Source organism: Procambarus clarkii, chromosome 3 (genome assembly GCF_040958095.1).
Source record: "Procambarus clarkii isolate CNS0578487 chromosome 3, FALCON_Pclarkii_2.0, whole genome shotgun sequence".
NCBI lineage: Eukaryota > Metazoa > Arthropoda > Malacostraca > Decapoda > Cambaridae > Procambarus > Procambarus clarkii.
Genome location: NC_091152.1, coordinates 8,046,623 through 8,623,338, shown reverse-complemented (window position 1 = coordinate 8,623,338; position 576,716 = coordinate 8,046,623). Strand labels below are relative to the sequence as shown.

Sequence of the window (576,716 nt, the reverse complement as noted above, 5' to 3'; positions counted from 1 at the left end):
GTTTTACTTGCATTACCGAGCTCACTCCTTGAAAGCCACTATTAACTTGGGGCCGGATACCAGAACTTTAGTTCCACCAGCAAAGAACCCGGTTGCGACCCATTGTGGCCGTAAAAAACCTACTCTCAATATTGGCAGAGCACTACATATCACCCTTTCTCATTCCTAATCATGTCAGGCGCTACTTTAAAGGTGTTCAACAACTACTCACTCCCTCCTCATTTTTTTTCTATCGAATGAGAGGGAGAAAATGGAATTCAATCAATTGACTAACATTAAATTGCACATTTTATCACTTTACCACCCACCTCTCACCGGGAATACATTTCCTAATTATATATCCTAAATCCCTAGAGAAGAAAGATACTATCCATGTAACATACTTGTAAATCCCTAACAAGTAAAATTCTCCAGCTTACTTTGTCATAACGTTCCGCATTCCTACCTTATGCGTCCTGATAAAAATTTACCTCCGTCTGCTCTTGAGCTCACGCAGAAGAGAGAACCGGTTGGATGGTAAGTCTGCAGGATTTCCAGCTGTTCTGTTTTGGTTCCGATGTAGCATTGTTTAACTGCTCCTCCTTCTGGTATCCACTACACTCTTCACGACGATGTATATCATCCCTAAATTTGTCGATCACGGCAGTAATTGACTGGCAGGGCTCGAACAGAACCTAGGGAGAAGTCGTGGAGTTGGCCATCAGTACGTCCGTTAATCCTTGCGAGAAATAGGAACACAAAAAATATGAGAGGGATGGAGATGCAGTAGGATTATGATGTAGTATACAAGGTTTAGTCCCAGTCCATGGTGTTCTACAGCAACATCAGGGAGATAATGACTATGAACGACCCAGTGATCAGAGTCAATACAAGGTGAGAGGAGGTGGCATTGAGAATGGCATGAAAGTATGCGAAGAACTAATGAAAGCCTTCAAGATGTCTTCAATATGTTGACTGATATGCTATTATACCGGAGAGCCTAACCAGAATGGAAGAGGGAAGTAACTACAAAGATAGGTGTTTTCAAAAGCGGTAGAACTAGACAAGAAATCACCTTGGATACTAAAGAAGGCAGCAGAAGCCTTATGCACTCTCCCTATAACAATAAGTAATTCCTATCTGGAAACGATAGAAATCATCCTGACTGCTAGATAACGGCCAATGTGGAAGTAATGAAGCAGCTACAGGACTTAGATGTGACAAAAACTGTAGAACAAGAACAAACATCGCCTTGAATAAAAACAATACATCGCCTTGAATAAAGACAAAATATCGCCAGGAAACTGCATAGTATTTTTACAAATATATCAGTATTTTACGATTTTTCCTATTTTTTTCGTCGTTAGGCCCCCTTGAGAAACTGTGTTAACGAGGCTTTACGGGCTCTACATACAGGAAAGGCGCAACCCACTTGTGTATATACATGCCCAGTATGGAACCCTCGCCTGTTAAAAAACAAGGTAAAACTAGATAAAGCCCGAACAGACACAACGAAACTCGTTTCTTGGCGGAAGGGTTTGCTATATGGATAAAGATGAGATAACTGTATTAACCACACTGGAGAAAAGGAGAGAGATAGGGGGGAGATTATAGTAACATAAGATTTTACCACTTGACCATCTTTTACCACTTGACCATCACGACCGGACACAGTCCGGTCGTGATGGTCAAGTGGATTAAGGCGTCTTGTACATACCAGTTGCGTTGCTTCTGGGAGTATGGGTTCGAGTCACTTCTGGGGTGTGAGTTTTCAGATTATATATATATATATATATATATATATATATATATATATATATATATATATATTTATATATATATATATATTTATATATTTATTTTGTTGTACCTAGTAGCCAGAACGTCGTACTCGGCCTGCTATGCAAGGCCCGATTTGCGTAATAAGCCAAGTTTTCCTGAATTAATATATTTTCTCTATTTTTTTTCTTATGAAATGATAAAGCTACCCATTTCTTTATGTATGAGGTCAATTTTTTTTTATTAGAGTTAAAATTAACGTAGATATATGACCGAACCTAACCAACCCTACCTAACCTAACCTTTCGTTATAGGTTAGGTTAGGTAGCTGAAAATGTTAGGTTAGGTTAGGTAGTCGAAAAACAATTAATTCATGAAAACTTGGCTTATTAGGTAAATCGGGCCTTGCATAATAGGCTGAGAAGTGCGTTCTGGCTACTAGGCACGACATTATTTATATATATATATATATATATATATATATAATATAATATATAATATAATATAATATAATATAATATAATATAATATAATATAATATAATATAATATAATATAATATAATATATAATATAATGTGTATATATAATTTTAATTTCCAGGAAGAATTTGTGTATATATTTTGTTAGGTTCGAACCCAATATAGTCCAGCTCTCCTGCTGTAGTGCTCCCTAATTGGTATGTACTTCTGAAAGCGACCTAGCGCCATTACTAGCTCCTGCATGTAGAGAAGAATTTTTTACTTTTTTTTTTTACTTTTAAGATATTAAATTTTGTACAACATTCTTTCAGTAATTCATCACCCACGCATTATTGTAAATCAATTCTTTTATATTAACTTTCTTGGGGTTGAGAAAATAGTTAAAGTTAGTTAGTCAAGGTCTCTTCATTCTTTAGTTCCTAAACTGAAGGACACTTATTTTATCCTTTCTTAATATTATATAATTATCACTTTAAGGGGACCGCGTCGTACATATCCGGCGGGTTTTCTTAGGCGGGTTCTGCCCCCGCGTCGTAAATAGCCAGGCGATCTTAAAAAAAAACATAAAATTCAATTCTTATTCGATCGACTTGGGGTTTGTATGAAAATGTTTGCCATTAAAGTTCCGTTTTTTTTAATAGGCACATGGCCTATTTGAGAAAACGGCATTGTATTGTAACCTAGAGGAGAGACTATTGAGTTGGTGACTCAACGTGGGTAATCGCCCACTTCACACACTCTTGTGTGGGCCGCGATCATGATTCTACATTTATATTCATATGTCTGTGTAGAGAATTTTTGTTGCGAGTTCAGTGATATAAAATTTAACGCTGTAGGACTAATGTGGAGCTGACAACAAACAAAAGAGTATGAACATTTTGTTGCTGTTTGGGCGTACGGCGAGTGATCTACGTTTTTATTAATTTCGTGGTGGAATAGCTAATTCTTTGGTTACATTTTATACAAATGATCTTGTAGAGAATTTTATTACCAACACATTGATAACAAAATTAAATACGTAGCTCAAGAATTGATGTCAGGAGAGTGAAAAGATAACACACTGTTTGGTGTTTACGCTCAAGAGCCCAAAACGCCGCGCGCACAATGCGCAGTGTTTTTTTCACGGGGACCGCGCGCATTAAAGTGTTTAATATTACATTTTTCAAAGTAGATTAAAATGCCTACAGGGATGAGACAATATGTGAAGGAGGAGCGAGTGTTGACGGCAAAGACATTTGCAGGAGTAGCACAGGACGACCCAGCTCTGGTGAACTACATCCGTCACAACCTCCTCCAGCCGCCCTCACAACTACCCTATAACCTCGCCAACCCAGAGCGCCAGCATTTCTCTGAATATGATCAGTCCAGCTACGCCGATAGTGAGATATTACATGGCATGGTGAGTATCATATCTAATGAAATAAGCTTTGTGTTAATGATGTGAGAAAAGTTGTCAGACTCTATGAGACACTGAGTCATGTTTATCTATCTCATTTTGTCTTTTCATCCATTCTTGTTTGTTGGGCCTCATTCAAGCTTATAAAGCAACATGCATTTATATACTCTTAATATACAAAATGTACTGAAAACAGGCTAAAAAAAATTGCTCATATGGATACAAGGTAAAGTTTTCACTACATTATATATCTGTGGTGAGTAGTGAGTACACAATGCTTTAGCACTATTACTTATAATTGCATAAAGATGATCCTCATTTATTTTATCTATTGAGTGAGTGATGAGTAACTGTTGTTGAGATATTATCTTTAGGATGAATGTTGAGAATATGTTGATATTATTCAACAATATTGGCGAGGAGATGATATTTCTGCATTACATCACTGATGGGTGTTATAAGTTAACTTTATACATACACTATAATTCAGAAATTAGTCGCAGGTATTTTTCCAAAATCATGAACGCAGATCATGGCGACAAAATGTTCATATTTTAGACATATATTTAGAAAATATACATAATAGAAGTAACAGCAATATTTGAAGAAACAATTACAAGAGTGAGGTGTAAGTGAGTCCCAGGTGCATAGAGCGTCACTCGCCAACCTGTCACCTTAACAAACATCGCAATATGACATGTACTCTACCTAAGACCAAAAATCGTTGTACTAGTAAATGATAGCGGCTCATGAAACTAACGGAACATACTGTCCAATTTTCTGTTTTGGGTCCTCTGGTAGGTGAGGATACGGGCACTTTAGTACGATAGTTCCATGACGTTGGGAAATCTTAGGGGGACGAGCAGCACTGTGGGGAGGATAGACCAGCTGCGCAAGTCAGAGCGTGTGCAGGCCAAAGAAAGAAGGTGAGTGAAAAATTTTTTTAAGGTAAAAAGGTGTGGTACACATATAACAAGAAATGGAGGCAAACAGATGAATTAAGTTCTATAGATATTATTACTCAAACAATATCATAAATGAATTAGGAAAAAAATTATAAGCCTAATATTTTATTAGGCTTATAATTACCAACCGAGTGTCCCTTGCCGGCACATGGTTAGTAATCTTGGGGATGGAAATAGCCTCGGCTACCAACCTCTTTTGTCCGGTCGTGTTGGTCGAGCGGTTAAGGGATCCTGTACGCCAGCAGAGTGCTCCTGGCAGTATGGGTTCGAGTCACTTCTGGGGTGTGCGTTTTCAGTTGCATATAGCCCTGAGGCCCTTTCAGGCTTGTTCGCATATATATATATATATATATATATATATATATATATATATATATATATATATATATATATATATATATTAGTATATATATATATATATTAGTATATATATTAGTATATTTTGGTAGCAGTCTTTCCTGTAGACATATATTATTAAATATGACCGAAAAAGTAAGATTAATAATTCTAACACGAATTTTCTCAATCTTTCGTACATTTCTTTTCACTGTTGGAGGTAAATCAAAAATCAATTCTCCAAAATTCATTTTTATTTCTAGTCTGACGCGACACGAGCGCGTTTCGTAAAACTTATTACATTTTCAAAGACTTTAGTTTACAAATACACAACTGAATAGAACTTACGCATCTCCGATTTTATAACTACATTTGAGTGAGGTGGATGGGGTGAGGTGGCATTAATAGGGTATTAATTTCATCAACACAAGACAGAACAAGAGGTGGCATTAATAGGGTATTAATTTCATCAACACAAGACAGAACAAGAGGTGGCATTAATAGGGTATTAATTTCATCAACACAAGACAGAACACGAAAAAATGGGTATTGAATAGAAGTGTTTGTAGAAAGCCTATTGGTCCATATTTCTTGATGCTTCTATATTGGAGCGGAGTCTTGAGGTGGGTAGAATATAGTTGTGCATTAATTGGCTGTTGATTGCTGGTGTTGACTTCTTGATGTGTAGTGCCTCGCAAACGTCAAGCCGCCTGCTATCGCTGTATCTATCGATGATTTCTGTGTTGTTTACTAGGATTTCTCTGGCGATGGTTTGGTTGTGGGAAGAGATTATATGTTCCTTAATGGAGCCCTGTTGCTTATGCATCATTAAACGCCTAGAAAGAGATGTTGTTGTCTTGCCTATATACTGGTTTTTTTTGGAGCTTACAGTCCCCAAGAGAGCATTTGAAGGCATAGACGACGTTAGTCTCTTTTAAAGCGTTCTGTTTTGTGTCTGGAGAGTTTCTCATGAGTAGGCTGGCCGTTTTTCTGGTTTTATAGTAAATCGTCAGTTGTATCCTCTGATTTTTGTCTGTAGGGATAACGTTTCTATTAACAATATCTTTCAGGACCCTTTCCTCCGTTTTATGAACTGTGGAAAAGAAGTTCCTGTAAAACAGTCTAATAGGGGGTATAGGTATTGTGTTAGTTGTCTCTTCAGAGGTTGCATGGCGTTTCACTTTCCTTATGATGTCTTCGACGAAACCATTGGAGAAGCCGTTGTTGACTAGGACCTGCCTTACCCTGCAGAGTTCTTCGTCGACTTGCTTCTATTCTGAGGTGTGGCTGAGAGCACGGTCGACATATGCGTTAACAACACTCCTCTTGTACCTGTCTGGGCAGTCGCTGTTGGCATTTAGGCACATTCCTATGTTCGTTTCCTTAGTGTAGACTGCAGTGTGGAAACCTCCGCTCTTTTCTATGACTGTTACATCTAGAAAGGGCAGCTTCCCATCCTTTTCCATCTCGTAAGTGAAACGCAGCACGGAACTTTGCTCAAATGCCTCCTTCAGCTCCTGCAGATGTCTGACATCAGGTACCTGTGTAAAAATGTCAACATGCCTGCAGTATATGGCCGGTTTCAAGTTCATGTCGACTAGGACTTTTTGCTCGATGGTACCCATGTAGAAGTTTGCAAACAGGACACCTAGGGGAGAACCCATGGCGACCCCATCTACTTGCTTATACATGTGCCCATCCGGGCTCAAGAAGGGTGCCTCTTTAGTACAAGCTTGGAGTAGTTTCCTCAGAATATTTTCTGGTATGTCAAGAGGAGTACAGGCTGGATCACGATACACTCTGTCGGCTATCATCCCGATTGTCTCGTCCACAGGTACGTTGGTAAACAGCGATTCTACGTCCAACGAGGCTCTTATCCCTGTGGCCCGTGTGCCCCGCAGTAAGTCAACAAATTCCTTTGGAGACTTCAGGCTGAAGGCGCAGGGAACATAAGGAGTCAGCAGGCCGTTGAGTCGCTTCGCCAGTCTGTACGTGGGTGTGGGTATCTGGCTAATGATTGGCCGAAGTGGGTTTCCAGGCTTGTGTGTCTTGACATTTCCATACGCATATCCAGGTTTATATTCCCCAATGATCTTTGGCAGGTGGAGTCCGGATTTCTTGGCGTTCACAGTTTCGATCAGTTTGTTGACGTTTGCTTTTAATTCGGCTGTAGTGTCCTTCGTTACCCTTTGGAACTTAGTTTGGTCAGAGAGTATGATGTTCATTTTCGCCAGATATTCGTCTTTTTTAAGAATGACATATATTGGCGACTTGTCACCTCTCCTGACAACTATCTCCTTGTTCTCACGAAGGCTTTTAGCTGCCGCTTTGAGCTCGGGGGACAGTATGGTGCTTCTGTAATTGCCTCGATTCTTTCCTCCTTCTGCAATAAGTTCTGCTTGTAAGGTATCTTTGGTAGTGACCTTCTTTTGTGTCTCGAGGTCGAATATGTCGTCCAACAGAATTTCCAACTCTACTTTCCGGGCCATCTCACTCGGTCTGGACATAACATGACAGTTTATGCCCAGATTTAGGAGAGTGACTTGGTCCTCAGTGAGGTTAATTCCTGCAAGGTTCAGGAAGCCATCTCTTGGTCGTGGAATTGCCATAGGTCCTCCATATAATGTTGTTAGTTTCTTGATAATCCTTGTTTCAGTGCTGAGGTGATGTTGGTCTGTGAGGATGTCGAGGTGTTGTTCAATGCGGGTACGGATACTTTCGTCGAATACGGATACTTTCTTTCCATTGTTTCGTGTTCTGTCTTGTGTTGATGAACCCCCTCCCCGCTCAGCTCGTTGTCGCCGTGTGGGGGCTTAGTGGGCGGCTGCCGGAGTGTGATGCTCCTTGGGACAGTCCTCTGTCCTTTTCTAGCCTTGTGCTCCTGCTGCCGTCCTCTCCAATTCTGCTGGGCATCTTTTCCTTTTCCTTCTGTTTCGTTTTTCTCCCCCCTCTCCTCCTATCTGCTTGCCGTTTCCTGCCGACCTTTTGCTCGTTCTGGTTCTTCCCTTGGACTTCTTCTATTTTGACGCCCGGGTGCTTGAGGAGGCATACTCCTGCACCCGTAGAACTGCAGTACCCGACGTCGAGAGCGAGGGGAACCTTTTATTGTCAATCCCCACTTCGTCACTGAACCCGATCTCGACGGACTGTCGGTTTCTTAAGGTGGCGTTTGTGGGGCGTATACTCGCGACGCACCCCTAGGAGGCCCCGACAAGATCGGCGATAGCTTCTTGTTGGGTGTCCTGCCTCTAATTGTGGCTCCATGGTGGGTGTGGGGGCACATTCGTGAGTGAATTCTTCTTTCGTCAAGATGATTACCCCTGCTTCGGCTTCTTCTGGTTTACCTTCTCAGGCTCGTGGGGTGGGCGACCAAGCCCCCGAGTCGGTCCGTATTGGAAGACCGGGCTCTGTAGCCTCCGCTGCATTGGGCCCCGACCTTGCTCCTCCTTTGGCCTCTCTGACTCCTTCCTCTGGCTCCCCTCCCTCCTCTGTGGTTGGGTCGAGCCCCAAGCCCCCAGTGGTGACTACCTCGTCCCCTGGCGCGGCTCCTTCTCTAGTTGTAACTACTGCGCCTTTTAACCCCTCTCTCTCTGGGGGTTCTCACCGCCGTCCTCGTCACGGCCGCCCTCGCTCGGTTCCTTCCAGTTCTGCTACCTATCAAGCCTTGTTTGGTCCCGCTTCATGGGCCAAATATTTTGATCTCCTCCCTCTTGATTCTGCGCCTCCTGACGATTTCTCCCTCCATCGACATCTCATTGATTCCGTGGATGCCTCCATTACTTTCAACCCCACTCGTCTCGGTACACGTGTCGTTGCTGCTCCTTCTCAGGATGCTGCTTCCCGCTTGGCTGCCTTATCCTGCCTTGGCGAGACCCCCGTTAGGGTCTCGAAGAACGCTCAGTTGAATGCCAGTGTTGGCACTATTTTGCTCCCGCCCCATGTTGCGACCGGTGTTCGGGACCTGCGCGACTGCCACGACGATATTCGACATATCCTCGCTGCCCAGGGCCATTCTATTCTCCAGGTGGACACGTTTACTCGTCCCCCTCGTGGTAGTCGCCGTCAACCCCTCCGGGTTGTGAAGATTACCTTTGATGGTAGGACCCTTCCACCCTCTGTCATTCTTGCTGGTGCCAGGTGCTCTGTCCAGGAGTACATTCCTTCTCCTCGGCTCTGCAACAAGTGCTGGAGGTTTGGGCATGGTGCCCTCCGCTGCTCCGGGACTGTCTCTCTCTGTCCTTTGTGTGGTGGCGAAGGTCACTCTAAGTCGGAGTGCGCTTCTCCCCAGGCTCGTTGCCTCAACTGCGGTGAGGCCCATCCTACCTTCTCCCGTGCGTGTGTCCATTACAAGCTTGAGGCAGCCGTCCTCAACTTGAAGCACCGGGAGCGTTTATCTTTTCCTGAGGCGAGGCACCAGGTTCGCCGGCTCCCGCCTTATGCTAATATCTCTTATGCTCGCGTGTTGCGCTCTTCCTCTCCTCGTCCTTCCCGCCTTCCTCAGACTCACAACCGTTTCCGGGCCTTGGACCCTGATGCGCCCACTGCCCCCTCCTCTGTCCCTTTGGGTTCTCTCCCGAAGGATCCTCCTCCTGGTCCTCTGTCTGGGGTTCCCCTTCCTTCTACCCGGTCTGTCGTGTCTTCTGTGTCTTCTTCCTCGTCCCCCTCCGATCCTCCTTCCCATCCTCTTCCTCCATCTATCGGCTCTCCCCACCGCCTGTCGGTGCGGGCGGATGTCCATCGCTCTCCTAACGGCCGTCGTGTGTGCTCTCGTTCGGCTTCTCCTGTTGAGACACTGGAATCCGTTGCCCGGTACGTGGTTGCTGGGACACCGGTCTCTTTAAGTCAGAAGCGTAAGCCTGGCTCCTCTCCTTCCTCTTCCCCGGCGGGTAAGAAGGCTTCGCTTTCTTCCTCAGCTCCTCCTTCTGGCTCTGTTGCTCCTTCCCCTCCCGTTTCAGTGCTTGCACCCCCTGTTCCTGCTATGGAGGTTTCTTTGGCCCCTGCTTCCCTTTCGGTTGCTGCTCTTGCTGGGGTGCGCTCCGCTCTTTCTACTCCCCCTCTTCCTGCTGCTGTCCTTGACTGCTCCTCTCCGTTGTCTCCTCCTCCTCCTCCTCCTCCGGACCCTGCCCGCCCACCTCTGATCTATTCTCCCGTTTCCTTCCCTCCGTCTTTGCTCAGTTTACCCATGCCCCATAACCCTGACTTTGCTGACCCTGATCCCGACCCTGATATTCTTTAACGTGCTCTGTTGGTCTTTCGCCTTTGTTTCTTCCTTGTTCTCTGTTTTTGTCCTTTCTCTTCTCGTCGTTGTCCATTCTTCAATGGAACGTTCGAGGTTATTACGCCAATTTCCTCGAACTCCAACTTCTGGTTTCGCGGTTTTCGCCCCTTTGTGTCTGTCTCCAGGAGCCAATGCTTGGTGCTCGTCCTGGTCGTTTTCGTGGCTATTCCTTTCTCTTCCCCCCCCCCCCCCCCAGCCATTGCTGGGGCTTCTAATTCTTCTGCTCTCTTGATTCGGGCTGATGTTCCCTTTGTTCCTTTACTTTTTCCTTCGCCTCTCCATTGTTCTGCTGCTCGTATCTTTGTGGGGAAATGGTACACAGTTTGTTCCATTTATCTCCCCCCGAGTGTCCCGCTCTCTCTTCCTGATTTGAAACGCCTCCTAGACTCCTTGCCGGAGCCTGTGCTCCTGCTGGGTGACTTTAATTGTCGTCATTCTCTTTGGGGTGACGTTCTGACGAATACCCGGGGTCGCCTCCTTGAGCCGTTTCTCCTCTCTTCTTCCCTGTCTCTTCTGAATTCTGGTGAGCCCACTCATTTGGACTCTCGAACTCGCACCCTTTCTTGTCTTGATCTTTCTCTCTGCTCTTCTTCTCTTTACTTAGATTTCACGTGGCAGGTTCTTGATGACCTCCATGGAAGTGATCATTTCCCCATCCTTGTTTCCTTTTTCTCTTTTCGCCCTTCCCTCTCTTTCCCTAGGTGGCAGTTTGCTAAGGCGGACTGGACCCTATTTTCCCTCAGTGCTACTCTCTCTGACCTCTCCCTTCTGCCCCTCTCTCGCGCTCTCCTCCTTTTTCATGACACTGTCTTCGACGCTGCCCTCCGCTCTATCCCTCGCTCTTCCTCTCGGAGTCCACGGAAGTGCGTTCCCTGGTGGAATGCGGACTGTGCTCGGGCTGTCCGCTGTAAGCGTGCAGCCTGGAAGAAGCACCGCCATAGGCAGACGACCGATTCTTTTCTTTTCTTTCGGAAAGCGAGTGCGGTGGCCCGTAGGGCCATCCGTACAGCTAAACGTGAATGTTGGGCATCTTACGTCTCAACAATTACGTCCGAAACCCCTCTGGCCCAGATCTGGAAGCGTATCCGCAAGATAGCGGGTAAGTTCGTTCCCGATGTTTCACCGGTCCTTCACCTCCATGATACTCTTGTGGCGGACCCGTTGCAGGTCGCTTCCGAACTGGGTTCCCACTTTTCTTCTGTTAGCTCTGGTCTTCATCTTCCCCAATCTTTCCTTCTTCGTAAACCTGTCCTTGAGTCTCGTCCTTTAGATTTCTGCACTCATCTTCAGCTTCCCTATAATGATCCCTTCTCTCTCTCTGAACTTCGTTCTGCCCTGGCCCTCTGCGGTTCTACGGCGGCGGGCTCCGATGGTATTCATTATGAGATGCTTCGCCATCTCCCTCCGAGCACGTCTCAGTATTTACTGAACCTGTATAATCGGATCTGGGAGTCGTCGTCAGTCCCTGAGGACTGGCTCGATGCCGTTGTCCTCCCTGTTCGCAAACCGGGGTCTCTGGGTACTTCCCCTAAGGACTTTCGCCCTATTGCTCTCACAAGTTGTGTCTGCAAACTCTTTGAACGTATGGTTAACGTTCGTCTGATGTGGTTCCTGGAACACCATCACCTCCTCTCCCCTTCTCAATTTGGTTTCCGCAAGTGCCGCAGCACGACAGATGTCCTGGTGAACTTGGAGGTCTATATTCGTACTGCTTTTGCTGCGAAGACCTCCGTTGTTGCCGTCCTTTTTGACCTAGAAAAGGCTTACGACACCACTTGGCGTTATCATATCCTATCTCAACTTCATTCTTTTGGCCTTCGTGGTCATCTCCCTCTCTTTCTCCGCAGCTTCCTCTCTCGTCGTTCCTTTCGGGTGCTCCTTGGTACCGCTCTCTCTCCCTCTTTTCAGCAATACGAAGGTGTGCCCCAGGGTAGTGTTCTGAGCACTACTCTTTTTCTGGTTGCCCTCAATGGTCTTCTTTCCTCTCTTCCTTCTGGTGTATTCTCCGCTCTCTATGTCGATGATCTTACCCTTTGTTGTCAGGGTGATGATTCGCCTTTCCTTCAACGCCGGCTTCAACTTGCCATTGATGCCGTGTCGTCTTGGGCCACAGGTCATGGCTTCAAGTTCTCTACTTCTAAGACTTGTGCCATGACTTTTACGCGGAAACGGGTTGTTCTTCGTCCCTCTTTGTCACTTTATGGTCATCCCCTTGAATACAAAGTTTCCGCGAAGCTTTTGGGGTTATTTCTTGACACTCGTTTGTCTTGGTCTCCCCATATCTCTTAACTCCGTGTTGAGTGCTCTAAGGCCCTTACCCTCCTTCGGGTCTTGTCCCATACTTCTTGGGGGGCAGATAGGCGCACTCTCCTTGCTTTACATTCCTCTCTCGTCCTGTCTAAGCTCGATTATGGTTGCCCTGCTTACTCGTCTGCTTCTCCTTCTACTCTTCGCCGTCTTGATGCTTTGCACCATACTGGGTTGCGTCTCAGTTCTGGTGCCTTTCGTTCGACTCCCATCCTTAGCTTGTATGTGGACACTGGCTTCCTGTCTCTCCAGGACCGCCGTGATCGCTACTGTCTTCGCTATCTTGCGCGGTCCTTGCAACATCCTTCCTCTCGCCTCTGTCGTGCTTTAACTTTTACCCCTCCTGCGGTTCCTGTTCCTCTTCACCACCCTCTTTCTGTCCGGTTATCTCGCCTACAGGATTCTCTTTCCGTTCGTATTTCTGATGTTTCTCCTCGTGTTGTTCCTTCTTTGCCCCCGTGGAGGGTCCCTCTTCCGCGGTTTTGTACATCCTTGACCCGTATCACTAAAGCTTTTACCCCTCCTACGGTTCTAAAACGCCTTTTCCTCGAGCACTTTTCTTCTCACTCCCGCTCCGTTTCTGTCTTCACCGATGGGTCTAAGTCAGCGGACGGTGTTGGCTACTCTGTTGTTTTTCCTGATCGCACTTATATGTGTCGCTTGCCTCCGGAGACTAGCATCTTTACAGCGGAACTTTATGCTATTCTCTATGCTCTTCGTCTCCTGCTTTCTCGTTGTCAGTCTTCCTTTGTGGTTGTTGTTGACTCTCGTAGTGCCCTCATGGCTCTCGGGTCCTTTAATCCGGTTAATCCAGTAGTTGTCGAGATCCAGCATTGGCTGTTTCTCGTTCACAGTAAATTTAAGTCGGTTGAGTTTTGTTGGGTTCCCAGCCATATTGGTGTGTCTTTAAATGAGCGTGCGGATGCTGCTGCCAAGGAAGCTGTCCGCTCTTGTCCCATCTCTCGCAAGGGCATTCCGTATTCCAACTTTTATCCGGTTATCCATTCCTCAGTCCTTTCCCGTTGGCAGGCTTCTTGGTTGTCTGTTACTGGTAACAAGCTCCGTACTCTTAAATGTTGTGTTTCCTCGTGGCCGTCGTCCTTCCACCGTAACCGGCGGTGGGAAACGGCTCTGGCGAGGTTGCGTATTGGCCATACTCGCTTAACCCATGGTCACTTGATGGAGCGCCGCCCTGCTCCTTATTGTCCTAGTTGCATTGTCCCTCTTACGGTCGTGCATGTCCTTCTTGAATGTCCTGACTTCCAGGACGAGCGTGTGTCTTGCTTTCCGACCGCCCCTCGCGGTCACCTGTCCCTCGATAGAATTCTTGGTGACTCGGATACTTTTGATATCGTTCGCCTTATGCGTTTTTGTTCTCGTATTGGCATCCTTGGTGATATTTAGCGCCCTCTGATTATTTTGCGTACTTGATGGTGCTACATAGCCTTCCCGGTTTGGTGCCTTCTTTTGATAATTACTTACTTACTTGTGTTGATGAAATTAATACCCTATTAATGCCACCTCACCCCATCCACCTCACTCAAATGTAGATATAAAATCGGAGATGCGTAAGTTCTATTCAGTTGTGTATTTGTAAACTAAAGTCTTTGAAAATGTAATAAGTTTTACGAAACGCGCTCGTGTCGCGTCAGACTAGAAATAAAAATGAATTTTGGAGAATTGATTTTTGATTTACCTCTAACAGTGAAAAGAAATGTACGAAAGATTGAGAAAATTCGTGTTAGAATTATTAATCTTACTTTTTCGGTCATATGTAATAATATATATATATATATATATATATATATAATATAATGCACAACTTGCCTAAACACGCAAGAGAGATTATACAACCTTAGAACACTTTCCCACCAGGAGATTCGAACCCTAGCCAGCACAGAAGCCTTACAGCATCTCTCATAACAAAGATTAATCAAGTGTAATTGGCCTGTTATGCTGAACAGTGTCTTCTGTGTTGGCATCGTTATGTTCTGGTCTTGTCCTTACTCTCATGGTTGGTAGAGTAAATAGTTCCGTAATTTGGGTGTTCATGGTAGGTTGTTCTATTCTTATGTGAATTGCTTCAAGAATTTGAAGCAATTCTTCTTGAATCTTGGGTTTTGTAAAAACCAAAGATTTTTTACAAAACCCAAGATGCAAGAAGTTTAGAAATTCTTGAAGCAATTCACATAAGAATAGAACAACCTACCATGAACACCCAAATCACAGAACTATTTACTCTACCCACCATGAGAGTAAGGACAATACCAGAACATAACGATGCCAACACAGACACTGTTCAACATAATAGGCCAATTACACTTGATTAATCTTTGTATGTAGATAGGAGCTGCCTCGTATGGGCCAATACGCCTTCCTCAGTTACCTCTATTCTTATGTTCCTATATTTCACCCCCATTTATCCCTTATGTATCCCCCCATGTTTTCACCTTTATTGTCTTATCACCTGACCCAGTGCAGGTATAAAATCAACAAGTCCGGAAAAATCTTTTCACTTGAGAATGAACCATGGAGGTTCGAAACGTTGTGCAAATTGTATAAATACATGTAATACATTCTATAGTAATTCACTTCTTTTCTTCACCTGGAAATTACGAAAATGAGTTTTGGAGAACTCCTATTTCTGCTAAGCCCTGATGCTAAGAAAATAGAGGGATAGAAGCCCTAAATCAGAAAATAGTTAATACAGAATGTGCGGTCATATTCAATGATACATGTTTCAAAAAAACCTGCTGCCAGTATACACCAAAAAAAAAAAAAAAATATATATATATATATATATATATATATATATATATATATATATGTGTGTGTGTGTTGTACCTAGTAGTCAGAATGCATTTCTCGGCCTACTATGCAAGGTCCGATTTGCCAAATAGGCCGAGTGATTTTCTTTATTATTAATAAATTGTTTCCAATTAGTTTATTGGAATTTTTATTATTATATTATATTAGAAACATAAATTATTGACGTAGTTGTATTAGTTTAGGTTAGGTATAGATGGGTTAGGTGGGTTGGTTAGGTTCGGTCATATATCTATGTTAGTTTTAACTCTAATTTAAAAAAAAATAACTAATACATAATGAAATAGGCAGATTTATCATTTCATAAGAATTTTTTTTTAAATATATAAATTCAGGAAAACTTGGACTATTAGGCAAATCAGGTCTTCCATATGTCGGGGTACGCGAGGTAAGTAACAGTATACAAGATATCCTAAGTACTTTATCCTGGCGAGGTCGCCAATGTCGGGGTACATCCTGTAAGCGAGTAACGGTGTACACTAGATCTTTATCCTGGACACCTGGCAAGATCGCCAATGTCGGGGTTTACCTTAGTTGTAAGTATAAGTAATCGTTCTTGATATCCGATCAACGGTCGCCAACGTCGGGGTGTCTCTCTCTCTACATAGACACCACCCAGTAGTATTAGCGACAACTGTTACTCACCGTAGCCCTGCGGGTCTTCACTCTATCCTCGCGGCGCCACTGTTCGCCAGGAGAGTATCCCAGTCGATCCCCAGCCAGCCTTATAGCCAAGATGAGTGGGAACGCAGTTTGCTCTCTCCGAACTGTGTGCCAGCCCCGACAAGGGCTCTACTACTAACTGCAAGGTCGCCAACTGGTGTTTCCCGTGTCCAGTAACACGTCAGTGGTATTGTGGTACTAATGGCAGAGAGCTCACTCATTAAATCTGGTCTCAGGCAAGTATATGTCTCTAATACTCTCACTCTTTGGAACTGTACTATAGCAACAAGATATATGGAGGGATAATACAAACGCAAAGGTATTTTGTATTTTACTTAAAAACTTCAAGGTATTATATCCGTATCAACAACAAAACATGAAGTACAATGCAGAAAGTCACTCTCTCTTCATAAAACTGGGGCTCGTCTAGAGGGCAACACTCCACCTCTCCTGTCAATGTCAGCTGGGCGACCCCCTTCCCCGTGCGAATGCTTAGTACTTGTTTCTTTGGCGTGAAGCGCCTGATTCTTTAAATGTTCAGGGATCACTATGTTTGTAATCAACACAATATTTCTATAATAGCAATAGAACGCAATGAATCACCACACTGATCTCAAGTTCAATAACTCATTTCTACAGCAGTTAACATAATATTTCACTATAATGGCATTACACTGTACTTAATGATAATAAATGCAATCAGTTACGGTACTGACCTTAGATTCAGTAATTCCTCTCGAAGGCGATAACACAATTAATCACTGCACACATGGAAATGTTATTCATCACACCAACATATAGATATATATATAGAGAAAAATTCATCAATATCAATAATAATAATAAGATAAATACTGGGCACACAGCTTAACACCAATAACTGGTACACTTATATATATATTCTCTGGCATAAGTTATCATATTAATGTCATATGAAAGAAATCATCAACGACACAGTAAACTCTTCAATGATAACAGGTGCATCCACACACCGCAAATATATATACCGTGAGAACTTTCTACAGCCTCACTTCTCACAACTGTGTCCTACCGTGATATTGACATTAGTGAGCCTTCCTCACGACATGAAAGATACTCTGCCTAATATCTCTGATAACAGTATCAATATCTTGATACTGTTATTTTTCAAGATAATCAATATTGGGTGAGACTCACGTGGAAATTGAATCACCTGCAATTTTCAGTAAATTATTTCGTTGCCTCAACCCAATTAAATTCACAATCATCTAGGCTACGGAAGCAACCAGATAAATTACAACTGTATCATGACTTGATACAGCAGCAACTTACTAAAGGTTTATAGAAGTTATTGATCAAGACAACCATAAATCAGGCCATTACTTGCCACATCATGCTGTCATGAAAGATTCAGTTAAGACACCAATTAGGATTGTTTTCAACTGCAGTGCCAAATTAAAGGCAGACAGAGTGTCATTAAATGATGTCTACAAACTGGCCCTAGTCTAACTCAAAGAATACAAGATGTCTTATTAGTATTTCGTTCTGGCATTTTAGCCTTTACGCCTGATATCAGTAAAGCCTTTTTAAGAGTAGGCTTGCAAGAGATGGATCGTGACTTTACTAAATTTTTTCTTGGTGAAAGATACACAGGATCCTAATAACGACGTCATCACTTATAGGTTTGCATCAGTACTGTTCAGAGCAATGTCTTCACTATTCTTACTCCAGGCTACTCTGGATACACATCTTAAGAAGTCTAAAAGCTCTTACAAGGCTGAGATTGGCAATTATTTGTACGTCGACAATTTTCAAGGAACCACTAATGATGAAAATAAACTAGTGGAAATTTACCATGAGGCTAACCGTGAACTATTAGGAACCAATATGCCCTTACAGTCGTGGGCCTCAAATAACAAGCTACTGAATCAGATAATCGAGGAAGAATTCCCTTATTATAAAGTACCTCACAAATTGAAAGTCTTAGGCATGGAGTGCAATACTTCCACGGACAAATTAAATATCAAGTCAGTGGAAATCAACAATTCACCCCTAACTATGAGAACTACTTACCCATGTCAGCAAGCCATTTGATCCTTTAGGCCTACTCAGTCCTATTCTAATTAACGGCAATCTCCTCATGCAGGAGTACTGGCAAAATATTTTGGGGTGGAATGAACCGTTGCCAGAGGATCTCCAAGAATAATGGCAACAGTTAATTCCAGATTACAGTAAACTTAGTATTTTACAGTTTTCTTGCAATGCCTTAGGACTGAATTTACCCACAAATTTACATGTGTTTTGCGATGCTTCAGGCAAAGTGTATGGCTCAGTTGCCTATCTAGTTAACTCTCAACAATCATTTTTGCTTACATATAAGGCAAGGGTAGCCTCGATTAAAAAGAGGTCATTACCCCAAATGGAATTAACTGCCTTATTGGGAGGTGTAAGACTGGCTCACTGCCTGATCAAAACACTCAGTAATATTCACTTTGGTGAAATAGTAGTGTGGTCAGACAATGAAGCAGCATTACAGTGGGTAAAAAACGAAAAAAAAAAAACTCCCTACATCAGCAAACGAGTAAGGGAAGTTCGAGAACTGTCTGCTGGTTACAAATTGAGACATGTCCCCACCAAGGACAATCCAGCTGACTATTTGTCTAGAGGTTTAACTTTAAAACAATTAGTTAAAACCGAGATGTGGTTTACTGGACCCCAATTGCTAGTTAGTTGTCAGTAGCCCCAACAAAAGTCACAAGTCATTGTGACTAATATCACTACTCCTGTTGTAGATCCAGAACCCCCTCGAACTTTTGCTATCAATCCTCATCATTACTCCAATTTAGGTAAACTGTTAAGAGTTACTGAAATGGTATTTGACTTCCCCAACAAGATTGGGATCAAATATCGATTTCCTAGTCCAATCAAATATTGGGTCAAACAAGCTCAACAAGAGACTTATGGGAAAGATTATGAATACCTTCCAGAAAAATTAAGTAAGTCTCTGGGCATTTGGTTTGATTCAGATAATTATAACATTTTGAGATGCGGAGGACATCTGCTTCATGCAGAAATAAGTTTAGATACAAAGAATCCTATATTTCTACCAAATCATCACTAAACTCATAGTTATACATTACCATGAACATGGTACATGGCATGGTGGAGTATTAGATACTTTCACTGATCTTAAACAGAAATTCTGGCTTCCCCAAGGTCACGAAAGTACAAATCCTTAATGAAATCTTGTGTAGTTTGCAGGAGGTATGATGCTCGAGTGTGTCCTTATCCAGGACATCCACCCCTACCTAAGGAGCGAGTTGTCCACCTTCGTCTTTTTGAGACCACAGGTGCTGACTACACGGGAGCTTTAATTTTGACAGGCACTCCAGATAAAATTCCGGTGAAAGCCTATATTTTCCTCTTCGCGTGTGCTACCACACGAGGCATATACTTGGAAGTAACTTCTGGCATGAGCGCAGAAGTTTTTTCCAAGCCTTTCGCAGATTTGCTGTACGCAGATATTGCCCAAAATTAATGATTTCAGACAATGGATCTAACTTCGTGGCAGGAGAAGCCTGCTTATGAGAAATATGGAACCATCCAGAAGTACACTCTGTGCTCAAACAGAGACAGTGCCACTGTAAAATCATTCCTAAAAAAGCCCCATGGCAAGGCGGTTTTTATGGACGAATGGTGGGAACTGTCAAGAAATGCCCCAGAAAGGCCTTACACAGGCAGAAAATTAATCTCACTGAACTGTAAACCCTTGCCGCAGAAATTGAGGCGCGAGTCAATAACAGACCATTAACCTATCTATCAGACGATTTCTCCCAAATAGAGCCTTTGAGTCCCTCTCATTTGATTCATGGTGGTCTTCTGAACCCCTCTAATATCTCTCGGAGACGAGGATCCAGCTGACCCTTCATGCGTCAGTGCAAGTGACTTGGTGGAGAGTTATAAACATCTTTCAAGAGTGATAGAGAAATGGAATGAGGTCTGGACACGTGAATATCTCATTGCTCTAAGAGAGCAATGCACTATGGAGCTGCAAGCCCATACAACAATCTTCAACTCAAACCAGGTGATCTTGTCCTAGTAGACAGTGAAGGACCCAGATCAGATTGACCTATACACAAAATTGTTGATGTCCATCCTTACTGCCATGGTATTTTACGGATTGTTAATGTTCAGTGTCGAGGCACTGCTACCTTAACGCTAGAGAAATTAGTACCTTTAGAGTTAGCAGAACATGAATGTTCTACAGAGGTACCTATAACCCAAGTTTCAGAGGGCAGAGATTCTGCCCAACACTAGACCATCTAGAGTCGCTGCTCAGAACTGTAAAGTGAAACTTAAACAATATTTCGATCCTGCTTAAGTGTAGATAACTCATCATTTAAACTTAAGGTAACCATGCTGATGCAGTGATGAGTTAATGTCCAGTAACCCGACAGTTACGAGTCATAGTGACCCTGTACAGTGACATTGTATTGTCGAAGTCTCCTTGTTCTTAAATAATCTAATTATGCACATTTCATTTTGATATTATCATTCTGTTTCTTACAGATAATTACTCAATATTTTCAATGTTTACTTACGTTCCCATGATGACTTAGTCATATCTGCTACAGATTCGGGACATTCGTTAGGTGCATACTAACCTGCTAACCCATGAATATAACTTCAGGATAGAGAGAGAGGTGTACGTTAGTACTAAGACCTGAACTACGGCCCGAGTTCTCCTCCCCCCCCCAGAGTTATGTTGGAAATAACCAACGGTTTTCATACATCCTTTGTATTTTTATACAATTTTTTTGTATTAACTATCTGTTGAAGTGCTCCAGGATGAATTTTGGTGGATCTGAACTACATTTTTACATATGGTAGTACAAATTAGGATGTTGAGTAAGTACTTTACCTTGATGTGCTGGTGTGTTGTAACTTGTTTCTTATTAATAAACTGTGCATTGTGGTGTTAATGGATTACTACCAGGTTAAGGATGAAACCAGTTAAGTGGAAAATTTCTACATTAGATTTTGTTGTCCAGACTGTCATTTATTTGGATGTATGTATTGTACTTAAGTCATGTGTGAATCTGGCTACATGTGGTGAGTATAGTAGGAGTAAATGTTATGATGAGCAGAGAGTGAGAGTATACCTCAGGTATTTGGGTGTATGAAATAAGATAGTGCCCTGGAGAGATTAAGGTGTTGAGAATCCAAGGTGTACAGTTATAGATACACTAAAGTGGGGAGACAGTGTTTCAAAATGTAAAGAAGAAAATGTATACTGTATAGTTGCTACAGTGAATTGTTCTAACATAGAGTGTAATGTCAACTATTGAACTTTGGATTATTTCCATAATTAGTTATTTCATTTCATTGGAGTTAATGAACTCATTACAGAAGTTAAGATTCAAATTGTTCTTTTCTTGCAAGGAGATGTACCTTGTTAAATATTATATTAGTGATTTTTTTACAGATTGGGCATGAATTTTGCTTATATATGTCTGATCGTATTTCAATTGTCATATACCTTCTATATATTGGTTCAGAGTGTAATGTTGTTCTTAGGAAGTTCAGAGTCAATAATTATGATTTGATTATGAGTGCTCAGTATTGTACTCACCTGCAGTCAACCGAACCGAACCAAATAATACAGAAGAAGATGCCCATGGGGCGAACCTTGAAGGGGGAACAGCTGAAGAAAAGTCGGTGAGAGGAAACGCTGAAGTTGAAGAGAAAAGTACCAGGGCTAGACCCAGCTGCGTGTCAATATGTAGATGCTGCAAATAACCCCACATCTGGCTAGGCTGGGAGACGGGTCAGAAGGCGGAAGTGGCAGTGCTTCTTCGTTCTGGTAGAGACAATCTGTCTTCAGGTGGTGTCTTCATTTTTCTTTCTTCTTTCTTCTTTCTTCTTCTTCTTCTTCTTCTTCTTCTTCTTCTTGCTTCTGCTTTCTTCTTTCTTCTATTTCTTCAAGCTTCGTGTAATCATTTGATGTTTGTACTCAGCGTAGTCACTTTGAATGAGTTCGGGCATCAGTGTAGATTCATCGCATTCCTCGAAGATTATGTCGTTAGCGAGACTGCATGCATGTCCTGGATATTCCAGCTTTAAGAATTCTTCCCTTTTGTTATATATCAGACTGGAGATCCGTCTGAATTCAGAAGATCCAACTGTAGTTTTGTCACGCTACTGGAACATTGGATTAGCATCACATTCCACTTCCTGGTCCGAGGGTGGTGGTGAGTGTGTTTCAACGTCAACACAGGCAGTAGAGTCGTCATCAGAAGACAGGTGGAAGTCTGCAGAAGCATCAGGTGAAGGTTCCGGTGAAGCTGGTGTAGTCTCAGGTGCAGCTGGTGTAGTCTCTGTTGAAGATGGTGTAGTCACAGGTACAACTGGAGTAGTAAATGGTTCATCTGGAGTAGCAGTGTGCAAGGATATTGCAGAATCTGTAGCAGGAGCTGTTGCAGGTGGCAGAGGGTGGGCTTCAGCAGACAGGATATTTGCCAATGCAGTTGAAGAGATGGTGATATCAGGGGCAGAAATGATATTTGTTGCTGAAGTCGTAGCACTGGTGTTGGCTGAGGCTGTAGTTGTGAAGAGTTCTTCAGGAACGGTAAATGTTCGTAGACCATTGTCAGCGTATATGATGTTTAGAATTCGTACAAATTCCTTGGTGTTTGTGCCTGCAATTCATTTAGCAGTGCAGATGAGTCCTATTATGACACTGATTCCTGTTGGGGAGCAGCATCTGGTGTGGTGAGGGCTGGCTTGTTGATTGAGCAGAGTGAGGGTGTGGCTGTCGCAACTGCGTCGATGATTGGTTGGCGGACTGGGAGCCAGGGCCCCAATGGGATGCAGTCTGTGCAGAAGCTCCGCCCCCTCCTGGAAGCAGAGGAAAGTTGGCGGCATGCACGTTGAATGTTGAAGGTTCTCGTCGAGTGGTGTTGGCTTGCCTGGCGTCGGTCATCTTCTGTATTTCTTCACGCCTTCGTGGACACTCAGCAGAGACGGTAGTATGGTGACCTTGGTAGAGAAGGCATTGGAGGAAGTCGCTGCTGCATTGTTTGAAGCGGTGATTCTCAGCGCACTTGCTGCACCGTTGGTCCTGAGATGGGCATTGTTTTGTAAAGTGCTCATAACTATAGCACTTAAAGCATTGTCGTAGCTGGTAGTAATGTTCTTTGCTGGTTGTCGGGGTGTGCAAGCGAGGCCGAAGCACCGGAAGCCATTGGTGGTAGCAGAGGTAGCTTCCTCAGGCGAGGTGAAGGTTACCTTCATAGTGGAGAGGTTGCTGTCCTGCATAGGGATGAATTTTATAGTGACTGCAATCAAGGAAGGGTTATCTTCGGTTATACTGGTGGCGACGTCGGTGGCAGCTTTTTCGGAGATGAGGGAGCTCACTCTCCTTACAACAACAGTCCTGGCTGCGAGGTAGCGTCGTAGTGGGGTGAGGAACATGTGTGCCTCCTCGAGATCAGTAAGGTTGATAGGGTCAAATAGACGTTGTACGGCCTCGGCACTGCTGAACAGCAGTTGAGCGGGTCCTTCATCATCGACGACGACGTCCAGTGGTGCAACGTTGATTGTTGTTCTGAAGAAATCTGAGATTTATGACCGGGTAAGGGTCCGGTCCCCTCTAAATCGTACCTTGATTCGGTAGATCATGGTGGCTCTTGTCATTGCTGCTCAATGTTTACCCACCTTACAGTGCTAGGTGCAAGAGAGCCTGATCTAGAGGGTTGCACTTTCCTTAAGAGGTCTCCCGTCTCTTACCGGTATAATGCACCGGATCAGGGTGGGGGGTCTGACCTCCTAAAGCAAAGTACTCTGATGCCTGCAGTTAAAAAATAAAATCAACCTTTATTGGAAATAACCAACAGTTTTCAACATCATTTGTATTTTCATACAACATTTTTTGTATTAACCACAAGTAGTTACTGAAAATTACTAACTTGTAAAATTAACCATAATCATGATTTTATAATGTGCAATATTCTGCCAAATCCTTCCTACTGCGTGTTTCGACAGGCAGCCTCAGAAATATTTCCACATATTGTCGGATTTAAACAGAGTCCAGTTTATTACTCCCTTTACAAAGGATAATTGCTTACTAACAAGTTTAATTACGTAGCACATTACTGCTTACTGGAACTCCCTTATCTAGTTAAAATTAACCACTCAGTGGAAATTATTAAAAGGTAAAATAATTCCACCTTATATTTTTCTCATTTATTTACGCATCTCTAGTAAACCAATTTACGTTGCGAGAGGTTATATTAAAATAAACAAAAATAAAATAAAATAAAATGTTTGTTTAGGTAAGGTACATACATACAATAAATTTTACAAAGATTAGTTGACTTATAGGTAGAGCTAGTATATACAATGCCTAAAGCCACTATGACGCAAAGCGTTTCGGGCATGATAAACTTAAATGACAAGCTTAATACTAATTGAGCATAATGAGTAGAATGAAAACAAGAAATGAAAACATAGATGAAAAAGCAGCACAAATACAATTAAGTCGACAAACAGCGCACTTTAAAGAAAAACAGACATTGGTTGCCAATAGAAGGGTAAGGTAGGTTACAGGGAATTTATTAGGTATAGCTTCGTTTTTAACTTAAACTGGTTGAGAGAGGTAGTCTTTAACATGGTTGGGAAGGTCATTCCACATTCTGGGCCCCTTGATTTGTAGAGCATTTCTAGTTTGATTAAGTCGTACTCTAGGAATATCAAAACTATTTATTTCTGGTGTGGTGCTCATGGGTTCTGTTACAACCTTCTATGAAGCTTTTGAGATCAGGATTGGCATTATAGTTTAGCGTTTTATATATGTATAATACACATGAGAGAATGTGCAGTGACTTAATGTCTAACATATTCAGAGATTTGAGTAGGGGTACCGAGTGATGTCTGGGGCCAGAGTTGGATATTGTCCTAATAGCAGCTTTGTGTTGAGTAATTAGAGGACGTAAGTGATTTTGGGTAGTAGAGCCCCCAAGCACAAATACCATAGTTGAGATATGGATAGATAAGGGAGTAATAGAGAGTCACCAGGGCAGGGCGTGGTACATAATATCTGATCTTAGAAAGAATGTCCACAGTTTTTGAAACTTTTTTTGATATATTTAGAATGTGTCCCTGGAAATTCAGCTTGTGGTCAATGAGAATGCCAAGGAATTTGCCATCTAATTTGTTACAAATTTGGGTATTGTTTATTTTGAGATTTATTGCACTAGAGGATTTATTGCCAAACAGAATATAGAAAGTTTTGTCAATGCTAAGGGTGAGTTTGTTGGCAGTTAGCCAAAGATGGACTTTATTTAGCTCAGTATTTACTGTGGCATTTAGAGCAAGGGGGTCAGGACTGGAGTAAATGAAGGTTGTGTCGTCAGCAAATAGAATTGGTTTGAGGTGTTGGGAGGCATTTGGAAGGTCATTAATGTAGATGAGAAAGAGGAGAGGGCCAAGTATGCTGCCCTGAGGAACACCAATGTTGATGGGTAGGGTGGGAGAAATTGTATTATTCACAGAAACATATTGGAGCCTGTCAGTAAGGTAGGATTTGAGGTATTGTAGGGAGTGTCCTCTGACTCCATAATGATGTAATTTAAGAAGGTTTTGGTGGTTGACAGTATCAAAAGCTTTACGCAGGTCCACAACTAACCCAACAGGGAACTCCTTTTTATCAAGAGCTGTATGAATCGAGTTAAGCATACTAATAAGTGCATCGTTAGTGCTTTTTTTGGGTCTGAAGCCATATTGGCAAGGGCTAAGTATATTGAGTTTGGCTAGATATGAGTAAACCTGCTTATAGATTAGTTTTTCAAAAATTTTGGACAAGTTTGGAAGGATTGATATAGGTCTGTAGTTGTTAACATCTGTGAGATCACCACATTTGTGGACAGGCGTTACTCTCGCTTTTTTTAGAATATCTGGAAAGGTTTGGAGTTCAAGTGACTTGTTGAAGAGCAAAGCAATAGCAGGGGCTAAAGATCTGGAGGCTTTTTTGTAAATTAAAGTTGGTATCTCCTCAAGGGCACCAAACTTGGTTTTAAGGGAAAGGATTATCTCATTGACGTCAGTGGAGTTAATAGGCTTTAGGTACAGAGACTGTGGTTAGTTACCTGTAAGATAGTCCTTAATGTCAGTACTGGAAGATGGAATATCATTTGCAAGGGATGAACCAATGGAAGAGAAGAACCTATTGAACTCAATAGCAGAATCAGAGGCTGAAAGCTGACCATCGTTATTAGACAGGAGAGTCGGTTTGAAATTTAAAGATTTCTTTGATCCCAATATTTGTGAAATTGTGCTCCAAGTTTGTTTAATGTTGCTCTTTATTTGGGTAAATTTATCTTCGTAGTATTTAGTTTTGGCTCGTCTAATTATCTTAGATAGCAATAATGTGTACTTCTTTGAGAATTCTTTGGAGACAATTCCTAACCTATACTTCTTCTCAAGGTCATGTTTTTTATTAATAGATTTAAGTATTCCCTTTGTAAGCCAGGGATTGTTGAGCCTTTTGGTTGTGACTTGTTTTGTAAGCATAGGACAGTGGGTATTATAAAGGCTAAGAGTTTTTTGAAGAAAAGATTGCACTGCTAGGTTGATGTCCTCTATGTTACCTAACTCGGACTCCCAGTTGACATTAATCAGCAGCAGTTATAAAATTGTCTATAGCAGTTTCATTGTGCAGTCTAAAACGTATCTCTCTTGACTCAAGAGGTGGTTTGCTAATGTTAGTTAATAGAAATGTGGGGTAATGGTCTGTAGTGCTATCGGTGATTATACCTGAAGTAAGCGGAGAGGTTATGTTTGTCCAGATGTGATCTAGAGTCGTGGCAGTGCTATCAGTGATTGTAGTAGGTCTAGTGATTAGGGGTATGAGGAAGCAGGAATTCATACAGTTGAGGAAGCTAACAGCAGTAGGGTGTTCTGGCTCGCAGAGGTCAATATTAAAGTCCCCTGCGATAATTAGGTGTTTTTTGTTCAGTCTGTTATCAAGTATTAGATTTCTAAGGTTTGAGTTGAATTCGGACACATCAGTGTTAGGAATTCTATAAACTGCACCCACAGACAGGACAGACTCGGCACCCTTGACTCTGAAGCTGGCGAAGATATACTCCCCATAGCAGTCTCTAGTTCTAATTTCTTTTAAGCATGTTAGTTCTTGGTGGTAGTAAAGAGCAGTGCCACCACCTCTCTGAAGTTGACGACAGTTGTGAATTGCTGAGTAGTTAGGCATGTTAAAGAGTTGAGTAGTATCCTCTTTCAACCATGTTTCAGTAAGTATAATACAAGAGAATTTGTTGTCAATAGTTTCAATCAAGGCACTAACATCATCGAAGTGTTTACCTAGGGATCTAACGTTCAAATTGATTACAGAGATATTGTGATTATGAGTTAATACATTGTTTACATCATGTGCTGCAAAATATCTGCAATTTAGATCATTAAAGTGATTATTGTCATAGATAGTGGATAAGAGGTTAAGTTCTGGGTCTATACTTGTCTGCATAAAAAAAGCTGATTGCAGGAAAAACAAGGAAAGAAAGGCAAATTACAAGGTAGAAATAAGCTATAAAATAGGGAAAAATATATACACAAAACTGGACAAAACAAACACAAAATGAATAAAAACAAAAAAAGTTAGCTTACAAGGGGCTTACAGGGGTACAATGGAGTAAGGGAGTATGGCTAGGCTAGGCAACCTAGGTAATAAATGAGATTAAAGAAAAAACATATAAACATGGACTATACAAAACACAAGATATAGAAATACAAAACAAAAATATAAACAAGACTAAGCAATACAAAAAACAAATTGAGCAAAAATGAAAAAAATGAGGTAGATTGCTTACAAGTACTCTCAGGTACACTGTAAGTAACAATTTGCAATATGAGATGCAGGCAAAGCCAGGGGTACAATGGAGTAAGGGAGCATGGTGAGGCTAGGCAACCTAGGTAATAAATGAAATCAAAGAAAAGTTGAATAATAAACATAGGCAAATTTAAGCTAATGATTATTAACTATAAATAGTTCAGTTATGACTGTATAATTAATAAGACCTGAAGAACTACTTAATGCACTCAATTAAATAATTTCAGTAAATGACTAGTTAAGAGTTAGTTAAAAATTAAGTCAGAAAATGAAACAAGGAGACTTAGGATACCTAGCCCCACTAGTTGACAGGGGGTTAATTAAGTTAATTCACTGGGAGTGATAAGGTGAGACAAACCACATTGGGAGAGGAAAGTGTTGAGGATTTCTTCTTTAGTAATTGTAAACATTTTGCCCTCTGCGGTTTTTCTCACCTTTATCAGTCCATCTTTAACGAAGCACTGATGAATCGCATCTGGGTTTTGTTGACGGATTTGACGCAGGCGGTAGAGGAGTTGCTGTCTGTTCCTAGTCAAGCACTCGTTGATGTATAATCCCTTCCGTTGGGATGCAGCTGTCCGGACTAGATGGGATTTCGTGAACTGGGAAGACAGCTTCAGGCGAATTTTCCGTTGGTTTTGACCTGATGGATTCTTTTTGCCTACTCTGTAGGCAGCAATAACGTCAGTTTTGTTTAGACTGAGCTGCAATTTGTTTTTTAAGAGATCCTGAGCTATTTCGACACAATTTTCACCTTCATGTTCCACAGGTATATCTTGGGACGACACAATAACAGAGTCTAGCAGCTTTTGCTGGTCTTGTTCATCCTGGGAGACGGAACGTTGGGCTAAAAATGTACTGATACATGCAGTCATTTTGCTGAGAGCTTCCTCCTGTTTTTTATGGCTTCATCAGTTTTCAGAAGGTTGTTTTCCTCACGGAGATCATTCAAATCACGCTGTAGTTGGTCTTGGCTAGCCTTGCAGTTTCTAATATCCTCGCGGAGGAGGGTTATTTCTTGTTGTTGTTGTTGGAGATTAGCGCGGTTCGCTAGATTCTCATTTAGAAGACTCAAGATGATAGTATTTTGTGACTCGAGGACTAGGCACAACTTTTTGAACCACTGATTCTCGGTCCAGTTAGTGAATTCCGGTGAGGGACCGGAAGCTCGCTTGAGTTGCTTATACTGGGATGCTAGCATGTTCATAGGAGAGGGTTGAGAGGACTCTGCTCCCTTGCTCAATGGGGTGGAGGGGAGGGCAGCACCGCCGCCCCGGACCCCAGAGCTTCCAGACGGAGAAACACGAATATTGTTAGAGTTGGCCGGGATGGATGCCTTGTTAAGGGGTTTGTTGCCTTTATTTCCCTGCACAGTCACATTTTTAGGAGACATGATTGGTTAGAATGGACTGGGGGGTATATATTGTGAAGAAACTTGCGTCAGGCAGCGCGGTGGCGGCAGCATGCACTGGTACTCACAACCGTAGAGGATTGTTTTGAAACTTATTTGAGAAGGAATGAGTTGATTTTGGTCGGTTACTTTGGTTTTGCTATAACATGCTTGGACTCCATGTACTTAGCTGCCTGTGGGTGGCGGTCTACATCATCTGGCGATAGTTTAAGGGCTGATATACAGCTTAGAGTGAGGAGCGTAGCGTGCACTCAATATTGTAACATGAAATATTTAAACGTGACATAAATACTCTTCACAATCTCTTCCTTCCCTAATTAACTCCGAAATATATAAATTCATTTATGCTCGAGGTACCTACTGAGAGCCGTGCATGCGCAAAAGGTGGAAGGAGAAGGCAGGAGAGGACGCCATTAACATCGTGCAAGGATAGAGAAGCGTGCTTGCTCCTGCACGAGACTTGGACGCTGCTACTGGACGCCATTAGCAGCGCTAAGAGAAGAAGCGAGAGAGACGCCATATTGTCTAGATAGAGAAATGCAGTGCCGTAGGAGCTCGTCTAATTTCAGCTTGTAATTTACGTCCTTCAAGCAGCAGCGAAGGCAGAGGACTGGGACAGCTTCCTTAACCAACGGATACTCGGCTCGGCAACCATAAGTTCCTTTCATTTCTGATTTAGTCATGTGATGACATTTTTAAACAGATAAGAAGGTTGTCCTTATGCCATAGGAAAAGAAACCCAAACTAGTACGTTTCTCATTTTACCGTTCCCTCATTTTTATTTGGGAAATAATGTCAGTAATTCTTAGGTAGACAAATATTACAATGTAATTGCCTTTCAGCTCCCGAGTCCACGTCGAGCAAGAAGATAGGCTACACCACGATCACGTGGAACGGTTTACCTGATGCAACAAGTTATCAGAAACGCTTGACTACAGATGTTAACGTTTCATACTGTTTACAGCTGTTACATTTATCACGGTAAAATCTCTAGGAAGGGATTCGGCCTACTCCATAATCGCCTATTCTACTCATTAACGTCTATGTAATCAAGAACTGCAGCCAAGAATAACAACAACAACTACTTCCAGACGACTAGACAGTCTACCAATCCCCCTCCTGTACCATGGCCCGTCACCCCACCTCGCACCTGGGTCGCTGGGAGGCCACACCCTCATTAAAAAGCAGTTAAAGGAGCCGGTTCATAGTTTAAAGAAGACATCAGCGCCCTCTGCTCGGCTGATATTCTGTATAAATAGGGCTACCAAGCTCCCCAAGATTCAGATTACTCCTATGTGCTCAACTGAGTAGACCTGTTGACACATCTCGGTGTGGTTACAGGTTTAGTCAGACTAGCTCATGGTATTCTGCACCATATATTATTTTGCACCTTAACGTAACATAAATTCGATTGTTCATCTTGTTTGTTTTGCACATTTTGTATTAAAGCCAAGCCTGGATATTATTTTATGTTTTGTAATTTGTTTAACTTCAGCTTTTGTTTTAAAGTAAAGTATTTTTAAATGTTTTTTCCCCCCTCTGCTATATCCTACAGTTTATCACACTGTGAAGACACCTTTTGCAGTTTAACTTATTTTCTTTTTTTTTTTAAATATTTTGTGACCGGAATTACAGACTGCACGACCACCACCATTTACCGTCACACATTTCATAGTACTTAAGTAGTTATTAACAATCCTTAGTTGATTAGTGATCTTTTACTTAAGATCACCTCATGTGCTAACCCTTAATTAATCTAGATATCAAATTTATGATTATTTTATACGACATTTAATTTTATTGATGTTTCTTACATTTATATTTTTTCTAACGGAAGAACCAGCATTGGATTATTGGTGCTTGGACATATTCGTATCTTAGCGCTCGTACCCCTCAGTTTGTGAGAGAATTTGACTCCTATTTTCATGATAAATTACTGTCCCATTAAGATCCATAGGACACTAGTTCTTGGTATCAATATTAATCCACTTGCTCACTTTTGTTTTCCACTTTTTTCAAAAAGTGGTTGTCCTTCGTAGCTATTGAAATTCATTCCTTTTAATTAATTCAAACATTGAAGTCAGATTTTCCCACAACCTTCAGTTAATTTCATTTTTCTTTAAGGACGGGGGAGAGATGTTATGAATCCATATATTTGATTCTAACATTTATCATGATAAACATGTATGTCCATTATTTCTTTCCTGTCATAAAACTAAACATTATATTCATGTGTTTTCTAATAGATATGTTTGAGTTAAATGTAGCATGCTAAAGTGTGCCAGTATGTAATATTTTGCTAATGCAATTGCATGTTCATTCCTGTGGGGGGGGGGGGGGAAACCGTGGCGTCTCATTACCATATTTGGGAGGTTCCAGTAATGCGTGCAGTGTATCAACTGCACGCATTATTGCACTCTGTATAAAGAAGCCGGAGATGAACTATATCAAATCTACAACGACGGGTCATCTAATCCGGTCAATGGAAGGGCTGGTGCAGCATACACGTTAATGAAGGATAATACTTTCCAACGCAGAAATGAAGAAAAAGCACATATTGAGAACAATGCCTCTTCAACGCAAGCAGAGCTAACTGCCATTATTATGGCGTTAAGGTTTCTTGAACGGAACACTAATGGTGCAGTGATTTGCACCGATTCAAAAGCAGCACTGCAAAGCCTAAGTAAAAATCGGGCAGAAAATCTTGCAATAGTCGCTGAAATTAAGAGAGCTGTGAGAGTACTTACCAATCAGGGAAGAGTCATCAAGTTTCTGTGGATCCCCTCCCATGTTGGAATATGTGGGAATGAACGAGCAGATGTGCTGGCTGCTGAAGGCGCTGAAGGAGACCATATTGAATATTTCTGTAACGTACGATTATGTTACGTTGTTGGGTTGATTAGATACACAGTGTTTAGTGAGTTTCATATTTATTTAGTAGTCCTGGATACAGCAGTGTCGTAGACGTTGAGACGAAGCCTGGAGCAGAGCAGAGAGCTGAGTGAGGCCGGAGTCGTGGAGCTCTATGTGGGAAAGCGTGGCGGCTCGATTGAGAATTGTGAGTGTCTGAACTCGGGGAGCGAGAGCGTGGCGGCTCGATGCGGTCGTAGTCTGCTGTCTGCTCTGTGTCGAAGCTGTAGCGTCTTGGGTCGATTAGGACCGTACTCGCCGAGTGCTACATTGTTGACTGTGGAAATTGAACTCTTTTCTATTCATCAAATCGTTGCTTATATGGTGATTACACCTCAGCTTCCTCCAACAAGGTGAGAAGAGTATTACCTGTAATTGGGGAAAGGATTGTAGCTTCTGTAATTAGTTATGCTATTAAGATAATGAGATAATGGAGCGAGTATAAGATTAACTCGCTACACTTCATACCCAAGACTCTACTACAAATTAGAGGTATTGTCAGGCAACATCACCGTGACAAGGTAACTGAGGAATGGAGGATAGAAGCACAAACAAGTGAATCTGTACGATGGTACAACATGGTTGCATCTGGCAATCCCAATCATTATGGCCGAAGAGGAAGGAGGCGGACGAGGGAGAGAATCGGTAATAGCGAGAATCCGTCTTGGATACAAATATCCATGGAGATATGGAATGGAAACAACAGTTGATCAGCGAAGTTGCAGAATCTGTGGTGAGAGTTGTGGGATATCTGGGGCTTGACTCATATATTCAATTATTTACTTATTTGATTTAATAAATCGAAGGACCACCCACTTTTGAGAAAAGAGGGAAAACTAATAAAAGTGATCATTAGAATAACACTAGAGAACCAGTGTCTATGGATAATTATTAAAAGGATAATCACTTGAAATAATGAATGGATTGTATTATTAATTAATTAAAGTCAGAGCCTCAGAGACCTACATTGGGGGGATTATTTCTAGAAATTCATATACATCTAGGAACCAGTGTGGTTCGCCACCAGTTCATTGTTGAGTAAATGATATAATAAATCTAAACTACTATAGATTCAAATATGAGAACTCAAATTGTGAATATTAATCATGAATTACTGAGCAACAGTCAGAGCAAACACATTATTTACTAATCATCATTTCTGGTAACAATCTATTCAATGCAAAGATTCTACAGGAATTATATAAGAATCAAAATCATATTAAATAAATTTGTACGAAAAATGTCTTAGCTTTAAGACGATTTCTGTAACATCATTTCGTCATTCGTCCTCGTGTTCACAGGAACTCCACAAAGAAAGAACTTGAGGTGAATATCACGAATGATGAGAAATAACTTGATGACTCCTCGCATACACGCTGAAATCAGAGAAATTTAAGTAGCATTTGAATAGGCTACGTTTTATTTTCAATATTCATGAAAACGGAGGAAATTGTCGAACTTTTACTAACGTTGTATATTGGGTATCCTCGCTATATGACGACAAACTACTCACAAATATATAATCTAGGATGATGCATCAAACGAGAAACATATACTTATCGTGAGCGCATTGAATACTGAGGTCTGCCGGAACCGCGTCAGCCAGTCCCTGACGTCCACTGCTGTGTACGTGTAATTACGGGTCTTGGCTTCAATTGTTGACGCGTTATTAACTGGCTGGGCACTATAGAACACGTGGATAAGTAATTATTAACTGTTGACCGAGTATCAGCGTAATTCTTGCCAATAAATTCCACAGTCACTACCACGTGTCTCGCCACTCTTCACGCCAGGGATGCCTTCTCTCGCATAATGGCGTCGCCGCCTCCCTCAACCCGTCTCTCGCATTCACCACAGAAATTATTAATCACGAATAATTCTATTCCTCGCAATTATGGATGTAATACGTTAATGAGAACTGGGTTGCAATTATAGGGATTTAAATATTATCATATTCTCGTTTTATGGTGTTAAACGAGAAATGGAGAAGAATTTATTTTCTCCATGGCATTCGTATGTAACAGAAAGAACTACTACTACATAACAATTTTAGTTAATAACTCTCGGTTTGAGATTATTGGGAGTTATATTATCCGTAAGTAATTATTACATGGAATACTGATAATTTTAGAGAACCCCATTCAATTCTCTAACCCACTGGTAATAAATGTGTCTAACTGGACATTATCTGACGCAATGTTGCTACTCGATTTCATGAGAATTCTAGCACTAATATGCAGATGAAATGGTTAATTTATGTTGACACTACTGTTAGTAACAACTGTAGTTAGTATATAATAATGATGTATTATAATACAATAGTAGTTTATTAGTGTTGGAAATTTCCAACAAGAGTGATGGACACCGCCTTGACCACAATCTACGTGAATGTGAAAACCTGAGAGACATCAGAAGTATGTGTAGAATAATAAACCCCACATTGTTTGAGTTAGGTTAGTTTTTAGTTAGTTTAGTTCATTTATTATGCACCCCATACCCATCTTGTGGGCGGTAGTGGAAAGGGTTACAGAGGCACATAATGGGCTCAGGGACTGAACCCCACAATTCATTTAGCTAAGGAAAACACTATTTGTCAAATATTGATACTGTTATAAATAATAAATAAATAAATAAATGTTTATTTAGGTAAGGTACATACATACAAGAGATTTTACAAAGTTTGTTGGAATAATAGATAGAGCTAGTACATACAATGCCTAAAGCCACTATTATGCAAAGCGTTTCGGGCAGGAAAAACATTAATGACTAAAGCTTAATACTAATGGGTATAAAGAATAAAATGTGATGAGAACAAATAAAAATAGAGGTAAAAGAGGGGGAACATGGCTGAAAAAGCAGCACAAATACAATTACAAATTATTACAGAAAATTACATTCAAACAGCGTTGTTTTGAAAAAAAAAAGACATGGGTTGACAACAGAGGGGTAAGGTAGGTTACAGAGATTTTATTAGGTAGTGCTTCGTTTTTACCTTAAACTGGTTGAGAGAGGTAGTCTTTAACATGGTTGGGAAGGTCATTCCACATTCTGGGTTCCTTGATTTGAAGAGCATTTCTAGTTTGATTAAGTCGTACTCTAGGAATATCAAAACTGTATTTATTTCTGGTATGGTGCTCATGGGTTCTGTTACAACCTTCAATGAATCTTTTGAGGTCAGGATTGGCATCAATCAGTTCAATCATCTGATTGATAATTGAACTGATTGAACAATCAGCTGAACCAATCATCATTGGTTAAGCGTTTTATAAATGTATAATACACATGAGAGAATGTGCAGTGACTTAATATCTAACATATTCAGAGATTTGAGTAGGGGTACCGAGTGATGTCTGGGGCTAGAGTTGGATATTGTCCTAATAGCAGCTTTGTGTTGAGTAATTAGAGGACGTATATGATTTTGGGTAGTAGAACCCCAAGCACAAATACCATAGTTGAGATATGGATAGATGAGGGAGTAATAGAGAGTCACCAGGGCAGGGCGGGGTACATAATATCTGATCTTAGAAAGAATGCCAACAGTTTTTGAAACTTTTTTTGATATATTTAGAATGTGTCCCTGGAAATTCAGCTTGTGGTCGATGAGAACGCCAAGGAATTTGCCATCTAATTTGTTACAAATTTGGGTATTGTTTATTTTGAGATTTATTTGATTAGAGGATTTATTGACAAACAGAATATAGAACGTTTTGTCAATGTTAAGGGTGAGTTTGTTGGCAGTTAGCCAAAGATGGACTTTCTTTAGCTCAGCATTTACTGTGGCATTTAGAGCAAGGGGGTCAGGACAGGAGTAAATGAAGGTTGTGTCGTCAACAAATAGAATTGGTTTGAGGTGTTGGGAGGCATTTGGAAGGTCATTAATGTAGATGAGAAAGAGGAGAGGGCCAAGTATGCTGCCCTGAGGAACACCAATGTTGATGGGTAGGGTGGGAGAAATTGTATTATTCACAGAAACATACTGGAGCCTGTCTGTAAGGTAAGATTTGAGGTATTGCAGAGAGTGTCCTCTGACTCCATAATGATGTAATTTAAGAAGAAGGTTTTGGTGGTTGACAGTGTCAAAAGCCTTACGCAGGTCCACAAATAACCCAACAGGGAACTCCTTTTTATCAAGAGCTGCGTGAATCAAGTTAATCATACTAATAAGTGCATCGTTAGTGCTTTTTTTGGGTCTGAAGCCATATTGACAAGAGCTAAGTATATTCTGTTTGGCTAGAAAAGAGTAAAGCTGCTTGTAGATTAGTTTTTCAAATATTTCTGACAAGTTAGGCAGGATTGATATAGGTCTGAAGTTGTTAACATCTGTGAGATCACCACATTTGTGGACAGGGGTTACTCTTGCTTTTTTTAGAATGTCTGGAAAGGTTTGGAGTTCAAGAGACTTGTTGAAGAGCAATGCAATAGCAGGGGCTAAAGATCTGGAGGCTTTTTTGTAAATTAGAGTTGGTATCTCCTCGAGGGCACTAGACTTGGTTTTAAGGGAAAGGATTATCTCATTGACATCAGTGGAATTAGTAGGCTTTAGGTACAGAGACTGTGGATAGTTACCTGTAAGATAGTCCTTAACATCAGTACTGGAAGATGGAATATCATTTGCAAGGGATGACCCAATGGAACAGAAGAACCTTTTGAACTCAATAGCAGAATCAGAGGCTGAAAGCTGACCAACGTTATTGGACAGGAGTGTTGGTTTGTTATTTAAAATCTTCTTTGATCCCAATATTTGTGAAATTGTGCTCCAAGTTTTTTTAATGTTGCTCTTTATTTGGGTAAATTTATCTTCATAGTATTTGGTTTTGGATCGTCTAATTATTTTAGATAGCAATAACGAGTAATTCTTTGAGAATTCTTTGGAGACGGTTCCTAATCTATACTTCTTCTCAAGGTCATGTTTTTTGTTAATGGATTTAAGTATTCCCTTTGTAAGCCAAGGATTGTTAAGCCTTTTGTTTGTGACTTGTTTTGTAAGCATAGGACAGTGGGTGTTCTTAAAAGAATTCCCCATTTTGCACCCGCAAGATAACGTAAGCTTTTAAGGGTTGATAGATGTTAATCTTCTTGTTTGAGGAGCTGTTCACTTGAGACAGTTAAGCAAGTCCCAGCTGTGTCTGGGTACAAGTGACAGGATGAACAACCCAGCGAGTTTTCTTCCTATTTGGGATTGTTGCACATGTTGCTATGGCGGTATGTCCACTCACAAGATGAGTGGCGCTGCCCAATAAACTCGCCCCTCAGGGCAAAATTTAAAAAAAAAAACAATTAAATGATGAGATAATGGAGCGAGTATAAGTTTACTTGCTACATAACGATTCGACGAAGCTGGTTTTCTCTTGGTTAAGCCCGTATGTACTGTTATGCTAGGCTGTATTGGGCTCGTTGGGGCTGGTTAGGTTAGTTTGGGTTAGGTTTGGTTTGGTAGAACTTGGTTTGGTTAGATAGTTTGGATACAAGACACTCCGTACATTGACAACATCGCACACTAATATTTTTACCACTTCGGACACCAGCTTTCGACGTTTCGCATATGTGTACGTGTTCCATATTAAAACGACAATATAATGCTATTAACAATCAAAATCTTCTATTTAACAGGCATATAGTTATTAAATGAAGTTTAGTGATGTAATAGACATAATCCGGAGTTGGTAAGGACGCCGCCCGCCAGCGTAAACACAACACACCCGAATGCCCACAAACACGATACAACGCACAAAACACAACACTTCTGTCAGTTATTGGATAAACTCCTTTTATATTTATTATGTGAGAGTTATACCTGTATAAAATGATAACTATTATAGGTAAGCGCCAAATATTTAATATTAATCAATAAAAAAGAAGTCAGAAGCCACACGCCTCACTGTACATGTCTTTTGTGTAAAAGTATTTTGGGCGCTCATGTACTTGTGCGCTAGCTGGCGTTCACAACTGTTCTCGCCTACAAGCATTAGAATTAAACAAACGAATTTATTTTTTCATTTATATACAAGAAGAGAAGGCTACCCTTCAGTCTGTAATATTCGTCTGATCACTGGTCTCCCATTTGGTCCTCATTGCTTTATCATACTATTATTGAATGTCAATAACCGTATTATGAAATTTCAATTTCTTCTATTTCTTTCTTTATTATGCACCCCATACCCATCCCGTGGGCGATGGTGTAAAGGATTACAGAGGCACATTATCGGTTCAGGAAGTGAACCCTCTAGTTCGTTTAGCTAAGCAAATAACAATGTTTGACGCTAGTTACAAAATTATTAATGTTGTATACACATGTACACACACTCATACATATATGTACATATATATATATATATATATATATATATATATATATATATATATATATATATATATATATATATATATATATATATATATATATATATATATATATATATTAATTACATTAATATATATATATATATATATATATATATATATATATATATATATATATATATATATATATATATATATATATATAATATAAATATATTAATGTTGTATACACATGTACACACACTCATACATATATGTACATATATATATATATATATATATATATATATATATATATATATATATATATATATATATATATATATATATATATATATATTGTCGGGGTTCACTGTAAGATGGGCGAGTAACAGTATACCCAAAGGTAACTCACCGTAGCCCTGTGGGTTTTCACTCTATCCTCACGGCGCCACTGTACGCCAGGAGAGTATCCCAGTCAATCCCAACCGGCCTCTGATCGAGAAGGAGTGAGAACACAGCTTGTTCTCTTTCCAGCATGTGTGCCCGCCCCGACACTGGGCTCTACTTCTAACCACAAGGTCACCAACTGGTGTTTCCCGTGTCCAGTAACACGTCAGTGGTTTTGTTGAATTGTGGTAGCAGTGGCAAGAACTCACTCAATAGATCTGATATCAGGCAGGTATTTATTTCTATCACTCTATTTCCTTTCATGTATTATATAGCCACAAGAAATATGGAGGGGATGATATAAACACCAAGGTATTTTGTATTTTACTTAAAACTCAAGACATCACAAGATTATATCAATAAGCAAACAGCTATTTCATGCGGAAGTCACTCGTTCTCACAAATAATCACGAACTCGCCAAGCCGGCAATGCTCCCCTTCATGTCAATGTCAAAATCAGCTTGGCGACTCCCGCCGCGCGAATGTTCGTTTATTTGTTTGCCTGGAGTGAGGCGCCTGTTTCTTTAAATTCTCAAGGATCAGTAAATGTTCAAACACACAATATCAATAGCAATAGAACGTAAATACTTCGCTGCACTGATCTTGAGCTCAATCAAACATTTCTATATTAATGGACACAATAATTCACTATCATGGTATAACACACTGCCCCTCATTCAATGATAACGAATGCAAGTATATATCACTGGAGTTCTCAGTAATTCCTTTCGTAGGTGAATATTCAATTGATTACTGCACACATGAATGGTTATTCAATACACAAGCATCGACATATATATATATATATATATATATATATATATATATATATATATATATATATATATATATATATATATATATATATATATATAGAGAGAGAGAGAGAGAGAGAGAGAGAGAGAGAGAGAGAGAGAGAGAGAGAGAGAGAGAGAGAGAGAGATAAATCATAGATATCAATAATGGTAATAATGTGGTTACTGGGCACATAGCCTAACACCAAATACTGGTACATTTATATATATATATATATATATATATATATATATATATATATATATATATATATATATATATATATATATATATATATATATATATTCTCTCACTAAATGATCATGTAGCCCCACTGCACACTTGTGCCTTACTGTGACATAGGTGAGCCTTGCTCACGACATACAAAATACTCCGGCTAAATAATATAGCTGACTAAAGGGGATTTGGGAGGGAAACTAGAATCACCTACTTCCACCTATCCTCCGGTGAGAGTTGAGTTGTAGCTCCTGGTCCAGGCTCCTGCCTCGTGTAGGGAACGCCCCCACACACACCCTGTCATGTCCTGCAGGAACTCAATCAACGTCCCAAAATAAACGAGTCGTCTCTGTGTGCTGTCCTCTGCGGGTCCCTGCTCCTCCTCCACATCTTGTAGGGTTGGAGTCGGTCTCCCGGCCGTCAACTTCTCCTCCCGATTACGGCTGCCTGCCTACGTCTCGGCTGCAGTCGTAAAGATTCCTGATTAGTGTCTTCTTTCACTGCTTCCCAGTGGATTGGCCCAGCCGCTACGTCGTCACTGTGAAGCTATCAGACGTCCCAGACGATACTGCCTAGACTTCACCTGCACAGCACCCGACCCTGGAGCACTTGATGCTCAATATTCCGTCAATTCCCTCTTTGGTCCACACATGGAATGAAGTAAGACCTTCCGGCGTACTGGCAGACTACGGGTGACGCGTAAGATCCACGGGAGTGGCGTATTTCTGTCAGATTGACAGGATCAACCTTCACACATCCGTCCACCTTGACGTGTCATGTCAGACTGATGGCGCAGCCGTGGCGCTCTGACCGGACCCCCCTTCCTTCGTGACGTCATATTCGCCATGGGAGGTTTTCATTGGCTCCCTGTGCCACATTGCTGTCGGCGACCAATCTGGTGTCACTGACGTCACACAGTTTTGGCGGCAAAACAGAGGAGCCAGCGCCATATTGGCTTCCTAAAGGGCCTATACCACAGCCCAAAATACTCTTCTTTTACAAATTTCTCGGCAAGGCGAGAACACTACACTCTCCCACATATATCAAACTGATGCCTGCGACGTAGAGAACGCTCGGGTAAAGTGGACATGACTCTTACAGCAGGCGTGGGAGAAATATAAGAGGGGGGAACACTGTCACATACCCCTCCCCTTAAAATAAGAGTCATGTCTAATTAGTGTATACGGGACAAGGCATCGGCAACCACGTTGTCCTTCCCCTTGATGTGCTTGATGTCCAGCCGGTACTCCTGCAGTAGTAACGCCCACCTCGTCAAACGTTGGTTGGAGTTCCTCATTTTGTACAAAAAGGTTAGAGGGTTGTGATCTGTGAACACCAGAACAGGTCTCGCCCCTCCTCCCACGTACACATCGAAGTGCTTCAGGGCCAGAACTAGCGCCAATGCCTCTTTTTCAACGGTACTATAGGCCCGCTAATATTTCACAAACTTCTTAGAGTAGAAAGCTACCGGCCTATGTATCTCACTTCTCTCTTGAGCCAACATGGCCCCTATTCCAACGTCGCTGGCGTCCACGTACAGGATGAATCTGGCTGAGAAATCTGGGGATATTAATACCGGGGCCTCCGTCAACAATTTCTTGGTCTTCTCAAAAGACTCTTGGCAGGCCTCTCTCCATCTCCATCGCACATTCTTGGAGTGTAGCTCGGTCAGGGGATGCGCTACCGTGGAAAAATTCCTGCAGAACCCACGATAGCATCCTATCATCCCGAGATACCTTAACAAGTCTTTACGTGTTCTAGGCACGGGGTATTCCTTAATGGCTGACACTTTGTGATCTACAGGGGTTACTTCTCCTTGGCCGATGACGAAGCCTAGGTACTCCAAGTGGGCCTTCCCAAACTCGCTCTTGGCTAAATTTACAGTCAAGTTAGCCTCCTCTAGCCTTCTAAACAATTCCTTGAGTCTCTCCAAATGCGTCTTCCAATCGTCGGCGTACACGACGATGTCATCGATGTATACTGTGCAGCATTCGGCCCCCCTTAGCAACTCATTCATCATGCGCTGGAAACAGCTACCGCTGTTTTTCATTCCAAAGGGTAACACCTTGTATTGGTACAGCCTGTCCGGTGTTGCGAAAGCTGATATTTTCCTGGCCTCAGGAGTCAAAGAGATCTGGTAGTACCCCTTGAGCAGATCGACCTTGGAAACGTACCTTGCACTGCCCACCTGGTCGATGCAATCGCTCACTCTTGGCATGGGGTGAGAATCTGCCACAGTGATGGAGTTCACCTTTCGGTAGTCTGTACAAAAACGGAATGTACCATCGCTTTTCTTCACTAACAAGCATGGGGAACTCCACTCACTTTTGCTAGGCTCTGCAAGGTCATTCTCAAGGAGATACTCCACCTCCGTCCTCATCAGCTCTCGCTTCTCCGGGCTTACCCTATACGCGCTCTGCTTGACGGGCCTGGCGTCCCTCACCTCCACCTCGTGCGTTACACTCTTGTGTCGTCGGGGCACGTCGGTAAAGAGAGAGGCATTCTCCCTTAGTAGGTTCGTCAGGTCCGTGCTCTGTTGCCCTTCCAGGTGTTGTAGCTTGTCCTCGATCTTCGCCAAACTCTCCGTATTGGTGAGACGGTTGCCGTCCGCCCTGGACCACTTTCCTTCCTCCTCTGGAAGTTCCTGGTCCACCTGCATGCACAAAATCGACTTCTGCTGGGGGTCTCGGGTCACCGTCCCGTCCTGCACGGCGGCTCCTCCTTCCTCAGGGAAGAAAGGCTTCAAGCAGTCTACATGACACACCTGTTTCTTGCGGGGTCTATCCGGCTTCCCGATTTCATACGATACAGGACCCAACCGCCGTAGCACCTGGTGTGGTCCCTCGAACCGCGACTTGGTCACTCTACTCTTACCCGGCAGCAATACCATCACCTGGGACCCAACCTGGAACTCCCTCGGCGTAGCTCTCTTGTCGTACCATTCCGACATCTTACGCTGCGCCTCCTTCAGATGTTTCCCAGCTAGTTCCTTTGCTAAAATGAGCCGCTCCTTGAACTTTTGAACGTATTCATTGACCGTTCCCACGGTCACTCCCGGTGTCCATTGTTCCTTCAGCATGGACAGAGGACTTCGCACCTCGTGTCCATACACCAGCTGGAAAGGTGAGAAACCTAACGATTCTACCACCGCGTTACGTATGGCAAACAACGCGGGGTATACTGCCTCATCCCACTCAGCCCCCTGTTCTGCGCAGAACACTCTTAGAACGGTCTTCAAGGTGGAGTGAAACCTTTCGATCGCCCCTTGCGACTGCGGTCGGTAGGGCGACGACCGAATCTGAGTCACTCCCCAACTTGTCACTGTCTGTTTGAACCACTTAGACTGGAATATACTTCCACAGTCTGTCTGAATTTCTCTGGGCATCCCCACCCAAGAGAAAAATCGCTGTAGCTGCCCGGCTACTCCCCTCGACGTCAAACGTCGCATCGGGATGGCTTCTGGAAATCTGATGGATGCACACATGATCGTCATCAGGTAGGTATTCCCTCATTTCGTCCGTGGCAACGGTCCCACCCTGTCGACCAACAGACGCTCGAATGCAGGCCCATACGCAGGAACAGGGATCAACGGGGCCTTCGGTATTGCAGGTTGGCTCTTCCCTGCCCTCTGGCAAGGTAAGCATGTCTTACAATAACGCCTCACATCGGCGTCCATACCTGGCCAGTAGAAATGAACCCTGATCTTTCGCAGCGTCTTGGTCACCCCCAGGTGACCTGCAGAGTCCACAGAGTGCGACATATCCAACACTGCCGCTCTGCACTGGGCCGGCAACACTACCTGGTGCCTCGTACCTAGAGACTCTTCTCCGGCCTCCATCCTCACAGGCCTCCACTGTCTCATCAGCATGCCGTCCTGTATGTAAAATTGAGTGGCCCTCTCATGACCAACACGTCCTCCTTTGGCCTCACGAATTAATTCGGGGAACTCTATCTGCTGCAACTCTCCAAGACGAGTGCGGTCCACCCCTAGAGAACTGGTGAGGGTCACCTGTAACTCACCATCCGGGCTGCCTTCGCCCTCCACTCGTTCTCCGGGTTCCCTGAAGAGGTGATCGATTTCCAGACTGTCGGACGTCTCCTCGTCAGCCCTATCAGATCCACACCCTCCGTGTCCTTCGCACTGCCTCGGCATCACAGCACAAACCGGGAACGCCACCGTGGCGATTCCTTTCTCGCTCCCACAGGCGTCTAACATTCCGCCCGTTTCCTTATAGTGCTCTAAGTACTCCTCGCCCTTCACGAGATTCGGGAGGACATATCCTCCACATGCGTCATTTCCCAAGATGACTTGTGCCTCCATCTTGGGCATTGATGCACAGACCCCCACCACTAGGGTCTGGCAGCCATAATCAGAATTCAGAGTCACCTGGTGTAGGGGCATCCGCACTGGGCCTCCCACAGTGGTCACACTTGCCATCCCCACACTGGTACTCTCGTAACCCTCGGGGAACATGGTTTCGCTCACCAGGGTAAAATCTGCCCCAGTGTCTCTTAATATCTTCACCGGGATGGGGTCTGCGTCCCCCATCCTTACGGTTCCCTCACACACGAATGGGTGAACTCTTTTCTCCCCACTCAGTACGGGTTCATCCCGCACCCTCTCGGCCATCTGGTCCTCTACCCTCACGAAAGCCACGTTCCCCCGCTGCTTAGGGCGACTGCAGTCCCGCGAGAAGTGTCCGAATCCCCCACAATTGAAGCAGCGAAGCTTCCCCGCCGGAGACCATCCACCACCGCTCGCCCTGGCACTGCCTCTAGAGGCCGTCGCTCCATGTGTCTTCTTCGTACCATCCGTCGACTCCTTCGTCGCAGCAACAGCTCCTGAGCTCTCAGCTTGGGACTTCTTTACCGGCTCCACAGCACTCTTCGACCCTCTGTTGTCCCCACTCGAGAGGTGGGACTTGGGAGAACTCGCTCCTGTCCTCCATCCGTCCGTCCTTCTATAATTTCTACCATTTCCGGAGTATACGGGCGGTCGGTGCTGTCCCTCTCTGTGTGGGCGTAAGGCTTCTTCCAGCATGTCAGCTCTGTCGGCTGCGGCCCTCAGGTCCTTTATGTCCGCCTCCTTTACTCTCACCCTGATCTCAGGAGAGAGCACGGACATAAACTTCTCCATGACCATAAGCCTATTAATTTTAACTACAATAAAACAAAATTGACCTCATACATAATGAAATGGGTAGCTTTATCTTTTCATAAGAAAAAAATTTGAGAAAATATATTAATTCAGGAAAACTTGGCTTATTAGGCAAATTTGGCCTTGCATAGTAGGCTGACAAGTGCGTTCTGGCTACTAGGTACGACATATATATATATATATATATATATATATATATATATATATATATATATATATATATATATATATATATATATATATATATATGTCGTACCTAGTAGCCAGAACGCACTTCTCGGCCTACTATGCAAGGCCCGATTTGCCTAATAAGCCAAGTTTTCCTGAATTAATATATTTTCATTAATTTTTTTCTTATGAAATGATAAAGCTACCCATTTCATTATGTATGAGGTCAAATTTTTTTTATGGGAGTTAAAATTAACGTAGATATATGACCGAACCTAACCAACCCTACCTAACCTAACCTAACCTATCTCTATAGGTTAGGTTGGGGTAGGTAGCCGAAAAAGTTAGGTTAGGTTAGGTTAGGTAGGTTAGGTAGTAGAAAAACAAATTAATTCATGAAAACTTGGCTTATTAGGCAAATCGGGCCTTGCATAGTAGGCTGAGAAGTGCGTTCTGGCTACTAGGTACGACATATATATACATATATATATACATATATATATATATATATATATATGTCGTACCTAGTAGCCAGAACACACTTATCAGCCTACTATGCAAGGCCCGATTTGCCTAATAAGCCAAGTTTTCATGAATTAATATATTTTCTCTATTTTTTTTCTTATGAAATGATAAAGCTACCCATTTCATTATGTATGAGGTAAATTTTTTTTTATTGGAGTTAAAATTAACGTAGATATATGACCGAACCTAACCAACCCTACCTAACCTAACCTAACGTATCTTTATAGGTTAGGTTCGGTTAGGTAGCAGAAAAAGTTAGGTTAGGTTAGGTTAGGTAGGTTAGGTAGTCGAAAAAACATTAATTCATGAAAACTTGGCTTATTAGGCAAATCGGGCCTTGCATAGTAGGCTGATAAGTGTGTTCTGGCTACTAGGTACGACATATATATATATATATATATATATATATATATATATATATATATATATATATATATATATATATACATTTATATATATCGTACCTAGTAGCCAGAACGCACTTCTCAGCCTACTATGCAAAGCCCTATTTGCCTAATAAGCCAAGTTTTCATGAATTAATGTTTTTTCGACTACCTAACCTACCTAACCTAACCAAACCTAACTTTTTCGGCTACCTAGCCTAACCTATAAAGATAGGTTAGGTTAGGTTAGGTAGGGTTGGTTAGGTTCGGTCATATATCTACGTTAATTTTAAGTCCAATAAAAAAATTGACCTCATACATAATGAAATGGGTAGCTTTATCATTTCATGAGAAAAAAAATAGAGAAAATATATTAATTCAGGAGAGCTTGGCTTATTAGGCAAATCGGGCCTTGCATAGTAGGCTGAGAAGTGCGTTCTGGGTACTAGCTAATATATATATATATATATATATATATATATATATATATATATATATATATATATATATATATATAATATGGCACAACTCTCCTAAACACGAGAGTGAAGTATACAACTTTAGAACACTTTCCCAACAGGAGACTCGAACCCTAGCCAGCACAGAAGCCTTCCAGCAACTGGCATAACAGGTACGCCTTAACCTGCTCCTCCACCTGCTCAGACCCTTAAAGAGATGGTAATTTCGGAGTATTTATATATCCCAAAGATCACCACCTCCCAAGAGCACTAGAGCAAGTGAGGGGTCATTTATACGTTTATTTCATCAAGTCCCTGTTAATATGGGAGAACACTGTGTCTATGCTTAAGGCACAACTCTCCTAAACACGAGAGTGAAGTATACAACTTTAGAACACTTTCCCACCAGGAGACTCGAACCCTAGCCAGCACAGAAGCCTTCCAGCAACTGGCATAACAGGTACGCCTTAACCCGCTCCACCACCTGCTCAGACCCTTAAAGAGATGGTAATTTCGGAGTATTTATATACCCCAAAGATCACCACCTCCCAAGAGCACTAGAGCAAGTGAGGGGTCATTTATACGTTTATTTCATCAAGTCCCTGTTAATATGGGAGAACACTGTGTCTATGCTTAAGGCACAACTCTCCTAAACACGAGAGTGAAGTATACAACTTTAGAACACTTTCCCACCAGGAGACTCGAACCCTAGCCAGCACAGAAGCCTTCCAGCAACTGGCATAACAGGTACGCCTTAATCCGCTCCACCACCTGCTCAGACCCTTAAAGAGATGGCAATTTCGGAGTATTTATATACCCCAAAGATCACCACCTCCCAAGAGCACTAGAGCAAGTGAGGGGTCATTTATACGTTTATTTCATCAAGTCCCTGTTAATATGGAAGAACACTGTGTCTATGCTTAAGGCACAACTCTCCTAAACACGAGAGTGAAGTATACAACTTTAGAACACTTTCCCACCAGGAGACTCGAACCCTAGCCAGCACAGATGCCTTCCAGCAACTGGCATAACAGGTACGCCTTAACCCGCTCCACCACCTGCTCAGACCCTTAAAGAGATGGTAATTTCGGAGTATTTATATACCCCAAAGATCACCACCTCCCAAGAGCACTAGAGTAAGTGAGGGGTCATTTATACGTTTATTTCATCAAGTCCCTGTTAATATGGGAGAACACTGTGTCTATGCTTAAGGCACAACTCTCCTAAACACGAGAGTGAAGTATACAACTTTAGAACACTTTCCCACCAGGAGACTCGAACCCTAGCCAGCACAGAAGCCTTCCAGCAACTGGCATAACAGGTACGCCTTAACCCGCTCCACCACCTGCTCAGACCCTTAAAGAGATGGTAATTTCGGAGTATTTATATACCCCAAAGATCACCACCTCCCAAGAGCACTAGAGCAAGTGAGGGGTCATTTATACGTTTATTTCATCAAGTCCCTGTTAATATGGGAGAACACTGTGTCTATGCTTAAGGCACAACTCTCCTAAACACGAGAGTGAAGTATACAACTTTAGAACACTTTCCCACCAGGAGACTCGAACCCTAGCCAGCACAGAAGCCTTCCAGCAACTGGCATAACAGGTAAGCCTTAACCCGCTCCACCACCTGCTCAGACCCTTAAAGAGATGGTAATTTCGGAGTATTTATATACCCCAAAGTTCACCACCTCCCAAGAGCACTAGAGGAAGTGAGGGGTCATTTATACGTTTATTTCATCAAGTCCCTGTTAATATGGGAGAACACTGTGTCTATGCTTAAGGCACAACTCTCCTAAACACGAGAGTGAAGTATACAACTTTAGAACACTTTCCCACCAGGAGACTCGAACCCTAGCCAGCACAGAAGCCTTCCAGCAACTGGCATAACAGGTACGCCTTAACCCGCTCCACCACCTGCTCAGACCCTTAAAGAGATGGTAATTTCGGAGTATTTATATACCCCAAAGATCACCACCTCCCAAGAGCACTAGAGCAAGTGAGGGGTCATTTATACGTTTATTTCATCAAGTCCCTGTTAATATGGGAGAACACTGTGTCTATGCTTAAGGCACAACTCTCCTAAACACGAGAGTGAAGTATACAACTTTAGAACACTTTCCCACCAGGAGACTCGAACCCTAGCCAGCACAGATGCCTTCCAGCAACTGGCATAACAGGTACGCCTTAACCCGCTGCACCACCTGCTCAGACCCTTAAAGAGATGGTAATTTCGGAGTATTTATATACCCCAAAGATCACCACCTCCCAAGAGCACTAGAGTAAGTGAGGGGTCATTTATACGTTTATTTCATCAAGTCCCTGGTAATATGGGAGAACACTGTGTCTATGCTTAAGGCACAACTCTCCTAAACACGAGAGTGAAGTATACAACTTTAGAACACTTTCCCACCAGGAGACTCGAACCCTAGCCAGCACAGAAGCCTTCCAGCAACTGGCATCACAGGTACGCCTTAACCCGCTCCACCACCTGCTCAGACATTTAAAGAGATGGTAATTTCGGAGTATTTATATACCCCAAAGATCACCACCTCCCAAGAGCACTAGAGCAAGTGAGGGGTCATTTATACGTTTATTTCATCAAGTCCCTGTAAATATGGGAGAACACTGTGTCTATGCTTAAGGCACAACTCTCCTAAACACGAGAGTGAAGTATACAACTTTAGAACACTTTCCCACCAGGAGACTCGAACCCTAGCCAGCACAGAAGCCTTCCAGCAACTGGCATAACAGGTACGCCTTAACCTGCTCCACCACCTGCTCAGACCCTTAAAGAGATGGTAATTTCGGAGTATTTATATACCCCAAAGATCACCACCTCCCAAGAGCACTAGAGCAAGTGAGGGGTCATTTATACGTTTATTTCATCAAGTCCCTGTTAATATGGGAGAACACTGTGTCTATGCTTAAGGCACAACTCTCCTAAACACGAGAGTGAAGTATACAACTTTAGAACACTTTCCCACCAGGAGACTCGAACCCTAGCCAGCACAGAAGCCTTCCAGCAACTGGCATAACAGGTACGCCTTAATCCGCTCCACCACCTGCTCAGACCCTTAAAGAGATGGCAATTTCGGAGTATTTATATACCCCAAAGATCACCACCTCCCAAGAGCACTAGAGCAAGTGAGGGGTCATTTATACGTTTATTTCATCAAGTCCCTGTTAATATGGGAGAACACTGTGTCTATGCTTAAGGCACAACTCTCCTAAACACGAGAGTGAAGTATACAACTTTAGAACACTTTCCCACCAGGAGACTCGAACCCTAGCCAGCACAGAAGCCTTCCAGCAACTGGCATAACAGGTACGCCTTAACCCGCTCCACCACCTGCTCAGACCCTTAAAGAGATGGTAATTTCGGAGTATTTATATACCCCAAAGATCACCACCTCCCAAGAGCACTAGAGCAAGTGAGGGGTCATTTATACGTTTATTTCATCAAGTCCCTGTTAATATGGGAGAACACTGTGTCTATGCTTAAGGCACAACTCTCCTAAACACGAGAGTGAAGTATACAACTTTAGAACACTTTCCCACCAGGAGACTCGAACCCTAGCCAGCACAGAAGCCTTCCAGCAACTGGCATAACAGGTAAGCCTTAACCCGCTCCACCACCTGCTCAGACCCTTAAAGAGATGGTAATTTCGGAGTATTTATATACCCCAAAGTTCACCACCTCCCAAGAGCACTAGAGGAAGTGAGGGGTCATTTATACGTTTATTTCATCAAGTCCCTGTTAATATGGGAGAACACTGTGTCTATGCTTAAGGCACAACTCTCCTAAACACGAGAGTGAAGTACACAACTTTAGAACACTTTCCCACCAGGAGACTCGAACCCTAGCCAGCACAGAAGCCTTCCAGCAACTGGCATAACAGGTACGCCTTAACCCGCTCCACCACCTGCTCAGACCCTTAAAGAGATGGTAATTTCGGAGTATTTATATACCCCAAAGATCACCACCTCCCAAGAGCACTAGAGCAAGTGAGGGGTCATTTATACGTTTATTTCATCAAGTCCCTGTTAATATGGGAGAACACTGTGTCTATGCTTAAGGCACAACTCTCCTAAACACGAGAGTGAAGTATACAACTTTAGAACACTTTCCCACCAGGAGACTCGAACCCTAGCCAGCACAGATGCCTTCCAGCAACTGGCATAACAGGTACGCCTTAACCCGCTGCACCACCTGCTCAGACCCTTAAAGAGATGGTAATTTCGGAGTATTTATATACCCCAAAGATCACCACCTCCCAAGAGCACTAGAGTAAGTGAGGGGTCATTTATACGTTTATTTCATCAAGTCCCTGGTAATATGGGAGAACACTGTGTCTATGCTTAAGGCACAACTCTCCTAAACACGAGAGTGAAGTATACAACTTTAGAACACTTTCCCACCAGGAGACTCGAACCCTAGCCAGCACAGAAGCCTTCCAGCAACTGGCATAACAGGTACGCCTTAACCTGCTCCACCACCTGCTCAGACATTTAAAGAGATGGTAATTTCGGAGTATTTATATACCCCAAAGATCACCACCTCCCAAGAGCACTAGAGCAAGTGAGGGGTCATTTATACGTTTATTTCATCAAGTCCCTGTAAATATGGGAGAACACTGTGTCTATGCTTAAGGCACAACTCTCCTAAACACGAGAGTGAAGTATACAACTTTAGAACACTTTCCCACCAGGAGACTCGAACCCTAGCCAGCACAGAAGCCTTCCAGCAACTGGCATAACAGGTACGCCTTAACCTGCTCCACCACCTGCTCAGACCCTTAAAGAGATGGTAATTTCGGAGTATTTATATACCCCAAAGATCACCACCTCCCAAGAGCACTAGAGCAAGTGAGGGGTCATTTATACGTATATTTCATCAAGTCCCTGTTAATATGGGAGAACACTGTGTCTATGCTTAAGGCACAACTCTCCTAAACACGAGAGTGAAGTATACAACTTTAGAACACTTTCCCACCAGGAGACTCGAACCCTAGCCAGCCCAGAAGCCTTCCAGCAACTGGCATAACAGGTACGCCTTAACCCGCTCCACCACCTGCTCAGACCCTTAAAGAGATGGTAATTTCGGAGTATTTATATACCCCAAAGATCACCACCTCCCAAGAGCACTAGAGCAAGTGAGGGGTCATTTATACGTTTATTTCATCAAGTCCCTGTTAATATGGGAGAACACTGTGTCTATGCTTAAGGCACAACTCTCCTAAACACGAGAGTGAAGTATACAACTTTAGAACACTTTCCCACCAGGAGACTCGAACCCTAGCCAGCACAGAAGCCTTCCAGCAACTGGCATAACAGGTACGCCTTAATCCGCTCCACCACCTGCTCAGACCCTTAAAGAGATGGCAATTTCGGAGTATTTATATACCCCAAAGATCACCACCTCCCAAGAGCACTAGAGCAAGTGAGGGGTCATTTATACGTTTATTTCATCAAGTCCCTGTTAATATGGGAGAACACTGTGTCTATGCTTAAGGCACAACTCTCCTAAACACGAGAGTGAAGTATACAACTTTAGAACACTTTCCCACCAGGAGACTCGAACCCTAGCCAGCACAGATGCCTTCCAGCAACTGGCATAACAGGTACGCCTTAACCCGCTCCACCACCTGCTCAGACCCTTAAAGAGATGGTAATTTCGGAGTATTTATATACCCCAAAGATCACCACCTCCCAAGAGCACTAGAGTAAGTGAGGGGTCATTTATACGTTTATTTCATCAAGTCCCTGTTAATATGGGAGAACACTGTGTCTATGCTTAAGGCACAACTCTCCTAAACACGAGAGTGAAGTATACAACTTTAGAACACTTTCCCACCAGGAGACTCGAACCCTAGCCAGCACAGAAGCCTTCCAGCAACTGGCATAACAGGTACGCCTTAACCCGCTCCACCACCTGCTCAGACATTTAAAGAGATGGTAATTTCGGAGTATTTATATACCCCAAAGATCACCACCTCCCAAGAGCACTAGAGCCAGTGAGGGGTCATTTATACGTTTATTTCATCAAGTCCCTGTAAATATGGGAGAACACTGTGTCTATGCTTAAGGCACAACTCTCCTAAACACGAGAGTGAAGTACACAACTTTAGAACACTTTCCCACCAGGAGACTCGAACCCTAGCCAGCACAGAAGCCTTCCAGCAACTGGCATAACAGGTACGCCTTAACCCGCTCCACCACCTGCTCAGACCCTTAAAGAGATGGTAATTTCGGAGTATTTATATACCCCAAAGATCACCACCTCCCAAGAGCACTAGAGCAAGTGAGGGGTCATTTATACGTTTATTTCATCAAGTCCCTGTTAATATGGGAGAACACTGTGTCTATGCTTAAGGCACAACTCTCCTAAACACGAGAGTGAAGTATACAACTTTAGAACACTTTCCCACCAGGAGACTCGAACCCTAGCCAGCACAGAAGCCTTCCAGCAACTGGCATAACAGGTACGCCTTAACCCGCTCCACCACCTGCTCAGACCCTTAAAGAGATGGTAATTTCGGAGTATTTATATACCCCAAAGATCACCACCTCCCAAGAGCACTAGAGCAAGTGAGGGGTCATTTATACGTTTATTTCATCAAGTCCCTGTTAATATGGGAGAACACTGTGTCTATGCTTAAGGCACAACTCTCCTAAACACGAGAGTGAAGTATACAACTTTAGAACACTTTCCCACCAGGAGACTCGAACCCTAGCCAGCACAGAAGCCTTCCAGCAACTGGCATAACAGGTAAGCCTTAACCCGCTCCACCACCTGCTCAGACCCTTAAAGAGATGGTAATTTCGGAGTATTTATATACCCCAAAGTTCACCACCTCCCAAGAGCACTAGAGGAAGTGAGGGGTCATTTATACGTTTATTTCATCAAGTCCCTGTTAATATGGGAGAACACTGTGTCTATGCTTAAGGCACAACTCTCCTAAACACGAGAGTGAAGTACACAACTTTAGAACACTTTCCCACCAGGAGACTCGAACCCTAGCCAGCACAGAAGCCTTCCAGCAACTGGCATAACAGGTACGCCTTAACCCGCTCCACCACCTGCTCAGACCCTTAAAGAGATGGTAATTTCGGAGTATTTATATACCCCAAAGATCACCACCTCCCAAGAGCACTAGAGCAAGTGAGGGGTCATTTATACGTTTATTTCATCAAGTCCCTGTTAATATGGGAGAACACTGTGTCTATGCTTAAGGCACAACTCTCCTAAACACGAGAGTGAAGTATACAACTTTAGAACACTTTCCCACCAGGAGACTCGAACCCTAGCCAGCACAGATGCCTTCCAGCAACTGGCATAACAGGTACGCCTTAACCCGCTGCACCACCTGCTCAGACCCTTAAAGAGATGGTAATTTCGGAGTATTTATATACCCCAAAGATCACCACCTCCCAAGAGCACTAGAGTAAGTGAGGGGTCATTTATACGTTTATTTCATCAAGTCCCTGGTAATATGGGAGAACACTGTGTCTATGCTTAAGGCACAACTCTCCTAAACACGAGAGTGAAGTATACAACTTTAGAACACTTTCCCACCAGGAGACTCGAACCCTAGCCAGCACAGAAGCCTTCCAGCAACTGGCATAACAGGTACGCCTTAACCCGCTCCACCACCTGCTCAGACATTTAAAGAGATGGTAATTTCGGAGTATTTATATACCCCAAAGATCACCACCTCCCAAGAGCACTAGAGCAAGTGAGGGGTCATTTATACGTTTATTTCATCAAGTCCCTGTAAATATGGGAGAACACTGTGTCTATGCTTAAGGCACAACTCTCCTAAACACGAGAGTGAAGTATACAACTTTAGAACACTTTCCCACCAGGAGTCTCGAACCCTAGCCAGCACAGAAGCCTTCCAGCAACTGGCATAACAGGTACGCCTTAACCCGCTCCACCACCTGCTCAGACCCTTAAAGAGATGGTAATTTCGGAGTATTTATATACCCCAAAGATCACCACCTCCCAAGAGCACTAGAGCAAGTGAGGGGTCATTTATACATTTATTTCATCAAGTCCCTGTTAATATGGGAGAACACTGTGTCTATGCTTAAGGCACAACTTTCCTAAACATGAGAGTGAAGTACACAACTTTAGAACACTTTCCCACCAGGAGACTCGAACCCTAGCCAGCACAGAAGCCTTCCAGCAACTGGCATAACAGGTACGCCTTAACCCGCTCCACCACCTGCTCAGACCCTTAAAGAGATGGTAATTTCGGAGTATTTATATACCCCAAAGATCACCACCTCCCAAGAGCACTAGAGCAAGTGAGGGGTCATTTATACGTTTATTTCATCAAGTCCCTGTTAATATGGGAGAACACTGTGTCTATGCTTAAGGCACAACTCTCCTAAACACGAGAGTGAAGTATACAACTTTAGAACACTTTCCCACCAGGAGTCTCGAACCCTAGCCAGCACAGAAGCCTTCCAGCAACTGGCATAACAGGTACGCCTTAACCCGCTCCACCACCTGCTCAGACCCTTAAAGAGATGGTAATTTCGGAGTATTTATATACCCCAAAGATCACCACCTCCCAAGAGCACTAGAGCAAGTGAGGGGTCATTTATACGTTTATTTCATCAAGTCCCTATTAATATGGGAGAACACTGTGTCTATGCTTAAGGCACAACTCTCCTAAACACGAGAGTGAAGTATACAACTTTAGAACACTTTCCCACCAGGAGACTCGAACCCTAGCCAGCACAGAAGCCTTCCAGCAACTGGCATAACAGGTACGCCTTAACCCGCTCCACCACCTGCTCAGACATTTAAAGAGATGGTAATTTCGGAGTATTTATATACCCCAAAGATCACCACCTCCCAAGAGCACTAGAGCAAGTGAGGGGTCATTTATACGTTTATTTCATCAAGTCCCTGTAAATATGGGAGAACACTGTGTCTATGCTTAAGGCACAACTCTCCTAAACACGAGAGTGAAGTACACAACTTTAGAACACTTTCCCACCAGGAGACTCGAACCCTAGCCAGCACAGAAGCCTTCCAGCAACTGGCATAACAGGTACGCCTTAACCCGCTCCACCACCTGCTCAGACCCTTAAAGAGATGGTAATTTCGGAGTATTTATATACCCCAAAGATCACCACCTCCCAAGAGCACTAGAGCAAGTGAGGGGTCATTTATACGTTTATTTCATCAAGTCCCTGTTAATATGGGAGAACACTGTGTCTATGCTTAAGGCACAACTCTCCTAAACACGAGAGTGAAGTATACAACTTTAGAACACTTTCCCACCAGGAGACTCGAACCCTAGCCAGCACAGAAGCCTTCCAGCAACTGGCATAACAGGTACGCCTTAACCCGCTCCACCACCTGCTCAGACCCTTAAAGAGATGGTAATTTCGGAGTATTTATATACCCCAAAGATCACCACCTCCCAAGAGCACTAGAGCAAGTGAGGGGTCATTTATACGTTTATTTCATCAAGTCCCTGTTAATATGGGAGAACACTGTGTCTATGCTTAAGGCACAACTCTCCTAAACACGAGAGTGAAGTATACAACTTTAGAACACTTTCCCACCAGGAGACTCGAACCCTAGCCAGCACAGAAGCCTTCCAGCAACTGGCATAACAGGTAAGCCTTAACCCGCTCCACCACCTGCTCAGACCCTTAAAGAGATGGTAATTTCGGAGTATTTATATACCCCAAAGTTCACCACCTCCCAAGAGCACTAGAGGAAGTGAGGGGTCATTTATACGTTTATTTCATCAAGTCCCTGTTAATATGGGAGAACACTGTGTCTATGCTTAAGGCACAACTCTCCTAAACACGAGAGTGAAGTACACAACTTTAGAACACTTTCCCACCAGGAGACTCGAACCCTAGCCAGCACAGAAGCCTTCCAGCAACTGGCATAACAGGTACGCCTTAACCCGCTCCACTACCTGCTCAGACCCTTAAAGAGATGGTAATTTCGGAGTATTTATATACCCCAAAGTTCACCACCTCCCAAGAGCACTAGAGCAAGTGAGGGGTCATTTATACGTTTATTTCATCAAGTCCCTGTTAATATGGGAGAACACTGTGTCTATGCTTAAGGCACAACTCTCCTAAACACGAGAGTGAAGTATACAACTTTAGAACACTTTCCCACCAGGAGACTCGAACCCTAGCCAGCACAGAAGCCTTCCAGCAACTGGCATAACAGGTACGCCTTAATCCGCTCCACCACCTGCTCAGACCCTTAAAGAGATGGCAATTTCGGAGTATTTATATACCCCAAAGATCACCACCTCCCAAGAGCACTAGAGCAAGTGAGGGGTCATTTATACGTTTATTTCATCAAGTCCCTGTTAATATGGGAGAACACTGTGTCTATGCTTAAGGCACAACTCTCCTAAACACGAGAGTGAAGTATACAACTTTAGAACACTTTCCCACCAGGAGACTCGAACCCTAGCCAGCACAGATGCCTTCCAGCAACTGGCATAACAGGTACGCCTTAACCCGCTCCACCACCTGCTCAGACCCTTAAAGAGATGGTAATTTCGGAGTATTTATATACCCCAAAGATCACCACCTCCCAAGAGCACTAGAGTAAGTGAGGGGTCATTTATACGTTTATTTCATCAAGCCCCTGTTAATATGGGAGAACACTGTGTCTATGCTTAAGGCACAACTCTCCTAAACACGAGAGTGAAGTATACAACTTTAGAACACTTTCCCACCAGGAGACTCGAACCCTAGCCAGCACAGAAGCCTTCCAGCAACTGGCATAACAGGTACGCCTTAACCCGCTCTACCACCTGCTCAGACATTTAAAGAGATGGTAATTTCGGAGTATTTATATACCCCAAAGATCACCACCTCCCAAGACACTAGAGCAAGTGAGGGGTCATTTATACGTTTATTTCATCAAGTCCCTGTTAATATGGGAGAACACTGTGTCTATGCTTAAGGCACAACTCTCCTAAACACGAGAGTGAAGTATACAACTTTAGAACACTTTCCCACCAGGAGACTCGAACCCTAGCCAGCACAGAAGCCTTCCAGCAACTGGCATAACAGGTACGCCTTAACCCGCTCCACCACCTGCTCAGACATTTAAAGAGATGGTAATTTCGGAGTATTTATATACCCCAAAGATCACCACCTCCCAAGAGCACTAGAGCAAGTGAGGGGTCATTTATACGTTTATTTCATCAAGTCCCTGTTAATATGGGAGAACACTGTGTCTATGCTTAAGGCACAACTCTCCTAAACACGAGAGTGAAGTATACAACTTTAGAACACTTTCCCACCAGGAGACTCGAACCCTAGCCAGCACAGAAGCCTTCCAGCAACTGGCATAACAGGTACGCGTTAACCCGCTCCATCACCTGCTCAGACCCTTAAAGAGATGGTAATTTCGGAGTATTTATATACCCCAAAGATCACCACCTCCCAAGAGCACTAGAGCATGTGAGGGGTCATTTATACGTTTATTTCATCAAGTCCCTGTTAATATGGGAGAACACTGTGTCTATGCTTAAGGCACAACTCTCCTAAACACGAGAGTGAAGTATACAACTTTAGAACACTTTCCCACCAGGAGACTCGAACCCTAGCCAGCACAGAAGCCTTCCAGCAACTGGCATAACAGGTACGCCTTAACCCGCTCCACCACCTGCTCAGACATTTAAAGAGATGGTAATTTCGGAGTATTTATATACCCCAAAGATCACCACCTCCCAAGAGCACTAGAGCAAGTGAGGGGTCATTTATACGTTTATTTCATCAAGTCCCTGTTAATATGGGAGAACACTGTGTCTATGCTTAAGGCACAACTCTCCTAAACACGAGAGTGAAGTATACAACTTTAGAACACTTTCCCACCAGGAGACTCGAACCCTAGCCAGCACAGAAGCCTTCCAGCAACTGGCATAACAGGTAAGCCTTAACCTGCTCCACCACCTGCTCAGACCCTTAAAGAGATGGTAATTTCGGAGTATTTATATACCCCAAAGTTCACCACCTCCCAAGAGCACTAGAGGAAGTGAGGGGTCATTTATACGTTTATTTCATCAAGTCCCTGTTAATATGGGAGAACACTGTGTCTATGCTTAAGGCACAACTCTCCTAAACACGAGAGTGAAGTACACAACTTTAGAACACTTTCCCACCAGGAGACTCGAACCCTAGCCAGCACAGAAGCCTTCCAGCAACTGGCATAACAGGTACGCCTTAACCCGCTCCACCACCTGCTCAGACCCTTAAAGAGATGGTAATTTCGGAGTATTTATATACCCCAAAGATCACCACCTCCCAAGAGCACTAGAGCAAGTGAGGGGTCATTTATACGTTTATTTCATCAAGTCCCTGTTAATATGGGAGAACACTGTGTCTATGCTTAAGGCACAACTCTCCTAAACACGAGAGTGAAGTATACAACTTTAGAACACTTTCCCACCAGGAGACTCGAACCCTAGCCAGCACAGAAGCCTTCCAGCAACTGGCATAACAGGTACGCCTTAACCCGCTCCACCACCTGCTCAGACCCTTAAAGAGATGGTAATTTCGGAGTATTTATATACCCCAAAGATCACCACCTCCCAAGAGCACTAGAGCAAGTGAGGGGTCATTTATACGTTTATTTCATCAAGTCCCTGTTAATATGGGAGAACACTGTGTCTATGCTTAAGGCACAACTCTCCTAAACACGAGAGTGAAGTATACAACTTTAGAACACTTTCCCACCAGGAGACTCGAACCCTAGCCAGCACAGAAGCCTTCCAGCAACTGGCATAACAGGTACGCCTTAACCCGCTCCACCACCTGCTCAGACCCTTAAAGAGATGGTAATTTCGGAGTATTTATATACCCCAAAGATCACCACCTCCCAAGAGCACTAGAGCAAGTGAGGGGTCATTTATACGTTTATTTCATCAAGTCCCTGTTAATATGGGAGAACACTGTGTCTATGCTTAAGGCACATTTCTCCTAAACACGAGAGTGAAGTATACAACTTTAGAACACTTTCCCACCAGGAGACTCGAACCCTAGCCAGCACAGAAGCCTTCCAGCAACTGGCATAACAGGTACGCCTTAACCCGCTCCACCACCTGCTGAGACCCTTAAAGAGATGGTAATTTCGGAGTATTTATATACCCCAAAGTTCACCACCTCCCAAGAGCACTAGAGGAAGTGAAGGGTCATTTATACGTTTATTTCATCAAGTCCCTGTTAATATGGGAGAACACTGTGTCTATGCTTAAGGCACAACTCTACTAAACACGAGAGTGAAGTATACAACTTTAGAAAACTTTCCCACCAGGAGACTCGAACCCTAGCCAGCACAGAAGCCTTCCAGCAACTGGCATAACAGGTACGCCTTAACCCGCTTCACCACCTGCTCAGACCCTTAAAGAGATGGTAATTTCGGAGTATTTATATACCCCAAAGATCACCTCCCAAGAGCACTAGAGCAAGTGAGGGGGTCATTTATACGTTTATTTCATCAAGTCCCTGTTAATATGGGAGAACACTGTGTCTATGCTTAAGGCAAAACTCTCCTAAACACGAGAGTGAAGTATACAACTTTAGAACACTTTCCCACCAGGAGACTCGAACCCTAGCCAGCAAAGAAGCCTTCCAGCAACTGGCATAACAGGTACGCCTTAACCCGCTCCACCACCTGCTCAGACCCTTAAAGAGATGGTAATTTTGGAGTATTTATATACCCCAAAGATCACCACCTCCCAAGAGCACTAGAGCAAGTGAGGGGTCATTTATACGTTTATTTCATCAAGTCCCTGTTAATATGGGAGAACACTGTGTCTATGCTTAAGGCACAACTCTCCTAAACACGAGAGTGAAGTATACAACTTTAGAACACTTTCCCACCAGGAGACTCGAACCCTAGCCAGCACAGAAGCCTTCCAGCAACTGGCATAACAGGTACGCCTTAACCCGCTCCACCACCTGCTCAGACCCTTAAAGAGATGGTAATTTCGGAGTATTTATATACCCCAAAGATCACCACCTCCCAAGAGCACTAGAGCAAGTGAGGGGTCATTTATACGTTTATTTCATCAAGTCCCTGTTAATATGGGAGAACACTGTGTCTATGCTTAAGGCACAACTCTCCTAAACGCGAGAGTGAAGTATACAACTTTAGAACACTTTCCCACCAGGAGACTCGAACCCTAGCCAGCACAGAAGCCTTCCAGCAACTGGCATAACAGGTATGCCTTAACCCGCTCCACCACCTGCTCAGACATATAAAGAGATGGTAATTTCGGAGTATTTATATACCCCAAAGATCACCACCTCCCAAGAGCACTAGAGCAAGTGAGGGGTCATTTATACGTTTATTTCATCAAGTCCCTGTTAATATGGGAGAACACTGTGTCTATGCTTAAGGCACAACTCTCCTAAACACGAGAGTGAAGTATACAACTTTAGAACACTTTCCCACCAGGTGACTCGAACCCTAGCCAGCACAGAAGCCTTCCAGCAACTGGCATAACAGGTACGCGTTAACCCGCTCCATCACCTGCTCAGACCCTTAAAGAGATGGTAATTTCGGAGTATTTATATACCCCAAAGATCACCACCTCCCAAGAGCACTAGAGCAAGTGAGGGGTCATTTATACGTTTATTTCATCAAGTTCCCTGTTAATATGGGAGAACACTGTGTCTATGCTTAAGGCACAACTCTCCTAAACACGAGAGTGAAGTATACAACTTTAGAACACTTTCCCACCAGGAGACTCGAACCCTAGCCAGCACAGAAGCCTTCCAGCAACTGGCATAACAGGTACGCCTTAACCCGCTCCACCACCTGCTCAGACATTTAAAGAGATGGTAATTTCGGAGTATTTATATACCCCAAAGATCACCACCTCCCAAGACACTAGAGCAAGTGAGGGGTCATTTATACGTTTATTTCATCAAGTCCCTGTTAATATGGGAGAACACTGTGTCTATGCTTAAGGCACAACTCTCCTAAACACGAGAGTGAAGTATACAACTTTAGAACACTTTCCCACCAGGAGACTCGAACCCTAGCCAGCACAGAAGCCTTCCAGCAACTGGCATAACAGGTAAGCCTTAACCCGCTCCACCACCTGCTCAGACCCTTAAAGAGATGGTAATTTCGGAGTATTTATATACCCCAAAGTTCACCACCTCCCAAGAGCACTAGAGGAAGTGAGGGGTCATTTATACGTTTATTTCATCAAGTCCCTGTTAATATGGGAGAACACTGTGTCTATGCTTAAGGCACAACTCTCCTAAACACGAGAGTGAAGTACACAACTTTAGAACACTTTCCCACCAGGAGACTCGAACCCTAGCCAGCACAGAAGCCTTCCAGCAACTGGCATAACAGGTACGCCTTAACCCGCTCCACCACCTGCTCAGACCCTTAAAGAGATGGTAATTTCGGAGTATTTATATACCCCAAAGATCACCACCTCCCAAGAGCACTAGAGCAAGTGAGGGGGTCATTTATACGTTTATTTCATCAAGTCCCTGTTAATATGGGAGAACACTGTGTCTATGCTTAAGGCACATATCTCCTAAACACGAGAGTGAAGTATACAACTTTAGAACACTTTCCCACCAGGAGACTCGAACCCTAGCCAGCACAGAAGCCTTCCAGCAACTGGCATAACAGGTACGCCTTAACCCGCTCCACCACCTGCTGAGACCCTTAAAGAGATGGTAATTTCAGAGTATTTATATACCCCAAAGTTCACCACCTCCCAAGAGCACTAGAGGAAGTGAGGGGTCATTTATACGTTTATTTCATCAAGTCCCTGTTAATATGGAAGAACACTGTGTCTATGCTTAAGGCACAACTCTCCTAAACACGAGAGTGAAGTATACAACTTTAGAAAACTTTCCCACCAGGAGACTCGAACCCTAGCCAGCACAGAAGCCTTCCAGCAACTGGCATAACAGGTACGCCTTAACCCGCTCCACCACCTGCTCAGACCCTTAAAGAGATGGTAATTTCGGAGTATTTATATACCCGAAAGATCACCACCTCCCAAGAGCACTAGAGCAAGTGAGGGGGTCATTTATACGTTTATTTCATCAAGTCCCTGTTAATATGGGAGAACACTGTGTCTATGCTTAAGGCAAAACACTCCTAAACACGAGAGTGAAGTATACAACTTTAGAACACTTTCCCACCAGGAGACTCGAACCCTAGCCAGCAAAGAAGCCTTCCAGCAACTGGCATAACAGGTACGCCTTAACCCGCTCCACCACCTGCTCAGACCCTTAAAGAGATGGTAATTTTGGAGTATTTATATACCCCAAAGATCACCACCTCCCAAGAGCACTAGAGCAAGTGAGGGGTCATTTATACGTTTATTTCATCAAGTCCCTGTTAATATGGGAGAACACTGTGTCTATGCTTAAGGCACAACTCTCCTAAACACGAGAGTGAAGTATACAACTTTAGAACACTTTCCCACCAGGAGACTCGAACCCTAGCCAGCACAGAAGCCTTCCAGCAACTGGCAAAACAGGTACGCCTTAACCCGCTCCACCACCTGCTCAGACCTTTAAAGAGATGGTAATTTCGGAGTATTTATATACCCCAAAGATCACCACCTCCCAAGAGCACTAGAGCAAGTGAGGGGTCATTTATACGTTTATTTCATCAAGTCCCTGTTAATATGGGAGAACACTGTGTCTATGCTTAAGGCACAACTCTCCTAAACACGAGAGTGAAGTATACAACTTTAGAACACTTTCCCACCAGGAGACTCGAACCCTAGCCAGCACAGAAGCCTTCCAGCAACTGGCATAACAGGTACGCCTTAACCCGCTCCACCACCTGCTCAGACATTTAAAGAGATGGTAATTTCGGAGTATTTATATACCCCAAAGATCACCACCTCCCAAGACACTAGAGCAAGTGAGGGGTCATTTATACGTTTATTTCATCAAGTCCCTGTTAATATGGGAGAACACTGTGTCTATGCTTAAGGCACAACTCTCCTAAACACGAGAGTGAAGTATACAACTTTAGAACACTTTCCCACCAGGAGACTCGAACCCTAGCCAGCACAGAAGCCTTCCAGCAACTGGCATAACAGGTAAGCCTTAACCCGCTCCACCACCTGCTCAGACCCTTAAAGAGATGGTAATTTCGGAGTATTTATATACCCCAAAGTTCACCACCTCCCAAGAGCACTAGAGGAAGTGAGGGGTCATTTATACGTTTATTTCATCAAGTCCCTGTTAATATGGGAGAACACTGTGTCTATGCTTAAGGCACAACTCTCCTAAACACGAGAGTGAAGTACACAACTTTAGAACACTTTCCCACCAGGAGACTCGAACCCTAGCCAGCACAGAAGCCTTCCAGCAACTGGCATAACAGGTACGCCTTAACCCGCTCCACCACCTGCTCAGACCCTTAAAGAGATGGTAATTTCTGAGTATTTATATACCCCAAAGATCACCACCTCCCAAGAGCACTAGAGCAAGTGAGGGGGTCATTTATACGTTTATTTCATCAAGTCCCTGTTAATATGGGAGAACACTGTGTCTATGCTTAAGGCACATTTCTCCTAAACACGAGAGTGAAGTATACAACTTTAGAACACTTTCCCACCAAGAGACTCGAACCCTAGCCAGCACAGAAGCCTTCCAGCAACTGGCATAACAGGTATGCCTTAACCCGCTCCACCACCTGCTGAGACCCTTAAAGAGATGGTAATTTCGGAGTATTTATATACCCCAAAGTTCACCACCTCCCAAGAGCACTAGAGGAAGTGAGGGGTCATTTATACGTTTATTTCGTCAAGTCCCTGTTAATATGGGAGAACACTGTGTCTATGCTTAAGGCACAACTCTCCTAAACACGAGAGTGAAGTACACAACTTTAGAACACTTTCCCACCAGGAGACTCGAACCCTAGCCAGCACAGAAGCCTTCCAGCAACTGGCATAACAGGTACGCCTTAACCCGCTCCACCACCTGCTCAGACCCTTAAAGAGATGGTAATTTCTGAGTATTTATATACCCCAAAGATCACCACCTCCCAAGAGCACTAGAGCAAGTGAGGGGGTCATTTATACGTTTATTTCATCAAGTCCCTGTTAATATGGGAGAACACTGTGTCTATGCTTAAGGCACATTTCTCCTAAACACGAGAGTGAAGTATACAACTTTAGAACACTTTCCCACCAGGAGACTCGAACCCTAGCCAGCACAGAAGCCTTCCAGCAACTGGCATAACAGGTACGCCTTAACCCGCTCCACCACCTGCTGAGACCCTTAAAGAGATGGTAATTTCGGAGTATTTATATACCCCAAAGTTCACCACCTCCCAAGAGCACTAGAGGAAGTGAGGGGTCATTTATACGTTTATTTCATCAAGTCCCTGTTAATATGGAAGAACACTGTGTCTATGCTTAAGGCACAACTCTCCTAAACACGAGAGTGAAGTATACAACTTTAGAAAACTTTCCCACCAGGAGACTCGAACCCTAGCCAGCACAGAAGCCTTCCAGCAACTGGCATAACAGGTACGCCTTAACCCGCTCCACCACCTGCTCAGACCCTTAAAGAGATGGTAATTTCGGAGTATTTATATACCCGAAAGATCACCACCTCCCAAGAGCACTAGAGCAAGTGAGGGGGTCATTTATACGTTTATTTCATCAAGTCCCTGTTAATATGGGAGAACACTGTGTCTATGCTTAAGGCAAAACACTCCTAAACACGAGAGTGAAGTATACAACTTTAGAACACTTTCCCACCAGGAGACTCGAACCCTAGCCAGCAAAGAAGCCTTCCAGCAACTGGCATAACAGGTACGCCTTAACCCGCTCCACCACCTGCTCAGACCCTTAAAGAGATGGTAATTTTGGAGTATTTATATACCCCAAAGATCACCACCTCCCAAGAGCACTAGAGCAAGTGAGGGGTCATTTATACGTTTATTTCATCAAGTCCCTGTTAATATGGGAGAACACTGTGTCTATGCTTAAGGCACAACTCTCCTAAACACGAGAGTGAAGTATACAACTTTAGAACACTTTCCCACCAGGAGACTCGAACCCTAGCCAGCACAGAAGCCTTCCAGCAACTGGCAAAACAGGTACGCCTTAACCCGCTCCACCACCTGCTCAGACCTTTAAAGAGATGGTAATTTCGGAGTATTTATATATCCCAAAGATCACCACCTCCCAAGAGCACTAGAGCAAGTGAGGGGTCATTTATACGTTTATTTCATCAAGTCCCTGTTAATATGGGAGAACACTGTGTCTATGCTTAAGGCACAACTCTCCTAAACACGAGAGTGAAGTATACAACTTTAGAACACTTTCCCACCAGGAGACTCGAACCCTAGCCAGCACAGAAGCCTTCCAGCAACTGGCATAACAGGTACGCCTTAACCCGCTCCACCACCTGCTCAGACCCTTAAAGAGATGGTAATTTCGGAGTATTTATATACCCCAAAGATCACCACCTCCCAAGAGCACTAGAGCAAGTGAGGGGTCATTTATACATTTATTTCATCAAGTCCCTGTTAATATGGGAGAACACTGTGTCTATGCTTAAGGCACAACTCTCCTAAACACGAGAGTGAAGTATACAACTTTAGAACACTTTCCCACCAGGAGACTCGAACCCTAGCCAGCACAGAAGCCTTCCAGCAACTGGCATAACAGGTACGCCTTAACCCGCTCCACCACCTGCTCAGACATTTAAAGAGATGGTAATTTCGGAGTATTTATATACCCCAAAGATCACCACCTCCCAAGAGCACTAGAGCAAGTGAGGGGTCATTTATACGTTTATTTCATCAAGTGCCTGTTAATATGGGAGAACACTGTGTCTATGCTTAAGGCACAACTCTCCTAAACACGAGAGTGAAGTATACAACTTTAGAACACTTTCCCACCAGGAGACTCGAACCCTAGCCAGCACAGAAGCCTTCCAGCAACTGGCATAACAGGTACGCCTTAACCCGCTCCACCACCTGCTCAGACATTTAAAGAGATGGTAATTTCGGAGTATTTATATACCCCAAAGATCACCACCTCCCAAGACACTAGAGCAAGTGAGGGGTCATTTATACGTTTATTTCATCAAGTCCCTGTTAATATGGGAGAACACTGTGTCTATGCTTAAGGCACAACTCTCCTAAACACGAGAGTGAAGTATACAACTTTAGAACACTTTCCCACCAGGAGACTCGAACCCTAGCCAGCACAGAAGCCTTCCAGCAACTGGCATAACAGGTAAGCCTTAACCCGCTCCACCACCTGCTCAGACCCTTAAAGAGATGGTAATTTCGGAGTATTTATATACCCCAAAGTTCACCACCTCCCAAGAGCACTAGAGGAAGTGAGGGGTCATTTATACGTTTATTTCATCAAGTCCCTGTTAATATGGGAGAACACTGTGTCTATGCTTAAGGCACAACTCTCCTAAACACGAGAGTGAAGTACACAACTTTAGAACACTTTCCCACCAGGAGACTCGAACCCTAGCCAGCACAGAAGCCTTCCAGCAACTGGCATAACAGGTACGCCTTAACCCGCTCCACCACCTGCTCAGACCCTTAAAGAGATGGTAATTTCTGAGTATTTATATACCCCAAAGATCACCACCTCCCAAGAGCACTAGAGCAAGTGAGGGGGTCATTTATACGTTTATTTCATCAAGTCCCTGTTAATATGGGAGAACACTGTGTCTATGCTTAAGGCACATTTCTCCTAAACACGAGAGTGAAGTATACAACTTTAGAACACTTTCCCACCAAGAGACTCGAACCCTAGCCAGCACAGAAGCCTTCCAGCAACTGGCATAACAGGTATGCCTTAACCCGCTCCACCACCTGCTGAGACCCTTAAAGAGATGGTAATTTCGGAGTATTTATATACCCCAAAGTTCACCACCTCCCAAGAGCACTAGAGGAAGTGAGGGGTCATTTATACGTTTATTTCGTCAAGTCCCTGTTAATATGGGAGAACACTGTGTCTATGCTTAAGGCACAACTCTCCTAAACACGAGAGTGAAGTACACAACTTTAGAACACTTTCCCACCAGGAGACTCGAACCCTAGCCAGCACAGAAGCCTTCCAGCAACTGGCATAACAGGTACGCCTTAACCCGCTCCACCACCTGCTCAGACCCTTAAAGAGATGGTAATTTCTGAGTATTTATATACCCCAAAGATCACCACCTCCCAAGAGCACTAGAGCAAGTGAGGGGGTCATTTATACGTTTATTTCATCAAGTCCCTGTTAATATGGGAGAACACTGTGTCTATGCTTAAGGCACATTTCTCCTAAACACGAGAGTGAAGTATACAACTTTAGAACACTTTCCCACCAGGAGACTCGAACCCTAGCCAGCACAGAAGCCTTCCAGCAACTGGCATAACAGGTACGCCTTAACCCGCTCCACCACCTGCTGAGACCCTTAAAGAGATGGTAATTTCGGAGTATTTATATACCCCAAAGTTCACCACCTCCCAAGAGCACTAGAGGAAGTGAGGGGTCATTTATACGTTTATTTCATCAAGTCCCTGTTAATATGGGAGAACACTGTGTCTATGCTTAAGGCACAACTCTCCTAAACACGAGAGTGAAGTATACAACTTTAGAACACTTTCCCACCAGGAGACTCGAACCCTAGCCAGCACAGAAGCCTTCCAGCAACTGGCATAACAGGTACGCCTTAACCCGCTCCACCACCTGCTCAGACCCTTAAAGAGATGGTAATTTCGGAGTATTTATATACCCCAAAGATCACCACCTCCCAAGAGCACTAGAGCAAGTAAGAGGGTCATTTATACGTTTATTTCATCAAGTCCCTGTTAATATGGGAGAACACTGTGTCTATTGTTATGATCTCAGCCTGCAGGAGAAACGAGTCTCCCTTCTTGAGAGTTATTCAGCAAGCCTGACCTAACTAGAAGGTCTAGCAAGTATTGAGGTGATAACGCATATGTAAAATAGTTGGTTGGATATGTGTAACAGTTTGAGATTATGGGCAATGCAGAAGAAAATAGATAAAGGACGGGCTAGGAGATGTGGACATTTTGCTGGAGGCGTGAGGCTCGCTTCTGGAGGACCTTGACCTCACTTGAGTGCCAGACATCGCAGGGGGAAGCCGCGCTCCGTTGAGCTCCCGTCAGAAGAGAACCCCTAGTGATATATCTCTAAGAGAAGAGAAGTGTGCAGACGTGCCAGCTGTGGAATCGAGCTGGGGACGTGTGGTCTCAAGTCGTGGACGATAATTAGTGAATATTAAGCCGCCCGGAGGCATTATTGTGGGCCGTGGGAGCGCCCTGACCAGACGCCGTCAGAGGGAAAGCGCCCTCGACCAATTAATCTGTGGTAAGCACGATATACGCCAGTTCATAGTGATCACTTGTAGTTGGTCGTGTGCCCAGCGACAGTAGCAATGTTTATTTATAAGTTAGACATGTTTTAATAAGGCAGAGAGCCTGAAATAGGAGAGTGAAGAGGGAGGAGCACGGAGCGACGTCCATCCCCTCTGAGCTCTGACGGACGACTGAGGGAGCCTGGCTCCGGATGGAGGAAGACCCTCCCAGCCAGTGAGGACCGCCGCCAGGCGAGGTGGAGTATGGACCCGCCCAAAACGGGGGAGTCCACTCTCACTGTATGTAGAGGACAGATAGAGGTTTGAGGCAAGCATATTGTGTGGTTATTTTTGTTTATGTGTTAAAGGGGAACATTTTATTGGAACGTCGATGGGTTGCAGGTTTGTCTTTGGGGAAGAAGTTGCTGAGAACTTCGAAGCCAGCAGATGATGTAGCTGATGAGACTCCAAGGTAGTGGAGCAGAGGACCTCGAGCTGTGAGGAGAAGCAGCAGTGAAGAGGAGTGTCACGTGCTTCTGTAGAGGTGGTGTAGCAGCCAAGAGAGCTGTGGAAGAACCTAACAGAAGGGTGAAGCACCGTAGTTGCTCAAGGAAACTTCTTGATAGCAGCCTGGAGGAGCTGCAGAGGATCCTGGTAGTGAAGCCCGGAAGAACCTAAGGATATTAGGGTAGTGAACTTCCAGAGGTGGAAGGGGAAGTTCTGGTGGATTACTTATAGGGAGTTGATAGTGTTTGGTTGTCATTAGCGTGCAAGACGCAGTGAGAGGTGAGTGACTGTTGGCATTCTTATGTCAAGGAGTTTTTTTATACTGAAGTATCAATGAACATTTATACTGGTATATGTTATTGCATTCAAATGCTGATTTTCTATATATATATGTTATCTTGCTGATGGTGCAACAGTGTACGTAGGCTTGGTCAATTTGAGGAGGTTGATAGTATCAGGTGGTGAACCAGGAGATAGGATACCACTGGATAAGCTGATAATAGAGTTCTGATGGTGTTGGAGTGCAACCTGATTGTGATATTATAGAGTATAGGATTCATTATTATTATATGTGTGTATGTATCGTGTATGTGCTTTGTTCAGTAAATGTGTCACAATTTGCTGGTGTTTGCCCTTGTCCTAGTGAGGCTTCCCAGGAGGTAGTAAAGAAGGAGAGAGAGAGAGAGAAAGAACCAAGAACCACTGCTGTGGACAGGGCAGTAAAAGGTAATACTAGTAAGTCAAAAAGGGGATTGAGGAGATCATATCACCTAAGGAGAGAGTGGGGAGTCACAGCGGCTCGAGTGGGTGTGTGCACGTGACAACGAGGCTAAGTGTTGGAGCTACATCCCCTAAACGTGTGACGTTGAGCCCCTCTCCAAGAGCCAGAAGCGCCAAGGGTGATCTCCTAGTATAAGCACTCTACCGAGTTGTGGGTTGGGTTGTCCGTAGAGAAGGATCAACGACGACAATACCAACCAACCCACGAGTCTATAAGAAATTGGGGGCCTGTCCGGGAGAGTGAACTGACACACCCACACCCTGTCCAAGAGTGGATTTGTACACCCTTGCTGAAATAAACTGTGTGACCGCAGGTGTATACTCTCTCTTGGGAAGACTCACAGGACAAGATGGATAAGGTGCAAGCGTTTGTGGAGTCAGGCAAGCCTGAGGACTTAGAAGGTTGCACGAGGGATCAATTGAAACAAATAGCAGAAAAATGTGGCATCAGGTTGAAAGCATCTAAAGTAGCTGGGATGAAGGATGAGATCCTGAGGCAGTTGAGAGCCAGAAGTGAAGCGGCAGAACAAGGAGCCCAGGAAGGAGCTGAAAGTAGAAAGGAGGATGATGGGCAGGATGACGTGAGATCCCAGGGATCGAGTAGGAGCAGCAAGAGTAGCCGCAGTAGCAGGAGTAGCCGAAATAGGAGCTTGGAGAGATTCCAGTTAGAGCTCCAGATGCAGCGTGAGGAGAGACAGTTCCAGCTGGAAAAGATGAAACTAGAACTCCAGATGAAAAATGAAGCTGAGAAGGAAAAAGAAAAAACCAGAGTGGAAGTAGAAAAAGAGAAAACCAGAGTAAGAGAACTGGAGTTGGAACAAGAGAAAGAAAAAGAGAAAGCAAGACTAGAGGTCGAAAAAGAAAAAGCCCAGGTCGAAAAAGAAAAAGAGAGAACAAAACAAATGCAGATAGAAGCGAATAGAACCTTGGCTGAACAAAGGATTGAACATGGGTTGCCAGAGAGCACCACCCAGGTATCACACCCACCAGAGGTTAGGGTTAGGGAGAAGGACATTCCCTTGTTTGTTCCCGAAGAGGCAGAGAGCTTCTTCGAGCATTTTGAGAAAGTAGCCAGCATCAAAGAGTGGCCACAAGAGGAATGGGCCCAGCTGGTCCAGTTAAGATTGACCGGTGCAGCCAGGGAGGCATACACCCAATTGTCACTGGAAGAGTGCCAGGATTATGCCACAGTAAAGAGCAGCATATTGCGCTCGTTTCAGTTAACCCCAGAAGCTTATAGAAAGCGTTTCAGAGAGATGATGAAGGTTGGAGCATGTACGTTTGCTGAGACAGCAAGAGATCTGGAAAGACGATTCCAGAAGTGGATTGAGGCTGCTGGAGTTGGATCTTATGCTGACCTGAAGCAACTGATGGTTATGGAGAGGTTCTTGGAGATGATGCATCCCGAAACAAAGTTCAAGATCCAAGAAGCAGGGATAAAGGAGGTGAAAGATGCCGCAGATAGGGCGGATATGATTACTGAAGCGTACAAGAGCTTAAGGGAGAACAGAGTGAGAAGCGAGGCGAGACGCAGCAATAGCAGACCCAGTGGAGTCTGGGGAGGAAGAAGTTTTGGGGGGCAGACAAGCAGACCAGCTAGTTTTAAGCCCCAGGAAGGAAAGTTGCCGAGTCCGCCTGCTGGAGGTAAGCAGGAAAATAAAAGTGTGCAGAGGAAACAAGAGTCCAATGAAGCTCCACAGAGTATGAGTAGTACATCTGGCCCGAGGAACTCCAATACGAGTGGGCAGAGTCAGAGCTACTCGGGGGCGTATAGGAGAGATTTCTCCCAAATGAGATGCTACAAGTGCAACAGATCAGGTCACATGATGCGAGATTGTCGGCAGGGCAAGAGAGTCGTGACCCTGACGACATGTGATCCCCGGAAGAAGTACATTGATGTACAACAAGACAAACCACAGAAGGTAGATTTGATGAACGAGCGGTATAGGCCGTTCATTAGTAAAGGTTGGGTCGGCATAGAAGGTCAACCCGAGGTGGAGGTTAGTATCCTCAGGGATACTGGAGCCAATCAGAGCTTGATTCTGAGAGGCCTAATAAGAAATGATCGACTGTTAGCTGGCAGTAGGAGGATAAAGGTTCATGGGTTGTTGTCTAAGAGTGACATGCCCGTATGTGCTGTCCAGTTGAAGTCAGATTATTTGTCGGCGGAGGTGATGTTGGGAGTGTGCCCCAACATACCTGTTCCAGGAGTCCAAGTGATCCTGGGGAACGACTTGTGTGGGTCCAAGGTGCTGCCAGAGCTGATAGTAAAAGCTGTGCCGGAGGTGAACCAGAAGGACCGCGGTACAAGTGGAACGCCGGACAAGACAGATCTAGCCAGCATCCTTGAAGATGAGGCAGAGGACAGTCAAGTCATCGTATACCCGGCCTGTGTAGTGACAGAGTCGGACGTAGCCGCCGAGGAAGACATTGGAGATGATATGGCAGTGTCGACTCCACCAAGGGAGGAGGTCAACATGGACATGTCTGGGCTGTTCGACGAAGATCGAGCTCAGAAGAATGAGGATTCGAGGAGACAGGAAGTGAAAATGACCCTACCTGAAAAGTTCAGCGTGAACCGAGCGGACCTGATTAGGGCTCAGAAAGAGGAGTTTATAGATCTAATCAGGGAGGCAAAAGGGGGAAATTCATGTCCGGAGTCCCCCGTGTATTACTACTTGGACGATGATGTACTAATGAGGAAATGGCGACCGGACAAAGCCGGCGCAGATAAGGTATGGTTGGAGAAGCACCAAGTGTTAGTGCCGAAGGAGTTTAGGGCGGCTGTGTTAGAACTAGCCCACTCCGTAGATATGGCAGGGCACTTGGGGGTGAAGAAGACCTTAAATAAGGTGCAGGAGCACTTCTACTGGCCGAACGTATGGAAGGAGGTAAAGAAATATTGTAGGACATGTTTGGCGTGCCAACGTGCAGGTAAGCCGGCTCCGGCTATACCAAAGGCACCCTTAAAGCCCATACCGGCATTTGGCGAGCCTTTTCAGAGAGTCTTGATAGACTGTGTAGGTCCGTTGCCGAGGACCAGAAAAGGCCACGAGTACTTACTGACCATAATGTGCACGGCCACCCGTTTCCCTGAAGCAATCCCCCTGAGAAGAGTGACGTCGAGAGCCGTTCTGGATAGACTACAGAACTACATTGCGTGGGTAGGAATGCCCAAGGTTATCCAGACGGACCAGGGGAGTGTCTTCCAGTCGAAGTTGTTTAGGGAAACTGTGAAAGGATGGAGAGTAGAGCAAGTGCGCTCGTCACCGTATCACCCTCAGTCGCAGGGAGCATTGGAGCGTTTCCATGGAACGCTAAAGAGCTTGTTGAGGATATACTGCGCTGAGGAAGGGAGTAGTTGGGACGAGGCATTACCATCCGTGTTGTTCGCCATCAGGGATGCGGTAGTAGAATCACTCGGATTCACCCCATTTCAACTGGTGTACGGACACTCCGTGAGGAGCCCAGTGGGCGCGCTGAAGGAGCAGCTCACCGTGGATAGGCCTAAGGTGGATGTGGGAAAATATGTGAAGACTTTTAGAGAGCGACTCTCTAGGGCCAGAGATTTGGCCAAGGAAAATTTGAGGACATCCCAGGCGGAGATGGTAAGGTACCACGACAGGAAGACGAAGGGCAGGAAATTTCAAGAAGGAGATCAGGTGTTAGTCTTGCTACCGGTAAAAGGAAGTATATACGAGTCGAGATTTTGTGGACCATATACCATCCAGAAGGCATTAGGGGATGTGAATTATGTAATCCACATGCCAGATCGTCCGAGGAAGTCACAGGTTTGCCACGTGAACATGATAAAGAGGTACTATGACAGAGATAAGCCTCTAGGCGATGAAGAACCGATGGAAACCCCATTGCAGGCGACGGTGCTGTGTGGAGGAGACGGCAAAGGAATAGAAGAGGAGAACTGTAAGTTAGAGAGGGCCGATGGCGCGAAGATATCAAATACAGAAAGCCTGGCCAAGATAGGTGAGCGTCTGGGTCATTTGGAGGATGACCAACGCCAGGAGCTAGTGGAGATCCTACGGAGGAATAAGTCGTTATTCACGGACGTGCCTAGAAGACACCGCGGAACGGTGCACGAAGTGAATGTGGGGAGTGCTGAGCCCATCAAGCAGCACCCTTACAGAGTTAACCCGGAGAAAGCAGCGGCAATGAGAGCAGAAGTAAAGTATCTGCTAGATAACGACTTGGCAGAGGTTAGCGACAGTGACTGGAGTTCGCCGTGTCTCCTCGTGAAAAAGAGTGACGGCACGTACCGGTTCTGTACCGATTATAGGAAAGTGAATGCACTCACGGTCGCTGACTCGTTTCCGATACCGCGCATTGACGATTGCATAGATCGGATTGGGAGTGCACGGTATGTCTCGAAGATAGACCTGTTGAAGGGATACTACCAGATTCCCCTGTCTGAGGAGGCCAAGAGGATCTCAGCGTTCGTGACTCCCGACGGCTTGTACCAATATAAAGTGGTGCCGTTCGGAATGAAGAATAGTGGTAGTTGTTTTCAACGAGTAATGAATCAGGTATTACAAGGCGCGACCGGATGTGCAGTGTACATCGATGATATTGTGGTGTTCGCTGATTCCTGGAAGAATCACGTGGATCGACTTTTAGATTTGTTTGATCGTTTGGAGAAGGCCAACATGACGATCAACTTGGCAAAAAGCGAGTTCGGGAGAGCCCGCCTGGAGTACCTTGGATATATAGTAGGGCAAGGCGAGGATGCTCCGGTAAGAACAAAGGTGGAGGCCATTGACAACTTCCCGGTGCCCAGGAGTAAGAAAGAATTGTTGAGATACCTCGGTATGATTGGATATTACCGGAAGTTCTGTGAAAATTTCTCCACCATAGCCGCTCCTATGACGAGTTTGCTATCAAAGAGCAAGAAGTGGGAGTGGAATGGAACAGCACAAGAAGCGTTTGAGAAGACCAAAAGACTGTTGACTGGGGCACCTGTACTAGTGTCGCCAGATTTTGAAGCGCCATTTACGTTATTTGTAGATGCCAGTGATATAGGGGCCGGAGCTGTACTGACGCAGCAGAATGATGGAATTTACCGCCCCGTGTCCTTCTTCTCGAAGAAGTTCGTTAAGCACCAGAGGTCGTACAGTACAGTCGAGAAAGAGACTTTGGCCCTGGTGATGGCATTGAAACATTTTGAAGTGTATGTGAGTGGGGGAGGACACCCAGTAACGGTGTATACAGACCATAATCCCCTAGTTTTCCTGAAGAAAATGAAGCATGCAAACCAGAGATTAACCAGATGGTTTTTATCGCTCCAAGAGTATGACCTGGTGATAACGCACATAAGAGGGCGAGACAATGTAGTGGCTGATGCGTTATCTCGAGCCTAGCCACTAGAATAACTCTCAAAAATAAGGGGAGGGGAGTGTTATGATCTCAGCCTGCAGGAGAAACGAGTCTCCCTTCTTGAGAGTTATTCAGCAAGCCTGACCTAACTAGAAGGTCTAGCAAGTATTGAGGTGATAACGCATATGTAAAATAGTTGGTTGGATATGTGTAACAGTTTGAGATTATGGGCAATGCAGAAGAAAATAGATAAAGGACGGGCTAGGAGATGTGGACATTTTGCTGGAGGCGTGAGGCTCGCTTCTGGAGGACCTTGACCTCACTTGAGTGCCAGACATCGCAGGGGAAGCCGCGCTCCGTTGAGCTCCCGTCAGAAGAGAACCCCTAGTGATATATCTCTAAGAGAAGAGAAGTGTGCAGACGTGCCAGCTGTGGAATCGAGCTGGGGACGTGTGGTCTCAAGTCGTGGACGATAATTAGTGAATATTAAGCCGCCCGGAGGCATTATTGTGGGCCGTGGGAGCGCCCTGACCAGACGCCGTCAGAGGGAAAGCGCCCTCGACCAATTAATCTGTGGTAAGCACGATATACGCCAGTTCATAGTGATCACTTGTAGTTGGTCGTGTGCCCAGCGACAGTAGCAATGTTTATTTATAAGTTAGACATGTTTTAATAAGGCAGAAAGCCTGAAATAGGAGAGTGAAGAGGGAGGAGCACGGAGCGACGTCCATCCCCTCTGAGCTCTGACGGACGACTGAGGGAGCCTGGCTCCGGATGGAGGAAGACCCTCCCAGCCAGTGAGGACCGCCGCCAGGCGAGGTGGAGTATGGACCCGCCCAAAACGGGGGAGTCCACTCTCACTGTATGTAGAGGACAGATAGAGGTTTGAGGCAAGCATATTGTGTGGTTATTTTTGTTTATGTGTTAAAGGGGAACATTTTATTGGAACGTCGATGGGTTGCAGGTTTGTCTTTGGGGAAGAAGTTGCTGAGAACTTCGAAGCCAGCAGATGATGTAGCTGATGAGACTCCAAGGTAGTGGAGCAGAGGACCTCGAGCTGTGAGGAGAAGCAGCAGTGAAGAGGAGTGTCACGTGCTTCTGTAGAGGTGGTGTAGCAGCCAAGAGAGCTGTGGAAGAACCTAACAGAAGGGTGAAGCACCGTAGTTGCTCAAGGAAACTTCTTGATAGCAGCCTGGAGGAGCTGCAGAGGATCCTGGTAGTGAAGCCCGGAAGAACCTAAGGATATTAGGGTAGTGAACTTCCAGAGGTGGAAGGGGAAGTTCTGGTGGATTACTTATAGGGAGTTGATAGTGTTTGGTTGTCATTAGCGTGCAAGACGCAGTGAGAGGTGAGTGACTGTTGGCATTCTTATGTCAAGGAGTTTTTTTATACTGAAGTATCAATGAACATTTATACTGGTATATGTTATTGCATTCAAATGCTGATTTTCTATATATATATGTTATCTTGCTGATGGTGCAACAGTGTACGTAGGCTTGGTCAATTTGAGGAGGTTGATAGTATCAGGTGGTGAACCAGGAGATAGGATACCACTGGATAAGCTGATAATAGAGTTCTGATGGTGTTGGAGTGCAACCTGATTGTGATATTATAGAGTATAGGATTCATTATTATTATATGTGTGTATGTATCGTGTATGTGCTTTGTTCAGTAAATGTGTCACAATTTGCTGGTGTTTGCCCTTGTCCTAGTGAGGCTTCCCAGGAGGTAGTAAAGAAGGAGAGAGAGAGAGAGAAAGAACCAAGAACCACTGCTGTGGACAGGGCAGTAAAAGGTAATACTAGTAAGTCAAAAAGGGGATTGAGGAGATCATATCACCTAAGGAGAGAGTGGGGAGTCACAGCGGCTCGAGTGGGTGTGTGCACGTGACAACGAGGCTAAGTGTTGGAGCCGCATCCCCTAAACGTGTGACGTTGAGCCCCTCTCCAAGAGCCAGAAGCGCCAAGGGTGATCTCCTAGTATAAGCACTCTACCGAGTTGTGGGTTGGGTTGTCCGTAGAGAAGGATCAACGACGACAATACCAACCAACCCACAGTCTATAATACTATGCTTAAGGCACAACTCTCCTAAACACGAGAGTGAAGTATACAACTTTAGAACACTTTCCCACCAGGAGACTCGAACCCTAGCCAGCACAGAAGCCTTCCAGCAACTGGCATAACAGGTACGCCTTAACCCGCTCCACCACCTGCTCAGACATTTAAAGAGATGGTAATTTCGGAGTATTTATATACCCCAAAGATCACCACCTCCCAGGAGCACTAGAGCAAGTGAGGGGTCATTTATACGTTTATTTCATCAAGTCCCTGTTAATATGGGAGAACACTGTGTCTATGCTTAAGGCAAAACTCTCCTAAACACGAGAGTGAAGTATACAACTTTAGAACACTTTCCCACCAGGAGACTCGAACCCTAGCCAGCAAAGAAGCCTTCCAGCAACTGGCATAACAGGTACGCCTTAACCTGCTCCACCACCTGCTCAGACCCTTAAAGAGATGGTAATTTCGGAGTATTTATATACCCCAAAGATCACAACCTCCCAAGAGCACTAGAGCAAGTGAGGGGTCATTTGTACGTTTATTTCATCAAGTCCCTGTTAATATGGGAGAACACTGTGTCTATGCTTAAGGCACAACTCTCCTAAACACGAGAGTGAAGTATACAACTTTAGAACACTTTCCCACCAGGAGACTCGAACCCTAGCCAGCACAGAAGCCTTCCAGCAACTGGCATAACAGGTACGCCTTAACCCGCTCCACCACCTGCTCAGACCTTTAAAGAGATGGTAATTTCGGAGTATTTATATACCCCAAAGATCACCACCTCCCAAGAGCACTAGAGCAAGTGAGGGGTCATTTATACGTTTATTTCATCAAGTCCCTGTTAATATGGGAGAACACTGTGTCTATGCTTAAGGCACAACTCTCCTAAGCACGAGAGTGAAGTATACAACTTTAGAACACTTTCCCACCAGGAGACTCGAACCCTAGCCAGCACAGAAGCCTTCCAGCAACTGGCATAACAGGTACGCCTTAACCCGCTCCACCACCTGCTCAGACATTTAAAGAGGTGGTAATTTCGGAGTATTTATATACCCCAAAGATCACCACCTCCCAAGAGCACTAGAGCAAGTGAGGGGTCATTTATACGTTTATTTCATCAAGTCCCTGTTAATATGGGAGAACACTGTGTCTATGCTTAAGGCACAACTCTCCTAAACACGAGAGTGAAGTATACAACTTTAGAACACTTTCCCACCAGGAGACTCGAACCCTAGCCAGCACAGAAGCCTTCCAGCAACTGGCATAACAGGTACGCGTTAACCCGCTCCACCACCTACTCAGACCCTTAAAGAGATGGTAATTTCGGAGTATTTATATACCCCAAAGATCACCACCTCCCAAGAGCACTAGAGCAAGTGAGGGGTCATTTATACGTTTATTTCATCAAGTCCCTGTTAATATGGGAGAACACTGTGTCTATGCTTAAGGCACAACTCTCCTAAACACGAGAGTGAAGTATACAACTTTAGAACACTTTCCCACCAGGAGACTCGAACCCTAGCCCGCACAGAAGCCTTCCAGCAACTGGCATAACAGGTACGCCTTAACCCGCTCCACCACCTGCTCAGACCCTTAAAGAGATGGTAATTTCGGAGTATTTATATACCCCAAAGATCACCACCTCCCAAGAGCACTAGAGCATTGAGGGGTCATTTATACGTTTATTTCATCAATTCCCTGTTAATATGGGAGAACACTGTGTCTATGCTTAAGGCACAACTCTCCTAAACACGAGAGTGAAGTATACCACTTTAGAACACTTTCCCACCAGGAGACTCGAACCCTAGCCAGCACAGAAGCCTTCCAGCAACTGGCATAACAGGTACGCCTTAACCCGCTCCACCACCTGCTCAGACCCTTAAAGAGATGGTAATTTCGGAGTATTTATATACCCCAAAGATCACCACCTCCCAAGAGCACTGGAGCAAGTGAGGGGTCATTTATACGTTTATTTCATCAAGTCCCTGTTAATATGGGAGAACACTGTGTCTATGCTTAAGGCACATTTCTCCTAAACACGAGAGTGAAGTATACAACTTTAGAACACTTTCCCACCAGGAGACTCGAACCCTAGCCAGCACAGAAGCCTTCCAGCAACTGGCATAACAGGTACGCCTTAACCCGCTCCACCACCTGCTCAGACATTTAAAGAGATGGTAATTTCGGAGTATTTATATACCCCAAAGATCACCACCTCCCAAGAGCACTAGAGCAAGTGAGGGGTCATTTATACGTTTATTTCATCAAGTCCCTGTTAATATGGGAGAACACTGTGTCTATGCTTAAGGCACAACTCTCCTAAACACGAGAGTGAAGTATACAGCTTTAGAACACTTTCCCACCAGGAGACTCGAACCCTAGCCAGCACAGAAGCCTTCCAGCAACTGGCATAACAGGTACGCGTTAACCCGCTCCACCACCTGCTCAGACCCTTAAAGAGATGGTAATTTCGGAGTATTTATATACCCCAAAGATCACCACCTCCCAAGAGCAATAGAGCAAGTGAGGGGTCATTTATACGTTTATTTCATCAAGTCCCTGTTAATATGGGAGAACACTGTGTCTATGCTTAAGGCACAACTCTCCTAAACACGAGAGTGAAGTATACAACTTTAGAACACTTTCCCACCAGGAGACTCGAACCCTAGCCCGCACAGAAGCCTTCCAGCAACTGGCATAACAGGTACGCCTTAACCCGCTCCACCACCTGCTCAGACCCTTAAAGAGATGGTAATTTCGGAGTATTTATATACCCCAAAGATCACCACCTCCCAAGAGCACTAGAGCAAGTGAGGGGTCATTTATACGTTTATTTCATCAAGTCCCTGTTAATATGGGAGAACACTGTGTCTATGCTTAAGGCACAACTCTCCTAAACACGAGAGTTAAGTATACAACTTTAGAACACTTTCCCACCAGGAGACTCGAACCCTAGCCAGCACAGAAGCCTTCCAGCAACTGGCATAACAGGTACGCCTTATCCCGCTCCACCACCTGCTCAGACCCTTAAAGAGATGGTAATTTCGGAGTATTTATATACCCCAAAGATCACCACCTCCCAAGAGCACTAGAGCAAGTGAGGAGTCATTTATACGTTTATTTCATCAAGTCCCTGTTAATATGGGAGAACACTGTGTCTATGCTTAAGGCACAACTCTCCTAAACACGAGAGTGAAGTATACAACTTTAGAACACTTTCCCACCAGGAGACTCGAACCCTAGCCAGCACAGAAGCCTTCCAGCAACTGGCATAACAGGTAAGCCTTAACCCGCTCCACCACCTGCTCAGACCCTTAAAGAGATGGTAATTTCGGAGTATTTATATACCCCAAAGATCACCACCTCCCAAGAGCACTAGAGGAAGTGAGGGGTCATTTATACGTTTATTTCATCAAGTCCCTGTTAATATGGGAGAACACTGTGTCTATGCTTAAGGCACAACTCTCCTAGACACGAGAGTGAAGTATACAACTTTAGAACACTTTCCCACCAGGAGACTCGAACCCTAGCCAGCACAGAAGCCTTCCAGCAACTGGCATAACAGGTACGCCTTAACCCGCTCCACCACCTGCTCAGACATTTAAAGAGATGGTAATTTCGGAGTATTTATATACCCCAAAGATCACCACCTCCCAAGAGCACTAGAGCAAGTGAGTGGTCATTTATACGTTTATTTCATCAAGTCCCTGTTAATATGGGAGAACACTGTGTCTATGCTTAAGGCACAACTCTCCTAAACACGAGAGTGAAGTATACAACTTTAGAACACTTTCCCACCAGGAGACTCGAACCCTAGCCAGCACAGAAGCCTTCCAGCAACTGGCATAACAGGTACGCGTTAACCCGCTCCACCACCTGCTCAGACCCTTAAAGAGATGGTAATTTCGGAGTATTTATATACCCCAAAGATCACCACCTCCCAAGAGCAATAGAGCAAGTGAGGGGTCATTTATACGTTTATTTCATCAAGTCCCTGTTAATATGGGAGAACACTGTGTCTATGCTTAAGGCACAACTCTCCTAAACACGAAAGTGAAGTATACAACTTTAGAACACTTTCCCACCAGGAGACTCGAACCCTAGCCCGCACAGAAGCCTTCCAGCAACTGGCATAACAGGTACGCCTTAACCCGCTCCACCACCTGCTCAGACCCTTAAAGAGATGGTAATTTCGGAGTATTTATATACCCCAAAGATCACCACCTCCCAAGAGCACTAGAGCAAGTGAGGGGTCATTTATACGTTTATTTCATCAAGTCCCTGTTAATATGGGAGAACACTGTGTCTATGCTTAAGGCACAACTCTCCTAAACACGAGAGTGAAGTATACAACTTTAGAACACTTTCCCACCAGGAGACTCGAACCCTAGCCAGCACAGAAGCCTTCCAGCAACTGGCATAACAGGTACGCCTTATCCCGCTCCACCACCTGCTCAGACCCTTAAAGAGATGGTAATTTCGGAGTATTTATATACCCCAAAGATCACCACCTCCCAAGAGCACTAGAGCAAGTGAGGAGTCATTTATACGTTTATTTCATCAAGTCCCTGTTAATATGGGAGAACACTGTGTCTATGCTTAAGGCACAACTCTCCTAAACACGAGAGTGAAGTATACAACTTTAGAACACTTTCCCACCAGGAGACTCGAACCCTAGCCAGCACAGAAGCCTTCCAGCAACTGGCATAACAGGTAAGCCTTAACCCGCTCCACCACCTGCTCAGACCCTTAAAGAGATGGTAATTTCGGAGTATTTATATACCCCAAAGATCACCACCTCCCAAGAGCACTAGAGCAAGTGAGGGGTCATTTATACGTTTATTTCATCAAGTCCCTGTTAATATGGGAGAACACTGTGTCTATGCTTAAGGCACAACTCTCCTAGACACGAGAGTGAAGTATACAACTTTAGAACACTTTCCCACCAGGAGACTCGAACCCTAGCCAGCACAGAAGCCTTCCAGCAACTGGCATAACAGGTACGCCTTAACCCGCTCCACCACCTGCTCAGACCCTTAATGAGATGGTAATTTCGGAGTATTTGTATACCCCAAAGATCACCACCTCCCAAGAGCACTAGAGCAAGTGAGGGGTCATTTATACGTTTATTTCATCAAGTCCCTGTTAATATGGGAGAACACTGTGTCTATGCTTAAGGCACAACTCTCTTAAACACGAGAGTGAAGTGTACAACTTTAGAACACTTTCCCACCAGGAGACTCGAACCCTAGCCAGCACAGAAGCATTCCAGCAACTGGCATAACAGGTACACCTTAACCCGCTCCACCACCTGCTCAGACCCTTAAAGAGATGGTAATTTCGGAGTATTTATATACCCCAAAGATCACCACCTCCCAAGAGCACTAGAGCAAGTGAGGGGTCATTTATACGTTTATTTCATCAAGTCCCTGTTAATATGGGAGAACACTGTGTCTATGCTTAAGGCACAACTCTCCTAAACATGAGAGTGAAGTATACAACTTTAGAACACTTTCCCACCAGGAGACTCGAACCCTAGCCAGCACAGAAGCCTTCCAGCAACTGGCATAACAGGTACGTCTTAACCCGCTCCACCACCTGCTCAGACCCTTAAAGAGATGGTAATTTCGGAGTATTTATATACCCCAAAGATCACCACCTCCCAAGAGCACTAGAGCAAGTGAGGGGTCATTTATACGTTTATTTCATCAAGTCCCTGTTAATATGTGAGAACACTGTGTCTATGCTTAAGGCACAACTCTCCTAAACACGAGAGTGAAGTATACAACTTTAGAACACTTTCCCACCAGGAGACTCGAACCCTAGCCAGCACAGAAGCCTTCCAGCAACTGGCATAACAGGTACGCCTTAACCCGCTCCACCACCTGCTCAGACCCTTAAAGAGATGGTAATTTCGGAGTATTTATATACCCCAAAGATCACCAACTCCCAAGAGCACTAGAGCAAGTGAGGGGTCATTTATACGTTTATTTCATCAAGTCCCTGTTAATATGGGAGAACACTGTGTCTATGCTTTAGGCACAACTCTCCTAAACACGAGAGTGAAGTATACAACTTTAGAACACTTTCCCACCAGGAGACTCGAACCCTAGCCAGCACAGAAGCCTTCCAGCAACTGGCATAACAGGTACGCCTTAACCCGCTCCACCACCTGCTCAGACCCTTAAAGAGATGGTAATTTCGGAGTATTTATATACCCCAAAGATCACCACCTCCCAAGAGCACTAGAGCATTGAGGGGTCATTTATACGTTTATTTCATCAATTCCCTGTTAATATGGGAGAACACTGTGTCTATGCTTAAGGCACAACTCTCCTAAACACGAGAGTGAAGTATACCACTTTAGAACACTTTCCCACCAGGAGACTCGAACCCTAGCCAGCACAGAAGCCTTCCAGCAACTGGCATAACAGGTACGCCTTAACCCGCTCCACCACCTGCTCAGACCCTTAAAGAGATGGTAATTTCGGAGTATTTATATACCCCAAAGATCACCACCTCCCAAGAGCACTAGAGCAAGTGAGGGGTCATTTATACGTTTATTTCATCAAGTCCCTGTTAATATGGGAGAACACTGTGTCTATGCTTAAGGCACAACTCTCCTAAACACGAGAGTGAAGTATACAACTTTAGAACACTTTCCCACCAGGAGACTCGAACCCTAGCCAGCACAGAAGCCTTCCAGCAACTGGCATAACAGGTACGCCTTAACCCGCTCCACCACCTGCTCAGACCCTTAAAGAGATGGTAATTTCGGAGTATTTATATACCCCAAAGATCACCACCTCCCAAGAGCACTAGAGCAAGTGAGGGGTCATTTATACGTTTATTTCATCAAGTCCCTGTTAATATGGGAGAACACTGTGTCTATGCTTAAGGCACAACTCTCCTAAACACGAGAGTGAAGTATACAACTTTAGAACACTTTCCCACCAGGAGACTCGAACCCTAGCCAGCACTGAAGCCTTCCAGCAACTGGCATAACAGGTACGCGTTAACCCGCTCCACCACCTGCTCAGACCCTTAAAGAGATGGTAATTTCGGAGTATTTATATACCCCAAAGATCACCACCTCCCAAGAGCACTAGAGCAAGTGAGGGGTCATTTATACGTTTATTTCATCAAGTCCCTGTTAATATGGGAGAACACTGTGTCTATACTTAAGGCACAACTCTCCTAAACACGAGAGTGAAGTATACAACTTTAGAACACTTTCCCACCAGGAGACTCGAACCCTAGCCCGCACAGAAGCCTTCCAGCAACTGGCATAACAGGTACGCCTTAACCCGCTCCACCACCTGCTCAGACCCTTAAAGAGATGGTAATTTCGGAGTATTTATATACCCCAAAGATCACCACCTCCCAAGAGCACTAGAGCATTGAGGGGTCATTTATACGTTTATTTCATCAATTCCCTGTTAATATGGGAGAACACTGTGTCTATGCTTAAGGCACAACTCTCCTAAACACGAGAGTGAAGTATACCACTTTAGAACACTTTCCCACCAGGAGACTCGAACCCTAGCCAGCACAGAAGCCTTCCAGCAACTGGCATAACAGGTACGCCTTAACCCGCTCCACCACCGGCTCAGACCCTTAAAGAGATGGTAATTTCGGAGTATTTATATACCCCAAAGATCACCACCTCCCAAGAGCACTGGAGCAAGTGAGGGGTCATTTATACGTTTATTTCATCAAGTCCCTGTTAATATGGGAGAACACTGTGTCTATGCTTAAGGCACAACTCTCCTAAACACGAGAGTGAAGTATACAACTTTAGAACACTTTCCCACCAGGAGACTCGATCCCTAGCCAGCACAGAAGCCTTCCAGCAACTGGCATAACAGGTACGCCTTAACCCACTCCACCACCTGCTCAGACCCTTAAAGAGATGGTAATTTCGGAGTATTTATTTACCCCAAAGATCACCACCTCCCAAGAGCACTAGAGCAAGTGAGGGGTCATTTATACGTTTATTTCATCAAGTCCCTGTTAATATGGGAGAACACTGTGTCTATGCTTAAGGCACAACTCTCCTAAACACGAGAGTGAAGTATACAACTTTAGAACACTTTCCCACCAGGAGACTCGAACCCTAGCCAGCACAGAAGCCTTCCAGCAACTGGCATAACAGGTACGCCTTAACCCGCTCCACCACCTGCTCAGACCCTTAAAGAGATGGTAATTTCGGAGTATTTATATACCCCAAAGATCACCACCTCCCAAGAGCACTAGAGCAAGTGAGGGGTCATTTATACGTTTATTTCATCAAGTCCCTGTTAATATGGGAGAACACTGTGTCTATGCGTAAGGCACAACTCTCCTAAACACGAGAGTGAAGTATACAACTTTAGAACACTTTCCCACCAGGAGACTCGAACCCTAGCCAGCACAGAAGCCTTCCAGCAACTGGCATAACAGGTACGCCTTAACCCGCTCCACCACCTGCTCAGACCCTTAAAGAGATGGTAATTTCGGAGTATTTATATACCCCAAAGATCACCACCTCCCAAGAGCACTAGAGCAAGTGAGGGGTCATTTATACGTTTATTTCATCAAGTCCCTGTTAATATGGGAGAACACTGTGTCTATGCTTAAGGCACAACTCTCCTAAACACGAGAGTGAAGTATACAACTTTAGAACACTTTCCCACCAGGAGACTCGAACCCTAGCCAGCACAGAAGCCTTCCAGCAACTGGCATAACAGGTACGCGTTAACCCGCTCCACCACCTGCTCAGACCCTTAAAGAGATGGTAATTTCGGAGTATTTATATACCCCAAAGATCACCACCTCCCAAGAGCACTAGAGCAAGTGAGGGGTCATTTATACGTTTATTTCATCAAGTCCCTGTTAATATGGGAGAACACTGTGTCTATACTTAAGGCACAACTCTCCTAAACACGAGAGTGAAGTATACAACTTTAGAACACTTTCCCACCAGGAGACTCGAACCCTAGCCCGCACAGAAGCCTTCCAGCAACTGGCATAACAGGTACGCCTTAACCCGCTCCACCACCTGCTCAGACCCTTAAAGAGATGGTAATTTCGGAGTATTTATTTACCCCAAAGATCACCACCTCCCAAGAGCACTAGAGCAAGTGAGGGGTCATTTATACGTTTATTTCATCAAGTCCCTGTTAATATGGGAGAACACTGTGTCTATGCTTAAGGCACAACTCTCATAAACACGAGAGTGAAGTATACAACTTTAGAACACTTTCCCACCAGGAGACTCGAACCCTAGCCAGCACAGAAGCCTTCCATCAACTGGCATAACAGGTACGCCTTAACCCGCTCCACCACCTGCTCAGACCCTTAAAGAGATGGTAATTTCGGAGTATTTATATACCCCAAAGATCACCACCTCCCAAGAGCACTAGAGCAAGTGAGGGGTCATTTATACGTTTATTTCATCAAGTCCCTGTTAATATGGGAGAACACTGTGTCTATGCTTAAGGCACAACTCTCCTAAACACGAGAGTGAAGTATACAACTTTAGAACACTTTCCCACCAGGAGACTCGAACCCTAGCCAGCACAGAAGCCTTCCAGCAACTGGCATAACAGGTACGCGTTAACCCGCTCCACCACCTGCTCAGACCCTTAAAGAGATGGTAATTTCGGAGTATTTATATACCCCAAAGATCACCACCTCCCAAGAGCACTAGAGCAAGTGAGGGGTCATTTATACGTTTATTTCATCAAGTCCCTGTTAATATGGGAGAACACTGTGTCTATACTTAAGGCACAACTCTCCTAAACACGAGAGTGAAGTATACAACTTTAGAACACTTTCCCACCAGGAGACTCGAACCCTAGCCCGCACAGAAGCCTTCCAGCAACTGGCATAACAGGTACGCCTTAACCCGCTCCACCACCTGCTCAGACCCTTAAAGAGATGGTAATTTCGGAGTATTTATATACCCCAAAGATCACCACCTCCCAAGAGCACTAGAGCATTGAGGGGTCATTTATACGTTTATTTCATCAATTCCCTGTTAATATGGGAGAACACTGTGTCTATGCTTAAGGCACAACTCTCCTAAACACGAGAGTGAAGTATACCACTTTAGAACACTTTCCCACCAGGAGACTCGAACCCTAGCCAGCACAGAAGCCTTCCAGCAACTGGCATAACAGGTACGCCTTAACCCGCTCCACCACCGGCTCAGACCCTTAAAGAGATTTTAATTTTGGAGTATTTATATACCCCAAAGATCACCACCTCCCAAGAGCACTGGAGCAAGTGAGGGGTCATTTATACGTTTATTTCATCAAGTCCCTGTTAATATGGGAGAACACTGTGTCTATGCTTAAGGCACAACTCTCCTAAACACGAGAGTGAAGTATACAACTTTAGAACACTTTCCCACCAGGAGACTCGATCCCTAGCCAGCACAGAAGCCTTCCAGCAACTGGCATAACAGGTACGCCTTAACCCACTCCACCACCTGCTCAGACCCTTAAAGAGATGGTAATTTCGGAGTATTTATTTACCCCAAAGATCACCACCTCCCAAGAGCACTAGAGCAAGTGTGGGGTCATTTATACGTTTATTTCATCAAGTCCCTGTTAATATGGGAAAACACTGTGTCTATGCTTAAGGCACAACTCTCCTAAACACGAGAGTGAAGTATACAACTTTAGAACACTTTCCCACCAGGAGACTCGAACCCTAGCCAGCACAGAAGCCTTCCAGCAACTGGCATAACAGGTACGCCTTAACCCGCTCCACCACCTGCTCAGACCCCTAAAGAGATGGTAATTTCGGAGTATTTATATACCCCAAAGATCACCACCTCCCAAGAGCACTAGAGCAAGTGAGGGGTCATTTATACGTTTATTTCATCAAGTCCCTGTTAATATGGGAGAACACTGTGTCTATGCTTAAGGCACAACTCTCCTAAACACGAGAGTGAAGTATACAACTTTAGAACACTTTCCCACCAGGAGACTCGAACCCTAGCCAGCACAGAAGCCTTCCAGCAACTGGCATAACAGGTACGCCTTAACCCGCTCCACCACCTGCTCAGACCCTTAAAGAGATGGTAATTTCGGAGTATTTATATACTCCAAAGATCACCACCTCCCAAGAGCACTAGAGCAAGTGAGGGGTCATTTATACGTTTATTTCATCAAGTCCCTGTTAATATGGGAGAACACTGTGTCTATGCTTAAGGCACAACTCTCCTAAACACGAGAGTGAAGTATACAACTTTAGAACACTTTCCCACCAGGAGACTCGAACCCTAGCCAGCACAGAAGCCTTCCAGCAACTGGCATAACAGGTACGCGTTAACCCGCTCCACCACCTGCTCAGACCCTTAAAGAGATGGTAATTTCGGAGTATTTATATACCCCAAAGATCACCACCTCCCAAGAGCACTAGAGCAAGTGAGGGGTCATTTATACGTTTATTTCATCAAGTCCCTGTTAATATGGGAGAACACTGTGTCTATACTTAAGGCACAACTCTCCTAAACACGAGAGTGAAGTATACAACTTTAGAACACTTTCCCACCAGGAGACTCGAACCCTAGCCCGCACAGAAGCCTTCCAGCAACTGGCATAACAGGTACGCCTTAACCCGCTCCACCACCTGCTCAGACCCTTAAAGAGATGGTAATTTCGGAGTATTTATATACCCCAAAGATCACCACCTCCCAAGAGCACTAGAGCAAGTGAGGGGTCATTTATACGTTTATTTCATCAAGTCCCTGTTAATATGGGAGAACACTGTGTCTATGCTTAAGGCACAACTCTCCTAAACACGAGAGTGAAGTATACAACTTTAGAACACTTTCCCACCAGGAGACTCGAACCCTAGCCAGCACAGAAGCCTTCCAGCAACTGGCATAACAGGTACGTCTTAACCCGCTCCACCACCTGCTCAGACCCTTAAAGAGATGGTAATTTCGGAGTATTTATATACCCCAAAGATCACCACCTCTCAAGGGCACTAGAGCAAGTGAGGGGTCATTTATACGTTTATTTCATCAAGTCCCTGTTAATATGGGAGAACACTGTGTCTATGCTTAAGGCACAACTCTCCTAAACACGAGAGTGAAGTATACAACTTTAGAACACTTTCCCACCAGGAGACTCGAACCCTAGCCAGCACAGAAGACTTCCAGCAACTGGCATAACAGGTACGCCTTAACCCGCTCCACCACCTGCTCAGACCCTTAAAGAGATGGTAATTTCAGAGTATTTATATACCCCAAAGATCACCACCTCCCAAGAGCACTAGAGCAAGTGAGGGGTCATTTATACGTTTATTTCATCAAGTCCCTGTTAATATGTGAGAACACTGTGTCTATGCTTAAGGCACAACTCTCCTAAACACGAGAGTGAAGTATACAACTTTAGAACACTTTCACACCAGGAGACTCGAACCCTAGCCAGCACAGAAGCCTTCCAGCAACTGGCATAACAGGTACGCCTTAACCCGCTCCACCACCTGCTCAGACCTTTAAATAGATGGTAATTTTGGAGTATTTATATACCCCAAAGATCACCACCTCCCAAGAGCACTAGAGCAAGTGAGGGGTCATTTATACGTTTATTTCATCAAGTCCCTGTTAATATGGGAGAACACTGTGTCTATGCTTTAGGCACAACTCTCATAAACACGAGAGTGAAGTATACAACTTTAGAACACTTTCCCACCAGGAGACTCGAACCCTAGCCAGCACAGAAGCCTTCCAGCAACTGGCATAACAGGTACGCCTTAACCCGCTCCACCACCTTCTCAGACCCTTAAAGAGATGGTAATTTCGGAGTATTTATATACCCCAAAGATCACCACCTCCCAAGAGCACTAGAGCAAGTGAGGGGTCATTTATACGTTTATTTCATCAAGTCCCTGTTAATATGGGAGAACACTGTGTCTATACTTAAGGCACAACTCTCCTAAACACGAGAGTGAAGTATACCACTTTAGAACACTTTCCCACCAGGAGACTCGAACCCTAGCCAGCACAGAAGCCTTCCAGCAACTGGCATAACAGGTACGCCTTAACCCGCTCCACCACCTGCTCAGACCCATAAAGAGATGGTAATTTCGGAGTATTTATATACCCCAAAGATCACCACCTTCCAAGAGCACTAGAGCAAGTGAGGGGTCATTTATACGTTTATTTCATCAAGTCCCTGTTAATATGGGAGAACACTGTGTCTATGCTTAAGGCACAACTCTCCTAAACACGAGAGTGAAGTATACAACTTTAGAACACTTTCCCACCAGGAGACTCGAACCCTAGCCAGCACAGAAGCCTTCCAGCAACTGGCATAACAGGTACGCCTTAACCCGCTCCACCACCTGCTCAGACCCTTAAAGAGATGGTAATTTCGGAGTATTTATATACCCCAAAGATCACCACCTCCCAAGAGCACTAGAGCAAGTGAGGGGTCATTTATACGTTTATTTCATCAAGTCCCTGTTAATATGGGAGAACACTGTGTCTATGCTTAAGGCACAACTCTCCTAAACACGAGAGTGAAGTATACAACTTTAGAACACTTTCCCACCAGGAGACTCGAACCCTAGCCAGCACAGAAGCCTTCCAGCAACTGGCATAACAGGTACGCCTTAACCCGCTCCACCACCTGCTCAGACCCTTAAAGAGATGGTAATTTCGGAGTATTTATATACCCCAAAGATCACCACCTCCCAAGAGCACTAGAGCAAGTGAGGGGTCATTTATACGTTTATTTCATCAAGTCCCTGTTAATATGGGAGAACACTGTGTCTATGCTTAAGGCACAACTCTCCTAAACACGAGAGTGAAGTATACAACTTTAGAACATTTCCCACCAGGAGACTCGAACCCTAGCCAGCACAGAAGCCTTCCAGCAACTGGCATAACAGGTACGCCTTACAGGGACTTGATGAAATAAACGTATAAATGACCCCTCACTTGCTCTAGTGCTCTTGGGAGGTGGTGATCTTTGGGGTATATGAATACTCCGAAATTACCATCTCTTTAAGGGTCTGAGCAGGTGGTGGAGCGGGTTAAGGCGTACCTGTTATGCCAGTTGCTGGAAGGCTTCTGTGCTGGCTAGGGTTCGAGTCTCCTGGTGGGAAAGTGTTCTAAAGTTGTATACTTCACTCTCGTGTTTAGGAGAGTTGTGCCTTAAGCATAGACACAGTGTTCTTCCATATTAACAAGGACTTGATGAAATAAACGTATAAATGACCCCTCACTTGCTCTAGTGCTCTTGGGAGGTGGTGATCTTTGGGGTATATAAATACTCCGAAATTACCATCTCTTTAAGGGTCTGAGCAGGTGGTGGAGCGGGTTAAGGCGTACCTGTTATGCCAGTTGCTGGAAGGCTTCTGTGCTGGCTAGGGTTCGAGTCTCCTGGTGGGAAAGTGTTCTAAAGTTGTATACTTCACTCTCGTGTTTAGGAGAGTTGTGCCTTAAGCATAGACATAGTGTTCTTCCATATTAACAGGGACTTGATGAAATAAACGTATAAATGACCCCTCACTTGCTCTAGTGCTCTTGGGAGGTGGTGATCTTTGGGGTATATAAATACTCCGAAATTACCATCTCTTTAAGGGTCTGAGCAGGTGGTGGAGCGGGTTAAGGCGTACCTGTTATGCCAGTTGCTGGAAGGCTTCTGTGCTGGCTAGGGTTCGAGTCTCCTGGTGGGAAAGTGTTCTAAAGTTGTATACCTCACTCTCGTGTTTAGGAGAGTTGTGCCTGAAGCATAGACACAGTGTTCTCCCATATTAACAGGGACTTGATGAAATAAACGTATAAATGACCCCTCACTTGCTCTAGTGCTCTTGGGAGGTGGTGATCTTTGGGGTATATAAATACTCCGAAATTACCATCTCTTTAAGGGTCTGAGCAGGTGGTGGAGCGGGTTAAGGCGTACCTGTTATGCCAGTTGCTGGAAGGCTTCTGTGCTGGCTAGGGTTCGAGTCTCCTGGTGGGAAAGTGTTCTAAAGTTGTATACTTCACTCTCGTGTTTAGGAGAGTTGTGCCTTAAGCATAGACATAGTGTTCTTCCATATTAACAGGGACTTGATGAAATAAACGTATAAATGACCCCTCACTTGCTCTAGTGCTCTTGGGAGGTGGTGATCTTTGGGGTATATAAATACTCCGAAATTACCATCTCTTTAAGGGTCTGAGCAGGTGGTGGAGCGGGTTAAGGCGTACCTGTTATGCCAGTTGATGGAAGGCTTCTGTGCTGGCTAGGGTTCGAGTCTCCTGGTGGGAAAGTGTTCTAAAGTTGTATACTTCACTCTCGTGTTTAGGAGAGTTGTGCCTGAAGCATAGACACAGTGTTCTCCCATATTAACAGGGACTTGATGAAATAAACGTATAAATGACCCCTCACTTGCTCTAGTGCTCTTGGGAGGTGGTGATCTTTGGGGTATATAAATACTCTGAAATTTCCATCTCTTTAAGGGTCTGAGCAGGTGGTGGAGCGGATTAAGGCGTACCTGTTATGCCAGTTGCTGGAAGGCTTCTGTGCTGGCTAGGGTTCGAGTCTCCTGGTGGGAAAGTGTTCTAAAGTTGTATACTTCACTCTCGTGTTTAGGAGAGTTGTGCCTTAAGCATAGACACAGTGTTCTCCCATATTAACAGGGACTTGATGAAATAAACGTATAAATGACCCCTCACTTGCTCTAGTGCTCTTGGGAGGTGGTGATCTTTGGGGTATATAAATACTCCGAAATTACCATCTCTTTAAGGGTCTGAGCAGGTGGTGGAGCGGGTTAAGGCGTACCTGTTATGCCAGTTGCTGAAAGGCTTCTGTGCTGGCTAGGGTTCGAGTCTCCTGGTGGGAAAGTGTTCTAAAGTTGTATATATATATATATATATATATATATATATATATATATATATATATATATATATATATATATATATATATATATATATATATATATATATATATATATTAAGGATATTCCTGTTTCATTTTTTCCTCCGTGGTCTGACATTGTCATATATATATATATATATATATATATATATATATATATATATATATATATATATATATATATATATATATATATATATATAATTATACCAGTATAATCTAATAATATATACTGGTCTAATAAAATAATTAGACCAGTTAATACTCTCACTCGTTCTGTTAGGATATGTTAGCTTGATAAAACTGACTGTTCATTGTTGAGAAATGTGTTAACAAACAATATATCTGACTTTATCAAGACTGTAGCTTGCTTAGCAAAAGGAACTTATTTTAAATTTGGTTTCAGTTTAACTACCGCTCAATGGATGAGTAATTGGGGCATAATAAAGGAACTAAGCTGATAAAATGAAAGATGGGAAAACAACATTAGAGAGATAAACTCGAGAGACGTTTTCATGTTAACCCGAAAATTATTTGAGGAGCAAGACGGACTGCGGGTCAGGCAATTGGTCTTCATGCTATCATGATGGGGGATCAGCCATTACACGTGTTAATGACTCTTGTATAGTTGTGTAGTTAAGGACAACAGGGTAAAAGGGTAATGGGCATTGTGGTTGATTGTTCTACTTGGGAATCCTCCACTGTTTTATATCATATGTATGTATGTATGTATGTATGTATGTATGTATGTATGTATGTATGTATGTATGTATGTATGTATGTATGTATGTATGTACTAACCTAGTTGTGGTTGCGGGGATTGAACTTTGGCTCTTTGGTCCCGCCTCTCAACCGTCAATCAACTGATGTACAGATTCCTGAGCCTACTGGGCTCTGTCATATCTACATTTGAAACTGTGCATGGAGTCAGCCTCCACCACATTACTGCCTAATGCATTCCATTTATTAACTACTCTGACACTGAAAAGTTCTTTCTATAATCTCTCTGTGGCTCATTTGGGTACTCTACTTCCACCTATGTCCCCTTGTGCGTGTACCACATGTGTTAAATAAATGTATGTATGTATGTATGTATGTATGTATGTATGTATGTATGTATGTATGTATGTATGTATGTATGTATGTATGTATGTATGTAAGGAGAGAGAGAGAGAGAGAGAGAGAGAGAGAGAGAGAGAGAGAGAGAGAGAGAGAGAGAGAGAGAGAGAGAGAGAGAGAGAGAGAGAGAGAAAGAGATGAAGACCGAGACAGAGAAATAGATATAGACAGAGTCAGGGAGAGAATGTTAGACACAGAGACGGATAGATAAGGATATGCAAAGTCAGTGAGATAATGACAGAGATAGAGCGAGGAAAGAGACAGAGAGAATGGCAGAAACGAGGAGAGGCAGAGACAGAGGGACAGGGACAGGAGCAAAGGGACAGCGACAGACGGACAGGGCCAGAGGAGGGTCGGGGGAACAGAGGGGGGGGCAGTGAGACAGGGACAGAGAGGGGGACAGGGACAGAGACAGAGGGACAGGGGTCAGAGAGGGGGACCGGGGGACAGAGGGAGGAGAGGGGGGCAGGAGACCAAGAGAGAGGGGACAGAGGAGAGACAGGGGATAGAAAGAGTGGGCAGGGGGACAGAGGGAGGGACAGGGACAGACAGAGGACAGGGACAGAGGGACAGGAACAGGGGGACAGAAAGGGCGGACAGGGGGACAGAGAGAGAGGGACAGGGGAACAGAGACAGGGACAAGGGGACAGAGATGGATAGGGGGACTGGAGGAAAGGGTGGGGGGCAGATGAAGGACAGCGGACAGAAAGAGTGGGCAGGGGGACAGAGAGAAGGACAGGGGGACAGAGATGGACAAGGGGACATAGAGGAACAGGGGGACAGAAGGAAAGGGGGGAGATGTATGAGGGGGGAATGTTTGCGAGAGATGGAGAAGGGGTATTTAGAACGGTAAGTTAGAGAGGGAACAACTAAGGCGCATCACTGAAAAGCAAATGAGCATCATTGCAATAACAGGAGCCACGCACATCTTCAGCCTGCGTTGTTGAGATATTGTCAATTAAGCGGTGTCCAATAACAGTATCTTCGGTATTTAAGCGATACCTTAAAAAATACTGGAAATATTGAAAGATATTAATCCAGATATTAATCCCCTTGTGCAACGCACACAAGAGGCAACAGCTTCTAGCTCTACAAGCGGCAATATAAAATAGAGAATAGGCGATTGTTTTCACTCATAGTGTAATAAACCCACGGACCCACCCACCCGCTGAAGCCGTAAATGCCAAGACATTACTTCCGTTTAAAATTAAGCCGGAATAATCCTCAGGTATGTGGAGGATGTGGGAGGCCTTTGATCAACCGCCGACTTCCTGCCCCGTCGACGGGGCCATCAGCCCTCAGTGTGCCCTCAGCCAAATTCATGTGAAACATGTATGTGTGTGTATTATATATTTTAATTTATTATTTCCAAGATTTAGCTGTTAGCTCTTGGACCCCGCCTTTCTAAGCGTCGGTTGTCTAATGTACCGACTCTCGGCCTCTTTTCCTCCATCATATCTAAACAACATATATTTTTATCTAACACACACACACACACATCCGCAAGATGGAGCCTTTAGCAGCTTCCTGACTTTCAGGTTCTTATTTACTGCAAGGTGAATAGAGGCATTAGTGTGTGTATCTTTCTGTCTGTGTACTCACCTAGTTGTGCTTGCGGGGGTTGAGCTCTGGCTCTTTGGTCCCGCCTCTCAACCGTTAATCAAACAGGTGTACAGGTTCCTGAGCCTATTGGGCTCTATCATATCTACACTTGAAACTGTGTAAGGAGTCAGCCTCCACCACATTACTTCCTAATGCATTCCATTTCTCAACCACTCTGACACTAAAAAAGTTATTTCTAATATTTCTGTGGCTCATTTGGGCACTCAGTTTCCACCTGTGTTCCCTAGTGCGAGTGCCCCTTGTGTTAAATAGCCTGTCTTTATCAACTCTGTCGATTCCCTTGAGAATCTTAAATGTGGTGATCATGTCCCCCCTAACTCTTCTGTCTTCCAACGAAGTGAGGTTCAATTCCCGTAGTCTCTCCTCGTAGCTCATACCTCTCAGCTCGGGTACTAGTCTGGTGGCAAACCTTTGAACCTTTTCCAGTTTAGTCTTATGCTTGACTAGATATGGACTCCATGTTGGAGCCGCATACTCCAGGATTGGTCTGACATATGTGGTATATAATGTTCTGAAAGATTCCTTACACAAGTTTCTAAAGGCCGTTCTTATGTTAGCCAACCTGGCATATGCTGCTGATGTTATCCTCTTGATATGAGCTTCAGGGGACAGGTCTGGCGTGATATCAACCCCCAGGTCTTTCTCTCTCTCTGACTCTTGAAGTATTTCATCTCCCAAGTGATACCTTGTATCTGGTCTCCTGCTTCCTACCCCTATCTTCATTACATTACATTTGCTTGGGGTTAAACTCTAACAGCCATTTATTCGACCATTCCTGCAGCTTGTCCAGGTCTTCTTGAAGCCTCAAGCTGTCCTCCTCTGTCTTAATCCTTCTCATAATTTTGGCGTCGTCAGCAAACATTGAGAGGAATGAGTCTATACCCTCTGGGAGATCATTTACGTATATCAGAAACAGGATAGGTCCAAGTACAGAGCCCTGTGGGACTCCACTGGTGACTTCACGCCAGTCTGAGGTCTCACCCCTCACTATAACTCTCTGCTTCCTATTGCTTAGGTACTCCCTTATCCACTGGAGTGCCCTACCAGTTACTCCAGCCTGTTTCTCCAGCTTATGCATCAACCTTTTAATGGGGTAGTGTGTGTGTGTGTGTGTACGTGTGTACATGTGTGTGTGTGTTTGTGTGTATACTCACCTAGTTGTGGTTGCGGGGGGTTGAGCTCTGGCTCTTTGGTCCCACCTCTCAACTGGCAATCAACTGATGTACAGATTCCTGAGCCTACTGTGCTCTATCATATCTGCATTTGAAGCTGTGGCCACCACCAGTGGCCAGTCAGCCACCACCACATCACTGCCTAATGCATTCCATTTATTAACTACTCTGACACTGAAAAAATTCTTTCTAACATCCCAGTGGCTCATTTGGGTATTAAGTTTCCACCTGTGTCCCCTTGTTCGCCTACCACCTGTGTTAAACAGTTTATCTTTATGTACCCTATCAATTGCTCTGAGAATTTTGTAGGTAGTGATCATGTCTCCTCTTACTCTTCTGTTTTCCAGTGTCATGAGGTGCATTTCTCGCAGCCTGTCCTCGTAACTCATGCCTCTTAGTCCTGGGACTAGCCTATTGGCATACCACTAAACTTTTTCAAGCTTCATCTTGTGCTTGACAAGGTGTGTGTGTGTGTGTACGTGTGTTACACACACGTACTTATGTGGTACGTGTGTACTACATAATTGTAAGGCGTTTGCTGAATTAGAAAAGTCGGCTAGCAGTTCACCCTTAACGACACAATTAAATCATTACATAAAAAGTACGTGGCTGTGCAACAGTGTGTGGGAATTGGGGAACTGGTGATCATTCAGACGACTGGTGAGGACCAACAATGACATAGAAGAATGGTAACAGCATCTGAATCAAAGGGCAGTGACGGACAACTTGGCTTTATATATTTTAATCCCCTTACTGTACCGTGAGGCGTCCCTGGTAACCTTGCAATACCAACTGGTTTCTGATCAAAAGCTTAAGTCCAGTCGCCGCAAGGGCAATAAAGAGAAACAGGAACATTTGTGGAAGCTTTGGGACCGTTACGAGGAAAAACAGATAAGCACCTCACAGTTCCTCAAGGAATGTTCGCGTTTTATCCCAGGAAGTTCCTGAACTAGAATTAGAAAACAGCAGGCTGTTTACTGGTTGTTATTAACTTAAGTTAGTTGTAAATGATAATGTAAAAATAGCCACTGAGAACTGATGAGCTGGCCAAGACTTAGTTGGCCAACTTAGTTGGCTTAGTTGGACTTAGTTGACTTAGTTGGCCAATTGTCTTGGCCAACTGATGAGTTGGCCAAGACAATTCCCTCGTAAAGAGGGAATTGATTACAAACTTGGACTGCCTTTGAGCAGCCTGAGGGCAGCAATATCCCAGGAACATCACCTAAATTTCGGAGACTTGAGGCAAAGTGAAATTCACACCAGTTACTCCATCTATCATCATTCTATTATGCAGGAAGAACCGCACGTCTATGGGTCATCCAATAATGTTAGCAGACTTCTAGATGTTACCACTGCTAGGCTTAGGCTCGGCTACAAGTACCTCTGGGAGTTTGTAACACCTGCTGATGTAGATTTGACTAAATGTAAACTCTGTCAGCAGAACTATTCGCATACTTTGCGTCATTATTTTTTGAGATATATACAAGAGTTGTTACATTCTTGTACAGCCACTAGTACGCGTAGCGTTTCGGGCAAGTCCTTAATCCTATGGTCCCTGGAATACGATCCCCTGCCGCGAAGAATCGTTTTTTCATCCAAGTACACATTTTACTGTTGCGTTAAACAGAGGCTACAGTTAAGGAATTGCGCCCAGTAAATCCTCCCTGGCCAGGATACGAACCCATGACATAGCGCTCGCGGAACGCCAGGCGAGTGTCTTACCACTACACCACGGAGACTGCCTACCTGCCTACACCATTATATAATGGAATGTGAAAAAATCGCGGAATTAAGAGATAACACCATCAATAGTGTCCAAGAAATGTGTAAGTACTTCATTCATAATGATGTGCTGCTCGAAATCTTAGCGAAATATCCAAAATTTGCTTACTGTAGGTAATGCATGCACATGACTATAAAGCTGCCGCCCAGTTGGGTGGGTGTGTAGCGAGTAGATTATCCCAATAATATACTCGCTCCAAATGCATTGTTAATATTCCTGTCAACCTTTGGAGATGAATGAGGTGAGGCGTTGCCCGGGCAACACGGTGAGGTGTTGCCCGAGCCTATAAGCAGCGGAGTAGCGAACATTGACTAGTCTACTTTCAAGTGTGGTCTAGAGCAGACACTTGCGAGATACTGTACCGAAGCTCAGTGCGCTCAACTCACACCAAAGTATCACCTGTGTACTTCTGTACATTCGACCAAATATATATATAGTAACTTAGTGTCTGTGTTTATTTGTCACCATACTTTACGTAACAATAGAACCGTTACATTGGTGACCCAGTGAGTGAAAAAGAACACCTAGTCACAAACTAGATCTTCGCCATGGATTTATCTACCAGGTTTCCAGCATACAACGCAGATGAGCCAGAATTTTGGTTCATGCAGATGGAGGCTATTTTCGACCTTCACGAAATTTCGACTGAGAAAGCCCGATATGCCTGTACCCTGCCAACACTTCCCTCGGAGGCTATGCACACTGCCTCCGCTGTCATCACCGCGCCATCACCGGACACCAGGACGTACACTGCATTGAAGGCCGCTCTTCTACAGGCAGCAATGAAACGCCGCATTCAACAAAGGGACCAACTCCTCACTGACAAAAGATTAGCAGACAAAACACCAGCTCAGCTTCTGCGGCATATTCAGTATGTGATGCATACTGCAACTGGCCCAGCCCCCATCGAGATTGTGAGATCACTGTGGATACAACTCTGTCCAAAACACATTCAACCGGCCCTATTCAGTATGGCTGACGACACCCCATTAGCCCAGCTGGCTACACTGGCAGACCGGCTTCATACGGCGTCTGATAACGCTACGCTGTCCCACCTCAGTAATACACAGCAGACTACAGACACCCAACAACTCGACGTCCTCCAGAACCGGCGTTTCTTCCACCCAGGGAAAACGTACCATGCGAATCCAGTATCAGTCTCTAGGCGACAGCGAGAACATCGTGGAAAGCTTTGTTCTTACCACCAGAAGTTCGGACACCAAGCCCGCAACTGTAGGGCTCCTTGTTCCTGGTCGGGAAACTACTTCGGCGGGGACTGTTAACGGCCAGTGACCCCGCCATTTCAAACACTACACTGCTCTACATATCTGACGTCATAACCAAACGCCGTTTCCTCGTTGACACAGGTGCAGCAGCTAGTGTGTTGCCTTCCCCACTGGTCAAACCAACCCGTACTCCTGGTTTGGACTTACGAGCCGCCAATGGTACGTCCGTCCGTACATATGGGACCCGCGCCCTAGTTCTCGAGTTCGCCTCTCTGGGTCGCTTTACGTGGACTTTCCTCATAGCGGATGTGGAACAACCCATTCTTGGATGGGATTTCCTGCAACACCATCGTCTTATTGTGGATCCCGCAGGTGCAGTACTTCGAGCCTCTTCTAGTACCTCTACACAAGTTAACATCGTCACCCCAGTCGCATCTACGGAACTTCAAGCACTCCTGAATGAATTCAAAGATGTGACCCAACCCGCCAGCCCTCGACCAGAGGTACAACATACAGGGCTCTCAACGTTCGTACTCTGCCGGATCGCTACCCAATACCACACATCCAGGATTTCTCACAGGGATTGAGCAACGCAACCGTTTTTTCGAAAATTGACCTTGTGCGGGCATTTCACCAGATCCCTGTGGAACCGGCAGACATTCCGAAAACAGCGATCACAACACCTTTTGGACTGTATGAATTCGTCCGGATGCCTTTTGGTCTACGGAATGCAGCCCAGACATTCCAACGCTTCATCGACCAAGTAGTTAAGGACCTTCCTTTTTGCTACGCCTACATTGACGATCTGCTGGTGGCCAGTACATCACCAACAGAACATCTGCTACACCTCCGACTCCTTTTCACCCGTCTGCGCAACTTCAGCTTGCAGCTCAACTCCGAGAAGTGTATTTTCCATGTTCCAGAGCTGGATTTCTTGGGACACCGTGTGTCAGCAGCAGGGGTCCAACCACTAGAGAAGAAAATCGAGGCAATCAAGGAATTCCCGCGCCCATCTACTCCAAAGAAGTTGCAAGAATTTCTTGGTGTAGTGAATTTTTATCATCGATTCATCCCACATTGTTCGGACATCTTGCGACACTTATACGACCTCTTACGTGGTCGGAAACTCACGTCCCGTCTTCCGTTGGAGTGGACTCCCCAGGCAGAGACAGCATTCGCCGACATAAAACACAAGCTGGCGGAATTCACCTTGCTCGCACACCCAGTGTCTGACGCTCCCACCAATCTATCTACCGACGCTTCAAACACAGCAATTGGTGCTGTACTACAACAGCTCGTTGAAGGAGAATGGCGCCCAATTGCATTCTTTTCAGCGCGCCTGTCACCCACTGAAGAGAAGTACAGCACTTTTGATAGGGAACTGCTCGCCATCTACTCAGCCATACAACATTTCCGGCACTTTCTCGAGGGGCGGAACTTCCACATCCTCACAGACCACAAACCTCTCACTTATGCGCTGGCGGCCAAGGGTGATGCTCACTCTCCTCGAGTAGCCAACCACCTGGGATTTATTTCCCAATTTACCTCGGATATCCGTCATGTCAAAGGAACTAATAATGTCATAGCCAATGCACTGTCTCGACCCACCATAAACCACGTCGTGACAAACCCAGCTCAGGTGGACTATTGTGTAATCAGTAAGGCCCAACGGGAAGACCCTGATCTGCAGCGATTACGAACATCTGACACAGCTCTCCGGTTCATCGAGATTCCCATGGAAGGTGGCGGAAGGATAATCTGTGACACCTCACGGACGGGAGCACTTAGGCCCTACATTCCTGCCCAGTTTCGCTGGAAAACGTTCTCAGTATTTCACTCCCTAGCACACCCAGGAGTACGTGCTTCCCAGAAACTACTAACGGAGCGTGTTGTATGACCAGGAATCAATGCCGATGTTCGACGATGGACTCGCTCATATCTCCAGTGCCAGCGAGCGAAAACACATCGTCACACAAAGAGCCCTCTTCAACAGTTTCCGTTACCTTCTGACCGTTTCGAGGTGGTGCATGTAGACATCGTTGGACCATTACCGTCGGCAAGAGGATATTCTTATCTACTCACCTGCATCGATCGATTCTCCAGATGGCCGGAAGCAATCCCATTAATCAACATCTCAGCTGAGTCAGTGGTCCAGGCTTTCCTCTCTGGATGGGTCGCCCGTTTTGGCAGCCCCTCTGTCATCATCACAGACCAAGGACGACAGTTCGAATCATATCTATGGAAGGAACTTATGGAATTCCTCGGCACCACACATAACCGAACCACAGCATACCACCCTGAGTCGAACGGAATGGTAGAACGCTTTCATAGACAACTAAAAGCTGCCCTAAGAGCTCAAGCACGCCCTGATGATTGGATCGACAACCTTCCATTAGTCTTGCTTGGCATCCGTTCGGCCACGAAGGAGGGCAGTGGATTCTCGGCAGCAGACTTAGTATACGGATCTAGCCTGTGGCTTCCGGGCGAATTCTTAACCCCAACGCCACTTATCACACCCCCAGACCCCACTTTTGTCCAGAAATTACGGGCGGCCATGACAAACATTCGGCCTACACCACCACGCCAACCGACAACTCGTGCTACATATGTGCCTCATGAGCTCCACACAACTGAACACGTGTTTGTAAGAGTCGACGCTGTTCGACGCCCTCTACAGTCACCTTACGAAGGACCATTTAAAGTGGTTTCTCGAACACCGAAGTTCTTCACCATTGAACGCCGAGGACAGCGGGTAAACATCTCCATCGATCGCCTTAAACCAGCACACTGTGACGCTGCCCCAGACATCCCTCCAGAGACACATCCGCCGACTACGCAGTTCACTTTTCGACCACAGTTACCAGCAGCACCGCCACCTACGACAACGGACGATCCTGTACGACCTCCCACCCTACAACCCCAGTTACCAGCCGCACCACAACCTGATCCTACGACGACGGACGATCCTGTGCGACCTCCCACCCTACGACCCCAGTTAGATGACATCAGCGAAGAGGAGGAAGTTAACTTTGATGGTTATGCAACGCGAGCAGGTCGTACAATTCACCGACCAGCTAAGTTCCTTGATCAAGTATTTTTCCTTTCATCCCCTGGGAGGGGGAGTTCTGTAGCGAGTAGATTATCCCAATAATATACTCGCTCCAAATGCATTGTTAATATTCCTGTCAACCTTTGGAGATGAATGAGGTGAGGCGTTGCCCGGGCAACACGGTGAGGTATTGCCCGAGCATATAAGCAGCGGCGTAGCAAACATTGACTAGTCTACTTTCAAGTGTGGTCTAGAGCAGACACTTGCGAGATACTGTACCGACGCTCAGTGCGCTCAACTCACACCAAAGTATCACCTGTGTACTTCTGTATATTCGACCAAATATATATATAGTAACTTAGTGTCTGTGTTTATTTGTCACCATACTTTACGTAACAATAGAACCGTTACAGGTGTGCAGCAAGACTAGTAACTGTGTGACTCACCATAGATGTAAAGTGCCTTGTATAGTGACTGTTGTGAGCCTTTTGTTGATCACTTGTGACACAAAGATTATTGATGTGTGTATTTGTGTAGGTGATTAGATATGTATGTGTATGTATATATGTATACGTATATATATATGTATACGTATATATATATATATGTACAAGTATGTATGAGAGTGTGTACATGTATATAAAATATTAATAATTTTGTAACTAGCGTCACAAATTGTTATTTGCTTTGTGGGAACCGACCTGTGAGATTTATATTTATTTAATTTATATGAATTTATATAGAATTTATATTTACGTTAATTCGTATACTTCGATAGCAATTTGTATGATGTTAAGTGGACTGTATTTCTGCAATAATCTCACAAATCGATCCTCTACACATTAGGGGGGGTTTATATTAAATTTATATATATGCAGCCAATGAAACTACAGTATTAACTACACATTAGTGTACATTGAAGAGGTTCCTTATCTTATTGTACAGCAGGCCTTAGTCCACCAGGTATAACCAGGATGTAGACACCAAATTATCCTCATACAGCTCTTGATAAAAATGAGTTCCCTGTTGGGTTATTTGTGGACCTGCGTAAAGCTTTCGATACTGTCAACCACCAAAACCTTCTTCTTAAATTACATCATTATGGTGTCAGAGGACACTCCCTACAATACCTCAAATCCTACCTTACTGACAGGCTCCAATGTGTTTCTGTGAATAATACAATTTCTCCCACCCTACCCATCAACATTGGTGTTCCCCAGGGCAGCATACTTGGCCCTCTCCTCTTTCTCATCTACATTAATGACCTTCCAAATGCCTCCCAACACCTCAAACCAATCCTATTTGCTGACGACACAACCTTCATTTACTCCAGTCCTGATCCCCTTGCTCTAAATGCCACAGTAAATACTGAGCTAAATAAAGTCCATCTGTGGCTAACTGCCAACAAACTCACCCTTAACATTGACAAAACTTTCTATATTCTGTTTGGCAATAAATCCTCTAATCAAATAAATCTCAAAATAAACAATACCCAAATTTGTAACAAATTAGATGGCAAATTCCTTGGCATTCTCATTGACCACAAGCTGAATTTCCAGGGACACATTCTAAACATATCAAAAAAAGTTTCAAAAACGGTGGGCATTCTTTCTAAGATCAGATATTATGTACCACGCCCTGCCCTGGTGACTCTCTATTACTCCCTTATCTATCCATATCTCAACTATGGTATTTGTGCTTGGGGCTCTACAACCCAAAATCACTTACGTCCTCTAATTACTCAACACAAAGCTGCTATTAGGACAATATCCAATTCTGGCCCCAGACATCACTCGGTACCCCTACTCAAATCCCTGAATATGTTAGACATTAAGTCACTGCACATTCTCTCATGTGTATTATACATATATAAAACGCTAAACTGTAATGCCAATCCTGATCTCAAAAGCTTCATAGAAGGTTGTAACAGAACCCATGAGCACCACACCAGAAATAAATACAGTTTTGATATTCCTAGAGTACGACTTAATCAAACCAGAAATGCTCTACAAATCAAGGGGCCCAGAATGTGGAATGACCTTCCCAACCATGTTAAAGACAGTACCTCTCTCAACCAGTTTAAGTTAAAAACGAAGCTATACCTAATAAAGTCCCTTTAACCTACCTTACCCCTCTATTGTCAACCCATGTATGTTTTTTGTTTTGTTTTTTTTGTTTTTCAAATCAACGCTGTTTTAATGTAATTTTCTGTAATAATTTGTAATTGTATTTGTGCTGTTTTTTCAACAATGTTCCCCCCTCTTTTACCTCTATTTTTATTTGTATTCAACGCATTTTTTTCTTTTTACCCATTAGTTTTAAGCTTTAGTCAGTAGTGTTTTTTTTCCTGCCCGAAACGCTTTGCGTAATAGTGGCTTTAGGCATTGTATGTACTAGCTCTATCTATAAAGCCAACAAACTTTGTAAAATCTCTTTATGTATGTACCTTTGCCTAAATAAAAATTATTATTATTATAAAAATTATTATTATTATTATCTTTGAGGTAGCTTCCATCACCCAGTAACTGGTACACAAAGCATGCTTCCTCGTCTTGACCTGTCAAAAGGGCGCTAGCTAAGAGGCCAGAATCCTAATATATGACAGCTATATCAGAGAAAACACTGTACATGGAACCATAAAGACCTAGGCTTAATTACCTTGTTTGAGTCGATCATTCGTGTTCTAACCGGTACGCCCTATCTACTGACATTAATGGCCAAAAATGATTAGATAAACGGGTTTCGGAAAGACACTTCCCTTGAGATTGATGACAGCGTGTTGATTATGGCAGATCACTACTCTGATCTTCCATAACACTTCGTCCAAGAGAATTTATAGGAACCATAATTCGCTCCACGACTCTGTGGTTTTAAACAATAACAATGGCTGACCACTCCCTCACAACTGACGCTATTGGCCTACATTGTCCAGATGACAGTAAGTGATAGAAGGGTCACATTTACTCTATTTTAATTCTGATAATTAAATTAATTTATATAAGATGTTTTTATGATGGAAAAGTCCAAAGACTAATGTATTTAAGAATAATTCCCACCATAATAGGTGGTGAATTTATAATAGTATGTGGTAATGATATCCCGTTTTCTATAGACGGAAATTCCACTACAAGTTACATTTTCTATGGGTTAACTTGTTTATACAACACAGCAATATTATCTGCCTGTATGATATTATTAAATGGTGTCGGATTTTCCGACATGCTTAGCTAAACGAACTAGAGGGTTCAGTTCCTGAACCGATTATGTGCCTCTGTAATCCTTTACACCACCGCCCACGGGATGGGTATGGGGTGCATAATAAAGAAAGAAATTGAATTGAATTGGTCTGATTAAGACTTTATGACCATGTAATCTATGTTTTGCTCCATTACTTACTGGTTGAGTATGGGGTGCATAACAAATAACAGCCTCCTTCGGGGGTGCATTGTTTCTAAACGTGTTAGTCTTAAATCCTTTAATCTCAAATCTTGCTACAATGTACCTCTTAATATATGTTATGTACTCTCTCAACCCAATGTACCTTCTTGTATATAAATACAATACAATACAATACAATACAATTTTATTTAGGTAAGGTACATACATACAATAAATATTTACAAGGATTGTTTAACTTATAGGTATAGCTAGTACATACAATGCCTAAAGCCACTATTATGCAAAGCGTTTCGGGCATATAAATAAATAGATTTCAACTGTAAGGGGGTATGGCTTGCACCTTGTTATTCTAATAATGGATCAATAATTCTAATAATGGAAGCGCTAATTATATGAACAAGTGCCATGTATTTATTCAGACGAGAACAACAGCGAACACAAACCAGTGCATTTACGAACGGAATGGTTTGTATGTACAAACTTCTCAGTGAACGAAGTTGTTTCTAGCCCTGTATCCGAAATTGCAGTATACGACTTGACCAGTCCCGGATAGTTTCAACCATCCGCGGGCGAATCGACTAATGTACGATATTACTTGTATCCCATCCACCCGGAGAGAACTGATTCCTTCAAAAAGTCTATAATCGTATCGTATTATCTAACAAAAATAATTTCAAGTATATTCTTTAACTGGAAAAAAATATAGAAGATAAATGAATAAACCTCGTTATACGCAAAAAAAAGTACGAAAACAAAATGGAATTAGAAAAAACATTGGAACGCTAATATGCGTCTCGTGCTCCATTTTGTCAGTAGTATCTTGTGTGTCCAAATAAGAGAATAAAACCTTGACACAAATTGTACCTATCATAAAGAAGAAGCCCTACCATTGACCGCCAAGTGCTTACATCAAGTCAAACTCTAAGAAACAACACTCAAGCCATGCCCAACCGTCAACATTGAGCTAGGACCCAGACGCGTCTTCCGTCATCACGAATCGTGCAGTCATCCACTGAGAAAACCTTCACACAAATTGTACCTATCATAAAGAAGATGAAGACTCACCAGTGTCCACAGTGTGTGAAGGTATTCAGTCAGCTTGGAAGTATGAGGAGGCATTTGTTAGTGCATTCAGGTCACAAACCTCATGAGTGTCCAGAGTGTGGTAAAAAATTCAGTCAGCTTGGCCATGCGAATATTCACATGTTAGTGCATTCAGGTGATAAACCTCATGAATGTCCAGAGTGTCGGAAGAGATTCAGTTGTCTTGGAGATATGAGAAAGCACATGTTAGTGCATTCAGGTTATAAACCTCATGAATGTCCAGAATGTGGGAAGAGATTCAGTCAGCTTGGAAGTATAAAGACACACAGGATGGTGCATACGGATGAAAGACCTTTTGAATGTGCCGAATGTGGCAAAAAATTTAGAGAACGTGGAAAAATAATACGTCACATGTTAGTGCATTCAGGTCACAAACCTCATGAGTGTCCAGAGTGTGGGAGGAGATTCAGTCGGCTTGGAAGTATGAAGACACACAGGATGGTGCATTCATGTCAGAAACTTCATGAGTGTCCAGAGTGTGGGAGGAGATTCAGTCAGCGTGGCCATGTGAAGACTCACATGTTAGTACATTCAGGTGAGAAACCTCATGAGTGCCCAGAGTGTCGGAGGAGATTCAGTCGTCTTGGAGATATGAGAAAGCACATACTAGTACATTCAGGTTATAAACCTCATGAATGTCCAGAATGTGGGAAGAGATTCAGTCAGCTTGGAGGTATGAAGACACACAGGATGGTGCATTTAGGTCAGAAACCTCATGAGTGTCCAGAATGTGGGAAGAGATTCGGTCAGCTGGGAAGTATGAAAACACACAGGATGGTGCATACGGATGAAAGACCTTTTGAATGTGCCGAGTGTGGCAAAAAATTTAAAGAACGTAGAAATATAAAACGTCACATGTTAGTGCATTCAGGTAACAAACCTCATTAATGTCCAGAGTGTGGAAAGAAATTTAATGATCTTGGAAATATGAAGACACACAGGATGATACATTCAGGTGATGAGCTAAACACTTTGAGTGGGTTAGATGATTGGGAGAATGTTGAAGTATAATGTGACACATGTTAGTACATTAACTTATATATAATGTAATATACAGTTTGGAAATTTAGCTTCATCATGAAAATATTGTGTTATCACACAGTCAGTTGGATGTCCTGCAGAGGTATTTATGCATATTTTGTTTGAGAAATAAACTTCATCATGACAGATGAAGAATTTAAAGGTGTGAACAAATCCACAAGGGCCGTGACGAGGATTTGAACCTACGTCCGAGAGCATCCCAGATGCTGCTTTAATTGACTGAGCTACGACATGGTATGACATACCATGTTGTAGCTCAGTCAATTAAAGCAGCGTCTGGGATGCTCTCGGACGTAGGTTCGAATCCTCGTCACAGCCCTTGTAGATTTATTCATTTGATGCATCATGCTATTGTGATTTCAGTGTGTAATTTAAAGGTGTTTTATTATTTTGTTCCTTAATGAAAACTAGAAGCTCCTCATAGACCAAGCAAAAACAAGGGGTCTCAGTATAGAAGTTAGGTGCTTCTCATAGAGCATGCAAAAACTTAAGATGATGTCAATGTAGAAGTTAGATGCACCTCATAGATCAAACAAGAGCTAGATAAGCCATCACTGTAAACAAACTCAAAATTGCTCATCAGAAAATTAATATTTGTTTCTTTTTGCAAAGATAAAACTAAATTTTAAATGTTTTTTGTTTATATTTATTTAAATAATGTGCTTTTTATTTTTGTTCTTTTAGAAATTTATTTAAAATGTAATATATATTTTATTTATTTATATACAAGTACATTGTGACTTGTGAGCCTCTTGTTGAATCATTTGTGATACAAAAGATTATTGATGTGTGTATTTGTGTAGATGATTGAATATGTATGTGTATTTATATATGTATATATATATATGTATATATATATATATGTACATGTATGTATATGTGTACATGTATATATAACATTAATAATTGTGTAACTAGTGTCAAAGATTATTTGCTAAGCTAAACGAACTAAAGGATTCAGTTCCTGAACCGATTAAGTGCCTCTGTAGCCCTTTACACCACCGCCCACGGGATGGGTATGGGGTGCATAATAAAGAAAAGTTGATAATTGGGTTTATGAGAGTACATAGCACTGATGCTTTTACATTCTTGTAAAGCTACTAACATGCATAGCATTTTGGACAATTATGATTTATATAATCTTTGTACTTATGTTTGGACATTTTTGTTGCAATACTATTTAGAATTGGAGCTGATGAAGAACGTGGTCTAAGATGTGCTGCAGATGAGGACCTTTTATTGGTAGGAGAAATGTATCAGGGAATTACCTCATCACATTCCTATGTAAACAGATTAATTTTTTATTTTTTGGTTAAGCATATTTATGAGTTTTACTTCTCTTGATTACAAATGAATGTGTCTTAAGAGTTTATAGTAGACAGACTGGCATTAATAACCAAGTCAAAAACTTACATTTCTCTTGCCTAACTTTATGAGTTATGCTGTAATTGCCTGCCAATTACATTAGCCTGATTGACTGTCAATTATATTAACCAGACTGGCAGTTATATTAGCCAGTATTGTGAATTATACTGTTTTAGCCTTACCGGCAATTGTATTAGCCTTATTTGCAATCACATTAATATTTTATGTCGGTTATATCAAAGATATATATATTTCTGGTTTGGTGGTCATGTTTTTTTTTTTACATCTATCAAGGAAGAGTTTGAGATCAGTATTAGTATCAGTATTTAGAACATAACAATATTAGCATTTAGGAATCAGGTATTGAACATTTAAATAGCACAAGAGAATATGTGTGGAATGAGTAATATTTAGCATGTTTAGGGATTTAAACAGAGGGTCTGTCTGTTTTCTAAAGACAGAGTTTGTTATAGTCCTGATAGAAGATTTTGGCTGGGTGATAATGGCTCTGAAGTACAGTGGGCCCTCTGTTTTTTAATATAATCCGTTAAGGATTAAGTACTACAGAGGTTAGGTGCAGCATGTTTTGAGCAAATGCTCTTTTGTTTATAAGCATTGTAAATACAGTAGTAAGTTATGTAACATAAACCTGTGACATCATTGTTTGCTGGTGTTGCAATAAAGTATAAAGAAAGCATGTTTGTTTCTCTTCTCGCCTAAACATAACAGTGGCGACAAGGATTATTAACAGCTTAGGCAGTGAGCCCAGGTACAAGACAAGGTGTGAGGATCAGGAGAGAGCAAAGTACGTCGCGTGGACGGGTGGGAGGGATCTGTCTAAATCAAGTTCAAGAATGTTTATTGAGACAAGAAAGAAATACATCTCAAAGGGATATAGTAGCTTGGGCTTTTCTACCCCCCCATCCGGTCCGTAGAATTACCCAAATGTACCCAAATCATCCTAGCATTACGTAAGTAATTTATTTTTATTTATTTACTTACAAGAAGGTACATTGGGTTTGAGAGAATACATAGTATAGTATTTACAATCTTGTAAAGCCACTAGTACGTGCAGCTTTTCGGGCAGGTCCTTAATCTAACAGATAATTTTAAGTAGGTAAATTCCAGCAGAATTAATAAAATGATAACAGATACATTGCAAGAAAAAAATGAGATGAGAGAGATTAGTAAGTATATTAAAGCACATTGGTACATTAAAGCTCTGATTGATTACATTGACAACTTGATTGGTAATTTAAACAAGATTAATAGACACCATACAGCAGATTGTTGATAGCACATATAAGAAGACAGCAATGATCACAATGGTAAAGATGTTCGGATTGGGTACATAAAGATTGGGAGATTGGGTAGCAATAGATACAGTACAATTTTAAAGCAAAAGGTAAAAAACTATGAAGATGAAATTAGGTACTTTTTAGTTTGGTTTTTGAATGACGCAAAAGTTGGAAAGCTTTTCAATTTAATATGGAGCGAGTTCCATAGACTGGGTCCCTTTATTTATATAGTGTGTTTACACAGATTAAGTTTGACTCTGGGGATATCAAAGAGAGATTTATTTCTGGTGTGGTGATAATGGGACCTATTACATCTGTCCAGTGAGAGTTTCAGAGCACGTTTTCCATTGAAGAACAAGGCTTTGTAAATGTAATTAACACAAGAGAATTTGTGGAGTGAGATTATGTTTAGCATGTTTAGGGAGTTAAACAAGGGGGCTGAGTGTTGTCTGGAAGCAGAATTTTGTATTATTCTGATAGCAGATTTTTGCTGGGTGATGATGGATTTGAGGTGGTTTGCAGTGGTTGAACCCCATGCACAGATACCATAATTGCACAGATACCATCAAACCACCTCTTGAGTCAAGGGAGTTAAGCTTTAGGCTGCACAATGAAACTGCCATAAACAATTTTATAACTGCTGCTGATAATGTCAACTGGGAGTCCGAGTTAGGTAACATAGGGGACATCAACCTAGCAGTGCAATCTTTTCTTCAAACAACTCTTAGCCTTTATAACACCCACTGTCCTATGCTTACAAAACAAGTCACAAACAAAAGGCTTAACAATCCTTGGCTTACAAAGGGAATACTTAAATCCATTAACAAAAAACACGACTTTGAGAAGAAGTATAGGTTAGGAACCGTCTCCAAAGAATTCTAAAAGAATTACTCGTTATTGCTATCTAAAATAATTAGACGATCCAAAACTAAATACTATGAAGATAAATTTACCCAAATAAAGAAAAACATTAAAAAAAACTTGGAGCACAATTTCACAAATATTGGGATCAAAGAAGATTTTAAATAACAAACCAACACTCCTGTCCAATAACGTTGGTCAGCTTTCAGTCTCTGATTCTGCTATTGAGTTCAATAGGTTCTTCTCTTCCATTGGGTCATTCCTTGCAAATGATATTCCATCTTCCAGTACTGATGTTAAGGACTATCTTACAGGTAACTATCCAGTCTCTGTACCTAAAGCCTACTAATTCCACTGATGTCAATGAGATAATCCTTTCCCTTAAAACCAAGTCTAGTACCCTCGAGGAGATACCAACTTAAATTTACAAAAAAGTCTCCAGATCTTTAGCCCCTGCTATTACATTGCTCTTCAACAAGTCACTTGAACTCCAAACCTTTCCAGACATTCTAAAAAAAAGCAAGAGTAACCCCTGTCCACAAATGTGGTGATCTCACAGATGTTAACAACTACAGACCTATATCAATCCTGCCTAACTTGTCAAAAATATTTGAAAAACTAATCTACAAACAGCTTTACTCTTTTCTAGCCAAACACAATATACTTAGCTCTTGTCAATATGGCTTCAGACCCAAAAAAAGCACTAATGATGCACTTATTAGTATGATTAACTTGATTCACGCGGCTCTTGGTAAAAAGGAATTCCCTGTTGGGTTATTTGTGGACCTGCGTAAGGCTTTTGACACTGTCAACCACCAAAATGTAACAAGAATGTAACAACTCTTGTATATATCTCAAAAAAAAACTTCTTCTTAAATTACATCATTATGGAGTCAGAGGACACTCCCTGCAATACCTCAAATCTTATCTTACTGACAGGCTCCAGTATGTTTCTGTGAATAATACAATTTCTCCCACCCTACCCATCAACATTGGTGTTCCTCAGGGCAGCATACTTGGCCCTCTCCTCTTTCTCATCTACATTAATGACCTTCCAAATGCCTCCAAACACCTCAAACCAATTCTATTTGCAGACGACACAATCTTCATTTACTCCAGTCCTGACCCCCTTGCTCTAAATGCCACAGTAAATACTGAGCTAAAGAAAGTCCATCTTTGGCTAACTGCCAACAAACTCACCCTTAACATTGACAAAACGTTCTATATTCTGTTTGGCAATAAATCCTCTAATCAAATAAATCTCAAAATAAACAATACCCAAATTTGTAACAAATTAGATGGCAAATTCCTTGGCGTTCTCATTGACCACAAGCTGAATTTCCAGGGACACATTCTAAATATATCAAAAAAGTTTCAAAAACTGTTGGCATTCTTTCTAAGATCAGATATTATGTACCCCGCCCTGCCCTGGTCGGTCCGTCTAATTACCACAAGCTACACAAGCTTCAGAAAGCTTCCTGGCAATACGTTAGTAATGAATAAATATGATATATTTACTCATTATAATGTTGGTGCTGAATGTACAACACGAAAAAACATAATTTTAATCTGAAAAAGTATCTTTTTATAAAGAAATTAGTCGAAAATAAAAAGCTGGTGACGCCAAATCAAGTCGACGATCCAAGCGTCAGTTGGGTTAGGTTAGGTTTGGTTTAGTTAAGTTAGGTTAGGTTAGGTTAGGTCAGCCTAACTTAACATATAATATTTATTCATTACTAACGTATTGCCAGGAAGCTTTCTGAAGCTTGTGTAGCTTGTGGTAGCTTGTGGTAATTAGACGGACCCGCCCTGGTGACTCTCTATATTACTCCCTCATCTATCCATATCTCAACTATGGTATTAGTGCTTGGGGTTCTACTACCCAAAATCATTTATGTCCTCTAATTACTCAACACAAAGCTGCTATTAGGACAATATCCAACTCTAGCCCCAGACATCACTCGGTACCCCTACTCAAATCTCTGAATATGTTAGACATTAAGTCACTGCACGTTCTCTCATGTGTATTATACATATATAAAACGCTGAACTGTAATGCCAATCCTGACCTCAAAAGATTCATTGAAGGTTGTAACGGAACCCATGAGCACCACACCAGAAATAAATACAGTTTTGATATTCCTAGATTACGACTTAATCAAACTAGAAATGCTCTTCAAATCAAGGGACCCAGAATGTGGAATGACCTTCCCAACCATGTTAAAGACTGTACCTCTCTCAACCAGTTTAAGATAAAAACGAAGCACTACCTAATAAATTCCCTGTAATCTACCTTACCCCTCTGTTGTCAACCCATGTCTGTTTTTTTTTTCAAAACAACGCTGTTTGAATGTAATTGTCTGTAATAATTTGTAATTGTATTTGTGCTGCTTTTTCAGCCATGTTCCCCCCTCTTTTATCTCTATTTTTATTTGTTCTCAACACATTTTATTCTTTATACCCATTAGTATTAAGCTTTAGTCATTAATGTTTTTCCTGCCCGAAACGCTTTGCGTAATAGTGGCTTTAGGCATTGGGGTTCATAGAATTACCCAAATCGACCCAAATCGGCCCAAAACTACCCAAATCTTCCTAGCATTACGTAAGTAATGAAGAAATATGGTATATTTACTTACTATAATGTCGGTGCTACACGTAGAACATGATCAAACCTATTTTTACTCTGAAATAATCTAATTTCATAACGAAATGAGACGTAAATATGCGAGAGGTGACGCCATAGGAAGTCGGCGGTCCAAGCGACAATTGTGTGGAGCGACTTATCCAAGATATATGGTCGCCTGGAGAGTGTTTGTTGCCATATCAGCCTCCTGTACACAGTGATCCAGTCGTCGTATTTCATGGCTCAAATTGTCGCAAATTTAATTGGTAATATTAACAAGTAGAATGTGTATTTATAATAATATTTTTCATAAACAGCCACAAAATATTTAATATTTATTAAAAAAAAGTGTCTGGAAGTTAAATCAATTCCACATGACAATAAATTTGTTATATAGATACTAGCGTTATTCGTTGGTATGCGTTCCCTATTTAAACTACTCCAGTCCTTTTCGTTCATAGAACACCGAACCCTACACGCTCTCTGATATATTGCTTAATTAACAAATATTCACAAATAAAGATTATATTTATATATGTTATCAGAAAGGCAGATATAAAATAGTTTGTGTTAATGCATCACAGAGATTATACCTTATTAGAGAGGAAAAATATTCATATTTTAAACAAGGCTTCTTGGCCGACGCTCTCCCTTTCAATGGGAACTATGACCTTTTGAAAATCAATGTTAATTGAATCTATATATTGTAAAAAACGAAGTTTTTTATGTCATCAGAAAGACATATAAGCTGCATGTTAATACTTTGGTATAAATATAACTGAAGTGAAAGTGAAGATATATGCCTTTTTATAGTTACTTGATGGCTCGCTCAGGGAGTGTGAAGGCCTGCACACAAGCCAATCAATTTTATAATTAATGTACATATATGCAAAGTAACGTCAAAGGTTTTTATTTCAGAATAAAGACAGATGTAGACGATAATGTAAATACATTTCAAGGAAAACATATCTTAAATGAAAGCAAAGATATGGTCAAATAAATAGGCAATACCACACCATCGCCAGTGTCCGGACACATGAATATTCGCATTAGGTAGGTGAAAGGAAATGTACCCAACCATTTCCATTTACGCGACCAGTTTCCGTTCTTATGTTCTTACATTTATTGAAATTTATCATCATCATCATTTACAGAAATAAATTAACATAAAAATGTAGTAATTTTAATACACAAAACAGAAGTAGATATGTATGTAAATTATGACGCAGGATAGGATCACTATTGCAGAACTATTCGCATACTTTGCGTCATTATATACAGTACTGGAATTTTAAAAAAATCTCGGAATTCAGAGATAACACCATCATTGGTGTCCAAGAAAAGTGTAAGTACTTCATTTATAATGATGTGCTGCCCGAAATCTTAGTGAAGTATCTGAAATTTGCTTACTGTAAGTAATTCATGCAAATGATTGTAAGGCCGTCGCCCAGTTGGGTTGGTGTGGAGCACATGACTGTTAAGCTGCCGCCCAGTTGGTTGGGTGTGGAGCACATGACTGTAAAGCTGCCGCCCAGTTGGGTGGGTGTGGAGCACATGACTTAAGCTGCCGCCCAGTTGGGTGGGTGTGGAGCACATGACTGTAAAGCTGCCGCCCATTTGGGTGGGTGTGGAGCACATGACTGTTAAGCTGCCGCCCAGTTGGGTGGGTGTGGAGCACATGACTGTTAAGCTGCCGCCCAGTTGGGTGGGTGTGGAGCACATGACTATAAAGCTGCCGCCCAGTTGGGTGGGTGTGGAGCACATGACTGTTAAGCTGCCGCCCAGTTGGGTGGGTGTGGAGCACATGACTGTTAAGCTACCGCCCAGTTGGGTGGGTGTGGAGCACATGACTGTTAAGCTGCCGCCCAGTTGGGTGGGTGTGGAGCACATGACTGTAAAGCTGCCGCCCAGTTGGGTGGGTGTGGAACACATGACTGTTAAGCTGCCGCCCAGTTGGGTGGGTTTGGAGCACATGACTGTTAAGCTGCCCCCCAGTTGGGTGGGTGTGGACCACATGACTGTAAAGCTGCCGCCCAGTTGGGTGGGTGTAGAGCAAGACTAGTAATTGGACGACTCACCATAGATGTAAAGTGCCTAGTATAGTGACTTGTGAGCCTCTTGTTGAATCACTTGTGATACAAAGATTATTGATGTGTGTATTTGTGTGGGTGATTGAATATGTATGTGAATGTATATGTATGTATATGTATATATGCAATTGACGATCACGAAACAATAATCATTTGTATGCGGAAAATTCCATATTTCATTTCTCTGGATTTACCGCATATGTATATATATGTACATGTATGTATGATTATGTGTACATGTATATATAACATTAATAAGAGGAAATGAAGATGAAGAAATGATAAAAAGAATGACAATAGTGGATAGTAGTAACACACTTAAGAATTATTCAGTAATAAATACAAACTCGTCCTTCACCTATGATAAAGGAAAGTCAACTTGGAAGGATTCAATTTACATGAGATTAAGATTAGGATACAAATATATCTGGCAATACGGAGTTGATGTCAGTGAAAAAGATAAGGAGTGTAAATTATGTAGTATGCCGCACGCCCACACCTTAGAACATTATGTATTAGAGTGTCAACTTATTGATAATTATAGAAATAAGGAAATAAGTAATGTACCACATCAAATTGTTTGTATGTGTGATAATGGTATGATAGACAGTATACTTAGGAGCTACAAAAATTTTGCCCCAAGAGTGTAACAATTGTATGCTGTACTTACTATATTAACCTGCAATGTTAAATGGGATTCTTGTAATGTTAATTGTCTATTTGTACTTACTGAATTTGTGCGCCCCTTGAGGGACTTGAAGTAGAGGGGGTAGAAATAGCCTAAGTTACTCTATCCCTTTGAGATGTATTTTTTTCTTGTCTCAATAAACATACTTGAACTTGAACTGTAAATATTTGTGGCTTCCTGACCATAAAGTTACCGCCGCAGATGGTAAGAGACCGGATGTACCCCATATACAAGCCGCACTAGCTATTAGTTCATAAAAGCTGACAAATTACCCAGATAAACATTACTTCCTAATTATATATATATATGCAAATAATACAATTAAAATGTTTAAAACGTGATTATATATATGTATCATGTGGACAGTTTTTAATGTAATTTTTTCTCCTGATATTCGGGTTCTTTATTATGCTTCATCTTGAGGCAAAGCCCAATACCTTACGCCATATTGATGCTCTGCCCACAGATCATTCTCTCTCTCTCTCTCAAATCATATACATTGATGGTTTCCTACACCGCCACACGGGTGCAGCTGCAAGTGCAGTTGCCTCTACCCATCAAACAGAACTATTTGCCTTGCTTGTTACACTAAAATGTGTACAAGTGTGTGTGTCTATGTATGTATTAACAAGATGTACTGAACGGGGTGAGAATAGCTTGAGCTACCTCATCCATTTGTGTGTATTTTACCTCAATAAACTTATTTCAATTTCAATTTCAATTCAAGTCTCCAAACTTGATGCATTAATTGTAAGTGATTTTCTACCATCCTGCATTAATTGTAAGTGATTTCTATCATGCTTAATTGCGCGCAACTCTCTAAGACACAATTGTAACATGACCGTGTCTGAAGCTAGACAGAAAACACAACATTATTAGTGATGGTAACATAAGCCATTTCATGTGAATTCCATCTTCGTTGACCTCCGAAACTTGAGGAATGGTCCAGAAAATAGCTACTAAAGTTTAAGTCAAGTGTGAAGATACTTTAGTTGATACTTAGATACTTCCAATAAGTGTAAACATAAGTGCTGACGATGCTACCTTCCTCTATTCAGACCCCAACCCAAACGCACTATATAATAATGAAAATAATAGATTTAAAAAGTCCACTCATGGATGTAAACTAACAAACTCACATCAAACATAAAAAAGACCGACTACTATTTTTGTTCGAAAGTAAATCCTGAAACCAAATTCAACTTCAGATACACAATGTTAACATTAGCAATAATGATTATGGAAAGTTCCTTGACCTATACATAGACAAGAGACTGAACTTCAGCATCCACATACAACACATATGTGAGTGGTGAGAGAGAGAGAAAAAGAGAGAGAGAGAGAGAGAGAGAGAGAGACAGACAGAGAGAGAGAGACAGACAGAGAGAGAGAGTGAGAGAGTATTCACCTAGTTGTGCAGGCGCGGGTTGAGCTCTGCTCATTCGGCCCGCCTCTCAACTGTCAATCAACTATTACTGACTAACTTATTTTTTTTCTCTCGCACACACACACACACACACACACACACACACACACACACACACACACACACACACACACACACAAACAATCGACCGGGTAAACAAGGATAAACTATTCAACACTGGTGGGACGCGAACAAGGGGACACAGGTGGAAACTGAGTACCCACATGAGCCACAGAGACGTTAAAATGAACTTTTTCAGTGTCAGAGTAGTTAACGGATGGAATGCATTAGGCAGTGATGTGGTGGAGGCTAACTCCATACACAGTTTTAAATGTAGATGTGATAGAGCCCAGTAGGCTCAGGAATCTGTACACCAGTTGATTGACAGTTGAGAGGCGGGACCAAAGAGCCAAAGCTCAACCCCCGCAAGCACAAATAGGTGAGTACAAATAGGTGAGTACACACACACCAGGAAGCAACCCGTAGCAACTGTCTAATTTCCAGGTACCTATTTACTGCTCGGTGACATCACATTAACATTTACAGAGAGTAGGGAATTAATTAGGTATCTGGGAGCTGGTTAACTGTTGTGGGATGTATATCTTGAGGTACTGTATACAATGTTCACAACAGAGCAATGTATAATCATTTCATTGTATACAACACATTGAGAAAGAATGAAGGTTAGATCCGAAAATTATTGTGTGGCTCTCTCATGACTTGTTTCCGGCGCGAAGAGTTGTGAATTTACATGAAAATGTACCAACAAAATCTTGTTACATAGCAGTAGGAGTAACATTTACTCCCTAGGTCCACGAGTCTAGAGCGCTGTCCACTCGGCCACCACCTCCCTTATGAGAGGGAGAGAGTGAGTGTGTGTGTGTGTACTCACCTAATTGTGCTTGGGGGGTTGAACTCTGGCTCTTTGGTCCCGCCTCTCAACTGTCAATCAACTGATGTACAGATTCCTGAGCCTACTGGACTCTATCATATCTACATTTGAAACTGTGTATGGAGTCAGCCTCCACCACATTACTGCCTAATGCATTACATCTGTTAACTATTTTGACACTGAAAAAGTTCTTTCTAACGTCCCTCTGGCTCATTTGGGTACTCAGTTTCCACCTGTGTCCCATTGTTTGCGTACCACCCGTGTTAAACAGTTTATCTTTATCTACCTTGTCAATTCCTCTGAGAATTTTGTAGGTAGTGATCATGTCTCCCATACTCTTCTGCCTTCTAGTGTCGTGAGGTGCTTTTCTCCCAGCCTTTCTCCGTAGCTCATGCCTCTTAGTTCTGGGACTAGCCTAGTGCCATATCTCTGAACTTTTTCAAGCTTCGCCTTGTGCTTGACAAGGTACGGACTCCATGCTGGGGCCACATACTCCAGGATTGGTCTTACATATGTGGTATAGAAGGTTCTGAATGATTCCTTACACAGGTTCCTGAAGGCTGTTCTGATGTTAGCCAGTCTCGCATAATCACACACTCACGTGTGTGTGTGTGTGTGTGTGTAATTACCTAAGTGTAATTACCTAAGTGTAGTTACAGGATGAGAGCTACGCTCGTGGTGTCCCGTCTTCCCAGCACTCAAAAACATTTTGCCCATTTGTCTCTGCCTCCACCGAGGATCGAACCTGGAACCTCAGGACTACGAGTCCGAAGCCCTGTCCACCCAACTGTCACTGAACGTGGCTGAACTGTGTGTGTGTGTGTGTGTGTGTGTGTGTGTGTGTGTGTGTGTGTGTGTGTGTGTGTGTGTGTGTGTGTGTGTGTGTAAAATATACACTGAGGACAGGCAGCTTGTGCATGTCTATTCGTTAGGTGTATATCGAGGTCCACCTCCAAGGTCGAACTACTGACCTCCACATTCACCCTGGGCACAAGTAGTCTCGAACCACTAACCCCAGGAGCAGGAGACAGTAGTTCTATTAACTACTTTACCTACAGCATAAAGAAGAATTCCAGAAACAAGAAATGGCAGTTGTTAACTGCTTCTGGAATCCTTCCTCGAATGTAGATGTTGCAAGGTTCTTTGATTATGTAAGTTAACAATAAAGAACTAGATACAAATTAAATGTGTGCTATAAAATATGTGTATGTGACATATATTCATATAAGCACAGACGTTGCGGTATTCAGAGTAAGGACAGTTTTTCTTCAGACCCATGCTCACAGTTCCTAGAAACCAGGACAATTTATTAATCATGCGAAACTGCGGCATCTCTTACCGAGTCCATTTTGAACAAAAGGTAGTGAACAAAAATATCGAGTACATACAAGCAAAATATATATTCAGGCATTAAGTGTGCAACTTCATCATAGTGAATAATAATAATGGTTCTGTCAACTATGGGTTTCACAATAAACTAAAGGTAACAGGATGAGCATGGGTTGCACAAACTATTGGTAACAGGATGGGTATGGGTTGCACAATAAATTACTGCGCTAGGATGAGTGTGTGTGTGTATATTATAAATATATGTGTGTATATATATATATATATATATATATATATATATATATATATATATATATATATATATATATATATATATATATATATATATATATATATATATATATATATATATATATATATATATAATGAAGGTGAAAACATGGGGGGATACATAAGGGATAAACATAGGGGCTGCAGAAGGCTTATTGGCCCATACGAGGCATCTCCTATCTAAACACAAAGATTAATCCAGTGTAATTGGCCTGTTATGTTGGACATTGTCTTCTGTGTTGGCATCGATATGTTCTTGTCTTGTCCTTACTCTCATGGTGGGTAGAGTAAATAGTTCCGTGATTTGGGTGTTCATGGTAGGTCGCTCTATTCTTATGTGAATTGCCTCAAGAATTTGTAATCTTCTTGAATCTTGGGTTTTGTCTATTATGCAAGTATTCTTGTTCAACATTTCTCTTGTTAGAGTAATGTCATGGGCTTGTCTCATGTGATTCCTAGGGGCACCAGATTGAAGATGGCATGTCAAACGCCTCGTCAGGTTGGTCGACGTCATACCTATGTACTTACATTGAAGGTTACATCCTTCGTGGGGGCAAGTGTACATGTATACAACGCTTGACTGCTGTAGAGGGTTCTCCGTCGGCTTCGGGCTGTTTTTGATAAGGAGTTCGGAAGTCTTCTTGGTTTTGTAGAATATTATCAGGTTTATGTTTTGGTTAGGAGTAGTGCTTTTTACTCCTTTACGGATTATTTCTTTCATTATTCTTTCCTCTTTTATATGTTCACTGTGCATGGTTGATTTGTAATATAATTTTATTGGGGGTGTTGTGGTTTCTGTTCTAGGTTCTGAATTATACCAACGGTCCAAGTGTCTTCTTATAGCAGCGTTTATTTCCGCTTATTTATTTTTTATTGCCCCCAAAGATACAAAGCCAGTGTTCTCAATGCTTATATTCGTCGAGCGCTTACCCACTGCTCTGAATGGAGCAGCGTGAGTAGAGAGTTTGAAAGAGTTACTCAGGTATTGGTGAACAACGGATATAGCAACGCGGAAATAAACGCTGCTATAAGAACACACTTGGACCGTTGGTATAATTCAGAACCTAGAACAGAAACCACAACACCCCCAATAAAATTATATTACAAATCAACCATGCACAGTGAACATATAAAAGAGGAAAGAATAATGAAAGAAATAATCCGTAAAGGAGTAAAAAGCACTACTCCTAACCAAAACATAAACCTGATAATATTCTACAAAACCAAGAAGACTTCCGAACTCCTTATCAAAAACAGCCCGAAGCCGACGGAGAACCCTCTACAGCAGTCAAGCGTTGTATACATGTACACTTGCCCCCACGAAGGATGTAACCTTCAATGTAAGTACATAGGTATGACGTCGACCAAGCTGACGAGGCGTTTGACATGCCATCTTCAATCTGGTGCCCCTAGGAATCACATGAGACAAGCCCATGACATTACTCTAACAAGAGAAATGTTGAACAAGAATACTTGCATAATAGACAAAACCCAAGATTCAAGAAGATTACAAATTCTTGAGGCAATTCACATAAGAATAGAGCGACCTACCATGAACACCCAAATCACGGAACTATTTACTCTACCCACCATGAGAGTAAGGACAAGACAAGAACATATCGATGCCAACACAGAAGACAATGTCCAACATAACAGGCCAATTACACTGGATTAATCTTTGTGTTTAGATAGGAGATGCCTCGTATGGGCCAATAAGCCTTCTGCAGCCCCTATGTTTATCCCTTATGTATCCCCCCATGTTTTCACCTTCATTGTATTATCACCTGACCTAATGCGGGTATAAAATCAACTAATATATATATATATATATATATAACTGAAAACTATATATATATATATATATATATATATATATATATATATATATATATATATATATATATATATATATATATATATATATATATATATATATATATATGTCGTACCTAGTAGCCAGAACGCACTTCTTGGCCTACTATGCAAGGTCCGATTTGCCTAATAAGCCAAGTTTTCATGAATTAATTTTTTTTTTACTACCTAACCTAACCTAACTTTTTTGGGTACCTAACCTAACATAACCTATAAAGACAGGTTAGGTTAGGTTAGGTAGGGTTGGATAGGTTCAGTCATATATCTTCGTTAATTGTAACTTCAATAAAAAAAAATTGACCTCATACATAATGGAATGGGTATCTTTATCATTTCATAAGAACAAAATTTGAGCAAATATATTAATTCAGGAAAACTTGGCTTATTAGGCAAATCGGGCCTTGCATAGTAGGCTGAGAAGTGCGTTCTGGCTACTAGGAACGACATATATATATATATATATATATAATGTTGTACCTAGTAGCCAGAACGCCGTACTCGGCCTACTATGTAAGGCCTGATTTGCCTAATAAGCCAAGTTTTCCTGAATTAATATATTTTCTCAATTTTTTTTCTTATGAAATGATAAAGCTACCCATTTCATTATGTATGAGGTCAATTTTATTTTATTGGAGTTAAAATTAACGTAGATATATACCGAACCTAACCAACCCTACCTAACCTATCTTTATAGGTTAGGTTAGGTAGCCGAAAAAGTTAGGTTAGGTTAGGTAGTAGAAAAACAATTAATTCATGAAAACTTGGCTTATTAGGCAAATCAAGTTTTTGGAAAGAAAAATATGATGCAACATTTTTGGTTCATAAAAAAAAAATGAAATTTTGCCTTAGAGGATAATTTACGGCAGACAGATAGAATGAAAACTAACTACGGTACAGTACAACAAAACACGCATTTTAATTAGGCGGCAAAAGACACATCTTAGAGCCAAATTTAACTTTCAATGGCACATCATCGTTCTTTTGAAGTATTGTTACATTGCTATAACATTTTTTTTAGGACGAAGCACAAACTGTGTGTTCCAGTCTTCCACATAAACTTATCTCTTCCCTCTCGCTTTCCTCAGTGAAATCAAATTCGTTCCCTCATGGGTTCCCCTATTATGAGTCGTGAACGAAGCCACCTGTACAACACGTAATCACTTGTTGATCGTATTATATATTTTGACAACTTGCACAATATAGGTGAATAATTCAGCAATGAGAAATGGTTTGTGAACAGCCACCTACAGGAGCAGCTCGAGCTTCAACGTCCACAATGTTACATGACTCTATTTTGACTCAGATGGAATATCATCTGCAACACAAGCTAGACAGAAAACCTAAAACTATTCAAAAATAAAAATATGTCTGTTCATCAGCATGGCTCAGAATATGGTCAGGAAACCTTTACCAGAGACAAGAGAACGGCGTCCGCCATGCATGACGGCTGAGCCTCTGTTGAATCACTTGTGTTCTAAAATTATTATTGATATATATTTATATGTATTTGTGTGCCAATAAGATCCCCAGACTTATAGACGTAACAACTGCTCAGCTTAGCCTCGGTTATAAGAATCTCTGGGGATTCTCATTATCTGCTGTTGTAGAATTGACCAAATGTAAACTGTCTCAAAAAAATAATTCGCACACTCTCCGTCACTATGTGATGGAGTGCGAAAAGATGCATGAATTCAGAGACAATTCTATAACAAATGCTCAAAAGATGTGTAAATAATTCATTTAAAATATTCTGCTGCCAGACGTCTTGGCCAAGTATCCCCAGTTTTCTAACTGTACGTAGTAACTGAGTGATTGTAACCTATCCACAGCTGCACACTGGATGGGGGACAGTATGCAGGATAAACATATCAATTGTGACAGCACACTAGCTCTCCACATGTCAGTTGCTTAACTCAGAAACTGTACTTGTAGTCGGCCCCGAGACCATTTTTGAATTGACGATGTGCATTGAATTTTCTAACAAACTCATCAAGATTGTAACTTGCTTTGCTAAATGAATTGTGGAGTTCAGTCTCTCAACCCATCATATACCTCTGTAACCCTTTCTGTTACCGCCCAAAGGATGGGTATGGGGTGCATGATAAAGAACTAAACTGTGTAAATGATTGTATAAATTATTACATGTGTATGTAACATTCAAAAGATTGTCACTTACTTAGCAAATGAACCATGGGATTCAGTTCCTGAACCGATTATGTGCCACCGTAACCCCTTTCTACCACCGCCCACGGGCTGAGTATGGGATGCATAATAAACAAAGAAATTGAATTGATATAGAGAAAGATTTCTGGAAAGGCTAGAAAGCACGAGTATGAGGAGTTATGACATGTTTAGAAACGAAAATTATATGTTGGGAAGCAAAAAACACCCACCAGACAGTGTGACAGTGTAATTTACAGAATTAGGCTGGGATATCGATATTTATGACAGGTGGCTGCAGGAAATTAACCACCCTATGGTGAACATTCAAATTAAAAGCTATGTTTTTAATGAACAAGGACATGTTCTCCGACGCTATATATGTGATTCCCCTTCAGTCAATGGTTTCAGAACGAATGGTATGAGGTACTTTGATCTTTGTAATCCCTTCATACACTCACGAATATTAGAAAATTTCAGCTCCTCATCCTTTTTCCTCCCCAGGAAGGAAAAGTGATCTTTTTCCGGCTCTTTGGACATACAATTTGAGTTCGATTAGAAGATATTCTTGTCCTCCTCCCAGATTTTGCAAGTGGAGGCAAATAGGCCATCCTCGCATTTTATATGCTCTCATGATTCCCTGTGTGACTAACTATCCTGTGAGATGGGGGATATTAGATGAACTTATAGCTAGTTTTTTATCTACATTTTGCAATCCTTCATATAGAATACGGTAGCAGCACAATGTTGTCTAAACACCTAAGGTTTTTTTATTGTGTTAATAAAACAAATTATTTAACTTTTCGCAACATAATTATGTTTACGAGGAACCATCAACTGTGGGTTTATATATTTGATTTAATTATTATGCACCCCATACCCATCACCTGGGCAGTTGAGGAAAGGGTCACAGAGACAAATAATGGATGCCCCTGATCTCTTTAATAAGATAACTTAGTACAGATTGTTTGTCTTCCCTGGCAGATAACCAAGTTATCTGCCATGAAAGACAAACTGCCAAGTATCTGCCAAGATATTTATTCAGAATTTGTTACCGTATTCATAATGTTTAATTAAAAATAAACATTATTAATTATTATTATTTGTTTATTTATTTTATTTATTTATTTATATACAAGAAGGTGTATTTGGTTGATGAGAGTACAGACCATTGAAGTTTTAGATTCTTGTGAAGTCACTAGCACACATAACGTTTTAGGCAGGTCCTTAATCTAACATATAATTTGAAGATGGTGATTTCTAGCAAAATTAAACAAAAGTTTTACAGGTACATTGTAAGAAAGTATAAAAATACATTGTAAGAAAGTAAAAAAATACATTGTATAAGAAATTTAACAGAATTAGTAGGTCTATTAAAGTAAATTTAATGGTTATCCACAGGTACATTAGAGCATAATTTGAGGATTATTGCAAGGTAAAATGCAGTAAACTATGTGCTCAGTAAACTTGATATAAGAAGACAGCAATGATTATAATGGTAAAGTTGTATAGCTTAGGTACATATATTGGGGGATTAGGTAGCACTAGATACAGTGTGAGTTTCAAGCACTAGGTAGGAAATTATGAAGATGAAACTAGGTACTTTTTGGTTTTATTTTTGAATAAGGCAAACGTTTGACAGCTTTTCAATTCGTTAGGGAGTAAGTTCCATAGACCAGGTTCTCTTTATTTTCATAGAGTGTTTACATAGATTAAGTTTGACTCTGGGGATATCAAAGAGGTATTTATTTCTAGTGTGGTGATTATGTGTTCTGTTACATCTGTCCGGGAAGAGTTTCAGAACTATGTATTGTAAATGTAATTGCCATAAGAGAATGTATTTATTGAGTTTATGTTTAGCATGCTTAGGGATTTAAACAGGGTGGGCTGAGTGTTATCTGAAAGCAGAGTTTGTTATTGTTCTGATAGCAGATTTTTACAGGGGTGATGATGGGCTTGAGATAGTTTGCACAGGTTGAACCACATGCACATGTTTAGGGTTTTAAACAGGGTGGGGTCAGTGTTGTCTGAAAGCAGAGTTTGTTATTGTTCTGATAGCAGATTTTTGCTGGGGTGATGATGGGCTTGAGATAGTTTGCACAGGTTGAACCCCATGCACAGATACCATAAGTTAGATAGGGATAGATTAGTGCATAATATAATGAGAGGAGAGCAGAGTTAGGTATAAAATATCTGATTTCAAAGAGTATACCAACTGTTTTAGAGACTTAGTCATTTGTTGTATGTGGGTGCTAAAGTTGAGTCTCTTGTCTTAAGTATAGGCCAAGGAATTTTCCATTATTTTTATTGCTGATGTTACGGTAAAATGGGAGAGGTTATGTTATTGATGGCTACATTTTGGTGTCTGCCACTAAGATAGAATCCGATATAGTTCAGGGCAAGGCCTCGGATTCCATAGTAGTGGAGTTATAATAATAATAATAATAATAATAATAATAATAATAATAATAATAATAATAATAATAATAATTATTATTATTATTATTATTATTATTATTATTATTATTATTATTATTATTATTATTATTATTATTATTATTATTATTATTATTATTATTATTATTATTATTATTATTATGTTATATTCGTAGTAAAATAGTATTCGTAGTGATTCCTAAATTCCCTAAACTGTCCAAAATTCCAAAACATGCAAACTGACCAATTTTCTGATGTCTCAACCTTGTACACAGAAAAAATACGTGGCAGGCAATATAATCACAGCATACAGGTTTGGTCGACTGCGGTTACTGCTGGGTGCCCCTGGGCAGCCAGCAGTAACCGCAGACCTGGATGTGTAAAGATTAGCAGATTGTGCTCTGCGAAAGAAAATCGAGACACAGGAGTGAGAGTGATTTGTCTGCATCACTTTCAAAAACTTTCTCCCCAATACCCTGTAAGACTAATGCGTAAAAAAGAGAGAGAGAGAGAGATATTCCTGTTGAAAAATTTAAATCCAATGCCCTGTAACGAGAGCAAATACATACAGCAGATGGAGGTTGAGACTAAATTAAGAAGCTTTGAAAACGTCAGTATCACACATCATAAATACTCATCCACTGCCTAAGAAGAAAAGATCACATACTTTTTATATCTGAGAATTTTATATTTAAATTTTATATATATTTTATGAAAAGATCGATCACAATCAGTCATTTGCTCCTCTACCAAACGGTTGAAAGCCACCCAGGTCTGCCTGTTCATAACCAACTCATCAGGTCAGGTCTATCACTACTCTACAGCACAGGAGCTGCATGAGCTCGTCCGCCCCGAATGACGACCTCCAGCCAACTGAGCAGGTAAATGAATGCCAGCCACCCACACTGTGACGTCATCAGTAGTACGTCGATCAATAACTCGCTCAACAGCACTGCTACGATGGTAGCCAATGATGGAGAGCTTAAGTGATCTTTAATCAATGAAGCAACATTTTGATAGCTTTGTGAGGTCAGATAAACCTTTGTTGATGGTTTAATTTTCACCTATTTTATATTGATTCAATGTAACAATATTATGTTATATTAATGGGCTCAAAATTCTCTTGAATATAAACATCACCTAATCTTTCCAAGTTAATGTTTTGTTATAAATGTCAATATAAGCAACGCAGGTACCAATGCTGGGGCCGCTCATGTTGACTTCCAGTCTCCAACACTTTCCTCTAAACAACAAATGTTATCACAGTTTGTGTGGCAAAGTTTAACGATCTAAGATAATTATTCGGTATTGTGTAATAGTTCGAGGGAAGCCACCAGAAGAAAGGCTCAGATTATGGCCATGACACTGCAGCTGGAGACAGGAGCGTCGGCCACACACGGCGGCTGGACCCGGACTGAGCTGATTACTGACTCCCAGCCACCCACCCTATGACGTCATCTCCCCTGCACTAACACCAGCCTCGCTGATGTACAGAAAGATTTTTGTTTTATTCTTGTCAATATTATTATATTCACGGGGAACCATCAACAGAGGGTTCCTGCCTATGGTTGTGCAGGTAACTAAAGATGACGTTCTAGTATTTGGATTGTAAACTTAACACTCAACGTAATTGATCGCGATATTTCGACGTAGAAGATAAATTTAACTAGTAACTTGTAATATTCTAGCCTCTTTGAGCTCTACAACCTACAGGAGTACCTCCTTGCCTGGTGAGGAAAGTCACAGCTTGATGTGTGGGCACCAGGAGAATGTTGCACCCAGAAACTGTCACATACTCTATTTTGCGTATAGCACAATAATGTCTTCCAGTATTCGCAGGTGTATGAAATAATACCAGAGCTCAAACTATTTAGTCTGAAGTCATTGATAACAGGCATTCATAGATATGATGTTGGAGAGTGTGCACTGAAGTGGGTTTTAACATGTTTACTGTGTAAGTTACTTTTAGCAACTGTAAAGATACCGACGTGATATGAACCAACATTTGGAAATTGTAAAAAACCAGAGAGTTTTATTCATGCTTTCTGTTTATTGTACATGGTTCCTGCAGGCACGGGACATCAATGTCATTAGCATGGCAATGCAACATTAGATAAAATTATATTTTATACTGAAGAACCCAGCTGATAAGTCACCACTCTCACCACCTTATAAACCCGGATATCATAATTTATATAAATAAAAATGGAAATGTTCGTTTGTGCATAACCGATAATCTCCGAAAGTTCTTCACCGATTGCATTGAAATTTTCACACAACGTTCCATTCGCATCCGAGCAGGTTTTTATACACATTCTATATAGATGTCACGTCTGTGACGGTAAAAAAACAATGTTTTTTTTAGAAAAACTGTGTTTTTCAAGTATTCACCTAGTTGTGCTTGCCCGGGATGAGCTTTGCTCTTTCGCCCCGCCTCTCAACTGTCAATCAACTATTTCTACTACTACTTTTTTTCCCACACCCAACACACTCCAGGAAGCAGCCCGTGACAGCTGACTAACTCCCGGGTACCTATTTACTGCTAGGTAAGAGGGGCAGAGGTGAAAGAAACTCTGCCCATCATTTCTCGTAGGCGCCCAGGATCGAACCCGGGACCACAGGAACACGTGTCATCTTGCTGTCAGCTCGGCTGGCCGGCTCCCAATGTGTTTTCAGGTGAGGGAAATCTTCGAAACCTCTTTACCGATTGATTTGAAATGCTGACACAACGTTGCATTCGGATAGGCGCGTCTTTTTATATATTTACTATATACATGCCACCCCTATGCAAGGAAAAAACATTTTTTTTTTAACAGCGCCATCTGTTGGACGTCAGAGCAAAACACGCTGTAATCTCCGAAAGTTCTTCACCGATTGCTTTGAAATTTTGACACAACGTTTCATTCAAATAAGCGTGTCTTTTGATATACCTACTATATAAATGCCATTCCCCCCCCCCCCCCTGTGACAGGTAAAATCATGCGTTTTTGAAAAACAGCGCCATCTGTTGCACATAATAGGAACATGCACTCTTTACTAAATATATCACGAATTCCATTTCAATGTTTCCGATTGCATTGATTTTTTTTTTAAGATTTCAATTTATTTAATTTTTTATTGAATTATTTTGTGTGACATTGTGTTGGAATTGAGCTGTGTTGTTTACCATACTGTTCATTTCGTAAGTATAAGTATAGATGCCACACCTGTGACAGGTAAAACTATGCTTTTCTTGAAAAACAGCGCCATTTGTTGCATGTAGGAGCAACACACATGCTTTCCTAAATATATTACAAATCCATTTCAATGTTTCTGATTGCATTGATAAATTGAATTTTCATAGATTTGATTTATTTTCATTTTGATTTAATTATTTTGTGTGTATATCATTGGAATTGAGCTGCGTTGTTTACCATACCGTTCATATCGTGAATATAGTTTATTTTTTTACTTTTTTTATATTTTCATTTCATTTTTTAACTGTTTTTCTTAAATTTCAGTGATGGGAACATCAGATAACTTGATGCTCCCAATTTCGGGATGGGAACATTAGACTATTTGGGAAGGCATCGGACGAGGGAGTTGGGAATGGTGGGGATAACGAGGGGACGGAAGTAAGAGATTGTGGGGAGGACGAGGGGACAAGGGAGGGGGGTAATGGTGGGGAAGTACGAGGGGACAAGGGAGTTTGGGATGGTGGGAACGAGGGGATGGGGGAATGGAGAATGGTGGGGAGGACAAGGGGACAAGGGAGTTGGGGATGGTGGGTAGGACAAGGGAATGGGGAGGTGGATATGGTAGGGAGGACGAGGGGATGAAGGAGTGGGGGATGATGGGGAGGATGAGGGGACAGTGGAGTGGGGAATGGTTAGGAGGACGAAGAGACGTTGGAATGGGGGATGGTGGGGAGGACGAAGAGACGGTGGAGGAGGGAATGGGTGGGTGGACGAGGGGACGGGAGAGTGGGGAAGGGATGGGAGGATTAGGGGGATGGGGGAGTGAGGAATAGTTGGGAGGACGAAGGGGGCGGGGAATGGTGGGGGAGCACTGGGAAACAGGGGGAAGGTTGCTGTAGCTCAACAACGCACGTGCGTTGTTGAGCCACAGCAACACGTGGCCGGGTACGGCCAGTAATAATAATAATAACAATTGTTATCTAATAAACAAAGATACAATATAAAAATGCTACACAGTTTGTGTATAACACAATTGTCGTACTTTGTAGAACAATGTGAGTATAATTTACTCAACTTATTTGTGGTTAAATAAACCAATAAAAGGCAATCCAATTAAATCTACCATTTATTGGTAGATTTTATTCTGTATAAATAATGAAATATGTAAAACTGGTCAAGATAAATGTAACCATTTATAAAAAGATATCATAGACTGGCTTGCTTTCGTAGCTGTAACTCCAACCTGATGACTTGTGGTTATAGTTCTCGCATTCTTCCTCAGGATTTATTAGTCATATTTCTAATTGTAGCTCTGTATTGATATTTACGGCTTAAGTTGGTAGCGTAAAGTATTTAATTAGTCTATTACCCCCTGTGATTTGAAAATCATCTATGTATATCAGTATTTGACTTATTGCTTTGGCTCGAGGATTGGTTGCAATATTTAGGCTGTTGATGGTTACTGAGACAAATATAATTCTCAAAATTTTATTTGCGATAACACATTGCAGATCCTATACAACTTTATTAGAATATAATGTGACTTGTCTTAACTGTTGTCTGCATATAAATCCTTCAACTATATGATGCCCTCGACATGGCTCACCTTCGCTGTGTCCCAGGGCAGCAGCCTCAGTTGCTGCTGTGATGCACTCGACAGATCTCCAACCCGTTCTCGCACTTTCTTACAGTCAATATTGACTTATTAAATAAGTGCATATGTGGCATACTATTTTTTGTGAATATTTTAGTTTACCGTGAAAAGCTTTATAGAAAACACTGACCTTACCTAACCTTCTTAGTATGATAAGATAAGCATCTTATTGCTTTGTAATTACAATTATTACTTAACCTATACCTATAATAGGTTAAGTAATAATTGTAATTAAGAAGCAATAAGATGTTGTTTATCTTAACATACTAAGAAGGTTAGGTAAGGTCGGTGTTTTCTATGAAGCTTTTCAAGGTAAACTAAAATATTCACAATAAATTAGTATGTCACATATGCACGTATTTAATAAGTCAATATTGACTATATGAAAGTGCGAGAACGGGTTGCAGCTCATCTGCGCCGTCTTCCAGGGCAGTAGCTTCAGGAGATGGTGTGATGCACTCGACACAGCTCACCTTTGACGTCTTCCAGGGCAGCAGCTTCAGGCGGTGGTGTAATGCACTCGACACAGCTCTTCTTTGCAGCTTCCACCAGACGCTTCACACTCTCGCCAGTGTTCGTCTCCTCCTCAACAATGCTCTTGAACGTTGCATACTTTGTCGACGAGTCCAAATATTGTGCAATTTCCTTTGCATGGTCAAGAAGTTTTTTGTAATCGCTTTTAGCTTCATCAAAAAAGCCTTTCGTTATGATCTTAGCATAACCCATATCAATTATGTGTATTATAAAATTACTTGAAGTTTCCTCTACAATTATGTTTTCAGTGTGTAGATCTTGGTGAACATAACCTTTCTTGTGGATCTCTTCAACAGCAGCACACAGTTTGATGAATGCTTGAAGGCAGTCGTGTGGAGTATTATTGTTTAAGTAACTCTGAAGCGTGTCTCCAGGGCAATTAGACATCACCAGGCGGAATGTTTTTTCCTGGGTATTTCCAAATAACAGAGGGGCGCCCCCAGCCCCTTTAATATCAAGCAGAACTTTGGCTTCATTTAAAATGTTACCATTGTTTGGAAAATGCAATTGTTTAATAACTACTGGAGTACATGTGCTCCCTTGGGTGAGAGTGCCAGTGTAAGTTAAGCCTTGGGCACCGTTCCCCAGCACATTCCCCTGGGTTAGGTCGTTTTTCTTCACTCGAGGAATGGTGTTAAGTTCCATTAACTGGGACGATTTGGATGACAAGATAGCTGAGCGCTTCTTCAGTTCCAAAGATTTACAGAGATTAGTTCCTTGTTCTCTTGAGGTACATTTCCGTTTTGAAACGTCAGATTTATGGGAAGAAAATTGAGAGAGCTTTCTTTTCATTACACCTTGCTGTTGTGCAGTATTTTGAGGGTAAAGGAGGTTGTCAACTATCTTCCCTTGAAGTGCATTTGACATGGATATCGTGAATGGCTGCTAAAGGGAATAAGGTAGACTGGGCACTGAATCAAGACGTCCTTCGTTTTTCTCTGTCATCTTGTAAATGACTCGCAGCAATAGCAACACCTTATATATCCCCTCTCTCCATTCATGTATGACCACTGAGGGAATAAGGTTTCCAGTGTATAAAAGAAACAAAACAATACATTTCAAATATCTAGATGAATAAGAAAGGCCGGCCTTAGGAACTGTAGTCATCATTTTTAGTGTTTTGTTGATTCTCCTGAACTTAAGATAATTTCAAATTGTGTATGAGTTGTATGTGATATTACGCTGTATGAAAAATATACCAAAATCTATGTCTTGTATTTGGACGTAAACTATATTAAAGCAAAGTTGAACATATTATTATGTCTCTTCTACATTTAGTACTCTAAGTTTAAGTTTTTTACTGCACCACATTCCATTGATAATATTGGAAGGCTTTTTTAGTCCTTCTAGGATCATATTTGATCTCAAGTAAGATGATCAATTTTCATTAATATAAGTCACCAAACCCTGACGCCACTATGACTGAAATTGTAAAAAAATGTGCATGGAGCAATAATAATAATAATAATAATAATAATAATAATAATAATAATAATAATAATAATTCACAAAGGCGTGATGTTTCAATGAAAATCGTTTTAAGGCAATTGAGGGACTTGAACCTGCATCATGGTGATTCCCAGACACCTGCCTTAACCTACTCGGCCACGATGGGCTAAAAAGTCAATAATTATTATAAGACACTTATAATAATAATAATAATAATAATAATAATAATAATAATAATAATAATAATAATAATAATATTTAATATTATTATTATTATTATTACATTATTAATACTAATAATAATAATAAGAATAAGAATAACAATAATTATAATACTAATAATAATAATAATAATAATAATAATAATAATAATAAAATAATAAAAAGGCATTTCATTATCTTATTCAGAGCAACAAATTTTTGGAACTCCTAAGTATGATGATATAACAATTTCCTTTGGGGCTTCTATTTCCTTAATCAGTATATAATCGTCTACATCTGTTAAGTATACATACAACAAGTTTGCTTTCTTGAATAAACTACGTTATCTGTTAAAACAATTTGCAAATCTACATGTTGAATGATTCCTCCTCTGGAATCTGTTGAAATTTACTCAGAATCAAATAAATCATGAGTGTTCAGTTATAACATAGGGTCGAGTATAACATTCGTAGCACATAATAGTTAAAATCTCTCTTTATATCTATCTGATTCTCTCTCTCTCTCTCTTTCTCTCTCTCTCTCTCTCTCTCTCTCTCTCTCTCTCTCTCTCTCTCTCTCTCTCTCTCTCTCTCTCTCTCTCTCTCTCTCTCTCTCTCTCTCTCTCTTTCTCTCTCTCTCTCTCTCTCTCTCTCTCTCTCTCTCTCTCTCTCTCTCTCTCTCTCTCTCTCTCTCTCTCTCTCTCTCTCTCTCTCTCTCTCTCTCTCTCTCTCTCTCTCTCTCGATCACGGGATTAATTAAACCAAGAGTAGGTGAAGACTGTAGAGGAATTATGAAATATTCTTAAATATTGTCTCAGTAAATGATCTTGAAGAGGATTTTCCAATCTCTTTTGTTGGGCGTCCCCACATATTTCAAAGCAAGAGAGGGTAACCCTTATGGTCGGGTCGAGCTTTGGTTCAACCAGTTTCAATAGACCAAAGGCCCTTTCTGTGGGTATTACAACACCTACATTTACCCTGACTTCCCACTGTGGGGCTACGAACCTGTCTAACACACAAATGAACATTCTAAAATCGAGAGGTCAACAGTACGCAGAGGCGAGAGAGTGCAGTTATCCAACGAATCAGTATTAATTTATTTCACTCGTTTGCACTTCCATCTACCAAACCATCAAAGAAAGGAGAAAAGACCAAACAGCGAAACAGAGTTTTATTACTTACATTAAATAAGATTTGACAACCACCAAAATTGTACAAAGAACATTGGAAGTTAGGAAAATATTATAAAGGGGGAATATTCTTAAAGAACATTATGCGTCGATGGTTCCTGTCCAAGCACAAAGAAGGATTTAAGGAATATAACCTTGGTGGGAATTAATGTAAGATCAATGAACAAATTGAAGCAATATGAGAAAACTTTGAAGCTTTAAATAAATGATGAAGTGATCAAATAAGGAAATTTAGAGATCATCCTATATTTAAGAGGCATGAAAATCCAATTATGTGTAACTAGCTCACCACAAATGAAAATTGTTTAACTTAAAAAATAATTGTTGTTGTCCAGTTCTTGGGCCCATTATGTCACTATGAAACATTTCTCCACTCACCTACAAGATGGGAATGGGGATCTATAATATATATAATTAATTAACTAACACCTTCATTTACTGTCTTAGAGCCACGTAGGAAAACATTTTTGTTAGTTTGATGAAATCTGTGTAAGACTATATAACTAGTTCACCAAGGTTGCTACTTAGCTGGCTAACCGAACATTCAGAATCAATCCCTGAGCCCATTATGTGCTTTAAAAGACTGTCGACATATGTGTTAACCTATGTAACTAGGCAATCAAGACATATGCGTAACTTACTAGAAAAGATTTAGGGGCCTATTTTTGCTCGTTTATAAGAGGCGGAATCCCCGCAAGCTTCGGAGTAGACCGACGTAGAAGGCAGAAGACAGAAGACTGAAGACTCCAGCCTCACAGAAGAAAGAAGACTTCAGCTTCTTAGAAGAAAGAAAATTTCACAACTCAAGAGGAAATCAGTCCTCGCTTCGCCGTCCCTAACTTGGGACCCCTGCTTCCTAGCCTAAGCCTGCCTGGTGCTTGGAAAGCCTCACTTACGCCGTGCAGCTGGGTTTAGCCTTTCTTTCCTTCTTTATTATGCACCCCATACCCATCCCGTGGGCGGTAGTGTAAAGGGTTACAGAGGCACGTAACCGGCGTCTAGTTCGTTTAGCTTAGCAAATAACAATCTTTTGACGCAAGTTACATAATTAACGTTGACCAGACATTAAACACTAGAAAGTGAAGGGACGACGACGTTTCGGTCCGTCCTGGACCATTCTCAAGTCCGTTCTCAACCGGGTTCAGAATGGTTCAGGACGGACCGCAATGTCGTCGTCCCTTCACTTTCTAGTGTGTGGTCTGGTCAACATACTTCAGCCACGTTATTGTGACTCATCGCCTGCACAATTATTAATGTTATATATAAATGTATACATACTCATACATACATGTACATATACATACATACAAATATATACACATACACATCCATATTCAATCACCTACGCAAATACACACATCAATAATCTTTTGTATCACAAGTGATTCAACAAAAGACTCACAACAGTCAATAGACATGGCACTTTACATCTATGGTGAGTCACACAGTTACTAGTTTTGCTGCACACCCACCCAACTGGGCCGTACCTTTACAGTCATGTGCATGCATTACCTACAGTAAGCAAATTTTGGATACTTCGCTAAGATTTCGGGCAGCACATCATTATGAATGAAGTACTTACACATTTCAAGGACACCATTGATGGTGTTATCTCTGAGTTCCGCGATTTTTTCACATTCCAGTATATAATGACGCAAAGTATGCAAATAGTTCCGCTGACAGAGTTTATATTTAGTAAGATCTACATCAGCAGATGTTACAAACTCCCAGAGGTATTTGTAGCCGAGCCTAAGCCTAGCAGTGGTAACATCTAGAAGTCTGCTAACCTTATTGGATGACCTATAGACGTGCGGCACTTCCTGCATAACGGAATGATGATAGATGGAGGAACTGGTGTGAATTTTACTTTGCCTCAAGTCTCCGAAATTTAATTGTTGTTCCCGGAATATTACTACCCACATGCTGCTCATAGGCAGTCCAAGTTGGTAATCAATTCCCTCTTTACGAGCAAAAGTCTTGGCCAACTCATCAGTTCTATCATGCATTCGGAGACCAATATGGGAAGGAATCCACAGGAGACAAACTCTGACTCCATCATTGATTATTTCATTATATCTATGTCTAGCTTAGAGATAAGCACGTCACAGTTATGTCTTGGTCAGTCATGGATGACAAGGAGTCACTTACAATTAGCGTGTCAACTTTGGAATCATATACGCGCTCGAATGCAAGGATTATGGCAACCAATTCTGTTTGGAGAGTGGACGCCCAATTACTTAGACGCGCTCCACACTCATGGGAAAAGGAACCATCTCTCTCTGTCACAACAACTGCACTTCCAGCTGCACCATACGACTGATGTAAGGATCCACCAGTGTAAAAAATCTGAGAATGGGTTTGACTAAAGAAATAAAATGGGTTGACTAAAAAAAATGGGTTTGAATGCGTCTCTGACTAAAGTATCAATTTGGCTTAAGGCATTGTACTTAGCTTCTTGTCGAAGCAAGGCTTGTTCTTTAATCAGCTTCTTGGGTGGGAAAGGAGGGACAATAATTTGGAAAGGAATGATCTCCCATAGGGGTTTAGCCCTGGCTCTGTCTCAGCAACTTCGACGTTTCCTCTCACTAGGCTTCTCTTTAACTATACCAACTTCAAAGCTCACCCAACAGGTATCTTGTTATATATTTAATTCATTTATTTTCTAAAATTATATAATTCAGTTTTTGAGTTTTTTTTTGTGCCTTTGTAACCTATTCCGCTCACAGGATGGGTATTGAAGTCAATAAAGTAATTAAATTAAATACATATAAAGTTCAATTGATGCCGGAGCGGAAACTGAGTTTGGGAATAAAACCCACGAATGATAGTTATTAATTACTTTCGACAGTTTGATGAACTGTGAACCAGAGCGAAATTGGAGATAGTTTACTTGTTAGACATAAGGACTAACGACCGCGAGATGCATTATAAGGTCAAAATTTGTTTACTTACCAACGAGCTAAAACATCAAGTCCTGAATAAACTACATTTAAAAACTTAATTTCAGAGTTATCCAGTGTGATATGGGTAAAACTCTTTATGTTCATATCACTGGCAGTATGCAAACCTCTCTCTGATCTTTAAGAAATATAGATTAAGAAATTCCAATTTTTTCCAATTTTTGATTAAGAAAACTATACAAACATGTCAGTCTCACATATCGTAGTTACCTGAATTTACCTAAGGGTAAATATCTCGCTTCTGGCCTCGATGGCAACAGTTGAGCCCGGGTTGAACCATCTTTGATTTACATGGGTGTCCCTTCAGTTTACGTAAAGCTACGAGTGGTCGAACCCACACTTAGATCCCGGAATAAACTTACGAAGGTTTTTCGACTTAGTGTAGCTACCTGAATACGGACGTAGCCGCCATGAAGGCGCTAAGAAGGAAAACATTCGTAGCTAAGAAGAAAAACCTTCGTGAATCTGGACCTAGATTCAGGAAGCTCTGTGTATTTCTTCGTAAGTGGGTTTGCTACGAAGGTTCCTAAGTGCGCCCTAAGAAGATGCTTAGGTGCGATTCAATAAGGTATACTTAGGAAGAAAATTGTTGGTTCACCTGCGTGCCGATAGAGGTCACTACTGTGTTTCGTTTGGCCAATCATAGAGCAGCAACATTCTTCATATTGAAGATTTAGCGCTGGCTTATAGGAGCTCTACTGCCTCCTATTTACGTCGAATTTTCTTATAAAATTAGTATATTTCGAAGTAAAACAATGTTTTTTCAACTTCTACAGCCAGCACCGACATTGTAGTAAACAAATATGTTACATTAGTTGTTTACCTACGTAATTCTAAGAGATACTGTGTAGCTGTCCTTGTTGCTCGGAAGATGCGCTGACAATTATTGTATATATTTACTGAATTTACCCAATGGCCACTAACTATCTAGTGACCTCGAAGAGGACAGAAAGCCGGCGGCTTGTTAACGGGCCCGCCAATTGAATTAATGTTATTTTTTAGCTGGAATTTGGCATTTACGGCTTCAGCGGGTAGGCGGTTCCATGGGTTTATAGCCCTCTTGGTGGAAAAAAAACATCTGTTTTCAGTCCTACTTGAGAGAACATACTCTCCAACACTATATCTGTGATTGTCCTGTTATCAGTGACTTCATACCAAATGGTATGAGGTACTTTGAGCTCTGTAATTACTTCATACACTCAGGAATATTGGAAGATATTCTTGTGCTGCACCCAGATTTTGCCAGTGGAGGCTAATAGATCAGCATTAAGTATTTTGTTCTCTCCTAATTCCATGTATGACTGGCCATCCTGTGAGGTGAGGATGTTGGGTGAGCTTGTAGCTGGTTTTTTATCTACACTGTGTGGTCCTTTATACAGAATAGGGAAGCAGCACATTGCTGTGTATACCTAAACATGTTTAAAAATACATTGTTTGAGAGGAGTTTTGTAGAAACTGGTAAGAGTAATTATAATATAATGTTTCCATGATTCAGTGCTTACCTCTTGTGAAAATTGCTTAGAGTTGTTTAGTCAGAGTTGTTTTGTTTTTTGTATTGAGGCTGGTATTTTCTAAATTGATTCCATGTACAGTATGTCTAACCATCCCGTGAGATGGGAGTATTAGATAAACTTATAGCTAGTTTTTTATCTACACTGTGTAATATTCCATATAGAATAGGGTAGCAGCACATTGCTGTGTATACCTAATCTTCTTAATAAAAAAAATCAGTAATAAAGATTTTAAATTATAGTTTGTATTATTACAAATACAGTACTGTATTATCCTTATTAAATCATGTTGACCATGGATCATTAAGATCTCATGTTGATATGTAATACAAGTCATATTTCTTTTGAACTGCTAATCCATCCTAATCATTCATTAAATTGTGCATTATGTCTTAATTTTTCACTTCCTTGGATATACTGTACAGTACAAAAAGATAGGATAAAAATAAACCAGTAATATTTCTTTCATTATATTTTTCATTTAAATAACTGCATCAATATTTTTACAGCTGACAGGATTTGTTTTCCCATACAGGTGCATTATTTGTTAAAAAAAATTTGGTTTATTGTTACACACAATGGTGCTACATAGCCTTCCCAGCTTGGTGCCTTCTTTTAATACTTACTGATTAAAAAAATAAATAATAAATACATTTTATTCAGGAAAAGTACATACAGTTGATTTACAAACATAATGTTGGATTTATAGGCAGAGCTAGTACATACAATACCTAAAGCTACTAATACTCATAGCATTTCGGGCAAGGTGTGGGGGGAAAAAACACAGACTAAAACTTAATATCAATCGAGATTAGGTATAAATTGTGTTGAAAGAAGGAATAAAAAATACAAAAAGGGGGTTAACATAGCATAAATCAGCAATTGCACATGTTGGTGAACAGCGTTGTTTAAAAAATAGCAAGACATGGGTTGACATTTAGGAGGTAAGTTAGGTTACATGGAGTTAATTAGGCAGTACTTGGTTTAACTCTTAAACTGGTTGAGAGAGGTACAGCCTTTGACATGATTCGGGAGGTCATTCCACATTCTGGGTCCCTTGATTTGTAGAGCACTTCTAGTTTGGTTACACACAGCCAAATTGAGTAACAGGAAGAGGTCTTGGACACAAATTTGTTCCATGCTAAATGTAGATGAATCAGCTGAGTATTCCTCAAATAAAATAAGTTGCCTCAGCTTATAAGGTAAATAAAATAAGCATTTCTCAAATAAGTAGCTGCCTCACCTCACTGCCTTACTGCTACATAGCCTTCCCGGCATGGTGCCTTCTTTTGATAATTACTTGTTCCACACCCAAATTGTATAACAGGAAGAGGTCTTGGACCCCTACTTCCCTCTCTCTTTTTTAATAATCTATATAGTCATAATTATAGCTTTAAGTATTCAATGAATAAAGTTTTTGACATTTTTACCCTTTTCCTTACCTAACATCATTTGTGCAGCATATTTTTATTTTATGTCTCACCCAGATTTAATTTCAAAATAAAACCAAACTAAATAAATTAGAAATGGGTATGTATAGCTAAGGTACACCCTTACTACTAGGTGAACAGGGGCATTTGGTGATAGTAAATGATCCCATCAGGCAGGGCTCATCACCTTCTCTCATATTTCATGTTCACCAGTGTTTATTTACTTAATAACTACTGGTATAATATCTTGCTATTATAAAACTAATTCTACTATCATCAAACACATATTTACTTCAAGTTTCAAGCAGAGAATGCATATATAACTAACACGAAGGATTACTCTTCACTAGATTCACCAGCTATAATATTTTGGTCATGTTCCAATATCATAAATTTATCCCAGTGTTATGTAGTAGAGAAAAAATGACTTATATCCAGTTTACGTAAAGCTACGAGTGGTCGAAACCACACTTAAATCCCGGAATGAACTTACGAAGATTTTTCCACTTAGGGTAGTTAATTGAATACGGACGTAGCCGCCACGAAGGCGCTAAGACGGAAAACGCTCTTAGCTAAGAGGAAAAACCTTCGTAAGTACCTTCCTGAATCCGGCCCCTGGCCCCTGGCCTTAGTTTAGTTCATTTATTATGCACCCCATACCCATCTTGTGGGTGGTAGTGGAAAGGGTTATGGAGACACATAATGGGCTCAGGGACTGAACCCCACTATTCATTTAGCTAAGCAAGTTACAATGTTGATGAGCTAGTTACAAAATTCAGTATATGTCGTCACATCATCAATGGGTTCGAGATTGACCGTACGGCCCGCAGTTCTCTCTCATAAATAAGAGAGAGAACTCTTAAACCTCCGCATTTATATTTAAGTGTGTCCAGGATTATTCCTAGATACTGATAAGTGTTCACCCATTCAATTGGTTGACCCTGTACTGTGAGTTGGATGTTGAGCTTCACTATTTTTATGGGCATAGCTTTTGTCTTAGAGGGGTGGAGTTTGATACCAATCTGCTTTGTCTCTTCACTGATGCCTAAGCATTTGCATGCAATGCCCGCCGCATCCCTTCCTTTTATGATGAGGTCTTGTCCACATACCTTATTCCGAATAATTCCACATTGCAAAAAGTTCTTCACTAATCCTGTATGGACTAATTACAATTAATATTTCTTCCAAGGGGTACAGGATTACGCCAAAATTGTAACCTGTAAAGACGTTGGTCGATTTGTCAAGTGAGGAGATGTGTGTAATACTAAAAGAAAAGAACTTCAAGGAGAGGTTAAAGGCATTAAATAGGCCAAAACTAGAATACAGAAGAAAAAGAGGCGATATGATCACTGCGTACAAAATAGTAACGGGAATCAACAAAATTTATAAGGAAGAATTTCTGTGACCTATAGCTTCAAGAACAAAAGATCATAGATTTAAGCTAACTAAACAAAGCTGCCGATGAAATATGAGAAAATTCACATTCGCAAAACGAGTGGTAGACTTTTGGAACAAGTTAAATGAGAAAATGGTGGAGGCCAAAACCGTCAGTAGTTTCAAACCATTTTATGACAAAAAGTGCTGGGGAAGACGGACACCACGAGCGTAGCGCACATCTGGTAAAAACACTTTGATAAGTAAACATAGGTAATCACTAGATTTGGTTTAGAAAAGTAATTTAATGAACAAACACAACGAGAACACTAATGATATGTGGAATATTTTAACAATATTACAAATAAAAAGATATGACCAATGTAATATTAAGCAAATATTTAGTGTTGAGAGAATAAAGTTGTATCTATAAATAGAATATATGTGAATATTCAGAGCTTTATGAGGCAAAACATTCAAGTAGATTTCTTAATATTTTATTGTTCAGTATTAGACTTAAATGAATGGAAATTAAGAATTCAAAAAATTTAATAGATTCTCACTACATATTTTGTAACAGGATAGGAAGAAGAGATATTCAATTGAAGAAATATTACAGATTTGGACAGGAAGAATGCGATATATCATTTGTCAGTTGCTATTACACAATGTTTCACAAAAATGGTATTTACTATAACAATGTAATGTTGCCATTGTAAATATAGTGTAAACAAATTAAAATTTTCAGTAAATAATAATATTAATAATATATTTTTGTATTGCTATATATTTTTGTCAGACCTTATGGTTTTGATCATGGCTATAGAGACTGTTACCAACTAAACACAATATACACAAAATTTATTAATTATCGTAACTCCAACATTGTTCAGCATCATAAACCATTAGGTGTTCAGTATCATAATTTCTACATTTTATTGTATCGTGAATTCTATATTGAGTTATGAAATCCTTGTTTTGGTAAATATAGTTGTTGTTAGAATAGATTACCTCTTTTTGTAACTAATGTCTCTTCATCTGCTCACCAAGCATTTAGGTACTCAGAAGTTAGTCAACTGTTAACATGTTTTGCATCTTGTGCAATAAAACTTTTAGAACCGGCTGGTCAGGTATTTTGAAAATATTAATATAAATTAAATTCATATTTTAGTCTTTGTCGACACATGGTTCTAGTATTCTAGTATCAACAGCGACTGTGATTGTATGACTAATGAAATTATCACTAAGGTAGGCTCAGTATTCCTCCTTTCCTTTACAGTATGGTACGTGCAATACTTTTTATATGTTCCTTATGGAAGAATAAGCCGTAGAGACGATTTTCTTACTCTTATGATCTCTTTAATCAGGAGATAACTTAGTACAGATGATTTGTCTTCCTGAGAAGATAACCAAGTTATGGAACAGTACACCTTCTGCCGCCTTTCCCACGAACTGCATGCTAGGTTAGAGGGAGCCGGTCGGCCGAGCGGACAGCACGCTGGACTTGTGATCCTGTGGTCCCGGGTTCGATCCCGGGCACCGGCGTGAAATAATGGGCAGAGTTTCTTTCACCCTATGACCCTGTTACCTAGCAGTAAAATAGGTACCTGGGGTGTGAGTCAGCTGCCACGGGCTGCTTCCTGGAGGTGGAGGCCTGGTCGAGGACCGGGCCGCGGGGACACTAAAGCCCCGAAATCATCTCAAGTCAACCTCAAGATAGGTGCGCAGGAGTTAGTGGAGTGAAAGAACGGTTTCTAAATGACCCATCCTAGCCCCATGAGTCGAACCAGTTCTTTTCCCACACAATATGTAGAATTTGCTAATTTTTTTAGAATAAAACGAGAGTAAATGAAAGTGTGTTGAAAATATATATCAGAATCGAAGGGTTTTACACTCAAGGTGTGACACCCTTCGACTACGACATCCTGTTTTAAGAAATCAATAAATGATTTTTTGCGGAGCAAGTACGATCCTACATGATTATGTTTTCGAAAGATAAAAAACTGACGTAACGTATAAAACCATATGTAGATTGTAGAATGTTCTAGATGGTTCTTACTTAATTGCAGATCCTGGTGTAAACAAATTTTTGTATTTATTTATTTGTTTATTTATGTATTTATTTATTTGTTTATTTATGTATTTATTTATTTATTTATATATACAAGAGTTCGTACATTCTTGTACAGCCACTAGTACACGTAGTGTTTAGGGCAAGTCCTTAATCCTATGATCCCTATAATAAGACCCCACGAAAAATCGTTTAACTCCAAATGAGTGATTTTGAAAAGAAACAAAAACAAAAAAAAAGGATGCACTAACGTTAACCATCGTGGTAGTGCCACTTCCATTTCTTTCTCAGATTCGAGATGTTGTTTCTAATTTCTCATACATTGTCCTTCAGGTGTCCTCACACCTGTCCCCAATGTCATTACATTCCATTTGTTTCATCTTAAATTAAGTAACCACTTGTTTACACCAGGATCTCCAATAAAGCGAGATCCACCTAGACCACTCTACAATCTACCTTTGATTTAATACGTTTCGTCAGTTTTCTACGTTTCGGTAACTTAACTATGTAGGATCACACTTGCTTAGTAAAAATCATTTATTGATTTCATGATACAGTAAGTCGTAGTCAAAGGGTGTCACTCTCTGAGTGTGACACCCTTCCATTCTAATATATCTTTTTCAGCACACTTTCATTTACTCTCATTTCATTCTAAAAGAAAAATAATAACAAATTCTAGATATTGTGCTGTATATTGTGGAAAAAGAACTGGGTCCGACTCCTGGGGCTGGGCGGGGTCATTTATAAACCGTTTCTTCACTCCACTAACTCCTGCGTACCTAGCAAGCAGTTCATGGGAAAGACAGCAGAAGGCCTAATGACCCACAACTTGGTTATCTGCCAGGGAAGACGAACCATCTGTACTAAGTTATCTTAAAGAGATCAGGGGCACCCATTATTTGCCTCTGTGACCCTTTCCTCAACTGTCCAGGGGATGGTATGGGGTGCATAATAATTAAATGAAATATATAAACCCACAGTTGATGGTTCCTCGTAAACATAATTATAGTGCGAAGAGTAAAACAATTTTTCCTTAGGTGTATATGCAATATTGTGCTGCTACCCTATTCTATATGAAGGATTGCAAAATGTAGATCAAAAACTAGCTATAACTTCATCTAATATTCCCATCTCACAGGATGGTTAGTCACACAGGGAATCATGAGAGAATATAAAATGCGAGGATGACCTAATCGCCTCCACTTGCAAAATCTGGGAGGAGGACAAGAATGTCTTCTAATCGAACTCGAATTGTATGTCCAAAGACCTGGGAAAGGATCACTTTTCCTTCCTGGGGAGGAAAGAGGATGAGGAGCTGAAATCTTCTAATATTCTTGAGTGTATGAAGCAGTTACAAAGATCAAAGTACCTCATACCATTCTTTCTGAAACCATTGACTGAAGGGCAATCACATATAAAGCGTCGGAGAACATGTTCTTGTTCATTTAAAACATAGTTTTTAATTTGAATGTTCACCATAGGGAGGTTAATTTCCTGCAGCCACATGTCATAAATATCGATATCCCAGCCTAATTCTGTAAATTACACTGTCTGGTGTTTTTTTTTTTTTTTGCTTCCCAACATATAATTTTCGGTTCTAAACATATAACTCTTCATTCTCGTGCTTTCTGACCTTTCCAGAAATCTTTCTCTATATCAATTCAATTTCTTTGTTTATTATGCATCCCATACTCAACCCGTGGGCGGTGGTAGAAAGGGTTACAGAGGCACATAATCGGTTCAGGAACTGAATCCCATGGTTCATTTGCTAAGTAAGTGAAAATCTTTTGAAATTAGTTACACAATTGTTAATGTTACATACACATGTACTTATTTATTCATCAGTTAGTTTAGTTCATTTATCATGCTGTTTCGAATCTTACTAGGATTCTAACATTACTCCTGATGCTTATATACTTTATTGTCTTGTTCTATAATTAGTATAGTATCCAGTTGGATGATATTAGATTATTGTATGTTATATAATGTAGCATGCTGTAGTGTGCCTGAGTTGCATTATATTGTATGAGGCTTTTGTGCAAGTATTTTCATGTTGGTTTCTCTGTTTAGGGGGTTGACCATATTTGGATGTGGCCAGTGTGGGAACTTGTTGTCAAGCGTGTGGTTGTAGTTCAACCTTGATTAATTCTTATTATTGTTTGCCAGTAAATTATATTGAACAATGTAACAGTATTTAATACTCTTAAAATTAATAATGATTTGAATATTAGTACTACATTTTGTTAGTAGAATCTCCACAATAGTTTATGTGGATGTTTTGTTGATATTGTGGTAGGATGCCTGGCCTGGGAACCGACGCTTGGGCAAAGGCGTGGCAGTTTTGGTCGAGAGGAGACATGTTTTAAGTTAAGTCAGAGGTTACTGTTATTTTAGCTAAATACTCGGTTAATTCTCTATATAGATGATTGTGTATTATTCCTTTTAGTAATTCATGTGCTAGTGATACTGTTCATTGCTCAATAAGGATTTTTATTTATATTATTGCATGCTAAAGAATATTTCTGGCTATTATATTTACCATTTAATTGTTATGTTTGTCACCCTTAGCGTAGATACATTGTTTTCTCAATTTATGCAGTGTTGATTCTCTACTCCTAGACACATGTTGGCAAAGCTGATATAATATATATTGATTACTTCGAGAAAAGAACCGTACTAAGTCTCAAGGGTTGTAACACATTCACCCCATACCCATCTTTTGGGCGGTAACAGAAAGGGTTACAGAGGCATATGATGGGTTGAGAGACTGAACTCCCCAATTCATTTAGCTAAACAAGTTACAATCTTGATGAGTTTGTTACAAAATTCAATGCACATCGTCAATTCAACAATGGGCTCGGGACCGACTTCAAGTAGAGTTTCTGAGTTAAGCAACTGACATGTGGAGAGCAAGTGTGCTGTCACAATTGATATGTTTATCCTGCATACTGCCTCCCATCCAGTGGGCAGCGGTGGACAGGTTACAATCAATCAGTTACTACGTACAGTTAGAAAACTGGGGATACTTGGCCAAGACGTCTGGCAGCAGATTATTTTAAATGAAATATTTACACATCTTTTCAGCATTTTTATAGAATTATCTCTTTATTCATGCATCTTTTCACACTCCATCACACAGTGACGGAGGGTGTGCGAATTATTTTGTTGAAACAGTTTACATTTGGTCAATTCTATATCAGTAAATAATGAGAATTCCCAGATATACTTGTAACCGAGGCTAAGCTGAGCAGTAGTAACGTCTATAAGTCTGGTGATCATATTGGCACACACAAATACATATAAATATATAGCAATTATAATTTTAGAACACAAGTGATTCAACTGAGGCTCGGGTTAGTTTGAGCGAGATGACGTCATCGGGTGGGTGGCTGGGAGCCAGTAATCAGCTCAGTCTAGGTCCAGCAGTCATGTATAGCGGACGCCGTTCTCTTGTCACTGGCAAAGGTTTCCTGGCCATATTCTGAGCCTTGCTGATGAACAGACATATTTCAAAAACTCTTTTTGAATAGTTTTAGGTTTTCTATCTAGCTTGTGTTGCAGATGATATTCCATCTGAGTCAACGTAGAGTCATGTAACATTGTGGACGTTGAAGCACGAGCTGCTCCTGTATGTGGCAGTTCACAACCCATTTGTCATTGCTGAATTATTCACTTATATTGTGCAAGTTGTCAAAATATAATACGATCAACAAGTGATTAGGTGTTGTACAGGTGGCTTCGTTCTCGACTCAAAATAGTGGGAACCCATGCGCGAACGAAATTTATATCACTGAGGAGAGCGAGAGGGAAGAGATAAGTTTATATGGAAGACTGGAACACACAGTCTTGAGCTGGATCCTAGAAATAAATGTTTCAGCAATGTAACAATACTTCAAAAGAAGGATGATGTGCCATTGAAAGTTGAATTTGGCTCTATGATGTGTTTTTTGCGCCTAATTAAAATGCGTGTTTTGATGTACTGTTCTGTAGTTTGTTTCCATTCTATCTGTCTGCCGTAAATTATCCTCTAAGGCAAAATTTCAAATTTTTATTATGAACCCAAAATGTTTCATCATATTTTTCTTTCCAAAAACTGTAATGCTGCTATGAGTGAATATACCTATCTTATTAATAATATACAAAATTTGTACCCAGAAACAAACATAATTAATATATTTGTTTTTCGTGTATTTCATTTCAGCAAATTGAATGAAAAACTGAAAATCCACTTCAATATCTCTACAACAAAAGTCTTTAATAGTCTGCAATCCAATTTACATATACAAGTTTATTCTCTATAAACTAAAATATATCCATAGTTTAAATTTATCACTATTGCGGCCTGGTATTGATAAAATATTTTAACTGCGTTGGAAACCTTGGCGACGCTCCGAGTGGGTGTTCATGTGTGTGTTTACTGCAGGCTACTACCAGGTGTTTTCTCTTAACTAACTTCGGCCAACATTATTTTACCCCTCTCCAGTTTATCTCATTCTTGGGCTTGGTATTTACAAGTTAACGTGTTTTTAAGTTAATGTCTTCAGTCATTCTCACAGTGAAATATATCGACACATTCTTGATGCAGGAAATGTGGCAACTACGGCCGCCACTTGTGTACATGACACTGCAGCACACGTAGACACTCGCTACACTTCTCGTATTAGTTTTTTAATCCACAATGGATGGTACAGGTGCATGAATCTAACTTTAAAGCTGTCTTTGTTGGGTTTGATGATTCTTACAATAACACACATACATAAAAATAGGTTAATATCAATGAGTACAGATCTAATAACAGATTGTTGGAGTAAAGTTGGGAATGTCCTCATAAATTACAAAAAATAGAGCCGAATTCAATACTTTTTAACTCTCATGAAATATGGGCAAACGTTCATCTAAAGCTTAATGACCAAACACAAAAAGAACACCAATGATAGGTTGAATATCTTAACAATATTACGAATATAAAGGTATGGCCAATGTAATACTGTATTATATACATGATTCATCAATAAATCAATAAATCAATAAACGATTTTTACTGAGCAAGTACGATCCAAAATTATTATGTTTTCAAAAGGGAGAAAACTGACGTAACATATTAAATCAATGTTAGATTGCAGAATGTTCTAGGTGGATCTTGCTTAATTCGATATCCTGGTGTAAACAAATGGTTGCTTAATATAAGATGAAACAAATGGAAAGTAATGAGATTGGAGACAGGTGTGAGGACACCTGAAGGACAATGCATGAGAAAGTAAAAACATCTCGAGTCTGAGAAAGAAAGGGAAGTGGCACCACCAAGATGGTTAACATTCGAGCATTCTTTATAACCTGTGGGCCTAGAAGCCTTTAAAATGTAATACTCTTCCTTGGCCAATACGCTCCACCTTATTAGACAAATTAAATATTTATTCAGAATTTGTTATCGTATTCATAATGTTTAATTAAAAATAAACATTATTAATTATTATTATTTATTTATTTATATACAAGAAGGTGTATTTGGTTGATGAGAGTACAGAACATTGAAGTTTTAGATTCTTGTGAAGCCACTAGCACGCATAGCATTTCAGGCAGGTCCTTAATCTCACATATAATTTTAAGATGGTGATTTTTAGCAAAATTAAAAAAAAAGTTTTACAAGTACACTGTAAGAAAGGTAAAAACATGCGTTTTTGAAAAACAGAGCCATCTGTTGCACATAATAGCAACATTCACACTATACTAAATATGTTACGAATTCCGTTTCATTGTTTCCGATTGCATTCATAAATTTTGTTTTCATAGATTTCGATTTATTTTATTTTTTATTTAATTATTTTGTGTGACATTGTGTTGGAATTGAGCTGTGTTGTTTACCATACCGTTCATTTCGTAAGTATACGTATCGATGCCACACCTGTGACTGGTAAAACTATGCTTTTCTTGACAAACAGCACCATCTGTTGCATGTAAGAGCAACACACACATGCTATACCAAATATGTTACATTTCCATTTCAATGTTTCTGATTGCATTGATAAATTGAATTTTCCTAGATTTTGGTTTATTTTCATTTTGATTTAATTATTTTGTGTGAATTGCATTGGAATTCAGCTGTGTTGTTTACCATACTGTTCATATCATGAATACAGTTATTTTTTTTTAATTTTTCATATTTTCATTTCATTTTTTAACTGTTTTTCTTATACTTCAGTGATGGGATCATCAGGTCACTTGATGTTTCCAATTTTCTGATGGGAACATCAGACCATTTGGGAAGGTATCGGACTAGGGAGTGGGGAATAGTGGGGATGACGAGGGGACGGAAGTGAGAGATGGTGGGGAGGACGAGGGGACAAGGGAGGGGGGTAATGGTGGGGAAGAACGAGGGGACGGGGGAGTTTGGGATGGTGGGGACGAGAGGATGGGGGGAATGGAGAATAGTAGGGGAGGACAAGGGACAGGTGAGTGGGGCATGGTGGGAAGGAAGAGGGGATGGTGGAGTATGGAATGGTTGGGACGCCGAGGAGACAGGTGAGGAGGCCTAGGAGACGGGTGAGGGAGGGAATAGTATATGCGTTGCTGAGCCACAGCAACGCGTGGGCGGGTACTGCTAGTATTAAATAATAATGTACCAGTACTGTCTAATACAGTACTAGTTGGAAGTCAATCCTACCTAAAAAAGTAGCTAAATAGTTTAGGTTAGATTTGTACATACCTTAGTACAATTCCAGTCTAAAATCCTACCCCTTTGGGTTGGCATAAATGCAAAAATGTGCAGAACAAAATGTTTTACTATATTAGTTCTGTATTTTTGCGACTTTTTTGTAGTTTGACAATTATATAAATATAATATACACTTAGAAAAAATACATATAAATAAATTTAAATATGTACAGTTAACGTTTGGCTTGCTAGCCACAACCTCCTCTGGTGGTTGATAGTGTTAATTGTACTCCGTCTGGATTTTATTTTTATTAATACATTAGGTACAACTGCATTTGTGCAGCTACCTAGACTATATGAAGGGGGAGTACAGTGTCAAAAAGCTAGCTACATGATGCTAAAAAATCCCCATTACACAGGATGGTTAGTCATAGAGAGGCATATGATAAGTGGTCTGCACTCATAGACTCTGGGGTTCTTTATGAGGATATCATGAACACAAGAGTGAATACGGTAGCAGTGATACTAAAAGTCCCTATCTCACATAATCGTTAGTCATACAGGGCCATATGTTCAGTAGCCTGCACTGACAAATTTTAGGTGAACTATGAGGATATCTTCAAGAACACGAGAGTGAATAAAGTGATTGCAAAGCTCCGGGGTGAGTGGGTGAGGTGTGGAGCATGTACACTGACCTGCTCCAGAGAGTGAGTGTGGTGTGGAGCATGTAAACTGAACTGCTCCAGAGAGTTAGTGAGGTTTGGAGCATGAACACTGACCTGCTACAGAGAGTGGGTGAGGTGAGGAGCATGTACACTGACCTGCTCCAGAGAGTGGGTGAGGTGTGGAGCATGTACACTGACCTGCTCCAGAGAGTTAGTGAGGTTTGGAGCATGAACACTGACCTGCTACAGAGAGTGGGTGAGGTGAGGAGCATGTACACTGACCTGCTCCAGAGAGTGGGTGAGGTGTGGAGCATGTACACTGACCTGCTCCAGAGAGTTAGTGAGGTGTGGAGCATGTACACTGACCTGCTCCAGAGAGTTAGTGAGGTGTGGAGCATGTACACTGACCTGCTCCAGAGAGTGAGTGAGGTGTGGAGCATGTACACTGACCTGCTCCAGAGAGTGGGTGAGGTGTGGAGCATGTACACTGACCTGCTCCAGAGAGTGGGTGAGGTGAGGAGCATGAACACTGACCTGCTCCAGAGAGTGGGTGAGGTGAGGAGCATGTACACTGACCTGCTCCAGAGAGTGGGTGAGGTGAGGAGCATGTACACTGACCTGCTCCAGAGAGTGGGTGAGGTGTGGAGCATGTACACTGACCTGCTCCAGAGAGTGAGTGAGGTGTGGAGCATGTACACTGACCTGCTCCAGAGTGTGGGTGTGGTGTGGAGCATGTACACTGACCTGCTCCAGAGAGTGGGTGAGGTGAAGAGCATGTACACTGACCTGCTCCAGAGAGTTGGTGAGGTGTGGAGCATGTACACTGACCTGCTCCAGAGAGTGGGTGAGGTGTGGAGCATGTACACTGACCTGCTCCAGAGAGTGAGGGAGGTTAGGAGCATGTACACTGACCTGCTCCAGAGAGTGAGTGAGGTGTGGAGCATGTACACTGACCTGCTCCAGAGAGTAAGTAAGGTGAGGAGCATGTACACTGACCTGCTCCAGAGAGTGGGTGAGGTGTGGAGCATGTACACTGACCTGCTCCAGAGAGTGGGCGAGGTGTGGAGCATGTACACTGACCTGCTCCAGTGAGTGAGTGAGGTGTGGAGCATGTACACTGACCTGCTCCAGAGAGTGAGGGAGGTTTGGAGCATGTACACTGACCTGCTCCAGAGAGTGAGTGAGGTGTGGAGCATGTACACTGACTTGCTCCAGTGAGTGAGTGAGGTGTGGAGCATGTACACTGACCTGCTCCAGAGAGTGAGGGAGGTTTGGAGCATGTACACTGACCTGCTCCAGAGTGGGTGAGGTGTGGAGCATGTACACTGACCTGCTCCAGAGAGTGGGTGAGGTGTGGAGCGTGTACACTGACTTGCTCCAGTGAGTGAGTGAGGTGAGGAGCATGTACACTGACCTGCTACAGAGAGTGAGTGAGGTGTGGAGCATATACACTGACATGCTCCAGAGAGTGGGTGAGGTGTGGAGCTTGGACACTGACCTGCTCCAGAGAGTGAGTGAGGTGTGGAGCATGTACACTGACCTGCTCCAGAGAGTGGGCGAGGTGTGGAGCATGTACACTGACCTGCTACAGAGAGTGGGTGAGGTGTGGAGCACGTACACTGACCTGCTCCAGAGAGTGGGTGAGGTGTGGAGCATGTACACTGACCTGCTCCAGAGAGTGGGTGAGGTGTGGAGCATGTACACTGACCTGCTCCAGAGAGTGGGTGAGGTGTGGAGCATGTACACTGAACTGCTCCAGAGAGTGAGTGAGGTGTGGAGCATGTACACTGAACTGCTAAAGAGAGTGGGTGAGGTGTGGAGCATGTACACTGACCTGCTCCAGAGAGTGGGTGAGATGTGGAGCATGTACACTGACCTGCTACAGAGAGTGGGTGAGGTGTGGAGCACGTACACTGACCTGCTCCAGAGAGTGGGTGAGATGTGGAGCATGTACACTGACCTGCTCCAGAGAGTGAGGTGTGGAGCATGTACACTGAACTTCTAAAGAGAGTGGGTGAGGTGTGGAGCATGTACACTGACTTGCTCCAGAGAGTGAGTGAGATGTGGAGCATGTACACTGACCTGCTCCAGAGAGTGAGGTGTGGAGCATGTACACTGAACTTCTAAAGAGAGTGGGTGAGGTGTGGAGCATGTACACTGACTTGCTCCAGAGAGTGAGTGAGGTGTGGAGCATGTACACTGACCTGCTCCAGAGAGTGAGTGAGGTGTGGAGCATGTACACCGACCTGCTCCAGAGAGTGAGTGAGGTGTGGAGCATGTACACTGAACTGCTAAAGAGAGTGGGTGAGGTGTGGAGCATGTACACTGACCTGCTCCAGAGAGTGGGTGAGATGTGGAGCATGTACACTGACCTGCTACAGAGAGTGGGTGAGGTGTGGAGCACGTACACTGACCTGCTCCAGAGAGTGGGTGAGGTGTGAAGCATGTACACTGAACTGCTCCAGAGAGTGAGTGAGATGTGGAGCATGTACACTGACCTGCTCCAGAGAGTGAGGTGTGGAGCATGTACACTGAACTTCTAAAGAGAGTGGGTGAGGTGTGGAGCATGTACACTGACTTGCTCCAGAGAGTGAGTGAGGTGTGGAGCATGTACACTGACCTGCTCCAGAGAGTGAGTGAGGTGTGGAGCATGTACACTGACCTGCTCCAGAGAGTGAGTGAGGTGTGGAGCATGTACACTGAACTGCTCCAGAGAGTGAGTGAGATGTGGAGCATGTACACTGACCTGCTCCAGAGAGTGAGTGAGGTGTGGAGCATGTACACTGACCTGCTCCAGAGAGTGGGTGAGGTGTGGAGCATGTACACTGAACTGCTACAGAGAGTGAGTGAGATGTGGAGCATGTACACTGACCTGCTCCAGAGAGTGAGTGAGGTGTGGAGCATGTACACTGAACTGCTAAAGAGAGTGGGTGAGGTGTGGAGCGTGTACACTGACTTGCTCCAGTGAGTGAGTGAGGTGTGGAGCATGTACACTGACCAGCTACAGAGAGTGGGTGAGGTATGGAGCATGTACACTGACCAGCTACAGAGAGTGGGTGAGGTGTGGAGCATGTACACTGACCTGCTCCAGCGATAGTGTGAGGTGTGGACTGTGTACACTGACTTGCTCCAGAGAGTGAGTGAGGTGTGGAGCATGTACACTGATTTGCTCCAGAGAGTGAGTGAGGTGTGTAGCGTGTATACTGACTTGCTCCAGTGAGTGAGGTGTGGAGCATGTACACTGACCTGCTACAGAGAGTGGGTGAGGTGTGGAGCATGTACACTGACCTGCTACAGAGAGTGGGTGAGGTGTGGAGCTTGGACACTGACCTGCTCCAGAGAGTGAGTGAGGTGTGGAGCATGTACACTGACCACCTCCAGAGAGTGGGCGAGGTGTAGATCAAGTACACTGACCTGCTACAGAGAGTGGGTGAGGTGTGGAGCACGTACACTGACCTGCTCCAGAGAGTGGGCGAGGTGTGGAGGCAGGATGACTGTGGGCTGGCGACCTGCGGATTCAGGAACATACAGAGAGCCGTCCATGTCCTTCACCATTCGCTCCGCCAGTTCCCAGCGTCCAGCGTCCAGGGCAGCGTGCAGAGGACTCGCGCCAGACTTGCTACATAAGGAGGACTGAGCACCAGCCCGGTGGAGGAAGCTGCAGGTCAAGGTGCACTTGGCACGAGCCGCCTGAACCATGAGCTTAGTCAGGCTCATCACTGACCTGCCTCGGGGCCAGCGTGCTTGCCATGGGGCCCTTGTCTCTTATGGTGGATATTAGTTCATCAACACGCAGATCACCCGTGTTGGTGGATATTAGTTCATCAACACGCGGGTGTGATCCCGCGCGCGTGTGATCCTGCGTAACTTATTAATTAAACATGTAAAAACTAATATTTGTATATAGGGAAGAAAATAGTTTCAGAAAAAAACATATATTATATAAATTATATATATAAATATTTTAACCACTTTTGATTAAACGTTGCTAAAAGTCCCTTTTTCCACACTTGATAATCCCACAACACTGGAAACGTTGATAACAGTTTCAACAATATTTTGTGTATGATGGGCTGGTATCTTATTTACCGGATCTTCCAACACATTGTTGGAAGAATAATATTAATTGATTAATATTTAGTTAATCCTTGCCACATTCTGGTCAGTCTCGCCTCATGTAACTGGATTAGTGAGATTCCGAACTTTCTTAATGATACTTCTCATAAGTTTCGAGTCTTTCCTGTTTTTAACTGGGAGTTTGTCTTAAGGGAACAGGAACAGGAACAGGAACTTCTTTTCCACAGCTCATAACACGGAGGAAAGGGTCTTGAAAGATGTTGTTAATAGAGACGTTATCTTTACAGACAAAAATCAGGAGATACAATTGACGATCTACTATAAAACCATGAAAACGGCCAACCTACTCATGAGAACACTCTCCAGACACAAAGCAAAACGCTTTAAAAGAGACCAATGTCGTCTATGCCTTCAAATGCCCACTTGGGGATTGTAAGCCTCAAAGAATTCAGTATATAGGCAAGACAACAACATCTCTTTCCAGGCGATTAACGATGCATAAGCAACAGGGCTCCATTAAGGAACATATAATCTCTTCCCACAACCAGACCATCACCAGAGAAGTCTTAACAAAAAAGACGGAAATCATCGATAGATACAGCGATAGCAGGTGGCTAGATATCTGCAAGGCACTTCACATTAAGAAGTCGACACCAGCAATTAACAGCCAATTAATGCACAACTATATTCTACCCACTTCAAGACTCCGCTCCAATATAGAAGCATCAAGAAATATGGGCCAATAGGCTCATTGCAGTTACTTCCATTCTTCCCTTTAACTTACAAAATATTATACCCCTTGTTTCGTGTTCTGTCTTGTGTTGAAAGTTTGTTTTCACCTTATCCAAAACTGTTGTAACATATCACCTCACCCAAATGCAGGTATAAAATCGATGCTGTTTAAGCTCTGTTCAGTTATAGTTGTGTGTGTGTAAACTAAATTCATTAAAAATGTAATAAGTTTTACGAAACGCGTTAAAGTGTCGCGTCAGACTAGAAATAAAAATGAATTTTGGAGAATTGATTTTTCAGTTACCATCAACAATGAAAAGATATATAAGAAACATTGAAAAAATTCGTGTTAGAATTAATAATCTTACTTTTTCGGTCATATTTAATAATATATATATATATATATATATATATATATATATATATATATATATATATATATATATATATATATATATTTATATATAAATATATATATATATATATATATATATATATATATATATATATATATATATATATATATATATATATATATATATATATATATATATATTGTGACAATAATCTCCTTCAAGAGATTGAGCCTGCTCTTCCCTCCACAATTACGTCGTTACCTCTATATAAAACTACTAAGGAAGAAATGTCCAACAACGACAACAACACCAGCAAGGTTTGCCAGAGCGCAAAACGTATGCAGCCAAGAACACCTGCTCAGACTCAAACCGCCAAACTACCTGTCTTACTGCCGGCTCCTCGCTGATTGGTCGCCGGTCTGGCTGCAACTGCACTCGCCCACCATACTACTTGATGTCTGGGGCCGCCACGACCTCAGTCCTCAGAATATTCAGTGCTTTCTCACAGTTAACACTTCTCCCTGCTAGACGTAAGCTTTGGCGTACGTGTACTAAGAGAGGTGATAGCTTAAAGCCAATATTCTGCACCTTTCATTTACTTGTCTATTGCACTTCTTGTTATTTTGTCTTAACGTAACTTTTCATTGTGTCATTTAATTATTCTTATTATTTTGATTGATTGATTTTATTATACGAATTTGTTTGTCCATTTTATTCATGTTTTGTTTATTTAACGTAATTAAAATTTCATTGTTAAAATTTACTTGTGTTTTGTGTGTCTTCTCCTTACCTTACCACAGACGAAGTTCCAGTTTTTCTATTTTTTTTATAACTATGTGACGAGGCCATACCCCTAGCCTTAAACAGCCGAACACCAACGCGTTACCGTCACAAGTTATATGGGGGCCTGTCCTAGGAGCTTCACTCAGGTACTGGTGCCAAGTGGTAATTTATGGTAAGCGTATTTAACTTTGTTAACGTAGCTTTACTATTTTTCATTCAATTTCATTTTTTATAAGGTGCGGTGTATTGTGCATTACGAGAGTAACATATGGTGAAGGTGAGACAACTTTGGATTACGTGGTGACTGTAGGCCGCAGTCATACTCTTAATTGGTCATCTCTCCCTCCGTGTTATTACTCGTGTTTACCATCTTTGTCCCTTGAATATTTCTCATTTCTGACAGATCATCATATTGGTACCCTGGTACTGTGGTCTGCCCCGGGTCAAGAGTACCCAATCTTCTGCAATCTGACTGTAGGAGGACAAAGAGGGCCATAGTTCCTCTAGCTCGAACTTTAGTTGCTGAATTGGGACCTCAGCAGCAGTTCTCGTCACCAGTTGACACCTCGCACCCCTACACGTCAGTCAGAGATGATGATACATACAACGGTAGGGAATTAGCTTACTTTTCAGAGCACAAAAGTTCGCTAATTCTGTAAGTATCATATTAAATTCAGTAGGAAAAACTTGCTTTATGTCCTATAGAGACTTGGCAAGGTATGCCTACATCCTTGGACTACCAATTTTACTTTTGAGGCATTTAATTGTTTCATTTGTTTTCGAAACTCTGTTTCATTTGTTAGTAGGATTTTCTTGCCCTTATCCTCTTACATGAGTACCGGGTACAAGATTTCCTGCGCCCTTGATTTAATTTAATCATTTAACATCTTTTACTTAACTTTAATTGTTAAAGATCACACAGGATAGGTACCAGTTGCCACGTTGTCCTGTTTCTGACATTCACTATTGAATATTCGTGTACCTTTATTTGCTAATTTCACCATGTTTCGTCTCCAAGCTTTCCGTGCAAATCCAGCAGGTGAAATAGGGACTTTAAGTCGTGCCAAGAGGACTGAATTACAAACTCTTGCACATGAGTATCAACTAGAAGTTCCCTACCAAGCCAACAAAAATGACCTATACAACCTGTTGCTGGATTACTATTTAGAGCAAGGTAAGATCGACTCTGAAACTCATGAAACTTACTATATTGCAGATAAATCTGACTTGGCAACGCTGAAACTCAAACTAGAGCTGGCCAAGATTGAACGCGAACAGCAAAGGGAAACCCTCGAACAACAAGAACGAGCTGCTGCCATACGAAGGAAAGAACAAGAACGTGAGATTGCCTTACTCCAGGAGCGGGAACGCATACGGCTTGAAACCAAACAACGCGAGTTGGAGATGCAACGCGAACATGACAAGCAACAAGCGACTCTGGCTCTAGAGTGTCGTCAACGAGAATACACGTTGGAAACTTCACACCTCGCTCAACGCCAGCAAGCTACTGCCAATCTTCCCGTCAGTTTTAATATATCACATGCAAGTAAGTTAATGCCATCCTTTGTAGAAGCAGAAGTTGATGTGTTTTTCACCACCTTTGAAACCCTTGCTAATCAACTCAGTTGGCCTGTCGGCCACACTTCTCAGAGTCCATCTTACAGGTAGAGCTGCAGTCACACTCAGTACTTTGGCGTCTGAGAATGACTACCACACTCTGAAACAAGCAGTGTTGGACGCCTACCTCCTCTCTACTGAAAGTTATAGAAGGAAATTCCGTGACCACCTGAAGGCAAGTACCACTACCTTCCTTGAGTTTGCTAACACGAAACGGAGGTATTTCATGAAATGGCTGGAAGCAGCACATGTCTCTACTTTTACAGAACTCGTCAACCTGATGCTTGTTGAAGAATTCTTGAGGCGTGTGCCGCTTCCTGTCCGCCTCTACTTAGCAGATAAAGAAGAAACCGACTACCTGAAGTGTGCTAAGTCGGCTGACACTTACAGCCTCATCCACCGGCTGACACCCGAACCATCCTCCAGTAAGAAGTTGTGGTACAGTTACGAGAAGGTGAGCCCCGATCAAGCTGGTTCACAACTGTACTGCAAGTATTGTAGACTCTATGGACATACCATAGACAAGTGTGGTAAGTCTCAATACAAGGGAATCACTGACCAACAAAAACCCAAACCAACTCCTCCTAAGTCCGGTAAGCCTGTGATGAATGTTGGTGTTGATGTTAATGATCTTTCTCTTTTCAGTAACCACCTGTATACTGGAACTGTCTCTGCCAACGGTTCAAATCCGGAGGGACGTTTCAAATTGAAGATCTTGAGGGACACAGCGGCTCTACAATCGATCATCTTGAAGTCGGCTGTGCCCAACATCACCTACACCGGAGAAACTGTCTTCATCACTGACCTCACTGCTACCACTCCATACCCTCTCGCCAGAGTCCACCTGGATTGTCCCTACGTGAACGGGGAAGTCCAAGTCGCCGTCAGGGAAAAGCCTTTTCCCATGCCTGGAGTGCAACTTCTCCTAGGCAACGACTTGGCAGAAGACCTGCAACCGACCAACCTGATCGTCATGGACAAACCCCAGGTGTGTAACTCTGTGCCAAGTAACCCTATTCTAGAGTATGTTCCAGCAGAGGTTCAAGAGAGTGATGATGTTTCTCCTCCGGTTCTCGTGACCACCCGTGCACAAGCCGCACGTCCACAGCCAGCTGACTCTACTGCTACCGCTGTCCCTCAAGACCCTCAGAAACTCCCCCCGCATCTGACCAAGCTGGAGTTCCGTAAGTTGCAGAGGGAAGATCTTACTTTAACACCATTGTTTTTCCAGGCTGAGACTCAACCCGACAGTATTCCTGGGTTCTTCCTAGAGAACGACTTACTCTACCGCAGATATAGACCCAGTAAACTGAAGGAGGAGGACGATTGGGCCAACATCGAACAACTTGTGATTCCTACCAGCCTGCGGCCCACTATTCTACACCTGGCCCACGGAGCACTCTCCCACTACGGCTTCAACAAGACTTACCATGGGATTCGTCAAGACTACTACTGGCCAGGTATGGTAAATAACGTCAAACAGTACGTAAAACAGTGTCATACATGTCAGATGGCAGGCAAACCGAACATCTCCATTCCCAGAGCGCCACTGATTCCCATACAGGTGCCTGCGGAACCTTTCCACAGACTCATAATAGACTGTGTTGGTCCTTTACCTCGGACCAGTTCAGGTAACGCCTACATCCTAACCATCCTGTGTCCTACCACCAGATTTCCCATAGCAGTTCCAGTGAAGAACATCACGGCTGCTACGGTTATCAAACATCTATTGAAGATCTTCACTCAATACGGATTTCCCAGGGAGATTCAAAGCGACTGTGGTACCAACTTCACCAGTGATCTCTTCAAAAGGACACTGGAGGAGTTCAACATCAAACAGGTATTGTCCAGCCCCTATCATCCTGCTTCACAGGGTTCTCTTGAACGTAGTCATCAGACCATCAAAGCACTCTTGAAAAAGTTTTGTAGTGAAACCTCGAAGGATTGGGATAAGCAGATTGACCTTATAATGTGTATTTTCAGAAGTCTCCCCAATGAGTCCCTAGGAGTATCTCCTTATGAGATGCTCTACGGCCGTAAGTGCCGTACTCCCCTTAAGGCTTTCAAAGACTCTCTCCGAGATGCCACCTTCAGTGAGCATCAGAATGTGCTCCAGTTTCTTCAAAACCTTCAACACATTCTCGAGAGAGTCCACCGTTTTGCCCATGATAATCTATTGAAAGCCCAGGAGAAGATGAAGACTCATTACGACCAGACCAGCAAAGTAAGAAAATTCAAGCCGGGAGACTTCATCCTTGCATATTTCCCTATCCCAGGTTCACCTTTACAAAACAGGTTTTCAGGACCCTACCGCGTCAAAGAGTGCAGGAATAATAACAACTACGTAATAGAGACTCCAGATAGGCGGCGGAAGACCCAGCTGTGCCACGTCAACCTCCTGAAGCAATATAATGGTACTCCTCCCACTGTCCTGACTAATTGTTCTACCTTCACAGAACCCTACATCCACAGTGAGACCATCCCAGCTTCTCCTCCCGAAACCACTGACAAGGAGTCAGCGCTTTCTAATTCCAAAATCCTTAATGATCTTCCCAAATGCTTTCAGGATAATAATCGTGCTCCTTTGACCTCTTCTAATTCCACTCTCACCTCGTCAGATAAGCCCTTCATCCTCCATGTCGACGCCAATGGTACCGACGTTGGTGGTGTCGTGATGCAGCAACGAGGCGAGAAGAATCCACCTGTCAGCGACTACTGCTACAAGGAACTACGGAACAATTGGCAAGGAGCTACTCTTCCTCATCCTGAAGCTTCAGCACTTCACTCCACACCTGAAAAGTGCTCGGTCCACCATCAACACGGACCACACCACCCTACATCTCCTGCAGCACGCCCACTTCTCATCTCAACGTCTTCTACTATGGGCTTGCTACCTGCAGAAATTCAACCTGGAGACACGCTATACCAAGAGTCTGACAACATCTTAGCCCATGATCTCTCCAGAGTTTATGAAGTAGAAGCAACTCCACCCATTACTCCACCACATAACGACGTACTTCTTCCAGAACCGCAGGCTTCGGGGGAGAGTTGTGACGATAATCTCCTTCAAGAGATTGAGCCTGCTCTTCCCTCCACAATTACGTCGTTGAAATTATATATAACTACTATGGAAGAAAAGTCCAACAACGACAACAACACCAGCAAGGTTTTCCAGAGCGCAAAACGTATGCAGCCAGGGACACCTGTTCAGACTCAAACCGCCAAACTACCTGTTGATCGCTGCTGGCTCCTCGCTGATTGGTCGCCGGTCTGGCTGCAACTGCACTCGCCCCCCCCATACTACTTGATGTCTGGGGTCGCCACGACCTCAGACCTCAGAATATTCAGTGCTTCCACAGTTACCACTCCTCCCAGCTAGACGTTAGCGTATACTGAGAGAGGTGGTAGCTTAAAGCCAATATTCCAGCACCTTACCTTTATTTTTGTATTGCACTTCTTGTTATTTTGTCTTAACGTAACTTTTCATTGTGTCATTTAATTATTCTTATTATTTTGATTGATTGATTTTATTATACGAATTTGTTTGTCCATTTTTTTTATGTTTTGATTTATTTAACGTAATTAAAATTTCATTGTTAAATGAAAATATATATATATATATATATATGTATATATATGTATATATATATATGTATATATATATATATATATATATATATATATATATATATATATATATATATATATATATATATTTATATATATATATATGTATGTATATATGTATGTATATATATATATTTATATATATGTATATATGTATATATATATATATATATAAATGTCGTACCTAATAGCCAGAACGCACTTCTCAGCCTACTATTCAAGGCCCGATTTGCCTAATAAGCCAAGTTTTCATGAATTAATGTTTTTTCGTCTACCTAACCTACCTAACCTAACGTAACCTAGCTTTTTTTGGCTACCTAACCTAACCTTACCAATAAATATAGGTTAGGTTAGGTTAGGTAGGGTTGGTTAGGTTCGGTCATATATCTACGTTAATTTTAACTCGAATAAAAAAAATTGACCTCATACATAGAGAAAAGGGTTGCTTTATCATTTCATAAGAAAAAAACTATAGTAAATATATTAATTCAGGAAAACTTGGCTTATTAGGCAAATCGGGCCTTGAATAGTAGGCTGAGAAGAGAGTTCTGGCTACTAGGTACGACATAAATATATATATATAAATATATATATATATATATATATATATATATATATATATGTCGTACCTAATAGCCAGAACGCACTTCTATGCCTACTATTCAAGGCCCGATTTGCCTAATAAGCCAAGTTTTCATGAATTAATATATTTTCTCTAATTTTTTTCTTATGAAATGATAAAGCTACCCATTTCATTATGTATGAGGTCAATTTTTTTTTATTGGAGTTAAAAATAACGTAGATATATGACCAAACCTAACCAACCCTACCTAACCTAACCTAACCTATCTTTATAGGTAAGGTTAGGTTAGGTAGCCGAAAAAGGTAGGTTAGGTTAGGTTAGGTAGGTTAGGTAGTCGAAAAACAATTAATTCATGAAAACTTGGCTTATTAGGCAAATCGGGCCTTGAATAGTAGGCATAGAAGTGCGTTCTGGCTATTAGGTACGACATATATATATATACATATATATATATATGTCGTACCTAATAGCCAGAACGCACTTCTCAGCCTACTATGCAAGGCCCGATTTGCCTAAAAAGCCAAGTTTTCCTGAATTAATATATTTTCTCTAATTTTTTTCTTATGAAATGATAAAGCTACCCATTTCATTACGTATGAGGTAAAAAAAAAGTTATTGGAGTTAAAATTAACGTAGATATATGACCGAACCTAACCAACCCTACCTAACCTAACCTAACCTATCTTTAAAGGTTAGGTTCTGTTAGGTAGCCGAAAAAGTTAGGTTAGGTTAGGTTAGGTAGGTTAGGTGGTCGAAAAATCATTAATTCGTGAAAACTTGGCTTATTAGGCAAATCGGGCCATGCATAGTAGGCTGAGAAGTGCGTTCTGGCTATTAGGTACGACATATATACATATATATACATATATATATATATATATATACATATATATATATATATATATATATATATATATATTCATATATATATATATATATGTCGTACCTAGTAGCCAGAACGCACTTCTCAGCCTACTATACATGGCCCGAATTGCCTAATAAGCCAAGTTTTCCTGAATTATTATATTTTCTCTAATTTTTTTCTTATGAAATGATAAAGCTACCCATTTCATTATATATGAGGTCAATTTTTTTTATTGGAGTTAAAATTAACGTAGATATATGACCGAACCTAACCAACCCTACCTAACCTAACCTAATCAATCTTTATAGGTTAGGTTCGGTTAGGTAGCCGAAAAAGTTGGGTAAGGTTAGGTTAGGTAGGTTAGGTAGTCGAAAAAACATTAATTCATGAAAACTTGGCTTATTAAGCAAATCGGGCCTTGCATAGTAGGCAGAGAAGTGCGTTCTGGCTACTAGGTACGACATATATATATATATATATATATATTCATATATATATATGTATGTATATGTCGTACCTAGTAGCCAGAACTCACTTCTCAGCCTACTATTCAAGGCCCGATTTGCCTAATAAGCCAAGTTTTCCTGAATTAATATATTTACTATAATTTTTTTCTTATGAAATGATAAAGCAACCCTTTTCTCTATGTATGAGGTCAATTTTTTTTTATTGGAGTTAAAATTAACGTAGATATATGACCGAACCTAACCAACCCTACCTAACCTAACCTAACCTATATTTATAGGTAAGGTTAGGTTAGGTAGCCAAAAAAAGCTAGGTTAGGTTAGGTTAGGTAGGTTAGGTAGACGAAAAAACATTAATTCATGAAAACTTGGCTTATTAGGCAAATCGGGCCTTGAATAGTAGGCTGAGAAGTGCGTTCTGGCTATTAGGTACGACATATATATATATATATATATATATATATATATATATATATATATATATATATATATATATATATATATATATATATGTCGTACCTAGTAGCCAGAACGCACTTCTCAGCCTACTATGCAAGGCCCGATTTGCCTAATAAGCCAAGTTTTCATGAATTAATTGTTTTTCGACTACCTAACCTACCTAAGCTAACCTAACCTAACTTTTTCGGCTACCTAACCTAACCTAACCTATAAAGATAGGTTAGGTTAGGTTAGGTAGGGTTGGTTAGGTTCGGTCCAATATCTACGTTAATTTTAACTCCAATAAAAAAAAATGACCTCATACATAGTGAAATGGGTAGCTTTATCATTTCAAGAGAAAAAAAATAGAGAAAATATATTAATTCAGGAAAACTTGGCTTATTAGGCAAATCGGGCCTTGCATAATAGGCTGAGAAGTGCGTTCTGGCTACTAGGTACGACATATATATATATATATATATATATATATATATATATATATATATATATATATATATGTCGTACCTAGTAGCCAGAACTCACTTCTCAGCCTACTATGCAAGGCCCGATTTGCCTAATAAGCTAAGTTTTCATGAATTAATTGTTTTTCGACTATCTAACCTACCTAACCTAACCTAACCTAACTTTTTCGGCTACCTAACCCAACCTAACCTATAAAGATTGGTTAGGTTAGGTTAGGTAGGGTTGGTTAGGTTCGGTCATATATCTACGTTAATTTTATCTCCAATAAAAACAAATTGACCTCATACATAATGAAATGGGTAGCTTTATCATTTCATAAGAAAAAAATTAGAGAAAATATATTAATTCAGGAAAACTTGGCTTATTAGGCAAATCGGGCCTTGAATAGTAGGCTGAGAAGTGCGTTCTGGCTACTAGGTACGACATATATATATATATATATATATATATATATATATATATATATATATATATATATATGTCGTACCTAATAGCCAGAACGCACTTCTCAGCCTACTATTCAAGGCCCGATTTGCCTAATAAGCCAAGTTTTACTGAATTAATGTTTTTTCGTCTACCTAACCTACCTAACCTAACCTAACCTAGCTTTTTTTGGCTACCTAACCTAATCTTACCTATAAATATAGGTTAGGTTAGGTTAGGTAGGGTTGGTTAGGTTTGGTCATATATCTACGTTAATTTTAACTCCAATAAAAAAAAATTGACCTCATACATAGAGAAAAGGGTTGCTTTATCATTTCACAAGAAAAAAATTATAGTAAATATATTAATTCAGGAAAACTTGGCTTATTAGGCAAATCGGGCCTTGAATAGTAGGCTGAGAAGTGAGTTCTGGCTACTAGGTACGACATATATATATATATATATGTTGTACCTAGTAGCCAGAACTCACTTCTCAGCCTACTATGCGAGGCCCGATTTGCCTAATAAGCCAAGTTTTACTGAATTAATATATTTTCTCTAATTTTTTTCTTATGAAATGATAAAGCTACCCATTTCATTATGTATGAGGTCAATTTTTTTTTATTGGAGTTAAAATTAACGTAGATATATGACCGAACCTAACCAACCCTACCTAACCTAACCTAACCTATCTTTATAGGTTAGGTTAGGTTAGGTAGCCGAAAACTTTAGGTTAGGTTAGGTAGGTTAGGTTGTCGAAAAAACATTAATTCATGAAAACTAGGCTTATTAGGCAAATCGGGCTATGCATAGTAGGCTGAGAAGTGAGTTCTGGCTACTAGGTACGACATATATATATATATATGCGGAAAATCCACAGAGAAATATGAAATGAGGTGAACGTTTGGTTAACGTTCACCTCATTTCATATTTCTCTGGATTTTCCGCATAAAATGATCAGTGTTTTGTGATCGTCAATTGCATATATATATATATATATATATATATATATATATATATATGTCGTACCTAATAGCCAGAACGCACTTCTCAGCCTACTATTCAAGGCCCGATTTGCCTAATAAGCCAAGTTTTCATGAATTAATGTTTTTTCGTCTACCTAACCTACCTAACCTAACCTAACCTAGCTTTTTTTGGCTACCTAACCTAACCTTACCTATAAATATAGGTTAGGTTAGGTTAGGTAGGGTTGGTTAGGTTCGGTCATATATCTACGTTAATTTTAACTCCAATAAAAAAAAATTGACCTCATACATAGAGAAAAGGGTTGCTTTATCATTTCATAAGAAAAAAATTATAGTAAATATATTAATTCAGGAAAACTTGGCTTATTAGGCAAATCGGGCCTTGAATAGTAGGCTGAGAAGTGAGTTCTGGCTACTAGGTACGACATATATATATATATATATATATATATATATATATATATATATATATATATATATATATATATATATATATATATATATATATATATATGTCGTACCTAATAGCCAGAACGCACTTCTCAGCCTACTATTCAAGGCCCGATTTGCCTAATAAGCCAAGTTTTCATGAATTAATGTTTTTTCGTCTACCTAACCTACCTAACCTAACCTAACCTAGCTTTTTTTGGCTACCTAACCTAACCTTACCTATAAATATAGGTTAGGTTAGGTTAGGTAGGGTTGGTTAGGTTCGGTCATATATCTACGTTAATTTTAACTCCAATAAAAAAAAATTGACCTCATACGTAGAGAAAAGGGTTGCTTTATCATTTCATAAGAAAAAAATTATAGTAAATATATTAATTCAGGAAAACTTGGCTTATTAGGCAAATCGGGCCTTGAATAGTAGGCTGAGAAGTGAGTTCTGGCTACTAGGTACGACATATATATATATATATATATATATATATATATATATATATATATATATATATATATATATATATATATATATATTATATATATATATATATATATATATATATATATATATATATATATATATATATATATATATATATATATGTCGTACCTAGTAGCCAGAACTCACTTCTCAGCCTACTATTCAAGGCCCGATTTGCCTAATAAGTCAAGTTTTCCTGAATTAATATATTTACTATAATTTTTTTCTTATGACATGATAAAGCAACCCTTTTCTCTATGTATGAGGTCAATTTTTTTTTATTGGAGTTAAAAGTAACGTAGATATATGACCGAACCTAACCAACCCTACCTAACCTAACCTAACCTATATTTATAGGTAAGGTTAGGTTAGGTAGCCAAAAAAAGCTAGGTTAGGTTAGGTTAGGTTGGTTAGGTAGACGAAAAAACATTAATTCATGAAAACTTGGCTTATTAGGCAAATCGGGCCTTGAATAGTAGGCTGAGAAGTGCGTTCTGGCTATTAGGTACGACATATATATATATATTATATATATATATATATATATATATATATATATATATATATATATATATATATATATATATATATATATATATGTCTTTCCTGTAGACATATATTATTAAATATGACCGAAAAATAAGATTAATAATTCTAACACAAGTTTTCTCAATCTTTCATACATTTCTTTTCACTGTTGGCGGTAATTCAAAAATCAATTCTCCAAAATTCATTTTTATTTCTAGTGTGACACGACACTTGAGCGCGTTTCGTAAAACTTATTACATTTTCAAAGACTTTAGTTTACACATACACAACTGAATAGAACTTACACATCTCCGATTTGTTTATATCTACATTTGAGTGAGGTGGATGGGGTGAGGTGGTATTTAATAGGTTATTAAATTCATTAACACAAGACAGAACACGAAACAATGGGTATTGAATAGAAGTGATTGTAGAAAGCTTATTGGTCCATATTTCTTGATGCTTCTATATTGGAGCGGAGTCTTGAGGTGGGTAGAATATAGTTGTGCATTAATTGGCTGTTGATTGCTGGTGTTGACTTTTTAATGTGTAGTGCCTCGCAAACGTCAAGTCGCCTGCTATCGATGATTTCTGTGTTGTTTACTAGGATTTCTCTGGCGATGGTTTGGTTGTGGGAAGAGATTATATGTTCCTTAATGGAGCCCTGTTGCTTATGCATTGTTAAACGCCTAGAAAGAGATGTTGTTGTCTTGCCTATATACTGGGTTTTTTGGAGCTTACAGTCCCCAAGAGGGTATTTGAAGGCATAGAAGACGTTGGTCTCTTTTAAAGCGTTCTGCTTTGTGTCTGGAGAGTGTTCTCATGAGTAGGCTGGCCGTTTTTCTGGTTTTATAGTAAATCGTCAGTTGTAACCTCTGATTTTTGTCTGTAGGGATAACGTTTCTATTAACAATATCTTTCAGGACCCTTTCCTTCGTTTTATGAGCTGTGGAAAAGAAGTTCCTGTAAAATAGTCTAATAGGGGGTATAGGTGTTGTGTTAGTTGTCTCTTCAGAGGTTGCTTGGCGTTTCACTTTCCTTCTTATTATGTCTTCGACGAAACCATTGGAGAAGCCGTTGTTGACTAGGACCTGCCTTACCCTACAGAGTTCTTCGTCGACTTGCTTCCATTCTGAGCTGTGGCTGAGAGCACGGTCGACATATGCGTTAACAACACTCCTCTTCTACCTGTCTGGGCAGTCGCTGTTGGCATTTAGGCACATTCCTATGTTCGTGTACTTAGTGTAGGAATCTACGTTATTTAATAATTAATCTACGTTAATTTTAACTCCAATAAAAAAAAATTGACCTCATACATAATGAAACGGGTAGCTCTATTATTTCATAAGTAAAAAAATAGAGAAAATATATTAATTCAGAAAAACTTGGCTTATTAGGCAAATCGGGCCTTGCATAGTAGGCTGAGAAGTGCGTTCTGGCTACTAGGTACGACATATATATATATATATATATATATATATATATATGTCGTATATATATATATATATATATATATATGTCGTACCTAGTAGCCAGAACGCACTTCTCAGCCTACTATGCAAGGCCCGATTTGCCTAATAAGCCAAGTTTTCCTGAATTAATTGTTTTTCGACAGCCTAACCTACCTAACCTAACCTAACCCAACTTTTTCTGCTACCTAACCTAACCTAACCTATAAAGATAGGTTCGGTTAGGTTAGGTAGGGTTGGTTAGGTTCGGTTATATATCTACGTTAATTTTAACTCCAATAAAAAGAATTGACCTCATACATAATGAAATGGGTAGCTTTATCATTTCATAAGAAAAAAATTAGAGAAAATATAATAATTCATGAAAACTTGGCTTATTAGGCAAATCGGGCCTTGCATAATAGGCTGAGAAGTGTGTTCTGGCTACTAGGTACGACATATATATATATATATATATATATATATATATATATATATATATATATATATATATGTCGTACCTAATAGCCAGAACGCACTTCTCGGCCTACTGTCCAAGTCCCGATTTGCCTAATAAGCCAAGTTTTCCTGAATTAATATATTTTCTCTAACTTTTTTCTTATGAAATGATAAAGCTACCCATTACATTACGAATGAGGTCAATTTTTTTTTATTGGAGTTAAAATTAACGTAGATATATGACCGAACCTAACCAACCCTACCTAACCTAACCTAACCTATCTTTATAGGTTAGGTTAGGTTAGGTAGCCGAAAATGTTAGGTTAGGTTAGGTTAGGTAGGTTAGGTAGACGAAAAACAATTAATTCATGAAAACTTGGCTTATTAGGCAAATCGGGCCTTGAATAGTAGGCATAGAAGTGAGTTCTGGCTACTAGGTACGACATATATATATATGTCGTACCTAGTAGCCAGAACTCACTTCTCAGCCTACTATTCAAGGCCCGATTTGCCTAATAAGCCAAGTTTTCCTGAATTAATATATTTACTATAATTTTTTTCTTATGAAATGATAAAGCAACCCTTTTCTCTATGTATGAGGTCAATTTTTTTTTATTGGAGTTAAAATTAACGTAGATATATGACCGAACCTAACCAACCCTACCTAACCTAACCTAACCTATATTTATAGGTAAGGTTAGGTTACGTAGCCAAAAAAAGCTAGGTTAGGTTAGGTTAGGTAGGTTAGGTAGACGAAAAAACATTAATTCATGAAAACTTGGCTTATTAGGCAAATCGGGCCTTGAATAGTAGGCTGAGAAGTGCGTTCTGGCTATTAGGTACGACATATATATATATATATATATATATATATATATATTTATATATGTCGTACCTAGTAGCCAGAACGCACTTCTCACCCTACTATGCAAGGCCCAATTTGCCTAATAAGCCAAGTTTTCATGAATTAACTGTTTTTCGACTACCTAACCTAACCTAACCTAACTTTTTTGGCTACCTAACCTAACCTAACCTATAAAGATAGGTTAGGTTAGGTTAGGTAGGGTTGGTTAGGTTCGGTCATATATCTACGTTAATTTTAACTCCAATAAAAAAAATTGACCTCATACATAATGAAATGGGTAGCTTTATCATTTCATAAGAAAAAAATTAGAGAAAATATATTAATTCAGGAAAACTTGGCTTATTAGGCAAATCGGGCCTTGCATAGTAGGCTGAGAAGTGCGTTCTGGCTACTAGGTACGACATATATATATATATATATATATATATATATATATATATGTCGTACCTAGTAGCCAGAACTCACTTCTCAGCCTACTATTCAAGGCCCGATTTGCCTAATAAGCCAAGTTTTCCTGAATTAATATATTTACTATAATTTTTTTCTTATGAAATGATAAAGCAACCCTTTTCTCTATGTATGAGGTCAATTTTTTTTATTGGAGTTAAAATTAACGTAGATATATGACCGAACCTAACCAACCCTACCTAACCTAACCTAACCTATATTTATAGGTAAGGTTAGGTTAGGTAGCCAAAAAAAGCTAGGTTAGGTTAGGTTAGGTAGGTTAGGTAGACGAAAAAACAATAATTCATGAAAACTTGGCTTATTAGGCAAATCGGGCCTTGAATAGTAGGCTGAGAAGTGCGTTCTGGCTATTAGGTACGACATATATATATATATATATATATATATATATATATATATATATATATATATATATATATATATATATATATATATATGTCGTACCTAGTAGCCAGAACGCACTTTTCAGCCTACTATGCAAGGCCCGATTTGCCTAATAAGCCAAGTTTTCATGAATTAATGTTTTTTCGTCTGCCTAACCTACCTAACCTAACCTAACCTAGCTTTTTTTGGCTACCTAACCTAACCTTACCTATATATATAGGTTAGGTTAGGTTAGGTAGGGTTGGTTAGGTTCGGTCATATATCTACGTTAATTTTAACTCCAATAAAAAAAATTGACCTCATACATAGTGAAAAGGGTAGCTTTATCATTTCATAAGAAAAAAATTATAGTAAATATATTATTTCAGGAAAACTTGGCTTATTAGGCAAATCGGGCCTTGCATAGTAGGCTGAGAAGTGAGTTCTGGCTACTAGGTACGACATATATATATATATATATATATATATATATATATATATATATATATATATATATATGTCGTACCTAATAGCCAGAACGCACTTCTCAGCCTACTTTTCAAGGCCCGATTTGCCTAATAAGCCAAGTTTTCATGAATTAATGTTTTTTCGTCTACCTAACCTACCTAACCTAACCTAACCTAGCTTTTTTTGGCTACCTAACCTAACCTTACCTATAAATATAGGTTAGGTTAGGTTAGGTAGGGTTGGTTAGGTTCGGTCATATATCTACGTTAATTTTAACTCCAATAAAAAAAAATTGACCTCATACATAGAGAAAAGGGTTGCTTTATCATTTCATAAGAAAAAAATTATAGTAAATATATTAATTCAGGAAAACTTGGCTTATTAGGCAAATCGGGCCTTGAATAGTAGGCTGAGAAGTGAGTTCTGGCTACTAGGTACGACATATATATATATATATATATTTATATTGATATATATATATATATATATATATATATATATATATATATATATATATATGTCGTACCTAGTAGCCAGAACTCACTTCTCAGCCTACTATTCAAGGCCCGATTTGCCTAATAAGCCAAGTTTTCCTGAATTAATATATTTACTATAATTTTTTTCTTATGAAATGATAAAGCTACCCTTTTCACTATGTATGAGGTCAATTTTTTTTTATTGGAGTTAAAATTAACGTAGATATATGACCGAACCTAACCAACCCTACCTAACCTAACCTAACCTATATATATAGGTAAGGTTAGGTTAGGTAGCCAAAAAAAGCTAGGTTAGGTTAGGTTAGGTAGGTTAGGTAGACGAAAAAACATTAATTCATGAAAACTTGGCTTATTAGGCAAATCGGGCCTTGCATAGTAGGCTGAGAAGTGAGTTCTGGCTACTAGGTACGACATATATATATATATATATATACATATATATATTTATATATATATATATATATATATATATATATATATATATATATATATATATATATATTATTAAATATGACCGAAAAAGTAAGATTAATAATTCTAACACGAATTTTCTCAATCTTTCCTACATTACGCTTCACTGTTGGAGGTAAATCAAAAATCACTTCTCCAAAATTCATTTTTATTTCTAGTCTGACGCGACACGGGCGCGTTTCGTAAAACTTATTACATTTTCAAAGACTTCACAAATACACAACTGATTAGAACTTACGTATCTCTGCTATTATATCTACATTTGAGTGAGGTGGGAGGGATGATGTGGCATATAGTGATGTGGCATTAACACAAGACAGAACATGAGGGGATATTAATAGGGTATTAAAAGTATCAACACAAGACAGAACAGAAACAATGGGTATTGAATAGAAGTGTTTGTAGAAAGCCTATTGGTCCATATTTCTTGATGCTTCTATATTGGAGCGGAGTCTTGAGGTGGGTAGAATATAGTTGTGCAATAATTGGCTGTTGATTGCTGGTGTTGACTTCTTGATGTGTAGTGCCTCGCAAACGTCAAGCCGCCTGCTATCGCTGTATCTATCGATGATTTCTGTGTTGTTTACTAGGATTTCTCTGGCGATGGTTTGGTTATGGGAAGAGATTATATGTTCCTTAATGGAGCCCTGTTGTTTATGCATCGTTAAACGCCTAGAAAGAGATGTTGTTGTCTTGCCTATATACTGGGTTTTTTGGAGCTTACAGTCCCCAAGTGGGCATTTGAAGGCATAGACGACGTTAGTCTCTTTTAAAGCGTTCTGTTTTGTGTCTGGAGAGTTTCTCATGAGTAGGCTGGCCGTTTTTCTGGTTTTATAGTAAATCGTGACGATTTATCTTATATCTTATATCTATGTAAATGAATATGGAAATGTTCGTTTGTTCAAAATTGGTAATCTCCGAAAGCTCTTCACCGATTGCTTTGAAATTTTTACACAACGTTCCATTCGCATCCGAGCATGTTTTTATATACATACTATATAGATGTCACGTCGGTGACGTGAAAAAAAAACATGTTATTTTTAAACTGTGTTTTTTCATTTGAGGGAAATCTTCGAAACCTCTTTACCGATTGCTTTGAAATTTTCACACAACGTTGCATTCGAATAGGCGAGTTTTTTTATATACCTACTCTATACATGCCTCACCTGTGACAGGAAGAAATATGCTTTTTTTGAAAAACAGTGCCATCTGTAGGACGTAGGAGCAACACACACTATAATTTCAAAAAGTTCTTCACCAATTGCTTTGAAATTTCGACACAATGTTCCACTTGAATTCGTGCATGTTTTTATATACGAACTATTTAGATGCCACACCTGTGACAGGTAAAAATATTGTTTTCTTTTAATAAACAGCGCCATCTGTTGCACGTGAGAGCAACACACGCAATTCAAAATATGTTACAATACCATTTCAGTGTTTTGGATTGCATTTATAAATTGAATTTTCATGAATTTTATTTTATTTTCATTTTGATTTAAATGTTTTGTGTGACATTGCGTTGTAATTGATCTTTGTTGTTTACCATACCGTTCATTTATGGGTATAGTTTATTTGTTTATTTTTTTTATTTTTTTTTTAACTGTTCCTATTTTTCAGTGCAATTGGTGTTGAAATTGAACTGTGTCGATTGATCTGCGATTGAATTTAAATATTTCGTTAATATTTTTTGTTTTTATTTTGAGAACCAAAAAATGGACAACACGTTTATTTCACAGATGCAAATATGCTACAAACAGCTATGAATCCACCGGCTACAATGTTAACTGCTTTCTTCATGTTAAGTCAAAATGACGCGTTTACGAGAACACTACTGTATTCGCAGGTGGCTATGTATTACACATGGAATGGGAGCAGAAAATCATTTGAACGACGCAAACGAGGAGAGCGAGTCGACGCATAACCTGACGTATTCAAAGAAACTACAATAGGCAGACTGTACACCGTGCATCCGAATCAAAATGAATGCTTCTTTCTTCGTATCCTGTTGGTAAATGTGCCCGGTCCAACGACTTTCCAGCAATTGAGATTTGTCAATGGCGTAACACATGCCACTTCCCGTATTGCATGTCAAGCTCTGAATTTATTGGCGAACGACCGACACTTTGATATATGCATTAATATGCGTCCAACACATCATATCCAAATCAAATTTTTGCATTATTTGCAATTATATTAACAACCTGCTCTGCTTCTGGGGTGTGAGTTTTCAGTTGCATATTGTCCTGGGGACCATTCAGGCTTGTTCGCATTTGTGTTCCTCACGTGTGCCCCAAAGAATGAGGTGATTTGGTAAAATGCTATGCCCAAGATTACTATCCGAGTGCCGGCGGTGGGGTGGTTCAAATAGCCTCGGCTATCACCTCATTATGTCCGGTCGTGATGGTCAAGTGGATTAAGGCGTCTTGTACATACCAGTAGTGTTGCTCCTGGAGTATGGGTTCGAGTCACTTCTGGGGTGTGAGTTTTCAGTTGCATATTGTCCTGGGGACCATTCAGGCTTGTTCGCATTTGTGTTCCTCACGTGTGCCCCAAAGAATGAGGTGATTTGGTAAAATGCTATGCCCAAGATTACTATCCGAGTGCCGGCGGTGGGGTGGTTCAAATAGCCTCGGCTATCACCTCATTATGTCCGGTCGTGATGGTCAAGTGGATTAAGGCGTCTTGTACATACCAGTAGTGTTGCTCCTGGGAGTATGGGTTCGAGTCACTTCTGGGGTGTGAGTTTTCAGTTGCATATTGTCCTGGGGACCATTCAGGCTTGTTCGCATTTGTGTTCCTCACGTGTGCCCCAAAGAATGAGGTGATTTGGTAAAATGCTATGCCCAAGATTACTATCCGAGTGCCGGCGGTGGGGTGGTTCAAATAGCCTCGGCTATCACCTCATTATGTCCGGTCGTGATGGTCAAGTGGATTAAGGCGTCTTGTACATACCAGTAGTGTTGCTCCTGGGAGTATGGGTTCGAGTCACTTCTGGGGTGTGAGTTTTCAGTTGCATATTGTCCTGGGGACCATTCAGGCTTGTTCGCATTTGTGTTCCTCACGTGTGCCCCAAAGAATGAGGTGATTTGGTAAAATGCTATGCCCAAGATTACTATCCGAGTGCTGGCGGTGGGGTGGTTCAAATAGCCTCGGCTATCACCTCATTATGTCCGGTCGTGATGGTCAAGTGGATTAAGGCGTATTGTACATACCAGTAGTGTTGCTCCTGGGAGTATGGGTTCGAGTCACTTCTGGGGTGTGAGTTTTCAGTTGCATATTGTCCTGGGGACCATTCAGGCTTGTTCGCATTTGTGTTCCTCACGTGTGCCCCAAAGAATGAGGTGATTTGGTAAAATGCTATGCCCATGATTACTATCCGAGTGCCGGCGGTGGGGTGGTTCAAATAGCCTCGGCTATCACCTCATTATGTCCGGTCGTGATGGTCAAGTGGATTAAGGCGTCTTGTACATACCAGTAGTGTTGCTCCTGGGAGTATGGGTTCGAGTCACTTCTGGGGTGTGAGTTTTCAGTTGCATATTGTCCTGGGGACCATTCAGGCTTGTTCGCATTTGTGTTCCTCACGTGTGCCCCAAAGAATGAGGTGATTTGGTAAAATGCTATGCCCAAGATTACTATCCGAGTGCCGGCGGTGGGGTGGTTCAAATAGCCTCGGCTATCACCTCATTATGTCCGGTCGTGATGGTCAAGTGGATTAAGGCGTCTTGTACATACCAGTAGTGTTGCTCCTGGGAGTATGGGTTCGAGTCACTTCTGGGGTGTGAGTTTTCAGTTGCATATTGTCCTGGGGACCATTCAGGCTTGTTCGCATTTGTGTTCCTCACGTGTGCCCCAAAGAATGAGGTGATTTGGTAAAATGCTATGCCCAAGATTACTATCCGAGTGCCGGCGGTGGGGTGGTTCAAATAGCCTCGGCTATCACCTCATTATGTCCGGTCGTGATGGTCAAGTGGATTAAGGCGTCTTGTACATACCAGTAGTGTTGCTCCTTGGAGTATGGGTTCGAGTCACTTCTGGGGTGTGAGTTTTCAGTTGCATATTGTCCTGGGGACCATTCAGGCTTGTTCGCATTTGTGTTCCTCACGTGTGCCCCAAAGAATGAGGTGATTTGGTAAAATGCTATGCCCAAGATTACTATCCGAGTGCTGGCGGTGGGGTGGTTCAAATAGCCTCGGCTATCACCTCATTATGTCCGGTCGTGATGGTCAAGTGGATTAAGGCGTCTTGTACATACCAGTAGTGTTGCTCCTGGGAGTATGGGTTCGAGTCACTTCTGGGGTGTGAGTTTTCAGTTGCATATTGTCCTGGGGACCATTCAGGCTTGTTCGCATTTGTGTTCCTCACGTGTGCCCCAAAGAATGAGGTGATTTGGTAAAATGCTATGCCCAAGATTACTATCCGAGTGCCGGCGGTGGGGTGGTTCAAATAGCCTCGGCTATCACCTCATTATGTCCGGTCGTGATGGTCAAGTGGATTAAGGCGTCTTGTACATACCAGTAGTGTTGCTCCTGGGAGTATGGGTTCGAGTCACTTCTGGGGTGTGAGTTTTCAGATGTATATATATATATATATGTATATATATATATACATATGTTTATATGACAGTGTCAGACCACGAGGGAAGATTTGAAACAAATTTCCTTAAGTACTTTCGTATATAATAATACATCTTCAGAAGGGTGAGTTACATGTACATTGATTTGGACATATAGAGACAGGAGAGAGGTGAAGTGAAGTGAGGTACAATGATAAATGTATGACTGGGAATGGGTAGATATAAATAGGGGCTGCATCCTATGGTGCAATAGGCCCATATATTGATATTAATGAGATAGTGGATATTTACACGGTATTAGTGAAACCAAATGATCCTATTCAAATTGCCCTTTAACTGATCATTCAAAAATTGATTTAAATTTTACAAACTACTGCTAATGTCCAAATTACATAATTTTGTAATCTGTATTAGAGCAGATTCAATTATGATCGAATTGAAAGTACTTTTACAATTCGTTATTGAAGAAGCCATCTCCCAATCAATTTGGTGAGAGTTTTCTTGACAAATGAACAAACAAAGTATTAGACAATTGGCCATGTCTTACAGAGTATTTATATCACGATATTCTACATTTCAAATCTTTAGATGTTTGCTCAACATTGAACCTATTACAATCTTTACAAGGTATTTTATAAATGACACAATTATCACTACGAGGACTGTGTCTAACTAAAGGTTTTCTAACAGTATTTTCGTAATTAAACTATACATGTATATCAAAAAGTTTCAAGGCCTTGACAATATTTTCAAACCCAGAAAAATATGGTAAATATTACACATTCTCTGGGCGAATTTTCTCACTGCATATATTATTATAATATATACGACGTGCTTTGCTATGCAAATTTCCAAAAAACTTAATGGAAAACAAAGCTTGAGACCAATAGAATCAATATTCCTAAACTCTTCATCTACGAGTTCTGGACTAACAACCCGAAGAGCTCTTAGATACATAGAGGAAAAAATAGAATTGTTCACATTGTATCTATGCCCTGAGAAATAATGAACATAAGATGTTCGTAGGTCTTGGCCTTCATAAGATGTTCATTATTTCTCAGGGCATAGATACAATGGGGAAAATATTTTTTTTTCCCCTATGTATCTAAGAGCTCTTCAGGTTGTTAGTCCAGAACTCTTAGATGAAGATTTTACAATTACTATTAATACATGTACCAGAATTACATATAAATTTATTATTTAAACTTAAATAAAAATTTTATTATATTGTAAGGGAGCAATTTGTGTTACATATGCCAATATTAGCGAATTCACAGAACTAAATAATTTTCCTACAGGCTCGCCATAGCCCGTGCTACTTGGGAATATTTTGTTCCAGGTAACAAATCTTAAAAACAACAACAACTAAAATATAATTTGATCCTGGAGTAACACAATTTTAAACAAATGCTTCACCAGCAGATAAATTACATTAAGAATATACATAATGTATTTTAGAGAATAATAAATGAATTAAGTATTTAAATTTGAAATTATTATTTGTTGAATTTGTAAGGAGACAAATAATGTTATAAAAGTGAATCTTAGCAAATTAATAACAAAATATTTATCTGATCTTTGAATATCTAAACGTCTTAAGAATGTTTCAAACAACCATAAAATAACACATACAATTTATTAAAGAATTTCACTTTAAGCACATAAATTTATTAATTAAACATGTAAAAACTAATATTTATATATAGGGAAGAAAATAGTTTCAGAAAAAAAACATATATTATATAAATTATATATATAAATATTTTAACCACTTTTGATTAAACGTTGCTAAAAGTCCCTTTTTCCACACTTGACATGCCCACAACACTCTGGAAACGTTGATAATAGTTTCAACAATCTTTTGTGTATGATGGGCTGGTATCTTATTTACCGGATCTCCCAACACATTGATGGAAGAATAATATTAATTGATTAATATTTAGTTAATCCTTGCCACATTCTGGTCAGTCTCGCCTCATGTAACTGGATTAATGAGATTCCGGACTTTCTTAATGATGCTTCTCATAAGTTTCGAGTCTTTCCTGTTTTTAACTGGGAGTTTGTCTTAAGGGAGTGAATGGAGCCATCATAGAAATGGTTCCTTCACAGGTTGGTCAAACATGACTGTGTTACTGCTCATTTTAGGCAAGACTGGTCGCTTGGAACAGTCACGGTGCCAATCACTGACTCTTTCAACTAATCTGAAACACTCTGATAGAAGGAGCAGCTAACTATCCGTTCCCAAGGAATAGAAGAGTTCATGTGAGGGTATTGACTTGTGTCGCGGTGTCCAGCACAACACTCACACAGTCATGATGACAACAGTCTCCATAACAACAGTCACCATGGCAACAGTCACCATGACAACAGTCACCATGACAACAGTCACCAGGACAACAGTCACCATAACAACAGTCCCCATAACAACAGTCACCATGACAACAGTCACCATGACAACAGTCACCATAACAACAGTCACCATGACAACAGTCACCATGACAACAGTCACCATGACAACAGTCACTATAACAACAGTCACTATCACAACAGTCACCATCACAACAGTCACCATGACAACACTCAACATGACAACAGTCACCATGACAACAGTCACCATGACAACAGTCCCCATGACAACACTCAACATGACAACAGTCACCATGACAACAGTCACTATGACAGCAGTCACCATGACAACAGTCACTATGACAGCAGTTACAATGACAACAGTCATCATGACAACAGTCACCATGACAACAGTCACCATGACAACAGTCACCATGACAACACTCATCATGACAACACTCATCATGACAACAGTCACCATGTCAACAGTCACCAGGACAACAATTAAACACAATATTTCTCCCCTGACAATAACAGATAGCAGGAGAGGACTACAAGGGCCTAACAGAACCAGGTTGGATAAAACGTTAAATGAAATAATGTTGTTGAGGCGGAAGACCATTATTTTTCATGACAATAATGATCCCATTGAGAGGTTCACCTTCCTTGTATATCCTTCTTGTCCTGTAAACACATACAAGACTACACTTAGTCTTGTATGTGTTTACAGAACAAGAAGGATATACAAGGAAGGTGAACCTCTCAATGGGATCATTATTGTCATGAAAAATAATGGTCTTCCGCCTCAACAACATTATTTCATTTAACGTTTTATCCAACCTGGATCTGTTAGCAGAAGATTCCCTGAGAAGTCTGTCAGCAGAAGATTCCCTGAGAAAACTACAGTTCTACAGCTTAAGTTAGTGACTCAGTTGTTAAGGAAGCCCCATGTGAGTCCTAAGCAGCCTGTCTTAGGTTTTCCAGCTATCTCAGACAGAGTGTCAAGATAGCCAACAATATCGGGAGCTCCTTCGCCCATCTTGGGCTTTTCACAATCTCCACCGAAGTAGGCATTAACTTTGGCTGGCACGAGAGACTCGACACCAGTTGATGGATCAACCATCTCATGGCACATGTCTCTGAAGACAGACCTCACTATGGTCAATATATCTTTCTCCTGCCACTCCATTCCTGTCTCCCGCTTCCTATGCAGCAACCCCAGGAAGGAATTTTTGAGGCAGAATCCTGCAGGAGTCGGAACTTTCCAATAGCGAGAGTCCCACCAGGAAAACTGGTTCTTGACGTGTCTGGGCATCCAAGGCTCAGCCTTCATGCGGGAGAGAAGAGTCTTGCAGGTGAGAAACACCCGACGCTCCTGAGGCTCCAGCTGCTGCAGCACCTCCACCTCTGTCGCAGCCAGGCTACACCTCCACGACCCATCTTCTTTGTTGCTGAGCTGGATTATTTGTGAGGTTTCGGGTGTGAGGGGAGGTCTGCTGATCTCCTCAGGCCAAGGCGCCACCACCACTGGCACTAAGTCAACACTGACCAACAACAGCGGATACTCACTTCCCTGCCAGGCCAGTGACAGTGCCACACCCACCTGCGTCCTGGTCAGACCAGGTGGCACTAAACTAAGACGCTCATCACCAATGGTGTGGCTCTTCAGGCACTCTCTCACTCTATCATAAAACTTTATTACTAAGTTATTCCCATGGAGACTAGAATTTTTCGTCTTTATTTTGACTTTTAAGTTGTGACCGCTGGCTAAGACTTCTTTCTCTGTTTGTTGTATAATTTTAACTTTGACTCCAGGAAGCTCCTGGAGAACAAAATTAACGTCGAACTCATCCGGACAATAGAGCCTTGTACCATCTGCAGCGCTCCCAGACAGTCTCAGTTTCCCTCTGAAAGTTTCATCTGAAACATTTTCTGTAATTTGTTGAAGTTCTTTCATTACTTCATCCTTGACCTCTTGTGCTTCACACATGGTGAAGTCAACCGTTGTCTTCTCTAAGTCTCTCACCAAGCTCCCCAAGTCAATACGGCGGAGAAGGTTCATTGCAGCTTCTGTTGGGTCATTATTTATGTGTACAGTATTAGATGATGATTCAGATTCACGTATATTGTACTTCAGGAGATATTGAGAGAAATGTCTACGGACTTCTTGTGGGGTAGTTCCCGCCCTGCAGGTAGGTTCAGGCTCTATAATAAATTCTGCTAAAAGTTCATAAACGTCTTCATGACCGAACATTGCAGCGAGGTGGGAAGGCGTGTGGCCGTATCTGTCAGGCCGGAGCGGCTGGGCACCGAGGCTCAGAAGGAGGAGGACGCAGCCAGACTTGCCATGAGCGGCCGTCTGGTGGAGGGCAGTGGTGGCAGCGGTGGGATCCACTAGTGTGTCTACAGCCAGGCCTCCCACGTTCACCAGGAGGTATATCAGCTGCTGCAGCCCACTTCGTGAGGCCACCAGGAGGGCCTTGGGTCCTGTGGACCACACTCGGGATCCTCTAGCTCCTGCTGTCTTCTTGGCCCTAGCTCCTGCTGTCTCCTTGGCCAGAGTAGTCTTCTTCAAGTAGGTAGTGAACAAAATCTTCTGAACGTCCAGAATCTCCTGCACAAGATGCTTGTCAATGGGGTGTTTTATCTTCTCCCATAGGTCCTGCAGCTTGTTCCTTTCCTTGTTATAAATACTCTGTAAAATATGTTGGGTTATAATTACTCGTAATTATTATCACACGCTTTTAATACCAACGGGTTCTGATATATATATATATATATATATATATATATATATATATATATATATATATATATATATATATATATATATATATATATATATATATATATGTCGTACCTAGTAGCCAGAACGCACTTCTCAGCCTACAATTCAGGGCCCGATTTGCCTAATAAGCCAAGTTTTCCTGAATTAATATATTTTCTCAAATTTTTTTCTTATGAAATGATAAAGCTACCCATTTCATTATGTATGAGGTCAATTTTTTTTTATTGGAGTTAAAATTAACGTAGAAATATGACCGAACCTAACCAACCCTGCCTAACCTAACCTAACCTATCTTTATGGGTTAGGTTAGGTTAGGTAGCCGAAAAAGCTAGGTTAGGCTAGGTAGGTTAGGTAGTCGAAAAAACAATTAATTCATGAAAACTTGGCTTATTAGGCAAATCGGGCCTTGCATAGTAGGCTGAGAAGTGCGTTCTGGCTACTAGGTACGACATATATATATATATATATATATATATATATATATATATATATATATATATATATATATATATATATATATATATATATATGTCGTACCTAATAGCCAGAACGCACTTCTCAGCCTACTATTCAAGGCCCGATTTGCCTAATAAGCCAAGTTTTCATGAATTAATGTTTTTTCGTCTACCTAACCTACCTAACCTAATCTAACCTAGCTTTTTTTGGCTACCTAACCTAACCTAACCTATAAATATAGGTTAGGTTAGGTTAGGTAGGGTTGGTTAGGTTCGGTCATATATCTACGTTAATTTTAACTCCAATAAAAAAAAATTGACCTCATACATAGAGAAAAGGGTTGCTTTATCATTTCATAAGAAAAAAATTATAGTAAATATATTAATTCAGGAAAACTTGGCTTATTAGGCAAATCAGGCCTTGAATAGTAGGCTGAGAAGTGAGTTCTGGCAACTAGGTACGACATATATATATATATATATATATATATATATATATATATATATATATATATGTCGTACCTAGTAGCCAGAACTCACTTCTCAGCCTACTATTCAAGGCCCGATTTGCCTAATAAGCCAAGTTTTCCTGAATTAATATATTTACTATAATTTTTTTCTTATGAAATGATAAAGCAACCCTTTTCTCTATGTATGAGGTCAATTTTTTTTTATTGGAGTTAAAATTAACGTAGATATATGACCGAACCTAACCAACCCTACCTAACCTAACCTAACCTATATTTATAGGTAAGGTTAGGTTAGGTAGCCAAAAAAAGCTAGGTTAGGTTAGGTTAGGTAGACGAAAAAACATTAATTCATGAAAACTTGGCTTATTAGGCAAATCGGGCCTTGAATAGTAGGCTGAGAAGTGCGTTCTGGCTATTAGGTACGACATATATATATATATATATATATATATATATATATATATATATATATATATATATATATAAAACAACAGGTTTTGAAAGAAATATATGTAAAATTAAATGAAAAATATCATTATAATAATGGCTCTTGCACAGTTTTAAAAACTATTGCTGTAAGGAAGTTGTTGAAGAAGTCGAAATGCCTCACAAAGAATTGTTAATGTTATTTTTATCTTATACACTGATACATACATGAATTATAACATATATGATATGCAATTTGTATACTTTAGACCAAAATAATTTTGTAGTCTCATTTTACCAAAATATACCAATTATTTGTCAATACTGCCAAAATATATTATTTAAATAGATTACAAAATATTGTTGATGTTGTAACATAACGGAAAATGGAGAAAAATTAAAAGAAAAAACGCATAGAGTGAGGGCGAGTGAGGTGGAGGGGAGGAGTGGGGAAAGAGTGGTCAGGTGAAATTGAAAGTTTAGAATGAGGTAAAATGCGTTAGAATACTTTAATTAGATAAAAGGTAGATAGGAAGAGTAGAAAGTAGTAGAAGTGCTAGACAGAAGAGTGGAAAATGAAGGAAAGAGTAAGAAGAAAGGGAAGAAGAAATAAAAGTCAAGGAAGAAGAAAGAGGAAGGGCTGCCACTATCCATTCAAGAGTTATTTATAAGACAAAGAATGGAACTTGTCAGCCCTATAATATTAACTGACGTTATCACGTATCAACTGTAAGCATTTATATCATATCATCAAGAATTATTAGGACATAATCTTTAGCAAGTAAACTTCAGAATGCTCTCTACTCTAACTTTCACTCTATCATAGGCATAAATTCAAACTCTAGGAATCAGAATTAAAGACTATTTAAAAGTAAGTTAATCAATTAACTTAATCAATTAACTTTGTATGTATGTATTCAGGAAAGTTCACAATCATATGGATATCATAACTCAACCTTGATGCTGATTTGTCAACATTAATTCAGAATTTGAGCCACCACACAATAATTTGAGATCAACTACGGCTGACTGCCCCTGAAAATTCCACAACATATAAATTGGAAAGCACAAAATACGTCAACCTTAAAATTTCACTCACCAAAGTCCCTGAGTATAAGATGGTCAGTAAGGAGGGGGTGATACGGCTGACAGCTAGGGTTCCCACCGGCCTGGTACAGGTCGATGGGACAGGTAACATGAGAGACAGACCTAGTCAAGGCTACTGGAACGTCTCTCTCTGTATTTCTCAAATGTTCAATTTCTTGTGTATTTAAGGGGAAAACCAGGAGCTAAACTCCTCCTACCAGCAGATAGCCTCTGACTATCTTCCTACCACACCTACACAGCAGATTGTTTGATGGAAAGAAAACAGCCAACGTCTGCAGTTACCTGTTTAACTGAGAGCGAGGTCACCTGATACCTCCTGACCTCTATGTAACCTGTGACAATTAACACTCAAAAGGTGTGACTTTTGAAATACTGAGGGCCGACAGCCTGGCGCCGCCACTATCCTGTGTACTGGCTCTCGTTATCATGTGAACTCTCGTTACACGTGAAATATTAAATAAACCCATTTATGGTGTTCCATTATAATATTAACAAAATTTACTTTAAATGTAATCAAAAGAAGAAAAATGTATTTATTCTGCAGAACATGTTGAGCCTCGCTTACTAGACTAAGTGGAACAGTTCTATCTGTTAGGCACAATATGTGTGCTTGTGTAGGAGAGAGATCGTAGTAACATAGTGCACTAGTCAATATAATATCCCTGAATATATATAACTGCATAATGATAAATTTCCTTAACTAGATGTTAGTTTAGTCATGCCTAGGTAAGTATGAATGTAGTGAGTTGCACGACTGAATTGTGGAGGTGGAGCACCTCACCCACATACTGAGTGAGGTGTGGAGCATGTACACTTCCCATCTCCTGTGAGAGGATGAGGTGTGGAGCATGTACACTGACCTGCAGTAAGTGGGTGAGGTGTGGAGCCTGTACACTTACCTTCTCCAGAGAGAAGGGTGAGGTGTGGAGCCAGTACACTTACCTTCTCCAGAGAGAGAGTGTGAGGTGTGGAACCAGTACACTTACCTTTTCCAGAGAGGAAGGAGAGGTGTGGAGCATGTACACTGACCTGCTCCAGAGAGTGGGTGAGGTGTGGAGCATGTACACTGACCTGCTCCAGAGGGTAGGTGAGGTGTGGAGCATGTTCACTGACCTGCTCCAGAGAGTGGGTGAGGTGTGGAGCATGTACACTGACCTGCTCCAGAGAGTGGGTGAGGTGTGGAGCATGTACACTGACCTGCTCTAGAGAGTTGGTGGGGTGTGGAGCATGTACACTGACCTGCTCCAGAGAGTGGGTGAGGTGTTGAGCATTTACACTGAACTGCTCCAGAGAGTGAGTGAGGTGTGGAGCATGTACACTGACCTGCTCTAGAGAGTTGGTGGGGTGTGGAGCATGTACACTGACCTGCTCCAGAGAGTGGGTGAGGTGTGGAGGATGTACACTGACCTGTTCCAGAGAGTGGGTGAGGTGTGGAGCATGTACACTAACCTGCTCTAGAGTAGGTGAGGTGTGGAGCATGTACACTAACCTGCTCTAGAGTAGGTGAGGTGTGGAACATGTACACTGACCTGCTCCAGAGAGTGGGTGAGGTGTGGAGCATGTACATTGACCTGCTCCAGAGAGTGGGTGAGGTGTGGAGCAAGTACACTGACCTGCTCTAGAGTAGGTGAGGTGTGGAACATGTTCACTGACCTGCTCCAGAGAGTGGGTGAGGTGTGGAGCATGTACACTGACCTGCTCTAGAGTAGGTGAGGTGTGGAACATGTACACTGACCTGCTCCAGAGAGTGGGTGAGGTGTGGAGCATGTACACTGACCTGCTCCAGAGAGTGGGTGAGGTGTGGAGGATGTACACTGACCTGCTCCAGAGAGTGGGTGAGGTGTGGAGCATGTACATTGACCTGCTCCAGAGAGTGGGTGAGGTGTGGAGCAAGTACACTGACCTGCTCTAGAGTAGGTGAGGTGTGGAACATGTTCACTGACCTGCTCCAGAGAGTGGGTGAGGTGTGGAGCATGTACACTGACCTGCTCCAGAGAGTGGGTGAGGTGTGGAGGATGTACACTGACCTGCTCCAGAGAGTGGGTGAGGTGTGGAGCATTTACACTGACTTGCTCCAGAGAGTGAGTGAGGTGTGGAGCGTGTACACTGACCTGCTAAAGAGAGTAGGTGAGGTGTGGAGCATGTACACTGACCTGCTCTAGAGTAGGTGAGGTGTGGAGCATGTACACTACCCTGCTCCAGAGAGTGAGTGAGGTATGGAGCAAGTACACTGACCTGCTCCAGAGAGTGAGTGAGGTGTGGAGCATGTACACTGACCTGCTAAAGAGAGCGGGTGAGGTGTGGAGCATGTACACTGACCTGCTCCAGAGAGTGGGTGAGGTGTGGAGCATGTACATTGACCTGCTCCAGAGAGTGAGTGAGGTGTGGAGCATGTACACTGACCTGCTAAAGAGAGTGGGTGAGGTGTGGAGCATGTACACTGACCTGCTCCAGAGAGTGAGCGAGGTGTGGAACATGTACACTGACCTGCTCCAGAGAGTGGGTGAGGTGAGGAGCATGTACACTGACCTCATCCAGACAGCAAGTGAGGTGTGGAGTATGTACACTAACCTGCTCCAGAGAGCAAGTGAGGTGTGGAGCATGTACACTGACCTGCTCCAGAGAGTGAGTGAGGTGTGGAGCATGTACACTGACCTGCTCCAGACAGCAAGTGAGGTGTGGAGTATGTACACTAAAATGCTCCAGAGAGCAAGTGAGGTGTGGAGCATGTACACTGACCTGCTCCAGAGAGTGGGTGAGGTGTGTAGTATGTACACTGACCTGCTCCAGAGAGTGAGTGAGGTGTGGAGCATGTACACTAACCTGCTAAAGAGAGTGGGTGAGGTGTGAAGCATGTACACTGACCTGTTCCAGAGAGTTGGTGAGGTGTGGATCATGTACACTGACCTGCTCCAGAGAGTGAGTGAGGTATGGAGCATGTACACTGACCTGCTCCAGTGAGTGAGTGAGTTGTGGAGCGTGTACACTGACCTGCTAAAGAGAGTAAGTGAGGTGTGGAGCATGTACACTGACCTGCTCCAGAGAGTGAGTGAGGTGTGGAGCATGTACTCTAACCTGCTCCAGAGAGTGAGTGAGGTGTGGAGCATGTACACTGACCGGCTCCAGAGAATGAGTGAGGTGAGGAGCATGTACACTGACCTGCTCCAGAGAGTGGGTGAGGTGTGGAACATGTATATTGACCTGCTCCAGAGAGTGGGTGAGGTATGGAGCATGTACACTGACCTGCTCCAGAGAGTGGGCGAGGTGTGGACCATGTACACTGACCAGTTCCAGGAAGTGAGTAAGGTGTGGAGCATGTATACTGACCTGCTCCAGAGGGTAGGTGAGGTGTGGAGCATGTAAACTGACCTGTTCCAGAGAGTGAGTGAGGTGTGGAGCATGAACACTGACTTGCTCGAGAGAGTGAGTGAGGTGTGGAGCATGTACACTGACCTGCTCCAGAGAGTGAGTGAGGTGTGGAGCGTGTACACTGACCTGCTAAAGAGAGTGGGTGAGGTGTGGAGCATGTACACTGACCTGCTAAAGAAAGTGGGTTAGGTGAGGAGCATGTACACTAACCTGCTCGAGAGAGTGAGTGAGGTGTGGAGCATGTACACTAACCTGCTCGAGAGAGTGAGTGAGGTGTGGAGCATGTACACTGACCTGCTCGAGAGAGTGAGTGAGGTGTGGAGCATGTACACTGACCTGCTCCAGAGAGTGAGTGAGGTGTGGAGCATGTACACTGACCTGCTCCAGAGAGTGAGTGAGGTGTGGAGCATGTACACTGACCTGCTCCAGAGAGTGAGTGAGGTGTGGAGCATGTACACTGACCTGCTAAAGAGAGTGAGTGAGGTGTTGAGCTTGTACACTGACCTGTTCCAGAGAGTTGGTGAGGTGTGGACCATGTACACTGACCTGTTCCAAAGGGTAGGTGAGGTGTGGAGCATGTACACTGACCTGCTCCAGTAAGTGAGTGAGTTGTGGAGCGTGTACACTGACTTGCTACAGTGTGAGTGAGGTGTTGAGCGTGTACACTAACCTCCTCCAGTGAGTGAGTGAGGTGTGGAGCATGTACACTGACCTGCTCCAGAGAGTGGGTGAGGTGTGGAGCATGTACATTGACCTGCTCCAGAGAGTGAGTGAGGTGTGGAGCATGTACACTGACCTGCTAAAGAGAGTGGGTGAGGTGTGGAGCATGTACACTGACCTGCTCCAGAGAGTGAGTAAGTTGTGGAGCATGTACACTGACCTGCTCCAGAGTGGGTGAGGTGTGGAGCATTTACACTGACTTCCTCCAGAGAGTGAGTGAGGTGTGGAGCGTGTACACTGACCTGCTAAAGAGAGTGGGTGAGGTGTGGAGCATGTACACTGACCTGCTAAAGAAAGTGGGTGAGGTGAGGAGCATGTACACTGACCTGCTCCAGAGAGTGAGTCAGGTGTGGAGCATGTACACTGACCTGCTCCAGACAGCAAGTGAGGTGTGGAGTATGTACACTAACCTGCTCCAGAGAGCAAGTGAGGTGTGGAGCATGTACACTAACCTGCTAAAGAGAGTGGGTGAGGTGTGGAGCATGTACACTAACCTGCTAAAGAGAGTGGGTGAGGTGTGGAGCATGTACACTGACCTGTTCCAGAGAGTTGGTGAGGTGTGGAGCATGTACACTAACCTGCTCCAGAGAGTGAGCGAGGTATGGAGCATGTACACTGACCTGCTCCAGTGAGTGAGTGAGTTGTGGAGCGTGTACACTGACCTGCTAAAGAGAGTAAGTGAGGTGTGGAGCATGTACACTGACCTGCTCCAGAGAGTGAGTGAGGTGTGGAGCATGTACTCTAACCTGCTCCAGAGAGTGAGTGAGGTGTGGAGCATGTACACTGACCGGCTCCAGAGAGTGAGTGAGGTGAGGAGCATGTACACTGACCTGCTCCAGAGAGTGGGTGAGGTGTGGACCATGTACACTGACCAGTTCCAGGAAGTGAATAAGGTGTGGAGCATGTACACTGACCTGCTCCAGAGGGTAGGTGAGGTGTGGAGCATGTAAACTGACCTGTTCCAGAGAGTGAGTGAGGTGTGGAGCATGTACACTGACTTGCTCGAGAGAGTGAGTGAGGTGTGGAGCATGTACACTGACCTGCTCCAGAGAGTGAGTGAGGTGTGGAGCGTGTACACTGACCTGCTAAAGAGAGTGGGTGAGGTGTGGAGCATGTACACTGACCTGCTAAAGAAAGTGGGTTAGGTGAGGAGCATGTACACTAACCTGCTCGAGAGAGTGAGTGAGGTGTGGAGCATGTACACTAACCTGCTCGAGAGAGTGAGTGAGGTGTGGAGCATGTACACTGACCTGCTCGAGAGAGTGAGTGAGGTGTGGAGCATGTACACTGACCTGCTCCAGAGAGTGAGTGAGGTGTGGAGCATGTACACTGACCTGCTCCAGAGAGTGAGTGAGGTGTGGATCATGTACACTGACCTGCTCCAGAGAGTGAGTGAGGTGTGGAGCATGTACACTGACCTGCTAAAGAGAGTGAGTGAGGTGTTGGGCTTGTACACTGACCTGTTCCAGAGAGTTGGTGAGGTGTGGACCATGTACACTGACCTGTTCCAAAGGGTAGGTGAGGTGTGGAGCATGTACACTGACCTGCTCCAGTAAGTGAGTGAGTTGTGGAGCGTGTACACTGACTTGCTACAGTGTGAGTGAGGTGTTGAGCGTGTACACTAACCTCCTCCAGTGAGTGAGTGAGGTGTGGAGCATGTACACTGACCTGCTCCAGAGAGTGGGTGAGGTGTGGAGCATGTACATTGACCTGCTCCAGAGAGTGAGTGAGGTGTGGAGCATGTACACTGACCTGCTAAAGAGAGTGTGTGAGGTGTGGAGCATGTACACTGACCTGCTCCAGAGAGTGAGTAAGTTGTGGAGCATGTACACTGACCTGCTCCAGAGTGGGTGAGGTGAGGAGCATGTACACTGACCTCATCCAGACAGCAAGTGAGGTGTGGAGTATGTACACTAACCTGCTCCAGAGAGCAAGTGAGGTGTGGAGCATGTACACTGACCTGCTCCAGAGAGTGAGTGAGGTGTGGAGCATGTACACTGACCTGCTCCAGACAGCAAGTGAGGTGTGGAGTATGTACACTAAAATGCTCCAGAGAGCAAGTGAGGTGTGGAGCATGTACACTGACCTGCTCCAGAGAGTGGGTGAGGTGTGTAGTATGTACACTGACCTGCTCCAGAGAGTGAGTGAGGTGTGGAGCATGTACACTAACCTGCTAAAGAGAGTGGGTGAGGTGTGGAGCATGTACACTGACCTGTTCCAGAGAGTTGGTGAGGTGTGGAGCATGTACACTGACCTGCTCCAGAGAGTGAGTGAGGTATGGAGCATGTACACTGACCTGCTCCAGTGAGTGAGTGAGTTGTGGAGCGTGTACACTGACCTGCTAAAGAGAGTAAGTGAGGTGTGGAGCATGTACACTGACCTGCTCCAGAGAGTGAGTGAGGTGTGGAGCATGTACTCTAACCTGCTCCAGAGAGTGAGTGAGGTGTGGAGCATGTACACTGACCGGCTCCAGAGAGTGAGTGAGGTGAGGAGCATGTACACTGACCTGCTCCAGAGAGTGGGTGAGGTGTGGAACATGTATATTGACCTGCTCCAGAGAGTGGGTGAGGTATGGAGCATGTACACTGACCTGCTCCAGAGAGTGGGCGAGGTGTGGACCATGTACACTGACCAGTTCCAGGAAGTGAGTAAGGTGTGGAGCATGTACACTGACCTGCTCCAGAGGGTAGGTGAGGTGTGGAGCATGTAAACTGACCTGTTCCAGAGAGTGAGTGAGGTGTGGAGCATGTACACTGACTTGCTCGAGAGAGTGAGTGAGGTGTAGAGCATGTACACTGACCTGCTCCAGAGAGTGAGTGAGGTGTGGAGCGTGTACACTGACCTGCTAAAGAGAGTGGGTGAGGTGTGGAGCATGTACACTGACCTGCTATTGAAAGTGGGTTAGGTGAGGAGCATGTACACTAACCTGCTCGAGAGAGTGAGTGAGGTGTGGAGCATGTACACTAACCTGCTCGAGAGAGTGAGTGAGGTGTGGAGCATGTACACTGACCTGCTCGAGAGAGTGAGTGAGGTGTGGAGCATGTACACTGACCTGCTCCAGAGAGTGAGTGAGGTGTGGAGCATGTACACTGACCTGCTCCAGAGAGTGAGTGAGGTGTGGAGCATGCACACTGACCTGCTCCAGAGAGTGAGTGAGGTGTGGAGCATGTACACTGACCTGCTAAAGAGAGTGAGTGAGGTGTTGAGCTTGTACACTGACCTGTTCCAGAGAGTTGGTGAGGTGTGGACCATGTACACTGACCTGTTCCAAAGGGTAGGTGAGGTGTGGAGCATGTACACTGACCTGCTCCAGTAAGTGAGTGAGTTGTGGAGCGTGTACACTGACTTGCTACAGTGTGAGTGAGGTGTTGAGCGTGTACACTAACCTCCTCCAGTGAGTGAGTGAGGTGTGGAGCATGTACACTGACCTGCTCCAGAGAGTGGGTGAGGTGTGGAGCATGTACATTGACCTGCTCCAGAGAGTGAGTGAGGTGTGGAGCATGTACACTGACCTGCTAAAGAGAGTGGGTGAGGTGTGGAGCATGTACACTGACCTGCTCCAGAGAGTGAGTAAGTTGTGGAGCATGTACACTGACCTGCTCCAGAGTGGGTGAGGTGTGGAGCATTTACACTGACTTGCTCCAGAGAGTGAGTGAGGTGTGGAGCGTGTACACTGACCTGCTAAAGAAAGTGGGTGAGGTGAGGAGCATGTACACTGACCTGCTCCAGAGAGTGAGTGAGGTGTGGAGCATGTACACTGACCTGCTCCAGACAGCAAGTGAGGTGTGGAGTATGTACACTAACCTGCTCCAGAGAGCAAGTGAGGTGTGGAGCATGTACACTGACCTGCTCCAGAGAGTGAGTGAGGTGTGGAGCATGTACACTAACCTGCTAAAGAGAGTGGGTGAGGTGTGGAGCATGTACACTGACCTGTTCCAGAGAGTTGGTGAGGTGTGGAGCATGTACACTAACCTGCTCCAGAGAGTGAGTGAGGTATGGAGCATGTACACTGACCTGCTCCAGTGAGTGAGTGAGTTGTGGAGCGTGTACACTGACCTGCTAAAGAGAGTAAGTGAGGTGTGGAGCATGTACACTGACCTGCTCCAGAGAGTGAGTGAGGTGTGGAGCATGTACTCTAACCTGCTCCAGAGAGTGAGTGAGGTGTGGAGCATGTACACTGACCGGCTCCAGAGAGTGAGTGAGGTGAGGAGCATGTACACTGACCTGCTCCAGAGAGTGGGTGAGGTGTGGAACATGTATATTGACCTGCTCCAGAGAGTGGGTGAGGTATGGAGCATGTACACTGACCTGCTCCAGAGAGTGGGCGAGGTGTGGACCATGTACACTGACCAGTTCCAGGAAGTGAGTAAGGTGTGGAGCATGTACACTGACCTGCTCCAGAGGCTAGGTGAGGTGTGGAGCATGTAAACTGACCTGTTCCAGAGAGTGAGTGAGGTGTGGAACATGTACACTGACTTGCTCGAGAGAGTGAGTGAGGTGTGGAGCATGTACACTGACCTGCTCCAGAGAGTGAGTGAGGTGTGGAGCGTGTACACTGACCTGCTAAAGAAAGTGGGTGAGTTGTGGAGCGTGTACACTGACTTGCTACAGTGTGAGTGAGGTGTTGAGCGTGTACACTAACCTCCTCCAGTGAGTGAGTGAGGTGTGGAGCATGTACACTGACCTGCTCCAGAGAGTGGGTGAGGTGTGGAGTATGTACACTAACCTGCTCCAGAGAGCAAGTGAGGTGTGGAGCATGTACACTGACCGGCTCCAGAGAGTGAGTGAGGTGAGGAGCATGTACACTGACCTGCTCCAGAGAGTGGGTGAGGTGTGGAACATGTATATTGACCTGCTCCAGAGAGTGGGTAAGGTATGGAGCATGTACACTGACCTGCTCCAGAGAGTGGGCGAGGTGTGGACCATGTACACTGACCAGTTCCAGGAAGTGAGTAAGGTGTGGAGCATGTACACTGACCTGCTCCAGAGGGTAGGTGAGGTGTGGAGCATGTAAACTGACCTGTTCCAGAGAGTGAGTGAGGTGTGGAACATGTACACTGACTTGCTCGAGAGAGTGAGTGAGGTGTGGAGCATGTACACTGACCTGCTCCAGAGAGTGAGTGAGGTGTGGAGCGTGTACACTGACCTGCTAAAAAAAGTGGGTGAGTTGTGGAGCGTGTACACTGACTTGCTACAGTGTGAGTGAGGTGTTGAGCGTGTACACTAACCTCCTCCAGTGAGTGAGTGAGGTGTGGAGCATGTACACTGACCTGCTCCAGACAGCAAGTGAGGTGTGGAGTATGTACACTAACCTGCTCCAGAGAGCAAGTGAGGTGTGGAGCATGTACACTGACCTGCTCCAGAGAGTGAGTGAGGTGTGGAGCATGTACACTAACCTGCTAAAGAGAGTGGGTGAGGTGTGGAGCATGTACACTGACCTGTTCCAGAGAGTTGGTGAGGTGTGGAGCATGTACACTAACCTGCTCCAGAGAGTGAGTGAGGTATGGAGCATGTACACTGACCTGCTCCAGTGAGTGAGTGAGTTGTGGAGCGTGTACACTGACCTGCTAAAGAGAGTAAGTGAGGTGTGGAGCATGTACACTGACCTGCTCCAGAGAGTGAGTGAGGTGTGGAGCATGTACACTGACCTGCTAAAGAGAGTGAGTGAGGTGTTGAGCTTGTACACTGACCTGTTCCAGAGAGTTGGTGAGGTGTGGACCATGTACACTGACCTGTTCCAAAGGGTAGGTGAGGTGTGGAGCATGTACACTGACCTGCTCCAGTAAGTGAGTGAGTTGTGGAGCGTGTACACTGACTTGCTACAGTGTGAGTGAGGTGTTGAGCGTGTACACTAACCTCCTCCAGTGAGTGAGTGAGGTGTGGAGCATGTACACTGACCTGCTCCAGAGAGTGGGTGAGGTGTGGAGCATGTACATTGACCTGCTCCAGAGAGTGAGTGAGGTGTGGAGCATGTACACTGACCTGCTAAAGAGAGTGGGTGAGGTGTGGAGCATGTACACTGACCTGCTCCAGAGTGGGTGAGGTGTGGAGCATTTACACTGACTTGCTCCAGAGAGTGAGTGAGGTGTGGAGCGTGTACACTGACCTGCTAAAGAAAGTGGGTGAGGTGAGGAGCATGTACACTGACCTGCTCCAGAGAGTGAGTGAGGTGTGGAGCATGTACACTGACCTGCTCCAGACAGCAAGTGAGGTGTGGAGTATGTACACTAACCTGCTCCAGAGAGCAAGTGAGGTGTGGAGCATGTACACTGACCTGCTCCAGAGAGTGAGTGAGGTATGGAGCATGTACACTGACCTGCTCCAGTGAGTGAGTGAGTTGTGGAGCGTGTACACTGACCTGCTAAAGAGAGTAAGTGAGGTGTGGAGCATGTACACTGACCTGCTCCAGAGAGTGAGTGAGGTGTGGAGCATGTACTCTAACCTGCTCCAGAGAGTGAGTGAGGTGTGGAGCATGTACACTGACCGGCTCCAGAGAGTGAGTGAGGTGAGGAGCATGTACACTGACCTGCTCCAGAGAGTGGGTGAGGTGTGGAACATGTATATTGACCTGCTCCAGAGAGTGGGTGAGGTATGGAGCATGTACACTGACCTGCTCCAGAGAGTGGGCGAGGTGTGGACCATGTACACTGACCAGTTCCAGGAAGTGAGTAAGGTGTGGAGCATGTACACTGACCTGCTCCAGAGGGTAGGTGAGGTGTGGAGCATGTAAACTGACCTGTTCCAGAGAGTGAGTGAGGTGTGGAACATGTACACTGACTTGCTCGAGAGAGTGAGTGAGGTGTGGAGCATGTACACTGACCTGCTCCAGAGAGTGAGTGAGGTGTGGAGCGTGTACACTGACCTGCTAAAGAAAGTGGGTGAGTTGTGGAGCGTGTACACTGACTTGCTACAGTGTGAGTGAGGTGTTGAGCGTGTACACTAACCTCCTCCAGTGAGTGAGTGAGGTGTGGAGCATGTACACTGACCTGCTCCAGAGAGTGGGTGAGGTGTGGAGTATGTACACTAACCTGCTCCAGAGAGCAAGTGAGGTGTGGAGCATGTACACTGACCGGCTCCAGAGAGTGAGTGAGGTGAGGAGCATGTACACTGACCTGCTCCAGAGAGTGGGTGAGGTGTGGAACATGTATATTGACCTGCTCCAGAGAGTGGGTGAGGTATGGAGCATGTACACTGACCTGCTCCAGAGAGTGGGCGAGGTGTGGACCATGTACACTGACCAGTTCCAGGAAGTGAGTAAGGTGTGGAGCATGTACACTGACCTGCTCCAGAGGGTAGGTGAGGTGTGGAGCATGTAAACTGACCTGTTCCAGAGAGTGAGTGAGGTGTGGAACATGTACACTGACTTGCTCGAGAGAGTGAGTGAGGTGTGGAGCATGTACACTGACCTGCTCCAGAGAGTGAGTGAGGTGTGGAGCGTGTACACTGACCTGCTAAAGAAAGTGGGTGAGTTGTGGAGCGTGTACACTGACTTGCTACAGTGTGAGTGAGGTGTTGAGCGTGTACACTAACCTCCTCCAGTGAGTGAGTGAGGTGTGGAGCATGTACACTGACCTGCTCCAGACAGCAAGTGAGGTGTGGAGTATGTACACTAACCTGCTCCAGAGAGCAAGTGAGGTGTGGAGCATGTACACTGACCTGCTCCAGAGAGTGAGTGAGGTGTGGAGCATGTACACTAACCTGCTAAAGAGAGTGGGTGAGGTGTGGAGCATGTACACTGACCTGTTCCAGAGAGTTGGTGAGGTGTGGAGCATGTACACTAACCTGCTCCAGAGAGTGAGTGAGGTATGGAGCATGTACACTGACCTGCTCCAGTGAGTGAGTGAGTTGTGGAGCGTGTACACTGACCTGCTAAAGAGAGTAAGTGAGGTGTGGAGCATGTACACTGACCTGCTCCAGAGAGTGAGTGAGGTGTGGAGCATGTACTCTAACCTGCTCCAGAGAGTGAGTGAGGTGTGGAGCATGTACACTGACCGGCTCCAGAGAGTGAGTGAGGTGAGGAGCATGTACACTGACCTGCTCCAGAGAGTGGGTGAGGTGTGGAACATGTATATTGACCTGCTCCAGAGAGTGGGTGAGGTATGGAGCATGTACACTGACCTGCTCCAGAGAGTGGGCGAGGTGTGGACCATGTACACTGACCAGTTCCAGGAAGTGAGTAAGGTGTGGAGCATGTACACTGACCTGCTCCAGAGGGTAGGTGAGGTGTGGAGCATGTAAACTGACCTGTTCCAGAGAGTGAGTGAGGTGTGGAACATGTACACTGACTTGCTCGAGAGAGTGAGTGAGGTGTGGAGCATGTACACTGACCTGCTCCAGAGAGTGAGTGAGGTGTGGAGCGTGTACACTGACCTGCTAAAGAGAGTGGGTGAGGTGTGGAGCATGTACACTGACCTGCTAAAGAAAGTGGGTTAGGTGAGGAGCATGTACACTAACCTGCTCGAGAGAGTGAGTGAGGTGTGGAGCATGTACACTAACCTGCTCGAGAGAGTGAGTGAGGTGTGGAGCATGTACACTGACCTGCTCGAGAGAGTGAGTGAGGTGTGGAGCATGTACACTGACCTGCTCGAGAGAGTGAGTGAGGTGTGGAGCATGTACACTGACCTGCTCCAGAGAGTGAGTGAGGTGTGGAGCATGTACACTGACCTGCTCCAGAGAGTGAGTGAGGTGTGGAGCATGTACACTGACCTGCTAAAGAGAGTGAGTGAGGTGTTGAGCTTGTACACTGACCTGTTCCAGAGAGTTGGTGAGGTGTGGACCATGTACACTGACCTGTTCCAAAGGGTAGGTGAGGTGTGGAGCATGTACACTGACCTGCTCCAGTAAGTGAGTGAGTTGTGGAGCGTGTACACTGACTTGCTACAGTGTGAGTGAGGTGTTGAGCGTGTACACTAACCTCCTCCAGTGAGTGAGTGAGGTGTGGAGCATGTACACTGACCTGCTCTAGAGAGTGGGTGAGGTGTGGAGCATGTACATTGACCTGCTCCAGAGAGTGAGTGAGGTGTGGAGCATGTACACTGACCTGCTAAAGAGAGTGGGTGAGGTGTGGAGCATGTACACTGACCTGCTCCAGAGAGTGAGTAAGTTGTGGAGCATGTACACTGACCTGCTCCAGAGGGGGTGAGGTGTGGAGCATTTACACTGACTTGCTCCAGAGAGTGAGTGAGGTGTGGAGCATGTACACTGACCTGCTAAAGAGAGTGGGTGAGGTGTGGAGCATGTACACTGACCTGCTAAAGAAAGTGGGTGAGGTGAGGAGCATGTACACTGACCTGCTCCAGAGAGTGAGTAAGTTGTGGAGCATGTACACTGACCTGCTCCAGAGTGGGTGAGGTGAGGAGCATGTACACTGACCTCATCCAGACAGCAAGTAAGGTGTGGAGTATGTACACTAACCTGCTCCAGAGAGCAAGTGAGGTGTGGAGCATGTACACTGACCTGCTCCAGAGAGTGAGTGAGGTGTGGAGCATGTACACTGACCTGCTCCAGACAGCAAGTGTGGTGTGGAGTATGTACACTAAAATGCTCCAGAGAGCAAGTGAGGTGTGGAGCATGTACACTGACCTGCTCCAGAGAGTGGGTGAGGTGTGTAGAAATGTACACTGACCTGCTCCAGAGAGTGAGTGAGGTGTGGAGCATGTACACTAACCTGCTAAAGAGAGTGGGTGAGGTGTGGAGCATGTACACTGACCTGTTCCAGAGAGTTGGTGAGGTGTGGAGCATGTACACTGACATGCTCCAGAGAGTGAGTGAGGTATGGAGCATGTACACTGACCTGCTCCAGTGAGTGAGTGAGTTGTGGAGCGTGTACACTGACCTGCTAAAGAGAGTAAGTGAGGTGTGGAGCATGTACACTGACCTGCTCCAGAGAGTGAGTGAGGTGTGGAGCATGTACTCTAACCTGCTCCAGAGAGTGAGTGAGGTGTGGAGCATGTACACTGACCGGCTCCAGAGAGTGAGTGAGGTGAGGAGCATGTATACTGACCGGCTCCAGAGAGTGGGTGAGGTGTGGAACATGTATATTGACCTGCTCCAGAGAGTGGGTGAGGTATGGAGCATGTACACTGACCTGCTCCAGAGAGTGGGCGAGGTGTGGACCATGTACACTGACCAGTTCCAGGAAGTGAGTAAGGTGTGGAGCATGTACACTGACCTGCTCCAGAGGGTAGGTGAGGTGTGGAGCATGTAAACTGACCTGTTCCAGAGAGTGAGTGAGGTGTGGAGCATGTACACTGACTTGCTCGAGAGAGTGAGTGAGGTGTAGAGCATGTACACTGACCTGCTCCAGAGAGTGAGTGAGGTGTGGAGCGTGTACACTGACCTGCTAAAGAGAGTGGGTGAGGTGTGGAGCATGTACACTGACCTGCTAAAGAAAGTGGGTTAAGTGAGGAGCATGTACACTAACCTGCTCGAGAGAGTGAGTGAGGTGTGGAGCATGTACACTAACCTGCTCGAGAGAGTGAGTGAGGTGTGGAGCATGTACACTGACCTGCTCGAGAGAGTGAGTGAGGTGTGGAGCATGTACACTGACCTGCTCCAGAGAGTGAGTGAGGTGTGGAGCATGTACACTGACCTGCTCCAGAGAGTGAGTGAGGTGTGGAGCATGTACACTGACCTGCTCCAGAGAGTGAGTGAGGTGTGGAGCATGTACACTGACCTGCTAAAGAGAGTGAGTGAGGTGTTGAGCTTGTACACTGACCTGTTCCAGAGAGTTGGTGAGGTGTGGACCATGTACACTGACCTGTTCCAAAGGGTAGGTGAGGTGTGGAGCATGTACACTGACCTGCTCCAGTAAGTGAGTGAGTTGTGGAGCGTGTACACTGACTTGCTACAGTGTGAGTGAGGTGTTGAGCGTGTACACTAACCTCCTCCAGTGAGTGAGTGAGGTGTGGAGCATGTACACTGACCTGCTCCAGAGAGTGGGTGAGGTGTGGAGCATGTACATTGACCTGCTCCAGAGAGTGAGTGAGGTGTGGAGCATGTACACTGACCTGCTAAAGAGAGTGGGTGAGGTGTGGAGCATGTACACTGACCTGCTCCAGAGAGTGAGTAAGTTGTGGAGCATGTACACTGACCTGCTCCAGAGTGGGTGAGGTGTGGAGCATTTACACTGACTTGCTCCAGAGAGTGAGTGAGGTGTGGAGCGTGTACACTGACCTGCTAAAGAGAGTGGGTGAGGTGTGGAGCATGTACACTGACCTGCTAAAGAAAGTGGGTTAGGTGAGGAGCATGTACACTAACCTGCTCGAGAGAGTGAGTGAGGTGTGGAGCATGTACACTAACCTGCTCGAGAGAGTGAGTGAGGTGTGGAGCATGTACACTGACCTGCTCGAGAGAGTGAGTGAGGTGTGGAGCATGTACACTGACCTGCTCCAGAGAGTGAGTGAGGTGTGGAGCATGTACACTGACCTGCTCCAGAGAGTGAGTGAGGTGTGGATCATGTACACTGACCTGCTCCAGAGAGTGAGTGAGGTGTGGAGCATGTACACTGACCTGCTAAAGAGAGTGAGTGAGGTGTTGGGCTTGTACACTGACCTGTTCCAGAGAGTTGGTGAGGTGTGGACCATGTACACTGACCTGTTCCAAAGGGTAGGTGAGGTGTGGAGCATGTACACTGACCTGCTCCAGTAAGTGAGTGAGTTGTGGAGCGTGTACACTGACTTGCTACAGTGTGAGTGAGGTGTTGAGCGTGTACACTAACCTCCTCCAGTGAGTGAGTGAGGTGTGGAGCATGTACACTGACCTGCTCCAGAGAGTGGGTGAGGTGTGGAGCATGTACATTGACCTGCTCCAGAGAGTGAGTGAGGTGTGGAGCATGTACACTGACCTGCTAAAGAGAGTGTGTGAGGTGTGGAGCATGTACACTGACCTGCTCCAGAGAGTGAGTAAGTTGTGGAGCATGTACACTGACCTTATCCAGAGTGGGTGAGGTGTGGAGCATTTACACTGACTTGCTCCAGAGAGTGAGTGAGGTGTGGAGCGTGTACACTGACCTGCTAAAGAAAGTGGGTGAGGTGAGGAGCATGTACACTGACCTGCTCCAGAGAGTGAGTGAGGTGTGGAGCATGTACACTGACCTGCTCCAGACAGCAAGTGAGGTGTGGAGTATGTACACTAACCTGCTCCAGAGAGCAAGTGAGGTGTGGAGCATGTACACTGACCTGCTCCAGAGAGTGAGTGAGGTGTGGAGCATGTACACTAACCTGCTAAAGAGAGTGGGTGAGGTGTGGAGCATGTACACTGACCTGTTCCAGAGAGTTGGTGAGGTGTGGAGCATGTACACTAACCTGCTCCAGAGAGTGAGTGAGGTATGGAGCATGTACACTGACCTGCTCCAGTGAGTGAGTGAGTTGTGGAGCGTGTACACTGACCTGCTAAAGAGAGTAAGTGAGGTGTGGAGCATGTACACTGACCTGCTCCAGAGAGTGAGTGAGGTGTGGAGCATGTACTCTAACCTGCTCCAGAGAGTGAGTGAGGTGTGGAGCATGTACACTGACCGGCTCCAGAGAGTGAGTGAGGTGAGGAGCATGTACACTGACCTGCTCCAGAGAGTGGGTGAGGTGTGGAACATGTATATTGACCTGCTCCAGAGAGTGGGTGAGGTATGGAGCATGTACACTGACCTGCTCCAGAGAGTGGGCGAGGTGTGGACCATGTACACTGACCAGTTCGAGGAAGTGAGTAAGGTGTGGAGCATGTACACTGACCTGCTCCAGAGGGTAGGTGAGGTGTGGAGCATGTAAACTGACCTGTTCCAGAGAGTGAGTGAGGTGTGGAACATGTACACTGACTTGCTCGAGAGAGTGAGTGAGGTGTGGAGCATGTACACTGACCTGCTCCAGAGAGTGAGTGAGGTGTGGAGCGTGTACACTGACCTGCTAAAGAAAGTGGGTGAGTTGTGGAGCGTGTACACTGACTTGCTACAGTGTGAGTGAGGTGTTGAGCGTGTACACTAACCTCCTCCAGTGAGTGAGTGAGGTGTGGAGCATGTACACTGACCTGCTCCAGAGAGTGGGTGAGGTGTAGAGTATGTACACTAACCTGCTCCAGAGAGCAAGTGAGGTGTGGAGCATGTACACTGACCGGCTCCAGAGAGTGAGTGAGGTGAGGAGCATGTACACTGACCTGCTCCAGAGAGTGGGTGAGGTGTGGAACATGTATATTGACCTGCTCCAGAGAGTGGGTGAGGTATGGAGCATGTACACTGACCTGCTCCAGAGAGTGGGCGAGGTGTGGACCATGTACACTGACCAGTTCCAGGAAGTGAGTAAGGTGTGGAGCATGTACACTGACCTGCTCCAGAGGGTAGGTGAGGTGTGGAGCATGTAAACTGACCTGTTCCAGAGAGTGAGTGAGGTGTGGAACATGTACACTGACTTGCTCGAGAGAGTGAGTGAGGTGTGGAGCATGTACACTGACCTGCTCCAGAGAGTGAGTGAGGTGTGGAGCGTGTACACTGACCTGCTAAAGAAAGTGGGTGAGTTGTGGAGCGTGTACACTGACTTGCTACAGTGTGAGTGAGGTGTTGAGCGTGTACACTAACCTCCTCCAGTGAGTGAGTGAGGTGTGGAGCATGTACACTGACCTGCTCCAGACAGCAAGTGAGGTGTGGAGTATGTACACTAACCTGCTCCAGAGAGCAAGTGAGGTGTGGAGCATGTACACTGACCTGCTCCAGAGAGTGAGTGAGGTGTGGAGCATGTACACTAACCTGCTAAAGAGAGTGGGTGAGGTGTGGAGCATGTACACTGACCTGTTCCAGAGAGTTGGTGAGGTGTGGAGCATGTACACTAACCTGCTCCAGAGAGTGAGTGAGGTATGGAGCATGTACACTGACCTGCTCCAGTGAGTGAGTGAGTTGTGGAGCGTGTACACTGACCTGCTAAAGAGAGTAAGTGAGGTGTGGAGCATGTACACTGACCTGCTCCAGAGAGTGAGTGAGGTGTGGAGCATGTACACTGACCTGCTAAAGAGAGTGAGTGAGGTGTTGAGCTTGTACACTGACCTGTTCCAGAGAGTTGGTGAGGTGTGGACCATGTACACTGACCTGTTCCAAAGGGTAGGTGAGGTGTGGAGCATGTACACTGACCTGCTCCAGTAAGTGAGTGAGTTGTGGAGCGTGTACACTGACTTGCTACAGTGTGAGTGAGGTGTTGAGCGTGTACACTAACCTCCTCCAGTGAGTGAGTGAGGTGTGGAGCATGTACACTGACCTGCTCCAGAGAGTGGGTGAGGTGTGGAGCATGTACATTGACATGCTCCAGAGAGTGAGTGAGGTGTGGAGCATGTACACTGACCTGCTAAAGAGAGTGGGTGAGGTGTGGAGCATGTACACTGACCTGCTCCAGAGTGGGTGAGGTGTGGAGCATTTACACTGACTTGCTCCAGAGAGTGAGTGAGGTGTGGAGCGTGTACACTGACCTGCTAAAGAAAGTGGGTGAGGTGAGGAGCATGTACACTGACCTGCTCCAGAGAGTGAGTGAGGTGTGGAGCATGTACACTGACCTGCTCCAGACAGCAAGTGAGGTGTGGAGTATGTACACTAACCTGCTCCAGAGAGCAAGTGAGGTGTGGAGCATGTACACTGACCTGCTCCAGAGAGTGAGTGAGGTGTGGAGCATGTACACTAACCTGCTAAAGAGAGTGGGTGAGGTGTGGAGCATGTACACTGACCTGTTCCAGAGAGTTGGTGAGGTGTGGAGCATGTACACTAACCTGCTCCAGAGAGTGAGTGAGGTATGGAGCATGTACACTGACCTGCTCCAGTGAGTGAGTGAGTTGTGGAGCGTGTACACTGACCTGCTAAAGAGAGTAAGTGAGGTGTGGAGCATGTACACTGACCTGCTCCAGAGAGTGAGTGAGGTGTGGAGCATGTACTCTAACCTGCTCCAGAGAGTGAGTGAGGTGTGGAGCATGTACACTGACCGGCTCCAGAGAGTGAGTGAGGTGAGGAGCATGTACACTGACCTGCTCCAGAGAGTGGGTGAGGTGTGGAACATGTATATTGACCTGCTCCAGAGAGTGGGTGAGGTATGGAGCATGTACACTGACCTGCTCCAGAGAGTGGGCGAGGTGTGGACCATGTACACTGACCAGTTCCAGGAAGTGAGTAAGGTGTGGAGCATGTACACTGACCTGCTCCAGAGGGTAGGTGAGGTGTGGAGCATGTAAACTGACCTGTTCCAGAGAGTGAGTGAGGTGTGGAACATGTACACTGACTTGCTCGAGAGAGTGAGTGAGGTGTGGAGCATGTACACTGACCTGCTCCAGAGAGTGAGTGAGGTGTGGAGCGTGTACACTGACCTGCTAAAGAAAGTGGGTGAGTTGTGGAGCGTGTACACTGACTTGCTACAGTGTGAGTGAGGTGTTGAGCGTGTACACTAACCTCCTCCAGTGAGTGAGTGAGGTGTGGAGCATGTACACTGACCTGCTCCAGAGAGTGGGTGAGGTGTGGAGTATGTACACTAACCTGCTCCAGAGAGCAAGTGAGGTGTGGAGCATGTACACTGACCGGCTCCAGAGAGTGAGTGAGGTGAGGAGCATGTACACTGACCTGCTCCAGAGAGTGGGTGAGGTGTGGAACATGTATATTGACCTGCTCCAGAGAGTGGGTGAGGTATGGAGCATGTACACTGACCTGCTCCAGAGAGTGGGCGAGGTGTGGACCATGTACACTGACCAGTTCCAGGAAGTGAGTAAGGTGTGGAGCATGTACACTGACCTGCTCCAGAGGGTAGGTGAGGTGTGGAGCATGTAAACTGACCTGTTCCAGAGAGTGAGTGAGGTGTGGAACATGTACACTGACTTGCTCGAGAGAGTGAGTGAGGTGTGGAGCATGTACACTGACCTGCTCCAGAGAGTGAGTGAGGTGTGGAGCGTGTACACTGACCTGCTAAAGAAAGTGGGTGAGTTGTGGAGCGTGTACACTGACTTGCTACAGTGTGAGTGAGGTGTTGAGCGTGTACACTAACCTCCTCCAGTGAGTGAGTGAGGTGTGGAGCATGTACACTGACCTGCTCCAGACAGCAAGTGAGGTGTGGAGTATGTACACTAACCTGCTCCAGAGAGCAAGTGAGGTGTGGAGCATGTACACTGACCTGCTCCAGAGAGTGAGTGAGGTGTGGAGCATGTACACTAACCTGCTAAAGAGAGTGGGTGAGGTGTGGAGCATGTACACTGACCTGTTCCAGAGAGTTGGTGAGGTGTGGAGCATGTACACTAACCTGCTCCAGAGAGTGAGTGAGGTATGGAGCATGTACACTGACCTGCTCCAGTGAGTGAGTGAGTTGTGGAGCGTGTACACTGACCTGCTAAAGAGAGTAAGTGAGGTGTGGAGCATGTACACTGACCTGCTCCAGAGAGTGAGTGAGGTGTGGAGCATGTACTCTAACCTGCTCCAGAGAGTGAGTGAGGTGTGGAGCATGTACACTGACCGGCTCCAGAGAGTGAGTGAGGTGAGGAGCATGTACACTGACCTGCTCCAGAGAGTGGGTGAGGTGTGGAACATGTATATTGACCTGCTCCAGAGAGTGGGTGAGGTATGGAGCATGTACACTGACCTGCTCCAGAGAGTGGGCGAGGTGTGGACCATGTACACTGACCAGTTCCAGGAAGTGAGTAAGGTGTGGAGCATGTACACTGACCTGCTCCAGAGGGTAGGTGAGGTGTGGAGCATGTAAACTGACCTGTTCCAGAGAGTGAGTGAGGTGTGGAACATGTACACTGACTTGCTCGAGAGAGTGAGTGAGGTGTGGAGCATGTACACTGACCTGCTCCAGAGAGTGAGTGAGGTGTGGAGCGTGTACACTGACCTGCTAAAGAGAGTGGGTGAGGTGTGGAGCATGTACACTGACCTGCTAAAGAAAGTGGGTTAGGTGAGGAGCATGTACACTAACCTGCTCGAGAGAGTGAGTGAGGTGTGGAGCATGTACACTAACCTGCTCGAGAGAGTGAGTGAGGTGTGGAGCATGTACACTGACCTGCTCGAGAGAGTGAGTGAGGTGTGGAGCATGTACACTGACCTGCTCGAGAGAGTGAGTGAGGTGTGGAGCATGTACACTGACCTGCTCCAGAGAGTGAGTGAGGTGTGGAGCATGTACACTGACCTGCTCCAGAGAGTGAGTGAGGTGTGGAGCATGTACACTGACCTGCTAAAGAGAGTGAGTGAGGTGTTGAGCTTGTACACTGACCTGTTCCAGAGAGTTGGTGAGGTGTGGACCATGTACACTGACCTGTTCCAAAGGGTAGGTGAGGTGTGGAGCATGTACACTGACCTGCTCCAGTAAGTGAGTGAGTTGTGGAGCGTGTACACTGACTTGCTACAGTGTGAGTGAGGTGTTGAGCGTGTACACTAACCTCCTCCAGTGAGTGAGTGAGGTGTGGAGCATGTACACTGACCTGCTCTAGAGAGTGGGTGAGGTGTGGAGCATGTACATTGACCTGCTCCAGAGAGTGAGTGAGGTGTGGAGCATGTACACTGACCTGCTAAAGAGAGTGGGTGAGGTGTGGAGCATGTACACTGACCTGCTCCAGAGAGTGAGTAAGTTGTGGAGCATGTACACTGACCTGCTCCAGAGGGGGTGAGGTGTGGAGCATTTACACTGACTTGCTCCAGAGAGTGAGTGAGGTGTGGAGCATGTACACTGACCTGCTAAAGAGAGTGGGTGAGGTGTGGAGCATGTACACTGACCTGCTAAAGAAAGTGGGTGAGGTGAGGAACATGTACACTGACCTGCTCCAGAGAGTGAGTAAGTTGTGGAGCATGTACACTGACCTGCTCCAGAGTGGGTGAGGTGAGGAGCATGTACACTGACCTCATCCAGACAGCAAGTGAGGTGTGGAGTATGTACACTAACCTGCTCCAGAGAGCAAGTGAGGTGTGGAGCATGTACACTGACCTGCTCCAGAGAGTGAGTGAGGTGTGGAGCATGTACACTGACCTGCTCCAGACAGCAAGTGAGGTGTGGAGTATGTACACTAAAATGCTCCAGAGAGCAAGTGAGGTGTGGAGCATGTACACTGACCTGCTCCAGAGAGTGGGTGAGGTGTGTAGAAATGTACACTGACCTGCTCCAGAGAGTGAGTGAGGTGTGGAGCATGTACACTAACCTGCTAAAGAGAGTGGGTGAGGTGTGGAGCATGTACACTGACCTGTTCCAGAGAGTTGGTGAGGTGTGGAGCATGTACACTGACATGCTCCAGAGAGTGAGTGAGGTATGGAGCATGTACACTGACCTGCTCCAGTGAGTGAGTGAGTTGTGGAGCGTGTACACTGACCTGCTAAAGAGAGTAAGTGAGGTGTGGAGCATGTACACTGACCTGCTCCAGAGAGTGAGTGAGGTGTGGAGCATGTACTCTAACCTGCTCCAGAGAGTGAGTGAGGTGTGGAGCATGTACACTGACCGGCTCCAGAGAGTGAGTGAGGTGAGGAGCATGTATACTGACCGGCTCCAGAGAGTGGGTGAGGTGTGGAACATGTATATTGACCTGCTCCAGAGAGTGGGTGAGGTATGGAGCATGTACACTGACCTGCTCCAGAGAGTGGGCGAGGTGTGGACCATGTACACTGACCAGTTCCAGGAAGTGAGTAAGGTGTGGAGCATGTACACTGACCTGCTCCAGAGGGTAGGTGAGGTGTGGAGCATGTAAACTGACCTGTTCCAGAGAGTGAGTGAGGTGTGGAGCATGTACACTGACTTGCTCGAGAGAGTGAGTGAGGTGTAGAGCATGTACACTGACCTGCTCCAGAGAGTGAGTGAGGTGTGGAGCGTGTACACTGACCTGCTAAAGAGAGTGGGTGAGGTGTGGAGCATGTACACTGACCTGCTAAAGAAAGTGGGTTAAGTGAGGAGCATGTACACTAACCTGCTCGAGAGAGTGAGTGAGGTGTGGAGCATGTACACTAACCTGCTCGAGAGAGTGAGTGAGGTGTGGAGCATGTACACTGACCTGCTCGAGAGAGTGAGTGAGGTGTGGAGCATGTACACTGACCTGCTCCAGAGAGTGAGTGAGGTGTGGAGCATGTACACTGACCTGCTCCAGAGAGTGAGTGAGGTGTGGAGCATGTACACTGACCTGCTCCAGAGAGTGAGTGAGGTGTGGAGCATGTACATTGACCTGCTAAAGAGAGTGAGTGAGGTGTTGAGCTTGTACACTGACCTGTTCCAGAGAGTTGGTGAGGTGTGGACCATGTACACTGACCTGTTCCAAAGGGTAGGTGAGGTGTGGAGCATGTACACTGACCTGCTCCAGTAAGTGAGTGAGTTGTGGAGCGTGTACACTGACTTGCTACAGTGTGAGTGAGGTGTTGAGCGTGTACACTAACCTCCTCCAGTGAGTGAGTGAGGTGTGGAGCATGTACACTGACCTGCTCCAGAGAGTGGGTGAGGTGTGGAGCATGTACATTGACCTGCTCCAGAGAGTGAGTGAGGTGTGGAGCATGTACACTGACCTGCTAAAGAGAGTGGGTGAGGTGTGGAGCATGTACACTGACCTGCTCCAGAGAGTGAGTAAGTTGTGGAGCATGTACACTGACCTGCTCCAGAGTGGGTGAGGTGTGGAGCATTTACACTGACTTGCTCCAGAGAGTGAGTGAGGTGTGGAGCGTGTACACTGACCTGCTAAAGAGAGTGGGTGAGGTGTGGAGCATGTACACTGACCTGCTAAAGAAAGTGGGTGAGGTGAGGAGCATGTACACTGACCTGCTCCAGAGAGTGAGTGAGGTATGGAGCATGTACACTGACCTGCTCCAGACAGCAAGTGAGGTGTGGAGTATGTACACTAACCTGCTCCAGAGAGCAAGTGAGGTGTGGAGCATGTACACTGACCTGCTCCAGAGAGTGAGTAAGTTGTGGAGCATGTACACTGACCTGCTCCAGAGTGGGTGAGGTGTGGAGCATTTACACTGACTTGCTCCAGAGAGTGAGTGAGGTGTGGAGCGTGTACACTGACCTGCTAAAGAAAGTGGGTGAGGTGAGGAGCATGTACACTGACCTGCTCCAGAGAGTGAGTGAGGTGTGGAGCATGTACACTGACCTGCTCCAGACAGCAAGTGAGGTGTGGAGTATGTACACTTACCTGCTCCAGAGAGCAAGTGAGGTGTGGAGCATGTACACTGACCTGCTCCAGAGAGTGAGTGAGGTGTGGAGCATGTACACTAACCTGCTAAAGAGAGTGGGTGAGGTGTGGAGCATGTACACTGACCTGTTCCAGAGAGTTGGTGAGGTGTGGAGCATGTACACTAACCTGCTCCAGAGAGTGAGTGAGGTATGGAGCATGTACACTGACCTGCTCCAGTGAGTGAGTGAGTTGTGGAGCGTGTACACTGACCTGCTAAAGAGAGTAAGTGAGGTGTGGAGCATGTACACTGACCTGCTCCAGAGAGTGAGTGAGGTGTGGAGCATGTACTCTAACCTGCTCCAGAGAGTGAGTGAGGTGTGGAGCATGTACACTGACCGGCTCCAGAGAGTGAGTGAGGTGAGGAGCATGTACACTGACCTGCTCCAGAGAGTGGGTGAGGTGTGGAACATGTATATTGACCTGCTCCAGAGAGTGGGTGAGGTATGGAGCATGTACACTGACCTGCTCCAGAGAGTGGGCGAGGTGTGGACCATGTACACTGACCAGTTCCAGGAAGTGAGTAAGGTGTGGAGCATGTACACTGACCTGCTCCAGAGGGTAGGTGAGGTGTGGAGCATGTAAACTGACCTGTTCCAGAGAGTGAGTGAGGTGTGGAACATGTACACTGACTTGCTCGAGAGAGTGAGTGAGGTGTGGAGCATGTACACTGACCTGCTCCAGAGAGTGAGTGAGGTGTGGAGCGTGTACACTGACCTGCTAAAGAGAGTGGGTGAGGTGTGGAGCATGTACACTGACCTGCTAAAGAAAGTGGGTTAGGTGAGGAGCATGTACACTAACCTGCTCGAGAGAGTGAGTGAGGTGTGGAGCATGTACACTAACCTGCTCGAGAGAGTGAGTGAGGTGTGGAGCATGTACACTGACCTGCTCGAGAGAGTGAGTGAGGTGTGGAGCATGTACACTGACCTGCTCCAGAGAGTGAGTGAGGTGTGGAGCATGTACACTGACCTGCTCCAGAGAGTAAGTGAGGTGTGGAGCATGTACACTGACCTGCTCCAGAGAGTGAGTGAGGTGTGGAGCATGTACACTGACCTGCTAAAGAGAGTGAGTGAGGTGTTGAGCTTGTACACTGACCTGTTCCAGAGAGTTGGTGAGGTGTGGACCATGTACACTGACCTGTTCCAAAGGGTAGGTGAGGTGTGGAGCATGTACACTGACCTGCTCCAGTAAGTGAGTGAGTTGTGGAGCGTGTACACTGACTTGCTACAGTGTGAGTGAGGTGTTGAGCGTGTACACTAACCTCCTCCAGTGAGTGAGTGAGGTGTGGAGCATGTACACTGACCTGCTCCAGAGAGTGGGTGAGGTGTGGAGCATGTACATTGACCTGCTCCAGAGAGTGAGTGAGGTGTGGAGCATGTACACTGACCTGCTAAAGAGAGTGGGTGAGGTGTGGAGCATGTACACTGACCTGCTCCAGAGAGTGAGTAAGTTGTGGAGCATGTACACTGACCTGCTCCAGAGTGGGTGAGGTGTGGAGCATTTACACTGACTTGCTCCAGAGAGTGAGTGAGGTGTGGAGCGTGTACACTGACCTGCTAAAGAGAGTGGGTGAGGTGTGGAGCATGTACACTGACCTGCTAAAGAAAGTGGGTGAGGTGAGGAGCATGTACACTGACCTGCTCCAGAGTGGGTGAGGTGTGGAGCATTTACACTGACTTGCTCCAGAGAGTGAGTGAGGTGTGGAGCGTGTACACTGACCTGCTAAAGAGAGTGGGTGAGGTGTGGAGCATGTACACTGACCTGTTCCAGAGAGTTGGTGAGGTGTGGAGCATGTACACTAACCTGCTCCAGAGAGTGAGTGAGGTATGGAGCATGTACACTGACCTGCTCCAGTGAGTGAGTGAGTTGTGGAGCGTGTACACTGACCTGCTAAAGAGAGTTGGTGAGGTGTGGAGCATGTACACTGACTTGCTCCAGAGAGTGAGTGAGGTGTGGAGAGTGTACACTGACCTGCTAAAGAGAGTGGGTGAGGTGTGGAGCATGTACACTGACCTGCTAAAGAAAGTGGGTGAGGTGAGGAGCATGTACACTGACCTGCTCCAGAGAGTGAGTGAGGTGTGGAGCATGTACAATGACCTGCTCGAGAGAGTGAGTGAGGTGTGGAGCATGAGGTGTTAGGGGCCTCGTAGCCTGGTGGATAGCGCGCAGGACTCGTAATTCTGTGGCGCGGGTTCGATTCCCGCACGAGGCAGAAACAAATGGGCAAAGTTTCTTTCATCCTGAATGCCCCTGTTACCTAGCAGTAAATAGGTACCTGGGAGTTAGTCAGCTGTCACGGGCTGCTTCCTGGGGGTGGAGGCCTGGTCGAGGACCGGGCCGTGGGGACAGTAATGCCCCGAAATCATCTCAAGATAACCTCAAGTTAATCTCAAGATGTACACTGACCTGCTCGAGAGAGTGAGTGAGGTGTGGAGCATGTACACTGACCTGCTCCAGAGAGTGAGTGAGGTGTGGAGCATGTACACTGACCTGCTCCAGAGAGTGAGTGAGGTGTGGAGCATGTACACTGACCTGCTCCAGAGAGTGAGTGAGGTGTGGAGCATGTACACTGACCTGCTCCAGAGAGTGGGCGAGGTGTGGAGCATGTATACTAACCTGCTAAAGAGAGTGGGTGAGGTGTTGAGCTTGTACACTGACCTGTTCCAGAGAGTTAGTGAGGTGTGGAGCATGTACACTGACCTGTTCCAGAGGATAGGTGAGGTGTGGAGCATGTACACTGACCTGTTCCAGAGGATAGGTGAGGTGTGGAGCATGTACACTGACCTGCTCCAGTAAGTGAGTGAGTTGTGGAGCGTGTACACTGACTTGCTACAGTGTGAGTGAGGTGTTGAGCGTGTACACTAACCTCCTCCAGTGAGTGAGTGAGGTGTGGAGCATGTACACTGACCTGCTCCAGAGAGTGAGTGAGGTGTGGAGCATGTACACTGACCTGCTACAGAGAGAGTGGGCGAGGTGTGGAGCATGTACACTGACCTGCTCCAGAGAGTGAGTGAGGTGTGGAGCATGTACTCTAACCTGCTCCAGAGAGTGAGTGAGGTGTGGAGCATGTACACTGACCTGCTCCAGAGAGTTAGTGAGGTGTGGAGCATGTACACTGACCTGCTCCAGAGAGTGGGTGAGGTGAGGAGCATGTACACTGACCACCTGCTGAGAGTGGGTGAGGTGTGGAGCATGTGTATTGACCTGTTCCAGAGAGTGGGTGCATGAGGTGTGGAGCATGTACACTGACCACCTCGAGAGAGTGGATGAGGTGTGCAGCATGTACACTGACCTGCTCCAGAGAGTGGGTGAGATGTGGAGCATGTATACTGACCTACTCCAGAGAGTGGGTGAGGTGTGGAGCATGTACACTGACCTGCTCCAGAGAGTGGGTGAGGGTTGGAGCATGTACACTGACCTGCTCCAGAGGGTAGGAGAGTGTGGAGCATGAACACTGACCTGCTCCAGAGAGGGGGTGAGGTGTGGAGGATGTACACTGACCTGCTCCAGAGAGTGAGTGAGGTATGGAGCAAGTACACTGACCTGCTAAAGAGAGCGGGTGAGGTGTGGAGCATGTACACTGACCTGCTCCAGAGAGTGGGTGAGGTGTGGAGCTTTTACATTGACCTGCTCCAGAGAGTGAGTGAGGTGTGGAGCACGTACACTGACCTGCTAAAGAGAGTGGGTGAGGTGTGGAGCATGTACACTGACCTGCTCCAGAGAGTGAGCGAGGTGTGGAACATGTACACTGACCTGCTCCAGAGTGGGTGAGGTGTGGAGCATTTACACTGAACTGCTCCAGAAAGTGAGTAAGTTGTGGAGCATGTACACTGACCTGCTCCAGAGTGGGTGAGGTGTGGAGCATTTACACTGACTTGCTCCAGAGAGTGTGTGAGGTGTGGTGCGTGTACACTGACATGCTAAAGAGAGTGGGTGAGGTGTGGAGCATGTACACTGACCTGCTAAAGAAAGTGGGTGAGGTGAGGAGCATGTACACTGACCTGCTCCAGAGAGTGAGTGAGGTGTGGAGCATGTACACTGACCTGCTCCAGACAGCAAGTGAGGTGTGGATTATGTACACTAACCTGCTCCAGAGAGCAAGTGAGGTGTGGAGCATGTACACTGACCTGCTCCAGAGAGTGAGTGAGGTGTGGAGCATGTACACTGACCTGTTCCAGAGAGTTGGTGAGGTGTGGAGCATGTACACTGAACGGCTCCAGAGAGTGAGTGAGGTGAGGAGCATGTACACTGACCTGTTCCAGAGAGTGGGTGAGGTGTGGAGCATGTGCATAGACCTGCTCCAGAGAGTGGGTGAGGTGTGGAGCATGTACACTGACCTGCTCCAGAGAGTGGGCGAGGTGTGGACCATGTACACTGACCAGTTCCAGGAAGTGAGTAAGGTGTGGAGCATGTACACTGACTTGCTCCAGAGAGTGAGTGAGGTGTGGAGCGTGTACACTGACCTGCTAAAGAGAGTGGGTGAGGTGTGGAGCATGTAAACTGACCTGTTCCAGAGAGTGAGTGAGGTGTGGAGCATGTACACTGACTTGCTCCAGAGAGTGAGTGAGGTGTGGAGCATGTACACTAACCTGCTAAAGAGAGTGGGTGAGGTGTGGAGCATGTACACTGACCTGCTAAAGAAAGTGGGTGAGGTGAGGAGCATGTACACTGACCTTCTCCAGAGAGTGAGTGAGGTGTGGAGCATGTACACTGACCTGCTCGAGAGAGTGAGTGAGGTGTGGAGCATGTACACTGACCTGCTCTAGAGAGTGAGTGAGGTGTAGAGCATGTACACTAACCTGCTAAAGAGAGTAGGTGAGGTGTGGAGCATGTACACTGACCTGCTCCAGAGAGTTAGTGAGGTGTGGAGCATGTACACTAACCTGCTAAAGAGAGTGGGTGAGGTGTGGAGCATGTACACTGACCTGCTAAAGAAAGTGGGTGAGGTGAGGAGCATGTACACTGACCTTCTCCAGAGAGTGAGTGACGTGTGGAGCATGTACACTGACCTGCTCTAGAGAGTGAGTGAGGTGTGGAGCATGTACACTGACCTGCTCTAGAGAGTGAGTGAGGTGTGGAGCATGTACACTAACCTGCTAAAGAGAGTGGGTGAGGTGTGGAGCATGTACACTGACCTGCTCCAGAGAGTTAGTGAGGTGTGGAGCATGTACACTAACCTGCTAAAGAGAGTGGGTGAGGTGTGGAGCATGTACACTGACCTGCTCCAGTAAGTGAGTGAGTTGTGGAGCGTGTACACTGACTTGCTACAGAGAGAGTGGGCGAGGTGTGGAGCATGTACACTGACCTGCTCCAGAGAGGGTGAGTGAGGTGTGGAGCATGTACACTGACCTGCTACAGAGAGTGGGCGAGGTGTGGAGCATGTACTCTAACCTGCTCCAGAGAGTGAGTGAGGTGTGGAGCATGTACACTGACCTGCTCCAGAGAGTTAGTGAGGTGTGGAGCATGTACACTGACCTGCTCCAGAGAGTGGGTGAGGTGAGGAGCATGTACACTGACCACCTGCAGAGAGTGGGTGAGGTGTGTAGCATGTGTATTGACCTGTTCCAGAGAGTGGGTGCATGAGGTGTGGAGCATGTACACTGACCACCTCGAGAGAGTGGGTGAGGTGTGGAGCATGTACACTGACCTGCTAAAGAAAGTGGGTGAGGTGAGGAGCATGTACACTGACCTTCTCCAGAGAGTGAGTGACGTGTGGAGCATGTACACTGACCTGCTCTAGAGAGTGAGTGAGGTGTGGAGCATGTACACTGACCTGCTCTAGAGAGTGAGTGAGGTGTGGAGCATGTACACTAACCTGCTAAAGAGAGTGGGTGAGGTGTGGAGCATGTACACTGGCCTGCTCCAGAGAGTTAGTGAGGTGTGGAGCATGTACACTAACCTGCTAAAGAGAGTGGGTGAGGTGTGGAGCATGTACACTGACCTGCTCCAGTAAGTGAGTGAGTTGTGGAGCGTGTACACTGACTTGCTACAGAGAGAGTGGGCGAGGTGTGGAGCATGTACACTGACCTGCTCCAGAGAGTGAGTGAGGTGTGGAGCATGTACACTGACCTGCTACAGAGAGTGGGCGAGGTGTGGAGCATGTACTCTAACCTGCTCCAGAGAGTGAGTGAGGTGTGGAGCATGTACACTGACCTGCTCCAGAGAGTTAGTGAGGTGTGGAGCATGTACACTGACCTGCTCCAGAGAGTGGGTGAGGTGAGGAGCATGTACACTGACCACCTGCAGAGAGTGGGTGAGGTGTGTAGCATGTGTATTAACCTGTTCCAGAGAGTGGGTGCATGAGGTGTGGAGCATGTACACTGACCACCTCGAGAGAGTGGGTGAGGTGTGGAGCATGTACACTGACCTGCTACAGAGAGTGGGTGAGATGTGGAGCATGTACACTGACCTGCTCCAGAGAGTGGGCGAGGTGTGGAGCATGTACACTGACCTGCTCCAGAGAGTGGGCGAGGTGTGGATCATGTACACTGACCTACTACAGAGAGTGGGCGACGTGTGGAGCATGTACACTGACCTGCTCCAGAGAGTGGGCGAGGTGTGGAGCATGTACACTGACCTGCTCCAGAGAGTGGGTGAGGTGTGGAGCATGTACACTGACCTGCTCCAGAGAGTGGGTGAGGTGTGGAGCATGTACACTGACCAGCTACAGAGAGTGAGGTGTGGAGTATATACACTGACCTGCTCCAGAGAGTGGGCGAGGTGTGGAGGCAGGATGACTGTGGGCTGGCGACCTGCGGAGTCAGGAACATACAGAGACCCGTCCATATCCTTCACCATTCGCTCCGCTAGTTCCCAGTGTCCAGCGTCCAGGGCAGCGTGCAGAGGACTCGCGCCGGACTTGCTACGTAAGGAGGACTGAGCACCAGCCCGGTGGAGGAAGCTGCAGGTCAAGGTGCACTTGGCACGAGCCGCCTGAACCATGAGCTTAGTCAGGCTCATCACTGACCTGCCTCGGGGCCAGCGGGCTTGCCATGGGGCCTTGCCTCCTATGGTGGATATTAGTTCATCAACACCTGCACCAAGCTCTCTTACTTCATCAACACCTGCACCAAGCTCTCTTACTTCATCAACACCTGCACCAAGCTCTCTTACTTCATCAACACCTGCACCAAGCTCTCTTACTTCATCAACACCTGCACCAAGCTCTCTTACTTCATCAACAACTGCACCAAGCTCTGCCAGCTCTTTGATCTTAGCACGTTCTTGCTCCAGTATATGAAGGAACACCTGTAAGCACATTGTATTGTTGTAACACATACACCAACACCTGTAAACACATTGTATTGTTGTAACACATGCACCAACACCTGTATACACGTTACGACGTAGACCGTGTGCACCATCTGCCAGCTGGTGCAACAGGTGCAGCCCGTGCGGGCTACGTCGTAAGGGCTACAGTGTGTGTGGCCTAAGTTATGGTGGCGACGTGGGCCATGTGCGTAACCACAAACTCCACCGCTATGAACGTGTACTAAGTGCACCAGCTGTGGCAGGTGGTTCACCTAGTCTTCATGTAAAGGGGGAGGAGAAGTGTGTCGTATAAAGGGTTAAATTATGTATTGAATGTTGTAGATAGGTAATACTAAGTATATATACATTTACATATATACACGCTACACACACACACACATACACACGCTACATATATATATATATATATATATATATATATATATATATATATATATATATATATATATATATATATATATATATATATATATATATATATATATATATATATATATATGTCGTACCTAGTAGCCAGAACGTACTTCTCACCCTACTATGCAAGGCCCGATTTGCCTAATAAGCCAAGTTTTCATGAATTAATTGTTTTTCGACTACCTAACCTAACCTAACCTAACTTTTTCGGCTACCTAACCTAACCTAACCTAACTTTTTTGGCTACCTAACCTAACCTAACCTATAAAGATAGGTTAGGTTAGGTAGGGTTGGTTAGGTTTGGTCATATATCTACGTTAATTATAACTCCAATAAAAAAAAATTGAACTCATACATAATGAAATGGGTAGCTTTATCATTTCATAAGAAAAAAAATAGAGAAAATATATTAATTCAGGAAAACTTGGCTTATTAGGCAAATCGGGCCTTGCATAGTAGGGTGAAAAGTGCGTTCTGGCTACTAGGTACGACATATATATATATATATATATATATATATATATATATATATATATGTCGTACCTAATAGCCAGAACTCACTTTTTGGCCTACTATGCATGGCCCGATTTGCCTAATAAGCCAAGTTTTCCTGAATTAATATATTTTTTCTAATTTTTTTCTTATGAAATGATAAAGCTACCCATTTCATTATGTATGAGGTCAATTTTTTTTTATTGGAGTTAAAATTAACGTAGATATATGACCGAACCTAACCAACCCTACCTAACCTAACCTAACCTATCTTTATAGGTTAGGTTTGGTTAGGTAGCCGAAAAAGTTAGGTTAGGTTAGGTTAGGTAGGTTAGGTAGTCGAAAAACAATTAATTCATGAAAACTTGGCTTATTAGGCAAATCGGGCCTTGCATAGTAGGCTGAGAAGTGCGTTCTGGCTACTAGGTACGACATATATATATATATATATATATATATATATATATATATATATATATATATATATATATATATGTCGTACCTAATAGCCAGAACGCACTTCTCAGCCTACTATTCAAGGCCCGATTTGCCTAATAAGCCAAGTTTTCATGAATTAATGTTTTTTCGTCTACCTAACCTACCTAACCTAACCTAACCTAGCTTTTTTTGGCTACCTAACCTAACCTTACCTATAAATATAGGTTAGGTTAGGTTAGGTAGGGTTGGTTAGGTTCGGTCATATATCTACGTTAATTTTAACTCCAATAAAAAAAAATTGACCTCATACATAGAGAAAAAGGTTGCTTTATCATTTCATAAGAAAAAAAATTATAGTAAATATATTAATTCAGGAAAACTTGGCTTATTAGGCAAATCGGGCCTTGAATAGTAGGCTGAGAAGTGAGTTCTGGCTACTAGGTACGACATATATATATATATATATGTCGTACCTAATAGCCAGAACGCACTTCTCAGCCTACTATTCAAGGCCCGATTTGCCTAATAAGCCAAGTTTTCATGAATTAATGTTTTTTCGTCTACCTAACCTACCTAACCTAACCTAACCTAGCTTTTTTTGGCTACCTAACCTAACCTTACCTATAAATATAGGTTAGGTTAGGTTAGGTAGGGTTGGTTAGGTTCGGTCATATATCTACGTTAATTTTAACTCTAATAAAAAAAAATTGGCCTCATACATAGAGAAAAGGGTTGCTTTATCATTTCATAAGAAAAAAATTATAGTAAATATATTAATTCAGGAAAACTTGGCTTATTAGGCAAATCGGGCCTTGAATAGTAGGCTGAGAAGTGAGTTCTGGCTACTAGGTACGACATATATATATATATATATATATATATATATATATATATATATATATATATATATATATATATATATATATATATATATATGTTTCATTGAATATGACCGCATATTCTGTATTTATTATTTTCTGGTTTAGGGCTTCTATCCCTCTAACTATTTTCTTAGCATCAGGGCTTAATTGAAAATAGTATTAATTATTTTCTTAATTTGCTAAGAAAATAGTTAGAGGGATAGAAGCCCTAAACCAGAAAATAATAAATACAGAATATGCGGTCATATTCAATGAAACATGTTTGAAAGAAAACCTGCTGCCAGTATACACCAATATATATATATATATATATATATATATATATATATATATATATATATATATATATATATATATATATATATATATATATATATATATATATTTATGATCGATGTTCCCTTCGGGAATCTTAATTTTAAGATGAATAGGAAAACCAGGGGTATACTGAACATCTTGTTTCAGATTCTTTACTTTAAAATGCATAACGTTTCGAATACTTCTCGTATTCATCATCAGATCTAAAAGAAAAAACAGAAATCACAATCAAATAACTGGTAAACAAAGAACTCATACTGAATATAATTGCCTATCAAAGAAAGGAAAATGCTTAAAAAACAGAACACTTAAGCGCACTTAACGTGATCAATACAAATAAAACTTATTAACTGTCACATATATTAAAGCTAATTTAAAAATCCATTAAACTACAAGATGAAATTTATAACTACTAAAACAAACCATTCTATTAAACTTACGTGAAGTGATCAGAAGTGAAACTTGATACCTAACACATAGATACTAAACACTATAACAAATATTTATATAATGACTACAAATCTACAATATATGTATGTAAAATACAAATAGAATAAAAGACAATTATAAAGTACTAACCAAAATCTTATAAAAAACTCAAATATTAAATAATAGGTGTTACCTATACAACTGTGTTACAACTAACACAACACCTATACCCCCTATTAGACTATTTTACAGGAACTTCTTTTCCACAGCTCATAAAACGGAGGAAAGGGTCCTGAAAGATATTGTTAATAGAAACGTTATCCCTTCAGACAAAAATCAGAGGATACAACTGACGATTTACTATAAAACCAGAAAAACGGCCAGCCTACTCATGAGAAACTCTCCAGACACAAAACAGAACGCTTTAAAAGAGACTAACGTCGTCTATGCCTTCAAATGCCCTCTTGGGGACTGTAAGCTCCAAAAAAAACAGTATATAGGCAAGACAACAACATCTCTTTCTAGGCGTTTAACGATGCATAAGCAACAGGGCTCCATTAAGGAACATATAATCTCTTCCCACAACCAAACCATCGCCAGAGAAATCCTAGTAAACAACACAGAAATCATCGATAGATACAGCGATAGCAGGCGGCTTGACGTTTGCGAGGCACTACACATCAAGAAGTCAACACCAGCAATCAACAGCCAATTATTGCACAACTATATTCTACCCACCTCAAGACTCCGCTCCAATATAGAAGCATCAAGAAATATGGACCAATAGGCTTTCTACAAACACTTCTATTCAATATCCATTGTTTCGTGTTCTGTCTTGTGTTGATGAAATTAATACCCTATTAATACTCTTGTTCTGTCTTGTGTTGATGAAATAAATACCCTATTAATACCACATCTTGTTCTGTCTTGTGTTAATGCCACATCACCCCTTCCACCTCACTCAAATGTAGATATAAAATCTGAGATGCGTAAGTTCTATTCAGTTGTGTATTTGTGAACTAAAGTCTTTGAAAATGTAATAAGTTTTACGAAACGCGCTCGTGTCGCGTCAGACTAGAAATAAAAATGAATTTTGGAGAATTGATTTTTGATTTACCTCCAACAGTGAAACGAAATGTACGAAAGATTGAGAAAATTCGTGTTAGAATTATTAATCTTTCTTTTTCGGTCATATTTAATAATATATATATATATATATATATATATATATATATATATATATATATATATATATATATATATATATATATATATATATATATATATATATATATATACCTATACATATATATATATATATATATATATATATATATATATATATATATATATATATATATATATATATATATATATATATTATTAAATATGACCGAAAAAGTAAGATTAATAATTCTAACACGAATTTTCTCAATCTTTCGTACATTTCTTTTCACTGTTGGAGGTAAATCAAAAATCAATTCTCCAAAATTCATTTTTATTTCTAGTCTGACGCGACACGAGTGCGTTTCGTAAAACTTATTACATTTTCAAAGACTTTAGTTTACAAATACACAACTGAATAGAACTTACGCATCTCCGATTTTATATCTACATTTGAGTGAGGTGGAAGGGGTGATGTGGCATTAATCAACAAAAGACAGAACAAGAGGTGGCATTAATAGGTTATTAATTTCATCAACACAAGACAGAACAAGGGGTGGCATTAATAGGGTATTAATTTCATCAACACAAGACAGAACACGAAACAATGGGTATTGAATAGAAGTGTTTGTAGAAAGCCTATTGGTCCATATTTCTTGATGCTTCTATATTGGAGCGGAGTCTTGAGGTGGGTAGAATATAGTTGTGCAATAATTGGCTGTTGATTGCTGGTGTTGACTTCTTGATGTGTAGTGCCTCGCAAACATGTGTAGTGTTAGAATTGTTAATCTTACTTTTTCGGTCATATTTAATAATATATGTCTACAGGAAAGACTGCTACCAAAATATACTAATATATATATATATATATATATATATATATATATATATATATATATATATATATATATATATATATATATATATATATATATATATATATATATATATATATATATATATATATATACATATGTCGTACCTAGTAGCCAGAACTCACTTTTTGGCCTACTATTCAAGGCCTGATTTGCCTAATAAGCCAAGTTTTCCTGAATTAATATATTTTTTCGAATTTTTTTCTTATGAAATGATAAAGCTACCCATTTCATTATGTATGAGGTCAATTTTTTTTTATTGGAGTTAAAATTAACGTAGATATATGACCGAACCTAACCAACCCTACCTAACCTAACCTAACCTATCTTTATAGGTTAGGTTTGGTTAGGTAGCCGAAAAAGTTAGGTTAGGTTAGGTTAGGTAGGTTAGGTAGTCGAAAAACAATTAATTCATGAAAACTTGGCTTATTAGGCAAATCGGGCCTTGCATAGTAGGCTGAGAAGTGCGTTCTGGCTACTAGGTACGACATATATATATATATATATATATATATATATATATATATATATATATATATATATATGTCGTACCTAGTAGCCAGAACTCACTTCTCAGCCTACTATACAAGGCCCGATTTGCCTAATAAGCCAAGTTTTCCTGAATTAATATATTTACTATAATTTTTTTCTTATGAAATGATAAAGCAACCCTTTTCTCTATGTATGTGGTCAATTTTTTTTTATTGGAGTTAAAATTAACGTAGATATATGACCGAACCTAACCAACCCTACCTAACCTAACCTAACCTATATTTATGGGTAAGGCTAGGTTAGGTAGCCAAAAAAAGCTAGGTTAGGTTAGGTTAGGTAGGTTAGGTAGACGAAAAAACATTAATTCATGAAAACTTGGCTTATTAGGCAAATCGGGCCTTGAATAGTAGGCTGAGAAGTGCGTTCTGGCTATTAGGTACGACATATATATATATATATATATATATATATATATATATATATATATATATATATATATATATATATATATATATATATATATATATATATATATGCCGTACCTAGTAGCCAGAACTCACTTCTCAGCCTACTATGCAATGCCCGATTTGCCTAATAAGCCAAGTTTTCATGAATTAATGTTTTTTCGTCTACCTAACCTACCTAACCTAACCTAACCTAGCTTTTTTTGGCTACCTAACCTAACCTTACCTATATATATAGGTTAGGTTAGGTTAGGTAGGGTTGGTTAGGTTCGGTCATATATCTACGTTAATTTTAACTCCAATAAAAAAAAATTGACCTCATACATAGTGAAAAGGGTAGCTTTATCATTTCATAAGAAAAAAATTATAGTAAATAAATTAATTCAGGAAAACTTGGCTTATTAGGCAAATTGAACCATGCATAGTTGGCTGAGAAGTGCGTTCTGGCTATTAGGTACGACATATATATATATATATATATATATATATATATATATATATATATATATATATATATATTTATATATATATATATATATATATATATATATATATATATATATATATATATATATATATATATATATATATATATATATTATATATGTGTGTAGTTACGCACACGGCCCACGTCGCCACCATCACTTAGGCCACACACACTTTAGCCCTTACGACGTAGCCCGCGCGTGCCATCTGCCACCTGGTACACCTGTTGCACCAGCTGGCAGATGGTGCACACGGTCTATGTCGTAAATTTCACTACTACTACTGGTGGACACAATACCAATTTGTGTATTTTGGTCACTATACCAACTGTTGTATGGTGGTCACTATACCAACTGGTGTATGTTGGTCACTATACCAACTGGTGTATGGTGGTCACTATACCAACTTGTGTATGTTGGTATAGTGTCCACCACACTATACCAACTGGTGTTGGTATACACTATACCAACTGGTGTATGGTGGTCACTATACCAATTGGTGTATGGTGGACACTATACCAACTGGTGTTGGTATATAGTGTGTTGGTATATACTATACTAACTGGTGTATGGTGGTCACTATACCAATTGGTGTATGGTGGACACTATACCACCTGGTGTATGGTGGTCACTATACCAACAGGTATATGGTGGAGACTCACCCGCGTGATGGTGACCTGAAGACGGAGAGTGACGTCAGGGGAGCACCAGGCTAGTGTCAGCAGGTTGAGGCCGTGGGAGGTGGTGGTGAGCGGTGCTCCAGCTGCCAGCAGGAGGCTGGTGATCCTGCACCGGTTACTGGTGACGGCCAGACAGAGCGGGGAGACGCTCCAGCATCCCTGGGGCTCCAGGGACGCTCCTGACCACAACAGCTGACCCGCCTGCTGGGTGTCGTCACACAGGCTGATCACACCCAGCAGCTGCTCGTAGTACACCTCTCCTGATCCACCCTCTACCTGCACAATGTCACAGTCTTAGACAAATGTCGCTCTTCTTCTTGTTCATGGTGAATCATCACAAGTTTGTAGGTGAGTAAACCTTTAATGTGTCGCTTATGTACTGGACCAGTGAGAACTTGCAGATGTTGAAAGCCGTCCTTTAATAGTTACTTTCTCGAAAAAAGTTGTTGAACATTGAAAGCGGGATTTAACTCTACACTAATGTTGTGTATTTCGTATACTTTGAACCAGAACTAAGTTAACAACCTTTCGTGACGTATGCATGCTGCTTATTCCTCGGTTCTGTTTAACGGATATTGTATTGTAGGGGGACGGGCTCTTATGTCGTGTGGACACGAGCTTGTTCCTACTTGTATCAGAGTACGAGTACTGACAGCCGTCCTTACTAAAGAGCAAGGTAAATATAGAGTCTGCCCTTCAGTAGTTCTTATAGTCATTGTTTAACCAGACTCACCTGGATAGGACCATTCGCTCATCTCCCTGCCCGGGGCCAGTCAGTGTTTAGACACATAGATGAAGGAGACATGTTAATGTCTAACTGTACAGTGGGTCTATAAGCATAGCCTTAAAGTTAGACGCACACAAAAATAAATATATATTGAACATGGCTCTGATAGTATCAACCGAGAACTTTACCAAGGATTACTAGACCCACTAAATTTGGACTTATTTAACACACATGTATACTCTAATATTCACAATATTAACACTGAAATTTAATATACATGAGGAGTATTCTTAACTGGATATTAGTTCACTGTTATATCTGTTACACTTGCAATTACCAATTGTGGATGAAGCAATATTCTCAGGTCACGTGATCCAGAATGATACTCACACAAGTTTACACCATATACACAAAAGATGGAGAAGTACTAACAATTGCCAGTCGGCACTGGAACATAAAGATATATGGGAAATTCATGCATCATTCATAAATTTTAATAAATGTTGGTTTGTATCAGTTTAAGTATGAATAAATTGTTTTAGTTAGTCATGAAGGAGATGACGAAAATGACAACTTTGTTCCAGAAAACTGGATTAATATTCCTGAGTCGTCTACATCTCGATCTCTAAACGTTTCTAGCTAATTTAATATAAAAATCACCAGTCTCAGGACTGGGAATAGTATGAAACTAGTCTTTTAAATAAATTACACGTATATTGTAATTCGTGTAATGTATGTAATGTATGTAATGACATAATGTATGTAATGTATTGTAATTAAATTGCTTTATAAAATTAAACAAAACCCTCCTCCCAGTTCTCGATATAGAGCACACCATGAGGTGACGCGCGCGGAGGAAGAGACGCCATTCGTGCACTTACACAGGAGAGTGAATCAACATAATGTGATATTGGTGTCGACAAACCGAGCCTCCCACATCAGTCACTAACTTTACCCACAAGTCCTAGACCGCAGCGTGACCAACAAGCAGTCACTATTTGTTGCAATGACTTGACAAAATTGAGGAAAGTGCAAAATTAGTTTTTTTCTATTAGCATAGATTTATCAACCAATTATTTCAGTGTCTAGGATTAATCGTTACGATGCCAGATAAAACCATCCGCAAAGGTAAGAATCTATTATTATTATACTTTATACTCATGTATTACAATTGTATTATATCGGTTGTTTGTAAATGTTAGGATGTAACACTTCCACAGGTAAATTGTGATCACATGAAGATGCTACACCATAGTGGGATTACGAGGCCGCTATTATTACTGGTATAGTACGGACTGTACACGTGGCTGACGGGTATGGTACAGACTGTACATGTGGCTGACGGGTATGTTACAGACTGTACATGTGCCTGACGGGTATGGTACAGACTGTACACGTGGCTGACGGGTATGGTACGGACTGTACACGTGGCTGACGGGTATGGTACAGACTGTACATGTGGCTGACGGGTATAGTACGGACTGTACACGTGGCTGACGGGTATGGTGCAGACTGTACATGTGGCTGACGGGTATGTTACAGACTGTACATGTGCCTGACGGGTATGGTACAGACTGTACACGTGGCTGACGGGTATGGTACGGACTGTACACGTGGCTGACGGGTATGGTACAGACTGTACATGTGGCTGACGGGTATAGTACGGACTGTACACGTGGCTGACGGGTATGGTACACACTATACTTGTGGCTGACGGGTATGGTACAGACTGTACAGGTAGCTGACGGGTATGGTACGGACTGTACACGTGGCTGACGGGTCTGGTACACACTATACTTGTGGCTGACGGGTATGGTACAGACTGTACAGGTAGCTGACGGGTATGGTACGGACTGTACACGTGGCTGACGGGTCTGGTACACACTATACTTGTGGCTGACGGGTATGGTACAGACTGTACATGTGGCTGACGGGTATGTTACAGACTGTACATGTGCCTGACGGGTATTGTACAGACTGTACACGTAGCTGACGGATATGGTACGTACTGTACACGTGGCTGACGGGTATGGTACAGACTGTGCACGTGACTGACGGGTCTGGTACAGACTGAACACGTGGCTGACGGAGTGTGATGTTGGATGATCAACTTACACACTGCATAAATAGCTCAGACTGTTTCAATTTTTACTAATACTTAGTAACTTAGATTTACCAATTAGAACTGAGATCTGCCATTTAATTACAATGAGATTAATATGATTATTAATATTTATTAGAGGACAGCTCCTCTGAAGTCAGCCACTGGAAAGATCATTAAAGACCGTGATCAACGTATGAATCGCTGGGTGGAACATTACTCCGAACTCCAGTGAGAACTTAGTCAGCATAGAGGCTTGGGATGCAATCGAGTGCCTGCCCACCATGGAAGAACTTGATCTTGAACCGACTGTGGAAGAAGTTGAGAAAGCAGTGGATTCACTCTCCTCAGGGAAGGCCCCAGAAGATGACGGGATTCCACCTGAAGTTCTCAAGTGCGCTCGTGGAACACTTGAACTGAGCTTCATGAACTTCTGTGCCAGTGCTGGAGGGAGGGCTCGGTGCCACAAGACAGGAGAGATGCAAACATCATCACTCTCTACAAAAATAAAGGTGACAGAAGCGCTGTCAACAACTATCGCGGCATCTCCCTCCTCAGCGTCGTCGACAAACTCTTCGCCAGGGTCGTCTTGGTCAGGCTTCAGATTCATGCTGAAAGAGTGTATACCATGAGTCACAGTGTGGTTTCCGAGCAGAGAGGTCGACCACTGACATGGTGTTCTCCCTGAGACAGCTTCAAGAAGAGTGCAGGGAGCAGAGAAAAGCGTTGTACATCACCTTCATTGACCTTACAAAGGCCTTCGACCTCGTGAGCAGGGACAGACTCTTTAAGATCTTGGCCAAAATTGGCTGCCCACCCACCCTACTCAGCATGATACAATTGTTCCACAAGAATATGAAGAGAACAGTCGTGTTCGACTATTCAATATCTGAACCATTCAACATAAACAGTGGCGTTAAACAGAAGTGCGTTCTTGCTCCAACCCTGTTCGGCATCTTCTTCGCGATCCTCGTCAAGCATGCCTTTGGAACAACCACAGAGGGCATCTATCGCCGTACAAGATCTAATGGAAAGCTCTATAATCTATCCAGACTCCGAGCAAAGACAAAAGTACAAATGCGAATCCTCAGGGCGTTCCTCTTCGCCGACGACGCAGCGATCACCACACACACAGTAGAATGCCTGCAGCAGCTACTCAAACGCTTTGCCACAGCCTGTTCCGCATTCGGCCTGACAATCAGCCTGAAGAAGACACAGGTGATGGGACAAGACGTCAATGAGCTTCTCTGTATAAACATAGCAGACTATGTGCTGAAGGCAGTTCACGAGTTTGTGTACCTGGGCTACACAATCTCAGACACCCTTTCCCTGGACACTGAACTTAACAGGCGTATCGGGAAGGCCGCAACAACACTGGCCAGGCTCACAAAGCGCGCTTGAGAAAAAGCCAAACTGACAGTGCACACCAAGGCACAAGTCTACATGGCAAGTGCGGTGAGTACACTTCTCTACGGCTCGGAATCCTGCACCCTGCGCTCTCGCCAGGAGAGACGGCTCAATACCTTTCACATGCGGAACCTGAGACGCATCCTTGACATCATGTGGAAAGACCACGTCACCAACAACACAGTACTCGAGGGAACGGGAGTCCCTTCAATGTTCACTCTCCTGAAACAGAGACACGTGCGATGGCTGGGATATGTCACAAGCATGGAAGATGGCCGCATACCGAAGGACCTCTTGTATGGAGAACTGGCATTAGGAAGGAGACTCACAGGGAGACCTGAGCTGCGTTTCAAAGATGCCTGCAAACGCGACCTCAAGCAGATGAATATCGACATCAACACTTGTGATCTGTCCGCAGCAGCTGCGGACAGATCTGCCTGAAGAAGCAAAGTGCAGAAGAGACTCCAGCAATTCGAGGATGACCTGAAGAGGCAGACAGAGGGTAATAGACTTCAGAGGAGGTCTCGACCCTTGTTAGACGCACCCGCTTCAGCGTTTATCTGCGCTCGCTGCAGTCGAGACTGTCATTCTCGGGTTGGCCTTCACAGCCACAGCAGGCGCTGCTTCCAACTAGACACCCAGGGCACAACTCCATAACCCCACGGGATTGAAGGATGCCTACTATACTATTATGATTAAAATGGCTGCCGCCCTCCCCCCTCATTTATATGAAGTGTAGGTTTATTAGTGAAAATAAGCCATAAAATATACAGTACGCTTAGAAATAACAATTAAATAACAATTAAAATAAATACCTCCAAATAAAAATAAATTATTCACTGGTAGATATCCCCACAAGATAAAATAATTAAGCTTACATGTAACAAGCACATACAATACTGCCACAAATACAACGAACATCGTCACTGCACTGGTTACCACGAGGAGAGATTATGGATACGTCGCGAGACATCTAGGAGATGTCCTCTCTGCTACGAGCCCGCCACCACAGGGAAAGAGAGCTCAGCCAGCGTGTTTTGCCATCCAACATGTGTTCCAATGTTTACCTGTTTTCAAATTTTATTCCTTCATTTTATTTTTCACCGAGTTCAAAACTGGTTTTCTACAGCCCTAAAGATCTCAGTATATAGGCAAGCCAACAACGTCTCTCTCTCTCTCTAGGCAATTATTAATGCACAAACAACAGGGCTCCATCAAGGAACATAAAATGGAACAAACATCACACAACCAGACCATCACCAGAGAAATATTAACAAGCAACACAAAAATAATCGACAGGTAAAATGACCACGTAAAATTCTACGTCCAACGAGGCTCTAATCCCTGTGGCCCGTGTTCCCTGCAGTAAGTCAACAAATTCCTTTGGGGACTTCAGGCTGAAGGCGCAAGGGACAAAAGGAGTCAGCAAGCCGTTGAGTCGCTTCGCCAGTCTGTACGTGGGTGTGGGTGTCTGGCTGATGATGGCCGAAGTGGGTTTCCAGGCTTGTGTATCTTGACATTTCCATATGCATATCCAGGTTTGTATTCCCCAATGATCTTTGGCAGGTGGAGTCCAGATTTCTTGGTGTTCACAGTTCCGATCAATTTGTTGACCTTTGCTTTCAATTCGGCTGTAGTGTCATTCGTTACCCTTTCGAATTTAGTTTGGTCAGAGTTTAGTTTTTGGTCGAGACACAAAAAAGGTCACCACCAAAGACACCTTACAAACAGAACTTATTGCAGAAGGAGGAAAGAATCGAGACAACTACAGAAGCACCATACTGTCCCCCGAGCTCAAAGCGGCAGCTAAGAGCCTTCGAGAGAACAAGGAGAGGTGTCAAGTAGTCGTCAGGAGAGGTGACAAGTCGCCAATATATGTCATTCTTAAAAAAGACGAATATCTTGCAAAAATGAACCTCATACTCTCTGACTTAACTAAATCCCAGAGGGTAACGAAGGACACTACAGCTGAATTGAAAGCAAAGGTCAACAAATTGATCGAAACTGTGAACGTCAAGAAATCCGAACTCCACCTGCCAAAGATCATTGGGGAATATAAACCTGGATACGCATATGGAAATGTCATGACACACAAGCCTGGAAACCAACTTCGGCCAATAATCAGCCAGATACCCACACCCACGTACAGACTGGCGAAGCGACTCAACGGCTTGCTGATTCCTTATGTTCCTAGCGCCTTCAGCCTGAAGTCCCCAAAGGAATTTGTTGACTTACTGCGGGGAACACGGGCCACAGGGCTAAAAGCCTCGTTGGACGTAGAATCACTGTTTACCAACGTACCTGTGGATGAAACAATCGGGATGATAGTGGACAGAGTGTATCGTGATCCGGCCTGTACTGCTCTTGACACACCAGAAAACATTCTAAGGAAACTACTCCAAGCTTGTACTAAAGAGGCACCCTTCTTGAGCCCGGATGGGCACATGTATAAGCAAGTAGATGGGGTCGCCATGGGTTCTCCCCTAGGTGTCCTGTTTGCGAACTTCTACATGGATACCATCGAACAAAAGGTCTTAGTCGACATGAACTTGAAACCGGCCATATACTGCAGGTATGTTGACGACATTTTTACACAGGTACCTGATGTCAGACATATGCAGGAGCTGAAGGAGGCATTTGAGCGGAATTCAGTGTTGCGTTTCACATACGAGATGGAGAAGGATGGGAAGCTGCCCTTTCTAGATGTAACAGTCATGGAAAGGAGCGGAGGTTTCCACACTGCAGTCTACACTAAGGAAACAAACATAGGAATGTGCCTCAATGCCAATAGTGACTGCCCAGACAGGTACAAGTGGAGTGTCGTTAATGCTTATGTCGACCGTGCTCTCAGCCACAGCTCAGGATGGAAGCAAGTTGATGAAGAACTCTGTAGGGTAAGGCAGGTTCTAGTCAACAACGGCTTCTCCACTGGTTTTGTTGAAGACATCATAAGAAGGAAGGTGAAACGCCATGCAACCTCTGAAGAGACAACTAACACAACAGTACCCCCTATTAGACTATTTTACAGGAACTTCTTTTCCACAGCTCATAAAACGGAGGAAAGGGTCCTGAAAGATATTGTTAATAGAAACGTTATCCCTACAGACTAAAATCAGAAGATACAATTGACGATCTACTATAAAACCAAGAAAATGGCCAATCTACTCCTGAGAAACTCTCCAGACACAAAGCAAAACGCTTTAAAAGAGACCAATGTCGTCAATGCCTTCAAATGCCCACTTGGGGACTGTAAGCCTCAAAGAATTCAGTATATAGGCAAGACAACAACATCTCTTTCCAGGCGATTAATGATGAATAACCAACAGGGTTCCATTAAGGAACATATAATCTCTTCCCACAACCAGACCATCACCAGAGAAGTCTTAACAAAAAACACGGAAATCATCGATAGATACAGCGATAGCAGGCGGCTAGATATCTGCGAGGCACTACACAATAAGAAGTCGACACCAGCAATCAACAGCCAATTAATGCACAACTATATTCTACCCTCTTCAAGACTCCACACCGATATAGAAGTATCAAGAAATATGGACCAATAGGCCCTTTGCAGTTACTTCCATTCTTCCCTTTAACTTACAAAATATTATACCCATTGTTTCGTGTTTTGTCTTGTGTTGAAAGTTTGTTTTCACCTCATCCAAAACTGTTGTAGCATATCACCTCACCCAAATGCAGGTATAAAATCGAAGATGTTTAAGCTCTGTTCAGTTATAGTTGTGTGTGTGTAAACTAAAATCTTTGAAAATGTAATAAGTTTTACGAAACGTGCTCAAGTGTCGCGTCAGACTAGAAATAAAAATGAATTTTGGAGAATTGATTTTTCAGTTACCATCAACAGTGAAGAAAAATATAAGAAACATTGAGAAAATTCGTGTTAGAATTATTAATCTTACTTTTTCGGTCATATTTAATAATATATATATATATATATATATATATATATATATATATATATATATATATATATATATATATATATATATATATATATATATATATATATATATATATATATATATATATATATATATATATATATTATTAAATATGACCGAAAAAGTAAGATTAATAATTCTATCACGAATTTTCTCAATCTTTCGTACATTGCGCTTCACTGTTGGAGGTAAATCAAAAATCACTTCTCCAAAATTCATTTTTATTTCTAGTCTGATGCGACACGGGCGCGTTTCGTAAAACTTATTACATTTTCAAAGACTTCACAAATACACAACTGATTAGAACTTACGTCTCTCTGATATTATATCTACATTTGAGTGAGGTGGGAAGGGTGATGTGGCATTAACACAAGACAGAACAGGAGGGGATATTAATAGGGTATTAAAAGTATCAACACAAGACAGAACAGAAACAATGGGTATTGAATAGAAGTGTTTGTAGAAAGCCTATTGGTCTATATTTCTTGATGCTTCTATATTGGAGCGGAGTCTTGAGGTGGGTAGAATATAGTTGTGCAATAATTGGCTGTTGATTGCTGGTGTTGACTTCTTGATGTGTAGTGCCTCGCAAACGTCAAGCCGCCTGCTATCGCTGTATCTATCGATGATTTCTGTGTTGTTTACTAGGATTTCTCTGGCGATGGTTTGGTTATGGGAAGAGATTATATGTTCCTTAATGGAGCCCTGTTGCTTATGCATCGTTAAACGCCTAGAAAGAGATGTTGTTGTCTTGCCTATTTACTGGGTTTTTTGGAGCTTACAATCCCCAAGTGGGCATTTGAAGGCATAGACGACGTTAGTCTCTTTTAAAGCGTTCTGTTTTGTGTCTGGAGAGTTTCTCATGAGTAGGCTGGCCGTTTTTCTGGTTTTATAGTAAATCGTCAGTTGTATCCTCTGATTTTTGTCTGTAGGGATAACGTTTCTATTAACAATATCTTTCAGGACCCTTTCCTCCGTTTTATGAGCTGTGGAAAAGAAGTTCCTGTAAAATAGTCTAATAGGGGGTATAGGTGTTGTGTTAGTTGTCTCTTCAGAGGTTGCATGGCTTTTCACTTTCCTTCTTATGATGTCTTCGATGAAACCATTGGAGAAACCGTTATTGACTAGGACCTGCCTTACCCTACAGAGTTCTTCGTCGACTTGCTTCCATTCTGAGCTGTGGCTGAGAGCACAGTCGACGTATGCGTTAACAACACTCCTCTTGTCCCTGTCGGGGCAGTCGCTGTTGGCATTTAGGCATATTCCTATGTTTGTTTCCTTAGTGTAGACTGCAGTGTGGAAACCTCCGCCCTTTTCCATGACTGTTACATCTAGAAAAGGCAGCTTCCCATCCTTTTCCGTCTCGTAAGTGAAACGCAGCACGGAACTCTGCTCAAATGCCTCCTTCAGCTCCTGCAGATGTCTGACATCAGGTACCTGTGTAAAAATGTCGTCAACATACCTGCAGTATATGGCCGGTTTCAAGTTCATGTCGACTAAGACTTTTTGCTCGATGGTACCCATGTAGAAGTTTGCAAACAGGACACCTAGGGGAGAACCCATGGCGACCCCATCTACTTGCTTATACATGTGCCCATCCGGGCTCAAGAAGGGTGCCTCTTTAGTACAAGCTTGGAGTAGTTTCCTCAGAATACTTTCTGGCATGTCAAGAGGAGTACAGGCTGGATCACGATACACTCTGTCGGCTATCATTCCGATTGTCTCGTCCACAGGTACGTTGGTAAACAGCGATTCTACGTCCAACGAGGCTCTTATCCCTGTGGCCCGTGTGCCCCGCAGTAAGTCCACAAATTCCTTTGGAGACTTCAGGCTGAAGGCGCAAGGAACATAAGGAGTCAGCAGGCCGTTGAGTCGCTTCGCCAGTCTGTACGTGGGTGTGGGTATCTGGCTAATGATTGGCCGAAGTGGGTTTCCAGGCTTGTGCGTCTTGACATTTCCATACGCATATCCAGGTTTATATTCCCCAATGATCTTTGGCAGGTGGAGTCCGGATTTCTTGGCGTTCACAGTTTCGATCAGTTTGTTGACCTTTGCTTTTAATTCGGCTGTAGTGTCCTTCGTTACCCTTTGGAACTTAGTTTGGTCAGAGAGTATGATGTTCATTTTCGCCAGATATTCGTCTTTTTTAAGAATGACATATATTGGCGACTTGTCACCTCTCCTGACAACTATCTCCTTGTTCTCACGAAGGCTTTTAGCTGCCGCTTTAAGCTCGGGGGACAGTATGGTGCTTCTGTAGTTGCCTCGATTCTTTCCTCCTTCTGCAATAAGTTCTGCTTGTAAGGTATCTTTGGTAGTGACCTTCTTTTGTGTCTCGAGGTCGAATATGTCGTCCAACAGAATTTCCAACTCTACTTTCCGGGCCATTTCACTCGGTCTGGACATAACATGACAGTTTATGCCCAGATTTAGGAGAGTGACTTGGTCCTCAGTGAGGTTAATTCCTGCAAGGTTCAGGAAGCCATCTCTTGGTCGTGGAATTGCCATAGGTCCTCCATATAATGTTGTTAGTTTCTTGATAATCCTTGTTTCAGTGCTGAGGTGATGTTGGTCTGTGAGGATGTCGAGGTGTTGTTCAATGCGGGTACGGATACTATGGTCGATGTTGCTATTTCTCCACTCGTTTGTAGCATGAAGTAGTTGCGTTTTGTTGTCTTTGATTTCATTCTCTGCCTTGTATATCTGATCACGAATCAGATCCTGGCGATATTTTATCGTGAAGGCTTGATTCCTTGCTGCTGGGTCGTGCACTTTAATATTAGTATATTTTGGTAGCAGTCTTTCCTGTAGACATATATTATTAAATATGACCGAAAAAGTAAGATTAATAATTCTAACACGAATTTTCTCAATCTTTCGTACATTGCGCTTCACTGTTGGAGGTAAATCAAAAATCACTTCTCCAAAATTCATTTTTATTTCTAGTCTGACGCGACACGGGCGCGTTTCGTAAAACTTATTACATTTTCAAAGACTTCACAAATACACAACTGATTAGAACTTACGTCTCTCTGATATTATATCTACATTTGAGTGAGGTGGGAAGGGTGATGTGGCATTAACACAAGACAGAACAGGAGGGGATATTAATAGGGTATTAAAAGTATCAACACAAGACAGAACAGAAACAATGGGTATTGAATAGAAGTGTTTGTAGAAAGCCTATTGGTCCATATTTCTTGATGCTTCTATATTGGAGCGGAGTCTTGAGGTGGGTAGAATATAGTTGTGCAATAATTGGCTGTTGATTGCTGGTGTTGACTTCTTGATGTGTAGTGCCTCGCAAACGTCAAGCCGCCTGCTATCGCTGTATCTATCGATGATTTCTGTGTTGTTTACTAGGATTTCTCTGGCGATGGTTTGGTTATGGGAAGAGATTATATGTTCCTTAATGGAGCCCTGTTGCTTATGCATCGTTAAACGCCTAGAAAGAGGTGTTGTTGTCTTGCCTATATACTGGGTTTTTTGGAGCTTACAATCCCCAAGTGGGCATTTGAAGGCATAGACGACGTTAGTTTACCTCCAACAGTGAAGCGCAATGTACGAAAGATTGAGAAAATTCGTGTTAGAATTATTAATCTTACTTTTTCGGTCATATTTAATAATATATGTCTACAGGAAAGACTGCTACCAAAATATACTAATATTAAAGTGCACGACCCAGCAGCAAGGAATCAAGCCTTCACGATAAAATATCGCCAGGATCTGATTCGTGATCAGATATACAAGGCAGAGAATGAAATCAAAGACAACAAAACGCAACTACTTCATGCTACAAACGAGTGGAGAAATAGCAACATCGACCATAGTATCCGTACCCGCATTGAACAACACCTCGACATCCTCACAGACCAACATCACCTCAGCACTGAAACAAGGATTATCAAGAAACTAACAACATTATATGGAGGACCTATGGCAATTCCACGACCAAGAGATGGCTTCCTGAACCTTGCAGGAATTAACCTCACTGAGGACCAAGTCACTCTCCTAAATCTGGGCATAAACTGTCATGTTATGTCCAGACCGAGTGAAATGGCCCGGAAAGTAGAGTTGGAAATTCTGTTGGACGACATATTCGACCTCGAGACACAAAAGAAGGTCACTACCAAAGATACCTTACAAGCAGAACTTATTGCAGAAGGAGGAAAGAATCGAGACAACTACAGAAGCACCATACTGTCTCCCGAGCTTAATGCGGCAGCTAAAAGCCTTCGTGAGAACAAGGAGATAGTTGTCAGGAGAGGTGACAAGTCGCCAATATATGTCATTCTTAAAAAAGACGAATATCTGGCGAAAATGAACATCATACTCTCTGACCAAACTAAGTTCCAAAGGGTAACGAAGGACACTACAGCCGAATTAAAAGCAAAGGTCAACAAACTGATCGAAACTGTGAACGCCAAGAAATCCGGACTCCACCTGCCAAAGATCATTGGGGAATATAAACCTGGATATGCGTATGGAAATGTCAAGACGCACAAGCCTGGAAACCCACTTCGGCCAATCATTAGCCAGATACCCACACCCACGTACAGACTGGCGAAGCGACTCAACGGCCTGCTGACTCCTTATGTTCCTTGCGCCTTCAGCCTGAAGTCTCCAAAGGAATTTGTGGACTTACTGCGGGGCACACGGGCCACAGGGATAAGAGCCTCGTTGGACGTAGAATCGCTTTTTACCAACGTACCTGTGGACGAGACAATCGGAATGATAGCCGACAGAGTGTATCGTGATCCAGCCTGTACTCCTCTTGACATGCCAGAAAGTATTCTGAGGAAACTACTCCAAGCTTGTACTAAAGAGGCACCCTTCTTGAGCCCGGATGGGCACATGTATAAGCAAGTAGATGGGGTCGCCATGGGTTCTCCCCTAGGTGTCCTGTTTGCAAACTTCTACATGGGTACCATCGAGCAAAAAGTCTTAGTCGACATGAACTTGAAACCGGCCATATACTGCAGGTATGTTGACGACATTTTTACACAGGTACCTGATGTCAGACATCTGCAGGAGCTGGAGGAGGCATTTGAGCAGAGTTCCGTGCTGCGTTTCACTTACGAGACGGAAAAGGATGGGAAGCTGCCTTTTCTAGATGTAACAGTCATGGAAAAGGGCGGAGGTTTCCACACTGCAGTCTACACTAAGGAAACAAACATAGGAATGTGCCTAAATGCCAACAACGACTGCCCTGTCAGGTACAAGAGGAGTGTTGTTAATGCATACGTCGACCGTGCTCTCAGCCACAGCTCAGAATGGAAGCAAGTCGACGAAGAACTCTGTAGGGTAAGGCAGGTCCTAGTCAATAACGGCTTCTCCAATGGTTTCATCGAAGACATCATAAGAAGGAAAGTGAAAAGCCATGCAACCTCTGAAGAGACAACTAACACAACACCTATACCCCCTATTAGACTATTTTACAGGAACTTCTTTTCCACAGCTCATAAAACGGAGGAAAGGGTCCTGAAAGATATTGTTAATAGAAACGTTATCCCTACAGACAAAAATCAGAGGATACAACTGACGATTTACTATAAAACCAGAAAAACGGCCAGCCTACTCATGAGAAACTCTCCAGACACAAAACAGAACGCTTTAAAAGAGACTAACGTCGTCTATGCCTTCAAATGCCCACTTGGGGATTGTAAGCTCCAAAAAACCCAGTATATAGGCAAGACAACAACATCTCTTTCTAGGCGTTTAACGATGCATAAGCAACAGGGCTCCATTAAGGAACATATAATCTCTTCCCATAACCAAACCATCGCCAGAGAAATCCTAGTAAACAACACAGAAATCATCGATAGATACAGCGATAGCAGGCGGCTTGACGTTTGCGAGGCACTACACATCAAGAAGTCAACACCAGCAATCAACAGCCAATTATTGCACAACTATATTCTACCCACCTCAAGACTCCGCTCCAATATAGAAGCATCAAGAAATATGGACCAATAGGCTTTCTACAAACACTTCTATTCAATACCCATTGTTTCTGTTCTGTCTTGTGTTGATACTTTTAATACCCTATTAATATCCCCTCTTGTTCTGTCTTGTGTTAATGCCACATCACCCCTCCCACCTCACTCAAATGTAGATATAAAATCAGAGATACGTAAGTTCTAATCAGTTGTGTATTTGTGAAGTCTTTGAAAATGTAATAAGTTTTACGAAACGCGCCCGTGTCGCGTCAGACTAGAAATAAAAATGAATTTTGGAGAAGTGATTTTTGATTTACCTCCAACAGTGAAGCGTAATGTACGAAAGATTGAGAAAATTCGTGTTAGAATTATTAATCTTACTTTTTCGGTCATATTTATTTATATATGTATGTATATATATATATATATATATATATATATATATATATATATATATATATATATATATATATATATATAGATATATATAGATATATATATATATATATATATATATATATATATATATATATATATATATATATATATATATTCCGCATATATATTTATCTAACTTTATTTGAAAATGTCATTACACAAAAAAAGTTACAATATTGATTACATGCAGGGTACAAGGCTGCTTGTCACAAGTTGAACAGCTCCTCCAGCTCCTCAGATGGTGGGCAGGAACCATGAATGCAGTGAGCATTTCCTCTCTGGATTGCCACACTAAGGCGCTGAAAATGAAAACTGGCAGCTCTAGGGTCTCTAGTTTCGATTTGCTTAGACCCCAACTTCTTCAAAAAGCTGGCAGCACTTTTACCCCAGGCACCAAGTGTCTCTGAGGCAATGGGGACAAAATTGTAGTGGTGCTCAAGGTCTCTGTATTTACGTGACTTGGCCGCTTTCCGGTGGTTGGCAGCTCCTCCTGCTTGTGTAGCACTGAAGTCAACATTGGTATTGGCTAAAGTTGAAACGCAAGTTTAGTCCCACACCAACTGTCTACCATTATTTTATATATATATATATATATATATATATATATATATATATATATATATATATATATATATATATATATATATATATATATATATATATATATATGTATATGTATATGTATATGTATATAAAAACACGTTCCGTTGCGAATGGAATGTTGTGTGAAAATTTCAAAGCAATCGGTGAAGAACTTTCAGAGGTTAGCGATTATGAACAAACATTTACATGTTCATAGATTTATATAGATACTAGCTGTACCTTGTCATGCGTTACTGTGACTCTGCAAAGCACATACGTTGCTGAGCCATAGCAACCTTCCCCTGTCTCCCAGTCCTTCCCACCGTCCCCTCGTCCTCCCGACCATTCCTCCTCGTCCCTTTGTCCTCCCACCATCCTCCATTTCTCCTTCCCCTCGTCGTCCTAATCATTCCCCACTTTACCGTCCCCTCGTCCTCCCCACCATCCCCCACTCCCCTATCCCTACTATTTCCCTCTCGCTCATCCCCTCGTCCTCCTCTCCATTCCCCACTACCCTGCCCCCTTGTCCTCCCAAACATTCTCCATTCCCCTGACCACTTGTCCCCTCCATCGCCAACTCCCCTATCCCCTCGTCCTTCCCACTATAAACCCCTCTCCTGTTCCCTTGTCCTCCCCACCATCCCCAACGCCCATCCCCTCATCCACCCTACCATTCCCCACTCCCTCGTCCGATGCATTCCCAAATGATCTGATGTTCCCATCAGAAAATTGGGAACATCAAATGATCTGATGTTCCCTTCACTGAAATATAAGAAAAACAGTTGAAAAACGAAATGAAAAACAATGAAAAAATACAAAAAATAAACTATACTCACGAAATTAATGATATGGTAAACAACATAACTCAATTTCAATGTAATGTCATACAAAATAATTAAATCAAAATGAAAATAAATTGAAATTTATGAAGATTCAATTTATCAATGAAATCGGAAACATTGAAATGGAATCGTAACATATTTAGTACAGCATGTTGCTCTTAAGTGCAACAGATGGTGCTGTTTTCAATTAAGGCATGTTTTTATCTGTCACATGTGTGGCATCTATACTTATACTCACGCAATGAACGATATGGTAAACAACACAGCTCAAATCCAATGCAATGTCAAACCAAATAATTAAATCAAAATGAAAATATGTCGAAATCTCTGACACTACAATTTGTCAATGCAATCGGAAACACTGAAATGAAATCGTAACATATTTAGTACAGTGATTGTTGCTATTACCTGCAACAGACAGCGCGTTTTTCAAAAAAGCTAATTTTTACCTGTCACAGGAGTGGCATCTATATAGTAGGCAAGTAAGAAAAAGCTCGGGTTCAACTGGAACGTTGTGTCAAAATTTCAAAGCAATCGGTGAAGAACTCTCGGAGATTAGCGATTTTGAACAAACGAGCATTTACCTTTTTATTTATATAGATAATGACCTTGAGACAGTACCTAGCAGAGATGACCTTGAGACAGTACCTAGCAGAGATGACCTTGAGACAGTACCTAGCAGAGATGACCTTGAGACAGTACCTAGCAGAGATGACCTTGAGACAGTACCAAGCAGAGATGACCTTGAGACAGTACCTAGCAGAGATGACCTTTAGACAGTACTTAGAAGAGGTGACCTTGAAACAGTACCCAGCAGAGGTGACCTTAAGACAGTACCTAGCAGAGGTGACTTTGAAACAGTACCCAGCAGAGGTGACCTTGAGACAGTACCAAGCAGAGGTGACCTTGAGACACTACTTAGCAGAGGTGACCTTGAGACAGTACTTAGCAGAGGTGACCTTGAGACACTACTTAACAGAGGTGACCTTGAGACAGTACCTAGCACAGGTGACCTTAAGACAGTACCCAGCAGAGGTGACATTGAGACAGTACTTAGCAGAGATCACCTTGAGACAGTACCAAGCAGAGGTGACCTTGAGACAGTACTTAGCAGAGATCACCTTGAGACAGTACCTAGCAGAGGTGACCTTGAGACAGTACTTAGCAGAGGTGACCTTAAGACAGTACCAAGCAGAGCTGACCTTGAGACAGTAACTAGCAGAGGTGACCTTGAGACAGTACTTAGCAGAGGTGACCTTGAGAGAGTACCAAGCAGAGGTGACCTTGAGACACTACTTAGCAGAGGTGACCTTGAGACAGTACCTAGCAGAGGTGACCTTGAGACAGTACTTAGCAGAGGTGACCTTGAGACAGTACTTAGCAGAGGTGACCTTGAAACAGTACCCAGACTGAGAGTCATAACCTCGTAATATGAAGGTCATGACCTCGTAGACTGAGAGTCATGACCTCGTAGACTGAGGGTCATGACCTCGTAATATGAAGGTCATGACCTCGTAGACTGAGGGTCATGACCTCGTAATGTGAAGGTCATGACCTCGTAGACTGAGGGTCATGACCTCGTAGACTGTGTGTCATGACCTCGTAATCTGAAGGTCATGACCTCGTAGACTGAGGGTCATGACCTCGTAGACTGAGGGTCATGACCTCGTAGACTGAGGGTCCTGACCTCGTAGACTGAGGGTCCTGACCTCGTAGACTGTGTGTGTCATGACCTCGTAGACTGAGGGTCATGCCCTCGTAGACTGTGTGTGTCATGACCTCGAAGACTGTGTCATGACCTCGTAATTTGAAGGTCATGACCTCGTAGACTGAGAGTCCTGATCTCGTAGACTGAGAGTCCTGACCTCGTAGACTGAGGGACCGGACCTCGTAGACTGAGGGTCCTGACCTCATAGACTGAGAGTCCTGACCTCATAGACTGAGAGTCCTGACCTCGTAGACTGAGAGTCCTGACCTCGTAGACTGAGAGTCCTGACTTCGTAGACTGAGAGTCCTGTCCTCGTAGACTGAGAGTCCTGATCTCAAAGACTGAGGGTCCTGACCCCGTAGACTGAGAGTCCTGACCTCATAGACTGAGAGTCCGGACCTCATTGACTGAGAGTACTGACCTCATTGACTGAGAGTACTGACCTCATTGACTGAGAGTTCTGACCTCGTAGACTGAGGGTCCTGACCTCATAGACTGAGGGTCCTGATCTCATAGACTGAGGGTCATGACCTCGTAGACTGAGGGTCCTGATCTCGTAGACTGAGGCTCACTGTGACTATATATATACCTGATGTATATTGTCACTTGTGTGTAGAGTACCTGACGACGATTTTAATTTACATGTTTAACGACAGCCCCGCTCCTGTGCCAGGAAAGTCCACTACGGGCTCACCATAGCCCGTGCTACTTGGAACGTTTAGTTCCCAGTAGCTGAATTTTAAACAACAAACAACAACATGATTAACATTATGGAAACTTTTGTCAAGTTGTCTTCTCTGTCTTAATCATATTGTGTGTAATATTGATTTAACATTGTTAAAAATGCTTAACAGCATTAATCATCTTGTGTTTATCATGTCTTATCATTAGTCGTATTGAGTTTAATATTAGTGTAATATTTATCAAAATGCTTAACAGCATTAATCATCTTGTGTTTATCATTGATGCAACATTGGTGAAAATATTTTACATCATTAATCCTTTTGTATTTAGCACTGATATAACATTCAGCAAAAGCTCAAAAACAATAATCACATTGTGTTTATACAAAGACATTACATCGAGAAAACTACGCATCAATAACTATGTTTAACAAACTCAAAACACAAGACAAAATATTCAGATAATTAGTCACGGGAAATTTGTCTCAAGAACAGTTCCATAATTCTTGTTTATATCTGAATGTTACAATTTGTAGTCCATAATTGTTCTTTACGTTGTTACTGAGTGAACAGCGGGTAGTTATGTTGTTAAGTGGAGAATACTATTGAGCTGATGTATGCACACAGATGTATACCTCACTTGTTTGTTTATATACACCCAGATGTTTACCCCACTTCTTGGTATGTATCTTGAGGTTATCTCGGGGCTTAGCATCCCCGCGGCCCAGTCCTCGACCAGGCCTCCTTTTTGTTACACACCTCCAGGAAGCAGCCCGTAGCAGCTGTCTTAACTCCCAGGTACCTATTTACTGCTAGGTGAACAGCTGCATCAGGATGAAAGAAACTATGCCCATTTGTTTCCGCCTTCAACGGGGATCGAACTTGGAACCTCAGAACGACGAATCCCGAGCGCTGTCCATTCAGCTGTCAGGCCCACTATTCACCACTATATACCACCATATACACCGAGATGTATACCCAACTTCCTGGTGCATATACACCGTGATGCATACCCAACTTCCCGGTGTATATGCACCGAGATGTATACCCAACTTCCCGGTGTATATACACCGAGATGTATACTCATCTTCTCGGTGTATATGCACCGAGATGTATACCCATCTTCCCGGTGTATATGCACCGAGATGTATACCCAACTTCCCGGTGTATATACACCGAGATGTATACCCATCTTCCCGGTGTATATGCACCGAGATGAATACCCCAACTTAATGGTGTATATACACCGAGATGTATACCCAACTTCCTGGTGTATATACACCGAGATGTATATCCATCTTCCGGGTGTATATACACCGAGATGTATACCCATATTCCGGGTGTATATACACCGAGGTGTATACCCATCTTCCAGTTGTATATACACCGAGATGTATACCCATCTTCCGGGTGTATATACACCGAGATGTATACCCAACTTCCTGGTGTATATATACCGAGATGAATACCCCAACTTCCTGGAGCATATACACTGAGATGTATACCCAACTTCCCGGTGTATATACACTGAGATGTTGTTACGGACCCGAGCCCAGCGTTCGAGCATGGAGCAGTGACGACCGCGCCATCTGTGGGTCAGCTCCCGAAACTCCCTCCAAATGGACGACGCCATCTAGTGAGGACGAGAGATACCGGCCACTGGGGCTGGTTACCCGTCCTAATCAGCTAGTGACGTAGCCGCTGCTGACCTCTGGTGAGGTGACGCTTAGACAGCAACGCCATCTATGGCGTGGATAGGTGGGCGTTTGTGTCTAAGCGTGTGTTCTGATGACGTGTCTGATTACAGAGTCGACCTGGGACTGCTGAATCAGACGGTGGAGCAGTCTACCCAAGGCAGCCGTAGAACCTGCACGCATTTGCTGCTGAAGCTCTGAGTCACCCCCCCCCCCCCCGGATGAACACTGTTGTGTTAGCCTGCCTGTGAGGTGGAAGAACCAGGGATTGTCGTACCCGGGGCTGACTGGTGGAGAAGACTAGCCACTGGGGTGTTGTGGTGAGGAGAGTGATCTGTGAAATCACACGAGGCTCCTGCCTAGGGCTCGCAACCCTAGTATCGGTCGTGGAGTGGCCTAACCAGCGGAACTGATTGGAACCTGCCAGCTACAGGCTGGATTTGTGGTTGAAGGCCTCCACGACGGTGCCCCCAGTGGAACTGTGATTTGGCTGGCCTGTGGCCAGGGTAGACTCGAGAGAATCGAAGGATTCAACGTGAGGCCACAAGAAGAGGACCAGGGCTACTCCTCTCGAGCACCGTGGAACATTCCTGCGTCTTCAGAGGAAGATCATTCTGTATATTAGTGTTTATACCCCCCGTGTGACTGTTTATATATTTATTTATGGTGGTGGTGTAATTATATATTTGAGTTTAGTGCCTTTGTCTCCCTTCCCCTTTAATTTACTTGCGTTACGGAACGCACCCCTTGAAAGCCACTACTAGCTTGGGGCCGGATACCCAAACTCTACTAACATCAGAGAAAGAACCCAGTTGCGACCCAATAGGGCCGTAACAGATGTATACCCAACTTCCTTGTGTATATACACTGAGATGTATACCCAACTTCCTGGTGTATATACACTGAGATGTATACCCAACTTCCTGGTGTATATACACTGAGATGTATACCCAACTTCCTGGTGTATATACACTGAGATGTATACCCAACTTCCTGGTGTATATACACTGAGATGTATACCCAACTTCCTGGTGTATATACACTGAGATGTATACCCAACTTCCTGGTGTATATACACTGAGATGTATACCCAACTTCCTGGTGTATATACACTGAGATGTATACCCAACTTCCCGGTGTATATACACTGAGAGTTTACTATAATTATGACTTCGTTTTGGGCTGAAGTATAAAAATATGGAGGTGGCCTTAATTATAATAATAATACACAGAGAGTAACCACACTAACGTGACTGCATCAATGAGAAAATTCGTAGGAGCCGCAATGCACAGCGCATAGGTTCGAATCCTCATCACGGCTCCTGTGGATTTTCTCAATAATAATGATACTTAAATTAAAATTATCATTTAAACGACTAATGTTGGAAATAAATATTTCATTCACCTGGGCTGTCGGAGACTTAAACCGTGGACCCCACGCATGTGAGGCCGAAGCTCTACCGACTGGACTATCGAGTAGTCATAATAAGCAAAGAGTCCATAGGCAACTGCTGCTACCATGCTGGAGTTTTAAACTTTCCCCTGAATACTATTGAAGCTCTGAGGAATTAGTAATCCTCGCCCACGTCATATAAATTGACGCCCGCGGTAATTTATATGACATGGGCGTCATCACCAAGCCCAAGTCGTGCAGGTTTAACAGTCACCAGTCGTGGTGAATACTGACAAGGGTTAAGACATCTGTTTACCAACATTAACACATAACTAACCTTGGACCTGTGGTAACTGGGGAGAGTGTTGATGACCTGGAGATGACCGGCCCGTTGTGCCAGGTCAGCAGGGGTCTCCCCAACCCAGGTCAGGACGTGTGGGTACACCCGGCACACTTTCAGGAGGACCACCACCATCCGGGCCAGGCCGAGCTCCACCGCCCAGTGGAGGAGAGTCCTGCCAGTGTGGTCCTGCTGGTGGCCGTCACTCACCAGGAGGATGTTTCCCAAAAGTTCTGCAGTATTTCCCTCCCTGATCCTCTGTAGCAATAATGCATACTCTCCTTCACACTGTCTCCAACACTTTCGCTGAAACAGTCAGTATTATTTTTGTTGTAACTACAATGTGCAAACATGTTTAACATTTCCACGAGGATAATCTCAATAAACCGTCTGTTTAACTGTGGTATTAAAAATTGGATGATATTTGATCATTTATCATGGCTACAAGAACCTGTGTGAAACATTAATTTGAACCTTACAAGGCAATAATCATGTTTTGGCTGGATCACGTGATACGAACTACAGAGGTGAGTGGCCGCCAGAGTTAAGAACAGTGGCCGCCAAAGTTAAGAACAGTGGCCGCCAGAGTTAAAAACAGTGGGCGCCAGAGTAAAGAAAAGTGGCCGCCAGAGTTAAGAACAGTGGCCGCCAGAATTAAGAACATTGGCCGCCAGAGTTAAAAACAGAGGCCGCCAGAGTTAAGAACAGTGGCCGCGAGAGTACAGAACAGTGGCCGCGAGAGTTAAGAACAGTAACCGCCAGAGTTAAGAACAGTGGCCGCCAGAGTTAAGAACAGTGGCCGCCAGAGTTAGGAAGAGTGGCCGCCAGAGTTAAGAACAGTGGCCGCCATAGTTAAGAAGAGTGGCTGCCAGAGTTAAGAACAGTGGCCGCCAGAGTTAAGAACAGTGACCGCCAGAGTTAAGAACAGTGGCCGCCAGAGTTAAGAACAGTGGCTGCCAGAGTTAAGAACAGTGGCCGCCAGAGTTAAGAACAGCGGCCGCCAGAGTTAAGAACAGGAGCATTAGAGTTAAGAACAGCGGACGCCAGAGTTAAGAACAGCGGCCGCCAGAGTTAAGAACAGTGGCCGCCAGAGATAAGAACAGTTGTCGCCAGAGTTATGAACAGTGGCCGCCAGAGTTAAGAACAGCGGCCGCCAGAGTTAAGAACAGTGGCCGCAAGACTTAAGAACAGCGGCCACCAGAGTTAAGAATAGTGGACGCCAGAGTTAAGAACAGTGGCTGCAAGACTTAAGAACAGCGGCCGCCAGAGTTAAGACCATTGGCCGCAAGAGTTAAGAACAGTGGACGCCAGAGTTAAGAGCAGTGGACGCCAGAGTTAGGAACAGTGGCTGCAAGAATTAAGAACAGCGGCCGCCAGAGTTAAGAACAGTGGAGGTTACCTTGAAATGATTTCGGGGCTTTCTAGTGTCCCCGCGGCCCGGTCCTCGATCAGGCCTCGACCCCCATTAAGCAGCTTGTGACAGCTGACTAACACTCAGGTACCTATTTTACTAGCTAGGTAACAGGGACATAGGGTGAAAGAAAGTCTGTCCATTGTTCCTCGCCGGTGCCTGGGATCGAACCCAGGACCACAGGATCATAAGTACAGCGTGCTGTCCGCTCGGCCGACCAGCTAACGCTAGAGTTAGAACAGCGGCCGCCAGAGTTAAGAACAGCGGCCGCAGGAGTTAAGAACAGCGGCAGCCAGAGTTAAGAACAGCGGCCGCAGGAGTTAAGAACAGCGGCAGCAAGAGTTAAGAACAGCGGCTGCCAGATTTAAGGCCATTGGCCGCCAGAGGTAAGAACAGTGGGCGCAAGACTTAAGAACAGTGGCCGCCAGAGTTATGAACAGCGGCCGCCAGAGTTAAGACCATATACCGCCAGAGATAAGAACAGCGGCCACAAGCGTTAAGAATAGTGGCCGTCAGTGTTAAGAACAGCGGACGCCAGAGTTAAGACCATTGGCCGCCAGAGTTAAGAAGAGTGGACGCCAGAGTTAAGAACAGTGGCTGCAAGACTTAAAAACAGCGGCCGCCAGAGTTAAGAACAGCGAACGCCAGAGTTAAGAACGCGGCCGCCAGAGTTAAGAACAGCGGCCACCAGAGTTAAGAACAGCGGACGCAGAGTTAAAAACAGCGGACGCCAGAGTTAAGAACAGCGGCCGCCAGAGTAAGGAACAGCGGACGCCAGAGATAAGAACAGCGGCCGCCAGAGTTAGGAACAGCGGGCGCCAGAGTTAAGAACAGCGGCCGCCAAAGTTAAGAACGGCGGACGCTAGAGTTAAGAACAGCGGCCGCCAGAGTTAAGACCATTGGCCGCCAGAGTAAAGAACAGAGGCCGCCTAGTATTAAGAACAGCGGCGGCCAGAGTTAAGAACATTGGCCGCCATAATTATGAACAGTGGCCGCCATTGTTAAGAACAGTGGCCGCAAAAGTTAAGAACAGCGGCAGCCAGAGTTAAGTACAGTTACCGCCAGAGTTAAGACCATTGGCCGCCAGAGGTAAGAACAGTGCAACCCGTTCTCACACAAGACAGCACATATATGACTTAATGCTTAAAGTCAATATGTTGAATATGATTTAGTACATATGTGATATATTTCCAGTTACCTTTTTTACCAAGGCCCAAACTCTTCCTCACGTACCAATTTACGTGTCACAGTACCCGTCCATAGAGTTAAGAACAGCGGCCGCCAGAGTTAAGACCATTGGCCGCCAGAGTAAAGAACAGCGGCCGCCTAGTGTTAAGAACAGTGGCGGCCAGAGTTAAGAACATTGGCCACCATAATTATGAACAGTGGCCGCCATTGTTAAGAACAGTGGCCGCAAAAGTTAAGAACAGCGGCAGCCAGAGTTAAGTACAGTTACCGCCAGAGTTAAGACCATTGGCCGCCAGAGGTAAGAACAGTGCAACCCGTTCTCACACAAGACAGCACATATATGACTTAATGCTTAAAGTCAATATGTTGAATATGATTTAGTACATATGTGATATATTTCCAGTTACCTTTTTTACCAAGGCCCAAACTCTTCCTCACATACCAATTTACGTGTCACAGTACCCGTCCATAGAGTTAAGAACAGCGGCCGCCAGAGTTAAGACCATTGGCCGCCAGAGTAAAGAACAGCGGCCACCTAGTGTTAAGAACAGTGGCGGCCAGAGTTAAGAACATTGGCCGCCATAATTATGAACAGTGGCCGCCATTGTTAAGAACAGTGGCCGCAAAAGTTAAGAACAGTGGCAGCCAGAGTTAAGTACAGTTACCGCCAGAGTTAAGACCATTGGCCGCCAGAGGTAAGAACAGTGCAACCCGTTCTCACACAAGACAGCACATATATGACTTAATGCTTAAAGTCAATATGTTGAATATGATTTAGTACATATGTGATATATTTCCAGTTACCTTTTTTACCAAGGCCCAAACTCTTCCTCACGTACCAATTTACGTGTCACAGTACCCGTCCATAGAGTTAAGAACAGCGGCCGCCAGAGTTAAGACCATTGGCCGCCAGAGTAAAGAACAGCGGCCGCCTAGTGTTAAGAACAGTGGCGGGCCTTGGTAAAAAAGGTAACTGGAAATATATCACATATGTACTAAATCATATTCAACATATTGACTTTAAGCATTAAGTCATATATGTGCTGTCTTGTGTGAGAACGGGTTGCACTGTTCTTACCTCTGGCGGCCAATGGTCTTAACTCTGGCGGTAACTGTACTTAACTCTGGCTGCCGCTGTTCTTAACTTTTGCGGCCACTGTTCTTAACAATGGCGGCCACTGTTCATAATTATGGCGGCCAATGTTCTTAACTCTGGCCGCCACTGTTCTTAACACTAGGCGGCCGCTGTTCTTTACTCTGGCGGCCAATGGTCTTAACTCTGGCGGCCGCTGTTCTTAACTCTATGGACGGGTACTGTGACACGTAAATTGGTACGTGAGGAAGAGTTTGGGCCTTGGTAAAAAAGGTAACTGGAAATATATCACATATGTACTAAATCATATTCAACATATTGACTTTAAGCATTAAGTCATATATGTGCTGTCTTGTGTGAGAACGGGTTGCTTCAGCAAGCCATTAAACACACTAAAGATTGATAACCCAAATGAATTTTTCATGGATACGATACCAACATCAGATCATATATCAGACGTCACCCTATCCCCACTGGATTTTGAAGAAGGCATAAACAGTATGCCCATGCACTCTGCACCAGGCCCGGATTCTTGGAACTCTATATTCATAAAGAACTGTAAAAAAACACTATCGCAGGCCCTCCACATTCTGTGGAGACAAAGCCTAGATACTGGCGTTATTCCTGATATACTAAAAACAGCAGAGATAGCACCACTTCATAAAGGAGGAAATAAGGCAGAGGCAAAAAATTACAGACCGATAGCGCTAACATCGCACATCATAAAAATTTTTGAGAGAGTGCTAAGAAGTAAAATCACAAAATACATGGAATCACAGCAACTCCATAACCCCGGACAACATGGTTTCAGATCAGGGCGCTCTTGCCTGTCACAGTTGCTGGACCACTATGATATGGCATTAGATGCTATGGAAGACAAACATAACGCGGATGTAATTTACACAGATTTCGCAAAAGCTTTTGATAAATGTGACCATGGTGTTATTGCACATAAAATGCGTTCAAAAGGAATTACCGGAAAAATAGGCAGATGGATCTACAATTTCCTGACCAACAGAACCCAATGTGTAATAGTCAACAAAATAAAATCCAGCCCATCAACCGTGAAGAGCTCAGTCCCCCAGGGTACTGTGCATGCTCCAGTACTTTTTCTCATCCTCATTTCGGACATAGACAAGAACACAACCTATAGCACTGTATCATCCTTTGCAGATGACACTAGGATCTTCATGAGAGTAGGCAACATAGAGGACACGGCGAACCTCCAGTCAGATGTAGATCAGGTCTTTCTATGGGCTACAGAAAATAATATGGTGTTTAACGAAGATAAGTTCCAGCTCATGCGCTATGGAAAAAATGAAAATATAAAAACGGAAACCACGTACAAAACTCAGGCAAATCATAACATAGAACGAAAAGGCAATGTAAAGGATCTGGGTGTACTCATGTCGGAAGACCTTACCTTTAAAGAACACAATAAAGTAGCCGTCACAACTGCAAGAAAAATGACAGGTTGGATAACAAGAACTTTTCACACTAGAGATGCTATACCGATGATGATACTTTTCAAAACGCTTGTGCTCTCTAGAGTAGAGTACTGCTGCACAATGACAGCACCTTTCAAAGCTGGAGAAATTGCTGACCTGGAAAGCGTGCAGAGATCCTTTACTGCTAGAATCCACTCAGTAAAACATCTAAACTATTGGGACCGACTAAAGAGCCTAAAACTGTACTCCCTTGAGCGCAGGCGGGAGAGGTACATAATAATTTACACGTGGAAAATATTAGAGGGGCTGGTCCCAAACCTGCACACAGAAATAACATCACATGAGACCAGAAGACATGGCAGGATGTGCAGAATACCTCCGTTGAAAAACAGAGGTGCAACTGGTACTCTGAGAGAGAACTCTATCAACATCAGAGGTCCGAGACTGTTCAACACGCTTCCACTACACATAAGGGGCATAACTGGCCGACCCCTCACAGTGTTCAAGAGAGAACTGGATAAGCACCTCCAAAGGATACCTGATCAACCAGGCTGTGACTCATACGTCAGGCTGCGAGCAGCCGCGTCCAACAGCCTGGTTGATCAGTCCGGCAACCAGGAGGCCTGGTCGACAACCGGGCCGCGGGGACGCTAAGCCCCGGAAACACCTCAAGGTAACCTCAAGGTACCGCCCATAGTGTTATTATGGGGTCCACAGTAGTAGGGGGTAAGACTCACAGACGAATTTTTTTTTCTGGGAGAAAATTCGTCTGTGAGTCGTGGGGGTTTCAGGTGAATTTGGAAATTCCCCTGTGAGTCGTACGAGTCACAGACGAATTTTTGTTTTCGGGGAAATTCGTGTCTGGGAGTGAGGATTTTCAGGTAAATTTTGTGTCGCAGATTTTGGAAGTTGTTAAAGTTCTTATGATGAAAATAATTTCTGAGACTTAGAAGTTTGTTAAAGTTCTTATGGGAGAAATTCAAATTCGTGTTTATGAGCCAGGGTTTTCAGGTAAATTTTGTCAGTCACAGATTTTAGAAGTTGTTAAAGTTCTTATAATGAAAAATAATGTCATACGAGTTTATTAAAGTTCTTATGATGAAAATAATTTCCGAGACTTTAGAAGTTTGTTAAAGTTCTTATCATGAAATAATGTCATACGAGTTTTGTTAAAAGTTCTTATTTGTTTCTTACTTAGAAACTAGTATATTGCTATATATCTGAATCATTTCACTACATCCCCGCTCGTACCTCACACCCCCTCCCTCCCCCCCCTTACCTCACACCCCCTCCCTCCCCCCTTACCTCACAATCTCTCGCGTCACCTGTATTTACCTTACGCCGGTCAGCCAGACGCTGCATGCAGGTCACCTCTTATCTTATCTTATCTTATCTTCTCCATAATATCTGGACCGTCCCTCTCTCTCTCTCTCTCTCTCTCTCCTTCATATTGTTCATTCATAGTTCCTTTTCATTAAACTATTCAGTTTTACATATATAAACAAAGTCAGGGACTAGCTCACGTTCCCACCTTAGTTTTACTAATACATCTTCTTTAGTATCCAATTATTTTCTTCGAGATTTAAAACACAGCTATTTCAAACGTATTAAAATACAATAATTTGGTATCAAGCTCCAGCTCCTATCCCCGCCTTAGTCCCCTGTCGTATAATGAATACTAACAGTCCAATCCCTTTAAAATTTTTAAATAATCATATTTCAAACGTAGTTCAATACAGTAATTTAGTTACCGAGCTCCAGCTCTTGTCCTCCACCTTAGTTCCCCCGCACATCTTCGTTAATACCTATTCAAATTCCCCTAAATTTCTACCCTCTGTATTTCAGACATAGTTTAGTAAATGCAAACAGTTACCGAACTCTAGCTCTTATCCTCCGCCTTAGCTCTCTCTCGTATCTTCGTTAATATCTAATCAAATTCCTGAAATTTCTACCCTCTGTATTTCAGACATAGTTAATAAGATCAAGTGTCTCTTATTTACTGTCTTTACTGTCTATTTATTGTCTCTGTGGTGTAGTGGTAAGACACTCGCCTGGCGTTCCGCGAGCGCTATGTCATGGGTTCGTATCCTGGCCGGGGAGGATTTACTGGGCGCAATTCCTTAACTGTAGCCTCTGTTTAACGCAACAGTAAAATGTGTACTTGGATGAAAAAACGATTCTTCGCGGCAGGGGATCGTATTCCAGGGACCTGCCCGAAACGCTACGCATACTAGTGGCTGTACATGAATGTAACAACTATTGTATATATCTCAAAAAAAAAGAAAAAAAAAAAAAAAAAAAGTCAGTTACTGAGCTCTAGCTCTTATCCTCTGCCTTATCTCTCTTGGGTCTTCAGTATTATCCTATCAATTTCCCTGAAATTTTTACCTTCTGTATTTCAGACACCGTAAATAAGATCAAAACAGTTATCGAGCTCCAGCTCTCGTCCCCACCTTAGTTCTCTTTCGTATCTTTGTAAATAACCCATCAATTTCCCTGAAATTTTTACCCTCTGTATTTCAGACACCGTAAATAAGATCAAAACAGTTAACGATCTCCAGCTCTCGTCCCCCACCTTAGTTCTCTCTCGTATATTTGTAAATAACCCATCAATTCCCCTGAAATTTTTACCCTCTGTATTTCAGACATAGTAACTATGATGTAAACAATTATAAAACTCTAGCTCTCGTCCTCTGTCCAAGTTCACTCCTGTAAATTCATTACTATCAGTCCAAATCCCCCTGAGATTTAAACACCCAACTACATTTTCAGACATAGTAAATAAAAACCAGTTCAGTTATCAAGTTTCAACTCTTGTCCCCCCAGCTTAGTTCATTTTGTACAAGTTCTTTATTTCCAACTAAATCACCTGAGATTTAAGATCGCCTTATTTCTAACGTAGTAAAAATTAGTCAGGGCATTAGCCAAGCTCAATTTCCTCTGTCTTAGATCATCGAACATAAATATATCCGATCAAGTCCCTCTCCAGCCTATCTGTTTATCAGAGTAATTACCTTACCCTTCTCATCCCCAACGTATCCAAACCTTCAATAATTATACTGTATTTGCATATTTTCACTATATTCACCTGTGTTCTTCACATTTTTTCCGTGTTTTCTGCGTTCATTCCATGTTCTACAAATGTTCACAGCATGATCAGTTCAAATTTTTTCTACCATTTTCCCCCGTATGTTCACTATGTTCTTTGTCATGTTTTCATGTACATCATATGTTCTCCGTATAACTTTTCTACTCATTATTCATGTTCTCAATGTTCTTAGCTTATTCTTCACATTTTTTCCATGTTTTCTGTGTTCATTCCATGTTCTACAAATGTTCACAGCATGCTCAGTTCAAATTTTTTTTACTGCTTTCCCCGTATATTCACTATGTTCTTTGTCATGTTTTTCATGTACATCATATGTTCTCTGTATAACTTTTATACTCAATATTCATGTTCTCAATGTTCTTAGCTTGTTCTTCACATGTTCAGTGTTCATTCTTTGTATTCCCTATGTTCCTTATCATGTCTTCATATTCTCTATAAGTTCATATTCCCTGCATGTTCACTCTATTCATCAACTTTTTCTTACATGTTTTCTGTGTTCACCGTATGTTCACTGTGTTCATTCCCCTACTTAACCTCAATTTTTTATGTTCTTTGTTTCTTTAAACCAATTTGTTTCTTCCATTCACTAACTAGTTCTTTGTCAAATAATATTATACTGCATTACAGTTCCCTCAACAATTTTAGTCACCAAGTTTTTATTTGCAAAACTATGTCAAAGTAATTCTCGTAGTCAACTTAATAGTTCTACCAACCCCGTTCTTAAACAAATCTACACTTTATTCAGTTCCAAATTTACAAAGACAAACCTTTCTCGTAACTTCTTAAGTAAAAATCTTTCGCCAATCAACTAAAACATAGTCTCTTTCCTCATTTCTCAACTAAACTTATTATTCAATCAACCAAAAATTGTCAAAGGAATCTTTCCAAAACTGTTCATAACTAAACTTATTCCCTAGTCATCAGAAAATAACCGTGTTCTTCATGTTTCATTGTCATTTCATAACTAAAATTATCCATCAATCAACAGAAAAAGTCATATTCATTATTGTTCCTAACTAAAATTATGTTTTCGTCAAGTAAGAAAATATAGTCAAAGATATCTATCATCGTCGTTCTTAACTGACATTTATACTTTGTGGAGCACTAAAATAGTCACTGTCGTCATATTTTTTTTCTTTGTCTTTCCTCAACTAAAATAGTCATATGTAACTTTTTCAACACTTTCGTAACTAAAATTATATGCCACTAAGTAAGAAAAATAGTCAAATGTAACTTTATCAGCACTTTCGTAATAATTATATGTCGTTAAGTAAGAAAAATAGTCAAAGGTGCTCTCCGTAACACCAAAGTTTCTCTTCGAGATAACAAAAGACACTCTCAAACACTCAAAAATTTACTCGCATCCTCAAAGTTATTCTCAGAGTCATCAAAAAGTTAATCTCAGTCATCAAAATGCTATTCTCTAAGTAGCCTTTCATTCATCAGAGAAACTTTCTAAGACATCTTCGTTCATTAAAGTTAATCTCAGAGGCATAAAAGTTATTCTCAGAGTCATCAAAAAGTTAATCTCAGTCATCAAAATGCTATTCTCTAAGTAACCTTTCGTTCATCAGAGAATCTTTCTAAGACATCTTCGTTCATTAAAGTTAATCTCAGAGGCATAAAAGTTTTTCTCAGAACTATCAAACTTATTCTTGATGCCATCAAAAAGTATTTTCTCGTTCATCAAAGTTAATCTCAGAGTTAACAAAGGTAATCTCTAACTCACTTTCGTTCAACATATTAAATCTCTAAGTCCTCAAAGTTATTCTCTAAGACAACAAAGGTATTCTCTAAGACAACAAAGTCTTTCTCAGAGCTATCAAACTTGTTCTCAAAGTCATCAAAGTTATTCCAAGAGCTAACAAAAGTTATTCTCAGACACATAAAAGTTATTCTCTGAGGCATGAAAGTTATTCTCAGAGACATAAAAGTTATTCTCTAAGTAACCTTTTCGTTCGTCAGAGAAACTTTCTAAGACATCTTCGTTCATTAAAGTTAATCTCAGAGGCATAAAAGTTATTCTCAGAGCTATCAAAATTATTCTTGATGCCATCAAAAGTATTTTTTCGTTCATCAAAGTTAATCTCAGAGTTATCAAAGATAATCTCTAACTCACTTTCGTTCAACCTATTAATTCTCTAAGTCCTCAAAGTTATTCTCTAAGACAACAAAGTTATTCTCTAAGACAACAAAGTCTTTCTCAGAGCTATCAAACTTGTTCTCAAAGTCATCAAAGTTATTCCAAGAGACGTCAAAGTTAATCTAAGACATCATCTTTCATCAAAGATATTCTCTCTAAGCCATCAATGTTCTTCTCTAAGACATAAAAGTTATTCTCTATGTCATCAAAAAGCTATTCTCTAAGCTAACAAAATACTACTCATGTTCTCAAAGACATTCTCAAAGTCATCAAAGTTATTCTAAGAGCTATCAAACTTGTTCTCAAAGTCATCAAAGTAATTCACAGAGTCATCAAAATTATTCTCTAACTCTCTTTTGTTCATTAAAGTTAATTTCTATGTTATAAAAGTTATTCTCAGAGACATCTAAAGTTAATCTTGCTCATCAAAGTTGTTCTCTAAGACATAAAAGTTTTTCTCAGAGTCATCAAAAGTTGTTCTCTAAGACATCAATGTTGCTATCTAAGACATCAAAGATATTCTCTAAATCATAAAAGTTAATCTTTAAGTCACCTTCGTTCATTAGAGAAACTTTCCAATCCATATTCGTTGACCAAAGTTATTCTCAGAGTCATCAAAGTGATCTCTAATTCACCTTCGTTCTCCAAAAAGTTGTTCTCTAAGACACCTTCGTTCATCAAAGAAACTCTCCTTCTTCCATCATGTTATTCTTTAAGACATCTTCAGTCATAAAATTTATCTCCAAAATGTAACTAGTTCAGCTTTTCATACCAAACCTGCACTTCTGTTAAAATATATTTTCTTAGTCACTTTACCCTAAAACTGTTCTCTGAACTACACTATTCAAACCTACGTAACCTATCCTCTCCACCCAATGTTACTTAGTTAATGTAACGTTCCTAAACCTAACTTTACCTATCCTAACTTGACTTACCTTTACCTTACCTATCTTACCTAACTTAACCTGCATAACCTAACTTTACCTATCCTAACATAACTTACCTTTACCTTACCTATCTTACCTAACTTTACCTATCTTACCTAACTTAACCTTCATAACCTAACTTTACCTATCCTAACATAACTTACCTTACCTTACCTATCTTACCTAACTTTACCTATCCTAACATAACTTACCTTACCTTACCTATCATACCTGACTTACCTAACCTAACTTACCTACATTTACCTAACTTAACCTGCTTAAGTTAGGTAAATGTAAAGATACTTTACCTATCCTAACTTAACTTACCTAACTTATCCTGCTTTACCTAACTTACCTTACCTAACTTAACCTGCTTAACCTAACTTACATAATTTAACCTAACTTATCCTGCTTAACCAAACTTACCTTACCTTACCTAACTTAATCTGCTTAACCTAACTTACATAACTTAACCTAACTTTACCTATCCTAACTTAACTTACCTAACTTATCCTGCTTAACCTAACTTACCTACATTACCTAACTTAACCTGCTTAACCTAACTTACATAATTTAACCTAACTTATCCTGCTTAACCTAACTTACATAATTTAACCTAACTTATCCTGCTTAACCTAACTTACATAACTTAACCTAACTTACCTTACTTAACCTAACTTACATACATTACCTAACTTAACCTAACTTACATAATTTAACCTAACTTACCTTACCTTACCTAACTTAACCTGCTTATCCTAACTTACATAATTTAACCTGCTTAACCTAACTTACATAATTTAACCTGCTTAACCTAACTTACATAACTTAACCTAACTTATATAATTTATCTTACCTATCCTAACGTAACCTAACTTGCTTTACCTAACTGAATCTTACATTCCCAAACTGATGTATCCTAACTTATCTAGTCCAACCAGACATGATCTAACTTACATAATTATTCCTGCTTGTCTTTTTGTGTTTCATCAATCATTGTCTCATATTCATTTACTCATTTCAAGGGTTAATTTCTCAAATGGACATTTTTGCATTTCAAGTGTTATTTGTTTAAGATTGGGTGTTTAACCATTTCAAAGGATTTTTGTTATATATGGGAATTTACTGGTTTCAAGGCCAAATTTCTCAAATGGTCATTTTTGCAGATCAAGGGTTATTTGTTAAAGTTCCTCAAGTTGCTCATAAGTTGTATTTATTATGTTTGTTATCATTTATTCTTATTCCCCAACCCCTTAACCTAACCTCTTGTAATCTTAGTGTATTTAGTAGGTTCTATCATATGTTCTTATTCCCCAACCCTTTAACCTAACCTTTCAGATGTAGTTTATTGTGTTTTTGACGTATTTGTTGAATATATTATCCTTTTCCTAACCTTTCAGATGTAGTTTTGTTTCTCCTTTTTGTATATTTTTACCCAAACCCACCATCCCACTTAACCTTCTTTCCTTCTTTTACTTTGTTTCTCCTACTCCTTCTAACCCCCCTTTTCTATCTTTCTCCCTTATTCTCTCTCTTCCTCCCCCCTCTCTCTCATTCATTTGCTCAAATGCTCTCTTGTTTCTCAAATTCAAGTCTTAATGCTCCCATTCTCTCACCATCACTCTCTCATTCACTTAGTTTTCTTTTTCTCAAATTCAAGTCTTAGTGCTCCCATGCTCTTCCTCCCCCTCTCTCTTACTCTTTTCTCCTCTTTTCATGCTTTCACTCCCTTGCTCTCTTGTTTTTTCTCAATTTCAAGTCTTAGTAGATCTGATTCTTTACTATTGTAATTTTATTATTACTAAGATAAAGAATGAACTTATATGTGAAAACAAAGTAAAAGAAGGAAAGAAGGTTAAGTGGGATGGTGGGTTTGGGTAAAAATATACAAAAAGGAGAAACAAAACTACATCTGAAAGGTTAGGAAAAGGATAATATATTCAACAAATACGTCAAAAACACAATAAACTACATCTGAAAGGTTAGGTTAAAGGGTTGGGGAATAAGAACATATGATAGAACCTACTAAGTACACTAAGATTACAAGAGGTTAGGTTAAGGGGTTGGGGAATAAGAATAAATGATAACAAACATAATAAATACAACTTATGAGCAACTTGAGGAACTTTAACAAATAACCCTTGATCTGCAAAAATGACCATTTGAGAAATTTGGCCTTGAAACGAGTAAATTCCCATATATAACAAAAATCCTTTGAAATGGTTAAACACCCAATCTTAAACAAATTACACTTGAAATGCTAAAATGTCCATTTGAGAAATTAACCCTTGAAATGAGTAAATGAATATGAGACAATGATTGACGAAACACAAAAAGACAAGCAGGAATAATTATGTAAGTTAGATCATGTCTGGTTGGACTAGATAAGTTAGGATACATCAGTTTGGGAATGTAAGATTCAGTTAGGTAAAGCAAGTTAGGTTACGTTAGGATAGGTAAGATAAATTATATAAGTTAGGTTAAGTTATGTAAGTTAGGTTAAGCAGGTTAAATTATGTAAGTTAGGTTAAGCAGGTTAAATTATGTAAGTTAGGATAAGCAGGTTAAGTTAGGTAAGGTAAGGTAAGGTAAGTTAGGTTAAATTATGTAAGTTAGGTTAAGTTAGGTAATGTAGGTAAGTTAGGTTAAGTAAGGTAAGTTAGGTTAAGTTATGTAAGTTAGGTTAAGCAGGTTAAGTTAGGTAAGGTAGGTAAGTTAGGTTAAGCAGGATAAGTTAGGTAAGTTAAGTTAGGATAGGTAAAGTTAGGTTAAGTTATGTAAGTTAGGTTAAGCAGGTTAAGTTAGGTAAGGTAAGGTAAGTTTGGTTAAGCAGGATAAGTTAGGTTAAGCAGGATAAGTTAGGTTAAGCAGGATAAGTTAGGTTAAGCAGGATAAGTTAGGTTAAATTATGTAAGTTAGTTTAAGCAGGATAAGTTAGGTTAAATTATGTAAGTTAGGTTAAGCAGGTTAAGTTAGGTAATGTAGGTAAGTTAGGTTAAGCAGGATAAGTTAGGTAAGTTAAGTTAGGATAGGTAAAGTTAGGTTAAGTTATGTAAGTTAGGTTAAGCAGGTTAAGTTAAGTAAGGTAAGGTAAGTTTGGTTAAGCAGGATAAGTTAGGTTAAGCAGGATAAGTTAGGTTAAATTATGTAAGTTAGGTTAAGCAGGTTAAGTTAGGTAAGGTAAGTTAGGTAAAGCAGGATAAGTTAGGTAAGTTAAGTTAGGATAGGTAAAGTTAAGTTAAGCAGGTTAAGTTAGGTAAATGTAGGTAAGTTAGGTATGATAGGTAAGGTAAGGTAAGTTATGTTAGGATAGGTAAAGTTAGGTAAGATAGGTAAGGTAAGGTAAGTTATGTTAGGATAGGTAAAGTTAGGTTATGAAGGTTAAGTTAGGTAAGATAGGTAAAGTTAGGTAAGATAGGTAAGGTAAAGGTAAGTTATGTTAGGATAGGTAAAGTTAGGTTATGCAGGTTAAGTTAGGTAAGATAGGTAAGGTAAAGGTAAGTCAAGTTAGGATAGGTAAAGTTAGGTTTAGGAACATTACGTTAACTAAGTAACATTGGGTGGAGAGGATAGGTTACGTAGGTTTGAATAGTGTAGTTCAGAGAACAGTTTTAGGGTAAAGTGACTAAGAAAATATATTTTAACAGAAGTGCAGGTTTGGTATGAAAAGCTGAACTAGTTACATTTTGGAGATAAATTTTATGACTGAAGATGTCTTAAAGAATAACATGATGGAAGAAGGAGAGTTTCTTTGATGAACGAAGGTGTCTTAGAGAACAACTTTTTGGAGAACGAAGGTGAATTAGAGATCACTTTGATGACTCTGAGAATAACTTTGGTCAACGAATATGGATTGGAAAGTTTCTCTAATGAACGAAGGTGACTTAAAGATTAACTTTTATGATTTAGAGAACATCTTTGATGTCTTAGATAGCAACATTGATGTCTTAGAGAACAACTTTTGATGACTCTGAGAAAAACTTTTATGTCTTAGAGAACAACTTTGATGAGCAAGATTAACTTTAGATGTCTCTGAGAATAACTTTTATAACATAGAAATTAACTTAAAAGAACAAAAGTGAGTTAGAGAATAATTTTGATGACTCTGTGAATTACTTTGATGACTTTGAGAACAAGTTTGATAGCTCTTAGAATAACTTTGATGACTTTGAGAATGTCTTTGAGAACATGAGTAGTATTTTGTTAGCTCAGAGAATAACTTTTTGATGACATAGAGAATAACTTTTATGTCTTAGAGAAGAACATTGATGGCTTAGAGAGAATATCTTTGATGAAAGATGATGTCTTAGATTAACTTTGACGTCTCTTGGAATAACTTTGATGACTTTGAGAACAAGTTTGATAGCTCTGAGAAAGACTTTGTCTTAGAGAATAACTTTGTTGTCTTAGAGAAGAACTTTGAGGACTTAGAGAATTAATATGTTGAACGAAAGTGAGTTAGAGATTATCTTTGATAACTCTGAGATTAACTTTGATGAACGAAAAAATACTTTTGATGGCATCGAGAATAATTTTGATAGCTCTGAGAATAACTTTTATGCCTCTGAGATTAACTTTAATGAACGAAGATGTCTTAGAAAGTTTCTCTGATGAACGAAAAGGTTACTTAGAGAATAACTTTCATGCCTCAGAGAATAACTTTAATGTGTCTGAGAATAACTTTTGTTAGCTCTTGGAATAACTTTGATGACTTTGAGAACAAGTTTGATAGCTCTGAGAATGACTTTGTTGTCTTAGAGAATACCTTTGTTGTCTTAGAGAATAACTTCGAGGACTTAGAGAATTAATATGTTGAACGAAAGTGAGTTAGAGATTACCTTTGTTAACTCTGAGATTAACTTTGATGAACGAGAAAATACTTTTTGATGGCATCGAGAATAAGTTTGATAGCTCTGAGAAAAACTTTTATGCCTCTGAGATTAACTTTAATGAACGAAGATGTCTTAGAAAGATTCTCTGATGAACGAAAGGTTACTTAGAGAATAGCATTTTGATGACTGAGATTAACTTTTTGATGACTCTGAGAATAACTTTTATGCCTCTGAGATTAACTTTAATGAACGAAGATGTCTTAGAAAGTTTCTCTGATGAATGAAAGGCTACTTAGAGAATAGCATTTTGATGACTGAGATTAACTTTTTGATGACTCTGAGAATAACTTTGAGGATGCGAGTAAATTTTTGAGTGTTTGAGAGTGTCTTTTGTTATCTCGAAGAGTAACTTTGGTGTTACGGAGAGCACCTTTGACTATTTTTCTTACTTAACGACATATAATTTTTACGAAAGTGCTGAAAAGTTACATTTGACTATTTTTCTTACTTAGTGGCATATAATTTTAGTTACGAAAGTGTTGAAAAAGTTACATTTGACTATTTTAGTTGAGGAAAGACAAAGAAAAAAATATGACGACAGTGACTATTTTAGTGCTCCACAAAGTATAAATGTCAGTTAAGAACGACGATGATAGATATCTTTGACTATATTTTCTTACTTGACGAAAACATAATTTTAGTTAGGAACAATAATGAATATGACTTTTTCTGTTGATTGATGGATAATTTTAGTTATGAAATGACAATGAAACATGAAGAACACGGTTATTTTCTGATGACTAGGGAATAAGTTTAGTTATGAACAGTGTTGGAAAGATTCCTTTGACAATTTTTGGTTGATTGGATAATAAGTTTAGTTGAGAAATGAGGAAAGAGACTATGTTTTAGTTGATTGGCGAAAGATTTTTACTTAAGAAGTTACGAGAAAGGTTTGTCTTTGTAAATTTGGAACTGAATAAAGTGTAGATTTGTTTAAGAACGGGGTTGGTAGAACTATTAAGTTGACTACGAGAATTACTTTGACATAGTTTTGCAAATAAAAACTTGGTGACTAAAATTGTTGAGGGAACTGTAATGCAGTATAATATTATTTGACAAAGAACTAGTTAGTGAATGGAAGAAACAAATTGGTTTAAAGAAACAAAGAACATAAAAAATTGAGGTTAAGTAGGGGAATGAACACAGTGAACATACGGTGAACACAGAAAACATGTAAGAAAAAGTTGATGAATAGAGTGAACATGCAGGGAATATGAACTTATAGAGAATATGAAGACATGATAAGGAACATAGGGAATACAAAGAATGAACACTGAACATGTGAAGAACAAGCTAAGAGCATTGAGAACATGAATATTGAGTATAAAAGTTATACAGAGAACATATGATGTACATGAAAACATGACAAAGAACATAGTGAACATACGGGGAAAATGGTAGAAAACAGAAAAAATGAGAAAAACAGGTGAAAAAAATTGAACTGAGCATGCTGTGAACATTTTTAGAACATGGAATGAACACAGAAAACATGGAAAAAAAATGTGAAGAACACAGCTGAATATAGAGAAAATATGCAAATACAGTATGATTATTGAAGGTTTGGATACGTTGGGGATGAGAATGGTAAGGTGATTACTCTGATAAACAGATAGGCTGGAGAGGGGCTTGATCGGATATAATTATGTTCGATGATCTAAGACTGAGGAATTGGAGCTTGGCTAATGTCCAGATTAATTTTACTACGTTAGAAATTTGGTGATCTTAAATCTCGGGGTGATTTAGTTGGAAAATAAAGAACTTGTACAAAATGAACTAAGCTGGGGGGACAAGAGTTGAAACTTGATAACTGAACTGGTTTTTATTTACTATGTCTGAAAATGTAGTTGGGTGTTTAAATCTCAGGGGGATTTGGACTGATAGTAATGAATTTACAGGAGTGAACTTGGACAGAGGACAAGAGTTAGAGTTTTATAATTTTTTACATTATATTTACTATGTCTGAAATACTGAGGGTAAAAATTTCAGTGAAATTGATGGGTTATTTACAAATATACGAGAGAGAACTAAGTTGGGGGACGAGAGCTGAAGCTCAATAACTGTTTTGATCTTATTTACTAACTTTTAAGTATGTCTGCTTATTAAATTTCGGGGAAAATTGGTCTGTTACTAACGATCTTGTACAAATGAACTAAGCTGGGGCAAGAGCTAGAGTTTGATAATTGTTTGGATTTACTAAACTACGTCTGAAATACAGAGGGTAGAAATTTCAGGGAATTTGATTAGATATTAACGAAGATACGAGAGAGAGCTAAGGCGGAGGATAAGAGCTAGAGTTCGGTAACTGTTTGCATTTACTAAACTATGTCTGAAATACAGAGGGTAGAAATTTAGGGGAATTTGAATAGGTATTAACGAAGATGTGCGAGGGAACTAAGGTGGAGGACAAGAGCTGGAGCTCGGTAACTAAATTACTGTATTGAACTACGTTTGAAATATGATTATTTTTAAATTTTAGAGGGATTGGACTGTTAGTATTCATTATACGACAGGGGACTAAGGCGGGGATAGGAGCTGGAGCTCGATACCAAATTATTGTATTTTAATACGTTTGAAATAGCTGTGTTTTAAATCTCGAAGAAAATGATTGGATACTAAAGAAGATGTATTAGTAAAACTAAGGTGGGAACGTGAGCTAGTCCCTGACTTTGTTTATATATGTAAAACTGAATAGTTTAATGAAAAGGAACTATGAATGAACAATATGAAGGAGAGGGACGGTCCAGATATTATGGAGAAGATAAGATAAGATTACCGAGGTGACCTGCACGCGGCGTCTGGCTGGCCGGCGTAAGGTAAATACAGGTGACGCGAGAGATTGTGAGGTAAGGGGGGGGGAGGGAGGGGGTGTGAGGTACGAGCGGGGGATGTAGTGAAATGATTCAGATATATAGCAATATACTAGTTTCTAAGTATGAAACAAATAAGAACTTTTAACAAAACTCGTATGACATTATTTCATGATAAGAACTTTAACAAACTTCTAAAGTCTCGGAAATTATTTTCATCATAAGAACTTTAACAAACTCGTATGACATTATTTTTCATTATAAGAACTTTAACAAAATTCTATAATCTCAGAAATTACTCACTCATAAGAATTCTTTACTTCTAAAATCTGTGAATAGCCAAATTCACCTGAAACCCCCGAAGCGCTACACGGGAATTTTCCAAAAAAATAAAAATTCCTCTGTGGCGCTTACCCCCTACTACTGTCCACTACCCCTCATAGTGTAGGTATGGGGGTCCATTACTACCCATAGGGTGTGTCTGGGGTCTATTTTTTTCTGTATAGCAGAGGTGGCAATACTGCTTTTCCAATCTCATTTGTTGTTCAATGTAAAATATTTGTTGCTCGACTTGCAACAATTTATATATATATATATATATATATATATATATATATATATATATATATATACATATATATATATATATATATATATATATATATACATATATATATATATATACATATATATATATATATATATATATATATATATATATATATATATATATATATATATATGTGTAAATATATATATATATATATATATATATATAAATATATACATATATATATATATATATATATATATATATATATATATATATATATATAATATATATATATACATATATATATATATATATATATATATATATATATATATATATATATATATATACATATATATATATATATATATATATATAGTAGAGTGCCTTTGCAATAATGTACCAATGTGTGTATTTGTTGTATTGTATTGTTGAAATACATTGTTCACGTGAAATACATGTGAAATATTGTTGAAAACATCTTGATGACTTATTAAACCAAAATTATTTATTAGTCAGAAGAAAGACAAAAACGCGAACTATATGTTAAACCTCTACCAGACAAATATTTTAAGTAAAACCGAAGATATTTGTAGTTTTATAAAAGGGGCAGTTTTCATTGCTCGTCGAGCTCGAAAACCGCAGCATTCATCTCAGAACCATGCCTATTTCACACAGATTCCTTAATAAACGTAAGAGTTTTATATGTCACAAGAAAGATAGAAATATAAGCTTCATTCTAAATACCTTACCATGGGCATATTTAAATTTAAAGCGAAGATACGTGTACTTTTATAATAGCCGAGCTTTGACCCCCGACAGATTGATCGACCGAGCAACTCTCTCTCAGAACAATGTTTATTTCAAGTGAATTCGTTAATAAACATATATGTTTTAAATGTCTCAAGAAAGGCAGACATATAAGCTTCACTTTAAACACTTTACCATAGACATATTTAAAGTTCTAATGAAGATACATGTATTTTAAAAATTACGGAGCTCCCACCCCATACAGACTGAACGACAGAGCAACTCTCTCTCAGATCAATGTTTATTTCATGTAAATTCGTTAATAAACACAAATGTTTTATATGTCTTAAGCAAGATAGAAATAAGAGCTTCATTTTAAATACATTACAATAGACATATTTATAGCTCAAGTGAAGATACATATGTTTTTATAGTAGCGCTCAGTAGCTTGTCGGGCATGGAGTGCAGACGCCTACGCACTTGCCGATATATTGTATAATTAACAAAGATACGCTAATAAAGCCTAAAATCTTATATGCCTCCAGAAAGACCGAGATATGAACATTATTATGATTGCACCAAATGAAATATATCATGTTCGAGAACAAAGATATATCAATTTTAAATTAAGTTTCGACTCTTGCTCGGGCGAGAGAGAGGGGGCGACTCTCGCACCATCTATTGGAGATTCTGTCCACTAAAGACCCAAAGCTACTCAAACCCTCCTAGCATTATTTAAGTAATGAAGTAATATGGTATATTTACTATAATGTGGGTGCTGAATGCAGAACATGAGAAAACATATATTTACTCCAAACTAATATAATTTCATTATGAAATAAGTTGCATCAAAGGAAGTCGACGGTCCAAGCATCAATGCTGTGGAGCGACTTATCCAAGATATATCGTTGTTTGGTAAGTGTTTGTTGGCATATCCAGTTGTCGCACTTCTCTGCACAAATTATCACAAATTTAATTTATAATGTTAACAAGTAGAATACGTATTTTTAATAAAATCTAACATAACTAGCCAGAAAACATTTAACATTTATTAAAAAATATATGTTTGGAAGTTAAATCGACTTCATAGGACAATAGTTTTGTTATATGGGTGCCGAGTCTGTCCTGTCTGTGGGTGCAGTTTATAGAATTCCTAACACTGATGTGTCCGAATTCAACTCAAACCTTAGAAATCTAATACTTGATAACAGACTGAACAAAAACCACCTAATTATCGAAGGGGACTTTAATATTGACCTCTGCGAGCCAGAACACCCTACTGCTGTTAGCTTCCTCAACTGTATGAATTCCTGCTTCCTCATACCCTTAATCACTAGACCTACTAGAATCACTGATAGCACTGCCACGACTCTAGATCACATCTGGACAAACATAACCTCTCCGCTTACTTCAGGTATAATCACCGATAGCACTACAGACCATTACCCCACATTTCTCTTAACTAACATTACCAAACCACCTCTTGAGTCAAGAGAGATACGTTTTAGACTGCACAATGAAACTGCTATAGACAATTTTATAACTGCTGCTGATAATGTCAACTGGGAGTCCGAGTTAGGTAACATAGAGGACATCAACCTAGCAGTGCAATCTTTTCTTCAAAAATCTCTTAGCCTTTATAATACCCACTGTTCTTTACTTACAAAACAAATCACAACCAAAAGGCTCAAAAATCCCTGGCTTACAAAGGGAATACTTAAATCTATTAACAAAAAACATGACCTTGAGAAGAAGTATAGGTTAGGAATTGTCTCCAAAGAATTCTCAAAGAATTACTCATTATTGCTATCTAAGTTAATTAGACGAGCCAAAACTAAATACTACGAAGATAAATTTACCCAAATAAAGAGCAACATTAAACAAACTTGGAGCACAATTTCACAAATATTGGGATCAAAGAAATTTTTAAATAACAAACCGACTCTCCTGTCTAATAACGATGGTCAGCTTTCAGCCTCTGATTCTGCTATTGAGTTCAATAGGTTCTTCTCTTCCATTGGTTCATCCCTTGCAAATGATATTCCATCTTCCAGTACTGACATTAAGGACTATCTTACAGGTAACTATCCACAGTCTCTGTACCTAAAGCCTATTAACTCCACTGACGTCAATGAGATAATCCTTTCCCTTAAAACCAAGTCTGGTGCCCTTGAGGAGATACCAACTTTAATTTACAAAAAAGCCTCCAGATCTTTAGCCCCTGCTATTGCTTTGCTCTTCAATAAGTCACTTGAACTCCAAACCTTTCCAGATATTCTAAAAAAAAGCGAGAGTAACGCCTGTCCACAAATGTGGTGATCTCACAGATGTTAACAACTACAGACCTATATCAATCCTGCCAAACTTGTCAAAAAATTTTGAAAAACTAATCTATAAGCAGCTTTACTCATATCTAGCCAAACTCAATATACTTAGCCCTTGCCAATATGGCTTCAGATCCAAAACAAGCACTAACGATGCACTTATTAGTATGCTTAACTCGATTCATACAGCTCTTGATAAAAAGGAGTTCCCTGTTGGGTTATTTGTGGACCTGCGTAAAGCTTTTGATACTGTCAACCACCAAAACCTTCTTCTTAAATTACATCATTATGGAGTCAGAGGACACTCCCTATAATACCTCAAATCCTACCTTACTGACAGGCTCCAATATCTTTCTGTGAATAATACAATTTCTCCCACCCTACCCATCAACATTGGTGTTCCTCAGGGCAGCATACTTGGCCCTCTCCTCTTTCTCATCTACATTAATGACCTTCCAAATGCCTCCCAACACCTCAAACCAATTCTATTTGCTGACGACACAACCTTCATTTACTCCAGTCCTGACCCCCTTGCTGTAAATGCCACAGTAAATACTGAGCTAAATAAAGTCAATCTTTGGCTAACTGCCAACAAACTCACCTTTAACATTGACAAAACTTTCTATATTCTGTTTGGCAATAAATCCTCTATTCAAATAAATCTCAAAATAAACAATACCCAAATTTGTAACAAATTAGATGGCAAATTCTTTGGCATTCTCATTGACCACAAGCTGAATTTCCAGGGACACATTCTAAATATATCCAAAAAAGTTTCAAAAACTGTGGGCATTCTTTCTAAGATCAGATATTATGTACCACGCCCTGCCCTGGTGACTCTCTATTACTCCCTTATCTATCCATATCTCAACTATGGTATTTGTGCTTGGGGCTCTACTACCCAAAATCACTTACGTCCTCTAATTACTCAACACAAAGCTGCTATTAGGACAATATCCAACTCTGGCCCCAGACATCACTCGGTACCCCTACTCAAATCTCTGAATATGTTAGACATTAAGTCACTGCACATTCTCTCATGTGTATTATACATATATAAAACGCTAAACTATAATGCCAATCCTGATCTCAAAAGCTTCATAGAAGGTTGTAACAGAACCCATGAGCACCACACCAGAAATAAATACAGTTTTGATATTCCTAGAGTACGACTTAATCAAACTAGAAATGCTCTACAAATCAAGGGGCCCAGAATGTGGAATGACCTTCCCAACCATGTTAAAGACTGTACCTCTCTCCCTACCTGATACCTAGGTAGTTTTCATGTGTCCGGACACCGGCGATAAGGTGATATTATTTCTTTAACTTAAGAGATATATATTTTTAAATGTTGTCACATTAACGGCTACATCTACCTTTCTTCTAACATATAGATTTTTAAGATTAATTAAAATATATGGAAACTAATTATACAATTTATTGGCTGGTGTGCAGGGCTTCACACTCTCAGAGCTAGCCATCAAGTAACTATCAAAACGCATATATCTTCGTTTTCACTTCAGTTATATTTATGACAAAGTATTTTAAATGTAGCCTATATTTCTACCTTTCAGATGACATAAATACTTTCGTTAATTACAATATCTAGATCAAACTAACATTGATTTTCAAAAGGTTGCATATTTTCCATCAATGGAGAGCATCAGCCAAGAAGCCTTCTTTAAAATATGAATATCTTTCCTCACCCAATAAATCTCTGAATAAAACGCAAAAAACGACTTGATTGTAACCTATCCACCGCTGGATGGGGGAGAGGGGGTTATGTGTAGGATAAACATATCAATTGTGACACTAGCCCTCCATATATGCAGTTGCTTAAATTATAAACTGTACTTGTGGTCGGTCTCGAGCCCATTGTTGATGTGACAATGTGCATTGACTTTTGTAACTAGCTTATCAAGATTATAACTTCCTTGGCTATATGAATTGTGGGGCTCAGTCCCTGAGCCCATTATGTGCCTCTGTAACACTCCACTATCGCTGCATAATGCTAAGGCAATAATGAGTAATTCTTTGAGAATTCTTTGGAGACAATTCCTAACCTATACTTCTTCTCAAGGTCATGTTTTTTGTTAATAGATTTAAGTATTCTCTTTGTAAGCCAGGGATTTTTGAGCCTTTTGGTTGTGACTTGTTTTGTAAGTAAAGGACAGTGGGTATTATAAAGGCTAAGAGTTTTTTGAAGAAAAGATTGCACTGCTAGGTTGATGTCCTCTATGTTACCTAACTCGGACTCCCAGTTGACATTATCAGCAGCAGTTATAAAATTGTCTATAGCAGTTTCATTGTGCAGTCTAAAACGTATCTCTCTTGATTCAAGAGGTGGTTTGGTAATGTTAGTTAAGAGAAATGTGGGGTAATGGTCTGTAGTGCGATCGGTGATTATACCTGAAGTAAGCGGAGAGGTTATGTTTGTCCAGATGTGATCTAGAGTCGTGGCAGTGCTATCAGTGATTCTAGTAGGTTTAGTGATTAAGGGTATGAGGAAGCAGGAATTCATACAGTTGAGGAAGCTAACAGCAGGGGTCCGTCTAATTACCACAAGCTACCACAAACTACACAAACTTCAGAAAGCTTCCTGGCAATACGTTAGTAATGAATAAATATGATATATTAAGTTAGGCTGACCTAACCTAACCTAACCTAACCTATCCTAACCTAACCTAACTTAACCTAACCTAACTTAACCAAACCTAACCTAACCTAACCGAAGCTTGGATCGTCGACTTGCTTTGGCGTCACCAGCTTTTTATTTTCGTCTAATTTCTTTATAAAAAGATACTTTTTCAGATTAAAATTATGTTTTTTCGTGTTGTACATTCAGCACCAACATTATAATGAGTAAATATATCATATTTATTCATTACTAACGTATTGCCAGGAAGCTTTCTGAAGTTTGTGTAGTTTGTGGTAGCTTGTGGTAATTAGACGGACCGAACAGCAGTAGGGTGTTCTGGCTCGCAGAGGTCAATATTAAAGTCCCCTGCGATAATTAGGTAGTTTTTGTTCAGTCTGTTATCAAGTATTAGATTTCTAAGGTTTGAGTTGAATTCGGACACATCAGTGTTAGGAATTCTATAAACTGCAACCACAGACAGGACAGACTCGGCACCCATATAACAAAACTATTGTCCTATGAAGTCGATTTAACTTCCAAACATATATTTTTTAATAAATGTTAAATGTTTTCTGGCTAGTTATGTTAGATTTTATTAAAAATACGTATTCTACTTGTTAACATTATAATTTAAATTTGTGATAATTTGTGCAGAGAAGTGCGACAACTGGATATGCCAACAAACACTTACCAAACAACGATATGTCTTGGATAAGTCGCTCCACAACATTGATGCTTGGACCGTCGACTTCCTTTGATGCAACTTATTTCATAATGAAATTATATTAGTTTGGAGTAAATATATGTTTTCTCATGTTCTGCATTCAGCACCCACATTATAGTAAATATACCATATTACTTCATTACTTAAATAATGCTAGGAGGGTTTGAGTAGCTTTGGGTCTTTAGTGGACAGAATCTCCAATAGATGGGGCGAGAGTCGCCCCCTCTCTCTCGCCCGAGCAGGAGTCGAAACTTAATTTAAAATTGATATATCTTTGTTCTCGAACATGATATATTTCATTTGGTGCAATCATAATAATGTTCAAATCTCGGTCTTTCTGGAGGCATATAAGATTTTAGGCTTTATTAGCGTATCTTTGTTAATTATACAATATATCGGCAAGTGCGTAGGCGTCTGCACTCCATGCCCGACAAGCTATACTGAGCGCTACTATAAAAACATATGTATCTTCACTTGAGCTATAAATATGTCTATTGTAATGTATTTAAAATGAAGCTCTTATTTCTATCTTGCTTAAGACATATAAAACATTTGCGTTTATTAACGAATTTACGTGAAATAAACATTGATCTGAGAGAGAGTTGCTCTGTCGTTCAGTCTGTACGGGGTGGGAGCTCCGTAATTTTTAAAATACATGTATCTTCATTAGAACTTTAAATATGTCTATGGTAAAGTGTTTAAAGTGAAGCTTATATGTCTGCCTTTTTTGAGACATTTAAAACATATATGTTTATTAACATATTCACTTGAAATAAACATTGTTCTGAGAGAGTTGCTCGGTCGATCAATCTGTCTGGGGTCAAAGCTCGGCTATTATAAAAGTACATGTATCTTCGCTTTAAATTTAAATATGCCCATGGTAAGGTATTTAGAATGAAGCTTATATTTCTATCTTTCTTGTGACATATAAAACTCTTACGTTTATTAAGGAATCTGTGTGAAATAGGCATGGCTCTGAGATGAATGCTGCGGTTTTCGAACTCGACGAGCAATGAAAACTGCCCCTTTTATAAAACTACAAATATCTTCGGTTTTACTTAAAATATTTGTCTGGTAGAGGTTTAACATATAGTTCGCGTTTTTGTCTTTCTTCTGACTAATAAATAATTTTGGTTTAATAAGTCATCAAGATGTTTTCAACAATATTTCACATGTATATCATGTGAACAATGTATTTCAACAATACAATACAACAAATACACACATTGGTACATTATTGCAAAGGCACTATACTATATATACATATATATATATATATATATATATATATATATATATATATATATATATATATATATATATATATATATATATATATATATATATATATATATTTATATATATATATATATATATATATATATATATATATATATATATATATATATATATATATATATATATATATATATATATATATATATATATATATATATATATATATATGTATATATATATATGTATATATATAAATTGCAACAAATATTTTACATTGAACAACAAATGTGATTGGAAAAGCAGTATTGCCACCTCTGCTATACAGAAAAAAATAGACCCCAGACACACCCTATGGGTAGTAATGGACCCTATACCGACACTATGAGGGGTAGTGGACCCCATAATAACACTGTGGGCGGTAGTGGGCACTATACAAACACTATGGGCGGTAGTTGACTTCATAGCGACCCTGTGGGCGGTAGTGGACCCCCTGCCGACCCTGTGGGCGGCAGTGGACCCCCTACCAACCCTGTTGGCGGTAGTGGACCCCTACCGACCCTGTGGGCGGTAGTGGACCCCATACCGACCCTGTGGGTGGCAGTGGACCCCATACCGACCCTGTGGGCGGTAGTGAACCCCCTACCGACCCTCTGGGCGGCAGTTGACCCCCTACCAACCCTGTGGGCGGTAGTGGACCCTTTACCGACCCTGTGGGCGGCAGTGGACTCTATATACTAATCCTGTGGGCGATACTGGACCCTATACTCATCCTGTGGGCGGCAATGGACGCCATACACATCCAGTGGGTGTTATTGGACCCCATACTTATTCTGTGGGTGGTTGGAGCCCCATACCCATCATGTGGGTGATAGTGGACGCCATACTCATCCTGTGGGTGGTATTGGACCCCATACCCATCCTGTGGGTGGTTGTGAGCCCCATACACATCCTGTCGGTGGTAGTGGACGCCATACACATCCAGTGGATGGTATTGGACCCCATTCCCTTCCTGTGGGTGGAAGTGATCCCCATGTTTGCAGTAGTTTACCCCATAAACATTCCAACATAACATCGTTTTCTGTTAGCTTTCCTACAAAACATTCTTTAAAGATTTTTAAAGTGCAAACTATGGTATATAATATTGAATGGTGAAGCACTGTTATTCTATGTAATAATTTATAGTGCTTATTATAATTTACTAAGAACAACTAATATTTCTCAAAACAAAACTACGAGCCATCAATAGGAAGTAGCTGATTTGTAATATTCTAAGAGCATGGACAATAGTAGGTAAATTTCACAACCCATGTGGGACCAGTAAATTACAATTTTCTTTATAATTGAACCAATCACGACTATTCTGCTATCTACGTTGATGGACGGGTACTGTGACACGTAAATTGGTACGTGAGGAAGAGTTTGGGCCTTGGTAAAAAAGGTAACTGGAAATATATCACATATGTACTAAATCATATTCAACATATTGACTTTAAGCATTAAGTCATATATGTGCTGTCTTGTGTGAGAACGGGTTGGAACAGTGGACGCAAGACTTAAGAACAGTGGCCGCCGGAGTTAAGAACAGCGGACGCCAGAGTTAAGAACAGCGGCTGCCAGAGTAAGGAACAGCGGACGCCAGAGTTAAGTACAGTTACCGCCAGAGTTAAGAACAGTGGCCGCCAGAATTAAGAACAGCGGCCGCCAGAGTTAAGAACACCGGCCGCCAGAGTTAAGAACAATGGCCACCAGAATTAAGACAATTGGCCGCCAGATAAAAGAACAGCGGCCGCCAGAGTTAAGAACAATGGCCACCGGAGTTAAGAACAGTGATAGCCAAAGTTAAGTACAATAGCCACCAGAGTTAAGACCGTTGGCTGCCATTGTTAAGAACAGTGGCCGCAAAAGTTAAGAACAGCGGCAGCCAGAGTTAAGTACAGTTACCGCCAGAGTTAAGAACAGTGGCCGCCAGAATTAAGAACAGCGGCCGCCAGAGTTAAGAACACCGGCCGCCAGAGTTAAGAACAATGGCCACCAGAATTAAGACAATTGGCCGCCAGATAAAAGAACAGCGGCCGCCAGAGTTAAGAACAATGGCCACCGGAGTTAAGAACAGTGATAGCCAAAGTTAAGTACAATAGCCACCAGAGTTAAGACCATTGGCTGCCAGAGTTAAGAACAGTGGCCGCCAGAGTTAAGAAAAGTGGCCGCAAGACTTAAGAACAGCGGACGCCAGAGTTAAGAACAGCGGCCGCCAGAGTTAGGAATAGCGGCCGCCAGAGTTAAGAACAATGGCCGCCAGAGTTAAGAACAACGGCCGCCAGAGTAAAGAACAGTGGCCGTCAGAGTTAAGAACAGTGGCCGGTAGAGTTAAGAACAGCGGCCGCCAGAGTTAAGAACAGCGGCCGCCAGAGGTAAGAACAGCGGACGCCAGAGGTAAGAACAGCGGCCACCAGAGTTAAAAACAGCGGCCACCAGAGTTAAGACCATTGGCCGTCAGAGTTAAGAACAGCGGCTGCCAAAGACCAGAACAGTGACGGCCAGAGTTAAGAACAGTGGCCGCCAGAGTTAAGAACAGTAGCCAAAATAGTTAAGAACAATGACCGTCATAGTTAAGAACAGTGGCCGACAGAGTAAAGAACAGTGGCCGGCAGTGTTAAGAACAGTGGTAACCAGGGTTAAGAACAGTGGCAGCCAGAGATAAGAACAGTGGTCGCCAGAGTTAAGAACAGTGGCCTCCAGAGTTGAGAACAGTGGCTGCAGGAGTGAAGAACATTGGCCGCCAGAGTTGAGAACAGTGGCTGCCAGGTTGAAGAACATTGACAACCAGGGTCAAGAATAGTTGCCGACAGATTTAGGAACAGTTGCTGCCAGAGATAAGAACAGCGGCCGCCTGAGTTAAGAACAGCGGCCGCCAGAGTTAAGACCTTTTGCTGAAAGAGTTAAGAACTGCGGAAGCCAGAATAGAGAACAGCGGCATTAGAGTTAAGAACAGTGGGTGCCAGAGTTAAGAACAGCGGACGCCAGAGTTAAGATCTGCGGCCGCCAGAGTTAAGAACAGTTTCCGCCAGAGTTTAAAACAGGGGCCGCCAGAGTTAAGAACAGCGGACCCCAGAGTTAAGAACAGTGGCCGCCAGAGTTAAGACCAGTGGCCGTCAGAGTTAAGAACAGTGGCCGCCTGAGTTAAGAACAGTGGCCGCCAGAGTTAAGAACACCGGCCGTCAGAGTTAAGAACAATGGCCAACAGAGTTAAGACAATTGGCCATCAGAGAAAAGAACAGTGGCGCCAGAGTTAAGAACAATGACCACCAGAGTTAAAAACAGTGGCCGCCAGAGTTAAGAACAGTAGCCGCCCGAGTTAAGAACAGTGGCAGCCAGAGTTAAGAACAGCGGGCCGCCAGAGTTAAGAACAGCGCGTTAGAGTTAAGAACAGGTGCCGCCAGAGTTAAGAACAGTGGCCACCTGAGTTAAGAACAGTGGACGCCAGAGTTAGGAACAGTGGCCGCCAGAGTTAAGAGCAATGGCCCCAGAGTTAAGAAAAGCGGCAACCAAAGATAAGAACAGCGGCCGCCAGAGTTAAGAACAACGGCCGCCAAAGTTAAAAACAGTGGCCACCAGAATTAAGAACAGCGGCCGAGAGATTTAAGAACAGTGGCCGCCTGAGTTAAGAACACTGGCCACCAGAGTTAAGAACAGCGGCCGCCAGAGTTAAGAACAGCGGGCGCCAGAGTTAAGAACAGCGGGCGCCAGAGTTAAGAACAGCAGCCGCCAAAGTTAAGAACAGCGGACGCCAGAGTTAATAACAGCGGCAGCAAGAGTTAAGAACAGCGGCCGCCAGAGTTAAGACCATTTGCTGCCAGAGTTAAGAACAGTGGCCACCAGAGTTAAGAACAGCGGCCGCCAGAGTTAAGAACAGCGGCCGCAAGAGTTAAGAACAGTGGCCGACAGAGTTAAGAACAGCGGCAGCCAGAGTTAAGTACAGTTACCGCCAGAGTTAGGAACAGTAACCGCCAGAGATAAGAACAGTGGCCGCCAGAGTTAAGAACAGTGACCGTCAGAGTTGAGAACAGTGGCCGTCAGAGTTAAGAACAGTGGCCACCAGAGTTAAAAACAGTGGCCCCAGAGTTAAGAACAGCGACCGCCAGAGTTAAGATCAGTGGCCGCCAGAGTTAAGAACACTGGCCGCCTGAGTTAAGAACAATGGCCACCAGAGTTAAGACAATTGGCCGCCAGAGAAAAAAACAGTGGCCGCCAGAGTTAAGAACAGTGGCCGTCAGAGTTAAGAACAGTGGCCGCCAGAGTTAAGATCAGTGGCCGTCAGAGTTAAGTACAGTTACCCCCAGAGTTAAGAACAGTGGCCGCCAGAATTAAGAACAGCGGCCGCCAGAGTTAAGAACACCGGCCGCCATAGTTAAGAACAATGGCCACTAGAATTAAGACAATTGGCCGCCAGATAAAAGAACAGCGGCCGCCAGAGTTAAGAACAATAGCCACCGGAGTTAAGAACAGTGATAGCCAAAGTTAAGTACAATAGCCACCAGAGTTAAGACCATTGTCTGCCAGAGTTAAGAACAGTGGCCGCCAGAGTTAAGAAAAGTGGCCGCAAGACTTAAGAACAGCGGACGCCAGAGTTAAGAACAGCGGCCGCCAGAGTTAGGAATAGCGGCCGCCAGAGTTAAGAACAACGGCCGCCAGAGTTAAGAACAACGGCCGCCAGAGTAAAGTACAGTGGCCGCCAGAGTTAAGAACAGTGGCCGCCAGAGTTAAGAACAGCGGCCGCCAGAGTTAAGAACAGCGGCCGCCAGAGGTAAGAACAGCGGACGCCAGAGGTAAGAACAGCGGCCACCAGAGTTAAGACCATTGGCCGTCAGAGTTAAGAACAGCGGCTGCCAGAGACCAGAACAGTCACGGCCAGAGTTAAGAACATTGGCCGCCAGAGATGAGAACAGCGGCAGCCAGAGTTAAGTACAGTTACCGCCTGAGTTAAGAACAGTAACCGCTAGAGTTAAGAACAGTGGGTGCCAGAGTTAAGAACAGTGGCCGCCAGAGTTAAGAACAGTGGCCAAAATAGTTAAGAACAATGACCGTCATAGTTAAGAACAGTGGCCGACAGAGTAAAGAACAGTGGCCGGCAGTGTTAAGAACAGTGGTAACCAGGGTTAAGAACAGTGGCAGCCAGAGATAAGAACAGTGGTCGCCAGAGTTAAGAACAGTGGCCTCCAGAGTTGAGAACAGTGGCTGCAGGAGTGAAGAACATTGGCCGCCAGAGTTGAGAACAGTGGCTGCCAGGTTGAAGAACATTGACAACCAGGGTCAAGAATAGTTGCCGACAGATTTAGGAACAGTTGCTGCCAGAGATAAGAACAGCGGCCGCCTGAGTTAAGAACAGCGGCCGCCAGAGTTAAGACCTTTTCCTGAAAGAGTTAAGAACTGCGAACGCCAGAATAGAGAACAGCGGCATTAGAGTTAAGAACAGTGGGTGCCAGAGTTAAGAACAGCGGACGCCAGAGTTAAGATCTGCGGCCGCCAGAGTTAAGAACAGTGGCCACCAGAGTTTAAAACAGGGGCCGCCAGAGTTAAGAACAGCGGACCCCAGATTTAAGAACAGTGGCCGCCAGAGTTAAGACCAGTGGCCGTCAGAGTTAAGAACAGTGGCCGCCTGAGTTAAGAACAGTGGCCGCCAGAGTTAAGAACAGCGATCGCGAGAGTTAAGAACAGTGACCTCCAGAGTTAAGAATGGTGGCCGCCAGAGTTAAGAACACCGGCCGTCAGAGTTAAGAACAATGGCCAACAGAGTTAAGACAATTGGCCGCCAGAGAAAAGAACAGTGGCGCCAGAGTTAAGAACAATGACCACCAGAGTTAAAAACAGTGGCCGCCAGAGTTAAGAACAGTAGCCGCCCGAGTTAAGAACAGTGGCAGCCAGAGTTAAGAAGAGCGGGCCGCCAGAGTTAAGAACAGCGCGTTAGAGTTAAGAACAGGTGCCGCCAGAGTTAAGGACAGTGGCCGCCAGAGATAAGAACAGTGGCCACCAGAGTTAAGAACAGTGGACGCCAGAGTTAGGAACAGTGGCCGCCAGAGTTAGGAGCAATGGCCCCAGAGTTAAGAAAAGCGGCCGCCAGAGTTAAGAACAACGGCCGCCAAAGTTAAGAACAGCGGGCGCCAGAGTTAAGAACAGCAGCCGCCAAAGTTAAGAACAGCGGACGCCAGAGTTAATAACAGTGGCCACCAGAATTAAGAACAGCGGCCGAGAGATTTAAGAACAGTGGCCGCCTGAGTTAAGAACACTGGCCACCAGAGTTAAGAACAGCGGCCGCCAGAGTTAAGAACAGCGGGCGCCAGAGTTAAGAACAGCAGCCGCCAAAGTTAAGAACAGCGGACGCCAGAGTTAATAACAGCGGCAGCAAGAGTTAAGAACAGCGGCCGCAAGAGTTAAGAACAGCGGCCGCAAGAGTTAAGAACAGTGGCCGACAGAGTTAAGAACAGCGGCCGCCAGAGTTAAGAACAGCGGCCGCAAGAGTTAAGAACAGTGGCCGACAGAGTTAAGAACAGCGGCAGCCAGAGTTAAGTACAGTTACCGCCAGAGTTAGGAACAGTAACCGCCAGAGATAAGAACAGTGGCCGTCAGAGTTGAGAACAGTGACCGTCAGAGTTAAGAACAGCTGGCGCCAAAGTTAAGAACAGTGGCCGCCAGAGTTAAGAACAGTGACCGTCAGAGTTGAGAACAGTGACCGTCAGAGTTAAGAACAGTGGCCGCCAGAGTTAAAAACAGTGGCCCCAGAGTTAAGAACAGCGACCGCCAGAGTTAAGATCAGCGGCCGCCAGAGTTAAGAACAGTGGCCGCCTGAGTTAAGAACAATGGCCACCAGAGTTAAGACAATTGGCCGCCAGAGAAAAAAACAGTGGCCGCCAGAGTTAAGAACAGTGGCCGTCAGAGTTAAGAACAGTGGCCGCCAGAGTTAAGATCAGTGGCCGTCAGAGTTAAGAACAGTGGCCGCCAGAGGTAACAACAGTGGCCGCCAGAGTTAAGAACAGTGGCTGCCAAAGTTAAGAACAGTGGCCGCAAGAGTTAAGAACAGTGGCCGCCAGAGTTAAGAACAGTGGCAGCCAGAGTTAAGAACAGAGGCCGCCCGAGTTAAGAACAGCAGCATTAGAGTTAAGAACAGCAGCTTACAGAGTTAAGAACAGTGGCCACCAGAGTTAAGAACAGTGGCCGCAAGAGTTAAGAACAGCGGCTGCCAGAGTTAAGAACAGCGGCCCCCAGAGTTAAGAACAGTGGCCGCCAGAGTTAAGAACAGTGGCCGCCAGAGTTATGAACAGTGGCCGCCAGAGTTAAGAACAGCGGCCGCCAGAGTTAAGAACAGTGGCCGCAAGACTTAAGAACAGCGGCCGACAGAGTTAAGAACAGTGGACGCCAGAGTTAAGAACAGTGGAGGTTATCTTGAGATGATTTTGGGGCTTTTTAGTGTCCCCGCGGCCCCGTCATCTAACAGGCCTCCACCCCCAGGAAGCAGCCCGTGACAGCTGACTAACCCCCAGGTACCTATTTTACTGCTAGGTGACAGGGGCATAGGGTTAAAGAAACTCTGCCCATTGTTTCTCGCCGGTGCTTTGGATCGAACCCAAGACCACAGGATCACAAGCTCAGCGTGCTGCCCGCTCGGCCGACCGGCTCCCGCCAGTGTTAAAAACAGCGGCCGCCAGAGTTAAGAACAGCGGACGCTAGAGTTAAGAACAGTGGCCCCCAGAGGTAAGAACAGTGACTGCAATAGTTAAGAACAGTAGCCGCATAAGTTAAGAACAGTGGCAGCCAGAGTAAATAACATCGGCTTTCAGAGATAAGAACAGTGGTTACCAGAGTAAACAACAGTGGCTGTCAGAGATAAGAACAGTAGCAGCCAGAGTTAAGAACAGCGGCCGCAAGCGTTAAGAACAGTGGCCGTCAGTGTTAAGAACACCGGCCGCCAGAGTTAAGACCATTGGCCTCCAGAGTTAAGAATAGTGGCCACCAGAGTTAAGAACAGCGGCCTCCAGAGTTAAGAACAGCGGCCGCCAGAGTTAAGAACAGCGGCCGCCAGAGTTAAGAACAGCGGACGCCAGAGTTAAGAACAGCGGCATTAGACTTAAGAACTTTGGCCGCCAGACTTAAGAACAGTGGACGCCAGAGTTAAGAACAGCGGCCACCAGAGTTAAGAACAGCGGCCGCCAGAGTTAAGAACAACGGGCGCCAGAATTAAGAACAGTGGACGCCAGAGTTCAGAACAGTGAAGGTTATCTTGAGATGATTTCGGGGCTTTTTTTTAGTGTCCCCGCGGCCCGGTCCTCGACCAGGACTCCACCCCCAGGAAGCAGCCCGTGACAGCTGACTAACACCCAGGTACCTATTTTACTGCTAGGTAACAGGGGCATAGGGTGAAAGAAACTCTGCCTATTGTTTATCGCCGGTGCCTGGGATCGAACCCAGGACGACAGGATCACAAGTTCAGCATGCTGTCCGCTCGGCCGACCGGCTCCCGCCAGAGTTAAAAACAGCGGCCGCCAGAGTTAAGAATCGCGGACGCCAGAGTTAAGAACAGTGGCCACCATAGTTAAGAACAGTTGCCGCCAAAGTTAAGAACAGCGACAGCCAGAGTTAAGTACAGTTACCGCCAGAGTAAAGAACAGTAACCGTCAGAGTTAAGAACAGTGGCCGCCAGAGGTAAGAACAGTGGCCGCCAGAGTTAAGAACAGTCGCCACCAGAGTTAAGAACACCGGCTGCCAGAGAAAAGAACAGTGACTGCCAGAGTTAAGAACAATGGCCACCAGAGTTAAGAACAGTGGCCGCCAGAGTTAAGAACAGTGGCCGCCAGAGGTAAGAACAGTGACCGCAATAGATAAGAACAGTAGCCGCATGAGTTAAGAACAGTGGCCGCCAGAGTAAAGAACATCGACTTTCAGAGTTAAGAACAGTGGTTAGCAGAGTAAAGAACAGTGGCGGTCAGAGATAAGAAGATTGGCCGCCAGAGTTAAGAACAGTGGCTGCAATTGTTAAGAATAGTTGCCGCCAGAGTTAAAAACAGTGGCCGCCAGAGTTAAGAATAGCAGACGCCAGAGTTGAAAACAGTGGCCGACAGAGTTAAGAACAGTGGCCGACAGAGTAAAGATCAGTGGCCGCCAGAGTTAAGAAGAGTGGTAACCAGGGTTAAGAATAGTGGCCTCCAGAGTTGAGAACAGTGGCTGCCAGAGTTAAGAACAGCGGACGCCAGAGTTAAGAACAGCGGACGCCAGAGTTAAGATCAGCGGCGGCCAGAGTTATGACCAATGACTGCCAGAGTTAAGAACAGCGGCCGACAGAGTTAAGAAAATTGGCCGTTATAGTTAAGAACAGTGGCCGCCAAAGTTAAGAACAGCGGCAGCCAGAGTTAAGTACAGTTACCGCCAGAGTTAAGAACAGTAACCGCCAGAGTTAAGAACAGTGGCCGCCAGAGTTAAGAACAGTGGCCGCCAGAGTTAAGAATAGTGGACGCCAGAGTTGAAAACAGTGGTCGCCGGAGTTAAGAACAGTGGCCGCCAGAGTTAAGAACAGTGGCCGCCAGATTTAAGAACAGTGGCCAAAATAGTTAAGAACAGGGACCGCCATAGTTAAGAACAGTGGCCGACAGAGTAAAGAGCAGTGACCGCCAGAGTTAAGAACAGTGGTAATCAGGGTTAAGAACAATGGCCGCCAGATATAAGAACAGTGGCCGCCAGAGCTAAGAACAGTGGCCTCCAGAGTTGAGAGCAGTGGCTGCCAGAGTGAGGAACATTGGTCGCCAGAGTTAAGAACAGTGGGTGCCAGGTTGAAGAGCATTGACAAGCAGGGTCAAGATAAGTTGCCGACAGAGTAAAGAACAGTTGCTGCCAAAGATAAGAACAGTGGCCGCAAGAGTTAAGAACAGTGGACGCCCGAGTTAAGAACAGCGGCATTCGAGTTAAGAACAGCAGCTGCCAGAGTTAACAACAGCGGCCGCTAGAGTTAAGAACAGCGGACGCCAGAGTTAAGAATAGCGGACGCCCGAATTAAGAACAGCGGCCGCCAGAGTTAAGACCTTTGGCCGCCAGAGTTAAGAACATTGGCCGCCAGAGTTAAGAACAGTGGCCACCATAGTTAAGAACAGTGGCCGCCAAAGTTAAGAACAGCGGCTGCCAGAGTTAAGTACAGTTACCGCCAGAGTTAAGAACATTGGCCGCCAGAGTAAAGAACAGTGGCTACCATAGTTAAGAACAGTGGCCACCAACCTTAAGAACAGCGGCAGCCAGAGTTAAGTACAGTTAACGCCAGAGTAAAGAACAGTAACCGTCAGAGTTAAAAGCCGTGGCCGCCAGAGTTAAGAATAGTGGCCGCCAGAGTTAAGAAAAACGGACGACAGAGTTAATAACAGTGGCCGCCAGAGTTACGAACAGTGGCCGCCAGAGTTAAGAACAGTGGCCGCCAGAATTAAGAACAGTGGCCGCCAGAGTTATGAACAGTGGCCGCCAAAGTTATGAACAGTGGCCGCCAGAGTTAAGAACAGTGGCCGCCAAAGTTAGGAACAGTTGCCGGCAGAGTTAAGAACAGTGGCCGTCAGAGTTAAGAACATAACCGCCAAAGTTAAGAACAGTTGCCACCAGACGAACGCGCAGTGGCTGTCAGAGTTAAGAACGGTTGCTGCCAGAGTTAAGAACAGTGTCCGCCAGAGTGAAGAACAGTGGCCGCAATAGTTAAGAACAGTTGCCGCCAGAGGTAAGAACAGTGGCTGCAATAGTTAAGAACAGAAGGTTAAGAACAGTGGCCACAAGGGTTAGGATCAGTTTCCAACAGAGTAAAGAACATTGGCTGTCAGAGTTAAGAACATCGGTTCTCAGAGTTAAGAACAGTGGTCACCAGAGTAAAGAATAGTGGCCGCCAGAGTTAAGAACAGTGGCCACCAGAATTAAGAACAGTTACCGCCAGAGTTAAGAGCAGTAGCCGTCGGAGTTCAGAACAGAGGCCGCCAGAGTTGAGATCAGTGGCCGCCAGAATTAAGAACATTGGCTGCCAGAGCTAAGAAAAGTGTCCGCCAGAGTTAAGATCAGTGGCTGCCAGAGTTAAGAACAGTTGAAGCCATAGTTAAGAACAGTTGTTGCCAGAGTTAAGTACTGTGGCTGCCAGAGTTAAGAAGAGTTGCCGCCAGAGTTAAGAACAGTGGCTGCCAGAGTTAGGAACAGTTGCTGCAAGAGTTAAGAACAGTTGCCGCCAGAGTTAAGAACACTAGCCGCCAGAGTTAAGAACAGTGTCCTCCAGAGTTAAGAACAGTGGCGGACAGAGTTAAGTACAGTGGCTGCCAGGGTTAAGAACAGTTGCTGCCAAAGTTAAAAACAGTGGTCGCCAGAGTTAAGAACAGTGACCGCAATAGTTAAGAACAGTGGGTTAAGAACAGTTGCCACCAGAGAAAAGAGCATCGGCTGTCAGAGTTAGGATCAGTGGTCACCAGAGTAAATAACATTACCGGTCAGAGTTAAGAACAGTTTCCGCCAGAGTTAAAATGAGTGGCCGCATTAGTTAAGAACAGTGGCCGCATTAGTTAAGAACAGTGGCCGCCAGAGTTAACAACAGTGGCTCTCAGAGTTAAGAACAGTGGTCACCAGAGTAAAGAACAGTGGCCGCCAGAGTTAAGAACAGTGGTCACCAGAGTTAAGAACAGTGGCCGCAAGAGTTAAAAACAGTTACCGCATGAGTTCAGAACAGCGGCCACCAGAGTTAAGAACAGTGGTCGCCAGAGTTAAGAACAGTGGCCACCAGATTTAAGAACAGTTACTGCCAGAGTTAAGAACAGTAGCCTTCGGAGTTAAGAACAGTGGCCGCCAGAGTTATGTTCAGTGGCTGCCATAATTAAGAACATTGGCTGCCAGAGTTAAGAAAAGTGGCCGCCATACTTAAAAACAGTGGCTGCCAGAGATAAGAAAAGTTGCCGCCAGAGTTAAGAATAGTTGCCGCCAGAGTTAAGTACTGTGGCTGCCAGAGTTAAGAACAGTTTCCGCCAGAGTTAAGAACAGTGGCAGCCAGAGTTAAGAACAGTTTCTGCCAGAGTTAAAAACAGTGCCTGCCAGAGTTAAGAACCTTTGCTGCCAGAGTTAAGAACCGATGATGCCAAAGTTAAGAACAGTTGCCGCCAGATTTAAGTAAAGTTGCCGCCAGAGATAAGGACAATGGCTGCCAGAGTTAAGAACAGTTGCCGCCATAGTTAAGAACAGTGGCTGCCAGAGTTAGGAACAGTTGCTGCAAGAGTTAAGAACAGTTGCCGCCAGAGTTAAGAACAGTGGCGGCCAAAGTTAAGAACAGTTTCCGCCAGAGTTAAGAACAGTGGCGGCCAGAGTTAAGTACAGTGGCCGCCAGAGTTAAGAACAGTGGCGGCCAGAGATAAGTACAGTGGCTGCCAGAGTTAAGAAAAGTTGCCGCCAGAGTTATGAACAATGGTCGCCAGAGTTAACATCAGTGGCCACCAGAGTTAAGATCAGTGGCTGCCAGAGTTAAGAACAGTTGCCGCCAGAGTTAAGAACAGTTGCCGCCTGAGTTAAGTACAGTGGCTGCCAGAGTTAAGAAAAGTTGCAGCCAGAGTTAAGAACAGTGGCCGCGAGAGTTAAGAACAGTTTCCGCCAGAGTTAAGAACAGTGTCTGACAGAGTTAAGAACCGTTGCTGCCAGAGTTAAGAACAGTTGCCGCCAGAGTTAAGAAAAGTTGCCCCCAGAGTTAAGAACAATGGCTGCCCGAGTTAAGAACAGTTGCCGTTATAGTTAAGAACAGTGGCTGCCAGAGTTAAGAACAGTTGCCGTTATAGTTAAGAACAGTTGCCGCCAGAGTTAAGAACAGTTGCTGCCAGAGATAAGAACTGTTGCCGCCAGAGTTAAGAACAGTGTCTGCCAGAGTTAGGAACAGTTGCTGCCAGAGTTAAAAACAGTGGCTATCAGAGTTAAGAACAGTTGCCGCCAAAGTTAAGAACAATTGGTGCCAGAGTTAAGAACAGTGGCTGCCAGATTTAGGAACAGTTGCCGCCAGAGTTAAGAACAGTGACTGCCAGAGTTAAGAACACTGGCTGCTAGAGTTAGGAACAGTGGCTGCCAGAGTTAAGAACAGTTGCCACCAGAGTTAGGAACAGTGGCGGCCAGAGTTAAGAACAGTTACCACCAGAGTTAAGAACAGTGGCTGCCAGAGTTAAGAACAGTTACCGCCAGAGTTAAGAACTGTGGCTGCCATGATTTAAGAACAGTTGCCGCCAGAGTTAAGAACAGTTGTCGCCAGAGTTAAGATCAATGACTGCCAGAGTTAAGAACAGTTGCCGCCAGAGGTAAGAACAGTGGCCTCCAGAGTTGAGAACAGTGGCCGCCAGATTAAAGAACATTGGCCGCCAAAGTTAAAAACAGTGGCCACCAGAGTTAAGGATAGTGGCCACCAGAGTTAAGAACAGCAGCCGCCAGATTTAGGATCAGTGACCATCAGAGTTAAGAACAGTGGCTGCCACAGTTAAGAACAGTGGCTGCCAGAGTTAAGAACATTGGCCGTCAGAGTTAAGAACATAACCGCCAAGGTTAAGAACAGTTGCCACCAGAGTAACGAGCAGAGGCTGTCAGAGTTAAGAACGGTTGCTGCCAGAGTTAAGAACAGTGTCCGCCAGAGTGAAGAACAGTTGCTGCCAGAGTTAAGAACAGTGTCCGCCAGAGTGAAGAACATTGGCCTCAATAGTTAAGAACAGTTGCCGCCAGAGGTAAGAACAGTGGCTGCAATAGTTATGAACAGAAGTTAACAACAGTGGCCACAAGAGTTAGGATCAGTTTCTAACAGAGTAAAGAACATTGGCTGTCAGAATTAAGAACATCGGTTCTCATAGTTAAGAACAGTGGTCACCAGAGTAAAGAATAGTGGCCGCCAGAGTTAAGAACAGTGGTCGCCAGAGGTAAGAACAGTGGCCACCAGAATTAAGAACAGTTACCGCCAGAGTTAAGATCAGTAGCCGTCGGAGTTAAGAACAGAGGCTTCCAGAGTTAAAATCAGTGGCCGCCAGAATTAAGAACATTGGCTGCCAGAGTTAAGAAAAGTGTCCGCCAGAGTTAAGATCAGTGGCTGCCAGAGTTAAGAACAGTTGCCGCCAGAGTTAAGAACAGTTGCTGCCAGAGTTAAGTACTGTGGCTGCCAGAGTTAAGAAGAGTTGCCGCCAAAGTTAAGAACAGTGGTTGCCAGAGTTAGGAACAGTTGCTGCAAGAGTTAAGAACAGTTGCCGCCAGAGTTAAAGACAGTGGCGGCCAGAGTTAAGAACAGTGTCCGCCAGAGTTAAGAACAGTGGCGGCCAGAGTTAAGTACAGTGGCCACCAGAGTTAAGAACAGTGGCGGCCAGAGTTAAGTACAGTGGCTGCCAGGGTTAAGAACAGTTGCCGCCGAAGTTAAAAACAGTGGTCGCCAGAGTTAAGAACAGTGACTGCAATAGTTAAGAACAGTGGGTTAAGAACAGTTGCCACCAGAGAAAAGAGCATCGGCTGCCAGAGTTAGGAACAGTGGTCACCAGAGTAAATAACATTAGCGGTCAGAGTTAAGAACAGTTTCCGCCATAGTTAAAATCAGTGGCCGCATTAGTTAAGAACAGTGGCCGCCTGAGTTAACAACAGTGGCTCTCAGAGTTAAGAACAGTGGTCACCAGAGTAATGAACAGTGGCCGTCAGAGTTAAGAACAGTAGTCACCAGAGTTAAGAACAGTGGCCGCAAGAGTTAAAAACAGTTACCGCCTTAGTTCAGAACAGCGGCCACCAGAGTTGAGAACAGTGGCCTTCTGAGTTGAGAACAGTGGCCGCCAGAGGTAAAAACAGTGTCCGCCAGAGTTAAGAACAGTGGCCGAACGAGATAAGAACAGTAGCCGCCAGAGCTAAGAACACTAGCCGCCAGACTTAAGAACAGTGGCCGCCAGTGTTAAGAACAGTGGCCTCCAGAGTTGAGAACAGTGGCCGCCAGATTAAAGAACATTGGCCGCCAAAGTTAAAAACAGTGGTCGCCAGAGTTAAGAACAGTGACTGCAATAGTTAAGAACAGTGGATTAAGAACAGTTGCCACCAGAGAAAAGAGCATCGGCTGTCAGAGTTAAGTACAGTGGTCACCAGAGTAAAGAACATTAGCGGTCAGAGTTAAGAACAGTTTCCGCCAGAGTTAAAATCAGTGGCCGCATTAGTTAAGAACAGTGGCCGCCTGAGTTAAGAACAGTGGCTCTCAGAGTTAAGAACAGTGGTAACCAGGGTAAAGAACAGTGGCCGCCAGAGTAAAGGACAGTGGTCACCAGAGTTAAGAACAGAGGTAACCAGAGTTAAGAACAGTTACCGCCTGAGTTAAGAACAGCGGCTACCAGAGTTAAGAACAGCGGTCGCCAGAGTTAAGAACAGTGGCCACCAGAATTAAGGACAGTTACCGCCAGAGATAAGAACAGTAGCTGTCAGAGTTAAGAACAGTGGCCGCCAGAGTTAAGATCAGTGGCCGCCAGAATTAAGAACATTGGCTGCCAGAGTTAAGAAAAGTGGCCGCCAGAGTTAAGATCAATGACTGCCAGAGTTAGGAACAGTTGCCGCCAGAGTAAAGAACAGTTGCCGCCAGAGTTAAGAACAGTTGCCGCCAGAGTTAAGTTCTGTGGCTGCCAGAGTTAAGAACAGTTGCCGACACAGTTAAGAACAGTGGCAGCCGGAGTTAAGAACAGTTTCCGCCAGAGTTAGGAACAGTGTCGCCAGAGTTAAGAACCGTTGCTGCCAGAGTTAAGAACAGTTGCTGCCAGAGTTAAGAAAAGTTGCCGCCAGAGTTAAGAACAATGGCTGCGAGAGTTAAGAACAGTTGCCGCAATAGTTTATAACAGTGGCCGCCAGAGTTAGGAACAGTGGCGGCCAGAGTTAATTACAGTGACCGCCAGAGTTAAGAACAGTGGCGGCCAGAGTTAAGAACCGTTGCCGCCAGAGTTAAGAACAGTGGCCGCCAGAGTTAAGTACAGTGGCAACCAGAGTTAAGAAAAGTGTCCACCAGAGTTAAGATCAGTGGCTGCCAGAGTTAAGAACAGTTGCCGCCAGAGATAAGGACGGTTGCCGCCAGAGTTAAGTAAAGTGGCTGCCAGAGTTAAGAACAGTTGCCGCCAGAGTAAAGAACAGTGGCAGCCAGAGTTAAGAACAGTGTCTGCCAGAGTTAGGAACCGTTGCTGCCAGAGTTAAGAACAGTTGCCGCCAGAGTTAAGAAAAGTTGCCCACAGAGTTGAGAACAATGGCTGCCAGAGTTAAGAACAGTTCCCGCCATAGTTAAGAACAGTGGCTGCCAGAGTTAGGAACAGTTGCTGCAAGAGTTAAGAACAGTTGCCGCTAGAGATAAGAACAGTGGCGGCCAGAGTTAAGAACAGTTGCCGCCAGAGTTAAGAACAGTTGCTGCCAGAGATAAGAACTGTTGCCGCCAGATTTAAGAACAGTGTCTGCCAGAGTTAGGAACAGTTGCTGCCAGAGTTAAGAACAATTGCCGCCAGAGTTAAGAACAGTGGTCATCAGAGTAAAGAACATTATCGATCAGAGTTAAGAACAGTTTCCGCCAGAGTTAAAATCAGTGGCCGCATTAGTTAAGAAAAGTGGCCGCCTGAGTTAGGAACAGTGACTCTCAGAGTTAAGAACAGTGGTAACCAGAGTAAAGAACAGTGGCCGCCAGAGTTAAGAACAGTGGTCATCAGAGTTAAGAACAGAGGCAACCAGAGTTAAGAACAGCGGTCGCCAGAGTAAAGAACAGTGCCACCAGAATTAAGAACAGTTACCGCCAGAGTTAAGAACAGTAGCCGTCGGAGTTAAGAACAGTGGCCGCCAGAGTTAAGATCAATGGCTGCCAGAGTTAAGAACAGTTGCGGCCAGAGTTAAGAACAGTTGCCGCCAGAGTTAAGTACTGTGGCTGCCAGAGTTAAGAACAGTTGCCACCAGAGTTAAGAACAGTGGCAGCCAGAGTTAAGAACAGTTTCCACCAGAGTTAGGAACAGTGTCTGCCAGAGTTAAGAACCGTTGCTGCCAGAGTTAAGAACACTTGCCGCCAGAGTTAAGAAAAGATGCCGCCAGAGTTAAGAACAATGGCTGCCAGAGTTAAGAACAGTTGCCGCCATAGTTAAGAACAGTGGCTGCCAGAGTTAGGAACAGTTCCTGCAAGAGTTAAGAACAGTTGCTGCCAGAGTTAGGAACAGTGGCGGCCAGTGTTAAGCCAGAGTTAAGAACTGTGGCTGCCATAATTTAAGAACAGCCCACCAGAGTTAAGAACAGTTGCCGCCAGAGTTAAGAACAGTTGCCACCAGAGTTAAGAACAGTAGCTGCCAGAGTTAAGAACAGTTGCCACCAGCGTTACGAACAGTGGCCGCTAGAGTTAAGAACAGTGGCCGCCAGAGTTAAGAACAGTAAACGAAAGAATTAAGAACAGTGACCGCCAGAGTTAAGAACAGGGGCCTCCAGAGTTAAGAACCGTGGCCGCCAGAGTTAAGAACAATGGCCCCCAGAGGAAAGAACTCTCTCCACCAGAGTTAAGAACAGTGGCCACCAAAGTAAAGAACAGTTGCCACCAGAGTAAAGAACAGTTGCTGTCAGAGTTAAGAACAGTGGGTGCCAGAGTTAAGAACAGTGACCATCAGAGTTAAAGAACAGTGGCTACCATAGTTATGAACAGTGGCCGCCAGAGTTAGGAGCAGTGGCCACTATAGTTAAGAACAGTGGACACCAGATTCAAGATCAGTTGCCGCGAGAGTTAACAAGAGTGGCCGCCAGAGTTAAGAACATTGATCTCCAGATTTAAGAACAGTTGCCGCCAGATTTAGGAACTGTGGCCACCAGAGTTAAGAACAGTTGCCGGGAGAGTTAAGAACAGTGGCCGCCAGAGTTAAGAACATTGATCTCCAGATTTAAGAACAGTTGCCGCCAGATTTAAGAACTGTGGCAACCAGAGTTAAGAACAGTGTCCGGCAGAGTTAAGAACAGAGGCCGCCAAAGTTAAGAACAGCGGCCACCAGAGTTAAGGATAGTCGCGACCAGAGTTAAAAACAGCAGCCGCCAGATTTAAGATCAGTGACCATCAGAGTTAAGAACAGTAGCTGCCACAGTTAAAAACAGTGGCTGCCAGAGTTAAGAACATTGGCCGTCAGAGTTAAGAACATAACAACCAAGGTTAAGAACAGTTGCCACCAGAGTAACGAGCAGTCTCAGTCAGAGTTAAGAACAGTTGCTGCCAGAGTTAAGAACAGTGTCCGCCAGAGTGAAGAACAGTGGCCGCAATAGTTAAGAACAGTTGCCGCCAGAGGTAAGAACATTGGCTGCAATAGTTAGGAACAGAAGGTTAAGAACAGTGGTCCCCAGAGTTAAGAACAGTGGCCGCCAGAGTTAAGAACAGTTACCGCCAGAGTTAAGAACAGCGGCCACCAGAGTCAAGAACAGTGGTCGCCAGAGTTAAGAACAGTGGCCACCAGAATTAAAAACAGTTACCGCCAGAGTTAAGAACAGTAGCCGTCGGAGTTAGGAACAGTGGCCTCCTGAGTTAAGATCAGTGGCCGCCAGAATTAAGAACATTGGCTGCCAGAGTTAAGATAAGTGGCCGCCAGAGTTAAGATCAGTGGCTGCCAGAGTTAAGAACAGTTGCCGCCAGAGTTAAGAACAGTTGCCGCCAGAGTTAAGTACTGTGGCTGCCAGAGTTAAGAACAGTTGCCGCCAGAGTTAAGAACAGTTGCCGCCAGAGTTAGGAGCAGTTGCTTCAAGAGTTAAGAACAGTGGCCGCCAGAGTTAAGAACAGTGGCGGCCAGAGTTAAGAACAGTGGCGGCCAGAGTTAAGTACAGTGGTTTCAAGAGTTAAGAACCGTTGCCGCCAGAGTTAAGAACAGTGGCCGCCAGAGTTAAGAACAGTGGCTGCAAGAGTTAAGAAAAGTGTCCACCAGAGTTAAGATCAGTGGCTGCCAGAGTTAAGAACAATTGCCGCCAGAAATAAGAACAGTTGCTGCCAGAGTTAAGTACAGTGGCAGCCAGAGTTAAGAACAGTTTCCGAAAGAGTTAAGAACAGTGTCTGCCAGAGTTAAGAACCGTTGCTGCCAGAGTTAAGAACAGTAGCTGTCGGAGTTAAGAAAAGTGGCCGCCAGAGTTAAGATCAGTGTCCGCCAGAATTTAGAACATTGGCTGCCAGAGTTAAGAAAAGTGGCCGCCAGAGTTAAGATCAATGACTGCCAGAGTTAAGAACAGTTGCCGCCAGAGTTAAGAACAGTTGCCGCCAGAGTTAAGTTCTGTGGCTGCCAGCGTTAAGAACAGTTGCCTCCACAGTTAAGAACAGTGGCAGCCAGAGTTAAGAACAGTTTCCGCCAGAGTTAAGAACAGTGTCTGCCAGAGTTAAGAACCGTTGCTGCCAGAGTTAAGAACAGTTGCCTCCAGAGTTAAGAAAAGTTGCCGCCAGAGTTAAGAACAATGGCTGCCAGAGTTAAGAACAGTTGCCACAATAGTTAAGAACAGTGGCTGCCAGAGTTAGGAAAAGTTACTGCAAGAGTTAAGAACAGTTGCCCCCAGAGATAGGAACAGTGGCGGCCATAGTTAAGAACAGTTGCCGCCAGAGTTAAGAACAGTGGCGGCCAGAGTTAAGTACAGTGGCCGCCAGAGTTAAGAATAGTGGCGGCCAGAGTTAAGTACAGTGGCTGCCAGAGTTAAGAACCGTTGCCGCCAGAGTTAAGAACAGTGTCTGCCAGAGTTAAGTACAGTGGCTGCCAGAGTTAATAAAAGTGTCCACCAGAGTTAACATCAGTGGCTGCCAGAGTTAAGAACAGTGGCGGCCAGAGTTAAGTACAGTGGCGGCCAGAGTTAACAACCGTTGCCGCCAGAGTTAAGAACAGTGTCCGCCAGAGTTAAGTACAGTGGCTGCCAGAGTTAATAAAAGTGTCCACCAGAGTTAAGATCAGTGGCTGCCAGAGTTAAGAACAGTTGCCGCCAGAGTAAAGAACAGTGGCAGCCAGAGTTAAGAACAGTTTCCGCTAGAGTTAAGAACAGTGTCTGCCAGAGTTAAGAACCGTTGCTGCCAGAGTTAAGAACAGTTGCCGCCAGAGTTAAGAAAAGTTGCCCACAGAGTTGAGAACAATGGCTGCCAGAGTTAAGAACAGTTCCCGTCATAGTTAAGAACAGTGGCTGCCAGACTTAGGAACAGTTGCTGCAAGAGTTAAGAACAGTTGCCGCTAGAGTTAAGAACAGTGGCGGCCAGAGTTAAGAACAGTTGCCGCCAGAGTTAGGAACATGTGCTGCCTGAGTTAAAAACAGTGGCTGTCAGAGTTAAGAACAGTTGCCGCCAAAGTTAAGAACAATTGCCGCCAGAGTTAAGAACAGTGGTCACCAGAGTAAAGACCATTAGCAGTCAGAGTTAAGAACAGTTTCCGCCAGAGTTAAAATCAGTGGCCGCATTAGTTAAGAAAAGTGCAGCCGCCTGAGTTAGGAACAGTGGCTCTCAGAGTTAAGAACAGTGGTAACCAGAGTAAAGAACAGTGGCCGCCAGAGTTAAGAACAGTGGTCCCCAGAGTTAAGAACAGAGGCAACCAGAGTTAAGAACAGCGGTCGCCTGAGTTAAGAACAGTTCCACCAGAATTAAGAACAGTTACCGCCAGAGTTAAGAACAGTAGCCGTCGGAGTTAAGAACAGTGGCCGCCAGAGTTAAGATCAGTGGCCGCCAGAATTAAGAACATTGGCTGCCAGAGTTAAGAAAAGTGGCCGCCAGAGTTAAGATCAATGGCTGCAAGAGTTAAGAACAGTTGCCGCCAGAGTTAAGAACAGTTGCCGCCAGAGTTAAGAACAGTGACTGCCAGAGTTAAGAACAGTGGTCGCAATAGTTAGGAACAGTGGCTGCCAGAGTTAGGAAAAGTTGCTGCAAGAGTTAAGAACATTTGCCGCTAGAGTTAAGAACATTGGCGGCCAGAGTTAAGAACAGTTTCCGAAAGAGTTAAGAACAGTGTCTGCCAGAGTTAAGAACCGTTGCTGCCAGAGTTAAGAACAGTAGCTGTCGGAGTTAAGAACAGTGGCCGCCAGAGTTAAGATCAGTGTCCGCCAGAATTTAGAACATTGGCTGCCAGAGTTAAGAAAAGTGGCCGCCAGAGTTAAGATCAATGACTGCCAGAGTTAAGAACAGTTGCCGCCAGAGTTAAGAACAGTTGCCGCCAGAGTTAAGTTCTGTGGCTGCCAGCGTTAAGAACAGTTGCCTCCACAGTTAAGAACAGTGGCAGCCAGAGTTAAGAACAGTTTCCGCCAGAGTTAAGAACAGTGTCTGCCAGAGTTAAGAACCGTTGCTGCCAGAGTTAAGAACAGTTGCCTCCAGAGTTAAGAAAAGTTGCCGCCAGAGTTAAGAACAATGGCTGCCAGAGTTAAGAACAGTTGCCACAATAGTTAAGAACAGTGGCTGCCAGAGTTAGGAAAAGTTACTGCAAGAGTTAAGAACAGTTGCCCCCAGAGATAGGAACAGTGGCGGCCATAGTTAAGAACAGTTGCCGCCAGAGTTAAGAACAGTGGCGGCCAGAGTTAAGTACAGTGGCCGCCAGAGTTAAGAATAGTGGCGGCCAGAGTTAAGTACAGTGGCTGCCAGAGTTAAGAACCGTTGCCGCCAGAGTTAAGAACAGTGTCTGCCAGAGTTAAGTACAGTGGCTGCCAGAGTTAATAAAAGTGTCCACCAGAGTTAACATCAGTGGCTGCCAGAGTTAAGAACAGTGGCGGCCAGAGTTAAGTACAGTGGCGGCCAGAGTTAACAACCGTTGCCGCCAGAGTTAAGAACAGTGTCCGCCAGAGTTAAGTACAGTGGCTGCCAGAGTTAATAAAAGTGTCCACCAGAGTTAAGATCAGTGGCTGCCAGAGTTAAGAACAGTTGCCGCCAGAGTAAAGAACAGTGGCAGCCAGAGTTAAGAACAGTTTCCGCTAGAGTTAAGAACAGTGTCTGCCAGAGTTAAGAACCGTTGCTGCCAGAGTTAAGAACAGTTGCCGCCAGAGTTAAGAAAAGTTGCCCACAGAGTTGAGAACAATGGCTGCCAGAGTTAAGAACAGTTCCCGTCATAGTTAAGAACAGTGGCTGCCAGACTTAGGAACAGTTGCTGCAAGAGTTAAGAACAGTTGCCGCTAGAGTTAAGAACAGTGGCGGCCAGAGTTAAGAACAGTTGCCGCCAGAGTTAGGAACATGTGCTGCCTGAGTTAAAAACAGTGGCTGTCAGAGTTAAGAACAGTTGCCGCCAAAGTTAAGAACAATTGCCGCCAGAGTTAAGAACAGTGGTCACCAGAGTAAAGACCATTAGCAGTCAGAGTTAAGAACAGTTTCCGCCAGAGTTAAAATCAGTGGCCGCATTAGTTAAGAAAAGTGCAGCCGCCTGAGTTAGGAACAGTGGCTCTCAGAGTTAAGAACAGTGGTAACCAGAGTAAAGAACAGTGGCCGCCAGAGTTAAGAACAGTGGTCCCCAGAGTTAAGAACAGAGGCAACCAGAGTTAAGAACAGCGGTCGCCTGAGTTAAGAACAGTTCCACCAGAATTAAGAACAGTTACCGCCAGAGTTAAGAACAGTAGCCGTCGGAGTTAAGAACAGTGGCCGCCAGAGTTAAGATCAGTGGCCGCCAGAATTAAGAACATTGGCTGCCAGAGTTAAGAAAAGTGGCCGCCAGAGTTAAGATCAATGGCTGCAAGAGTTAAGAACAGTTGCCGCCAGAGTTAAGAACAGTTGCCGCCAGAGTTAAGTACTGTGGCTGCCAGAGTTAAGAACAGTTGCCGCCAGAGATAAGAACAGTGTCTGCCAGAGTTAAGAACCGTTGCTGCCAGAGTTAAGAACAGTTGCCGCCAGAGTTAAGAAAAGTTGCCGCCAGAGTTAAGAACAGTGACTGCCAGAGTTAAGAACAGTGGTCGCAATAGTTAGGAACAGTGGCTGCCAGAGTTAGGAAAAGTTGCTGCAAGAGTTAAGAACATTTGCCGCTAGAGTTAAGAACATTGGCGGCCAGAGTTAAGAACAGTTGCCGCCAGAGTTAGGAACATTTGCTGCCAGAGTTAAAAACAGTGTCTGTCAGAGTTAAGAACAGTTGCCGCCAAAGTTAAGAACAATTGCCGCCAGAGTTAAGAACAGTGGTCACCAGAGTAAAGACCATTAGCGGTCAGAGTTAAGAACAGTTTCCGCCAGAGTTAAAATCAGTGGCCGCATTAGCTAAGAAAAGTGGCCGCCTGAGTTAGGAACAGGGGCTCTCAGAGTTAAGAACAGTGGTAACCGGAGTAAAGAACAGTGGCCGCCAGAGTTAAGAACAGTGGTCACCAGAGTTAAGAACAGAGGCAACCAGAGTTAAGAACAGCGGTCGCCTGAGTTAAGAACAGTGCAACCAGAATTAAGAAAAGTTACCGCCAGAGTTAAGAACAGTAGCCGTCGGAGTTAAGAACAGTGGCCGCCAGAGTTAAGATCAGTGGCCGCCAGAATTAAGAACATTGGCAGCCAGAGTTAAGAAAAGTGGCCGCCAGAGTTAAGATCAATGGCTGCAAGAGTTAAGAACAGTTAACGCCAGAGTTAAGAACAGTTGCAGCCGGAGTTAAGTACTGTGGCTGCCAGAGTTAAGAACAGTTGCCGCCAAAGTTAAGAACAGTGGCAGCCAGAGTTAAGAACAGTTTCCGCCAGAGTTAGAAACAGTGTCTGCCAAAGTTAAGAACCGTTGCTGCCAGAGTTAAGAACATTTGCCGCCAGAGTTAAGAAAAGTTGCCGCCAGAGTTAAGAACAATGGCTGCCAGAGTTAAGAACAGTGGCCGCAATAGTTAAGAACAGTGGCTGCCAGAGTTAAGAAGAGTTGCTGCAAGAGTTAAGAACAGTTGCCGCCAGAGTTAAGAACAGTGTCTGCCAGAGTTAAGAACCGTTGCTGCCAGAGTTAAGAACAATTGCCGCCAGGGTTTAAGAAAAGTTGCCGCCAGAGTTAAGAACAATGGCTGCCAGAGTTAAGAACAGTTGCCGCCATAGTTAAGAACAGTGGCTGCCAGAGTTAGGAACAGTTGCTGCAAGAGTTAAGAACAGTTGCTGCCAGAGTTAGGAACAGTGGCGGCCAGTGTTAAGAAAGAGTTAAGAACTGTGGCTGCCATAATTTAAGAACAGCCCAGCAGAGTTAAGAACAGTTGCCGCCAGAGTTAAGAACAGTTGCCGCCAGAGTTAAGAACAGTGGCTGCCAGAGTTAAGAACAGCGGCCGCCAGAGATAAGAACAGTGGCCTTCTGAGTTGAGAACAGTGGCCGCCAGAGTTAAGAACAGTGTCCGCCAGAGTTAAGAACAGTGGCCGAACGAGTTAAGAACAGTAGCCGCAGGAGTTAAGAATAGTAGCCGCCAGAGTTAAGAACAGTAGCCGTCAGAGTTGAGAACATTGGCCGACAAAGTTAAAAACAGTGGTCGCCAGAGTAAAGAACATTGGCGGTCAGCGTTAAGAACAGTTTCCGCTTGTTAAAATCAGTGGCCGCATTAGTTAAGAACAAAGGCCAACAGAGTTTAGAACAGTAGCCGCCAGATTTAAGAACAATGGCCGCCAAAGTTAAGAACTGTTGCCACCAGCGTTACGAACAGTGGCTGCCAGAGTTAAGAACAGGGGCCTCCAGAGTTAAGAACCGTGGCCGCCAGAGTTAAGAACAATGGCCCCCAGAGGAAAGAACTCTCTCCGCCAGAGTTAAGGACAGTGGCCACCAAAGTAAATAACAGTTGCCACCAGAGTAAAGAACAGTGGCTATCAGAGTTAAGAACAGTGGGTGCCAGAGATAAGAACAGTGACCATCAGAGTTAAGGAACAGTGGCTACCATAGTTATGAACAGTGGCTACCATAGTTATGAACAGTGGCCGCCACAGTTAGGAGCAGTGGCCACTATAGCTAAGAACATAAGAACAGTGCACACCAGATTCAAGATCAGTTGCCGCGAGAGTTAACAAGAGTGGCCGCCAGAGTTAAGAACATTGATCTCCAGATTTAAGAACAGTTGCCGCTAGATTTAAGAACTGTGGCCACCAGAGTTAAGAACAGTGTCCGGCAGAGTTAAGAACAGTGGCCTCCAGAGTTAAGAACAGTGGCCGCCAAAGTTACGAGCAGTGGCCATCAGAGTTAAGGGTAGTCGCCACCAGAGTTAAGAAAAGCAGCCGCCAGATTTAAGATCAGTGACCATCAGAGTTAAGAACAGTGGCTGACACAGTTAACAACAGTGGCTGCCAGAGTTAAGAACATTGGCCGTCAGAGTTAAGAACATAACAACCAAGGTTAAGAACAGTTGCCACCAGAGTAACGAGCAGTGGCAGTCAGAGTTAAGAACGGTAGCTGCCAGAGTTAAGAACAGTGTCCGCCAGATTTAAGAACAGTTGGTGCCAGAGTTAAGAACAGTGTCCGCCAGAGTGAAGAACAGTGGCCGCAATAGTTAAGAACAGTTGCCGCCAGAGGTAAGAACAGTGGCTGTAATAGTTAAGAACAGAAGGTTAAGAACAGTGGCCACAAGAGTTAGGATCAGTTTCCAACTGAGTAAAGAACATTGGCTGTCAGAGTTAAGAACATCGGCTCTCAGAGTTAAGAACAGTGGTCACCAGAGTAAAGAACAGTGGCCACCAGAGTTAAGAACAGTGGTCCCCAGAGATAAGAACAGTGGCCGCCAGAGTTAAGAACAGTTACCGCCAGAGTTAAGAACAGCGGCTACCAGAGTTAAGAACAGTGGTCGCCAGAGTTAAGAACAGTGGCCACCAGAATTAAAAACAGTTACCGCCAGAGTTAAGAACAGTAGCCGTCGGAGTTAGGAACAGTGGCCGCCTGAGTTAAGATCAGTGGCCGCCAGAATTAAGAACATTGGCTGCCAGAGTTAAGAACAGTTGCCGCCATAGTTAAGAACAGTTTCCGAGAGAGTTAAGTACTGTGGCTGCCAGAGTTAAGAACAGTGGCCGCCAGAGTTAAGAACAGTTGCCACCAGAGTTAAGAACAGTTGCCGCCAGAATTAAGAACAGTGGATGCCAGAGTTAAGAACAGTGGCCGCCAGAGTTAAGAACAGTTGCCGCCAGAGTTAGGAACAGTTGCTTCAAGAGTTAAGAACAGTGGCCGCCAGAGTTAAGAACAGTGGCGGCCAGAGTTAAGAACAGTGGCGGCCAGAGTTAAGTACAGTGGCTGTCAGAGTTAAGAACAGTGGCTGCAAGAGTTAAGAAAAGTGTCCACCAGAGTTAAGATCAGTGGCTGCCAGAGTTAAGAACAGTTGCCGCCAGAGTTAGGAACAGTTGCCGCCAGAGTTAAGTACAGTGGCAGCCAGAGTTAAGAACAGTTTCCGCCAGAGTTAAGAACAGTGTCTGCCAGAGTTAAGAACCGTTGCTGCAAGAGTTAAGAGCAGTTGCCGCCATAGTTAAGAAAAGTTGCCCACAGAGTTGAGAACAATGGCTGCCAGAGTTAAGAACAGTTCCCGCCATAGTTAAGAACAGTGGCTGCCAGAGTTAAGAACAGTTGCCGCCAGAGTTAAGAACAGTGGTCGCCAGAGTTCAGAACAGTGGCCACCAGAATTAAAACAGTTACCGCCAGAGTTAAGAACAGTAGCCGTCGGAGTTAGGAACAGTGGCCGCCAGAGTTAAGAAAAGTGGCTGCCAGAGTTAAGAACAGTTGCCGCCAGAGTTAAGAACAGTTGCCGCCAGAGTTGAGTACTGTGGCTGCCAGAGTTAAGAACAGTTGCCGCCAGAGTTAAGAACAGTTGCCGCCAGAGATAGGAACAGTTGCTTCAAGAGTTAAGAACAGTTGCCGCCAGAGTTAAGAACAGTGGCGGCCAGAGTTAGAAACAGTTGCCGCCAGAGTTAAGAACAGTGGCGGCCAGAGTTAAGTACAGTGGCTGCCAGAGTTAGGAACAGTTGCCGCCAGAGTAAAGAACAGTGGCAGCCAGAGTTAAGAACAGTTTCCGCCAGAGTTAAGAACAGTGTCTGCCAGAGTTAAGAACCGTTGCTGCCAGAGTTAAGAACAGTTGCCGCCAGAGTTAAGAAAAGTTGCCCACAGAGGTGAGATCAATGGCTGCCAGAGTTAAGAACAGTTCCCGCCATAGTTAAGAACAGTGGCTGCCAGAGTTAGGAACAGTTGCTGCAAGAGTGAAGAACAGTTGCCGCTAGAGTTAAGAACAGTGGCGGCAAGAGTTAAGAACAGTTGCCGCCAGAGTTAAGAAAAGTTGCCAACAGAGTTGAGAACAATGGCTGCCAGAGTTAAGAACAGTTCCCGCCATAGTTAAGAACAGTGGCTGCCAGAGTTAGGAACAGTTGCTGCAAGAGTTAAGAACAGTTGCCGCTAGAGTTAAGAACAGTGGCGGCAAGAGTTAAGAACAGTTGCCGCCAGAGTTAAGAACAGTTGCTGCCAGAGATAAGAACTGTTGCCGCCAGAGTTAAGAACAGTGTCTGCCAGAGTTAGGAACAGTTGCTGCTAGAGTTAAAAACAGTGGCTGTCAGAGTTAAGAACAGTTGCCGCCAAAGTTAAGAATAATTGCCGCCAGAGTTAAGAACAGTGGTCACTAGAGTAAAGACCATTAGCGGTCAGAGTTAAGAACAGTTTCCGCCAGAGTTAAAGTCAGTAGCCGCATTAGTTAAGAAAAGTGGCCGCCTGAGTTAGGAACAGTGGCTCTCAGAGTTAAGAACAGTGGTAACCAGAGAAAAGAACAGTGGCCGCCAGAGTTAAGAACAGTGGTCACCAGAGTTAAGAACAGAGGCAACCAGAGTTAAGAACAGCGGTCGCTAGAGTTAAGAACAGTGCCACCCGAATTAGGAACAGTTACAGCCAGAGTTAAGAACAGTAGCCGTCGGAGTTAAGAACAGTGGCCGCCAGAGTTAAGATCCGTGGCCACCAGAATTAAGAACATTGGCTGCCAGAGTTATGAAAAGAGGCCGCCAGAGTTAAGATCAATGGCTGCCAGAGTTAAGAACAGTTGCCGCCAGAGTTAAGAACAGTTGCCGCCAGAGTTAAGAACAATGGCTGCCAGAGTTAAGAACAGTTGCCGCAATAGTTAAGAACAGTGGCTGCCAGAGTTAGGAAAAGTTTCTGCAAGAGTTAAGAACAGTTGCCGCCAAAGTTAGGAACAGTGGCGGCCAGAGTTAAGAACAGTTGCCGCCAGAGTTAAGAACAGTGGCGGCCAGAGTTAAGTACAGTGGCCGCCAGAGTTAAGAACAGTGGCGGCCAGAGTTAAGTACAGTGGCTGCCAGAGTTAAGAACCGTTGCCGCCAGAGTTAAGAACAGTGGCCGCCAGAGTTAAGTACAGTGGCTGCAAGAGTTAAGAAAAGTGTCCACCAGAGTTAAGATCAGTGGCTGCCAGAGTTAAGAACAGTTGCCGCCAGAGTTAGGAACAGTTGCCGCCCGAATTAAGTACAGTGGCAGCCAGAGTTAAGAGCAGTTGCCGCCAGAGTTAAGAAAAGTTGCCCACAGAGTTGAGAACAATGGCTGCCAGAGTTAAGAACAGTTCCCGCCATAGTTAAGAACAGTGGTCGCCAGAGTTCAGAACAGTGGCCACCAGAATTAAAAACAGTTACCGCCAGAGTTAAGAACAGTAGCCTTCGGAGTTAGGAACAGTGGCCGCCAGAGTTAAGAAAAGTGGCTGCCAGAGTTAAGAACAGTTGCCGCCAGAGTTAAGAACAGTTGCCGCCAGAGTTAAGAACAGTTGCCGCCAGAGTTAAGTACTGTGGCTGCCAGAGTTAAGAACAGTTGCCGCCAGAGTTAAGAACAGTTGCCCCAGAGTTAGGAACAGTTGCTTCAAGAGTTAAGATCAGTTTCCGCCAGAGTTAAGAACAGTGGCGGCCAGAGTTAGAAACAGTTGCCGCCAGAGTTAAGAACAGTGGCGGCCAGAGTTAAGTACACTGGCCGCCAGAGTTAAGAACAGTGGCGGCCAGAGTTAAGTACAGTGGCTGCTAGAGTTAAGAACAGTTGCCGCCAGAGTTAAGTACAGTGGCTGACAGAGTTAAGAAAAATGTCCACCAGAGTTAAGATCAGTGGCTGCCAGAGTTAAGAACAGTTGCCGCCAGAGTTAAGAACAGTTGCCGCCAGAGTTAAGAACAGTTGCCGCCAGAGTTAAGTACTGTGGCTGCCAGAGTTAAGAACCGTTGCCGCCAGAGTTAAGAACAGTGGCCGCCAGAGTTAAGTACAGTGTTTGCCAGAGTTAGAAACAGTTGCCGCCAGAATAAAGAACAGTGGCAGCCAGAGTTAAGAACAGTTGCCGCCAGAGATAAGAACAGTTGCCGCCAGATTTACGTACAGTGGCTGCCAGAGTTAGAAACAGTTGCCGCCAGAATAAAGAACAGTGGCAGCCAGAGTTAAGAACAGTTTCCGCCAGAGTTAAGAACAGTGTTTGCCAGAGTTAAGAACCGTTGTTGCCAGAGTTAAGAACAGTTGCCGCCAGAGTTAAGAAAAGTTGCCCACAGAGTTGAGAACAATGGCTGCCAGAGTTAAGAACAGTTCCCGCCATAGGTAAGAACAGTGGCTGCCAGAGTTAGGAACAGTTGCTGCAAGAGTTAAGAACAGTTGCCGCTAGAGTTAAGAACAGTGGCAGCAAGAGTTAAGAACAGTTGCCGCCAGAGTTAAAGTCAGTAGCCGCATTAGTTAAGAAAAGTGGCCGCCTGAGTTAGGAACAGTGGCTCTCAGAGTTAAGAACAGTGGTAACCAGAGAAAAGAACAGTGGCCGCCAGAGTTAAGAACAGTGGTCACCAGAGTTAAGAACAGAGGCAACCAGAGTTAAGAACAGCGGTCGCCAGAGTTAAGAACAGTGCCACCAGAATTAGGAACAGTTACAGCTAGAGTTAAGAACAGTAGCCGTTGGAGTTAAGAACAGTGGCCGCCAGAGTTAAGATCAGTGGCCGCCAGAATTAAGAACATTGGCTGCCAGAGTTAAGAAAAGTGGCTGCCAGAGTTAAGATCAATGGCTGCCAGAGTTAAGAACAGTTGCCGCCAGAGTTAAGAACAGTTGCCGCCAGAGTTAAGAACAATGGCTGCCAGAGTTAAGAACAGTTGCCACAATAGTTAAGAATAGTGGCTGCCAGAGTTAGGAAAAGTTGCTGCAAGAGTTAAGAACAGTTGCCGCCAGAGTTAGGAACAGTGGCGGCCAGAGTTAAGAACAGTTGCCGCCAGAGTTAAGAACAGTGGCGGCCAGAGTTAAGTACAGTGGCCGCCAGAGTTAAGAACAGTGGCGGCCAGAGTTAAGTACAGTGGCTGCCAGAGTTAAGAACCGTTGCCGCCAGAGTTAAGAACAGTGGCCGCCAGAGTTAAGTACAGTGGCTGACAGAGTTAAGAAAAATGTCCACCAGAGTTAAGATCAGTGGCTGCCAGAGTTAAGAACAGTTGCCGCCAGAGATAAGAACAGTTGCCGCCAGAGTAAAGAACAGTGGCAGCCAGAGTTAAGAACAGTTTCCGCCAGAGTTAAGAACAGTGTCTGCCAGAGTTAAGAACCGTTGCTGCCAGAGTTAAGAACAGTTGCCGCCAGAGTTAAGAAAAGTTGCCCACAGAGTTGAGAACAATGGCTGCCAGAGTTAAGAACAGTTCCCGCCATGGTTAAGAACAGTGGCTGCCAGAGTTAGGAACAGTTGCTGCAAGAGTTAAGAACAGTTGCCGCTAGAGTTAAGAACAGTGGCGGCAAGAGTTAAGAACAGATGCCGCCAGAGTTAAGAACAGGTGCTGCCAGAGATAAGAACTGTTGCCGCCAGAGTTAAGAACAGTGTCTGCCAGAGTTAGGAACAGTTGCTGCCAGAGTTAAAAACAGTGGCTGTCAGAGTTAAGAACAGTTGCCACAAAAGTTAAGAACAATTGCCGCCAGAGTTAAGAACAGTGGTCACTAGAGTAAAGACCATTAGCGGTCAGAGTTAAGAACAGTTTCCGACAGAGTTAAAGTCAGTAGCCGCATTAGTTAAGAAAAGTGGCCGCCTGAGTTAGGAACAGTGGCTCTCAGAGTTAAGAACAGTGGTAACCAGAGAAAAGAACAGTGGCCGCCAGAGTTAAGAACAGTGGTCACCAGAGTTAAGAACAGAGGCAACCAGAGTTAAGAACAGCGGTCGCCAGAGTTAAGAACAGTACCACCAGAATTAGGAACAGTTACAGCCATAGTTAAGAACAGTAGCCGTCGGAGTTAAGAACAGTGGCCGCCAGAGTTAAGATCAGTGGCCGCCAGAATTAAGAACATTGGCTGCCAGAGTTAAGAAAAGTGGCCGCCAGAGTGAAGATCAAAGGCTGCCAGAGTTAAGAACAGTTGCCGCCAGAGTTAAGAACAGTTGCCGCCAGAGTTAAGAACAGTGGCAGCCAGAGTTAAGAACAGTTTCCGCCAGAGTTAGGAACAGTAGCCGTCGGAGTTAGGAACAGTGGCCGCCTGAGTTAGGATCAGTGGCCGCCAGAATTAAGAACATTGGCTGCCAGAGTTAAGAAAAGTGGCCGCCAGAGTTAAGATCAGCGGATGCCAGAGTTAAGAATAGTTGCCGCCAGAGTTAAGAACAGTTGCCGCCAGAGTTAAGTACTGTGGCTGCCAGAGTTAAGAACAGTTGCCGCCAGAGTTAAGAACAGTTGCCGCAAGAGTTAGGAACAGTTGCTTCAAGAGTTAAGAACAGTGGCCGCCAGAGTTAAGAACAGTGGCGGCCAGAGTTAAGAACAGTGGCGGCCAGAGTTAAGTACAGTGGCTGCCAGAGTTAAGAACCGTTGCCGCCAGAGTTAAGAACAGTGGCCGCCAGAGTTAAGAACAGTGGCTGCAAGAGTTAAGAAAAGTGTCCACCAGAGTTAAGATCAGTGGCTGTCAGAGTTAAGAACAGTTGCCGCCAGAGATAAGAACAGTTGCCGCCAGAGTTAAGTACAGTGGCAGCCAGAGTTAAGAACAGTTTCCGACAGACTTAAGAACAGTGTCTGCCAGAGTTAAGAACCGTTGCTGCCAGAGTTAGGAACAGTTGCCGCCAGAGTTAAGAAAAGTTGCCCACAGAGTTGAGAACAATGGCTGCCAGAGTTAAGAACATTTTCCGCCATAGTTAATAACAGTAGCTGCCAGAGTTGAGAACAGTTGCCGCCAGAGTTAAGAACAGTGGTCGCCAGAGTTAAGAACAGTGGCCACCAGAATTAAAAACAGTTACCGCCAGAGTTAAGAACAGTAGCCGTTGGAGTTAGGAACAGTGGCCGCCTGAGTTAAGATCAGTGGCCGCCAGAATTAAGAACATTGGCTGCCAGAGTTAAGAAAAGTGGCTGCCAGAGTTAAGAACAGTTGCCGCCAGAGTTAAGAATAGTTGCCGCCAGAGTTAAGTACTGTGGCTGCCAGAGTTAGGAACAGTTGCCGCCAGAGTTAAGAACAGTTGCCGCCAGAGTTAGGAACAGTTGCTTCAAGAGTTAAGAACAGTTGCCGCCAGAGTTAAGAATAGTGGTGGCCAGAGTTAAGTACAGTGGCCGCCAGAGTTAAGAACAGTGGCGGCCAGAGTTAAGTACAGTGGCTGCTAGAGTTAAGAACAGTTGCCGCCAGAGTTAAGAACAGTGGCCGCACGAGTTAAGATCAGTGGCCGCCAGAATTAGGAACATTGGCTGCCAGAGTTAAGAACAGTTGCCGCCAGAGTTAAGAACAGTTGCCGCCAGAGTTAAGAACAGTTGCCGCCAGAGTTAAGAAAAGTTGCCCACAGAGTTGAGAACAATGGCTGCCAGAGTTAAGAACATTTTCCGCCATAGTTAATAACAGTAGCTGCCAGAGTTGAGAACAGTTGCCGCCAGAGTTAAGAACAGTGGTCGCCAGAGTTAAGAACAGTGGCCACCAGAATTAAAAACAGTTACCGCCAGAGTTAAGAACAGTAGCCGTTGGAGTTAGGAACAGTGGCCGCCTGAGTTAAGATCAGTGGCCGCCAGAATTAAGAACATTGGCTGCCAGAGTTAAGAAAAGTGGCTGCCAGAGTTAAGAACAGTTGCCGCCAGAGTTAAGAATAGTTGCCGCCAGAGTTAAGTACTGTGGCTGCCAGAGTTAGGAACAGTTGCCGCCAGAGTTAAGAACAGTTGCCGCCAGAGTTAGGAACAGTTGCTTCAAGAGTTAAGAACAGTTGCCGCCAGAGTTAAGAATAGTGGTGGCCAGAGTTAAGTACAGTGGCCGCCAGAGTTAAGAACAGTGGCGGCCAGAGTTAAGTACAGTGGCTGCTAGAGTTAAGAACAGTTGCCGCCAGAGTTAAGAACAGTGGCCGCACGAGTTAAGATCAGTGGCCGCCAGAATTAGGAACATTGGCTGCCAGAGTTAAGAACAGTTGCCGCCAGAGTTAAGAACAGTTGCCGCCAGAGTTAAGAACAGTGGCAGCCAGAGTTAAGAACAGTTTCCGCCAGAGTTAGGAACAGTGTCTGCCAGAGTTAAGAACCGTTGCTGCCAGAGTTAAGAACAGTTGCCGCCAGAGTTAGGAAAAGTTGCCGCCAGAGTTAAGAACAATGGCTGCCAGAGTTAAGAACAGTGGCCGCAATAGTTAAGAACAGTGGCTGCCAGAATTAGGAAAAGTTGCTGCAAGAGTTAAGAACAGTTGCCGCCAGAGTTAAGAACAGTGGCGGTCAGAGTTAATAACAGTTGCCGCCAGAGTTAAGAACAGTGGCGGCCAGAGTTAAGTACAGTGGCCGCCAGAGTTAAGAACAGTGGCGGCCAGAGTTAAGTACAGTGGCTGGCAGAGTTAATAACAGTTGCCGCCAGAGTTAAGAACAGTGGCCGCCAGTGTTAGGATCAGTGGCCGCCAGAATTAAGAACAGTGGCTGCCAGAGTTAAGAAAAGTGGCCACCAGAGTTAAGATCAGTGGCTGCCACAGTTAAGAACAGTTCCCGCCAGAGTTAAGAACAGTTTCCGCCAGAGTTAAGAACAGTGTCTGTCAGAGTTAAGAACCGTTGCTGCCAGAGTTAAGAACAGTTGCCGCCAGAGTTAAGAACAGTTGCCACCAGCGTTACGAACAGTGACCGCTAGAGTTAAGAACAGTGGCCGCCAGAGTTAAGAACAGTAGCCGAAAGAATTAAGAACAGTGACCGCCAGAGTTAAGAACAGGGGCCTCCAGAGTTAAGAACCGTGGCCGCCAGAGTTAAGAACAATGGCCCCCAGAGGAAAGAACTCTCTCCGCCAGAGTTAAGAACAGTGGCCACCAAAGTAAAGAACAGTTGCCACCAGAGTAAAGAACAGTGGCTGTCAGAGTTAAGAACAGTGGGTGCCAGAGTTAAGAACAGTGACCATCAGAGTTAAAGAACAGTGGCTACCATAGTTATGAACAGTGGCCGCCACAGTTAGGAGCAGTGGCCACTATAGTTAAGAACAGTGGACACCAGATTCAAGATCAGTTGCCGCGAGAGTTAACAAGAGTGGCCGCCAGAGTTAAAAACATTGATCTCCAGATTTAAGAACAGTTGCCGCCAGATTTAAGAACTGTGGCCACCAGAGTTAAGAACAGTGTCCGGCAGAGTTAAGAACAGTGGCCTTCAGAGTTAAGAACAGTAGCCGCCAAAGTTAAGAACAGTGGCCACCAGAGTTAAGGATAGTCGCCACCAGAGTTAAAAACAGGAGCCGCCAGATTTAAGATCAGTGACCATCAGAGTTAAGAACAGTGGCTGCCACAGTTAAGAACAGCGGCTGCCAGAGTTAAGAACATTGGCCGTCAGAGTTAAGAACATAACAACCAAGGTTAAGAACAGTTGCCACCAGAGTAACGAGCAGTGGCAGTCAGAGTTAAGAACGGTTGCTGCCAGAGTTAAGAACAGTGTCCGCCAGATTGAGGAACAGTTGCTGCCAGAGTTAAGAACAGTGTCCGCCAGAGTGAAGAACAGTGGCCGCAATAGTTAAGAACAGTTGCCGTCAGAGGTAAGAAAAGTGGCTGCAATAGTTAAGAACAAAAGGTTAAGAACAGTGGCCACAAGAGTTAGGATCAGTTTCCAACTGAGTAAAGAACATTGGCTGTCAGAGTTACGAACATCGGCTCTCAGAGTTAAGAACAGTGGTCACCAGAGTGAAGAACAGTGGCCGCCAGAGTTAAGAACAGTGGTCCCCAGAATTAAGAACAGTGGCCGCCAGAGTTAAGAACAGTTACCGCCAGCGTTAAGAACAGCGGCCACCAGAGTTAAGAACAGTGGTCGCCAGAGTTAAGAACAGTGGCCACCAGAATTAAAAACAGTTACCGCCAGAGTTAAGAACAGTAGCCGTCGGAGTTAGGAACAGTGGCCGCCTGAGTTAAGATCAGTGGCCGCCAGAATTAAGAACATTGGCTGCCAGAGTTAAGAAAAGTGGCCGCCAGAGTTAAGATCAGCGGATGCCAGAGTTAAGAACAGTTGCCGCCAGAGTTAAGAACAGTGGCCGCCAGAGTTAAGTACTGTGGCTGCCAGAGTTAAGAACAGTTGCCGCCAGAGTTAAGAACAGTGGCCGCCAGAGTTAGGAACAGTTGCTTCAAGAGTTAAGAACAGTGGCCGCCAGAGTTAAGAACAGTGGCGGCCAGAGTTAAAAACAGTGGCGGCCAGAGTTAAGTACAGTGGCTGCCAGAGTTAAGAACCGTTGCCGCCAGAGTTAAGAACAGTGGCCGCCAGAGTTAAGAACAGTGGCTGCAAGAGTTAAGAAAAGTGTCCACCAGAGTTAAGATCAGTGGCTGTCAGAGTTAAGAACAGTTGCCGCCAGAGATAAGAACAGTTGCCGCCAGAGTTAAGTACAGTGGCAGCCAGAGTTAAGAACAGTTTCCGCCAGAGTTAAGAACAGTGTCTGCCAGAGTTAAGAACCGTTGCTGCCAGAGTTAGGAACAGTTGCCGCCAGAGTTAAGAAAAGTTGCCCACAGAGTTGAGAACAATGGCTGCCAGAGTTAAGAACAGTTCCCGCCATAGTTAATAACAGTAGCTGCCAGAGTTGAGAACAGTTGCCGCCAGAGTTAAGAACAGTGGTCGCCAGAGTTAAGAACAGTGGCCACCAGAATTAAAAACAGTTACCGCCAGAGTTAAAAACAGTAGCCGTCGGAGTTAGGAACAGTGGCCGCCTGAGTTAAGATCAGTGGCCGCCAGAATTAAGAACATTGGCTGCCAGAGTTAAGAAAAGTGGCTGCCAGAGTTAAGAACAGTTGCCGCCAGAGTTAAGAACAGTTGCCGCCAGAGTTAAGTACTGTGGCTGCCAGAGTTAAGAACAGTTGCCGCCAGAGTTAAGAACAGTTGCCGCCAGAGTTAGGAACTGTTGCTTCAAGAGTTAAGAACAGTTGCCGCCAGAGTTAAGAACAGTGGCGGCCAGAGTTAAGTACAGTGGCCGCCAGAGTTAAGAACAGTGGCGACCAGAGTTAAGTACAGTGGCTGCTAGAGTTAAGAACAGTTGCCGCCAGAGTTAAGAACAGTGGCCGCACGAGTTAAGATCAGTGGCCGCCAGAATTAAGAACAGTGGCTGCCAGAGTTAAGAAAAGTGGCCACCAGAGTTAAGATCAGTGGCTGCCAGAGTTAAGAACAGTTGCCGCCAGAGTTAACAACAGTTGCCGCCAGAGTTAAGTACAGTGGCTGCCAGAGTTAAGAACAGTTGCCGCCAGAGTTAAGAACAGTGGCAGCCAGAGTTAAGAACAGTTTCCGCCAGAGTTAAGAACAGTTGCCGCCAGAGTTAAGAACAGTGGCAGCCAGAGTTTAGAACCGTTGCTGCCAGAGTTAAGAACAGTGGCAGCCAGAGTTAAGAACCGTTGCTGCCAGAGTTAAGAACAGTTGCCTCCAGAGTTAAAAAAAAGTTGCCCCCAGAGTTAAGAATAATTACTGCCAGAGTTAAGAACAGTTGCCGCCATAGTTAAGAACAGTGGCTGCCAGAGTTAGGAACAGTTGCTGCAAGAGTTAACAACAGTGGCCTCCAGAGTTAAGAACAGTGGTGGCCAGAGTTAAGAACAGTGGATGCCAAAGTTAAGAACAGTTGCCGCCAGAATTAAGAACAGTTTCCAACGGAGTAATGAACAGTGGCTGTCAGAGTTAAGAACAATGTCTGTCAGAGTTAAGAACAGTGGTCACCAGAGTAAAGAACAGTGGCGGTCAGAGTTGAGAACAGCGGCCGCCAGAGATAAGAATAGTGGCCTTCTGAGTTGAGAACAGTGGACGCCTGAGTTAAGAACAGTGTCCGCCAGAGTTAAGAACAGTGGCCGAACGAGTTAAGAACAGTAGCCGCCAGAGTTAAGAACAGTAGCCGCCAGAGATAAGAACAGTGGCCACCTGAGTTAAGAACAGTGGCCAACAGAGTTTAGAACAGTAGCCGCCAGATTTAAGAAAAATGGCCGCCAAAGTTAAGAACTGTGGCTGCTAGAGTACAGAACAGTGGCCGCAAGAGTTAAGAACAGCGGCCACCAGCGTTACGAACAGTGGCCGCCAGAGTTAAGAACAGTGGCCCCCAGAATAAAGAACAATAGCCGAAAGAATTAAGATCAGTGGCCGCTAGAATTAAGAACATTGGCTGCCAGAGTTAAGAAAAGTGGCCGCCAGAGTTGAGATCAGTGGATGCCAGAGTCAAGAACAGTTGCCGCCAGAGTTAAGAACAGTTGCCGCCAGAGATAAGTACTGTGGCTGCCAGAGTTAAGAACAGTTGCCGCTAGAGTTAAGAACAGTTGCCGCCAGAGTTAGGAACAGTTGCTTCAAGAGTTAAGAACAGTGGCGGCCAGAGTTAAGAAGAGTGGCGCCCAGAGTTAAGTACAGTGGCTGCCAGAGTTAAGAACCGTTGCCGCCAGGAGTTAAGAACAGTGGCCGCCAGAGTTAAGAACAGTGGCTGCAAGAGTTAAGAAAAGTGTCCACCAGAGTTAAGATCAGTGGCTGCCAGAGTTAAGAACAGTTGCCGCCAGAGATAAGAACAGTTACCACCTGAGTTTAGTACAGTGGCAGCCAGAGTTAAGAACAGTTTCCGCCAGAGTTAAGAACAGTGTCTGATAGAGTTAAGAACAGTTGCTGCCAGAGTTAAGAACAGTTGCCGCCAGAGTTAAGAAAAGTTGCCCACAGAGTTGAGAACAATGGCTGCCAGAGTTAAGAACAGTTCCCGCCATAGTTAAGAACAGTGGCTGCCAGAGTTAAGATTAGTTGCCGCCAGAGTTAAGAACAGTCGTCGCCAGAGTTAAAAACAGTGGCCCCCAGAATTAAAAACAGTGGTCACCTGAGTTAAGAACACTGGCCAACAGAGTTTAGAACAGTAGCCGCCAGATTTAAGAACAATGGCTGCCAAAGTTAAGAACTGTGGCTGCTAGAGTACAGAACAGGGCCGCCAGAGTTAAGAACAGTTGCCACCAGCGTTACGAACAGTGGCCGCCAGAGTTAAGAACAGGTGACACCAGCGTTATGAACAGTGGTCGCTAGAGTTAATAACAGTGGCCGCCAGAGTTAAGAACAGTAGCCGAAAGAATTAAGAACACTGGCCGCCAGAGTTAAGAACAGTGGCCACCAGAGTAAAGAACAGTTACCACCAGAGTAAAGAACTGTGGCTGTCAGAGTTAAGAACAGTGGGTGCCAGAGTTAAGAACAGTGACCATCAGAGTTAAAGAACAGTGGCTACCGTAGTTATGAACAGTGGCCGCCACAGTTAGGAGCAGTGGCCACTATACTTAAGAACAGTGGACACCAGATTCAAGATCAGTTGCCGCGCGAGTTAACAAGAGTGGCCGCCAGAGTTAAGAACATTGATCTCCAGATTTAAGAACAGTTGCTGCCAGATTTAAGAACTGTGGCCACCAGAGTTAAGAACAGTTGCCGGGAGAGTTAAGAACAGTTGCCGGGAGAGTTAAGAACAGTGGCCGCCAGAGTTAAGAACAGTGGCTGCCAGAGTTAAGAACAGTTGCCGCCAGAGTTAACAACAGTTGCCGCCAGAGTTAAGTACAGTGGCTGCCAGAGTTAAGAACAGTTGCCGCCAGAGTTAAGAACAGTGGCAGCCAGAGTTAAGAACAGTTTCCGCCAGAGTTAAGAACAGTTGCCGCCAGAGTTAAGAACAGTGGCAGCCAGAGTTAAGAACCGTTGCTGCCAGAGTTAAGAACAGTTGCCTCCAGAGTTAAAAAAAAGTTGCCCCCAGAGTTAAGAATAATTACTGCCAGAGTTAAGAACAGTTGCCGCCATAGTTAAGAACAGTGGCTGCCAGAGTTAGGAACAGTTGCTGCAAGAGTTAACAACAGTGGCCGCCAGAGTTAAGAACAGTGGCGGCCAGAGTTAAGAACAGTGGATGCCAAAGTTAAGAACAGTTGCCGCCAGAATTAAGAACAGTTTCCAACGGAGTAATGAACAGTGGCTGTCAGAGTTAAGAACAATGTCTGTCAGAGTTAAGAACAGTGGTCACCAGAGTAAAGAACAGTGGCGGTCAGAGTTGAGAACAGCGGCCGCCAGAGATAAGAATAGTGGCCTTCTGAGTTGAGAACAGTGGACGCCTGAGTTAAGAACAGTGTCCGCCAGAGTTAAGAACAGTGGCCGAACGAGTTAAGAACAGTAGCCGCCAGAGTTAAGAACAGTAGCCGCCAGAGATAAGAACAGTGGCCACCTGAGTTAAGAACAGTGGCCAACAGAGTTTAGAACAGTAGCCGCCAGATTTAAGAAAAATGGCCGCCAAAGTTAAGAACTGTGGCTGCTAGAGTACAGAACAGTGGCCGCAAGAGTTAAGAACAGCGGCCACCAGCGTTACGAACAGTGGCCGCCAGAGTTAAGAACAGTGGCCCCCAGAATAAAGAACAATAGCCGAAAGAATTAAGATCAGTGGCCGCTAGAATTAAGAACATTGGCTGCCAGAGTTAAGAAAAGTGGCCGCCAGAGTTAAGATCAGTGGATGCCAGAGTCAAGAACAGTTGCCGCCAGAGTTAAGAACAGTTGCCGCCAGAGATAAGTACTGTGGCTGCCAGAGTTAAGAACAGTTGCCGCTAGAGTTAAGAACAGTTGCCGCCAGAGTTAGGAACAGTTGCTTCAAGAGTTAAGAACAGTGGCGGCCAGAGTTAAGAAGAGTGGCGCCCAGAGTTAAGTACAGTGGCTGCCAGAGTTAAGAACCGTTGCCGCCAGGAGTTAAGAACAGTGGCCGCCAGAGTTAAGAACAGTGGCTGCAAGAGTTAAGAAAAGTGTCCACCAGAGTTAAGATCAGTGGCTGCCAGAGTTAAGAACAGTTGCCGCCAGAGATAAGAACAGTTACCACCTGAGTTTAGTACAGTGGCAGCCAGAGTTAAGAACAGTTTCCGCCAGAGTTAAGAACAGTGTCTGATAGAGTTAAGAACCGTTGCTGCCAGAGTTAAGAACAGTTGCCGCCAGAGTTAAGAAAAGTTGCCCACAGAGTCGAGAACAATGGCTGCCAGAGTTAAGAACAGTTCCCGCCATAGTTAAGAACAGTGGCTGCCAGAGTTAAGATTAGTTGCCGCCAGAGTTAAGAACAGTCGTCGCCAGAGTTAAAAACAGTGGCCCCCAGAATTAAAAACAGTGGTCACCTGAGTTAAGAACACTGGCCAACAGAGTTTAGAACAGTAGCCGCCAGATTTAAGAACAATGGCTGCCAAAGTTAAGAACTGTGGCTGCTAGAGTACAGAACAGGGCCGCCAGAGTTAAGAACAGTTGCCACCAGCGTTACGAACAGTGGCCGCCAGAGTTAAGAACAGGTGACACCAGCGTTACGAACAGTGGTCGCTAGAGTTAATAACAGTGGCCGCCAGAGTTAAGAACAGTAGCCGAAAGAATTAAGAACACTGGCCGCCAGAGTTAAGAACAGTGGCCACCAGAGTAAAGAACAGTTACCACCAGAGTAAAGAACTGTGGCTGTCAGAGTTAAGAACAGTGGGTGCCAGAATTAAGAACAGTGACCATCAGAGTTAAAGAACAGTGGCTACCATAGTTATGAACAGTGGCCGCCACAGTTAGGAGCAGTGGCCACTATACTTAAGAACAGTGGACACCAGATTCAAGATCAGTTGCCGCGCGAGTTAACAAGAGTGGCCGCCAGAGTTAAGAACATTGATCTCCAGATTTAAGAACAGTTGCTGCCAGATTTAAGAACTGTGGCCACCAGAGTTAAGAACAGTTGCCGGGAGAGTTAAAAACAGTTGCCGGGAGAGTTAAGAACAGTGGCCGCCAGAGTTAAGAACAGTGGCAGCCAAAGTTAAGAACAGTGGCCACCAGAGTTAAGGATAGTGGCCACCAGAGTTAAGAACAGCAGCCGCCAGATTTAAGATCAGTGACCATCAGAGTTAAGAACAGTGGCTGCCACAGTTAAGAACAGTGGCTGCCAGAGTTAAGAACATTGGCCGTCAGAGTTAGGAACATAACCGCCAAGGTTAAGAACAGTTGCCACCCGAGTAACGAGCAGTGGCTGTCAGAGTTAAGAACGGTTGCTGCCAGAGTTAAGAACAGTGTCCGCCAAAGTGAAGAACAGATGCTGCCAGAGTTAAGAACAGTGTCCGCCAGAGTAAAGAACAGTGGCCGCAATAGTTAAGAACAGTTGCCGCCAGAGGTAAGAACCGTGTCTGCAATAGTTAAGAACAGAAGGTTAAGAACAGTGGCCACAAGAGTAAGGATCAGTTTCCAACAGAGTAAAGAACATTGGCTGTCAGAGTTAAGAACATCGGCTCTCAGAGTTAAGAACAGTGGTCACCAGAGTAAAGAAAAGTGGCCGCCAGAGTTAAGAACAGTTGCTGTCAGAGATAAGAACTGTTGCCGCCAGAGTTAAGAACAGTGTCTGCCATAGTTAGGAACAGATGCTGCCAGAGTTAAAAACAGTGGCTGTCAGAGTTAAGAACAGTTGCCGCCAAAGTTAAGAACAATTGCCGCCAGATTTATGAACAGTGGCTGCGAGATTTAGGAACAGTTTCCGCCAGAGTTAAGAACAGTGGCTGCCAGTTTTAAGAACATTGACTGCTAGAGTTAGTAACAGTGGCTGCCAGAGTTAAGAACATTTGCCACCAGTGTTAGGAACAGTGGCCGCCAGAGTTAAGAACAGTTATCGCCAGAGTTAAGAACAGTGGCTGCCAGAGTTAAGAACAGTGGCCGAACGAGTTAAGAACAGTAGCCGCCAGAGCTAAGAACAGTAGCCGCCAGAGTTAAGAACAGTGGTCACCAGTGTTAAGAACAGTGGCCTCCAGAGTTGAGAACAGTGGCCGCCAGAATAAAGAACATTGGACGCCAAAGTTAAAAACAGTGGTCGCCAGAGTTAAGAACAGTGACCGCAATAGTTAAGAACAGTGGGTTAAGAACAGTTGCCACCAGAGAAAAGAGCATCGGCTGTCAGAGTTAGGAACAGTGGTCACCAGAGTAAAGAACATTAGCGGTCAGAGTTAAGAACAGTTTCCGCCAGAGTTAAAATCAGTGGCCGCATTAGTTAAGAACAGTGGCCGCCTGAGTTAACAACAGTGGCTCTCAGAGTTAAGAAGAGGGGTCACAAGAGTAAAGAACAGTGGCCGCCAGAGTTAAGAACAGTGGTCACCAGAGTTAAAAACAGTGGCCGCCAGAGTTAAGAACAATTACCGCCTCAGTTCAGAACAGCGGCCACCAGAGTTAAGAACAGTGGTCGCCAGAGTTAAGAACAGTGGCCACCAGAATTAAGAACAGTTACTGCCAGAGTTAAGAACAGTAGCCGTCGGAGTTAAGAACAGTGGCCGCCAGAGTTAAAATCAGTGGCCGCCAGAATTAAGAACATTGGCTGCCAGAGTTAAGAAAAGTGGCCGCCAGAGTTAAGATCAGTGAATGCTAGAGTTAAGAAAAGTTGTCGCCAGACTTAAGAACAGTTGCCGCCAGAGTTAAGTACTGTGGCTGCCAGAGTTAAGAACAGTTTCCACCAGAGTTAAGAACAGTGGCAGCCAGAGTTAAGAACAGTTTCTGCCAGAGTTAAGAACAGCGTCTGCCAGAGTTAAGAACCGTTGCTGCCATAGTTAAGAACAGTTTCCGGCAGAGTTAAGAAAAGTTGCCCCCAGAGTTAAGAACAATTGCTGCCAGAGTTAAGAACAGTTGCCGCCATAGTTAAGAACAGTGGCTGCCAGAGTTAGGAACAGTTGCTGCAAGAGTTAAGAACAGTTGCCGACAGATTTAAGAACAGTGGCGGCCAGAGTTAAGAACAGTTGCCGCCAGAGTTAAGAACAGTGGCGGCCAGAGTTAAGAACAGTTGCTGCCAGAGTTAAGAACAGTTGTTGCCAGAGTTAAAAACAGTTGCTGTCAGAGTTAAGAACTGTTGCCGCCAGAGTTAAGAACAGTGTCTGCCAGAGTTAGGAAAAGATGCTGCCAGAGTTAAAAACAGTGGCTGTCAGAGTTAAGAACAGTTGCCGCCAAAGTTAAGAACAATTGCCGCCAGATTTAAGAACAGTGGCTGCCAGATTTAGGAACAGTTGCCGCCAGAGTTAAGAACAGTGGCTGCCAGATTTAAGAACACTGGCTGCCAGAGTTAGGAACAGTGGCTGCCAGAGTTAAGAACAGTTGCCACCAGAGTTAGGAACAGTGGCCGCCAGAGTTAAGAACAGTTACCCAGAGTTAAGAACAGTGGCTGCCAGAGTTAAGAACAGTGGCCGAACGAGTTAAGAACAGTAGCCGCCAGAGCTAAGAACAGTAGCCGCCAGAGTTAAGGACAGTGGCCACCAGTGCTAAGAACAGTGGCCTCCAGAGTTGAGAACAGTGGCAGCCAGAGTTAAGAACAGTTTCTGCCAGAGTTAAGAACAGTGTCTGCCAGAGTTAAGAGCCGTTGCTGCCAGAGTTAAGAACAGTTGCCCGCAGAGTTAAGAAAAGTTGCCGCCAGAGTTAAGAACAATGGCTGCCAGAGTTAAGAACAGTTGCCGCCATAGTTAAGAACAGTGGCTGCCAGAGTTAGGAACAGTTGCTGCAAGAGTTAAGAACAGTGGCGGCCAGAGTTAAGTACAGTGGCCGCCAGAGTTAAGAACAGTGGCGGCCAGAGTTAAGTACAGTGGCTGCCAGAGTTAAGAACAGTTGCCACCAGAGTTAGGAACAGTAGAGGCCAGAGTTAAGAAGAGTTACCACCTGAGTTAAGTACAGTGGCCGCCAGAGTTAAGAAAAGTTGCCCCCAGAGTTAAGAACAATGGCTGCCAGAGTTATGAAAAGTTGCCGCCATAGTTAAGAATAGTGGCTGCCAGAGTTAGGAACAGTTGCTGCAAAAGTTAAGAACAGTTGCCGCCATAGTTAAGAATAGTGGCTGCCAGAGTTAGGAACAGTTGCTGCAAGAGTTAAGAACAGTTGCCGACAGAGTTAAGAACAGTGGCGGCCAGAGTTAAGAACAGTTTCCGCCAGAGTTAAGAACAGTGTCTGCCAGAGTTAATAACCGTTGCTGCCAGAGTTAAGAACAGTTGCCGCCAGAGTTAAGAAAAGTTGCCCCCAGAGTTAAGAACAATTGCTGCCAGAGTTAAGAACAGTTGCCGCCATAGTTAAGAACAGTGGCTGCCAGAGTTAGGAACAGTTGCTGAAAGAGTTAATAACAGTTGCCTACAGAGTTAAGAACAGTGGCGGACAGAGTTAAGAACAGTTGCCGCCAGAGTTAAGAACAGTGACGGCCAGAGTTAAGAACAGATGCGGCCAGAGTTAAGAACTGTTGTTGCCAGAGTTAAGAACAGTTGCTGTCAGAGATAAGAACTGTTGCCGCCAGAGTTAAGAACAGTGTCTGCCAGAGTTAGGAACAGTTCCTGCCAGAGTTGAAAACAGTGGCTGTCAGAGTTAAGAACAGTTGCCGCCAAAGTTAGGAACAATTGCCGCCAGATTTAAGAACAGTTGCTGCCAGATTTAGGAACAGTTGCCGCCAGAGTTAAGAACAGTGGCTGCCAGAGTTAAGAACACTGGCTGCCAGAGTTAGGAACAGTGGCTGCCAGAGTTAAGAACAGTTGCCACCAGAGTTAGGAACAGTAGAGGCCAGAGTTAAGAAGAGTTACCACCTGAGTTAAGTACAGTGGCCGCCAGAGTTAAGAACAGTTACCGCCAGAGTTAAGAACAGTGGCTGCCAGAGTTAAGAACAGCGGCCGCCAGAGGTAAGAACAGTGGCCTTCTGAGTTGAGAACAGTGGCCGCCAGAGTTAAGAACAGTGGCCGAACGAGTTAAGAACAGTAGCTGCCAGAGCTAAGAACAGTAGCCGCCAGAGTTAAGAACAGTGGCCACCAGTGTTAAGAACAGTGGCCTCCAGAGTTGAGAACAGTGGCCGCCAGAATAAAGAACATTGGCCGCCAGAGTTAAAAACAGTGGTAGCCAGAGTTCAGAACATGTACCGCAATAGTTAAGAACAGTGGGTTAAGAACAGTTGCCACCAGAGAAAAGAGCCTCGGCTGTCAGAGTTAGGAACAGTGGTCACCAGAGTAAAGAACATTAGCGGTCAGAGTTAAGAACAGTTTCCGCCAGAGTTAAAATCAGTGGCCGCATTAGTTAAGAACAGTGGCCGCCTGAGTTAACAACAGTGGCTCTTAGAGTTAAGAACAGTGGTCACAAGAGTAAAGAACAGTGGCCGCCAGAGTTAAGAACAGTTGCTGTCAGAGATAAGAACTGTTGCCGCCAGAGTTAAGAACAGTGTCTGCCATAGTTAGGAACAGATGCTGCCAGAGTTAAAAACAGTGGCTGTCAGAGTTAAGAACAGTTGCCGCCAAAGTTAAGAACAATTGCCGCCAGATTTATGAACAGTGGCTGCGAGATTTAGGAACAGTTGCCGCCAGAGTTAAGAACAGTGGCTGCCAGATTTAAGAACATTGACTGCTAGAGTTAGTAACAGTGGCTGCCAGAGTTAAGAACATTTGCCACCAGTGTTAGGAACAGTGGCCGCCAGAGTTAAGAACAGTTATCGCCAGAGTTAAGAACAGTGGCTGCCAGAGTTAAGAGCAGTGGCCGAACGAGTTAAGAACAGTAGCCGCCAGAGCTAAGAACAGTAGCCGCCAGAGTTAAGAACAGTGGTCACCAGTGTTAAGAACAGTGGCCTCCAGAGTTGAGAACAGTGGCCGCCAGAATAAAGAACATTGGACGCCAAAGTTAAAAACAGTGGTCGCCAGAGTTAAGAACAGTGACCGCAATAGTTAAGAACAGTGGGTTAAGAACAGTTGCCACCAGAGAAAAGAGCATCGGCTGTCAGAGTTAGGAACAGTGGTCACCAGAGTAAAGAACATTAGCGGTCAGAGTTAAGAACAGTTTCCGCCAGAGTTAAAATCAGTGGCCGCATTAGTTAAGAACAGTGGCCGCCTGAGTTAACAACAGTGGCTCTCAGAGTTAAGAAGAGGGGTCACAAGAGTAAAGAACAGTGGCCGCCAGAGTTAAGAACAGTGGTCACCAGAGTTAAAAACAGTGGCCGCCAGAGTTAAGAACAATTACCGCCTCAGTTCAGAACAGCGGCCACCAGAGTTAAGAACAGTGGTCGCCAGAGTTAAGAACAGTGGCCACCAGAATTAAGAACAGTTACTGCCAGAGTTAAGAACAGTAGCCGTCGGAGTTAAGAACAGTGGCCGCCAGAGTTAAAATCAGTGGCCGCCAGAATTAAGAACATTGGCTGCCAGAGTTAAGAAAAGTGGCCGCCAGAGTTAAGATCAGTGAATGCTAGAGTTAAGAACAGTTGTCGCCAGACTTAAGAACAGTTGCCGCCAGAGTTAAGTACTGTGGCTGCCAGAGTTAAGAACAGTTTCCACCAGAGTTAAGAACAGTGGCAGCCAGAGTTAAGAACAGTTTCTGCCAGAGTTAAGAACAGCGTCTGCCAGAGTTAAGAACCGTTGCTGCCATAGTTAAGAACAGTTTCCGGCAGAGTTAAGAAAAGTTGCCCCCAGAGTTAAGAACAATTGCTGCCAGAGTTAAGAACAGTTGCCGCCATAGTTAAGAACAGTGGCTGCCAGAGTTAGGAACAGTTGCTGCAAGAGTTAAGAACAGTTGCCGACAGAGTTAAGAACAGTGGCGGCCAGAGTTAAGAACAGTTGCCGCCAGAGTTAAGAACAGTGGCGGCCAGAGTTAAGAACAGTTGCTGCCAGAGTTAAGAACAGTTGTTGCCAGAGTTAAAAACAGTTGCTGTCAGAGTTAAGAACTGTTGCCGCCAGAGTTAAGAACAGTGTCTGCCAGAGTTAGGAAAAGATGCTGCCAGAGTTAAAAACAGTCGCTGTCAGAGTTAAGAACAGTTGCCGCCAAAGTTAAGAACAATTGCCGCCAGATTTAAGAACAGTGGCTGCCAGATTTAGGAACAGTTGCCGCCAGAGTTAAGAACAGTGGCTGCCAGATTTAAGAACACTGGCTGCCAGAGTTAGGAACAGTGGCCGCCAGAGTTAAGAACAGTTACCGCCAGAGTTAAGAACAGTGGCTGCCAGAGTTAAGAACAGTGGCCGAACGAGTTAAGAACAGTAGCCGCCAGAGCTAAGAACAGTAGCCGCCAGAGTTAAGGACAGTGGCCACCAGTGCTAAGAACAGTGGCCTCCAGAGTTGAGAACAGTGGCAGCCAGAGTTAAGAACAGTTTCTGCCAGAGTTAAGAACAGTGTCTGCCAGAGTTAAGAGCCGTTGCTGCCAGAGTTAAGAACAGTTGCCCGCAGAGTTAAGAAAAGTTGCCGCCAGAGTTAAGAACAATGGCTGCCAGAGTTAAGAACAGTTGCCGCCATAGTTAAGAACAGTGGCTGCCAGAGTTAGGAACAGTTGCTGCAAGAGTTAAGAACAGTGGCGGCCAGAGTTAAGTACAGTGGCCGCCAGAGTTAAGAACAGTGGCGGCCAGAGTTAAGTACAGTGGCTGCCAGAGTTAAGAACAGTTGCCACCAGAGTTAGGAACAGTAGAGGCCAGAGTTAAGAAGAGTTACCACCTGAGTTAAGTACAGTCGCCGCCAGAGTTAAGAAAAGTTGCCCCCAGAGTTAAGAACAATGGCTGCCAGAGTTATGAAAAGTTGCCGCCATAGTTAAGAATAGTGGCTGCCAGAGTTAGGAACAGTTGCTGCAAAAGTTAAGAACAGTTGCCGCCATAGTTAAGAATAGTGGCTGCCAGAGTTAGGAACAGTTGCTGCAAGAGTTAAGAACAGTTGCCGACAGAGTTAAGAACAGTGGCGGCCAGAGTTAAGAACAGTTTCCGCCAGAGTTAAGAACAGTGTCTGCCAGAGTTAATAACCGTTGCTGCCAGAGTTAAGAACAGTTGCCGCTAGAGTTAAGAAAAGTTGCCCCCAGAGTTAAGAACAATTGCTGCCAGAGTTAAGAACAGTTGCCGCCATAGTTAAGAACAGTGGCTGCCAGAGTTAGGAACAGTTGCTGAAAGAGTTAATAACAGTTGCCTACAGAGTTAAGAACAGTGGCGGACAGAGTTAAGAACAGTTGCCGCCAGAGTTAAGAACAGTGACGGCCAGAGTTAAGAACAGATGCGGCCAGAGTTAAGAACTGTTGTTGCCAGAGTTAAGAACAGTTGCTGTCAGAGATAAGAACTGTTGCCGCCAGAGTTAAGAACAGTGTCTGCCAGAGTTAGGAACAGTTCCTGCCAGAGTTGAAAACAGTGGCTGTCAGAGTTAAGAACAGTTGCCGCCAAAGTTAGGAACAATTGCCGCCAGATTTAAGAACAGTTGCTGCCAGATTTAGGAACAGTTGCCGCCAGAGTTAAGAACAGTGGCTGCCAGAGTTAAGAACACTGGCTGCCAGAGTTAGGAACAGTGGCTGCCAGAGTTAAGAACAGTTGCCACCAGAGTTAGGAACAGTAGAGGCCAGAGTTAAGAAGAGTTACCACCTGAGTTAAGTACAGTGGCCGCCAGAGTTAAGAACAGTTACCGCCAGAGTTAAGAACAGTGGCTGCCAGAGTTAAGAACAGCGGCCGCCAGAGGTAAGAACAGTGGCCTTCTGAGTTGAGAACAGTGGCCGCCAGAGTTAAGAACAGTGGCCGAACGAGTTAAGAACAGTAGCTGCCAGAGCTAAGAACAGTAGCCGCCAGAGTTAAGAACAGTGGCCACCAGTGTTAAGAACAGTGGCCTCCAGAGTTGAGAACAGTGGCCGCCAGAATAAAGAACATTGGCCGCCAGAGTTAAAAACAGTGGTAGCCAGAGTTCAGAACATTTACCGCAATAGTTAAGAACAGTGGGTTAAGAACAGTTGCCACCAGAGAAAAGAGCATCGGCTGTCAGAGTTAGGAACAGTGGTCACCAGAGTAAAGAACATTAGCGGTCAGAGTTAAGAACAGTTTCCGCCAGAGTTAAAATCAGTGGCCGCATTAGTTAAGAACAGTGGCCGCCTGAGTTAACAACAGTGGCTCTTAGAGTTAAGAACAGTGGTCACAAGAGTAAAGAACAGTGGCCGCCAGAGTTAAGAACAGTGGTCACCAGAGTTAAAAACAGTGGCCGCCAGAGTTAAGAACAACTGGGTTCAGAACAGCGGCCACCAGAGTTAAGAACAGTGGTCGCCAGAGTTAAGAACAGTGGCCATCAGAATTAAGAACAGTTACTGCCAGAGTTAAGAACAGTAGCCGTCGGAGTTAAGAACAGTGGCCGCCAGAGTTAAAATCAGTGGCCGCCAGAATTAAGAACATTGGCTGCCAGAGTTAAGAAAAGTGGCCGCCAGAGTTAAGATCAGTGGCTGCCAGAGTTAGGAACAGTTGTCGCCAGAGTTAAGAACAGTGGCAGCCAGAGTTAAGAACAGTTTCTGCCAGAGTTAAGAACAGTGTCTGCCAGAGTTAGAAACAGTGGCTGCCAGAGTTAAGAACAGTTGCCACCAGAGTTAAGTACTGTGGCTGCCAGAGTTAAGAACAGTTTCAGCCAGAGTTAAGAACAGTGGCAGCCAGAGTTAAGAACAGTTTCTGCCAGAGTTAAGAACAGTGTCTGCCAGAGTTAGAAACAGTGGCTGCCAGAGTTAAGAACAGTTGCCACCAGAGTTAGGAACAGTGGCTGCCAGAGTTAAGAAAAGTTACCGCCAGAGCTAAGAACACTAGCCGCCAGAGTTAAGAACAGTGGCCGCCAGTGTTAAGAACAGTGCCCTCCAGAGTTGAGAACAGTGGCCGCCAGTTTAAAGAACATTGGCCGCCCAAGTTAAAAACAGTGGTCGCCAGAGTTAAGAACAGTGACCGCAATAGTTAAAAACAGTGGGTTAAGAACAGTTGCCACCAGAGAAAAGAGCATCGGCTGTCAGAGTTAAGAACAGTGGTCACCAGAGTAAAGAACATTAGCGGTCAGAGTTAAGAATAGTTTCCGCCAGAGTTAAAATCAGTGGCCGCATTAGTTAAGAACTGTGGCCGCCTGAGTTAACAACAGTGGCTCTTAGAGTTAAGAACAGTGGTCACAAGAGTAAAGAACAGTGGCCGCCAGAGTTAAGAACAGTGGTCACCAGAGTTAAAAACAGTGGCCGCCAGAGTTAAGAACAACTGGGTTCAGAACAGCGGCCACCAGAGTTAAGAACAGTGGTCGCCAGAGTTAAGAACAGTGGCCACCAGAATTAAGAACAGTTACTGCCAGAGTTAAGAACAGTAGCCGTCGGAGTTAAGAACAGTGGCCGCCAGAGTTAAAATCAGTGGCCGCCAGAATTAAGAACATTGGCTGCCAGAGTTAAGAAAAGTGGCCGCCAGAGTTAAGATCAGTGGCTGCCAGAGTTAGGAACAGTTGTCGCCAGAGTTAAGAACAGTGGCAGCCAGAGTTAAGAACAGTTTCTGCCAGAGTTAAGAACAGTGTCTGCCAGAGTTAGAAACAGTGGCTGCCAGAGTTAAGAACAGTTGCCACCAGAGTTAAGTACTGTGGCTGCCAGAGTTAAGAACAGTTTCAGCCAGAGTTAAGAACAGTGGCAGCCAGAGTTAAGAACAGTTTCTGCCAGAGTTAAGAACAGTGTCTGCCAGAGTTAGAAACAGTGGCTGCCAGAGTTAAGAACAGTTGCCACCAGAGGTAGGAACAGTGGCTGCCAGAGTTAAGAAAAGTTACCGCCAGAGCTAAGAACACTAGCCGCCAGAGTTAAGAACAGTGGCCGCCAGTGTTAAGAACAGTGCCCTCCAGAGTTGAGAACAGTGGCCGCCAGTTTAAAGAACATTGGCCGCCCAAGTTAAAAACAGTAGTCGCCAGAGTTAAGAACAGTGACCGCAATAGTTAAAAACAGTGGGTTAAGAACAGTTGCCACCAGAGAAAAGAGCATCGGCTGTCAGAGTTAAGAACAGTGGTCACCAGAGTAAAGAACATTAGCGGTCAGAGTTAAGAATAGTTTCCGCCAGAGTTAAAATCAGTGGCCGCATTAGTTAAGAACAGTGGCTCTCAGAGTTAAGAACAGTGTTCACCAGAGTAAAGAACAGTGGCCCCCAGAGTTAAGAAAAGTGGTCACCAGAGTTAAGAACAGAGGCAACCAGAGTTAAGAACAGTTACCGCTGGAGTTAAGAACAGCGGCCACCAGAGTTAGGAACAGCGGTCGCCAGAGTTAAGAACAGTGGCCACCAGAATTAGGAACAGTTACCGCCAGAGTTAAGAACAGTAGGCGTCGGAGTTAAGAACAGTGGCCGGCAAAGTTAAGATCAGTGGCCGCCAGAATTAAGAACATTGGCTGCCAGAGTTAAGAAAAGTGGCCCCCAGAGTTAAGATCAATGGCTGCCCAGTTAAGAACAGTTGCCGCCAGAGTTAAGAACAGTTGCTGCCAGAGTTAAATACTGTGGCTGCCAGAGTTAAGAACAGTTGCCGCCAGAGTTAAGAACAGTGGCAGCCAGAGTTAGGAACAGTTTCCGCCAGAGTTAAGAACAGTGTCTGCCAGAGTTAAGAACCGGTGCTGCCAGAGTTAAGAACAGTTGCCGCCAGAGTTAAGAAAAGTTGCCGCCAGAGTTAACAACAATGGCTGCCAGAGTTAAGAACAGTTGCCGCAATAGTTAAGAACAGTGACTGCCAGAGTTAAGAACAGTTGCCGACAGAGTTAAGAACAGTAGCCGCCAGAGTTAAGAACAGTTGCCGCCAGAGTTATGAACAGTGGCGGCCAGAGTTAAGTACAGTGGATGCAAGAGTTAAGAACAGTTCCCGCCAGAGAAAAGAACAGTTGCTGCCAGAGATAAGAACTGTTGCTTCCAGAGTTAAGAACAGTGTCTGCCAGAGTTAGGAACAGTTGCTGCCAGAGTTAAAAACAGCGGCTGTCAGAGTTAAGAACAGTTTCCGCCAAAGTTAAGAACAATTGCCGATAGAGTTAAGAACAGTGGCTGCCTGATTTAGGAATAGTTAACGCCAGAGTTAAGAACAGTGGCTGCTAGAGTTAAGAACAGATGCCACCAGAGTTAGGAAAAGTGGCGGCCAGAGTTAAGAAGAGTTACCACCAGAGTTAAGAACAGTGGCGGCTAGAGTTAAGAACAGTTACCGCCAGAGTTAAGAACAGTGGCTGCCAGAGTTAAGAACAGCGGTCGCCAGAGGTAAGAACAGTGGCCTTCTGAGTTGAGAACAGTGTCCGCCAGAGTTAAGAACAGTAGCCGCCAGAGCTAAGAACACTAGCCGCTAGAGTTAAGAACAGTGGCCGCCAGTGTTAAGAACAGTAGCCTCCAGAGTTGAGAACAGTGGCCGCCAGATTAAAGAACATTGGCCGCCAATGTTAAAAACAGTGGTTGCCAGAATTAAGAACATTGACCGCAATAGTTAAGAACAGTGGGTTAAGAACAGTTGCCACCAGAGAAAAGAGCATCGGCTGTCAGAGTTAAGAACAGTGGTCACCAGAGTAAAGAACATTAGCGGTCAGAGTTAAGAACAGTTTCCGCCAGAGTTAAAATCAGTGGCCGCATTAGTTAAGAACAGTGGCTCTCAGAGTTAAGAACAGTGGTCACCAGAGTAAAGAACAGTGGTCACCAGAGAAAAGAACAGTTACCGCCTTAGTTAAGAACAGCGGTCACCAGAGTTAAGAACAGTGGTCGCTAGAGTTAAGAACAGTGGCCACCAGAATTAAGAACAGTTACCTCCAGAGTTAAGAACAGTAGCCGTCGGAGTTAAGAAGAGTGGCCGCGAGAGTTAAGATCAGTGGCCGCCAGAATTAAGAACATTGGCTGCCAGAGTTAACAAAAGTGGCCCACAGAGTTAAGATCAATGGTTGCCAGAGTTAAGAACATTTGCCGCCAGAGTTAAGAACAGTTGCCGCCAGAGTTAAGTACTGTGGCTGCCAGAGTTAAGAACAGTTGCCGCCAGAGTTAAGAACAGTGGCAGCCAGAGTTAAGAACAGTTTCCGCCAGAGTTAAGAACAGTGTCTGCCAGAGTTAAGAACCTTTTCTGCCAGAGTTAAGAACAGTTGCCGCCAGAGTTAAGAAAAGTTGCCGCCAGAGTTAAGAATTATGGCTGCCAGAGTTAAGAACAGTTGCCGCAATAGATAAGAACAGTGGCTGCCAGAGTTAGGAAAAGTTGCTGCAAGAGTTAAGAACAGTTGCCGTTAGAGTTAAGAACAGTGGCGGCCAGAGTTAAGAACAGTCGCAGCCAGAGTTAAGAACAGTGGCGGCCAGAGTTAAGTACAGTGGCCGCCAAAGTTAAGAACAGTGGCGGCCTCAGTTAAGTACAGTGGCTGCCAGAGTTAAGAACAGTTGCCGCCAGTGTTAAGAAAAGTTGCCGCTAGAGTCAAGAACAGTTGCCGCCAGACTTAAGTACAGTGGCTGCCAGAGTTAAGAACAGTTGCCGCCAGAGTTAAGAACAGTGGCAGCCAGAGTTAAGAACAGTTTCCGCCAGAGTTAAGAACAGTGTCTGCCAGAGTTAAGAACCGTTGCTGCCAGAGTTAAGAACAGTTGCCGACAGAGTTAAGAAAAGTTGCCCCCAGAGTTAAGAACAATGGCTGCCAGAGTTAAGAACAGTGACTGACAGAGTTAGGAACAGTTGCTGCAAGAGTTAAGAACAGTTGCCGACAGAGTTAAGAACAGTGGCGGCCAGAGTTAAGAACAGTTGCCGCCAGAGTTAAGAACAGTGGCGGCCAGAGTTAAGTACAGTGGATGCCAGAATTAAGAACAGTTGCCGCCAGAGTTAAGAACAGTTGCTGCCAGAGATAAGAACTGTTGCTGCCAGAGTTAAGAACAGTGTCTGCCAGAGTTAGGAACAGTTGCTGCCAGAGTTAAAAACAGTGGCGGTCAGAGTTAAGAACAGTTGCCGCCAAAGTTAAGAACAATTGCCGCTAGAGTTAAGGACAGTGGCTGCCAGATTTAGGAACAGTGGCCGCCAGAGTTAGGAACAGTGGCCGCCAGAGTTAGGAACAGTGGCTGCCAGAGTTAAGAACACTGGCTGCAATAGTTAGGAAGAGTGGCTGCCAGAGTTAAGAACAGTAGCCACTAGAGTTAAGAACAGTGGCTGCGAGAGTAAAGAACAGTTGCCGCCAGAGTTAAGAACAGTGGCTGCCAGAGTTAAGTACAGTGGCCGCCAGAGTTAAGAACAGTGGCGCATAGAGTTAAGTACAGTGGCTGCCAGAGTTAAGAACAGTTGCCGCCAGTGTTAAGAACAGTTGCCGCTAGAGTAAAGAACAGTTGCCGCCAGACTTAAGTACAGTGGCTGCCAGAGTTAAGAACAGTTGCCGCCAGAGTTAAGAACAGTGGCAGCCAGAGTTAAGAACAGTTTCCGCCAGAGTTAAGAACAGTGTCTGCCAGAGTTAAGAACCGTTGCTGCCAGAGTTAAGAACAGTTGCCGACAGAGTTAAGAAAAGTTGCCCCCAGAGTTAAGAACAATAGCTGCCAGAGTTAAGAACAGTGACTGACAGAGTTAGGAACAGTTGCTGCCAGAGTTAAGAACAGTTGCCGACAGAGTTAAGAACAGTGGCGGCCAGAGTTAAGTACAGTGGATGCCAGAATTAAGAACAGTTGCCGCCAGAGTTAAGAGCAGTTGCTGCCAGAGATAAGAACTGTTGCCGCCAGAGTTAAGAACAGTGTCTGCCAGAGTTAGGAACAGTTGCTGCCAGAGTTAAAAACAGTGGCTGTCAGAGTTAGGAACAGTTGCCGCCAAAGTTAAGAACAATTGCCGCCAGAGTTAAGAACAGTGGCTGCCAGATTTAGGAACAGTGGCCGCCAGAGTTAGGAAGAGTGGCTGCCAGAGTTAAGAACACTGGCTGCAAGAGTAAGGAAGAGTGGCTGCCAGAGTTAGGAACAGTAGCCACTAGAGTTAAGAACAATGGCTGCGAGAGTAAAGAACAGTTACCGCCAGAGTTAAGAACCGTGGCTGCCAGAGTTAAGAACAGCGGTCGCCAGAGGTAAGAACAGTGGCCTTCTGAGTTGACAACAGTGGCCGCCAGTGTTAAGAACAGTGGCCGAACGAGTTAAGAACAGTAGCCGCCAGAGCTAAGAACAGTAGCCGCCAGAGTTAAGAACAGTGGCTGCCAGTGTTAAGATCAGTGGCCTCCAGAGTTGAGAACAGTGGCCGCCGGAATAAAGAACATTGGCCGCCAAAGTTAAAAACAGTGGTCGCCAGAGTTAAGAACAGTGACCGCAATAGTTAAGAACAGTGGGATAAGAACAGTTGCCACCAGAGAAAAGAGCATCGGCTGTCAGAGTTAGGAACAGTGGTCACCAGAGTAAAGAACATTAGCGGTCATAGTTAAGAATAGTTTCCGCCAGAGTTAAAATCAGTGGCCGCATTAGTTAAGAACAGTGGCCGCTTGAGTGAAGAACAGTGGCACTCAGAGTTAAGAACAGTGGTCACCAGAGTAAAGAACAGTGGCCGGAGAGTTAAGAACAGTGGTCACCAGAGTTAAGAACAGTGGCAGCCAGAGTTAAGAACAGTTACCGACTTAGTTAAGTACAGCGGCCACCAGAGTTAAGAACAGCAGTCGCCAGAGTTAAGAACAGTGGCCACCAGAAATAAGAACAGTTACCTCCAGAGTTAAGAACAGTAGCCGTCGGAGTTAAGAACAGTTGCCGCCAGAGTTAAGAACAGTGGCAGCCAGAGTTAAGAACAGTTTCCCCCAGAGTTAAGAACAGTGTTTGCCAGAGTTAAGAACCGTTGCTGCCAGAGTTAAGAACAGTTGCCGCCAGAGTTAAGAAAAGTTGCGGCCAGAGTTAAGAATTATGGCTGCCAGAGTTAAGAACAGTTGCCGCAATAGATAAGAACAGTGGCTGCCAGAGTTAGGAAAAGTTGCTGCAAGAGTTAAGAACAGTGGCGGCCAGAGTTAAGAACAGTCGCCGCCAGAGTTAAGAGCAGTGGCGGCCAGAGTTAAGTACAGTGGCCGCCAGAGTTAAGAACCGTGGCTTCTAGAGTTAAGTACAGTGGCTGCCAGAGTTAAGAACAGTGGCCGCCAGTGTTAAGAACAGTTGCCGCTAGAGTCAAGAACAGTTGCCGCCAGACTTAAGTACAGTGGCTGCCAGAGTTAAGAACAGTTGCCGCCAGAGTTAAGAACAGTGGCAGCCAGAGTTAAGAACAGTTGCCGACAGAGTTAAGAAAAGTTGCCCCCAGAGTTAAGAACAATGGCTGCCAGAGTTAGGAACAGTGACTGACAGAGTTAGGAACAGTTGCTGCAAGAGTTAAGAACAGTTGCCGACAGAGTTAAGAACAGTGGCGGCCTGAGTTAAGAACAGTTGCCGCCAGAGTTAAGAACAGTGGCGGCCAGAGTTAAGTACAGTGGATGCCAGAATTAAGAACATTTGCCGCCAGAGTTAAGAACAGTTGCTGCCAGAGATAAGAACTGTTGCCGCCAGAGTTAAGAACAGTGTCTGCCAGAGTTAGGAACAGTTGCTGCCAGAGTTAAAAACAGTGGCTGTCAGAGTTAAGAACAGTTGCTTCCAAAGTTAAGAACAATTGCCGCCAGAGTTAAGGACAGTGGCTGCCAGATTTAGGAACAGTGACCGCCAGAGTTAGGAACAGTGGCTGCCAGAGTTAAAAACACTGGCTGCAATAGTTAGGAAGAGTGGCTGCCAGAGTTAAGAACAGTAGCCACTAGAGTTAAGAACAGTGGCCACCAGAAATAAGAACAGTTACCTCCAGAGTTAAGAACAGTAGACGTCGGAGTTAAGAATAGTTGCCGCCAGAGTTAAGAACAGTGGCAGCCAGAGTTAAGAACAGTTTCCCCCAGAGTTAAGAACAGTGTCTGCCAGAGTTAAGAACCGTTGCTGCCAGAGTTAAGAACAGTTGCCGCCAGAGTTAAGAAAAGTTGCCGCCAGAGTTAAGAATTATGGCTGCCAGAGTTAAGAATTATGGCTGCCAGAGTTAAGAACAGTTCCGAAATAGATAAGAACAGTGGCTGCCAGAGTTAGGAAAAGTTGCTGCAAGAGTTAAGAACAGTTGCCGTTAGAGTTAAGAACAGTGGCGGCCAGAGTTAAGTACAGTGGCCGCCAAAGTTAAGAACAGTGGCGGCCACAGTTAAGTACAGTGGCTGCCAGAGTTAAGAACAGTTGCCGCCAGTGTTAAGAACAGGTGCCGCTAGAGTCAAGAACAGTTGCCGCCAGACTTAAGTACAGTGGCTTCCAGAGTTAAGAACAGTTTCCGCCAGAGTTAAGAACAGTGTCTGCCAGAGTTAAGAACCGTTGCTGCCAGAGTTAAGAACAGTTGCCGACAGAGTTAAGAAAAGTTGCCCCCAGAGTTAAGAACAATGGCTGCCAGAGTTAAGAACAGTGACTGACAGAGTTAGGAACAGTTGCTGCAAGAGTTAAGAACAGTTGCCGACAGAGTTAAGAACAGTGGCGGCCAGAGTTAAGAACAGTTGCCGCCAGAGTTAAGAACAGTGGCGGCCAGAGTTAAGTACAGTGGATGCCAGAATTAAGAACAGTTGCCGCCAGAGTTAAGAACAGTTGCTGCCAGAGATAAGAACTGTTGCTGCCAGAGTTAAGAACAGTGTCTGCCAGAGTTAGGAACAGTTGCTGCCAGAGTTAAAAACAGTGGCTGTCAGAGTTAAGAACAGTTGCCGCCAAAGTTAAGAACAATTGCCGCTAGAGTTAAGGACAGTGGCTGCCAGATTTAGGAACAGTGGCCGCCAGAGTTAGGAACAGTGGCCGCCAGAGTTAGGAACAGTGGCTGCCAGAGTTAAGAACACTGGCTGCAATAGTTAGGAAGAGTGGCTGCCAGAGTTAAGAACAGTAGCCACTAGAGTTAAGAACAGTGGCTGCGAGAGTAAAGAACAGTTACCGCCAGAGTTAAGAACCGTGGCAGCCAGAGTTAAGAACAGCGGTCGCCAGAGGTAAGAACAGTGGCCTTCTGAGTTGACAACAGTGGCCGCCAGTGTTAAGAACAGTGGCCGAACGAGTTAAGAACAGTAGCCGCCAGAGTTAAGAACAGTGGCCGCCAATGTTAAGATCAGTGGCCTCCAGAGTTGAGAACAGTGGCCGCCGGAATAAAGAACATTGGCCGCCAAAGTTAAAAACAGTGGTCGCCAGAGTTAAGAACAGTGACCGCAATAGTTAAGAACAGTGGGATAAGAACAGTGGCCACCAGAGAAAAGAGCATCGGGTGTCAGAGTTAGGAACAGTGGTAACCAGAGTAAAGAACATTAGCGGTCATAGTTAAGAATAGTTTCCGCCAGAGTTAAAATCAGTGGCCGCATTAGTTAAGAACAGTGGCCGCTTGAGTGAAGAACAGTGGCACTCAGAGTTAAAAACAGTGGTCACCAGAGTAAAGAACAGTGGCCGCCAGAGTTAAGAACAGTGGTCACCAGAGTTAAGAACAGTGGCAACCAGAGTTAAGAACAGTTACCGCCTGAGTTAAGAACAGCGGCCACCAGAGTTAAGAACAGCAGTCGCCAGAGTTAAGAACAGTGGCCACCAGAAATAAGAACAGTTACCTCCAGAGTTAAGAACAGTAGCCGTCGGAGTTAAGAACATTTGCCGCTAGAGTTAAGAACAGTGGCAGCCAGAGTTAAGAACAGTTTCCGCCAGAGTTAAGAACAGTGTCTGCCAGAGTTAAGAACCGTTGCTGCCAGAGTTAAGAACAGTTGCCGCCAGAGTTAAGAAAAGTTGCCACCAGAGTTAAGAATTATGGCTGCCAGAGTTAAGAACAGTTGCCGCAATAGATAAGAACAGTGGCTGCCAGAGTTAGGAAAAGTTGCTGCAAGAGTTAAGAACAGTTGCCGCCAGAGTTAAGAACAGTGGCTGCCAGAGTTAAGTACAGTGGCCGCCAGAGTTAAGAACAGTGGCGCCCAGAGTTAAGTACAGTGGCTGCCAGAGTTAAGAACAGTTGCCGCCAGTGTTAAGAACAGTTGCCGCTAGAGTAAAGAACAGTTGCCGCCAGACTTAAGTACAGTGGCTGCCAGAGTTAAGAACAGTTGCCGCCAGAGTTAAGAACAGTGGCAGCCAGAGTTAAGAACAGTTTCCGCCAGAGTTAAGAACAGTGTCTGCCAGAGTTAAGAACCGTTGCTGCCAGAGTTAAGAACAGTTGCCGACAGAGTTAAGAAAAGTTGCCCCCAGAGTTAAGAACAATAGCTGCCAGAGTTAAGAACAGTGACTGACAGAGTTAGGAACAGTTGCTGCCAGAGTTAAGAACAGTTGCCGACAGAGTTAAGAACAGTGGCGGCCAGAGTTAGGAACAGTTGCCGCCAGAGTTAAGAACAGTGGCGGGTAGAGTTTAGTACAGTGGATGCCAGAATTAAGAACAGTTGCCGCCAGAGTTAAGAGCAGTTGCTGCCAGAGATAAGAACTGTTGCCGCCAGAGTTAAGAACAGTGTCTGCCAGAGTTAGGAACAGTTGCTGCCAGAGTTAAAAACAGTGGCTGTCAGAGTTAGGAACAGTTGCCGCCAAAGTTAAGAACAATTGCCGCCAGAGTTAAGAACAGTGGCTGCCAGATTTAGGAACAGTGGCCGCCAGAGTTAGGAAGAGTGGCTGCCAGAGTTAAGAACACTGGCTGCAAGAGTAAGGAAGAGTGGGTGCCAGAGTTAGGAACAGTAGCCACTAGAGTTAAGAACAATGGCTGCGAGAGTAAAGAACAGTTACCGCCAGAGTTAAGAACCGTGGCTGCCAGAGTTAAGAACAGCGGTCGCCAGAGGTAAGAACAGTGGCCTTCTGAGTTGACAACAGTGGCCGCCAGTGTTAAGAACAGTGGCCGAACGAGTTAAGAAGAGTAGCCGCCAGAGCTAAGAACAGTAGCCGCCAGAGTTAAGAACAGTGGCTACCAGTGTTAAGATCAGTGGCCTCCAGAGTTGAGAACAGTGGCCGCCGGAATAAAGAACATTGGCCGCCAAAGTTAAAAACAGTGGTCGCCAGAGTTAAGAACAGTGACCGCAATAGTTAAGAACAGTGGGATAAGAACAGTTGCCACCAGAGAAAAGAGCATCGGCTGTCAGAGTTAGGAACAGTGGTCACCAGAGTAAAGAACATTAGCGGTCATAGTTAAGAATAGTTTCCGCCAGAGTTAAAATCAGTGGCCGCATTAGTTAAGAACAGTGGCCGCTTGAGTGAAGAACAGTGGCACTCAGAGTTAAGAACAGTGGTCACCAGAGTAAAGAACAGTGGCCGCCAGAGTTAAGAACAGTGGTCACCAGAGTTAAGAACAGTGGCAGCCAGAGTTAAGAACAGTTACCGACTTAGTTAAGAACAGCGGCCACCAGAGTTAAGAACAGCAGTCGCCAGAGTTAAGAACAGTGGCCACCAGAAATAAGAACAGTTACCTCCAGAGTTAAGAACAGTAGCCGTCGAAGTTAAGAACAGTTGCCGCCAGAGTTAAGAACAGTGGCAGCCAGAGTTAAGAACAGTTTCCCCCAGAGTTAAGAACAGTGTTTGCCAGAGTTAAGAACCGTTGCTGCCAGAGTTAAGAACAGTTGCCGCCAGAGTTAAGAAAAGTTGCGGCCAGAGTTAAGAATTATGGCTGCCAGAGTTAAGAACAGTTGCCGCAATAGATAAGAACAGTGGCTGCCAGAGGTAGGAAAAGTTGCTGCAAGAGTTAAGAACAGTTGCCGTTAGAGTTAAGAACAGTGGCGGCCAGAGTTAAGAACAGTCGCCGCCAGAGTTAAGAGCAGTGGCGGCCAGAGTTAAGTACAGTGGCCACCAGAGTTAAGAACCGTGGCTTCTAGAGTTAAGTACAGTGGCTGCCAGAGTTAAGAACAGTGGCCGCCAGTGTTAAGAACAGTTGCCGCTAGAGTCAAGAACAGTTGCCGCCAGACTTAAGTACAGTGGCTGCCAGAGTTAAGAACAGTTGCCGCCAGAGTTAAGAACAGTGGCAGCCAGAGTTAAGAACAGTTTCCGCCAGAGTTAAGAACAGTGTCTGCCAGAGTTAAGAACCGTTGCTGCCCGAGTTAAGAACAGTTGCCGACAGAGTTAAGAAAAGTTGCCCCCAGAGTTAAGAACAATGGCTGCCAGAGTTAAGAACAGTGACTGACAGAGTTAGGAACAGTTGCTGCAAGAGTTAAGAACAGTTGCCGACAGAGTTAAGAACAGTGGCGGCCAGAGTTAAGAACAGTTGCCGCCAGAGTTAAGAACAGTCGCCGCCAGAGTTAAGAACAGTGGCGGCCAGAGTTAAGTACAGTGGCCGCCAAAGTTAAGAACAGTAGCGGCCAGAGTTAAGTACAGTGGCTGCCAGAGTTAAGAACAGTTGCCGCCAGTGTTAAGAACAGTTGCCGCTAGAGTCAAGAACAGTTGCCGCCAGACTTAAGTACAGGGGCTGCCAGAGTTAAGAACAGTTGCCGCCAGAGTTAAGAACAGTGGCAGCCAGAGTTAAGAACAGTTTCCGCCAGAGTTAAGAACAGTGTCTGCCAGAGTTAAGAACCGTTGCTGCCAGAGTTAAGAACAGTTGCCGGCAGAGTTAAGAAAAGTTGCCCCCAGAGTTAAGAACAATGGCTGCCAGAGTTAAGAACAGTGACTGACAGAGTTAGGAACAGTTGCTGCAAGAGTTAAGAACAGTTGCCGACAGAGTTAAGAACAGTGGCGGCTTGAGTTAAGAACAGTTGCCGCCAGAGTTAAGAACAGTGGCGGCCAGAGTTAAGTACAGTGGATGCCAGAATTAAGAACATTTGCCGCCAGAGTTAAGAACAGTTGCTGCCAGAGATAAGAACTGTTGCCGCCAGAGTTAAGAACAGTGTCTGCCAGAGTTAGGAACAGTTGCTGCCAGAGTTAAAAACAGTGGCTGTCAGAGTTAAGAACAGTTGCTTCCAAAGTTAAGAACAATTGCCGCCAGAGTTAAGGACAGTGGCTGCCAGATTTAGGAACAGTGGCCGCCAGAGTTAGGAACAGTGGCTGCCAGAGTTAAGAACAGTTGCCGACAGAGTTAAGAAAAGTTGCCCCCAGAGTTAAGAACAATGGCTGCCAGAGTTAAGAACAGTGACTGACAGAGTTAGGAACAGTTGCTGCAAGAGTTAAGAACAGTTGCCGACAGAGTTAAGAAAAGTTGCCCCCAGAGTTAAGAACAATGGCTGCCAGAGTTAAGAACAGTGACTGACAGAGTTAGGAACAGTTGCTGCAAGAGTTAAGAACAGTTGCCGACAGAGTTAAGAACAGTGGCGGCTTGAGTTAAGAACAGTTGCCGCCAGAGTTAAGAACAGTGGCGGCCAGAGTTAAGTACAGTGGATGCCAGAATTAAGAACATTTGCCGCCAGAGTTAAGAACAGTTGCTGCCAGAGATAAGAACTGTTGCCGCCAGAAATAAGAACAGTGTCTGCCAGAGTTAGGAACAGTTGCTGCCAGAGTTAAAAACAGTGGCTGTCAGAGTTAAGAACAGTTGCTTCCAAAGTTAAGAACAATTGCCGCCAGAGTTAAGGACAGTGGCTGCCAGATTTAGGAACAGTGACCGCCAGAGTTAGGAACAGTGGCTGCCAGAGTTAAAAACACTGGCTGCAATAGTTAGGAAGAGTGGCTGCCAGAGTTAAGAACAGTAGCCACTAGAGTTAAGAACAGTGGCCACCAGAAATAAGAACAGTTACCTCCAGAGTTAAGAACAGTAGACGTCGGAGTTAAGAATAGTTGCCGCCAGAGTTAAGAACAGTGGCAGCCAGAGTTAAGAACAGTTTCCCCCAGAGTTAAGAACAGTGTCTGCCAGAGTTAAGAACCGTTGCTGCCAGAGTTAAGAACAGTTGCCGCCAGAGTTAAGAAAAGTTGCCGCCAGAGTTAAGAATTATGGCTGCCAGAGTTAAGAATTATGGGTGCCAGAGTTAAGAACAGTTGCCGAAATAGATAAGAACAGTGGCTGCCAGAGTTAGGAAAAGTTGCTGCAAGAGTTAAGAACAGTTGCCGTTAGAGTTAAGAACAGTGGCGGCCAGAGTTAAGAACAGTCGCTGCCAGAGTTAAGAGCAGTGGCGGCCAGAGTTAAGTACAGTGGCCGCCAGAGTTAAGAACCGTGGCTTCTAGAGTTAAGTACAGTGGCTGCCAGAGTTAAGAACAGTGGCCGCCAGTGTTAAGAACAGTTGCCGCTAGAGTCAAGAACAGTTGCCGCCAGACTTAAGTACAGTGGCTACCAGAGTTAAGAACAGTTGCCGCCAGAGTTAAGAACAGTGGCAGCCAGAGTTAAGAACAGTTTCCGCCAGAGTTAAGAACAGTGTCTGCCAGAGTTAAGAACCGTTGCTGCCCGAGTTAAGAACAGTTGCCGACAGAGTTAAGAAAAGTTGCCCCCAGAGTTAAGAACAATGGCTGCCAGAGTTAAGAACAGTGACTGACAGAGTTAGGAACAGTTGCTGCAAGAGTTAAGAACAGTTGCCGACAGAGTTAAGAACAGTGGCGGCCAGAGTTAAGAACAGTTGCCGCCAGAGTTAAGAACAGTCGCCGCCAGAGTTAAGAACAGTGGCGGCCAGAGTTAAGTACAGTGGCCGCCAAAGTTAAGAACAGTGGCGGCCAGAGTTAAGTACAGTGGCTGCCAGAGTTAAGAACAGTTGCCGCCAGTGTTAAGAACAGTTGCCGCTAGAGTCAAGAACAGTTGCCGCCAGACTTAAGTACAGTGGCTGCCAGAGTTAAGAACAGTTGCCGCCAGAGTTAAGAACAGTGGCAGCCAGAGTTAAGAACAGTTTCCGCCAGAGTTAAGAACAGTGTCTGCCAGAGTTAAGAACCGTTGCTGCCAGAGTTAAGAACAGTTGCCGACAGAGTTAAGAAAAGTTGCCCCCAGAGTTAAGAACAATGGCTGCCAGAGTTAAGAACAGTGACTGACAGAGTTAGGAACAGTTGCTGCAAGAGTTAAGAACAGTTGCCGACAGAGTTAAGAACAGTGGCGGCCAGAGTTAAGAACAGTTGCCGCCAGAGTTAAGAACAGTGGCGGCCAGAGTTAAGTACAGTGGATGCCAGAATTAAGAACAGTTGCCGCCAGAGTTAAGAACAGTTGCTGCCAGAGATAAGAACTGTTGCCGCCAGAGTTAAGAACAGTGTCTGCCAGAGTTAGGAACAGTTGCTGCCAGAGTTAAAAACAGTGGCTGTCAGAGTTAAGAACAGTTGCCGGCAAAGTTAAGAACAATTGCCGCCAGAGTTAAGGACAGTGGCTGCCAGATTTAGGAACAGTGGCCGCCAGAGTTAGGAACAGTGGCTGCCAGAGTTAAGAACACTGGCTGCAATAGTTAGGAAGAGTGGCTGCCAGAGTTAAGAACAGTAGCCACTAGAGTTAGGAAGAGTGGCTGCCAGAGTTAAGAACAGTAGCCACTAGAGTTAAGAACAGTGGCTGCGAGAGTAAAGAACAGTTACCGCCAGAGTTAAGAACCGTGGCAGCCAGAGTTAAGAACAGCGGTCGACAGAGGTAAGAACAGTGGCCTTCTGAGTTGACAACAGTGGCCGCCAGTGTTAAGAACAGTGGCCGAACGAGTTAAGAACAATAGCCGCCAGAGTTAAGAACAGTGGCCGCCAGTATTAAGATCTGTGGCCTTCAGAGTTGAGAACAGTGGCCGCCGGAATAAACAACATTGGCCGCCAAAGTTAAAAACAGTGGTCGCCAGAGTTAAGAACAGTGACCGCAATAGTTAAGAACAGTGGGATAAGAACAGTGGCCACCAGAGAAAAGAGCATTAGCGGTCATAGTTAAGAATAGTTTCCGCCAGAGTTAAAATCAGTGGCCGCATTAGTCAAGAACAGTGGCCGCTTGAGTGAAGAATAGTGGCACTCAGAGTTAAGAACAGTGGTCACCAGAGTAAAGAACAGTGGCCGCCAGAGTTAAGAACAGTGGTCACCAGAGTTAAGAACAGTGGCAACCAGAGTTAAGAACAGTTACTGCCTGAGTTAAGAACAGCGGCCACCAGAGTTAAGAACAGCAGTCGCCAGAGTTAAGAACAGTGGCCACCAGAAATAAGAACAGTTACCTCCAGAGTTAAGAACAGTAGCCGTCGGAGTTAAGAACAGCTGCCGCCAGAGTTAAGAACAGTGGCAGCCAGAGTTAAGAACAGTTTCCGCCAGAGTTATGAACAGTGTCTGCCAGAGTTAAGAACCGTTGCTGCCAGAGTTAAGAACAGTTGCCGCCAGAGTTAAGAAAAGTTGCCACCAGAGTTAAGAATTATGGCTGCCAGAGTTAAGAACACTTGCCGCAATAGATAAGAACAGTGGCTGCCAGAGTTAGGAAAAGTTGCTGCAAGAGTTAAGAACAGTTGCCGCCAGAGTTAAGAACAGTGGCCGCCAGAGTTAAGTACAGTGGCCGCCAGAGTTAAGAACAGTGGCGGCCAGAGTTAAGTACAGTGGCTGCCAGAGTTAAGAACAGTTGCCGCCAGTGTTAAGAACAGTTGCCGCTAGAGTCAAGAACAGTTGCCGCCAGACTTAAGTACAGTGGCTGCCAGAGTTAAGAACAGTTGCCGCCAGAGTTAAGAACAGTGGCAGCCAGAGTTAAGAACAGTTTCCGCCAGAGTTAAGAACAGTGTCTGCCAGATTTAGGAACAGTGGCTGCCAGAGTTAAGAACAGTAGCCGAAAGAATTAAGAACAGTGACCGCCAGAGTTAAGAACAGGGGCCTCCAGAGTTAAGAACCGTGGCCGACAGAGTTAAGAACATTAGCCGCCAGAGTTAAGAACAGTTGCCGCCAGAGTTATGAACAGTGGCGGCCAGAGTTAAGTACAGTGGATGCAAGAGTTAAGAACAGTTCCCGCCAGAGAAAAGAACAGTTGCTGCCAGAGATAAGAACTGTTGCTTCCAGAGTTAAGAACAGTGTCTGCCAGAGTTAGGAACAGTTGCTGCCAGAGTTAAAAACAGCGGCTGTCAGAGTTAAGAACAGTTGCCGCCAAAGTTAAGTACAATTGCCTCCAGAGTTAAGAACAGTGGCTGCCTGATTTAGGAATAGTTAACGCCAGAGTTAAGAACAGTGGCTGCTAGAGTTAAGAACAGATGCCACCAGAGTTAGGAAAAGTGGCGGCCAGAGTTAAGAAGAGTTACCACCAGAGTTAAGAACAGTGGCGGCTAGAGTTAAGAACAGTTACCGCCAGAGTTAAGAACAGTGGCTGCCAGAGTTAAGAACAGCGGTCGCCAGAGGTAAGAACAGTGGCCTTCTGAGTTGAGAACAGTGTCCGCCAGAGTTAAGAACAGTAGCCGCCAGAGCTAAGAACACTAGCCGCTAGAGTTAAGAACAGTGGCCGCCAGTGTTAAGAACAGTAGCCTCCAGAGTTGAGAACAGTGGCCGCCAGATTAAAGAACATTGGCCGCCAATGTTAAAAACAGTAGTTGCCAGAATTAAGAACATTGACCGCAATAGTTAAGAACAGTGGGTTAAGAACAGTTGCCACCAGAGAAAAGAGCATCGGCTGTCAGAGTTAAGAACAGTGGTCACCAGAGTAAAGAACATTAGCGGTCAGAGTTAAGAACAGTTTCCGCCAGAGTTAAAATCAGTGGCCGCATTAGTTAAGAACAGTGGCTCTCAGAGTTAAGAACAGTGGTCACCAGAGTAAAGAACAGTGGTCACCAGAGAAAAGAACAGTTACCGCCTTAGTTAAGAACAGCGGTCACCAGAGTTAAGAACAGTGGTCGCAAGAGTTAAGAACAGTGGCCACCAGAATTAAGAACAGTTACCTCCAGAGTTAAGAACAGTAGCCGTCGGAGTTAAGAAGAGTGGCCGCGAGAGTTAAGATCAGTGGCCGCCAGAATTAAGAACATTGGCTGCCAGAGTTAACAAAAGTGGCCCACAGAGTTAAGATCAATGGTTGCCAGAGTTAAGAACATTTGCCGCCAGAGTTAAGAACAGTTGCCGCCAGAGTTAAGTACTGTGGCTGCAAGAGTTAAGAACAGTTGCCGCCAGAGTTAAGAACAGTGGCAGCCAGAGTTAAGAACAGTTTCCGCCAGAGTTAAGAACAGTGTCTGCCAGAGTTAAGAACCTTTTCTGCCAGAGTTAAGAACAGTTGCCGCCAGAGTTAAGAAAAGTTGCCGCCAGAGTTAAGAATTATGGCTGCCAGAGTTAAGAACAGTTGCCGCAATAGATAAGAACAGTGGCTGCCAGAGTTAGGAAAAGTTGCCGCAAGAGTTAAGAACAGTTGCCGTTAGAGTTAAGAACAGTGGCGGCCAGAGTTAAGAACAGTCGCAGCCAGAGTTAAGAACAGTGGCGGCCAGAGTTAAGTACAGTGGCCGCCAAAGTTAAGAACAGTAGCGGCCACAGTTAAGTACAGTGGCTGCCAGAGTTAAGAACAGTTGCCGCCAGTGTTAAGAACAGTTGCCGCTAGAGTCAAGAACAGTTGCCGCCAGACTTAAGTACAGTGGCTGCCAGAGTTAAGAACAGTTGCCGCCAGAGTTAAGAACAGTGGCAGCCAGAGTTAAGAACAGTTTCCGCCAGAGTTAAGAACAGTGTCTGCCAGAGTTAAGAACCGTTGCTGCCAGAGTTAAGAACAGTTGCCGACAGAGTTAAGAAAAGTTGCCCCCAGAGTTAAGAACAATGGCTGCCAGAGTTAAGAACAGTGACTGACAGAGTTAGGAACAGTTGCTGCAAGAGTTAAGAACAGTTGCCGACAGAGTTAAGAACAGTGGCGGCCAGAGTTAAGAACAGTTGCCGCCAGAGTTAAGAACAGTGGCGGCCAGAGTTAAGTACAGTGGATGCCAGAATTAAGAACAGTTGCCGCCAGAGTTAAGAACAGTTGCTGCCAGAGATAAGAACTGTTGCTGCCAGAGTTAAGAACAGTGTCTGCCAGAGTTAGGAACAGTTGCTGCCAGAGTTAAAAACAGTGGCTGTCAGAGTTAAGAACAGTTGCCGCCAAAGTTAAGAACAATTGCCGCTAGAGTTAAGGACAGTGGCTGCCAGATTTAGGAACAGTGGCCGCCAGAGTTGGGAACAGTGGCCGCCAGAGTTAGGAACAGTGGCTGCCAGAGTTAAGAACACTGGCTGCAATAGTTAGGAAGAGTGGCTGCCAGAGTTAAGAACAGTAGCCACTAGAGTTAAGAACAGTGGCTGCGAGAGTAAAGAACAGTTACCGCCAGAGTTAAGAACCGTGGCAGCCAGAGTTAAGAACAGCGGTCGCCAGAGGTAAGAACAGTGGCCTTCTGAGTTGACAACAGTGGCCGCCAGTGTTAAGAACAGTGGCCGAACGAGTTAAGAACAGTAGCCGCCAGAGTTAAGAACAGTGGCCGCCAATGTTAAGATCAGTGGCCTCCAGAGTTGAGAACAGTGGCTGCCGGAATAAAGAACATTGGCCGCCAAAGTTAAAAACAGTGGTCGCCAGAGTTAAGAACAGTGACCGCAATAGTTAAGAACAGTGGGATAAGAACAGTGGCCACCAGAGAAAAGAGCATCGGGTGTCAGAGTTAGGAACAGTGGTAACCAGAGTAAAGAACATTAGCGGTCATAGTTAAGAATAGTTTCCGCCAGAGTTAAAATCAGTGGCCGCATTAGTTAAGAACAGTGGCCGCTTGAGTGAAGAACAGTGGCACTCAGAGTTAAAAACAGTGGTCACCAGAGTAAAGAACAGTGGCCGCCAGAGTTAAGAACAGTGGTCACCAGAGTTAAGAACAGTGGCAACCAGAGTTAAGAACAGTTACCGCCTGAGTTAAGAACAGCGGCCACCAGAGTTAAGAACAGCAGTCGCCAGAGTTAAGAACAGTGGCCACCAGAAATAAGAACAGTTACCTCCAGAGTTAAGAACAGTAGCCGTCGGAGTTAAGAACATTTGCCGCTAGAGTTAAGAACAGTGGCAGCCAGAGTTAAGAACAGTTTCCGCCAGAGTTAAGAACAGTGTCTGCCAGAGTTAAGAACCGTTGCTGCCAGAGTTAAGAACAGTTGCCGCCAGAGTTAAGAAAAGTTGCCACCAGAGTTAAGAATTATGGCTGCCAGAGTTAAGAACAGTTGCCGCAATAGATAAGAACAGTGGCTGCCAGAGTTAGGAAAAGTTGCTGCAAGAGTTAAGAACAGTTGCCGCCAGAGTTAAGAACAGTGGCTGCCAGAGTTAAGTACAGTGGCCGCCAGAGTTAAGAACAGTGGCGCCCAGAGTTAAGTACAGTGGCTGCCAGAGTTAAGAACAGTTGCCGCCAGTGTTAAGAACAGTTGCCGCTAGAGTAAAGAACAGTTGCCGCCAGACTTAAGTACAGTGGCTGCCAGAGTTAAGAACAGTTGCCGCCAGAGTTAAGAACAGTGGCAGCCAGAGTTAAGAACAGTTTCCGCCAGAGTTAAGAACAGTGTCTGCCAGAGTTAAGAACCGTTGCTGCCAGAGTTAAGAACAGTTGCCGACAGAGTTAGGAAAAGTTGCCCCCAGAGTTAAGAACAATAGCTGCCAGAGTTAAGAACAGTGACTGACAGAGTTAGGAACAGTTGCTGCCAGAGTTAAGAACAGTTGCCGACAGAGTTAAGAGCAGTTGCTGCCAGAGATAAGAACTGTTGCCGCCAGAGTTAAGAACAGTGTCTGCCAGAGTTAGGAACAGTTGCTGCCAGAGTTAAAAACAGTGGCTGTCAGAGTTAGGAACAGTTGCCGCCAAAGTTAAGAACAATTGCCGCCAGAGTTAAGAACAGTGGCTGCCAGATTTAAGAACAGTGGCCGCCAGAGTTAGGAAGAGTGGCTGCCAGAGTTAAGAACACTGGCTGCAAGAGTAAGGAAGAGTGGCTGCCAGAGTTAAGAACCGTGGCTGCCAGAGTTAAGAACAGCGGTCGCCAGAGGTAAGAACAGTGGCCTTCTGAGTTGACAACAGTGGCCGCCAGTGTTAAGAACAGTGGCCGAACGAGTTAAGAACAGTAGCCGCCAGAGCTAAGAACAGTAGCCGCCAGAGTTAAGAACAGTGGCTGCCAGTGTTAAGATCAGTGGCCTCCAGAGTTGAGAACAGTGGCCGCAGGAATAAAGAACATTGGCCGCCAAAGTTAAAAACAGTGGTCGCCAGAGTTAAGAACAGTGACCGCAATAGTTAAGAACAGTGGGATAAGAACAGTTGCCACCAGAGAAAAGAGCATCGGCTGTCAGAGTTAGGAACAGTGGTCACCAGAGTAAAGAACATTAGCGGTCATAGTTAAGAATAGTTTCCGCCAGAGTTAAAATCAGTGGCCGCATTAGTTAAGAACAGTGGCCGCTTGAGTGAAGAACAGTGGCACTCAGAGTTAAGAACAGTGGTCACCAGAGTAAAGAACAGTGGCCGCCAGAGTTAAGAACAGTGGTCACCAGAGTTAAGAACAGTGGCAGCCAGAGTTAAGAACAGTTACCGACTTAGTTAAGAACAGCGGCCACCAGAGTTAAGAACAGCAGTCGCCAGAGTTAAGAACAGTGGCCACCAGAAATAAGAACAGTTACCTCCAGAGTTAAGAACAGTAGCCGTCGGAGTTAAGAACAGTTGCCGCCAGAGTTAAGAACAGTGGCAGCCAGAGTTAAGAACAGTTTCCCCCAGAGTTAAGAACAGTGTTTGCCAGAGTTAAGAACCGTTGCTGCCAGAGTTAAGAACAGTTGCCGCCTGAGTTAAGAAAAGTTGCGGCCAGAGTTAAGAATTATGGCTGCCAGAGTTAAGAACAGTTGCCACAATAGATAAGAACAGTGGCTGCCAGAGTTAGGAAAAGTTGCTGCAAGAGTTAAGAACAGTTGCCGTTAGAGTTAAGAACAGTGGCGGCCAGAGTTAAGAACAGTCGCCGCCAGAGTTAAGAGCAGTGGCGGCCAGAGTTAAGTACAGTGGCCGCCAGAGTTAAGAACCGTGGCTTCTAGAGTTAAGTACAGTGGCTGCCAGAGTTAAGAAGTGGCCGCCAGTGTTAAGAACAGTTGCCGCTAGAGTCAAGAACAGTTGCCGCCAGACTTAAGTACAGTGGCTGCCAGAGTTAAGAACAGTTGCCGCCAGAGTTAAGAACAGTGGCAGCCAGAGTTAAGAACAGTTTCCGCCAGAGTTAAGAACAGTGTCTGCCAGAGTTAAGAACCGTTGCTGCCAGAGTTAAGAACAGTTGCCGACAGAGTTAAGAAAAGTTGCCCCCAGAGTTAAGAACAATGGCTGCCAGAGTTAAGAACAGTGACTGACAGAGTTAGGAACAGTTGCTGCAAGAGTTAAGAACAGTTGCCGACAGAGTTAAGAACAGTGGCGGCCTGAGTTAAGAACAGTTGCCGCCAGAGTTAAGAACAGTGGCGGCCAGAGTTAAGTACAGTGGATGCCAGAATTAAGAACATTTGCCGCCAGAGTTAAGAACAGTTGCTGCCAGAGATAAGAACTGTTGCCGCCAGAGTTAAGAACAGTGTCTGCCAGAGTTAGGAACAGTTGCTGCCAGAGTTAAAAACAGTGGCTGTCAGAGTTAAGAACAGTTGCTTCCAAAGTTAAGAACAATTGCCGCCAGAGTTAAGGACAGTGGCTGCCAGATTTAGGAACAGTGACCGCCAGAGTTAGGAACAGTGGCTGCCAGAGTTAAAAACACTGGCTGCAATAGTTAGGAAGAGTGGCTGCCAGAGTTAAGAACAGTAGCCACTAGAGTTAAGAACAGTGGCCACCAGAAATAAGAACAGTTACCTCCAGAGTTAAGAACAGTAGACGTCGGAGTTAAGAATAGTTGCCGCCAGAGTTAAGAACAGTGGCAGCCAGAGTTAAGAACAGTTTCCCCCAGAGTTAAGAACAGTGTCTGCCAGAGTTAAGAACCGTTGCTGCCAGAGTTAAGAACAGTTGCCGCCAGAGTTAAGAAAAGTTGCCGCCAGAGTTAAGAATTATGGCTGCCAGAGTTAAGAATTATGGCTGCCAGAGTTAAGAACAGTTGCCGAAATAGATAAGAACAGTGGCTGCCAGAGTTAGGAAAAGTTGCTGCAAGAGTTAAGAACAGTTGCCGTTAGAGTTAAGAACAGTGGCGGCCAGAGTTAAGAACAGTCGCTGCCAGAGTTAAGAGCAGTGGCGGCCAGAGTTAAGTACAGTGGCCGCCAGAGTTAAGAACCGTGGCTTCTAGAGTTAAGTACAGTGGCTGCCAGAGTTAAGAACAGTGGCCGCCAGTGTTAAGAACAGTTGCCGCTAGAGTCAAGAACAGTTGCCGCCAGACTTAAGTACAGTGGCTACCAGAGTTAAGAACAGTTGCCGCCAGAGTTAAGAACAGTGGCAGCCAGAGTTAAGAACAGTTTCCGCCAGAGTTAAGAACAGTGTCTGCCAGAGTTAAGAACCGTTGCTGCCCGAGTTAAGAACAGTTGCCGACAGAGTTAAGAAAAGTTGCCCCCAGAGTTAAGAACAATGGCTGCCAGAGTTAAGAACAGTGACTGACAGAGTTAGGAACAGTTGCTGCAAGAGTTAAGAACAGTTGCCGACAGAGTTAAGAACAGTGGCGGCCAGAGTTAAGAACAGTTGCCGCCAGAGTTAAGAACAGTCGCCGCCAGAGTTAAGAACAGTGGCGGCCAGAGTTAAGTACAGTGGCCGCCAAAGTTAAGAACAGTGGCGGCCAGAGTTAAGTACAGTGGCTGCCAGAGTTAAGAACAGTTGCCGCCAGTGTTAAGAACAGTTGCCGCTAGAGTCAAGAACAGTTGCCGCCAGACTTAAGTACAGTGGCTGCCAGAGTTAAGAACAGTTGCCGCCAGAGTTAAGAACAGTGGCAGCCAGAGTTAAGAACAGTTTCCGCCAGAGTTAAGAACAGTGTCTGCCAGAGTTAAGAACCGTTGCTGCCAGAGTTAAGAACAGTTGCCGACAGAGTTAAGAAAAGTTGCCCCCAGAGTTAAGAACAATGGCTGCCAGAGTTAAGAACAGTGACTGACAGAGTTAGGAACAGTTGCTGCAAGAGTTAAGAACAGTTGCCGACAGAGTTAAGAACAGTGGCGGCTTGAGTTAAGAACAGTTGCCGCCAGAGTTAAGAACAGTGGCGGCCAGAGTTAAGTACAGTGGATGCCAGAATTAAGAACAGTTGCCGCCAGAGTTAAGAACAGTTGCTGCCAGAGATAAGAACTGTTGCCGCCAGAGTTAAGAACAGTGTCTGCCAGAGTTAGGAACAGTTGCTGCCAGAGTTAAAAACAGTGGCTGTCAGAGTTAAGAACAGTTGCCGCCAAAGTTAAGAACAATTGCCGCCAGAGTTAAGGAGAGTGGCTGCCAGATTTAGGAACAGTGGCCGCCAGAGTTAGGAACAGTGGCTGCCAGAGTTAAGAACACTGGCTGCAATAGTTAGGAAGAGTGGCTGCCAGAGTTAAGAACAGTAGCCACTAGAGTTAGGAAGAGTGGCTGCCAGAGTTAAGAACAGTAGCCACTAGAGTTAAGAACAGTGGCTGCGAGAGTAAAGAACAGTTACCGCCAGAGTTAAGAACCGTGGCAGCCAGAGTTAAGAACAGCGGTCGCCAGAGGTAAGAACAGTGGCCTTCTGAGTTGACAACAGTGGCCGCCAGTGTTAAGAACAGTGGCCGAACGAGTTAAGAACAGTATCCGCCAGAGTTAAGAACAGTGGCCGCCAGTGTTAAGATCAGTGGCCTTCAGAGTTGAGAACAGTGGCCGCCGGAATAAACAACATTGGCCGCCAAAGTTAAAAACAGTGGTCGCCAGAGTTAAGAACAGTGACCGCAATAGTTAAGAACAGTGGGATAAGAACAGTGGCCACCAGAGAAAAGAGCATTAGCGGTCATAGTTAAGAATAGTTTCCGCCAGAGTTAAAATCAGTGGCCGCATTAGTCAAGAACAGTGGCCGCTTGAGTGAAGTACAGTGGCACTCAGAGTTAAGAACAGTGGTCACCAGAGTAAAGAACAGTGGCCGCCAGAGTTAAGAACAGTGGTCACCAGAGTTAAGAACAGTGGCAACCAGAGTTAAGAACAGTTACTGCCTGAGTTAAGAACAGCGGCCACCAGAGTTAAGAACAGCAGTCGCCAGAGTTAAGAACAGTGGCCACCAGAAATAAGAACAGTTACCTCCAGAGTTAAGAACAGTAGCCGTCGGAGTTAAGAACAGTTGCCGCCAGAGTTAAGAACAGTGGCAGCCAGAGTTAAGAACAGTTTCCGCCAGAGTTATGAACAGTGTCTGCCAGAGTTAAGAACCGTTGCTGCCAGAGTTAAGAACAGTTGCCGCCAGAGTTAAGAAAAGTTGCCACCAGAGTTAAGAATTATGGCTGCCAGAGTTAAGAACAGTTGCCGCAATAGATAAGAACAGTGGCTGCCAGAGTTAGGAAAAGTTGCTGCAAGAGTTAAGAACAGTTGCCGCCAGAGTTAAGAACAGTGGCCGCCAGAGTTAAGTACAGTGGCCGCCAGAGTTAAGAACAGTGGCGGCCAGAGTTAAGTACAGTGGCTGCCAGAGTTAAGAACAGTTGCCGCCAGTGTTAAGAACAGTTGCCGCTAGAGTCAAGAACAGTTGCCGCCAGACTTAAGTACAGTGGCTGCCAGAGTTAAGAACAGTTGCCGCCAGAGTTAAGAACAGTGGCAGCCAGAGTTAAGAACAGTTTCCGCCAGAGTTAAGAACAGTGTCTGCCAGATTTAGGAACAGTGGCTGCCAGAGTTAAGAACAGTAGCCGAAAGAATTAAGAACAGTGACAGCCAGAGTTAAGAACAGGGGCCTCCAGAGTTAAGAACCGTGGCCGCCAGAGTTAAGAACAATGGCCCCCAGAGGAAAGAACTCTCTCCGCCAGAGTTAAGAACAGTGGCCACCAAAGTAAAGAACAGTTGCCACCAGAGTAAAGAACAGTGGCTGTCAGAGTTAAGAACAGTGGGTGCCAGAGTTAAGAACAGTGACCATCAGAGTTAAAGAACAGTGGCTACCATAGTTATGAACAGTGGCCGCCACAGTTAGGAGCAGTGGCCACTATAGTTAAGAACAGTGGACACCAGATTCAAGATCAGTTGCCGCGAGAGTTAACAAGAGTGGCCGCCAGAGTTAAGAACATTGATCTCCAGATTTAAGAACAGTTGCCGCCAGATTTCAGAACTGTTGCCACCAGAGTTAAGAACAGTGTCCGGCAGAGTTAAGAACAGTAGCCTCCAGAGTTAAGAACAGTAGCCGTCGGAGTTAAGAACAGTTGCCGCCAGAGTTAAGAACAGTGGCAGCCAGAGTTAAGAACAGTTTCCCCCAGAGTTAAGAACAGTGTTTGCCAGAGTTAAGAACCGTTGCTGCCAGAGTTAAGAACAGTTGCCGCCTGAGTTAAGAAAAGTTGCGGCCAGAGTTAAGAATTATGGCTGCCAGAGTTAAGAACAGTTGCCGCAATAGATAAGAACAGTGGCTGCCAGAGTTAGGAAAAGTTGCTGCAAGAGTTAAGAACAGTTGCCGTTAGAGTTAAGAACAGTGGCGGCCAGAGTTAAGAACAGTCGCCGCCAGAGTTAAGAGCAGTGGCGGCCAGAGTTAAGTACAGTGGCCGCCAGAGTTAAGAACCGTGGCTTCTAGAGTTAAGTACAGTGGCTGCCAGAGTTAAGAAGTGGCCGCCAGTGTTAAGAACAGTTGCCGCTAGAGTCAAGAACAGTTGCCGCCAGACTTAAGTACAGTGGCTGCCAGAGTTAAGAACAGTTGCCGCCAGAGTTAAGAACAGTGGCAGCCAGAGTTAAGAACAGTTTCCGCCAGAGTTAAGAACAGTGTCTGCCAGAGTTAAGAACCGTTGCTGCCAGAGTTAAGAACAGTTGCCGACAGAGTTAAGAAAAGTTGCCCCCAGAGTTAAGAACAATGGCTGCCAGAGTTAAGAACAGTGACTGACAGAGTTAGGAACAGTTGCTGCAAGAGTTAAGAACAGTTGCCGACAGAGTTAAGAACAGTGGCGGCCTGAGTTAAGAACAGTTGCCGCCAGAGTTAAGAACAGTGGCGGCCAGAGTTAAGTACAGTGGATGCCAGAATTAAGAACATTTGCCGCCAGAGTTAAGAACAGTTGCTGCCAGAGATAAGAACTGTTGCCGCCAGAGTTAAGAACAGTGTCTGCCAGAGTTAGGAACAGTTGCTGCCAGAGTTAAAAACAGTGGCTGTCAGAGTTAAGAACAGTTGCTTCCAAAGTTAAGAACAATTGCCGCCAGAGTTAAGGACAGTGGCTGCCAGATTTAGGAACAGTGACCGCCAGAGTTAGGAACAGTGGCTGCCAGAGTTAAAAACACTGGCTGCAATAGTTAGGAAGAGTGGCTGCCAGAGTTAAGAACAGTAGCCACTAGAGTTAAGAACAGTGGCCACCAGAAATAAGAACAGTTACCTCCAGAGTTAAGAACAGTAGACGTCGGAGTTAAGAATAGTTGCCGCCAGAGTTAAGAACAGTGGCAGCCAGAGTTAAGAACAGTTTCCCCCAGAGTTAAGAACAGTGTCTGCCAGAGTTAAGAACCGTTGCTGCCAGAGTTAAGAACAGTTGCCGCCAGAGTTAAGAAAAGTTGCCGCCAGAGTTAAGAATTATGGCTGCCAGAGTTAAGAATTATGGCTGCCAGAGTTAAGAACAGTTGCCGAAATAGATAAGAACAGTGGCTGCCAGAGTTAGGAAAAGTTGCTGCAAGAGTTAAGAACAGTTGCCGTTAGAGTTAAGAACAGTGGCGGCCAGAGTTAAGAACAGTCGCTGCCAGAGTTAAGAGCAGTGGCGGCCAGAGTTAAGTACAGTGGCCGCCAGAGTTAAGAACCGTGGCTTCTAGAGTTAAGTACAGTGGCTGCCAGAGTTAAGAACAGTGGCCGCCAGTGTTAAGAACAGTTGCCGCTAGAGTCAAGAACAGTTGCCGCCAGACTTAAGTACAGTGGCTACCAGAGTTAAGAACAGTTGCCGCCAGAGTTAAGAACAGTGGCAGCCAGAGTTAAGAACAGTTTCCGCCAGAGTTAAGAACAGTGTCTGCCAGAGTTAAGAACCGTTGCTGCCCGAGTTAAGAACAGTTGCCGACAGAGTTAAGAAAAGTTGCCCCCAGAGTTAAGAACAATGGCTGCCAGAGTTAAGAACAGTGACTGACAGAGTTAGGAACAGTTGCTGCAAGAGTTAAGAACAGTTGCCGACAGAGTTAAGAACAGTGGCGGCCAGAGTTAAGAACAGTTGCCGCCAGAGTTAAGAACAGTCGCCGCCAGAGTTAAGAACAGTGGCGGCCAGAGTTAAGTACAGTGGCCGCCAAAGTTAAGAACAGTGGCGGCCAGAGTTAAGTACAGTGGCTGCCAGAGTTAAGAACAGTTGCCGCCAGTGTTAAGAACAGTTGCCGCTAGAGTCAAGAACAGTTGCCGCCAGACTTAAGTACAGTGGCTGCCAGAGTTAAGAACAGTTGCCGCCAGAGTTAAGAACAGTGGCAGCCAGAGTTAAGAACAGTTTCCGCCAGAGTTAAGAACAGTGTCTGCCAGAGTTAAGAACCGTTGCTGCCAGAGTTAAGAACAGTTGCCGACAGAGTTAAGAAAAGTTGCCCCCAGAGTTAAGAACAATGGCTGCCAGAGTTAAGAACAGTGACTGACAGAGTTAGGAACAGTTGCTGCAAGAGTTAAGAACAGTTGCCGACAGAGTTAAGAACAGTGGCGGCCAGAGTTAAGAACAGTTGCCGCCAGAGTTAAGAACAGTGGCGGCCAGAGTTAAGTACAGTGGATGCCAGAATTAAGAACAGTTGCCGCCAGAGTTAAGAACAGTTGCTGCCAGAGATAAGAACTGTTGCCGCCAGAGTTAAGAACAGTGTCTGCCAGAGTTAGGAACAGTTGCTGCCAGAGTTAAAAACAGTGGCTGTCAGAGTTAAGAACAGTTGCCGCCAAAGTTAAGAACAATTGCCGCCAGAGTTAAGGAGAGTGGCTGCCAGATTTAGGAACAGTGGCCGCCAGAGTTAGGAACAGTGGCTGCCAGAGTTAAGAACACTGGCTGCAATAGTTAGGAAGAGTGGCTGCCAGAGTTAAGAACAGTAGCCACTAGAGTTAGGAAGAGTGGCTGCCAGAGTTAAGAACAGTAGCCACTAGAGTTAAGAACAGTGGCTGCGAGAGTAAAGAACAGTTACCGCCAGAGTTAAGAACCGTGGCAGCCAGAGTTAAGAACAGCGGTCGCCAGAGGTAAGAACAGTGGCCTTCTGAGTTGACAACAGTGGCCGCCAGTGTTAAGAACAGTGGCCGAACGAGTTAAGAACAGTATCCGCCAGAGTTAAGAACAGTGGCCGCCAGTGTTAAGATCAGTGGCCTTCAGAGTTGAGAACAGTGGCCGCCGGAATAAACAACATTGGCCGCCAAAGTTAAAAACAGTGGTCGCCAGAGTTAAGAACAGTGACCGCAATAGTTAAGAACAGTGGGATAAGAACAGTGGCCACCAGAGAAAAGAGCATTAGCGGTCATAGTTAAGAATAGTTTCCGCCAGAGTTAAAATCAGTGGCCGCATTAGTCAAGAACAGTGGCCGCTTGAGTGAAGTACAGTGGCACTCAGAGTTAAGAACAGTGGTCACCAGAGTAAAGAACAGTGGCCGCCAGAGTTAAGAACAGTGGTCACCAGAGTTAAGAACAGTGGCAACCAGAGTTAAGAACAGTTACTGCCTGAGTTAAGAACAGCGGCCACCAGAGTTAAGAACAGCAGTCGCCAGAGTTAAGAACAGTGGCCACCAGAAATAAGAACAGTTACCTCCAGAGTTAAGAACAGTAGCCGTCGGAGTTAAGAACAGTTGCCGCCAGAGTTAAGAACAGTGGCAGCCAGAGTTAAGAACAGTTTCCGCCAGAGTTATGAACAGTGTCTGCCAGAGTTAAGAACCGTTGCTGCCAGAGTTAAGAACAGTTGCCGCCAGAGTTAAGAAAAGTTGCCACCAGAGTTAAGAATTATGGCTGCCAGAGTTAAGAACAGTTGCCGCAATAGATAAGAACAGTGGCTGCCAGAGTTAGGAAAAGTTGCTGCAAGAGTTAAGAACAGTTGCCGCCAGAGTTAAGAACAGTGGCCGCCAGAGTTAAGTACAGTGGCCGCCAGAGTTAAGAACAGTGGCGGCCAGAGTTAAGTACAGTGGCTGCCAGAGTTAAGAACAGTTGCCGCCAGTGTTAAGAACAGTTGCCGCTAGAGTCAAGAACAGTTGCCGCCAGACTTAAGTACAGTGGCTGCCAGAGTTAAGAACAGTTGCCGCCAGAGTTAAGAACAGTGGCAGCCAGAGTTAAGAACAGTTTCCGCCAGAGTTAAGAACAGTGTCTGCCAGATTTAGGAACAGTGGCTGCCAGAGTTAAGAACAGTAGCCGAAAGAATTAAGAACAGTGACCGCCAGAGTTAAGAACAGGGGCCTCCAGAGTTAAGAACCGTGGCCGCCAGAGTTAAGAACAATGGCCCCCAGAGGAAAGAACTCTCTCCGCCAGAGTTAAGAACAGTGGCCACCAAAGTAAAGAACAGTTGCCACCAGAGTAAAGAACAGTGGCTGTCAGAGTTAAGAACAGTGGGTGCCAGAGTTAAGAACAGTGACCATCAGAGTTAAAGAACAGTGGCTACCATAGTTATGAACAGTGGCCGCCACAGTTAGGAGCAGTGGCCACTATAGTTAAGAACAGTGGACACCAGATTCAAGATCAGTTGCCGCGAGAGTTAACAAGAGTGGCCGCCAGAGTTAAGAACATTGATCTCCAGATTTAAGAACAGTTGCCGCCAGATTTCAGAACTGTTGCCACCAGAGTTAAGAACAGTGTCCGGCAGAGTTAAGAACAGTAGCCTCCAGAGTTAAGAACAGTAGCCGCCAAAGTTAAGAACAGTGGCCACCAGAGTTAAGGATAGTCGCCACCAGAGTTAAAAACAGGAGCCGCCAGATTTAAGATCAGTGACCATCAGAGTTAAGAACAGTGGCTGCCACAGTTAAGAACAGTGGCTGCCAGAGTTAAGAACATTGGCCGTCAGAGTTAAGAACATAACAACCAAGGTTAAGAACAGTTGCCACCAGAGTAACGAGCAGTGGCAGTCAGAGTTAAGAACGGTTGCTGCCAGAGTTAAGAACAGTGTCCGCCAGATTGAGGAACAGTTGCTGCCAGAGTTAAGAACAGTGTCCGCCAGAGTGAAGAACAGTGGCCGCAATAGTTAAGAACAGTTGCCGTCAGAGGTAAGAAAAGTGGCTGCAATAGTTAAGAACAAAAGGTTAAGAACAGTGGCCACAAGAGTTAGGATCAGTTTCCAACTGAGTAAAGAACATTGGCTGTCAGAGTTACGAACATCGGCTCTCAGAGTTAAGAACAGTGGTCACCAGAGTGAAGAACAGTGGCCGCCAGAGTTAAGAACAGTGGTCCCCAGAGTTAAGAACAGTGGCCGCCAGAGTTAAGAACAGTTACCGCCAGCGTTAAGAACAGCGGCCACCAGAGTTAAGAACAGTGGTCGCCAGAGTTAAGAACAGTGGCCACCAGAATTAAAAATAGTTACCGCCAGAGTTAAGAACAGTAGCCGTCGGAGTTAGGAACAGTGGCCGCCTGAGTTAAGATCAGTGGCCGCCAGAATTAAGAACATTGGCTGCCAGAGTTAAGAAAAGTGGCCGCCAGAGTTAAGATCAGCGGATGCCAGAGTTAAGAACAGTTGCCTCCAGAGTTAAGAACAGTTGCCGCCAGAGTTAAGTACTGTGGCTGCCAGAGTTAAGAACAGTTGCCGCCAGAGTTAAGAACAGTGGCCACCAGAGTTAGGAACAGTTGCTTCAAGAGTTAAGAACAGTGGCCGCCAGAGTTAAGAACAGTGGCGGCCAGAGTTAAGAACAGTGGCGGCCAGAGTTAAGTACAGTGGCTGCCAGAGTTAAGAACCGTTGATGCCAGAGTTAAGAACAGTGGCCGCCAGAGTTAAGAACAGTGGCTGCAAGAGTTAAGAAAAGTGTCCACCAGAGTTAAGATCAGTGGCTGTCAGAGTTAAGAACAGTTGCCGCCAGAGATAAGAACAGTTGCCGCCAGCGTTAAGTACAGTGGCAGCCAGAGTTAAGAACAGTTTCCGCCAGAGTTAAGAACAGTGTCTGCCAGAGTTAAGAACAGTTGCCGCCAGAGTTAAGAAAAGTTGCCCACAGAGTTGAGAACAATGGCTGCCAGAGTTAAGAACAGTTCCCGCCATAGTTAATAACAGTAGCTGCCAGAGTTGAGAACAGTTGCCGCCAGAGTTAAGAACAGTGGTCGCAAGAGTTAAGAACAGTGGCCACCAGAATTAAAAACAGTTACCGCCAGAGTTAAGAACAGTAGCCGTCGGAGTTAGGAACAGTGGCCGCCTGAGTTAAGATCAGTGGCCGTCAGAATTAAGAACATTGGCTGCCAGAGTTAAGAAAAGTGGCTGCCAGAGTTAAGAACAGTTGCCGCCAGAGTTAAGAACAGTTGCCGCCAGAGTTAAGTACTGTGGCTGCCAGAGTTAAGAACAGTTGCCGCCAGAGTTAAGAACAGTTGCCGCCAGAGTTAGGAACTGTTGCTTCAAGAGTTAAGAACAGTTGCCGCCAGAGTTAAGAACAGTGGCCGCACGAGTTAAGATCACTGGCCGCCAGAATTAAGAACAGTGGCTGCCAGAGTTAAGAAAAGTGGCCACCAGAGTTAAGATCAGTGGCTGCCAGAGTTAAGAACAGTTGCCGCCAGAGTTAACAACAGTTGCCGCCAGAGTTAAGTACAGTGGCTGCCAGAGTTAAGAACAGTTGCCGCCAGAGTTAAGAACAGTGGCAGCCAGAGTTAAGAACAGTTTCCGCCAGAGTTAAGAACAGTGTCTGCCAGAGTTAAGAACCGTTGCTGCCAGAGTTAAGAACAGTTGCCTCCAGAGTTAAAACAAAGTTGCAACCAGAGTTAAGAATAATTACTGCCAGAGTTAAGAACAGTTGCCGCCATAGTTAAGAACAGTGGCTGCCAGAGTTAGGAACAGTTGCTGCAAGAGTTAACAACAGTGGCCGCCAGAGTTAAGAACAGTGGCGGCCAGAGTTAAGAACAGTGGATGCCAAAGTTAAGAACAGTTGCCGCCAGAATTAAGAACAGTTTCCAACGGAGTAAAGAACAGTGGCTGTCAGAGTTAAGAACAATGTCTGTCAGAGTTAAGAACAGTGGTCACCAGAGTAAAGAACAGTGGCGGTCAGAGTTGAGAACAGCGGCCGTCAGAGATAAGAATAGTGGCCTTCTGAGTTGAGAACAGTGGACGCCTGAGTTAAGAACAGTGGCCGAACGAGTTAAGAACAGTAGCCGCCAGAGTTAAGAACAGTAGCCGCCAGAGATAAGAACAGTGGCCACCTGAGATAAGAACAGTGGCCAACAGAGTTTAGAACAATGGCCGCCAAAGTTAAGAACTGTGGCTGCTAGAGTACAGAACAGTGGCCGCAAGAGTTAAGAACAGTGGCCCCCAGAATAAAGAACAATAGCCGAAAGAATTAAGATCAGTGGCCGCTAGAATTAAGAACATTGGCTGCCAGAGTTAAGAAAAGTGGCCGCCAGAGTTAAGATTAGTGGATGCCAGAGTCAAGAACAGTTGCCGCCAGAGTTAAGAACAGTTGCCGCCAGAGATAAGTACTGTGGCTGCCAGAGTTAAGAACAGTTGCCGCTAGAGTTAAGAACAGTTGCCGCCAGAGTTAGGAACAGTTGCTTCAAGAGTTAAGAACAGTGGCGGCCAGAGTTAAGAAGAGTGGCGCCCAGAGTTAAGTACAGTGGCTGCCAGAGTTAAGAACCGTTGCCGCCAGGAGTTAAGAACAGTGGCCGCCAGAGTTAAGAACAGTGGCTGCAAGAGTTAAGAAAAGTGTCCACCAGAGTTAAGATCAGTGGCTGCCAGAGTTAAGAACAGTTGCCGCCAGAGATAAGAACAGTTACCGCCTGAGTTTAGTACAGTGGCAGCTAGAGTTAAGAACAGTTTCCGCCAGAGTTAAGAACAGTGTCTGATAGAGTTAAGAACCGTTGCTGCCAGAGTTAAGAACAGTTGCCGCCAGAGTTAAGAAAAGTTGCCCACAGAGTTGAGAACAATGGCAGCCAGAGTTAAGAACAGTTCCCGCCATAGTTAAGAACAGTGGCTGCCAGAGTTAAGAACAGTTGCCGCCAGAGTTAAGAACAGTCGTCGCCAGAGTTAAAAACAGTGGCCCCCAGAATTAAAAACAGTGGTCACCTGAGTTAAGAACACTGGCCAACAGAGTTTAGAACAGTAGCCGCCAGATTTAAGAACAGTGGCTGCCAAAGTTAAGAACTGTGGCTGCTAGAGTACAGAACAGGGCCGCCAGAGTTAAGAACAGTTGCCACCAGCGTTACGAACAGTGGCCGCCAGAGTTAAGAACAGTGGCCGCCAGAGTTAAGAACAGTTGACACCAGCGTTACGAACAGTGGTCGCTAGAGTTAATAACAGTGGCCGCCAGAGTTAAGAACAGTAGCCGAAAGAATTAAGAACACTGGCCGCCAGAGTTAAGAACAGTGGCCACCAGAGTAAAGAACAGTTACCACCAGAGTAAAGAACTGTGGCTGTCAGAGTTAAGAACAGTGGGTGCCAGAGTTAAGAACAGTGACCATCAGAGTTAAAGAACAGTGGCTACCATAGTTATGAACAGTGGCCGCCACAGTTAGGAGCAGTGGCCACTATACTTAAGAACAGTGGACACCAGATTCAAGATCAGTTGCCGCGCGAGTTAACAAGAGTGGCCGCCAGAGTTAAGAACATTGATCTCCAGATTTAAGAACAGTTGCTGCCAGATTTAAGAACTGTGGCCACCAGAGTTAAGAACAGTGGCCGGGAGAGTTAAGAACAGTTGCCGGGAGAGTTAAGAACAGTGGCCGTCAGAATTAAGAACAGTGGCAGCCAAAGTTAAGAACAGTGGCCACCAGAGTTAAGGATAGTGGCCACCAGAGTTAAGAACAGCAGCCGCCAGATTTAAGATCAGTGACCATCAGAGTTAAGAACAGTGGCTGCCACAGTTAAGAACAGTGGCTGCCAGAGTTAAGAACATTGGCCGTCAGAGTTAGGAACATAACCGCCAAGGTTAAGAACAGTTGCCACCCGAGTAACGAGCAGTGGCTGTCAGAGTTAAGAACGGTTGCTGCCAGAGTTAAGAACAGTGTCCGCCAGAGTGAAGAACAGATGCTGCCAGAGTTAAGAACAGTGTCCGCCAGAGTAAAGAACAGTGGCCGCAATAGTTAAGAACAGTTGCCGCCAGAGGTAAGAACCGTGTCTGCAATAGTTAAGAACAGAAGGTTAAGAACAGTGGCCACAAGAGTAAGGATCAGTTTCCAACAGAGTAAAGAACATTGGCTGTCAGAGTTAAGAACATCGGCTCTCAGAGTTAAGAACAGTGGTCACCAGAGTAAAGAACAGTGGCCGCCAGAGTTAAGAACAGTTGCTGTCAGAGATAAGAACTGTTGCCGCCAGAGTTAAGAACAGTGTCTGCCATAGTTAGGAACAGATGCTGCCAGAGTTAAAAACAGTGGCTGTCAGAGTTAAGAACAGTTGCCGCCAAAGTTAAGAACAATTGCCGCCAGATTTATGAACAGTGGCTGCCAGATTTAGGAACAGTTGCCGCCAGAGTTAAGAACAGTGGCTGCCAGATTTAAGAACATTGACTGCTAGAGTTAGGAACAGTGGCTGCCAGAGTTAAGAACATTTGCCACCAGTGTTAGGAACAGTGGCCGCCAGAGTTAAGAACAGTTACCGCCAGAGTTAAGAACAGTGGCTGCCAGAGTTAAGAACAGTGGCCGAACGAGTTAAGAACAGTAGCCGCCAGAGCTAAGAACAGTAGCCGCCAGAGTTAAGAACAGTGGTCACCAGTGTTAAGAACAGTGGCCTCCAGAGTTGAGAACAGTGGCCGCCAGAATAAAGAACATTGGACGCCAAAGTTAAAAACAGTGGTCGCCAGAGTTAAGAACAGTGACCGCAATAGTTAAGAACAGTGGGTTAAGAACAGTTGCCACCAGAGAAAAGAGCATCGGCTGTCAGAGTTAGGAACAGTGGTCACCAGAGTAAAGAACATTAGCGGTCAGAGTTAAGAACAGTTTCCGCCAGAGTTAAAATCAGTGGCCGCATTAGTTAAGAACAGTGGCCGCCTGAGTTAACAACAGTGGCTCTCAGAGTTAAGAACAGTGGTCACAAGAGTAAAGAACAGTGGCCGCCAGAGTTAAGAACAGTGGTCACCAGAGTTAAAAACAGTGGCCGCCAGAGTTAAGAACAATTACCGCCTCAGTTCAGAACAGCGGCCACCAGAGTTAAGAACAGTGGTCGCCAGAGTTAAGAACAGTGGCCACCAGAATTAAGAACAGTTACTGCCAGAGTTAAGAACAGTAGCCGTCGGAGTTAAGAACAGTGGCCGCCAGAGTTAAAATCAGTGGCCGCCAGAATTAAGAACATTGGCTGCCAGAGTTAAGAAAAGTGGCCGCCAGAGTTAAGATCAGTGAATGCTAGAGTTAAGAACAGTTGTCGCCAGAGTTAAGAACAGTTGCCGCCAGAGTTAAGTACTGTGGCTGCCAGAGTTAAGAACAGTTTCCACCAGAGTTAAGAACAGTGGCAGCCAGAGTTAAGAACAGTTTCTGCCAGAGTTAAGAACAGCGTCTGCCAGAGTTAAGAACCGTTGCTGCCATAGTTAAGAACAGTTTCCGGCAGAGTTAAGAAAAGTTGCCGCCATAGTTAAGAACAGTGGCTGCCAGAGTTAGGAACAGTTGCTGCAAGAGTTAAGAACAGTTGCCGACAGAGTTAAGAACAGTGGCGGCCAGAGTTAAGAACAGTTGCCGCCAGAGTTAAGAACAGTGGCGGCCAGAGTTAAGAACAGTTGCTGCCAGAGTTAAGAACAGTTGTTGCCAGAGTTAAGAACAGTTGCTGTCAGAGATAAGAACTGTTGCCGCCAGAGTTAAGAACAGTGTCTGCCAGAGTTAGGAAAAGATGCTGCCAAAGTTAAAAACAGTGGCTGTCAGAGTTAAGAACAGTTGCCGCCAAAGTTATGAACAATTGCCGCCAGATTTAAGAACAGTGGCTGCCAGATTTAGGAACATTTGCCGCCAGAGTTAAGAACAGTGGCTGCCAGATTTAAGAACACTGGCTGCCAGAGTTAGGAACAGTGGCTGCCAGAGTTAAGAACAGTTGCCACCAGAGTTAGGAACAGTGGCCACCAGAGTTAAGAACAGTTACCGCCAGAGTTAAGAACAGTGGCTGCCAGAGTTAAGAACAGTGGCCGAACGAGTTAAGAACAGTAGCCGCCAGAGCTAAGAACAGTAGCCGCCAGAGTTAAGAACAGTGGCCACCAGTGCTAAGAACAGTGGCCTCCAGAGTTGAGAACAGTGGCAGCCAGAGTTAAGAACAGTTTCTGCCAGAGTTAAGAACAGTGTCTGCCAGAGTTAAGAGCCGTTGCTGCCAGAGTTAAAAACAGTTGCCGGCAGAGTTAAGAAAAGTTGCCGCCAGAGTTAAGAACAATGGCTGCCAGAGTTAAGAACAGTTGCCGCCATAGTTAAGAACAGTGGCTGCCAGAGTTAGGAACAGTTGCTGCAAGAGTTAAGAACAGTGGCGGCCAGAGTTAAGTACAGTGGCCGCCAGAGTTAAGAACAGTGGCGGCCAGAGTTAAGTACAGTGGCTGCCAGAGTTAAGAACAGTTGCCACCAGAGTTAGGAACAGTAGAGGCCAGAGTTAAGAAGAGTTACCACCTGAGTTAAGTACAGTGGCCGCCAGAGTTAAGAAAAGTTGCCCCCAGAGTTAAGAACAATGGCTGCCAGAGTTATGAAAAGTTGCCGCTATAGTTAAGAATAGTGGCTGCCAGAGTTAGGAACAGTTGCTGCAAAAGTTAAGAACAGTTGCCGCCATAGTTAAGAATAGTGGCTGCCAGAGTTAGGAACAGTTGCTGCAAGAGTTAAGAACAGTTGCCGACAGAGTTAAGAACAGTGGCGGCCAGAGTTAAGAACAGTTTCCGCCAGAGTTAAGAACAGTGTCTGCCAGAGTTAATAACCGTTGCTGCCAGAGTTAAGAACAGTTGCCGCCAGAGTTAAGAAAAGTTGCCCCCAGAGTTAAGAACAATTGCTGCCAGAGTTAAGAACAGTTGCCGCCATAGTTAAGAACAGTGGCTGCCAGAGTTAGGAACGGTTGCTGAAAGAGTTAATAACAGTTGCCTACAGAGTTAAGAACAGTGGCGGCCAGAGTTAAGAACAGTTGCCGCCAAAGTTAAGAACAGTGACGGCCAGAGTTAAGAACAGTTGCGGCCAGAGTTAAGAACAGTTGTTGCCAGAGTTAAGAACAGTTGCTGTCAGAGATAAGAATTGTTGCCGCCAGAGTTAAGAACAGTGTCTGCCAGAGTTAGGAACAGTTCCTGCCAGAGTTGAAAACAGTGGCTGTCAGAGTTAAGAACAGTTGCCGCCAAAGTTAGGAACAATTGCCGCCAGATTTAAGAACAGTTGCTGCCAGATTTAGGAACAGTTGCCGCCAGAGTTAAGAACAGTGGCTGCCAGAGTTAAGAACACTGGCTGCCAGAGTTAGGAACAGTGGCTGCCAGAGTTAAGAACAGTTGCCACCAGAGTTAGGAACAGTAGAGGCCACAGTTAAGAAGAGTTACCACCTGAGTTAAGTACAGTGGCCGCCAGAGTTAAGAACAGTTACCGCCAGAGTTAAGAACAGTGGCTGCCAGAGTTAAGAACAGCGGCCGCCAGAGGTAAGAACAGTGGCCTTCTGAGTTGAGAACAGTGGCCGCCAGAGTTAAGAACAGTGGCCGAACGAGTTAAGAACAGTAGCTGCCAGAGCTAAGAACAGTAGCCGCCAGAGTTAAGAACAGTGACCACCAGTGTTAAGAACAGTGGCCTCCAGAGTTGAGAACAGTGGCCGCCAGAATAAAGAACATTGGCCGCCAAAGTTAAAAACAGTGGTAGCCAGAGTTCAGAACATGTACCGCAATAGTTAAGAACAGTGGGTTAAGAACAGTTGCCACCAGAGAAAAGAGCATCGGCTGTCAGAGTTAGGAACAGTGGTCACCAGAGTAAAGAACATTAGCGGTCAGAGTTAAGAACAGTTTCCGCCAGAGTTAAAATCAGTGGCCGCATTAGTTAAGAACAGTGGCCGCCTGAGTTAACAACAGTGGATCTTAGAGTTAAGAACAGTGGTCACAAGAGTAAAGAACAGTGGCCGCGAGAGTTAAGAACAGTGGTCACCAGAGTTAAAAACAGTGGCCGCCAGAGTTAAGAACAACTGGGTTCAGAACAGCGGCCACCAGAGTTAAGAACAGTGGTCGCCAGAGTTAAGAACAGTGGCCACCAGAATTAAGAACAGTTACTGCCAGAGTTAAGAACAGTAGCCGTCGGAGTTAAGAACAGTGGCCGCTAGAGTTAAAATCAGTGGCCGCCAGAATTAAGAACATTGGCTGCCAGAGTTAAGAAAAGTTTCCGCCAGAGTTAAGATCAGTGGCTGCCAGAGTTAGGAACAGTTGTCGCCAGAGTTAAGAACAGTGGCAGCCAGAGTTAAGAACAGTTTCTGCCAGAGTTAAGAACAGTGTCTGCCAGAGTTAGAAACAGTGGCTGCCAGAGTTAAGAACAGTTGCCACCAGAGTTAAGTACTGTGGCTGCCAGAGTTAAGAACAGTTTCAGCCAGAGTTAAGAACAGTGGCAGCCAGAGTTAAGAACAGTTTCTGCCAGAGTTAAGAACAGTGTCTGCCAGAGTTAGAAACAGTGGCTGCCAGAGTTAAGAACAGTTTCCACCAGAGTTAGGAACAGTGGCTGCCAGAGTTAAGAAAAGTTACCGCCAGAGCTAAGAACACTAGCCGCCAGAGTTAAGAACAGTGGCCGCCAGTGTTAAGAACAGTGCCCTCCAGAGTTGAGAACAGTGGCCGCCAGTTTAAAGAACATTGGCCGCCCAAGTTAAAAACAGTGGTCGCCAGAGTTAAGAACAGTGACCGCAATAGTTAAAAACAGTGGGTTAAGAACAGTTGCCACCAGAGAAAAGAGCATCGGCTGTCAGAGTTAAGAACAGTGGTCACCAGAGTAAAGAACATTAGCGGTCAGAGTTAAGAATAGTTTCCGCCAGAGTTAAAATCAGTGGCCGCATTAGTTAAGAACAGTGGCTCTCAGAGTTAAGAACAGTGTTCACCAGAGTAAAGAACAGTGGCCCCCAGAGTTAAGAAAAGTGGTCACCAGAGTTAAGAACAGAGGCAACCAGAGTTAAGAACAGTTACCGATGGAGTTAAGAACAGCGGCCACCAGAGTTAGGAACAGCGGTCGCCAGAGTTAAGAACAGTGGCCACCAGAATTAGGAACAGTTACCGCCAGAGTTAAGAACAGTAGGCGTCGGAGTTAAGAACAGTGGCCGGCAAAGTTAAGATCAGTGGCCGCCAGAATTAAGAACATTGGCTGCCAGAGTTAAGAAAAGTGGCCCCCAGAGTTAAGATCAATGGCTGCCCAGTTAAGAACAGTTGCCGCCAGAGTTAAGAACAGTTGCCGCCAGAGTTAAATACTGTGGCTGCCAGAGTTAAGAACAGTTGCCGCCAGAGTTAAGAACAGTGGCAGCCAGAGTTAAGAACAGTTTCCGCCAGAGTTAAGAACAGTGTCTGCCAGAGTTAAGAACCGGTGCTGCCAGAGTTAAGAACAGTTGCCGCCAGAGTTAAGAAAAGTTGCCGCCAGAGTTAACAACAATGGCTGCCAGAGTTAAGAACAGTTGCCGCAATAGTTAAGAACAGTGACTGCCAGAGTTAAGAACAGTTGCCGACAGAGTTAAGAACAGTAGCCGCCAGAGTTAAGAACAGTTGCCGCCAGAGTTAAGAACAGTGGCGGCCAGAGTTAAGTACAGTGGATGCAAGAGTTAAGAACAGTTCCCGCCAGAGAAAAGAACAGTTGCTGCCAGAGATAAGAACTGTTGCTTCCAGAGTTAAGAACAGTGTCTGCCAGAGTTAGGAACAGTTGCTGCCAGAGTTAAAAACAGCGGCTGTCAGAGTTAAGAACAGTTGCCGCCAAAGTTAAGAACAATTGCCGCCAGAGTTAAGAACAGTGGCTGCCTGATTTAGGAATAGTTGACGCCAGAGTTAAGAACAGTGGCTGCTAGAGTTAAGAACAGATGCCACCAGAGTTAGGAAAAGTGGCGGCCAGAGTTAAGAAGAGTTACCACCAGAGTTAAGAACAGTGGCGGCTAGAGTTAAGAACAGTTACCGCCAGAGTTAAGAACAGTGGCTGCCAGAGTTAAGAACAGCGGTCGCCAGAGGTAAGAACAGTGGCCTTCTGAGTTGAGAACAGTGTCCGCCAGAGTTAAGAACAGTGGCCGAACGAGTTAAGAACAGTAGCCGCCAGAACTAAGAACACTAGCCGCTAGAGTTAAGAACAGTGGCCGCCAGTGTTAAGAACAGTAGCCTCCAGAGTTGAGAACAGTGGCCGCCAGATTAAAGAACATTGGCCGCCAATGTTAAAAACAGTGGTTGCCAGAATTAAGAACATTGACCGCAATAGTTAAGAACAGTGGGTTAAGAACAGTTGCCACCAGAGAAAAGAGCATCGGCTGTCAGAGTTAAGAACAGTGGTCACCAGAGTAAAGAACATTAGCGGTCAGAGTTAAGAATAGTTTCCGCCAGAGTTAAAATCAGTGGCCGCATTAGTTAAGAACAGTGGCTCTCAGAGTTAAGAACAGTGGTCACCAGAGTAAAGAACAGTGGTCACCAGAGAAAATAACATTTACCGCCTGAGTTAAGAACAGCGGTCACCAGAGTTAAGAACAGTGGTCGCTAGAGTTAAGAACAGTGGCCACCAGAATTAAGAACAGTTACCTCCAGAGTTAAGAACAGTAGCCGTCGGAGTTAAGAAGAGTGGCCGCGAGAGTTAAGATCAGTGGCCGCCAGAATTAAGAACATTGGCTGCCAGAGTTAACAAAAGTGGCCCCCAGAGTTAAGATCAATGGCTGCCAGAGTTAAGAACAGTTGCCGCCAGAGTTAAGAACAGTTGCCGCCAGAGTTAAGTACTGTGGCTGCCAGAGTTAAGAACAGTTGCCGCCAGAGTTAAGAACAGTTGCCGCCAGAGTTAAGAACAGTGTCTGCCAGAGTTAAGAACCTTTTCTGCCAGAGTTAAGAACAGTTGCCGCCAGAGTTAAGAAAAGTTGCCGCCAGAGTTAAGAATTATGGCTGCCAGAGTTAAGAACAGTTGCCGCAATAGATAAGAACAGTGGCTGCCAGAGTTAGGAAAAGTTGCTGCAAGAGTTAAGAACAGTTGCCGTTAGAGTTAAGAACAGTGGCAGCCAGAGTTAAGAACAGTGGCGGCCAGAGTTAAGTACAGTGGCCGCCAAAGTTAAGAACAGTGGCGGCCACCGTTAAGTACAGTGGCTGCCAGAGTTAAGAACAGTTGCCGCCAGTGTTAAGAACAGTTGCCGCTAGAGTCAAGAACAGTTGCCGCCAGACTTAAGTACAGTGGCTGCCAGAGTTAAGAACAGTTGCCGCCAGAGTTAAGAACAGTGGCAGCCAGAGTTAAGAACAGTTTCCGCCAGAGTTAAGAACAGTGTCTGCCAGAGTTAAGAACCGTTGCTGCCAGAGTTAAGAACAGTTGCCGACAGAGTTAAGAAAAGTTGCCCCCAGAGTTAAGAACAATGGCTGCCAGAGTTAAGAACAGTGACTGACAGAGTTAGGAACAGTTGCTGCAAGAGTTAAGAACAGTTGCCGACAGAGTTAAGAACAGTGGCGGCCAGAGTTAAGAACAGTTGCCGCCAGAGTTAAGAACAGTGGCGGCCAGAGTTAAGTACAGTGGATGCCAGAATTAAGAACAGTTGCCGCCAGAGTTAAGAACTGTTGCTGCCAGAGATAAGAACTGTTGCTGCCAGAGTTAAGAACAGTGTCTGCCAGAGTTAGGAACAGTTGCTGCCAGAGTTAAAAACAGTGGCTGTCAGAGTTAAGAACAGTTGCCGCCAAAGTTAAGAACAATTGCCGCTAGAGTTAAGGACAGTGGCTGCCAGATTTAGGAACAGTGGCCGCCAGAGTTAGGAACAGTGGCTGCCAGAGTTAAGAACACTGGCTGCAATAGTTAGGAAGAGTGGCTGCCAGAGTTAAGAACAGTAGCCACTAGAGTTAAGAACAGTGGCTGCGAGAGTAAAGAACAGTTACCGCCAGAGTTAAGAACCGTGGCAGCCAGAGTTAAGAACAGCGGTCGCCAGAGGTAAGAACAGTGGCCTTCTGAGTTGACAACAGGGGCCGCCAGTGTTAAGAACAGTGGCCGAACGAGTTAAGAACAGTAGCCGCCAGAGTTAAGAACAGTGGCCGCCAGTGTTAAGATCAGTGGCCTCCAGAGTTGAGAACAGTGGCCGCCGGAATAAAGAACATTGGCCGCCAAAGTTAAAAACAGTGGTCGCCAGAGTTAAGAACAGTGACCGCAATAGTTAAGAACAGTGGGATAAGAACAGTGGCCACCAGAGAAAAGAGCATCGGGTGTCAGAGTTAGGAACAGTGGTAACCAGAGTAAAGAACATTAGCGGTCATAGTTAAGAATAGTTTCCGCCAGAGTTAAAATCAGTGGCCGCATTAGTTAAGAACAGTGGCCGCTTGAGTGAAGAACAGTGGCACTCTGAGTTAAAAACAGTGGTCACCAGAAGTAGTGGGATTGACGCCTACAACCGTGCGTTTTGGTTTTTTCCGGGGCCCGGTCTCCGCACCCCTGGATTCCAGTACGCCTACAACCGTGCGTTTTGGTTTTTTCCAGGCCCGGTCTCCGCACCCCTGGATTCCAGTACGCCTACAACCGTGCGTTTTGGTTTTTTCCGGGCCCGGTCTCCGCACCCCTGGATTCCAGTAGGCCTACAACCGTGCGTTTTGGTTTTTTCCGGGCCCGGTCTCCTCACCCCTTGATTCCAGTACGCCTACAACCGTGCGTTTTGGTTTTTTCCGCGCCCGGTCTCCGCACCCCCTGATTCCAGTACTCCTACGCCCGTGCGTTTTGGTTTTTCCGGGCACTGTCTACGCGCCCTGGGTTTTCTCTATTCAACTTGCCTAGGGATTAAAAAGCCGGTCCCTGGCATCCCCAAATTTCGTTGGCTTAGTGACCCTGCACAGACATTGCTAATGGTCAATGACGTCACCAGCTAACCGCTCGGCGTTCCTGCACCGGCATGTTCGAGGGGATTAAAAAGCCGGTCTATGAGTCGTGTGTTTTGCGATACATCAGTGTCCTTGAAACCTAATATAAAATACCATCATCCCTAGTCTATTTTTAATTTCATATTTACTTCCAACCATCACCCATTACATTTATCAAAGGGGATCATGTATGTGAGGGAAGAACATAACTTCAGCACTGCAAGAAGTGTTGTGTGTATTTTCAAGTTCGTCCCCTGCTGCCTGTATTTACCCAGGTCTTTTTCCTAAATATAAAACTTATCCAATTCATTCCTATTCTGTTTCATGTCGATACGTATAATAGGTTATAAATATTCTCCTTTAGTATGACCATTCAGTCACACCTCTATCATGTCACCCCTATTTCTTCTTCGTCGTCTTCATTCTAGAGAATGTAATTTGAGCTATGACAATCTTTCTTGAAGGATCGTTTATTATGCATAGGGCAAAAAACAGTAACCCTGAAACCTAATGTAAAATACCATCAACCCTAGACTATTTTAAATTTCCTATTTACTTCCAACCATCTGTCATTGCATGAAACAAAAGGCGAGCACCACTGCAAGAAGTTATTTGTGTATTTTTCGAGTTCTTCCCCTGTTACCTATATTCACCCAGGTCGTTTTCCTAAATATATAAGTTATCCAATTCATTCCTGTTCTGTTTCATGTTGATACGTATAATGGGTCATTAATATTCCCCTTTACTATCATTCACAGCTCTATCATGTCACCTCTATTTCTTTGCCTTTCTAGAGAATGTAATTTAAGCTTTGTCAATCTTTCTTCAGAAATTGCTTATTGAGCATAGGGCAAAATAAAAATGAAAACTTACTATCTTTCATTTGTATGAAAACAGTCCCCTGCCAGGCGTAGTGACTTCAATGCGATTTCAGTACTAATCCAATATTACTGTATAAACTAACAGTACCCTGCCAGGCATGGAGACTTCAATGCGATTTCAGTACTAATCCAACATTACTGTATAAACTAACAGTCCCCTGCCAGGCATGGTGACTTCAATGAAAAGCAAGCCTCTCATGTTTTGAAATAAAGCCTTCGTTTCTGACGTCATCATCCCTAATGTGGCGCGAGGCGCGCTAAATGCGGATCCCAGGAGGTTCACACATAAGTGTGAACTCTTAATCAGGCTTAATACCTCACCTATACTCTATGCTTCATCAGAGTTGATATTCAGCTACAATAGCTCGTATTTTCGCTCATTGCTTATATTTTCTGTTATTCATAAACCCGATCAAACCTTCCTAACCTAACCTAACCTAACATATTATTTATAACAAACAAATACATTCTACAGAACAGTTTTTGTTGTTGTTTAGTGACATCGTGAAAAGCGAGCTCAGGTATAGGGATAAGGTATTGATGGTCATTAGCATATAGGTGTGAAGGTATTACAGTACCTTACTGGTCAACTATGTATGACGTCACCAGACAACCAATGCGACCTTTGGCGTCCTACTGACATGTGTATTTGATGTTATTAATAAAAAATGACTAGACTATCCATCCCCACCTAACCTAATCAGAGGTATAAGAATATACATTTTAGTCATCCACAACTGTAATCATTATTCAGTGATAAGTTCAAAAGTATAACAGAAGCCCAAATGTCATACTGCAATTTAAGCAGAATCGTACATCTGGCAGCATAGCAGGTGAGCTGAACATAAGAATAAAGGTAACTGCAGAGGTCCTATTGGCCCATACGAGGCAGCTCCTATATATTTCCACCCAATCTCATTCATGTCCACCCTATGCTTAAAACAACCAAGGGATCCCACTTAAAGTATTAGTTTACAATAATAGTTTTAATAAATAGCTCTTATTCTAGTTTTATACACAACAGCAATTATGAAAACCCTATATCTAGATATTCTACTATAATCCACAAGTAGTTACCACACATCTGGCAGTACAGCGGATTAGTGGCTGTGTTCATAGGCTAGTCAACTGTCCTCACATCCATCAAATAGATATCCAAATGTCGCACCTCAATTCATCCATCTAGCAACTCAGCTGGATGTTAGCCACTATATTCATAGGCTAATCATTTCTACACCTCAAAAAATCCTAGTCTTGCTACGCAAATCAGCTTACTTGTTTCTAAACCAACACTCGCAAATACAATCATGCATACCTACACATACTTCAAAACCTATGCATTCATAGAGAATAGCCTAGTTTTTGCCACCATTTCCCCATTAATCAGATGTAATTTATGCCATACACACAGAAAATACAGAATTTACACACCAAATATGCCATTTATGCACAAAATATACTATTTACACTCAAAGTATACCATCACATAAAAAAAAATATGAGATTTTCATACAAAATATGTCAGTTGCAAACAAAAATATATCATTTACACAATATTGCATGTACACTCAGAGTATGACATTTACACAAAGTACGGTATTTTGCACAAATATATCAAAATGCTTATACATTTAGACAATCAAAAATGCGCTTTAACTAAAATTACACAATTTCACAAACGTAATTTTCACAAAATACCCACACATTGTCTAATAAACCAAAATACATTAACACCATAAAGATCTATTTTATCAAATTACAGAGCTTACACAAATACACAATTTTCACACACACAAATACAGTTGCACCAGTTCCACTTCAACAAATTAAAAACACAACGTGCATAAATGCACTATTATCACAAAAATTATTACACAGTTTGTGTAATTATTTTACATCTTTGCACAATTAATACAAGAAAACTTGCTATATAATTACTCAGCTTGCACAATGACAATCAATACCCAAAGGTAAAAATAAACAATTCGTCCATATGCAATTACACAACATGCGCAATTAATACACAACTTATACAATATTACACATCTTTCATATTTATTACACACAACTTGCACAAATGCATATCTAGCACAAATACGTACAATATATAACTACCCCAAATATGAAAATACACAACTAGCATAAATACACGATTTACACAAATACAATTGCGACATTTACACAACTAGCTCAAAAATATAATCAATACACAACTTACCAAAATATGAACAATACATAACTAGCACATATTCATTAAATACACAACTAAGCAATTTCCGCAAATACACATACAAAAACATATACAATTAATACAGACAACTTGCACAAAACAATACACAATTTATAGAAATATAATCAATACATAATTTCAATAATCATACAACATATGCAAAATACATAATCTGCACAATTAATACACAAGTATATTAATTGTGCTATATATGTACAAACACAACCAACTGGGTCAAACAATACACAATTTGCATGATATTTTTCTGGGTATATTTAGGACGTTAATTATAATATGCTGAGTTTAACCAACTCCCCAAAAGTCAGAATTTCACATATAAAAATGTTTCTTATAACTTCCAATGAGCACAATATATAACACATTCTTTTTCCATTAAGATATCAACATTATTAGTGCTAAACTATTCATCTAACATATGTCCACTGTTTTTATGTCTTATTAATACCTTCCTTGTTACATTCTCTCCAATCAGACCACCATATTTACGTATTTATTCAAACCATCTAACAGACTTATTTGTTCTAGCCTTAGTTATGTTAGGGCAGGTGGGGTTAGGTGGAGTCAGTATTTTCTATGATAATTTTAGACAAATTTGCTATATCTTATCAAAATGCATCCTGTTAAAACTTAAATTCATCTAAATCTATCAAAAATATACTTATACTACGCAATTTGCCTAAATTCTACCTAGCTAAACTTACTAAATATGAGCATCCCATATCCTCACATACAAGCCTATGTCGCCTCTGTCCATACATTATATGAGTCTGTCATATAGCACGAACCCCAAATAGGAAAATTTACACTATTTCATAAACATACTAGTTCATTACCCTAAGATATTATATATGTCCTTCCCTACACGACCTCACCAAACCTGACCTAGCATATCCAACCCTGGATTTGGTAAAAGTTGGCGAAATGTATGCTATGCCACCTAAATTTCACCAAATTTAAGGCAATTTCCACCAAATATACCCAAATGTTGTGTATCATAGCATCGCCAAAGCCCATTTTCACCTATTCCATACTATCCTACACAACCTCACCTAACCTGACCTAGCATATCCAAACCTGGATTTGGTTAAAGTCGACGAAATTCATGCTATGCCACCTAAATTTGACAAAATATACCCAAATGTTTCATATCACAGCACTGCCAAAGCCCATTTTTACCTACATTTTCTCCTATTCCATCCTACCCTACGCAACCTTACCTAACCTATCCTAGCATATCCAAACCCAGATTTGGTTAAAGTCGGCGAAATTTAAGCTATCCAACCTAAATTCTAACTAATTTAAGGCAATTCCCACCAAATATATCCAAATGTTCTGTATCACAGCACTGCCAAAGCCCATTTTTACCTACATTTTCTCCTATACCATCCTACCCTACACAACCTCACCTAACCTATCCTAGCATATCCAAACCTAGATTTGGTTAAAGTAGGCGAAATTTAAGTTATCCCATATAAATTTGACCTAATTTAAGACAATTTCCACCAAATATACCCAAAAATGTTTTGGAACATAGCACGGCCAAAGCTCATTTAGCTGAGTTTTCACCTATTCCAACCTGCCCTAGACAACCCTACCCATCCTCTCCTGGCATATCCAAAGTCAGATTTGATTATAGTTGGCGAAATTTATGCCTTTCCAACCTAAATTTTACCTAATTTAAGCCAATTTCCACCGAATATACCCAAATGTTTTGTATCTAGCATAGTCAAAGTTTATTTTAGCTGAGTTTTCGCCTATTCCAACCTGCCCTAGACATCCCTACCCGGCCTCTCCTGGCATATCCAAAGTCAGATTTGATTATAGTTGGCAAAATTTATGCCTTTCCCACCTAAATTTTACCTAATTTATGCCAATTTCCACCGAATATACCCAAATGTTTTGTATCTTAGCATGGTCAAAGTTCATTTCACCCAAGTTTTTCACCTATTCCATCTTACCTTACACAGCCTTACCTAACCTGACCTAGCATATCCCATGCTAGATTTGATTAGAGTTCGTAAAATTTATGCTTACTCACCTAAATTCAACCTAATTTAAGACAATTTCTACCAATATACCCAAAATGATTTGTTACATAGCTCAGCCAAAGACCATTTTACCCGAGTTTTCACATATTCCAACCTACCCTACATAGCCTTACCTATCCCTGACCTAGCAGATTTGATTAAAGTTGGGGAAATGTAAGCTATCGCCATCAAATTGGAGACAATTTCCACCAAATATGCCTAAATGTTGTGTATCATAGCACAGCCAAAAACCCATTTTACCCACATTTTCATCCATTCCATCTGAACCTGGACCTAGCCTCTGATACTACATATACTCAGAGAAGTGATGTTTTTTGGATATGTACCTAAATGCCCGTGCCTAACCTGCAAGAGTCTTGGAGCTTTGTTGAATATTTTACCTATTTTTCTTCAAAAACTGAAGTTTTGGATATGAACCTATCCGCACTGTGCCTAACCTGCTAGGATCTTTGTTGAACATTGTAACCATATTCACAGAAAAGTGATGTTTTGGATATGGACCTAACAGACCCTCTCCTTTAAAACTTGGAACTGTGTTCAATATTGTAGATATAGTGTTGGGTATGAGTTTTGTTTTTACACATCAACCCAACCGTCCTGGACCTAACCTCCCTTCATCTAACTTCAAATTTATCGTAAATATGGAAGGACGTGTTGTTTGTGCATCAACCCAACCGTCCTTGACCTAACCTCCATTTATCAAACTTCAAATTTATCATAAATATGGGAGAACCGTGTTATTTGTGCATCAACCCAGCCGTCCTGGGCCTAACCTCCCTTTATCTAACTTCAAATTTATTGTATTTATGGGAAGAAGGTGTTGTTTATGCATCAACCCAACCTCCCTGGACCTAACCTCTGATACACGAATCTTGGTTCAACATTGCATCATACTCGTAGCATATTTTTTTCACATAATTCAACCATCCTCAACCTAACCTCTATTACCTGGGGGGAGGGAGGTTAATGGAAAATATGATAATAATGGGAATTTTCTCTACATCAGTTCAACTTAACCATCCTTAACCTAACCTTAGTTAGAAAGGGATATAACTCACCAAAACTATTTAATTACCATTTACCTTATTTTCCTTATCCTAACCCATAACCAGAGGGTTTAGACCCCCCTTTACCTCGAAATTAGAGTACAGGGTTAAATTAGGGAATGATAGGTTTATGTGCGAAAATATATTCCTACCTTAAATATATAGTATAATTTCGAGGTAAAGGGGGGTCTAAACCCTCTGGTTATGGGTTAGGATAAGGAAAATAAGGTAAATGGTAATTAAATAGTTTTGGTGAGTTATATCCCTTTCTAACTAAGGTTAGGTTAAGGATGGTTAAGTTGAACTGATGTAGAGAAAATTCCCATTATTATCATATTTTCCATTAACCTCCCTCCCCCCAGGTAATAGAGGTTAGGTTGAGGATGGTTGAATTATGTGAAAAAAATATGCTACGAGTATGATGCAATGTTGAACCAAGATTCGTGTATCAGAGGTTAGGTCCAGGGAGGTTGGGTTGATGCATAAACAACACCTTCTTCCCATAAATACAATAAATTTGAAGTTAGATAAAGGGAGGTTAGGCCCAGGACGGCTGGGTTGATGCACAAATAACACGGTTCTCCCATATTTATGATAAATTTGAAGTTTGATAAATGGAGGTTAGGTCAAGGACGGTTGGGTTGATGCACAAACAACACGTCCTTCCATATTTACGATAAATTTGAAGTTAGATGAAGGGAGGTTAGGTCCAGGACGGTTGGGTTGATGTGTAAAAACAAAACACATACCCAACACTATATCTACAATATTGAACACAGTTCCAAGTTTTAAAGGAGAGGGTCTGTTAGGTCCATATCCAAAACATCACTTTTCTGTGAATATGGTTACAATGTTCAACAAAGATCCTAGCAGGTTAGGCACAGTGCGGATAGGTTCATATCCAAAACTTCAGTTTTTGAAGAAAAATAGGTAAAATATTCAACAAAGCTCCAAGACTCTTGCAGGTTAGGCACGGGCATTTAGGTACATATCCAAAAAACATCACTTCTCTGAGTATATGTAGTATCAGAGGCTAGGTCCAGGTTCAGATGGAATGGATGAAAATGTGGGTAAAATGGGTTTTTGGCTGTGCTATGATACACAACATTTAGGCATATTTGGTGGAAATTGTCTCCAATTTGATGGCGATAGCTTACATTTCCCCAACTTTAATCAAATCTGCTAGGTCAGGGATAGGTAAGGCTATGTAGGGTAGGTTGGAATATGTGAAAACTCGGGTAAAATGGTCTTTGGCTGAGCTATGTAACAAAACATTTTGGGTATATTGGTAGAAATTGTCTTAAATTAGGTTGAATTTAGGTGAGTAAGCATAAATTTTACGAACTCTAATCAAATCTAGCATGGGATATGCTAGGTCAGGTTAGGTAAGGCTGTGTAAGGTAAGATGGAATAGGTGAAAAACTTGGGTGAAATGAACTTTGACCATGCTAAGATACAAAACATTTGGGTATATTCGGTGGAAATTGGCATAAATTAGGTAAAATTTAGGTGGGAAAGGCATAAATTTTGCCAACTATAATCAAATCTGACTTTGGATATGCCAGGAGAGGCCGGGTAGGGATGTCTAGGGCAGGTTGGAATAGGCGAAAACTCAGCTAAAATAAACTTTGACTATGCTAGATACAAAACATTTGGGTATATTCGGTGGAAATTGGCTTAAATTAGGTAAAATTTAGGTTGGAAAGGCATAAATTTCGCCAACTATAATCAAATCTGACTTTGGATATGCCAGGAGAGGATGGGTAGGGTTGTCTAGGGCAGGTTGGAATAGGTGAAAACTCAGCTAAATGAGCTTTGGCCGTGCTATGTTCCAAAACATTTTTGGGTATATTTGGTGGAAATTGTCTTAAATTAGGTCAAATTTATATGGGATAACTTAAATTTCGCCTACTTTAACCAAATCTAGGTTTGGATATGCTAGGATAGGTTAGGTGAGGTTGTGTAGGGTAGGATGGTATAGGAGAAAATGTAGGTAAAAATGGGCTTTGGCAGTGCTGTGATACAGAACATTTGGATATATTTGGTGGGAATTGCCTTAAATTAGTTAGAATTTAGGTGGGATAGCTTAAATTTCGCCGACTTTAACCAAATCTGGGTTTGGATATGCTAGGATAGGTTAGGTAAGGTTGCGTAGGGTAGGATGGAATAGGAGAAAATGTAGGTAAAAATGGGCTTTGGCAGTGCTGTGATATGAAACATTTGGGTATATTTTGTCAAATTTAGGTGGCATAGCATGAATTTCGTCGACTTTAACCAAATCCAGGTTTGGATATGCTAGGTCAGGTTAGGTGAGGTTGTGTAGGATAGTATGGAATAGGTGAAAATGGGCTTTGGCGATGCTATGATACACAACATTTGGGTATATTTGGTGGAAATTGCCTTAAATTTGGTGAAATTTAGGTGGCATAGCATACATTTCGCCAACTTTTACCAAATCCAGGGTTGGATATGCTAGGTCAGGTTTGGTGAGGTCGTGTAGGGAAGGACATATATAATATCTTAGGGTAATGAACTAGTATGTTTATGAAATAGTGTAAATTTTCCTATTTGGGGTTCGTGCTATATGACAGACTCATATAATGTATGGACAGAGGCGACATAGGCTTGTATGTGAGGATATGGGATGCTCATATTTAGTAAGTTTAGCTAGGTAGAATTTAGTCAAATTGCGTAGTATAAGTATATTTTTGATAGATTTAGATGAATTTAAGTTTTAACAGGATGCATTTTGATAAGATATAGCAAATTTGTCTAAAATTATCATAGAAAATACTGACTCCACCTAACCCCACCTGCCCTAACATAACTAAGGCTAGAACAAATAAGTCTGTTAGATGGTTTGAATAAATACATAAATATGGTGGTCTGATTGGAGAGAATGTAACAAGGAAGGTATTAATAAGACATAAAAACAGTGGACATATGTTAGATGAATAGTTTAGCACTAATAATGTTGATATCTTAATGGAAAAAGAATGTGTTATATATTGAGCTCATTGGAAGTTATAAGAAACATTTTTATATGTGAAATTCTGACTTTTGGGGAGTTGGTTAAACTCAGCATATTATAATTAACGTCCTAAATATACCCAGAAAAATATCATGCAAATTGTGTATTGTTTGACCCAGTTGGTTGTGTTTGTACATATATAGCACAATTAATATACTTGTGTATTAATTGTGCAGATTATGTATTTTGCATATGTTGTATGATTATTGAAATTATGTATTGATTATATTTCTATAAATTGTGTATTGTTTTGTGCAAGTTGTCTGTATTAATTGTATATGTTTTTGTATGTGTATTTGCGGAAATTGCTTAGTTGTGTATTTAATGAATATGTGCTAGTTATGTATTGTTCATATTTCGGTAAGTTGTGTATTGATTATATTTTTGAGCTAGTTGTGTAAATGTCGCAATTGTATTTGTGTAAATCGTGTATTTATGCTAGTTGTGTATTTTCATATTTGGGGTAGTTATATATTGTACGTATTTGTGCTAGATATGCATTTGTGCAAGTTGTGTGTAATAAATATGAAAGATGTGTAATATTGTATAAGTTGTGTATTAATTGCGCATGTTGTGTAATTGCATATGGACGAATTGTTTATTTTTACCTTTGGGTATTGATTGTCATTGTGCAAGCTGAGTAATTATATAGCAAGTTTTCTTGTATTAATTGTGCAAAGATGTAAAATAATTACACAAACTGTGTAATAATTTTTGTGATAATAGTGCATTTATGCACGTTGTGTTTTTAATTTGTTGAAGTGGAACTGGTGCAACTGTATTTGTGTGTGTGAAAATTGTGTATTTGTGTAAGCTCTGTAATTTGATAAAATAGATCTTTATGGTGTAACTGTATTTTGGTTTATGAGACAATGTGTGGGTATTTTGTGAAAATTACGTTTGTGAAATTGTGTAATTTTAGTTAAAGCGCATTTTTGATTGTCTAAATGTATAAGCATTTTGATATATTTGTGCAAAATACCGTACTTTGTGTAAATGTCATACTCTGAGTGTACATGCAATATTGTGTAAATGATATATTTTTGTTTGCAACTGACATATTTTGTATGAAAATCTCATATTTTTTTTTATGTGATGGTATATTTTGAGTGTAAATAGTATATTTTGTGCATAAATGGCATATTTGGTGTGTAAATGCTGTATTTTCTGTGTGTATGGCATAAATTACATCTGATTAATGGGGAAATGGTGGCAAAAACTAGGCTATTCTCTATGAATGCATAGGTTTTGAAGTATGTGTAGGTATGCATGATTGTATTTGCGAGTGTTGGTTTAGAAACAAGTAAGCTGATTTGCGTAGCAAGACTAGGATTTTTTGAGGTGTAGAAATGATTAGCCTATGAATATAGTGGCTAACATCCAGCTGAGTTGCTAGATGGATGAATTGAGGTGCGACATTTGGATATCTATTTGATGGATGTGAGGACAGTTGACTAGCCTATGAACACAGCCACTAATCCGCTGTACTGCCAGATGTGTGGTAACTACTTGTGGATTATAGTAGAATATCTAGATATAGGGTTTTCATAATTGCTGTTGTGTATAAAACTAGAATAAGAGCTATTTATTAAAACTGTTATTGTAAACTAATACTTTAAGTGGGATCCCTTGGTTGTTTTAAGCATAGGGTGGACATGAATGAGATTGGGTGGAAATATATAGGAGCTGCCTCGTATGGGCCAATAGGACCTCTGCAGTTACCTTTATTCTTATGTTCAGCTCACCTGCTATGCTGCCAGATGTACGATTCTGCTTAAATTGCAGTATGACATTTGGGCTTCTGTTATACTTTTGAACTTATCACTGAATAATGATTACAGTTGTGGATGACTAAAATGTATATTCTTATACCTCTGATTAGGTTAGGTGGGGATGGATAGTCTAGTCATTTTTTATTAATAACATCAAATACACATGCCAGTAGGACGCCAAAGGTCGCATTGGTTGTCTGGTGACGTCATACATAGTTGACCAGTAAGGTACTGTAATACCTTCACACCTATATGCTAATGACCATCAATACCTTATCCCTATACCTGAGCTCGCTTTTCACGATGTCACTAAACAACAACAAAAACTGTTCTGTAGAATGTATTTGTTTGTTATAAATAATATGTTAGGTTAGGTTAGGTTAGGAAGGTTTGATCGGGTTTATGAATAACAGAAAATATAAGCAATGAGCGAAAATACGAGCTATTGTAGCTGAATATCAACTCTGATGAAGCATAGAGTATAGGTGAGGTATTAAGCCTGATTAAGAGTTCACACTTATGTGTGAACCTCCTGGGATCCGCATTTAGCGCGCCTCGCGCCACATTAGGGATGATGACGTCAGAAACGAAGGCTTTATTTCAAAACATGAGAGGCTTGCTTTTCATTGAAGTCACCATGCCTGGCAGGGGACTGTTAGTTTATACAGTAATGTTGGATTAGTACTGAAATCGCATTGAAGTCTCCATGCCTGGCAGGGTACTGTTAGTTTATACAGTAATATTGGATTAGTACTGAAATCGCATTGAAGTCACTACGCCTGGCAGGGGACTGTTTTCATACAAATGAAAGATAGTAAGTTTTCATTTTTATTTTGCCCTATGCTCAATAAGCAATTTCTGAAGAAAGATTGACAAAGCTTAAATTACATTCTCTAGAAAGGCAAAGAAATAGAGGTGACATGATAGAGCTGTGAATGATAGTAAAGGGGAATATTAATGACCCATTATACGTATCAACATGAAACAGAACAGGAATGAATTGGATAACTTATATATTTAGGAAAACGACCTGGGTGAATATAGGTAACAGGGGAAGAACTCGAAAAATACACAAATAACTTCTTGCAGTGGTGCTCGCCTTTTGTTTCATGCAATGACAGATGGTTGGAAGTAAATAGGAAATTTAAAATAGGCTAGGGTTGATGGTATTTTACATTAGGTTTCAGGGTTACTGTTTTTTGCCCTATGCATAATAAACGATCCTTCAAGAAAGATTGTCATAGCTCAAATTACATTCTCTAGAATGAAGACGACGAAGAAGAAATAGGGGTGACATGATAGAGGTGTGACTGAATGGTCATACTAAAGGAGAATATTTATAACCTATTATACGTATCGACATGAAACAGAATAGGAATGAATTGGATAAGTTTTATATTTAGGAAAAAGACCTGGGTAAATACAGGCAGCAGGGGACGAACTTGAAAATACACACAACACTTCTTGCAGTGCTGAAGTTATGTTCTTCCCTCACATACATGATCCCCTTTGATAAATGTAATGGGTGATGGTTGGAAGTAAATATGAAATTAAAAATAGACTAGGGATGATGGTATTTTATATTAGGTTTCAAGGACACTGATGTATCGCAAAACACACGACTCATAGACCGGCTTTTTAATCCCCTCGAACATGCCGGTGCAGGAACGCCGAGCGGTTAGCTGGTGACGTCATTGACCATTAGCAATGTCTGTGCAGGGTCACTAAGCCAACGAAATTTGGGGATGCCAGGGACCGGCTTTTTAATCCCTAGGCAAGTTGAATAGAGAAAACCCAGGGCGCGTAGACAGTGCCCGGAAAAACCAAAACGCACGGGCGTAGGCGTACTGGAATCAGGGGGTGCGGAGACCGGGCCCGGAAAAAACCAAAACGCACGGTTGTAGGCGTACTGGAATCAGGGGGTGAGGAGACCGGGCCCGGAAAAAACCAAAACTCACGGTTGTAGGCGTACTGGAATCCAGGGGTGCGGAGACCGGGCCCGGAAAAAACCAAAACGCACGGTTGTAGGCGTACTGGAATCCAGGGGTGCAGAGACCGGGCCTGGAAAAAACCAAAACGCACGGTTGTAGGCGTACTGGAATCCAGGGGTGCGGAGACCGGGCCCCGGAAAAAACCAAAACGCACGGTTGTAGGCGTCAATCCCACTACTACCAGAGTAAAGAACAGTGGCCGCCAGAGTTAAGAACAGTGGTCACCAGAGTTAAGAACAGTGGCAACCAGAGTTAAGAACAGTTACCGCCTGAGTTAAGAACAGCGGCCACCAGAGTTAAGAACAGCAGTCGCCAGAGTTAAGAACAGTGGCCACCAGAAATAAGAACAGTTACCTCCAGAGTTAAGAACAGTAGCCGTCGGAGTTAAGAACATTTGCCGCCAGAGTTAAGAACAGTGGCAGCCAGAGTTAAGAACAGTTTTCGCCAGAGTTAAGAACAGTGTCTGCCAGAGTTAAGAACCGTTGCTGCCAGAGTTAAGAACAGTTGCCGCCAGAGTTAAGAAAAGTTGCCACCAGAGTTAAGAATAATGGCTGCCAGAGTTAAGAACAGTTGCCGCAATAGATAAGAACAGTGGCTGCCAGAGTTAGGAAAAGTTGCTGCAAGAGTTAAGAACAGTTGCCGCCAGAGTTAAGAACAGTGGCTGCCAGAGTTAAGTACAGTGGCCGCCAGAGTTAAGAACAGTGGCGCCCAGAGTTAAGTACAGTGGCTGCCAGAGTTAAGAACAGTTGCCGCCAGAGTTAAGAACAGTGGCAGCCAGAGTTAAGAACAGTTTCCGCCAGAGTTAAGAACAGTGTCTGCCAGAGTTAAGAACCTTTTCTGCCAGAGTTAAGAACAGTTGCCGCCAGAGTTAAGAAAAGTTGCCGCCAGAGTTAAGAATTATGGCTGCCAGAGTTAAGAATTATGGCTGCCAGAGTTAAGAACAGTTGCCGCAATAGATAAGAACAGTGGCTGCCAGAGTTAGGAAAAGTTGCTGCAAGAGTTAAGAACAGTTGCCGTTAGAGTTAAGAACAGTGGCGGCCAGAGTTAAGAACAGTCGCAGCCAGAGTTAAGAACAGTGGCGGCCAGAGTTAAGTACAGTGGCCGCCAAAGTTAAGAACAGTGGCGGCCACAGTTAAGTACAGTGGCTGCCAGAGTTAAGAACAGTTGCCGCCAGTGTTAAGAACAGTTGCCGCTAGAGTCAAGAACAGTTGCCGCCAGACTTAAGTACAGTGGCTGCCAGAGTTAAGAACAGTTGCCGCTAGAGTTAAGAACAGTGGCAGCCAGAGTTAAGAACAGTTTCCGCCAGAGTTAAGAACAGTGTCTGCCAGAGTTAAGAACCGTTGCTGCCAGAGTTAAGAACAGTTGCCGACAGAGTTAAGAAAAGTTGCCCCCAGAGTTAAGAACAATGGCTGCCAGAGTTAAGAACAGTGACTGACAGAGTTAGGAACAGTTGCTGCAAGAGTTAAGAACAGTTGCCGACAGAGTTAAGAACAGTGGCGGCCAGAGTTAAGAACAGTTGCCGCCAGAGTTAAGAACAGTGGCGGCCAGAGTTAAGTACAGTGGATGCCAGAATTAAGAACAGTTGCCGCCAGAGTTAAGAACTGTTGCTGCCAGAGATAAGAACTGTTGCTGCCAGAGTTAAGAACAGTGTCTGCCAGAGTTAGGAACAGTTGCTGCCAGAGTTAAAAACAGTGGCTGTCAGAGTTAAGAACAGTTGCCGCCAAAGTTAAGAACAATTGCCGCTAGAGTTAAGGACAGTGGCTGCCAGATTTAGGAACAGTGGCCGCCAGAGTTAGGAACAGTGGCTGCCAGAGTCAAGAACACTGGCTGCAATAGTTAGGAAGAGTGGCTGCCAGAGTTAAGAACAGTAGCCACTAGAGTTAAGAACAGTGGCTGCGAGAGTAAAGAACAGTTACCGCCAGAGTTAAGAACCGTGGCAGCCAGAGTTAAAAACAGCGGTCGCCAGAGGTAAGAACAGTGGCCTTCTGAGTTGACAACAGTAGCCGCCAGTGTTAAGAACAGTGGCCGAACGAGTTAAGAACAGTAGCCGCCTGAGTTAAGAACAGTGGCCGCCAGTGTTAAGATCAGTGGCCTCCAGAGTTGAGAACAGTGGCCGCCGGAATAAAGAACATTGGCCGCCAAAGTTAAAAACAGTGGTCGCCAGAGTTAAGAACAGTGACCGCAATAGTTAAGAACAGTGGGATAAGAACAGTGGCCACCAGAGAAAAGAGCATCGGGTGTCAGAGTTAGGAACAGTGGTAACCAGAGTAAAGAACATTAGCGGTCATAGTTAAGAATAGTTTCCGCCAGAGTTAAAATCAGTGGCCGCATTAGTTAAGAACAGTGGCCGCTTGAGTGAAGAACAGTGGCACTCAGAGTTAAAAACAGTGGTCACCAGAGTAAAGAACAGTGGCCGCCAGAGTTAAGAACAGTGGTCACCAGAGTTAAGAACAGTGGCAACCAGAGTTAAGAACAGTTACCACCTGAGTTAAGAACAGCGGCCACCAGAGTTAAGAACAGCAGTCGCCAGAGTTAAGAACAGTGGCCACCAGAAATAAGAACAGTTACCTCCAGAGTTAAGAACAGTAGCCGTCGGAGTTAAGAACAGTGGCAGCCAGAGTTAAGAACAGTGGCAGCCAGAGTTAAGAACAGTTTTCGCCAGAGTTAAGAACAGTGTCTGCCAGAGTTAAGAACCGTTGCTGCCAGAGTTAAGAACAGTTGCCGCCAGAGTTAAGAAAAGTTGCCACCAGAGTTAAGAATTATGGCTGCCAGAGTTAAGAACAGTTGCCGCAATAGATAAGAACAGTGGCTGCCAGAGATAGGAAAAGTTGCTGCAAGAGTTAAGAACAGTTGCCGCCAGAGTTAAGAACAGTGGCTGCCAGAGTTAAGTACAGTGGCCGCCAGAGTTAAGAACAGTGGCGCCCAGAGTTAAGTACAGTGGCTGCCAGAGTTAAGAACAGTTGCCGCCAGTGTTAAGAACAGTTGCCGCTAGAGTAAAGAACAGTTGCCGCCAGACTTAAGTACAGTGGCTGCCAGAGTTAAGAACAGTTGCCGCCAGAGTTAAGAACAGTGGCAGCCAGAGTTAAGAACAATTTCCGCCAGAGTTAAGAACAGTGTCTGCCAGAGTTAAGAACCGTTGCTGCCAGAGTTAAGAACAGTTGCCGACAGAGTTAAGAAAAGTTGCCCCCAGAGTTAAGAACAATAGCTGCCAGAGTTAAGAACAGTGACTGACAGAGTTAGGAACAGTTGCCGCCAGAGTTAAGAACAGTTGCCAACAGAGTTAAGAACAGTGGCGGCCAGAGTTAAGAACAGTTGCCGCCAGAGTTAAGAACAGTGGCGGGTAGAGTTAAGTACAGTGGATGCCAGAATTAAGAACAGTTGCCGCCAGAGTTAAGAACAGTTGCTGCCAGAGATAAGAACTGTTGCCGCCAGAGTTAAGAACAGTGTCTGCCAGAGTTAGGAACAGTTGCTGCCAGAGTTAAAAACAGTGGCTGTCAGAGTTAGGAACAGTTGCCGCCAAAGTTAAGAACAATTGCCGCCAGAGTTAAGAACAGTGGCTGCCAGATTTAGGAACAGTGGCCGCCAGAGTTAGGAACAGTGGCTGCCAGAGTTAAGAACACTGGCTGCAAGAGTTAGGAAGAGTGGCTGCAAGAGTTAGGAACAGTAGCCACTAGAGTTAAGAACAGTGGCTGCGAGAGTAAAGAACAGTTACCGCCAGAGTTAAGAACCGTGGCTGCCAGAGTTAAGAACAGCGGTCGCCAGAGGTAAGAACAGTGGCCTTCTGAGTTGACAACAGTGGCCGCCAGTGTTAAGAACAGTGGCCGAACGAGTTAAGAACAGTAGCCGCCAGAGCTAAGAACAGTAGCCGCCAGAGTTAAGAACAGTGGCTGCCAGTGTTAAGATCAGTGGCCTCCAGAGTTGAGAACAGTGGCCGCCGGAATAAAGAACATTGGCCGCCAAAGTTAAAAACAGTGGTCGCCAGAGTTAAGAACAGTGACCGCAATAGTTAAGAACAGTGGGATAAGAACAGTTGCCACCAGAGAAAAGAGCATCGGCTGTCAGAGTTAGGAACAGTGGTCACCAGAGTAAAGAACATTAGCGGTCATAGTTAAGAATAGTTTCCGCCAGAGTTAAAATCAGTGGCCGCATTAGTTAAGAACAGTGGCCGCTTGAGTGAAGAACAGTGGCACTCAGAGTTAAGAACAGTGGTCACCAGAGTAAAGAACAGTGGCCGCCAGAGTTAAGAACAGTGGTCACCAGAGTTAAGAACAGTGGCAGCCAGAGTTAAGAACAGTTACCGACTTAGTTAAGAACAGCGGCCACCAGAGTTAAGAACAGCAGTCGCCAGAGTTAAGATCAGTGGCCACCGGAAATAAGAACAGTTACCTCCAGAGTTAAGAACAGTAGCCGTCGGAGTTAAGAACAGTTGCCGCCAGAGTTAAGAACAGTGGCAGCCAGAGTTAAGAACAGTTTCCCCCAGAGTTAAGAACAGTGTTTGCCAGAGTTAAGAACCGTTGCTGCCAGAGTTAAGAACAGTTGCCGCCAGAGTTAAGAAAAGTTGCGGCCAGAGTTAAGAATTATGGCTGCCAGAGTTAAGAACAGTTGCCGCAATAGATAAGAACAGTGGCTGCCAGAGTTAGGAAAAGTTGCTGCAAGAGTTAAGAACAGTTGCCGTTAGAGTTAAGAACAGTGGCGGCCAGAGTTAAGAACAGTCGCCGCCAGAGTTAAGAGCAGTGGCGGCCAGAGTTAAGTACAGTGGCCGCCAGAGTTAAGAACCGTGGCTTCTAGAGTTAAGTACAGTGGCTGCCAGAGTTAAGAACAGTGGTCGCCAGTGTTAAGAACAGTTGCCGCTAGAGTCAAGAACAGTTGCCGCCAGACTTAAGTACAGTGGCTGCCAGAGTTAAGAACAGTTGCCGCCAGAGTTAAGAACAGTGGCAGCCAGAGTTAAGAACAGTTTCCGCCAGAGTTAAGAACAGTGTCTGCCAGAGTTAAGAACCGTTGCTGCCCGAGTTAAGAACAGTTGCCGACAGAGTTAAGAAAAGTTGCCCCCAGAGTTAAGAACAATGGCTGCCAGAGTTAAGAACAGTGACTGACAGAGTTAGGAACAATTGCTGCAAGAGTTAAGAACAGTTGCCGACAGAGTTAAGAACAGTGGCGGCCAGAGTTAAGAACAGTTGCCGCCAGAGTTAAGAACAGTCGCCGCCAGAGTTAAGAACAGTGGCGGCCAGAGTTAAGTACAGTGGCCGCCAAAGTTAAGAACAGTGGCGGCCAGAGTTAAGTACAGTGGCTGCCAGAGTTAAGAACAGTTGCCGCCAGTGTTAAGAACAGTTGCCGCTAGAGTCAAGAACAGTTGCCGCCAGACTTAAGTACAGTGGCTGCCAGAGTTAAGAACAGTTGCCGCCAGAGTTAAGAACAGTGGCAGCCAGAGTTAAGAACAGTTTCCGCCAGAGTTAAGAACAGTGTCTGCCAGAATTAAGAACCGTTGCTGCCAGAGTTAAGAACAGTTGCCGACAGAGTTAAGAAAAGTTGCCCCCAGAGTTAAGAACAATGGCTGCCAGAGTTAAGAACAGTGACTGACAGAGTTAGGAACAGTTGCTGCAAGAGTTAAGAACAGTTGCGACAGAGTTAAGAACAGTGGCGGCCTGAGTTAAGAACAGTTGCCGCCAGAGTTAAGAACAGTGGCGGCCAGAGTTAAGTACAGTGGATGCCAGAATTAAGAACATTTGCCGCCTGAGTTAAGAACAGTTGCTGCCAGAGATAAGAACTGCTGCCGCCAGAGTTAAGAACAGTGTCTGCCAGAGTTAGGAACAGTTGCTGCCAGAGTTAAAAACAGTGGCTGTCAGAGTTAAGAACAGTTGCCGCTAAAGTTAAGAACAATTGCCGCCAGAGTTAAGGACAGTGGCTGCCAGATTTAGGAACAGTGGCCGCCAGAGTTAGGAACAGTGGCTGCCAGAGTTAAAAACACTGGCTGCAATAGTTAGGAAGAGTGGCTGCCAGAGTTAAGAACAGTAGCCACTAGAGTTAAGAACAGTGGCCACCAGAAATAAGAACAGTTACCTCCAGAGTTAAGAACAGTAGACGTCGGAGTTAAGAATAGTTGCCGTCAGAGTTAAGAACAGTGGCAGCCAGAGTTAAGAACAGTTTCCCCCAGAGTTAAGAACAGTGTCTGCCAGAGTTAAGAACCGTTGCTGCCAGAGTTAAGAACAGTTGCCGCCAGAGTTAAGAAAAGTTGCCGCCAGAGTTAAGAATTATGGCTGCCAGAGTTAAGAATTATGGCTGCCAGAGTTAAGAACAGTTGCCAAAATAGATAAGAACAGTGGCTGCCAGAGTTAGGAAAAGTTGCTGCAAGAGTTAAGAACAGTTGCTGTTAGAGTTAAGAACAGTGGCTGCCAGAGTTAAGAACAGTCGCTACCAGAGTTAAGAGCAGTGGCGGCCAGAGTTAAGTACAGTGGCCGCCAGAGTTAAGAACCGTGGCTTCTAGAGTTAAGTACAGTGGCTGCCAGAGTTAAGAACAGTGGCCGCCAGTGTTAAGAACAGTTGCCGCTAGAGTCAAGAACAGTTGCCGCCAGACTTAAGTACAGTGGCTACCAGAGTTAAGAACAGTTGCCGCCAGAGTTAAGAACAGTGGCAGCCAGAGTTAAGAACAGTTTCCGCCAGAGTTAAGAACAGTGTCGGCCAGAGTTAAGAACCGTTGCTGCCCGAGTTAAGAACAGTTGCCGACAGAGTTAAGAAAAGTTGCCCCCAGAGTTAAGAACAATGGCTGCCAGAGTTAAGAACAGTGACTGACAGAGTTAGGAACAGTTGCTGCAAGAGTTAAGAACAGTTGCCGACAGAGTTAAGAACAGTGGCGGCCAGAGTTAAGAACAGTTGCCGCCAGAGTTAAGAACAGTGGCCGCCAGAGTTAAGAACAGTGGCGGCCAGAGTTAAGTACAGTGGCCGCCAAAGTTAAGAACAGTGGCGGCCAGAGTTAAGTACAGTGGCTGCCAGAGTTAAGAACAGTTGCCGCCAGTGTTAAGAACAGTTGCCGCTAGAGTCAAGAACAGTTGCCGCCAGAGTTAAGAACAGTTGCCGACAGAGTTAAGAACAGTGACTGACAGAGTTAGGAACAGTTGCTGCAAGAGTTAAGAACAGTTGCCGACAGAGTTAAGAACAGTGGCGGCCAGAGTTAAGAACAGTTGCCGCCAGAGTTAAGAACAGTGGCGGCCAGAGTTAAGTACAGTGGATGCCAGAATTAAGAACAGTTGCCGCCAGAGTTAAGAACAGTTGCTGCCAGAGATAAGAACTGTTGCCGCCAGAGTTAAGAACAGTGTCTGCCAGAGTTAGGAACAGTTGCTGCCAGAGTTAAAAACAGTGGCTGTCAGAGTTAAGAACAGTTGCCGCCAAAGTTAAGAACAATTGCCGCCAGAGTTAAGGACAGTGGCTGCCAGATTTAGGAACAGTGGCCGCCAGAGTTAGGAACAGTGGCTGCCAGAGTTAAGAACACTGGCTGCAATAGTTAGGAAGAGTGGCTGCCAGAGTTAAGAACAGTAGCCACTAGAGTTAGGAAGAGTGGCTGCCAGAGTTAAGAACAGTAGCCACTAGAGTTAAGAACAGTGGCTGCGAGAGTAAAGAACAGTTACCGCCAGAGTTAAGAACCGTGGCAGCCAGAGTTAAGAACAGCGGTCGCCAGAGGTAAGAACAGTGGCCTTCTGAGTTGACAACAGTGGCCGCCAGTGTTAAGAACAGTGGCCGAACGAGTTAAGAACAGTAGCCGCCAGAGTTAAGAACAGTGGCCGCCAGTGTTAATATCAGTGGCCTCCAGAGTTGAGAACAGTGGCCGCCGGAATAAACAACATTGGCCGCCAAAGTTAAAAACAGTGGTCGCTAGAGTTAAGAACAGTGACCGCAATAGTTAAGAACAGTGGGATAAGAACAGTGGCCACCAGAGAAAAGAGCATTAGCGGTCATAGTTAAGAATAGTTTCCGCCAGAGTTAAAATCAGTGGCCGCATTAGTCAAGAACAGTGGCCGCTTGAGTGAAGAACAGTGGCACTCAGAGTTAAGAACAGTGGTCACCAGAGTAAAGAACAGTGGCCGCCAGAGTTAAGAACAGTGGTCACCAGAGTTAAGAACAGTGGCAACCAGAGTTAAGAACAGTTACCGCCTGAGTTAAGAACAGCGGCCACCAGAGTTAAGAACAGCAGTCGCCAGAGTTAAGAACAGTGGCCACCAGAAATAAGAACAGTTACCTCCAGAGTTAAGAACAGTAGCCGTCGGAGTTAAGAACAGTTGCCGCCAGAGTTAAGAACAGTGGCAGCCAGAGTTAAGAACAGTTTCCGCCAGAGTTATGAACAGTGTCTGCCAGAGTTAAGAACCGTTGCTGCCAGAGTTAAGAACAGTTGCCGCCAGAGTTAAGAAAAGTTGCCACCAGAGTTAAGAATTATGGCTGCCAGAGTAAAGAACAGTTGCCGCAATAGATAAGAACAGTGGCTGCCAGAGTTAGGAAAAGTTGCTGCAAGAGTTAAGAACAGTTGCCGCCAGAGTTAAGAACAGTGGCCGCCAGAGTTAAGTACAGTGGCCGCCAGAGTTAAGAACAGTGGCGGCCAGAGTTAAGTACAGTGGCTGCCAGAGTTAAGAACAGTTGCCGCCAGTGTTAAGAACAGTTGCCGCTAGAGTCAAGAACAGTTGCCGCCAGACTTAAGTACAGTGGCTGCCAGAGTTAAGAACAGTTGCCGCCAGAGTTAAGAACAGTGGCAGCCAGAGTTAAGAACAGTTTCCGCCAGAGTTAAGAACAGTGTCTGCCAGATTTAGGAACAGTGGCCGCCAGAGTTAGGAACAGTGGCTGCCAGAGTTAAGAACACTGGCTGCAAGAGTTAGGAAGATTGGCTGCCAGAGTTAGGAACAGTAGCCACTAGAGTTAAGAACAGTGGCTGCGAGAGTAAAGAACAGTTACCGCCAGAGTTAAGAACCGTGGCTTCCAGAGTTAAGAACAGCGGTCGCCAGAGGTAAGAACAATTGCCGCCAGAGTTAAGAACAGTGGCTGCCAGATTTAGGAACAGTGGCCGCCAGAGTTAGGAACAGTGGCTGCCAGAGTTAAGAACACTGGCTGCAAGAGTTAGGAAGAGTGGCTGCCAGAGTTAGGAACAGTAGCCACTAGAGTTAAGAACAGTGGCTGCGAGAGTAAAGAACAGTTACCGCCAGAGTTAAGAACCGTGGCTGCCAGAGTTAAGAACAGTTGCCGCCAGACTTAAGTACAGTGGCTGCCAGAGTTAAGAACAGTTGCCGCCAGAGTTAAGAACAGTGGCAGCCAGAGTTAAGAACAGTTTCTGCCAGAGTTAAGAACAGTGTCTGCCAGAGTTAAGAACCGTTGCTGCCAGAGTTAAGAACAGTTGCCGACAGAGTTAAGAAAAGTTGCCCCCAGAGTTAAGAACAATGGCTGCCAGAGTTAAGAACAGTGACTGACAGAGTTAGGAACAGTTGCTGCAAGAGTTAAGAACAGTTGCCGACAGAGTTAAGAACAGTGGCGGCCAGAGTTAAGAACAGTTGCCGCCAGAGTTAAGAACAGTGGCGGGTAGAGTTAAGTACAGTGGATGCCAGAATTAAGAACAGTTGCCGCCAGAGTTACGAACTGTTGCTGCCAGAGATAAGAACTGTTGCCGCCAGAGTTAAGAACAGTGTCTGCCAGAGTTAGGAACAGTTGCTGCCAGAGTTAAAAACAGTGGCTGTCAGAGTTAAGAACAGTTGCCGCCAAAGTTAAGAACAATTGCCGCCAGAGTTAAGAACAGTTGCCGCCAGATTTAGGAACAGTGGCCGCCAGAGTTAGGAACAGTGGCTGCCAGAGTTAAGAACACTGGCTGCAAGAGTTAGGAAGAGTGGCTGCCAGAGTTAGGAACAGTAGCCACTAGAGTTAAGAACAGTGGCTGCGAGAGTAAAGAACAGTTACCGCCAGAGTTAAGAACCGTGGCTGCCAGAGTTAAGAACAGCGGTCGCCAGAGGTAAGAACAGTGGCCTTCTGAGTTGACAACAGTGGCTGCCAGTGTTAAGAACAGTGGCCGAACGAGTTAAGAACAGTAGCCGCCAGAGCTAAGAACAGTAGCCGCCAGAGTTAAGAACAGTGGCTGCCAGTGTTAAGATCAGTGGCCTCCAGAGTTGAGAACAGTGGCCGCCGGAATAAAGAACATTGGCCGCCAAAGTTAAAAACAGTGGTCGCCAGAGTTAAGAACAGTGACCGCAATAGTTAAGAACAGTGGGATAAGAACAGTTGCCACCAGAGAAAAGAGCATCGGCTGTCAGAGTTAGGAACAGTGGTCACCAGAGTAAAGAACATTAGCGGTCATAGTTAAGAATAGTTTCCGCCAGAGTTAAAATCAGTGGCCGCATTAGTTAAGAACAGTGGCCGCTTGAGTGAAGAACAGTGGCACTCAGAGTTAAGAACAGTGGTCACCAGAGTAAAGAACAGTGGCCGCCAGAGTTAAGAACAGTGGTCACCAGAGTTAAGAACAGTGGCAGCCAGAGTTAAGAACAGTTACCGACTTAGTTAAGAACAGCGGCCACCAGAGTTAAGAACAGCAGTCGCCAGAGTTAAGAACAGTGGCCACCAGAAATAAGAACAGTTACCTCCAGAGTTAAGAACAGTAGCCGTCGGAGTTAAGAACAGTTGCAGCCAGAGTTAAGAACAGTTTCCCCCAAAGTTAAGAACAGTGTCTGCCAGAGTTAAGAACCGTTGCTGCCAGAGTTAAGAACAGTTGCCGCCAGAGTTAAGAAAAGTTGCCGCCAGAGTTAAGAATTATGGCTGCCAGAGTTAAGAACAGTTGCCGCAATAGATAAGAACAGTGGCTGCCAGAGTTAGGAAAAGTTGCTGCAAGAGTTAAGAACTGTTGCCGTTAGAGTTAAGAACAGTGGCGGCCAGAGTTAAAAACAGTCGCCGCCAGAGTTAAGAGCAGTGGCGGCCAGAGTTAAGTACAGTGGCCGCCAGAGTTAAGAACCGTGGCTTCTAGAGTTAAGTACAGTGGCTGCCAGAGTTAAGAACAGTTGCCGCCAGTGTTAAGAACAGTTGCCGCTAGAGTCAAGAACAGTTGCCGCCAGACTTAAGTACAGTGGCTGCCAGAGTTAAGAACAGTTGCCGCCAGAGTTAAGAACAGTGGCAGCCAGAGTTAAGAACAGTTTCCGCCAGAGTTAAGGACAGTGTCTGCCAGAGTTAAGAACCGTTCCTGCCAGAGTTAAGAATAGTTGCCGCCAGAGTTAAGAAAAGTTGCCGCCAGAGTTAAGAAAAGTTGCCGCCAGAGTTAAGAACAATAGATTCCAGAGTTAAGAACAGTTGCCGCAATAGTTAAGAACAGTGGCTGCCAGAGTTAGGAACAGTTGCTGCAAGAGTTAAGAACAGTTGCCGCCAGAGTTAAGAACAGTGGCGGCCAGAGTTAAGTACAGTGGCTGCCAGAGTTAAGAACAGTTGCCTCCAGAGTTAAGAACAGTGGCGGCCAGAGTTAAGTACAGTGGCTGCCAGAGTTAAGAAAAGTTGCTGCCAGAGTTAAGAACAGTTGCCGCCAGAGTTAAGAAAAGTGTCCGCCAGAGTTAAGAACAATGGCTGCCAGAGTTAAGAAAAGTTGCCGCAATAGTTAAGAACAGTGGCTGGCAGAGTTAGGAAAAGTTGCTGCAAGAGTTAAGAACAGTTGCCGTTAGAGTTAAGAACAGTTGCGGCCAGAGTTAAGGACTGTGGCTGCCAGAGTTAAGAACAGTTGCCGCCAGAGTTAAGAACAGTTGCCGCCAGAGTTAAGGACAGTGGCTGCCAGAGTTAAGAAAAGTTGCCGCCAGAGTTAAGAACAGTGGCAGCCACAGTTAAGAACAGTTTCCACCAGAGTTAAAAACAGTGTCTGCCAGAGTTAAGAACCGTTGCTGCCAGAGTTAAGAACAGTTGACGCCAGAGTTAAGAAAAGTTGCCCCCAGAGTTAAGAACAATGGATTCCAGAGTTAGGAACATTTGCCACTATAGTTAAGAACAGTGGCTGCCAGAGTTAGGAACAGTTGCTGCAAGAGTTAAGAACAGTTGCCGCCAGAGTTAAGAACAGTGGCGGCCAGAGTTAAGAACAGTTGCCGCAAGAGATAAGAACAGTTGTCGCCAGAGTTAAGGACTGTGGCTGCCAGAGTTAAGAAAAGCTGCCGCCAGAGTTAAGAACAGTGGTAGCCAGAGTTAAGAACAGTTTCCACCAGAGTTAGGAACAGTGTCTGCCAGAGTTAAGAACCGTTGCTAACAGAGTTAAGAACAGTTGCCGCCAGAGTTAAGAAAAGTTGCCGCCAGAGTTAAGAACAATGGATTCCAGAGTTAAGAACAGTTGCCGCTATATTTAAGAACAGTGGCTGCCAGAGTTAGGAACAGTTGCCGCCAGAGTTAAGAACACTGGCGGCCAGAGTTAAGAACAGTTGCAGCCAGAGTTAAGAACAGTGGCGGCCAGAGTTAAGTACAGTGGCTGCCAGAGTTAAGAACAGTTGCCGCCAGAGTTAAGAACAGTGGCCGCCAGAGTTAAGTACAGTGGCTGCCAGAGTTAAGGAAAGTTGACGCCAGAGTTAAGAACAGTGGCAGCCAGAGTTAAGAATAGTTTCCGTCAGAGTTAAGAACAGTGTCTGCCAGAGTTAAGAACCGTTGCTGCCAGAGTTAAGAACAGTTGCCGCCAGAGTTAAGAACAGTGGTTGCCAGAGGTAAGAACACTGGCTGCCAGAGTTAGGAACAGTGGCTGCCAGAGTTAAGAACTGTTGCCAACAGAGTTAGGAACAGTGGCGGCCAGAGTTAAGAACAGTTACCTCCAGAGTTAAGAACAGTGGCTGCCAGAGTTAAGAACAGTTACTGCCAGAGTTGAGAACAGTGGCTGCCAGAGTTAAGAACAGCGGCCGCCATAGGTAAGAACAGTGGCCTTCTGAGTTGAGAACAGTTGCCGCCAGTGTTTAAAACAGTGGCCGAACGAGTTAAAAACAGTAGCCGCCAGAGTTAAGAACAGTGGCCGCTAGTGTTAAGAACAGTGCCCTCCAGAGTTAAGAACAGTGGCCGCCAGAATAAAGAACATTGGCCGCCAAAGTTAAAAACAGTGGTCGCCAGAGTTAAGAACAGTGACCGCAATAGTTAAGAACAGTGGGTTAAGAACAGTTGCCACCAGAGAAAAGAGCATCGGCTGTTAGAGTTAGGAACAGTGGTCACCAGAGTAAAGAACATTAGCTGTCAGAGTTAAGAACAGTTTCCGCCAGAGTTAAAATCAGTGGCCGCATTAGTTAAGAACAGTGGCCGCCTGAGTTAACAACAGTGGCTCTCAGAGTTAAGAACAGTGGTCACCAGAGTAAAGAACAGTGGCCGCCAAAGTTAAGAACAGTGGTCACCAGAGTTAAGAACAGTGGCCGCCAGAGTTAAGAACAGTTACCGCCTGAGTTCAGACCAGCGGCCACCAGAGTTAAGAACAGTGGTCGCCAGAGTTAAGAACAGTGGCTACCAGAATTAAGAACAGTTACTGCCAGAGTTAAGAACAGTAGCCGTCGGAATTAAGAACAGTGGCCGCCAGAGTTAAGATCAGTGGCCGCCATAATTAAGAACATTGGCTGCCAGTGTTAAGAAAAGTGGCCGCCAGAGTTAAGATCAGTGGCTGCCAGAGTTAAGAACAGTTGCCGCCAGAGTTAAGAACAGTTGCCGCTAGAGTTAAGTACTGTGGCTGCCAGAGTTAAGAACAGTTGCCGCCAGAGTTAAGAATAGTGGCAGCCAGAGTTAAGAACATTTTCCGCCAGAGTTAAGAACAGTGTCTGCCAGAGTTAAGAACCGTTGCTGCCAGAGTTAAGAACAGTTGCCGCCATAGTTAAGAACAGTGGCTGCCGGAGTTAGGAAGAGTTGCTGCAAGAGTTAAGAACAGTTGCCGCCAGAGTTAAGAACAGTTGCTGCCAGAGATAAGAACTGTTGCAGCCAGAGTTAAGAACAGTGTCAGCCAGAGTTAGGAACAGTTGCTGCCAGAGTTAAAAACAGTGGCTGTCAGAGTAAAGAACAGTTGCTGCCAAAGTTAAGAACAATTGCCGCCAGAGTTAAGAACAGTGGCTGCCAGATTTAGGAACAGTTGCCGCCAGAGTTAAGAACAGTGGCTGCCAGAGTTAGGAACAGTGGCTGCCAGAGTTAAGAACAGTTCCCACCAGAGTTAGGAACAGTGGCGGCCAGAGTTTAGAACAGTTTCCTCCAGAGTTAAGAACAGTGGCTGCAAGAGTTAAGAACAGTTACCACCAGAGTAAAGAACAGTGGCTGCCAGAGTTAAAAACAGTGGCTTCCAGAGTTAGGAACAGTGGCTGCCAGAGTAAAGAACAGTTGCCGCCAGAGTTAAGAACAGTGGCCGCCAGAGTTAAGAACAGTGGCTGCCAGAGTTAGGAACAGTTGCTGCAAGAGTTAAGAACAGTTGCCGCCAGAGTTAAGAACAGTGGCGGCCAGAGTTAAGAACAGTTGCCGCCAGAGTTAAGAACAGTTGCCGCCAGAGTTAAGGACTGTGGCTGTCAGAGTTAAGAAAAGCTGCCGCCAGAGTTAAGAACAGTGGCAGCCAGAGTTAAGAACAGTTTCCACCAGAGTTAGGAACAGTGTCTGCCAGAGTTAAGAATCGTTGCTGCCAGAGATAAGAACAGTTGCCGCCAGAGTTAAGAAAAGTTGCCGCCAGAGTTAAGAACAATGGATTCCAGAGTTAAGAACAGTTGCCGCTATATTTAAGAACAGTGGCTGCCAGAGTTAGGAACAGTTGCCGCCAGAGTTAAGAACACTGGCGGCCAGAGTTAAGAACAGTTGCCGCCAGAGTTAAGAACAGTGGCGGCCAGAGTTAAGTACAGTTGCTGCCAGAGTTAAGAACAGTTGCCGCCAGAGTTAAGAACAGTGGCCGCCAGAGTTAAGTACAGTGGCTGCCAGAGTTAAGGAAAGTTGCCGTAAGAGTTAAGAACAGTGGCAGCCAGAGTTAAGAACAGTTTCCGTCAGAGTTAAGAACAGTGTCTGCCAGAGTTAAGAACCGTTGCTGCCAGAGTTAAGAACAGTGGTTGCCAGAGGTAAGAACACTGGCTGCCAGAGTTAGGAACAGTGGCTGCCAGAGTTAAGAACTGTTGCCAACAGAGTTAGGAACAGTGGCGGCCAGAGTTAAGAACAGTTACCTCCAGAGTTAAGAACAGTGGCTGCCAGAGTTAAGAACAGTTACTGCCAGAGTTCAGAACAGTGGCTGCCAGAGTTAAGAAGTGCGGCCGCCATAGGTAAGAACAGTGGCCTTCTGAGTTGAGAACAGTTGCCGCCAGAGTTAAGAACAGTGGCCGAACGAGTTTAAAACAGTAGCCGCCAGAGTTAAGAACAGTGGCCGCCAGTGTTAAGAACAGTGGCCTCCAGAGTTAAGAACAGTGGCCGCCAGAATAAAGAACATTGGCCGCCAAAGTTAAAGACAGTGGTCGCCAGAGTTAAGAACAGTGATCGCAATAGTTAAGAACAGTGGGTTAAGAACAGTTGCCACCAGAGAAAAGAGTATCGGCTGTTAGAGTTAGGAACAGTGGTCACCAGAGTAAAGAACATTAGCGGTCAGAGTTAAGAACAATTTCCGCCAGAGTTAAAATCAGTGGCCGCATTAGTTAAGAACAGTGGCCGCCTGAGTTAACAACAGTGGCTCTCAGAGTTAAGAACAGTGGTCACCAGAGTAAAGAAATGTGGCCGCCAGAGTTAAGAACAGTGGTCACCAGAGTTAAGAACAGTGGCCGCCAGAGTTAAGAACAGTTACCGCCTGAGTTCAGACCATCGGCCACCAGAGTTAAGAACAGTGGTCGCCAGAGTTAAGAACAGTGGCCACCAGAATTAAGAACAGTTACTGCCAGAGTTAAGAACAGTAGCCGTCGGAGTTAAGAACAGTGGCCGCCAGAGTTAAGATCAGTGGCCGCCATAATTAAGAACATTGGCTGCCAGAGTTAAGAAAAGTGGCCGCCAGAGTTAAGATCAGTGGCTGCCAGAGTGAAGAACAGTTGCCGCCAGAGTTAAGAACAGTTGCCGCTTGAGTTAAGTACTGTGGCTGCCAGAGTTAAGAACAGTTGCCGCCAGAGTTAAGAATAGTGGCAGCCAGAGTTAAGAACATTTTCCGCCAGAGTTAAGAACAGTGTCTGCCAGAGTTAAGAACCGTTGCTGTCAGAGTTAAGAACAGTTGCCGCCATAGTTACGAACAGTGGCTGCCGGAGTTAGGAAGGGTTGCTGCAAGAGTTAAGAACAGTTGCCGCCCGAGTTAAGAACAGTTGCTGCCAGAGATAAGAACTGTAGCAGCCAGAGTTAAGAACAGTGTCAGCCAGAGTTAGGAACAGTTGCTGCCAGAGATAAGAACTGTTGCAGCCAGAGTAAAGAACAGTTGCCGCCAAAGTTAAGAACAATTGCCGCCAGAGTTAAGAACAGTGGCTGCCAGATTTAGGAACAGTTGCCCCCAGAGTTAAGAACAGTGGCTGCCAGAGTTAGGAACAGTGGCTGCCAGAGTTAAGAACAGTTGCCACCAGAGTTAGGAACAGTGGCGGCCAGAGTTTAGTACAGTTTCCTACAGAGTTAAGAACAGTGGCTGCATGAGTTAAGAACAGTTACCACCAGAGTAAAGAACAGTGGCTGCCAGAGTTAAGAACAGTGGCTTTCAAAGTTAGGAACAGTGGCTGCCAGAGTTAAGAACAGTTGCTGCCAGAGTTAAGAACAGTGGCCGCCAGAGTTAAGTACAGTGGCTGCCAGAGTTAAGGAAAGTTGCCGCCAGAGTTAAGAACAGTGGCAGCCAGAGTTAAGAACAGTTTCCGTCAGAGTTAAGAACAGTGTCTGCCAGAATTAAGAACCGTTGCTGCCACAGTTAAGAACAGTTGCCGCCAGAGTTAAGAAAAGTTGCCGCCAGAGTTAAGAACAATGGCTGCCAGAGTTAAGAACAGTTGCCGCCATAGTTAAGAACAGTGGCTGCCAGAGTTAGGAACAGTTGCTGCAAGAGTTAAGAACAGTTGCTGCCAGTGTTAGGAACAGTGGCGACCAGAGTTAAGAACAGTGGCTGCCATAATTTAAGAACAGTTGACACTAGAGTTAAGAACAGTTGCCGCCAGAGTTAAGAACAGTTGCCGCCAGAGTTAAGAACAGTGGCTGCCAGAGTTAAGAACAGCGGCCGCCAGAGGTAAGAACAGTGGCCTTTTGAGTTGAGAACAGTGGCCGCCAGAGTTAAGAACAGTGTCCGCCAGAGTTAGGAACAGTGGCCGAACGTGTTAAGAACAGTAGCCGCCAGAGTTAAGAACAGTAGCCGCGAGAGTTAAGAACAGTTGCTGCCAGAGTTAAGAAGAGTGGCCATCTGAGCTGAGATCAGTGGCCGCCAGAGTTAAGAACAGTGTCCGCCAGAGTTAAGAACAGTGGCCGAACGAGTTAAGAACAGTAGCGGCCAGAGTTAAGTACAGTGGCTGCCAGGGTTAAGAACAGTTGCCGTCAGAGTTAAGAACAGTGGCCGCCAGTGTTAGGAACAGTGGCCTCCAGAGTTGAGAACAGTGTTTGCCAGAATAAAGAACATTGGCCGCCAAAGTTAAAAACATTGGTCGCCAGAGTTAAGAACAGTGACCGCAATAGTTAATAACAGTGGATTAAGTACAGTTGCCACCAGAGAAAAGAACATCGGCAGTCAGAGTTAAGAACAGTGGTCACCAGAGTAAAGAACATTGGCGGTCAGAGTTAAGAACAGTTTCCGCTTGTTAAAATCAGTGACCGCATTAGTTAAGAACAGTGGACGCCAGAGTTAAGAACAGTGGCCAACAGAGTTTAGAACAGTAGCCGCCAGATTTAAGAAAAATGGCCGCCAAAGTTAAGAACTGTGGCTGCTAGAGTAAAAAACAGTGGCCGCCAGAGTTAAGAACAGTGGCCACCAGCGTTACGAACAGTGGCCGCTAGAGTTAAGAACAGAGCCCGCCAGAGTTAAGAACAGTAGCCGAAAGAATTAAGAACAGTGACCCCCAGAGGTAAGAACTCTGTCCGCCAGAGTTAAGAACAGTGGCCACCAGAGTAAAGAACAGTTGCCACCAGAGTAAAGAACAGTGGCTGTCAGAGTTAACAGTAGTGGGTGCCAGAGTTAAGAACAATGACCATCAGAGTTAAAGAACAGTGGCGACCATAGTTATGAACAGTGGCCGCTATAGTTAGGAGCAGTGGTCACTATAGTTAAGAACAGTGGACACCAGATTCAAGATCAGTTGCCGCGAGAGTTAACAAGAGTGGCCGCTAGAGTTAAGAATATTGATCTCCAGATTTAAGAACAGTTGCCGCCAGATTTAAAAACAGTGGCCACCAGAGTTAAGAACAGTTGCCGGCAGAGTTAAGAACAGTGGCCGCCAGAGTTAAGAACAGTGGCCGCCAAAGTTAAGAACAGTGGCCACCAGAGTTAAGGATAGTGGCCACCGGAGTTAAGAACAGCAGCCGCCAGATTTAAGATCAGTGACCATCAGAGTTAAGAACAGTGGCTGCCACAGTTAAGAACAGTGGCTGCCAGAGTTAAGAACATTGGCCGTCAGAGTTAAGAACATAACCGCCAAGGTTAAGAACAGTTGCCAAGAGTGTAAAGAGCAGTGGCTGTCAGAGTTAAGAACAGTGTCCGCCAGAGTGAAGAACAGTGGCCGCAAGAGTGAAGAACAGTGTCTGCTAGAGTGAAGAACAGTGGCCGCAATAGTTAAGAACAGAAGGTTAAAAACAGTGGCCACAAGAGTTAGGATCAGTTTCCAACAGAGTAAAGAACATTGGCAGTCAGAGTTAAGAACATCGGCTCTCAGAGTTAAGAACAGTGATCACCAGAGTAAAGAACAGTGGCCGCCAGAGTTAAGAACAGTGGTTACCAGAGTTAAGAACAGTGGCCGCCAGAGTTAAGAACAGTTACCGCCAGAGTTAAGAACAGCGGCCACCAGAGTTAAGAACAGTGGTTGCCAGAGTTAAGAAAAGTGGCCACCAGAATTAGGAACAGTTAGCGCCAGAGTTAAGAACAGTAGCCGTCGGAGTTAAGAACAGTGGCTGCCAGAGTTAAGAACAGTTGCCGCCAGAGTTAAAAACAGTTGCCGCCAGAGTTAAGTACTGTGGCTGCCAGACTAAAGAACAGTTGCCACCAGAGTTAAGAACAGTCGCAGCCAGAGTTAAGAACAGTTTCCGCCAGAGATAAGAACAGTGTCTGCGAGAGTTAAGAACCGTTGCTGCCAGAGTTAAGAACAGTTGCCGCCAGAGTTAAGAAAAGTTGCCGCCAGAGTCAAGAACAATTGCTGCTAGAGTTAAGAACAGTTGCCGCCATAGTTAAGAACAGTGGCTGCCAGAGTTAGGAACAGTTGCTGCAAGAGTTAAGAACAGTTGCCGCCAGAGTTAAGAACAGTGGCGGCCAGAGTTAAGAACAGTTGCCGCCAGAGTTAAGAACAGTGGCGGCCAGAGTTATGTACGGTGGCCGCTAGAGATAGGAACAGTGGAGGCCAGAGTTAAGTACAGTGGCTGCCAGAGTTAAGAACAGTTGGCGCCAGAGTTAAGAACAGTAGCCGCACGAGTTAAGATCAGTGGCCGCCAGAATTAAGAACAGTGGCTGCCAGAGTTAAGAAAAGTGGCCACCAGAGTAAAGATCAGTAGCTGCCAGAGTTAAGAAAAGGTGCCGCCAGAGTTAAGAACAGTTGCCCCCAGAGATAAGAACTGTTGCCCCCAGAGTTAAGAACAGTGTCTGCCAGAGTTAGGAACAGTTGCTGCAAGAGTTAAGAACAGTTGCCGCCAGAGTTAAGAACAGTGGCGGCCAGAGTTAAGAACAGTTGCCGCCAAAGTTAAGAACAGTGGCGGCCAGAGTTATGTACGGTGGCTGCTAGAGATAAGAACAGTGGAGGCCAGAGTTAAGTACAGTGGCTGCCAGAGTTAAGAACAGTGGCGGCCAGAGTTATGTACGGTGGCTGCTAGAGTTAAGAAAAGTGGCCACCAGATTTAAGATCAGTGGCTGCCAGAGTTAAGAACAGTTGCCACCAGAGTTAAGAATAGCTGCCGCCAGAGTTAAGTACTGTGGCTGCCAGAGTTAAGAACAGTTCCCGCCAGAGTTAAGAACAGAGGCACCCAGAGTTAAGAACAGTTTCCGCCAGAGATAAGAACAGTGTCTGCCAGAGTTAAGAACCGTTGCTGCCAGAGTTAAGAACAGTTGCCGCCAGAGTTAAGAACAGTGGAGGCCAGAGTTAAGTACAGTGGATGCCAGAGTTAAGAACAGTTGCCGCCATAGTTAAGAACAGTTGCTGCCAGAGACAAGAACTGTTGCCTCCAGAGCTAAGAACAGTGTCTGCCAGAGTTAGGAACAGTTGCTGCCAGAGTTAAAAACACTGGCTGTCAGAGTTAGGAACAGTTGCCGCCAAAGTTAAGAACAATTGCCGCCAGAGTTAAGAACAGTGGCTGCCAGATTTAGGAACAGTTGCCACCAGAGTTACGAACAGTGGCGGCCAGAGTTAAGAACAGTTACCACCAGAGTTAAGAACAGTGGTCACCAGAGTAAAGAGCAGTGGCCGCCAGAGTTAAGAACAGTGGTCACCAGAGTTAAGAACAGTGGCCACCAGAGTTAAGAACAGTTACCGCCTGAGTTCAGAACAGCGGCCACCAGAGTTAAGAACAGTGGTCGCCAGAGTTAAGAACAGTTACTGCCAGAGTTAAGAACAGTAGCCTTCGGAGTTAAGAACAGTGGCCGCCAGAGTTAAGATCAGTGGCCGCCAGAATTAAGAACATTGGCTGCCAGAGTTAAGAAAAGTGGCCACCAGAGTTAAGATCAGTGGCTGCCAGAGTTAAGAACAGTTGCCGCCAGAGTTAATAACAGTTGCCGTTAGAGTTAAGTACTGTGGCTGCCAGAGTTAAGAACAGTTGCCGCCAGAGTTAAGAACAGTGGCAGCCAGAGTTAAGAACATTTTCCGCCAGAGTTAAGAACAGTGTCTGCCAGAGTTAAGAACCGTTGCTGCCAGAGTTAAGAACAGTTGCCGCCAGAGTTAAGAAAAGTGTCCACCAGAGTTAAGAACAATGGCTGCCAGAGTTAAGAACAGTTGCCGCCTGAGTTAAGAAAAGTGTCCGCCAGAGTTAAGAACAATGGCTACCTGAGTTAAAAACAGTTGCCGCCAGAGTTAAGAACAGTGGCAGCCAGAGTTAAGTACAGTGGCCGCCAGAGTTAAGAACAGTGGCGGCCAGAGTTAAGTACAGTGGCTGCCAGAGTTAAGAACAGTTTCCGCCAGAGTTAGGAACAGTGTCTGCCAGAGTGAAGAACCGTTGCTGCCAGAGTTAAGAACAGTTGCCGCCAGAGTTAAGAAAAGTTGCCGCCAGAGTTAAGAACAATGGATTCCAGAGTTAAGAACAGTTGCCGCTAATGTTAAGAACAGTGGCTGCCAGAGTTAGGAACAGTTGCTGCAAGAGTTAAGAACAGTTGCCGCCAGAGTTAAGAACAGTGGCAGCCAGAGTTAAGAACAGTTGCCGCCAGAGTTAAGAACAGTTGCCGCCAGAGTTAAGAACAGTTGCCGCCAGAGTTAAGAACAGTTGCCGCCAGAGTTAAGAACAGTTGCCGCCAGAGTTAAGAACAGTTGCCGCCAGAGTTAAGAACAGTTGCCGCCAGAGTTAAGTACAGTGGCTGCCAGAGTTAGGAACAGTTGCCGCCAGAGTTATGAACAGTGGCAGCCAGAGTTAAGAACAGTTTCCGCCTGAGATAAGAACAGTGTCTGCCAGAGTTAAGAACCGTTGCTTCCAGAATTAAGAACAGTTGCCGTTATTGCTAAGAATAGTGGCTGCCAGAGTTAGGAACAGTTGCTGCAAGAGTTAAGAACAGTTGCTGCCAGAGTTAAGAACAGTGGCGGCCAGAGTTAAGAACAGTTGCCGCCAGAGTTAAAAACAGTGGCGGCCAGAGTTAAGTACAGTGGATGCCAGAGTTAGGAACAATTGCCGCCATAGTTAAGAACAGTTGCTGCCAGAGATAAGAACTGTTGCCGTCAGAGTTAAGAACAGTGTCTGCCAGAGTTAGGAACAGTTGCTGCCAGAGTTAAAAACAGTTGCTGTCAGAGTTAAGAGCAGTTGCCGCCAAAGTTAAGAACAATTGCCACCAGAGTAAAGAACAGTGGCTGCCAGATTTAGGAACAGTTGCCGTCAGAGTTAAGAACAGTGACTGCCAGAGTTAAGAACACTGGCTGCCAGAGTTAGGAACAGTGGCTGCCAGAGTTAAGAACAGTTGCCACCAGAGTTAGGAACAGTGGCGGCCAGAGTTAAGAACAGTTACCACCAGAGTTAAGAACAGTGGCTGCCAGAGTTAAGAACACTTACCGCCTGAGTTAAGAACTGTGGCTGCCAGAGTTAACAACAGTGGCTCTCAGAGTTAAGAACAGTGGTCACCAGAGTAAAGAACAGTGGCCGCCAGAGTTAAGAACAGTGGTCACCAGAGTTAAGAACAGTGGCCGCCAGAGTTAAGAACAGTTACCGCCTGAGTTCAGAACAGCGGCCAACAGAGTTAAGAACAGTTTTCGCTAGAGTTAAGAACAGTGGCCATCAGAATTAAGAACAGTTACTGCCAGAGTTAAGCACAGTTGCCGCCAGAGTTAAGAAAAGTTGCCGCTAAAGTTAAGAACAATGGCTGCCAGAGTTAAGAACAGTTGCCACCATAGTTACGAACAGTGGCTGCCAGAGTTAGGAAGAGTTGCTGCAAGAGTTAAGAACAGTTGCCGCCAGAGTTAAGAACAGTTGCTGCCAGAGATAAGAACTGTTGCCGCCAGAGTTAGGAACAGTGTCTGCCAGAGTTAGGATCAGTTGCTGCCAGAGTTAAAACCAGTGGCTGTCAGAGTAAAGTAGAGTTGCCGCCAGAGTTAGGAACAGTTGCCGCCAGAGTTAAGAAAAGTTGCCGCCAGAGTTAAGAATAGTGGCTGCCAGAGTTGGGAATAGTTGCTGCAAGAGTTAAGAACAGTTGCTGCCAGAGTTAAGAACAGTGTCTGCCAGAGTTAAGAACCGTTGCTGCCAGAGTTAAGAACAGTTGCCGCCTGAGTTAAGAAAAGTGTCCACCAGAGTTAAGAACAATGGCTGCCAGAGTTAAGAACAGTTGCCGCCTGAGTTAAGAAAAGTGTCCGCCAGAGTTAAGAACAATGGCTACCTGAGTTAAAAACAGTTGCCGCCAGAGTTAAGAACAGTGGCAGCCAGAGTTAAGTACAGTGGCCGCCAGAGTTAAGAACAGTGGCGGCCAGAGTTAAGTACAGTGGCTGCCAGAGTTAAGAACAGTTTCCGCCAGAGTTAGGAACAGTGTCTGCCAGAGTGAAGAACCGTTGCTGCCAGAGTTAAGAACAGTTGCCGCCAGAGTTAAGAAAAGTTGCCGCCAGAGTTAAGAACAATGGATTCCAGAGTTAAGAACAGTTGCCGCTAATGTTAAGAACAGTGGCTGCCAGAGTTAGGAACAGTTGCTGCAAGAGTTAAGAACAGTTGCCGCCAGAGTTAAGAACAGTGGCAGCCAGAGTTAAGAACAGTTGCCGCCAGAGTTAAGAACAGTTGCCGCCAGAGTTAAGAACAGTTGCCGCCAGAGTTAAGAACAGTTGCCGCCAGAGTTAAGAACAGTTGCCGCCAGAGTTAAGAACAGTTGCCGCCAGAGTTAAGAACAGTTGCCGCCAGAGTTAAGTACAGTGGCTGCCAGAGTTAGGAACAGTTGCCGCCAGAGTTATGAACAGTGGCAGCCAGAGTTAAGAACAGTTTCCGCCAGAGATAAGAACAGTGTCTGCCAGAGTTAAGAACCGTTGCTTCCAGAATTAAGAACAGTTGCCGTTATTGCTAAGAATAGTGGCTGCCAGAGTTAGGAACAGTTGCTGCAAGAGTTAAGAACAGTTGCTGCCAGAGTTAAGAACAGTGGCGGCCAGAGTTAAGAACAGTTGCCGCCAGAGTTAAAAACAGTGGCGGCCAGAGTTAAGTACAGTGGATGCCAGAGTTAGGAACAATTGCCGCCATAGTTAAGAACAGTTGCTGCCAGAGATAAGAACTGTTGCCGTCAGAGTTAAGAACAGTGTCTGCCAGAGTTAGGAACAGTTGCTGCCAGAGTTAAAAACAGTTGCTGTCAGAGTTAAGAGCAGTTGCCGCCAAAGTTAAGAACAATTGCCACCAGAGTAAAGAACAGTGGCTGCCAGATTTAGGAACAGTTGCCGTCAGAGTTAAGAACAGTGACTGCCAGAGTTAAGAACACTGGCTGCCAGAGTTAGGAACAGTGGCTGCCAGAGTTAAGAACAGTTGCCACCAGAGTTAGGAACAGTGGCGGCCAGAGTTAAGAACAGTTACCACCAGAGTTAAGAACAGTGGCTGCCAGAGTTAAGAACTGTGGCTGCCAGAGTTAACAACAGTGGCTCTCAGAGTTAAGAACAGTGGTCACCAGAGTAAAGAACAGTGGCCGCCAGAGTTAAGAACAGTGGTCACCAGAGTTAAGAACAGTGGCCGCCAGAGTTAAGAACAGTTACCGCCTGAGTTCAGAACAGCGGCCAACAGAGTTAAGAACAGTTTTCGCTAGAGTTAAGAACAGTGGCCATCAGAATTAAGAACAGTTACTGCCAGAGTTAAGCACAGTTGCCGCCAGAGTTAAGAAAAGTTGCCGCTAAAGTTAAGAACAATGGCTGCCAGAGTTAAGAACAGTTGCCACCATAGTTACGAACAGTGGCTGCCAGAGTTAGGAAGAGTTGCTGCAAGAGTTAAGAACAGTTGCCGCCAGAGTTAAGAACAGTTGCTGCCAGAGATAAGAACTGTTGCCGCCAGAGTTAGGAACAGTGTCTGCCAGAGTTAGGATCAGTTGCTGCCAGAGTTAAAACCAGTGGCTGTCAGAGTAAAGTATAGTTGCCGCCAGAGTTAGGAACAGTTGCCGCCAGAGTTAAGAAAAGTTGCCGCCAGAGTTAAGAATAGTGGCTGCCAGAGTTGGGAATAGTTGCTGCAAGAGTTAAGAACAGTTGCTGCCAGAGTTAAGAACAGTGGCGGCCAGAGTTAAGAACAGTTGCCTCCAGAGTTAAGAAAAGTGGTGGCCAGAGTTAAGTACAGTGGATGCCAGAGTTAAGAACAGTTGCCGCCATAGTTAAGAATAGTTGCTGCCAGAGATAAGAACTGTTGCCTCCAGAGTTAAGAACAGTGTCTGCCAGAGTTAGGAACAGTTGCTGCCAGAGTTAAAAACAGTGGCTGTCAGAGTTAAGAACAGTTGCCGCCAAAGTTAAGAACAATTGCCGCCAGAGTTTAGAACAGTGGCTGCCAGATTTAGGAACAGTTGCCGTCAGAGTTAAGAACAGTGGCTGCCAGAGTTAAGAACACTGGCTGCCAGAGTTAAGAACAGTGGCTGCCAGAGATAAGAACAGCTGCCGCCAGAGTTAAGAACAGTGTCTTCCAGAGTTAAGAACCATTGCTGCCAGAGTTAAGAACATTTGCCGCCAGAGTTAAAAAAAGTGTCCGCCAGAGTTAAGAACAATGGCTGCCTGAGTTAAGAACAGTTGCCGCAATAGTTAAGAACAGTGGCTGCCAGAGTTAGGAAAAGTTGCTGCAAGAAATAAAAACAGTTGCCGCCAGAGTTAAGAACAGTGGCAGCCAGAGTTAAGTACAGTGGCCGCCAGAGTTAAGAACAGTGGCGGCCAGAGTTAAGTACAGTGGCTGCCAGAGTTAAGAACAGTTGCCGCCAGAGTTAAGAAAAGTGGCCGCCAGAGTTAAGTACAGTGGCTGCAAGAGTTAAGAAAAGTTGCCGCCAGAGTTAAGAACAGTGGCAGCCAGAGTTAAGAACAGTGTCTGCCAGAGTTAAGAACCGTTGCTGCCAGAGTTAAGAACAGTTGCCGCCAGAGTTAAGAAAAGTTGCCGCCAGAGTTAAGAACAATGGATTCCAGAGTTAAGAACAGTTGCCGCTAATGTTTAGAACAGTGGCTGCCAGAGTTAGGAACAGTTGCTGCAAGAGTTAAGAACAGTTGCCGCCAGAGTTAAGAACAGTGGCGGCCAGAGTTAAGAACAGTTGCCGCCAGAGTTAAGAACAGTTGCCGCCAGAGTTAGGAACAGTTGCCGCCAGAGTTAAGAACAGTTGGCGCCAGAGTTAAGAACAGTTGCCGCCAGAGTTAAGAACAGTTGCCGCCAGAGTTAAGAACAGTTGCCACCAGAGTTAAGTACAGTGGCAGCCAGAGTTAGGAACTGTTGCCGCCAGAGTTAGGAACAGTGGCAGCCAGAGTTAAGAACAGTTTCCGCCAGAGTTAAGAACAGTGTCTGCCAGAGTTAAGAACCGTTGCTGCCAGAGTTAAGAACAGTTGCCGCCAGAGTTAAGAAAAGTTGCCGCCAGAGTTAAGAACAATGGCTGACAGAGTTAAGAACAGTTGCCGTTATTGTTAAGAATAGTGGCTGCCAGAGTTAGGAACAGTTGCTGCAGGAGTTAAGAACAGTTGGCGCCAGAGTTAAGAACAGTGCCGGCCAGAGTTAAGAACAGTGTCCGCCAGAGTTAAGAACAGTGGCGGTCAGAGTTAAGTACAGTGGATTCCAGAGTTAAGAACAGTTGCCGCCATAGTTAAGAACAGTTGCTGCCAGAGATAAGAACTGTTGCCGCCAGAGTTAAGAACAGTGTCTGCCAGAGTTAGGAACAGTTGCTGCCAGAGTTAAAAACAGTGGCTGTCAGAGTTAGGAACAGTTGCCGCTAAAGTTAAAAACAATTGCCACCATAGTTAAGAACAGTGGCTGCCAGATTTAGGAACAGTTGCCGTCAGAGTTAAGAACTGTGGCTGCCAGAGTTAACAACAGTGGCTCTCAGAGTTAAGAACAGTGGTCACCAGAGTAAAGAACAGTGGCCGCCAGAGTTAAGAACAGTGGTCACCAGAGTTAAGAACAGTGGCCGCCAGAGTTAAGATCAGTGGCCGCCAGAATTAAGAACATTGGCTGCCAGAGTTAAGAAAAGTGGCCGCCAGAGTAAAGATCAGATGCTGCCAGAGTTAAGAATAGTTGCTGCCAGAGTTAAGAACAGTTGCCGCCAGAGTTAAGTACTGTGGCTGCCAGAATTAAGAACAGTTGCCGCTAGAGTTAAGAACAGTGGCGGCCAGAGTTAAGAACAGTTGCCGCCAGAGTTAAGAACAGTGTCTGCCAGAGTTAAGAACCATTGCTGCCAGAGTTAAGAACAGTTGCCGCCAGAGTTAAGAAAAGTGTCCGCCAGAGTTAAGAACAATGGCTGCCAGAGTTAAGAACAGTTGCCGCCATAGTTAAGAACCAAGGCTGCCAGAGATGGGAAGAGTTGCTGCAAGAGTTAAGAACAGTTGCCGCCAGAGTTAAGAGCAGTTGCTGCCAGAGATAAGAACTGTTGCCGCCAGAGTTAAGAACAGTGTCTGCCAGAGTTAGGAACAGTTGCTTCCAGAGTTAAAAACAGTGGCTGTCAGAGTAAAGAACAGTTGCCGCCAAAGTTAAGAACAGTTGCCGCCAGAGTTAAGAACAGTTGCTGCCAGAGTTAAGTACTGTGGCTGCCAGACTTAAGAACAGTTGCCACCAGAGTTAAGAACAGTGGCAGCCAGAGTTAAGAACAGTTTCCGCCAGAGTTAAGAACAGTGTCTGCCAGAGTTAAGAACCGTTGCTGCCAGAGTTAAGAACAGTTGCCGCCAGAGTTAAGAACAGTGGCCGACAGAGTTAAGTACAGTGGCTGCCAGAGTTAAGAAAAGTTGCCGCCAGAGTTAAGAACAGTGGCAGCCAGAGTTAAGAACAATTTCCGCCAGAGTTAATAACAGTGTCTGCCAGAGTTAAGAACCGTTGCTGCCAGAGTTAAGAACAGTTGCCGCCAGAGTTAAGAAAAGTTGCCGCCAGAGTTAAGAACAATGGCTGCCAGAGTTAAGAACAGTTGCCGCCATAGTTAAGAACAATGGCTGCAGAGTTAGGAACAGTTGCTGCAAGAGTTAAGAACAGTTGCTGCCAGAGTTAGGAACAGTGGCGGCCAGAGTTAAGAACAGTGGCTGCCATAATTTAAGAACAGTTGCCACCAGAGTTAAGAAAAGTTGACGCTAGAGTTAAGAACAGTTGCCGCCAGAGTTAAGAACAGTGTCTTCCAGAGTTAAGAACCATTGTTGCCAGAGTTAAGAACATTTGCCGCCAGAGTTAAGAAAAGTGTCCGCCAGAGTTAAGAACAATGGCTGCCTGAGTTAAGAACAGTTGCCGCAATAGTTAAGAACAGTGGCTGCCAGAATTAAGAACAGTTGCCGCCAGAGTTAAGAAAAGTGGCCGCCAGAGTTAAGTACAGTGGCTGCCAGAGTTAAGAAAAGTTGCCGCCAGAGTTAAGAACAGTGGCAGCCAGAGTTAAGAACAGTGTCTGCCAGAGTTAAGAACAGTTGCTGCCAGAGTTAAGAACAGTTGCCGCCAGAGTTAAGAAAAGTTGCCGCCAGAGTTAAGAACAATGGATTCCAGAGTTAAGAACAGTTGCCGCTAATGTTTAGAACAGTGGCTGCCAGAGTTAGGAACAGTTGCTGCAAGAGTTAAGAACAGTTGCCGCCAGAGTTAAGAACAGTGGCGGCCAGAGTTAAGAACAGTTGCCGCCAGAGTTAAGAACAGTTGCCGCCAGAGTTAAGAACAGTTGGCGCCAGAGTTAAGAACAGTTGCCGCCAGAGTTAAGAACAGTTGCCTCCAGAGTTAAGAACAGTTGCCGCCAGAGTTAAGTACAGTGGCAGCCAGAGTTAGGAACTGTTGCCGCCAGAGTTAGGAACAGTGGCAGCCAGAGTTAAGAACAGTTTCCGCCAGAGTTAAGAACAGTGTCTGCCAGAGTTAAGAACCGTTGCTGCCAGAGTTAAGAACAGTTGCCGCCAGAGTTAAGAAAAGTTGCCGCCAGAGTTAAGAACAATGGCTGACAGAGTTAAGAACAGTTGCCGTTATTGTTAAGAATAGTGGCTGCCAGAGTTAGGAACAGTTGCTGCAAGAGTTAAGAACAGTTGCCGCCAGAGTTAAGAACAGTGGCGGCCAGAGTTAAGAACAGTTGCCGCCAGAGTTAAGAACAGTGGCGGCCAGAGTTATGTACGGTGGCCGCTAGAGATAAGAACAGTGGAGGCCAGAGTTAACTACAATGGCTGCCAGAGTTAAGAACAGTTGGCGCCAGAGTTAAGAACAGTGGCCGCACGAGTTAACATCAGTGGCCGCCAGAATTAAGAACAGTGGCTGCCAGAGTTAAGAAAAGTGGCCACCAGAGTTAAGATCAGTGGCTGCCAGAGTTCAGAACAGTTGCCGCCAGAGTTAAGAAAAGTTGACGCCAGAGTTAAGAACAATGGCTGACAGAGTTAAGAACAGTTGCCGTTATTGTTAAGAATAGTGGCTGCCAGAGTTAGGAACAGTTGCTGCAGGAGTTAAGAACAGTTGCTGCCAGAGTTAAGAACAGAGGCGGCCAGAGTTAAGAACAGTTGCCGCCAGATTTAAGAACAGTGACGGCCAGAGTTAAGTACAGTGGATGCCAGAGTTAAGAACAGTTGCCGCCATAGTTAAGAACAGTTGCTGCCAGAGATAAGAACTGTTGCCGCCAGAGTTAAGAACAGTGTCTGCCAGAGTTAGGAACAGTTGCTGCCAGAGTTAAAAACAGTGGCTGTCAGAGTTAAGAACAGTTGCCGCCAAAGTTAAGAACAATTGCCACCAGAGTTAAGAACAGTGGCTGCCAGATTTAGGAACAGTTGCTGCCAGAGTTAAAAACAGTGGCTGTCAGAGTAAAGAACAGTTGCCGCCAGAGTTAAGAACAGTTGCCGCCAGAGTTAAGAAAAGTTGCCGCCAGAGTTAAGAACAATGGCTGAAAGAGTTAAGAACAGTTGCCGCCATTGTTAAGAATAGTGGCTACCAGAGTTAGGAACAGTTGCTGCAAGAGTTAAGAACAGTTGCTGCCAGAGTTAAGAACAGTGGCGGCCAGAGTTAAGAACAGTTGCCGCCAGAGTTAAGAACAGTGGCGGCCAGAGTTAGGAACAGTTGCTGCCAGAGTTAAAAACAGTGGCTGTCAGAGTTAAGAACAGTTGCCGCCAAAGTTAAGAACAATTGCCGCCAGAGATAAGAACAGTGGCTGCCAGATTTAGGAACAGTTGCCGTCAGAGTTAAGAACAGGGGCTGCCCTAGTTAAGAGCACTGGCTGCCAGAGTTAGGAACAGTGGCTGCCAGAGTTAAGAACAGTTGCCACCAGAGTTAGGAACAGTGGCGGCCAGAGTTAAGAACAGTTACCACCAGAGTTAAGAACAGTGGCGGCCAGAGTTAAGAACAGTTACCACCAGAGTTAAGAACTGTGGCTGCCAGAGTTAACAACTGTGGCTCTCAGAGTTAAGAACAGTGGTCACCAGAGTAAAGAACAGTGGCCGTCAGAGTTAAGAACAGTGGTCACCAGAGTTAAGAACAGTGGCCGCCAGAGTTAAGAACAGTTACCGCCTGAGTTCAGAACAGCGGCCACCAGAGTTAAGAACAGTGGTCGCCAGAGTTAAGACCAGTGGCCACCAGATTTTAGAACAGTTACTGCCAGAGTTAAGAACAGTAGCCGTCGGAGTTAGGAACAGTGGCCGCCAGAGTTAAGATCAGTGGCCGACAGAATTACGAACATTGGCTGCCAGAGTTAAGAAAAGTGGCCGCCAGAGTTAAGAAAAGTGGCCGCCAGAGTTAAGATCAGTGGCTGCCAGAGTTAAGAACAGTTGCCGCCAGAGTTAAGAACAGTTGCCGTCACAGTTAAGTACTGTGGCTGCCAGAGTTAAGAACAGTTGCCGCCAGAGTTAAGAACAGTGGCAGCCAGAGTTAAGAACATTTTCCGCCAGAGTTAAGAACAGTGTCTGCCAGAGTTAAGAACCGTTGCTGCCAGAGTTAAGAACAGTTGCCGCCTGAGTTAAGAAAAGGTGCCGCCAGAGTTAAGAACAATGGCTGCCAGAGTTAAGAACAGTTGCCGCCATAGTTAAGAACAGTGGCTGCCAGAGTTAGGAAGAGTTGTTGCAAGAGTTAAGAACAGTTGCCGCCAGAGTTAAGAACAGTTGCCGCCAGAGTTAAGAACAGTTGCCGCCAGAGTTAAGTACTGTGGCTGACAGACTTAAGAACAGTTGCCACCAGAGTTAGGAACAGTGGCAGCCAGAGTTAAGAACAGTTTCCGCCAGTTAAGAACAGTGTCTGCCAGAGTTAAGAACCGTTGCTGCCTGATTTAAGAACAGTTGCCGCCAGAGTTAAGAAAAGTTGCCGCCAGAGTTAAGAACAATGGCTGCCAGAGTTAAGAACAGTTGCCGCCATAGTTAAGAACAGTGGCTGGCAGAGTTAGGAACAGTTGCTGCAAGAGTTAAGAACAGTTGCCGCCAGAGTTAAGAACAGTGGCGGAAAGAGTTAAGAACAGTTGCCGCCAGAGTTAAGAACAGTTGCTGCCAGAGATAAGAACTGCTGCCGCCAGAGTTAAGAACAGTGTCTGCCAGAGTTAGGAACAGTTGCTGCCAGAGTTAAAAACAGTGGCAGTCAGAGTTAAGAACAGTTGCCGCCAAAGTTAAGAACAATTGCCGCCAGCGTTAAGAACAGTGGCTGCCAGATTTAGGAACAGTGGCTGCCAGAGTTAAGTAAAGTGGCCGCCAGAGTTAAGATCAGTGGCCGCCAGAGTTAAGAACAGTTGCCGCCAGAGATAAGAACACTGGCGGCCAGAGTTAGGAACAGTGGCTGCCTGAGTTAAGAACAGTTGCCACCAGAGTTAGGAACAGTGGCGGCCAGAGTTAAGAACAGTTACCACCGGAGTTAAGAACAGTTACCGCCAGAGTTAAGAACTATGGCTGCCATAATTTAAGAACAGTTGCCGCCAGAGTTAGGAACATTGGCTGCCAGAGTTAAGAACCGCGGCCGCCAGAGGTAAGAACAGTGGCCTTCTGAGTTGAGAACAGTGGCCGCCAGAGTTAAGAACAGTGTCCGCTAGAGTTAAGAACAGTGGCCGACCGAGTTAAGAACAGTAGCTGCCAGAGCTATGAACAGTAGCCGCCAGTGTTAAGAACATTGGTCGCCAAAGTTAAAAACAGTGGTCGCCAGAGTTAAGAACAGTGGCCGCCTGAGTTAAGAACAGTGGCTCTCAGAGTTAAGAACAGTGGTCTCCAGAGTAAAGAACAGTGGCCACCAGAGTTAAGAACAGTGGTCACCAGCGTTAAGAAAAGTGGCCACCAGAGTTTAGAACAGTGGCCACCAGAATTAAGAACAGTTGCTGCCAGAGATAAGAACTGCTGCCGCCAGAGTTAAGAACAGTGTCTGCCAGAGTTAGGAACAGTTGCTGCCAGAGTTAAAAACAGTGGCAGTCAGAGTTAAGAACAGTTGCCGCCAAAGTTAAGAACAATTGCCGCCAGCGTTAAGAACAGTGGCTGCCAGATTTAGGAACAGTGGCTGCCAGAGTTAAGTAAAGTGGCCGCCAGAGTTAAGATCAGTGGCCGCCAGAGTTAAGAACAGTTGCCGCCAGAGATAAGAACACTGGCGGCCAGAGTTAGGAACAGTGGCTGCCTGAGTAAAGAACAGTTGCCACCAGAGTTAGGAACAGTGGCGGCCAGAGTTAAGAACAGTTACCACCGGAGTTAAGAACAGTTACCGCCAGAGTTAAGAACTATGGCTGCCATAATTTAAGAACAGTTGCCGCCTGAGTTAGGAACATTGGCTGCCAGAGTTAAGAACCGCGGCCGCCAGAGGTAAGAACAGTGGCCTTCTGAGTTGAGAACAGTGGCCGCCAGAGTTAAGAACAGTGTCCGCTAGAGTTAAGAACAGTGGCCGACCGAGTTAAGAACAGTAGCTGCCAGAGCTATGAACAGTAGCCGCCAGTGTTAAGAACATTGGTCGCCAAAGTTAAAAACAGTGGTCGCCAGAGTTAAGAACAGTGGCCGCCTGAGTTAAGAACAGTGGCTCTCAGAGTTAAGAACAGTGGTCTCCAGAGTAAAGAACAGTGGCCACCAGAGTTAAGAACAGTGGTCACCAGCGTTAAGAAAAGTGGCCACCAGAGTTTAGAACAGTGGCCACCAGAATTAAGAACAGTTGCTGCCAGAGATAAGAACTGCTGCCGCCAGAGTTAAGAACAGTGTCTGCCAGAGTTAGGAACAGTTGCTGCCAGAGTTAAAAACAGTGGCAGTCAGAGTTAAGAACAGTTGCCGCCAAAGTTAAGAACAATTGCCGCCAGCGTTAAGAACAGTGGCTGCCAGATTTAGGAACAGTGGCTGCCAGAGTTAAGTAAAGTGGCCGCCAGAGTTAAGATCAGTGGCCGCCAGAGTTAAGAACAGTTGCCGCCAGAGATAAGAACACTGGCGGCCAGAGTTAGGAACAGTGGCTGCCTGAGTTAAGAACAGTTGCCACCAGAGTTAGGAACAGTGGCGGCCAGAGTTAAGAACAGTTACCACCGGAGTTAAGAACAGTTACCGCCAGAGTTAAGAACTATGGCTGCCATAATTTAGGAACAGTTGCCGCCAGAGTTAGGAACATTGGCTGCCAGAGTTAAGAACCGCGGCCGCCAGAGGTAAGAACAGTGGCCTTCTGAGTTGAGAACAGTGGCCGCCAGAGTTAAGAACAGTGTCCGCTAGAGTTAAGAACAGTGGCCGACCGAGTTAAGAACAGTAGCTGCCCGAGCTATGAACAGTAGCCGCCAGTGTTAAGAACATTGGTCGCCAAAGTTAAAAACAGTGGTCGCCAGAGTTAAGAACAGTGGCCGCCTGAGTTAAGAACAGTGGCTCTCAGAGTTAAGAACAGTGGTCTCCAGAGTAAAGAACAGTGGCCACCAGAGTTAAGAACAGTGGTCACCAGCGTTAAGAAAAGTGGCCACCAGAGTTTAGAACAGTGGCCACCAGAATTAAGAACAGTTACCGCCAAGTTAAGAACAGTAGCCGGCGGAGTTAAGAACAGTGGCCGCCAGAGTTAAGATCAGTGGCCGCCAGAATTAAGAACATTGGCTGCCAGAGTTAAGTAAAGTGGCCGCCAGAGTTAAGATCAGTGGCTGCCGAAGTTAAGAACAGTTGCCGCCAGAGTCAAGAACAGTAGCCGGCGGAGTTAAGAACTGTGGCCGCCAGAGTTAAGATCAGTGGCCGCCAGAATTAAGAACAGTGGCTGCCAGAGTTAAGTAAAGTGGCCGCCAGAGTTAAGAACAGTTGCCGCCAAAGTTAAGAACAGTTGCCGCCAGAGTTCAGTACAGTGGCTGCCAGAGTTAAGAACAGTTGCTGTCAGAGTTAGGAACAGTGGCAGCCAGAGTTAAGAACAGTTTCCGCCAGAGTTAAAAACAGTGTCTGCCAGAGTTAAGAACCGTTGCTGCCACAGTTAAGAACAGTTGCCGCCAGAGCTAAGAAAAGTTGCCGCCAGAGTTAAGAACAATGGCTGCCAGAGTTAAGAACAGTTGCCGCCATGGATAAGAACAGTGGTTGACAGAGTTAGGAACAGTTGCTGCAAGAGTTAAAAACAGTTGCCGCCAGAGTTAAGAACAGTGGCCTCCAGAGTTGAGAACAGTGGCCGCCAGAATAAAGAACATTGGCCGCCAAAGTTAAAAACAGTGGTCGCCAGAGTTAAGAACAGTGACCGCAATAGTTAAGAACAGTGGGTTAAGAACAGTTGCCACCAGAGAAAAGAGCATTGGCTGTCAGAGTTAAGAACAGTGGTTACCAGAGTAAAGAACATTAGCGGTCAGAGTTAATGAACAGTTTCCGCCAGAGTTAAAATCAGTGGCCGCATTAGTTAAGAACAGTGGCCGCCTGAGTTAAGAACAGTGGCCGCCAGAGTTAAGAACATTGGCCAACAGAGTTTAGAACAGTAGCCGCCAGATTTAAGAACAATGGCCGCCAAAGTTAAGAACTGTGGCTGCTAGAGTACAGAACAGTGGCCGCCAGAGTTAAGAACAGTTGCCGCCAGAGTTACGAACAGTGGCCGCCAGCGTTACGAACAGTGGCCGCCAGCGTTACGAACAGTGGCCGCCAGCGTTACTTACAGTGGCCGCCAGAGTTAAGAACAGTGGCCGCCAGAGTTAAGAACAATGGCCCCCAGAGGTAAGAACTCTATCCGCCAGAGTTAAGAACAGTAGCCACCAGAGTAAAGAACAGTTGCCACCAGAGTAAGGAACAGTGGCTGTCAGAGTTAAGAACAGTGGGTGCCAGAGTTAAGAACAGTGACCATCAGAGTTAAAGAACAGTGGCTGCCAGAGTTAAGAACAGTGGCCGCCATAGTTAGGAGCAGTGGCCACTATAGTTAAGAACAGTGGACACCAGATTCAAGATCAGTTGCCGCGAGAGTTAAGAACATTGATCTCCAGATTTAAGAACAGTTGCCGCCAGATTTAAGAACAGTGGCCACCAGAGTTAAGAACAGTTGCCGGCAGAGATAAGAACAGTGGTTATCTTCTTGAGGTTATCTTGAGATGATTTCGGGGCTTTTAGTGTTCCCTCGGCCCGGTCCTCGACTAGGCCTCCACCCCCAGGAAGCAGCCCGTTACAGCTGACTAACTCCCAGGTACCTATTTACTGCTAGGTAACAGGGACATTCAGGGTGAAAGAAACTTTGTCCATTTGTTTCTGCCTCGTGCGGGACTCGAACCCGCGCCACAGAATTACGAGTCCTGCGCGCTATTCACCAGGCTACGAGGGCCCCATAAAGTTAAGAACAGTGGCCGCCAAAGTTAAGAACAGTGGTCACCAGAGTTAAGGATAGTGGCCACCAGAGTTAAGAACAGCATCCGCTAGATTTAAGATCAGTGACCATCAGAGTTAAGAACATAACCGCCAAGGTTAAGAACAGTTGCCACCAGAGTAAAGAACAGTGGCTGTCAGAGTTAAGAACAGTTGCTGCCAGAGTTAAGAACAGTGTCTGCCAGAGTGAAGAATAGTGGCCGCAATAGTTAAGAACAGTGGCCGCCAGAGGTAAGAACAGTGGCTGCAATAGTTAAGAACAGAAGGTTAAGAACAGTGGCTGTCAGAGTTAAAAACAGTTGCCGCCAAAGTTAAGAACCATTACCGCCAGAGTTAAGAACAGTGACTGCCAGATTTAGGAACAGTTGCCGCCAGAGATAAGAACAGTGGCTGCCAGAGTTAAGAACACTGGCTGCCAGAGTTAGGAACAGTGGCTGCCAGAGTTAAGAACAGTTGCCGCCAGAGTTACGAACAGTGGCGGCCAGAGTTAAGAACAGTTACCGCCAGAGTTAAGAACAGTGGCTGCCAGAGTTAAGAACAGTTACCGCCAGAGGTAAGAACAGTGGCCGCCAGAGGTAAGAACAGTTGCCGCCAGAGTTAAGAACAGTGTCTGCCAGAGTTAAGAACAGTTGCCGCCAGAGTTAAGAACAGTGTCTGCCAGAGTTAAGAACAGTTGCCGCCAGAGTTAAGAACAGTGGCGGCCAGAGTTAAGAACAGTGGCTGCCAGAGTGTGCTGGTGTTGGGTGTTGATTCTTCCGCAAGAGTATTTACCACTAAGAGCAGCGTGGGTGTCCCAGCAGCAGGGTGGGGGCGAGGCAGCTTCCTCAGCCACCACTCCACACGGTCACGACCCGCCAGCCTCGCTATGTCCACAGGTGTGTCTCCCTCCATGTTCCTGGCGCGAGGGTCGAGGCCGGCCACCACCAAGCACTGTGTTGCCTCCAGACCACCGCCCCTCGCTGCATAGTGTAGTGCTGTCTCCCCGCGCTTGTCTACAGCGTGACGGTCACATCCGGCAGCTGTCAGCAACACCTGCACAACATCTGTGTGGTTACCTACGCCAGCATAGTGGAGTGGTGACCGACCATAATAGTCCCGAGAGTCAGGGTCAGCGCCGGCACCAAGTAGCGTCACCACACACGACTCCTGACCACGCTGCGCTGTTATATGTAGTGCAGTCACACCTGTAACACCGGTTATGTTGAGTCTTACATACAACATTCACAAACATGCTTAAACTCTTCATAATACATTATACTGCAGCATGTGTTGCGGTTCTCACCATCAAGACCCCTGGCCTGCAGGTGAGCCTGGGCGCTGAGCAGCTGCCTCACTACCTGGTCATGACCGCAGCTAGCCGCCGAGTGTAAAGGTGTGAGTGAGGTCGTCCCTGAACCCTCCACAGGGAGTCCCGCCGCCAGCAGGTGAGGCACCAGGTGAGTGTGACCACTCCTAGCTGCCACGCTCAACATGCAGGATGACTCTTGGGTAAGAGGGTGCACCACCGTGACGGAGGTGTCAGCACCCAGGGCGAGGGCGGCCAACACCAGCGCCTGGTCACCACTAACGACTCCCGCCACCAGGGCCTGCAGCATGACAATGGTCACTGTTAACGGTGCAGGAGATAATGATGTTAACCAATTAAACACATTACCATTAACAACCTAACGACAAACTTCATGACAAGAGCCCATTACTGCAAAAATATAAAGAAATAAAGCAATGCAGCCAGAAATCATCTTGACAGCCAGTTTACAGTTACATTAAATGCTCGTCCAATCTTCGACCACCTAAAGCAAAGCCCAACAATCAAGTGGCCACTTTATGCGTCAGACCAGTCAAAAACAGTCAAAGTTTCCAAGTTATATATGACCTGAGTCAACAAATTAAGGTCAGGACTAAGACAGGAAGCCGGGGGCTTGTTATGGACCCTAAAAGACTTCCTGAAGTCCATTTTGAGCTTTATAGCCTCGGTTGATAAGTAGTTTCGTGTATTATTACACAAAACAACGAACAATCACCTCCAGAGTAATCATAAAACTGCTGCCGCATGTGAAGTGCGTTATCAGTTTATATTTGTTCAGTAATATGAGTGTCAGTGCGACCAGCCTTAATGTTCTCTGTACACAGTTGTTGGTCTTGAAGCTCTCAGTGTTTCTTTACATGACAGTTGACTTTGTTCTGGGATGACAGTCGCCCATGTTTGTGACGCCTTCATGCTTAGCTACTGTAGTCCAGTCGGGGCATCACATGCCTACTGTACTCCAATTGCGGCATGCCACGGCTACTGTAGTCATTGTGGGCCATCACATGGCTACTGTATTCCACTCGGGGCATTTCATGGCTACTGTACTCCAGTCGGGACATCACATGGCTATTGAACTCTAGTCGGGATATTACATAGTTGGAGGCATCACATACAGTCGAGAGGCGGGACCAAAGAGTCAAAGTTCAGTGCCTACAAACTCAACTAGGTGAGTACATGGTGATTGTAGTCCAGCACGGGAATCACATGGCTACTGTAGTCCAGGCTTGGCATCACATTGCTACTGTAGTCCAGGCGGGGCATCACATGACTACTGTAGTCCAGGCGGGGCATCACATGGCTACTGTAGTCCAGGCACAGAATCACATGACTACTATAGTCCAGGCGGGCCATCACATGGCTACTGTTGTCCAGGCGGGACATCACATGGCTACTGTTGTCCAGGCGGGGCATCACATGGCTACTGTAGTCTAGGCAGGGCATCACATGGCTACTGTAGTCCAGGCACAGAATAACATAGCTACTGTAGTACAGGCGGGCCATCACATGGCTACTGTAGTCCAGGCTGGGAATCACAAGGCTACTGTAGTCCAGCCAGGGCATCGCATGGCTACTGTATTCTAGGCGGGGCATCACATAGCTACTGTAGTCCAGCCAGGGCATCACATGGCTACTGTATTCTAGGCGGGGCATCACATGACTACTGTAGTCCAGCCAGGGCATCACATGGCTACTGTATTCTAGGCGGGGCATCACATGGCTACTGTAGTACAGGCGGGGCATCACATTGCTACTGTAGTCCAGGCGGGGCATCACATGGCTACTGTAGTCCAGTCGGGGCATCACAGGGCTACTGTAGTTCAGCCAGGGCATCACATGGCTACTGTAGTCCAGGCGGGGCATCACATGGCTACTGTAGTCCAGGCGGGGCATCACATGGCTACTGTAGTCCAGGCGGGGCATCGCAGGGCTACTGTAGTCCAGGCGGGGCATCACAGGGCTACTGTAGTCCAGGCGGGGCATCACAGGGCTACTGTAGTCCAGCCAGGGCATCACATGGCTACTGTATTCTAGTCGGGGCATCACATGGCTACTGTAGTACAGGCGGGGCATCAGATTGCTACTGTAGTCCAGGCGGGGCATCACATGGCTACTGTAGTCCAGGCGGGGCATCACAGGGCTACTGTAGTTCAACCAGGGCATCACATGGCTACTGTAGTCCAGGTGGGGCATCACATGGCGACTGTAGTCCAGGCGGGGCATCACATGGCTATTGTGATGATGTGTACAGGAATCTGTATACCTGTTGATTGATGGTTGAGAGGCGGGACCAAAGAGCCAAAGCACAACTTGGTGAGTACACACACACACACACACACACACACACACACACACACACACACACACACACACACACACACACACACACACACACACACACACACACACACACACACACACACACACACACACACACACACACACACACACACACACACACACACACACACACACACACACACACACACACACACACACACACACACACACAGAAGGGTCTGGGAAGCTCTTGCGTAGCTAGTGAATTGGGGGGAATAATCAGTGTATATGCGTATATAAGTGTATATGAGTGATTGAATAACTAGTAAGCTCACTCAAACCACAAGAAAGTGAAGAAAAACAGTACAAACACCACCACTGAAAATAAGTGTTGAGTACATCGTGGTATTGTGAAATTGTGGAGCCGAAATTGTGGAGGCGGAGTGACCTCACCACTAGGGACCTCACCAGCTGTGACGCGGGACACAGCGACCTCACATCTTGACCATCTCACATCCAGCCACGTGGAGTACTTTCTCGCCTGTTTGTGCTGCAGATTGTGCAAGGTATTAAGGAGCGCCTTTTTGGCTAGATTGTTACTGCAATGACTAGAAGGGGTTCAAGGTCAATCACCAGCAGGGATGAGGAGGAGGACAGATTTATAGACAAATTAATAGGGAAATTTGTAGAGAGAAGGAGCGATTGGATGGGGGATCTAATCCAAGGGATTAAAAGTGAGGTATTTCAGCAAATACAGGATGCGGTAGAGAGGCAGAAACAAGAGCTTATGCTCTATGTTCAGGAAGAGATTAGGAAGGGAAGAGAGGACTGGGAGAGGGAATGTGCTCGTATCACAAACGAATTAGGAAGGATTAACAGCATGACTAAGGACAGAGGATTAGTGGGGGATGGGTTAGTGACTGCGGTTGGGATGGAGAATCCCCAGGGGACAGGCTATCAGCATGACACTGAATTACTGAGGAGACGGTCTATTATAATACATGGATTATTCGAATCTGGGGCACCAACAAGACAAGAGAGAATAGAAACGGAAAAATACGAATTGCACGAGATATTGAGATGTATTGGAGCAGGAATGGCAGAACACGAGGTGGATATCAGCCGCCGGGTTGGACCTTACAATTGTACCAAGAATAGACCTGTTCTGGTGCAATTCTCCAATGAGGAGGCTGTGGAGTACATAATGAGGAACAAACATTTACTCAGAGGAAGTGAAACCCATTACAATGTGTTTATAGAGAGGTTTATGACGAAAGATGAGCAAATAGCCCACAAGAATAGATGGCAACAACGACACCGAACTAGCCGCTCAGGTAGTCTCACCTGCCAGGTCACATCCCAGGTCACCTCCCAGGCCACCTCCCAGGTCACCTCCCAGGTTGCATCCTCCCCAACTCAGCCCTCCTATACCTCCCCCCTGCCTCAGACCCCAAAACCCCCCTGTCCCTTCCACATTTGCACCTCCCCAACGATTCCCCTGCCCCTGCTACATCACACCTGTCAACGACCCCAGTGGGTCAAGCCATGCCCTCCCCAAACCCACCTTCCCATCCCCCCTCCCCAACTACCCCTTCCTACTCCCCTGCCCCTTCTACCCCATTGACTTCAATTCCATCTACTCCATCCCAGCTTCCACTGCACCCCTCTTCCACTCACCCCCAAACCCCACCCAACCCTCACCCCTCCTATGCACCTCCAGCCCACATTTAACCCCCTCACCTTGTGACCCCCTAACACCTTCCCCCATCTCCCTCTTCCCCTCTTCTACCCCAAAACCCCCACCTACCCCCGATTCCCCCCTAACTAATACACCCTCTCTTCCACTCCCAGCACCCATGCTCCATTCTCATCTCAGACCTCTGTCCTCAGTATCCCTCTCCCCCCCAACCTCTCAACCTCTATCTGACTCTCAGTCTCACTCTATTTCTCAACCCCCCTATGCTATTCAGACCCCTAACTTTCAGACCCAGTATGCCCTTTCTACCCCACTAGATGCCCAGACCCCATTCGCCTACCAGGCACTCCCAGGCACCCCCCTAGCACCCCCCACTCACCCCCACAGCCCCCACTTGCCCCCCAGACACCCCCCAGTTCCCCCCAGACCCCTGGTGAAAGGGGGAACTCTGACACCCGAGTTTCCAAGAAGAGTCTCAAGGTTTGGTACACCAATGCTGATGGGGTAGCCAATAAAGCAGAAGAGATAAAAGAAAGAGTTAGTGAGGCAGACCCAGACATAGTGGCAATAGTGGAAACTAAAATAAATGGCATGATCTCGGATGCAATCTTTCCAGAGGGGTACCAGGTGATAAGAAAAGAAAGGACACAGAGACAGGGAGGAGGAGTGGCACTACTAATAAAGCAGAAATGGAAGTTTGATGAGCTGGAAAATCCGGGTACCAATGAAAGCACGAGCTTCATACATGGAACTCTGACAGTGGATGGGAAGAAGATTGTAATCTTGATACTCTACAACCCCCCACCAAACAGTAGAAGGCCCAGGCAGGAGTACGAGGACAGCAACAAGACATGTATAGATGAACTTCAGAGGGCAGCAACTTTAGCGCATAGAATGAGAGCAAAGCTGCTGGTCATGGGGGACCTAAATCACGGAGAGATAGATTGGGAAACGAGGAATCCCCATGGCGGGGAGGAGACCTGGGGAGCGAAGCTGGTAGACGTTATTGACAGGAATTTCCTAACACAGCATGTGAAAGAAGATACTAGGGAAAGAGGAGGGGAAGAGCCCAGCCTATTAGATCTCATTTTCACCCAGAATGTAGAAGACATCGAGCAGTTGGAACATGAAATACCACTAGGAGCTAGTGACCATTGTGTCCTAGTCTTTGACTACATGATGGAGCTTAAAATTGTGACCAAAGGACAAGAGGTCTGGGAAAGGAGACTTGATTACAGAAAAGGGGACTACAGAAGGATAAGGGACTACCTGGGAGAAGTGCAGTGGGAGGAAGAACTTAGAGGAAAAACAGTGCAAGGTATGATGAACCAAGTCATATTGAAATGCAAGGAGGCTGAAGAGAGATTTATTCCAACAATAAAGGAAAAAGCAGGAGGGAATATAATAACCCATGGTTTAATAGACAGTGTCAGGAAGCAAAGGTGAGAAGCAGGAGGGAGTGGAGGAAGTACAGAAGACAAAGGACAGAGGACAACAGGATTAGATGTAACAGAGCTAGGAATGATTACATTAACATAAGACGAGTGTCGGAAAGAAATTATGAGAATGATATTGCAGTCAAAGCGAAAAAGCAACCTAAATTACTACATAGCCATAAAAGAAGGAAGATGTCGGTAAATGACCAAGTGACAAGACTGAGGAAAACAGAAGGGGCATATACAGAAAGCGACAAGGAAATCTGCGAGGTACTGAATGCAAAATTCCATGGAGTGTTCACAACCGAGCCTCAGCAGCTCCCATTGTTAGAAGAGATTACCCAAGATGAAAGACTATCAGATATAGAGGTGACAGCAGAGGATGTAATGAAACAGTTGACAACACTGGATGCCAGTAAAGTAGTTGGACCAGACAAAGTATCACCGTGGATACTTAAAGATGCAGCGCAGGCTCTCAGCGTGCCTCTGGCAATGATCTTTAATGAGTCACTTATGTCGGGAGAATTGCCCAGTTGCTGGAAGGAGGCAAATGTCGTACCGATTTTCAAGAAAGGTGATAATGAGGAGGCACTTAACTACAGACCCGTATCACTGACAAGCATCCCCTGCAAAATACTTGAAAGAATAATTAGGCTAAGACTTGTTGAGCACCTGGAGAGCATTGGGTTTGTAAACAAGCACCAACATGGGTTCTGGACAGGGAAATCATGCCTAACAAACCTTTTAGAATTCTATGATAAAGTAACAAGGATAAGGCAGGACAGAGAAGGCTGGGCAGACTGCATATTTCTTGACTGCCAAAAGGCCTTTGATACAGTACCGCACATGAGACTGCTATACAAACTTGAGAGGCAGGCAGGAGTAAGCGGAAAGGCCCTAGTATGGGTGAAGAACTACCTAACAGGAAGGAGCCAGAGGGTAATGGTAAGGGGCGAGAAGTCGGACTGGCGAACAGTAACAAGTGGAGTACCTCAAGGATCGGTGCTGGGACCAATCCTCTTTCTAATTTACGTAAATGATATGTTTACAGGAGTGGAATCATACATGTCGATGTTTGCGGATGACGCAAAATTAATGAGAAGAGTTGTGGCAGACGAGGATTGTAGGATCCTCCAAGAGGACTTAAACAGGCTGCAGAGATGGTCAGGGAAATGGCTACTGGAGTTTAACACCAGTAAATGTAAAGTTATGGAAATGGGATCAGGTGACAGGATACCAAAGGGACAGTACACAATGAAGGGGAACAGCCTACCTGTAACGATTCGAGAAAGAGACCTGGGAGTGGATGTGACACCTAATCTAACTCCTGAGGCACATATAAATAGGATAACGACAGCAGCGTACTCTACACTGGCGAAAATTAGATCTTCATTCAGAAACCTAAATGAGGAGGCTTTTAGGGCGCTTTACACTGCCTACGTGAGACCCGTCTTAGAGTATGCCGCGCCATCATGGAGCCCCCACCTGAAGAAACACATAAAGAAACTGGAGAAGGTTTAGAGGTTTGCGACGAGGCTTGTCCCAGAGTTACGAGGGATGGGATATGAAGAGCGGCTGAAGGAACTGAACCTTACAACACTTGAGAAAAGAAGGGAGAGAGGAGATATGATAGGGACATATAAAATACTCAGGGGAATTGACAAAGTGGAAATAGATGAAATGTTCACACGTAATAATAACAGAACGAGGGGACATGGGTGGAAACTGGAAACTCAGATGAGTCACAGAGATGTTAGGAAGTTTCCTTTTAGCGTGAGAGTAGTGGAAAAATGGAATGCACTTGGGGAACAGGTTGTGGAAGCAAATACTATTCAAACTTTTAAAACTAGGTATGATAGGGAAATGGGACAGGAGTCATTGCTGTAAACAACCGATAGCTGGAAAGGCGGGATCCAAGAGTCAATGTTCGATCCTGCAAGCACAAATAGGTGAGTACAAATAGGTGAGTACACACACACACACACACACTTACAGAAGAGTAAGGGGAGACATGATAACCACCTTCAAAATTCGCAGGGGAATTGACAGGGTGGACAAAGACAAACTATTCAGCACGGGTGGGACACGAACAAGGGGACACAGGTGGAAACTTAGTACCCAGATGAGCCACAGAGACGTTAGAAAGATTTTTTTCTGTGTCAGAGTAGTTAATAAATGGAATGCATTAGGCAGTGATGTAGTGGAGGCTGACTCCATACACAGTTTCAAATGTAGATATGATAGAGCTCAGTAGGCTCAGGAATCTGTACACCAGTTGATTGACAGTTGAGAGGCGGGACCAAAGAGCCAAAGCTCAACCCCCGCAAGCACAATTAGGTGAGTACAATTAGGTGAATACACACACACACACACACACACACACACACACACACACACACACACACACACACACACACACACACACACACACACACACACACACACACACACACACACACACACACACACACAGACTACGGGAATTAAACCTCACTTCGCTGGAAGACAGAAGAGTTAGGGGGGGACATGATTACCACATTCAAGATTCTTAAGGGAATTGATAGGGTAGATAAAGACAGTCTATTTAACACAAGGGGCACACGCACTAGGGGACACAGGTGGAAACTGAGTGCCCAAATGAGCCACAGCTATATTAGAAAGAACTTTTTTAGTGTCAGAGTGGTTGACAAATGGAATGCATTAGGAAGTGATGTGGTGGAGGCTGACTCCATACACAGTTTCAAGTGTAGATATGATAGAGCCCAATAGGCTCAGGAACCTGTACACCTGTTGATTGACGGTTGAGAGGCGGGACCAAAGAGCTAAAGCTCAACCCCCGCAAGCACAACTAGGTGAGTACACACACACTCATACACACACACACACACACACACACACACACACACACACACACACACACACACACACACACACACACACACACACACACACACACACACACACACACACACAATAGGCCAGAGAGGGAATAGCTAACCAGGAACCACTGGAAGAGTTTGAGATTACCAGCGGGGAAGTAAGGAAGTGTTTACTAGAATTGGATGTGACAAAGGCTATAGGTCCAGATGGAATCTTCCCTTGGATACTAAAGGAAGGAGCAGAAGAACTGTGCCTCCCGCTCTCCATGGTGCATAACAAATCACTGGCAACAGGGGAACTGCCAGAAATTTGGAAAGCAGCTAACGTAGTCCCGATATACAAGAAAGGGGATAGACAGGAGGCACTGAATTACAGACCAGTGTCCCTAACCTGCATACCATGCAAGTTGATGGAGAAGATTGTGCGAAGAAAGCTAGTGGAACATCTGGAGCGAAAGAACTTTGTAACACAGCATCAACATGGATTCAGGGATGGCAGGTCCTGCCTCACAGGGTTACTTGAATTCTACGACCAGGCAACAAAAATAAGGCAAGAAAGAGAAGGGTGGGCAGACTGCATATTTTTGGATTGTCAGAAAGCCTTTGACACAGTGCCACACAAGAGGCTAGTGAAAAAAATGGAGATGCAGGCTGGAGTGAAAGGGAAGGTACTCCGTTGGATACAGGAGTACCTAAGTAACAGGAGACAACGAGTCAGTGTGAGGGGTGAGGTCTCAGATTGGCGAGACGTTACGAGTGGAGTACCGCAGGGGTCAGTCCTTGGACCTATACTGTTTCTGATATATGTAAATGATCTTCCAGAGGGTATAGAATCGTTTCTCTCAATGTTTGCCGATGATGCAAAAATTAAGAGGAGGATTGAAACTGAGGACGATAGTAGGAGGCTACAAGATGACCTAGACAGACTGAGTGAATGGTCCAACAAATGGCTGTTGAAGTTCAACCCGAGTAAATGCAAAGTAATGAAACTAGCGGGTGGAAATAGGAGGCCAAACACAGGATACAGAATAGGAGATGAAGTACTTAATGAAACGAACAGAGAGAAAGATCTAGGAGTTGATATCACACCAAACCTGTCTCCTGAAGCCCACATAAAAAGAATAACGTCTGCGGCATATGCGAGGCTGGCTAACATCAGAACAGCGTTCAGGAACCTGTGTAAGGAATCATTCAGAATCTTGTACACCACATATGTAAGACCAATCCTGGAGTATGCGGCCCCAGCATGGAGCCCGTACCTTGTCAAGCACAAGACGATGCTGGAAAAAGTCCAAAGGTATGCCACTAGACTAGTCCCAGAACTAAGAGGCATGAGTTACGAGGAAAGGCTGCGGGAAAGCACCTTACGACACTGGAAGACAGAAGAGTAAGGGGAGACATGATCACAACCTACAAAATCCTCAGAGGAATCGACCGGGTAAACAAGGATAAACTATTCAACACTGGTGGGACGCGAACAAGGGGACACAGGTGGAAACTGAATACTCACATGAGCCACAGAGACGTTAGAAGGAACTTTTTTAGTGTCAGAGTAGTTAACGGATGGAATGCATTAGGCAGTGATGTGGTGGAGGCTGACTCCATACACGGTTTTAAATGAAGATATGATAGAGCCCAGTAGGCTCAGGAATCTGTACACCAGTTGATTGACAGTTGAGAGGCGGGACCAAAGAGCCAAAGCTCAACCCCCGCAAGCACAAATAGGTGAGAACAAATAGGTGAGTACACACACACACACACACACACACACACACACACACACACACACACACACACACGCACACACACACACAGGAGAGACAGGCAGGTGTACCTGGTAAGGTGCTCCAGTGGATAAGGGAGTATCTAAGCAATAGGAAGCAGAGAGTTACGGTGAGGGGTGAGACCTCCGATTGGCGTGAAGTCACCAGTGGAGTCCCACAGGGCTCTGTACTCGGTCCTATCTTGTTTCTGATATATGTAAATGATCTCCCGGAGGGTATCGATTCATTTCTCTCAATGTTTGCAGACGATGCTAAAATTATGAGAAGGATTAAAACAGAAGAGGACTGTTTGAGGCTTCAAGAAGACCTAGACAAGCTGAAGGAATGGTCGAACAAATGGTTGTTAGAGTTTAACCCAACCAAATGTAATGTAATGAAGATAGGTGTAGGGAGCAGGAGGCCAGATACAAGGTATCATCTGGGAGAGGAAATTCTTCAGGAGTCAGAGAAGGAAAAAGACTTGGGGGTTGATATCACGTCAGACCTGTCTCCTGCAGCACATATCAAGCGGATAACATCAGCGGCATATGCCAGGCTGGCCAACATACGAACGGCATTCAGAAACTTGTGTAAAGAATCATTCAGAACTTTGTATACCACATATGTCAGGCCAATCCTGGAGTATGCAGCCCCAGCATGGAGTCCATATCTAATCAAGGATAAGACTAAACTGGAAAAGGTTCAAAGGTTTGCCACCAGACTAGTACCCGAGCTGAGGGGTATGAGCTACGAGGAGAGACTACTGGAATTAAACCTCACTTCGCTGGAAGACAGAAGAGTTAGGGGGGACATGATCACCACATTCAAGATTCTGAAGGGGATTGATAGGGTAGATAAAGACAGTCTATTTAACACAAGGGGAACACGCACAAGGGGACACAGGTGGAAACTGAGTGCCCAAATGAGCCACAGAGATATTAGAAAGAACTTTTTTAGTGTCAGAGTGGTTGACAAATGGAATGCATTAGGGGGTGATGTGGTGGAGGCTGGCTCCATACACAGTTTCAAGTGTAGATATGACAGAGCCCGATAGGCTCAGGAATCTGTACACCTGTTGATTGACGGTTGAGAGGCGGGACCAAAGAGCCAGAGCTCAACCCCCGCAAACACAACTAGGTGAGTACAACTAGGTGAGTACACACACACACACACACACTCACATTTGCAGACATACTTAGAAGGACCCCAGAAGTTGTCTCTGCAGTACAGGTGTTACGAACCCGACTTCATCGTCGGAGCATGGAGCAGCGACGTCAATGCCTTCTGTGAGTCTGCTCCCTAAACCCCCACTAAATGGACGACGCCATCTGGTGGTGGCAGTATGATACCTGCAAGAGACGCTAGATTCCTGCCTTGGTCAGCCCTAAGAGTCGCTGTTGCTGACCTCTGGTGATGTGACACATAGAAAATCAGCGCCATCTATTGTGGGAGGAGTTGTATGTCAATGTGAGAGCCTGTAAGTAGCATGTCCTAGTTTCCCAAGTACTGGCCAGTTTACTGATGACGTGTCTGTATCCACAGAGGCGACGTAGGGCTGCAGTGGTACGAAAACAGTCAGTCTACCCAGGGCAGCCTATTATCTCTCTACTTCATTCTGCTTTACGTGAGCAGTGAGCCACCGCCGAAGAGGAACTGATTAGACACAGAGATCACACTAACGTGATGCATCAAATGAACAAATCCACAAAGACCGTGACGAGGATTCGAACCTGCATCCGGGAGCATCCCAGACACTGCCTTAATCGACTGAGCTACGACAGGGTTAAAAGGGTTGAAACCGAAGTTCTACTGAACTTACTGGATCCCGTAGCCTCTCCGATTCACAAACCAGGATTTTATACAACCCCCCCTGCACCCGAGCTATGTCAATAGGCCGTTCTCCCTCTTCGCCCTTACATCATTACACACAGATATCACACTGACATGATGCATCAAATGGAAAAAATCCACAAGGGCCGTGACGAGGATTCGAACCTGCATCCGGAAGCATCCCAGACACTGCCTTAATCGACTGAGCTATGACAGGGTTAAAAGGGTTGAAACCGAAGTTCTACTGAACTTACTGGATCCCGTAGCCTCTCCGAGGCACAAACCAGTGTCTGGGATGCTGGGAGAGAAAAAGAGCAGTAGTAGTAGTAGCAGGCATTAAAGAGCAAACAGGAACCAGCCCAAAGGAGCGGAGAGACAAGGACAAAAACATAGTTACCGAGATCCTTAAAGTGGTAAGGATGGAGGGAACTAACCAAAATATTGAAAAGGTTTTCATGATTGGAAAGTACAACAAGGACAGAGACCGAATGATAAAGGTGGTATTCATGAGCGAAATCACGAAAGAGGAACTGTTAGCAAGGAAGAGTCGTCTAGTAAATGTACAGAAGTTCAAAAAAGTATTCCTACAGAGGGATATGACAAGGGAAGAGAGAAAGCAGGCAGCAAACGCGAGGAAGGAGCACAGGGAGAGAGAGAGGAATCAGAGAACCACAACCCCGAACCCTACAATCCCAGAGGGGAGTGGAGAACCCTCCTCAAACAGAGCAACAGCCACAGAGATTAGGGTACCACCCCCACATTCTACCCAACAGACACCCTACCTGCCCCTTCCCCTGTCACCCCCCCCCCCACTAAGTAAGCACCTAGGGCACCCTCCTCCCACTCACCCCCCTCCTCCCAATCACCCCTCTCCCCTGGACCTCCCTTTTCCCCCATCCCCCAAGCCCTCCATTCTCCCCCCCCCCTAAGCCCCCCACTCTCCCCCACCCCACCTAAGTCTTCCCCTCTCTACCACTCCCCTAAACCCTCCCCTCTTCCTCACCCACCTCAGCCTTCCTTTTCCCCCCACACCCCCAAAGCCCTCCTCCCTTTTCTGCCCCCCCCCGAAGCCCCTCCATCTCCCCCATCCCCCAAAGCTTTTCCTCTCCCCATGCTTCCCCAACCCTCCCCCTCTCACTCCCCCCCCAACCTTCCCCCTCTCACCCCACCAACCCTCCCCCTCTCACTCTCCCCCCAACCCTCCCCCTCTCACTCCCCCCCCAACCCTCCCCCTCTCACTCTCTCCCCCAACCCTCCCCTTCTCACTCTCCCCCCCAACTCTCCCCCTCTCACTCTCCCCCCCTACCCTCCCCCTCTCACCCACCCCCCTACCCTCCCCCTCTCCCCAACCCCCTAAGCCCTCCCTCCTCCACTAGCCACCCAGTACCAGAGCCTCCCAGCTCCCACTCACCCAAGATCCCACAGGTCCCCGCCAGAAGAGAAGTACAAGAGAGTCAGTTTCAGGGTGATTTACTCGAACATAGATGGGATCACAAGCAAGACAAGTGAACTAATGGAAAGAGCACAAGAAGTGAACCCAGATGTAATTGGACTCACTGAAACAAAACTCTCTGGAATCATAACGAATGCCGTGTTTCCCCAGGAGTACACAGTAATAAGGAAAGAGAGGGAAGGTAGGGGAGGAGGCAGAGTGGCCCTACTCATGAGAAAGGAATGGAGTTTTAAGGAGATGGCTATCCCAGGCTGTGAGGGGTTCAGAGACTACATAGCAGGCACCATGACAATGGGAGGACCAAGAATAGTAGTAGCAGTAATATACAAGCCTTCACCAAATGACAGAAGACCCAGTAAAGAGTATGAAAACAACAACATGGCAGTTAACACTATAATTGAGAGGGCAGCCTCTGCTGACTGTGGAAATAGATCCCACCTGCTCATCATGGGCGACTTCAATCACGGAAGGATCGACTGGGAGAACAAGGAACCGCATGGAGGCGAGGATACGTGGAGAGCCAAACTATTTGAGGTGGTGACTAGAAACTTTTTAACCCAGCATGTCAGAGAACCCACAAGGATGTGAGGAAATGACGAACCAGCAAGACTCGACCTAGTCTTCACTCTGAACGACTCCGACTTAAGAGAAATCGGTTTTGAGGACCCAGTAGGAATGAGCGACCACATTGTAATGGTGTTTGAGTACCTGATTGAAGAAGGGTTATTGAACTCGAGGAGGGATACCGAAACAAAAAAGTTAGCATACCGAAAGGGAAACTATGAGGAGATAAGAAAATTCCTAACAGATATAGCATGGGAAACAGAGCTCAGGGGAAAGACGGCCCAAGATATGATGGACTACATCATGCAGAAGTGCAAGAACGCAGCAAACAAGTTTGTCCCAGTTCAAAAGGAAAACAGTGAAATGAAGATGAGAAACCCATGGTTTAATCAGAGATGTAGGCTAGCTAAGCAGCAAAGTAAAAGGGCATGGAGGAACTATAGGAATAACAGGATACTGGAGAGCAGAGAAAGATACCAGAATGCCAGGAATGAATATGTCTGGATGAGAAGAGAGGCAGAAAGACAATACGAAAATGACATCGCAAGTAAGGCAAAGACTCAGCCTAAATTGCTGCATGGCCACATCAGGCGAAAAACAACAGTAAAGGAACAGGTTATGAAATTAAGGATAGGGGCAGAAGGATTCACTACAAACGACAAGGAAGTGTGTGAGGAACTGAATAAGAAATTCCAGGAGGTCTTCACCTTAGAGCAAGGACAAATTCCAGAGATAAGAGAGGGAATAGCTAACCAGGAACCACTGGAAGACTTTGAGATTACCAGCGGGGAAGTAAGGAAGTGTTTACTATAGTTGGATGTGACAAAGGCTATAGGCCCAGATGGAATCTCCCTTTGGGAGATTCTAAAGGAAGGAGCAGAAGAACTGTGCCTACCACTCTCCATAGTGTATAACAAATCACTGGCAACAGGGGAACTGCCAGAAATTTGGAAAGCAGCTAACGTAGTCCCGATATACAAGAAAGGGGATAGACAGGAGTCACTGAACTACAGGCCAGTGTCCCTAACCTGCATACCATGCAAGCTGATGGAGAAGGTTGTGCGAAGAAAGCTAGTGGAGCACCTGGAGCGAAAGAACTTTGTAACACAGCATCAACATGGGTTCAGGGATGGCAGGTCCTGCCTCACAGGGTTACTTGAATTCTACGACCAGGCAACAAAAATAAGGCAAGAAAGAGAAGGGTGGGCAGACTGCACCCATTGTGGATTGTCAGAAAGCCTTTGATACAGTACCACACAAGAGGCAAGTGAAAAAGCTGGAGATGCAGGCTGGAGTGAAAGGGAAGATACTCCATTGGATAAAGCAACAGGAGACAACGAGTCAGTGTGAGGGGTGAGGTCTCAGATTGGCAAGACGTTACGAGTGGAGTCCTGCAAGGGTCAGTCCTTGGACCTATACTGTTTCTGATATATGTAAATGATCTCCCAGAGGGTATAGATTCGTTTCTCTCAATGTTTGCCGATGACGCAAAAATTATGAGGAGGATTGAAACAGAGGATGACGGTCGGAGGCTACAAGATGACCTAGACAGACTGAGTGAATGGTCCAACAAATGGCTGTTGAAGTTCAACCCGAGTAAATGCAAAGTAATGAAACTAGGCAGTGGAAACAGGAAGCCAGACACAGGATACAGAATAGGAGATGAAGTACTTAATGAAACGGACAGAGAGAAAGAGCTAGGAGTTGATATCACACCAAACCTGTCTCCTGAAGCCCACATAAAAAGAATAACGTCTGCGGCATATGCGAGGCTGGCTAACATCAGAACAGAGTTCAGGAACCTGTGTAAGGAATCATTCAGAATCTTGTACACCACATATGTACGACCAATTTTGGAGTATGCGGCCCCAGCATGGAACCCGTACCTTGTAAAGCACAAGACGAAGCTGGAAAAAGTCCAAAGGTATGCCACTAGACTAGTCCCAGACCTAAGAGGCATGAGTTACGATGAAAGGCTGCGGGAAATGCACCTTACGACACTGGAAGACAGAACAGTAAGGGGAGACATGATCACAACCTACAAAATCCTCAGGGGAATCGGCCTGGTAAACAAGGATAAACTATTCAACACTGGTGGGACACGAACACGAGGACATAGGTGGAAACTGAGTACCACATGAGCCACAGGGACGTTAGAAGGAACTTTTTCAGTGTCAGAGTAGTTAACGGATGGAATGCATTAAGCAGTGATGTGGTGGAGGCTACCACCATACACAGTTGCAAATGTAGATATGATAGAGCCCAGTAGACTCAGGAACCTGTTCACCAGTTGATTGACATTTAAGAGGTGGGACGGAAGAGCTACAGCTCAACCCCCACAAGCACATATAGGTGAGTACAAATAGGTGAGTACACACACACACAGACACACACACACACTCAAGCACACACAAACACACAAGCACACACACACACAATATATTAAGATATTGTGCGGTGCCCATATTTTAAGAAGCACATCAACAATCTGGAAAAGGTGCAAAGACATGCTACTAAGTGGCTCCCAGAACTGAAGGGCAAGTGCTACGAGGAGAGGTTAGAGGCTTTAAATATGCCAAAACTAGAAGACAGAAGAAAAAGAAGTGATATGATCACTACATACAAAATAGTAACAGGAATTGATAAAATCGATAGGGAAGATTTCCTGAGACCTGGAACTTTAAGAACAAGAGGTCACGGATTTAAACTAGCTAAGGACAGATGCCGAAGAAATATAAGAAAATTCACTTTCGCAAACAGAGTGGTAGACGGTTGGAACAAGTTAGGTGAGAAGGTGGTGGAGGCCAAGACCGTCAGTAGTTTCAAAGCGTTATATGACAGAGAGTGCTGAGAAGACGTGACACCACGAGCGTAGCTCTCATCCTGTAACTACACTTGGGTAATTACACACACACACAAACACTCACACGGGGGGTATGAGTGTATGTATCCCTAGTTCACTCCTTAATTTCGATGTCATTAATTTGTGTTCCCTGTTAGTTAACACTATATCTAAAATATTTTTATTTATACTAAGAAAATAAAATATGATGCGAACTTTAACACATCATGCAACGGTCTTCAACACCAACAATGCTGGGGACTTTAACACATCATGCAACGGTCTTCAACACCAACAATGCTGGGGACTTTAACACATCATGCAACGGTCTTCAACACCAACAATGCTGGGGACTTTAACACATCATGCAACGGTCTTCAACACCAACAATACTGGGGACTATAACACATCATGCAACGGTCTTCAACACCAACAATGTTGGGAACTTTAACACATCATGCAACGGTCTTCAACACCAACAAAGGAAGGAATGACATCAAAGGATGGCTCCTGTTCAATCTAATGACAGCAATTTATATGCCCCCAATGTAATAATATTAATTAAAAAATCTTAAATATTTTAAGTGTTACAAATTGATTAGATTTTTACATTATTATAAGTAATATGTCCCACTTCCTGTATGACATTTGATGAAAATACATTTACGATTGTATGAACAGAGAGGAAAGTGTAGTAAGAGCTGAGAGTTGCTTACCTGTGTGGCCTTGTGTCGTCTGCTGGCCCCAGTGTGGTCCATCTCCTGACAACTACTGTCAGTAAGACGCCAGGACCACTGACAACTACTGTCAGTAAGACGCCAGGACCACTGACTACTACTGTCAGTAAGACGCCAGGACCACTGACAACTACTGTCAGTAAGACGCCAGGACCACTGACAACTACTGTCAGTAAGACGCCAGGACCACTGACAACTACTGTCAGTAAGACGCCAGGACCACTTACAACTACTGTCAGTAAGACGCCAGGACCACTGACAACTACTGTCAGTAAGACGCCAGGACCACTGACAACTACTGTCAGTAAGACGCCAGGACCACTGACAACTACTGTCAGTAAGACGCCAGGACCACTGACAACTACTGTCAGTAAGACGCCAGGACCACTGACAACTACTGTCAGTAAGACGCCAGGACCACTGACAACTACTGTCAGTAAGACGCCAGGACCACTGACAACTACTGTCAGTAAAACGCCAGGACCACTGACAACTACTGTCAGTAAGACGCCAGGACCACTGACAACTACTGTCAGTAAGACGCCAGGACCACTGACAACTACTGTCAGTAAGACGCCAGGACCACTGACAACTACTGTCAGTAAGACGCCAGGACCACTGACAACTACTGTCAGTAAGACGCCAGGACCACTGACAACTACTGTCAGTAAAACCCCAGGACCACTGACAACTACTGTCAGTAAGACGCCAGGACCACTGACTACTACTGTCAGTAAGACGCCAGGACCACTGACAACTACTGTCAATAAGACGCCAGGACCACTGACTACTACTGTCAGTAAGACGCCAGGACCACTGACAACTACTGTCAGTAAGACGCCAGGACCACTGACAACTACTGTCAGTAAGACGCCAGGACCACTGACAACTACTGTCAGTAAGACGCCAGGACCACTGACAACTACTGTCAGTAAGACGCCAGGACCACTGACGACTACTGTCAGTAAGACGCCAGGACCACTGACGACTACTGTCGGTAAGACGCCAGGACCACTGACAACTACTGTCAGTAAGACGCCAGGATCACTGACTACTACTGTCAGTAAGACGCCAGGATCACTGACTACTACTGTCAGTAAGACGCCAGGACCACTCCGTCCACTGTTTCTGACGATCTTCTGGGATCAACTGTCAACTGCTGCTGATGTACGGGTCAGCATAGCCAGCCTGCTCCACTGTCACCAGCTGCTGATAGATCTGTACGCAAAGCCCCAATAGTTATCAGCAAAGGTCAACAGAGCCTCACTAGTCATCAACATAGGTCAACAGAGCTTCTGTAGTCATCAACATAGGTCAACAGAGCCTCACTAGTCATCATCACAGGTCAACAGAGCCTCATTAGTCATCAACACAGGTCAACAGAGCCTCACTAGTTATCAACACAGATCAACAGTGCTTCAGTAGTCATCAACACAGGTCAACAGAGCCTCACTAGTCATCAACACAGGTCAACAGTCTCACTAGTCATCAACACAGGTCAACAGAGCCTCACTAGTAATCACTCACAAGTTAACTAAGTCAACGCCAGTACTGGTGCTGGCTAACCCTGGCCCGTTATCACTGATACTGGCTGTGTTGCAGCACCACAGTTATCTGCTGTTATCAACAGTATCTCATGATAACAGTTGCTGGTCGCTACAGTCTACTACCGCCACATTACTATGAACAATGTTCTTAGTTAAATATACAAGACAAAAGTCACTCCAGATTATGTTAATGTTGTCCTTAACGTGTTCCCAACATTCCAGCAACATCCAAACGTGTTTTTACACGATTACGTATCGGTGTTCCGGCCATTATGAGACGATAAGGAGGCTGGCTTGAGCTCCTTCCTCGTTACTACTGGCTCCTGGCCTCGCTGGTCTGGTGGTGACAGTCCCAACAACATTATTGTGGTGCAAGATTGTTGGTGCAGCAGTTGAGTGTGGGAGCACTATTGTAGTGGTGCAAGATTGTTGGTGCAGCAGTTGAGTGTGGGAACACTATTGTAGTGGTGCAAGATTGTTGGTGCAGCAGTTGAGTGTGGGAACACTATTGTAGTGGTGCAAGATTGTTGATGCAGCAGTTGAGTGTGGGAACACTATTGTAGTGGTGCAAGATTGTTGATGCAGCAGTTGAGTGTGGGAACACTATTGTAGTGTTGCAAGATTGTTGGTGCAGCAGTTGAGTGTGGGAACACTATTGTAGTGTTGCAAGATTGTTGGTGCAGCAGTTGAGTGTGCGAACACTATTGTAGTGTTGCAAGATTGTTGGTGCAGCAGTTGAGTGTGCGAACACTATTGTACTCACCTAGTTGTGCTCACCTAGTTGTGCTTGCGGGAGTTGAGCTCTAGCTCTTTGGTCCCACCTCTCAACTGTCAATCAACTGGTGTACAGATTCCTGAGCCTACTGGGCTCTATCATATCTCCATTTGAAACTGTGTATGGAGTCAGTCTCCACCACATCACTGCCTAAGGCATTCCACCTGTTAACTACTCTGACACTGAAAAAGGTTTTTCTAACGTCCCTGTGGCTCATTTGGGTACTCAGTTTCCACCTGTGTCCCCTTGTTCGTGTACCATCCGAATTAAATAGTTTATCTTTTTCAGCCGCTGTCAATTCCTTAAAGAATTTTGTAGGTAGTGATCATGTCTCCCCTTACTTTTCTGAAATCCAGTGTCGTGAGTTGCATTTCACGCAGCCTTTCCTCATAATTTATGTCTCTTGGTTCTGGGACTAACCTAGTGGCATACCTCTGAACTTTTTCCAACTTCATCTTTTGCTTGACAAGGTGCGGGCTCCATGCTGGGGCCGCATACTCCAAGATTGGTCTTACATATGTGGTATATAAGGTTCTGAATAATTCCTTACACACGTTACGAAGGCAGTTCGGATGTTAGCCAGCCTCGCATACGCCGCAGATGTTAATCTTTTAATGTGGGCTTCAGGAGACAGGTTTGGTGTGATATCAATTCCTAGATCTTTCTCTCTGTCCGTTTCATGGAGAACTTCATCTCTCATTCGGTATCCTGTGTCTGGTCTGTTTCCACCGCCTAGCTTCATTACCTTACATTTACTTGGGTTGAATTTTAGTAGCCAATTGCTGGACCATTCATTCAGTTTGTTTATGTCCTCTTGTAGCCTCATCTCTTAGGTTCCAAGGGTTGTTATAGCCGGGGGGAACGGTTGTAGAGATAAGCTCCCACAGCCTGTAGAGTACCCCTGATGGCGTGGGTCTCAAATAGCCTCTGACAACCAAGTCCAGCTCCTGGCCTGCACATGTGGCTTAGCCTCTAGGCCTGGCGGAACTGCTTCTACCAACAGGAGAAGGGGCAAAGGCGGGTCTCTGGCGCCTTAAAACCAGTTGCTTCAGGCAGATGGGTCTCGTTAGCCTGGAAAGGCAGCTCATCTAGGGGAAGAAAAACCCCGAATTCAAACCTCTGCTGTCTTGTGGCTAAACCCACTCATGGGAAAGACTTCGGGAGTCAACCCTGAGGAAAAATCCGGAGTCGGAGTCCCTAAGGCAGTTTGCAGCTGTTTACAGCTACATTCTGGCAACTCCTGCGACGACACTGGCGCCAAGCGTATCGGCGCCTGCCCTTCCCTTGGATCACATCGGTGGCGTGGAGAGGGTGGATCTGCTGCATGGGCAACAGCTGATCATCCATAATTACTGCCCAGGTCTGTGCCCTGGAGAGGACACTCCAGCATCGCCTTGGCGATGGCTCAACACGGGAAGTGACAGTTACCGGTGATAAGCCTACCACTCAATTGGCGTAGAGTAAGGCGCCAGGGGTTGCTGCCGTCGGTGGGAGAAATCATCCGATTTCATAGGACAGCTACCGCCTTCCTCAATCTGGGCAGCCCCCAGCCAATAAGGTGCTGTCCCGCCACGGTCCGCCTGCTCCACTGGGTGCGTGTGGCTTATGCCACAATCCAATAAGCGGATCGTCAACCATGCACCAGGCAGAAGAAAACAAACACAGAGCCACCCAGCTCTCAAACTGGGCACATGGAATGTCAGGACCATGACACCGGGTCTCTCGGAAGATCTACTGGAAGTGAACGACGCCCGCAAGACAGCTGTGATCAACAATGAACTGCGCAGGCTCCAGATGGACATAGTCGCCCTGCAGGAGACACGTCTGCCCGCAACCGGCAGCATACGGGAGAAGGACCTTACCTTCTTCTGGCAGGGCAAACCACCAGAAGAGGTAATGGAGCATGGCGTTGGCTTTGCCATCAGGAACAGGTTGTTAGGGACCAGAGTACCGCCTATGGAAGGGTCTGCAAGGATCATCAAACTTCAGCTTCATACAGCAGTAGGAATGGTCAGCCTCATCAATGCCCATGCACCAACACTGACCTCCTCTACCGAAGCGAAGGACAAGTAGGCTACCAGGACAAGACTACCTCCATAGGCGGTAACCTCATACTTCCTGTCTTAAGGGACAATCAACTAGTTTTTTAAACGTTGTTCAATGTCAATCTTTTTTGACTAGTTGTATATGAAAAGGGCTGTAATTGTTCCAACTTTTAGAATTGCAGCCTTAATAGAAAGGGATTTTTTTTTTCAACGAATTTTACACATTTTCAAATTGAAATTACAACCACAAGTTTTAAATGAAATCATTTCTATGACACTCTTCTATCATGGAGCAGGCTGGCTATGCTGACCTGAACATCAGCAGCAGCTGACAGTGGTCCTTGCTTAATACTGACAGTAGTTGTCAGTGGTCCTGGCGTCTTACTGACAGTAGTTGTCAGTGGTCCTGGCGTCTTACTGACAGTAGTTGTCAGTGGTCCTGGCGTCTTACTGACAGTAGTTGTCAGTGGTCCTGGCGTCTTACTGACAGTAGTTGTCAGTGGTCCTGGCGTCTTACTGACAGTAGTTGTCAGTGGTCCTGGCGTCTTACTGACAGTAGTTGTCAGTGGTCCTGGCGTCTTACTGACAGTATTTTTTTTATTGTTGCCGCCGAAGGCGGCTAGTTTATTGTGCACCCCATACTCATCCTATGAGCGGTAGCGCAAAAGCATTACAGAGGGCACAAAAGGTCTTTATCAGACCTCATCTTAGATTATTACATAAACAATTTCTTCAATCCTTCACACCTTATAGATACAATGTCAGCTAGTTACAGAGAAAGTGCTATTACAAGAGCTACATATTTACAGTAAGTCATCATACATTAATGGTAGGTCTTATCGTTAATACATAATAGTTTGGCCAATGGGGATATTACAGAGTCATAGGGGAGCTTCTGTTTATTATTAGTCCTCACAATACACTACTTGTTTCTGAATCTCATATGTCGTTCATCTACTGGAAGCAAAATGTGGGTACAGTGCAAGGATTTCAGGTAATTTATCCATGGTAATAAGATAGGTTGCCATATCATACAGAGTGAGCTTAGACTTATCTCTAAAAGGCTCAATTTTGCAACAATCCAAGATATAGTGTTCGAGTGTGTGTCCCTGCCTATGTCCACACACTTTACACTTTACTTCATCTAGATCCCTATACAAGCCGAACTGCCAGAGATACTTGTAGCCAAGTCTTATACGAGCTGTGACAACATCTGTTAGTCTACTGACTTTGTTACTTGCCCCATACACATGTTTTACTTCACACATTTCATTGTGATGAACAATGGACCTACTAGTTCCAGTTTGCACTGTTCTACTTTCTTCAAATCCATCTAGGAGTTCTCGTCTAATGACACTTTTAAGGGACCTATTTGATAACTCAAGATTCCATTCAATACTGTCTTTATTTCCTGCAGCCTTAGCAAGGGCTGCAAGGAACTTTGTCATGTTCCTGCATGCCAATGTGAGAAGGAATCCACAACATTTTTATATTTACCCTCTTGCTAAGTATTCTTACATATCTACGTCTAGCTTCCAAGACAAGCACGTTATTACTTGATTGCAAACTGTTTATTGCTCGTAGTGAGGATAGGGAGTCAGAAATAATTAAGCTGTCTACTTCAGTGTTGTCAATAATTTCGAGTGCTACCAGTATCGCTACCAACTCGGCCTGCATTGTGGACGCCCAGTTACTAATTCGGATATTTCTTTGAATTGTGCTGCCATCGGGCTGATGAGCAATAACAGCACTTCCTGCCCTCCCTGTAGCTGTATTGAGTGATCCGTCAGTGTATATGGTCTGTGCAATGTTGTTTTCAGCTTGTATATTGTGAATGTGTTCTATGGTGCTTAATTTAGCAGCAAGCTGAGCATGAGGGTTGCTTGTGATTAGTTTCTTGCTGGGGTATGCAGGGGTCAGGATGTCAAAAGGTACTATCTGCCAGGGTGGAAGGAAGTGCTGTACTCTTTCATCTGTATATACATCGTGCAGTCCCATCATTTTAATATGAGTGGCAGTTCTTTGAATCCATTTAGACTCGCTAGTTCCATTTCGTATGTGTTCTAACAGTGCAACTGACACAATGTTGTTTTTGTTATCACGCAGCAGCTTTAGTCCCATCATAAGATTAATTTCAAATATTCTATCTCGAATGCTAAGTATATTTAATTCTTTCCGCATGTTGAGAACTTTGGTAGTTATAGGACAGCCAAGTATAATTCTGAGTGCTTCATTTTGCATTTTTTCCAGTCTATCAATACTTTTGCCATTCTGCAGGACCAAAGCTGGTGCATGATAGTCTATCAGAGACCTTATATACGCTAAATACATCATTCTTGCTATTCTAATATTAACACCATATTTCGGGCTGTACCCCACTACAGTTCTGAGAGCCTTGAGTCTGTCTCTACATTGTTGATGTAACTTATTGACTGCAGTTGAGGTACAAGGGACAGAGACTCCAAGGTATTTGAAAGAAGAGACATAGTCTATTGGTATGTTGTCTATCTTAAGTTTTCGTGGTCCACTTTTGCGGTTGCCAATTTGTCTGTTAAATACCTTAGTTTTAGCAGCGTTGATTACAAGACCAAGGCTCTCACAAGCTGTATGTATACAATTTAAAACTGTTTGCATTTCGCGGTGGGTTTTAGTATGCACAAGGATGTCATCTGCATAGCTGATAGTGATGTTTGCCGGACTAGTTGGGATTGATTTTAGTAAAGCATTAATTAGAACATTAAACAAGGTAGGACTAAGTACTCCTCCTTGTGGGGTGCCTAGTTGCATTACTTTAGTTTCACTCTTGTAGCCTTGGAACAGTGCATAGGACTTCCGGTTGGTAAGATAGCCTCGTATCCATTGTAATAAATGTCCCCCTATATCCATTCTCGCTAATTCATACATAATCACTTCCCTATTAGCAATATCAAAAGCATTTTTTAAATCAAGAAATGTTGTGTACTTGTGCCTTTTATCTCCATGAACAGTAAGAAAGGTTGTGATACAGTTGTGTACACTTTTACCATGTGTGAAACCATTGATATCAGGTGACATGTGCTCTTTAACTCTATACAATAATCTATTAAGCACCATTCTCTCAAAGGTTTTGCACATGCAACTGGTCAGTGAGATGGGACGGAAAGCATCAGGTTGTCCAGGCTTTGGTACAGGTACCGTAAGACTGGTGGTCCATGATACAGGCAACTGCCCAGTGACATAGCTGGCATTAAACAATTCTAATAATGGGTTACCGGGTACACGATGTAGGATTCTTAGAATATCATAGGTGATACCGTCCTCACCAGGAGCAGTGCTCCTGCCCCTGGAGAGGGCTGCATCCAATTCATAATCTGTATATGGAACATCACATTCATCATGTTGCTTGCCCAACATGAAATTTATGAGAGCATTTCTGTCTGTGGACTTCTCCCGCAATTTCTCCCTAGTGCTAGCTGGTAACATTCCAAGGCTGGAAACCTGAGCCCATTTTGCAATTAACTGATTGGCTTTCTGTAGCGGGTTTGGGTGTGAAACTTGTCTACTATTTTTACCAATAATTTTGTTTATGCCTTTCCAGGCTTTGCCCAGGGGAGTATGCAGGTTAAGTCCACTAACAAAACCCTCCCATTTATTTTGTCTCAGTTCAGTCATTCTCTCCCTTGCCGCTGCAAGCGCGGCCTGAAACAGTTTTAACATTTGAGGAGTTCTAAGGTTCTTATATGCTTTACCTGTCTGTCTAGCAATTGATTTAAGCTCTTTCAGTTTAGCATCATCATAGTACTGGTTGTGTCTGACCTGTTTACCAGTACTTCTTTTTGTTTGGCGTAACTCACTATTTTTGATGGCCTCATAGGTATAATTTATGAGGTCATCATAAAACTGTTGTACATTCTCAGGCTCATAATTGTTATACCAATGTTCTATGCTGTCTATAAAGAATTTTTCTTGCTCTTTCCTTACTGTTAGCCTGCGTCTACTCAGCTTAGTGCCAGGTAGGTCAACATTAGCCACGTGTATGTTAGCTGTTATGGCTAAATGGTCAGACATTAAGTCATCCATAATATCAGTCTCATGAGTTGTGTATGACAGGTTAAAGCCAATGCACCTATCTAGGACTCCTCCATATATTTGCGTTGGTTGATTCTTACTGATAATTTGAACATCATCATATGCATCGAGAAGTGCCAACAATCTTCTCCCGTTGGTGTTTGTGAGTTGATCCCCTATATGTTTGTGTTTAGCATTTAAATCCCCAATTAATATTGTAGAATCAGTATGTGCAAAACTAGGTAGGTCAGTATACTGGAGGAGGCCAGTAGGTGCATAGGCATTCAAAACATTAAGTGTAGAGTTACCAACGTGTACCCGGGTACCATGATATTGAAACCCCTCTCGTTGTTGGGCGGGGAGTGGCTCATGCGGCAGGGATTTTTTAACATACATAAGACACGTATTTTTTGATCTGGGATTATAACACTGATAACTAGGCAAATTCTGCGGGGTTTTACCTGCGGGAGTTAGGGTTTCCTGGAGGCAGACAATATCTGTGTCTTCAGTCATAACCTTATGATGGAGGTCAGAATACCGTTTTCTAAGAGAAGCAATATTCCAACTGAGTATCTTGATGACACTGTACTTGTTCTTATGAGATTCAGAGGCCGCCATTGTTCTTTTGTACTTTATCAGTCTGCAGTTTCAGGAAAGCAAGTATGTCTACATGCAGGTTGTAGTGCTTTATTACAGCTTCTTTTTCCTCTTCAGTCAGCACATCACCTGTCACCATTTCTTTAAATGTGTCACGGCGGAACCATCTGGGATGTGGCGTGCGCGGCCCGAGGCGGGCATCCACGTCCAGTTGAACTTCGTCATTATCACTACAAGCGTCACTGGTTTCACTTTGTTCTTTACCACAATCACTTTCAACATTTCCACTACTGTATTCCTTCAAACAGAGTTTATTAGACCCGGTATCAACATCTTGATCGTCATCACCATTAAAGTTCTCACCCTCAGTGTCACTACGTTCATCATCAGGATCAGTTGCGCCATAATACACATCGACAGCACTATGCGTTTCTACGTGGAATAGTTTACCTCTGTTCATAGCGCACTGTGTTGATGAGGCTGGGGTGTGGGGAGCCGTGGTGGGAGAGCCCAGCTGGTGTGAGGGCTGGGACACCCCCTGCTGGGGTCTCCCCTGGGGTACTGGCCGCATGGGAGCACATGGTGGTACCCCAGGTTGGTGTGGCCTGCACTCAGTTATTAATACTCTCACAGTTTCCTGAAGAGTGGTTATCATCGTCTTTTGGTGCATGATTTCCTTATTTTGTTCGGTTATCTGCTTGGTCAGGGTTTCCACAATTTTGTTTTGTTTTTCTACTGTATGCATAAGCTCACTAATTTTCTGTGCCTGATCCAGGCCCCCCGACCAACATGAATTGGTAGGGCCTACAACTGTGTCACTCGAGCTACTAGCCGTGGCGTTGGAGTGGCTGGGTAAGGGAGGGGAGTGTGACCGAGTGACCGGTGGGGGGCACAGCAAATTTTTCAGGAGTATCCATTCTTCCTGTGTAGGAGATCAATGATCTACCTCTAGGCTGACATTGTCTTGTAGCCAATTAGTTAACACTGTTTTATATTTTATTGGGGGCCGGGCCTTTATGATCTCCCTTAATGGTGATTCCTCCTGATTCTAACTTCTGACTCTACACCATAATAATACTAGATCCCCCCATAGCAGCCAACATTTATAACAGTAATCATTCATGTTCATACTTGATGGACTAAGCCTATCATACAGTAAGATAAGGCACCTCAATTTATTTACAATAATATATGTAGTTTAATACTGTAATTTGATTGGCTGCATATATATATATCAATTTAATATAAACCCCTCTAATGTGCAAGGAATCGAGTTGTGAGATTATTGCAAAAATACAGTCCACTAACACCATACAAATTGCTATCGAAAATATAAATTAACGTGTATATAAATTCTATATTCATTCATATAAATCAAATAAATAAAAAATCTCACGAGTCGCTTCCCACATATGTGACTAATACTCATATTGTACATGTGACTACTACACATTATATACATGGCTAATATATATAATGTAGATGTGACTAATACACATAGTGAGCGCAGGACTAATAATCATTATGATCATGTGATTTATATGTATATGTCACATGAGAGTACAACAGGGACCAGTTAGCGGGGACTGAAGAGCTAGAACCCACTTATCTGGAGAACTAATAGGTAAGATGAGCTAGGTTAGCACTGAACGTTAAGACCAGCTATTTATAAGTAAATCATTTATGAATATCACTGAAATTCGTGAGGAAAGAAATACATTGACAACAGTGAAAATAAAAAAATATTCACCGAAAATGTAGAGAAATATATTTGCACTTTAATGAAGAGACAGGATCTATGTACTTAAAATATCAGGCTGAGTTTGCAAGATTTTATCTCTGTTACATAAGACTGCGTGACGGGTGGGGTTTACTGTCTCCACGAACCTCTTCCCTCAGGCAGTCAGTGACTCGCTGGCTGTGAGTGGTGGTGAACGTCGTTGTGTCGCTGAGGCTGGCGCTAGGCGGAGACTGTTCACAGCTGTCGTAGAAAGACGAAGACAGACGCTCCAAGACGGGTGATACGACTGTTATAAGTGACGAACGACAGACGGCGCTAATCAAGAGAGAAACGGACGACAACAATACAAACCTGACAAGGATGTTGGCAGAGAGTGTGTTGATAACTGGGTGCAGCCGCGGGCTGGGGCTGGAGATGGTGCGGCAACTGGTCACGTCAGACAGTGCCCCGCGGGTAGTACTGGCCACCTGCAGGAACCCGGACAGTGCCAAGGTAAGGCGCTCTTACACTTGAGTCACACAGTTCTTCCTTAATTATTGCTACTTGTGATGAATGAAGACGCTGTGCTGCTTCTGAGACGAGTAAATATGATTAGAAAGTTACAAAAGTATGTTAGCGGAACTTTCCAGCATTTTATATATTGTAAAAGTAAATTTAGGGGTTTATGTACTTTCATATTTGCAACAATGGAGTTTGATTAGTTTATAACAAACTTCTTATCCATGAGGGTGGTGGACCCAATACTCATCCTGGGTACGACGAACCTCACATCTATCCTGTGAGATATCGACCTCACACCGATCGTGTGAGAGATGGACCTCACACCGATCCTGTGAGCGATGGACCTCACACCGATCCTTTGAGAGATGGACCTCACACCGATCCTGTGAGTGATGGACCTCACACCTATCCTGTGAGCGATGGACCTCACACCGATCCTTTGAGAGATGGACCTCACATCGATCCTGTGAGCGATGGACCTCACACCTATCCTGTGAGAGATGGACCTCACACCGATCCTGTGAGAGATGGACCTCACACCGATCCTCTGAGCGATGGACCTCACACCTATCCTGTGAGAGATGGACCTTACACCATTCCTGTAGGCGATAGACCAACTACCAATCCTGTGGGTGGTGGAATCCACTCATGTGGGTGGAGGACCTCATATCCATCCTATGTTCGGTGGACCCATACACATCTTGTGGGTGACAGACCCACTATCCACCATCCTGTACGTGGCAGATTCCATACCTATTCTATGGACAGTGGACACAATACGGATACTGTGAGCTCAGGTTCTTGAATCCAATACCGATCCTAAAGGCGGTAGACCCCTCCTTCAGGGTCTTCAGGGAGGGAGATATGGACCACACCCATCCTGTGGGCGGGTGATACCACACCCATCCTGTGGACGGGTGATACCACACCCATCCTGTGGGCGGGTGATACCACACATATCCTGAGGCGGGTGATACCACACCCATCCTGTGGACGGGTGATACCACACCCATCCTGTGGGCGGGTGATACCACGCCCATCCTGTGGACGGGTGATACCACACCCATCCTGTGGGCGGGTGATACCACGCCCATCCCGTGGGCGGGGAATACCACACCCATCCTGTGGGCCGAGGATACTACACCCATCCTGTGGGCGGGAGATACCACACCCATCCTGTGGGCGGAGGGTACTACACCCATCCTGTGGGCGGAGGATACAACACCCATTCTGTGGGCGGGAGATAACACACCCATTCTGTGGGCGGGAGATAACACACCCATCCTGTGGGCGGGAGATAACACACCTATCCTGTGGGGGGGAGATAACACACCCATTCTGTGGGCGGGAGATAACACACCCATCCTGTGGGCGGGGGATGCCACACCCATTCTGTAGGCGGGAGATAACACACCCATCCTGTGGGCGGGAGATAACACACCCATTCTGTAGGCGGGAGATAACACACCCATCCTGTGGGCGGGAGATAACACACCCATTCTGTGGGAGGGAGATAACACACCCATCCTGTGGGCGGGGGATATCACTCCCATTCTGTAGGCGGGAGATAACACACCCATCCTGTGGGCGGGAGATAACACACCCATTCTGTGGGCGGGAGATAACACACCCATCCTGTGGGCGGAGGGTACTACACCCATCCTGTGGGCGGAGGATACAACACCCATTCTGTGGGCGGGAGATAACACACCCATCCTGTGGGCGGGGGATGCCACACCCATCCTGTAGGCGGAGGATACGACACCCATCCAGTGGGCGGGGGATATCACACCCATCCTGTGGGCGGGAGATAACACACCCATCCTGTGGGCGGAGGATACGACACCCATCCAGTGGGCGGGGGATATCACACCCATCCTGTAGGCGGGAGATAACACACCCATCCTGTAGGCGGGGGATATCACATCCATCCTGTGGGCGGGGAATATCACACCCATCCTGTGGGCGGGGGGATATTACACCCATCCTGTGGGCGGGGGATATCACACCCATCCTGTGGGCGGGGGATATCACACCCACCCTGTGGGCGGGGGATATCACACCCATCCTGTGGGTGGGGGATATCACACCCACCCTGTGGGCGGGGGATATCACAGCCATCCTGTGGGCGGGGAATATCACAGCCATCCTGTGGGCGGGTGATAACACACCCATCCTGTAGGCAGGTGATAACACACCCATCCTGTGGGCGGGGGATATCACACCCATCCACTGACCTGTCACTCGTTTAAGATAATTTACCGCTAAGATGTCATCTGTTTTAGGATTAAATTTCAGTCCAGTTTTCAGGAAATATTTCAGAGTTCCCATGTTCATAAAATATGTTCATAGGAGTTTGTTAGAGAGTTCGTATAGAGAAAAATAAACTTAATATTTTTTATTTTGTCCTTGCTACGGTCTTAGAGAGTTCTTGTTGTAACACTGTAAAAGTGTTTGGTTTAGTTTAATACATACATAGAGTACATGAGTCACAGACAGGTATTAGAGAAGGCGCCAGTTTGACCACTGGAAAGTCACACGTCTAAGAGTTAATGACCCCAAGTGACCTGAGGTCAGATCATGAGAATTTCACCTTGCTTCCGCTAAGCTTATAATTGTAGTCTGGTAGCCTTCAAACATGCCGACGTTTAAGGAGTGGCTTGGTAGTGCCGGAGGCTATCTACTTGTGGGCGGAGTTAGTACTAGGGTCCCCAATATATACTCGGAGAGCATTAAGCATCAAGAGAACAGCAGACGAGCCAGCAGAGCAGACGGCCCTAGCAGGGAGGCTGCCGGCCGGCAGGGCGGGAGTCTCCGTCAACTACAGACCCCCCCCCCCCCCTCTCTATCCAGCTATAGGCACACACTTGGTGTGTTGAGCAGTAAGGTGACTTGGTCGTGTTTTACAAGTGTTGTGTGAAGATCCAACCCGTTCTCACACAAGACAGCACATATATGACTTAATGCTTAAAGTCAATATGTTGAATATGACTTAGTAAATATGTGATATATTCCCAGTTACTTTTTTTCCAAAACCCAAACTCTTCCTCACGTACCAATTTACGTTTCACAGTACCCGTCCGTCAACCTAGATAGCAGAATAGTCGTGATTGGTTCAATTATAAGGAAAATTGTAGTTTTCAGATCCCACATGGGTTGTGAAATTTACCTACTATTGTCCATGCTCTTAGAATATTACAGATTAGCTACTTCCTATTGAAGGCTCGTAGTTTTGTTTTGAGAAATATTAGTTGTTCTTAGTAAATTATAATAAGCACTAAAAATTATTACATAGAATAACAGTCCTTCGTCAATCAATATTATATACCATAGTTTGTGCTTTACAAATCTTTAAAGGATGTTTTGTAGGAACGCTAACAGAAAACGATGTTACGTTGGAATGTCTATGGGGTAAACTACTGCAAACAGGATATTATTGTGTCTACTATACCAACTATAGCTAGGATGGGTATATTGTCCACTACCACCTGTTAAGTGGGTAAGGGGTCCAATACCACCCACAGGATGGGTATGAGGGTCACATCCACCCACAGGATGAGTATGGGGACCACATCCACCCACAGGAAGGGTATGGGGTCCAATACCACCCACAGGATGAGTATGGCGTCCACTACAACCCACAGGATGGGTATGGGGCTCCAACCACCCATAGAATGGGTATGGGGTCCAATAACACCCACTGGATGTGCATGGCGTCCATTGTCGCGTGTCGAGCTCGAAAACCGCAGCATTCATCTCAGAACCATGCCTATTTCACGCAGATTTCTTAATAAACGTAAGAGTTTTATATGTCACAAGAAAGATAGAAATATAAGCTTCATTCTAAATACCTTACCATGGGTATATTTAAATTTAAAGCGAAGATACGTGTATTTTTATAATAGCCGAGCTCCGACCCCGGACAGATCGATCGACCGAGCAACTCTTTATTTATTTATTTATTTATGTATGCATATACAAGAATGTACATTGGGAATGTGAGGATACATAATATGGTAATTACAGTCTTGTAAAGCCACTAGTACGTGCAGCGTTTCGGGCAGGTCCTTAATCTAAGAAAATTTTAAGAAGGTAAATGCTTGCAAAATTTATAGACAAAAAAATGATAACAGTTACGTGGAATGAAAAAAATAAAATGAGAGAACATTGTAGGTACAGCATATTAAAGCACATAGGTAGCTAAGATTGATTGCAATGACAGCTTGAATGGTAGTTGACAAAAATTGGTAGGCACAATACAGCAGAAACAATATAAGATTGATTGCAATGACAGCTTGAATGGTAGTTGACAAAAATTGGTAGTCACAATCCAGCATATGGCTAGCACATAAAAGAAGACAGCAATGAACACAATGATAAGGTTGTTTGATACTACATAAAAATTAGGAGATTGGGTAACACTAGGTACAGAGCAAATTTAAAGCTCAGTGTAGGAAAGTAAGAAGATGAAATTAGGTACTTTTTGGTTTTGCTTTTAAATAAGGCAAAAGTTTTACAGTTTTTCAATTCACTAGGGAGTGAGTTCCATAGACTAGGTCCCTTAATTTGCATAGAGTGTTTACACAGATTAAGTTTGACCCTGGGGATATCAAAGAGATATTTATTTCTGGTGTGGTGATAATGGGTCCTATTACATCTGTCCAGGGAGAGTTTCAGAGCATGGTCTGCATTTAAGAACAGGATTTTGTAAGCGTAGTTGACACAAGAGAATGTGTGGAGGGAGTTAATATTTAGCAAGTTTAGGGATTTAAACAAGGGAGCTGAGTGTTGTCTGAAAGCAGAGTTAATTATTATTCTGATAGCAGATTTTTGCTGTGTGATGATGGGCTTAAGGTGGTTTGCAGTGGTAGACCCCCATGCACAGATACCATAATTAAGATAGGGGTAGATTAGGGCATAATATAGTGAGAGGAGAGCAGAGTTAGGAACATAATATCTGATTTTGGAGAGTATACCAACTGTCTTAGAGACTTTCTTAGTTATGTGTTGAATGTGGGTGCTGTAGTTGAGTCTCTTGTCTAGGAATAGGCCAAGAAACTTGCCATCATTTTTATTACTGATGTTAATGTTGTCTATCTGTAGCTGAATTGCATTTGATGATTTGCTTTCTCTCAGAACAATGTTTATTTCACGTGAATTCGTTAATAAACATATATGTTTTATATGTCTCAAGAAAGGCAGACATATAAACTTCACTTTAAACACTTTACCATAGACATATTTAAAGTTCTAATGAAGATACATGTATTTTAAAAATTACGGAGCTCCCACCCCGTACAGACTGAACGACAGAGCAACTCTCTCTCATATCAATGTTTATTTCACGTAAATTCGTTAATAAACACAAATGTTTTATATGTCTTAAGCAAGATAGAAATAAGAGCTCCATTTTAAATACATTACAATAGACATATTTATAGCTCAAGTGAAGATACATATGTTTTTATAGTAACGCTCAGTAGCTTGTCGGGCATGGAGTGCAGACGCCTACGCACTTGCCGATATATTGTATAATTAACAAAGATACGCTAATAAAGCCTAAAATCTTATATGCCTCCAGAAAGACCGAGATATGAACATTATTATGATTGCACCAAATGAAATATATCATGTTCGAGAACAAAGATATATCAATTTTAAATTAAGTTTCGACTTGCTCGGGCGAGAGAGATGGGGCGACTCTGGCGCCATCTATTGGGGATTCTGTCCACTAAAGACCCAAAGCTACTCAAACCCTCTTAGCATTATTTAGGTAATGAAGTAATATGGTATATATACTCACTATAATGTGGGTGTTGAATGCAGAACATGAGAAAACATATATTTACTCCAAACTAATATAATTTCATTATGAAATAAGTAAATAAGTAGCATCAAAGGAAGTCGACGGTCCAAGCGTCAATGTTGTGGAGCGACTTATCCAAGATATATCGTTGTTTGCAAAGTGTTTGTTGGCATATCCAGTTGTCGCACTTCTCTGCACAAATTATCACAAATTTAAATTATAATGTTAACAAGTAGAATACATATTTTTAATAAAATCTAACATAACTAGCCAGAAAACATTAACCATTTATTAAAAATATATGTTTGGAAGTTAAATCGACTTCATAGGACAACAGTTTTGTTATATTACAAAAAAAATAAATAAATATATACTCGTTATTCGTTGACATGCGTTCGTTACCTAAACTACCATGTACTGTACTTATGTAAAATCTCCCATGTCTCTTCGCTCATCTCACCAAACCCTACAGACTCTGTGATATATTGTTTAATTAATTGAGATTCACAAATAAAGCTTATAATTGTATATGTTATCAAAAAGGCAGAGCTTAGTTTAGTTCATTTATTATGCACCCCAAACCCATCCTATGGGCGATAGTGGAGTGTTACAGAGGCACATAATGGGCTCAGGGACTGAGCCCCACAATTCATATAGCCAAGCAAGTTATAATCTTGATAAGCTAGTTACAAAAGTCAATGCACATTGTCACATCAACAATGGGCTCGAGACCGACCACAAGTACAGTTTATAATTTAAGCAACTGACATATATGGAGGGCTAGTGTCACAATTGATATGTTTATCCTACACATAACCTCCTCTCCCCCTTCAAATGGGCAGCGGTGGATAGGTTACAATCAAGTCGTTTTTTGCGTTTTATTCAGAGATTAGATCTTATTGGGTGAGGAAAGATATTCATATTTTAAAGAAGGCTTCTTGGCTGATGCTCTCCATTGATGGAAAATATACAACCTTTTGAAAATCAATGTTAGTTTGATCTAGATATTGTAATTAACGAAAGTATTTATGTCATCAGAAAGGTAGAAATATAGGCTACATTTAAAATCCTTTGTCATAAATATAACTGAAGTGAAAACGAAGATATATGCGTTTTGATAGTTACTTGATGGCTAGCTCTGAGAGTGTGAAGCCCTGCACACCAGCCAATAAATTGCATAATTAGTTTCCATATATTTTAATTAATCTTAAAAATCTATATGTCAGAAGAAAGGAAGATGTAGCCGTTAATGTGACAACATTTAAAAATATATATATCTTAAGTTAAATAAATAATACCACCTTATTGCCGGTGTCCGGACACATGAAAACTACCTAGGTATCAGTATCCAGCCAGGCGGGGATCACAGGCTGCACAATACTGATAAATTATGTAATGCACTACTTGTGGTCGATCTCGAACCCATTTATGATGTGACGACTTATAGTGAATTTTGTAACTAGCTCATCAAGATTGTAACTTGCTTAGCTAAATGAATTGTGGGGTTCGGTCCATTCATTTTCTTTCTTTATTATGCACCCCATAATACCCATTCCGTGGGCGGTGATGTAAAGGATTACAGAGGCACATAATCGGTTCAGGAACTGAACCCTCTAGTTCGTTTAGCTAAGCAAATAACAATCTTTTGACGCTAGTTACAAAATTATTAATGTACACATACATGTACATATACATACGTATACATATATACATACACATACATATTTAATCAACCAAACAAATACACACATCAGTAATCTTTTGTCACAAGTAATTCAACAAAAGGCTCACAACAGTCACTATAAAAGGCACTTTACGTCTATGAGGAGTCGCAGTTACTAGTCTTGCTCCACACCCACCCAACTGGGCGGCAGCTTTACAGTCATTTGCTGCATACTTACCCAACTGGGCGGCAGCTTTACAGTCATGTGCTGCACACATACCCAACTGGGTGGCAGCTTTACAGTCATGTGCTCCACACCCACCCAACTGGGCGGCAGCTTTACAGTCATTTGCTGCATACTTACCCAACTAGGCGGCAGCTTTACAGTCATGTGCTCCACACCCACCCAACTGGGCGGCAGCTTTACAGTCATGTGCATGCATTACCTACAGTAAGCAAATTTTGGATACTTCGCTAAGATTTCGGGCAGCACATCATTATGAATGAAGTACTTATACACATTTCATGGACACTATTGGTGTTGTTATCTTTAAATTCCGCGATTTTTTCGCATTCCATTATATAATGACGCAAAGTATGCGAATAGTTCTGCTGACAGAGTATACATTTAGTCAAATCTACATCATCAGATGTTACAAATTCCCAGAGGTACTTGTAGCCGAGCCTAAACCTAGCAGTGGTAACATCTAGAAGTCTGCTAGCATTATTGGATGACCCATAGACGTGCGATTCATCAAAGTTTATACAATATTGTGAAATTGAGAGTCAGTGTTGTAACATAAATTGGTAAATCATAAATATTGTAAGTTAAGAATCTGATGCATGTGTGTGTGTTGGGGGGGGGGGGTATACCCTTGGTAAGCGAGAGTGAAAAGTAACCTTACACGTTCTACGGTCAATGTGGGGGGCGAGGGAGGGTGGGAGAGTCAAATCCACCCTCCAACATCTGGGTATAGTACCAGCAGCCTCCACAACACTCCATCAGCCTCCAGCTGATGCTTGTAGATGCCTCATCTAACCTCACCTATGTCACACATTAACCTACAGTTGCTGTGATATTTAAACTCATCACAGTGGCGTCTCACCAATATAAACTGTATTGGATTTTGTCCCGAAATAGCTATATGCTGACTGGACGTGTATGTATGTATGTATGTATGAATGTATGAATGTATGTATGTATGTATGTATGTATGTATGTATGTATGTATGTATGTATGTATGTATGTATGTATGTATGTATGTATGTATGTATGTATGTATGTGTGTATGTATTCCCAATCACGTTAAAGACTCCTCCTCTATCATCCAATTAAAAAGAAAAACAACTATGTACTAAATAATCAACTCCTTGTAACTTTAAGTATGCTGACCTTCCTATCTGCATTCAGACTGTGCCTACCATCATTATAGGTGATTATAACGCTAGGCATAGGAATATTGGTAATTCGCAGTTCAATAATCGTAACGGCAACCAACTGTTGTCACTATTAGGTAGACACGATGATGCACAGATTGTGGGTGACCTTGAACCGACGAATATCTACGGGGGTATTCTTGATCTATGTCTCGGTTTCAACGTCTCCCACACCGTGTGCGCCTCGTCAATAGTGCCAGATATGGCGTCTGATCATCTGGCCATATTAGCCACTGTAAGCATTGGCAGCTCTATCCTCCCTGGTGGAGTGTTCAAGCGGAAGAGGCTGGCTCTGCCCATCGATCAACGAGACAATTTTGTTGCCCATGTGTCAGATTGGTGCAGTTCATCTGAGCCTTCATCAGTTGAAGATTTTAACAATGAGCTCACAGATACTATCAACCAGTTTATAGAAACACTTGATCCATCGTCCAGGCCACGTAACCCAAATTACAGTGGTCATAGCACTTATGCTTATTATAATGATTCTAAATTGCATGCACTAAAACGCACTGCCAGAATAATTGGACCAGCTTATAGAAGGACCCGCACTGCTGAAATGCTTCGGCTCTTTCAAGCGGCTCTGGCTAAGGCCAGGGAACGTATGGTGGAGCTGAGGCAGACAGACTGGGAAACTTTTGTCCGTGGTCTCAATTCTCACACGCCACTAAGTCGAGCATGGAAGGATATCAACAAGATCAAAGGGAAAAATGCTGCAGAGATCTCGTACCCTAATCCTCTGCACAGAGCAAATGAGCTTGTTGATGCTTGGGCCACGACTTCCAGCTTTGACAGTCTTCCTCTACCCACACAGAATGAATTAAATAATAGATATACTGATAGGGCAAGGCTCCTTGACTTTATGCGTCATCAAGAGGATGACTGTGACATGTTTTTTACTGAATACGAACTAGATTCTGCTCTGCATAAAGGCAAAGCTACATCGCCCGGGGAGGATGGAGTTACTTACGGCATACTGCATATGCTTCTGTTAGTTCCAGGGAATCCCTTGCTTCAATTGTATAATATGAGCTATGTAACTGGGGAGCTTCATAAGTCATGGACCAACAGTGTTATTATTCCCATTCCTAAACCTCACCAGCCGAGTGCTTTTCGCCCAATCTCCCTCACTAGTTGTCTCTATAAGTGTCTTGAGAGGATGTTCTCAACCGTCTCCTTTACAAAATTAATAATATGTTGTCTCCCCAGATATATGGCTTTACGCATGGAAAAAGTGTACATCACTGTATTACCACATTCCTCACCCTGCATACTGATAGGTCATATACCACTCTCCTAGATCTTAAGTCAGCCTTTGACATTGCTAACCCACACGTCATTCTGAGAGAACTTGCTAAAATGAATGTAGGAGGATGGCTTCTACGGTGGATAAGAGGCTATCTATCCAACAGGAAGTCATCTGTACTGTTCCAAGGGCATAGGCGTGTAACGAGAGATTTTGAACTTGGCACTCCACAGGGAGGTGTCCTCAGTCGTACTCTGTTCAATGTGTTAATCAATGCACTTTTAAACTTAGTAACTAGAAGGTCCAGCGAACACATCATTAGCTATGTGGATGATATACTGATCCACACCAATGGGTATACCAACACCCAAAATGTTCTGAACTCTGTATTGTACACATGTCAGGAACTATGATTAGTCATCTCAGTAGAGAAAACAAAGATCTTGAACCGACACCCACCCAGACGAGGTGGGGCCGTTCGCAAAATGCAGTTGGATGATGGCTCTCTGCTCGACTATGTTACCAGATACAAATACCTTGGTCTTGAGGTTCTACTGTACCGCAATGTTTTAGCCAGACTGGGTCGCCAATGTAGAGAGAGGCTCCGTGCTCTCAAGGCTGTGGCAGGCTGTGGCAGGCAAACACAACTGTACCGTACAGTGTTATATATTTATTTCAGTTTGAACAATTTTTAACATTAAAGGATAAATCCTTTAATTGGTTGAAATTGGTTTTAACATTCGAAATCTAATTTGTTGATGTTAAATAATATAAGGTTCAAATTTATTAAGATACATACTTTAAAAACTATTTCTATTTGATACCAACAGTATCACGTTAAGAGAAGCGTCTCGCCTTGCTAACCCAAGTATAAGATATATAAATAAATGGTGCAACTGTACTGGTATCTGCAGTACAAATATATGTCCCTATTTAAAGAAAAAATAAACTGCACCAATCACTGCCACTCCTCACACCAATGCAACAATAAGGAGAGTGATAACAGTGCTTCACATTCGACAATGTTAAATTATTTAACAGATGACGAGATAATGAACATTGGAACAAATGTACCTTCATATAAAATCTGCATGTGACCTCATCAAACAAACTGTGCCAAGCGTAGAAGGCCTTCATGACCCAGCGTTGTAGTGGGACCTCTCCTGGCCAGTTACAATTGGTGAATTTATTCAAATTATCCAAGTTGATGGTTGTCACTGGGTCACCGTTTCCAACATTAGAGTAACGGGACAAGTTAACATATACGACACCAGGCATAAATTACCATCCAAATCTACTGAAGTTATCTTGTATGCTCTTGCTAACTGCCAGGATACCTGGTTGATACCTGGTTGATGGGGTTCTGGGAGTTCTTCTACTCCCCAAGCCCGGCCCGAGGCCAGGCTTGACTTGTGAGAGTTTGGTCCACCAGGCTGTTGCTTGGAGCGGCCCGCAGGCCCACATACCCACCACAGCCCGGTTGGTCCGGCACTCCTTGGAGGAATAAATCTAGTTTCCTCTTGAAAATGTCTTGGATGATAAGCTGATAAGCAATATAATGAATGTCAGCAGACACAGGGACTCAAGTATGAGTGGGGTATATGCTGTGGTGTTTGCTGCATCACTTGCAAGTGGTGTAGATCCGGTGAACCTCGTATGATGTGCAGAATATGAGACAACATCTACAAGAGAACTTCAAAGGAAAGTGTCTCATCTCATTCCCTGCAGCTCTGACACTGAGAAGAAAACGAATCATCCGGTCATGCTCGATGGAAGTGTACTGCATTTGCAGAAAGCCAAATGATTTGAAGCTGAGGGTATGCTGTGACCGTTGCAATATTTGGCACCATGGATCATGTGTAGGTGTTACAGAATGTAATGATGATTCGTGGATTTGTTTCTTGTGCGCTAGCAAGTTGTGAATTATAATTTAAAATAATTAATACATTATTATTATTATTATTATTATTATAACTTTACCAAATGCTTTGCTGAATCAAATAATGTTATACTTTCAATGTGTTACAATAGCATAATTAAGTGCTGCAAGTGTCAGGTCTTTTATATAGTCGGTATTTGTTATATTCTGTACTCTTTTTATGTTATTTAAATTTCAAATAGAAATAGTTTTTAAAGTATGTATCTTAATAAATTTGAACCTTATATTATTTAACATCAACAAATTAGATTTCGAATATTAAAACCAATTTCAACCAATTAATGGATTTATCCTTTAGTGTTAAAAATTGTTCAAACTGAAATAAATATATAACACTGTACGGTACAGTTGTGTTTAATTATGTTTTGTGATTCCTTTGGAAAAGGTATTTGTGCACCAAGTACTACTAGGTCAGTATGAGATATGCTGAATGTTGTCAATATACCATCTGAATACGCCTCACTTTGCGTTAATCATTGGACGTCCTAATGATTAAGGTCCCCAAAAGGACTTAAACAGACCTCAGTGGATGTTTTTACTCTCACTCTCTCTCTCTCAGAGCATCCCCCTTGTGTGTTGTATGTGGGTGCTGAAGTTCAGTCTCTTCTCTATGTATAGGTGAAGGAACTTTCCATAATTGTTATTGCTAATGTTTACTTGTAATACTGGGTATACATCCGGTGTTCTTACCCTCTACCGCGGCGAGGGTAAGCCGCGGCCGTATGGTCTGAAACCCACAAATATTTACAATGGGGAGGGGGGGGGGGATAACATTTCCTCTTCAAGCACGCGCACACAAATGAACTATGTTACTTAACTGGAAGCACTCGTACAACATAATTTACACGATTTCTCAGGATAATTATACTTCTCACCAGCATATATACAGTATAGTACCTAGGAGGTTCTCTTCAATGATATCTAAGATAATTAAAAGAACCCAAGCAAACTACTGTGGAAATGTGCAGGACAAACATATCAATTGTGACACTAGCTCCCCACATATGGCATTTTCTTAATTTAGAAACTGTACTTGTGGTCGATCTCGAACCCATGTTGTTGATGTGACGATGTGTTATGAATTTTGTGGCTAGCTCCTCAAGATTGTAACTTGCTTAGATAAATAAATTGTGTGTTCAGTCCCTGAACCCATGATGTGATAAATTAACTAAACTTAAAACTACAGTATGGCGACGAAACCTGAACTGCATAATGTAAATAGGGATAAACCAGAAAAAGATATAGGTGAAGAATAACACCAGGTAACTGTAAAACTGCCACCCAGTTGGGTGGGTGTGGAGCACATGACTGTAAAGCTGCCGCCCAGTTGGGTGGGTGTGGAGCACATGACTGTAAAGCTGCCGCCCAGTTGGGTGGGTATGGAGCACATGACTGTAAAGCTGCCGCCCAGTTGGGTGGGTGTGGAGCACATGACTGTAAAGCTGCCGCCCAGTTGGGTGGGTGTGGAGCACATGACTGTAAAGCTGCCGCCCAGTTGGGTGGGTGTGGAGCACATGACTGTAAAGCTGCCGCCCAGTTGGGTGGGTGTGGAGCACATGACTGTAAAGCTGCCGCCCAGTTGGGTGGGTGTGGAGCACATGACTGTAAAGCTGCCGCCCAGTTGGGTGGGTATGGAGCACATGACTGTAAAGCTGCCGCCCAGTTGGGTGGGTGTGGAGCATATGACTGTAAAGCTGCCGCCCAGTTGGGTGGGTGTGGAGCACATGACTGTAAAGCTGCCGCCCAGTTGGGTGGGTGTGGAGCACATGACTGTAAAGCTGCCGCCCAGTTGGGTGGGTGTGGAGCACATGACTGTAAAGCTGCCGCCCAGTTGGGTGGGTGTGGAGCAAGACTAGTAACTGTGCGACTCTTCATAGATGTAAAGTGCCTTGTATAGTGACTGTTGTGAGCCTCTTGTTGAATCACTTGTGATACAAAAGATTACTGATGTGTGTATTTGTGTGGGTGATTAAATATGCATGTGTATGTATATATGTATATGTACATGTATGCATAAGTATGTGTACATTAATAATTTTGTAACTAGCGTCAAAAGATTGTTATTTGCTTCGCTGAACGAACTAGAGGGTTCAGTTCCTGAACCGATTATGTGCCTCTGTAAACCTTTACACCACCGCCCACGGGATGGGTATTATGGGGTGCATAATAAAGAAAGAAAATGAATGGACCGAACCCCACAATTCATTTAGCTAAGCAAGTTACAATCTTGATGAGCTAGTTACAAAATTCACTATAAGTCGTTACATCATAAATGGGTTCGAGATCGACCACAAGTAGTGCATTACATAATTTATCAGTATTGTGCAGCCTGTGATCCCCGCCTGGCTGGATACTGATACCTAGGTAGTTTTCATGTGTCCGGACACAGGCGATAAGGTGGTATTATTTATTTAACTTAAGATATATATATTTTTAAATGTTGTCACATTAACGGCTACATCTTCCTTTCTTCTGACATGTAGATTTTTAAGATTAATTAAAATATATGGAAACTAATTATACAATTTATTGGCTGGTGTGCAGGGCTTCACACTCTCAGAGCTAGCCATCAAGTAACTATCAAAACGCATATATCTTCGTTTTCACTTCAGTTATATTTATGACAAAGGATTTTAAATGTAGCCTATATGTCTACCTTTCTGATGACAAATACTTTCGTTAATTACAATATCTAGATCAAACTAACATTGATTTTCAAAAGGTTGTATATTTTCCATCAATGGAGAGCATCAGCCAAGAAGCCTTCTTTAAAATATGAATATCTTTCCTCACCCAATAAGATCTAATCTCTGAATAAAACGCAAAAAACGACTTGATTGTAACCTATCCACCGCTACCCATTTGATGGGGGAGAGGGGGTTATGTGTAGGATAAACATATCAATTGTGACACTAGCCCTCCATATATGTCAGTTGCTTAAATTATAAACTGTACTTGTGGTCGGTCTCGAGCCCATTGTTGATGTGACAATGTGCATTGACTTTTGTAACTAGCTTATCAAGATTATAACTTGCTTGGCTATATGAATTGTGGGGCTCAGTCCCTGAGCCCATTATGTGCCTATGTAACACTCCACTATCGCCCATAGGATGGGTATGGGGTGCATAATAAATGAACTAAACTAAGCTCTGCCTTTTTGATAACATAAACAATTATAAGCTTTATTTGTGAATCTCAATTAATTAAACAAGGCGATGAGTCACAATAACGTGGCTGAAGTATGTTGACCAGACCACACACTAGAAGTTGAAGGGACGACGACGTTTCGGTCCGTCCTGGACCATTCACAATCGACTTGAGAATGGTCCAGGACGGACCGAAACGTCGTCGTCCCTTCAACTTCTAGTGTGTGGTCTGGTCAACTTAATTAAACAATATATCACAGAGCCTGTAGGGTTCGGTGAGATGAGCGAAGAGACATGGGAGATTTTACATAAGTACAGTACATGGTAGTTTAAGTAGCGAACGCATGTCAACGAATAGCGAGTATATATAACAAAACTATTGTCCTATGAAGTCGATTTGAAGTTAGTGATAGACACCAATGTGTAGCCATCAATAATATAACCTCTCCCATTCTACCAATAACCGTTGGAGTGCCACAGGGCAGCATCTTGGGGCCTCTTCTATTTCTTATATACATCAATGGTCTGCCTAATGTGTCTAACATTCTGAAACCTATTTTGTTTGCTGATGATGCTACCCTCATCTACTCCAACCCCAACCCACATACACTAAATGATGTTGTTAATAATGAACTAAAAAAAGTCCACTTATGGATGTCAACCAACAAACTAACACTTAACATAGAAAAGACCTACTACATCCTATTTGGAAGCAAATCTACAAATGCAATTCAGCTTCAGATAGACAATGTAAACATTAGCAATAAAAATGATGGAAAGTTTCTTGGCCTATTCCTAGACAAGAGACTGAATTTCAGTGCCCACATACAACACATAACTAAGAAAGTCTCTAAAACAGTTGGTATACTCTCCAAAATCAGATATTATGTACCTAACTCTGCTCTCATCTCTCTATATTATGCACTAATCTATCCCTATCTCAACTATGGTATCTGTGCATGGGGTTCAACCACTGCAAACCACCTCAAGTCCATCATCACCCAGCAAAAATCTGCTATCAGAATAATATCAAATTCTGCTTTCAGACAACACACAGCCCCCTTGTTTAACTCCCTAAACAAGCTAAACATAATCTCACTCCATAAATTCTCTTGTGTCAACTACATTTACAAAACCCTGTTCTTAAATGCAAATCCTGCTCTGAAACTCTTCCTGGACAGATGTAATAGGACCCATTATCACCACACAAGAAATAAATATCTCTTTGATATCCCCAGAGTTAAACTTAATCTGTGTAAACACTCTATGCAAATAAAGGTACCCAGTTTATGGAACTCACTCCCTACTGAATTGAAAAGCTGTCCAACTTTTACATCATTCAAAATCAATACTAAAAGGTATCTAATTTCATCTTCATAGTTTTTCATTTTTTGCCTTAAAATTGCACTGTATCTATTGCTACCCAATCTCCCAACCTTTATGTTCCCAATTTGAACATCTTTACCATTGTGATCATTGCTGTCTTCTTATATGTGCTGCCAATCTGCTGTATGGTGTTTATAAATCTTGTTTATCTGTATCTTTTGCTACCCAGTCTCCCAATCTTTATGTACCCAATCTGAACATCTTTACCATTGTGATCATTGCTGTCTTATATGTGCTGTCAATCTGCTGTATGGTGTCTATTAATCTTGTTTAAATTACTAATCAAGCTGTCAATGTAATCAATCAGAGCTTTAATATAACAATGTGCTTTAATATACTTACTAAGCTCTCTCATCTCATTTTTCTCTTGCAATGTATCTTTGTCATTTATCAATTCTGATAGAAATTACCTACTTAAAATTACCTGTTAGATTAAGGACCTGCCCGGAGTCGGTCGGTCGAGCGGAGGAGTCGGTCGGCCGAGCGGACAGCACGCTGGACTTGTGATCCTTTGGTCCCGGGGTCAATCCCGGGCGCCGGCGAGAAACAATGGGCAGAGTTTCTTTCACCCTATGCCCCTGTTACCTAGCAGTAAAATAGGTACCCGGGTGTTAGTCAGCTGTCACGGGCTGCTTCCTGGGGGTGGAGGCCTGGTCGAGGACCGGGCCGCGGGGACACTAAAAAGCCCCGAAATCATCTCAAGATAACTCAAGATATGCCCGAAACGCTGCGCGTACTAGTGGCTTTACAAGAGTGTAAATACTGTACTCTCCAATGTATTCTGACAAACCCAATGTACCTTCTTGTATATATATAAATAAATAAATAAAATAAATAAATTTAACTTCCAAACATATTTTTTAATAAATGTAAAATGTTTTCTGACTAGTTATGTTAGATTTTATTAAAAATACGTATTCTACTTGTTAACATTATAATTTAAATTTGTGCAGAGAAGTGCGACAACTGGATATGCCAACAAACACTTTGCAAACAACGATATATCTTGGATAAGTCGCTCCACAACATTGACGCTTGGACCGTCGACTTCCTTTGATGCTACTTATTTACTTATTTCATAATGAAATTACATTAGTTTGGAGTAAATATATGTTTTCTCATGTTCTGCATTCAGCACCCACATTATAGTGAGTATATATACCATATTACTTCATTACCTAAATAATGCTAAGAGGATTTGAGTAGCTTTGGGTCTTTAGTGGACAGAATCCCCAATAGATGGCGCGAGAGTCGCCCCATCTCTCGCCCGAGCAAGAGTCGAAACTTAATTTAAAATTGATATATCTTTGTTCTCGAACATGATATATTTCATTTGGTGCAATCATAATAATGTTCATATATCGGTCTTTCTGGAGGCATACAAGATTTTAGGCTTTATTAGCGTATCTTTGTTAATTATACAATATATCGGCAAGTGCGTAGGCGTCTGCACTCCATGCCCGACAAGCTACTGAGCGCTACTATAAAAACATATGTATCTTCACTTGAGCTATAAATATGTCTATTGTAATGTATTGAAAATGAAGCTCTTATTTCTAACTTGCTTAAGACATATAAAACATTTGTGTTTATTAATGAATTTACGTGAAATAAACATTGATATGAGAGAGAGTTGCTCTGTCGTTCAGTCTGTACGGGGTGGGAGCTCCGTAATTTTTAAAATACATGTATCTTCATTAGAACTTTAAATATGTCTATGGTAAAGTGTTTAATGTGAAGCTTATATGTCTGCCTTTCTTGAGACATATAAAACACATATGTTTATTAACGAATTCACGTAAAATAAACATTGTTCTGCGAGAGAGTTGCTCGGTCGATCGATCTGTCTGGGGTCGGAGCTCGGCTATTATAAAAGTACACGTATCTTCGCTTTAAATTTAAATATACCCATGGTAAGGTATTTAGAATGAAGCTTATATTTCTATCTTTCTTGTGACATATAAAATTCTTACGTTTATTAAGGAATCTGCGTGAAATAGGCATGGTTCTGAGATGAATGCTGCGGTTTTCGAGCTCGACGAGCGACAATGGACGCCAAACACATCCAGTGGGTGTTATTGGACCCCATACCCATTCTATGGATGGTTGGAGCCCCATACTCATTCTATGGGTGGTTGGAGCCCCATACCCATCCTGTGGGTTGTAGTGGACCCCATACCCTTCCTGTGGGTGGATGTGGTCCCCATACTCATCCTGTGGGTGGATGTGACCCTCATACCCATCCTGTGGGTGGTATTGGACCCCTTACCCACCTAACAGGTGGTAGTGGACAATATACCCATCCTAGCTATAGTTGGTATAGTAGACACAATAATATACTGTTTGCAGTAGTTTACCCCATAGACATTCCAACGTAACATCGTTTTCTGTTAGCGTTCCTACAAAACATCCTTTAAAGATTTGTAAAGCACAAACTATGGTATATAATATTGATTGACGAAGGACTGTTATTCTATGTAATAATTTTTAGTGCTTATTATAATTTACTAAGAACAACTAATATTTCTCAAAACAAAACTACGAGCCTTCAATAGGAAGTAGCTGATCTGTAATATTCTAAGAGCATGGACAATAGTAGGTAAATTTCACAACCCATGTGGGATCTGAAAACTACAATTTTCCTTATAATTGAACCAATCACGACTATTCTGCTATCTAGGTTGACGGATGGATACTGTGAGACGTAAATTGGTACGTGAGGAAGAGTTTGGGCCTTAGAAAAAAAGTAACTGGGAATATATCACATATTTACTAATTCATATTCAACATATTGACTTTAAGCATTAAGTCATATATGTGCTGTCTTGTGTGAGAACGGGTTGGAAGATCAGGGGCAGTCAGTTGTAGTGTTCTCAGATTCTTGGAGGATGACTCACTTTGAATATTAATCTTTAACATTTTAAGTGGATTGCTTATATTATGATACTTAGTATGTGAAATATATGAACTTATTATTTAAATCGTCTTTGTTCCCTAGAGCTTTGAGTTGAGGTGAGAAAGTCTCGGTGGTTACTAGATTCAAGATATTAATGAGTACATGTTTGGAGTTGATACATGGTACAGAGGGAACATACTAATAATGAACTCATGATAACATCCTTTGAGAATTTTGTGATACAGGCAAGTTCCATTCCTTGTCTTGTATGTAATGATCATGAATGGATGGTGGCAGCATTTCGTCTTCTACTATCTACTCTTCTACTTCTACCTATCTATACCTCTCCCTCCACCCCTCTCTGAACTCTCCCTTTCAACTAATGACCCTCCTCGCTCCTCCCACCTCTCTACCTCTCACCCCAAACCCTCACTAATTACTTCACTATTCATTTCTTTCCTTTCGTTTTCTCTTATACGTTTGTGGCAATGATTCTGTATTCTAGAGTTCTCTCTAGAGTTTCGGGTCACTGGTCCAGTGACGGCGCCTTGTAGTCTTAGCACCTAGGTAGTCAAATACCTAGGTTACAAGGTGTTGAACGAGAGAGGTTGCCTTAGGAACTCTGGAGGGTGCTCTAGAATAGTTAGCTAACTGGGGACGGGATAACGGACTAGAGAGAGCTGTTTCCCCCGGCCTCGTTAGTTAACTGGGGGTGGAATAATGGACAAGATAGAGCTATTTCCCCCACCCCCCGTTACAATGTTGGCAGCGGTGTTGAACAATGTTGTAGGTAGATGGTGTTCTTTTAACATTGTTCAGTCCCACGTGTCTTTTTGCCGCTCAGGCGCTATCAGGGAGATCTTGACAGGTATTTAATATTCGCGAGTTAGCGAACTTTTTTTCAGGTTAGGAGATTGTGATTCTCTGGTGTTGTGTTTAGTGATTTTGTGAGTTTTGTGAAGTTCGGGGAATGTTCACCAGAACTTGCGTGTGTAGTGTTTTATGTTAGTGATAAGATTTGGTGATTTTGGAACTTAGCGGTGTTGGTAGTGCAGGTCAGCTGAGTGTGACAGGTGACCTCGCATGTCCCACGGGGACACCCAGCCACCGCTGGTCTCCAGGTCAGTGGGGAGTGGCAGGTGTAGTTTTTAAGTAATGGTTCTGCTCAGATTATTGCGATCGACTGTTTTACTCCATTTGAACGCAATAACCCGAGGTGTACTGGTATTGTACAGCATGCTAGGGGGAGGCTTAGTATGTCAGTAGACTTCGCCTTGGGGACGCTCGACGTTAGATAGTCTGGTCACAGGGGGTGACAACAGTTTTGAGTTGTTGACCGGCGGAGAAGCTAGGGAAACACTCTGGGTCACGTAGGTGGCTGTAGGTTAAGGGTGGGAGTAACGGTTAATTATGTACTTAAGATTAGGAACGGTACAGTTAAGTTTAGGCTAGGGTTTTGTCTATTAGTGTTGATTTTTTTTTGTGACAAGTTAAAAGTAGTGATGACCTTATTCTCTCTCCTCTAAACTTTACTCTGTTACTGTCTTATGTTCCACCAAGTCAATATCATTCAGAGTTAATTGGATTTGTAAAAATTTAAGTGTAGTTGTTGCCAGGAGGAGAGCGGTATGATTAGACTGTGTGAACCCTATACAAACTACAGGGTCACACAACAGCATGGAACACGGGTATTGTCGCCTTTATGTTCATCCACAGGTGGGAGCCAGAGGAGAGGCGCGACGCATATGCAGAAGAGAGAGACGGCTGCTTGGTACCACACTCAGGGGCGTTCCTCACCACCACCACGACCAGCCCACTACCTGGAGGTCATGGCTCCACCACCACCACCACCACCACCCCGGGGACCCCAAGATGCAGCCCTCTCGGTCGGTCAACATTGGTCTACCCAGTGGACCCCAGGACGGACGGACCCCAGTGGACCCCAGGTCGTTCTGCAGACGACCCCAGACGACCCAGTAAAGATGGAAGAGGAGCAACAACGACTCCAGTCTGTCCCACCAACATCGGTCTACCCAGGATGGACCCCAGGACGGACAGACCCCCAATGGACCCCAGGTCGCTTGTCTAAGACCCATGGGAGGAGGAAGAGAGAAGAAAGAAGAGAGAAGAAAGAAGAAAGAAGAAGGAAGAGAGAAGAAAGGAGAGAGAAGAAAGAAGAAGATAAGACAAGCTGAGTGAGACACGATGCCTAGTGTCCCTTGCTGGTGTCAGCATCATTGCATTGAGCGTAATTGCAAGACAGGATCGTTTGCCTTAACTGGCCGCCCCTCCTACAAGCATGTTGCTCTGTTGAGTGATTCTTCCTGTGTCGTGCGGACTTGATGTGGCTGTCAGAAGTAGCTCTCTGAAGGAGGCGTGCTGGAGCAACAGGGAGGAAGAAGAGTAGGATGGGATTTCTACTGTTGGCAACTATATGAAGGTCTCGAAACTTGTAGTCCCTATAGCTGTGAAGAACCCCAATATACGTCTCTCATGGTGACTGACGTAGGGCCAATTACAGATCAGCTGGGACAACCGAATTCCACGGTCCTGTGCACAGTTCAAGTAGTAACGGCTTTCTGGTTGACCAAGGGTTGTTGTGCGTTAACGACGGAGAAGCGACGGAGGCAGTTGTGTTGAAGAAATGTGGTACAGGATTATCTACAAGACCAAGCAGTGACGTCGCCCAGCCAGAGACAATGGACGTCTGTCTACATATTTCATTTTTAGAGTAGGATGATGTATATTTGTTTAGCTAGGATGTATTTTTTTTTTTTCGTTAATAAAGTTGTTGCACACAGCTAGCTTGCTTTAGCAGTGTTGCAAGAACTTTATTTCGGGGAGAAGGGGAGATGTAACACTGTAAAAGTGTTTGGTTTAGTTTAATACATACATAGAGTACATGAGTCACAGACAGGGATTAGAGAAGGCGCCAGTTTGACCACTGGAAAGTCACACGTCTAAGAGTTAATGACCCCAAGTGACCTGAGGTCAGATCATGAGAATTTCACCTTGCTTCCGCTAAGCTTATAATTGTAGTCTGGTAGCCTTCAAACATGCCGACGTTTAAGGAGTGGCTTGGTAGTGCCGGAGGCTATCTACTTGTGGGCGGAGTTATTACTAGGGTCCCCAATATATACTCGGAGAGCATTAAGCATCAAGAGAACAGCAGACGAGCCAGCAGAGCCGACGGCCCTAGCAGGGAGGCTGCCGGCCGGCAGGGCGGGAGTCTCCGTCAACTACAGACCACCCCCCTCTCTATCCAGCTATAGGCACACACTTGGTGAGTTGAGCAGTAAGGTGACTTGGTCGTGTTTTACAAGTGTTGTGTGAAGATCAGGGGCAGTCAGTTGTAGTGTTCTCAGATTCTTGGAGGATGACTCACTTTGAATATTAATCTTTAACATTTTAAGTGGATTGCTTATATTATGATACTTAGTATGTGAAATATATGAACTTATTATTTAAATCGTCTTTGTTCCCTAGAGCTTTGAGTTGAGGTGAGAAAGTCTCGGTGGTTACTAGATTCAAGATATTAATGAGTACATGTTTGGAGTTGATACATGGTACAGAGGGAACATACTAATAATGAACTCATGATAACATCCTTTGAGAATTTTGTGATACAGGCAAGTTCCATTCCTTGTCTTGTATGTAATGATCATGAATGGATGGTGGCAGCATTTCGTCTTCTACTATCTACTTTCTACTTCTACTATCTACTCTTCTACTTCTACCTATCTATACCTCTCCCTCCACCCCTCTCTGAACTCTCACTTTCAACTAATGACCCTCCTCGCTCCTCCCACCTCTCTACCTCTCACCCCAAACCCTCACTAATTACTTCACTATTCATTTCTTTCCTTTCGTTTTCTCTTATACGTTTGTGGCAATGATTCTGTATTCTAGAGTTCTCTCTAGAGTTTCGGGTCACTGGTCCAGTGACGGCGCCTTGTAGTCTTAGCACCTAGGTAGTCAAATACCTAGGTTACAAGGTGTTGAACGAGAGAGGTTGCCTTAGGAACTCTGGAGGGTGCTCTAGAATAGTTAGCTAACTGCGGACGGGATAACGGACTAGAGAGAGCTGTTTCCCTCGGCCTCGTTAATTAACTGGGGGGTGGAATAATGGACAAGATAGAGCTATTTCCCCCACCCCCCGTTACATTGTGGATAAAACTAAACTCTACGAACTTACGTTTCTGTTTTGAGAAAGTAAATTTACAGTATCCGAAGTTAGTTCTTGGACACGGCATGTACGTTTATAAGTGTAGTTTCGCTACTATTAAACTAATTTTGACCCAATTTAAAACACTCATATTTCACATGCAGTGAGAAAAGATATAAAGTTACCGAGCTCCGGCTCTTGTCCCTGCCTTTCTTCATTCACACAACTTGCTTATTATCTACCCAATTTCCCTGAAATTGAAACTCTCTGTATTTTGAATGCAGTATATAAGATCAAATAGTCATCAAGTCTCAGCTCCCATGTCCCTGCCTTAGTTGGTTCGTATAACTTCATTAATAACGGATCAAATCCCTTGAAATTTAAAACCGCTATATTCCGTATATAGTAAATTAGATCAAAGCAATTACCAAGTTCTAGCCCCAGTCACCGCCTTAGTTTCCTCTCGTATCTTCATTAGTATGTTCTCAAATCCCCTAAAATTTAAACCCTCTGTATTTTAAACAATGGTGGTACCACACCCATCCTGTGGGCAGGTGTGATAAATCAAAAGCAAATACTGAGCTCCGGCTCTTGTCCTCCGTCTTAGCTCCATAATCATCAATCAAAGTTATTCCAGAACATCAAAACCGGCTGTCATCCTTTACTTTATCAAAGTTAACAGGATTTGAACCACACCTTCAACACACCTGTGTAAATATCCTTATCTCTCCCATTCCTCCATGTCCCAAACGACCGCCCTCTCACTTATCTCCCTCTAACACCCTGTTCTCACCTCCCCCCCTTACCTCCGACCATCCCCGTCCCCATATCTTCCCCCTCCACACCTGACTCTTTCTCACCCTCCATTTTCCCCGAGCTCCGGTCTGTGCTCTTATCACCCTCACCTACCCCGTGTTATCTCTCTCTCTCACCCCCCAGGTCCCCATCCCTCGTATCTCCCACTCTCTCCCCTTTCCCAACACCACCCAAACCTCTCCCTCACCTCTTCTCCAACTCCACCCTAACCTCCCCTAGAATTTCAAAATGCAGCTATTATCAAATAATAATCTTACCGTATTTTTGTCAATACTCGAGTTAAAATTCGTAATATACTCTTGTCATATTCATTCCATAATTTTATGTTCTCAACATGTTTTGCAAATGTTCACAGCACGTTCTCTGGGTTCATCGCATTCTCTTACATATTCTCTGTTTTCTTTGCATGCTTCATGAGATTTAAACAGCTATTACCATGTATCTTATCATATTTTGCATGACTTATATGTAAATACACAACAGCTCCATCCTTTACATGTCCTAACGTGTTCTTCGCTCATCTCACTACCCTTTCTTACAATTTCCTCAGCCATCCTTCCCTTCCTCCGTTACATGTGTCATGTTCTCCACTCATCTTGTTATTGCTTCTTACAAGCTCCCTCAATCCTTTACATGTCCTACTGTGCTCTCTGCTCATCTTGGTACCCTTTCTTGATATTTTCCGACATCCATACTCTACCCATTCTGATGTGTTCTCTAGTTTCATCGCTTTTCCTTACATGTTCTCCGTTCATCACGTTCTCTTACATGTTCTCTGTTTGTTTAAAATCAAATGTACAATTGTTTCTACCATTCAGTAATTAGTTCATTCATATATATTATCAACTCCATTACTGTCCCCTTAACAAATTAGTTAAATTTCATTTAATTTTCAAATTATTTAGTTACAAATTATTTAACTATTTACGAATTATTACGAATTTAGTTACAAAGTATTTGTTTAATAATTTTCTGAGGTTTATTTACAATCAACAATCAATTATTACAATCATTTATCAACTTATTATTGTTTACCAATGCTGTTCTTAAACATTTTCTTACATTTTATGCAGTAACAAATATACTAAGACTTTTTTTAACGTTTCTTAACTAAAATCATTCTTCATTCAGCTTTAAAATAGTCACATTCATCATCATTACATCATTTCCTAACTAGTATTACCCTTTATGCAGTATTAATTACCCTAAGATATTCTTTTCATACCTTATATTAACTCAGGGTACACTCAAATTAGTTTAAGGTAACATCTTTTCATCATTTCAAAACTAAAATAACCATTTCCTTAACTGAAAATAGTCAAGCATAACTTATTTCAACACTTTCTTAACTAATATTATGATTCAAATGACAATCTCATTCCGATGAGATTGGAATAAGACACAATAAGTCCTCTTTATGGAAGGACACACACTCAGTCTTCAAGGTAACACTCAGAGACATCAGTGACACACTCAAACACTCAATTAGTTGAAGATATAGACAGGAATTTCCTAACCCAACATGTGGAGGAAGACACAAGGAAAAGAGATGATACACTGAGCCTATTAGACCTGATTTTCATCCAGAACAAGAAAGACATTGAGAATTTGTAATATGAAATACCACTAGAAGCCAGAGATCATTGTGTCCTAGCGTTTGACTACATGATCGAACTTAAAATTATAACCACGAAACACGAGGTCTGGGGAAAGGCAGATTGAACTTTTTTTTTTTTTTTTGCAGGGATATTCCTGCACGGGCTCCTAAGCCTCTGACTGGCCCACTAAGTGTTACTTGTTTCTGTTTAGGCGGAGTATGAGCATTTTTGACTCGTATGTTCGCTTCAGTAAGATTATGCCTTATGTATTTAACAACTTCTTCTGTTCTGTTGAATCTAAGTTGAAATCTTATTGGGATTGTAACTCTGTACTGTGTTAGATAATGTTCCAGTGGTCTTTCTGGCATTTTTCCTAAGTGCTGACATTTCCTCTCTTCTTCTGGAACCTGTAAGCCTATTTTCCATGCACATGGCTATCCAAGCCTGATGTGATGTATGTGTACTTCTGTTGTTCTATTGATCCCTTTCATCAAAATCCATAAGCCGCAGTTCCTGATGTTGCAACTGCTGTGTTGTGGTCACTGTACATCTTTTGCATTTCTCTGTGATAGACTCTGTAGTATGTAAATGTCTACAGTTCTTCTCTTAGTTGAAAGTTTTGCAGCCATGTCTGCAATGTCATTTATCATTATTCCCACATGACTTGGGATCCAGTTGATAAGTACCTGACGGCCTTGACGTTTGAGTGTTTGCATGAATGATCAGATGGATGTTGTCATGTATGTGTTCTTGTTGCAAGGTTTCAATGGCAGTTCTTGAATCTGAATGTAACATGTTGTCGGTGTTCTGCAAGAGCATGTTCCAAACCCTTTTGAATGGCTAGCATCTCTGTTTGAAAAGTTGAACACCTGTTTGAGAGTCTCAAACTAACTACAGAATTTCCTGCAGCTCTGGTTTCTTGTCCCTGCTGGTCTACTGATCTATGCTGGATGGATGGTGTACAAGGAAAAACATGTGGGATTAAAGATAGGTTAGATTAGGGTTGTTGGGTAATGCAAGGGAGGAATCCTTAAACAATGCTTTACCAAGAATAATAGAGATTGGAAGCAGACCAAACAGAAGGAAATAGTAATAAGAACGGGCTAATAAGATAAGATAGTTAAATAGATTAATACGAGTTTTGTGTAATGTTCTGAAATTTTTATATGTGAAAGAGGTTATCAAGTTTCTAAGCGTTTTCGAGAGTTGTGTTGGTTTGTCTATGAGTACATTTGATCTGTGTTAGAACATTAATGTATTTACATGTTTTTGATTATGAATTTTGTGCAAGTTTGAGCGTTTGTATATATAAGATCACTTGTGAAAGTTTGTGAAAGTATGTGTGGGTGTACATGTGCCAGTCGGTGTAAGTTTTGTAAAAGTGTGCAAGTTTTTATAAGTTTCTGCTAGTTTGTAAATGTAATTGTATGTGTAAATGAGATTGTGACATATAAATTTTGTTAACGTATTTATGCAATTTATGTATAAGTGTGTAAGTCCGTGTATGTTTTGTTAAAGTGTGCAAGTTTTTATAAGTTTTGTGAGTGTAATTGTAAGCTTTTGTATAAGTTTGTGAATGTAATTGTATGTGTAAATGAGATTGTGACATATATTATGTAAGAATTTATGCAATTTATGAAAAAAGTGTGTGTGTCATGGATATGTATGCATGTCTGTATATGTTTGAGAATGCGGCATTTAAGTTCAGGTTTGTAACTGTAACTTCAATTCAGCAGTTGTTTTCTCTGCCATAAATAATTATTAAGAAACAAACTTTAACCTAAGACATATCTTGTAATTCAACTTGTTTATACATGACTTTTTAGTATCTTTATTTTATATCTCTTACTAAACTTTCTGCAAACTTAATACAAAGGTACCTATAACTTAAGTGTAAAAGAATGTTGTCTGGGGTAAATAAATGAAGAGTTGATGTTTCTGAGAGAATAAGATGATGCATTAAAGAAGTTATGTTAATATAAGTTTGATTTGGTAAGTTATGTAAGTTATATGTACCTTTGTATTAAGTTTGCAAAAAGTTTAGTCAAAGAGATATAAAATAAAGTTACTAAAAAGTTATTGTATAAACAAGTTGAATTACAAGATATGTCTTTGGTTCAGGTTTGTTTCATAATAATTATATATGGCAGAGAAAACTACTGCTGAACTGAAGTTACATGATAAAGAAATGAAATTAAAAGAGATATGTTACAGAGAACTGAGGTATTTTTTGTGAGAGACATACTAAATGTTATTAACAAATTTTAACTGTAAAATGTCCTAGTGCAATATAGCTTGGTTTCTAGTCTTAGGTTCGGTATTTTTTGTCCAGCTGGGAGCCCCTCTTATGACTCGTATTGCATCATTTAAAATATCCTCAACCTTTGCTCACAAGCCAGGAGAAAGAGTGAGTAAGGCAGGTGTTGCATAATCAACTAGGGAACGAACGACGTGTATGTAAAACATTCTTAACACTTTGTGTCCCGCTCCTAGAGGGGGGGGCCCTGTGATTGCTCTCATTATATTCAATCGTGATTTTGCTATCGCCTTCAGATATTGAATTTGCTTGTTGAATGCCATTTTTTAATATATCCACACTTCGAGATATTTATATTGTGTAACCCACTGAAGATTAATGTCCTGAATGCGTAGGTGCCTGTTTGGAGTGTTGCCGCCTAGCCTCGTTGTCTTAGACTTCTGTGCAGATATTTTTAGCTCTAAAATGTTGCATTCAGATGTTACTCTATCTAACGCCCCTTGTGCTTTATTTAAAAGTGAAGGACCTGTAATGACTAATGCTATGTCATCAGCATAGCTTAGCAATTTAACCCCTTCTGTAAATGTCATGGTAATGAGGTTTTCCATGAAGTTGTTAAAAAGACTACTACTAAAGACTCCTCCTTGTGAAGTCCCATTCTCAAGCAAGTGGTAGTCCGACACATGTCCTTGCAACTTTACTCTGGCATACCTGTGACTAAGGCAATCTTGAATCCATTCAAGCATATTTGCCTTTAAACCTTTTTTTAACTAAGGTGTGTAAAGTTGCTTGCGGACTTGCAAGTTCGAATGCTTTTTCAAGATCAAGGAAGATCACCATAGCCGGACTTGAGTTAACTGTTCCTAGTAATGTTGCTACGTAGTTGGCAGTACCTACTCCTCTAGTGTAGCCAAATATGTGCTTATGCAGGTCTCAAGTCTTCCACAGTAGCCTATTTACGACACTCCCTTCTGCAGTTTTACTAATGCATGATGTTGATGAAATGGGTCTGTAATTGCCAGGTTCTTTCGGCTTTGGAATCGGAATGATGTCTGCCTTCTTCCAAGAGGTTGGTAATTTGCCTTACTGCCAAGATGCATTGATAACGTCCAATATCCCTTGTTCTCCAGCAGGACCTGTGTGTGCGATCATTGAGTACGTAATGTTATCAGCACCTGGTGCAGTGTCCTTATCACCTATTTTTTGGCTCTGATTAGCTCTTGTTTGGTTAAGGGACAGTCATATTCGTCCTTTGTAGCTATGCTCTCATGAATGACTATTAACCTCTCTTGCTTTAATTGTTCTTGCTGTCTTTTGACAATTGCAGGAAGCTGATATGAAGCTGCTCTTTCTGCAAATTGGAGATCAAGTCTCTCAGCCTCCTGCAATGGTTGAATACATGCCTGTGGTCGGGCTGGTCGACCTGATATGGTTTAATTTGGCCCGATATCTTACCAAGACTATGTTCATTTAGAGTTTGACATCACTCAAACCAACTTGCCTTCTCTATCTCTCTAGAAACTCGTCTTGCTTCAGATATCACGGTTCTTAGTACAGTTTTTTCTTCTGGTGTGGAGTTTCTCTTTAGATGTTTTATGAAGATATTGTCTCTGTGGTTTTGTTCTTGAAATTCATTACTATAGAACCAATAGTTCTTTCGTTTTATGTTTCCTGGGATAGTGATTGGAATAGCTTTGCTTGCAGCAACTGCAATGGCTTCCTGGTGATTGATCTTATGTATGTTCAAATCCTCAGGTGGCGTGTATGTTGCATATCCTTTTTCAAGTTGCTCTCAGTATATATTCCATTTTTTTTTTTAATTCCACCTAGGTTGTACAGGTGGTGTAGGAGGTTGTTCTATGTTTAGTGGTGTGACAGTAGCTAGTGGTCACTGGTGATCACCGGGTCTACCTCTCGCTTCGTCTGATGTTGAGTGCTGTTGAGATTAATGTAAGATCAAGGGAACCTCCTTTAATGTGAGTGGGTTTCCCAGTGTTAAGAAGTGTAATTTCAGGTACTTCTCGCAGAGCTGCTGCTAATAGGCGCCATTTATCTGCTGCTAAATGGCGCCTATCTGCATTGGTTGGCCCAGTCACACCTAACTCTTGATGAGGATCATTAGATTTCCCCAGCAATAATTATATTTTCGTACGTCGCCAAGGCAAGCACTGTTTCTGATTCTAGTTTACGTCTAGGGGGGCTTGTCGACGTTGTATATGAGGAGCTCGATATTAGCCATATTTACTGTTACTGCTAATACCTCTACTTCATCCCCACATGAAACTGGGTCTATTTTCTTGCTGGGAATGGTGTTTCTGACTAGGGTCATTAACCCTCTTTTTCTCTCCTGTTCATTTGGTATAATATAGTGCTGATATCCAGCTAATCTGAAGGACTTCGTGGCTGGGGAAAAAAGAGTTTCTTCCAAAATGATTACATCTGCTTTCGTACTGATTGCAGCTTCCTGAAGGGTATGGTTTCTTATTTCAAAGACCTTGTATGTTCCACTGCAGTATTCGTAATGGCCAGACGACGTTTTCGGTTGGTGTTGCCTGTTCTAGTAGAACTCCTGTTCGGAATCACCTTCTATATTCTCCACATCTCAAGTTGTGTGGAGTGCAGTCCGGCAAACCGGACTGCACTGATTGCTCATGGTCATTCCCTGCATTGTTGGAATACGTGCATCCCTGGTGCCCATCACTTTGCTGTTGGTATTGCTGCACATCGGACTGCATTGATTGCTCGTGGCCGTTTCTTGTGATGTTGGAATTTGTGTATCCCTGATGTTCAATACCTCTTTGTTGGTGTTGTTGCATATCAGACTGCATTGGTTACTGATGTCTGTCGCTTGTGTTGTAAGATTCTGTTCATCTTGAGTAGTCACTGCTTCTTACAGTTGCTTTTGTGAATGCTGATGGTCTGGTGTCTTGACTACCCGACTGTTGTTGGTAGTCTGTATATCCATGTCGCGTTGTTTGTCTTCTTGCTCCGCTCCGTCTTCTCTCAGACTGTCAATTTCTTGTGTAAGTGTGGTCTGCTGCAAGATCTTGTCCATTATCACACAAGTGATTTCTTGAGTCTGTTGTTGTTAGGCGTTCTGCGTCATCTGTAGGCAATTGATAATGTTCTCTGCCATGATCTTCATGATGTTTTACAGCTGGACCTCGGTGGTAAAACTAAAAATTTGTTGTGTTGATTCCGAAAGTAATTGCTTTTTGTTTTTTTGCTTTTGTTGTATTTCTGTAGCATTTTGTGTATTTTCTGATTTGGAGTTGACAGATTCGGGAAATTTTGTTCTGTGAGAGTGGGTGTCTGTTGTGGCTGTGCACGAGTGTTCCAGACGTTGGTGTATGTACTGCTGACCTGTGTATTTATCCTGGCCTGAGCTGTCTGGACCTTTACTTTCTGTGCAGAGCAGGTTGTGCTCCAGGCATGATGTTTGCCTCCACAATTTGGACATTTGGCTGTTGTGGTCTGGCTTGCCTTGTGCTTGGCTATACAGTCTTTGGTTGGATGTCTCAGGCTGCACTCTCCGCATCTCTCCTGTCCGGTTCAGCGTGATTGATGGTGGGCGTATTTCTGACATCTGAAGCAGCTCAGGGGTTCCGGGACGTATGGTCTCTGTCGGCATATTCCCCAATTTTCAAGATGTAATGTTTTTGGCACATGTCCCATGACGGTCACCAGAACCTGATGTGTCGCTGCATTGTCTACTTTTGTGGGGTATCGTTCCGCATTCAAACCGGGGTTGCTTGATTTCTAGTACTGGATCCAGTGGGAAGTAGATTGGGTATACCAGTCTCTGTGGTGTAGTGGTAAGACACTCGCCTGGCGTTCCGCGAGCGCTTTGTCATGGGTTCGTATCCTGGCCGGGGAGGATTTCCTGGGCGCAAATCCTTAACTGTAGCCTCTGTTTAACTCAACAGTAAAATGAGTACCTGGTTGTAAAACGATTCTTCGCGGCGGGGATATTCATATTCTAGGGACCTGCCCGCAACGCTACGCGTACTAGTGGCTGTACAAGAATGTAACAACTTTTGTATATATCTAAAAAAAAAAGTACGACTCGTTTCCGTCTTTCTGAAGGGTCCAGTTTTTCCAAGCATACATGTTTCCCTTGGAGGACTGTTACTTTCTCTAAGTGATTTGTAGTCTGTTGGTCTCGTGATGTCTTTATAATTTCTCCTTTCAGGTTGACTGTGTTGGAAAGTTTGAGCTCTGGTTGTTCCTTTTCCATTGTCGTTACTACTCCATATGCTGTAGGAAAGTGGAATGTCTGCATTAGATGTGCAGAATTTGACGATGTCTGGTGTGAGATTGGTGGTGTCCTCTCCTGTCTCATACTGTTGTCCTCTGGCTGGGCTGTGGGGAGAGGTACATTGTTTGACACTGGCTGGTGTGTGACTGATGCTGTCCTCTCTAGGTTCACTATGTCTGGTACCTTCCTGGTAGAAGCACTTGGTGTAGCTTGGATAGCAGTTTTCATCGGTGCCTGCTGCAACCTCGGTCCACTGTCCCTCTTCGTCAGAAAGCTGCTTCAATTGCCTCTTTCTCTTTGACTTCCCCATGACGTCTTCACGTAGTGATGACCGATTCACTGCCCTGCCTGGTGCCTGAGAAATCAATTCCCCTCCAATTGAGGTCGAAAAATTATTCCTCCAGGTGGAATCAGGGATACCTAACACCTAATTGAGCTGTTTGGTCTACCTTTTCCCGTTAGGCTCCGTACACCTTTTAAGGTGCTCCCTTATGGTCGCCTCTCACTTCAGGGAAGGACTCTAAATGACCTGTTCAGTGATACGGTCCTCAAAAAAAAAACGACGAGTGCAGTACGACAGTTTGGGTCGCCTGGGTACTGGGTTACCCAGAATACCAGTCAGCTGCAGCACAGCTTATCAACAATGTTGTTTGTCCATTTACTGCTAGGTAGACGAAATCAGTATTGTTTCCTTCCAAACAAGAAATTCTTTGGGTCTTGAAGTATTGATATGTTCTTCCTCACAAAACAGCAATGGTTTGAGTTGATGGGTGCACAGAATCTTACGTTTTCCAGGGAACAAAACCGTGTGCGCCCCTGCGTCCCCAGTTGACAAATGGAAAGAGTATCACAGTGAAGTGTTGGAGTGGTGCATCCAACACCAGCTAAAGCTGGTGTTGAATGCACCACTTACGTTGGAGCTACTGATGGAGTTGGCGCTACTACTAGTGTTGGAGGTACTGTTTGTGTTGCAAACACTGCTGGAGTTGGAGGCACTGCTGGTGCTGGAGGCACTGCTGGTGTTGGAGGCACTGTTGGTGTTGGAACTACTTCTGGTGTTGGAGGCACTGCTGGTGTTGGAGGCACTGTTGGTGTTGGAACTACTTCTGGTGTTGGAGGCACTGCTGGTGCTGGAGGCACTGCTGGTGTTGGAGGCACTGTTGGTGTTGGAACTACTTCTGGTGTTGGAGGCACTGCTGGTGTTGGAGGCGTTGCTGGTGTTGGAGGCACTGTTGGTGTTGGAACTACTTCTGGTGTTGGAGGCACTGCTGGTGTTGGAGGCACTGTTGGTGTTGGAACTACTTCTGGTGTTGGAGGCACTGCTGGTGCTGGAGGCACTGCTGGTGTTGGAGGCACTGCTGGTGTTGGAGGCACTGCTGGTGTTCGAGGCACTGTTGGTGTTGGAACTACTTCTGGTGTTGGAGGCACTGCTGGTGCTGGAGGCACTACTGGTGTTGGAGGCACTGCTGGTGTTGGAGGCACTACTGGTGTTGGAGGCACTGCTGGTGCTGGAGGCATTGCTGGTGTTGGAGGCACTGCTGGTGTTGGAGACACTGATGGCGTTGGAGGCATTACTGGTGCTGGAGACACTGCTGGTGCTGGAGGCACTGCTGGTGTTGGAACTACTTCTGGTGTTGGAGGCACTGCTAGTGCTGGAGGCACTGCTGGTGGTGGTACTACTTCTGGTGTTGGAGGCACTGCTGGTGCTGGAGGCACTGCTGGTGTTGGAACTACTTCTGGTGCTGGAGGCACTACTGGTGCTGGAGGCACTGCTGGTGTTGGAGGCACTGTTGGTGTTGGAACTACTTCTGGTGTTGGAGGCACTGCTGGTGTTGGAGGCACTGCTGGTGTTGGAACTACTTCTGGTGTTGGAGGAACTGCTGGTGTTGGAGGCACTGTTGGTGTTGGAACTACTTCTGGTGTTGGAGGTACTGCTGATGTTGGAGGCACTGCTTGTGTTGGAGGTACTGCTGATGTTGGAGGCACTGCTTGTGTTGGATACACTGCTGGTGTTGGAGGCACTGCTGGTGTTGGAGGCACTGCTGGTGATGGAGGTACTGCTGATGTTGGAGGCACTGCTTGTGTTGGAGGTACTGCTGATGTTGGAGGCACTGCTGGTGTTGGAGGCACTGTTGGTGTTGGAACTACTTCTGGTGTTGGAGGCACTGCTGGTGTTGGAGGCACTGCTGGTGCTGGAGGCACTGCTGGTGTTGGAGGCACTGCTGGTGCTGGAGGCACTGCTGGTGTTGGAGGCACTGCTGATGTTGGAAGAACTGCTGGTGCTGGAGGCACTGCTGGTGTTGGAGGCACTGTTGGTGTTGGAACTACTTCTGGTGTTGGAGGCACTGCTGGTGTTGAAGGCACTGCTGGTGCTGGAGGCACTGCTGGTGCTGGAGGCACTACTGGTGCTGGAGGCACTGCTGGTGTTGGAGGCACTGCTGATGTTGGAGGCACTGCTGGTGTTGGAAGAACTGCTGGTGCTGGAGGCACTGCTGGTGTTGGAGGCACTGCTGGTGTTGGAGTCACTGCTGGTGTTGGAGTCACTGCTGGTGTTGGAGGCACTGCTGGTGTTGGAGTCACTGCTGGTGTTGGAGGCACTGCTGGTGCTGGAGGCACTGCTGGTGCTGGAGGCACTGCTGGTGCTGGAGGCACTGCTGGTGCTGGAGGCACTGCTGGTGCTGGAGGCACTGCTGGTGTTGGAGGCACTGCTGGTGCTGGAGGCACTACTGGTGCTGGAGGCACTACTGGTGCTGGAGGCACTACTGGTGCTGGAGGCACTGCTGGTGTTGGAGGCACTGCTGGTGCTGGAGGCACTGCTGGTGCTGGAGGCACTACTGGTGTTGGAGGCACTACTGGTGCTGGAGGCACTGCTGGTGTTGGAGGCACTACTGGTGCTGGAGGCACTGCTGGTGCTGGAGGCACTGTTTATGTTGGAGGCACTGTTGATGTTGGAGGCACTGTTTGTGTTGGAGGTACTGCTGATGTTGGAGGCCCTGCTTGTGTTGGAGGCACTGCTGGTGTTGGAGGCACTGCTGGTGTTGGAGGCACTGCTGGTGTTGGAGGTACTGCTGATGTTGGAGGCACTGCTTGTGTTGGAGGTACTGCTGATGTTGGAGGCACTGCTGGTGTTGGAGGCACTGTTGGTGTTGGAACTACTTCTGGTGTTGGAGGCACTGCTGGTATTGGAGGCACTGCTGGTGCTGGAGGCACTGCTGGTGTTGGAGGCACTGCTGGTGCTGGAGGCACTGCTGGTGTTGGAGGCACTGCTGATGTTGGAGGCACTGCTGGTGTTGGAAGAACTGCTGGTGCTGGAGGCACTGCTGGTGTTGGAGGCACTGTTGGTGTTGGAACTACTTCTGGTGTTGGAGGCACTGCTGGTGTTGAAGGCACTGCTGGTGCTGGAGGCACTGCTGGTGCTGGAGGCACTACTGGTGCTGGAGGCACTACTGGTGCTGGAGGCACTGCTGGTGTTGGAGGCACTGCTGATGTTGGAGGCACTGCTGGTGTTGGAAGAACTGCTGGTGCTGGAGGCACTGCTGGTGTTGGAGGCACTGCTGGTGTTGGAGGCACTGCTGGTGTTGGAGTCACTGCTGGTGTTGGAGGCACTGCTGGTGCTGGAGGCACTGCTGGTGCTGGAGGCACTGCTGGTGCTGGAGGCACTGCTGGTGCTGGAGGCACTGCTGGTGCTGGAGGCACTGCTGGTGCTGGAGGCACTGCTGGTGTTGGAGGCACTGCTGGTGCTGGAGGCACTGTTGGTGCTGGAGGCACTGTTGGTGTTGGAGGCACTACTGGTGTTGGAGGCACTACTGGTGTTGGAGGCACTACTGGTGCTGGAGGCACTGCTGGTGCTGGAGGCACTACTGGTGCTGGAGGCACTACTGGTGTTGGAGGCACTGTTGGTGCTGGAGGCACTGTTGGTGTTGGAGGCACTGATGGTGTTGGAGGCACTGATGGTGTTGGAGGCACTACTGGTGTTGGAGGCACTACTGGTGCTGGAGGCACTGCTGGTGCTGGAGGCACTGCTGGTGCTGGAGGCACTGCTGGTGCTGGAGGCACTGCTGGTGCTGGAGGCACTGCTGGTGCTGGAGGCACTGCTGGTGCTGGAGGCACTGCTGGTGCTGGAGGCACTTCTGGTGCTGGAGGCACTACTGGTGCTGGAGGCACTGCTGGTGCTGGAGGCACTACTGGTGTTGGAAGCACTACTGGTGTTGGAGGCACTACTGGTGCTGGAGGCACTACTGGTGCTGGAGGCACTACTGGTGATGGAGGCACTACCGGCGCTGGAGGCACTGCTGGTGCTGGAGGCACTGTTGATGTTGGAGGCACTGCTGGTGCTGGAGGCACTGCTGGTGTTGGAGGCACTGTTGGTGTTGGAGGCACTGCTGGTGCTGGAGGCACTGCTGGTGCTGGAGGCACTACTGGTGCTGGAGGCACTGTTGGTGTTGGAGGCACTGCTGGTGCTGGAGGCACTGCTGGTGTTGGAGGCACTGATGGTGCTGGAGGCACTGCTGGTGTTGGAGGCACTGCTGGTGTTGGAGGCACTGCTGGTGCTGGAGGCACTACTGGTGCTGGAGGCACTACTGGTGCTGGAGGCACTGCTGGTGCTGGAGGCACTACTGGTGTTGGAGGCACTACTGGTGTTGGAGGCACTGCTGGCGCTGGAGGCACTGCTGGCGCTGGAGGCACTGATGGTGCTGGAGGCACTGCTGGTGTTGGAGGCACTGCTGGTGTTGGAGGCACTGCTGGTGCTGGAGGCACTACTGGTGCTGGAGGCACTACTGGTGCTGGAGGCACTGCTGGTGCTGGAGGCACTACTGGTGCTGGAGGCACTACTGGTGCTGGAGGCACTGCTGGTGCTGGAGGCACTGTTGATGTTGGAGGCACTGCTGGTGCTGGAGGCACTGCTGGTGTTGGAGGCACTACTGGTGCTGGAGGCACTGCTGGTGCTGGAGGCACTGCTGGTGTTGGAGGCACTGCTGGTGTTGGAGGCACTGCTGGTGCTGGAGGCACTGCTGGTGCTGGAGGCACTACTGGTGCTGGAGGCACTACTGGTGCTGGAGGCACTACTGGTGCTGGAGGCACTACTGGTGCTGGAGGCACTGTTGGTGTTGGAGGCACTGCTGGTGCTGGAGGCACTACTGGTGCTGGAGGCACTGTTGGTGTTGGAGGCACTGCTGGTGCTGGAGGCACTGTTGGTGTTGGAGGCACTGCTGGTGCTGGAGGCACTGCTGGTGCTGGAGGCACTACTGGTGCTGGAGGCACTGTTGGTGCTGGAGGCACTGTTGGTGTTGGAGGCACTGCTGGTGCTGGAGGCACTACTGGTGCTGGAGGCACTACTGGTGCTGGAGGCACTACTGGTGCTGGAGGCACTACTGGTGCTGGAGGCACTACTGGTGCTGGAGGCACTACTGGTGTTGGAGGCACTACTGGTGCTGGAGGCACTGCTGGTGTTGGAGGCACTGCTGGTGTTGGAGGCACTGCCGGTGTTGGAGGCACTGCTGGTGTTGGAGGCACTGCTGGTGCTGGAGGCACTGCTGGTGTTGGAGGCACTGCTGGTGTTGGAGGCACTGCTGGTGTTGGAGGCACTGATGGTGCTGGAGGCACTGCTGGTGTTGGAGGCACTACTGGTGCTGGAGGCACTGATGGTGTTGGAGGCACTGCTGGTGTTGGAGGCACTGCTGGTGTTGGAGGCACTGCTGGTGCTGGAGGCACTGCTGGGTGATGTCCATCATTATCAATGGTTTTATGTGGCACTAGATTAAATTATTTTATATTTTGAATTATTTGAAAAATTATTATAGTTGTAAAATTAAACTGGCAGTTTTGGGTACTAAAATAGTGAGGGCGTTACCTCCTCTACGAGTTAATAAAATTAGTTTTTTAATAAAAATCGAGGGTTTCTTGCATGCGAGTGATCGTAAATATATGTCTGTGTATCTTTAACTGGATTAAAATTTAATTTTTAACTGAAGTTTATTTTTCAGAAAATTATCAAAAGTCTCTGACAAATAATATTTGTTTTTTATACTGGACAATTATTTTTCCTTTTCGAGGAATTAAGTTTGCTCAGCAAGTTCATCAACTCTCAGTACTTGTATATTAATGTTTTTTTCATATCTTTAATAATTCATGACCATCACACAACTGATCAAGTAAAGAGTCGTAGCCAGTGTACCTCACTTTATATCGTAATTTATTATTAGCTAATGTATGTTTACACAGAACCTTTTTTTTATTAAATGTACAACCCGCTCCCGCACAAGACAGCACATATAAGACTTAATGCTTAAAGTCAATATGTTGAATATGTATTAGTACATATGTGGTATATTCCCAGTTACATTTTTTCCAAGGCCCAAACCCTTCCTCACGTACCAATTTACGTCTCACAGTTCCCGTCCATCGCCGTAGATAGCAGAATAGTTGTGATTGGTTCAATTATAATGAAAGTAGTAGTTTTCAGGTCCCACGTGGGTTGTGAAATTTACCTACTGTTTTCCATGTTCTCAAAATATTACAGATCAGCTACAACCTATTAAAGGTTCGTAGTTTTGTTTTGAGAAATATTAGTTGTTCTTAGTAAATTATAATAAGCACTAAAAATTATTACATAGAATAATAGTGCTTCATCAGTCAACATTATATACACTAGTCTGTGCTTTAAATATCTTTAAAGAATGTATTGTATGAACGTCAACAGAAAACCATGTTACGTTGGAATGTCTATGGGGTAAACTACTACAAACAGGATGGTATAGTATCTACTACCTACTGTAGTATGGATATAGGGTTCACTACCACCTGTTAAGTGGGTAAGGGGTCCATACCCTTGTAGGATTGGGTTTGGGCCCAATAAATACCCATAGGATAGGTATGGGGTCCACTACCACCTGCAGGATGGGTATGGGGTCCACTACTGCCCAAAGGATGAGTATGGGAGCCCACTACCGCCAACAAGATGGGTATTGGGGTCCACTAGCACCCACAAGATGGGTATGGGGTCCACTACCACACACAGGATGGGTATCGGGTCCACTACCACACACAGGATGGGTATCGGGTCTGTCATGTTCACAGAAAATGGTACCATCCGTTTTCTATGTGCGGCGGCTGGGACGCCAGAGAGAAGGAAGGTAAACAAGAGAGCGTACAGGACGCCCGCCAAGCTTGGTAGCTACTAGTCATGTAATCATATTAAGTATTAAAGTCAGTAACCAAGTCATGACTTTACATCAACCCTACAACCAAGACTTCCTCAGTAACACACAAACACCACAGGGTCCACTACCACACACAGGATGGGTATGGGGTCCACTACCACACACAGGATGGGTATGGGGTCCACTACCAACCACAAGATGGGTATGGGGGGCCACTACCACCCACAGGATGAGTATGGGGTACGTCCACTACCACCAACATGATGGGTATGGGGTCCACTAACACCCATAGGATGAGTATGGGGTTCACTACCAGCAACAAGATGGGTATGGGGTCCACTACCACCCACAAGATGGGTATGGGGTCCACTACCACCCACAAGATGGGTATGGGGTCCACTACCACCCACAAGATGGGTATGGGGTCCACTACCACCCACAAGATGGGTATGGGGTCCAGTACCACCCACAGGATGAGTATGGGGTCCACTACCACCAACAAGATGGGTATGGGGTCCACTACCACCCACAAGATGGGTATGGGGTCCACTACCACCCACAAGATGGGTATGGGGTCCACTACCACCCACAAGATGGGTATGGGGTCCAGTACCACCCACAGGATGAGTATGGGGTCCACTAACACCAACAAGATGGGTATGGGGTCCACTACCACCCACAAGATGGGTATGGGTCCACTACCACCCACAAGATGGGTATGGGGTTCACTACCACCCACAAGATGGGTATGGGTCCACTACCACCCACAAGATGGGTATGGGTCCAGTACCACCCACAAGATGGGTATGGGTCCACTACCACCCACAAGATGGGTATGGGGTCCACTACCACCCACAAGATGGGTATGGGGTCCACTACCACCCACAAGATGGGTATGGGGTCCACTACCACCCACAAGATGGGTATGGGGTCCACTACCACCCACAAGATGGGTATGGGGTTCACTACCATCCACAAGATGGGTATGGGGTCCACTACCACCCACAAGATGGGTATGGGGTCCACTACCACCCACAAGATGGGTATGGGTCCACTACCATCCACAAGATGGGTATGGGGTCCACTACCACCCACAAGATGGGTATGGGTCCACTACCATCCACAAGATGGGTATGGGGTCCACTGCCACCCACAAGATGGGTATGGGGTCCACTGCCACCCACAAGATGGGTAACGAAGTTTTCAATTTATGAAACAGATAGACAAATTTTAAGTTCCATGTTTATACAATATTGTGAAATTGAGAGTCAGTATAGTAACATAAATTGGTAAATCATAAATATTGTAAGTTAAGAATCTGATGCATGTGTGTGTGTGTGGTGTTGGGATCGAACTGTCGACAACCCAACACATTTAATTTAGGTTTATTCTGAGTGTTTATCTTATGTTTCGTTGTACTATAACAGTACATTAATTTGATCAGGTGTCAGCCTCAGCCGGACCTATTGTCAGGTGCGACACACTTTGTGCTGAGGTCTGACAAAGGACAAGAAAATAAGATTGTCTAAAAACTTCGTCATGGATATATTCAGATATATCTCGATCCACATTATATACAATATATTACATGTATATATATTAAGGCATTGTACATAAGTACATTATATATATATATTATATATACATATATATATATATATATATATATATATATATATATATATATATATAGAGACTGCGACCATGAAATGGTCGTCTCTTGTCTGATTGTTCTTCCCACTTATAGATCATCCACTTTTCCGTAATTAGGACCACTATTCGGAAACTGTGTGTTACCTCACAACCCGTTCTCGCAAATTCGTAAAGTCAATATTGACTTATTAACTACGTGCATAGGTGATATACTAAACATAATAGATACCCTTTAAAAGATTCATAGAAAACACCGACCTTACCTAACCTTGTTAGTATCTTAAGATAAGCATCTTATTGCTTGGTAATTACAATTATTACTTAACCTATACCTATTATAGGTTAGGTAATGATTGTAATTACGAAGCAATAAGATGCTTATCTTAACATACTAAGTAGGTTAGGTAAGGTCGGTGTTTTCTATGAATCTTTTTAAGGGTGTCTATTATGTCAAGTATGTCACCTATGCACATATTTAATAAGTCAATATTGACTTATTAAATTTGCGAGAACGGGTTGCACCTCAACGCCTCTATCAATGACGGTGCCTTCCACGACCTCAGAGACGTTTACCATGCCGCTAGGTCCTCACGTCCGTTTCCTTTGGTGAGGGTGGAGCATACTGGAACAGTTGGGTCAGTTGGTCAAACATCCGAAAGCGACGACAGCATGTTGACTGAATGGAGGGGAGTAGAGGTCTGTCTCTCCACATGCTCCGGCCAGCACACGTTACCTCGCCCTGTAGTTCTGATTGGCTAACAGAAATTCCCGCCACCGGACGAGCCATACCGTGCTGACCGTTAACGACCTCCACGGTTGTTAACCTCGTTCTTCCTGTAATAATGAACGTATTACTAATAAATAACCATGTCTTTATGCGATGAAATAACACGATACGATATATCGTAACACTGGGGGGGGGGGGGATACCCTTGGTAAGCGACAGTGACAGGTAACCTTAGACGTTCTGCGGTCAACGTGGGGTGGGGGGGGGGGGAGGGTGGAAGGGTCAAACCCACCCTCCAACATCTGGGCCAAATTCCTGCAGACCCCACAACAACACTCCCCCAGCCTCCTGCTGATGCTTGTAGATGCCTCATCTAACCTCACTTATGTCACACATTAACCTACAGTTCCTGTGATATTTAAACTCATCATAGTGGCGTCTCACCAATATAAACTGTATTGGATTTTGTCCCGAAATAGCTATATGCTGACTGAACGAGTATGTATGTATGTATGTATGTATGTATGTATGTATGTATGTATGTATGTATGTATGTATGTATGTATGTATGCATGTATGTATGCATGTATGCATGTATGCATGTATGCATGCATGTATGCATGCATGTATGTATTCCCAATCACGTTAAAGACTCCCCCTCTATTAGCCAGTTTAAGAGAAAAAACTATGTACTAAATAATCAACTCCTTGTAACTTTAATTATGCTGACCTTCCTATCTGTATTCAGACTGAGCCTACCATCACTATAGGTGATTATAACGCTAGACATAGGAATATTGGTAATTCGCAGTTCAGTAATCGTAACGGCAACCAACTGTTGTCACTATTAGGTAGTCACGATGATGCACAGATTGTGGGTGACCTTTAACTGATGCATATCTACGGAGGTATTCTTGATCTATGTCTCGGTGTCAATGTCTCCCACACCGTGTGCGCCTCGTCAATAGTGCCAGATATGGCGTCTGATCATCTGGCCATATTAGCCACTGTAAGCATTAGCAGCTCTATCCTCCCCGGTGGAATGTTCAAGCGGAAGAGGCTGGCTGTGATCATCGATCAACGAGACAATCTTGTTGCTCATGTGTCAGATTGGTGCAGTTCATCTGAGCCTTCATCAGTTGAAGATTTTAACAATGAGTTCACAGGTACTATCGAGCAGTTTATAGAATCACTTGATCCATCGTCCAGGCCACGTAACCCAAATTACACTGGTCATAGCACTTATGTTTATTATAATGATTCTAAATTGCATGTACTAAAACACACTGCCAGAATAATTGGACAAGCTTAGAGAAGGACCCGCACTGCTGAAATGCTTCGGCTCTTTGAAGCGGCTCTGGCTGAGGCCAGGGAACGTATGGCGGAGCTGAGGCAGACAGACTGGGGAACTTTTGTTAGTGGTCTCAATTCTCACGCGCCACTAAGTCGGGCATGGAAAGATATCAACAAGATCAAAGGGAAAAATGCTGCAGAGATCTCACACCCTAATCCTCTGCACAGATCAAATGAGCTTGTTGATGCTTGGGCCACGACTTCCAGCTTTGACAGTCTTCCTCTACCCACACAGAATGAATTAAATAATAGATATACTGATAGAGCAAGGCTCCTTGACTTCCTGCTTCATCAAGAGGATGATCTTCTTGAGGTTATCTTGAGATGATTTCGGGGCTTTAGTGTCCCCGCGGCCCGGTCCTCGACCAGGCCTCCACCCCCAGGAAGCAGCCCGTGACAGCTGACTAACTCCCAGGTACCTATTTACTGCTAGGTAACAGGGGCATTCAGGGTGAAAGAAACTTTGCCCATTTGTTTCTGCCTCGTGCGGGAATCGAACCCGCGCCCGCGCATGATGGTGACATGCTTTTTGTTGAATACGAACTAGACTCTGCTCTACATAAAGACAAAGCTACATCACCCGGGGAGGATGGAGTTACTTACGGCATACTGCATATGCTTCTGCTAGTTCCAGGGAATCCCTTGCTTCAATTGTATAATATGAGCTATGTAACTGGGGAGCTTCCAAAGTCCTGGACCAACAGCCTTATTATTCCTATTCCTAAACCTAACCAGCAGAGTGCTTTTCGCCCAATCTCCCTCACTAGTTGTCTCTGTAAGTGTCTTGAGAGGATGGTTCTCAACCGTCTCCTTTACAGAATTAGTAACATGCTGTCTCCCCATATATATGGCTTTACGCATGGAAAGAGTGAACATCACTGTGAGGCCTTCCTCACCCTGCATACTGATAGGTCATATACCACTTTCCTAGATCTTAAGTCAGCCTTTGACATTGCTAATCGACACGTCATTCTGAGCGAACTTGCTAAAATGAGTGTTGGAGGATGGCTTCTACGGTGGATAAGAGGCTATCTATCCAACAGGAAGTCATCTGTACTCTTCCAATGGCATATGAGTGTAACGAGAGAATTTGAACTTGGCACTCTACAGGGAAGTGTCCTTAGTCCTACTCTGCTCAATGTGTTAATCAATGCACTTTTAAACTCAGTAACTAGAAGGCCCAGCGAACACATCATAGCTATGTGGATGATATACTGATCCACACCAATGGGTATACCAACACCCAAAATGTTCTGAACTCTGTATTGTACACATGTCAGGAACTATGCTTAGTCATCTCGGTAGAGAAGACGAAGATCGTGAAAGAAAAATACAAAGTTGGAAGTGGCTAGGGAATACAGTCAGGTGAGAAAGGAGGCGCGGGACAGATACTGGCAAGACTTTGCTCAGTCCATTGGTAATACTAAGAACCTTAAAGACATGGAAAGCAGTAAACAAAATCAGGGGTTGTAAGACCAAATTCATTGCTCACTCAGATCCAGGGAAAGTTGCTAATGAGTTAGTAGATAAATAGGCTAGTGCTGCTGGTATGGAGTCCTTACCTGCAGACACGAGAGTCACCATTGAGTCATGGGAAAATATTAGAAATGGAGTAACTTTATGTGCCTTAAATACAAGATCTATAACATGCACTGAGATAACTCACGATGAGCTACTGGATGTTATAAAAAGTGGCAGCTCTACTGCTCCGGGAAAAGATGGAGTAACGTATGACATTCTTAATTATTTAGCCGGTATGAAACCTAGTCCCTTACTTGATTTGTTTAATATGAGTTATAGAGAGGGAAAGTTACCAAGAAAATGGAAAGAGGCTGTCATCATTCCTATCCCTAAGTCAAACGGAGGCTACAGACTTGTCTCCTTAATATCCTGCTTTTGTAAAATGATGGAAAGGATTTTATTAAATAGGCTACTCTACCTTGTAGGTGATAACATGTCCAGTAATCTCTTTGGTTTTATCAAAGGCAAAAGTACTGCGGATTGTCTCTTAAAGTGTTTGTCTAATGTGGATGACAATTGTAGAGTTTTTGTTGATCTACAAGGAGCATTTGATAAAGCCAATGGGGAAGTAATCTTATACGAATTAGCCAATCTGGGAATAACAGGGAGGTTGCTACACTGGATAAGGGATTATCTACAAGGCAGAAAAGGTCAGGTGTATTACCAGGGATACATGTCTGAGGAACGGAGGTTTCAGTTAGGTACCCCACAAGGAGGAGTATTAAGTCCCACCTTATTCAATGTATTAATGAACAGATTAGCATCAGAAATGTATCCTCCAGGGGTCACGACGATCATATATGCTGATGACATTCTTATACAAGGCACTTCTGGGAACAAAATTCAAACTGCTCTTAACATACTTGGTACAACCTGTCACAAGTTAGGCTTAGTTATAAATGCAGATAAAACCAAATACGAGTATAGGAAACGAAGAAATATAACACTTACTCTAAATGGTGTGGAACTGAGCCGTGTTCAGAAGTACAAGTATCTGGGCATGTATGTTGGATACACATGTGAGAGTAAAAATGCTGAAAAAATCAAATCAGCACCTTATGTTAAGCCCGTCTGCATCCTCTGAAAGCACTGGCTTTTTCTGGTAAAGGTGTTGGGGTACCTATCTTGCGGATGTTATACATAAGTACTGTTCGGTCCCTGATAGACTACGCAGCACCCGTATTGTCTTACACAGGCCAAGGCAGAATTAAAAAAATAGAGCTGATACAGAACGAGGCTATGAGGATTATTCTTGGATGTCAAAGAAATGCAATGATTGAAATAATGAGAATGGAATTAAATTTACAGAGTGTGTGTGATAGAGTCCGTGACATTAACACTAGAGTATCTATTCGTTTCATGCGGAGAAAAGGAGGGGATAAGCTGTTTGAGAGCGTTCAGACCTGGTTGAGTGACGTACACACTTCCAGGAAACTGAGGGAGACACGGTACACGAGGGGATTAGCTCATGACCTCAGGGAATACGATGTACTTCACTGCTGTAAACCCTCTCGACAGTGTAATATGTCTGCTCCCTGGAAAGTACAGAAAATAGACGTCGAAATTGTACCCCTCAAGGTGAAAAAGATTCATCATGAACCGGGATAATTACGGTGTTTGTATGGAAGCATGATATCTCGGTTACCAAGAGGCAACAGTTTACATGTATATTGCGACAGGTCGGTGGCGGAGGATGGCAGGGCAGGGTGTGGTGTCCTAATAAGGGAATATACGGAGTTTGGGACTGTGGACAGGATAATTGAACTCCGGCTTAGTAATTATATATCATCCACACAAGCTGAACTGCAGGCCATTCTGGCGTGTTTGGAGGAAGTACGTCATGACGACAAAAATGTTTTTGTATTTGTCGATAGCCGAGGAGCACTGGAGTCCTTAAACAGTCGAAACCCAGTCTTCATGTCTATAGTTGAGGACTGTAAGAGAAGAATAACTGAGATACAGCTGAAAGGTTATAGTGTGAAATTCATGTGGATTCCATCTCATGTTGGAATAGTGCTCAACGAGGTGGCGGATGACTTGGCCAAACGTGCCACATCAAAACCACAAGTTGACATTGAATGTGAATTCACAATGAGACAAATAAGAAGCAAAATCAGAAATATTCAGGCACAGGAGTGGAGAGGAGAGAGATAATGTATGAGAGAAGTCAAACCATGCAACACTACATGTATGTGAGTCAAAACACCCATTTCACTTATGGTAAAAGGAGAAATGCTTGGAGTGACTCTGTGTACATGCGGCTCAGGCTTGAGTACAAATATTACTGGGAATATGGGATAGATGTTCATGATAATGACACGAGGTGTAAACTATGTGGTATGTTAAGGTCTCACACCCTGGCCCATTATGTTCTTGATTGTCCGTTGATTAATGTATATAGAAACACTGAGATAAGGACTGTTCCTGAACAAATAGCCTGGATGTGTCACAACGGAAAGGTTGATGATATTCTTGAGAGATATAGAAATTTTGCACCAAGACTGTAATATTTTGTTGAATTATCTGCATGTCTCTTGCAAATTGTCTATACAGTATACCTAGGTCATAAAAGTATTTGTGTGTACGTCTGATAACATACTACTTGTGAAGGAGGAAATGTATATGTTTACCTCTCAGAATGTTTGGTAATATGTTTATTTGTGATGTGTGTCTATGTATATATTAACACGTTGTACTGAATGGGGTGAGAATAGCTTGAGCTACCTCATCCCTTTGTGTGTATTTTACCTCAATAAACTTATTTCAATTTCAATTTCAATTCAAGATCGTGAACCGACGCCCACCCAGACGGGGTGGGACTGTTCGCAAAATGCAGTTGAATGATGCTCTCTGCTCGACTATGTAACCAGATACAAATACCTTGGTCTTGAGGTTCTACTATACCGCAATGCTGTAGCCAGACTGGGTCGCCAATGTAGAGAGAGGCTCCGTGCTCTCAAGGCTGTGGCAGATTATCTTCCAAGCTATGGCACAAAAACCACATCATTCTGGGAGGAGACTTCAATATTGACCTGGGTCAACAAAATTGCTCTCAAGTTGACTACTTCCTTAACAGCATGAACTCCTGTATGCTAATCCCCACAATCGCCAAACCTACCCGAGTCACTCAAACATCAGCCACTACCTTGGATCACATATGGACTAACATAACAGCTCCCCTTATATCTGGTATAATCTACAACAGAACAACTGACCACTATCCTACCTTTCTCATAGCGAACATGGACATAACACCACCAAAAAGCAAGAAACTCTCCGGTTACACAGTGAATCAGCTTTAGGCAATCTTACAAATGTACTTCACAATATTAACTGGGATTCTGAATTCAATAATACCCAGGATATAAATTCATTAGCTAACCTCTTCCTCTACAAAACTCTAAGCCTCTACAACCTTCATTGTCCCCCTTCTTACCAAGCAAGTAACTGACAAAAGATTAAACAATCCATGGCTCACAAGTGGCATTCTCAACTAAATCAACAAGAAACATGAATATGAAAAGAAACTTAGGATTGGCCTAGTTTCAATGGAAGTAGCTAAAAGGTACTCATCAATGCTTACCAGTATCATAAGAAAGGCAAAACTTGCATATTATGTGAATAGATTCAATGAAGCAAAAGGCAACATGAAAAGCACTTGGAAAACAATCTCTAGTATCCTAGGAACTAAACAACACTCACATAACCAAATAAAACTCTACAAGGATGGGAATATACCGTCAACTGATTTAGAAATGGCAAATGAATTTAATAGTTTCTTTTCATCGGTTGGTGCTAATCTTGCCAGTAAAATCCCACAGACTCAGACACATATTAACACATATCTCTCAGGCAGCTATCCAAACTCTCTTCTCCTTTCACCAATCAGCTCGGCAGATGTTGTGTCTATCATACACTCTCTAAAAACCAAGGCAGGGAACACCAGAGAAATTCCGTCCATTGTATACAAGAGCGCCTCCCATGCCCGTGCCCCACCCATAGCTCTACTGTTCAACAAATCTATAGAGCGTCACACCTTCCCTGATATCCTCAAAAAAGCAAGAGTAACGCCAGTCCATAAAGGAGGCAATCCGGCTGACATAAACAATTATAGACCAATATCAAATCTACCCATTCTATCAAAAATATTTGAAAAAATTATTTACAAACAGCTCTATTCCTACCTAGTAAAATTCGACATACTCAGCCCCTGCCAGTTTGGCTTCCGGTCCCAAAAGAGTACCAACGATGCAATCATTAGTCTCCTTAACGTAATCTACTCAGCCCTTGACAAAAATGAGTTTCCGATTGGACTCTTCATTGACCTAAGAAAAGCCTTTGATACTGTTAATCACAACTACCTCTTACTTAAACTCCAGCATTATGGAATCCGAGGCCTTGCCCTTGACTACATCCGATCCTATCTTAGTGACAGACACCAATATGTAACCATCAATGATATAACTTCTTCCACTCTACCAATTACCGTTGGAGTGCCACAGGGCAGTATCTTAGGACCTCTTCTATTTCTTATATATATAAACGATCTGCCTAATGTGTCTAATATTCTCAAACCTATATTGTTTGTTGACGATACTACCCTTATCTATTCAGACCTCAACCCACATACACTAAATAATGTTGTGAATAATGAATTAAAAAAAGTCCACTTATGGATGTCAACGAACAAACTAACATTAAACATCGAAAAGACTTACTACATCTTATTTGAAAGCAAATCATCAAATGCAATTCAGCTACAGATAGACAACATTAACATCAGTAATAAACATGAGGGCAAGTTTCTTGGCCTATTCCTAGACAAGAGACTCAACTTTAGCACCCACATTCAACACATAACTAAGAAAGTCTCTAAAACCGTTGATATACTCTCTAAAATAAGATATTATGTTCCTAACTCTGCTCTCCTCTCACTATATTATGCACTAATCTTCCCCTATCTTAATTATGGTATCTGTGCATGGGGGTCTACCACTGCAAATCACCTTAAGCCCATCATCACCCAGCAAAAATCGGCTATCAGAATAATAACACACTCTGCTTTCAGACAACACTCAGCTCCCTTGTTTAAATCCCTAAACATGCTAAATATTAACTCCCTCCACACATTCTCTTGTGTCAACTACATTTACAAAACCCAATTCTTAAAAGCAAACCATGCTCTGAAACTCTCCCTGGACAGATGTAATAGGACCCATTATCACCACACCAGAAATAAATATCTCTTTGATGTCCCCAGGGTCAAACTTAATCTGTGTAAACACTCTATGCAAATTAAGGGACCTAGTCTGTGGAACTCACTCCGTATTGAATTGAAAAGCAAAAGTCCAACTTTTGCCTCATTTAAAAACAAAAACAAAAAAGTACCTAATTTCATTTCGTAGTTTCCTACACTGAGCTTTAAATTTGCTCTGTATCTAGTGTTACCCAATCTCCCAACCTTTATGTACTTAACCCAAACAACTTTATCATTGTGTTCATTGCTGTCTACTTTTATGTGCTAGCCATATGCTGTATTGTGCCTACTAATTTTTGTTAAACTACCATTCAAGCTGTCATTGCAATCAATCTGAGCTACATATGTGCTTAATATACCTACAATTTTCTTTCATCCTTTATTTTTTTTCTTGCTTTGTAACTGTTATCAATTTTTATAAATTTTGCAAGTATTTACCTACTTAAAATTTTCTTAGATTAAGGACCTGCCCGAAACGCTGCGCGTACTAGTGGCTTTACAAGATTGTAATTACTATACTATATATCCTCACAATCCCAGTGTACCTTCTTGTATATATATAAATCAATAAATAAATAAATGTGAGAATTGTCAAAATGATCTTACAAATATATACATTATATATATTATTATACTCTCATATATTAGGTCTCTGATTGATTATGCAGCACCCATGCTTGCTCTAGTGCCTGAGAGAATGCTTGGAAGGCTGGAAAAGATGCAAAACGAAGCCATGAGGATTATCCTTGGATGCCCCTGTACAACTAAATTACTAAACTTGAGGAAGGAACTGAATATTTCATGTGTAAGTGATCGTATCATTGAAATTAATGCATTAATTGGTATCAAGATGCTTAGGCTAACCCACCCTAACCCCTGCACTGAAGCCCTCCAAGCCTTCTTCCTTGAAGGTCAGCATTCCTCCAAATGGATTATCAAAAATGTCATTATGCTCAGAATGTATAATATTCATCACCTCTACCAAGAGAGACAACAACAACACTTTCCTGCCCCATGGGACATCACTCCTTTCCAAATTACTGTCCTCCCTTTCCCACCCAAGAAACTGATTAAAGAACAAGCCTTGCTTCGACAAGAAGCAAAGTACAATGCCTTTAGCCAAATTGATCCTTATGTCAGAGAGCGCTGCCTTTCCCAGATTATTTACACTGATGGATCTTTGCATCAGTACTATGGTGTAGCTGGAAGTGCAGTTGTTGTGACATGGAGAGATGGTTCCTTCTCCCATGAGTGTGGAGCGCGTCTAAGTAACTGGGCGTCCACTCTTCGAACAGAATTAGTTGTCATAATCCTTGCACTCGATCGCGTATATGAATCCAAAGTTGACATGCTAACTGTGACTCCTTGTCATCCTTGACTGCCCTCAGCTCCCCAAGGCATAACTGTGACGTTCTTATTTATTTATATATATATACAAGAAGGTACATTGGGTTTGTGAGAATACATTGGATAGTACAGTAATTACATTCTTGTAAAGCCACTAGTACGCGCAGCGTTTCGGGCAGGTCCTTAATCTAGCAGATAATTTTAAGTAGGTAATTTCAATCAGAATTGATAAATGAAAGATACATTACAAGAGAAAAATGAGATGAGAGAGATAAGTAAGTATATTAAAGCACATTGTTATATTAAAGCTCTGATTGATTACATTGACAGCTTGATTAATAATTTAAACAAGATTAATAGACACCATACAGCAGATTGACAGCACATATAAGACAGCAATGATCACAATGGTAAAGATGTTCAGAATGGGTACATAAAGATTGGGAGACTGGGTAGCAAAAGATACAGATAAACAAGATTTATAAACACCATACAATAGAATGGCAGCACATATAAGAAAACAGCAATGATCTCAATGGTAAAGATGTTCAAATTGGGAACAAAAAGGTTGGGAGATTGGGTAGCAATAGATACAGTGCAATTTTAAGGCAAAAAGAGAAAAACTATGAAGATGAAATTATGTACTTTTTAGTATTGATTTTGAATGATGTAAAAGTTGGACAGCTTTTCAATTCAGTAGGGAGTGAGTTCCCTAAACTGGGTCCCTTTATTTGCATAGTGTTTACACAAATTAAGTTTAACTCTGGGGATATCGAAGAGATATTTATTTCTGGTGTGGTGATAATGGGTCCTATTACATCTGTCCAGGAAGAGTTTCAGACAAGGATTTGCATTTAAGAACAGGGTTTTGTAAATGTAGTTGACACAAGAGAATTTGTGGAGTGAGATTATGTTTTGCATGTTTAGGGAGTTAAACAAGGGGGGCTGTGTGTTGTCTGAAAGCAGAATTTGATATTATTCTGATAGCAGATTTTTGCTGGGTGATGAAGGACTTGAGGTGGTTTGCAGTGGTTGAACCCCATGCACAGATACCATAGTTGAGATAGGGATAGATTAGTGCATAATATAGAGAGATGAGAGCAGAGTTAGGAACATAATATCTGATTTTGGAGAGTATACCAACTGTTTTAGAGACTTTCTTAGTTATGTGTTGTATGTGGGTACTGAAGTTGAGTCTCTTGTCTAGGAATATGCCAAGAAACTTTCCATCATTTTTATTGCTAATGTTTACATTGTCAATCTGAAGCTGAATTGCATTTGTAGATTTGCTTCCAAATAGGATGTAGTAGGTCTTTTCTATGTTAAGTGTTAGTTAGTTGGTTGACATCCATAAGTGGACTTTTTTAGTTCATTATTAACAACATCATTTAGTGTATGTGGGTTGGGGTTGGAGTAAATGAGGGTAGCATCATCAGCAAACAAAATAGGTTTCAGAATGTTAGAGACATTAGGCAGATCATTAATGTATATAAGAAATAGTAGGGGTCCCAAGATGCTGCCCTGAGGCACTCCAACGGTTATTGGTAGAATGGGAGAGATTATATTATTGATGGCTACACATTGGTGTCTATCACTAAGATAGGATTGGATATAGTCCAGTGCATGGCCTCGGATTCCATAATGATGGAGTTTACATAAGAGGTAATCGTGATTAACAGTATCAAAGGCCTTTCTCAGGTCAATGAAGAGTCCAATTGGAAACTCATTTTTGTCAAGGGCAGAGTAAATTATATCAAGGAGACTAATAATTGCATCGTTGGTACTCTTTTGAGAGCGGAAGCCAAACTGACAGGGGCTAAGAATGTCGAATTTTACGAGATAGGAGTAGAGCTGTTTGTAGATAATTTTTTCAAATATTTTTGATAGTATGGGTAGGTTCGATATTGGTCTGTAGTTGTTTATGTCTGACGGATTACCTCCTTTATGAACTGGCGTTACTCTTGCGTTTTTAAGGATATCAGGGAAGGTATGACACTCAAGGGATTTGTTGAACAGCAGAGCTATAGGTGGTGCAAGGGCATGGGAGGCGCTCTTGTATACAATGGATGGGATTTCACTGATGTTTCCAGCTTTGGTTTTTAGTGAGTGTATGATGGACACAACATCTGACGGGCTGACTGGTGAGAGGAGAAGAGAGTTTGGATAGCTGCCTGAGAGATATGTGTTGATATGTGTCTGAGTCTGTGGGATTTTACTTGCAAGGTTAGCACCAATCGATGAAAAGAAGCTATTAAATTCATTCGCCATTTCCAAGTCAGATGACAGTGTAAGGCCATCCTTAGAGAGTGTTATCTGGTTGTGGGAGTGTTGTTTAGTTCCCATGATGTTAGAGATGGTATTCCATGTGCTTTTCATGTTGCCTTTTGCTTCTTTGAATCTAGTCTCATAATATGAAAGTTTTGCTTTTCTTATGATACTGGTAAGCACTGATGAGTACCTTTTAACTACTTTCATTGAAATTAGGCCACTCCTAAATTTCTTTTCGTATTCATGTTTTTTGTTGATTGATTTAATTATGCCACTTGTGAGCCACGGGTTATTTTTTCTTTTATCAGTTACTTGTTTGGTAAGGAGGGGACAGTGAGTGTTGTAGAGGCTTAGAGTTTTGGAGAGAAAGAGGTTAGTTGATGAGTTTATATCCTGTGAATTATTAAATTCAGATTCCCAGTTAATATTGTGAAGTGCATTACAGAGATTATCTAAAGCTGATTCACTATGGAGCCTGAATGAAAGTTTTTTGGTTTCTGGTGGTGATGTGTCAATGTTTGCTATGAGGAAAGTAGGATAGTGGTCAGTTGTTCTGTCATAAATTACCCCAGATGTAAGGGGAGCTGTTATATTAGTCCATAGGTGATCCAGGGTAGTGGCAGATGTTTGAGTGACTCGGGTGGGCTTGGTGATTGTGGGGATAAGCATACAGGAGTGCATGCTGTTACGGAAATAGTCAACTTGAGGGTTGTTTTGAAGACCCAGGTCAATATTGAAATCACCTCCCAGAATGATGTGATTTTTGTTGAGATTGTTATTTATGATAAGATTCCTTACATTGTCAGAGAATAAAGCTATGTTGGTATTAGGAAATCTATAGATGGCACCGATTATCAGGGAGGATTTAAGGGATTTACTGGAGAACTTGGCAAAGGTATATTCACAATAGTCGTCTCTATCACTAATGACACTATTGCAAATGAAGGTATCTTTGTAATATATTGCTGTACCGCCTCCTTTTTTGTTAGGCCTGCAGTTATGGATGGCTTTGTAACCAGCTAAATTGTAGAGTTGGGTATAGTCATTACTTAGCCAAGTTTCTGTTAAAATGATGAAAGATAATTTAGTACCTAGTGCTGTAAGTAGTGCATTTATATCATCAAAATGTTTATCAAGTGACATAACATTTTGATTGTAAACTGATAAGCAGGTGCTATTTAGGAGTTTGTTTTTTGCAAGATTTGCTGTGTAATACCTGCAATAATGATGATCAATGTGCTGATTAGTGTGGATATGGGACAGAAGATTTCGATCAGGATCAATATCAGTAAGCATATAGATAAGAATGTCACGATACAATAAGATAAGCAATTACAGGAACAGATGAAAACTAAATCTGCTGTAAAATAGAAAGTAATTATAGCAAAACACAACAATATAACAATACAATAAGAGCTTACAAAGTATTGAGTCTGCTAAAATTAGAGAATAATTATGGCAAAAACACAACAATAAATGCAAGTAAACAAAAGAATTGAAACAATTAGAGGTAGAATTAAGGTCACTAGATAGCCATGGAGGATACACAAGTTTGGTGGTGAGAACAAAAAATCAGTAGAGACTGTCAAGATGAATATATAAAAAAATTGACAAATGATAATTGTAAAGTAAAATACTCTTAAAGATAATAAATTTTATTTAGCTTAGTTTTAACCTATAATTAGTATGAACTTAATTAAAAGAACAAAAATGAGATCAATAATTGATTTCAATAAATGACATAGATCAATACAAATAAATTTAAAATATAAATGGAATAGGGTAAGATTAGATTTAAGAGTAAAATTTTACAATGAAACAGGTAGATGCTTGCATAAGTGCATGGAGACTTGGTGGATTATTTAGGAAATTATATGAATGAGAGAACATTAGGTAACTGGTAAGGCAGAGACAGCACCTTAGACAAAGTTAGATTAAGTTAGGTTAGGCTCAGGCACTGAAAGAGTTATTTTAAGTACTGACATTGGTTTGGTTCAGGTTTTCAGATATACCACAATCACTTAAGAAGGCCAGGAGTTGTTGGTCACATTTTATTTCATAACTTTTTCCTGTACTTTCCTTCTTCGCAAAAATCGTACCATTCCTAGTGTAGCACTGCTTGATAAGACCAGGGTTTTGTTTGCGAATTTGACGCAGCCTGAAGAGGAGGGATCCACGCTGCTTTGTAAGACACTCATTTATATAGAGGTTGGTTTTTTGCTTAGCAGCTGATTGTATGAGGTCAAACTTCGCAGAGGGATTTGCAAGTTTGATGAGCATTCTCCTACTGTTACGGGGATTGTTTTTATCTATCCTAATAGCCGATTTGATTTGAACATTGACACTGATCTTTGAATTAATTAGGGTGTGGGCTATGTTACAACAATCCTCACCTTGTTGTTCATCAGGTAGATCAGTAGAGCTAATTATCAGGGAGTCATGAAGTTGTTGTTGCTCTTGGTCATCTTCGGAAGCCGCCTGGTGAATCTGAAGGAGATTGATCTGTTTTTCCAGCTTTTGAAGGAGGTCACTTTGAGCTGAGAGGGTTTCCTCGGCCTGATTCTTATGTATTTGATCCATAGCACCATTTGCAACAGTTTGTAAGTTGAGAATTTCTTGGTTGTTGTTCGTCGACGATTCAAGGAGGCAGTCTATGGTGTGTTGTTGTCGAGTGACTGTGGTTTGGAGGGCCGAAATAGCTTCAGATTGCATTTTCACAAGGTTGTGCAGTTTCTGAAGCCATGGGTTACTTCTGAGTGGTTTGAAGTTTAGACAGGGAGCCATAGATTGATTGAATTCTACAGCTAGAGATTCGAGGTGAGTTGAAGGGGGGGAGTGAGGAGGGGGAGCGGATGCTGTGTTTATCAACATCGGCGAGGGTTGCAGCGTTGCCAGTGTTTCATTCAGATCTCTAGGAGTAATGGATCCAGAGCGAGAGGCACCCCTACCTTGCTTGTTGTTATGTTTGGGCATGTTTTCGGCGAATTGATTCTTGGTAGTGTTTCTAGAGGTAGATACTTGGTGAATTATAGTAGGGATGGGCGTATAGGGAACGCTTGGCAGCAGGGTCGTAGAAAGGCAGGCGAAAATTGGTTAATTTTGGTTGATTACTGTTGAGGTTCACTGTGAGTTATGGCATATTAAGTCTCCATGCACTTAACTCGTGCTGGGCAGCAGTTAGGCCATGCAACGTTGAGTGGAGATGAAATTAACACGAATTTTCAGCAGCAGTGTCGGAGCCGGTGCCACCCGCCAGCGTTTCCCGCCTTTTTTTTTTTAAGCTAGACACAGCTTATCTCTGAAGCTAGACACAGATATAATGAAATAATCAATGATGGAGTTAGAGTCTGTCTTCTGTGGATTCCTTCCCATATTGGTCTCCGAATGCATGATAGAACTGATGAGTTGGCGAAGATATTTGCTCGTAAAGAGGGAATTGATTACCAACTTGGACTGCTCCTGAGCAGCCTGAGGGCAGCAATATTCCGGGAACATCAACTGAATTTCGGAGACTTGAGGCAAAGTGAAATTCACACCAGTTCCTCCATCTATCATCATTCTATTATGCAGGAAGTACCGCACGTCTATGAGCCATCCACTAAGGTCAGGAGACTTCTTAGTGGATTAACCACTGCTAGGCCTAAGCCTAGTAGTAGTTAATTCTTCTTTATAACACTAACTGTGAATAGGTTTATTATTTAAATCTTGTTAAAAATACAATGGGTCAGGTTAGCTTTTATCTACATGACCAATTAAAAAAAACTTCCTCTGCATTTTGCCTAGCAAATTCTTTCTTAAATGCAAAAATCCAGTTGGAGAGTGTAATGTGAACTGTATTATTCACCCTCCCGGCTGACAATGCAGAACTGATGCTGGACTGAGGTTCATCCTTGCTTTCATATTCAAAATTGAGTTGATTCTTTATATCTTTTAAACGGAATAAAGCATGATCTAAGGTCCTAACACTTAACCCTCTGAGGGGTGTTGTGTTATATGGTTTCATGATATCAAGCAATACATGTAGGTATTGCGTGCAGTCATATATTTATAAAACTTAGTTTTTAACAGTGCGTATAGAGTGTTCGGCAATACCAGTTTTCGTTACTTGAGAAATATACACTATTCAGTTGAATTTTGTTGAGTGCTAACATTATCTTCATATGTGAATTATTAAATTCTCGTTTTACGTAATACTAGTGAATAAGAGATTCCAAAATAATTGTTAAAGCTTTTCTCACACTCTGTCCATATATGCGTTTCAAAGGATCGACTTGTGAATAACGGGCAAAAATATGAACAAATTCAAGTAAATATTTAATATCGTCATTGAATTTAGCCAGAACTCCCATCCCATAATCCCATTTACCTCAATAATCACATGCAACAACCTGCAGGGTTTTGACCTCGATACCTGTCGATGCTTGAATTGACGAGGTTTTAATACATGTAAAGTGTAAGCTTTAGAAGGGTTCATTTAATCTTTAACATCAGACACAGTTATATTGGGATTTATTAATTTCGCTGCTTTATACAGTCTGTAACCCCCCCCCCCTCCCCTAACATGTGGGGGGATTCTGGGTCATGATAATTTTTTTCTAGTACGTTCACCATTAAACAATTTCAAATGGGCTCTCACTTACACTATTAATACGGAAAGTGATACGTTTTAGGTTTTTACTCCTAAATCAACTAATAAATACCCGTTAGGTTATGCAATTTACATAGTTACATAATGTATTTTACACATATAAATTATTGATGATGTAATTTACACAAATTTCCCAAAGGCCTTCGATAAATGTATGAGTACCCTTGCAGTATGAAGACATGTTGAGCACTCTAATAAACAGCATGAAAGTGGAACATCCGGACAACTTCTTTATGCATGATATTCAAACCTTTGTAAATATAACTGATATTAACACGAGTGTGGCAGATTTTGAATGGGAAATTAACAACATGCCTATGCACTCAGCCCCGGGGCCATCTTCTTCTTAAGGTTATCTTGAGAGGATGTCGGGGCTTAGCTTCCCCGCGGCTCGGTCCTCGACCAGGCCTCCTTTTTGTTACACACCCCCAGGAAGCAGCCCGAAGCAGTTTTCTAACTCCCAGGTGCCTATTTACTGGTAGGTCAACAGGGGCATCAGGGTGAAAGAAACTCTGCCCATTTGTTTCCACCCGGGATCTAATTCGGAACCTCAGGACTACGAATCCGAAGCACTGTCCACTCAGCTGTCAGGCCAGACTCATGGAATTCAATATTTATAAAGAAATGCAAAGTGCCAGTATTGCAGGCACTCAGTATGGTGTTGAGGAAGAGCTTGGACACGGGAGAGATACCAGATGAGCTTAAATCAGCAGACATACCCCTCTACACAAGGGAGGGAGCAAAGCATTGGCAAAGAATTATACACCAGTTGCACTAACGTCCCACATAATAAAAGTATTTGAGAGAGTGTTCAGGAGTCAGGTCACTAGTTTCATGGAGACCAATGACCTCCACAACCCAGGTCAACATGGATTTAGAAAGAAATGAAACTAGAAATGCTCTACAAATCAAGGGGCCCAGAATGTGGAATGACCTTCCCAACCATGTTAAAGACTGTACCTCTCTCAACCAGTTTAAGTCAAAAACGAAGCTATACCTAATAAATTCCCTGTAACCTACCTTACCCTTCTATTGTCAACCAATGTCTGTTTTTTTTAAGAGCGCTGTTTGTTGACATAATTGTATTTGTGCTGTTTTTTCATCTATGTTTTCATTTCTTGTTTTCATTCTACTCATTATGCTCAATTAGTATTAAGCTTGTCATTTAAGTTTATCATGCCCGAAACGCTTTGCGTAATAGTGGCTTTAGGCATTGTATGTACTAGCTCTATCTATAAGTCAACCAATCTTTGTAAAAATTTATTGTATGTATGTACCTTACCTAAATACAAATTATTATTATTATTATTATTATTATTAAATTATTATATTAGAGTGGGAAGATCATGCCTCTTGCAGCTACTTGACCACTACAACAAAATTACTGAGGCATTAGAAGAAAAATAGACTGCAGAGTTGGTACATACGGACTTCGCAAAGTTATAAGATAAATGGGACCATGGAGTGACAACCCACAACATTAGATCAATGGGGAATAACTGGTAAAGTAGGATGCTGGATACTCAGTTTTCTGTCAAACATAACACAAAGAATAACAGTCAACAATATGAAATCGATTCCAGGCGCAGTTAAAAGCTCTGTACCTCAGGGTACAGCCCTTGCACCACTGCCCTTCCTTATTCTCATATCAAATATAGACAAAAATACAAGTCACAGCTTCGTATCATCCTTTGCATGTGGGAAATTTTTACCCACCTACCTATATTATCATCTAAGAAATGTATAAATTCTATATCATATCTATATTATATCAAAATCATATCAAAATCATATTAGAATCATTATAGATTCATTATACAGCTTGATCCTAGATGACAATGCCACTTGGATCACGTACGCCATAGGGCCCTATAGATGCCTATGTAACTTTGTGTATGATCTCTCAAGGATCCAGAAGCTTCTAGAAGGATTTTTTAATTAAAAAACTATTGGAACATCAATCGCTTCCGGTAGGGATTAAAAATCGAATCCTTAATAAGAATCAGTGGTACTATCAAGTACTACTTATAATCTTTAAATCCTATATCTAATTATGTTATAATCACATCTTATCTCAATCATAAGTTTAGACTGTAAAAATAATCAATCAATATTCATAGAAGGCTACCGTGCTCAGGGAGCATGGGGGGGGGGGGGGCGATGGCTGGGAGAGAAGTGCCCAACACACCCCGCGGCACTACGCGTTTGTTGACAAAACAGTGAACAAATGTGAGGGTACCTTAGCGAACATTACATAGCTCAGAACACCTTATCTATTACCTTTATCACCAGTGAATACTCTCTAAAACTGGGGGAGTACCTGGATAATATCTACAAAGTAAAATCCCTAGAACATTTATATCTATAAGTGTAGAGTGGAGCACAGTGACTTGGCTACTCCTTCACCATCAACCCTCATCTTTTGCAACGCATTTATAGAAAAATTACGTAGCAATGCAACTAGTACATCATACAGCAATGCTGTTATATAAAAAATATTGTGCCTAAACTCGCGACAAGAGAGTTATCAGTCTGGCACACTGTCAGACACGGTCCGTCTAATTACCACAAGCTACACAAGCTTCAGAAAGCTTCCTGGCAATACGTTAGTAATGAATAAATATGATATATTTACTCATTATAATGTTGGTGCTGAATGTACAACACGAAAAAACATAATTTTAATCTGAAAAAGTATCTTTTTATAAAGAAATTAGACGAAAATAAAATGCTGGTGACGCCAAATCAAGTCGACGATCCAAGCTTCAGTTAGGTTAGGTTAGGTTTGGTTTAGTTAAGTTAGGTTAGGTTAGGATAGGTTAGGATAGGTTAGGTTAGGTTAGGTTAGGTCAGCCTAACTTAATATATCATATTTATTCATTACTAACATATTGCTAGGAAGCTTTCTGAAGCTTGTGTAGCTTGTGGTAGCTTGTGGTAATTAGACGGACCCGTCAGACAAGGCACCCGGCAAGCAGAGAAGTATATTGAGGTTATTTGGGTATATGATTGGCCAATTGTATGCTTGTGTGACTTTAATATTCTATAAGTCTGTCTGTCGGTTATAAAGCGAGGCAACGCCTCATATCTCAGTAAGTTTATTAATATTGTACGGCAGCAGTAGAATCTTTATCCAAGCACTAGACCTCATGAGTGTCCATTATGTGAGAAAAGATTCAGCCGCAATAAGTAAACAAGACCTCAAAAGTGTCCATGGTGTTGGAAGAGATTCAGTCATGCTGACTGTACCTAAGCATATAAATTGAATATAAATACATTGCATATATACTTGAATATATAAATTAAGTTAACAATTGCTTGCTTAGTTATTTTTAAGTTAACATATAAGTTCATTTAATTGAATATAATTTCTAGTAGTTAGGTAACAGTACTTAGACTACATTTAAAGTCATTTATTATACTTTTACAATTTAAATTGTTGTTTATAGTATAAGAATATATTGGCTGTTAATAGTTATAGTGCTAGGCTAGACTATGTACATGTTTAAATCTCTGATTTAAACAGAGCCAGTGTTCAGCATAGTACTGAATTTATTAAATCTTATCCTTGTATAAAATACAAGCTGATGTGAGAATACCTGTTGGCAGGTGGACTGTGGATCTTCAATCAACCAATCAACTAATTCATTCACCCCACCTGCCCCTTACAGCCCACAATCTGTCATTAGGAAAAGAGGAGCTAGGATTTACAACCCTAGCTAGAGATTTTAGTTGAATTAATTTGCAGACAGTAATTTTTTAATTTAGTTCAGTACAAGTCCCTGGTAGTCTCCTCTAATATCAATCCCAGCAGGTTTTTCCCACATTGCAGATGACTCAAAAATCAGCATGAAAATTACCTCTGTTGAAGACATTGAAAAACTACAAGCAGATATTAATAAAGTTTTCGACTGGGCAGCAAAAAATAACATGATGTTTAACAGTAATAAATTCCAGGTACTCAGGTACGGTAAAAATGAGGACCTTAAACACAATACAGGGTACAAAACACAATCAAATGTGTCCATAGTAGGAAAACAGCACGTAAAGGATTTGGGAATAATAATGTCCGACGACCTAACGTTTAGGGAGCATAACCAAGCAAATATTGCGTCTGCCAGAAAAATGAAAGGATGGATTACGAGAACTTTCAAATCCAGGGATCCATCACAAGGTTGTACTCTTGAAATCACTTCTGCTGTCCCGTCTTGTGTACTACCCAGTGATCACTTCCTTCTTGAGAGAAGGAGAGATTGCTGAAATAGAGGGAGTACAGAGAACATATACAGCACACATAGACGCAATAAAGCCCCAAAATTATTTGGATCGTCTCAAAGCTCTCCAAATCTACTCACTAGAAAGGCGACGAGAGAGAATTAAATAATATTCACGTGGAAAATAGTGGAGGGCCAGGTCCCAAATCTACACAGTAAAATAACAACATACTGGAATGAACGATATGGAAGATAATGCAGAATTGAACCAGTAAAGAGCAGGGGTGCTATAGGCACAATCAGAGAACACTGCATAAACATCAGAGGTCCGCGGTTGTTCAACATCCTCCCAGCACGTATAAGAAATATTGCGGGAATAACCATGGACATCTTCAAGATAAAACTAGATAGTTTTCTTCAATGAGTACCGGATCAATCGGGCTGTGGTGGATATGTGGGCCTGCGGGCCGCTCCTAGCAACAGCCTGGTGGACCAAGCTCTCCCAAGTCAAGCCTGGCCTCGGGCCGGGCTTAGGGAGTAGAAGAACTCCCAGAACCCCATCAAGCAGGTTAAATGTGAATATGGTGTTATTACACATAAAATGTGTTTGAAAGGAATTACCGCAAAAATAGGCAGAGAGATCTACAATTTCATAACTAACAGGAGCCAGTGTGTAATAGTCAACAAAACAAAATCCGGACCATCAACTGTGAAGAACTCAGTCTCCCAGGGTACTGTGCTTGCTCCAGTACTTTTTCTCATTCTCATATCGGACATAGACAAGAACACATACTACAGTACCGTATCATCCTATGAAGATAACACAAGGATTTTTATGGGAGTATTCAACATAGAGGACACAGCAAACCTCCAATCAGACACTGAAAATAATACGGTATTTAATGAAAATAAATTCCAGCTCTTGCGCTACGGATTTTTTTTTAATATAAAAACGGAAACTATGTATAAAATGCAGTTAAATCATATCATAGAATGAAAAAGCAATGTAAAAAATTTGGTTGTACTCATGTCGGAAGACCTTACCTTTAAAAAACACAACAGAGTAGCCGTCACAACTGCAAGAAAAATGACTGGTTAGATAACAAGATCCTTTCGAACTAGAGATGTTATATCAATGATTATACTTTTTAAGACACTAGTGCTCTTTAAGAGTGGAATAGTATTCCACAATGACCGCCCCTTTCAAAGCTGGAGAAATTGCTGACCTGGTGAGCAAGCAGAGATCTTTTACTGCTAGAATCCACTCAGTAAAACATTTAAACTATTGGGTCCGACTGATATGCCTAAATCTGTATTCTATAAAGCGCAGGCGGGAAAGATACATAATAATTTACACGTGGAAAATACTAGAGGGGCTGGTCCCAAACCTGCACACAGAAATAACATCACATGAGACCAGACGGTATGGCAGGATGTGCAGAATACCCCCGTTGAAAAGCAGAGGTGCAATAGGTACTGACAAAGAACTCTTTCAACATCATAGGCCCGAGACTGTTCAACACGCTTCCACTACACATAAGGGGCATAACTGGCCGACCCCCTCACAGTGTTCAAGAGAGAACTTGATGAACACCTCCTAAGGATACCTGATTAACCAGGCTGTGATTCATACGTCAGGCTGCGAGCAGCCGCGTCCAACAGCCTGGTTGACCAGTCTAGCAACCAATAGGCCTGGTCGGGGACCGGGCCGGGGGGACATTGAGCCTGAAATCATCGCAAGGTTAGGTTATCCAGCGCTAAATGTCTGGATTTTACTAGTATGAAATGGGAGACATTTAAAGCGACATATTTAGAGACAAAAATATATTAAATTATTAATATAGCTGAAATATTGTGCTGTTGCCCTTTAGTAAATATACCAATTTTCGAATTAGCTGATTCGACGAACAAGTCATCAATAATTATTATAATAGGGGGATTCATCCCCTATTTTATCGCTGTGCATTCATTTAAAGGGCTAATAATTTTAGGATGAGCTATTATTGACCTGTTGATTAATGGATATATAAACAATGCTCGATAACTACCTCTACATATAGTGATAGTTGAGAATTCAGGATTATATTTTTGCACCACGAGTTAGTACACAAGTAAGATGAACCTCCATTAGAATATCCTGTTATGATAATTCTGCCGGGTTCATTACAAATATCGAATTGTTCTTCTATGATTAGAGAACTATCCATGACTAGTGATGGGATAATAGTGGAATAGTGTAATAATTGGTATCCATGAGGGGGGGGGGGAGGGCTTTATGAAACACCAAAGTAAACATTTTTATGAGTGTATATTTATACACAACATATCGAGTACATTATTTGCATTGAACATAGTACTTGATAAGCATAGAGCATAATATAATTTTGCATAAACCCTGCAATGAGCATAATTTTACATACATTTTACATACAGCATACATTGAGCATAACATAATTTTGCATAGAGCATAACATATAAGGAGCCTAACATCATTTTGCATAGAGCATATCATACATAGAGCAAAAAACATAATTTGTATAACATCATTTTGTATGGAGAATAACATTCACAATTTTTTTAGTGCAACATAGATTACCTGGTCAAGGGGAACATTTGGTTGACCATTACGGTACACGGAACAAAACATTCTTGATATTTTGTGCAACACAGGATAGGGGGGAGGGACATTTTTGTACATAGATTAGTGGTTAAAGTTAATCTCTTTTGCCCTACTTGTTAAATATGGTTAACAAGTTAAATACTTGTTAAATACTTAGCACTTGCAAGACGTGAGCACAAAACTCACGTCTTGAAGGTCGTACGGCAGGTGCCTTTGTCTTGGCCCTTGACCACTGGGTATGGTTCCTCTGCTTTTGCAGTAGTATAATTTATAATAATGCGGCCTACTACAACTGTCTAGGGTAAATAAGTCAACTGCTTAATCAGCAAAGCAATATACTTTAAGTAAGGGTAACATAGAAACATACAAACATATAAATGAAATACAGGCAGCCAGAAATATTATTGCTCCAGATTGAAATAACACAATATCATTATATATAAGCACTGATCACAATTTTAAAACTTAAATAAATAGATGGGTATGCAATTAATGGTCTAACCAGCCAATTAGCTATGTTTCTAAACAATAAACAAGTAACAAAAACTTATAACATGACCACCCCAGCCAGCTTCACCCACTCGACTGGTGTGCATAAATGGCATGGAATCTACAGGTTACCAACTAAGAACCACATGAAATCTCTAGATACTCTTCTATCTGAGAGAAATACTTAAGAATAAAATCATAACTATACTAATATGCATATAACACTTCTAAGGTGTAATTAAGAAAGTAAGTACAACAAAGAAACTGGAATAGTTACAGGGGTGAATCAGTGACGCTAGGTTGATACACTGCACGCATTACTGGAACATCCCAAATAAGGTCATCCCCCCATGAGACACCACGGTCTTCCCCCCACAGGAATGAACATGCAATGGCATTAGCAAAATATTACATACAGGCACACTACAGCATGCTACATTTAACTCAAACATATATATTAGAAAACAAATGGATATAATGTTTAATTTTAAATAACTGAGGAAAGAAATAATGGACATACATGTTTATCATGATAAATGTTAGAATGAAATATATGGATTCATAACAGCTTTCTCCCCCTCTTAGTTATTTTTTGCATGGGGAATATCAAGATATCCATTATCCAGGGATTGTGTAGGGCTTTATGTATACTGTTTATCGTCAAACACAGATAATCCTCATTTGACGGTTAAACACGTGCACATTTGCCCTCGAACATTCCTAGTGGATCTAGACTCAAATTATTCCCCAATGTTTAAATCTTTGGCATTTTTAAAAGATGCATGTGTTAGTTTGGATTGGTGGTAGGAGAGAATGCCCTTACAACAGATTTAAACCTGATCGTCTGCATAAGGATTGAATACATTTTACAACTTAGAGCAATGCATTCTTTGATGAATTTAGCTCCAAATACTGATTTCAGTAATCCTAGTTGACCTTTAAATGACTCATTGCAGTAGCATATTATTGAAATAACTATGCTAGCAGAAAGGCAGTTTATTCCATTCTTCAAAAGCGTCATGACAGGTCAGTTTTATGAGATGTCCTTCGAAATGAAGTTCTCTATCCGTGTCTATATACCGCAATATAGCTTTCTCACCATAATGAGCTTTAACAGTGTTATACCAAAAATAATATAGGATCTGTTAAGCTATTTGCAATATATGGTATTTACAACTTACCCCATGTAAGTTGAGGTATCGACTTAAGGAATTCTTTCTTTACAGTACAAATGGCTGTCTTTGCTCAGTAACACACTGTATTTGAAGATGGGACTACGAGCATGTTTGAGATTATAATCCCAAGACGAGATTTGACTAAATATTGTTTATCTCGATATGTACTCGCGTTCATCAAAGATTTGCTGTGAATATCACTACTGACGTCTTTGAAAGCCTTGGACGTGATAGGACAAGCTGTATTTGACAAGATGTTCGTTTAAACAAAATCTTTGAGATACCTATTTTCCCTAAATTCATAAACTGCATTTACACTTGAGGCTTCTAATCCTAGTTCGATGAGCAGCTGGAATAAATCCAACTCACTAAGAAATCTTTTTGGGGTAGATGGGATGTAATCAATTTATTATTTTCTCATGAAGTTTTCTATGTTCAATATTTAAAAGCTCTGTGCTGTTATCAGAAACCAGATTGATGGAAATATTTGTATGCAGAAGGGTTAAATGCAAGTTATCCATTCATCATGTTACCTCAAGTTTCACATGTTTAGTATCACACACAATTCAATATCCCTCATCTCCTTTACAAGCAATATTCTCCAATTCTTGTTCGAGCAAATTATAATGTTCCACAACTGTAATTGCCTAATTTTACCTTCGGAAAGCATTTCTGTTATGCAAGTGGCATCTATACTGTTACGACCCTGGGTTCTCCAGTGGAAACCAGAGGTCAAAATTGAGCTATTAAACTTTCTGGTAGTACAGTTGGGTGCATCACTAGCGGCAATTGTTTGTATCTTCCCTGCCAGACGTAAGACTATTATTGTTTCTCAAAGAGCATTTAAAGACTGAGCTGGGGGTTGATTATTAAATAATAACATAGGCACCAACTTTGCTTACTAATACTTTCTAATCATTTGTAAAGTAACAATACATTGCATAGGGGAAGATCTTTAATGTGCTTAGCTGCACGATCAATTAGGCTCCTTCCGGCACCACGACATGGGAGGCCTAGCTGGTCGCTAGGAGGTCCTTCTCTGGCTGGCGTTTGTGCAGACGAGACCTACTCTGTGGCTGCACCCCTAATCTCCTCCCTTCTCCTCTTACTTATTTCCCATACCTTAAGTTCCTGTACCATTAAGTTAAGTATTGTATGATTTCTAAGTGTACCTTCTCTGGTAGTAACGATTGGTGAGACCTGGGGGTAGTAGTTGCCAGTGTTTTGGGTAACCCTAAGTGTTGTGTTTTGTTTTAGGGTACCACGTGGGGTCTCACTACCCTAAGCTGCATCCAGCTTCAGTGCTTATCCAGTAGTACTTTACCCTAGCTTGTTATTAGTGTAAACCTTGTATCCTGCCTATGTGGACCAAGGCTTTTAACGTAAGATAGTGTGGTAAAGTTATTATTATTATTGTTATTGGTGTGAGTGTATATGGGGGGTTGTTAAGGGGTTAATAAATAAGTACATGAATTACAGAGTATCCCTTCTTCCTGTGTGGGAGCGCATTGATCAACCCTTAGACTAACATATATGGTCTAGTAGCAAGTTATTACTACTGTGGATAGTTTATTTTGGGGGCCGGGCCTTTTAGCTCTCCCATATTTGATACTCTTGTCTTCTAACTACCCTTACCCCTTAATAGTACCAAGTCCCCCATAGAAGCCACCACACATATAATTTATAACAAGTGGGGGCCTGTCCGGGATTCCACTTGTTATAAATTATATGTGTGGTGGCTTCTATGGGGGACTTGGTACTATTAAGGGGTAAGGGTAGTTAGAAGACAAGAGTATCAAATATGGGGGAGCTAAAAGGCCCGGCCCCCAAAATAAACTATCCACAGTAGTAATAACTTGCTACTAGACCATATATGTTAGTCTAAGGGTTGATCAATGCGCTCCCACACAGGAAGAAGGGATACTCTGTAATTCATGTACTTATTTATTAACCCCTTAACAACCCCCATATACACTCACACCAATAACAATAATAATAATAACTTTACCACACTATCTTACGTTAAAAGCCTTGGTCCACATAGGCAGGATACAAGGTTTACACTAATAACAAGCTAGGGTAAAGTACTACTGGATAAGCACTGAAGCTGGATGCAGCTTAGGGTAGTGAGACCCCACGTGGTACCCTAATACAAAACACAACACTTAGGGTTATCCAAAACACTGGCAACTACTACCCCCAGGTCTCACCAATCGTTACTACCAGAGAAGGTACACTTAGAAATCATACAATACTTAACTTAATGGTACAGGAACTTAAGGTAAGGGAAATAAGTAAGAGGAGAAGGGAGGAGATTAAGGGTGCAGCCACAGAGTAGGTCTCGTCCGCAGGAACGCCAGCCAGAGAAGGACCTCCTAGCGACCAGCTAGGCCTCCCATGTCGTGGTGCCGGAAGGAGCCTAATTGATCGTGCAGCTAAGCACATTAAAGATCTTCCCCTATGCAATGTATTGTTACTTTACAAATGATTAGAAAGTATTAGTAAGCAAAGTTGGTGCCTATGTTATTATTTAATAATCAACCCCCAGCTCAGTCTTTAAATGCTCTTTGAGAAACAATAATAGTCTTACGTCTGGCAGGGAAGATACAAACAATTGCCGCTAGTGATGCACCCAACTGTACTACCAGAAAGTTTAATAGCTCAGTTTTGACCTCTGGTTTCCACTGGAGAACCCAGGGTCGTAACATATACTATTAAAATCTAAATACAAAATGTACTTGTAAAATGACTAAATACAATGACTAGTTGGAACAGCACCTGTATGTCCATTCTCAACACTGTTGTCTTACGGCCGAGGTAACTCCAACTCTTAAATTTATGTGTAATAAATCATACAGTTGGGAATCAGAGATGACATCCCATACTACTTAACATTTCAGGTTGAAAGCATCACATGTGAAACTTGATAATGACACATAATGTGTAAAGCCAACTTGTGAAGCTGAAGAATAGTTTTACATCAAACAGTAAAAACATCTCACAAAACTTTCATCTTTCAACTATCAAATATACCTTTAAATACTCCTTGATAACCTTACATTCCACCAATCTAAAGTTTTCCTTAGCTTGTTCATAATCTTTTTTGATTTACACTCTCATGCTTCAAACTTTTATAACCTGCTTGGTGAGAGGGAAGAGTAGTTTCATTCAATTTATCTAAATATGTTATGTAATCATGGCAGAAGATTTGCTTACCTGTCTTTAATTCATATAATAAAATTCACAAGTTGTCTGGCGATAGCAAGCCAGGCTCACGAGTAATGAAAATTTTATATTTTGGAAAGGTAGATTCATTTTTTCATGAGCTCTCCAATGTATTTATGAAACGATCGATGGGTTCAGTCCCCAAATACGGAGATTTCTCTACAACCTTTCATTCCCTGTTGATAATGATATATGAGTATGCCGCAGCTTTATGTCTCACCTCGATCATACCTTGAGGATTGGAAGGGTCCAAGTAACATTCAAAATAATAAGCAGAATGAGGGGATCTAAAGGCTCGCCCATAATATGTGAACGTGATCTTATTGATCTGTGGGGTAAAATTCCAATATTTGTTTCACCTCACATGACTCCTTACGTAGCCCGTCCTCAGACCAAAACCATTACCATAAGAAACCACATCCCATCTGCCTTGAAATCACCTGGATAGTTATCTAAATATTTGTGATGAAAGTTAGTTTATGAAAGTAAAAATATCTGAAAGCATACGATTCCAGTAATAATCTACATGTAAGCTGGCAAATGAACCTTTGTCATCAACAGAATATTCACAAGTTATAATTTTAATGTAATATAAATCATTGTTTTAAAATATAAAAAGTATTTTCAGCATATAATGTATGATGAAAACATTTTCTTTGAAGAATTTGGTTTTCTCTAAATGGAACTCGACAGCACACTGAAATTTCGAATTCCATATTTCACATTATTGTCAATAAACAGCGTATTACCGTGACCAAACATAATGAAACCCAACCTAATCTAACCTAACCAATCCTTAAAATAAAGTAACCTTAACATAACCTAACAATAAATTGAGTAGATAATAGCAGAAATTATATATTCGTCCCCAATCCATTCCTGTGAGCAGATCTCCTTCCTGAGGACAGGTTGCTGTATGGTCTTGAATAGAATTAGGTGGTAAATGAATTAAGCAAGAATGATACAAAAATTGATTATTTGGCGCTCTGTTTATATGTCGGTACATGATGCGGACATATTGATTGAAATCCTTGATAAGAACTTGATGCTGTCCCCCCTAGCATGAACTAAAGGACTTTAGGTGTTATATATTCCTTGCCTTTCCTTGCCAAACTAATATAGTATATATAATTTTCATTAGAAAGCACAAAATAAATATAAATAAATATAAATATCAAGGTAAATTAATATGGCAAGTGGGAAATTGTATGAAATTGATAAAACAATGATTCTAATTGCCCCACAAAATAATCATGATACCTATTTAAATAAAGGGCAGGATTTTCTTGAACATGATTTGCGATGCTATACGAATTGCGTATATAACGCAATTATAAGTTGTTGAAGACATTGAAAACATCAGAATGAGGAGGAAATAAGGAGCTGGTGGGGTGATGGGTTGGTATGAGAGTTTGCTTCAGGTTCACTACCTTCTGACTCACTCTCCGAATCAGTCTGCCAAACGAGATGCAGAATCTTTTTTTTTTTTTTTTTTTTTTTTTTTTTTGAGATATATACAAGAGTTGTTACATGGTTGTAGAGCCACTAGTACGCGTAGCGTTTCGGGCAAGTCCTTAATCCTATGGTCCCTGGAATACGATCCCCTGCCGCGAAGAATCGTTTTTTCATCCAAGTACACATTTTACTGTTGCGTTAAACAGAGGCTACAGTTAAGGAATTGCGCCCAGTAAATCCTCCCCGGCCAGGATACGAACCCATGACATAGCGCTCGCGGAACGCCAGGCGAGTGTCTTACCACTACACCACGGAGACTGCCTTCACAGAGACTGAGATCTTCATCTTCGTCTGGTTGGGTTGATATAAGTAATAAAGAATAATGGTTTCAATATATATTTACTGTGTTTACATGGATATTATATTAGATAAGTGAGCTCTAGGCTTGCTTTTGTTTTTTTTTACAATCTACTCTAACAATTTATATGAATGTAATTACATGATAGCAGAAAGGCATCTTGTCTCTGAAAAAGGTATTACAGTGATATTGTTGGTAATGTCTATTACTGTGACCTCCACAGGAACTGCAAGGCTTGGCCAGGGACCATAGCTGCCTCAAGATAATCAAGTTTGGTGAGATAAATGTCTTCTTTGGTTACTTCTCATGCAATAATTTAACATCGTTCAATTCACACTCACCTACCTATCTGTGTGCCTTGATGCCCTCCTGTCTGCCTGTCTATCTTGCCAACCTGGCTTCCCTACATGCCTGTCTGTTTACAACCTCCCTACATTCCTGTTTTCATCATCTCTCTATACATCACACCAGCCAGCCATAGGACGCCCTCAGCTCCGCTCACCCAGGAGGTATGGCAGGAAATGCAAAATAGCTCCGGTGAAAGGCTAAGTACAGGAGTTACGTTAAGAGACAAGTCTCTCAACATCACAGGCCCAAGACATTTCACCACTCTCCATCTAAACATAAAGAGAACAGAAAACACTTTTTCACCCTAAGGGTTATGAACCAATGGAACTGCATACCCGCCGAAGCAGGTAAATGTTAAAACTGTATTTTGTTTTTAAAAGCTGCTTGGACAAGATTATCAAGGGAAATGAGGGACCTTCGATAAGCCGCCGGCTTCCTGTCTTCATTGAGGCCACTAGGGTTAGTGACCCTGTGGTAAATCAGGTAAAATATATAAGAGCATAACTAGCTGATGTTTCATGGTGATCAAAAAAATATTTTATAAACACCTCCAAAAGATACCTGATCAACCGGGCTGTGATTCATACGTCAGACTGATGATAGTGGCTTCTAACAACTGTAATAATAATAATAACAACTATAAACATCAAACGAGAAGCCTGGTCACAAAGCAAAGAGTATATAGATCCCCGGAACCACCATAATGTAGAAACAAGGTTGTTAATATCGTGTCCCCCAATAAGCCCGTGTGGTCACCTCACCCACCGGTGAGGTGACCTAAGGAGCCGGTCGGCCGAGCGGACAGCACGCTGGACTTGTGATCCTGTGGTCCTGGGTTCAATCCCAGGCGCCGGCGAGAAACAATGGGCAAAGTTTCTTTCACCCTATGCCCCTGTTACCTAGCAGTAAAATAGGTACCTGGGTGTTAGTCAGCTGTCACGGGCTGCTTCCTGGGGGTGGAGGCCTGGTCGAGGACCGGGCCGCGGGGACACTAAAAGCCCCGAAATCATCTCAAGATAACCGGGAAACACGGTGGCCAGTATGAACCTGTGACTGGAGACTGGTGTAGCAGTGAACCGAGTGTGACCGCGGCTCACATAGCTCACCTCACCACACGCTTTATAATATCTTTCGGTGCAAGCTATAACATTGGTATAACTTGCATCGAGTGATTATATCTCTCCAGATTACATGCACCATGTGACCATAAATCCCCCATGCAAGCTTCCCCACCGCTCAGAGTCAAGTTAAAACAGTTTCGACCAGTCAGCCTCATGTGCTGCTGTTCTCGATCCTACTGCTGCTGGGTGCATACCTAATAGTACTTGTTGTACAATAATAGTGCACAAGAGAATAACTCCTAGCTCCGCCTCAACAATCATGCATCTGGAACTCTTTTATTCATTATTTTCTTTGATTTTGGAATGTCATGTTTTCAAATATTAGGTCGAAACGTCGTCGTCCCTTCAATTTCTAGTGTGTGGTCTGGTCAACATACTTCAGCCACGTTATTGTGACTCATCGCCTGCTTCAAATATTAATTTCTACTTAGCTCGGCCAACTCTTCGTTCACCAAGCCACGGTGAAGATATATATTTTTAATAGATCAGTTAAAGGGCGATTTAAGTAGGATCATTGGAACGCATTTGTCTCACTAATTCATTGTATATATTTACCATTTTATTGCTATAATTATCTATGCATTGTGCCTGTGTATGTGTGCTGTATCAGATGGGCCATTGTACGACATCAGATGGGCCAATTGGCTGCATCTGATGGGCCAATGGGCCGTCTGCGCTGTCCACGTATTGTACCTCACCTCACTTCACCATTCTCTCCTGCCTATTTATACCCATCACTCGATCTGTAAAATCACTCCTTCTGAAGATGTATTAATATACGAAAGTACTTAAGGAAATTCCTGTTTCATTTTTCCTCCGTGGTCTGACATTGTCACATTTTTAATCACGTGTTTACTATCGTGATACACACACACACACACATTATATATATATATATATATATATATATATATATATATATATATATATATATATATATATATATATATATATATATATATATGTGAATTGCCTCAAGAATTTGTAATCTTCTTGAATCTTGGGTTTTGTCTATTATGCAAGTATTCTTGTTCAACATTTCTCTTGTTAGAGTAATGTCATGGGCTTGTCTCATGTGATTCCTAGGGGCACCAGATTGAAGATGGCATGTCAAACGCCTCGTCAGCTTGGTCGACGTCATACCTATGTACTTACATTGAAGGTTACATCCTTCGTGGGGGCAAGTGTACATGTATACAACGCTTGACTGCTGTAGAGGGTTCTCCGTCGGCTTCGGGCTGTTTTTGATAAGGAGTTCGGAAGTCTTCTACCAAGAAGTCTTCTTGTTAGAGTAATGTCATGGGCTTGTCTCATGTGATTCCTAGGGGCACCAGATTGAAGATGGCATGTCAAACGCCTCGTCAGCTTGGTCGACGTCATACCTATGTACTTACATTGAAGGTTACATCCTTCGTGGGGGCAAGTGTACATGTATACAACGCTTGACTGCTGTAGAGGGTTCTCCGTCGGCTTCGGGCTGTTTTTGATAAGGAGTTCGGAAGTCTTCTACCAAGAAGTCTTCTTGGTAGAAGACTTCCGAACTCCTTATCAAAAACAGCCCGAAGCCGACGGAGAACCCTCTACAGCAGTCAAGCGTTGTATACATGTACACTTGCCCCCACGAAGGATGTAACCTTCAATGTAAGTACATAGGTATGACGTCGACCAAGCTGACGAGGCGTTTGACATGCCATCTTCAATCTGGTGCCCCTAGGAATCACATGAGACAAGCCCATGACATTACTCTAACAAGAGAAATGTTGAACAAGAATACTTGCATTATAGACAAAACCCAAGATTCAAGAAGATTACAAATTCTTGAGGCAATTCACATAAGAATAGAGCGACCTACCATGAACACCCAAATCACGGAACTATTTACTCTACCCACCATGAGAGTAAGGACAAGACAAGAACATATATATATATATATATATATATATATATATATATATATATATTTATATATTTATATAATGTCTACAAATCTACAAAAAATGTATGTAAAATACAAACAGAATAAACGACAATTACAAAGTGCTAACCAAAATCTTATAAAAAAACTCAAATATTAAATAAAATTAAATACCAAAAATGTATTATATATCCTACATAGAAGATTATATTAATGTACAATGTTAAGACTTGAAATAAGTAAGAAAGGGCAAGGACATGGTAAACTAAACAAAATTAAACTACCAAAATAAACTAAAAATCAAATTACAGGGCCTACTTTGCATTATACAGTGTACAATTGGACAGCTGAAAGGTTGCTATTTAACAGAGGCCGCAGTTCCTTTATATATAAGGATTCCATTATTCTCAAATCTGACTGGCCATTCATACAAGTGTCCAGAATTTTAAAATCAGATTCCAGCAGAGAATGATCAAACTCATAACAATGGTTTCTAATCTCCGAAAATGCTGGTTTAGACAATGGTAATCCAGTCCTAAAAGATAATCCCCGGTGCTCAAGTATCCTAATCTTAAAGTTCCGAATGGAACTCCCGACATATCCAGCATTACAGCTGGAACAATTATACATATATACGACATTTGAGCACAAGGGGATAGGCACTTTATCTTTAAATTTAAAATAAGAGCCTATGGTATTTGTGTTGACAAAAATAAATCTAAAGTCTACTTGAGGATAACACTGCTGCAACAGTCTCCTCAAACGACTCCTTACAGAAAAGCTAATACTGCCATAAAATGGTAATTTAATATATTTAAGATCCCTTTCCACTGTAGTAATCCTACACGATGGATGAAACTTCTTATTTAAGAAATTCCTTATAAAAGTATAAACCATATGCACAGGATAACCATTATTTGAAAAAAAATTCACAAGAAAATTAATTTCCTGATCAAAGTTATTCCAATTAGAACCGAGTGTGATTCCAATATATATATATATATATATATATATATATATATATATATATATATATATATATATATATATTGTGACGGTAACGCGTTGGTGTTCGGCTGTTTAAGGCTAGGGGTATGGCCTCGTCACATAGTTATAAAAAAAAATAGAAAACTGGAACTTCGTCTGTGGTAAGGTAAGGAGAAGACACACAAAACACAAGTAAACTTTAACAATGAAATTTTAATTACGTTAAATAAATCAAAACATGAATAAAATGCACAAACAAATTCTTATAATAAAATCAATCCATCAAAATAATAAGAATAATTAGATGACACAATGAAAAGTTACGTTAAGGCAGAATAACAAGAAGTGCAATACAAAGTAAATGGGAGGTGTTGGAATATTGGCTTAAAGCCACCACTTCTCTCAGTACACGCTAGCGTCTAGCCGGGAGGAGTGGTGACCACGAGAGCACTGAACATTCTGAGGTCTGAAGTTGGGGCGACCCCAGACATCAAGTAGTATGGGGGGGCGAGTGCAGGTGCAGCCAGACCGGCGACCAATCAGCGGAGCCGGTAGCGATCAACATGTAGTTTGGTGGTTTGAGTCCGAACAGGTGGCTGGCCGCATACGTTTTGCTCACCCTGCAAGCCTTGCTGGTGTTGTTGTCCTTGTTGGACATGTCTTCCATAGTCGTTTTATATAATTTCGACGACGTAATTATGGAGGGAAGAGCAGGCTCAATCTCTTGAAGGAGATTATCGTCACAATATATATACATTGATCCTCATAACAATGTTTCTTTTCATCAATAATTGTCACACAGATGTGGTGGATTACGAGAGTCTGCCGGGGTTGGTGGCCCAGGTGCAGGAGGCTGTAGGAGCCGGAGGTCTCAATGTGCTCATCAACAATGCTGCCATCATAGACACATGCTCCTCACAGGTGTTTGGTGTTCCCCTGGAGCAACTGGAGCCGCAGATGGTCAACAACATCCTGGAGACGAACACCACAGCGCCACTCATGCTCATAAAGGTAACGGAACCATCCTAATATAGATGAAACCTTTCCTAGTTTCATATTGCACTTGAACCTTGGAGACGTTTTTATTATATTGCTTCAATAATTGAGTATTACTTTTAATATGTTGATATTATCACAATAGTCATAGGGACGTGAGATCCCGCCACCCATCACTAAATACTGCAATCATTCTCGCTTAAACTGTAGTGCAAGTGTGGGGGAGATTGAGCTGGGGACACAGGAGTATGTGTACCGAATATAGGAGTATGTGACGAATACTCCCCCCTGTGTACCGACGGGTGTATTCGTCAGCTCAGTGCATACACACTGAGCATTTAGTTTAATTCGGGAATAAAACATACTGACTGGGTTGTTCTGAAAGTTAAATTTGTGATTTTAATAACCCTTCTGAGCTCGATAGGCCTTAAAGCCAACACTGAACCAACTAAGCTGATGACCCATCTTTCTAAATTCTTCCCATAATGGATAAAATGTGGTCTGGGACCTGGAGATCACACGGAGTCATGCCCCAGAAAACGAAAATGAAATAGTTTGGCTGTGTGGTACCTATGGGAGAAGAGTTTGATGTAATAGATTTATATAAAACGAAGATCAAAATGATGGATGAAATAAGGTAAATATTACATAATTTGGGAAAGAAAGTAGGAATAATGAAAATGTATACTTGTTAACCGTGGAAGTGACTGCAATAAATGATTACTCATGTTGCAGTTCAAAGTGCTTGATCATACAATTTGAAAAGGTAAAAATGGTTGCAGTGACTGAGAAAAAGCCTTGTTTCTTGGGTAATTTACAAAATCAGATACGTTTAATAACAAGACATTATAAAATGAATGATACAGCAAGAAAAAGTCTGTACAACTGCCTTGAACAGGAAGCTTAATTGGCTTATGGCAGTTCGCTTTGGCCATGACTAATCTTCCCAAGGATGCTACTCAAAACTGTCTTCTAACCACGAGATACCTATTTACTACTAGGTGAACCAAGGCATCAGGTTTAAGAAAACGTGACAAAACGAATGTATTAAAGCTTACATGTTACAGGGTGAGTAACATGATCTTGTTACACTATGTTTAAGTCAAGAAAATCAGTCAATGGAATATCTGGAGGTTAGTCTGATCACAGGATTTTTCACTCTAACATTAGATTTGATGGTATAGGAGAACTGTGTCTCATATAGATTCAAGAGTTATAATACTAAAAGTTGATATGTTGAGGGAAACGCAGTTGGTCAAGGAGCACGAGAATGGAGTTGATTGTGATCTCGGAGCAACAGAGTTGGAGAAATAACGTGTGGATAAAGGAAGCAAAAACTTGTATAAGAATGCCTAGAATGTGTGATTTGTTGTATAAACTGATAAAAGATAAGAAAAAAGTTGTGGGGGATGGGGTTAGTCTCAAGTGCAATTGATGATGTGACCAAGGAGTGAATCTCAGTTTTTGTGGCGAGTGTAATCTTGGGTGGCGAGTGTAATCTTGGGTGGCGAGTGTAATCTTGGGTGGCGAGTGTAATCTTGGGTGGCGAGTGTAATCTTGGGTGGCGAGTGTAATCTTGGGTGGCGAGTGTAATCTTGGGTGGCGAGTGTAATCTTGGGTGGCGAGTGTAATCTTGGGTGGCGAGTGTAATCTTGGGTGGCGAGTCTAATCTTGTGTGGCGAGCGTAATCTTGGGTGGCGAGTCTAATCTTGGGTGGCGAGTCTAATCTTGGGTGGCGAGTGTAATCTTGGGTGGCGAGTGTAACCTTGGGTGGCGAGTGTAATCTTGGGTGGCGAGTGTAACCTTGGGTGGCGAGTGTAATCTTGGGTGGCGAGTGTAATCGTGGGTGGCGAGTGTAATCTTGGGTGGCGAGTCTAATCTTGGGTGGCGAGTCTAATCTTGGGTGGCGAGTGTAATCTTGGGTGGCGAGTGTAACCTTGGGTGGCGAGTGTAATCTTGGGTGGCGAGTGTAACCTTGGGTGGCGAGTGTAACCTTGGGTGGCGAGTCTAATCTTGGGTGGCGAGTCTAATCTTGGGTGGCGAGTGTAACCTTGGGTGGCGAGTGTAACCTTGGGTGGCGAGTGTAATCTTGGGTGGCAAGTGTAACCATAATCAAAGTAGCGAGTGACACTCGCTACTTTGTTATGGACTACACTTCCCTGTTTACCGTGTGTTTTTTAAATGTCTACACACTTCCGACAGGACCTCTAGTCTTGAACCACCTTCTCTCACTTTTAATTCTAGGTGGTAGCCGCTTATCAACACTAGCTCTGGATTCTACTGACAAGTATGACCAGGAAAGTGTGGGGAGAGTGCCCCAGGTGAACTAAATGTGAGCCTATTGACAGTAAAAATTCGAGAATTAGAAATAAATCGTGAAATCGCATGGAAAAGGTCAGAATTAGAAAGAGAAGAAAGGAGAGAAAGGAAAGAGAAAGAAATTGAAAAAAAAAACATGAAATTGAATTTTAAAAAATAGAACAGGAAAGAGAGAGAGAGAAAGAGTAGACAGGGAGAGAAAAAGACAAGAATGGGAGAGAGAAAGACAAGACAGGAGAGAAAGAAAGACAACACGAATTGGAAGCGCTAATATTAGGTGGGAGAAGGGAATCAAGTAGTTTTGACTTAGTGCGGAATAAAAAAAAAATGGTGCCTAAATTCAATGAGAAGGAGATGTTAAAGTTCTTTGCTGCCCTCAAGAGGGTAGCTGCCTCATTGGACTGGCCGAGGGACTTTTGGGCTATTATGTTTCAATCAGTGCTGACTGGGAAAGCCCAAACAGCGTACTCCACACTGTCAGTAAGTGACTCGAGTGACTATGACGCTGTCAAGAAGGTTGTGATGATGGCTTATCAGTTGGTGCCTGAAGCATATAGTTAGAATTTTTGTAACTTTAAGAAAACAGCTAAGCTCACTTATATGGAATTCGCTTGCATTAAAGAATGATTATTCTTCGATTGTTACGCGTCACGGAAGGTTGAGACTAAGGAGCAGCTGCAACAACTTATCCTGTTGGAATACTTCAAGGAGTGTCCATCAGGTGATCTGAAAACGTACTTGGAAGAACAGCAAGTAGCCACCATGATGCTGGTGCTGCAGCCACCATGACTGAAGAATATATTTTTAACCCATAGACTCGGTAAGGTATGTTTTAAAGACCTTCTCAAAATCTTTTATCAAGTATAAGCAGGAGCAGAGAACCGCGTCCCACATGATACCGTGAAGAAAACCCCAGGTAGTCCACGACGAACAAGTCCAAGGAGAGACATAGTGCGTGGGAAGACAGGAAAAGTGTCTGCTAAGTGAAAGAGCAGGGCAGGTAACGACCTGCATAGGGAAATTATGTTGGGGAGTTGTGTGACACCACCAGTGGAAACCCCGCTCCCTATGGACAGGCAGGTGGGAGAAACCACGATTGTTTGCCCCATATACTTCGAAAGGATATGAATCGAGTGACTAGTGTGGCAGGTCAGTAGTAATTCTCAGAGATAGTGGAGCAGCCCAATCTCTGATTCTGAAGATCTCATTACCCAAGGAAGTGCCTACTGAAGAAAAGAAAAGTGCCGGACAGTCTTAACAGCATTGTGGGCCCCTGGGCAAACCAGTGTGCTGGGGCCCCTATCACAACCACTCACAGGAATAAAATAGTAAATGGGCGACCATTTTAAACATATATTTAGTTTATTGATACTTCAACATAATCAATGTCATAAACAATGCTTTACAGCATGGGAGCCGGTCGGCCGAGCGGACAGCACGCTGGACTTGTGATCCTGTGGTCCTGGGTTAGATGCCAGGCGCCGGCGAGAAACAATGGGCCAGAGTTTCTTTCACCCTATGCCCCTGTTACCTAGCAGTAAAATAGGTACCTGGGTGTTAGTCAGCTGTCACGGGCTGCTTCCTGAGGGTGGAGGCCTGGTCGAGGACCGGGCCGCGGGGACACTAACAAGCCCCGAAATCATCTCAAGATAACCTCATGATAAGATGTTTGTAATGTTAAAACATTACAAACATGCTGTATAGCAGCAACTAAGCAACATGATAAACATTTGAACAATACACAAGGCTTGAAAAGCACAATAATACTCAATAAGCTACACAGATTAGATGGAAAAGTATGAAATTACTACGAATTTCTTATTATAACAAGCATTTGCGGCATTTCTTTTCAGAGAATTGTTTTATTATTGGCTTCAAGTCACTGGTCTTCAAGATGTCATTTTCCATGCACAGGAGTGAAAGCCAGTTCAAAAGATGCTGCCCTATTGAGCTACGAAGCCGATTTTTGTATTAGTTTCAGTCTTGAAAACGAACGTTCTCCTGTACAGTTGGTCACCATCATGCACATGAACACTCCGTGTGCAAATGTCAACATTCGGGAATACAGATTTAAAATTCTTCGAAATTATTTTTCTGTACAGTGCAGGGAGAGTCACACAATATTCATCAAGAGCCAGGTAGTGCTTGAGATTGTTGAGGTTATCTTGAGATGATTTCGGGGCTTTAGTGTCCCCGCGGCCCGGTCCTCGACCAGGCCTCCACCCCCAGGAAGCAGCCCGTGACAGCTGACTAACACCCAGGTACCTATTTTACTGCTAGGTAACAGGGGCATAGGATGAAAGAAACTCTGCCCATTGTTTCTCGCAGGCGCCCGGGATCGAACCCGGGACCACAGGATCACAAGTCCAGCGTGCTGTTCGCTCGGCCGACTCTAATCTATATTTGGACACATGATCCTGGCTTTGAATTCATATTCAGTAAATTTGTCTCTAGTTTCGTGAAGATAGATTTTCATTGACTCAAGAAAATTCGTGGCAACAAGGATGTTCACATCGTTTGATTGCAGGACCTTGTTTGATTTGTTCATTCTTTCTGGCATGCCATTCCAAAGAATTGTGAGAAAGATTGTTGCCAGGTTTTAAAAATTTTTGTTCAATCCTTCTGCCTCTCGCCTTGTATTCACTTGCTGTTCATTGTCAGCCGATAGAGAATCCAGTGCATGTTTTACTTTCTCAATACCACCATACAGAGCATGAACAGCATCAAAATGTACTGACCATCGTGTGTCAGACAAACGCTTGACCACAAAATCTTTTCCTAAGGATGATGTCAATACATTCCAGTAATGAGTAGAACCAGCAAAATGTTTATACAGATGCTGAACAAAATAAAAAAAAATATGACAATCTGTAGACAACACTCTGGTACTTTAACTCCCACCAAGTTCAGGCTGTGAGTGAATTTCACAAACACACTGAACTGAGTTCAGTGTGTTCAGTTCAGAGGCAAACTGATGTCATATGGCAAACTCATTGAGTTGATGAATCCGTGCTTGCAGTCCAGTGTATTGTCTTGACATAGTTGAGGCATTATTGTATGACTGGCCACGGCAGTTTGATAGTGGAATTTTTTTCTCATTAAGAAAATCCACAAAAGTGTCTGATTGATCCTTTGCTCCATGTGAAAAGATGGGGATGAACATCAAGAAACGTTCTACACACTCACGGCCTTTAATGTTTCGGACAGTATATGTCAGATGATCTGTGTGTGAGATGTCTGGAGTAAAATCTACACTTATTGAATAATACAGTAACTCCTTTACTTCAAGAATAGTACAGATTCTGTTGTCCCATTAATACAATAAATTCCTCACAAATACTTGCAGATAAATATGACAGATTCCCTTTTCCAGGATTTCCATAAATTTTGAGATGCTCTTCCTAGAGAGAAACAAATTCACTCAGCAGCTCTAGTATATCTAAATAGTTGCCATTTTTTGCTGAGCCAATAATCTGATTTTCTCCATGAAATGGCAAACCTCAAGAAAGCGAATTACAGAAACCACACGTGTCAACACTTTTATGCCAATATACCTGTTCTGAGCGATGTTGTTCGATTAATAAAGAAACTACACTTCCAGTTTCTTTATGCTTTATTAAATATGCTGTCATGAACTTTCAATGTTCTTCTCCATTTTCCTGTTCTACTATAACATTGCATTGTATTGAACCCCAATGTAGCAAAGGGAGATTCTTTCTTGGACAATAGGCGACATACAAAGCAATACAAAGACCTTGGGATAGTGAATAAAGTAGCCATTCACATTTTACATACTCTTCATTCCACAGTTCGCCTTTGAACACATTGTTTGATAAATACCACGCCTTCAAATACTCTGCTCCATCTGTTTTATACACTCTGCGTGAGTTTGAAAGGTTGCTATCATGATTCTGACATGATGAGAAGTTCTACTACGAATCCAGTAATCTATTGTGTTAGTATAATTAATTAATGTTCCATAGCCCAGGATCTGTCTCTTGGATTGTAAACTCCTTTACTGTTACGGATTTGGCTAGTTTCTCTTGTAAAACGGCACTTGCAGCAGCAACAGGCAATGATGGTATGTCTGATGAAACCGGATGATTGGCAGCAGGAATTGATGTAGATGTGGCTGCTATATCAGAAGGAACCGTATTAGTGGCTGATATTGCAGGAATGGATGCACATGTGTATACCATATCTAAAGGAATGGTATGAGTGGCTGTAGTTGTTGGGTATCTGGGGCTTTGACTCAAGTATGGAATTATTTAATTATGAAAATTAATATAATCGAAGGACCACCCACTTTTGAGAAAAGAGGGAAAACAAATAAAGGGATTATAAGACTGACACTATAGAACCAGTGCCTATGTATGTTAAAATTATTTAACAATCACTTAAAGAGAATGAATGGACTGTATTATTAATTAATTAAAGTTAAAAGCCTCAAATATCAACATTTGGGGGGGGGGGTATTTCTAGAAGTTCATATATATCTAAGAACCAGAGTGGTTCGTCACCAATTCATTAATGGAGTTAGTAAAATAATAGAATCTTAATTATAATGTAGATTCTAAAGGATCATGAAATATTAAATAATCAATATCTTGAAAGATTATTAAATCCTAAGAAATAATAAATGCAAACTTATTGAGTACTGAGCAGTAAATTATTGCTTTACATTAGTCCTCTTGATCATCATATATAGAAACATATATGGAAATTAAAAATGGCATTAGTCAAATTTTCTACAAAGCAAGATTTTGTCTTAGCTGTAAGACGACTTCACTAAATTCGTTTCGCTAACTTCGCTAATCCTTTTCTCGGCGTCGTGATCACAAAGTCCCATTAAGGAAGAAACACCAGTGGTGAACATCGTAGGTAAAGGAAGAAATATTTGGTTCATCCTCGTCTACACGCTGTAATCAGGGAAATTTGAGTAGCATTTGACTAGGCTAGAAATTATTCCAATATTCACTGAAATTGGAAATAAAACTGAAAGAAACTAACATGGTATTGGTGATTTGATTGTTGCCGCCGAAGGTGGCTAGTTTATTGTGCACCCCATACTCATCCTGTGAGCGGTAGCGCAAAAGCATTACAGAGGGCACAAAAGGTCTTTATCAGACCTCATCTTAGATTATTACATAAACAATTTCTTTAATCCTTCACACCTTATAGATACAATGTCAGCTAGTTACAGAGAAAGTGCTATTACAAGAGCTACATATTTACAGTAAGTCATCATTGGTATTGGTGGTCTTCACACAACCTAACGACAGGCTACCCACAAATACACACTCTAGAGTGATGCATCAGACCAAAATGTATACTTAACGTAGGCGTGTTGGAACAATAAAGCCTGCCGATATCGCGTCTGCCAGTCCCTGACGTGCACTGCTGTGGAAGTGTGATTGCGGGCCGTGACTATCTTTGTAGACGCGTAATTGAACAGTTTTAACACTGTAGACAAGGTGATCTTGTTAAATAGCTGCCGTCTGGGGAGACACGTGTGCACCACGGTCGGCCGAGCGGACAGCACGCTGGACTTGTGATCCTGTGGTCCCGGGTTCGATCCCGGGCGCCGGCGAGAAACAATGGGCAGAGTTTCTTTCACCCTATGCCCCTGTTACTTAGCAGTAAAATAGGTACCTGGGTGTTAGTCAGCTGTCACGGGCTGCTTCCTGGGGGTGGAGGCCTGGTCGAGGACCGGGCCGCGGGGACACTAAAGCCCCGAAATCATCTCAAGATAACCACCACGCCCGGTCACGCATGCACAGAAACGCTCATAGCGATCCCAGACTTAAACCACTTCGGTTTACTATTAATTATTTGGGGAACTGAAGGAGTACAATTTAAACTATCATCTCCAATAATTATATTAGAGAATAATACCTTTTCTCGTAAGGCAATTGATCTAATTAACATTGCACAAATTGAACGAGAAGGGTTGACGTGTTTTTGTTTTACGTCTTCTTGAGGTTATCTTGAGATGATTTCGGGATTTTAGTGTCCCCGCGGCCCGGTCCTCGACCAGGCCTCCACCCCCCAGGAAGCAGCCCGTGACAGCTGACTAACACCCAGGTACCTATTTTACTGTTAGGTAACAGGGGCATAGGGTGAAAGAAACTTTGCCCATTGTTTCTCGCCGGCGCCCGGGATCGAACCCGGGACCACAGGATCACAAGTCCAGAGTGCTGTCCGCTCGGCCGACCGGCTCCCTCGTTAATTGAATTAATTTTACATATTAGTAGTGTTAATAATTACTATGGGTTAATACAATTACGATGTTGTATTATAAAACAATAATGATGTATTAGTGTCGGAAACTTTCCAACAGTAGTTGCACCTGTATTGAGCCACGATGTTAATTTTGGAAGTTTTCCTATTTTCTCCTCTGCAGCTCTCTTCCTTTTTCTCTTCTAATGCTCCACTCACAACATAATGAGTCATTTCTGCTGAAAGGGTTATTCACCTGGAAATATATCATAAATATTTAGTATTTAGTCCCACACCAGGATGTAGGGTTATATTATATAAGTGTGCTTGCAACAACATTTGCAACAACAACACCTAAATATTTAAACATTCTGCTTCTATAATGAACATGTACTATGCTTGTGGGGACCTTTCACTTCTTCCCCTTTCCCTGATCTCAAACTGGTATCACCATCACTATGGTCGATCAACTGGCAATAAAAAATACTTCCCTTATAGTAGACGTAGATCATGTTGATAATGTCCACACTTTACTCCCATAACACTGTTGTCCAAGGAAAATTATTGGAGATAGATTTGCCTCAGCGAGATTAGTATGATATTAATGGCGACTGCCTGTGGCCCTTCCCCACTGACCGCATCCCTTGTTCTCCAGATGTCATCAAGAAGTAGTTAGAGGGCCCACATTTACTCGATTTTGGAAATGATAATTAAGTTGATTCAAGGAAAATGTTTTTATGATATTTACAGTCCAAGGACTGATGTATTAAGAATGATTCCCATTATTAGGTGGTGAAATTAATAGCGACATGTGGCAATGCTATCTTCGTTTTCTACCGGAGGAAAATTCCACTGTGTCACGTCTTCTATGAGTGAATTTGTTTATTACAAAACAACAGCCACATTATCTGCCTATTGTATTAAATGTTAGTAAATGATGTCGGTTTTTCCAAGAGTCCTTGTGTGCCGTGTATGTTTTCTGTATTCTCTCTATTGCAGCAGTCTCTCCTGCTCTGAAGGGGTAAGTGTGTATCGAACAGTACTCAAAGCAGAACAGCATAAGTGATTTTAACAGTATGAGTATTGTGATGGGATCCCTGGATTTAAATGTTCTCACGATCAATCTGATCATTTTCCTGGCTGATTCAATATTTGCTTAGTTATTTTCACTAAATGTTAGGTCGTCAGGTATCATTATTTCCAGGTCCTTTGCATGCTGTTTTCCTACTATGAGACGATCTGATTGTCTTTTACTCTGAATTTCGTTTATTTTTCTTAATTTTTTCATTCTTAAGTATCTGAAATTCACTGTTAAACATGTTGTTTTCGGTTGCCCAATCGAAGATATTATTATTGGCTTGGAGTTTAGTAATGTGATATTCAGAAGTGTATCACTACAGAAGTGATATTCATTCTGATTTTTGAGTCATTTGCAAACGATAACACGAAGCTAAGTTTTTTATTTTTGTTTATATTTGATATGAAAATGAGAAAAATTAATATTTACTATTTGTGTCTGCAAAATGGAGCTATTAGCTCTTGGACCCCGCATTTCTAACCAATCTAACTGCCAGGCATAGATTGGGGTGCAAGGACTGTGCCCAGAGGTGCAAAGGTTTTCACTGTTCCTTGACTTTATTTTATTAATCTCACTGCTACTCTTGGAATTCTGTTTGACAGGAGTTTGAATATCCAGAGCTCTATTTTATCTGTTATTCCTGTTGATCTCATTTTATTGGCTATCATTCCATGATAACATTTATTAACTGCCTTGGCAAAATCCGTGTATACCACACTGCACTTTGTTTTTCTTCTAATACTTCCATGATTTTGTCATAGTATTTTATTAATTCTGAAAGGCATGATCTTGCCGCTATAAATCCATTTTGACCCAGTATGTGAAGGTCTTCAACAATGAAATCAAATTAAGTGATATATCAATGAGAAAATTAGTAGGAGCCATGAGGAGGAATTGAACGTGCTCACTTGGTACTCCCACATAAACACTCTTAGAGTCTAAACAACTACACCTCGACATGCAATGCAACTTGGGATGCCACTGGATTCTTTAGGATTTTTGAGGCTTCCAACTAAAGCCCAATCACGGTTTCAAGCATTGTCCCCCCTGGCTTATGGTCCAGTACTTCTACCTACAACCTTTTCATCAAATATGCAATGATATCACAATAACTTGATGTATCAATGTTCTTCACCATGTCGTGGTGTAATGGTGTAGGGTGTTGGTGTGGGAGTACCAAGTGAGCTGGTTAGATGTTGATCAGACCACACACTAGAAGGTGAAGGGGCGGCGACGTTTCGGTCCGTCCTGGACCATTCTCAAGCCGATTGTGATGAGGAAGTAAATAGGCAAATTGTTGTTGTTGTTGTTATAGATTTAGCTACTCGGAACAAGTTCCAAGTAGCACGGGCTATGGTGAGCCCGTAACTTATCTGGCACAGGAGCGGGGCAAGTACAATAGGCAAATGATTGATTGATTGATGAAGATTAAGCCACCCAAGAGGTGGCACGGGCATGAATAGCCCGTAAGTGGTGGCCCTTTTGAGCCATTACCAGTATCAAGAGCTGATACTGCAGATCTGTGGAGGCGCGACTGCACCCTGCGTGACGGGAGATGTCTCCCGGACCAAGTGGTGACCAGATGGTGAATAGGCAAATAGTAAACAGGCAATAAATAGGCAAGAGAGAGGTGAGGAGCAAAGTAAGGTGTAGTAGAGGGGATAGTAGTAGGAATTGGTTAGGAGCTGGTTAGAATCCTCCTCAAGGCTCCTACTGATATTCTCTTGTGAAGGTCGCTGCTTTCCATAAAATTGGAGTTCTGACTCCTAATCAGCCTTTCAAAACTTTTATTATGCATGATGTTACTGCAACTGGTCAATAAATTTTAGCCATGGTTTGCTTCCTCACTTATGAAGCAGAGCTATATCTTCTGATTTAAATGTTTCTGGTATCTCCTCTAAATTACCGTCATACTGATCCTTTACGATTTCACCAATTTCTTTGTCGTACTCTGTATGAAACTTCACTCAGAAGTATTGGTCCGATACTGATCGAGGATTTTGATTTGATTTCTCATATGTAAAGAAATATTTTGAGTTATTTACCTATCTTTTGTATGGCTTTCTGTTCCAGTTTAATTTTTTCCTTCTGGTGTTATTGCTTGTTACGAACCCGACTCCATCGTCGGAGCACGGAGCAGCGACGTCAACGCCATCTGTGAGTCCGCTCCCGAAACCCCCACAAAATGGACGACGCCATCTGGTGGTGGCGGTATGATACCTGCAAAAGACTAGATTCCTGCCTTGGCCAGCCTGAAGAGTCGCTGTAGCTGACCTCTGGTGAGGTGACGCCTCGAAATCAGCGCCATCTATTGGAATATGAGTTGTATGTCAATGTCAAGAATCCATAAGTGGCATGTTCTAGTTTCACAGGTACCGGCCAGTTTACTGATGACGTGTCTGTATCCACAGAGGCGACGTAGGGCTGCTGTGGTGCGAAGACAGTCAGTCTACCCAGGACAGCCTATTATGTCTACTCCATTCTGCTTTACGTGAGCAGTGAGCCGCCGCCGAAGAGGAATTGAGTAGTATCTGCTGTCTGCTTGTGAAGTGGCAGTGACAGAATCCGGCGTATCCCGGACTGGCTAGCGGAAGAAACGACCGACAGTGAGGTGCTACGGAGGAGTGTAACCAGCTAGTTGCAAGAAGCTCCTGCCAGGTGGTTCGCTACCCTTCTATTGGTTCGTGTAGAGGCCCAGCAGCGCCAGGCTGATGTTCTCTGCCAGAACCAGGCTGGAGAGTGATTGTGGGCGTTCACAAGGAGCACCTAGAGAGACTGTGTATAGGCTGGTCCGTGGCTAAGGTAGACTCGTTGGTGTTTCCCAGTACTGGTTCAGGACGGTACTGTGTGTTGAGGAAACACGGATGTTGACAAAGCAGCATTGCATGAGCATCGAGGAGCGCTTAGTGTCCTATGAGAGCGACACTTGTGTATATATCAGTGAAGTAATACTTCGTTTATGATTCTATATAAGGTGATGGGAAAGTGATAATATGTGAATATATATTGTTAAAGGATGAAGTGTTCTATTCCTTTAAACTCCCCCCCCCCCCCCCCCCCTTGTGTTTTACTTGCATTACCAAGCATACTCCTTGAAAGCCACTACCGACTTGGGGTCGGATACTAGTACTTTGGTTCCTCCAGCAAAGAACCCGGTTGCGACCCATAGTGGCCGTAACATTGCTTCAGTTTCTGCTCTATTTCTTCAATTACCCCATATAAATGTTTATTTGTTGGGATATTAGTTTATAGTATTTTCGGGTTGAATGGAATTTCATCTGGTTTTATTAAACTACTAAAACAGGGAGAAGTTGAACTACACCTCCAAATATGCTGAACTTGGCAAAATGAGTATAACTTTGTATAGTGATTTATGTATTATCATGTATTATGATTTATGTCTGTTATATTACTGAAAATAATGTGTTGAAAATAATTCAGTCATTAAATTTACCTAAATATCTTCACGTGATTTTTCAGGCATTACAGACGATGAGGCACAATAACGTGCCTGAAGGTATGATGACCAAACCTCACAAAGAAGATTGAGAAACAACGACGTTTCGGTCCGTCCTGGACCATTATCAAGTAGGTGATTATGGTCCACGACGGACCGAAACGTCGTCGTTTATCCATCTTGAGGTTATCTTGAGATGATTTCGGGGCTTTAGTGTCCCCGCGGCCCGATACTCGACCAGGCCTCCACCCCCCAGGAAGCAGCCCGTGACAGCTGACTAACACCCAGGTACATATTTTACTGCTAGGTAACAGGGGCATAGGGTGAAAGAAACTCTGCCCATTGTTTCTCGCCGGCGCCTGGGATCGAACCCAGGACCACAGGGTCCATCATCTTATGTGTGGTATGGGTCATCATCATCTCTTCATGCATTGTTTCCGTTCTTAACACGAGCCGCAGAAAGTCACAACACCTTCACCACAGTACAGTTTGGCCACTCCCCCAGGCGCTGCTGCCGCTGCTGCGTCAGGCTGGTGGACGCGCCGGGAAGCCCCTGAGTGTGCAACGGGCGGCGGTGGTCAACATCTCCGCCTTCCTCGCCAGCATGGGCGCCTACCTTAGCATGCCTGATGTCTATGGCTACCGAGCCAGCAAGGTGAGTTGTGTCGGGAAAAGTGAGTTGGTTCAACGAGGAAACTAGTATTAGCAAGGTGGGTAGTTTTCAACAGTAGACGTTTCAACAAAGTGAAGAGTTTTTGCTTTGAACAAAAAATATCGCTATGTTATCACTCGTTTTAGAGTGATAACATGGCGATATTCTGGGTCTGGGTAGGACCCAGATAACTAGTAGATTCTGGGTCTGGGTAGGACCAAAAGATGTCATTGGTATGCTATCTTATCTAGAGATGATTTCGGGGTTTAGCGTCCCCGCGGCCCGGTCCTCAACCAGGCCTCCTATTTGTTACACACCCCTAGGAAACAGCCTGTAGCAGCTGTCTAACTCCCAGGTACCTATTTACTGCTAGGTGAACAGGGCCATCAAGGTGAAAGAAACTGCCCATTTGTTTCCTCCTCAGGACTAAGAATCCCGAGCGCTGTCCACTCGCCTGTCAGACTCTAAAATGCTGTAACAATTTTAAGAGTGGATTTTAATAATAATAATAATTCATTGTTTTGGGGGACAGGAAGCCAGAGTGTATTCATACACGTTAGGCTTATATCGAGTCCCCCCCCTCCCCCCCAACATGGTCGAATTACTGACCCTGCCCAGGATGCAACCCCACGTCAAGCTGAGTACCTACTTACTGCTAGATGAACAGAAACATTAGGCAAAAGGAAATGTGCCCAACCATTTCTGTCCAGCTCAGGATTTGAATCCGGAATTCTTGATTGTGTGTCGACAACGAACCCGACTGTACTACTTGAACCTTTTGCGTTGGTTGGACCGAAACAAGTCGTTGCCGTCTGTCATCGCTTTAAGACTGAAGTGTAAGTTGGATTGAGTCCATTGTCAAAGGATACGTTAATTAAGAGTGTGTGATGTATTTGTCAGTGTCGTCAGTAATTCGACGTTCTTGTACCCGCTTTTAAACATGTAGAGTTGTAGTTTCGTTTCAAATAGTTAAAATTCCATGAAATTAAAAATAAAATTATTTCAGATGTTTAAGAACAAACGAGATAGTAACCGAGCTCCAGCTCCTGTCCTCCATCTTTGCTGGGGGGTTTTCCGTTATTTACAGTTCAATTTCCATGAAATTAAATAACTATTTATTAAGAAAAGAAAGCAGAGTTATCGAGTTTTATCTCCTGTCCTTCGTCTTGGTTTACTCTTGTATTTTGGTTATTAACAGCTCAATTTTCACGAGATTTAAAACAGAGCTTTTTAGAAACATTAAGAACAAATGAGATAGTTACCAAGTTGCAGCTCATGACCACTGCCTCCCGTTCCAAGTCGTAGTTTGTCTTTATAGTTCCGGACAGTTAAACATATAATTCCTCGCATCATCTTTGTACATTATAAGCAAGTAAGCGAATCTACATTCAAACTACATTCTCTCCCTCTGCTCACCCCACCTACTGTAGTGTTCCCGTCACTCACCCTCAACCCACCCTCTTTCAGCTTGCCTGCTGCCTGCCGCTCTACTCCTAGAGCGTGCTGCCAGCATCTTTCCGCTTTCATATCTCCCCCTCACACTCCCCACCAGACTTCCCGCTCACATACATTCTCCTCTCATGCCCTTCCTTTTCAGCGGCTTCCCATGCGAATTTAAATTTGTTTTCACATCTCTTTCTCATATATACTGTGTTATTCCAACCCATCCTCAGGAATCAAAGTACCTTTGAAGACACAGTACTTGGAGTACCAATGCTGCATAAGTTAATATGAAGCATATAACTATAGAATACATGGCTACCACCTATGACTCCTTATTTTCGAATATTTCCGTTCCCATGACGAACTAAAAAGGCATGTTTTATCTGTCACAGGTGTGTCATCTATATAGTAGGTATACAAAAACATGTGCATATTCGAATGGAACGTTGTATCAGAATTTCAAAGCAATCGGTGAAAAACTTTCGGAGATTACAGCATGTGTTCCTCTTACGTCCAACAGATTGCGCTGTTTTTCAAAAAAACATGTTTTTTCCTGTCATAGGTGAGGCATGTATATAGTAGGTATAAACAAAATACGCGCCTATTCGAATGCAACGTTGTGTGAAAATTTCAAAGCAATCGGTGAAGAACTTTCAGAGATTAGCGATTTTGAACAAACGAACATTTCCATTTTTATTTATATACTAGCAGTACCCGGCCACGCGTTGCTGTGGCTCAGCAACACATGTGCACTGCTGAGTCACAGCAACCTTCCCTGTCCCCCAGTACTCCCCTCCGTTCCCCCCTCACCCGTCTTCTAGGCCTCCTAACCATTCCCCACTCCACCGTCCCCTCGTCCTCCCCACCATTCCCCACTCCACCGTCCCCTCGTCCTCCCCACCATTCCCCACTCCACCATCTCCTCTACCTTCCCACCATGCCAAACTCCCCTGTCTCTTTGTTCTCCTCACCATTCTCCTTTCCCTCATCCTCTCGTCCCCACCATACCAAACTCCCCTTTCCCCTCGTCCTTTCATACCATTACCCCCTCCCTTGTCCCCTCGTCCTCCCCACCATCTCTCACTTCTGTCCCCTCATCATCCCCACCATTCCCCACTCCCTCGTCCGATGCTTTCTCATATGGTTTGATGTTCCCATCAGAAAATTGGGAACATCAAGTGATCTGATGTTCCCATCACTGAAATATAAGAAAAACAGGTAAAAAATTAAATGAAAATATGAAAAAATAAAAAAATAAACTATACTCATGAAATGAGCATATGGTAAACAACACAGCTCAATTCCAATGCAATTCACAGAAAATAATTAAATAAAAATAAATTAAATCTATGAAAATTCAATTTATCAATGCAAACAGAAGCATTGAAATGGAATTGTAACATATTTAGTATAACATGTGTGTTGCTCTTGCATGCAACAGGTGGTGCTGTTTTTCAAGAAAAGCATAGTTTTGCCTGTCACAGGTGTTGCATCTATATTTATACTTACGAAATGAACGGTATGGTAAACAACACAGCTCAATTCCAACACAATGTCACACAAAATAATTCGATAAAAAATAAAATAAATCGACATCTATGAAAATAAAATTTATCAATGCAATCGGAAACCTTGAAATGAAATTCGTGACATATTTAGTATAGCGGGCATGTTGCTATTATGTGCAACAGATGGCGCTGTTTTTCAAAAACGCATGTTTTTATCTGTCACAGGGGTAGGATCTCTATAGTAGGTATATGAAAAGACGCGCCTATTCGAATGCGACGTTGTCAAAAGTTCAAAGCAATCGGTGAAAAACTTTCTGAGATTACAGCGTGTGTTGCTCTTACGTCCAACAGATGGCGCTGTTTTTTCAAAAAAGCATGTTTTTTTCCAGTCACTGGTGAGGCATGTATACAGTAGATATATAAAAAACGCGCCTATTTGAATGCAACGTTGTGTCAAAATTTCAAAGCAATTGGTAAGGATGTTTTGAAGATTTCCCTCACATGACAGTGTCCCCCTTGTATCGAGAAGCTGGGATTCTAGACCTGATGTCACGAGAGCCAAGAGATGTCGCTACCAATCAGAGCAGGTTATGGAAAACGTGGGAGGGCCTAGGGACTGTAATTGGTCAACAAGTGATGACGTCACCGGCTTGTGGAGGTTACCCGGGAAGGCGCGCGCGCGAAAGAGAGACAGAGAGAGAGAGAGAGTGTTGGAAATTTCCAACACTAATAAACTACTATTGTATTATAATAAATCATTATCATTATATACTAACTACAGTAGTTACTAAATTTACTAACAGTAGTGTCAACATAAACTAACCATTGCATCTGCGTATTAATGCTAGAATTCTCATGAAATAGAGCGACAATATTGCATCAGATAATGTCTAGTTAGACACGTTTATTACCAATGGGTTAGAGAATTGAATGTGGTTCTCCAAAATCATCAGTATTCCGTGTAATAATTACTTACGGATAATATAACTCCCAATAATCTCAAACTGAGAGTTATTAGCTACAATTGTTATCAAGTAATAGTTTTTCTGTCACGCACGAATGTCATGGAGGAGAATAAAATCTTCTCCATTTCTCGTTTAACACCATAAAACGAGAATATGCTAATATTTAAGTCCCTATAATTGCAACTCCGTCCTCATTAACGTATTACATCCATAATCGCGAGGAAAAAGAATTATTTGTGATTAATAATTTCTGTGGTGAATGCGAGACGCGGGTTGAGGTAGGGGGCGACGCCATTGTAGAGCGAGTGTGCCTGGACAGCGTACGAGAGAGAAGGGTCCTGGCGTCAAGAGTGGCGAGACACGTGGCGATTGGGAGTTATCAGCAAGAATTACACTGATACACAACTAATAGTGAATAATTATTCTTCCACGTGCTCCATAGTGCTCAGCCAACCAATAACGCGTCTATAATTAAAGCCAAACCCACAAACACGTGTACAACGCCATGAAAGTTTGGGACTGGCAGACGCGATATCGGCAGACTTCAGTAGTACCTACACTTACGTTAAGTATAGTTTCTTTCTTGATGCATCATTTAAGATCGTATATTTGTGAGTAGTCTGTCGTTACATAGTGAGACGACCCCATATCCAACGTTAGTACCACATCGGCATTTCTTCTATTTTCATGAATATTGAGATTAAAAGTAGCCTATTCCAATGCTACTTAATATTCTTTAATTTTCAGCTCATATGTGAGGAGTCATCGAGTCGTTTTCTTCATTCGTGCTATTCACCTCTAATTCCTTCTATGTGGAGATCCTGAGATCACGAGGACGAATCACAAAACGATGTCATAGAAATCGTCTTAAAGCGAAGACTCTTTGTACACATTTAATTCCTCCATTTAATTCTTATACAAATTTTGTAGGATCATTATATTAAATATTATTACCAGATATGATGATTGGAAATTCATGTGTTTGCTTAGACGGTTGCTCCGTAATTTAATAATCATTAATATTTACAATTTGAGTTACATATTTGAATCTATAACATTTTAGATCATAATATTATTTACTCAGCAATGAACTGGTGACGAACCACACTAGTTCCTAGACGTATATGAAGTTCTAGTAATACCCCCCCCCCCCCAATGTAGGTGTTTGAGGCTCTGACTTTAGTTAATCATACGGCCCATTCATTATTTCAAGTGATTATCTTTTCTAATAATTATCCATAGACACTGGTTCTCTAGTGTTATTCTAATGATCACTTTTATTAGTTTCTCTCTTTTCTCAAATGTGGGTGGTCCTTCGTTATTAAATTAATAAGTAAATAATTGAATAATTGAGTCAAGCCCCAGATATCCCACAGAGAGGGGTGATTTCACGAGTAATCATTTCAATGGATTACTCGTGAAATCGCAACACACATGTTATACTAAATGTTACAATTCCATTTCAATGCTTCTGATTGCATTGATAAATTGAATTTTCATAGATTTTTAATATATTTTTATTTTTATTTATTTTCTGTGAATTGCATTGGAATTGAGCTGTGTTGTTTAACATACTGTTCATTTCGTGAGTATAGTTTATTTTTTTATTTTTTTCATATTTTCATTTAATTTTTTACCTGTTTTTCGTATATTTCAGTGATGGGAACATCAGATCACTTGATGTTCCCAATTTTCTGATGGGAACATCAAACCATATGAGAAGGCATCGGACGAGGGAGTGGGGAATGGTGGGGATGATTAGGGGACAGAAGTGAGAGATGGTGGGGAGGACAAGGGAGGGGGATGAAAGGACGAGGGGACAGGGAAGTTTGGGATGGTGGGGACGAGAGGATGGGGGAAAGGAGAATGGTGAGGAGAACAAAGAGACAGGGAAGTGGGGCATGGTGGGAAGGAAGAGGGGATGGTGGGGAGGACGAGGGGACGGTGGAGTGGGGAATGGTGGGGAGGCCTAGAAGATGGGCAAGGGGGGAATGGTGGGGAGTACTGGGGGACAGGGAAGGTTGCTGTTGCTCAGCAATGCACATGTGTTGCTGAGCCACAGCAATGCGTGGCCGGGTACTGCTAGTATATAAATAAAAATGGAAATGTTCGTTTGTTCAAAATCGTTAATCTCCGAAAGTTCTTCACCGATTGCTTTGAAATTTTCACACAACGTTGCATTCACATCCGAGCGGGTTTTTATATACATATTATATAGATGTCACGTCTGTGACGGGAAAAAACATTTTTTCTTTAAATTGTTTTTCATGTGTTTTTCATGCGAGGGAAATCTTGGAAACCACTTTACCAATTGCTTTGAAATTTTGACACAACGATGCATTCGAATAGGCACGTATTTCTTTTTTATACCTACTATATACATGCCTCACCTATGACAGGAAAAAAACATACTTTTTTGAAAAACAGCGCAATCTGTTGGACGTAAGAGGAACACATGCTGTAATCTCCGGAAGTTTTTCACCGATTGCTTTGAAATTCTGATACAACGTTCCATTCGAATATGCACATGTTTTTATATACCTACTATATAGATGACACACCTGTGACAGATAAAACATGCCTTTTTTCGAAAACAGTGCCATCTGTTGCACATAATAGCAACACATTTGCAATACTATATATGTTACGATTTCCATTTCAGTGTTTCCGATTGCATTGATAAATATAATTTTCACACATTTCGATTTATTTTAATTTGTATTGAATAATTTTGTGACATTGTGTTGGAATTGAGCTGTGTTGTTTACCATACCGTTCATTTCATAAGTATAAGTATAAATGCCACACCTGTGACAGGTAAAAATTAAAAAAAAAAAAAGCTCCATCTGTTGCACGTAAGAGCCATCCACACTATACTAAATATGTTATGATACCATTTCATTGTTTCATTGTTATATATATATATATATATATATATATATATATATATATATATAAATTTCTAAATGAGTTGTGTGTGTACATATATTGACAGTGACAGGTGGAACAATCGTGGTACCTCACACATGATCACTTGTTCACCGGCGAGTCTGTCTTTCACTCAAACCTACTTCTGTCGTAGGTGGGTCGTAAGGCGGGTAAGTCTGGCTGATCAGAGCGATTATCGCCCTACACTATTAGCGTCTCTGTGGCGGCACTTTTGGGTTATCCATAATGTTCGTTGAACCCTTTTCTCTCACTATTGAGATAACAGACAACACTATCACAGCGGTACACTTCTCACATTCCTGTTGCGTCTGGACCATGCTCGTGGGCGCTCTTCCAGTCACTCCACTTAACCAAAAAGCGATGCATACGGGAGTCCGGTCGTTCACGAGATAATTGTGTCGAATAAAGAAGCTGCAGATAACTTGACGGCCGAAGAACAATGAGTGTTTCTACTTATTGTCCAATAAGCTTAATGGGACACGGTTACCATGACTGACGTTCTGCGCATGAATAGTTAGCTTGGTGAGGCAAGTCCGGTCTAATCAGCTCCGGTTGTTATCTCTAGTATCTGAGCATAATTGAAATTGAAATAAGTTTATTGAGGTAAAATAAACACAAAGGGATGAGGTAGCTCCAGCTATTCTCACCCCGTTCAGTACATCGTGTTAATACAAGCATAGACACACATGACAAACAATAAACATATTACCAAACATTCTGAGAGATGAACATATACATTTCCTCCTTTACACAAGTAACCGAGCATCATGGGTTGTATAGGTTCATCCGAGGTGACGTGGGTGGTGACGCCATGGCTACGTCACCCCTGAGGTCAACCGGTGAGGGTGACCTGACCCTCTAATATCTCTCTCTCTCTCTCTCTCTCTCTCTCTCTCTCTCTCTCTCTCTCTCTCTCTCTCTCTCTCTCTCTCTCTCTCTCTCTCTCTCTCTCGCCATTACCTGTGGTAAAATACTCCTGTCAGTAGCTTTCCAAGATGGCCGACGTTTGTCGTTGGCTTCTAACAATGGAAAAGCTATGCTTGCTCTATGTCCTCTTTGACTAAACACAAGATGGTCCTTGTGGCATCATTATGCTGCTAATATTGTGGTGCCAATCAAAAGATACATAAGAAGCTGGGTGTTAGTCCAGTACTACGCGCACTGTGTATACACGAGGACAGATTTTCTGACTTAGTGCACTTGCGGAGGCTCTGTGGTGAAACTTGCGGTGGCTCTGTGGTGCCACGTGCAGAGGTTCTGTGGTGCCACTTGTGGAGGCTCTGTGGTGCCACTTGCGGAGGCTCTGTGGTGCCACTTGTGGAAGCTCTGTGGTGCCACTTGTGGAAGCTCTGTGGTGCCACTTGCGGAGGCTCTGTGGTGCCACTTGCGGAGGCTCTGTGGTGCCACGTGCAGAGGCTCTGTGATGCCACTTGTGGAGGCTCTGTGGTGCCACTTGCGGAGGCTCTGTGGTGCCACTTGCGGAGGCTCTGAGGTGCCACTTGTGGAAGCTCTGTGGTGCCACTTGCGGAGGCTCTGTGGTGCCACTTGCGGAGGCTCTGTGGTGAAACTTGTGGTGGCTCTCTGGTGCCACTTGCGGAGGCTCTGTGGTGAAACTTGTGGAGGCTCTGTGGTGCCACTTGTGGAGGCTCTGTGGTGCCACTTGCGGAGGCTCTGTGGTGCCACTTGCGGAGGCTCTGTGGTGCCACTTGTGGAGGCTCTGTGGTGCCACTTGTGGAGGCTCTGTGGTGCCACTTGCAGAGGCTCTGTGGTGCCACTTGCGGAGACTCTGTGGAGCCACTTGCGGAGGCTCTGTGGTGCTACTTGCGGAGGCTCTGTGGTGCCACGTGCGGAGGCTCTGTGGTGCCACGTGCGGAGGCTCTGTGGTGAAACTTGCGGAGGCTCTGTGGTGCCACTTGCGGAGACTCTGTGGAGCCACTTGCGGAGGCTCTGTGGTGCTACTTGCGGAGGCTCTGTGGTGCCACTTGCGGAGGCTCTGTGGTGCCACTTGTGGAGGCTCTGTGGTGCCACTTGCGGAGGCTCTGTGGTGCCACGTGCGGAGGCTCTGTGGTGCCACTTGCGGAGGCTCTGTGGTGCCACTTGCGGAGGCTCTGTGGTGCTACTTGCGGAGGCTCTGTGGTGCTACTTGCGGAGGCTCTGTGGTGCTACTTGCGGAGGCTCTGCGGTTGCCACGTGCGGAGGCTCTGCGGTTGCCACGTGCGGAGGCTCTGCGGTGCCACGTGCAGAGGCTCTGCTGTGCCACTTGTGGAGGCTCTGCGGTGCCACGTGCAGAGGCTCTGCGGTGCCACGTGCGGAGGCTCTGTGGTGCCACGTGCGGAGGCTCTGTGGTGCCACCTGCGGAGGCTCTGTGGTGCCACGTGCGGAGGCTCTGTGGTGCCACGTGCGGAGGCTCTGCGGTGCCACGTGCAGAGGCTTTGTGGAGAAACTTGCGGAGGCTCTATGGTGCAACTTGACGTCAGTTGTAGGAAACTGAGAAACCGTTCTCTCATCCACCTACTCTAAACGCTCAGTAGAGCACACGACTCCATCATCTTTACTACCTACTAGCACTGCTTACAACTGCACATCTTCCTTCTCTCTTCTCCATAAACTCCCACTGCTTGGTGCAGTTGAACACCCTTCTCTCTACTCCATAAACTCCCACTGCTTGGTGCAGTTGAACATCCTTCTCTCATTTCCATCTACTCCCTCTTCTTAGTAAAGCATGGCACGCTCCTCCTCCTGTTTCATACTGTTCCTCTGCCTAGAACACATTACCTCTATCTCTCCTCCACTTACTCTCACTGCTTATTATAATTCATATCCTTAAAACTTCATTACTGTTCTCATTGCTTGGTATAGTATATCATCCCTACCTGTCCTGCATTTAATCCAACTGCTTAGTATAACTCTTCATTCTTACATCTTCTCCACCTACTCCCACTGTTTAGTAACCTACCCCTCCCCCGTCATTCATCTGTTCATGCTGTTCAGCGCAGCACCCTCTTTCTCCACCATCTCCACCTCCTCCAACCGAACAGCACCCCCTCTGTCTCATAAATTTAGTCCCATTGCTTAGTGAGGCTAATCATCCTTCGTTCTTTATTATCTACTCTTATTTTTTATTTATATATACAAGGTTCTTACATTCTTTTACAGTCACTGGCACTCATAGCATTTCGGGCATGTCCTTAATCTTTATTTTCACACACAAGCCAAATATTGATACTGTTCTTAAAAGATTTCCCCATTTTGCACCCGCAAGATTACGTAAGCTTTTAAGGGTTGATAAATGTTAATCTTCTTGTTTGAGGAGCTGTTCACTTGAGACAGTTAAGCAAGACCCAGCTGTGTCTGGGTACAAGTGACAGGATGAACAACCCAGCGGGTTTTCTTCCTATTGGGGAGTGTTGTACATTCTGCTATGGCGGTATGTTCACTCACAAGATGAGTGGCGCTGCCCAATAAACTCGCCCCTCGGGGCAAAATTTAAAATTTAAAATTTAAATCCCCAGGAAGCAGCCCGTAGAAGCTGTCTATCTCCCAGGTACCTATTTACGGCTTGGTGAACAGAAACATCAGGGTGAAACAAAACTCTGCCCATTTGTTTACGCCTTCGCAGGAGATCGATCCCAGACCCTTAGGATTACGAACCCCAAACGTTGTCCACTAAGCCGTCAGGCCCCTTCGTGCTTAGTAGAGCACAACTCTCTCTCTCCTCCATTTACTTAGGATAGTTAATCACCCCTTCCTTTCTACATCTACTTCATACCCTCTTCTCTTCTACACAGCCCCGCTCCTGAGCCACGTAAGTCCCCTACGGGCTCACCATAGTCCGTGCTACTTGGAACTTTTGTTCTGAGTAGCTGAATCTAAAACAACAACAACTCTCTTCCATTTACTCTCACTGTTCATAACATCACCCCTCCGTCTTCTCATCCAACAGCCACTGTTTGCCAAAGTACATTATCCTCCCTGTCACTCATCTGCTTCCAAGGCTCGGTAAACTACTTCACCCAACATTTTCTCCATCTACTTCCACTATTTAGTTAAGCACATTACAACTTTGGCTCATCCATCATCTACTACAGCCTAGTCCTGGACGTCCGCTCATTATTTTACCTAAACTACTTAAATAATAGAGCACATTGCTTCTCACCTTCCTCCTCCATCTTCTCTCACTGCATAGTAAAACACATCATCTTCAGTTTCAGGCATCTCTTTCCACTGTTTATTACTGTACCACTCCACCGTACAACTTATTACCGTACCACTCCGCTCTTCACATTCATTGTGGAGGGTGGAGTGGTAAAGCCCCCCCAATCCTGTTCAACTCTATCTTCTTATACTGCTTAGAAAAGCGCATAGCCCTCTCTCTCATACATCTACTTCCATTTCTTGGTAGATCCATTCATCAGTCCTATCCTTCATCTACTCTTGCTGTCTATTACAGCATATCACTTTATGCATCTACTTTCACTGCCCTGTATAACTCGTCATTCCTTCCTCTCCACGTCTACTTCCTCTGTTAATTGCAGTGGAAGTGGCCTCTTCTGTATCCAGTCCTTTTATTTGCTACTACACATCTCCCCTCATGCTACTTCACTACTTATTATAACACAACATCACTTCCCTCTTCTCAAACATCTTAGTACAGAACATCGCCACTCTCTATCTTCCAATTGCGTAGTGCAAAATATTAGCCACCCCTTCCCTATCTGCATCTACTCGAGCTGCATCCACTGCGTAGTACATCACAACCTCTCCTTCATCTACTCCCACTTCGTATAACTCATTACCTCTACCTTTTCTCTATCTACTGCCACTGCTTAGTACAGGACATCACCCTTAGTTCCCTCCATCTGCTCACACGGCCTAGTTCAGCATTTGTCCTCTCTCTTTTTTCCTGTCGGAAAATCCGACACCATTTAATAATAATATCATACAGACAGATAAGAGCAGTGTTGTATAAACAAGTTACCCATAGAAAACGTAACTTGTAGTGGAATTACCGTCTATAGAAAACGGGATATCATCACCACACACTATTATAATTCACCACCTATTATGGTGGGAATTATTCTTAAATACATTAGTCTTTGGACTTTACCATCATAAAAACATCTCATATAAATTAACTTAATTATCAATATTAAAGTAGAGTAAATGTGACCCTTCTATCACTTTCCGTCATCTGGACAATGTAAGCCAGGCGTCAGTGGGGAAGGAGGGCAGCCATTGTTTGTACTAGACCAGAGGCTCACGGGAGCAAATTCGGCTCCTGTTAATTTTACTTGGACGTAGTGTTATGGAAACCAAGGGTGTACCATTATCAACACGCTGTCTACAAATTCAAGTTAAGTGTCTATCCGAAACCCGTTTATCATTCATTTATGGCCATTAATGTCAGGATATAGGGTGGGCCGGTTAGATCACGAAATCGCCTCAAACTAAAGGTAATTAAGCCAGGTCTTCATTGTTCCATGTACTGTATAGTGTTTTCTCTGATATAGCCTGTCATATATAGAACCTGGCTTCACAGCTAGCGCCCTTTTGACAGGTCAAGACGAGGAAGACTTTGTGCACCAGTTACTGGGTGATGGAAGCTACCTCAAAGAGGATAATTTGGTGTCTACACCCTAGTTATACCTGGTGGACTAGCCTGCTGTACTATAAGATAAGGAACCTCTTCAATGTATGTAGTTAATTCTGTAGTTTGATTGGCTGCATATATATTAATTTAATAACCCCCCCCCCCTAATGTGTAGAGGATCGATTTGTGAGATTATGAGATTATTGCAGAAATACAGTCCACTTATCATTATACAAATTGCTATCGAAGTATATAAATTAACGTAAATATAAATTCATATAAATTAAATAAATATAAATCTCACAGGTCGGTTCCCACATTTCCATCTATACCAACTGCCTATAGTAGCAGCGTCATCTGCTGCTGTACAACTGCACATTTTCCTTCCCTCTACACCTTAAACTCCCACTGCTTGGTACAGTTCAACACCCTTCTCTCTTCTACATCTACTTCCTCTTCTTAGTAAGACATGTCACACTCCTCCTCTTACATACTGTTCCGCTGCTTAGAACACATTACCTTTATCTCACCTTCCCCTCATTTTCCTTCATTTGCTCCCACTGCTTCTTCCGTGGCTTACTTAAAAACATCAACATTCCTCTTTTCTATGTACTTCTCGGGAGAGCATTAATTTACGAACCCTTTCTTTCATCTACTCCCGCTGCTTAGCGTAGATTATCACCGCTCTCTACTCCATCTGCTCCCACAGCCATGTAAAGCACATCACTCCTGTTTCTCCCTATATTTTATTTATCTGAGGGCCACTAAACTCTAGTGGCGTTGACGAGGACAGGAAGCCGGTGGCGCATCAAATGTTCCCCCATTTGCCCTGATGATTTTTCCAGTTAGGTTGAAAAATTTAACAGTTTTAGCATTTAGAGCTTCGGCGGGTCAGCGGTTCCAAGGGTTTATAACCTGCTTGAGCTTAACGATAGAGTGATGGTCTCGCTTCATGCAAGTCGGTGTTCAATTCCCGACCGTCCAAGTGATGGTGCACCATTCCTTCCCCCCCCTCCCCCCCCCCCGTCCCATCCTAAATCCATATCCTGATCCCTTCCAAGTGCTATATAGTCGTAATGGCTAGGCGCTTTCTCCTGATAATTCCCTCCCCGTTGGTGAAAAAGCATCTTCTGTTTTTAGTTCTACATTGTGGCTTACTGAGCTTGACACCGTTGCTCATTTTTTGTGTGTCATCTGACCTTTAGAAGAAAGTTTCCGGATCAACATTACTTAAATTGTTCAGTATTTTGAAAGTTTTGATGAGATCCGCCGTGTCATGCACGGTTTGCAGCGTTGTTAGCTCTGTGGCCCCTCAATCATCCCTGGTACAAGAGTTGACTTAGTTCGGGGATGATTTTTGTCGCCCGGTGTCGCGCCGTCTTCAACGCTGAACGTCCTTCTGAAGATGAGGTCTCCATGCTAGGATACAATAATCCAAGTTGGGACGCACCATAAACAGTCTCCGTGGTGTAGTGGTAAAACACTCGCCTGGCGTTCCGCGAGCGCTTAGTCATGGGTTCGTATCCTGGCCGGGGAGGATTTACTGGGCGCAAATCCTTAATTGTAGCCTCTGTTTAACTCGACAGTAAAATGTGTACTTGGTTGTAACAACGATTCTTCGCGGCGGGGATCGTATTCCAGGGACCTGCCCGAAACGCTACGCGTACTAGTGGCTGTACAAGAATGTAACAACTCTTGTATATATCTCAAAAAAAAAACTTATTCAGTTGAATCACTACCATCTTTTCTTTAAAGTCAAATGTACTCTTGATTATTCCTAAGGTTTGGTTAGCTTCATTTGAGCTGCTCCAACCTGTTGTGCAACTGTAACTGAATGGGACATTTTGACTCGAAGGTCCTTTTCTTCATCAATCTGCTTCAGGGTTAATTTGCAATCTGCTGCATAAATTTATCTAATTTAATGAATTAAAACTTAAAAAATCTAAACCATAATTATGTTGTTTAAATTACAAAAGTATTTGTCATTCATAATGTTAATTATTTTTTTCCAGGCAGCTATAAACGTGTTGACGAAGTCACTATCGGTGGAATATGACAAAGACGGCATATTGTTTGTGGCGGTCCACCCTGGCTGGGTCCAGACCGACATGGGAACATCTGCAGCACCCTTGACTGCTCAAGAAAGTATCAGCAAAGTCTTTCAAGTCCTGACAGGTTTGTCAGAGAAACACAACGGCCTAATGATCTCCTACACCGGTGATATTCTGCCTTGGTGATACTGTTAACTAAAATTTATATTTACAATGGCTGCTTATACAATGCAAGGTAATAAATATTCCCTGTGGCAAAACTTCACATTTTCAAAACGATTACCTGTATAAGTTTGAGATAAATAAAAGATATGAATTCTTTAGTTTTCTATATCAATAAATAAATACACACACACACACACACACACACACACATATATATATATATATATATATATATATATATATATATATATATATATATATATATATATATATATATATATATATAAAGGTTGTGAGGGTACCACCTCTGGTGCAAATGTGGGGACTCAGCCTCGGAGAAGAAAATAAGGAGTATTCAGTGAAGACCTTGTGGATTCTCACTGAACAATAATATTTTCTTCTCCTAACATCCCCATTCTTTTGTATATACACATATATATTTGTTTTATTTAAAAAAATTTACAAAAAAACGAGTTACATATAGGGTACAGAGATGATTATCTTAAGTTGTCGAGTTCCTCCAGCTCCTCAGATGGCGGGCAGGAACCCTGAATGCAGTGTGCATTTTCCCTCTGCATCGCCACGCTGAGGCGCTGGAAAAGGAAGTTGGCAGCTCTAAGTTCCTTTGTATTTTCAATTAGCCTAGAACCTAGTTCCTTAAAAAACTGGTAGAACTTTTACCCCAGGCGCCGAGTGTCTCGGAAGTAATTGGGACAAAATTATAGTGGTGATCCAGTTCTCTGTACTTACGGGATTTGGCTGATTCCCTATGGGTGGCAGCGCCACCTGGTTGTGAAACACTGAAGTAAATGTAGGTGTTAGCTAGGGTTGATATACTCGTGTAGTCCCATACCAACTGCTTGCCATTCTTACAGGGGTTCACTGTGATAGCAGTGAACCCCTGTATCTGGGTGACCAATAAGAGCATCAGAGTTATAGGGTGTTAAGTAACGGGGCTCTCTTTCAGCTGGGCATCCAGCTATAGTGAGGCTCGTCTTGATGTCGTTAATTTCACTGTGCCTCGAATGCCATCCCCCTGTGCTTTAGCAGAGTAGGCCATGGTGGTCGTACCTGTCCGCCACCATCTCGCCGCAAATTCATCTATATTTGTTGTGGATTGGAGCAGCAAGGCGGAGGGCGACAGCAATTCGAAAGGCTTGTTGTGTGAGACGTGTGGCAGATGCCGACATTGGTGTTACTAACAGGAAATCCCCTGCATGTGGGGCTGCTACTGCTGTGAGGCGAGCAATGTCGTGTTGTGTTGTTGCAGCACCCAGGCTCTCTGCAGCATCTTGGTCTACAATGGAGCCATCCCAGTTGGATTCCTTGTGGGATTTTGAGGATGGTGGTAGAAGTGATGGGCCTGCACGAGAGGCCCACTCTGTGGTACAGCGTGTAAAATTGGGATCGTGTACACTTGCCAGCTGGTGTAAGTAGGCAGGTAGAATTTCCTTCACAAACGTCGTCGGCGTGAAGGAAATTCACTGAGCTCAGTTGAGCCCTCTCAGTTGTACTGAGAGGGCCAATAGTTATAATCAAAGGAGTTCCTAAAATAGTGGAGATTAGATAGGCCCCGGCCCCCAGGGAACAATATTCCCATCAATGAATACTTGCTTGGCTAGATTAACTTCTGCCGTATAAAGTAGATCATCTACTCCACTTCAACAGGATGAAAAGATACTCCTAGCTTATTCCTTATTTATTAAACCCTTTAATAACCCCCACATATACAAACTACAATAAATCACTTTACCACTCCACCTTACGTTAAACACCGTGGTCCACATAAGCAGGATGCAAGATTTACAATTGCAACTAGGGTAAAGACTTGTTTCCTGACTGGCACTTGTATCATAGGTATCACAGACTTCACCAGACGTGGGTTCACTAGTCCCCTAGAGTATACTTAGAGATACCAAAACACTAGCTAATAATACACACTCTTAAACATACACCTAACTAGTAGCATGGTAAAATCGGAGAAAGGTACTTATCTTGGACATAGGACATAGGGAGAGAAGAAAGGAGGAGGAGAAAGAGAACAGAGCCCACAGGAAAGGTGTAGTCACCACCACAGCAGCCACAGAGAAGACCCAGCAAGCAGCTCTCTCAGCCTACAATGATGTTGCCGGTGGATAATCAACCGATCGAACGGTAGCAATCATCACAAGTATTCCCAGACATTCATTACTAGTTACTTTAACAATTCTAAGAATAGCTGATATCCAGCTTTATCTAATATTTAATAATCAACAAGAACAGATCCTGAATGCTCTGTGAGTAACAAGATTCGTCTTACGTCTGGCAAGGAAGACGGGAACAAATGCATACCCAGGTTTTAACCCTTACACTGCTCAGGGGTCATATGGACATTTACACCCCTGTGCGCAAGAAAAAAAAAAATTCAAAAAAATTTTTTCGTCTTCTAAACATGTTAATTTGAGTCTCCTGAGCATGGGAAAAATAATAAAAAAATTCTATTATACATACCAATGACACAATTGAGCCGAGAAGTTGGCCGATGACGTCACAGATTGTGAGCGCTCAAGGGTGCTGCGTCAGCCAGCTGTCACTCACGGCCGCTCGCGCGGCCCGAGTTGCCGCGAATTTATTTTCGCGGAATTATTTACAGTATTCTTGGGTCATTTTACTCCAATTTTTTTCGCTAGTATTGTTCCAGTTATTACCACTAGACGTTGTATTATAATAAAACTGGTATAAACTCACTAGGCGTTCACATATTAGTGTCACAAGTATGCCCACCAAAATGGTATAATTTACAGAAAATATTCAATGTATTTGGGTTTTTTTCAATATAAACACAAAAATAAACTTGATATGTACATTTATTTACCAAAGAATTACACATTTAGTACTCCAGGAGACTGTGATACTGTGCGAAACAGTCGATATGGCACAGAGGGACGGCACACGCTTCGCACCATGTCAACACCAATTTGCGTTTCTGTGGCCTCAATTTGGTACTGGAACACACAACACACCGACGCTGGCCTGCTGCACGAGCTCCAGTTGGTGGTAATTTCTTGATTTGATGTATCAGAAAGGCCTCCCTGTAAGCGAGCCTGGGTGCAGGAGCATGGTTCAGTATTGGGTCTCGAATGGGTCTTTGTATACCAGGTGTGTCCTTGCCAAATTTACCTAGCAACTGTTTCACAACTTGGAAACTGAACGAACGGAAATATGGTTTTCTACCTGTCTTCACAAGAAACATATTGTAACTGTTCAGCATTGTTACATCAATAAGGTGAAAAATCATTTTCTTTGTCCACTTCACTGTTTTACGTACACACTCTACAGCACCCACCATCATGTCACATTTATCAACTAAACGCATGTTGATGTTGTAGTCCATCACACAATCTGGCTTGTATATTATTTGCTTTGTTGTTCTGTTCACCTTGCCACTGTCTACCATTGTACCAGGGTGAATGGTGGTCAACATGTTCACTTCACGTCTGTCTTTCCACCGCACTGAAAGCATTGCACCACTTTTCCTTACCTCGCAGTCACCTACTTGCATAGCAGTATCAAACACAGGCATTTCCTTTCGTTTTGGCTTTACTGTTCCACACACTCCAGTCTTATTATCCAGCAAGAATTTCGTTAGCAAGGGACTGGTATAATAGTTATCTGTGTACAATATGTGGCCCTTGTTCAGATATGGTGCAAGCAGTGACTTCACCACACTACCTGAGAAGCCATGTTCGTCATTAGCAGGAATATCTATATTTGTGGCTGAATAAAGTATCATGTGTAACACCATTCCTGATTCACAGTCACAGAGCACAAAGAATTTCAGTCCAAATCGGTGACGTTTTGAGGGAATATACTGCTTGAAGGCAGCACGTCCTTTGAAAAGCACCAGGGATTCATCAATAACCAGCTTCTGAGCTGGTACGTAGTAATCTCGGAACTTTCCAATCAGGTCATTTAGCACGTGCCTCACTCTCCAAAGCCTATCATCCTGTGTCTCGTCAGCATTATTTGCAAAATGAATGCACCGTAGGATCAACAGAAATCTGTCTCGGGACATATATTTCCCAAACAATGGTGTTGGAACAGAGTTGTCTTTGCTCCAATAATCTGAAATTACGTGTTTCACACAATGTTTCATCAACATGCAAATTGCAAAAAACACATACATCTCATCAACAGTTGTCTCTTTCCAACGCTGTAGTCGCGAAAATTCTGAAACTTCCTCACCTTCGATGAGATCATCCGCAAGTCTATTCGTTTCGTGAACAATGTGTTTCATTAGCGGCTCATCGAAATACGCAGTAAAGAAGTCCATTTCACACATTTCGTCACCAGTATCAGGGAAAAGATCAGTAATTCCCACATCTCTGTTATCAAAGTCGGGAATTTGTGGGACAAAATCTTCCCCATCACTCCACACACACAAACCTGCTGCCTTCCGAGAGCCATTAGCTGCACCACGGCGAGGAATCCGGGGACCAGGAGCTGAAGCACGCCTTGTAGCAGTAGGGGCAGGAACGGTAGATGAGGAAAAAGATGTGGAACATGAGGGAATTTGTTCCTCATTGTCGCCATATTGTCCCATGCGGCGGCGCTTGGCTGGGCGGGCAGCTGAGGCGGCGAAACTTGTACTGGCACTGGGGGTAACACTATTCTCCAACTCTTCATCACTAAAGCCTGAGAAAGATTCACTTGTTTCAGACTCGTCAATTGTATCATAAACGTGCAGTGGTATAGATGAACGATGTGCTTGGGCGCGGGGCGGTGTTGAGTGGTGTTGAGTAGCAGCCTCGAGAGGCATCCTCACCCTCGTGGCACCCACATGTTCCCCCTCACTATCCGTTGTTTCGATTTCTTCTGGCTGGGTATAATCTTCATCTATATCTGAGTCGTCAATATCAGACTCATCAACGTCCTTGAACAATTCATCTGCAATTTCGTCTTCGGTCAAGGACTGCGCGGCGCGGAGCGCTGGGCGAGGTCGCACGCTGGGTCGTGATGCGCTCGCCATGGTGTCTGGCCACTAACTAAGGCCTGTGAAACAAAGGAGGCCTGCTCTGGATTTTTTTTCAAAATGGCGTCTGTTTACAATCGCCCCTGGCTACGGTATGGGTGACCCCTTTACACCGCGGGACGTTTGAATCGTGCCTGGCACGCTTTGGCGTATATATACGCCATGCGCACGGTGGGACATGTTACTCATGGCGTATATATACGCCATGCGCAGTTTAAGGGTTAAGGAGCCATGAATGTAAATGCTATTGTTAATTAAATATCCTTCTTACATGATCCAATCCTATGAGTTAATGTCTATAATTACTTAGAACTCAAATTGACCTCTGGTTTCCAACTAAGAACCCAGGATCGTAACAGTCGGATACACTAAAAGAGGTTATAACATCACGAACCCAGTTACTGGTCCCAAGTGGCCGTAACAGTTGCCCACTCAGCTGCCAGGCCCCATGTGATGCTTCAAGGTGGATCCTCCATGATCCCCGGCTTCCTTGATCGACCTAGTCCAGGAATTAGACTATAGAAGTGAAGACTTTTCTGCCAGCTTTTTTCTGATTGACTGTCTCAAGATAAACATAAAGTATGATGACACAGACGGCACATGGTTATCTTGAGATGTCTTGAGATGATTTTTCGGGGCTTTAGTGTCCCCGCGGCCCGGTCCTCGACAAGGCCTCCACCCCCAGGAAGCAGCCCGTGACAGCTGACTAACTCCCAGGTACCTATTTACTGCTAGGTAACAGGGGCATTCAGGGTGAAAGAAACTTTGCCCATTTGTTTCTGCCTCGTGCGGGAATCGAACCCGCGCCACAGAATTACGAGTCCTGCGCGCTATCCACCAGGCTACGAGGCCCCTCGATGGTAGCGACAAAGATGGTTGAACCACATACTTCACTCTCTGCCTCTGCTCAAATTACCACATCAAGCATCGTACAAGATGGCTGCCTTGCTAATCACTCATAAACTATGACTAAGGTATTTTGTATGCACTGAAAAAGAATTATGACTTCCTGCTGTCCAAAAATTTGAGAAAAAGACATTAATACTACCAACAACAGTTTAACAGTTCATTAAATTTAAAGATTTATACCAAAAACTGAGAAGTTGTGGATTACGGCGCCGGCCAAAATCCAAATTCCAATCTGCAGGAACGAAAAGACATTAATGCACCAGAAAACTAATTAATTAAATAAATAATATAATTAATACCACCAACCACTTAGCCTGGGTATTAAACAAATATACCGGTGGCATACTTAAATTTTACTAGCATACATTATATACAATCCTAGCTAAATGAGACACTGTTTATGCATATCTGAAAAACACTTCTTGGGTACCTGACTCTACTACAATGGTTTAACCTAAAAGGCAAATGAATTTATGAGTTTATATATACACTGGCATTTATAACTATGGAATGAAGGCAAGTCCAGCTCCCCTCCCTCTGCTGTCATCTTTTTCACTAACTACCAGTGCAAATAAATTATTCATTAAACCAATCATATATCTTTAACATTATTGAGTGACAACCCCCCACCTACACCCTAGCGTATATTACTAACACAGATATATTGGAAATAATACTCGAGGGTTAACCTAAACTAAGTTTACAAATCTGTCTTATTAAATTCAGCTCGAGACAGCAACACAGCACCATGCAATCTCTCCCCAGCCTCTGGACAGAGCAGATATGAGGTCAGGCACTCCTTGGTATACTAGCCAGGCCGCATCCGCGGACACTGAATATGATCACTTATCAATAATGCTCACTCACTGTGCCCCGCCATAGCGTCCCCTCACACACCAGCAAACGAAGTAAACCTTGCCGGCAATGCCTTAATAGAGTTTCTTAGGGAAATGTAGAGCTTGTGTGTGAAGGTGGCAAAACTCTTAAATAGGCTTAGCTAGAGTCTCAGAGCCAGCATGTTTAGGCAGCTCTGGGATTATAGATAGCAACAGTGTAGTGAGCACTTTATAGGACTTCCAGGAGCCTATCCTTATTTATAACACAAAGCATTTGTACAATTGACTGTAGCACACTAGCTGTTACACCGGTGTGTGTGTGTGGCTGTTGTGGATCAACCCAACCACGGGCCCACCTCACCATCTGTTTACCCTAGAGATCAGTGGTCACTTTGGGTGGCAGCCCAAGGCCTTATTACACTGTACTGTAAGGACTATTCTCCTCTGGCACATTCAAACCTCAGCTGTTAGTTCTATTCGGAGCCGCTAAAAGCGCTCTTTCCCTCAGAGCAGGGGCCAGATTCACGAAGCAGTTATGTACGTACTTAAGAACGTTTTCCTTCTTAGCATCTTCGTAGCGGCTACGTTGTTATTCAAGTAGGTGCTTAAGTATGAAAATCTACATAAGTATGCTCCATCATGCTAAGGACGCTCTCGACCACTCATAGTGTTACGTAAACTGGATATAACTATATTTTTCTCTACTACACAACATGGAGGATCGATTTTATTATAAACAAACATTTTAGCTTGTGAGTCACCAAGAAGGAGTCCTTCGTGTTAGCTATATATGCATTCTCTGCATGAAACTTGTAGTAAATATGTCTTTTATGATATTAGAATTATTAAGTAAATAAACACTGGTGAACATGAAATATGAGACAAGGTGATGATTCCGGGCTCATGGGAGCATTTACTATCACCAAATGCCCCTGTTCACCTAGCAATAAGGATAACTAGGAGTGTACCTTAGCTATACATACCCATTTTTAATTTATTTTATTTGGTTTTATTTTGAAATTAAATTTGGGTGAGACATAAAAAAATATGCTGCTCAAATGATGTTTTAGGTAAGGGTAAAAACTTCAAAAACTTTTGTCATTGAATACTTAGGCCTATAATTGACTATATGGACTTTTATGGCCTGTTAAAAAAGAGAGGGGGAAGCAGGAGTCCAAGACCTCTTCCTGTTACACAAATTGGCTAAGTAATAAGTAGGTAATTATCAAAAGAAGGCACCAAGCTGGGAAAGCTATGTAGAAGTGAGGTGATCAGCTACTTATTTGAGAAATGCTTATTTTATTTACCTTATAAGCTGAAGCAGCTTATTTTATTTGAGGAATGCTGGGTATAACTCAAAAAATGGGTATAAAATAATTTGGATATACTATCAGGGGTATAAAAGAAAAAAATGCTGCACAAATGATGTTAGGTATAAAAACTTCACAAATGATGTAACGGTAAAAACTTCAAAAACTTTTGTCATTGAATACTTTGGCCTATAATTATAACTATATGGACTATTATGGCCTGTTAAAAAAGAGAGGGGGGGGGGTGCTGGGGTCCAAAACCTCTTCCTGTTACACAATTTGGCTGTGTAACAATAAGTAATTATCAAAAGAAGGCACCAAGCTGGGAAGACTATGTAGCAGCATTTTGTGTAACAATGAACCTAATTTTTTTTTAACAGATAATGCACCTGTGAGTAAAACAAATCCTGTCAGCTGTAAAAATATTGATCCAGTTATTTAAATACAAAATATAATGCAACAAATATTTATGAGTTGTTTAAAACTATCATTTCTACTGTATATTGTTATGATCTCAGCCTGCAGGAGAAACGAGTCTCCCTCCTTGAGAGTTATTCAGCAAGCCTGACCTAACTAGAAGGTCTAGCAAATATTGAGGTGATAACCCATATGTAAAATAACTGGTTGGATATGATGAACAATTTAAGATTATGGTCAGTGTAGAAAAAAACAGATAAATGACTGGCTAGGAGATGTGGATATTTTGCTGGAAGCGTGAGGCTCGCTTCTGGAGGGGCTTTGACCTCACTTGAGTGCCAGACATCGCAGGGGAAAGCCGCGCTCCGTTCGAGCTCCTGTCAGAAGGGAACCCCTAGTGATATATCTCCAAGAGAAGAGAAGTGTGTAGACGTGCCAGCTGTGGAACTGAGCTGGGAACGTTGTGGTCTCAAGTCCTGGTCGAATAGGAGAGTATTAAACCGCCCAGAGGCATTATTGTGGGGCGTGGAAGCGCCCTGGCCAAGCTTCGTCAGAGGGAGGAGCGCCCTCGACTAGACAATCTGTGGTAAGCACGATATACGCCAGTTCATAGTGATTGCTTGTAGTTGGTCGTGTGCCCAGCGACAGTAGCAACGTTTATTGATAAGTTAGACATGTTTTGATAAGGCAGAAACCCTAAAATAAGAGAGTGGAGAGGGAGGAACACGGAGCGACGTCCGTCCCCTCTGAGCGCTGGCAGGTGACTGAGCGCTCCCGACGGCGAAGGCCCCTCCCGGAGTGAGTGAGGCCCACCGGTCGAGGTGGAGTATGGACCCGCCCAAAAACGGGGAAGTCCACTCTCACTGTATGTTGAGGACAGATAGAGGTTTGAGGCAAACATATTGTGTGATTATTTTTGTTTATGTGTTAAAGGGGAAACATTTTTATTGGAGTGTCGATGGGTTGCAGGTTTGTCTTTGGGGAAGAAGTTGCTGAGAACTTCGAAGCCAGCACAGATGAAGTAGTTGATGAGACTCCTAGGTAGTGGAGCAGAGGACCTCGAGCTGTGAGGAGAAGCAGTGAAGAGGAGTGTCACGTGCTTCTGTAGAGGTGGAGAAGCACCGTAGTTGCTCAAGGAAACTACATGGTGTAGCAGCCTGGAGGAGCTGCAGAGGATTCTGGTTGAAGCCTGGAAGAACCTAAAGGTATCAGGGTAGTGAACTTCCAGAGGTGGAAGGGAAGTTCTGGTGAATTACTTGTAGGGAGTTGATAGTATTTGGTTGTCATTAGCGTGCAAGACGCAGTGAGAGGTGAGTGACTGTTTGCATTCTTGTGTCAAGGAGTGTTTTATACTGAAGTTTAGAGTTACAATCGTAGGCTGGATTACCTACAGACGTATGTGTTCTAGGACTGATAGAGTGATCGATTGATCATTGTTGTGTATCAAGGAACATTTATACTGATATATGTTATTGCATTCACATGCTGATTTTCTTTGTACACATTTATAGATACATATATATATTCTCTTGCTGATGGTGCAACAGTGTATGTAGACTTGATCTACTTGAGGAGGTTGATAGTATCAGGTGGTGAATCAGAAGATAGGATACCACTTGATAAGCTGATGATAGAGTTCTGATGGTGTTGGAGTGCAACCTGATTGTAATATTATAGAGTATAGGATTCATTATTATTATATGTGTGTATGTATCGTGTATGTGCTTTGTCCAGTAAATGTATCCCAATTTGCTGGTGTTTGCCCTTGTCCTAGTGAGGCTTCCCAGGAGGTAGTAAAGAAGGAGGGAGAGAGAGAAAGAACCAAGAACCACTGCTGTGGACAGGGTAGAAGCTAATACTAGTAAGTCATAGGGGATTGAGGAGATCATATCTCATAAGGAGAGAGTGGGGAGTCACAGCGGCTCGAGTGGGTGTGTGCACATGACAACGAGGATAAGTGTTGGAGCCGCATCCCCTAAACGTGTGACGTTGAGCCCCTCTCCAAGAGCCAGAAGCACCAAGGGTGATCTCCTAGTGAGGTATAAGCACTCTACCGAGTTGTGGGTTGGGTTGTCCGTAAAGGAGGAACACGACAACAACACCACCAAACCAACCCACACTATAATAATATCCAAAGAAGTTAAAAATTTAAACATACTCCACAATTTAATGATTCAAAGAAAATACAGTATTAATAATATTTGCGTCGTCTTTTCATCTTCGAGTGTGTGTGGTTTGGTCAACCTTACTAGCATTACATATCAATATGAGATCTTAATGATCCAATATTAACATTTATAATTTAATAAGAATAATACTGGTCATAATAAATATTAGCCCCCACTAGCAAAATCTGGGTACAGCACAATAATATCTCTCAGCATTCCTGAGTGCATGAAGTAATTACAGAGCTCAAAGTACCTCATATCATTTGGTCTGAAGTCACTGATAAATATAGTGTTGGAGACTATGTCCTCTCAAGTAGGACTGAAAACAGATTATTTTTTTTTTTTTTGCCCAGGGGGTTATAAACCTATGGAACCGCTTCTCGCTGAAGCCATAAATGCCAAAATCCAGCTAAAATATATAATTAGGACAATTGGCGGGACCTTTAACAAGCCGCCGGCTTTCTGTCCTCGTCGAGGCCACTAGATAGTTAGTGGTCTTTGGGTATATTTAGGTAAATATATACGTAAATAAATACCATCGCTTCTCAAATCTTGGGAGCGACAAGGAAAACCCACACAATATCTCTTAGAATTACGTAGGTAAACAAAAAATATAACATATTTGTTTACTGTAATGTCGGTGCTGGCTGTAGAAGTTGAAAAAACATTGTGTTACTTCAAAATATACTAATTTTATAAGAAAATTCGACGTAAATAGGTGGCAAGTGAACACGGATAAGCTCTGATATGCCAGCATCGTGATTGGTTACAGCTGTAAGATGGAAAATGTTACCTTCTCTGATTGACCAAACGAAAAGCCCTAGTGACATCTAGCAAGACTTAAGTGAAGTTGCTAAAATTTTCGTAAGTATATCTTTCTCAATTGGACGTAGAAACGTTTTTAGGCAATACTTAAAAAAATTGGCAGCACACTTACTTACAAAGAAATACATGGAGCTTCGTAAATCTAGGTCTAGGTCTGTCTGACTGTTCGCACTGATGACTGTAAAAAGTCATGCTGACTGTTCTACCATTTGTCATGCTAAATCATCATCAAATTGTATTAACCATTGACTGCAACCCCCCCCCCCCCTACTGCAGTGGTAAAACACTCGCCTGGCGCTTTGGACTGGGTTCATATCCTGGCCTGGGAGGATTGATAGAGCACGGTTCGTATCCTGGCAGGGGAGGATTGATAGAGCACGGTTCGTATCCTGGCCGGGGAGGATTGATAGAGCACGGTTCGTATCCTGACCGGGGAGGATTGATAGGGCACCAATCCTTAACTGAGGCCTCTGTTCACCCAGCAATGAATGGGTACCTGATTGTGTTAAACAATTTGGCAGTTCATATTCCGGAGAAAAATTCAGATTAAGGACCTGCTCGAAAAGCTATGCATGCTAGTGGCTTTACAAGAATGTAAGAACTCTTGTATATATAAAATATAAATAAATAAATAAAACCGGGAATCAGACGAAATTACTTCAAAGAATGTGGCCTGAAGAACCAAGTATGGAGGAGGTACCTGCTGGACCATCAGGGCTCTCCACCAACATGACCAGTGACACTCTCATCCCAACACACAGTGATGGGCATGTGACGGTGTTAACTAAACAACGAAAAAAAGGAAGCAAAAGCCTGGGGCCGGATTCAGGAAGGTACTTACGAAGGTTTTTCTTCTTAGCTACGAATGTTTTCCTTCTTAGCGCCTTCGTGGCGGCTACGGCGGAATTCAGGTAGCTACACTAAGTGGAAAAACCTTCGTAAGTTCATTCCGGGATTTAAGTGTGGGTGAACAACAGTGTGGACGAGCTCCACTAGCACCAAAGAGTAAGTGTATTTGTCTGGCCTTCCCTAAAGGCACGACTGTAGCTTACAAGATTGTTCGGAGCAAGGAGCTGAGCAAGAAGTACACATCTGTAGACACAGAAACAGTAACTGGAATAGGAAGTCGACCCACAACAGCATATACTGAAGTGGGCAACGAACGCATACAAGTTGTGGGGAAAAATCTCCCAGCAGAAATTTATTTATTTATTTACTGATTTATTAATTATTTGTTTATTTACTGATTTATTAAATATTTATTTCATTAAATTATTTTTTATTTATTTAATAATGATATTTTCTAATTTAAGCGGACATTATGATACTTTAGTGGACTGTATGATTCTATAGTTGTCCTGCTAGGAACTTACCTCACATCTTGGGGGTTATTTAATAATCACCTAATCAAAATTAATCGATTGCCTCAAATTTGTTAATAATGGTTAATCTACAATGGTTAGTTAATATAAGGTACAGATTAGCTGTTATATTAAATGTAGCCTGGTAATAGGCAATGGACATGCCTCCGCCATGTAAGTTGAAACTCGTGGGTCAGGCTTCGAATTAATTGCGACGTGGTATGCCTCGTGTTGCACCAAGGTATATGTTGAAATTTCTCTTTTCCCCTTAGACTTCACTAAGCTATTTAGCTATTTAGTGTTAGTGTTAATGTTGTTGTTATAGATCCAGCTACTCGGAACAAGGTCCAAGTAGCACGGGTTATGGTGAGCCCGTAACTAACCTGGCACAGGAGCGGGGCAAGTAGCACGGGCTATGGTGAGCCCGTAGTGGACTTACCTGGCAAAGGAGCGGTGCTGTCTAGTGTTAATATTTGCCTAATCATAACAGCAATTGATTAGGAGTGTCGGAATTTCCGACACAAGTCAAGTACCAGAGTGAACATGAAAATCCACTGTCTGACAGTGCTTATGACATGAAACTTAGAGAGAACATCCACTCACAGTGTGAGAGTTTTACTTAGATAATTGGGAATAAATGAAATTGGTATAAGGAATTGAGCTCGGAAAATTTCTAAGAATTTTCTATATTCTTTAACCTTTATTCCTGTTGTGATATTCAATTAGGTCGCCTGAGAAAGGACTTGCTTAGCTAACACACCAGTGTAGTAAGCAGCTCATTCCTCACTTTGGGACCATGTATGAACAATTGACTAGGCGCGAGCAAACGCCGAGACCCCAATGAAAATTGAAATCCCCCTCCACTAGGCCGTCGACCTTCGCTATTCGCAGAAGCGAATCTAAGAAACAATGGGCAGAGTTTCTTTCACCCTGATGCTCCTGTTACCTGGCAGTAAATAGGTACCTTGGAGTTAGTCAGCTGTCACGGGCTGCTTCCTGGGGGTTAAGGCCTGGTCGAGGACCGGGCTGCGGGGACACTAAAGTCCCAAAATCATCTCAAGATAACCTGACTAGCTTCACTTAAAACTAGGTTTATGCACTCATATCTATATTTATCAATGAATATATAGCTCAAAGTTCATGTACATATTAAATAAACAACACATGTATTTCTTGTGAATGGAGAAACTCAGTGGTGCATCCAGGGTATAAATATGGTTTCCTTTACTCAGTTCTAAGTACACCAGCACTAGCTTTCTTGACACATATGTCTCCCTGGAGTCATATATATATATATATATATATATATATATATATATATATATATATATATATATATATATATATATATATATATGGAAAGTTCGTGCAGTCAATGTATAATACAGCACAGTGAGGTGCAACAAACACTTTTGTATAGCTGAGGCCACTCGGTCCTCCACGACCGTGAGTAAACAATAACACTGAGCCCGGATACGCTCGTGAACGGCGGGGCTGAATCCGTTAGTTGGTAACCTCTTCTCTTCTTAATAAAACAACAAAAATTGCAGAAAACTTGGAATTCTGAGGTAGAATATCGAGAAAAATATCAAATGCAAAGAAAACTCAGGATACAACCTTAGTGGCAGGTGGGAACGCCAACTGGTGGGGCGGACACCAACTGGTGGGTCGGACGCTAACAGGTGGGGCGGGCCGGCAGCATGTAGGAACAAGTATGGCCCCGGCTGAGCCGGGTGATGGCGTCGTCTTGAGAACAATGAATATTCGCGAAAATTCACAAAAAATAGAGAAAATTGCCAAAAATGGAGAAAATTGATACTGCAAATAGGGCAAACAAATTTGAAAATGAATCTAACGTCGAGAAACTTGATGGATGGATGGGAGTTTTTCTCTGCGTTCAGGAGCACAGATATGACAAAATATAAAATCACAGAAAAATGCAAGAAATGGGGAATACAGCACAGATACCGAAATCAGGGATCACAATATCTCCGACAATGCAGCTGAAAAGCATAAATCAAGTCCTAGCAAACTGGAGAAAATCTAAGGTGCGACCGACGACACGTCGTTACTGTGATGTTGAATTCGAAGTCTCAATCAAATTCAAAAGGATAATGATGCATACAGCGTGGCGAGGTCCTCTTGATCACCGTGTTGGCCGATTACTCACTGCGCCAGTGTGGAGGCGGTCGCCCATAGGGTATGGGACGACCGACCACGAGGTAACCGACATGCATAGAAATGTGTGTAAAAACAGGGAAGACAGTTGCTCACCTCGAGCTGAAGTCTTCTGAGGGGCGAGCTGAAGCAGTGCGATGGCTTCTCAGGGACGAGGATGGGAGAGGTCCAATGGTAGCTGGTCAATACGTGTGCTGGATAACCACCGTCCAGGAGGTGTCACTAACAGGTGTATCTGCTCACAGGTGCGGTTCTTCTCTGCCTCCAGGCGTGCTGGGGGGGAGATGCGCACAGTCACTGAGCAGGGCTGCCATCCACCAATCGGGAGCACCTAGCATGAGAGATATTCCCGCTGGCGGGCACTTTGAATGTGATTCCCTCCACACTATTGTCCCAAGATTGTCTAGATCTTTGAGCACTGTTACACTGAGTTCCTAACTTCTGGCATATACATTGAGGAATGAGAAGTGGCCTACTGCAGTGTGTATATAGAAGTGATGGCACTGAGTGTATACATTGTGTGACGTGCTCATGTAATGAACTTGTTCGGGAAAGGTTCAAGAATTTGTTAGTTACCCACAGAATATTCTCAACTCTGTACTTGACACAGAAAACGGGGAGTTTAATTAAAACGCTGACTTAAACAAAACTTCTCCAGTATAATCCCCAAGTTCCACATGCAATATAATATCAGCTTAAACATAATCATACACTCAAACAATACCACGTGACCTGCTCAGGAATGGAGGCAGAGTCTCGTGCAACAAGATATCTATCTGATAAACACAATAATAAGAATGTCCCATTCAACCGGGAACTCTAACTAAATGGCAAAATACTTCACTATTTATTAATATATTGAAAAAGTCCCATATCCTAACTAACTGGCAAAACACTTAACTTAATGAGGGCAAGGCCAAAGAAAGATTAACAGCCCATCCACACACAGCGACTCCGAAAGTACAACTGACTCCAAAAAGCCCGCTTCTGCCTTATGCAACCCTAGAGAGGAATGTTTTCGAGCGCTCTAGGCCAAGTAATTTCCTTACTAAGTTATCTCTTCAAAGTTAACCTTCATTTGCTTAGAAATGGTTAAGAAAAATCTGCTGATTATTACTGGGACAAGATCTAAGTAAATGAAGCCGTACTAACTAAATACATATGATCTAACATAGGCCTCCACACAGGCTGGGGATGGCTGGCCTGGCCTAGCTCTGTCTTCTGCCAAATGCACACTTGACTTAAGAGTAACATGGCTGTTACACAAGACTACTGACTTAATATACCCTCACAGGTGAAAGGTATCGGTAACACAGCTTACATAAGGTGAGCTTAACTGAAAACTGACTTTCACATGAGTAAAACTGGCAGCGGACCATATGTCCAGTGTGTTTTAACTCACGCTTCCCGACACGCAATGAATTATTCACTACATTCAACATTACAACAGGTTAAAATGCCAGAGGTTGTTTGGCGGGTGTACCTGGCGGACCCTGGTGGTTTGCTGACGTGGCCTGCGCGATGGGGAGCTCCCTTCCCCCCCATTTTGCGGGCTCATTCGGTGTGCCTGGAGTTTACTGGAAAGACCGACTACCATGCAACAGAGTTGGTGATGTGTGAGATACTTCGTGTGGATGTGGCTGCGATATATGGCGTGCGGTTGGTGTCTTCTCATCAGGATGTTGTGAAGTTTGCTAACGCGGACGACTACAGGGTGTTTTTACGCCGCTGCGAGGCGCGGTCGTTTTAACTGCCGAACGCTACTGGTACGGTGGTTATCTCCGACTGGAGTGGTGCCCTCACCTTCGTCCGTATTCATGGTGTGCCACTTGAGTTCCAAGAGGAGCTGCTGAGAAGGTACTTCGGGCAGTTTAGTGCTGTCGTGAGTGTGAGATTAAATATGATTTCCTCCGGGAAACTCCGGGATGTCCGGACTAGAATACGCACCCTGAGGATGCGGCTGTGGGTGGACAGCCCATCTTTGGTGAGACTGATGGGCTATTATATTCGCGTATACTATGTACGACAGCGTCGCACATGCTTCCGCTGTTGGTTGTCAGGCCACCTGGCTGCTGGCTGCTCGGTGGATGTCGTTACACAGGTATATCTTTTCCGTGACGATGATTTCCCGCCGCGGGTTGTGGATGAGGACCCGGTGGGTGTACCTATGGACGAGCCCATGGCTGTTGTTCCACTCGCTGTGTCGGATGGGGCTTGTGCTCCTGGTGGGGTTCGTGCGGTGGTGGATGTGTAGTCTTCGGTTGTGTGTACTGCTTCTGGGGGGTGTTAAAACTACTGCTGTGGATCTGCCAGTTGCTCTCTGTCTCCTTCTCCGTCTTCTGCATCTGCACCTGCTCCTCCGTGTTGTCCTGCGGATCCTGTCGTTGCGTCCCCGCCGCTTTCACCGGCTGTGCTTGCCGAGGCTGTAGAGTCAAGGCTTCCTGCTGTGTTGGGACCAGTCCTCCATGTCGTTGCGGCTGCTGACGTCCTGCGCCGTGCGAAAGTTCGTCTTCCCTGTGCTTCCCATGCTTCGGGTTCTGCCTCCGGCTCTGACGACGTACGATTGGATCCCAAACGCTCGCGGCGTTCCTCTCCTGCCTGGGCCGATGTGGGTGACTTTGATACTTGCGGGTCTGCAGGTGTTGATGAGGTGGCTCCTGGGGCTGCGGTGTCGACTACGACAGTGGTGGCGGAGGTTCACATGCCTGCTGCTGGCACCGGTGCGAGTGTCTCTGAGTTGACCTCTGTCTCTCCTTCTGCAGTGGGCTCTTAGCAGTAGGGGTGTTGATCGCTCCTCATGTGGCAGATGATGCAGCCTGGGGCGTTGTGATGGTCCTGAAGAAGGATGTCCAATGTGGAGGATCTGTGCCGGTGCCCAGTCCTAAGGATGTTGTTTAGGAGGTGACTCCAGTGGTGTTGCTTCCTTGTGACACCACCTCCCGTGGTGCTGCCCACTGTGTTGTCGCTCCCTGTGTTGCCGCCTCCTACTGGGGTTGTGGATGCGTCATCAAGGGGTGTCGTGTCTGGCAATGATGACCAGTCTGGTAGTGATGGTTTTTACCACCCTTGAGACTAAATAAGGTTCTTCTCCCCGCAGTGTTAAGAAATGATATTAAATCGGCCTTGCCAACATAAGTCTAGGGGGATATAGATACATCACTGCATAAAATGGAGAACAATATATTTACGCTAAGGGGACAAACATAACAATTAAATGGTAAAAATAATAGCCAGAAATATTCTTTAGCATGCAATATCATAAATAAAACTCCTTATTGAGACATGAGCAATATCACCAGCACATGGATTAATAAATGGGATATACACAATCATCTAACCAGATCATTAACCTAATATGAGCTAAAATAACAGTGACCAATGACTTAACTTAAAAACATGACTCCTCTCGACCATAGCCGCCATGCTTCTGCTCACGCGTCGGTTCCAGGCTAAGTGTCTACAATAATAACAACTAAACATCCACATAAACATTGTGGAAATTCTACTAACAAAATGTAGTACTAATATTCAAATCATTATTAATCTTAAGAGTATTAAATACTGGTACAATACTCAATATAATATAATAGCAAACAATAATAAGAATTAATCAAGGTTGAACTATAAACACTCGCTTGACAACAGTGTTCCCACACTGGCCACATCCAAATATGGTCAACCGTCCACACGGAGAAACCACATGAGAAATCTAGCCCAAAAGCCTCATACAATATAATGCAACTCAGGCACACTACAGCATGCTATAATATATAACATACAAGAATCTCATATCATACAACTGGATGCTATATTAATTATAGAACAAGACAATAAAATAATGTAAGAATCAAGAGTAATGTTAGAATCCTAGTAAGATTCGTAAGATTCGTAAGATTCGAGCGCTCGACGAATATAAGCATTGAGAACACTGGCTTTGTATCTTTGGGGGCACTCACTTCTACCGTTCAGGCATAATCCTATGTTGGTGGGCTTGGTATATACGTTGGTGCTTAAAGAGGTTCCTGTTTTTGTTATTAGTACATCCAAGAATGGCAGACTGTTATTTTCACTATTTTCATGTGTAAATCAGAGTACTGACTCTCTCTCTAGGTGTCTTTTTAGGTCAATTAGTTCATCTGAGTCTTTTACTATTACGTGCGCTTACCCACTGCTCTGAATGGAGCAACGTGAGTAGAGAGTTTGAAAGAGTAACTCAGGTATTGGTGAACAACGGATATAGCAACGCGGAAATAAACGCTGCTATAAGAAGACACTTGGACCGTTGGTATAATTCAGAACCTAGAACAGAAACCACAACACCCCCAATAAAATTATATTACAAATCAACCATGCACAGTGAACATATAAAAGAGGAAAGAATAATGAAAGAAATAATCCGTAAAGGAGTAAAAAGCACTACTCCTAACCAAAACATAAACCTGATAATATTCTACAAAACCAAGAAGACTTCCGAACTCCTTATCAAAAACAGCCCGAAGCCGACGGAGAACCCTCTACAGCAGTCAAGCGTTGTATACATGTACACTTGCCCCCACGAAGGATGTAACCTTCAATGTAAGTACATAGGTATGACGTCGACCAAGCTGACGAGGCGTTTGACATGCCATCTTCAATCTGGTGCCCCTAGGAATCACATGAGACAAGCCCATGACATTACTCTAACAAGAGAAATGTTGAACAAGAATACTTGCATAATAGACAAAACCCAAGATTCAAGAAGATTACAAATTCTTGAGGCAATTCACATAAGAATAGAGCGACCTACCATGAACACCCAAATCACGGAACTATTTACTCTACCCACCATGAGAGTAAGGACAAGACATGAACATATCGATGCCAACACAGAAGACAATGTCCAACATAACAGGCCAATTACACTGGATTAATCTTTGTGTTTATATAGGAGATGCCTCGTATGGGCCAATAAGCCTTCTGCAGCCCCTATGTTTATCCCTTATGTATCCCCCCATGTTTTCACCTTCATTGTATTATCACCTGACGTATGCGGGTATAAAATCAACTAGTATTGTAAGATCTGTTCACTTGAGAATGAACCATGGAGGTTCGAAACGTCGTGCAAATTATACAAATAAGTGTAATACACTCTATAGTAAATCACTTCTTTTCTTCACCTTAAAAGTACGAAAATGAGTTTTGGAGAACTCCTATTTCAATTAAGCCTTGATGCTAAGAAAATAGTTAGAGGGATAGAAGCCCTAAACCAGAAAATAATAAATACAGAATATGCGGTCATATTCAATGAAACATGTTTGAAAGAAAACCTGCTGCCAGTATACACCAATATATATATATATATATATATATATATATATATATATATATATATATATATATATATATATATATATATATATATATATATATATATATATATATATATATATATATGACTCCAGGGAGACATGTGTGTCAAGAAAGCTAGTGCTGGTGTACTTAGAACTGAGTAAAGGAAACTATATTTATGCCCTGGATGCACCACTGAGTTTCTCCATTCACAAGAAATACATGTGTTGTTTATTTAATATGTACATGAACTTTGAGCTATATATTCATTGATAAATATAGATATGAGTGCATAAACCTAGTTTTAAGTGAAGCTAGTCAGGTTATCTTGAGATGATTTTGGGGCTTTAGTGTCCCCGCGGCCCGGTCCTCGACCAGGCCTTAACCCCCAGGAAGCAGCCCGTGACAGCTGACTAACTCCAAGGTACCTATTTACTGCTAGGTAACAGGGACATCAGGGTGAAAGAAACTCTGCCCATTGTTTCTCGCCTGTGCCTGGGATCGAACCCGGGACCACAGGATCACGCTTCCAGTGTTCTGTCCGCTCAGCCATTGACTCCCCCTAGCTATATACATTTACCTGAAACACATGTGTGAAATATACTGATATATCTTAGAGTTAAGTGAGTGATACTAATGAATATATATCATTGAAATACTGAAATATTGAAACCTGAAACATTGTGGTTTGCAAATTTCCACTTTAGTGGGAAACATAAATTCATGTGATTCCTACAGTGACCAGTGAAGTATAAGTGCATGACCCTAGATTTAAGTGCATAACCCTAATTTTAAGTGCATGATCCTAGATTTAAGTACATGATCAAGTTGAGTGTACGAACTTACGATTATCCAGTCCTATTGAGTGTTCACGGCTGTACCAAGCGTGATCTAAGTTTTGACCATTCTGGGAGGGAGTAACATTGGGGTCAGTTAATCCTAAGTATTGGGTCACCCTGTTTTTTCTCCATTTTTTGACGTCGTACAGTAAATGGTTACCCTAAACATTCTGGATAATTCCTAAGCGTCACCTGCATCCATTAGTTACAGGCTTGGAAGCGGAATACTATTCTTGACCATTCCTAGAATTAAGGCCTATTCCCTGGCGTGTGTTATTTTTATTCATTGGTGGTTAACTTGACTGTGAACGTATATTTTGCACAAGAATATTTCTGAGCTTCGGCTTTTCATTACTGCGAGGTGCCTCGCATACGCATTAACTCGGCGCCTGTAACTGACCTAATAACACTACCTAGAGTGTCATACACACTGGCCAACCGAATTGTAAAATTTAGACACACACGCACAATCACGGCAGATAATATCCACCATATCTCTTACCTTAAGATTATAACTTCCTTGTTGAATGCCATATCTTTTGACACAGACCCGCCTCCTCAGGGCCCAGGCTCCAACACTGTCGTAGAACCAAATACTAGGGTATGTTCAAATTCACCATCAACCGATGAGAATGCCGCGGCTGCTTCTGGAGGTGCGGCTGCACGCAGTCAGATCAGACGTGTATGTCTCCTCCTCGTGGTATCCATAGGTTGCATAGTTCCCGTTTTCTGAGACAGGGACATATTTCAGCTAAGAGGTCGTTTCATTCTACTCGTCGTCCAGTTCGACGGTTGTCAGCTAGCTCCCAGAATTCTGATTCTGATGACTCCACTTCTCCTAGCTGGTGGACCAGTCATGGCCGACGGAGCAACTCGTTCTACCCACCATATCGGGAGCTGGATTATGATGGTAAATCTGATTGGACTCCGTTCTATCGTCGTTTCACATCCTATGCAGCAGAAAAAGATTGGAGCAGCACTACTTCCCTAACAAATTTGGGTTGGTGTCTTAAGGGTAAAGCCAGTGATTTTTACAACCGGATACCAGACCGGGAACCATCAATTGATTATACTCGCATGATCCATAAACTTGTAAAGCGATTTGGGGATAGGGAAGTTTTGGATGTGGCCATAATGAAATTTTCTCAAGCCCACCAGGAGCCTCGTGAGGAAATTCTAGAATGGGCTGATAGAATCCAGCATTTGGCTCATTGAGCCTACAAACATTTGGAAACAGAAGAAGAGCAGATGGCAATCATGCAATTTAGCCAAGTTTTGCCGGATAAGCGTTTAGCGGAATATATTTCCAACGCTAATATTGCATCCATGGAAAAAGTCATTGATAGGGCTCAGACTTTTCAGCATAATTCTGTTGCTATTATTATAGTCTGTGGGTTGGTTGATGTTGTCGTCGTTGTTCCTCCTTTGCAGACAACCCAACCAACAACTCTGTAGAGTGCTTATACCTCGCTAGGAGATCACACTAGGTGCTTCTGGCCCTTGGAGAGGGGCTCAACGTCACACATTTAGGGGATGCGGCTCCAACACTTAGCCTCGTTGTCACGTGCACACACCCACTCGAGCCGCTGTGACTCCCCACTCTCTCCTTAGGTGATATGATCTCCTCAATCCCCCTTTGACTTATTAATATTACCTTCTACCCTGTCCACAGCAGTGGTTCTTGGTTCTTTCTCTCTCTCCTTCTTTACTACCTCCTGGGAAGCCTCACTAGGACAAGGGCAAACACCAGCAAATTGGGATACATTTACTGGACAAAGCACATACACAATACATACACACATATAATAATAATGAATCCTATACTCTATAATATCACAATCAGGTTGCACTCCAACACCATCAGAACTCTATTATCAGCTTATCAAGTGGTATCCTATCTCCTGGTTCACCACCTGATACTATCAACCTCCTCAAGTTGATCAAGTCTACATACACTGTTGCACTATCAACAAGAGAATATATATATGTATCTATAAATGTGTACAAAGGAAATCAGCATTTGCATGCAATAACATATATCAGTATAAATGTTCATTGATACACAACAATGATCAATCGATCACTCTATCAGTCCTAGAACGCATACATCTGTAGGTAATCCAGCCTACGACTGTAACTCTAAACTTCAGTGTAAAACACTCCTTGACATAAGAATGCAAACAGTCACTCACCTCTCACTGCGTCTTGCACGCTAATGACAACCAAACACTATCAACTCCCTACAAGTAATCCACCAGAACTTCCCTTCCACCTCTGGGAGTTCACTACCCTGATATCTTTAGGTTCTTCCGGACTTCACTACCAGGATCCTCTGCAGCTCCTTCAGGCTGCTATCATGAAGTTTCCTTGAGCAACTACGGTGCTTCACCCTTCTGCTAGGTTCCTCCACAGCTCTCTTGGCTGCTACACCATGAAGTTTCCTCGAGCAACTATGGTGCTTCTCCACCTCTACAGAAGCACGTGACACTCCTCTTCACTGCTTCTCCTCACAGCTCGAGGTCCTCTGCTTCACTACCTTGGATTCTCATCAATTACTTCATCTATGCTGGCTTCGAAGTTCTCAGCAACTTCTTCCCCAAAGACAAACCTGCAACCCATCGACACGCCAATAATGTTTCCCCTTTAACACATAAACAAAAATAATCACACAATATGTTTGTCTCCAACCTCTATCTGTCCTCTATATACAGTGAGAGTGGACTCCCCCGTTTTGGGCGGGTCCATACTCCACCTCGCCCGGCGGCGGTCCTCACTCGTTGGGAGGGTCTTCCTCCGTCAGGAGCCGGGCTCCCTCAGTCGTCTGTCAGAGCTCAGAGGGGACGGACGTCGCTCCGTGTTCCTCCCTCTTCATTCTCCTATTTCAGGCTTTCTGCCTTATTAAAACATGTCTAACTTATAGATAAACATTGCTACTGTCGCTGGGCACACGACCAACTACAAGCAATCACTATGAACTGGTGTATATCGTGCTTACCACAGATTAACTGGTCGAGGGCGCTTCTCCCTCTGACGGCGTCTGGTCACGGCGCTTCCACGGCCCACAATAATGTCCCTGGCCGGCTTGATACTCTCTTCTTCGACCTGGACTTGAGACCACAACGTTCCCAGCTCAATTCCACAGCTGGTACGTCTGCACACTTCTCTTCTCTTCGAGATATATCACTAGGGGTTCCCTTCTGGCGGGAGCTCAACGGAGCGCAGCTTTCCCCTGCGACGTCTGGCACTCAAGTGAGGTCAAGGTCCTCCGGAAGCGAGCCTCACGCCTCCAGCAAAATGTCCACATCTCCTAGCCAGTCATTTATTTGTTTTCTTCCTCATTGCCCATAATCTTAAACTGCTCATTGAATCCACCATACTATTTTTCATATGGGTTATCACCTCAATATATGCTAGACTT

At 43.5% G+C, this 576,716-nt stretch overlaps 2 protein-coding genes across 6 annotated transcripts; one reads left to right on the top strand and one right to left on the bottom strand.

Annotated features, from left to right (window-relative positions):
* Positions 1-182,932: 182,932 nt before the first annotated feature.
* Positions 182,933-436,610, bottom strand: LOC123749951 (serine/threonine-protein phosphatase 6 regulatory ankyrin repeat subunit C-like). 5 transcript variants are annotated; one of them, XM_069329043.1, is made up of 8 exons: positions 436,544-436,610; positions 434,996-436,234; positions 417,513-417,816; positions 417,002-417,414; positions 247,810-248,118; positions 225,982-226,275; positions 218,295-218,843; positions 182,933-184,822 (listed from the first exon to the last, which is right to left on the bottom strand). In XM_069329043.1, exons 2-8 carry the CDS (start codon positions 435,035-435,037, stop codon positions 183,056-183,058), a joined length of 3,678 nt encoding a protein of 1,225 aa, XP_069185144.1. In that variant the 5' UTR covers positions 435,038-436,234; positions 436,544-436,610; the 3' UTR covers positions 182,933-183,055. The 5 variants fall into 5 exon arrangements, with proteins under 5 accessions (XP_069185144.1, XP_069185156.1, XP_069185137.1 ...); XM_069329055.1 differs by lacking the exon at positions 434,996-436,234 and having other exon boundaries at positions 436,544-436,597; XM_069329036.1 differs by lacking the exon at positions 436,544-436,610 and having other exon boundaries at positions 434,996-436,533.
* A 9,316-nt stretch (positions 436,611-445,926) lies between these two features.
* LOC123760895 (C-signal) lies at positions 445,927-552,274 on the top strand. The gene is made up of 5 exons (XM_069329068.1): positions 445,927-446,260; positions 518,577-518,628; positions 523,527-523,735; positions 537,299-537,448; positions 551,913-552,274. The coding sequence occupies exons 1-5, from the start codon at positions 446,129-446,131 to the stop codon at positions 552,135-552,137; spliced, it is 768 nt and encodes a 255-aa protein (XP_069185169.1). The 5' UTR covers positions 445,927-446,128; the 3' UTR covers positions 552,138-552,274.
* The last annotated feature ends 24,442 nt before the right edge of the window (positions 552,275-576,716 follow it).

Bases quoted from the DNA above. Each gene is read 5' to 3' on its own strand.
- LOC123760895 (XM_069329068.1), top strand. From the start codon at position 446,129: ATGTTGGCAGAGAGTGTGTTGATAACTGGGTGCAGCCGCGGGCTGGGG. The intron at 518,629-523,526 runs GTGAGATAAATG...ATTGTCACACAG, and splicing joins CCTCAAGATAATCAAGTTTG to ATGTGGTGGATTACGAGAGT. The intron at 537,449-551,912 runs GTGAGTTGTGTC...ATTTTTTTCCAG, and splicing joins ATGGCTACCGAGCCAGCAAG to GCAGCTATAAACGTGTTGAC.
- LOC123749951 (XM_069329043.1), bottom strand. From the start codon at position 435,037: ATGGACCACACTGGGGCCAGCAGACGACACAAGGCCACACAG. The intron at 218,844-225,981 runs GTGAGTCTCCAC...ATGTGCTTACAG, and splicing joins TTCAGGTCACCATCACGCGG to GTGTTCCTTCATATACTGGA. The intron at 184,823-218,294 runs GTCAGTGTATAT...CATATTTTACAG, and splicing joins TCGCCCACTCTCTGGAGCAG to AGTATTTATAACAAGGAAAG.